The sequence below is a fragment of the Cyprinodon tularosa genome, unplaced genomic scaffold (assembly GCF_016077235.1).
Source record: "Cyprinodon tularosa strain WSP-4 unplaced genomic scaffold, ASM1607723v1 ctg73, whole genome shotgun sequence".
Lineage (NCBI taxonomy): Eukaryota > Metazoa > Chordata > Actinopteri > Cyprinodontiformes > Cyprinodontidae > Cyprinodon > Cyprinodon tularosa.
In genome coordinates this window covers 692,926-1,188,730 of record NW_024039485.1, presented here as the reverse complement: position 1 = coordinate 1,188,730, position 495,805 = coordinate 692,926, and the positions used below count along the sequence as shown (strand labels likewise).

Sequence of the window (495,805 nt, the reverse complement as noted above, 5' to 3'; positions counted from 1 at the left end):
ATGTGTAACCACCAGAGCGAAACAATACCCTGGAGGAACATTTATTTGGCTCAGATTAGATGGAAGAAGGGCTGGTACATCAATTTATATATATATATATATATATATATATATATATATATATATATATATATATATATATATATATATATATATATATATATATATATATATATATATATATATATATATATATATATATATATATATATATATATATATATATATTGCACGTTATTTGTCTTTGGTTACATGTGTGCGTAAAAGTGCGATGGAAGCCAAATTCCAAAAAATCGTCTCTATGTTGAGTGGGGAAATATTCTTTCAATTAGTTATGATTTTTTTATTGTTTTTTCTCTTGATGGTTAATGGATGAATTATTTTATCTATTTATTAATTAATTAATTCCAAGAGCATTCAATCTTGTGCTATAATAACAAAGCAAAACATCAATTTTCCATATACACCTCATTTATTTGGTTGTGCTTTTTATCCAGAAATGACTTTGAGATTAAATTGATCAGTTGATTTGGGATTTGTTCAGATTAACCCTGTTTTTATTCCTTTATTTATGTACACGTTTTCTCATTTTATTTCTTTATGGATTTATGTTTCTATCGTTTTATACTGAGTAGTTTGGGATGGGTTTTTTAAAGGATGATGTGTTATTTATTGGAGCCAACATTCATTTCACGGCTCCTCTTGTTCAGAATGTTTCCCAGTGCAGAATATATAGTTTGTGGATAACTTTAAAATAATTAAAGCTGAAGGTTTTTCGGGATGCTTCAGAGAGAGACAAAGGGCCCCAAAATACATACTTTTTTTTTTTTTTTTTTTTTTTTTTTGAGGCGGGGGGCACTTAGCTGAGACAGTGTTTAAAACAGGCCTGCAGATTTAGTGCGAGCCAGAAACGTCTCTGAAGATGGGATTTGCCCTACTCCACCGCGGTCACGTCTATCTCCCCCCACAGCCTGGAGCCGTAAAGTCTAGAAATAAGAGCTGCAGTTTTATATGGCGTCAGACCTGCTGCAGTCAAACAGCGATGAAGGAAAATATCCATTAACCCTGGAGGATTATTTCCTGTCATGTTTCTGTATGCTCCTTTTTTTTTTTTATTATCATCCCCTTATATCATTACTCTCATAAAACACACAGTTTCATAGGCAAAGATTTTATTCTTTAAGTTTGTAAGGAGTTGTTAGAAAGTGCATGAAAAATACCACCCGGGTGGCTGAATGCGCACAACAAGCGGCTCCAAAGAAACTAAGTTTTAAATTTTTTGCCTGTTAGAAAACAAGTCCATCTCAATACACGTTTTATTTATGTCCAAATCTAGTTGAAGCGTTAACCTCATATGTGACCCTTATTCAAATAAACATACATTACATATTATTTGTTAGTTGCATCCCAGCAATTCCTCTTTGAATTATAGATTACAACAAACGCCTTTAGATTTGTGACTCTCAGATGTACATAATCTGGATTAACTCAAGTTTAAACCACCATGCAGAAGTTAATATGTCCTAAATAAAAACACATGATGATATTCCTGGGCCTACCTTCATCAAATCCTTAGATGGTAAGATATTCTAAAAAAAAAAAAAAAAAAAAAAAAAAAAAAAAAAAACACCTGAGGGGCTGCAGTCCCAACTTCTTTTCTATGATCTCTATTCACGGCAATGACATTGATCTGAGGAGCGCCACCCAGTGGGCTGAGACGGAACCACCTTATAAGAACAATAAGAGCGGGAAGCGCAGAGAATACCAATCCCACCATGCAGCGGTGAGATGCTGCAACAAATGATGAAGGAAAAGTCCAAGAAGACACCTTTCAATGTTTTTTTTTTCTTCAGCCCCCTCCTTTAAAGTCCCGGTTAATAACCTTGGTCTCAGACGCTTTATGGCACTGCACTCCAAATGGTCCAGACGAAGCCGCCCTTTTATGGCCAAGTTGCTGGAGCAACTAGGAGGATGTGCAGCAATCAAAGCGGAATTCCTGAGAGCCCAACAGGATGCGCGGTGTAGTAAGGAAGCCTCCATGCAGGACCCCTATTACATTATGACAGGCCATTCGGGTTGTTTTCAGGGGCCCGGTGGTCCAAATAAAGCTGTCTTCGTGAACTTATAGGTTAAACACATCATGCTTGAATTAAATAAATTTACTTTTCCACCTGAGTTTTTGGACTTTTATTTCGTTTGTAAAAAACTAAACGAATAAATAAGAAAATTGAAATTACACATGTTATCCGCTGGTGTGTTTGTTGGATGGTGATCTGGTTTGTAAAGCCTTGTAACGTGTTTGTTTCGAGGAGCTGGTTAGAAAGCTGCTAAAAACATGGTCTAAGAAATTTTAGGGAAAAAAATTCAAAGCATGTGCTAAAGTGTTTAAATATTGGAAATTATCAATAGACCTAAATCATTTGATTCTACAAATCACAAGATTCTACCAAAAATTGAATTATAAGTGATTTTTTTTCTTAAAATAAATGCATTTTTTCTTGGGTTGATGAAGTAAGTGAGACACTTTCACAATGGAACAAGACGATTTACATTTAAAATAAGAAAAAAGCAATTGCATTGTCTTATTTCAAGTGCATTTAATCTAATTATCTTATTTTAGAGTAAAAATACTCATTCCATTGTCAAATCCTCCTATTTACCTACTCATATTAAGGGTGAATATATTTAATTTAAGAAATCTTTACTTATTTCTAGATTTTTTTTTTTTATTTATTTATTTATTTATTTTTTGCAGTGTAGCAGCAGTTATTGGTTCAAGGCTATTTAGGCTATGAGCATATCTAAACAAAATCATGTTTAAGGTGAAGCATGTGTGGGCTTATCTGCATCAAACTAACATGCATGCCAAACAAAACATCAGCATTTCCCCTCCCTAACAAATGAATGGATTCTTTGTAACAAACTAAATGCAGCGACTCTTATTTCACTATCAGATAACAGCTCTTTCAAGCATGACGCTTTCCACAGATTGTGTGTGCTGGGTCATAAAAACAGATCAGATTATGTTAAATTAGATGTTGTCCTTATTCACCAGTTTGTCCATTTTGTGGGGAATCTAAAAAAAAAAAGAAAGTATAATCCATGTTTACAGCTAAAACTTTGGGGGTTGAAGATGTTTAAAGACATTGGTGGGAAGAAAAGAAAAAAACATTAAACCCGCCAGCTGATTTCCGTCAACAATAACGCAGACTCCAAAACATAAGCTACATAAGGGTTTCAGGTTACCACGGGCATAAAATAAAATTATGGCGGAGGGGCCATGACGGCAAGCGCTTTCTTTGAAAGACTTTTAAAATCTGTTCGTGTTTTTAGGGGGAAAAAACACGAAAACAATTATTTATATATTTTTTTTAATTATATATAGAATTTGTGTTTAAGGGGGGAAAAGGGAATAAAATTGAAGACATTGAATGCTATCAGTATCTGGAAACTTTTTTTATTTAGAAAATTAAGTACAGTTTTCTGGGTTTGATCTTTCTGTGCCTGCTTAACCTTAAAAACAGGAAGAAAGGAATAACAATAATAATGATAATAATAATAATTAAACACAGCTCAGGGTTAATTGTATATTTTTAGGAGATTTTTAAAATAATAAAGATATTTAACAATGAAAAAAGTCATTTTTTGTCTCTCTCTTTTGGAGTGAAGGCGCTCATCAGCAGTCTTTGTTCGTTTCTCCGTTTTCAGAGCAGAGGGTTTGTGCTGTAGTACTGTAAACGGTCTCTGTTCAGTTTCTTCTCCTTCATTCTCCTGTTTTGAAACCAGATTTTCACCTGACGGTCCGTCAGGTTAAGCATCCGGGAGAGCTGCAGGCGCTTCTCCTTGTTGATGTAGACGCTGAAGAAGAACTCCCTCTCCAGCTCCCTGATCTGGTACTTGGTGTACGGACACCTCTTTTTGCGCGTCCTCTGGCCACCTGCAAAACAGAATAAACATGGATTAGACCTGAATGTTTTTTACAGATGCAGTTCAACGATGTGAAATCACAGGGCTGCTTCTTTCACCATAATTCCCGGTCATGGTGGTCCTGCAACACACAGGCTTTGGAGTTCAAGTGCCCCCCTCCTGTTCTCAGGCCCGCAGGAGCGACTTGTGTACATAAAGACTATGACTCAGAGTAAAGCATTTGGGTTGTCGGAAGTATTGAAACCATTTTCAAATCCTTTAAAACCTCATATTTACATAGCATCGGAGTTTTCTGTTGGTCAAATAGATGTATTATCTCTTCTGTAGAACTGAAACTGTTTCAGCTTTTTTTTTTGAGCGAAAATTCAATCCATCAAAGCTTGTTTTGACAAAAAAAAGATCATGTGCATTAGTTTAATTTCATATTTTATTAAAAAAAAACACTATAAATAAAACTTCAACAAATAAATAAATTAATCAAGCATTTTATGCGTTGAACTGATGCAATTCAGTCCTTGCAGGCTGTTAGAAAAGCAATTTATCAAATTAATTTGAGTCTATTATTTTTAATTCTAAAATATCATATCAGAGTTTTTATGATACAAATACAATTAATTTTCTGTTAACAACAAGAAAAATAAGATGCCACAGCACGTGCATTGGTGACAAGAGGAATCTTGTTTAAATTCGTAAGGCAAACTTTACGCAAATGTCTTCACGGCCAATTTCAATCCCAAGCACGTGATGCTGTAGTTTATAACAGTTTTGTTACCGAGCCCTCCATAAACCTCGCGTGCTTATAAAACTGCATATAAAAAAGCTTTAAGAGCAGCAGCGTTAGACATTTTTTCCTCTCCTCACTCACTGGTGCAGCTCCTGCTCTGCTTCTCCTCGCTGTGGCTGGATGGTGACTCCGGGCTGCAGCTCTCCCCCGTGTCCGAAGCCGGGTGATTGTGAGTCGGGCTCGTTTTGCTACCTCTCTCTGGGTCCGCCGCCGCGCCAGCGCCGCCGTCCGCGCTCCCGTACGCCGTGTCGAAGAACTGATCGAAAGCTTGAGGCAGGACGCCGTTCCTCCCGACGCTGCCGCAGAAGCCAGGGGTCTGGCTGGGTGAGCCGGAGTGGCCGGCTTTCACCAGCATCTCTGCCCCCCTGGAGGTCGGGCTCGCCCAGCTGTCCCTGTGCGCCACATCCTCGGCGTAGCAATGTGGGAGACTCCCCCTGCTGTGGTGCCATTTACTGGTAGCATCGATCCCATAGTCTCTGAAAGCCACCTCTCTCACTGATGGAACCTGTGTCAGCGCTGAGGACTGGTAAGGGTAGCTGACTGGGCAGGATGACTGGTTCTGAGTTAAATAGTGAGGGAGACCAGAGAAGTCCGCTCCGGAGACGTAATAAGTGCAGCTCGGTAGATACATACTGGAACCAGACATCCGTTCATCAAAATCCATATTCTGCAGCTGGGATCGCTCTATGGTAATAATCCTCTCATTGTTCCTGCGCGAGGCTGCGCTCCAGCCACTTTGAGGCAGACTGGTGGAGCAGAAACCCTTAGACGTACAAGCTGACGTGAGGGATCCATCTCCATCCATTCCTGAGGGCCAAAGCCATGTGACCACTGGCACAATATGACAAATAGCCTACGTCTCGACGTGTGTTGGCTATATGAGTCTAATAGTTTTGCAGCTGGAAAAGCCAATCTTTGCATATAGAAACGAGACAGCGCCGGGGGACTTTTAAGAGCATTTTGGACATTTTTTTGGAGGTCCGCATGTAAGGCCTACTGCTACAATCAGGGTTAATTCTTCCTGATTTACACGAAAAACACAATGCATGTTCAGCTTCACACCAAGCTGTTGCACCGGCCACCTTTTTCTTAACCTTTTTGTTTCCACACAAAACGCCTCACCTCCCCTATCTTCTAAACCCCTTGGAGTCCTTTTTTTGTTTGAGCAAAATGCAGAAATCTTGTGTTTGATCCAGCTTATGAGTTACTCATGCATAAAGAAATATCTGGAGAGCAGAAGATGCACGCAATCTATCTAATAGGCTATATAAAGACCAATCAAGGCCCATGTTCTAAATGACTGGAGCGACAGGCGCATATCCCCTTTTGTCGCTGACATTTCTTTGGAGCATGACAACTAAAAAAAGACCACTACCAACTTCATGTAGCTACTAATTTTAGGTGAAGCTGCACAGGTCGCAGACATGATTATTCGAAGTAAAAGTCCAAATCAATGGATGATGAGGTGATTATCTACGTGGTCATGGCAAAGCTTGAGTTTCACGTTCAATGCAGACGGTCATGAGCTATGAATAACAGACGCAAAGAGAAGGCTGCCACGCTCTCTCTGATTGCAACGCCCCGATGTAAACCTTTGGACACGGCATATTTGCCTCAAACAAATCCCTTTGTAATCGTCATTGCATGTCAAGTATGCATAGTTAATGCGGATACATCGCAATTCTGTTTTTTATTTTTTGGGTTTTATTTTTTTGCGCAAAAAAAGTCTCTCAGATCTGTCTCAAGATATCTTTATGTTGGTATACTGCTACCATTTTATGATTGTAATTTATTTTATGCTGACATTTAGAGGGAATAAAACTTAAAATTTGATTTAAAAAAAAGTCTGATTGCTTTAATGTAGAAGTTTCTGATAAAAGATGGAGTATGATTTCTCAGCTAGTTTCCTGCAAACAATGGACTAAAGGGTCTCAGATCGGACACTCCAGCCTTTTTAAGGAATGTTATAAAATCGTTGAAACGCATGATAAAAACGTACAAGCAAAATTAATCTTTAGAATGAAAAAAAAAATCACACTATCCCATGAAATTACATTAAATAGATTATTTTTTTTTTTTTTTTTTGCAGGCTTACACTTTTTAATTCAACATAATTTAAGTGTAATACTAAAGCAAAAATACTAATAGCGAGTTTTGATGTTTATAAAAATTTCCACCAAGCCAAAAATACCAAATTACAATACAATACAGTATGTCCTCGCTCTTTTTTTCAGCCTTTTTTGTTATAAACTGCCCAACAAAAACACGTTTTATAAGACTAGACATTTTAGTAAAGACAAATAAATAATAACTTGTTAATTATTCTAAACCTGTCTTTGTAAGTAAAAAGAAAAACAATTCATATAAGCTGAAACAAAGCAATGCGTTTAGCCTGCCTATAATTATACTATTAGCACTTAAGTCCTTTATTCTGCTGCAGTAACGTTGTGTTTTACAGTAGAGACAAACTGGTTTTATAGTCTAAGAGGGGGGAAAAAATCTGCGCAGGAAAACAAAAGCTGAATGGGAGGCATTATAAAAACGAAAAACACAGGAGAAAAGGAACTGACAAATACTGTGGGATACTCAGATGAATTGAGCAAAAATAAATTAGGAAAAAAAAGTAAACAATGCCAAAAAATTAAGTGTAGGCCTATCAGATAGATCAGGTGAAAGATAAATGAAGGAAACATCAGGCGTAACAAAGTTCACGTTTTATGGTGCAGATTTATTTCAGAGGCTATTTCTTACTATTGACTGGTAATTATAAAACACTGAAATACAAGGTTTATTCCTGTGTGTGACTTTTGTCAGTTTTTTATGAGTATTTATTTTGTGGGAACATCTTTCTAGTCAGTAATTTATTTTTATACTTTTTTCTCTCTAAACAGTGATAAGAACGTTTTGTATCATCTATTTTTATGTGAAGAGATTCGCTTTTAGCTGCAGTCCAGTGAGCAGGATCTCCTCTAATAAACAAAGGCGCAAAGCATTACTAAGTCAGCCACGTTTTTGTCTGAAGGGTCTAACACTGTTTTTGTGATTTCATATTGCAGCATATTAAACAACTTTTATATTACATATTTGTGAGCTTCTCAGTTTTGAAGGCTGTCCCCTTGGAATAGAAAAAAAAGATAACCTACATGTATAAATAACGAGTAGATGTGGTTGAGAAAAGAAAGGGGGAAATATGTTGACTTTAAAAACATCTAGAGTTGATCAAAATGACAAATCAGTTCCCCTTTCTACTTCCGTTTTAAGTAAATTTAGAACAGTGTATACATGTAAATAAATAAATAGGTAAAATAGACTATTTTCAACATTTTCGTAAGAGAAAGCGGTTGACCTTATAGCCATGTTAATGGAAGCGATGTTTGGAAGGGAGATGCAGTTACATCATTCACCAGTAGAGGGAGTAAAGACACAAAACAATATCAGCAAAGTCAGAGTGCCATTGTGACGTCAAGACTTATGGTTAAGCGCTAAAGATGCATTGTTTAAAAAAGGGTCATCTAATAAGAACATTATTTATTAAACATGAAACGTCCTCCGTGTAATTCTAATAGAAGAGCATTAAAATGCATTCTCATGGGATAAAGATCATCCTTATTTTAGATGACGTCACACATAAACGCTTAGTTTAACAGTGTCACCCCTCGATATAATTTTACATTGGCTGATGTTATCTTTATTCATGGTTTACATTTATTTTTGTTTTAAATAAGGCTGTGGATTAAATAATTAGTGTGTTTTTTTTCTATTAATTTTTATATAGAGATTCCCCCCACTTACAGGAAGCAGTTAAGAGATAAAACGAGCCAAATACTAACACATATTTTGTGTGTTAGACCAAAAAAAAAAAAAAAAAAAACGCAATTAAATAAGTATAATTAATAATATGGTTGCAAGCAAAGGAAAAATATCCGATGACAGACTAAGTTTACTTATAAAGCTTTATTTAGAGCTCCTTTCGTTCTGTTGTCATTTCTTCCTTTACTATTTTTACCCCTTTGAATCACTTTTATCTTCTTGGTTGTTTGGCAGATTTGATGGATCTTTAAGCTACAAAATATCAACTTATTCATATTTATTTAAATGTACTTTTATGTAATTTCAGAGGGCTGTGTCGCTTTTCCCCTGGTTAAAGTTTTACAATCAATACATTAGATGTTTTCCAATAAGGCTCGTTTGCCGGATTAAAAACACCTTTCTAAGAAAAAAAAAAAACAAACAAAAAAACAATATCGCTTAAGTAGATATTCTAAAAAAAATTCCCCCCATTTTTACTACACATTTTGTGAAAAACAGTGTGAATGTAAAAAAAAATGTATTTCTTAGACAAATAGGCCTACATTTGTGTAATAAAATGTATTTTTATTTTAATATTCTCATTTTAAATAGTGTGTTTTCCTTAGGAACGAGAGGAACTCACAATAATTAACAGAAAGATAAGCTTGAAAATAAAAATCAAACAAGTTTGAGTTCATATACTGTAACATTATTGATAACTACTGTAGACCAGTAATTCTTGCTCCTTTTGCCATTTCGCACCTTTGCTGCTCTGGAACTCTGTACAGTGGGCAACTCTTAACAAAGTCGGTGGAGTGTCGGCCCAGTGTTTAGGGCACAGAGCTGATAATCCTGAGGTTCTGGGTTCGAAACCCACTCCCATCCCCTTCCTGCTTTATGTAATGTCTGTGGCCATGCAACCATATTTCAACGCATTCTTCCCTAAAGCAAAGAGGAAAAGATCATTTAAAAATAAAAGCTGCAGAAACGTCGGGTACGAAGTGACAATTTGAGCAGCATCCAACAGAAGCAGCTATAGATTAAAGATCTGAAGAAGAAAAAAAAAAACTGCGCTTACAAAGAATCACCACAAGATGGCAGCACAGTGTCTCTGAAGCCACGACTGGGAGCTTACTGCAACCCATTTATTATTAGATTATAACAGTCATATTTTCATTTGGAACCAAAACTTCAATCATTTAATATGACAAAAAACAACAACAAAAAAAGAAAAGAAAAAAACGTGACAGCAGCTTTCAGTTTATTGTCAAAAAAGTTGACTTGTGAATAAAAGAAACAGGAAAATCACTTGGTTGCTCAGAAAATATTTACACTTTATGTGAGATTCACTCGTTTTATGTAAGCTACTGTTAATTTGAATGCTATATATATATATATATATATATATATATATATATATATATATATATATATATATATATATATATATATATATATATATATATATATATATATATATATATATATATATATATATATATTCTTTTTTTATATGAGGGCTAATTAAGTGGGCCTTTTTGTTTTAGACAACCTGATTGATAGATCCTTTAATCAACCGTGGCGCCACTGAGGGGTGCCGACAAAGTTGCCAGAGGCCTCCTTCACAGTTTATCTTTTGGAAACCAAATTGAAGACAGAACAGAATGAGTGAACAGTGGAAATATTAAATTATATATAAATAAATATTTAATAGGGATGTCCGTTCTTCAGTTTTATAATACGCCACCTCAATATCTCCTTAAACATTCCCAACAGTTTCATGGGTTGAAATCTTTAAAAAAAAAATCCTAATTCTATAACCAACCAAGTCTTGATAAAGTTTTATTTAATAAGTAACTGAGAATGAGCACATATCCTGAAAGAAGTGGGTTTTTAAGAAAAAATCAAATTTCACCAACAGGGATTGGAACCAAATATGCAATTGAAAAATCTTCGGACAGTCTGCTTTAGTCATTCCTCCCCACAGTCTTAAACCAAAACCTGTTACATTTATTATTCCATGCGCTCCTCATGGGGAAAAGAAAAATGCGCACAATTTTCCGCCGTTGAACCCCTTTAATGCAGATGATGAACACTGAGTCATTCCACACAAAATCGCCCCAAACTCTTATCACTTCCGACCTTCCACGAACAGGCCCCACGGAATGGTTCCAATTAAAACGAGGAAGGAGAAGTTATAGTTCAAACCAGAGCCGCTCTGGGGAGACTGTGTAACAGTTCATAAATGGAATAAATTATAGCACAGTTTTCTGTCTTTTTTTTTTCTTCTTTTTTCACCTCTGATGAAAACGCACCCGACTCCTGGGAATGTCTCCAGAGCTAAGTGGAGCTCTTGAACTTATTGACAACTTTTTTCTCCTTTACGCGCCTGTTCTGGAACCAAATCGTCACTTGTCTCTCTGTCAGGTTCGTCTGCGCGGATATTCGCCTCCTTTTGTCCTTGGTGATGAATTTGTTGGTGGCGTACTCCCTCTCCAGTTCTTTAAGTTGCACCTTAGTGTATGGTACGCGTTTCTTTCTTCCTCGGCGGACTGAATTGTCCACACCACCGGATAAAGAGTCTGGAAAGAAAAAAATCAGTATTAAAATCAGAAATAATTGCAGCAATACAAGTTATAATGAATGATTTTTGAATGAATCTTCACCTTGTAATGAGGATTTCCATAGAGAGTTTGCCTGCGTCTGTTCCTTGGTGCAGTAAACTTGTCCACTCCACCCGTTGGTGATGGTCCAGGGCTGATAGGGCTCCATGGGCAACAGAGACTCTCTTGGCTCCGATGGCGCACTGAGTGCAGGGACCACCGGCACATCCAGGTAGCTGGGCTGATAGGGGCTGGAGGAATAACCCTGGTAGAAGGCAAACTCCTTCGCCCGGGTGGAGAACTCCTCACCTGAAACTGAGGAGTCCGCGTATTTGTCTCCATAACCGGAGGGCTGAGAGCACGCCTTGACGCCGCCGTGTGACACTCTGCACGGGTAATAACCGCTGCCAAAGTATCCGTAGGGCAGAGAGGCGTTAGGTGAGCTTTGAGTTGCAGAGCAGGGGCTGCACTGTTTGCCAGATTCCCCCACGCTGGACACTGGCCCCTCGCTGGGAGCATAGGTGGTGCTGGGAGCCAGAGAGGTCGGATGCGCCAAAAGGTTCCTGCACTGGTTCGCTGCGAAGTTCCCACCGGTGAAACCTTCCATGTTCTTGCTTCTCTCCTCCTGTGCGCCGCCGTCGTAGAGGAACATGACTGGGTCGATCCAGGGCGAGCCGAGGAGTAACGAGGCGGTCATAGCATGTCCTACATGGGAGGAGAGGAGGTGAGAGGAGAGAAGAGGCTCTTTTTCACTAATCCCCTCGACTGAGTTGAGACAGAGACCCGGGGCTGAGTAACGATCCCAGCACAGCAGAGGGCTCCGGGATCGGGAGGTTATTGGCCAGGGTTAAACACGTGATATGCAAAGGAGATGATAAACGTCTCTGCATCTGATAATGCAGACAGGGCAGCATGTTTGCACAGACGTTGGCCTCTTCAGCATTATGCCAAGATGCAGTTTTTTTTTTTTTTGTTTGTGTTTTTGGACATCCTATCCTATAATTAAAACCAGTTTTTGAAATTCATTCTAACTGAAATGTTTTATGCTTGTTACTATATGATTACAATGATGCAGTTTATCATTATTGTGTCATAATTGAAAATAAAGCGTTTTTCGTAGAGATATAGTGCCATTACGCACGTCATTTAGTCCTAATATTGAGGGTAAATGTGCAATACGCTAAACTGTTTCAGATTACGTGTAGGATTATTTTTCGATTGGGTTAAATATGTACTTTATAGACATATCTGGTCAAACAAACACCTCGTTACGCAGAATTACGCACTGATAAGAAAGGTTTGCCATTTTCTTATATCAAGCAGCAAACAATGCACGTGATGTTATGGCTTTAGTTGTTTTTTACTGCATTAAATACATTTCAGTAGTTTTATAAATGTGTTTCAAGTACAGTTTTGCGTATTTCATTATTACTATTTTATTTGAGATTTAACAACATGTCAGGTTGTAGAAGCGAGATGTTAAACACCACTGCATGAGTGAGACATAAAAAAAACACTGCGGCACTAAATCTAAATAAAAATCAAAGGGTAAATAATATTTTATGCATCTTTTTGCAAAAACAATCTATTAAATGCAAACGTGTATTCTGCTGGACCATAGACAGAGAAAGTAACACTACTTGTATAGATTAAAAACGAATTAGTCTTTTTCTTACCTTCTCAGTGAATTCATTAACTAAATATTGATACAATTCTGGCACACATATTGTCTTTACTGCATTCATTAAAAGAAGATTGCAGTGCGTAATAAATTTAAACCATACAAAGCGAACTGTCATCTGATGATAAAATAGTCCAAATCATATATGCATTTAATAGTTCATGTAATGCCAATTTCTTACTAGTCATAAGAGATACCGGATATCTAATAGGGACTGGGTTTCAAAGAAGTCTATGCACAAAGGCTTTTTTTCTGTTTTGGATCTGATTACAGGCTCTCACACGACTTTTGATGCGTATTTATTACAATTATTGTAAGGGGGAGGGCCCAGAGCCTGTAGATTGTAGGCCTGCAGCAACAAAATCCTCATAAGAAACTGAAATATAAAAGGCTACTCTATTTTTTTTTTTTCTGTGAGATTGTAAGAGTGGAGGCAGGATGAGAGTGTAAACAAGTGACATGGTAGACCCCCCCATCCCCCCATCCCAGACTGGAGGCCAAGGTCAAGTTGAAAGTTGCAGTCCAGCCAGGGAGGAGAATTAAGTTGCAGATTACAGATTATTTAACTAATTTAATGCAAACTCTCCTCTTTTGGATTCATTAAGGGAACTGTGATAAAAACGCGCAAGTATAAAATGTGACTCAAATTGACTCCTGGATAATTGTAGTGATTTCTGTGACAGTTTTTTTTTTTTTTTCCCCATTTACGAATCTACCAAGTTAAAGAAATAAAAAAAGAAAGAAGACGACAGAAAAGAAAGGCTCCACGTGGAAAAGTGAGACAAAAGTGAAAAGATAATTTAGAGATGGATTAAAACCTGTCGACTTAAAAGTGGTTTTACGGCGCTTTCTTTTTCCAGGGAGCTCAAACGCAGGGCCAGATAAATGCGAGGAGCCATTTTTATTTGAATGGAGTTTTCCCACCTTTTGAGGCTGTAAATCTTTATAGCCTGAGTTCATAGCTTTCCGGCTGTAAGGCATAGCCTACATTTCAAGGAGAGCAAAAGGGATGTTTTTTATTTTATTTAAATTTTTTGTATCGATTTAGTTTTGAATAAAAAGAAAAGCGCCTTTTAATTCATTTAAACTTAAAAAGTGGTGCATGGGAGTTGTTCATTAAAGTTGTTAAGCAGCATTTATCTGAGATTAGTTTTTGTTGTTGTTGTTGCTGTTTTAAACGAAAATTTTATAGTTGATATCGAACAGAAATGGTTGCGCAAGGTTTGCATCGGCTCGAAGATTAATTGACTTTGGAGCCTTAATTCCATCTAAATCCATCAACATATGAGCACCGATAATATGAACGGTCTCATTTAAAACATTTTATCATCCCTGGTGGATATTTTGGAACAATTAAATGTAATACATCAATGGAAATATATGATGAAATGCATTAATTATTAAGGAGAAGTGTTTCTTTTTTTTTCCTTTTTTTTGTGAGCCACTGGTTTAGTCTCGTAGGTTTTCTTTTTAAGTAGATATTCACTGAAAACTGCAGTTGATTAAGGATACAGACAATAATGTAATTTAGTTATAAATGTTACCATAATTCACACAGTATGCATATTTTTATTGGAGTGATTAGGATTAAGCCTGTATATTTTTTCCCGTTTCCAGGGGGGGAAGATTAGATCATGATAAACATACAGATTTTGGAAGTAATAAAGAAAAATAAAATTAGATAAATGTATATTTCTAAACATCAAGAACTGCATAATCTGTGCTAAAAATACAAAGAGTTATGGTAAGCTTTTTGTTTTTTAACCTTTAAAAATATTTTCTGTGAAATGAACTTTACAGTCAAAGTCTAAACACGTGATATCAATTTACAACTTAAATTGCGTGTTTAGTTACAAATCATATAGCTAGACCAAGGCAAATGCAAACAGGGTGTTCATTTTGGGGCTTCAAGGCCATAGGAAGAGCCTCAACCTGCATGTTTGGTGTGAGCCTTAACAAGAAAAATAAAATAAAATAATATAATTTTTTTAATGAGATAGATATTTAAACGCTATTTCATTCTATGGACATTTCAATAGTATTTTTGCTGGATTCACATTTCCTGTACTGTAGACTAATCCAAAAAGAAATTCCAACTATGAAGATTTTTATGGAGTATTTCAGCTGCAGTTTCTTTTAGATGCCCCACACCAGCTCTTACACACATAGACACCTCCCTTTAAACATTTAGAGCAAAGACATTTTTGATTTGTTGATATATGATGCACATATGGACAGATACATAGAGGTTTCAGAGGTTACAACATCCTTGATCCTTGTTAAACAATTCATCTCAGGTTTTACTTTTCAACATGTTTTACTTTAACTGAAAACATACTCAGACACAGTTAGTAGACTTTCTGAAACCGTCAAGGAAATATCATGATGTCCCTAATTTATACACTGCTATTGTGTTAAGAACTGTAAACTAGAACTGGGCAAAAAAATTATGAATTAATTAAAGTCACCATCTAAAATCCACCTATAGGAACGTAAATGTCATTACGAAAAACAAAACGGCAATCGATTTCATATTATTTTGTCTTTAACAGAGCTCTGAAAAAAAATGCATTCCAATTTCTACAATGTTTTTAATACTTTAGTTTGTTTACAAGAACAATTCTGGGAGAGATTTGGACTTGCCTGCAAAACGTCAAAGGAAATGGTCCAACACATTAATCCTCTAAAGATCTACAGTGGTTGCAGCTTTACATAGAGAGCTGCAGGGCAAACTGGGGAAGCATTCTTCTGCCTAGTCGTTAAGCATATCGTTATACAATTTTCAAAAAGTCCAAACATTATCAGCAAAAGAAGAGTTTTTAAAGAAAAACTCAGTTATGCCACGGAGTGCAAAGGCTTACTATAAAATGAAGCTGCTAGGGCTTGACGTGCCATAGCGGCAGCAGATGAAGTGTGTGTCACAATCTGCTGGAGGCCTGAGACCAAAGTGCTGCTCTGTTTAAGCAGATGACAGCACAGCTCTTAGCCTGCAGTGCTTAATGGACTTTTTATGGATCCGTCTTGTGATCGCATGACCCATGGCATCTTGGCCTCTGTAGATCAGAAACATGCCGCAGTCCTCCTCTGGCCGACACGTGTTTTGTGTGTGCAATGCTACAATGCATGCAGCTATTTTTCCAGCTTTTAAACAATTGTATAAAAAGCTTCTATAATCACTCTTATTGTAGACAAACACGATTGAGGTACCTGTCTGAAGGAGTGTGGGGCAACATATTCACTATTAAAAATGTTCATCTTAAATGCAAACATTTAGGATAAAATACAGGCAATATGCATTTTTAGTAATAGTTCAGTCCCATTCTTTGCAATAATAAAAGTAATAAGTTCATTTAAAATGATTAATAAAATAGAAGTCCAATGTTTATTTTATTTGAAAAAAGAAAATCCTTATAAAAACTTTCCTTAATTCCAATATTTTCATTTAATGAGAAAAACAGGGAAAAAGGAGAAACATTTTTTGATACAAGCTCAAGGCTGAGTAATTTGTGTTTATTCTCCAAAAGGACAATACTTTCAAAAGTAACAAATCGAACGTGAACAGAAAAACCTAATGTTAAAACACGATAAATATGTAGCGACTAGAATCAAGCTGTAGTTGTTCAGCCTTCACAGAGTAATAAAGTAAAAAGTTTTCAGATGTTCCTTTGCATGGAAATGACAATTCACATGAGACCATAACAGAAAGGAGTGTCTCATACAAAAAAAGGCTTAATCATAGATGAAATTTAGCTCCCGACATTACAGAAGTGCTCAAGTTACCCATCGCTGTGCTGAGGCTCTCTAGAGCTTAATGTTTTCCTAACTTTGGGCCAAATAAAGTCTCTGTGTCAAAATACACCCTAACTACCTGCTAAGTTAGTGCTGTGCAGGGCGAGGCACATGGCAACGTTGTGGACGGGAAGGGGAAAGCTAATGCTACTGGCCCTCCTCCTCACGCAGGAACTGGAACACAGAGGAGAAGTCTTTATTGGCGTAACCGCGTGCACACATCATACGGTAGATCTGATGGGCTAAGGAGCCGAGCGGCACAGGAGTCCTGGTGTTGGTGGCCGTGTTCTGTGCCAAGCCCAAATCCTTAGAAAGAAAAAAAAGAAATGTAAACATACATGAGAAAAACCAATTGGACTTAAAACCTCATTCAGAAAATAAAACCACAAGCCGAAACAAACTGCACCATTCTTTCTGAGAGGACTAATGGCCAACATGAATATTTAAAGTGTTTTTCCAGAAATAAACGAAGTTAAATTCCTGATAGTGCTTTGAAAAAAACTAAATGAGACATTAACAAATGTTTTACTTTTATGCAAAAGTATTTTTTTTTGTAAATTGGTTTGGAAACGTACAGTGATACATTGGTTATTTTAATGCTGCAAGGTTGAGTTATGGGTTTGACCCACAGATAATAATTTTTAAAATCACACAAAGGCTTACAATCCTTATATGTAAAGTTTATGATAGCTATGATTATATAAATATAAAAAAAATAAGAGTTTGTTTTTATATACATATATGTTACCAGATTACCACCCCCCACCCCCCTTTCCTATTTGTGACAGTTTAGCATATAAACTGACCTTAGCCATCAGCTGTGTGCCAAAACCTCCCTGGTAGTTGTTTCCAGACGGCACTCCTTCCATCACCCCTGGCACAGGATTATAGGTGTCACTGGACCAACAGCGGCCTGAACTCATGTTTAATATTTTGGCCAAAAGTTTGGGATCTAGTCCAAGTCTATGGATGAAGAGTAATGGTATCAGTGAATCATGCTTAAGGTGCTTCAGATAATACTTTGAAATCATTTAAATGTTGTAATTTATTCCTACCTGATCCCCAAGTTCATCGTCTCTGAGGTCCCAATCATTCCTATGGCCAAAAGCATGTTGTTGCAAATTTTTGCAGCCTGTAATCATATGAGCATTTCAATGAATAAAAAAAAAACAGTTTATTGGTATTTATAAAAACTGAATTCCTATTCGATAAAGATATTTTTTTGTTTGTTATCGAAAAACTGTTTAAAAAACATAAAACTTTGTGAAGGTGAACAAAAACCTGAAATGTAATCCCACCTGTCCCGTTCCAACTTGACCGCAGTAAACCACATTAGCTCCCATGCAGCTGAGAAGCTCTTTGGCTGCAGTGAATTCCTCCTCCACTCCACCAACCATGAAAGTCAGTTTACCTGAACTGGCAGCCCCCACACCTAAAGAAGAAAATCAAAGTATGTTAGCACATATTGCTATAACAATTGAGCTCATTGTAGGAAATGTCTAATAGATCATTTAGTCTGATATGGGGTTTATTTATACACTTTTTTTATTTTATTTACGAGACTCTTAGACCAGACCAAACCGTACCAGAGAGCTCAATATCTCTTCTTAACTGCTTAGACTCATTTTATACAATTCGAACCAGCTGAAGGTAAAGACACAATTTTAGTAACACACAAGAAAAAAAAAAGAGAAAAATATCAAAACAATTGTTTGCAGAATGTAATAACCCTCTATAAAAAAAGCCAACAAATTAAAACCATACAGACAAAACACCGAGGGTAATGTCATTTTGAGCAAAATTCATAACATGTGCCCAGAAAAGACATGCTATAAATTGATAGTGTGTACATAAACAGATTTTTTTATTTTATTTTAAATGGTTAAAGCTGAAATTTAAAAAAGCATTCAGAAAAAGTGTCAAAGTATTGCTTTTATTAAAATAAATAAGTAGTACTACAGTTCTAGTGCTAAAAAAATGACCCTTATCTCCTATAATAATAGCCTTCAGTTTAATGGAGAAAACTAAAGGTCAGTTATTTTGACTTAGAAGCACAGATTGTTATAGAAGTATTAAACTGAAAAGACTGTGATCTAAATTCTAATTTAAGAATATCTTTGATGTAAAAATAAGTTTCATGGAAAATGTAAAACAACCAAGGGTAACAGGATTGTTTTAAATATTCACCTACAGTCATTAGGATATGAGCCGACAGCCCTGTTTTTCTCTGTATAATATAAGATGTTTGAGTATTCAGGTAGAAGTTTACTGGCCGAACAGATATGCTAACTCTGGTAGCTTGTTGCTATTTTGTATCTATACATCAGTTCACTACACATGGCCTGACAGGCTGTGTGCTATGCTACTGCAAATATTTAAACCCAGTTTATCTTTTTGAAACATGGATAAAGGGCCTAGAAGTTTCCCTCATTTGGTCACTATACACATCTGACAGCTTACAGCAACATGTGAGGGAGAAGGACTATTCATATTTCCAATTAAAGCAGAGAAAAGTTAGACATGCAAGTAAAAACTTATTAAAAAAAAGGAGCTGAAAGAGGAGGAGCAGTACGTTGTAAAATATAAATGCTCTTGATAACCTTCTAAAATGATGGAGACCAGTCAATGCCTTGTTAGAATCCATTTGTATGTTTGGGAAATAACTGAACACTTGATGTAATTATGCATGCTCGCATGTCAAAACACAAAACCACAGTCTGGCGCATGAAAAGAAAATTTGACTTCATCTGTTCTCACGCTGTTTTTAGCCTCCATTTAGATGTGGGAACAGCTGTTTCTGGTTCAGGTTCATACAGGGTTAAAATCTTGACACCCTACAATCACCAGGTGCAAAACATATGGGTGCCAAAGAGTTAGCCAGCACAGTCTTATTATTAATCCTTACATTTACAGGAAGCCAGTGGAGAAGTGCCAAGGTAGGTGTTAAAAGTTTCCCCTTCCCTAATCCTCACACAAAGACAGCTCCAAGCATTTTGCATTAATGGAGAGAAACAATGAGCTAAGTGTTACTGAAAGCAGCCCAGATACAAAGTAAATGATCGACTACAGCTTCAGGTTTTATCCTCAACATCTACCATAAAAAAGAACCACCAGAGTCAAAACATCTACAAATGAGAGTTTAATTTATATCAGAGGGACAGATGAAAAGCCTTTGGGACATTCCATACAATAAACATAGCAGGGGTGAAAAATATGCTAAAAAACAAATAATTGTATGAGAGACACACTACAATTAATCAGAATAAACAGGATTACAGATGTGACAAACTTCCACAGGATAATTCTGGGAGAACAGTTCAAATCTATAAAAGTGGGGAAACAAGAAAATGTCGGAGCGACAGCGTACCTCTCAAGTCATATATATCTTTAAAAATATTCAATAAAGAAATGTGTCTTAGGTAAAGTGTAGTTAGAAACATTGGAGCAGCAGTTAATGCAGCACTAAGTACTTTAAAGGGTTACACCGTTTTTTTTATACATTGAGCCCTTGATTTTACGTTATTACATCATGTTCTATTCACTCATATGAGTTTTGTGTCATTTGGAGCCGTTCTAAAGATATTCCGTTATGTTATATCCAAGTAACGTCCTCCTATGGGCAACGACTTGAAAGAACAAACTAAACTGTTCATAGTTTATTATTTATGGTACGCCAGTAATCATAACATGTAGGCAAATCACTGTCCCCCAGACATCCGCTGTTATATTTTTATATATATATATTTTTTTTTTTAAACAAAGCGGCGTGTGTATGACGTCAATAGTGCCGGACTGGAGTAGTGACAGGCAGCCCGAGCCACAGGCGGCTACGCTCTTCCCCTTCTATTCGTTCGGCTAGCTAATCTAGCTAATCTGAATCGTTCAATTCAATTTCGAGAGCGAGATCATCTGTGGTAGTAGCACTACACATCTTCCAGGCATGCGAGTAAAACTAGCAGCAGTTCAGCGGACAGGATGAATGAATTTTAGCTGGCGTGCGCGGATGACGTCATACACACGCCGCTTTTAAAAAAAATATATATAAATATAAAAAAATATAACTGCGGATGTCTGGGGGAAGACGTTACTTGGATATAACCTAACGGAATATCTTCAGAACGGCTCCAAATGACGCAAATTGCACACAAATTGCATTTAGCTACCTTTGCATTGGCAAAAAAGCTAGGTCTGACCCAAAGCTGGCAAGCTGCGTGGCCTCTGTCCCCTGCAGCTGCATGTTTTGTGACGCCACCACACTGGGTCAATGTTGATGTCACCAGTGTGACAGAACCCAGGAATGTAAACAATGGAAAGCAACATGGAAGGAAGCCAGGGCGTAGTAAGTTTGCCTTGTTTTTCGTCTCTTTTTTCCTTCCAAATTAGAGTCCTGCACGGGTCGAGTTTTACCAAGCCGCACCCGCCCGAACCCGTTAGGATGACTACCGAACCCAACCCGTCACCCGCGGATATCTTCAATTCAAATCCGAACCCGACCCGTTGATATTTAACCCGCAACCCGACCCGTTAACACATCAAGTAATAGGCTATAGTACGCTGCGTTGCAGAACAGCACCATTAACACTGCAGCAGACGTGTATGCACTGACTGTGGCCTTTTTGGAGGGAAGCCCACACTGCCGGCAGGGCTTTAAGCTACAACAAGGGTGACCCCAGACAGTGCCTGATTAATATAACATTTCTGATGTCCATAACAATAGACACGCATAAAAAATTTTTTTTTAAAAATCACCAACTACCCGCCCGCACAAAAAAATATCCGCCCGACCCGTTTATTTTTATTTATGTATTTTTCACCCGCAAAAGAGCATTTTAGTGGGTGACCCGTCAGGGACCCGCGGGTACCCGACCCGTTGCAGGACTCTATTCCAAATCCCTCCTTCTAGTGCTGTTCCATGTTTATCGAAAGTAAGCAGTGTTAGTCGGATGTGACTAGCACGATGTTGTGACATCCGTTTATTGTGCTAAATTAGCGGTTCTAACGTACCCCCTGTAAAGGAGCTAAGACATTTAAAGGTGATTTTAATCCAGGATACTTGTCAAGTCGTTTGACCTGGGTCAACACGGATCACTGAGCTGTTCCCACTGTCACTAAAAGCTAACCCTAACCCTGTGGCAGTCCGTTTTTGCTTTAGGACGAAAAGCTTTGTGCTAGCCCAATGTAAGGCAATTGACATCAACAACCACTAACCCCTTAGGGAGCTACTCTCGGGTTCTCATTATGTGGTGGGTTAGGTCCTGCTTAAACTTTATTTTATGGTGAGTTCAGATCAATAGTGTTTTGGGCTTCAAAGCATCTGATTTAGATGCAGTCTATGTTGGACAGTGTCCATCATCATCGAGAGGTCCTGCGTTGTCTCAGGAACGGCGCATCCTGGCATTCCAGTGTCTGAGCAGAGGAGTTCAGAAATCAGAATCTGTGCAGATTGATGCAGATCCTCAACCAGTTAGAAAAGCTAATCCAGGAATTTTCTGGGAGAAAGACCCTACACGCAAGCAGTGATCGCTTTTGCAGAGCTGTCATCATAGAAAAAATAAATATTGAAGGGGTTAAACTCCAAAGGTTTTAAAGAGCCAGGAGAATGGATATTTCTTTTACACAGAAAAACAAAAAAGAAGAGTGTTCTCATTATAATTACTCCACTAAAACATTTGCTTATTGATCTGTGGTGAAACAGTTGATAAATACTTGCATATACTATAAATGTTCAAACCTGCCAGTGAGAAATATTCTAAATTCTGGAACTTGGGGATTTTACTACAAATCTAAAAAAAAAAAGCTGCTATGAAAGGAAGATATAAAACACACTGACTGGGATTTCCTTAACTCTGTACCAAAGTCTTTGTTGCCGATTACAGGTTCAAGATGTCTCCCGTTTGAAGAAACTGGTCGTATGCATATCGTTGGATGTGATGTTGGCCCAGTTTTTTAACACATTAAGTCTCATATCCCGAAGGATCTGAATTATCATCCAACTGAAACATCTACCCTTGTTTAATTTCTATCGCTCTCGTAAATGACAGTAGTTTTAAAAAAGTATCTTGTATGTTTTTCTATTCATCCTTTGTGCAGTTCCATTAACTCTGTCAATGATGTATGGTTAAAAAATTAAAAACAGCCCAAAACATGATAATCTGACCTCCATACCACATTGTTGGTGTTTTTGGGTCATTTGCAGTGCAAACATAGTGTATGTTGTAGGGTGCAAATAGTTCAGTTCTTGCACTCAGTTCTGTTGATTCTTCTCTATATAATCTTGCGGACAGCATCTTTTTATGGCTTTTCTAATGTGTAATGACAAGCCCTTCATTTCCAAACTATATCTCCACCTGATAGAAATTTACATTAAGGGGTGTGATTTCTTTTGTTATGGACTTTCAATATCTTGCACCTCCCTTTTTCATGTGTTTAATATTTAACCGTTTTAAAAAAATGTTCTTAAACAATTAATGGGAATTTAAGGTTTGACATGTTTGCACATGTTGACATACTGTATGAGTATTTCACGCCAAAGCAAACAGTTAAATAATTTACACATTTTCAATAGCGTTTTAGCGTTGTCATGCTCTTATACTCTATTAGTTCTTTTCATTGAGTGTTTTATGTCTGTTGGAAGACTAGCTTTTATTTTTGATTTATCTTAGTATGTACAGCCCTTTTGACAAACTAGCTGTTTTTAAATTAACATTGTGAATAAATTGGGTTTGGGAAACTTTAGTTTACCAGCTATAACAGAAAAGATATCACTACTAAACATAAAAAAAAAAAAAAAAACATATTTAAGACACATTTATTCTAATGCTTAAGCCTTAACCCCTACCTCTGTACTCCTTTGTTTAAACATTTTTATTGGGGAGCTAAAGCCTTGAAATTAATGCAAGTATGTAAGCATGACATACAGTTTACTTTCCAGTGGTTAAAATACCGCCACCACAAACCAACATTTGCAGGAAAAACGGCAATCCTTGTAGGCCATCAGGAAGAATATAAATTTTTACTAATCTTTAGGGGCCCGACTGTAAAATGGACTCAACCTCAACTGAACATAAAGAGACTACTTTGACACAGATTAAACTACAGTCGTGGGAACAGGAGTTTTATGTCGGGTCATAAACATTTTGTGGTGTCTACCAGGCTATAAGATGATTTAAATGTTTAGAAATGAAACCAGATCCCTGACTATCATTCACCGCTAATATTTAATGAACAAAAATGAGGCTAAAAGCTACAAACCATGATTAAGTAGCACACATGATAAGTTAGAGAAACAAAAACTTTGGTTCACTGTGGTTTGCAAGTATTTGTTTATTGATATTACTTTTAAAATCTTTCAAGAATTTCATGATCTGTTTTATTTTAGGAATTACAAGAGCTTGATGTTTTGGATCATTGCTGAATGATCAACTTTGGACCAAACTTCAGCTGTAAAAAAGATGTGAACAAAGTTTGCGGATGAATTACTTACTGCAGGGATCAAATAATCAGTGGGTGTAAAACATACAGGAGATCAACTGGTACAGATTTTTTAAGGCTTGTGCTGATTATTCGACATCAGCCTAAACCTGATATTTGCTGCCAATATCTCCCAATATCATCCCATTCTTGGAGCCAACATTGCTTTTTCTTCCTCCATTTTAATTATAAAAATGGCATAATGATAACAAATGTTGCACAAGTCTCAATTTAAACAAAAATAAATATTTATGAAGAAAATAAAAGTGAAAAAAAGTGAAAAGAAAAGCATGTCCATGATCTCAAGGTATGGCTGCTGAATGCACTAGTTGAACCGGCCAACGCATGCAAAATCAGACGATACCAATAACATCAGCCAAATTTACCAGCTGGTGGAAATATCCATCTATGTCAGAGGCCACGTGTTAGCAATCAAGATCCAGACCCACCTGCTGGCTAATACGGACCCCACCTGATTTAAAACTTTAATAAATTACCACATGTTGCCTGACGACAGTGTCTAAACGTCACTTGCGCCGTTTCACCCGTTACCCCGAAATCCCTCAACCTCCATCACCGCTCCGCAGCGCTCCAGACTAGAGATGTCCCGATCCAGGTTTTTGCACTTCCGATCCGATACCGATATTGTTTTTGGACTTCCGATCCGATACCGATACTGGCCGATACCAGCCTATCCGAGCATGTATTTGAGTTTAAGTTAAAGTATTTAGCCTTAGTTGTAAGACTCATGTTGAAAAGGGTTTTAGTACTCTTGATAACATCTAGCCAGCTAAATTAGGTGAGATTGAATAAAATACAATGCTTGGTAACAACAAACTTTCCTGTTTATTAAGAGATAAACACAAACTGGACAAAATTATGAATAGCAATCTGAAATTGCACAGTGAACAGTAAAACCGTAAACAGTTAAAGGTGCAAGTATTACTGTAAGTTTTAATAAAAATGCAAAACAGGGAAACACTGGCGCAAAATAGTGGAATGGATCGTTTCAATCGGCGAAACTGGAAAATATGGACCGGATTTTTTTTTTTTAACTGGATCGGCAGTCTGGATCGGCATTTTACTTGCTTTGCCGATATGCATTTTTTTGCCAATATCGGCGTCCCGATCCGATCCACGTATCGGATTGGGACAAGCCTACTCCAGACCTCCTTCGCAAAGCAAAGCCTACAACCTCTGCTGTTCCTCCCGTATTGCTGTGCTCAGACTTATCCTCGGAGCTTTAGGAGAGCATGCGCGATATTATCATTAAATCCGTAGGAGCAAAACATGCAGAAATGAACGCTTCATTTAATATCCCCATCAGCATCCAGCATATGTGCGGTTTCTGATGGAGATGAGAAATCTGCTTCCTGGTGTGTTGAAGTACCAATAATTTGCATCCAATCTTTTGAATAAACAGTGTTAGTTTTTTTTAAATATATATGAATTATGCTCTAATTTGTAGTTACCGATATGTTGTTACTATATTTTAATTTGACAAACCAGATCTTCTCGCCGTTCTTTTTCCCTTTTGGTGCGATTGCATGTTGACCTGGCCAGACCGGAGCGGAGCCTGCACATTTAGAGTAAGGTAGCCTCAACCTGCTGCTGTGAAGCAGGATATTCCACCATGAACATAATCAAAAATAAATATGGATCCAGGCTCAAAATGAGCACTTTGATATGTGCTTGAGAATGGCTTTGTCTCCATTCAAACCCAGGTTTAAAGCCTTGCGGGTCAGCCTAAAGCCCACTGCTCTCATTAAGCCAGAAAAAAGAAAAATAAACAGTCAGTTCAGGTGTTTTAAAAAAATATGTAAATCAGGAAATTGTTTGTTGTTCTCTACTTTAAAAAACACTTTAGATTTTAAAATGGAAACATTTTTTTTTCTTTTATTATTTTTTTTTATTTAAAAATTCAATGCATAAACACCTCATTTTATTTCAGGGTTAAAATCTGTTAAAAGTAACAGATAATTAAAAATGTCTCCAGACCTTTACTGGTTGTTGATTGTCTTTATTCGGACCCCGCTGAGTTTTACTTGGTTACCCCTGATCTATGCGTTACTGACAGCTGGGGTCCGTTTCATGAAGCAGGGTTACCAAAAGCTCCAAGTTGTCTAAACCTGAAAACAGGGAAACTGACTTTTCCAGTTCACAAAGAGTTTCCTCAACCTCTGTTTCAGTCACCGTAGTAACATTCTCCTCAGTGCTATGCTGGTCGGTAGCAGGTTTTCTTCAGTAAACTCGGAGTGTCCGCTGTCTCTGCTCTCATTACAGCCAATCACACCATTTTATATCCTGATTTAGTCTGATTTTTGTGCCTTAAAGCTACAGTGTGTAATTTTCAGCGACATCTAACGTCCAGACTGCAGAACGCAGCAACATGAACATCTCCCCCCCACCGCTTCTCCCTCCCAACAGTACGGCGAGCATACGGGACAAAATGTCTTCCACGACGTCCGCATCACCTACCTTCTCAAGTGATGAGGTTTGTTTACATAGATAATTTTACAGATAGTATTTCATTAGTCTGTGTAGGGTATAGATTTCATGTAGACTTAAGATAATAAATATACCCGTTATTTTTTCTACATCGTTGTGACGTTTTGGTGAGCTGCTTTGCATGGTGATATAAACAGACGAAGTAATTGTAGTCATTAGTTTAACAGCGAGATTGTGTTCGCTGGAAGGATATATATTCCCCGTTTACAGAGTCCAAGTCTTGTTTGTGGCACGGGGGTTACAAGGCGAGGAAGAGGAAGAGGGCGAGGAAGAGGGCAGAGAGGCCGGGGTGGGCGTGCAGCCAGGGCCAGGCGAGGGAGAAGTGCCAGCGGGGTGACTAGAGCAGAGGAGGAAAGGCTTGAAGATCTCCAAAGGAGCCGTAGAGAAGTAACTGAGGTATATATCCAGAAAATTATTTTACAGAAAATTACTGAATCATTACCTGTGAAACGTCAGAGACGTTGCTGAATAAGTATACTGGAGAGTAACAGCATCATCAAGCAGCATGTTATTGTTCTCGCAATCGCTAGTTTTTTGGCTCTGCGCTGCCGTAGCGCAAAGATGTCTGCCTCCAAGGCTGCGAGACCCGCTCCTATGTAATTATAAATAACGAATTCTAAGGCAACGCAATTATTAAGGTTAAGAGGCTGAGCTCGTAGATGATGATAAATAACATAGTTATGTATAATATATTACATTTCTGACTTATATCCCTGTAATTATTACACACTGTAGCTTTAAAAAAATATATATATTATTATTATCAAAATTATTTACATTTATACATTAGACACCAAACACTGCATGTCCGTTTGACGAGGATCTTAATAAGAAATGATCTTTACTTTTTCACAAAGAATTAAATATTAATAGGGAGTGGATTCTACAACTCAGTTGACGGGGCATGAGATTACTTTATGTTTAATACGAGAAAGATGCGGATCATTTTATTTTAATTTTGTTATATTTACAGTACATGAAGAACTACTATAATTATTTTCAGATTACACATAAATAGATTCGAAATTTCAGCTAGTAAGTCTGTTTTTTTTTTCCCCAGAAAGGGGGATAATGGTTGAAGCTCTGTGTCGACCTGCAAAGTTCAGATTTTCTAACTCTAGTTTCTACCAATTTAGACAAATTTCAGATACTTGGAAAGATTAAAACCTACTGCAGGAACTCTCCATGCCTTGAGATGCGCATCCACCATAGACTCTGCATGAAAATCAGATGGACAGTAACGTTGTGGCCAGAGGGCTCAGATGCTATGCTCCAGGACCGATTCAGGAATACAGATTGGAATACTTTACACCACTCAGACTTGGATCAGTATGCCTCATCTGTACTGGACCACCTCTCCACCACCATAGATGGGGTCACTACTCACAAACGCATCACCAGGTAGCCCAACCAGAAGCCCTGAGTTAACCGGGATGTTTGCCTTCAGATCAGGGGATGCACAGGCCTACAGTGCAGCCACGGCTGAGCTGAAGACGGGCGTGAAGAAGGTCAAACACCACTATGAAAGGAAGGTGGAGGATCGCTTCTCCAATTCCAACCCCCGGTGTATGTGGCAAGTTCTTCACACTTTCACAGACTACAGAAACACCAACACCTCCCCCGACTCCTCTGATGTCTCCTTCCTCAACGAGCTTAACAACTTTGTTGCTCTTTTTGAGAGAGGGAACACTACAGCCGCAACCAAGGCAGCCAGCCATTACCCCAGACCACCAGCCACTGACTCTCCTCTCCACTGATGTAGGAGAGGTCCTGAGCAGGATTAAAGCCTACAAGACTGCGGGTCATGATGGCATCCGAGAACGTGTCCTTAAGAGTGCACTCTGGGGAGCCGGCAGAAGTGCTGGCCCACGCTGTGGTAACGACCTGCTTCAAATCCACCTCCATCGTCCCGATCCCCAAGAACTCCAACCCACACGGACTCAATGACTACCATCCGGTAGCCCACACCGCCATCATGACAAAGTGTTTTGAGCGCTCTACATTGGACCACCACCAATTTGCAAACAGGCTGAACAGGAACACAGAGGATGCGGCCTCCATAGCTCTGCACGCTGTCCTTTCACTCATGGACAATAAGAACACTTACCCCAGAATGCTGTTCATAGACTTTAGTTCAGCATTTAACACTGCCATCACATCAAAACTTATTACCAAACTCCCAGACCTCTGCATCAGTCCACTCGTGTAACTGGTTGCTCCACTTCCTGATCAGCCGTCCCCAACATTTCCAACTGGACAACAACTTCTCATCCACCATCACCATAAACACCAGAGTGCCACAAGGCTGCATGATGGGTCCCAACCTCTATTACCTCCTCACCCACGACTGCAGACCTGTCCTGGCTCCAACACCATCATCAAGATTGCAGAAGACACCATGGTAATCGGCCTCATTAGAGACAACGATGCCTACAGAGAGGCGGTGGACCATCTGGCTGAATGGTGCGACACAAACAACCTGCAACTGAACACCAAAAAGACCAAGGAGCTCGTCGTGGACTTCAGGAGGAATGCTGACCCACATCCATCCATCCACATCAAGGGAGTTCCTGGGAGTTCACATCTCCGACGACCTGACCTGGACAACCAGCTGCTCCAAACTCATTAAGAAGACGCACCAACGCCTCTTCTTCACAAGGACCCAGAGGAAGAACCACCTGTCCTCAGAGATCCTCACGAACTTCTACCACTGCACCATCAAGAGCATCCTTACTGACTCTAACACAGTTTGGTATGGAAACTACTCTGCCTCAGATCGCAAGGTGTTGCAGAAGGTGGTGAAAACAGGCAAGCGCATTGCTGGGGCACCGCTCCCTGCCATCAAGGACATCGACAGGAAGCTGTGTCTGAAAAGGGCCGGGATAATCACAAGAGACTCATACACCCTTTACACTCCTGCCCCCTGGGAGGCTTTGCAGTAGTCTACGGACTAGAACCACCAGGCACTTGAACAGCTTCTTCCCCACGGCTCTCATACTACTGAACACTTCCTGACACTAACTATAAGGACTATACACCCCCCCCATTTATATCCAATACATACATAGTCTCTGTGCACATGTAAATAAATATTTACATTCTGAATAGCACTTCTGGATAGAAGCAAACCACATTTCTTTGCGTCGTACTTGTGACAGTGTAATGACAATAAAGTTTAAAGTGGGTATTGATAAAAAAATCAATTCAGCCACAATTCAAAAAAATCAATCGGTAACTATCAGAACTTTGACGAATTACTAAGTTCATTCACTCAAACACCTGATATGACACTGTGGAGCACATCTGAGGCATTACAATCTACAGAAAGTGGTATAATATACTACAACATAAAATAATCATAGCAGTGGTATCGCAGTTACTGTGACAATAGATGTTCAAGACCCAAGTTCATTCATGGCCATTTGTAAAATCCAGACAAGGTTGGGTAATTGAAGAGCCATGTACTTACACTGGTGCTGCTTTATTTTTGTCTTTACAATATGTTCTATTTTACATAATATTTTTCAATGTTATGCAGTTTGTTTAGCTAGTAATAACTAATCAACTCTCCTTTAATTATCAATAAACATTAGGCAAATTATGATACAAAAACACTATTTCAATAAAAAAAAAAAAGCTTTATGTAGCTCCACATTTAAAAATATGGTTTGAATATCAAAATAAATATAAATATACTCAAATAGAAATGTTTATCCGAGAGGATAGCTTGTTATTTTTCAGTAAAAGTAATAGACAATGCAACTGATTATAATGTACCTCCTGATACAGGTGCATCCATAAAAACTGCCCCCAACTTCTCAGCAGCAGCCGCCATCTCTTTAGAAACTGATGGATCAATAGTGCTGGAGTCAATCAGCAGTGAGCCTTTCTTAACTTTTCTGTTGGGGGTACAAAAAAACAAAAAACACACTGATTTTAGATTAATCACTTATAAGATTAACAGATTTAAATGCATGTCTAAAAAGAATTGGTTTACTTGAGAATGCCGTTGGGTCCTGTGTAAACATCAATGACATTAGGACTAGAGGGAAGCATTGTAATAATACGATCTGCCTTGTCTGCAACCTCTGCAGGATTATCCACAATCTGCAAAAAAATAAATAAATCCATAATTCAAATGTATTTTTTTCTAAAATGAATTAAAACATTGAGTATTTTTAAAGATACAAATGTGAGTATATACACTCAGCATTCACTACCTGAGCACCCAGCTCTTGCACCTCTTTACAAGACTCTGGGAATACATCTGTTGCAATGACTGGGTATCCATGCTTCAGCAGATTCTTTGCCATTGGATTTCCCATATTTCCAAGTCCAACAAACCCCACTTGTGTCTTTGAGGCCATAGACCTTCTGCAAACTGGAAAAACAGGACAAAATTGATGAATTTTAGGATGCATGAAATTCCGCATATGTGCCAATTTGCAGACTGACCATTTCAAACCAGACCCATAGAGCAATCCCTTAGCACTCCTCTGACATGTATACTGGATTTTATACTGGCGGATTTGAATTAAAATATAGTTTATTCGTTGTATTTGGGCTATCTACTTAAAAAACAACCACTTGCATTTAAAATACAAATCATAACATGTTATAATGTTTATAATTTTACTAAACAGGACTTATTACAAACAAATAACCTTGAAACTTGATCTGTATTTTATTAAAAAACAAAATCATATCATAATTGGTCTATCAGACATTAGGTATTTTTTGTTTATGTTTTTTTTAGTAGATAAAAGGATACGAATTTTAAATAGGAAAGAAAATTCAATCAAAACAGGGAAACTTTGTAATAATGTATAAAAAGTTTAGAGGTTTCTTTGTGTCTGGGGTCGTATTTTCTTAGAAATTATAGAAGAGAAGGACACATGATGAAATGTAGCCGATAAGCTTTAGAATCCAAGACACGCTAAAAGTAAATAAGCACATTTCAAGCTCATAGGTAAACAGGAACCTGAACCCAGCAATTAAATGGTGAAATAAAGCCTATGGGTCAACAGCTACAACAATTCCAGCTTAAAATAGCTATAACTTTTCTTAAAACATTTCAAGGTAAAATGGTTTTGCGTAGCAAATATCCTTCCTTTCACTGCTCTGTTTAGTTTTTTGCGTTTGTTTTAGATGCAAAGACCAACACAATGTGAACGAAGTTATTCTCCTTACCGTACGCAAAGTCAACATGTTTACGGCACCTTCCTACTAGGCACAGGGACCCTCTCAACACAGCGGCCATGCTTCTTTCCTCTTGACCTTCCGGAGGACGCATGCGTAGCAGCACGTATATGAGTGACAGCTAACTCATCTAATCAGATCACAGCGCCACGCAGCACGACGCTACAGTTTCAGCCAATGAGCTGAAGGGGTGTTTTAGGGTGGGCTACAGAAACAATTGTTCTATGCTGCTCACCAGTTGCATAGAAACATTGCTTTATTTGGTTAAATATAGCCTCCAGCTCTTCTTGTTTTGAGAATGTGAGGTATTTAGAATGTCTAATGCATGTTTAAAATGTAATCCAAAGTAACCATACCTAGATGTTTTTTGTAGTTGTTTATAAGAATAAGTTAGGGTAAACACCTTAATATGAAAACACACTCTTGCAAAGTATCACACCATTGAATTTTTTCTCATTTTGACACAGGACAAAATACAATAAGGCATACCAAAAAAGTAAAAAAAAAACAATCCACTGGACTTTGTTTCCAAGTTTGAAGACGCTTTGATTCCCATCCAGGAAGCTTTTTCAAAAAAGTAAAATTGGAACATTGGTGCATTTGTGGAATTTTGAAATGACTATGAACTGGTTGTCTGAGAATCTTCACTAGCAAAGAAAGGTATAATGACGAAGTGAAATGAACATGTTTGCATGTTTCTAAAGATAATTTTACTATCACATATAAGAATAGAGAAGTGTTATTAATTAGTTATTTTCTCTGACCTTTTTTTACTGCTAATGATTTTACGGTTAATTATTTGATAAACACAAATAGTCAAAGAGAATAAAAATTAATACATAAAACGATAAAATGATTGTAAAACTACGATAAAATCATTTACAACAAAAAGAAAGGAAAGTTGGACTGCAGACTTAATTGACAATGTTTAGCTAGCAAAGTCAAAGGCCACTCTAAATAATTACATTCTAAGCAAGGTAATGTTTCACCAAAGTCCCCGTTTCTGGAAATGTGTTCAAGATTTGTGGAGCAAAATAACTAAAAGCTGCTTCTCTATATTTGGTCTTGGTTCTAGTTACACAGATTAGATTAAAACAAGGAGATGTGAAAGGGATGGGATAGATGTGAGGCTGATAAACTTACAACAAGCCTGTAATGTAAAACTGTGAGTCGTATGCATAATTTTAGTAACTTATGTTGGTTATGATAATCTGAGTTAAGATGTGATCAAATTTTATTGAACTGAAGAAAAAAAGAGAAGTAATGTTTTTTAAACAAAGGCGGGGCAATACAAAGGCGGGGCAATACAAATTTGACACACAGCATCGATGACTTCAGCTAAAACCACCGATAAGGCAAAAAATGTGTAGTGACACCTTTAGACCATAATGTTCAGAGTTGAATAAAAGACAATTACAACGTTGGCCTTCTATCACCTAAAGAACACCTCTAGAAATGAAGGAAATAAAATCCCAGCAAGACTTTGAAAAAATATCGATGCATTTATTTTTGTGAAAACGAGTACTACAGAAGCCTCTTTACAGGTCTGCCAAAACAGTCAATCACATCTGCAGTTGATTCAGAATGCTGCTGCCAGCATCCTGACTTAAACAACAAACCAAACAAAACAAAAACACAGAAAACAAACAAAATGACAAGAAACAGCACATATTCCCAATTTTAAAGTCCTCACTCTGGCTCCCTGTCCCTGACATGGAACAGACTTTAAAATACATCTCAGACCACTATGGTGTTCTGGATAAAGTCTCTGCATACCTAGAACCAGAGCCAAATTTGGAGAAGCTGTTCTTAGTACCTATCCTCCAAACATCAGAGACAAACTCACAGTAGACTTTAAGAGTGCGAAAACCATAAGTTCCTTTAGTTCCTATATATATGTATGTATATATATATATATATATATATATATATATATATATATATATATATATATATATATATATATATATATATATATATATATATATATATATATATATATATATATATATATATATGAACAATATTCAGAAATATCTTTAGTTTAAGTTTCCAGCTTTTATTATGCCACTGCATTGTATATATATATAAATAAATTTGCTTTAACTTTTACTAGTAGGGACAAAGCTAAAAAGGAGATAGTAATAATAAAGAATCATAAGGATCCTTTGCTGATTTGATTTTAATAAGATATAGAATAGAATAGAATAGAATAGAATAGAATAGAATAGAATAGAATAGAATAGAATAGAATAGAATAGAATAGAATAGAACTTGGTAAACTGGGTGTTGTATTTTGATAAATTAACATTCATAAATAAAAAGTGCAACATTAACCTAAAACAAAAACTCAGATCAGAATCAGAATCGGGTTTATTGCCATTGTTAGTGAAGAAGTTCACAACTAGGAATTTTTTGTGGTACAGTCGTGCAACATGAAACATATATGAAATAGTAAATAAAATTATAAAAATCTCTAAAAACACTAGGGTATAAGGCATGCAAAAAATATACTAATATATACACTTAAGATAAAAATATGGATAAATATAAAAAGTAAAATGTACAAGGTAGTGCAAATAGAGCAGTGTGCAATACAGCAGTGTAAATGGCATGGGCAGGTTATGGAGTCTGACATATAGTGTTCATGAGTCTTATGGCAGAGGGGAAGAAGCTGTTTTTATGGCGGGAGGTTCTGGTCCGTATGGACCGATGACAGTGTAAAGTCTTCTTTACAGTTGTTTACTTGTGATGACATACAGAAACCGTCTTATTGTACTTAAATTTAGACAATTTGAAAAATGTTGTCTTTGAGTCATGCAGTGAAAATAACATATCTTGCCTTGGAAATGTTCTAAAACAAAATGCTTTACTTTGAGAGTTTCTGGAAACCCCCCTATTTGGGAGAGGAACTTTTAAAGATGATTTCTTTGAACCTCCAAAAGGCTAGCTGTCCTTCATACTGAGTGAAATTAACACAAAAAATAAATTTCGTTGAAATAACATTAAAACCCCAAAAGTAGTGAGTTTATAAGGATGATGAAGACCTCTGTTTCTTTTATAAAAGTTATTAGAAATCGCACTGGTGTAAAATTCAAGTTTGCTTATCATTATTTCCCAATATAAGGGACCAATTCAACTCTATTAAGATCGAGTATGTCATGATTTAATTATTTTTCTTGTTTTTAAACATGTCCTTTGCGGAAATGACGTTATGTTATTATTATTCCAGGAAGCAGACTCGGGAAAGCCCTGAACTGCGTCAACTGCGTTTGTATGTTAGATTGGGATGTTAGTCGATGTATAACATGTCCACAAGGTATGTTTAATCTTCGTTTTATAAATACTATAAGATTGTGAATATCAAATTTTGTAGCCTGGCAATCTGCATTTAGAAATTAAATTAAGCTAAAAAGTTGCTAACTGTTTACATTAGCTGTAACCTTGTCCTCACTGATAGCTGTTATCTTTTTGTTGAACTGTTACTTTATTTGTCATTGACGTTATGTATGACAGTTCGGTGAATTTCAACCCGTTGGGTTAATGTTTTTGTGCGAGGTTAAACAGTGTGTGCCTTTTGCTTAAAGGTTGGTGTTTTGCCTTAAATGTGTCGCCGAAGCTAGCTAGCTGCTAGCTAGCAGCGTTGCTAAGCTAGCCAAATATGGCAAATGTTTTACTATAGGCCTCATTCGAGATTAACTTACTAACTGGCACGACTATCACTTTTTTTAACACATTAGTTATTTTCTAATATTAGAAATGACATGGTTACTTTTATAGATAACACTGCTTTATTAATTCCAACTGTTCTCCGTCCCAGGCCAAAGTGCGTCGAAATAAAATAACAGGCCCAAATGGAAACTCCCCCAACCTAGAACTTTAGGTATCATTAATCGTTTTGTGTGTTTTTTACGATACAGTTCAAATATATTTATCAACTATAATAGACATTTAAACATCTTTTTCTATTTTATCTCGATTGTGATGGCATGGTAGACTGTAATATGTAGCAATTACATTTACAGATGTATAGTGTTGATAATAATACATTTAGATAAGAATAAAGTATATGTGCTGATTCCTCTGTGGGGTTTTATTCGGAACAAGGCCTCGGGTCCTTGGCTCCCTGACTGCTGGCATTTCTATTTATATATTTAGCTGAAGACAAGGATGTAACAAGAGTACCTCAGTGATATAGAGAACGAACAGAAAAGCTCAGGAACACAACAAAGCCAGATTCATAGTCGGTCCAAATTATAACAAAGCTATTAAGAGAAATAAAATAAATTATCTATAGGCAGTGCTGTGAAAAGTACACACGTGTTACCTAAGTAGAAGTATAGATACTGCAGTTTGAAAACACTGATAAAAGTTGAAGTATCAACTTGACCTCTTTACTCAAGTAAAAGTGAAAAAGTTTGTGCTCCAAAAACTACTTTAAGTATAAAGTAACCTTAAAAAAAACAGCCGGATGCCACTATATGAATTGAAAGCTCTATTTTTTGACTATTTTGAAAAATTCTTTAATATAGAGCCAAGGATGGGTCTTGTGTCAGAATTTTCAAACATTTTTCTGAATCTGACATTGTAGCTTTGCATAGACAATTCACGTTTGCAATTTGAAGAACACCTGCTTGCTTCTGATGATTTTCTTTAGCTAACCAATGAGTGTTTGCGTTATACGACTCATCCAATTTCACATGTTCACTAGATGTGGGTGGCGCCAATGATCTGCATTGGATGGCGCACATGACGTAAAATAAATATTTATAAACATTAAACCGAAGCCAAGAGTAATGAGTAACGTTTGTTTTAAAAATGTAAGGAATAGAAAGTACAGATACTTTTGTGAAAATGTAATGAATAGAATTCAGAAGTAGGAAGAAAAATAAGTAATGAAGTGAATTATAGATACCTAAAAAGTGTAGTTAAATACACCAACAAAGTATTTTTACTTCATTACTTGACACCTCTGTCTAAACTGAAATGCAAAAGCACACTTGTCATCTGTGTTGTAGTTTATATTGATAAGAAAGGTTGGAGTCTATCTCCTGGATTTTGTTACTGCTCAAAATCCCTCTTGTGTAAAACATTTGCAGGAAATTATGTCTATACAAAACAAGTCTTTCTACAATGCATTATGTTCTTCCGGGACATACTTTAGTCGCAAATTTGAACCTATGATATTAAACTAGATGAACATATTTAACTTAATTCCCTTTGTTTTTACTTCTCATCACTAAACAGTAGATTGTGCCATTTTACGTGTGCTAATCATTTCAAATTCTTAGCTGTAAATCAAATTAGCTGTAAAATAACCACTAGTTGTTTACTGTTAATCTTCTGAAAAAAAAAAAAACATATATTTTTTTACTTAAAATTATATTAAATCATAGTTGATTGTTGTATCAGTGTGTGCAACAGATGCTTGAGTCACTATTTGTAAGTATATAATATTTCAAGTTTGGAGCTTTCATGCTGTGCTTGTCTGTTACATATTTGACTGGTTGAATCAACTCTTAATCTCCCCTAATGGCTATGGCAGGTGCATTTCATTGGTTGTAATGATTCTAAAGCCCATATTAGGGTTATCATCACCCATTTCATTTCCACTGTTTTTTGCTATATTGTTTCCTACATCATGTAGTTTTAAGTATCAACCCATCAATTTAATAAACATTTATTTTGATATAATAAAGCTTTTAATCATCCTTTGCTATATTAACTTAACCTAGAAGTGTGCGGATTCAATAAATTCCTGCATTTGAAGTAATTGATTCACATCAATATAAACCATAAACCCACCAAAAGTGGGTGGATTATAGAATTCCTTAGCAAAATAGATGGAGGTAATGCATATCGCTGGAGGGTTTTTAATTTAATGTATACAGTGATGACTGAACAATAAGTGGTATGCTCCCAGACCATATTCACTGAAAAAAATGTTTGCATACTAGAGATGCGCCCATTCAGATTTTTTTTCAGTCCATACCTGGGCTGAGAGTATTGGCTGATATCGATACTACTGCTGAATGAATGAACCGTACTTGCATGTGAGAGAAAACATCAGGCCTAACGTAAACAATGTCAAAACAAATATTGCAAACATGGTAGTAAAGTAACTATGGTGGTGAACTATATTAATAAAAAAAAGAAAGGACTGAATCAGAATGCTGGATCACTGTAGTCCATCCAGTATCTGATCCAGGTAATTAGTCAATATCAGGGTTGATATTTGATTCAGGTATCAGATTGGTAGGTTTCTATTACATAGCTATTGCTCCATCAAAATTGTTGTGTAAAAGCAGTATGACCTTCCTTTAGCCAGTCAGAAAAGATTCTTCAAGAGGTGCTTTTTCTGTCTCCTTAGAAAATTACTAAATGCCTGTGTTGTTTAAACCTCTTTTAAATACCTGAGAAATGGTAAAATGAATAAAGGTCTGGGGTTAAATCCTTTCTCTTTGGCTTGAACTGAAGTAGGCACGCAGTCAAACATAGGAACTCATTCATGGTTGTTTTTTGTGCATTTATTGTAATCATTCTTTAAAATCATTGCATAAGGAAGGGGTGAAATGTAATTATAATTTAAAAAAAACTATCTCCTGGTTGACTTTAAGCTTTTGATTAGACCATGACGGGAAGCCAAACATTCATAATTTTTATTTCTATTACATTTCACATCTTATCAAAAAAGAAGCCAAGGAATAACAACACTGAGTCATGATCATCTGACACAGGGCTTTATGCCAATAATACCTTTCTCCAATGCAGCAATAAGTCTAATGTTTGTGTATGTTACGGCTTTTTTGTATGCAGCATGAAAAATATTCAATTGATTTAAGAAGCTGGCAGTATTAAGCACAAACAGCTGCTGAAGTCATCTAGGAAACAAAGCCTGAGAAGGAATATTTTTAAGCACTGACCTTTAATGGTTAACAGTTTTGCTTAGTAGAAAAATCAAAGGGTCTATTAAAAATTAACCGTGCTAGCATTCATTAAAAGTTAGGCTCCTATAAATTTAAATTCTTGCCTCATACAAGGAATAAGAGATCATTGCTTTATTATTTAAAAGAAAAGTAATACACCAGATTTATTTTTTTTTTACCTGTAACTTTACATGTCTCGCCTCTCAAGGCGCGAGTGATAAAAGTATGTCTGAATTACATTTTTTATGTAAACAGGTTAAATATTGCATGAAGTCCGCTGTCAGGTATTTCAGTTGTTTCATCATATTATTTTCGTAGTAATAAGCTAAAAGAAATGAGCAGCATTGTCTAGCATGTCTGCAAATCTTGGCTGAGTGTTGTAATTTCTAAAAGTTGAAAACTAACCACATTCTCCACACATTTTACCAAAGCATAATAGGGATGCACGATATTGGGATTTTGGCCGATATTTTAAAACTCATGTAGCCGATATCGATACTGATGTTAAAGCTGGACAAAAATAAGTAGTCATTGAAAATAACAGTTTTGTTATCAATTTCTGACACTTAAAAAAATAATATACTCAAATATGTTTTCATATGCTGATATCAAATTGATTTTTAAAAACGCGGTATCTATCTATTTTACTTTCAAAATCTCGTCAAATTTCATCGTTCTGTTACAAACTCTCGTGATATTTTGCAAATTCTTGTGAGATTTTGTTAGTAAAATAGATCGATACCTCGTCAAGATATCAACATATAAAAATATGGCAAAATTTCGTGAATTTTCGGGGGATTTCGTAGCATAACGATGACATTTAGCAATATTTCATTAGTAAAAGAGATTGATATTGTGTTTTAAAATGGCAATATATCAGCATATGAAGATATTGTGATATTTTAATGTATCAATATTTTTTCCCTGACTTTTTTTTTTAAGTCTGTAAAAAAGAAGTTTTTGAGGAAGAAGAAGTAGTATTTTTTTTTTTTTTTTAGACTTTAGAAACTCAGAAGCTGATCAAATATCGGGTTAAATATCGGTGGGGTGGCCGATGTCCGATATTCAGTTTTAAGGCCGATACCGATAGGGGGCCGATTATATCGTGCATCCCTAAAGCATAATATATATATTTTTAACATACATTGTGTTTTTAAAACTTTTTGTATTGATGATAATTGAAATTAGATGTTTCTCTCCTTTTTCTTAAATTTGCCACGCTACAGTTTCTAAGAGACTCTTTTAAACCACAAGTGCCTTTCATTTGCATTTAGTTTTAATCTCTTTAAGTTTACCTTATTACTTCTACTGAGTCATATAGAAAACACTCCCATTTGGGTTTTTCGTTGGGTTAATCCTATTTTTTTTTTTTTTTTTATGGTCTCTCCCATGTAGCCACTGCTGAATGATTCATGGCTTTGTTCCTGGATGGGACCTTATTGAGTAGAAACATGGACACATCAAACTTTGCCCACGTCATCTTCCAGAATGTGGGGAAAAGTTACCTACCCCACGCTGCACTGGAGTGTCACTATACCCTGACGCAATTCATCAAACCACATGCAAAAGACTGGGTTGGCATATTTAAGGTAATGGAACCTCTTTGCTGTTTTTATGAATGCATTGGAACTGATGATAATTTAAGAAATAAAATCATTGTTTTTCTTTGCTAAAGTGAATTCTAGGGCTGAGGTGCAGCAGTCTTCATAGGTCTGTGTTCAAACAGCACACCTACCTCATATTTCTGGGACAAAGGGCAGGAAAAAAAGTTCCCTCCCTAACCAATGCTGCAAGAATTGCATCATTTTCTTTTTCCCAGGGAAAGGGAATACATTTTTCTTTTCTTTCAGAGTATTTGTTTCTCTTTAGACTATGCCATGAAGTCATAGACCACAGATAAAGAGTAAATGATTTCACTAATGTTGAAAAAGAGTATTAAATTGGGCTTCATAAAATAGGAAATTTTGAGTGCAGCCATTCATGTTTACCTGAAAGATGAGCCTGGTCACAATGAGTAAAGCTCACCACATGCCAAAGTGTCTCAGATGGATCTTATTATAGCAATATGTTGTACCCAGTGGCAGTCATTTACTTAAGTTTCATCAAAAAATTGTTTTTTGGTTTAAATATAATATTTCAAGGGGTGATTGTAGCAAATGAAACAAAAAAAAATAAGGATTAAAGAAGTGCTCATCAAAGCTAAATATGATATTTCATTTTCAAATGTTGTGATTAAACTTTTTGATGCCTCATGCTGGGTTAGAGGTCTGACCTCAGACCCTGAAAACAGAAATATATATTACATATATGGACCATGCAGTACCATGAGTGGCATATTTAATGAGATGCCAGCCATAAGAAGAGCAAACAAACAGGTAATTGAGCAGCCATTACGTCGACATTTGAGCCTCCAAGTACTAATAAAACACTATTTAGGCTTTGGGGATATTCCCTTAAATCTTTGACACACAAAGATGAGAAAATGAATCTAGTAAAAGGATTTTAAATAAACAATTTATGTTTTTTTGATATTTGCTGAGTAATTGACTAATAGGCACCCCTTCACTTGAGGTCAAAACAAACTTCGATTTTTATTTTTTTTTTAACATCAACCTGCACTGCAACGTGGGAGTGATCCATAAAGGATGGTTGTTCAGGAAAGGTTTCAGAGAAAACAAACCCAGCTTTATAATCAAAGTGTCTCTAATGACAGTGATTCATGTGTATAGGGCCCTCCTGGAGCACTGACACTATATCACCTCCTGCATTATTAGTCCCATAGTTTTCTAACCTGCCTGCTGATGTTATGGAGGTTGACTGACTCTGTTTACTACGGTACCCCTGATTGTTGATCTGAGGGTTCTGGCCGTACAGTGTGTATCTGTTATTTCTCATTTGTGCTCACCCCAGAATGCTTTAAGTTCCTCTCAGTTTTGCCCAAACAACACCTCTGCAGCTGTAATGAGTGGGCCAGTAAGAGCTAGCCCCTCAGTAATGACACTCCCTAACGAGGCGCAGGTTTTAATTGCTTCCTGTTCTTAACTGCTGCAGGCTGGGACTGCACGGGTAACAATTGGGGGTGTTTTTTGGAGCTCCAGAGCCCTACTATCTGTGGCTCTCTTGAACACTCGCAGCTCTTTAGCTGCAGGCTGTTTGCATACAGCTGAGAAAATAAATTACCCACGCAAGGAAAGAAAAAAAAAAAAAGTTAGACTGAAATCTGTTGCTATGTTGGCTCTTGTGAATCACTAAAGTAGGTCGGTAAAGTTTTGACTGACTGGACAAAAAGCTGGTGTCTCAGTCTGGTTTTACAGGATTTGTTGCGGAAGCACGCCTAAAAGCAGCCCACTCAACCCGACACTGATCTGGTTTGACAGTTTTATAGCACCAGTCTGAAGTTGTGGATGTATTTTCTGCACCCCCCCCCCCCCCCCCCCCCCAGCAGACATCAGTTGACAACATATAAATTACATATAATTGCATTTTGGTTTTCATTTTCAAGCTTCCTATATATAAAATGTTCACCTATTTTCCTCTTCCTGGTAAAAGTGAGTTGTTGCTGCAGTACCTCTGTCAGGCTTTTTCACGATGAGGGTTAGCAGAGTGACCAGGAGGTGGTTGCAGGAATGACAATCTTTCCTCTTTAAGGGAAAATAGCATTGGTGACGTCTACTTAGCCGCCATGGCAACATAGATTTAAAAACCCCATTATTACTTGGACATTGCAGCTTGAGATAATTTGGAAGTGCCTGCAGATTTACTTAAAAAAAAATCTCCCTGTTGGTTCTTCATTGTTATTATAATGCAGTGATGTGGTTGGAGCGGCTGGTTAAACGGATTCCCCTCGATGTGTCACAGGTTGGTTGGAGCACAGCGAGGGATTATTACACATTCTTGTGGTCGCCTCTCCCAGAGAACTACGTGGAAGGCACAGCAGTCAACAGAACTGTGGTCTTTCAGGGTAAGTTTTCTGTAATTTTGACACGTTTTAATGAGCATATATGAAAGGGCTTTTCAGGGGATTGTGGAAGATTGGGGCTGAATTCTTCAGGGGAGTAAAATGCCACTCTATCCAACCACATCCACAGTTGTAGGAAATCATGTTTATGCTACTGGTAAACGTATATGTAAGAAGCCTCGTTTGGTGCAGTGAAATAATCTCAAACAGGTATTAGGTATATATATCACAACAAAAAAAATTCTACTTTAAGAAGGCATTATTTCATGCAGGGTATGTAGGAGGTTGATTGCACTTGGAGTTTTGTCTGTTGATATTAATGTTGAAGTATGTTTATTTTATTATAGTTTGGGTAGGGGTACTTGAACTGTGCTGTTTAATCTGTTTTGTGAAAATACTGAAATTATGCAGAACAAACATTACATTTTTTCAAACCTACTTTTTTTGTAGGTTTGAAAATAACAAGTACAAACAAATCACAGCATTGTAAAATAACAAATTTGGGTTAAAGGAAAAATATTTCTGTTCTCTATAACACAAATCCTTTAAAAGCAGTACTTAGATGGGGTAATGTTAAATGTTAAAACAAAGCCAAATATTATCATTTATTGAGAATATTTGCTATTGTTTGCTCAATTTGCCTCTAAGGGGCACAACAGGTTCAGCAGACTGAAAAGTACACTAGCAGTGGATTCAAATGTGTTTGAATCTACGCAATCACTTAAGTAGCCAAACTTTAAAAAAATATAAATATATACATATATACATATATAAACATTTTGCATTCAAGATGAAAAACCTTTTTTGTCCATTAATATGTTCTACTGTATCGAGAAGTCCTCAAAGGGCACAGTTTTAGCTGCACTTTAAATTCTGGGTAAAATCTTCTTTGTTGCGGAAGCTTCTGTGATCTGATTATTAATGAATTAAATAAAAAAAGAATCTACAGATTAATTGATTAGTACTGTAGTCATTAGTTGCTGCAGCCTAATAGGAGTGTGTTTTGATTAATTCTTTTGATGCTGCTGATGTATGCTGACCCCGGTGGGATGTTTAGAAATGATCTCTGAAGCTCAGTTTCAGAGAAATGTGAGAGAGATTAGCGACGTGGTTATAAAGTCATCCTAATGACCAGCTCTGTGTTAACCAGCTGCCTGGGAGGGAGCTGGGGAAAAAAGCCTTTCCCTCCCTACCAACACAAACATAAAGACATTTGCAAAGCTCTATTGGGATTTTGGACCAGAACCATGTTTTTTTTGGTCTGATCAGACTAACAGCTCTTAAACAAAAGATTATTTAGCTGTCTCCTTGGATCTTTTAAAAGGACCAATGCAGCAGTGGGGGGGGGGGAGCCTTTAGCTCTGCATGCGAGGTAGGTAAATGTCCTCATTGGCTAATTTTCATAGTGAACATCTGGCTTCATTGGTTCATTGGCTGAAGTAGTGCTGCAACAATGACTTCCCGTTTGTGCAACAAGGGAGCCACTGAATTTATAAGCGTAACTAGGTTATTTCTGATTATGTAAAAAGGTGACATAATTAACGTTGAAGCCTTTGCTCAGTAGCTTCCACAATAGCTTCCTCAGATGTTGTTCTGTGTGGTGATTTGGATGCTGAGCCAAACCAGCCTCTTTGTCATCCTCATGCCAGTTATTCTCACTCACAGCTCTGTGGGATGTCACTGTATCCGCTTCTGATTTATGAGTCGTCAGTGGGAGCTCAGAGCTTGCTTTCCGTTGAGGGTTTATGAAGGAAATGATTTATGATGTGTTTGGTTTAAATTGAAGAACAAAAAAAGAACATGATGCCTATTGTTGGGTGTGGTGGAGAATCTGTGATGCTGTGGGCCTGAAGATTCCTGGAAGCCTTTTAGAGAGTGTTGCATTCATCACACCTGGGAGGAACCAGATTAGGCAGTGATCTCGAGATGGTTAAAGAAAAAAAAGAACGGTCAGATGATCCTGAAATATTTTACGAGAAAAAAGTGTTTTCTTGTCAAAATGAAAGTTAAATTTCAGACACCATTGAGATCAATGAAAGGATTGTTCTGTTCTCCACACCGTTGAGTGTTGGAACAATTTCTTACACTATATATTTCCTCTATTGGACTCAACAGACATGAAGTGGAATAAAGAAAACATCTCAGGCTTGGTTTCCTGTTGTGATTCAATGTCACAACTTCACATGTAGTTTGTGTTCAACAGCCTAAGGTCACCAAATGGCATCTGCTTTTAGAAAATAGAATTGGTTAAGGGTCGTAAGTAGAAATAGTTACCTTTCCGTGCTGCTTTAGTGACTGGATGGCTTTCCTCCCTAGGTTACTATGTACCCAACGATGATGGTGAGTTCTACCAGTTTTGTTACGTGACCCACAAAGGAGAGATCCGGGGTGCTAGCACCCCTTTCCAGTTCCGTGCAAGCAGCCCCTCAGAGGATGAGCTGTTGACCGTGGAAGATGAATGCAACTCTGACATCCTGGTAGTCACCACCAAGGCAGGCTTGCTTGAGGTACAGTAAGATTTAAATCTGCTGCCGCACTTCAGACCAAAACTGCTGTAAAATGCTAACTAGCATTTTAACATTTGCCCTTTTTCATGTTTGAGCAGCAAAAAGTGGAAGAAGTTCAAAGAGAGAAAGATGAACTCCTCAAAAACATGGCGCTCATTCAGCAGGAGAAGGAGCAGCTGGAAGCAGAGAAAGAGAGTCTGCAGAAGGAGTTTGAGCAAGAGAAGGAGAACTGTGCCCAGCTGAGAAGAGAGATCCAAGTAAGTTCAGACTGTTTATCATCGGCATGTGAATACCAGCTCTAAGGACATTACTTATTCTCCTATCTATTCAATGAAACCAAAAACTCACCTTTAATTGTGAGTTACAACCTTAAAGAAGCTGCAGATTCTAAAAGGGGTTATTTATATGCTAGTTCTTTTTGTCTTTGACCTCTCATTATTTCTTTCAATACAGGCCAAACAGTGTGCTAGCACCCCCTAGTGAAGCAGCCCAAACATGCAGCATAACTCAAACCAGCAATAGTAAATCACATGCTGACAAATAGAAATGCCTGCATTATCAAGGTTGTCATTCCACTTTTTATAGCGTAACATTAAGTCCTAAGAGCATTGTCAGTAATAATCTAGTGCACCGCTGTGTGTCATAAATCCGCTGCGTTTAAAGGATCTACAGATGTAAATATGATTACAGATTTTGTGGTTGTTAATTTTACGGCTTTACTTTTATATGAAATTTTTATGTGGTGTGAATATAAAAGATTCCAAAACTCTTCTCATAAGCAAATTGTAAAAAAAGTTTTTTTTTCTTTTTTATGTCATCTTCAAAGTTTATAACTCTACATGTAGCTTTAACTTTCTTTAATGATTTAGGCGTTTTTATACCTTACATACATTTTCCAGACTTCAGCCATTTTAGGTTTTTTATTAATGTAGATTTGTAATACAAACTAAAGGACAGAGCTTGGCTTTATGTCACAGTTTAGCTTAGTTATTGTATTCAGCCTCCTTTTGCTTTGTGGTCCTAGGATCTCCTGCTCTCCTCTCAGGCCCTTCAGGAGGAGAAGGAGGAAGTCAAGAGGAGACTGGAGGAGGCCACAGATAGAATTGTTCAGCTGGAGGAGGACCTGATCGGTGTCACACAGAAAGGCCTTCAAAAGGAAACGGAGCTAGACAGGTGACTGGTTGAATATTAATCCAGACGTCCATAACTTTAAAATGTTATGTTTTATACAAATGTGTGCTTTTTTTTTATACAGTCTTAAAGATCGATTGAAGAAAGTTGCCGTAGAGAAAGAGGCTCTTGAATCTCACCTGAAGAATGAGAAAGATGAGAAGGAACTCTATAAGGTGAAGTTTGATTTTTAGAAGTAACGCCTCAGAGATATGAGTTGTGTTTTGTTTTCAGCCAGATACCTCTATGTCACCCCTCAGGTTTGTTAGAAAACTTGGCAGCTTTACCATTTGACTCATTTACCGTGTTATTGTAGATACACCAGACTCAGACACATACTTGATCTTTTTCTGATTCTTCCTGTTTTTCCATTTTGTGCTCCTTAATTGATTCTGTGAAGTGGAACGTTTGACTTTAAATGAGGCATGCATAATTCGGTTTCCTAGTCCGTCTAGTGTTTGCGTGTCCTGTGTTGTGGTGGGCGCTGTACAGGAAGTGGGAGGGCCACTGACTGTAGAGCTGCCACAGAAATGGAGCCCAGAACCCTGTATCTAATTTAACTTTCACCATCACACGAGATGTTTCTAAAGGACCGCTTTAAAGGCCTATCTTAATATCTGTCTCTTTATTTTAATGAGGTCTCAAAAGTGAGATTTATTAGCAGGTTTCCGACATGTTTTGAGAAAAAGGACCCTTTGGTGTTACTGGTTTGAACTCTCTGATCTGTCTTAGACCTGGGGCTGGTATCCTAAAGATTCCCACTCCTCACTCCTCCAATCTTGGCTTAAAAAATCCCTTCCAAGGAGTTTTAACTTAAGAGTGATTCATATTGTTGCTCAAGGGAACTGGGAATAATGGCAGGAGGGGGTGTGACATAGTCATAGTTATTGGAAGCCAAAACATTTAGTTCATAGAATAGACAAACATTGCATTGGAAATGCAAAAAAAATAAGTTTCATAAGAAGTTTAACGGAAAAAGAAAGTCTGATAGAAAAAGGTCCAAAACACATTGCTGTGGAATTATTAAGGGAAGCACAAGCATGAGTTTAAATTGACTGTCAAGGCTTGGGATGGAGGTGAAATATGGGTTTTAGGACCACCTGGATGTCAGCTCCAGGATAGGCTACAGCTCTTTGCCTTTTTAATTGAAACTATCATAACAAATAAAATTTTTGATCATGTTATAACTTATTAGGATGCAGCTTTTGAAAGTGAACTGTTTCACCCAGATCTCATAAATCCAATGAGATCTAACCTCAAGCATATTTAGGTTTTCTGTTTTGATATTTAGTTTATCTAAAAGTTACGTTTTTTCTCAAATGTCCGATTATAAAAAATATGTGAACAAATTGTCTAGATTTCAGTCTGACACAGCAACATTATAAGGAGCTTGTGTCAATTTAATTTCAGAGTTTTCTTGTGAAGCTTTTTATACATAAAGCAAAGTTTGGTAACACTGCCTCTCTTGTGCATGTGTTTGGCTTCTTGATATTCATTTTTGTGCATGCATCAGATTCACCTGAAAAACCGGGAGCTGGAAAATACTAAGTTGAGTGCAGAGCTGCAGATGCTGAAGTCCGTGGACGTAAACAAGGAAAACACCATTGCCCAGTTCAAAGAAGAGGTGGGACGTCTGCAGGCATGCCTTACAGAGAAGGAAAAACAGTACAAGGAGGTTCTGGCCAAAGTTCACCCCCTGGTAGGAATTTCTTTACTATTTTTGTACACAAATAACATCAACAGTATAATATGACACATAGCTTTGGATTTGTATCTAGAGGAACCAATCTAGTTTTTTCCCCAATCGATGCTGATACCTGGCCTAAGCATATCAGCCGACTTCTCTGATTCAGCTGCTAAATGAATGAACCATATATCTAGCCATATAATTAAAGGCTTTAGCCTTTTAACATTGTTAAAAAAATAACATATTAACACAGATATAAATATAATTATTAACAAATATGCCAGAAAAAAAAAAAAAAAAACAATTATATGTAAAGTGCTCTGGACTGTATCTCAAACCACCGATATCTGTTCCAGCTAATTGGTTAAAGGGGTCATAGAATGCAAATCAGAGTTTACATTTTCATAGATGAATAATCATAGTTCAGTGGTTGAAATGGATGTACAGAGAAGTTCAAATCCCATCGAAACCTCCTTTCTCTGCAAATCTCACAATTCTAAACTTCCACCATAAAACGGGCAAATTCAGACGAAGCACTGATTTGACGTAAACTCCGGGATGTTGTTATATTTGGTTCTGGCCTGTACTTTTGTCACGCCCCGAAATTGACATACAGACCAGCCCACTGGTCACCTGTAGTGTTCCAATGTTCGCAGTGTTTCAGGCTTCACAGAGAAAGTGGAAAATGTTCAGTCTTCCCAAGGATACCAAGACTTGACAGGTATGGATTATTGTCTGTTAGAAGATCCCTGCAAAGTTTAATGCTCAGCTGTTCATTTGCTCTAAGCATTTTACCGAAGACAGCTTTCAAAATCTTGGACAGTTCAAAGCAGGATTTGATAAACGTTGGGAAAAAAAGGACATCTGGTCACTCTACCATATCAACAATTCGATGTTTCAGTGAGTGAGCGCTTGTTGCTATGATTCGTCTTTGCTCAGCAGCTTTGCTCATTGTAAACCAACCAATCAGCACACAGCTCATCTAAATATTCATGAAAATACCATAAAAGGAAGAAAACCTGTCGTTTCCTTCTGGGGCTCTTAACCAAGCTTGCATTAGGGCTCATAGAACAGCCATTTTCAGCCCAACCAATGTTACACACCCTATTCAGAAACCTTAAGGACCAGCACCAAATACCCGATTTAATCATTTCATGACCCCTTTAACATCTGAACCAATATGTGATCCAGGTATCAGATCGGTGCCTCACTATCTTTAACTATTAAGTAGTTATTTTCAGCATCACATTCGATGTATCATCTTAGCATGATAACATTGTTTGGGTCTAACAGGGTGACATGAAAGCCCTGAAGGAGCAGCTTCGCCAAAAAGAAGAGCAGCTCCAGGCCAACCATCAGCAGTCTACTTTGCTGTCTGCCGAGCTGAGGGATGCCTCCAGCGCACGAGACCGCACCATGTCCGAACTGTACCACATGAAGCTGGAGGCGGATGCCCTCCGCCAGGCCAAGGCTGAAGCTCAGGCCCAGTGTGTCCGTCTGGAGCTTATCGTCGAGCAGATGAAGGCAGACGCCAAACAGGAAGCGGTGAGTTTAAGGGTTGGAAAGCGTTTAAACATTTTTTTTTAATAAAGAGGATTGTTCTCATTTAGTGATTAACTTTAGAATAGTCTGGTATTCCACCTACAGATACAGATTTTGATTAATCTAGAAGAGAGAGAGACTGAAGCACTGATCCTAATCTGACAGATTACAACTCAATCATGTGAGACATTAAATGAATAGTGAGAAAAAAACAACTTTTTTGTATCTGTCAGCTCATCCCTAATCAGAGCCAACAAAATATATTGTTGCCATGCAAGTTTAGGACACCTCCACTTTATGATACTTTTTATTTGTATTATTTCCAGTTTTCTACTAAAACTATTTTCTGTTTCATTTACAAGTTATGTTAAGTCTTGCCGGATGTGTGAAGCAGATTAGACTCTTTCATAAAAACTTAAAAAATCATAATTATTAAGATGACATATTTTTACTGTTGACATTCCTGTTACAAAATGAAATTAGCCTTAAAACCATACAATATGTAAACTGCAACATTAAAACTCTCAGATGCTCATTTATCAGGACAACATGCAACAAGCTGTTATTGGCTAACACTAAGCTAACTAAGGTCAGGTTTGTGTCTTAAAGTTCTCTATCCTCTCATGTTCTTGAGATGTTCACCTCCTCGGAAGGCTTTTATTTTGGAGGCAGTTCAATGAGTTTCTACTTTGTAAGCTGTAAAAGCATAGCACATAAACCCAGATATACCTTCACAATAAAAGCTTTGAGCATAAATATTCTGTGCTGAAATCAAACACATTTTTGTCCACGATGTCCCACAATAAAGGATGGTTATCAAATTTGTGAGTAAAACTACTCATTTTAATCATTATTATCATATGTCACAATCTAGCTGTTGGATTCAAGTAGTACTGTTTTAAATTTTAACACATTCTAAAAAAGCTATAATAATGCCACTTTGCTAATAGGGATCATATTGTTGTCTGAAGTCCTGATTTAAGATTATTTCTAAAGTAAAAAAAGGTAGCATTTTAGCTACCTTTACATTATTTTCATGCATATTTCTGTACAATAGTGCATTAGCCCATCATTTTTGTGTCTGTTTTGTTTTTTGGAAAAACAGGCCAAACCAGAGGAAGAAGCTGCCACAGACCCGGCTGTTGTAGCGGAGCTTCAGAGAGAGGTGGAGGACCTGAAGCTGCGGCTGCTCATGGCTGCAGAGCACTATAAGGAAAAATACAAAGAATGCCAGCGTCTGCAGAAACAAGTGCTTAAGTTGTCTGACCAGCAGGGGGTAGGTTCCTATAGAACAGAACTTGTTTTTTTATTTTTTCATTTCTTCGTGTGCTGTGTTGACATTTGTTGTTCTTACAGAAAGCATTCCCTCTTTGTCTAAAAGGATGCTGGGTTTTGTCTTTTGTTCTGTTCTTAGGAGGTGAAAAAAAGCACAGTCCCAGAAGCTGCAGCAGTCCCTGCATCAGGGAGTCCAGAAACATCAGTGCCAGGTATTTATATCCAGTTCTGTCTGGTTGTGTGGAAGAAAGAGTTGTTTCAAATTAGGGAAACAAAACAAAATTCTTTAGAAAATGTCAAATTAGTTTACTATACATGTTTTCTGTTTTTACCCTTTCAAGGACTTTTAGGTAAAGCTTCTACAAACTGGAAATCAGCTGGCCTTTATATTTTAGTCATTCCTTTATTTGCTTCCCTGTCTCCACAGGCAGCCCAGGTTCTGCTGATCCCATGTTGGAGGCCATCATCCAGGAGAAGCTGAAAGGCATCAGTCGAGAGGCGTCGGACAGAAACGACAAATACAGGAAATGCAGGCAGATGCTGATGGTACGAAACGCCTTTCTGGTTTCTGTCCAAGCATGTGGTGGTCCTCTGTAGTTCGGGGAGAGGACAATGTCTGCTGCAAGCGGCTGATCAGCATCCGTTTGTTGTTTAGGAAGAAAAGGAGCGCAGCAGCATGTTTGCCGACGAGCTGGCCAAGATGGAGCTGAAACTGAAGGAGCAGCTAAAGACCAACGAGAATCTAAAGCTGCAGCTGGCTGCCGCAGAGGACCGTTATAAGGTCAGACTCCCAGCGTCAACTGGTGCCTTCAAAGCAGTTCTGTCTTCAGACCTGACTCTGTTTTTACCACCGTGAGTGGCTGGTCTAGCTCAGGGATGGAGACTTTGATGCTCTCTCTACCCCTTGAACACAGTTTGCTCTGACAGTGTTGTTTATGAGCAGGCCTATCTGTGAGACGGCAGTTTACTGCTGTTTATGTCAGGCTCTGGAGACAAGCAAGGCTTGGCTCAGAGGAATCCTTTCTAGTCGCACTGCTAATGCTGTGCTTGGCTCGGTCAGGCGGATATTTGCTCAGTGTCTCAGGAGAATTCAAACAGGTTGTTTTGCTTTGAGGAGTATCGAGCATAAATCAGCCCCCAGCTAAAGGAAGCCGTTTATGCTTGTGATCAATTAATGTCACATACCGAAGCCTGACTGTATTTCAGGGAGACTTTTATTTTTTTAGTCCGGAGCGCATTAAATGAGATAAGATTATTCTTTTCATTCCACTGCTTTTGTGTCTATTGTTTACCACAGAGTCAAGTAGCTGAGAAGGGTCGGGAGCTAAAGGAGCTGAGGGACGCATTTGCACTTGTTATGAAGGAGAAGGAAAAACTGGAGGGGGTTTGTAACATCTCTCATTTTCTCTTTTCTAGACTCCAGCCACCGCACACTCCCTAAAATATACCACATCACTACCATTTAGTCTGGCTTTAAAAGGCCACTAATTGGAAATGCAAATTAAATGTTGTCCATGTCATTGGTTTGTTCCACAGGAAGCTCCTCACAGCTCTAATATGATGCTTTAAGTTAGAGCTGGTGAAGCTCAGAGGGGTGGATTCAGCCCGTTTGAGGTTTAGACACTAAATTAGTTTGACGTCATTAAACACAAAACGGTTCCAGCCATTTTGAATCAGCCCTCTTTCTTAATCAAGCTGCTAGCTAAGCTGATTGTGTGAGCAAAAGCCTCACTTTGAGGAAGAAGATCCCCAATATCATAATCTGAATTTCTGTAACAGCTTGTTAGGTTTCTAGGTTGACAAAAAGAACAAATTCCTCCATTTATTTTGTGTATTTATTTTGCGTGTTTCCTCAGGAGTTACAAAAGAGTAACAGCAAGAAGGGCGACCAAGGTGCCAGCGAGAAATCCAGTGTGGAGAACCTCCAGACCAGTGTGCCTTTAATTCTTCAATACCCTGTCCCTTATGCCCAGGATAGCCCCACCCCCCTGCTGGTCTCTCAGAGTCCAAGCAAGCTACACTTTGGGAACCCTTACTCTATCTCAGACTCAAAAGGTAAACAATTATTTGAAAGAAAAATCTAACTGTTGGATAAAATGAGATATTTCTGTGAACAGTGTTTGAATTATGTATCTGTAGATGAGATAGAGGAGGAGCTTTTAGATGATCAGCCTCTCAAGCTGCCCCCTGTCGGCCCACCATCCTGGGACAGCAACGTGGTCTGCATCCAACCCTCCCGCAACCTCAGCCGACCAGAAGGACACGAAGAGGCAGAGGAAAACAACAACGTAAGCCACTCTTCCTCTGCAGGCCAGAATTAGACTTTACAGTACAAAAAATAGTTTGTTTTGTGATTGCTTGTCACTGGAAAAGAGTCAGAATAAGTTCCCTTTTTACACAAGTCATAGAAAACACTGCAAACCTGTGGAGTAAGGTTTGGGTCTTTGTGCAGTACACTATATGTGGATGACATACTGAGCAATCCTGGAAGATACTTAGAGCGAGGTAAAAATATCCCAAACAAACTGGAGAATGGGGCAGATGTTCATGGCAGTGTTACTGTACAGAAGAGGCATATTATAAGGGGCTGCTTGGATTGCAATAATGTAAACTTATTATTAATTCAGTTATATTTTAAAAGGTATACAGGTGTTGGTTAGGATATAAAAAAAACAATCAAATTCTAAGATATGATAAAACCTTGTGACATTTCCAGCATTTAGGGTCTATGTTTGATAAATATCCTATCAAAGCAAGTAAAATAATCAGCTTATCACCAACCTTATATAGACCAGTCCTACTATAGGGGAGCTAAGCTGGCAGAGGCATTTTAATAGGACTTACTGCTGTGGTCTTTCTCTGAAGAGGCTTTACCGACTGATTTAGATTTTTGTAAATACAAAAACGAAACACCTAAGTGATCGTTTTTTATAGAAAATCCTAATAATTTCAAGTTTGTGGTAGCCATATAACATGAAGTCAATATCTTAAAGAGAAATCATCTCTTCAAAGTGACTGTTGCAATCCAGAGGCATTTTATTTTAGTGTTTATTTGTTTTTTTCTCCAAGGGTAACACCAATGAACAGCCACTAGGAACAGAAACCCGGAGCTCATATGTGAGCGATGGACAAACCCCCTTCTGCTTCGACTCCAGGTAACACCCTTCTCCCGCTAAAGCCGTCCATGTTTACCATGCCTCAGCTTTACTCCGCTTCTGTAAAGTAGTCAGCAACACCCCCACCCTCCATTTGTGTTGGTATTGTTGACGAGCAGGCCACCCATATCGCATCAAACAGACGTTCTTCATTAGGTACTTTTTGGTTGCTCAACTGCTGTTAATATGAGCCTTCTCTTCCTGTCTCCCTGTTTTTTTTTCCTTCCCCCGCCTCCCGCCGTGACCAGCATGGACATGAAACGTTGTCCGCTCTGCGAGGTTATCTTCCCACCCAACTACGACCAGAGCAAGTTTGAGGAGCATGTGGAGAGCCACTGGAAGAGCTGCCCAATGTGCAGCGAGCAGTTCCCGCTAGACTGCGACCAAAAGGTTTTCGAGAACCACGTGCTCACTCATTTTGATGGCCACCAGCTCAACTTCGACTAAAGGAACTCAAAATCAGCAAATCGACTCTGCAGACTGAAAAAAAATCACTTTAACCTGTCTTCTGCATGTAGTGGTGTACGGCTCCTCTCTGTAGAGCTAATTTACCCTTTGCTTTCTGGATTTTATTTAGCGTGTTTGACAGGGCTTTTAAATCAGTTGCAAATCAATATTTTGGTTTATAGTTTAAATGTGTCCCTTCTTTGCGGGGTTGGAAAGACTTTGGCTGTCTAATTCCATTGATTTTAAAATTTCTTTCATGGATTTGTAACGCTGCTGGGTGGAAAAAGTCAGGGACATAAATAAAAAAAGTTGTGTTTACCAAACATACATTTAACATATGCCCCTCCCCCTTTAGTGTATCTGTACAGCTCATCGATCTGCCGCCATAGAAAGCCGCCTCAGCGCACTATATACAGTCAGGGAGAAATCTTCAGTAACTATACCCACACTAGAATATACAGTATATCATCAGATCATCTATTTTAGAAAGATTCAAGGCAATATTGTGGGCGCCTTTATACTTTGTGTAATATGTCGATTTTCAATTAGCTAAGTTTCCTTATTGTTTTAATTCTAATTGTCTAATCAGTGCATGCTCAGCTTCTGTTCAATTTCATTTACTTTTCTTTTAAGTCATTAAGTTATTTCCTTCATTAGTTAAGTGAGTTTCATGTATCTAAACAAACTAATAAAGTTGCTTTGAAATTGAATGTGTGATAATAATTAATGAGCAGGGGCCTGTTTCAGAAAGGAGGTTAAGTGAAAACTCTGAGTTTGTTAACCTTGAAATGAGGGAAACTCTGGGTTTTCTGTTTCAGAAAGGGAGGTAAGTTAAACCTGAGAAAGCAGAGTAAGTCAAGCCCGTTTCTGAAAGAGAGGTAACTTATACTCAGAGTCAGTTACCATGGGAATTTACTCTGTGAACCTAACCTGGTCGGGAGCAGGTTTTCTTCAGAAAATCCAGAGTTTATTTTGGTCTCCTCCCCTTTTTTAAAGAGGAAGTGGTGTTTAAACACCTCATTGATTCTTTGGGGACATACAGTATTCATTGCACACATTTCAGTCACGTAGAGCGCATCAAAAGGAATGAAATGGCATGTCCTTTTATGGATGATCCTGTTTGTAAAGCCAGGTAGCTACTCTACTCCCATGATGTGCTCAAGGCTTACCTCCTTGAAGTATGTTTTTATATTTCATTTTCAGCTGCTGCCATGTTCTTTTGATGCCTGCAGGATTGCACCTATCCATGAAAACTAAATTAGGTGTAATAAAATACTGTTCTTCCAGTTTCACCTCTGATATTATAACAGTTGGGTAAGTTACTCTAAAATAGTTCTTAATTACTAACTACAAATTTTATCTTCAACAAGTCTAATTAGATTAATGTAATAATTACTGTCTCTAGAAAGTATTGGTCTACTTACTAATTTGTTTTACTTACTTATTAATTACTTTCTAAATCCCAAATCAACCTCAACCACTTGAACAATACAAGGAGAGACAAGAAACTGCACTTCTAATGCTTTCAAATAAACAATATTCAATTGCATGAATTAATCTTAAATTGACCAAAGTGTGTAACTAGAGGGAGAAAGTTCAAATCAAAATATACCTTTTAAAATTTGATATTAAATCCACTATTGTTTTATAGTCTTTAATTTAATTACAGTATTTATATGACTTAAGTAACTTAATTCATTACACCCAACACTGTATAAAAGTAATTAAAATGTAAACTTACGCATTGACTCGAGCAGCTATTTTCACCCAAGCTAACTCTCTCTCCTTCGCCGCTGCAGCCGTGTTGCTTTTTTTTTTTTTTTAATACATGTTCAAATTCTGCATATGCTTGCATAAGCACATCCAGTTCTGCTGGTGAGAAATATGCACACCTTTTTTTGTCTGACGCTGTTGCCATGGTGACTCGTAATATCTGTGCTCCATTGATAATGGCTTTTTATAGTTGTGGTGCACACACTTAACTCAGAGTCAGTCAATTTAGAGTTGATTGAACTAACTCATTTCAGCTGTTCTGAAACCCAAAACTCAGAGTTTCCAATCTCAGGATAAGTCAACTCAGAGTTCAAGTTTTAACTCCGAGTTGGTTGAACTTCCTTATTGAAACAGACCCCAGGAGTCAGAGGTACAGGTGAACTTTTAATGTAAAATATACCAGCAGAAATACAGTACAGCACCACTTCTGGTTGGGTTTATACCTTTTTTTTTTCTTGCTATACAAAAACAGAAAAATAAATGTAACACTTAAAAGGTGACGATACATTCACCGTTCACAATATTCATATACTGACGGTACAATACAGCCACAATCCTTTTGGGGTTTGCAGATCTCTCACAATCTTATGCAGGATGTGCAGATTTTATGCAATGGCACCAGGGAGGTTTGGACGCTGCATTATGCAAACGGAATGGCAACTCATTTATATTCTTATATGAAAATAGAAAGGTTTTGACATGACATGGTTGCATGAACACTGAGTAGGACCGTCGGTGCACAGTTTAGCAGCAACAACAACGACCCTAAGCTCAGAAGGCTGAGGAACAGATTCCAGAGAAGGCCGCTCCTTTCAGACCAAACTCATTTAGAACAAAGCAAAGGATTGCAAAAATGAAAGATATAAGGGAAGGACAGCATCTGATCAGAAACCAGTTGGAACACCAGTGTCAGATGGTTTGAGTTAATTACTGCAAGAAGAAAAGGCGATATTGCAGAAGTTGACCCATCTTGGCTTTTAATTTGTTTTAAAGAAGTTTAACTTTTCCTTTATCTGTTAAAGGGGCCCAAAGCAATAGTTTGGCAGAGCTACTGCTCATACTCAGTCCAGACTATGTAGCTTATAAATTTTAATGAAATATATTTTTCTTTCTTTCCTTTTTTAAAACTCACTCAAAAAGCAAATGAAGCAAAACATATAAAATTGATACTTAACTTTAGGGATTTTCTGGCAGATTATAAATGAACCAGAAGTGCTCTGGTTTATTTATTCATCTTTTTAAATAAAATGTAACATTTATTCAGTAACTAGCTAAGTACTATTAATGGAAAATATACTGGATGAGGTAGAGTGAAATGAAGCCTTTTGCCTTCCCAGAGAACTGGCCTCAACCCTACAGAGTATTGGAAATAACATATATAAATGAACTCTGCAAAAACAGGCATTACTTATCTTGCCAGACTTATAAGGTTGAGGTACAAGAACATATGGAGTTCAGTATCTAAAGCTGCGAGTTTGAGAATTTTATTATTTTTTTCAAATCTTGTGAACCTGTTATTTTTAAGAAAGAAATTGTAAAAAAAAAAAAAAGTTTCCATCCTGGAAAATAAACGAGTGCTTCGAAAAACCAAACATTGTTATTCTGGCATCTTATTGTTTTTCTTTAACCTTTTTCAACCAAAACAGTATCTGACAAAGAGGATGAAGACCAAACAGATAGAAGGGGACATTCATAGCTGTACTTTTTGTTTTTTTAGAAGGGGAAACAATTTAAGGCAATTGCTGAATCTATGGAAAGTGACAATACCTTAGTTTATCCAATAACTAAATCTAGAAAAAAAGAATGATGCAGGGAAAAATTGTCATTTAAGTATTTGTCTGAAAAGTGCTTTGATATTAAAATGGAAAGCTAGGAAGGGCAGCAGCTTAGTCTTAAAGGAAGTCATCAGATATAAAGTAAAAAAACACTTAAAATGTTCTTACATTCCCATTGAAGAACATCGACCCATTTACCTTCAGGAGCTAAAATGCTTGCAGAAAAATCACCTGAGATTATCTTTTGGAGAAATTTTTGTCATATAAAACAAAAAGTCCCTTTTTTAAGACACAGCAACTCACCATCCCTAGTGCAGACACATTTTCCACTTGTATCTGTCCCATTTCATGCCTGCTGTAACAGGGAGGATGACGGTGCTTCCTTTCAACAGAAAACCCAAGCTGTCATTCAGCATAAGGAAGAATGCTATACTGCAAATGTAAGACTACGGTATGCATGTCCTGACCTTTTCTAAAGTCAGCATGATCAACAAAAATAAGTGAAAGAAAAAAGGTCAGCTGAAAGATATCTGACATGTGCAAAAATACAAAATGTAAACTACATAAATATGTAGCTTTTTCAAAGGAAATGATGGTTGATTAATACAAACGTGCTGTGCAATTAAAACACACTAGTGTTGTAACAAAGTGGAATGAAGGCAGAAGAAAACGGCATGCTGCTGCTGCTGATGTGTATTTTAGATGGGGGTTTATATGGCCTGAGGGGTGAAAGTGCTGGTCATCCACTCCGCCTCAGCTACTGTTGGATCTTGCGGAGGACGTCAGAGGAGATGGGTGAGTGAGAGTTGATGGTGTGGTGCCGGAGACCCTGAGATGTCTTGTAACTCTTTCCACAGCGGCACTTGAAAGGTTTGCGCACCCTGATCTGGGTTCGGTGGCCGTTTTTGGCGTGGTACTTGATGCCGTTCACGTTCTGTGATGAGACCAGAATTCTTTTATAGTGCCATCCATTCAGAAATTGCATTATACATGAAAAAAGGTATTACTGAACTATTAAGAGTGCTGAAAATGAAGAACATAGTTTTTTGTTGTTTTTTTTGTTGAAGATTTAAAAAAATGAATGCTGCAATTATTTTAGATACAAATGCAATAGTAAAATAAAAAGTTGAACACATCTTCAAATCACATCCTATTTATCTGTTCCAATGTAGAACTAAACAGCTAGGCTGAATCCGATGTTTCATCGTAGGCAAAAGCAGATATCGTCCACAAATACTTGACATATGAGGTATTGTGTTGCATAATTTCTGGACCAAAAAAAAAATAGAGTCAACAGAAGGCTTGTTCTGCTCCTTAAACAGATGCCTGCTGCTGCCTTAAGCTTTAGTCATTGCCTATAACTCTGTCATTCACGTCAGCAAGGCAATTTTCTCAGGCCTTGAAGAATTTATCCTAACCACACACACCAGATGTGGGCGGAAAATCCTATAAAACTTCATATCAGTGAGGGGAGGCTGGATGTATGCCTTTAGGTTGGTCCACTGCCCAACAAAGAAGCTATTTTCCACACTCTCCCCCTCATTGTCATGTATATAAAACTATAAATATATAAACAGTATACAAATTAAACATTATTCCCAAGTAGCCAGACTAGTGTGCAGAAAGAAATAGAATATAAAATGGAGACCCCCTACATCAAACTGGGAATAACTTTCTAGGGGGGCGGAAGGTGAACAAACTACAGGACTTCCAGATACATACAGGCTGAGGGGTAAATCAAACCAACCGGGCATTGTGGGCTATAAAACGTATTGGAGCTAGAGACAGCCTGGCAGTTGAGCCCTTAGTCATTAGAGCACTTGTGGAGATCACCCCAGCACAGAAAAATGTGTCTCAAAAGGATATCAGGAGAAACATCAGAGACCTGAGTCCAAGTAACAAGACTTCCATGATGTAAAAAAAAAAAAAAATGTTGAAGACTGAAAACCCCATCCCAACCATTAAGTACTGGGTATCAGGATCATGTTGTGGGGTTGTGTTTTTGGGTTAGTAACTGATGCACAGATATGGATGGTAACTAGTTACGTTGACTTGAGTAACTTTTTGAAAAAAAAAAATTGTTTTCAGTAGTCAGTTTACAGACTTGTACGTTTTACTCTTAGTTGAGTAAAAATTCTGGCTAATCTATCTTGTAGTGAGTAACCTCACTTAATAAAAACTAGCATGTTTCGATCAAATACGCATCAATTAGAGATTCCCTTTTTTGTTATTTTCCATTTGCTGAGTCTGCCATGTCATTCGGAGGTTTAGTGAAACTTCATTCAATTTTTTTATTTAATTGAACCTTTTCTACATGCTGTACCTGTTGCTTTTTTAATTTTTTATAAAGAGGGTTCATCACATATTGTGTAATTACTATATGTTATATAACTATCTTTATCGTATTCTTTGAAACACCAGAATATGCATATCACTTAATATTTGGTTCGATTTTACATGATTTTATAAAATATTAAATCAATTGCTATGAGCATGGGTATTAAGTAGATCAATTACTCAGTACTTGAGAAGCCCTTTAACCAAATGTTGTTTTACTACTCGAGTAATTTCTTTAAAAGCAACTTTATCACCAGTGTTGGGCACGTTACTTTGAAAAAGTAATTAGTTATAGTTACTAGTTACTTCTCCTAAAAAGTAACTGAGTTACTAACTGAGTTACTCCACAATAAAAGTAACTAGTTACTAGTAAAAGTAACTATTGCGTTACTTTTACGTTTCTCGCCCCTGTAACCCTCACCACCCAGCCCCCACCTTCTCGCCGTGTGTTTCCAAAGCCAGCTGAATAGAGCGGACGACAAAGACAAGAACCTGCAGAGAGTTTAGCATTTATTGCAACTCAACGTAAATGACATCAGGGGGGAACGCCATGTGAAGTTTTTTAACAGGGCATTCAGATCTGGTTAAATTAATAACTGGGGGTGTGTAATTCTGAAATCCTGTGTGTTTGGGTTGTTATAGATACTGCAACATCTATCTATCCATCTATCTATCTAGATGTATACTCTGTGTGTGACATAAAATATGGATCTCCATCCCTGCCACAAAGGCCATCAAATAATGTTTAAAATAAAAAATACAGTAGGTTGAAAAGGCAGAGTATCCATCCATCCATCCATCCATCCATCCATCCATCCATCCATCCATCCATCCATCCATCCATCCATCTATCCATCCATCCATCCATCCATCCATCCATCCATCCATCCATCCATCCATCCATCCATCCATCCATCCATCCATCCATCCATCCATCCATATTTCTCCCTTTCTCCATATAGGCTATCATTTCTGGCTGTTGTCAGGTTCATTTGATCGTTCACGCTCTCCATAGTTCTCCTGTGGCGCGAGCACAGGGCGACTATTGCGCGCCTTTAGCTAGCATGCGCGTTTCCTGTCGCTTGCGCGGTGACTCGTGCCGCCTGCGCTGTGTGGAGATGCAGGGGAAACCGTATGTGATGGGGAAACGCAGCTCGGCGTAACACCGGTATTTCCATCTGGAAAACGCTGTTTTGCTGCTGGAGTCATCCTCACTCTCCATCTCTCTGTGTGTGCTGTACATTAACACCCGCCAGCAGAAACACCCACCTCCCCAACTGACAGACGGAATCTCATCATACATCAGCCATTCTCATCCTCCCCTCTCTCATGACAAGGCGCGCACCTCTGGAGGACCTAAAAAATAATCTTTAATATCTCTTAAATAAAAGTAGCACAAACAATATTTTTTTCTGCACAAATCTGCACTAACGTTGCACTAACCATTAAGTCTATTTGCAGAGTTTTTTGACGTGGGTGGGGTGTCAGCTTCACGCAGCTGCGCACGAGTCCTATCATGAAAAAAGGTTCATTGTGCGACCTGAGTAACGCGCAGTAACGGGGTGTCTGCAATGGTAACTGCGTTATAGTTACACTCAAAGTAATTAGTTAGATTACTCGTTACTAAAACAAGGTAACGGCGTTAGTAACGCCGTTACTTTCAACGCCGTTAGTCCCATCACTGTTTATCACTAAGATAATTGTTTATTCTAGATGTAAGAAATTGTCTCTTTCAACTGCATAAACATCTAAACAGGCATTCATCTATGGTTTTATATTTCTCTCAGTTATTTAATTGCATTGCATGCAGTAAGGTTTAGTAAAACAAAACCAGATGACTAAAATGCAGCTTCAAGTCTTGATAACAAATGGATAAAACACACCTTATATCTTTTCTTACAGCCAGGAACGGGACAGGCAAAGGGCTTCTCGTCTCCTCCATTCATGCACATAGAGCTCAGGATAGAGTCAGAGCTGATGGCACTCTCTGTGGTCCACGATTCGTCACTATCAGAAGCCTCAAACTCGACATCCTCATCATCACACTCGCTACCTGTGGGAATAAGGAGATTAAAGATAAAAAAGAAGGCAAATATGTCATTAGGATTCAGAGCAACTGATTTGTGCCCATTGAATTCCTTGAGGCATTTAAATCTCAGCCCTTGGGTTTCAGTCTGACAAACACCAACCTTTCTCACCACCAGTTTTCCCATACTCTTCTCTTACTAAATTAAAATTCGAAATTTTTAGAGGCACTGAAATCTGCCAACTGTGGGAAAGAGTCTTAGGTCAGGAAACATCTTGTTTATTGTATTAATTAACGTTGTGGTGTCCTTTAGCATGTGGGGAAGTAGTGGAAAATCTTTTAAAAAATCCAGTAGAAATGAAAGGATAAAAATGGTTTTCAATTTTGCATTTACACATAAAACCCTGCATTAATTCATTCCCTTTGTTTCCAAGTATTTACAGAGCAAAGTATTTTGTTTGTATCTGGATAATTAAAATAATAAAGACTAGATTTTTGCTAGGCTCTTGATTCCAGGTCCTTCAGAAAGACAGGACTTTCTTCTTTTCTGGAGTGGCCCACCGTGAGAGGGGCAGATCTGTGGTGGGTCTGCTTGTTTCCCCCAGCTCAGCCGCCTCACGTTTGAGTTCAAACCAGTGGATGAGAGGGTCACATTCCTTCGCCCTCCGGTAGGGGGCATGACTCTGAATCTTGTCTTGGCCTATGGGCAGAATGTTGGTAAAGAGTACCAGGCATTCTTAGTGTCCCCGAGGGGGGTTTTAGGTAGAGCCCCACTCAGGGATTCCAACATTCTGCTGGAGGACTTCAATGCCTATGTAGGAAATGACAGTGACACCTGGAGGGGCCTGATCGTGAAGAACGGACCCCCAGCTCTGAACATGAGAAGTGTTTCATTATTGGATAGTGGAAGTCATGGACTGTCTATAATTGACACTATGTTCAATTATAAGAATGCCGATTGGTGCACTTGGTATCAGGACACCCTAAGCTGGAGGTCAATGATTGACTTTGTAGTCGATCTTCCGACCTTCGGCCACATATCTTGGACACTTGAGGGAAAAGAGGGGGGCAGCTGTCAACAAATTACCACCTTGTGGTGAGGAGGATACGCTGAAAGAGGATGAGGCCAGACAGACACGGCAGGTCTAAGCAATTGGGGGGGTCTATTGAGAACATCTAGCAGAGTCCTCACTTAAGGATGTATTCAACTCCCAACTCAGGGAGAGCTTTTCTCAGATCCAGGGGATGCTGCGGAGATGACAGATGAGTTGACAGTATTCTCTACCTGTATTGTTGATGCCACTGTCAATAGCTGAGTTGGTAAGGTCTGTGCTGCCTAATGTGGTGGCAATCCCAAGAGATGTTGTCAGGCTGAAGAAGGAGTCCTATTGAGCCAGGTTTGCTTATGGGAATCCTGATGGAGCAAGCAGGTATTGTGAAGCCAAGCATGTCGCTGTGTGCATGATTGCGGAATCTAAACTTGGTTCTGGGAGGAGATCGGAGAGACCATTGAAAAGGACTACAGGTTGGCCTCAAAGAGATTTTGGTAAATTGTCAGGTGTCCCCTCAGAGGGGGGAGTAGTGCTTCTCTAACACTGTTTTTAGTGGGAGCATGGAGATATTGACCCTGAACGAGGACATTGTTTTACGGCGGAAAGAATACTTTGAGGATCTCCTCAACCTGGCTGAAAAACCTTTCAAAGTAGAAGAAGAGAAGTAGCGCTCGGGGCTAGACTTGTTCCTCAACATGGCTTAGGTCATCAACTTGGCAAAAAAAAAAAAAAGGTTACCTTTAGATTTATGTAAGGCCAGATTCAAAGGCCGATTACTTGATTACTTGCGGAGCCAAGGTATGGTCGGATTCCCAGACTCCTCGTTATGCAGCCTACGAGTACGTCCTTCTTTTTACCCGATTTAAAGGACGGGTACTTTGTAGACTTGGTTATCCCAGGATTCATTGCGAATCGAACCAAGCCAGCTGCTCCTTGATCAGAGGAAAAAGGTACTTGGCGCCGAACAGTGGTGAATATCGGAAGTTCAGTTTAATATAATACGCGTATGTGAATAGTTCCATCTGAAATGAATGATAATAGTTGTTTTAATGGTTTTTGAGTCAGATATGTGGCAGGTAATGTTTGATTTATCCAAAGGTTTTCATCTGTTAGTGTGTAAATGGGTTTGGCTGTGATTTAAGGACAGATTCTAATATATTTGCAGTGTGGGGAAAATAAATCTAAGTTGATTTTTATTTTTTATTTGCTATTATGCACAATTTGCTAAACTAAGTATTTTTTGTTGTTGACTATATGATATTCTGCAGATATATTTTTTATACATACATTTATTAGATTTACTTATATCTGTCTACCCCTTTTATAGAATATAATAGAATATAAAATCCCTTTATTGTCCCACAATGAGAAAATTCTGATGTTAACAGCAGCAAAAAAATTACAGAAAAAAATGGTCACACAAATGTGGACCTTAGAAACGTTTATAAGAATAACATAATAGTAAATCCATCCATCCATCCATCTTCCTCCGCTTATCCAGGGTCGGGTCGCGGGGGCAGCAGCTTAAGAAGGGAGGCCCAGACTTCCCTCTCCCCAGCCACTTCTTCCAGCTCTTCAGGAGGAACCCCAAGGCGTTCCCAGGCCAGCCGAGAAACATAGTCTCTCCAACGTGTCCTGGGTCTTCCCCGGGGCCTCCCCCCAGTGGGACGTGCCCGGAACACCTCACCAGGGAGGCGTCCAGGAGGCATCCTAAACAGATGCCCAAGCCACCTCAACTGGCTCCTCTCGACGTGGAGGAGCAGCGGCTCTACTCCGAGTCCCTCCCGGATGACCGAGCTTCTCACCCTATCTCTAAGGGAGAGCCCAGCCACCCTACGGAGGAAACCCATTTCGGCCGCTTGTATCCGCAATCTCGTTCTTTCGGTCATGATCCAGAGTTCATGACCATAGATGAGGGTAGGAACGTAGATCGACCGGTAAATCGAGAGCTTTGCTTTTTGACTCATAATAGTAAATAATTAAAAGATAAACAATAAAATACTGTACTGTAAAGTATTTTAACAATATAAGAAACTGCACCTGGAGAACAAATAACCAATATCCAGCTCTGGACATTTTTACAGTGATGGGTACTTGAAAATAGCAGCAACATCAGAGATGTGCAAAATGACAGCATTATGTTATATAACTGACTAAGGTTCATATTATTACATCTGCTTTCATTTGTTCATGCTCCTGGTCAGGGGCGGATCTAGAAAAATATTTATGGGGTGGCAAGAGGGGGGCAGGAATTTTTTAGGGGTGGCAACATATAGCATTTGTTTACACTGAATTTAATCACAGTTATCACAGTTTGGTGAGAATAGTATGTACAGTACTAGTGTTTCATGTGAAACAGTTCATATTAATAATACATCGTACATTGTGATCTCACTTAATAGGAGATAGAAGAATGATTACACTACTTCTAGAGGGGCCTTATGACAGGAAAGGTATTAAGGTAAGACACAGGTGCTGAGTAGTAGATGCGTGAGATTGACTGTCAGAGAGGCAGCTTTGCAGCATTTGCACAAGAAGAAACTATAGAAAGAAAAACGTACCTATCAGAGATCTATGGACTGAGCTGTACTAAAGTGAGCAGAACTACACAGTAGAAATAAATGGGTCAAGGCACCCGAACAAGGTACTGGACATCTATGTAATGTTTACTCTGAACACACATTTACCCCATTTGTTCCTCAGTAACTTGACATACAGCAGTTAAGGCAACATGAAAGGGACATTTCATGCATGTAAATATGCTGTAGATAGAGCTGCATATGGAGGACCAACTCTGCCATATTTAAAAATAAATACAGAAATAAATAAATGCTCAATAAATAAATAAGCATACAATTAATTGCCACCAAAAACACAATCAACAAATAAATGTAATTAGAAATTATATTATAATGGCAGGCAGAAATGTAAAGAGGGCAGGCAGAAAGAAATAGCGGCGAAGAAATAACTAGGGTAAAAAAATACAAAGGAAGAATAAAACAGACAAAAATATGATAACATGCACATAAATAAATACTTAAAAATATAAGTAATTAAAAAATGAAGTTGAAGATAATAAATGACAAAAAAATAAATAAGGTAAATATTAAAAAGGCAAAGAAATAAAGAAGCCAATTAAAAGAGTTATATACCTTTATGACTAGCTGATAATTTAATTTCTACTTACATTTATTTGTTGTTTGTATTTTTGGTGGCAATTAATTGTATGCTTATTTTATTTATTAAGCATTTATTTATTTCTGTATTTATTTTTAAATATGGCAGAGTTGGTCCTCCATACTGCTGTATCAACAAAAAGGCGGGTTCTGTATGTTACATCAAAATCTCCACAAATCTGAAAAGAAGCAACATAAAAATACATTTTGCTTGTGAGTAGGTTCATACGGGTCATTTCTGGATAGTTTCATATTATATATACAAAAAAGAAACAACAACACTGATTCATATTAAGCAGGATTCACACCAGTATCACATTTTTAACTTTTAACACTTTTGGTTTTATTAAAGGAAATATCAGATTTTCTCAGGTGCCAAAACAAAATGTAACAGCTCTGTAAAGGCTCACCAGAGAGCAGAACATAAAGTTAACATGACTATAACAGCTGAATGCAGCGATTTCCATGTTGCTCAGCAAAACGCTTCACAACTTTATTTAGATCCAATGCCTTTGTGCGTTCTGATTTGAGTAAAACCAAACTTGATAGTCTCTTTTCTGTCATAGTTGACCGCAAATATGTCTTTATGAGCCTGAGACGTCAGGCCTAACTAACATCATAGTTAGAGAAATAACGTTCTGCAACCTGATTTTTATCATCTCAAAATCAGCATTGCAGCTATGCTAGCAACATTGTGCTTTCATTATGATTTAATTTCTCGATAGATAGTTAATCAGTTTTTACCTGTTTCATCCCGTGTCTCCTCTCCCCATGACCCCTGGCTCCCTCGCTTTGCCCCGCTCGGTTTTCAAAACAATCAGTCTCAGTCGCTCTCTGTCATCTCGTGCTGCATTCACTGCAGTCCGACATTGGAAATTAGCGGTCGTAATTCTCAAATGATCCATAATTTATAAGCCTCGCCACCCCTACCGCCAACTGGGGTGGCAGCTGGGGTGGCAAGGCTGTCATTTAGGGTGGCATTTGCCACCCTATGCCACCCCAGTAGATCCGCCTATGATGTTGATATATTGACGCGGTATCGATCAATTTTACTAACAAAATCTCACAAGAATTTGCAAAATATCACGAGAGTTTGTAACAGAACGATGAAATTTCACGAGATTTTGAAAGTAAAATAGATCGATACCGCGTTTTTAAAAATCACTTTGATATCAGCATATGAAAATATATTTGAGTATATTATTTTTCAAAGTGTCAGAAATGGATAACAAAATTGCTAGAAATTGTAATTTTGCAACTTGTTAAATGTAAAATCTCTCTCTCTCTCTCTCTCTCTCTATATATATATATATATATATTTATATATATACTTTTGTCCAGCTTTAACATCGATATCGGTTACATGAGTTTTAAAATATCGGCATATCGGATATCGGCCAAAATCCCAATATCGTGCATCCCTACCCTAAACCCCTGTGAAAGGATGTTTGACAAACTACTGTTCATCCAACTTAACAGACCAAGATATTTCTAGCTGCATAAGCAGGCAGCAAGTTACCAGAAGAAAAGACTAGTGATCATGACATTTCTAGAAACAAAGTGAACCAATCGAGGAGGTTTTAAAACCCTGTGGGCGAGCCAGAGCCCCTGGAGAGAACCCACAGATGCACAGTCACAGCACGCCAACATCACAGAGAAACACAGCAGGTGAGCTTTGGACCCTGCAGTGCAGTGATGCAGCCGTGTTAATAACTATGCACAAGCTTTTTTAAAGAATAAACTAGTGTGATTTACTCACACACATCCCAACAAAGTGGGCTTATACGTACAAAATTCCCCATCCCCCAATCATGTGTTTTTAAATATTATGCTGTAATATCTTAACACTTCACTGGAACTGAGCTTTCCTGCCACCGTCTCCACAGATTGTTCCTCTGAATCTGCTTCAGAGATGGTCCTCAATTCTGGGTCAGAAAAGGTTTGACATTCAGATTTGGACGTCCTCAACTCTGGATCAGTGGAGGATTCAAATTCAGATTTGGACGTCCTCAACTCTGGATCAGTGGAGGATTCCCATTCAGGTTGGGACAGCTCTGAAACCTCTTCCATTTCTGACTCACTGTCTTGTGAGTCGGTTTGCTCGTATGTCTCCCTTGCCCTAGACAGAAAGTTGTTCATGAGCGTCGGGTCTATTCTAAAATAGGGCTCAATATGATCAAGATATTCTTTCATATCCTTCATTTTCTTCATGATGGAAGTTATTTGTTTTTCAATCTTGTGTTGCTTCCTTTTTCCCAAACAGGCGAACCATGTAGACATCTTAGGTTCCAAGTTTTGTTTTTTTTCCTGAATCTTTTGTAAAAAACTTATTTCAACTTTCTCCAACTCATCAAGCAATTCTTGAGTCTCTCTGTAACTCTTATCCAGTTTAGTTTGAAATGACAGTTCTTTTGTCAAGCTCTCAATCATTTCCATCAATATCTTGTTGTTTTTCTTTAACTTTTCCTCCTGCGCTTTTGCAATTTTGAACTGAAGCTTCATTACAGTTATATCGACTAACTGTTCTTCTGCTGTTTTTGCCTGCTGCTTAAGTTCAGCATTTTTCCGACGTAAAGCTTCTACTTTTTCATCTTCCTGATGTTGTTTCATCCGGAAAGCCTCCTGGGCTTTGAGTTCTTGTTGAAGCCCCTGGACCCTTTTTTCCAACTGTTTACTCAACTTTATCTCATTTTGAATCCAGCTGTTAGCATCACATGTAAAGTCAATTTCAGGTAAGTCCCTTTCCAGTTGCTCGTTCAGTCCACAGAGGTATTGAACGTTTCTCCTATTCAACTCACGCAACTGTTTTAGTTCACAATACTTTTCCCGGGAAGGCATTTTGTGATTTGTTGGAGTTTAAATCCAAAAGAGCTTTGAGGAGCAATAATAGTCAGCTTACCGCTGGGAGTGTCAGTTAGAATGCTACCACCACTCACAAAGCACATAGATATAGAAAAGACTCCACCCACATTCTTTTTTTCTGGACTCCGCCCACAAAAAGAATGTGGGCGGAGTCCACAAATCTATTTTTGTTTACACTCCGCCCACAAAAAAGAATGTGGGCGGAGTTCACAAATTTATTTTTGTTTAAACTGGTGTAAACAAAACGACAAAATAAATCTGTCTAAGTCTGTCTTAGGCGGCTGGCCAAGGCTTGGAGCCTTTGTTTGGAACTTGCTTCAGTTATGGGCATCTGGCTATACCTCTTGGGTACTTGCTTTTTCATTGTAGGCCTACCTCTTAAAGGAATAGTACACCCAAAACATGATTAGCCTTCATTTTCTACTCACCCCCATGCTGAACAACACTCTGGAGTACTTTTTTGATATCTCAAATGCATCTGGAGATCTGGGAGGCTTCTTGCTGTCTGCTGACATTCAAATAATGGAGGTCTATGGCGCCCGAGGCAGAAAAGTCCATAAAAGTCCACAAAAAACGTGTCAATATTCCTCCATACTGCTCGTCCAATGTATTCCAAGTGTCCTGAGTGGGTAGCGTCCATAATTTACTCGAAACGAAGTCATTTAGAATGTTTTTAGAGCATAAACAGTAGTGTATAGGATTTCCCAAAAGCGCATTCACGAGTCTACGGAAACCGCGGCAGACCAAACCAGACGAAAGTGCGCATTCAGCGTCTGCTCTGCCGATAATGCAAGCGAAGAAGAAGAAATGTGCTGTTTACCTGTGCAAAGAAAGAAACAACGAAAGAAAAATGTCTGAGGACTTCAGTGTTGAGGAAGAGCATGAGTTATTTGCCGAGCTGAATGCGTTGGTTTGGTCTGCCGGCTTCCGTAGCGTCGTGATCGCGCAGGTGCGCGCTTTCAGGAAATCCTATACACTACTGTTTATGCTCTAAAAACATTCTAAATGACTTCGTTTCGAGTAAATTATGGACGCTACCCACTCAGGACACTTGGAATACATTGGACGAGCAGTATGGAGGAATCTTGACACGTTTTTTGTGGACTTTTATGGACCTTTCTGTCTCGGGCACCATAGACCTCCATTATTTGAATGTCAGCAGACAGCAAGAAGCCTCCCAGATCTCCAGATGCATTTGAGATATCAAAAAAGTACTCCAGAGTGTTGTTCAGCATGGGGGTGAGTAGAAAATGAAGGCTAATCATGTTTTGGGTGTACTATTCCTTTAAAGCCTTGGTTAATTGAATCACTTCTTTCCTTGTTGCCTTGATATTATCCTCCAGCCTTCTTTTCTATGCTGGGTATTTCATCACATGGTTGTTCTTACAGCCAAGTAACTCTAGGATTACCGCTGCTGTGCAGTATACAGCACTAGCATTAGTGTCAGTGATGGTTGATGTAGGAATTGCTTGCAGAGCTTCATTCACGTTTGCTAGTAGACTTTCTGATGGTACCTCACTTAGTCTCTGTAACTGGCTTCGGGGTCTCCTGGTGGACATCTTTGTCATAATCTTAGGCCCCGTCCACACGAAGTCAAACCCTGGCCTAAACGCACAAATTTTTCACCAAACCAGCCTCTCATCCACACGAAGCCGGTGTTTCGGGGGTCTGTAAACAATCTTTTTTTTATCAAGCCTTCAGAGTGGGAAGATTTTGAAACGCCGTTTTTGCGTTTCCATCTTTAAGCTCTAACCGCATTTTTTTTTTTTTTTTACACGCATGCGTCATAGCGTTGCCTCTAAACACGCATGCGCGACACAGTATCACAACAACAATGGCGCCGTACTGTGTTGAATGGTTGCTGCTCATGCTACTCACCCCGCTGTCGGGCTTACAACAGAATCTTCTTCTTCTGGAATATCTCCAGGAAGAACAGAGCAATATGGACGACATAGTTCAGCACCTGAATTTGACTGAACCACGGGAATGGACCCGCAGGGCAACCATGTATAAATATTAGTGCGCATGCCCAACATTTCGTCGCCTATTTTTGCTTTGGCACCACAGCGCCACTTACAGGCATGGCATACATTTTGCAGCATTTTCATGCATTCGTGTGGACGATCACATTTATTTTACGTCTCCGTCTTTACGACAAACGTTCTGGAAAATATTAGCCTTTCGTTTTCATTTTGACTTCGTGTGGACGGGGCTTTGTTTTCAGGTCAGTTGCTGCCTCCTCCAGTGGGGGTACGCTTATTGGAGTGTACACAATCTCTGGTGGGGGGGCTGGGATTAACTCCCCTCTGACCTGGGGTTCTAGTTCCTTCTTGCTAAAACAGTGGTTTTGGTTTGGTCAGTTTCAAGTTGTCAAAGCAGTTGTTGTTTATGTCAAAAGGGCTCGAAACCTTGGACTCAATATTCAACAGACAGAGCTGGATGAGTTCCAACAGTCTTTATTAAAAAAACAGTGTGTGCTAGTCGTCAGCTGGAGCGGTTAAACCGGGTCCTCTGTGGAAACAGAAACTCAGGTCAGTGACTAAGAATAAATGGCTAGTAACGGCTAAGAGCTATAGTCACTGACCTGTTACAGAGCAGTGATGGGCAGTAGCGCCGCTACATGTAGCGAAGCTATTAGTTGAACTACATTTTCCAGTAGCTTCACCGTAGCGTCGCTGCTTCATTTAAGTTAAAGTAACTTTCCTGTAGTGACGTTATTGCTTTGATCAAGTAGCGACGTAGCGTCCACAAACGCTACAAATCCAGGGCAAAACTAAGACATGAAACCAGGTTTTCTATTTTGAAACAACAATCAGCCACAAAACTACTGTAAATAGCAGTTTCAGCTGACGCTCTTTTAAGTGGCGTAGTAGCACAGGCACACTCAGTAGGGTTAAACAAGCGCACCCTTTCCCAGGCTGTCGTTCTATTGGCTGGAAAGGTTGCTAGGCGACGATCAAACTGCAGTCTGAGAGAGCAAAAAAAATCCGCAAGCAGAGCCTATCTGAGACTCGAGCAGAGCGCGGTTTGTGCGCGAAGAGAAGGAGGCAAGCGAGAGGAGAAAATAAATGTGCAAGAAGCATTAAATCTGAGAGAAGAAACAAAGAGAGAAGAGAAAATATTTGAGAGAGAGCGCATGTTTTGAGTGTGAGCATTATACATTTTGAGTGCAAAAAGATTAAATTCTCCCATATGTGCCACTAAGATACTCTAATTAGAGATATTGTATTTTCATGGCCTAATTTACCAGACAGGATGTTTACATAAATCTGTTTTTAGGCTTTGCACAGATAAGATATTTTATTTATGGAGGAACAGCTCTACCGTATATAAAATAAATACATAAATAAATACATGCTCAATAAATAAATAAATAAGCATTCAATTAATTGCCCCAATATTACAATGAATAAATATGTAGGTAGAAATTAAATTATATGGTGAGACATAAATATATGTATCACTTAATTAGCTTCTTTATTTTTTCACCTTCTTTTGTAAACAGTTTCATTTGTTACTTGAATCGACTGTTTAATTGAGGTCTGAAGAAGTTTTCTCTAAGGGAGACCCTAAAGAAATAAGATGCCTTTTGTAGGGTTTTGTTTTCCCTAGAGAGGTCCATTGAATGCAAACTCATAGCCATGTCTCCATGGTACACACAGTACCTTTCATTTGGTTCTAATAACAGCAGATTGTTTACTAGTTTGTCTACTAGTAATTACTTCAGTTTTTATTTTATTATGCTGATCATAAAGCTATTTTTACACTGTTATATGTCATTGGCTGATCTTTAATAAATATTTTAACCAGTGTATCAGACTCATTTTGAATTGTTATTAGGTTAGTACAACCAGTGTCGGGAAAGTTCTCTTTCTACGTGAACTAGTTCAAAGTTCAGTTCACACATTTTAAAATGAACTAGTTCAGTTCATAGTTCATAATTAAAAATTTTGAACTAAGTTCACAGTTCCAAAAAATGAACTAGTTCATAGTTCTTTTTTTTTTTTTTTCATATATTGCTCAATTACACCATAGCCTACTGTAGAACCACAGACAGCAATTATTTTATCAGTTCTAATTCTGAAACTGTGAAAACTTCTTTTTTACAGACTTAAAAACTTCTAAAGACGAGGGGAAAATATTGATACATTAAAATATCCCAATATCTTCATATGCTGATATATTGCCATTTAAAAACACCATATCAATCTCTTTTACTAATGAAATATTGCTATATGTCATCGTTATGCTACGAAAATTCACCAAATGTTGCCATATTTTTATATGTTGATCAGGGGCGGATCTAGAAAAATATTTATGGGGTGGCAAGAGGGGGGCAGGAATTTTTTAGGGGTGGCAACATATGGCATTTGTTTACACTGAATTTAATCACAGTTATCACAGTTTGGTGAGAATAGTATGTACAGTACTAGTGTTTCATGTGAAACAGTTCATATTAATAATACATCGTACATTGTGATCTCACTTAATAGGAGATAGAAGAATGATTACACTACTTCTAGAGGGGCCTTATGACAGGAAAGGTATTAAGGTAAGACACAGGTGCTGAGTAGTAGATGTGTGAGATTGACTGTCAGAGAGGCAGCTTTGCAGCATTTGCACAAGAAGAAACGATAGAAAGAAAAACTTACCTATCAGAGATCTATGGACTGAGCTGTTCCAAAATTGAGCAGAACTACACAGTAGAGATAAATGGGTCAAGGCACCCGAACAAGGTACTGGACATCTATGTAATGTTTACTCTGAACACACATTTACCCCATTTGTTCCTCAGTAACTTGACATACAGCAGTTAAGGCAACATGAAAGGGACATTTCATGCATGTAAATATGCTGTAGATAGAGCTGCATATGGAGGACCAACTCTGCCATATTTAAAAATAAATACAGAAATAAATAAATGCTCAATAAATAAATAAGCATACAATTAATTGCCACCAAAAATACAATCAACAAATAAATGTAATTAGAAATTATATTATAATGGCAGGCAGAAATGTAAAGAGGGCAGGCAGAAAGAAATAGCAGCGAAGAAATAACTAGGGTAAAAAAATACAAAGGAAGAATAAAACAGACAAAAATATGATAACATGCACATAAATAAATACTTAAAAATATAAGTAATTAAAAAATGAAGTTGAAGATAATAAATGACAAAAAAATAAATAAGGTAAATATTAAAAAGGCAAAGAAATAAAGAAGCCAATTAAAAGAGTTATATACCTTTATGACTAGCTGTATAATTTAATTTCTACTTACATTTATTTGTTGTTTGTATTTTTGGTGGCAATTAATTGTATGCTTATTTATTTATTAAGCATTTATTTATTTCTGTATTTATTTTTAAATATGGCAGAGTTGGTCCTCCATACTGCTGTATCAACAAAAAGGCGGGTTCTGTATGTTACATCAAAATCTCCACAAATCTGAAAAGAAGCAACATAAAAATACATTTTGCTTGTGAGTAGGTTCATACGGGTCATTTCTGGATAGTTTCATATTATATATACAAAAAAAGAAACAACAACACTGCTTCATATTAAGCAGGATTTACACCAGTATCAAATTTTTAACTTTACTTTTAACACTTTTGGTTTTATTAAAGGAAATATCAGATTTTCTCACGTGGCAAAACAAAATGTAACAGCTCTGTAAAGGCTCACCAGAGAGAATAACATAAAGTTGACATGACTATAACAGCTGAATGCGGCGATTTCCATGTTACTCAGCAAAACGCTTCACAAATTTATTTAGATCCAATGCCTTTGTGCGTTTTGATTCAATGCTGAGTACAACCAAACTTGATAGTTTATTTTCTGTCATAGTTGACCACAAATATGTCTTTATGAGTCTGAGACGTCAGGCCTAACTAACATCATAGTTGGAGAAAAAACGTCCTGCAACCTGATTTTTATTCCCTCAAAATCAGCATTGCAGCTATGCTAGCAACATTGTGCTTTCATTATGATTTAATTTCTCGATAGATAGTTAATCGGTTTTTACCTGTTTCATCCCGTGTCTCCTCTCCCCATGACCCCTGGCTCCCTCGCTTTGCCCCGCTCGGTTTTCAAAACAATCAGTCTCAGTCGCTCTCTGTCATCTCGTGCTGCATTCACTGCAGTCCGACATTGGAAATTAGCGGTCGTAATTCTCAAATGATCCATAATTTATAAGCCTCGCCACCCCTACCGCCAACTGGGGTGGCAGCTGGGGTGGCAAGGCTGTCATTTAGGGTGGCATTTGCCACCCTATGCCACCCCAGTAGATCCGCCTATGATGTTGATATATTGACGCGGTATCGATCAATTTTACTAACAAAATCTCACAAGAATTTGCAAAATATCACGAGAGTTTGTAACAGAACGATGAAATTTCACGAGATTTTGAAAGTAAAATAGATCGATACCGCGTTTTTAAAAATCACTTTGATATCAGCATATGAAAATATATTTGAGTATATTATTTTTCAAAGTGTCAGAAATGGATAACAAAATTGCTAGAAATTGTAATTTTGCAACTTGTTAAATGTAAAATCTCTCTCTCTCTCTCTCTCTCTCTCTATATATATATATATATATATTTATATATATACTTTTGTCCAGCTTTAACATCGATATCGGTTACATGAGTTTTAAAATATCGGCATATCGGATATCGGCCAAAATCCCAATATCGTGCATCCCTACCCTAAACCCCTGTGAAAGGATGTTTGACAAACTACTGTTCATCCAACTTAACAGACCAAGATATTTCTAGCTGCATAAGCAGGCAGCAAGTTACCAGAAGAAAAGACTAGTGATCATGACATTTCTAGAAACAAAGTGAACCAATCGAGGAGGTTTTAAAACCCTGTGGGCGAGCCAGAGCCCCTGGAGAGAACCCACAGATGCACAGTCACAGCACGCCAACATCACAGAGAAACACAGCAGGTGAGCTTTGGACCCTGCAGTGCAGTGATGCAGCCGTGTTAATAACTATGCACAAGCTTTTTTAAAGAATAAACTAGTGTGATTTACTCACACACATCCCAACAAAGTGGGCTTATACGTACAAAATTCCCCATCCCCCAATCATGTGTTTTTAAATATTATGCTGTAATATCTTAACACTTCACTGGAACTGAGCTTTCCTGCCACCGTCTCCACAGATTGTTCCTCTGAATCTGCTTCAGAGATGGTCCTCAATTCTGGGTCAGAAAAGGTTTGACATTCAGATTTGGACGTCCTCAACTCTGGATCAGTGGAGGATTCAAATTCAGATTTGGACGTCCTCAACTCTGGATCAGTGGAGGATTCCCATTCAGGTTGGGACAGCTCTGAAACCTCTTCCATTTCTGACTCACTGTCTTGTGAGTCGGTTTGCTCGTATGTCTCCCTTGCCCTAGACAGAAAGTTGTTCATGTCTTTATGAGCCTGAGACGTCAGGCCCAACTAACATCATAGTTAGAGAAATAACGTTCTGCAACCTGATTTTTATCATCTCAAAATCAGCATTGCAGCTATGCTAGCAACATTGTGCTTTCATTATGATTTAATTTCTCGATAGATAGTTAATCAGTTTTTACCTGTTTCATCCCGTGTCTCCTCTCCCCATGACCCCTGGCTCCCTCGCTTTGCCCCGCTCGGTTTTCAAAACAATCAGTCTCAGTCGCTCTCTGTCATCTCGTGCTGCATTCACTGCAGTCCGACATTGGAAATTAGCGGTCGTAATTCTCAAATGATCCATAATTTATAAGCCTCGCCACCCCTACCGCCAACTGGGGTGGCAGCTGGGGTGGCAAGGCTGTCATTTAGCGTGGCATTTGCCACCCTATGCCACCCCAGTAGATCCGCCTATGCTCCTGGTATTTGCACCTTTATTCTACTCTGTATTCTCATGAGTGTAATCTCTATTAACTTAACAATAAAAATAATAAATAAATAAAAAAGAAAAGTATTGAGGTATTCATTCTATTCCTGCATTTTGTGTCAACTGTCACGGTTGCTAAACGACAGTGCGTATGGGCGGAGAAAGCTGCCAAAGGCTAGACCTGTTTGAATTCACAGCCAAAACTCTTCCAGTCACCTTATTTTCACTGACTTCGAAGGACCCTGTGCAGGTAGACCGGGTCCTTGGAAGACGCAGCCCATAAATTCGGACGCACCCATAGAGTCTTGATCGGGACATCCCTTATAAAAGCTTTATATTTACAGTTTTAGAGCAGGTGCTCACAGACAGTGTTACTAGGGTTGTCAAAAGTATCGATACTCAAAAAAGTATCGATACTGAAAAGTTGTATCTGGATACAACACTCGTTTTTAAAAGTACAGTGCCACCACCAGTGGCACCTAAGCAGTCATTCATCTAAAGTGCAGAATCGAGGACAATGCACTTTCAGAACACTGTGTGGTTGAATAATTCTGTGCACTTTTCAGTTTCACACTTTTTTTTTTTTCTAAGAGATGCAGCTGCTGAAAATTATTTTTGTTTCTTAACCGGTTTGGCTAGTGTCATTGTTATGTGTGCAAAGCATAGCCAAGGAAGGAACACTTAATTTTAATTTTATAAGTTTTTTTATCAAGCTTGCTTAATATTGTGCAAAAAATACAACCTTTATTGTATTTTTTTATTGTATTTTATTTATCAATGAAAATATTTCTGTAGAATTTTTGAGTCTTTGTTTTTGTCCTTGTGGTATCGAAAATGGTATCGAGTATCGAATATTTTCCTGAGTATCGGTATCGAGTTGAAAAGTTTAGTATTGCGACAACCCTAAGTGTTACAGTTACAAGCGTGGCCTTTGCTTTGAATATCCATAACCAATAACCAATCTGGATATGAAGGCTAGAAAAAAAATATTCAATACCTGTTCTCATATCTCCTTTATACCATAATGCAAAACTCAATCCACACAAAAGAAAGAAAAAAAAAAGAAAGAAAGGGGTTGAGAATCAAACAAGGTTCTGCTTCTAGGAAGAAGATATAATATATCCGCTACTGTGCTGTGACACTGGTTATCCCTCCAAAAAAAGAGTATAAAGGTTACCTGTAGGTGTGATGCTGCGGAAGGAAGAGGAAGGGGTGATGGGTGGGGTGACTGGAGGGGTGAGGTTTCCACTGGTGTGGCGGGGCGGAGTGGAAACGTTGCTGCGTGACAGACTGCCTGTTAGGGAGAGTTTGGGCTGTAGTTTTTTCTTCAGGGCCTCATGTTCTCGCCTTGCGGCATCAGTCATGAACCTAAAGTAGATGAAAAAACTACTGTAACAAACTTTTATAAAAAAAAGAAGGTAAATTCACACTTTCTTCACTAATTAAATTTGTGCCCTGCAGTTGTAGAATGCATGGTTGGAAAAAACACCACTAACCACATTTAAATAAAAACTAAACAGGTTTATAGAAGCAGTAAAATGTTTTTGTAAATTGGTATAATAAGACTGAAGCATTTACACAGACACTGGTGAAAGAAAAGTGGAGTTGACAAATTAAGCGACGGCCACATGAAGATCCGTTTGTGAAAGCAGGGAGACAGTGGGACACTGTGTCGCACACAGACGTACAGGAAGGCCTATAAAAGCTTTGTTAGAGCCGCATATCAAAGCCAGCTGGGATGATCTCAGAGCATTAAAACAAAAACACAACACCACAGAAATTAATCTAAGCAATCCACCAGATGACAAACCAAACCGTCAGCAACACTTACTGAGTCTCCCACAAAACCACAGTAGCAGGCCATTATTTAAGTGAAGAACAGAAACTGATCATATTAATCTGAGATTTAATCAGATTGCAACAAATTGATGTTGCTGAGTTAAACCCTTTAAAGTGGATAACTTATGTAGTTTTAAAATGTATTAAAATGTTAAAAAATGTCCTTACCTACTGATGTAACTGAGAGCAATATATGTTGGCTGCTGCTGCTCCTGCTTCTCCAAAAGACAGGGGTCTGTATCTAAGGAGGAGAAAAAAAGACACATTGGAACAGGCTGGACTAAATAAAATAAAATAAAATAAAATAAACAGTGCTAATTATTTTGCTTTTCTATTTTACTGACTTGGACATAGAAAATCAAACTTTTCAGTATCTACTGTTTTTCATTTGTCAATATCACTTCAAATCTCCTTGTAAGGCTGACACATAGCATGAAAACCAAGATCATAATTAAATAGGATAAAATCACATTAAGAAACATCAAAAGGTGCACGAAGAAGATCATACATATATTTACACAACAGGCTTCTGTGGTAAAAGTAGTTGTTCCTGATTTCAGTTCAATCTTCCTTACCATATCTCAAGAATAACTATCTTTAAATTGGATCCAGAGATGATTAATGCACAGGTGAGGCTTCTAACTCCAGCATTAACCATTTTATACCACCGTGCCCTGTTATGGATGTTGTTCAGCAAATTTTCCTCAAAGAGGATAAGCTGATAAAGGTCTCTGATAAAGAAGCTGAGTGCTCACCGAGTTCTCTGGCCAATCATTGGAAAGTTGTATAGAGGGAATACATAGAAAAATGAACAAAAGCATAAGGAAAACATACAGAACAGAATTCGAAGAAATGTTCAATCAATGGTCTGAGGCAAAAGACGTGCTGCAAGTGTTGGTCCAACGTGTTTCATAATACCCAAAATGTGGCCGTGGGGAAGGTTTCAGAGCATCTGCCCAAAGAGTCATATGTAATAATACCAGCTGTAATGATATAGCCATGGTATCAGTGTGCTTAAGCAGACTTTCAAAAATAAATCCTAATTTAATATAGAAACTATAGAGATGAGAGACACCAACCCCAAAAACCTGCAGATGAGCTATAGGGCTCCTCAACACCTTAGTCGAGCCACGGACTAATGACCTTCATGCTCTTATGGACTAATGGTGCATTCACACTGACAGTGACAGAGCCAGACCATTTTCATAGGGGTGGCAAGGCAGGGAGTGCACTGCAGGGTGGCCAAAAACTGATAGGCGCCGAAACCAGATAAGGGTTAATCTCCACCAAACACAACGAACCACCATGGACAAATGAATAAGCGATAAATCCAGTTTTTTCATGAAGCCCTGGCTAATAAATATACCAATTTATTCATTTCCCAGCCTTTATTCCAACTTTGGAGGGTCAGCTTTTTGTTAATTCCAACAATGAACTTAGACCAAATAGTTTCTGAACCAAGATACACCCTAGTAAAAGGTCTGAAAACAGTGAGCGTTGCTATTTGTTATGGCATTGACTTCTATTAGTAATCCAAATAACTATGTGGTTGTCTCTTATTAAACACAAACTATCAGAAGCAATTCCTTTATTGTTTGTACCAGCAGTTTTGACTGCATTCTCCATAATATACATTATTACATGTGTGTATACATAATATACATGATCAGAAGTTCTAACAATGATTTTTTACTGAAACTTCTACTACCTCTTGTAACTGCAGACATATTGAATAGAAGGCTGCTTGGTGAGCTCCGATTTTTCCTGTTGGGCTTTTGACTTCAGAGTTTTTTGTTGTACTTCTGGTAGGAACTTGGGAAGTTTGACCGCCAAGTACAGAGAAAATACACCATGTTATCCATGAATGAACATTTAGAAACTAACCTAAACTTGTAAAATTTTTAAACCCCTCTTAGTGAAAATCTTTATATTCTTTATAGTAGCAGATTTCACTATATCAAACCATTTCTATATGCAGCCCAGAAGAAACCGCATGCAGACAAATGACCACAGTTCACACTGTATTTTTGCCTCGTCAGCTCTAGACATTCATCTTGCTCAGTGACACTAAATGTGTTGTACAACAGTAACCTCCTCCACACCCCGAGGTAAAGCATACCTCACTTAAAAAAAACAACTCTTCCCACTGTTGTGGGAGAACATAACGGCCCCTAAAACAACAGTTTGACCCACAGCAGAGCTGTCCGCCCCTCTGGCAGCCTCTTAGGAAGGTTTCTTAACCCACCAAGTTCAAACTAGCGCTTGGTCCTATCCAGCACAAGCACTAGGAACCATTTATTGGGCCATTGATTTTAAACTCTTATGCGCTTTATTGAAGAAGAAATAACATTAATAATACTGCAAATATTGTCACCTAAATGAAAACTGCAATGAGAGAAAAACTCACAGAACAAGGAAATAACCATGTTTGTCCTGATTTTTTCCATAATAAAATCATCCTTATTTGCAGAATTGTTTTTGTTCTGCCACATTTGATATTTTTTAAATGCAAACAAGCTTGCATAAGATCATAATAAATTATATAAATTGAGTTTAAACTTGAACCTTCACCAGGACACTCATAAAAAATCATATAATGTTCTTCTTTGTGAGGCTTTCGTTGATGGACTTGGTGTGATTGAAATATTATCTGCTGCATAACCCAAGATCACTTAAACTTTATATTATGAAATGAGGTTGTGGTATAATACCAAATCAAAGCTGGTGTAGATTATCGGGATGTTTTTAGGGAAATGTGAGATAGGTCTTTTCCAAATTTCTCTTGGTCAGGAGTGGTTTTTGGCTTTCTCCAAGTAAATACACTTTTTGTCCAGGAATACTGACCTTAACTGAGGACTACTTTAGATTTTCTCGGTCCTTTTATGAACTGCTGGGTGAATCTGTGAACAGCAACATCTACCATTTTCTCATATTTTATCCAGTTGTAGATATAGGCCATCACTGTGATTTGAGGGATGCCCTTAATAGATGGGAAGGACTTTCCGTTAACATTTATTTCAATTGCGTAGGGCATGAGCTTTTGTTGAGATATTTAAGCCCACTTTATATTGTCGGAGAGGTTCTATTTAAGTGATTTCTATATGTAAAGTAGTATTAAGGCGAAGGTTTAGTTGTTGAGAATAACTTTCAAATTTCTGTTTCAGTCTCTAGATACTACACAGATCTTAAACCATGACTACAGACAGTTCTTTGAGGCCATGTGCAAGCGTTTCATTAACAGTGGATGTATCCCTGGTGTGAAGGACAGCAGATTGTAACCTACTCTGTTTTTATCAAATAGTTGCAAAGAGCTGGAGACACGCAGTCATTATGACACCAGTCCCATGCCAAAAGCCAGAGGCAGCCCTCAGACTGCTCAGAGCTTTGCAGTAATGGCATGCGTGTGTGCAATAGTGCACAAGAAATCCCTCCAAAAATCCCTAATGAGTCTCAAGCTGTGGACTGGCGGCCAGCTCAAACAGCAGTGGATTGGTCTGTTCCCACACGCTGTAAATCACAAAAGCCTCAGGTGGGGACTGCAAAGGAAAACTGCAGGGACCCCCCCCCCCCCCCCCCCCCCCCCCCCCCCCCCCCAAAAAAGAACCTCTGGTATTCTTTAGGGCCACCATGAGTCAAGGACCAAGAGGAAGGTGCCTCAAGTGGAGATGAGAACCTTTCTAATCAAACTACACAGGTGGTCCACCATGGTGGGCAACCATTAGAGGGGCTTCTGGGAAATTTGTCACAAAATTCATGTATGAAACACTCCTTCTAAATTGCAGAGTGATCTCTATTTATGTCTTCAGACACTGATGCTTTAGGCATTAGATAATGCAGTGATCTGATGATGCACCAATATTTTAATCTAAATCTATTGCATTTACCACTGATATTTATTTGTTCTCCGTGAAGGCCTGCCACCACTAACAACAGTGTGGATAGGTTTAATTAAAAGTAATTATTATAGTAGTGCTAAGCTGGCAATACACCTGAATTATCCATATTCCACGTAAAGAGTTTTTACACTAATGCAGTGACTTTTTCTCTGTCTGTATGTGTCATCTGTTCTATCTCAGGGCATAATGTCCCTCTTTAACAATTGAGCGGGGGAGAGTGTCCATTATATATATTCATTATAAATATCTATCCATTATAATGGTGTTTACAAAAAACTTGTAAAAGCTACTGGGTATTGATACCCTATGGAGCTAAGATGCCTCTCTTTGCTGTAGGTATCCATCAGTGACCTGTTGTTCCTCCTTCCCATCCTGATAACTGTGTGTGGTGGCGAAATAAAGATAAATTATCACACAAACTTGCTTGTTACAGCTGTATTTTTTACCTTCTTATTAGATGCATTGACTATAGTTATGATCAACTTAGAAGATAAACAGGTTCTTTTGTCCGTTTCCTGATGAATGTCTTCTCTAAATGGAAAGCTTACTTATCTTATTTGGAGAAAAGGCAAGTAAAATAAGCTCACTTGTTATGATACATTCCAGACAAACGGTAGATCATGAGTCTTTTTTTTTTCAAACTGAGCAAATGTAATCCTGACAGAATCCTGATTAGATTATTGGCTTCAATTGGCGAACACAAATTAAATGATTCAGTAATAAATAAGAGCAAGAGCCCCATATGATGGTCTACATCAGATCCCCAAGCATGCCTTCAAGCGGTGGAAGTGACTCCTTCTAGCGTCTCATAACATTCTCTACAGGACTAGCTTCCTTGCTGCTGTGCGCACACCAGACACACAGTTCCCTCTCTCATTTCCAGAGACATCTGGCTGCTCCACCCCTGACAGTCCAACGCACCCTGGGGCAGAGTCGAGTGGTGAGCATTATGGTGACATGTTTATGGCGACTGTGAGCAGCAGGGAACATTACCAGGAGTGGTGGCACAGGTAATTCATTACAATGTGACCTCTGAAGAGGAAATGAAACGGAGACAAGCTCCATGTGAAAGCCACTTTTTTTGTGGCTTACTGAGAAAACATGGGGTGGCTAAAATGATTGATTATAAGTGTGTTTAACACAAGCAGCAACTTATACAACTCAAGCTAAGATGCAGAAATCCTCACTGCTGGTTCTTCATGTTTTACCAGTGAGGTAATAATAGAATAAAAGTCCTTTTCTTAACGGCTTAATATTTTTACTTTTAAGCCTGAAATTATTCAACTTTCAAAAGTCTGATGATCTTGACATTGAATTCACTAGAATGAAAACAACCACTAAAGATACTAGTAATTATGGTATATCATACTCAGAAACTAGAAGAAATTGGATGTAACTCCAGATTTATCCTGATAAGAAAAACAAAAATAGAATTGGAAAACAAGCCCCCCCACCCCCCCAGAGGCAACAGTGGGGGATTGGGTAAATATAATTAGGCCCACCAGGTGCACAGGTCGGCGAACTAGTTACCGTTTAGCAAATTTATTACTTCCGGGCTTTTCTCTGGGAATGACTGGCAGTTATTGAGCAAAAGAGAAAAAAAGGTCAGTGAGCCTCCAGCATGGACTGCCAACAAATACACTCGTTGTGTTTGCAAGCTTGTTGCTAGTTTTTAGCCTCCGATATTCCTGACCCCAGTTATGTGTTCACAGTTCAAAACAAAATAGATCAAATGTCTTTCTGGTCTAAAGCTGACCGAACACATGGGGACGTAGTATGAAGCAAAGGCTTAATGTGCGCACAGTAATTACTCCAAAGGATCTCAACTTTGTGTTATAGTTTGGCTCTGCTGTCGCACTTTTGTTTTCTTTGAGTGGTTAGTTGTGTTTTTTAAGCAGGGTCATCGACGTGCTTTTTGTGGGTTTTCAGGCACCCAACTACGGTGCACACTTTTAATTTAATTAAATCTCACTTGCCTTTTGGGTAATGGGACGGCATTTATTTATAAATGAACTGGAGTTATCCTTTACTGATTGATTCGTGTTCTTACATCAAATTGTTGAATATTTTTATTCCTGAAGTTTAAAAAAAAAGAGATGTGGACCTATTTTGCTATCTTTTGCCTTTCTGTGTGGCCACCAACACATGTGATTCTCCCGCTTTAAGACAACAAAGAATATTCATGATTTCTATTGTAATCTATTGCAACCATAATATTATGATTTTATGTGATGTAAAGAGAAATGTCTATCTATCTATCTATCTATCTATCTATCTATCTATCTATCTATCTATCTATCTATCTATCTATCTATCTATCTATTCCAATCAACAGGCAAGCAGTGCCCCCTTTTGTTCACAGACTCAGACAGCCTGGCTGCACAGCTCAAGCACAGGAATGTGTGCTTATTATCAGGCGCCTAATTACAATGGGAGAATGAAGCCTTAAGCAACAGGCCACCAGATGAGGAGGAAGACATGCCAAATCAGGCACCCCCTCTGTAATTAAGCTTCACATGCACTTGGCAGAACGCGTAAGATTTCGCACTTCTATTAGCGCACACAGGCCTGTAGACAGGGGAGGCTGCAGGGGTGGGGGGGCAAAGTTTTTCCACTTTGAGCCAACTAATTGCTTCATTATTCCCTAGTAAGTCATTTGAAAGCCACATTTTCTTTTTTCTAATACTAACACCTCTGGCATATGCACACACAGCACCAGTCTAAGGATATTAAAGGCAATCAGGCAACAAACAAGAACAAAAGAGGCAGCTGAGCCCTGTCACCTTCAATAATAAGAGTCTGAAATATTGGATCAGGAGAGCAGATGCCGGAGTTGAAAGTCAAGCTGTGGGAAAAGGACATTGTTGTTTAGCATGCTGACAAACAATATACAAATGCAGGGGAAAAAAAGTACTAATAGATAGTTTGATGGATGCATGTCTTGGTTCTCTTTGTTTCAGTCAAACAGCCTGTAATCCATTTATAAAAAAATACAAAATTCAAAAGAAATAAAAAACAGAGGACACATTCTTTTCATTTCAAAATATTGACTTCAATTTGAGATTTGTCATTCAATTTAAGACCGCTTTGCCACTTTGGAATAAGAGGTGGACCAATCAGGCTTTTCCTGACGGATTTCCATTTTAATAAGAATCACAATCCAGTTTTTTCTTCTTTCTAAAACTAGAAAACACAGCAATTAAAAGGTACTGCTGGCTCTAAATCAGACTGCAATTTTATATATATATATATATATATATATATATATATATATATTTTTTTTTTTTTTTTTTTTTTTTTGCTGTGACGCCTATATGTCAAGGTTATGTTTTGACAAATTTTTTTGACAAATTACTCTACCCTAGGTGCAAAAATGAGCATTACTGCAAATATTTCTTTTCAGCAGTTTAACTTTTATTGATCTCACACTGGAGAAATTTACCTCTGCATTTAACCCATCCCCTTGGGGAGCAGTGAGCTGCCATTGTGCAGCACCCTGAGAGCAGTGTGGGGTTAAGGGTCTTGCTCCGGGACCCAGAGGGCAGGATGTGGTGATTGAACCTGGTATTTGCAACCTTCTAAAAGCACAAGTGCACTGCTCTAACCATTAGGCCAACACTCTCCCTTATGCCAACACTTGCATGGGGGACTTTATAACAGTCATTGTTACAGTACAATATAACTCAAGAAGTGTTTCTATCTGGGCTGTTCTGATTTTGTTCTCACTCTTTAAGAAAAATAAGTATTTTAATTTTTGTATGGCTCAAAATATGTCCAGGTATTTACATCATCATTGTTGGATGATGCTATTTTGAAGAAACAATAGCAATAGAAATTATTTTTTCTTGTGATGCTAATTTGCCATTACTGTAGTAGTCATCTGTTCTTGTGTTTGTGTTGCATACGCTTTTTTTGATGGATCATGTGATTTTCTCACCTGTAGAACGATGTTCTTTATACATACAGTATAAAGAACAAAGGTTCTTTATACTGTATGCATTCTGTTTGTGTAATATGAGTTGCACAACAAAAATAAGGGCAGTGCTTTGAGTGAGTTTGGATACTATCTTAATATGACACCATCTGTTAACCATTTGAACTGGAGCAGCAGATGTGTTGTTGGCTTATGTGCCTTGTTTATATGCAATCTTAAACTTCCTTTTAAAGACATAATCAGTCAGAATTTGATGAGTACCAATTTCAGTTTTAGTAAATGTAATTTCCTTTTTAAGTACTGCAACACATAAACACACATTTCTGTAAACTAGCAAACATTGACCGTAGAAGGAAAAACAACAAGCTCCAGATCTCTTAATAGACAAAACACGTTTAAAAGGATGAGAAAATCAAAAGAGATTATCTTCATTTATGCATCAAAGCATAACTCATGATACTTTATCTGATATATACCAGGCTCAAAACAACACAAATCAATGTCTAAATAGTTTTTTGATGTGTGTATAGAATTAACTAATTTAGAATCTTTGTAAATTACGAACCTTGTGAAAATAATATCAAAGTAAATGGGTTTAAGAACCTTTCAGAAAAAAACAAACAGGAATATGTAAGTAAGCAGTATTTCAGGTTAGTTTTTGTTTTTGTTTTTTTTTCTCAAATAATGTACAGTGTTTCACTTCTTCATAAGCAAATAACTTAAATAGACTCAGCCAGTTACGTCTATAGGTATACTAAGGATGTACAGAGTTAAGCTTTCTAAACTTCTAAAATGTTCTGTTATAGTGTTGTCAAGACCTAAGTTGCCAAAGCATCAGCATATACTGAAGCAATTGGAGTTTTCTCAGCATGCATTGAGTATAGAGCAACCCAGCAACCCTCCTCCCCGACCTGTTGCTGTACATCACGAATAAACTGGTCAGGTTTCCCTCTGGTTCACAACCAGTTCTAGCAGTGAAAAAATATATACGTACTTATTTATGTGGAAACCAAAAGAATACAAAAAATTACTCCTCTTAAAGTAGCTCTATTTTAAATCTAAACTTAAGAAGCTTATCTGGCAACTCCAGGTCTGCTAAAATTAGCTAATATCACCTGTTTTAGAAACACAGTGTTACCTGATAAAGAACAATCCTGCAAGAGGGAATTATATTCTGCATAATTACCATGTTGTATTATTAATCTATATATTTGCAAATCTCAAAACATCAAAACCAAAAATAACAAGAAAATGACAAAAACTGTTATTGATTAATATTAAAACAGAAATAACAAAATAAATATTCCAGGCAGATGTAGTAACAATTGAAATCTTTCTGTTATCTAATAATATGATTTCATGTTTTTTTCTGATTAATAAAGTGCATTACTAGCAAACAGAACTTTATAACAAGACTGGCCGATATGGACCAAAATAAATATCTCTGTATTTTTCATCTAAATATTTATCATATATGAATATCACAATGTTTTCTTTTAAGAACTCATTTATGAAAAGACACATCAATATTAAAGCTTTTTCCCAAATGTCACACAATTACTCTTTTTAACAAACCTACTATAGGAAAGTATAATTACAAGGAAATATAGACATTGATATAATTGATACAATCCCATTTTTTAAATCTTTAAAAAAGAAGAAAATCAGAGTCTCAGGTCTTGATATATTGTCCAGCCCTAATTATTATTTTGCTAATGGAGTAGTCTGTTGACTATTTTTCAACTAATAATCAGATAGCAAAAGGAGCTGAATAGAAGATTATTAACAGAATCTGAAACACATCAAGCTAAAATTATGCCACAGGAGGATTTCTGGATAAATCATATTTGCAGTCAAAAAAGCTTCTTCATTAAAACATGATGTAGTTTTTGTACATTGTTGTTTGATTTGATGGTGCTTTCAGCAAAGTACATGTTTCAGAATTTGTACATTTTAACTAATGATTTTTTTTTTTATTCTAAAGAAGCCTAATTGAGGATTGGTTCAATAATTGTTTAATGTCAAAATCAATTAGAACAAATTTAACCCTGATTTAAAATACATTTTTTAAAACTTTTTTCAAGAAACGAGACCACAAGATACAAAGTATGTTATAATCTCATATTTAGGGTGTAGATTAACTCAGTTGTAAAAGAATGAAGGGACTACAAGCCACTAGACAGCTGAATGTTATGTAAAATGGGTTATTTTATTTATTTGAAAAAAAAAAGAATGTTTAGAACTGTAAATATACAGTCATATATTTATATTACTATTTTTTTTATGTATTTCTTACTGTGGGTTATTTTATTTATTTTAAAAAATTAATGTTTAAAACTGTAAATATACAGTCATATGTTTATATTACTATTTTTTAATGTATATATAACTGTGGGTTATTTTATTTATTTAAAAAAATTAATGTTTAGAACAGTAAATATACAGTCATATGTTTATATTACTATTTTTTAATGTATACATTACTGTGGGTTATTTTAGTTATTTAATAAAATGAATTTTTAGAGCTCTAAATATACAGTCATGTGTTTATATAACTATTTTTTATGTATTTATTACTGTGGGTTATTTTATTTATTTAAAAAAATGAATGTTTAGAACTCTAAATATACAGTCATGTGTTTATATTACTATTTTCTAATGTATTTATTACTGTGGGTTATTTTATTTATTTAAAAAAAGGAATGTTTAGAACTGTAAATGTACAGTGATATGTTTATATTACTTATTTTATGCATTTATTACTGTTTTCAAGGCTGCACTTTAAAAATGAGTTGTCTAGAGCTGTTCTAAACGAAATTTCTTTTTGTTTACACTCGTGTGTACAAAATGACAAAATAAATCTGCCATAATGATTATCCATCAAGAGGTGTTTGCAAAGAAAGGGGCACAAAAATCACTTATAATGTTTATAAATACTATGTGTTTTATTCTAAGACAAGCTGGAACTTTATAAAGTGGATTAAAGTAGCAGCAGCAAGCTCTAAACTTGTGTTATTAGTTTGGTCACATGACGCTGCCAGGCAAACATAACGCTGCTAACTATTCAGCGCAACCTGATGATTCAAGTCTCTAAGCGGCACTTTGATCTGTGCGCGGGGCCTTGCCTTGATGTTGCCCACACTTAGAGAAACTTTCTCCCCCATTACTCTTTCTTATCCTATTAGTCCACTTCTGTCGGTGTAACATTGACACGGAAAGTCGCGCAGCTTTCCTCCTCGAAACGAACAGGAAGCAGCGGAACATCAACAACCACCCCACCTAGCAACCGCGTTGCTAGGACGCAGGAAGTAACTTGTTAGCTATAGCCTTCAGTAGCCACGTCTGCTAGCTTCGGCCGTGGCAGGGCGCTGGGTGCTGCGTGCTGCTCTTACCGATGTGGTTATCCTCGATGTGCATGATGAGCTCAGACAGGGAGTCAAAATGAAGCCCGCAGCCGGCGAAGCTGCAAGCGTTGGAGAAGAAGGAAACAGCCGCGATGCCTGTCATGATCGCCGTGACATTTGAAACGAGGATAGGCAGCGGAGCGGAGGCAGCGGGGCAAAGCAGCGGGGAGAACAGCTGGAGCTGGGCAGGGACTCCTCCGAGCTGCGTCAAACCAGCTGGAGGCAGTCAGCAGCACCGGATGTTAGGAGGTAGATTTTCATTTGAAAAGCGCAGCAGTTTACAGATAATGTCAGGGCAAAGCGGATGTGGTAAAAGCGCACATCAGCAACGTCTTTCTAGCTAAGGATGCTTCTTTTTCCCAATCTCTTGCTTATACTTTAAATTCAATTCAGTTTATTTATATATTGCCAACTCACATAACATGTCCACCCAAGGCACTCTATAGAGACAATTCGATCATAAAGTCAGACTGATTCAAAGTTTTCTATCTAAAGAAAACCAGTTGATTGCATCATTCAGTGACTTGAAGGCAATCCCTCACACCAAGCATGCTTGTAGTGACAGTGGAGAGGAAAAACTCCTTTTTTACAGGAAGAAACCTCCAGCAGAACCGGACTCAGTGTGAGTGGCCATCTGCCGAGGCCGCTTACAGAAAGAAGCAGAGATACAAAAGGCATATGTCAACCAGCTCCACAGGCGGCCCCGTCCAGTAAACACAGAGTCAGGCAGAAGAGCTCCAAACCAGCTCCTATGTCAAAGGATGAAAGAGAGCACATACAGTTAGTGACAGTTAGAGAACCAGGACTACACTGAAAAATAGGTCAAGCGCCATCATCCACAAACAAAGGCATTGATGGCAGCAGCACAGCTGATATTTCTCTCCAGGATGGAGTCACAGTCAAACAGGAACAGACCGGATGAAGCTACTATCAAAAAAAGCAGAGAGAGCAGAACGTTAGAGATTGAACTAACAAATTCTGCAGAATGGGAGAATAGAGATAGAATGAAGCGGAATAATGAAAAAGGGTCCCTATGTCCTCCAACAGCAGCATAGCTATAGAGATAGCTCAGGATAACCTGAGCCCCTCTAACTATAAGCTTTATCAAAAATGAACGTTTTAAGCCTAGTCTTACTGTAGAAGTAGACAGGGTGTCTGTATCATGGACTAAAACTGGTAGTTGGTTCCACAGGATAACTAAAAGATCTGCCTCCCATTTTACTTTTAGAAATTCTAGGAACCACTAGTAAACCTGCAGATTGAGAGCGAAGTGCTCTGTTAGGGACATAAGGAACAGTCAGATATCTGATGTAAGATGGAGCTTGGCCATTTAAGGCTTTATATGTTAGAAGGAGGATTTTAAATTCTATTCTGGATTTAACAGGAAGGCAATGAAGAGAAGCCAGGCTAGGAGAGATACAGGTGCTGGTCATAAAATTAGAATATCATGAAAAAGTAGATTGATTTCAGTAATTCCATTTAAAAAGTGAAACTTGTATATTATATTCATACATTACATACAAACTCATATATTTCAGATGTTTATTTTGTTTAATTTTGATGATTACAAATGACAACAAATGAAAATCTCAAATTCATCATATCAGAAAATTAGAATATTACTGAAGACCAATAAAAACAAAGGATTTATAGAAATGTTGGCCAACTGAAAAGTATGAACATGAAAAGTATGAGCATGTACAGCACTCAGTATTTAGTTGGGCCTCCTTTGGCCTGTATTACTGCAGCAATGCGGCGTGGCATGGAGTCGATCAGTCTGTGGCACTGCTCAGGTGTTATGATAGCCCAGGTTGCTCTAATAGTGGCTTTTAGCTCTTCTGAATTGTTGGGTCTGGTGTATTGCATCTTCTTCTTCACAATACCCCATAGATTTTCTATGGGGTTAAGGTCAGGAGAGTTTGCTGGCCAATTAAGAACAGGGATACCATGGTCCTTCAACCAGGTACTGGTAGCTTTGGCACTGTGTGCAGGTGCCAAGTCCTGTTGGAAAATGAAATCTGCATCTCCAAAAAGTTGGTCAGCTGCAGGAAGCATGAAGTGCTCTAAAACTTCCTGGTATGTGGCTGCGTTGACCCTGGACCTCAGAAAACACAATGGACCAACACCAGCAGATGACATGGCACCCCAAACCATCACTGACTGTGGAAACTTTACACTGGACTTCAAGCAACGTGGATGAAGTGCCTCTCTTCTTTTCCTCCAGACTCTGGGACCTTGATTTCCAAAGGAAATGCAAAATTTACTTTCATCAGAGAACATGACTTTGGACCACTCACCAGCAGTCCAGTCCTGTTTCTCTTTAGCCCAGGCAAGACGCTTCTGACGCTGTCTGTGGTTCAAGAGTGGCTTGACACAAGGAATGCGACAGCAGAAACCCATGTCTTTCATACGTCTGTGTGTGGTGGTTCTTGAAGCACTCACTCCAGCTGCAGTCCACTCTTTGTGAATCTCCCCCACATTTTTGAATGGGTTTTGTTTCACAATCCTCTCCAGGGTGCGGTTATCTCTCTTGCTTGTACACTTTTTTCGACCACATCTTTTCCTTCCCTTCGCCTCTCTATTAATGTGCTTGGACACTGAGCTCTGTGAACAGCCAGCCTCTTTAGCGATGACCTTTTGTGTCTTGCCCTCCTTGTGCAAGGTGTCGATGGTCGTCTTTTGGACAACTGTCAAGTCAGCAGTCTTCCCCATGATTGTGTAGCCTATAGAACTAGACTGAAAGACCATTTAAAGGCTTTTGCAGGTGGTTTGAGTTAATTAGCTGATTAGAGTGTGGCACCAGGGGCCATCAATTTTGAACCTTTTCACAATATTCTAACTTTCTGATATGATGAATTTGAGATTTTCATTTGTTGTCATTTGTAATCATCAAAATTAAACAAAATAAACATCTGAAATATATGAGTTTGTATGTAATGTATGAATATAATATACAAGTTTCACTTTTTAAATGGAATTACTGAAATCAATCTACTTTTTCATGATATTCTAATTTTATGACCAGCACCTGTATGATCTCTCTTTTTAATTTTCATCAGAACTTTGGCTGCAGCATTTTGGATCTATTAGATCTTCAACACTGTAATTGACATTTATGCACTATTTTGCACGCCACGTATCACTTTACTTGGATTTTCACTTTACTCGGATTTAGTTTTTACATATGCATATATATATACAGAATTTGTTAGTTGTTAATCTGGGTTATTTTCCTGAATGTGTTCACTATTAGTATTGTTGGTAGCTGGCTCTCCTGAAAGTGTGACAGAAAAGTAAAAAAAAAAAAAAAGTAAAAAAAAACAACCTATACTTTGAATCTTTTGTTTGTATTTTTTTTTGTATATTTTTCCTACACTAATGATTTTTTCACAATCTACATTCAGCCAAATGTATTTTGTTCCAATTTCCCTTTTGTATGTTAAATATGTTATAGGTATAATGATATGTATTATTTATTAGTTAGCTTCAGTTATTTTCAGATAAGCAGAAATTTAGCTCAGAGGAATTGTACACTTAGATGAAGCATTAACAAGCAACTGCAGAAAATGTCATTATTCACTGATTCTGTCATCAACCTTTAGTCCCAGACATATATAGATATAATTAGAATGTCTGTGGACACAGGACTTTTTAGCAGCCAGATGTCCCCACGTCTTTTTTTTCTATTTGGCCAGCAGGGGGCTCTGAGTAGCCTCGAACAACATTTTACACCTTTGGGTGTTCTTGCCTTTGCAGAAATACATGATTAGACATTACACCCTCCATAGACTGATTTAAAGTGATATTTAATTCAATAGTGGTATGGTTAATTGGATTTATTTAGTAATGGCAGAAACCTTTTTGCAGTTTATGATAGTAGGATTGATCATCTTTGTGATTTAAAGCCTGGTTTTCCAGGATTTATAAATGTTTAGTCTCAAAAAAGAATTGTTTTTTTCCTATTTGAATATTTTCTTTTTTATTCAAAGTGAATAGGTACATTTTTTTGCACACTGCATTTCTCTTAAAAGATAGCTGACTAGTTGACTGGTTAAAAAAAAAAATCCAGATTTTCCAAAAATGTAATCACCATAAGCAAAAAAAAAAAAAAAGAATGATTGGATTTTTATTGAATAATCACCCAGCTCTAAAACAGGCTGAAGTCATTAAGAACATTGTTTGAAATCACTGCTTTGTGTTTGACAGGGCTGCACCAGCTTTGGCTCACTTGAGTTTAATTTCTACCAGATGGTTTCATATATGGTTTACTTCTTAGTGGATCTGTAAGTGGCTCAAGAACAGCTAATGGCCACAGAGTGGCAGTGTTTGTCACTGAATAAATACCATCTACATCAGCCCATTTACTTCCAGTAAAGTTTAAAGCTGTTCCTACAAAGTAATTTTGTTATATTTTAAATCCTAAAGGCTTTGCCGCTGTGTTATGACATGATGTTTGTATGTTAATGGTAATACAACACTGCCTTGTGCTGCAGAATGTCAAACCGATGTTTTAATCATGCATAAACTAGAACATAGATGGTTTATTTCTATCATTACAGGGTTATCCAGTGTGAAACATCCAAGTTATATCAACTTTTACCAAAGGATCAATTAAACTCACAAGTTTTTTAGAATAACAAGAAAATATCAACCTGTTCACTTCAATCTTACACCAGTACATGTCTAGGATTGTCATTATTTGATTCCAAAAAAGTAAAAAAAACAAACAACAAAAACAAGATCTGTTATTACAAATCATAGCTTTATTTTATTCAAGTGTGTATATTTGAAATTGTTAAGAAATTAAATGTTTATTTATTTGAATAACAATGCAATTTTGAAGTTCATTTATTCATTGTTTTCTTCATTATTCATTGTTTGTCTTTTGTTCCCCTAGAAAATGCTCCAATAATTACATTGCAGCTGTTTTATTTGTTTTATATATATATATAAAAGGAGCATTGATGTTAATAAAAAATACTACCTCTTCTCAGTCCATTTATTTCTTTACCATTTCCCTTGATGGGTATTGCTATAACTAATCATAGCTCTTCAGGTTGTTACACCCCATAAATGCAAATGAGGCAACAGATGTGCAATAGATTTACAAAACTGTTTAAAAGGAACACATAAAGCAAAAGTGGCGTTTAAATGCTGTTTAGGTGAGCGAGCAATGACTTTCAGTTACTCACCTAAGACAGGCTTTGTTATTTCATTTTTGTTTATTGTCAACTTACTGAGAATTACTCAGCATCTGCTTTTAAATCCCAATAACCATTCAGCACTTTTTAGCTAAGTGAAGAAATTTGAATTATTAGTAGAGAAACAAAACATCCAACAATAATTTCTTTACTCTAAATGAAGTGGACATCCTACAGTGTTGTATGCCAGGAGAGGAAGGCCATCTTGAAACACTTTTCTTTGCTACCTATTAAGCTTTGTTTCACTTGGCTATGGAACTTGTGAAGATGGGGAAACATGCAGAAGGGGGCAAAACATTGGGGAGAAAATACATATTTGTACCTTTTTTTTATTAGTAGAGATTAGTAAAAATACGAACAGTTTAAGCAAAAGGCAATATTGGAGCTAAATGGTCACTTCATCGTGGACAACTGCTGTGGGAAGCATAAAAAAAAAAAATCTGTGGGAACTGAGGTGTAGAAAAAGAAGGTGGTAACATGTACTTCTCTGTACTAACCAAGTCAAAGAGATCATTTTTACAGGACTTCCTTACAACCAAGAAAGAAAAAAAGGGAAATTTGATTTATCTTATCTCAAATTTATGTTTAGCTGTTGTGAGATAATTGAAGAACAAGGATCCGAGCATGGGGTATGTGGTTCAGTTCTCTGCAACAAGTGCATGACATCTTCACATTGTGAACCACCATCTTCAACCAAACATATCTCTACTAGACAAAAGTCTTAAACGTGTTAAGATCATATCCTAGATTCACTTCTGCAGTGATGAGCAAATTGTGTTGACCATTTGCCAAAGAGTTGAGAAAAAGCTGTCACTTCTCTGCAACTGAATGAGACACACACATCTGAGAATTATTTTTTTTTTTGCTGTAAAATATGGTCAGAATATTTGTCACAAAAAAGAATAAGTTCTTCAAAAAATCTAAATGAATAGTGATATACATCTTTGTGAGGAAAAAAAAAGAATAAAAAAGATTCACCTGCATAATTAGCCTTTTTACACTGCTGATCTGATGTCTTTCTCCAATGTTCATTGCTGTAGAGCTGTAGAGAGAGAGACCACAGCCATAACACACACCTAGAGTGGATTTATATAGGTAATGTACATAACCTAACGCATGGTTTTGGATGTTGGAGGGAACCAAAAAAAAAAAGAAACCGCTCGTCTACTTAGAGATAATGCAACATCACACAGATCAATCACCTAATGCCGCATATACTGACGTCTAATAAAGATGTTAAAGGAATGTATAAAAACAGACAGTCCTCTTCCTGTTTCCTAAGGAATCATCTCACCATACACCAGCCAACAGTGTTAATGACTTTAGGGCTATTTTCATAATGGGGAAACTGTACTAATGTTATATAAGTTAAAATGCTAAACATGCATGGTAAAATTAAGCAAGATTCTAATTCCAACATAAGTTTTAAGATTATTAGCTTAAACAATTGAAATATCTCACCTTTTTCTTTGTATGTATATGTTCAAGGAAAATGTTGATTTGTAAATGAGCATTTTTGTGATACAATCAACAGGAAATACAGAAATCTGGATGTTTACCCTGAAGTTTAAATGTAAAATTAAATCAAAGTTCTGCTTAGAGTGGAATGGATCTACACCTTTGTTTCAAAAGCAACCTCAACAGGGTAAACATGCAACACAACATAGTCTTATAGGGTATACTTCTATATTCTATCCTGAAGGCTTCACATAACCTTATTGAGCATTGTTGCACTTGTTGTCATTAATAGCTTCGACTGCTGAATGGTTACCACATTTCTGAGTTGGATTGGCCACCTCTAATATAAATAACGACTAAGATTAATTCTTCTTGGTTCCAAAGAGTCCCTCCTTGTCATCAAGTACTGTCTCTCAGCTTGTTTTCATAAGTGGACCCTTTTTTAGAGTAAAATGTGCTAGTTTCTAGGTAATCTTAAAACTGACCCTGATAATTTTTTCACCACGAATCCTCCAATTACGCTCTATCTTAGATAAATTGGCTTGCATAATTTTACCCTGAAGCATATGTGAGGCACCCTATTGCTCTGACTGTCATCATAATATATGATTTCGGGAGTTTAGCTGGAGAGGTTTTCTGCCCTTTCAGACCTTAAAGCTGCAGTCTGTAACATTGAGGAGAGAGCAGACTTTGACTGAAAATTTGAAGAAAAACAGGTTTCACGCCACTCCCCCACCCTCTCTGCTTCACTCATGCCCCACCTCCAAGCTCCACCCCTCTCACAGCATCTGCGCGGCTACCGCATGCGACCAGTAGGGGGGGGGGCGGGATTCAGCGTGTGTGAGCTGTGATTGACACTCCATCAGACGCTCCTCTGGCTGTGATTGGTTGTTTTGACTCGTCCCGAATTATTCTTTCCAGATTGAAATACAGGCAGTAGGCGGGACCAATTGAAGCAGTTTTTTTCACAGGTTACATATCACATGTACTGCTGTCTGGGCATAGGGACAGTTTTAGCCAATATGACAAAAAAGTGATTTTTAAAAACTTACAGACTTCAGCTTTAAACCTACTGTGAACATTATGGGGGAATGTAATAAGGTAAGTGTTTCAGTTTACTTGACTAGACAAGATAAGATATGTATATATATATATATATATATATATATATATATATATATATATATATATATATATATATATATATATATATATATATATATATATATATATATATATATATATATATATATATATATATATACACATAGAAGAAAAAAAGGAGAAAAAAGAAAAAGATGATCCATAGAAGAAAAAAAAACTTTTGAGAGAGTATAAAAGTACTGAGTAGTTATTAATAAAACAAGGCATGTTTAAGCCAAATAAAGGAGGGAAAAAAATTTAAAAAACAGCAGCAAACATAAACAACCAAAAACTTCCAGAGCAGGTAAAAAGCTGTGCAAATTGACAATGACGTATGGAGGCTTCCTGAGCATCTGTACGACACATTTCAAATAAGAATGCATTTTTTTCTATGAGGTAAAGATAATTAAATATCAAAATTTAGCAATATCTTAAAACAAAAAGAACCACAAAGGGATACAGCTCTACAATTAAGAAAGTGCACATATCACTTAATGATTCAGATAGTTAAAGCAGAACAGTCTTTTTTTATATTTCTTTTGTTCCATGCCTCACCTTTCCTCTGTGCACGTAGAATAGAATAGAACGAGAATATTTCCATACCAGAATTTCCTCACTGTTGGACAGCAAAGATTTGTTGTGTTCTATTCTGCTGCAGTGATCATTGGTGGTTGTTCAAGGTGATCTTACACAAAAGCATCACCCAAACGCATAATCATAAAAGGGTTAGTATAATATAGATCAAATCTCCTTTAGTGTGGGTCACTGACCCAAACTGTATCGGCTCTTTCCAGCCTTAATTGTCTGTTCTTCTGGCAGCATAATTTTTGGATTGGTTGGGAATATATTGGCAATAAAGAGACAAAGGGATGTCATAAATGTTGATTAAAGCTCTGGTTAAAAGACAGAGGCAGAAAGGCTCTGAGTTATGGCTGCTCTTCAGACTGCCTTATTGTTTCGGTGACAGAGCTCTTAGTGTGTCTAGTGGAGTGGTCGCAGGCCAGTGGTAAACATTTTTCAATGTGTGAGGAGTCATTAATCCCTGGAGTAGAGGATGGCTTCACTACTACCACTGTCTGTGGCCCAAGAAATCACAGCCAGTTGGCACCAGCAAGTCACCAAGTCTAAAGCGTTGCACTCAGAAGAGGTCTAAATCTCCTCTAATGTGCTGGAGCTGAGGCACACATTTCAGAAATGCCACTGAATGTTTCTAACACGCTGCTTTAGCTGATAGCACATTGATCACACTGATTTTTATATTCAGATTTTGTTTTGTTTTTAATAAAAAAAATATATATTGTTTTCATTTTAAGCAGAAGAAGAAGAGTTTCAGCTTTTTGCTCAAATATTATAACATATTGATTATAGAATGGCCACCTGATATGATCATCTAAGTTCAAATAAATGATAGTAGGTGTTTAATTTTTTTTAGTGCTTATTGCTCACCATATTTTTGCCTAGTAACAACAGAATTGATAGTTAGCTGGATAAAAAGTTGAGCTCTCTGTTTAGGTAGGGTCTGACCATGTTGTTCCCCCCCAAAAAATAATATTTGTGTGTATGTAATTTACAATAAATCATTTTCAACTGCTTATTCTTTTTTTGTTTTGAGCTATGGAAACATAGAGCTAGAAGAAACAGTTTTCATTCACTGTTGATCACTGATTGATGCAGCATGTCATTAAAAGGATGTTAAACTGTAGGAGCCCGAAAGAGGCAATATTTGATCAGATTGAAGTCCATAACTCGTTCAAATATCCCTATACAAGGCATACATTGGAACAGCTAATAAATAGAAAAGATATGGTTAAAAAAATAATTTTAAAACCCATATTTCTGTAAATAATTATTTGCATAAATTGATGATAAGAATACATTTAGGTCATCCCAATAATCAGATATGGCACTTCAGCATCTCATTCATAATACAGACAGGAGAAAAAAAAAGGTATTTAAGACATTCAAGTAGCTTTTAGATAATTAAAGCAAAATATTAATTTGCTGAATAGATTTTAATTCATGCTGAGCAGTATGGGTTCTGATTGAACTTGAGCATCAAACTGAACCCTTCTTCTCAGCCTGGGTCAGCAGAGGTCATCCTGCTGTATCACACCACACCCACTCCACGACCCAGCCGGTGTCCTGTCCACTTACCCCACCCCACGGCCCCCCCAATCCTCCTCGCGCAGGGTCCGCTATGATTTAGAAGTTCAGGAATCCCACGTGACGTCACCCCAGGGGTGACGTTATGCTTCTCTAAATAGATCGCATTGTAATCCTTTCTCAGTCCAACGTGGTTTCTTCTCAGAGGCTGCTTCATTTTCTACACTTGTTTGGTAAGTTGAAAGCGCTGCCACCATGCAGACCCTTGTGCACGAGCCTCTGCAGGTTTGTTGACTTTGTTTAAAGCGATTATTTTTTTATTTTTTGCGAGTTTTTGTCTTTCATGCAACAGCTTGTTTTCTTGTTCACTCCAGCAGTTTAGGTTAAAAAAATGTTTTCTTTTTCTTCCCCGTTTTACAAAGACTTGAACTTAAAGCTGCTACAGTTTTTCGCGAGTTTTGTTCGATTTTAAAGGATTGTCATCTCAAGTCATTATCGTGAGATTTTATTTAGCGTTGTTGAAGTTGGACGCAGAGTCAAGTGCCCGCTGCAGCTCTAGGTCCAAATCTAATAATCTGCAGGATCCAGATCTGAACTTCAACAATCAAAATAAAATAAACAAGAACACAAAAGGTGCTTTCTTTCCAGTTTTCTTTGGGCTGCATGTCTGCATCATTGTCACGCCTGTCCCGTTTGGGGATAAAGCGCAGCCGGGGGAGTGTCCCGCGCGGACCCTGCGGTTCAATCATCGCCTGGAAAACGCTTCAGCTGCTGTCATGCAAGAAAAACACGCTTCGATTCCTACAAAATTTCTTCTTCTTTTTTTTTTTTTTTTTATTCCCCCCCGATATGCAATGTGAGCAACATGACGTCATGCTGCAGGCTCGTCGATATTTGATGTTGAGGGTTACTTTCAGTAAGGTTGTGCTGACGAGGCGCGCTTTGTTGCCATCCGGCTGGAAGGGAAGAAACGCGCTTTAATTATATGATTGCTCCTCGGCCGCTGTCATTATGTTTATGTGACAGCGCTGTCAATAACCACTTTTCTTTCATGTAGACTGTAAAATATGTGAGGAGAGAGGTGAGACAACAGATGACCAGAAATCCTGCATATTACTTTTTTTTTATTATTAGAAGACAAACGCAATAGAAATATGTTATAATAATAATAAGACTTGGGTTTTGTTTCTTTGTGAGGATGAAGTAGAAACTTTAAAAATAGCTGACTCTCAGACAAAATGATTTAATATATTCTACATTTCATTTGAGTTGCAAAAGTCTGTTTAAAAATATTTCTTGATAAGTCAATTTCTGTGCGTAAAAACCTTTTGTTACTGAGGGGAAATAAGCAAAATGTCATCAAATCCACCACCGAATAATAATAATAGTCTGTCAGGTAAAGCATCAGGTATAATGGCTTGATTTGAATAACATTGCTGCAGATTTTCTGCCTAGGCTTGATTGCAGTCTTGAGGCTGATTAGACTGGTGAAATGTGACCCAAACTAAGTTTATTTGTTGATGACTGCTTCCAGTGCTCATGATTCCTGGGGTAATGATAGGGCCAATGTACAAAAAAAAAAGAAAGAAGAAAGAAAGAAGGAGGGGGTCCACAGAAAACAGTTTATGACATTAATTTAATCAAATTCAGTTAGTTTAACAGTTCAACATTTTCTTTATGTTAGCATTGTAGGAACAAAATCAATTGTGCAGATATTGTAAAGTAACTACAGTTTACAAAATCTGCAGATTTTTGAAAGTAACTAAATATGATTGAGTAGTTGCCAAAAAGGTTCCATAATTTTTCAGAGTAAAGTGAAAGCGGAGCTTTTATTCAGAAGTTCTCAGACTGTTTTTTTTTTATTTCTTGCAGTGATTTCAACTTGTTCAGTCAGTTTATGGGGTTCCATTGCCCCGGCGACCTATTTGTCTTGGTCTAAAATTACAATTAAATCAAGTTTGACTTAGAATTAATTTTGCTTTTCAAAACGCTGAAACCATCTAAGGCAGCCATCCACTCTGCCTCAGGTGATCGCTGTAATCCTGCCTTGAACTTGTGCTGTCAAAAGCCAAGGCTGTGACAATGCATAGATTTGAATTGCTCTCCGTGTTCAGGCTTGCTTTAAACCCCTTTGCACCTTAACCCCTCTTTCCTTTACCATACTGTTTGAATTCTAATGCATGGACTACCTGGAGAATTCCTCCCCTGTTCCTCTTGAAACCAAACGCTAGACCCTAATCCTTCAGCTCGCTCACATCAGGGTTCAGTTAATGTTGAAGTGTAACCAAATTTCCTCTGCTAAACTAAAAAAAATCTATATAAAACATAAGCCCAGTGTCGTTTCCAAGGGAAGGGCGTTGAGAAGTGACAATCTAAAGTATAAAAGAAATTGGGGGATTCAGAGAGGCATTTTAGGAATTACAAGCAGAATTTGATCCATCATATGGTTTTAGTTTCCTGTGAAATCTGCTAAAATACTCAAATGAAAAATAAGAAACAGCATCTCTCATATAGTGATCACCATTTTCCTGTGACAATAAAATTATTTAGATTAATTTGTTTATTTGACAGGGACAGTGTACATTAATAAGCATTCCTGCAAAAGCACCAGAATTAGCCAGAAGGCTATTTTTCATCTGTTGTCTCTGGACATATCTTAAAGTTGTCTACCTAAAAAAAACACAACAGTAAGCATATTACAAAAAGAAAAACACAAATATAAAAAGAAATAAAAGCAGCTATAACTCTTCAAAACTGGCTTAAAAATGCAGAATAAATATTCGCTGGTCTACATATTAATGAAATAGAATGAAACATTTAAACTATATATATATATATCTATATATGGCGCCTGAAGACCTGCTGTTATTTATTTCCATGTAGGATCAGTTTCTGATTGGTATGTCAAACTTGTATCGTTATATGTATATAAATAAATATATACACACACATATACACATATATGCAGTGTTACATAATATATACTATATTTTATCTGCAGCCACTGTTAAGCTCTATAAGAGAAAACAAATGGTGATAAAAGTTTGACAAACAACCAAAGGTGAAACATTGGAGTCAAAAAAAGTATCAGAAAATGATTCAACATAGAAATGAAGAACAGCAGGTCTTCAGGCGCAGGTCCAACTGGCTGTCATCCTCTGTTTAGTTGGGATCCAAGGGTTGCTCATGTTTTTTGTGTCAAAGGAGACCAGGTGAGTTTTTAGAGCTCATGTAGGGAGACTGAGTGGACCAGGGGGGAAGCGAGTAAGACCTGACCACTTTGCTCTTTGACAAGAAAGACCCTGTCCAGAGCCTGTTCTGCAGGCTTAGTCATGAAGCACAGCTTGTTAGGCAAACACTGCTTGAATAAACACGATATCAGAGTGTTTTGACGGAGCTTGAGGAAATACTCTGCCCCCATGAAAAAAGAGACCCATGTAAATAGTGTATGAAGGTATTCATGTTTGTAGCTTGAAAGGGCAGCTCTGACTGAATTACAGGTGTGTTGCAGTTCTTGTCAACGAACATGTGGCAGGTTAAAATGAAAGAGAAAAAAGTGATAAATGCGTTTTGTAAGTGAGCCTCACCGCTGCTGAACCATTTCAAGCAAACTAGGCTAAAAAGTTATTTAAAAAGGGCATCTCCTATAAAACTTTAGTTTCCTCTGCCTGAAGTTGAGTTATTTTAAATGTGACATTATAATGAGAAAGACATTTATTGAAATCGTTATGGCCTTCACAGTTGATTTCTTTTTATTTTATTTTATCGATTTATAACAAAGCACTAGTTCCTTGTTGACATAAACATATATTATAAGACACTCTTAACCAAGCAACCAGTAAGAACCAACAGACTCATTCCATACTTAACGTTAGTGATATTTCTAATGATCCTCCGAACCAACAATTCTGTTTGTAACAAAGTACTGATAAAAAGGCTAATGATAGAATGATATTTATTACTGCTTTAACCTCTTGTATTAAACGTTGTATATGCTGCATGTCTGTAACGCTCATCTTTTAAAATACTAAAACTTGATAATATTTAATCTACTGCACTCTTCAAAATGTATAAAGTATTCTTAGTATGATAAACATGCTCTTGAGCTTTTGAAAAAAAAAAAAAAACTTTAGATGTAGTAGATTGTACAAACTCTGATATTAAAGTTGATAAAAGTTGCTTGAATTTGTGTTTGTATTTAAGGTTTAACTATTACTGTAGTTTTTTTTTAGTCCTCCAAAGAAGTAAAATACGGCGCTAGCTTTGCTTAAAAGACCCAGCATTAACAGACGCTGTGTGTTGATTTGTTTTACATACACAACAGCAAAAAATTATCATAGATTGTTTTGATGTTTAGGATAAAACTGTCATTTTTTTTAAGTTTATTAAAAAATTTTATATGGTCGGTATTTCAGTCTTTATGTCAATTTTATTCAGTTTTTGTTTAGATTAGCGGCAAAAAAAAAATCATATCTCCTCCTGTGTTCTATTTTTCTTTTATTTCTCAAAGTTTTATTGACTGGATGCTTTATTTTGCTAAAATTTACAAATTTCATAGATATAATGACCAGGATTTGATGAGAAAAATTATCATTTTCTTTCAGCTTGGTTTCATTTATTTCTCTTTTTTTTCCCTGGAATTTATCACAGGTTCAAGGACTTGTCTTTTCTGGAACATTTTGTTCTGAATTTTCTCCTTTAAATAAGAATGACAGCTCGAAGCCTTTAACATTTGACAAGATTTATCTCATGATCTCATGCGATCATAAAGCACATCATTATTTTCAGTGAAGTTGTTGTTTGTTTTACACCAAATAAACCTCATCCTCAAATTATATTTATCTGCTCTGGCATCACTTCTCTTTTTATTTCTTCCACACAGATTATAAGAGCTACATAAAGTATTTTACACACCTTTCAATAAGTACATGATGAGAAAATCGACACAGAAATAACTGCATTTGTCAAGGAATGTTTCATCACATCATTGCTTTCACAAAATGTACTTATTTGAAGAGACTGAGAAAAAATTAAATAGGATACTGCTAAAATATGATTTAGCTGGGCTAGATTATTTAAGGAAAACATACGGCTGTAATATTAGCGCTTTTTAGATGAACATATCTGTTCCAAATACTTCCCTTATCATTTCCCTACCACTAAGCTTCAGCATGTTGGTCACTTGAATCTTCGCTAGAGACCAGTTAGTCTATTCAACGAACCGTATGTATCATTGACATTCAAATAACAAAACTTAACTTGGGGTCGTTTGCAGCTGATATAGTAGGCACATGATTGAAGTTTTACACATTGTATTGCCTATTTATTTATTTATTTTTAAAATTTCATTAATCTCCATCTTAAGAATATGTCATAAACCATTGTCTTGAAAAGACAGAATTCATTGATTGGAATATTTGTTGTTTCTAAATCCACATTTATTTTCAATGGATTCAAGCTAATTAGCAACACTTTGTTAAAGAATTTGGAAACACTCAGTTCCCCATTTTTTATTTCTTTATACGCCTTTTTTGCAGTTTTATGAGACGCTGGCCAGAGGGATGAACTCAGACCAGGAAAGGCCATTCATGTGCAATGCTCCTGGATGCTCTCAGGTTAGTGCTTATCTTTAAATAGATAGCATATTACAGGGGAAACACACAGGATGTATATCGCACATACCTTCCTTATAATGGTGTGTGAGCGAAAAACATTTAATTAGAACGCAAACAGCCGGGGTGTTATTTTAGTGCTACACCAGTTATCGGACAACAACCTTCCTGTTTGATGCCTCATTTTACTCTTTTTCTCTAAAATATCCAAATTCTTATTTACTTTACTCGTCTTGTCAATTCTCCTTCATAACCTGTGGTCTTTAAATCCATACAGCGTTTTCCCACTGAGGACCATCTGATGATTCATCGTCACAAACACGAGATGACCCTTAAGTTCCCCTCCATAAAGAACGACAGCATGTTATCAGGTGAGTTACGCCTGCATCAATACAGACTGATTTGCTGCCATAGCCCAGCAGGTTTCTGATCCAGAGGTGTGCCAAAATGACTCAACCACAGACATACTCGTCTGTCATCAAAAACTTTTATAGCTGTTTGCAGTAATGTTTGCAGTAATGTAAATCATACGGTATGTTAGCCTCCGGCTCAGGTCATTCCTGTTCATGCTATTTGAGCACACCACAGCACGAAATAGAGATGTTGATATCTGAGTGGTGACTATACGGTGCCTTTTTTCCCTACTTGTGCTTCAAGTAAGTTTACATCTTTTCATTTTTTTATATGAGTTTCATTTGATGTGCCATAGATCCCTCCTCCTAGAAGCATCCTGCCTTATCAGCTATTGTCTGTCTAAGTCAGATTCTATCCCTTCTATTATTTACACTGCTTGGACCACAGGATCAGATTTTCTAGGCCGGGTGTCTCATAGCCCGCCTGTCTGAGTTACAACTTCTCTGAATTACATGTTGAACTCAGTTGAAAATGGTCAGCAGTTTACGCTAGAGCTTATCTCATGCGGTAAAGTTTCAAAACAGTCTCACACGGTAAAGTGTGATAAAGTAATAATTTTTTAGCGGTTTTAACTAACGTATTGTGTACAGACAAATATGCTTTCCCCTTTTTCAGTCAGAGCTTGAAATAAAAGCTCACTAAAAGAAGCGCACTGGAAGGTACTAGTCTGCCTGAAACTGTATTTTGGGTGCATCGGTCATGTTGAAAGTTTGTGTCAATCCTCAGTCTAGCCAGAACGGGTAAACAGACCATGAAGCATGCTTTTAGCCTTTGAAACATCCTTCATCCTAAAATCACCTCCAACTGGTTGAAACCTGATATGCAGGCACCCCCCCTCTTCCAACGTCAAGCTGAACACTGCAGCTTGGCCCTGAGACCCCCCTCTCAACACGAGGAATCTGTTCTTTGTCGGTGAAAATGGCGCTGTCAAGGGAGCATCTCCCTCTCATAACTAAAAGCACTAATGCCTTTTTTAAGAAGTATATGACTGACTGTAGCTTAGAGTGACTTTAACCCATACAAGCTTTAGTCACTCTGTCTTTTATATGTCATCCCCCTTTACTTAGATCCCCCAAATAACATAAATGGCAAAAAAAAAATTGTTCCTAAGTCCCCTGATTAGTAAATATGATCTACCTTATCTGTTCTCCAGAAATCTAGCTTTATGGTTAAATTGTTGTTGCTGATTCAGTTTGATCAGTCAATAAAAGAAAAACAACAATTAATGAAAGGTAACCCAGCAAAAATGTGGAGGATGGTGCTGCTTTGTGGCCTTGAGGAGAAACACACGTCCCCACACTGAAGCACTGCAGTGGAAGCATCATGCTGCGGTGATGCTTCTCTTCAGCAGCGACAGAGGAGATGGTTATGGTTAACACGATGGTTTGAGTTTAACGCAGCACGGTTGTGGAAGGAAACCTTTTAGACGATGCAAAAGACATGAAATTGAAACCGAATTCCATCTTGAAACTTGACTAAAACTCTAAACTTTCAGTCAGAGCTCTGACGGTTCAGAACAAATCATTTTTTGGAATGACCTAAACCCATTTGGGAAATTTAAAGATTAATCACAGATGCTCTTTATTTAATCAAAATGAGTGTGACCTTTTTTTGTTTTAAAAAAACTAGACAAATATTTGATTATCTGACTCTGCAAAGCTACCACCCTCCTTATTTTAGAAAAATATGTTTCTATAATACACATTTACACAATCATTTCCAGAATTATTTGTAAAAAATAAAATAAAATAAAAATAAAAGCATTGAGTAGCATGTATGCACTAGTTTTGTTGTTTAATTACATATCTTTCACTCTGTCTAATGTGGAAAACTGATGGGGGGTGAGTATATTCTGGTACTCCTGGATGGGATTACTCTAAATTTGCATTAAAAGCAAAAATCTGAATTATTTAGATGAACATTTATAAAGGTGTCTGATTTCATTTACTGCAAAAAAAGGTTTTTATTTTCCTAAGGGGTTTTAGCATAAAACTTGATTTTATTTTCTTGCTAATATCGCTGCGAAAAAAAACAGACAACATGTAAGTATTTAGGCCTTTGCTAATAACAGGTATTTGCTCGTATGGTTTTACTAAATAAATACTTTAAACTGTTTTAGTTAGCTGCATAATAAAACTTGACCCAGTATTCTTTGATTTCCAGACCAGACGCCCACGCCGACCCGATTCTTGAAGAACTGTGAAGAGGTTGGGTTGTTCAGTGACCTGGACTGCTCCATCGAGCAGGACTTTTGCAAAGCGCAAGAAGAAGAGGACAGTAAGCAGGTACTAAAAAATAGAGAAGAAAGCCTCAGACTAAAATAAAAAACAAACAAGAAAAACCCAAAGCCACAACCCTCCACAGGTGTTGGTTTGCAAACCGCTATCTGGAGCAATCATCAGTCACAAATAGATGCCTACACACTCTGAGCCGATAAAGCATCTGAGATAGATTAAAAAACACCCGAAACCTAACTTAATTTCACAGCTTCCTTTTAAGAAGCTGATGACCACAAATGGTTGTTCTCTATTTTATTGTGTCCTCTATTCTCACCTTTTTGTATAAGGTAAGCACCTAATGCCAATTGTGACAGACTGGGTCTAGCAGATAAAGATTTGTTTCCCACCACAGATGAAAAGAGCTGAAATCGGGTTCTTCACCTGCAACTCAGTGGAGGGAGTCATATTTCTTCCAAGAAATCAAGTCAGACCACTGACATCTTGGAAGTAACAGCAAAACCAGACAAGCTGGCCTGAAAGTCTTGCATTAAAGCAGTGGTCCAAAATGTTATATTCATCAAAGGACATCATCATTTATGCCATATAGATCTGCCCTATGGCACCTTCACCTAGGACACGGATACTAGTCATATCAGCAAAAGACAGACTGCTTATTTAACGTCTGGGAACATGTGCAGAGCATGCTGTAGCTAAGCTGTTTTCCTGGGGGTTTGGCTGAGGAGCCTGTCTGTGCTCAGGTCAGCCATGTCTAGTCTGCCCAGCCTGTGTGGCTTATGACGGGAGGCTCTGCTAAGTCAGCAGGAGGCGAGTCAGAGCAGGACGGTGTAGGAGTGTTAGGCACACAATAGGCAGAGATAAGAGGCAAAAGCATTGAAACTCCTGAAAAGCCGAAAAAGATAAACAGTCATAGATTTATACGCCATGCAAAGGTGAATTTTAATTAAGAAAATTATTGTATTGGGTTTCTTTTTTGTAAATTCACTCCTTTTGTACTGTTTTAATTGAAGGTTAACTTTTTGGTCTAATATCTCGTAGTTTTTAGGTTGTGGATTAAGTTAACCAGAATTTTCAAACATAATCTTGGATATTTAACCATTTTTCTTTTCTTCTTCTTGGGCTGTTATGGAAGCATTACAATTATGATTACTTTCATCAATTTTAAAAACCAGAGTTGTGTCAGCTGTTTGTGGATTTTCTTTGATCAAACACTATGAATGCTATATGTACAGTATGTAAATGTATAAATTCATCATATTGATATTTAGTTAGCAAGTTACAGCAAGTCCATAAGCAAGTTGTAGGAAAGCCGCTTAGTTTTTATAGCCATCAATGAGCTTTTGACAAAACTCTGTCTGAACAGCAGACCACTCATCAGAGATGGCTCTGTTCATCTAACTTGTTTTGTTCTTGGCACCGATAAAGCATGGTCTATGCATGTTTTTATTCAGGTTGAGTTAAGGACCAGTTTAAAGGTTTGTAAGCCTGCTTTATGATTCCAAACCAGTTTGGATGTGAGTTGGAAATCCTTGCCCTGTTGGGACTGTCGGTTTGAGGTGAGGTTGAAGAATTTGCAGTTATTCCTCCTTCCTCTTTACTTTATCCATTTTGTTAAATTCTCTAAGTACTGATGAGGAAACAGCTTGATGCTGCCACCATCGTGCTTAGTTATGAGTCCAGTGTTCTTAGGTCTAAGAGCTTTATTTTGACTTCTCCAAAGATTGTTTTTGAATTCTAGTATAGTCTAAGGTGGTACGAGTGGTGTTGCACAATCGTCCAGTTCTTTTTTCGTTTTGAAACTTTGTGTTTCTGTGGTTACCCTTAAACATACTCATCATTATGAGGAGTGATCTGTGAATCTTGGACACGATCTGGTGATGCATTAGGGTAATGATTAAAAAGACACATCAAAACAGATTTTGTGATGATAAAGCAGCTTCTGAAAAGACTCTGACCTCAGACATTTTGAAAATGGAAAGTGTCCTGCAAGGAAACAAATAATTAACCTGACCTAAACCATTTAGACTTAGACTTAGTCTCAGCTTTTTTTATTCATTGGGATTACTCCTTCAGGCAAATTCTGGTTCCAGTAGCTTATATAGAGTACAAAGGACAGAGTTAAGACAATATAAAAAGAGTGTATATAGTATAAAAAAAGCATGAAAAAGTGTAATTTCCTGAAATATGTTTGCTTTAGATATAAAAAATATCTCCACAGTAGAGAGCTACAGTAAGGGAAGACTACACAGTAGTTGACTTGGATTATTGCACTTGTACTGCAGAGATGTACTGCCCTTGTAAATAAGTAAAGAATTACACAGGCTACAGTCTATTTATGCCAACCGAATAAAGTGAAATATCCAAGAATGATTCCAGAACCTTGATGAGTGGCTAAAAAAAAATCTGTTTTTTCTGCAAATTATTAAAATCATAAAACCAATTACTTGTAGGCATGAAGATGATTGAGCCTAAATCTTTATTTTGCATCTGTACCGATTTTTTTAAAAGTTTAATACTGCTCCAAATAAAAGAAACTCTACAAATTTTGAAAGCCCAAAGTTAAATCGATTTTCATGCCAACAATGCACATTTTTGACGCTCTATAAACCACATGAGAAACAAATTTAAGAACATCACAGGAGGAGTAATATGTTGATAGCATAGATCTGTTTTGCAATCCCTCTTGTTATACATGACTGATCCATGAGAGAGTTTTCAGGGAACCTGGTCTTCATTAGACTGTCAGTGTGTCCCAAATGGAACGTGGAGAAGCTTGTAGAGGATAGTTTACATAATTCCTCATTACAGCTTCAAGATGGGTGTATGGGGAGGGAAGGCTAAATGGTTCCAAACCACCACACTTGTGCTTCAGATTCATTCTTCACTTGTGTTTTTTTTTTGTTTCACTTCATCTTTGTAGAACATCTCTCTGCATGGCCAAGCAGGTCAAGGTCAGCACCAGCAATCCCACGCACGGATGACCAACCATGATACCAGCATAGTGATCCAGCAGGCCCTTCCCTCTCCTCAGTCCAGTTCCGTCATCACTCAGGCACCCTCCACCAATAGACAGATAGGGTGAGTAAGACACAAAACCCCTATACAATCAGCATTACTGGCAACAAATACACAAACTCTACATCTTTCTGTATTTATTAGAATCACGTTTTGGTATAGAAAATTATCGTGGAAGTGGCGCATTGTATTTCTCACCTCTGAGTGTGGCCCTGTTACAGTGACAGCTTCAGGCTGAGCCTGGTCCTTTGTGCCTGTGCCAGCTGTCATTCCTCTGTCTTCTCTGAGGTAATGTCAGAGTTTAGTTACATTTCAAGTGCTGTATGTGGGGCCAGAAATTCATGTTTTGCTGTTCATTCAGTATTGGCCCAGAGCAGCGCATGCCAGCGTTCTCAGAGGACTAGATGAGGATTTATTGTTCAAGCGTCAGCTCTGTGTTGCTTTACAAAAGTGTAGCTTTTCATGTTTTGAGAAACTGATTTTGAGAATCTGAGCCTCCTAGAGTTCTTCTCTGGTACAGAGGCAGATTTGAGATGTTTTTAAAGCAAACCATTATTAATTCAGTTTAATCTAGAGAGTTCAATCCAATTTTTAATGGTAATTTTGATCTTGTTTGCAATGTTTTCCTAACTCATTTTAACCATGATTTAAAAAAAAAACATACCCCTTACACTTTAATGAAATCTTATTCTAGCAAGAAAAATAACTTATAAGACCTTTGTTTTTTAGGTTTTTACGGTGCTAGTGGCTCGTTTTTTTATACATTGGGCTGATAGGAAAGGGAGTATGAGAGAGAGGGAGAGACATGCAGTAAAAGACCACAGGCCAGATTTGAACCTGGGTCAGCCACGTTGTGGACTAAGGCCTCTGTACATGGGACATGTACGCCAACCAATACTCCACTGAAGCACACCCTAATTTGTTTTTTGAAAAATAGTTTGAACGTCAGAAAAGTGTTGAATACATTGTATTAAGCCCATTTGAGTCAGTTCCTTGTTGAACCAAAGATTGCTAGAAGTTCAGCTGATTTTATGAGCAACTAGAAACTAGTATGTCTCTGTATTCCTCTAAAGAAAGTGGCTTAAGCCTAGGTTGGATGTACAGTGTCTTTATGAGGTAAAGTTTTTTGAGCCAGATTCTTAGTCTGGACTATGTGATTCTAATATATGAATAGCCGATGAATATGCTTCATACAGATTTCGATTCAGGGCTGCCCTTTATTTGGCCGCACCCGTCTAACCACCAGCCATGCCCATCTGAACCGTTGATCTTTGCACTTCCTTCAGAGCTACCATGTGTCTCTTTGCTGCTTATCCATTAAAGCTCTCCTTGTCCAGCCTCTGAGCTGGATTTTAAATGTTGGCACAAATATTACTTTGTTAAATTCTCAAAGTACTACTAGGGTTTTACCAGCTAATCCTAGTTGAAACTTTGTATTTTTGCCCTTGGAAAACCATCAGCTGTCCTAATGCTGTCCTGCTGCCTTCGCTCCAGCCACCTTCACACTTGTGCCAGAGCTTTGTCATTGTAACCCAGTCCTGTGGCTACCTAGTTAAACATTGAGATGACTCAGTGCTAAGCCGGCCTTGTGTTCAAGTTGTCTTGTGTAGATTTACAGCTCGAGGAGCTGCTGAATATTGCATGGGAGGCCCATCTCTAAGCCTGACTGACACCTTGTCAGGCTCTTTGTTGAGCACAGGGTTGGAATTTCATCCCAACGGAGGAGCAGCAAATCACTGCCGGTAACAGAGGCTGTGTCAGGCTGTGCTTCACCTGAGTTCACCTGTCAGTGTGAACTCCCTACCTCTCTGATGCAGCATGCAGTTATGCAGCATAGCACCTTGAAGGATTTGGTGAGAATTTTTCAATTGTTTGTTTATATATTCATTATTGTTGTAGAAGCAAGAGTGTCGTAAAAAAACAAACAAGCACGTTTTAATTGTGAAAACCCTGCAGTTCATCCAGGTTCTGAACTTTTGGAAGTGCTGCTTGTTTACAGCGGCTAATGAATCCTGACACATGAATGCGAAGAGTAGATTCACGCAGGAGAAAACCGAGCTGGAAATTTTTACAACAGCAGGATGTAAATCAGTGCTTCCACAGGAAGACATTAGGACTAACCAGAGTCTTTGTGCACAGGATCTCTTTACAAGGACATCCAGCAACTACTTTACAAGCAAGTTTGTCCTGAAATAGTTATAGCAGTGACTCCCTGTGATGAGTTTAAACTGCTGCGTTGTCCAGTTGTAACAGAATACTTTTTCTTTTACCCAAGTTTTTCATTTGCCGTCTCGTTTGCGAAGGTAAGCCTTCTGTGTAGCACACGTTTCTTTCCCTGTTAACCTAAGTATCCTATTACCCTAGTAATATTTCAGCAATACAGAGGCGTATCAATCAATTGAAGGAAGTATGCTTTATATATGTCACTAAATGAGACTAATTATATTATTTCAATCTTACTTCCCCCAGCTTTCTTGGTTTGTTGCTCCATACCGCCGAACACACAAAACGAGCAGCCAATGAATTAGGATAACAAGTCATTTTCATTGCTCCACAATGTTTACTAAAGAGCTTTGAGGCTTGGAATCAATTAGGATTGGTTTTCCTCAAGTCCATTTACTCCAGGACCGAGTCGAGCCTGCAGCTGTGAAACCTGAGGAACGCTCTCTTTGTCTTTTTCTCTCCTTTCTCCCACTCCTGGTCCTCAAACGGGGTCTTTGGGGAACTGCTTTGACACAAAACAGTGTTAGAACCAGGAATAAGAAACAGCCAACAGATCCTAATGTCACAGCTCGTGTCCTATCACTGCATAGGTTCTGGATGCCCTTGGCTTTTCTTAATCATATTCAGCTGTTGCTGAGTAACGTCACCGTTAAGTAGGTTGGAAGTTACTGGACAATACTTTGACACACAGAGTTTGGAAACCTCAACCTTTTGACTTATGAGAGGTGGAGATCTGAGTGGAGATGGGTGTGGGCACAAACTATTAAATGTGACATCCTTCTTATTTTGGCTCAGCAGAGTAATTTAGGCCAGTTGTTTCCATTACTCAATACAGTCAGGCTGAAAGCAGCCACTTTGATTAAATGATTACACTACACACGTGGGAAAATATTTATGAAGAATTTATCAAAATGCAACATTTAATTACATGTTTAGATGTTTCCTGTTGTTTAGGACGTGTGGCTTGTTTTGGTGAATGTTAAAATGGATTGAAATTATGTAGACAGCACTTTGGAGCACGACGCATCAGATTATTATTGTTATTAACACCAGAAATCTAAAAAGTAAGTCGTGTGTATGTGTTAGTCTTTCTCTATACTTGAATTGATCAATACAGCAGTAGACTTGACTCGGCCTTAAAGGTATGGTTAGAGAACATTATTGATCAAACAGCCTTATTAGACCAAGAAAAAAGCAGACGGGTCAAGGGTTGACATCAGTTAAAAGATGCAAAGGACTGAGCAAATGTCGCCTCCTTGTAGGACAAGACACCTTATCATGCAACCAGAGTTTCAATATACTTTCTAAAAATATTTACTCTGAAAAAAATTAGCAGTATTGTAAAGATTGGGCAAAAATTTCAGAGTCCTTGTGTACAAAGCTGGTGGAGACGTATTCCATAAGACATGCAACTGTGAGGAGGTGAATTAAAAACTATGCCTTGCTTTTCAGGTTTTCTCTCACATTATTATCCACTATTTTGTGTCTCATAGAATTCAGAAAAAAACATTTGGTTGATTTGTGTGAAAATACGTAAAGCTTAACGGCTATGAACGCATTTGCAAGGTACCGTTGATTAGAAGGGGCTAAACACAATATGTCGGGGGATTCATCAGTGTGTGTGTTGGGGAGGGGGTATGTGTAAATACAACATCTGCAATCTTTAAACCACTTAATGCTTATGTCAGACAGTTATGGTTTGTGACCATCTAACCAGCAAAGATTTTTTTAGGGTTTTGGACTTCTATTTTAGTATCGGACTTTCAGAAATTTGCAAAATAAACAAGAAAAATCAAAACATTTTAAACATGCAACTTATGATGCTCATGGTTTTCCTCGTTTCTGCAGATGACCTTTGAGCATTCTGTTAGATGTTGCATTTATGCCTTAGCTTGCATTGTTAGCGATGTTCCACCCTGGGTGCACTGCATGCACCATGCTGAGTTTTGTAGGAAGTCAGATTGTGGTTTTGGTTCCCATGCTGCTTTAAATGCACACCATTTTTCACACCTTAGTCGCCCAGCTACTTGTGGTCCTTGTTTTTGCCTTTAAGGGAAGTATCGCAAATACATGTTGCTCTTCATGCGAAGCCTTGGGTGATAAATAGGTTTTCTGTAAGCCTCTTGTATCTTTGCAAAGAGATTTGGTGGTTATGTCGACCATTATTTAGGACCATGGTTTGCTGTCGGTTAGTGACGTCTGTCAGATGTGTGATTTGTACAAAGAAAAAAAAGAAAAATGGTTGGGAAAGCTTTTTTATTATTTTTCAAAAAGATGCTTGTGATCTTTCTATGGTTATTACAAGGTAAGACTCTTTCAGGAACTGAAACTTTTATTGATTTTTTATCCAAAATGTTTTTCATAAAACTTTGCATTAGAGCATTTGTCCATTTTTTATACCTTTTTATTAATAAAACATCTATGCATATGCAATCGGAGATTAAAGTTCACTTTTGGAACCTTGCAAATTCTTTTGTTTTTGCTTTGTTTACTCTAAAACGATTGTGACTAAGAAGGAAACCTTGAATTAACCCTTACGCTCTGATTTGTCTTTCCATGCTAACACGTGGACTCCCTTTTTAAATTAACCGTAATGTGTAGTGATAGGCAGTAGTAGATAGACGGATGTACATAAGGTAATAAATTCAGAAAATTAAAAGACAGAGAGAAAGCAGGATGTACATCTGACCTGAATTAAGATGAGCTCATTGTGTACTGCAGCGGGTTTAATAGTGCGTTTGTAGAGGAACGCCCAGACTCTATTCCCCTCTCATTCCAGCAGGCCTGTGTCATCTCTGCCCCAGGGCCACCACACATGCAGGCTCCTGCAAACCCAACTCACACAGAGATGTGCCTCGCTTCTCTGAGGGAGCGCAGGATGGGGAAGTGTGGAAAACGCTGGATGGAGGTGGACAGGAAGGAGGAAAACTGGGATCAGAGGTGGACGGAGAAGAGGAAAGAGGGGTATTAGGAGGTAGACTGGGGAGGGGAAGCGAAGGATCAGGTGGGTGGATTAAACTCAGAGAAGAAGAGGGGCATTTATATACCAGAACTGTCACTTGTTGAGGGTGGAGGAAAGGACAGAACACAGGTCTGTACAAGGAAAGGAAAAGATACATCATGTCTGTATGAGAGAGCGGATAAAATAGTATTCGAAGAATTAAGGAGTGGAAACAAATGTTTATGTCCAACGGCGGACATAAAGAGCAACAAGAGAGGACACAAATCAGAGTGAAAGGGAAAAGAAACTGAGAGAGGGATCAACATGCAAATTTTTAATCAGATTAATTTGCATGTTTGTGTTTGATGGAAAACAGCAGCAATCAAATGTGACAAAGTGAAAAGAGTTTGTTTGCCAGCTGTTGGAGAACCAGCAGTGACAGATCCCAAGTGAACAGGTTCACAGCTGACTTACACTGGTTAGTTTCTGTGGTTCAGTGCTGCACAGATGGCAAATAATTCAGAAACTTTGAGCATTGTGTTACAACAGCACAATACAACCCGTGTTATCTGGACTTTTTTTCATAGGCTAACTAGCAGATTATTGTAAAATGTTTTTTTAATAATCTGAAAAGTGTGGCATGTATTTGAAACTGTCTGGATTTGCATGGTAATGTTTTAGCCAGTACTATGAAAAACCACATGTTGCTTTGAGCTCTTTGACCAGCTTTCGAGTCTTCGATGAGGTATGCATCCCTGCTGCATGATGCAACTTCTTTGAATTGTATCTGTAAAAGCAATAGCTTAAAGGGGTCTTAATGCAAACGCACATCTCCCCTTTTTCAGAATTTTATTCGTAAAAGGTGTTTGAAGCTATTACTTTCCTTCCTTTCCAGATGCACTACTTTGTGCTGGTATAATAAGAACAATTCCAAATAAAATCTAGTTAAATGAAAAAAGACATGGGAATACTTTTGCAAAGCGTCATATATTAAAGCTAATTGGTTAAAAATGTTATTGACAGCCGTTCATCAACTGTACTGGCAAGGGTTGACTTAGCTTGTGTCCCCCCTAATGTGAGGACTCCCCGTCCAAGATGCTTCCCAAAGAAGCTCCCTGGCTGCATCCATCTCATCTCAAGCCCACTAATAAAAGTCCGCCTGTGTTGTAACCCATTACAGCTGATTTATTTGATCAGATTCGTATTATTTCCTCAGTCCAAACCCCATGGCACTCTCCTCCCACCAGTGATTAAAGGCAGTAAATCAGGGGCAGGTCCTGCGCAGTGTTTACTCTGAGAGCCAGGCAGCTGCAAGCTGTTTGAGGCCCTTGTTTCTTTCTCTGTTTATCGCTGTTCCCATGGCAACTGCACCACCATCTCCCAAATGTCTGGAACTTGGCCCTAGGCTGTTTTGGTTACGTTCAAAACTTTTTAGCTGCTGCGTCTATCCTGAGCTCGCAGTGACTTCACCCAGTGAGGAGCCAGTGCAGCAATGCTGGATGGGTCCAGGAGAAAAAGAGAGGGAAAGTGAGGAGCAGAGGAGAGAAGAGGAGAGGAGGGAGGGACAAAATCAAGGGGTATGGAGGCACTGGGTGGGGGGAGGGAGAAAAGCCAAGAGCATTACATCATTGCTGGAGTGAAGTCAAAAAGGGAAGGACGTGAGTCAGTGGACTGAGTGAACCTCTCTCCGTCTCTCTGTCGCTTTGGATGATGGCCAGGCCGCTTGTGTTTTAAGTCCCCACACTTGAGTTGGAGTTGGGGGACTGAGATGGTATAACATGCATGTGTGCACACTGCAGGTCTGATTGGAGCAGAGAGACTTGAGTTCAAGTATGAGCACCCTGAGGGGGCCCCAAAAAAGAGTTATACTGGATTAACAAAGCCAAAAAAATCTCAACTTGTAAAAGAAATACCAGGAAAGTGACAGTCACAGGAGAGAGCAAAGCAAAACAAGCAACAACAAAAAAGGGGTTCAGGCAGGAAAGAAGATCCAGCAATGATGTCATGGCGGAGTGAAGGTGGGCGGCGTTGGTGGTGGTTCTTGCACGGGGATTGAGAATGAGAGCGAGGCACTCAGTAATGTGAGAGTGCTGGGTCAGGGCTGTGGAGTGTCTACCTGCTCCCCCCAGGGCCCTACACAGGCTATTATCAATCTGGCAGAGGCTGTTATTATTCACTCATATACATACGCACATGTTCCCACAGCCCAAAGAATGGCACAACTACAACTAAGATGTATCTTTCAAAATAGCATGCTATTATTGCCATTTTACCAACTCCAGAAGATTACCTTTGTTTATAAAGTTTTTAGGGGGATTAAAAGAACCAGAACTGACAAACTGTAAGAAACAGAATGGCTCTTGGTATATTTCAGCTCATTAGAAACTATTTGTATGATCAGATTATAAGATAAATGCTCTAAATTGTACTTAAAAAAAAGCTGGATGTTTTTTTTGTCTGAGACATCTTAGCATGTTAAAGCAGCGGAGAGTAACTCAACGAAAGATGCACAGTCAGATGCTGATGTTGTTTTTCCATCAGACTTGGTGAACTTTTTTTTATCTGTGCAGTGGTGAAAAACACAAACTTTATGTTAGCTACAGAGAGGTGCAGAAGGAAAACCTTTAAATGGCTCTAAGGACAACTTTTCCTGCCTCTGGTTTGCCAGATATCTCTAGCTCGGTCACATTACACCGACCTTCGACTGTAATTTTCAATCCTCAGATTTATTTAGGCCTGGGCTTTGACAGGGCCAACCTAACGCATGCATATGCTTTGGTTTACTCCATTAAAGGATATTTCTATAATATTGATTTTTTAGCTCTATGTTTGTGGCAGATGTCTTGCAGAACAGGCCAATGGTTCCAGTGAGATTTTGTTTCTCACCCTGTTTTTAACTCCTCTCTTTCTTTTGACCACTGTCCCTGTCTTATCTAAATATTAGCATTCCTGCAGCATAATGCTGCCTCCGCCGAGCTGTAATTGGGGTATATTATGTATTCAGGCTGATGAGTGATGTTAGATTAGTGTCTTGAATTGAAGCTACAAAGTATAGTGCTGTTGTCATTAGATCAGTGTGCCTTTTTCCATGTTTTGTTCTGTTTTCTTTTCTTTTAATGATGGATTTCTGTTTTTCTGATTAATGCTCTCCCATCCTAGTTTTTAGCTAAGTTGGAAGTTGTTTTGGTAATTCTTACATTTTTTGAGTTTGCAGTTAACTTTGGGGGATAAATTTTACTTAAGGACATCCAAGGAAAGAGAGCCAGAAACAAGTCTTGCCACATTTTTCAGTTGTAATAATTTTTTCGTTTTTAATTCACTTTTCAAGTTGTATAAGTAGAACTTATAATTTAACTAATTATAATTTGACAAATAAGAAGGACAATAAAACTAAAGGGAAAGGGAAAATAAATATTTATAGTTTGACACCTTACAAAACTGCAAAATAAAAATCTTTACTTCTTGTGGATTTAGTGAATTATTCAGTCATAAAATCCAAATTGCTCTGTGTTTTGGAACAAATTCGCACTCAGAGCTCTTAGTTTAGGTGTGCAGAGCATTAAGAAAAATCATTAGGCTTATTTTTTATTAACACACAAGCTACATTTTTTCTTTTGCAACCCTGTTGCTACTTTGTTCTCCTGGACATTTGCAAAGTGTTAGTGGTGATGGAAATAATGTAGATGTAAATGTGAATGCTGCTCGTTGTACTTTCATGTGACTTTTCCCATGTGGAAATGGTTGGATTTGCAGCATTGCTCAGGTGTCATAAGTGCTGTTAAATGGGTGTGATTGTGATAAATTGGGATGTTAGACAGGAGTGACGTGCAGTCAGAAGGTAATAGTCCTGTGTGTGAACGTGTGTGTGTGTAGCAATCTAAAATGTCTAAGCATAAATGCTCATGTTTTAGGTCTGGAAAAATACAGGTATTTATTCAGGTGGGGGACTGTTGGCTCAGTTGCACCCTTCTTTTTTGCCATCAAGCCTTCACTGCTCAATATTACGGTAAATTAGAATGTGATGCTGGCGACTGATTTCATGAATTCATTTCAGATGCTTCACCTAAATGCTTCTTTCCTGTTCTAGTTTTATTGGAATCTCACAAACCCCAAACTCCGTTGAGCAGCTACACTCATCCTGGTGTTACTGATAACTGGAAAATTTTTGATTTCACTACTGTGGGTTATTTAAAAAAAATCATGTAGAGAGGGCCATTTTTAGGCTGAATTTAATTTTACGCATCCATGCATCAGTCAGCCAGAAACTGATCTTCTGAAAAGTGGGGATTTAGTGGCAGTTGTATAAATGATTTGACGTTTTGCAGATGTAGGTACTGTGGTTTAGCCATGCAACTTACACATGATTCCTGTCATTAGCTGAAGCTCAGTGCAGGCCTCTCTGCATATTATTTATGGATATGGCCTCCAGTATGCATTGGCCAGTATTTCTAAACTCTTTTTTATGGTCACTCCAGAAAATTTACCCCCTCTGTCCTCTATTGCTGCCCCAGAGCTCATCACATGCTCATCTCAATTGTTGTCTAAGAAAAAGAGTATTACTTATTTAGTATGACCAGGTTGTCATTCATCTAGTATTACATTCATTTTATCTATGCGCAAAAAGGATTTCAACGACAGCAAACTCTGAGCTGAAGAGGTCCTTAAATGAAACAGACAGCAAAAGTGCACTTTTATCATAAACTTTAAAAGCGATAGCTACAAGTTGTCAGGTACACTAATGCTATTCAAACCTTCACAACTTCCAACTTCCATCCATCCAGAAAAGGTGACAACCTATGTGTGGTTCTGGGACCCTTTGTTGAGTTGAGTTAACCCTTGTTTTGCTTCCTTTTTTTTTTTGTTAAACTTGAGAAATGTAACACCAAGAAGAACCCATTTCTGTAAAATTTATGCTTTTTTTATGCACCACTCTAAATTTTCTGATGATCTTTAAAGAGGCATTTTGTTAGCTTTTTACTGAAAAATAACTTTAAAATTAAAAATTTTTCTATTTGACCCTTTACGACTAAAATATGGTTTGATGAGCAGACTGACACCTCAGTAGATCAGCGCCAATCCATCTATAAGTCTGTTGCGTATTTGTCTGAATTCACTCTGACTCTGTAGTTCCTGCTCTGTTCTGCAAATATGGCATCAAATGTGTTTAGGTTAAATGGGCCCAGCCTAGCAAACAATTGAAACGTTATATTCAAAATGGGTTTTTATCGATTTTCAGAAGCGCCCAGCTCAACTCATACACTGATGGCAACTCCACATAAGGTGAAACAAGTAAAAAAAAAAGAAACTTGGCAAAATACGAGTGCAAGCTACAAAAATGAGCAGAAGAGTGCTGCAGTTCTGTGTTTTGGCCACAGGTGGCAGTGTCATTAGAAAACTCCGTAATGCCTCTTTAAAGTATTAATCAATATTTGTACATGTGTTGTTGAGTTTCACTGAACATACTGCCTACTAGTAGTGGGGCAAGGAAATCACACAGCTTTTAAACATTTCCAGTTTGCCCAGAGATTGTTTTTAAAAGTGAAATCATTTTTTCTCCTGTCAATTGCTATAGACTCAGTCTATTTTGATGTAGTAGATGCAAAATGTGATTCCACTTAGCATATGAGTATAGAACTAATACTTTAGTTGTTGAGAAGAGACACCAGCGTAGCATGCAGTATAGTAATGAATGTGTCCATCAGGAGTTCTGATCAATTTTTATAATCAACATCACACTTGATTTGGATGCGCTTAGAGTCAGGATGATGGAGCTCATGTTGTAGCATCAGCAGCGGTAACACATCTGTTTGCTCCGCTCACCACTGCTGTGACCTGCACAACGCACATGTGGCAAGGACGGGCCTGATATGATTGCACTGTTCCTGGTGTGTTTTAATGAAGAAATCCTTCATTCATATTCCATCATATAAACCCTAAAATATTACATTTTTAAGAATAATATTTAAAAGTTCATCCATGTACATTTAACCATATCAGTATATATAGAATAGAATAGTTCAACATAGAATAATTCAACATTTTCTCTGGTCCATTCATAACTTTGTATTGAGTTAAATACCTGTTTTTTAGCCAATAATTCACAAAAAAAAGGATTAGAAATCAGATCTAAACATTTTTATAAATGCAGGTCACTACATAAATATTTCAAATTAAGCTCACCACAAATAAAACATACATTTATTGGATAAGGGTCATTATAGCAGACTCTGTAGGTTGTAGGTATAAGATTAAAAGAGGACGGGAAAAAATATAAATACAAACATAGAAACTAGGGAACTAATCCAGAGCTGGATTAAAGGAGTCTACTTAGATTAGTCAGTTTAACTGTAAAAAATGACGTTGTAATGTGTTTGTGTTGTGTGCACTTTCAGGCCTGTCCCAGGCTCCCTGTCCTCGCTACTGCACCTAAGAAACAGACAGAGACAGCCTCTGCCAGCCTCCATGCCTGGAACCTTGCCAGACCCCACCATGCCCGGCTCGTCGGCTGTGCTGATGCCTGTGAGTTTAACAACAGTTTGCAGAGCGTGTCCAGTTTATTGAGTCCACTGTATGTACTGCACTTGGATTTGCTATTTGGGATGTTTTCTTTTACTATTAAGGGTTGTGTCCTGCGAAGCAATTCATCTCTTGCAGAAATTAATGATTTGTCTCTGGATTCAGGTTTTAAACTCTTGTCTTTAAAGGAATTAGAGCACTGCGTGAACAGAAATAATAAAAACGTGCAGAAAGCTCCTTACATCAGGATATAACATATGTTCTCATTGTAACTTAAGACAAGCTGTGTTTATGGAACGTAAAATGTCCCTCCCATGTTTATTAAATTAGGAGCTAAGTGATTTGGGGGGAAGATTGACGGTTCAGGAAAGGGGTGCAGGTTTGGGTGATATTTTTACACCAAACACTCTTACTGCAATTAAGGTTGTGTGTCAGGTTCTATACCTAAGTCTCTGCGGACACAGGGTGGAGGAAGGGGAAGAGGCAAAAGGAGGGGTCCCTTTTTCTCAGAGACCACCACAACAATCAGAGAGAATAGAGACTGCTGCAATGGAGGCCCATACATATATATATTGTATAAATATATAAGTTTAGACGCTGAAACAAAGGTTTCTTTTTCCTGCTTACATTTCATGGTGAACACTACTCACATTATCACCCCTGCATAAGTGACCTATCACCCCTGTTAGTTTACCCAGCTGATTTCCTCACATTGAGGCTTGAGGTGTCAGTCAGAGGCAAATCATGTCTGCACGCATTGAGGCAGATGTAAACCCTCCTTTTATTCTAATACTCCTGATTTAATCCCATTTCTTTGCATCAACACATGATACAGTCACACTGACCAATATTTGATGTTTTCCTCTTACAGAAACTCACCACAGAACCATCAGAAACACGCGCACACACACACACATACAGGCACCACAAACTCCTCTTGCACTGGCTTCCTGTGTTAAGTCCCTCTGTTCTGGCTTCCTGTTGTGGGTCAGCTCCAGTTATAATCACACAGAGCTGTGCATGGGGCCAGCCCGTCATGAAATCAGACTCTCTCGTCTTCTCCATCGTATGCCCGGCGAGCACGAGGAAGAGTCTCACACTTCTGCTCTGACGGCATGGTGTCTCTGCAAAATCTAAGGATTAGACACATTTCTGCATGCAGATGTATGAATTATATTGTGCCTTCCAGTAGCATTCATTCTTGTGGATCTTTTTGATATGCTCACATAATAATCACTAATTTCAAATAACTTTATTTGGTTGTTTTTCTTTTTTGTGTTAGACCCACACACACCAGGGGTTTACTGTCTGCAATGAAGCGAAAGGAAATGAAAACAGCTACAGATCAATGCAATGTTTACAAATGCTCTCCAGCTAATCTGACTGAACTTGTATTATTACACAGAAAAATGGGAAACATGCCAAAAGGCTCGCAGCAAAAGACGGTTCGACAAGCTAATGAATCAGACAGCTGACTAAAAAATGCACACCACATTTTTCAGGGATGAATTTGCATAAAATCTTGAAAAGTTTATAATTTTTCCTACTCTATGGGCATTTGTAATACAATCCTAATTAAATGCATTAAGGTTTGTGGCTGTAATGAGGATGAGTGGCTATATGAGTGGCTTGCTCGACACTTTAAGTAAAACTGTACTTTTTTTTTTATCTTTAGATGGAGAGGCAAATGTCTATGAGTTCAAACATGATGGGCATGCAGAGCCCCGCCCACAGCAACTCATGCTCCTCTACTCACATTCCCTCAATGCACTCAGAAGCCAAACTGGTGAGTATATGTGCAAGTATCCACATGGATACATACTGATTTATGCACACACAAACACCAGAGTGTTGCAACTTTCTTTTCCACTGGGCTGTGCCAGCAACGCTATGCTCTCAGGCCTGTGTGGATTTCATCATTCGGTGTGTAATCAAAGCTGAGCCTGAACCTGCCAGTGCAGCGCAGGCGACTCCGGCTGGAATAATGGGCCCTTTATGTGGTTGTGGCTTGCTTGCCCACCGACCGCCTGATGTATATCTTAATGTACAGAACGTGTTCTGTAGGTCCTGCAACTTGTTAGCACTAGTTTAACGCTGTGGGGAAAAAAATCAAATGACCTCATCCTTCACAATGTAGGCAGTTACAGCAGTGGGAATGGGATGTAGACGAAGAAGAAGAAAGGCTGAAAGCAGACTGGGTTTCTTGGTTATAAAGGCAGAAATTATAAATAACAAAGTGAAAAATTAGATGGGAAGAAGATATGATGCTTTGTTCATTTATTTGCATATTATTCTACCAACACTTAAGGCACTTTTGATTGAATGGATGATAAATGCGCAATTCTTTTGAAGTTTTATATGCAATAATTTGTGATTGTAGCAGTGCATTGCTGATGGGTGGTTTGTTTTGGGTGATGTGCAGTTATAGTTTCAACCACACATGTTGTTTTACATATTGTCCAGAAAATATAACTTTTGCCCCTTCAAAGCCTTTGCTCTGTCTTCTAAAAACCTCTCCACACAGCTATACTTATACTGCGAAAAAATCTTCTGGTCATTTTCACTGGATTTTATTTAGGGGCTAAATGAGCTAAAAACAATGCACATCACATTTATTTAAGCTTTAGTTTGAAAAAAGAATCTATGAGATATACATATATATATATATATATATATATATATATATATATATATATATATATATATATATATATATATATATATATATATATATATATATATATATATATATATATATATATATATCTCAACTTTATACTCCTAAAATCCTAACACAGTACATTGAAGTTTGTAATGTGACAATCTGTGAAAGTCAGACCTGAAGAACCCCCCCCCACACACACACACACACACACACACAACTTTATTTATAGTTTAAGGCAGATAATAGACGGTAGTGTGCAGTAGAAAAAAGCAGAGCCGATATAGAGAACAGGCAGAAAAAATTACAAGAAGAGAAAACAAAAATAGCAGGCAATGCGGCCACACAGTTTGTGGCACTGTTGCATTGCAGCTTGAGGGTGTTGTGTTTTGGGTTTGATTTCACGGCATGGGGTCTTTCTGCATGGAGTTTGCACGTTCTCCCCCCACATGCCTGGGTTCTCTCTGGATTCCTTGGCTTCCTCTTATAGTCCAAAAACATGACTGTTAGGTTAATTTGATTATCTAAATTGTGAAGACTGTGTTTGCATGGTTGTGTGCCTTTGTGTGTCTCTGTGTTGCCTTGCGACTGATGTCCCCTCCAGGGTATCACGCCTCCCATAGACTGCTAGGAGCGGCCCCACAGCGACCCTGGTAGAATAAGAGTGAGAAGATAGATGGATGGAAAGCGGAATTAGCCAAAAATATATAAATGATTAAATAAACAATAAACAGGTGCTAAGGAATAGTCTTCCTTGGTAAAATTGAATTAACTTCTTTCAACAGTAACAGTCCTTTGTAGAATTTATCAAGATTGCCTTCTAGAACAGTGTTCTCTTATTTAAGAAAATATAACAAGTCCCATATATGATGAGTATAAAAGCGGGTGATGGTCATTCCCATTTAATTAATATTACTGTATGTGAGACAAGAGTCATAAAAGCAAGTGATGATACTAAGTGGACAAAAGTAGTTGAATGGGAACAGAATTAACTGAATTAGGACCAATCCTTTTACTAGCTGCACTGAATATAATTTTAAAATTAGTTCAGTGTTTTAAAACACTCTTTTGAAATAATTTAAAAGTTCTAGAGAAAGCTTGAAAGTGTGAATTGAATCAATACAGGATGTTGCTTGCTTTTTCTTGAACAGATTTGAGCTAAACACGATTTTGAGCATCCCTCCTAGTGTCACATCTTTTGGAAAGGAGATCTACTTGTCTTTTCAGTTGGTCAACCTCTTTGTTAGTAAACCTCTGATCATGTTCATTAGCAGCTTCTCCCAGGCCAGTGATGAAAGATGCAAATAAGGCGATTTGGTTCTTCAAGGGTGCCAAAGCCCCCTTAACCGCCCTTGATCTGCAACACTAGTGTCAAATCTTACAACGTCATTGATTTCACTTTGATAAGCAATGAGCTACTTACTTTTGGTGTACCCAAAGCCCCATGCTCGGACATGCTTCTTGTTGTCATACTTGTGTGTTCCTCCAATATACGTGCCAACAGTACCTGGATAATTCGTGGGGAATTAAAGACCAGTGCAGATATGATGTTGGCAGTAATGGTGATGGAAAAAACAAACAAAAAATATCACATTCCAGGGGAACCTCCTCAAATCATGTCTTACACCATCAAAGCTCAGCCCTGAATGCTATTTAATTGTTCTGTTAAATGTCCAAAAATTTATCTCAAAATAAGTTACATTACTTATGTTTGCAATAACGTTGCATACCGCAAATCTTTGTTTACTAAACAAATGAGTGCATAGTTAAAACTTGGCGAAGAAAAAGAAATCCTAATTTATGATTTGAAAACGTTGGGCGGCTGTATTGTTTGGAGTCTCCTGCAGATAGCAGGTCTTTCTGAGGAGAAACATCTTGTAGAGAGGAAAGAGGAGGTAGCAGGGGTCATCAGAAGAGTTATTGCTCTGATAGAGGAGAGCGGGAGCTGTCCCAGGGCATTTAATTCTCTCTCTTCCTCCTGCTCTCTCAAGATTGATCGCCTTTGTAGTCTTTTGAATCTCCTCAACTGTTCCTATGGTAACACACTGGGGTAACACAATATTAGTGTATTAGGCTTATCTCTCCTCTGGCCGTCATCCAGACACATCTTACCCTTTTTTCCTCCTACTATCTGTGTAATTGAATTGTAAATGCTCTGTTAGCTCTCCCATAAACATGTGCTCTCTAAATGGCTGCAGACCCCTTAACCATGCAACTTTCTGGTTTGTTGGCCATTCAGCAACCAAATTTGGATCCATTGAGATTCTGCTCCCTGATGTCTGAACCCGACTGATGGAATTCCCTGATTGCAAGTAGAAAGTGAGAGACTAATTGTGTTATCTTGGTATATCTCCAGCACAGGTTTCATAAGCATAGACCTGGTCTCTAATGTCTATAATATCCTCGCTGGGCCCAGTCGATAAATACGGCCACGCTATCGGATAACTGGGCCATGATCAGGCCCATGTGTCCCCTGCGATGTTCTCAATCCGGGTCTAATCACATTACCGCGACCATGTTGACTTTCCGCCAATTGGAAATCTCCGTACTGTAACCCCACACCTCAGAGGCGCAGATCTGGATGGACTCTTCCTGCCCAGCATTTAGAGTGGGAGAACAACAAAGGGGGACTGAGTGGGATTCTGACAGGCATGTAAGAAATACACAGGCAGGGAGGATGGGCAAGGGAGATGAAAGCTGATACAGTATTGATGTTGTGTGAAACTTACCAGTGAAAAGTTGAAAGATTAATGTTTCTAAAGCAAAACTTGTTCTAGTATATTTTGACCTTCTCTCTATGTGAATGCACCAAGACACATTTCTTTGTGCTTGTATGATATTCTGCGACTAGAGGCACTGGTTGTAGGGTTCTCCCTCCCCTCAGAGAAAGCATGCCCCGAGCAGAGCACAGGCTAATGAAGGCTAATTGATTTTGTGGTGGGCCAGAGCAGTAGGGAGGACTGTCTCTGGTGTAAATAGTTAATGAGCCTAAGGACTGCTGTGGCCCCTGGGGGACTCATATCTGGCTCTGAGCTCTGTTTGTGCTCTTTGGGCTGAAGACTCTATCGCTGTGATTCTTTGCTGTCCAGATTTTACCCCATAAGTGCGGTCGTTTAAGTGGTAGAGCATAGCCTGATGGTGGAATAATTGACACGCCTGCCTTTGCTTAGTGCTTAGATTCACTGTCTAAGAGTTGGAATGTTTTATTAATCTTGTTTCAAGTGTGTTTTTTCTCCTTGTTTAGGACTGGGTGCTCATGGTGCCGGGTGTGGTTGAATTCTGCTCTGTTGTGGTCCAGGGAATTGAACAGTACTTGTTGTGTGCTGGAAGTTGTGGGATAGTTGACCCTCACAGCGTGGAGGAAACACAGCAGAGATGAAGCCAAGTTCCACAGCTTGCTGGCCAAAGCATTACATCACTGCTCTGAGCCAGTTCTCCACAGGGTCTTGGAAAGCACTCCTGCACGCTTGCACATACATTTCATGCCTCAGGCTATGTGTTGTTGTCATTTTGCTTAGTGATAGATGCTTAGAAGGCAACAAACTAACATCCAAACTGAGAGAGGAAATAAGAAAATTAAAAAGAGATATATTAAGTATTGCACGTGCATGATGAACATGTGGAAGTGATAAAAAACAAATTCACTTTTTGTTTTTTTTACTCTGTTACAAGCGTTATATTAAGGCCCAAATGTTTTGATATCATTAAGAGTTCCCTCTTAAGCTTGAAAAGTCTGAAAATGGAGTATCTATTTTATTAGTTTGTAGCTTTCCATAAGCAGAGAGAAAAAAACAGGATGGATTTCATATTTCATATACAGCTGATATTTCTCTCCAGGATGGAGTCACAGCCAAACAGGAACAGACGAGGCAAAGCTACTATGAGAAAAACCAGAGAGAGCATAGCATTAGAGATTGAACTAACAAATACTGCAGAATAGGAGAACAGAGATAGAATGAAGCAGAATGATGAAAAGGGATCCCTATGTCCTCCAGCAGTCCAAGCCTATAGCAGTATAACTATAGAGATAGAAAGAATATAATGATTAACTGTATCAAATGCAGCACTGAGAACAAAAGTACAGAAAAGTATAGATAAAATTCAAGATACAATGATAACCATGGAATACTTCTCAGAGTACAATATAAATTTGTTGTTGAATTTGCTTGAATCCAGATTACTACTCAATCAGATTCAGATCAGGACTCACCAGTGTTACTTTCATCAAGGCTGACGATGACTAAATCAATTCAACATTTTAGTTAACACATTCAATTAATTGAGGTTTGGGTTGCCTTGGCATTACAAGGCAATTATGTACTGTAGGTTCTCTTTGTATTTGTTTTATATCAAAACTCTATTGATTTAAATCTACTTTAACCCCTAAGCAACGGTAACTAATGGTGCAAATTTTCAGAAATGAAGCAGTATTTTTTTGTTCTTTCCTTTTTTGGAGAAATGAATATTTTATTGATCTTTGTGTAATGCATAATTCAAAGTAGATCAGGAAGTGTTTGCTTTGGGATGGAAACCTTGAATGTCTAAAACCATTCCTTTGTTGTACATTTTCTTAGCTTGTCTGTCTGCTATGTTAACCAATATGATGTGTTGAACTAGATCTGCTATTTTCACAACTTTTGTAAGACACGTTTTTATAAAGTAGTGCATAAATTCATAAAAAAGTTAATTTGAATTCTATAATCAAAGTTTTCTGTCCAACAGCAATAATGAACTGCACGGCAGCATTCTATACCTAGCTATTGCAGTATCTAGACAAGAACTGTCAGTCTGGTAAAGAATCTGGTTGTTATTCCAAATTGTAAAGGTTAACTTTTTTTTGCAACATAAAACTACAATAAAACATTTTTAAGTTTTAGTCAACTAAAACTGACTAAAACTATCACATATCGTAATGACTAAAGTGTGACTAAAACTACTAATAGTTTTCATCCTTAACACTAAGACTAAATCTAAGGTTGCTGTCAAAAACAACACTGGGTCTCATCAACAATAGACTTATCAGGAAATAGTGTTTTTACCAACTGAATTTGGTTTTTTCTAATTACATTTATTCATTCAAAAAAAATTGTTCTTTTTTGCTGTTCGCTTTGGGTAGGGATGTTTTTTTTTTTATGTTCTGATAGGAGGCTCTTTAGAGGATTTACCAGAACTTGGAGTTGTTATAGATCAGGTTGGCCTTCTACCATGCTGAGCTGTCACTTTATCATGAGCCTTTGCAGAACTGTCAGGCTTTGTTACGTAGCTGCTTCATTTGTTGCTTTCTGACTTTCGGATAGTTCCCCGGTACCCCTGGTTTGTTTATGTCTGCTCATGACACTGGATGCAGAAATTCTATTCAGCCTCAATAAGGACTATGTAATCAGGACAGACACATGATGTATATAAACTAATGTTAGAATGATTGAATGGTTTTTGGTGTAGGCATATAACATGACAAATACATCTTTAAAACCGAGGTACGTACATATTTGTGTTTACTGTTGTAGACCTAGAACATCTACAGTGTTATTTAAGAATAACTTGGGAAACATTGAGATACCTTGTTTTTAGTTTTTTATGAAAACAGGAAACATTACCAGTTTTAATACAAAGCTATGGAGTAGTGTAAGTGTGGCATTAGTCTTTCAAACATATCTTCATCATTGCCTCAAGTCATACAGACCGTTTTGCAAACAGAAGACTTTTCCCATTGTTCCCCTCTCTCCTTTAAAAAAGCGCTGTGCTTTGCAGATACATCCTGGCTCGCTGTCTAATTTCAGGCAGGAGCAGCCTTGAAACAGTTCTGGTGCTGGAGTATGAAAATGTGTTATTTATTATCTCCCAATTATTTATTGTTTACATTGTTACTAAGGACAATAAATTTGTCACTAAGCACTGGGGTAGGTGCTGAGATCTTTATGTGGTAAACAATACTATATGTTCTTTCAGTACAGCCCGCTCCGCTGTGGAGCTGGCACCAGAATTAGTGGATGACATAATTCTTGGCATGGTCTAAATATGCTCCTTTTTACTTGAAGGGGAAAAAAAGGGAGCTGCTCTTAATGAAACATTTCATAGCACACAGGAGAACCTATAATCTAAGTATTGATATTGGACTTGCTCATGAAAAACTTTCTTCTTTACTACGACGATATTTGCAGAAATGCAAAAGGCATGTAGATTAGAGATCAGCTAAAACCTCTAGACAGTGTGCAAGTAGAGGCTGTTTGTGTGGAGTAAAACTTTGTACTATGACGCAGCATTAGTTTTCATCTTTTACTTGAAATCTCTTCCCAGCAGCTACCACTATTAGCATATGTAGTAACCCAATATCACTCCCAATATTTTCTTTTGTTGTACCAGCGATTGCAACTTCGCTGTAACTTGCGAATCAGAAGCAGGAACTATACCAATTGACATAATTTAGAAAAACTGCAGTTGTGAATTGGTGTTATTGTCGATTGAAAAAGGTTTAAACTGAAGCATAAACTACAATAAAACATTTTTAAGTTTTAGTCAACTAAACTGACTAGGAACTCACATTAGTAGACTAAAGTGTACTAAACTTAATAGTTTTCATCGTTACACTAAGCACAAATCTAGGTGCTGCAAAAACCTGGGCTTCATCAAATAGATTATCAGGAAATAGTGTTTGTACCAACTGATTTGGTTTATTTCAATTACATTTATTCATCAAATAAAATAAGTTGTCTTATTTGCTGTTCGCTTTGGGTAGGGATGTTTTTTTTTTATGTTTGATAGGAGCTCTTTAGAGGATTTACCAGAACTTGAGTTGTTAATAGTAGGTTTGCCTTCTACCATGCTGAGCTGTCACTATCATGAGCTTAATGCAGACATGTCAGGCGTTTGTTACGTAGTGACTTCATTTGTTGCTTTCGACTTTGGATAGTTCCCGTACCTGGTTTGTTATGTCTGCTTCATGCAGGATGCTAGAAATTTATCAGCCTCAATAAGGACTATGTATCGGAGACACATGAGTGTCATACTAATGTTAGAATGATTGAATGTTTTTGGTGTAGCATTAACTTGACCAATACATCTTCTAAAACGAGGTACGACATATTGTGTTTATGTTGTGACTAGAACTCTACATGTTATTTAGAATACTTGGGAAACATGAGATACCTGGTTTTTAGTTTCTTATGAAAACAGAAACTTACCAGTTTTAATACAAAGCTATGGAGTAGTGTAAGTGTGGCATTAGTACTTTCAAACATATCTTCATCATTGCTCAAGTCATACAGACGTTTTGCAACAGAAGACTTTTCCCATTTTCCACTCTCTCTTAAAATAAGCGCTGTGCTTTGCGATACATCTGGGCACGTCTGTTAATTTCAGGCGGCAGCCAAACTGTTAAACAGTTCTGGTCTGGAGTATGAAATGTGTATTTATTATCTCCCAATTATTTATTGTTTACATTGTTCTGAAGACATAAATTTTCACTAAGACTGGGGTAGGGCGACTCTTTAACCGTCTGGTAAAACAATACTATATTTCTCAGTAAGCCCGCTCCGCTGTGAGCTGGCACCAGAATAGTGGATGACTATTCTTGGCAATGGTCAAATAGTCCTTTTACCTGGAAGGCGAAACAGAGAAGGGAGTGCTCTTAATGAAACATTCATGCACTCAGGAGAACCTATCATCTAGTATTGAGTGACTTGCTCATGAAAAACTTTCTTCTTTACACGATCGATTTGCAGAAATGCAATAGGCATGTAGATTGGATCAGCTAAAACTCTAGACAGTGTGCAAAGTAGAGCTGCTGTTTTGTGGAGTAAAACTTTGTACATGATGCACCTCTCGCTGTAAGTCTTGCGATCAGAAGCAGAAACGTGTACAATTACATAATTTAGTAATAAACATCCGTGTGAATGGTGTTATTGTCGGTTTGTGATGTCACTGAGCAGAGAGGGTGAGCTAAGACCACAGCTGAATCTGCAGGCTGCCTTAGTGAACATGTTCACTGTATATGTTTGTATGTAAGCACACTGTGTGTGCAAAATGCTTCTTTTCAGTGGATTGGCAGCCTCTCTGGTACTCATTGTCCGACTCGTCCAAACACAAATAACAATAAGTGCCGTAATGCGTACCCTTATGTTTGCATATCAGCTTTTGATACAGATCTGTTTTGCAGATATTTGTGTTGAATAGGATGCAGGATGCTTGCTAAGATTTTTTTTTTTTTTTATTGATGTTCTATTGCCATGGATTTAAGCTATCTTAGCACCCTTAATCACTTAGATGGAAGTGTCTGGAAGTTTTATCAGTTTTTAAAATAAACCATAAAGCATCTCCACTTAAAATGCTTGCTCTCTGTTGGAAGTAAATTTTCTGTAACATTTATACTGTACACACAAATGATAAAGACGGAATTTTATGCAACAGATAAATATTTTTACACCCAAATCATCCATCGTGTATATTGGCTAATATGTTACCCACATATAAAATGGAATTCAGCTCCTTCAAGTCTGAGGCTTTAGCCAATAACAGTAAAAGGACTGCTCCCTCCAACGGGGGAAAATTTGTCCCAAGTATCATTGGTTCTTGAGTCAGTCACAAGTGACTGGAGTCTGATTTATGACCAGGACAGTCATTTTCTTCTGACTGAGCACAGCCACTCAAAGCTGATTTCATGTTAAGTTAATACATATAAAACAATAGCAAATAATCTTACACTTTATTCATGTATAGAGAACTGTTTAGTTTGGTTTCCATTTGTAAAATATGAAAATGCCCTCAAAGCAATATACCAAAACATAATCCTAGGTAACTGACTTACTTTTTAAGTAAAAAAAAAGACTCAGTTAAAACAGGACAGGTGTTTTTCAGATATCTCTAGATATGATGTAACGTAGGTTCAGATCCTTGAAAGAATATTTCAGCATGCGTTTTATTACCTGTGCATTTCGAGTTATCTTCTTGAAATTTAAACCTTTTAGCAAGCTTAAAACTAACTCTTTCAGGAGATCCGGTGGGTTTTCTAAATCCATCTTATAAATAGCCCCACCCCCCCAAAAAAGAAGCAGGAAAAAAACTTTCTTGACACATTAATGGGTGAAATTACTTTCTCCTGCTATGCCACCTCAAAAGCCACACAGAGATTTTAGAGACAAATCCACATCTGCTACATTTCAAATCCTTTAAGGTCTGTTTATACAAGCGTCTGTTTATTTGAGCGGATACATGTGACTCTGCTTGTGTGTGGGTTGTTATAAGCACAAGACAGCCAGCGCTGGTGCAGAACGTCGCATCTGTTTGTCTTTGAATGGCGGCGTGTTGTTTTAGGGGTGCTGATGAGGGCAGTGTATGTGAAGGCCATTTCGTCATGCTTCAGGACTCATCAATGGGACTGGACTCCAGCATAGCCAGGCGTGTGTAAACCAGCTGTCATGGACACACAGGCCAGACTGGACCGGACCAGCAGCCATCAGCTTGCCCCTTTCAGAGTCTGGACAATGCAGAGAAAAAACACCGGACTCCAACATCGATGGATGAAACAATAGATGGGTTCTTAGAGAAAAGCCCGGTAGTTTAAATCAAAGCAACTTCATTCATTTTGGTGACCCTTTTGTTGACCTTCTCATTTATAATTAAATTCATAATTAGAATATTGATCAAGTTATTTTCTGTTTTTAAAGAAATATTTACTGCAACTATAAGGTTTTTACTAACTTTATAAACCTTCAGTGCACCATTTAGCTTTTAAAAATTGGATTTTGTATGTATCTGAATTCATCAAAATCATGTGACTTAGACCCACCTATTGGTTCCACAGATCTAGCCTCACATAGCCATAGTTGCTAGGCAACATAAGTTACTCTGAGGTGAGGGCAGGGCCACTTGTTGAAGTCTAGAACAACAGCTGATTACTTCAGACCATTGTAGTTGTTCAGTTTTCAACCTGACCTGGGCCACTGCTAAAAACTAATTGTGTGTCTTATTTTTGTTAAAATGCTTGAAAGGCATTTTTATAAGCAGTAATTTATAGCCAGTTTAAGCCTCTTAATGTGCATAAATATCAGCTTCTAAAACACGTAGCTTGCTTTATTGGTCTTTTATTAGAAACATTAAACATAATAATCACATATACAAAAACATATGAGTGTTTTGGCTTGCTTGTCCCATCCAGACAAACAAAAATTAAACATTTTATTTTTCCTAACTGAACTCTCAGTTGTACTTTCAGTTCCGATTAAAAAAAAGTATCTAGATAGAGTAAATGCATAGTTAGTCTGCCTTGTATCTAGCTCTTTGAAAATGCAGTACACTAAAACAAAGTCAGTTACTGTTACTGAGCTACTTAGTCTGTGAGAGAAGTACCTAGTAACTATAACTAGTTCCTATTTTAAAGTGGTCCTTACATTTTAAATGACGGTTGTGATTATGAATGCACCCTCCTGTCTGATCTTACAACATGTCAGTGTTTGGTCATGTGTTTATGCTTTTCTTATTCTGTCAGTCAGGGGCATTCTCTGTATTCAGCACCGTGACAGCAGGGTGTAGTGATAACCATGTGGGCTGCACCAGCACAGGGCTTTACATGAGAGGGAATAGTGGGGATATGCAGACTGGAGTCAGAGGCCCATCCATTAAGTTGACAGGGTGCAGAGGCTGCCAGGAGTTGAGCGCATGCTTTGGAGCATGCCTCCTCTGTGGTGGTGTGTGTCTCAGTGCGCCCTTACCGCCCTGGTTCCTCCGAGCACCACCAGAGAGTCTGGTCCTGGCAGAATATCCAGGCTACGTCCTTCTACCCTGTTTGTGTCTGGAGCCACAAGGAGGCTCTGTTCTGATCAACTTGGGCCAGAACCTTAGCGAGGAGAGAGAAGGCGACAGTGCAGCCCGGCGCTCCCATCAGACCGTCTGCCTCAGCGTTCCCAGAGGAAATCAGTTTAACAGTCCCCAGCTCTTGGCAAGCAGACAGAGTGGGATGGGGGGTGGGGGGTAGAAACAGGGAAGAGGTGTATGTGTGTGTGTGTGAGAGAGAGAGAGAGAAAGACAGAGGAGACCAAAGGAGGGGAGGTGTTACTGCCTTTCTGGGCGAGAGGGAAATCTAATAAAATTGAACTAATGGAGTTGTGGAGTTTAAGGGGACAGAAAGTGGGATTTGGTGCCAGGCAATGGTGGGTAACTGGCGCTGGAGGCAAAGAGGATCTAGCAGGAACCACAAACCAAACCCCTGAGTTTGAACATAGCTTGTTGAGTTTAGATTGCGAGTTAAGGGGCCCTGGGCATGCATCCATTCTCCTTCAATTTTGCAGCAAAGAAAATTCTGGAAGGAATTAGTAGACTACAATGATATTTCTAGTTTTTTTTTCTGATATTGTTATTTATAGGTATGTATGAAATAAACACTCAATTTCATTGCAATAAGGGGCAGATGGGCAAAATCCCCCAAAAAGCAGATTTTTTAAATAAAAGGAAAATGTTCATATTTAATATGCAATAAAAAAATTCAACAACCATATGCTGTAATCCCAACTTTGATGTTTTTTACATGTCCTTGATCAGGCTTTGTTTTTATGTATGGTTACCACCGTACATCTGTTATCAGAACAATTAGTAGAAGCTCTAATTTGCCCGTAAGCTTTGAGCTTGATCTCCATTTTCAGTTAAAGCTTTAACCTATGAGTTGTGATATTTTTTTTTATTAAGAAAGTTTTGATCAGTTCACTTTAATGTTCCAAAATGTGGTTCATTATATTGACTATTCTGTGTTTGCTAAATCATGTCAGATTTGATCTGCAGTCTGATCCTCTGTTCAGGATAACTAGAAGAGTGTCTCAACTCTGAAGCAGTTGTATTAAAAAAGAGTTGTTCTCATAACAAATGCAATATCAATGTATAACCTCAGCTTCAGTCCTCTTTAGTCATTTACAACTTCCACGCCAACAAGTGTTGTTGTTAGCCACCTGGTTTTATGATGTGTGCACCGTTTGGAAAAAATTTATCTTTGTATCTCTGAACCATTTGGATTCTCCATCCTTTTTGTTAAACAGGCACAGACAGTAGCTTTGATTTTTAGCTTAGATTTGTCTGCAGTCTGGTTTTATTAGAGGAGTAGGATCTCCATTTAAAACTTTGATCTCTTTGTCGTTAAACTGTGACACCACAGACTGGTTAAATCTTTCTAACCTCCTATAAGGCGCCAGAGGGCCACAGGTCCTCCAGATAGCGCACCGCTCCACTTTTAAGGGGAATAAAAGTGTTCACCCTGACCTCGCTTGGTTTGATTTACCCATCCCCAGCCAGGCATGGTCCTCTCCCTTCCTCTCCTGTACCTGCACCCCGCTCCTGCTTTCTCCTCTCAGGGTTAATAGATATGAAGTCATCTGGTGGAAGAGAAACCGGTGTGTGTTCTCAGGAGGTGCCCAGAGCACTCAGAGGCACATCACTCAGAGGCCTGTCGTGTCAGGGAGGAAACAGCAATTAATAAATATCATTAATGGGTGATCACCTGGTCTCAGTGAAGCCACATAAATGTGAGAGGCCTAAAAAATTGAGTGGGAGTAGGAAAGTCAGGGGGCAAAGGTCTGAGAGGAGATAGCTTCCGTCTGAGTAAAACTCCAGCTGAATCAGGGTTTTTCCCCCAAAAATCGATACCCCCGCTTCTTTCAGCACATTGTAAATGCATGAAATGTTCTGTCAAACACATGTATTTATGCTGCTGTTTGATGGAATTACGACGGTAAAAGCCAACCATGTCTTAGTGGTGTCACTTAGACCGCATTTTCTTGTCTCTTTACCATGTTTTCCTATTTTTTATTTATTTCTTAACAGCAGCAGCACCGTAGATGCTATCCAAGCTGCAAGACGTCCATGCTGCCACAGGCTAACACCTGCACTCTTTTAATGACTGTTTTCTGTGCCGGCTATGCTTGCTGCAAGAGAAATGTAAATGTATGCATGTGTGTGCATGTGTTGTGTGTGTGTGTTATTAAAGTAAAATGCACACAGTGGTTAAGTTCCTGTGCTCAGCAGAGTCTGGGGAAATACAACCTTGTGTTAAAAAGTCATTAGGGAGCTGATGAAGGTGTTTGAGAGTCACAGCCTGCTCATCATCGCTCTGCTAACGTCCCTTAGTTGCGTCACTGTGGTTCTGGATACAAAGGCTTAAAGTTTTGGCCGAACAGAGATTTAACTCCAGATGGAGCAGGCGCGGACACTTGTGCAGTGATAGCTTCGGGAATAGACTTATTGTCACGGTAAGGCTTTTTTCTTTCAGCACAATCTGTGAATCTGACTTTATATTAGGTTCTACTGTTTAAAAAATATTATGTGTTACCTTATGGATTCAGTGTTTTATTGTTATTCGATAGAGTAGCAGAGTTCCCATGTTTTTTATGATGCAGCAGGTTTTAAATTGAACAGGAAATAATTTTAATTTACCTGTAATAATACCTTTATTACAGTGATGGGGAGCCCTTCTTTAGTTTTTGCTCCATGACTACAAATAACACCTGCATTTATACTGGGGTGTAGTTTCAGTCAGCTGACTGGCAGTTTGCAGCAACAGGTGAACAAAAGGCACTGCTGCATTTGCAATGGGGCTGATGCGTGAAGAGAAAACTGTGATTGAGCTTTAACTTTGTATGGGATCTCATTTAAGGAATTTAAAGTGTAATAAAGGAAGGAAGGAAAATGTTTAGGATATTTAAAGTCATGTTGTGTTAGGAAGGATTTAAAGCGGCCTAGTCACACATTATGAATAGCAAATTTACTATGTGTAAAGTCACAGTATGTGTCTATAGAAGCCTTTAAATCAGTTAATTTCACAGAAACACATCCAGAGGACAAGTTAAATAAAAAGGAAAAATATCAGCTTCTTTACTAGACACAATTTCATTCAGTAAGTCAGTAAATAACCAGCCAGTGTAAACAGGTCAACTTCATTAATTGCACTTCGTAATGCAGATGTCCTTTAAGCTAGAGTTCTTTTAAGGTTAATGTTCTGCTTTTTTTTTTTTTTGTCTTGTTTGTGACCCTCCCTGCTACAACTTGTGTAGCCGCCCCTCAGCTCTCTGCCCTGCCTCTGTGCTTCGACACTCGCTGGCCTCTCTAAATTCAGGCTAATTCAATTAACAAACACACACTGCTGCGCTGCCAGCTGGAAACCTCCCAGAGTCACTGATAAGTGAGCAACCCATTGTCCTGGGGTGATTGTGTTTAAGGAACAGACAGAGGAACCCACCTAATCCTTCCTCACCTCTGCTCTCTTTCACTCCTGTTGTTGCATTTCACCTTCCTCCTTTGCTCCTGCCTGAGCAATATTCTTCCTAATATATCTGTGAGGACACTGTCTGTTTAAACATGACTGGTTTTCTTTTTAACAACAGGAGCTAATTTCCCCTCTGGTGCATACTGGCCAGCAGAAAGCTGATGCAAAGGTGTTTTTAGTCCAACCTGTAAAAACATCTTCGATCACACAGATCTGTAACACTTTTAACGTTTTTTTAAAGCTGGATAGCATCTTGCTCTGTGTTACACGTCATATTTGGTATTGCTGTTCACTGTGAAGACGTGAGGGCTGTGGGAAGAACCACTGCATGAAAAGTGAGATTTTCGTCCCCGTAAACCCCCGTAAACTCCCGCAGATCTGCCTGATTTTCGTCAGTTTCCGACAATTTGCAACCCGTGCTTGTCCGCGTTTGTCGTGCCACAAATTGTCGAAAACGTACCGTGACGTATGTGGAGAGCGATCAGCTGTACTAATGGCCCTAATTAGCATATGAATGCAGCAAACCCGCGCGGCTGGCCAGGTCTGGCTTGAATAACCTTCTCAGTATTGGCTGAAACCACTATTCTCAAACAAATGAAATCGCTCGTGATTGGCAGCAAAACCACACGTGGCCACGCCAGGCTTTAATTTTCTTACTGAGTATTGGACGGAACCACTTCTTTTTAAACAAGTAAAGTCGCTCGTGATTGGTTGGCATATATATATATTTACATATATATATTTATTCATATATATATATATATTTATTCATTCATATATTTATTCATTCATATGGTGTGTATTTATGTTATCCTACACTACTACACAATTATTAGGCTACCATCAAGGACATGAATGAATTTATACAGGAAATGAACATTTGCAGGAAGCTGTTTATGCAAAGAAAGAGCTTTATTGAAACACACACAACTATATACAACGCGTATCCAAACACATGCGTTTCTAAAAATTAAAAGTCCGTGAAGGGTCCGTTTGCTTCCTCGGGGTTGGAGGTAACTGGCAGCATTCCCTCCGAGGCAGGTCCGATGTGCAGACGCCTACTGTGCGTGGCCCTGTTCTTCGGCATCGCTTCTAACCGGGACTGCAGCTTAACACAGAGTTCAGTGAGATCCGGCCTACGAAATGGCGGCGACCGTACAATCCATCCAGAGACACCGCTGAGGAAGGCGGACTTCCAGAGTTCCACTTCCTCATCTGCTAGCACACTCTGCCTCGCTTTCAGCAGCTGAAAAAAAAAACAATGAATCAGCGCACTGCGTATGGACACAACACATCTATTAATGCACCTGAAAAATAGTCACCAAATAAAGTCTTACCCTCTTTCTTCTGGCCCGACTCCGAGCAGATAGCCTCTGCACGCAGCGTGTTGGCTGGCAGCCTATATCTGAAGCTCCTGCGTACCGTCTGAAAATACGTCTTACAGGCAGCTGGAAAACAATTAAATGAGAGTGGTATGAATAAAAAATCAAACGCAAGTCACAGTAACAAGGAAGGAGAAAACATTAAAACAAGTCACTTACACACAATGTCGTCTTTATCAACATCGTGCAAATCTGGACTTGCTGATTATGGCTCCGAGCAAATAGGAGGTCACCGCCTCATTGTGAGGCGACAGTAGTCTGTGAAAACAAAATGTAAAGCTATGATCGGTATCTATCCGTATCCATTGCCTTTTACCGCAGAATGAAAGCATATTCTTTAAATCTTACCCTTGCTCCGGTTCATAGCGCCTGCAATTAGTCTCCGAGTTGTTAAGACGGCATACTGCTTCCTGTAATCACAAAAAATACACTTTAATAAAGCTTGTTCTTGCAAGGCTAGGCTAGATAGGCTAATAGCTAGGCTGCTATTAGCCGGTAGCTTAGGCTAGGCTGCTTTTAGCTTAGCAGGCAGTAATCGAACATATATTTACCGCTAGCATCTCTTCTTTGAGTTCGTCTTGTTCGATGCAGAGTCGCCATCGCGTCCAAGAGGAGTTTTACCCCGAAATCCAGACGCTCCAGACCGCCTGCACATAGCAAAGCAGCATCCTCCACTGTGGATCCAGACCCCGCTGCTCTAAGTTTCTTGGAGATCGTACAGAGCATGCGCGAGATGAACCAGAGTTTCCGCGGATCAATAAAAATAATTAAAAAATCATTCTTTTTTTTTCTTTTTTTTAAATCAAGGCCTTAATTGGCACTAAAATTATTTAAATATGTTTATCGAAGTATTTATAATTCTTTAATAAAAAATGCTTATAAAAACAATTTCGTCAGATATATTATATCGCTCCAGGCGGAGAAAAAGCTAGAGGATATATATATACGTATATATGTGTGTGTGTGTGTGTGTTTACATACATACAGGAGTCATGGAGCTCTGCTTACAGCTCCTTCATATTTCATGTACACTAATAACTTGTGTACATGATTCTTGTTGATGGTATTAAAATCATTTCTAATAGCATTTAAATAGCATTAAATTAGAGTCACTCATTCCTGTATGAACCCTGTGAGCGCTTAATTTAATATGACATATTAAAAAAATCCCACCATCATCCAGCATATGTTCAGTTTCTGCCCAAATATATATATATATATTTGTAGATTTTTGTAACGGGGATAAGGATAATTCAAAACTGCTTTTTTTTAATGAACTTGTTCACTACTTCCAAACTCAGCATCTCTTTTCATTCCTGTAATAAGAAGTTTCTTTTGAATGGATTTCATTAAAGTTTAAGTCCCTCGGTATAAAATAAATATTTTGATGGAGATGAGAAATCTGCTTCCTCGTTGGTGAATAACCAATAGTTTGGATCCAATCATTTAAATAAACGGTGTTAGTTTTTTTTTTTTTATATATATATATATATAAGAATTGTGCTATAATTTCTAGTCACCGATCTGTTGCTGCTATATTTTAATTTGACGAACCGGAATTTGTCGATGTTCTTTTTCCTGTTTGGTGCAATTGCAATTGCGGATCTTGACCTGGCCGGACCTTATGACCACAGTGTACCAATCTTCTGATGGCTACTTCCAACAGGATAATGCGCCATGTTATAAAGTGAATCATCTCAGACTCATTTCTTGAAACTTTTCCACTTAAGTAATTGTGAATTGAGCATATTGACAGACAACATTTTATTTTTTATCTTAAATGCAAATTTTTTTAAAAATAATTACTGCTCTAAATGTATTGCTCTGTCGGCTAAAGATCTGTTTTGGTCTCTATACTTTAATTAAATAAATCAATTCAAGCTAAAATTTGAGAGGCTATACTAAGCCTGATCTCTTTGTATCAGAGATTTTCTTCCTCAGAAAGATGTCACTTGGGGTAAAACCCCCCCTGCAACCCTGGTTTGCATTTGTATAGCTCACAGCATGTTCATTTACATGTTAAAGCCTCCCCTAGAATTCCATGGGGGGGAGGCATGGGGGGAACACTGCCTAAGAAATTCCACGTCAATTTCTGACAATTTACGGGAGTTTTTGACGAAGCCTGCAAATTGCCGTAAACTGCCGCTAACCTGAAGTTCCACGACAATCTACAGTGCCGTATATTGACGAAAATCCCACTTTTCATGCAGTGAACTGTTAGTGGGAAGAAATACAAACCCCTTGAATTACCCACTGAGCTGCAGGGCCTGTGGACATCCCACTATGAGTTAGTTTAGCTTCTGTGGTATGTTAACAACTATCTCACTGGTTACAAAAAAAGAAGGACCCTGGCTCTTAATTCTCATGTGGCGGCATTGACGGTGTTTCACTAAGTGTGATAATGAAGAGAAGATTGGATTTGTCAACTCTGTGCTAGCCCTGTTTGAAATTAACACTTGTAATGTGCAAAAGATAAAGCTGCAGAAAAGAAACTCCTGTCACAATGTGTGAAATCTTCTGGTATGCCAAACAGAAACTATAGTTAGCTGAAACAGGCTCTACAAGGTCATAATTTCCCTGTGCAGGTTTCATGTGCAATCCTGTGTATCACCCTCTGCATGGAAAACAAGGTAAGAAGAACTAAAGTAATTATAGTAGTAAAATCTAAAACAATCTAGCAGATGTAATCTTCTTTGTCTTAAAAAAACAACAACTCTGCCTGTAAAAAAGGTTTGTGCCCTTAAGACGGTGTGAGCGAGCTGAGGCTTTTGCCACGGTCATGTCTCAGCATCGTGAGCGGGACCAGCTGGATGCCATTCCCAATGGGAATCATGAATGTGAAGGTTGTTAAAAAATATGAAGCCTTGCACTAAGCATGGACTCAGTAACAGCAGCTGGTTGGTAGGGGGAAGGGAACTGGGAGAGAAATTGTCGCACTGGGAATGAGTTTAAAAAGAGGAATTTTTAACAGTAGCCATGGGAGGAATGTGTTTTGGGGCATTGTGATTAGGAAATGGTATACACACAACATTATAAATGTTAATATCAGAGTTTAAAAGCTTAAAATCCACACAGGTCACTTTTTTTTATGTCTGCGTCTGTGCTTTTCTTCATACCATGCCAAGAAAAACAGAGCAGAGGAGACGGGCGTTTGGCAAACATGTGGAACACAACTGCACCTTTAGTGCGTCTCCCTCTGGTCTCGCTCATAGACAGCTCAAAGACACAGACTCAGCAAGGGCTAAGAAGACCTCCGAGTTAGAGCAACAAACCTTCCTCTGGCTGGGTCAACAGTCTGACATTCACACCTCACCAGCAGGTTCATCTCTCCGCCATCCAGACTCGCAGCCACACATGAAAAATAGGCTATTAGGAATATGAAAAGGAAGGATTGGCGTGATGACAGTGGGGAAAGGTGCAGAGCAGGAATGACAGGAGTGAAGGAGAGACCGAGGACAGGCTAAGTGGTTTTGATTTGTTCTCCTCATTGGATTTATGAAGCCACTTGTCTTGTCATCTTCAGCAAATGCTCTACCTCTTAATCAGCACAATGAAAATTCACAAATATACAGTGCTCGGAAAAGGGTCTCACGCCACTCCAAATCCTTTTATACATAAACCTTAGTAGGTTTTAAAAACAGTATCCCAAGCTTTGAGCATTTTACTGTTCAATTCATCATCACAAAATGAAAATGGTTTGGTTTGAATTCACCTGTACGTCCGCTCTGTTCCGCAAAGTGTTCCGCACTTCATGTAAGGAACATCATGGAATGAGCCTGATTTGATCTATGTGGCTGATATTCTAATCATTATGTGTGATGATAATCTTATCTCTGCATGAAATCTCAAACTCGGTGGTGGCAGCACAATGCTCAGGGATTTTCTTCTTTAGGGAGCAGGTCAGAATTGATGAGAGGATGGATTAAAAAAAATCCTTCTGTAGCTCCCTCCTGGATGACTGTAGATGGGTTTAGCTCTGAAGCATATTCATGTTTTACAAATTCCATGTCCAAGCCTAGTGTGAAACCCAACTAAAAATCTTTAGCAAAGTCTCACTAAGAGTTGATGTTTGCAGTTGATTTGCATGCAATCGGAATCGGTTTCAGCTATGCTCCACAGAAGGTAAAAGACTATTATTGAATGCGCATTTTACATTTTCATGAAAAACGCTGTTTGTAAAATAATTTATAAAAAAATTGTATTCTTTGCATGAGGTAAATACAGTTTCTATTTATAGTTTATTATGATTTATAGTTTAAAATCTCTGCTACTTCCAATAGTGTTTACAAGCAGACTTTTATTCGTCTTTAATCAGGTTGTTATGTGATTTTGTGCATAGATTCCCTGTCTGCACAGATTAATAGATATTTTGACTGTTCTTTAGCTGCTTTGAAAGATGTTTATATATATATATATATATATATATATATATATATATATATATATATATATATATATATATATATATATATTATGCTCATTACCTTGGTTTTCTTTTCCTTTCTCTAATCCAGCTTTTCATTTCTCTGTCTTTTAACTTGAAAGTTTCTCATCTTTATCTGACTGTAACATTTTAGTAATAGCCACTTTTATTTCTTTCCCAGTTGTTATTTTTCTCTTTTGTTGTTGTATAGTCTAACTCTTAAACTGATGCTGTTTTTCATATCATTTAGTCTTGTGGTATCTTTAAGCTTTCATTTGTCTACTTGTTCTGCTGCTGTCACTCCCACATTTCCCACCAGTGGGACAATAAAGGTATTCTATTGTTTCTATTTTCAAGGTATCACATACATCCACCAATCTAGAGGTACAGCCTGGATAATTTACAGACCGACACAGAGCAAACAACCTTGCACACTCACGCCTCTGATAGTCATGTTTGTGGACTGTGGGAGGAAGCCGGAGTTTCCATAGGGAAACTACGTATCAGTGCACAATACATGTAAACACCAGAAAGAAGGAAAAAGTTATGAAAGGATCAGAGTTAACTGCATTGCAGACAAAGAAAATAAGTTTTGTCTTATGCATTTGTTTTGTTTACGCAGAGGCTGAAAGCTGCCCTTTCCCACCACCCTGGTTCCATCCCCAACGGCAACATGAACTCCATGGGCCACATGATGGAGATGATGTCAACGCGGCAGGAGCAGGGCAACCATCATCACATGCATTCGCACCCACACCAGCACCTGCAAGCCCCTCCCCACACGTACCAGCACCACGGACACCACCACCACAGCCAGGGCCACGGCCAGGGTGGCCACCACCACCCGCAGGGACACAACCCTCATCACAACTCCCACAACCCACACCTCCTGCCTGGGCACCCACACCAGACCTCACCGCACCATCCTATGCACTCCGCCTCACAGGTACACAAAGCCAGTTCCCAGGGAAGGAGCTCCAAGGCAAAGCCGCATGTTTAATAACACATTAAAATATACTAGACATTAAATCTCCCACACAGTGAGAAGTAACTGACTAAAAGAGGGCAGTGATTCAGTAGCCCTTTGTGTAGATTTGGAAGAAGTTATTAGTGGTTTAATGCTCAAGCATTGCTGAAATGATGCTTAAAATAAGAAGGTTTGTGGACAAACCCATTTTCCCCTCTTTGCTTCATCACTGCCAACTAGTTTCCTGGCTTGCTTCTCAAAAAAAAAAAAAAAAAAAAGGTTTTCTCCTGTGGTTGGTCAGCCACAGGTCAGAGCTTGATGCCTGTCATTAGGGCATGGCTAAGAGAGGAAGTCATAAAAGATGCTCATGACTGTCTTTAAGGAAACTTTGCCTCACATCATCCTGCACCAACAAACTCCAGATGTGGGGGCGCATGAGAGTTTCAGGTGCAAAAGGAGTTTAATGAATGCTAGTGCTGACGGTGGGCTGCATTCAATCATGTGGATCCTGGAAGCCGTTAGGTTTCATCTCAAAGAGATGGTCACAGCATATGACTTTCTCCTCGCATCGTCGTCGCTATTTGCAATGCCAATCATTTGGGATGAAGGACACTAGAAAAAAAATGCGACTCATTGTATGTTCCAGATGTTCCATTAAGGCATTAAAACAACCCTGTCTGTGTGCACAGCTGCCGTTAAAGCAGCTTGTGTTCTCCATGGTCCTCCATAAAAATGGTAATGATCTGAAGACTGAAAACACTTGACTTTGCCAAGTAGACGTCAAGATCTGTCAGAGCATGTACGGCTTTAGAAACGGGCCTTTTTAACCGTGTCTGTTGGTGTTAGTCTGAGTGGAAGTGGGCGTTGGAAAACTGCCTCCTGACACCTCTTTAACAAGGTGGGCAACTCTGGTGAATCGACCCAGTCACCCACTCAGTCTTTCACGTCTGACGCATGCAGCCCAGCCCCCGAGGCACGTTTTGCAAACAGATGTTGTTTTTGGGCAAGGTGCTAGGCATTAAAAAACAAGCAGGAGATAATGTATAGATGTTTACACACAAGCCGCTTTGAGGGCCGGCGCTGCGGCGATGGCAGACAGCTGACGGGCTGTTTTCCAAATTCCTGAAAGCGGTACACATGCAGACAGACATTGTATCATCCCAGAGATCCCAATAATGACCGTCTTATGTACTGCGTGTTTCAGATGTCACCTGCAACCCAGCAGATGCAGCCCACGCAGACGTTGCAGTCCCCCCCACCCAGCGGCGGGCGCCGCAGACGGGTAGTGGACGAGGATCCGGACGAGCGACGACGAAAGTTTCTTGAACGAAACAGAGCAGCTGCGACGAGATGCAGACAGAAGAGGAAAGTGTGGGTGATGTCCTTGGAGAAGAAAGCTGAAGAGCTCACTCAGACCAACATGCAGCTTCAGGTATGAAGATAAAGCTCTGAATGAATTCAGGCCTCAGTGTGAGACTGTAAGCCGTATAAAGTCCAACCAGACAATCATTTTTACAGTATTTTGCAAAATTATTTAAGTTTACCAAATTTTTCTACAGTACAGCAACACATTTCATTACATTCTACTATCATTATTCTATATTATTATTATTTTATTTTATAGACCAAAACAAATCAGTGCATACAAATGAAGCAGAAGTTTAAAAACTTGACATGTTTAACATACATTTGTCTCACGGAAACCTGAAATTTTACATGTAGATAAGTAGAACCACCTTGTAAAACCAATTATAGCTGTAGATCTATTGATGGTATATCTAAAGAGGTCTGCTTATTTTGTTTTTACAAAATAAGTATAGCTTAGATTAGATGGGGAGTATCTTTGAAAAATAGACATTTATAAGCCAAGCTGAGGTCTTTCTATCGCATCAAAAATGGATATAAGATCTGGGTTGATGACCTTCTAGAAGCGAAACTTTCATCCAATTCTGTTTCCCCCAAGACTAAACTTCTAGTCGTCTCCATCCATCTTCTTGTAGATCTATTTGTATCTGTTTATAAAGATTTGTAGTGGTCTATCAAATATGTATAGGCTGTTTTTGCAAGGCTCTCTAATTATAATGAATTAATTTATTTGTTTCAGGATTCCCACCACTAATACAAGCTGTCTTGTTTTTCAGAATGAAGTGACTATGCTAAAGAACGAGGTGACCCAACTCAAACAGCTTCTGCTCACACACAAGGATTGCCCCATCACCACTATGCAGAAAGAGTCCCAAGGTTACCTCAGTGAGTAGCGCCAAGCATAAACACAGATGACCCCATGCACACATTTGGGAATCTGACCAAAACTACACCTTCACCTGCAGACATATCGCTAATATGTCTGCCGGGACGCTTTGCTCTCATATGCTGGTATCCAGCTTCAATGCTCCCAGCAGGACTCTTTCTTTCGCACCGGGGTGTTGCATGCTCTGGTAGCCGGCCTGGACTGGGAGTTGGTCGTCTAAATCTCCTTAGAGACTAATTTTTCCGTCTGACAGCCGCTCTGTGCACAGGGAGTCGGCGTGAGAAAGCCCTCACAGTCTTCAAATTGGCTAAACCTTACCAATGACCACAATCGTTGTGACTTTTCTGACTGCGCTTCAGCTCAGCTTCGCATGACATCAGAGGTCCACCCTGTGATACGGACTCAAGTGATGTTTCCATGTAAATGAGGCACCTCCCTGTGCTAGCAGAGGAAAATAACGCTCACATCCCCAATGCTCTGAATGGCTCTTTTATGCAAACGAAAAGCCGCATCCCAGACAGGGCAGAAATGAGTTTCATCGATGAGTCTAGCCTGTGTGCAGATGTCATCTTCAATGTGTGTCTAAAATTCATCAACATGTTTGCATACACTTAACTGTATTTATGTTATCCTCATTTTTTTTTTTTGTTGTTGTTGATTATTTTGAAATCGTACATGTATTTAAAAAAAAACTGTACATTAAAAAAAGTATTTTTCCTACCAATAAATAGCTTTTTCTTTACAAATAATACCAAAATGGTTTGTGTTTATTTTTGTATCGTAGCATCTTTATTTGAAAAACCTACGCATAACACATCAGTCTATCCTGAATAATGTCTCTGCTGTGTCCTTAGGTCCGGAGAGCAGTCCGGCGGGCAGTCCGTCCCCAGCGTGCTCCCAGCAGCAGCAGGTCATCCAGCACAACACCATCACCACCTCCACCACGACTGTAGGGGGCAGCACTGTTCACGGACAGGCCAATCACCGCACAGACATTAACCCCATCCATTAGTGACTGGAAAGTACAATTTTTATCAGCTCCACCTCTGCTTTATTGAGGATTACCAGCTGCACATGCTTGGAAAAAAAAAAAAAAAAAACTCAAAAGGCCCGCGAGGCTGCTACAGTAGCTACAGTATATTTTTATAGACTAACTCTGTTAACTCGCTGTGGCTCTTTGGTTTTATCTTTCTCGTTTTTCTGTCTGCTTTTTATTGCGACTGGCAGAGAGAAATTATTGCTAATCTAAGGAGTTTTTCTATGTTGTTTTGGTACAAATCTGACCAAGGTGGTTACAGAACTAGAGAAAGGAGTCAATAGCATCCCATTACCTTCTCCAGAAACATCTTACATCTCTTTAGACTGAATAAGGAGTCAGATTATGACCTTAGCATCACGGGTGAACTTAGGTGCATGTGTTTTACACAGAATCAATATCAAACGGGCGCTATACATTTGTAAATTCTTATAGCTGGTATGATTGTCAGCATTCACCCTGTCCTTTTAAATCTTAGAGCTTTATCATAATCTGCATGACAGCAACAATATCATGTGAACTGATGGAAGCAATACATTGCAGTATTGATTGTTTTTTTTCCTCACTGTACACCCGCATTATGATCAGAGTGACCAAAACCTTTGACGTCGTGTCAGCTACAGAACTGAACACTGTGATCCCAATGAGGCAGCTCAGGGGTTGAAGATCAACTCCTCTGCTCAGCAGGACCAACTCGAGCTTTAATCATTGAAGATTTTAATTGTTTTTTTTGCGTGTGTGTTCTGAATGTTTGGATTCAAATTTCGGAAATTTCAAAATGAAATGAGTTATGTCTGATTGTGGGAATGCATGTGACTATTTGTATAGAGTTTTTTTTACATTTTACTTCTTTCCTCTGCATAACAAAGAAGAAAAATTAATGAAAAAAGAATAATATGAGAAAATGGGAGAATTTTGTCAGCATTTTTTTTTTTTATTTGGGGAACCTTTAGCTATTTCTTTCTCTGCATGCTTTCCAAGTTGCAATGGTGTTCCTCAGACTTTTTTCAAACTCCTCGTCAATTTATCCTTGAACATTTTTTAACTCTTTTTTTTTTATCTATTACTCTGATTAGCTCTCCTTGTAAAATATGAGGCAGAAACTCCTCTGCATCCCAGACAGCTCTATTACAGGTGAAATCAGAGGTTTTTTAGACAAATGTCTGGATCAACCCATGTAATCTATGATACTTTAATGCAATTATGCTTCACCTTTTGTAATAATGTGGAATGTCACATGGAGTAAGCTTCAGGACATCTCTGATATCGGAGAAGCTAGTTGCATGGTGACCTGTTGACCTTCACAAATTCTCTTCAGCTCTTAGAGGTTTTCAGGAGCCTTCTCTATGCACTCTGTTCTTCAGTTCATAGGTGACGTACCGGGCCACTCTAACTGCTTTTTTTCTTTCTTTCTCTAAAACCACGAGAGTTTCCTTGGTTGTGTTTTGGGTTATTTACTTGCTTGGAAAAAAAAAACCATTTCAATTTCAGGTTCTATTCAAAAGTGTCCATTTCAATCAATTTTTTTTCATTTCTACTTCAGTACTGTAGAGTCCTTTCTCTAGAGTCTAGGTTGAAAAAAACAACCCCACACCAATAGGATATCCTAACCTCTCTACTTGCGTGGTGTTTTTGGGGATGATGTGCAATATCATTTGTCCTCCAATTTATTTAAGTATAATGATATTTAAAAACTTTAAGTTTAGTCTATATTGACCCAAGTAAATTCGCCCAGTGTTGGATTGATTTGTATTTTATTGCAAGCTCCAAGAGTTTCAGCCTGTTTTTCCTTCCGCAGTAGAGCTTGTGCATTAAGTGCATACAGGATAATTCTAAATATACTCTTTGGCTCTTCTGCATTCTTTTTTTTTCTTCTTCTTCCGCCTACTCTTTCAGAGATTTTGCAAGAAACGGCTGTCTGTGGCCCTTGCTGTGTTTGCTGAATATTTTTGAAGTTTAGTTTTCAAACTGCATCTATGAATCCCGGTGGCATAAAGAAGGACATCCAGGTATCACTGGGGGGGTGGGGGGGTTAATATCTCTGGATTTTTTTAGCTTTCTTCATCTTTTCAATATTTATTTCCTGTTTCTATATGCATTACTGTTTGGTTTTTTTTGACATGTGGTTTTAATTTCAGATCAGTAGCCTTAGTAGACATATATTAACTGAGAAAAAAGAAAAGATTTGTTAAAGGCTTGTTTCCCCTTTTCTATTTCTGTTTTTTTTTTATTTCTCACACCTCCAAACTTCTCACATTAACCATAACTTCTCTTCCTCTCCTCTTCTTAATGACCAGGAATGTCAGCTGAACTGCATGCAGACCATAATGCACTGTGTTTTGGAGTAGGATACATTCCACTGACAGGTGGAGCGATCGCAGAGTCGTCTATGCACTTTTGTCCTCCGTGGAGTCGGAGGGTAGAATAGCCATATTAAAAGGTCAGAGTAATTCTCAGCGATCTCCCATCTGCAAACACCAGCGAGAGAAACATAGATGTGTTTTGCCATTTTTCTCGAAGGGGCCATGACTGGCCTGCATCACAAGGGGACCTAAAGTTTGGGTATGGATGTGAGGCCGTTTGACTTGTGCTGTAGGTGTTATCAAAATGTAGCTTTTTTGTAGTCTCTCGACGTTGTTGCCTGCATGTGCAGCTCAGTATGAGTAATAATGAGTGAGAGAAATTCTCTTAAAAAAAAAAGGGCTCTGTCTTACCACCCCTCTGACCTAAAGCTTGCCTTACTTTTAGTTTGATGTCTGAACTTATCTTTTTTTTTATTTTGCATGTGAAAAATATTTTGGTGACCTCAGAATACTTTAACTGGAATCATTAAACTTTAAAGTTGTGTAGAAATGTCCTTTTTTTCACTCTCTTAATTCAAATTTATTACCTAGAAAAGCATTTGTTAATTCTTTGGGCAAACAGAACAGTCAGATGGAAGCGTACATGTGCATATCCTTGTGCAACATCACTTAACGATGTTGCGACTGTATTATTTTAAATCTATAAATATTGTACATAATATCATTAATTTCTATAATCCTGTACATGTATTGACACCACCTTTCTTTTTGAAGGGAGTATGAAATGTGTGGTACGTCTGTAAATAATGTTTTCATAGCACTTGTTGCCTTTTGTTGTACGCCTAAACGTGAAGGCTCATTCCAGCGCTTAGAAACCTTGTTTATATGAAATGAACTGATGAATCCATTCATGCCTGCATAACTTTGTACATTTTGTGTGTGTGTTTGTGTCTGTAATTACGTTGCCTTTGTTTTATTTTGCATTTGTACAGACATTTAATATCATTCCAATTACATTACGGTATGAAAATAAAGCACTTGTTCTGTAACATTCGAATTAGCTCTGTGATGTGGAGTCGCTTCTTTTCGAGATTTTTTTGTGTGTATGTTTGGATGTAATCCTGTTAATGTGATGTGATCAACTACTGTTCACTATGCTTGCCCTTGAAAAAAAATAACAGCTCATTAAATAGTTAGATGCTTTAAAGGTTTAGAATGCTCATTAATTATTAAGATGTCTAGACAGCTTGATAGATGCCTGATGAAATGACATGGCAGTTAACGTCGGTGCACACATGCCAGATCCTGGCTGATGGATGTAGGGCGCAAGGTACACTCACAGAAACATAGGAACATCCCTGCATAGAGGTCTTCATTTTAAACTTGTTTTATCCTTAAAATCTATCACAGATGAATAGTATCTGCCATTCAAACCAGACTTATTTATGCCAAGTATATCAGGAATTTGCAATAGTTTGATTATGTCATTGCAGCAAAAATAATAGAGCAGAGTAATCCTTTGTTGACTAACAGTGGGGAAAGAAGAAAGTAAGGAAAAGTTTACATTTAAAAAAAGGGTACAGTTATCAAGAGCAGCGTACTTAGGCTAAATGAAATATGCAGCTAAGTAGAGTGATCTGGAAGCAAAAAATGCAAACTTTGTAATTAAGGTATTATTTTTCCACTAGTTGCAAAACTGTAATTAACAACAGGGGTGTCGACGACCTATTGGGTTTGATCAGCAAAGATTATAAAGACATTGGGGGAAAAGATCTGCGACAGCACTCCTTTATGCACCCAAGGTGCAGCAGTCTGCAGTTCTGTAACAGTTTTATTCATGTGGTGGGAGACATTGCCCAACAGAGATGTTATTTTAGTCAAGTTTTCTTTCTTCCAACACCTGAACTGGTTCAATTGTTCGTCGTCGGATAGAGGTGGCCTAAAAAAAGCACTTCTATAGTGAAAGGAAATTTGAAAGCCTAAGAGTTTGGAAAGGAATTGTGCAAATAAAAATGAATAGGACTCGGTTCTCCAACCAATGTGTTCTTCCCATGGAGTGGCACAAGTAGTTTTGGGAAAAAATAAGATGTGTCTAATTCTATTTCCTGTTTCTTATGTATGTCACCTCAGAGAAGAATAAGTAACTGTGTGTTAAGCAGAATGTTTGCCTTAAGGAAATAAGACCAAAGATCCTGACTGGATAAGGATGTTAAGGTTGCCACACTATTCATTCTTATTCACAACAAAATAAGTACATCAATGTTTTTTGTTTAATTGTTCTCAAGACATTTAATCGTGCAGACTATACCTTTATTACCAGAATATCATTTGTCATCTAGGATTTGGATCTTACAGATGTGGATGCAATCAGTCAGTGGACATATATGTTAATGTGGACATGGTGTTTACCACACTCAATATGGACAAGAAAAAGCAAAGGACATGGTTGTCTCAGGAGATTGGAAAGAAAATTATGGACAAGCATGTTAAAGGTAAAGATGATAAAACATGTATGTCCAAATTCGGTCCTAGAGGGTTGCTGTGCTGGAGGTTTAAAATGTTTCTCAGCTTCAACACAGCGGATTCTGGTGGTTGCAATTCAGTAAAATCTGTTAATCATTTATTAATGTAAATCAGCTGTGCTGAAGCAGTGACACCTCTAAAACCTGCAGGACAGTGGCCATCGAGGGCCCACTTACGACATGCCTGCTATAGGAGCATCTTCAAGCAGTTTGATGTTCCTGATGCTACAGTTGAACAAATTATTCAGAATCTTAGGATCCATTGGACTGTAGCCAACCTCCCCAGAATGTGGCAGCAGGAGGAAAATGTATGACAAATCAAAGAGACGGATAATATGAATGATAACAAAAGAGCCCATAAAAACTTCTAAAGGGATTAAAGTTGATCTTCAAGCTCAAGGAACATCAGTGTCTGATCACACTATCAGTCATTGTTTGAGCTAAAGTGGACTTGATGGGAGACAACCAAGGAGGACAATATGACAGACTGGAATTTGCAAAACTACATGCTGATAAGCCACGAAGCTTCTAGTAGAATGTCGTACGGACAGATGAGACAAAGATTGAATTTATGGCCAAGACATCAGCTCTATGTTCAAAGATGGACAAATGAAGCATATCGAGAAAAGAACACTCTCCTTCCCTACAGTCCTTTCATTGGACCCTGAATCTCTGCAGGGTTGAATTAAATCTTAACGCTATCAAGGGATTCTGGAGAGAAATATACTGCCCAGTGTCAGAAAGCTTGGTCTCAGTCACAGGTTATGGGTTTTCAACAGGGTAATGACCCAAAACACACAAATAAAAACACCCAAGAATGGCTAAGAAGGAAACATTGCACTATTTTGAAGTGGCCTTCTATGACCTAAATCATGTTAAGCATCTTTGGAGCTGAAACATGCAATCTAGAAAAGCTTTCAAACCTGAGACACTGGAGCAGTTGGGTCATGAGGATTGGACCTAAAATACCTGCTGAGAGAAGCAGAAGTTGCATTGACAGCTACAGGAATTGTTTGAATGCAGCAACTTCCTCTAAAGAATGTTCAACAAAATAATAAGGGTACCATAATTTTTGTCCAGGCCTGTTTATTTATTCGTTTAAATCAGTGTGTTGTTGAAGCATGGTTGAAGAGCAAAATCTGACTTTTAATTTTTCATTTTCATATAATTTTTATTTAATATTACTATTCCTGTGACCATTGTGTGGTTAGGGCACCAACTATTTTTTCAACATCTGCAGACCAAAATCGTAGATGACCTTTGATATTAAATGTTTAGATTTTTTTTTTTTAGAAAAAACTCTTTCACTGTTTAACACAGAAGTTTTTTGGGGGGCTTTGGACCCAACTTAGATTAAAATGAGAATAAAAGGAATAAGAAATACAAATAATACAAAAAAACTATTCAATTTTTTACAGAATCAATAAACATTGATTGAACTCAACAAAAATCAGAATCAAAATCAACCATATGTATGTGTAGCCTTTCTGACAAAACATGTTTTAATATGTAGTTGTATTTATCCTGCTATTGTTTATCTAGTGGTGAATCAGGCACACTGTTTTAATTTCTTTTCTAACACTGGATTTCCAAGGAAATTTGCGCCGCTTTTTCATATAACAAGAAGTTAGGCTGCAAAACCTTCATAGATGAAGCAGATCCAGCTCTAACAGCTGTCAAACACATGCCCCACACTTTATTGAGAGATTTAGTTTGCAATTCTTCAACCAAAATGAACAAAATAAATATTTTATAGCACCAACTAGAAACAAAACAAAAGCCCCTCACTGACCAACTTCTGCTTTTGTTTGCATTTTTTTCTGCTGTTACAATCCATTGAAATATAGCGACCCCTTGTGTACCCTTTCAAAATAAACACCCATTGGAATAAGACCATCCTATACTAAAAATCAAGACATGTTATTTAAAGCACCTTTATTTTTAGGTTTATTCAGACAAAAATCTTGCAGAAGCTCAAGTCTGATCAAACAAAAACAAAACTTTTCAAACTGATTTGTGTAAAATAAAAAAAGTGAGCTCAGAGTTGATGGATCAGATAAAATATACAAAATACACACAAAAAATTGTTTGTTGTGACAATCAACCATCTTTAAAATCAGTATGTTCCGTGAGCCCATAAGAATTTCCTTTTACACCCAGCCTCTTGTTGACAAAAATCTGTCGATCATATCGAAGGATCTCGCTGGCTGGTCATAAGGCAGGATGTGTCCCCCTCCTCTGATGATGACCTGGGAAACATGGACCGGTTAAAATTCAACAATTACCATCCCTGCTCGTCTGCATGTGCCCTTCGTCCTGCCCGTCCGCTCACCTGGAAGAACTCCCCGACTTGCCTGACGTAGCCCGCCACCTCGGTGTCAGTGGGCTGGAGCTGCCAGGGGAAGCGAGGGGCTGTTTTATACTCGGCTGCTCCACTCCAGTTTACAGTTGGCAGGAATCTCTCGGTCAGAGGAGCAGCTACGATCACATCCAGCTGACCACTATAGATTAGGACCTATACAACAGTCACACAGCCTTTTAGTGAACGATTCATTTCAGGAAATGAAATCATTCCTTTAAGCGATGTCCCTGCTGGGGATTACCCTGTAGTTGTCCATCAGAACGCCCAGCCATGGTTTGATGCTCTTCATGACATCCTGCAGGAGGTGCTTCTCCACCTCAGAGCCATCATGGAAGGTAAGGTTGCCCACATGGATGGCCTTCCTCACAGCAGGCAGAGTCACAAACTGAGAGAAGTACTCCTGGTCTTCAGGCTCCTGTCAGACACACAAAAAGGTAATACATGAGATCTGGACTCAAAAAGTCCAATCTATGTCATACATTTGATCTTCCAAACCACTGAACCAGGTGAGTCCAATCTGCACAGGTATATTCACTGTGCAGATTGAACAAATACATGGCATGGAGATTATTTGTTGGCTCCAGAACTCCCATCTCTGAAGCTCAGTCTGTTTTTAAAGCATAAACTAGAGCAGCTCTGATTTCATACCCGACACATCATGTAGTTGAAGTAGTTGGTGCAGCCTGTAGCATTCTGGAAAAAGGAGGGATACGGATCCACATCGCCATTCAGTAAAGAGTCAAAAACCTGAATTCAGAAAAGGAAAATGCTTCATTTCTAACAGTTGTTTCAGAAGCGCACAAATCTTCCCGGATGGTTGAAAACCAATCAAAATCTGGCAAATACAAAAAGACCAATATTACAAAGTACAGATCCGGATTCTACCTTAAAAGCCTCCACCCATTTCTGCTGCTGGATAAGTTCTACGCCGAGGTCCGTCTGTTTGTCCACATACTGCTTCTGGAGCTCATCTATCATTCCTGTCTGATACAGGAACTCTCCATAACCACCAAGCATCTAGTAAAGTTTCACAGAACAAATAGAGTACAATTTAAAAAAATAACAACAACACTATGCAGTTACATCTGAAATCTATAGATCTATGCAGCGTTCATCTAAAGATGCACGACACCCACCAATTCTGGATCACAGAGTCCATCCCCAATAGCCATGCCCTTGAAGTTGATCTTCACCTTTGCAGTGGGATTATTTTTGTGGATGTAGTAGGAAACTGCAGGGACATATTTCCCTGCATATGACTGTCGAAATAAGAAAATGCAAAGTGAAAAAGATGCTCCATAAACTTGGAGTCAGAAGAATGTAGACTATCACGCTAAGTCTGCTTTACTCAGTCAGGAGCAGTGTTTCTTCTGTGTTCATCATCATTGCTTGTTCAGTGCTGTCTTAAGGTCAATGGAAGCTAAACTGTCACTGCCACCACCATGCTTGAGAGGTAGAGTGCTGTTCTTATGTTTAAAACCTCCAAATTACTTCTCCATGCATACCTTTTGTTATGTGGACAGATGATGGATTCTTTAATCAGTATTTATAGTTTTGAGGCTAGATCAGATTTAAACTGTTCACCATGTTGAAGTCAGAACAGTTCACATTGCACTTCAAAATTCGTAAATCCGAGGATCTGATAAGTTTATTTACATATTGTCAGAACTCTCTCTAGTCATTATTTTTAAATAGAAAAAAAAAGAACAATTTATGTGTTTAAATGCACAAATATTACAGGAAAAAAATGTACCTCCCCAGTTGCATAGAACTCGTTGGACTGATACTCAGGAAAGAGCTGGAAGAACTGTGTTAAAGCACTATTAAAGATGAAGAGAGTCAAAAGTTAGAAGCAAATAGAACAAAACCATCTCAGAGAAATTATGTCCAATGGCGGATCAGGACCGCACACCTGTACAGATCTCTCCCAACGTCATCCTGGTTTTTAGCAAAGCCTCTGTCATCATTAGTGAAGCTGAAACCTGTTCCAACCTGCAAACAAAACACACCTCATAAAGTTTCATACATGCTGAGCTGAAGTTTGGCTGCAGTGATGTTTACATTTTTTTTTTTTTTTTTTTGTAAGTTGAAATGGGGAAATAAATACCGGATTATCGATGTACAAAACTGAGTATCTGCTCGTCCAGGAGTAATCCCTCAAACCAACTGCAAAGAGAGAAAGACTGCAGCTCCAGCAAAACTGTTAGAGCTTTACAATGTGTGCCGCTCTTTTGGGCCGGACCAGTTCTTACCAGTCAGGTTCTGGTAAACCACATAGGGTCCGTGTTCCACAAAGAGGCCGAACATAGAGGTGCCACCTGGTCCACCTTGCAGCCAGAGCAGTACTGGAGCCTTGTCCTGGCCTGCCTGGAAATGAGGGAAGAAGAGGAAAATGACAAATCAGCACCACCTAGTGGTGAGATACATTTAAAAAGAAAAAAAAAGTTTTTAAAACTGATTCTTAAAGCAAGAAATGCAAAAAAAAAAATAGGATGTGAAACTAGAAAAGTGGAATTAATGAGGTCCATTCCTGCACAAATAAAAGGAGAAGAAATAGCGATCACTAGGTTTCCATACATTTTAACAGCCATGATTCTCATACTGATGCTGGTCTTTTATTTAATTTTCTTCAAAGAATTTGAATTTTCAAAGCAAACAAAAGAAAATATGCATTATGAAAAATAAGACCAGAGTCCATGCAGGGTTTATAAATGACATGCACCCTACCAAGCTCAGCGCTTTGCAAAAACTTGGTGTGAGGAGACTTTATCTGATCCTGAACCGGCTCAGGAACATCGTCTAGCCGGATCTCTCTCTGGTATTCTAGTTTCAGACATCAGACCCAAACTGTCTGCGTGAAACAAATGGACATTTACCAGAATGATCAGAAACAAAGGCTGAAGCCAGCCATGAGCTAGCAACTACTGGAAAAACCATAGTTACCCTCAACAACGAGGAACATTTTACATGAACATGCAGAGAGAGGGAAATTCAGAGCTGCACCCAAAGACAACCCACATGCTTTCTGCAGAAATGGTTTTAAAGTCATGTTAGACCAAGATAGATTTACAGGACCATCAGTTCACAGAACAAGATTCAAACTGCCAAGCATGGGGACGGCAGCATCATGCTGTGTGTCTGTTTCTGCAGCCAGGAATAACAGTGTCTTTCACTAAATCAGAAGAAATCAACTAAATCAACAGCTTGATGTTTGAATTGTGAATTTGGAAGCACCATATACGTCAGGCACAAAGGATGCGAGACTTTCAACTAAATAGAAGACAGGACCTCTGTTTATATTTAAAGCTGCATGTGTAACTGTAATCCTCTTTGCATTAGTGATGATTAATAACAAAGTCAAGCACATGAACCCCATTCTTGTTTATTTAAACTCACTGAAAATCTGTTCAGTAACACCTGGATATCTGCACTGTAAAAGTGCGGAAAGCCTGAGTTCCTTTAAATCAAGACTAAAAACACATTTGTTTCGGACTGCCTTCGACTCTTCTAGTTAAACAGTTCAACTGAAAAATCCTTAGTTCAACTTTTTTTATTTTCTTTAGGCCAACTGTTTTTAATGTTCTTCTTTGTTTCTGCATTTTTTATTTTATTTGTTTATTTTTTTTCCTACTTGCATTGATTCTGTTTTATTTTCCTATATTTTAATAATGTAAAGCCCTTTGCATTGTCTTTGTACGGAATTGTGCTATACAAATAAATTTGCCTTGCCTTGCCTTACTAAAAACAGAGATGAGTGATGAGCATTTTGTAAAAGGAAACCAGGTGGTCTCTGGGTTTAGTTTAGTTTTATTAGGATCACCATTAGCTGCCAAATAAATGGCCACTAATCTTCCTGGGTCTACTAAGTTCCCAATGGGCTTTCACTCTTTATGATCCATACAAATATCTCACCTCTAATCACAAATGTAACCTAAAGCTTTAAAAGCCAGAGATTTTGTATTGCATTTATTTCATCAACATTTTAACTAACAGGACGGCAATGAGATATGCAAATGTCTCTCCAAACTGAAAGGTACTTCCGGTAAAATAATAAGCTGCTGAAATTGCAAACTGAGGTTCGAGTTTTATAGCATGTCAGGAGTTTGCATGTGACTTAAAAAGCATAGTTACTGATTTATAGATGTAAAAAGAGAAATATTTTGTTCCTAAAATGGCTTAATTTTGCATTGCTGGAGTGGCTTAATCACCCTTTCAGGAATTATTCCTAAAACTGATTAAATGGAGAGAGTTACTGTTGTTTGAGAATACTTCCTCAAAAAGAAAGTGCATGATCCGCTGAATCTGCTGAGGGTAAGGCAATGAATGCCTGCTGCAGAACAACAGGCGGATCTCACCATATATGCAGGGAAGAACCAGAAGAAGAGGTTGCTGTTGTAGGTCTTGTTGACTGTGAAATATCCAGCGTAACTCTTGACATTGGCCCCAGGCATTTCTCCAACAATACTCAGCTTCCTGGCTGCACCAAATCAACAAGGTGTGTCAGTTCAAAAAAAAAAAAGGTTAGTGTCTGAAAAAGTTAGTCTTTCTGGTGTAAGAAAGTTCCTTTACCTTCATCTATGGCGCCTTTCTCCAGATAAGGAGTGATAAACAGAGGGGCCCCGGGGTCCACTCCATTCAGACTGCTGACTCTGTGAGATTTCCTGCAGAAAAACGACGAGCAGCCTCGAGCGGCTGCTGCAGAGTCCAGACAGGCCCAGAGAAACAGGAGAGCCAGAGTTTCCCTCAGCATCCTGCAATCAGGGACAGGTTTCACATCAGACCTACAGACCATCCGGGATTTATGTGTGAGCCTCAAACACCGCACTGAGTCAGGTTTCATAACCGGAGAAAAAGGAGAAACATCCCGCTGTGGGCTAAAGGAGAGACAGACCACCACTCACCTCATTATCCTGTGGTTTCTATGGAAACGAAGCAGGTTTCAAGCTTCAGAGAGGGGAAAAGCGCCAGTGACCTCTCTCTGTGGTATTAAACAGATCATCGCAGTGAACCGGAGTCACGTGACTGGATTGGAGGTCACATGAGCGCCATGAACCACGTGGTTGTTCTGAGAGTCTTGACGGAACCCTGAGCAATGTCTCGCAGGAAACATAGCAGCCTTAATGAATGGACTGAGGCTGAAAGGGAAATTGATCTCACTAAATATTTGGTTGCTTTTTTGTTAGTTATGAAGGCAATTTTAAAAATTTTAAAAATTACCTTCATATTATGTGCTTAAAAAAAATTTATGGACCTCATTAATTCCACATTTCAGTTTAAGTAACAGCCTAGAGGCCTAATTTTTTATGAATTAATTTATCAGAGGAGGCATATCACAGTTCATCTAGTCCAATTACTTTGTTTCATAAAATATAGAAAATTTAGTAACATTGACCTAAACCAGGGGTCTTCAACGTTTTCCAGGCCAAGGACACCCAATGGCATGATGGAGCAGGGACCCCCTAATTATATATATGGTATGAAATAGTGTCAAACTGGTCCTATAGTCACTTTATTACATATGGAGTCATGTAATGAAAGTATTTTTGCCCTGGGATTATTAAAGCAGGGCTGTCAACTCTCACCCATTGGGTGACACTCACCCATCTCGGTGTCTTCACACACTCTCACTCCACGTTCCCAATTTCTCACACTAAAAAATGACAGACATTAAAACTCAACTCCATTCCACTTATTCATGTATAAAAATACCATGGTGATTTTCAATACAACCTTAGTGTTAACACACAAGGACTAGCCAGGTTTATTTTGGTCCATTGAATATGTTTAAAAACTTAATTTCCATCACACCTTCCAAATGAAACATCCAGAGAAGTGCCGTCTCCTGTCATGGCGAGCTTTTATAAAATCTACAGCCTCCTAGAAGGTCTGAATTGTTTAGCTGTTTTGTCAATTGTAAGAAAAACTAATAACATAATGAATAAAGCTTTTTAATCTTTAGCCTATTAGAAAATATTTATACACAGTGAAGTTTGCATAGGTTTTGATTGCCCTGGTTCCTGTATTAGTGCCAGTAATCCAGTCATAACTTATTAGTTCCCCATTGTTTAATTTAATTGAACTGCAGAGAATAGTTAATAATCAAATCTGTGAAATTCTTCGTTTAAAGTATATTTAAGATGCAAGTATTTTAGTGCTGCCCATTCTGCTGTTCTTCAATTCCTTAAAAATCACCAGAATGTAGAAAATAATGTATATTGTGTGAAAAATGTTCCACATAACTGCAGACCACTTATTGTTACTCAGTAACATTTACTGTGGTATAAAAATTGCACATTTTGCAACTTTGCTTCAGTTAAATCCTCTGAAAACCTCCAACCAATAGTGCACTTGTCCTCATCTAAACATCTAAACCTGTCCAGACTATTTCAAAATCTCACCCCAAGGTTTGGTAAAAAGTTGGCAGCGCTGTTAAAGTGTTTCTGATTCCTGGTTGATGGGACAGGTGTTGTGAATGAAATGGTGCCAGCTTGAAAGAGCTCCTGTGTGTCGCTGAATGTGTACATTGATGACTGAAAGACATCTTCTGCCTCCATTTTTGTTGAATTCATGTTCATGTGTATTTAAAGACATTTCAAATACTGGAAAAAATTGCAGGGGGGAATATAAAAAAAAAGCCTAATCAACCAAAACTTTCGGGACCCCATGTAGTACCTCTGTGGATCCCCTAGGGGTCATGGACCCCCTGTTGAAGACCTCTGCCTTAAACCCTTTGTCACAGTGTGAGTACATTGAAGACGTAAACTAATTGATGTAAGAATAAAAGCATTCTAACAATAACGTATCAACACAGCAGATCCTTTTCTGTCCCTTATCCAGGACTGGGAGCGGGTGCAGCATTCTCTGCAGGACCATCCTCTGCAGGACCGTCCTCTACAGGACCGTTCTCTGCAGGACCATTCCCTGCAGGACCGTTCTCTGCAGGACCATTCCCTGCAGGACCGTTCCCTGCAGGACCATTCTCTGCAGGACCTTTCTCTGCAGGACCATTCCCTGCAGGAGCGTTCCCTGCAGGAGCGTTCCCTGCAGGACCGTTCCCTGCAGGACCGTTCTCTGCAGGACCGTTCTCTGCAGGACCATTCTCTGCAGGACCATTCTCTGCAGGACCGTTCCCTGCAGGACCATTCTCTGCAGGACCGTTCTCTTCAGGACCATCCTCTTCAGGACCATCCTCTTCAGGACCATTCCCTGCAGGACCATTCTCTGCAGGACCATTCTCTGCAGGACCGTTCCCTGCAGGACCATCCTCTGCAGGACCATTCTCTGCAGGACCATTCTCTTCAGGACCGTCCCAGGACCTTTCTCGGCAGGACCGTTCCCTGCAGGACCAACTACTACTTCTAACTACTACTTCTTGAGTTAAATTTCTACCCTGCCCACTGTGAGTAATTAGTGCCATTTGAAGATCAGGTGAACACAGTGGCTGGATTTGGAAAAGTGTTTCCTATGCATTAATATGTTATTTTGTAGACAGCTGAACCTTCAGTCTAACAAACTGTGGTCTGTTTGTCAGGTAGTATTTGATCCAGGTGATTGTTGATGTCTCCACCTGAGTCTTCTGGATTTTCTCACAAAGTAAGTCAGGCTGAATTGTATTAAATGCACCAGAGAAATCGGGGAACATAATCCTCACAGTGCTGTCTACTTTGCCCAAATGATAGTGGGTTTGTTGAAGCAGTTGTATGATGGTATCTTCAACTCCAACTCTCAGCGATAAGCAAACTGCAGGGGGACCTGATAGCTGCTTGTTTGTTTGCTGAGGTGAACCAACAGAAGTCTCTTTAGGACCTTCATGATGTTGGATGTTAGGTCTATAGTTAGGTCTATAGTTATTGAAGACTGTTGGCTGAGTCTTCTTTGGTACTGAAGCAAGGCAGGTCTTCTACATCAGTGGAACTGTCTCCTGGGTCAGTTTATGGTTTAATAGGTGCTGTAGAATCCCACAGAGCTGCTCTGCACATGCCTTTAGGACACTGGGGATGACACCATCAGGACCTGAATCATTCACTGTGATTCAGTCTCTCCAGTTGCCTCTTCAATTGACTTCTAGAGGTAGACAGGTGAAAGGTGGAGGGAGCAGCACCATAATCTGATTTTACTGAAAACAAAGTAATAGAAACAGGAGAGTCAATGGCAGAAGAGGGCAGGATGTTCATGTGACTGCGGGCAGGAGAAAAAGATGCTGAGCTTGTTCCTGAATTGAAGCTGTTTAAGAATGTATTCAGTTTATTTGCTCTCTCCAGATTTATATTTGTCTGATCATCCTTCTGCTTGAAGTCTGTAATCTTGTAAACTTCTTTATCTCTAATTAAATAAATACTTAATTTCCATTTGTTATAGTTGCAATGTTCAAATTAAAATCCTTTTATTTAACATATCATCTGATTGACAGCAAAACGCAAAAAAAACAAAAACATTTTGGGTTTAAACAACTAGGAATCGATTCAGACATCAGTGGGTGTGGTGAACTGACTAATATGTGATATTCCTGAGGGCTGCTCAGCGGTGCGGTTTGTAGCAATGCTGCCTTGCAGCAAGAAGGTTCTGGTTAATGTTGTAACAACACAACAATAGGCCCATAAGCAACATTATCTGGGTGGGCCCCATATGAAGTACAACACCCCTTTCTTTCTGGAATCCGCTTAAGTACCTCTTTTTGGTATCCATCGTTGCTAACACATTGTACGTTACGGTTATGGTTTTAATTGACGCTCTGGATTACCCATAATTCCAAGTCGTAGAGGAAAAAATAAAATACTCAAAAACATTGTGCTTTTAAGATCTTTATTGCAGTTTGAAACATATTATAGGAGTGTAATTCTTTTTTTACCAAATAGCTAATTAACTATACACAGTTATTAACATAGTAATTAAAAGTACCACCATCTTGTTTGCTATGCTGTGTAAATAGAAGGTATAGTGGACAAAATTCTTTCAGGTTTGAGTTCTGGGGTGAACATATTTAAATTGTCATTACCTACTTTTATCAATAATAATTTGGCAAAAAAGATTATATTTCAATCTACTAATATCCACATTTAATGATTTTTTATGTTATTATTAAAGTAGTTACTTATCTATGATTTCACTGAAGACTCCTAGATGACTTGCAGAGGCACATAATTTTATCTTTATCCCATACATTTCAAAATTTTGTTGTATCTATCATCTTTAATATTTGTATATTGATGTGCATAATTAACCACAGTGTTTCTGTTGTCAAGTAGTTGTTAACATATGAAAATGTAAATGTTTAATATGTTTGAACATCCCCCTTCAGAGTATTACTGATGCCACCGTCTGTATTAGAGGGAAAAATGGTAGGGGTGGCCACAGGGGTGGCCAATGATTGGCTAAGGGTGGCCATGGCCCATCTAGCTCCGCCCCTGCCATTACATCTGAAAAGATACATCCTAATCCACAATTGTGTAGGGGGCCCACCAGGTGTCAGTGACAGGGCCCCTAAGAGACCGGGGGCACCTAAGCAGCTGCAGTCTCTGCTTACCGATATTTACGCCATTGGTTCTGGGTTCGATTCTAGACCCGGAGAGTTTCTGCATGGAGTTTGCATGTTCTCCCGTAGCATGCCTGGGTTCTCTCTGGGTACTCTGGCTTCCTCCCACAGTCCAAAACATTACTGTTAGGTTGAATAGCTTCTCTAAATTTTCCGTTGTGTGGGCCGGTGTGTGTCTGTCCATGGTGTACCTCGCCTCTCGCCCGTAGACAGATGGAGATAGGCACCAGCAAACCTGCTGACCCCGGTAGGGATAAGCATGACAGAAAATGGATGGATGGATGTAATATTCCCAAGTCTATTATCTAGCGCTTACTAGAATGGCCACTAGATGGCGCCATTTATCCGACATGATTTCTAATCCGCTCCTCCGCCACGCTCCGCTGTAACATGACACAACATGGTTTCTGATGAAAATACTCTGCATCTGAGCCAATATCATGTGGTGCAACCAGCCTGACTGTTCAGTGAATCATATAACAGCACCTTTCGAGAGGAGAAAAAAAACCCACCAGGATTTTTGAAGTGACAGAAAAAAGTGGGTCGTTTTCTCTTTCCCTCTTTTGCTTTCAAACTTTCGCTTTAAGAAGGCGCGCCTACGCTGCGGTGTGTTCATCGCAGCCCTTAAAGTGGCACATGGAAACCAGAGCTTATCTGTGCATGCAGAAACCGTGTGCGGAGAGCCTTCAGTGAGGCTGATCCACGAAGCGCGCTTTGGTCCAATCGTGGGTAAATGCGGCAGCCCCTTGCAGTGCTGCGGGAAGTCAAGGTGGGAAATAAGGATCAGCAGATTCCGACAGACGGACGGAGGGGTGTTGGGTTTGGGATTATAAAGGTGGTATGAAATAATCAGCCGTCAGAAGAAGTGCTGTGCACTGAAGTGGCATGGAGGCACCGCCGGGGACCAGCTGCTGTCAGCCCACCTTGGCCAACTGGGAGTGAACCAGTCACCAAACTGGTTGGGATGGCAGCATCCAGCACTTCAAGCCTCTCAGGTTCATCGGTTTCCTCTGGTAAGAGCCCACAAATCCCTCACTGGTTTATATAAGACAACAATAACAGTAAAAACCACCACTGTTATGATTTCATCCGCCTTAAATACAACTTTTGCATGTTTCTGACAATACATCAGGAATATTTTCACTTTATTCTCCAGCACTTGTTCCAAGCTCCTCTGAATAATAATAATGAGAAATCTTTGCTGCAAGCATTAGCAGTATGGAGAAGTAAAGATATTAAAGTGGAAAATAAGTATTTTTTATTCTGAGGCTGTAAGGTGCATTTAGTGTAACTGTGGCTCTGCTGGACTGCCAACCGTATCCATACATCCTATATTGACTTTCCACTTGGTTGGCTTTGAGGATTGTTTTTGGCATGTGTATAAAGTGTGTGCACAACTCCCCCAAAAGGCAGCAGCACCATGCTGAGATGTTTTCTGACACTGAGGATTTCTAATATACCATGCCTCAGTGAGTTCAGCACAGTTTCAGTTAAATCCCCTTTTTCTTATCAGGAATTTATTAGTGTTGTGAAATTTTGCTATTACACAAATGTTGCAATGGAATTGTCTTTTTTAAAGAATTTTGGTGTTTTTTTTTCTCAAGATAAGAAAATGGGATTAGGAAAGGTTCAAATGAATGCAGAGTGAATTCATCATCCTTATCTATGAGTTGATAATATGGTTTGTGTGGTATAAATTACAAACCCCTTTATCTTACTTACTTTATCTTACTGTTTGATCTAATATCTCACAATGGCTCAGCAGTTATAAAAGGTGATATTTTCAATACCTTTTATGAAGCATTAAGACATTTTTCTCTGTTGGTTTGTTTTATGCAACAGACCAACACAAATTACCACATTATTGCGGAGGTCAGGAAAAGGACAGTAAAAATGTTGCAGTAAAAATAATGAACAATTTACATATGTTTGTATTCAGCCCCATCTACTAATAGCAGAGTCCCTCTGGGTTGGACTTAATCTTAATATAAATGCTGAGCCTGAACCTGAGGTAGCAAACCAGGAAGCCCACCTGCCATTGACTGTAGGTGGAACGATGATCAGTTATCTATTATAAAAAAAATAAAGCCTTTATGGATGAGTGGCAGGAGTGAGCCCATTGGCAAAAGAATGAAGACATGCTTTTCCCCCACATGACTCACAGCGGTTGGCCATCAGCTGTGTAGGAGCCCTGCAGTCATGTGAAAGCACTGGTCAGATGATTAGTTTTAAGTTTTTGATCCCCACAAGAACTATTACTATAAACTATGACTGCATGTTACCCTGCACACACTCTTCAAGGTGAAGCATGGTGATGGCAGCATCATGGTGTGGGAGAGACCTTTTATTTTCCAGAAGAGGTAAGAAAGGTATCCAAGGTTGACATGGAGATAAGAAAATAGCTTAATACAGTGGAATCCTGCAAAGTTAATCTCTTAGATACTGAAAATGGATTTGGGTTTAGGGGTTTGTCTTTCAGCAATGATTCCTGAGCCAGCATGGGATGTTTTAAAACAAAGTTAGAATAGGTTTGTCAAAGTATGGATCTAAATACAGTTGATCAGGTTCTCTGGTGGAGGCTGAAATACAAATTCACACCACACCTTTCACATTTTTATGGTCAAACCTGAAAACCATGTATAATGTTCTTTTTCGCTTCCTGATTTTGCACTTTGGCTGCTTTATAACACAAAAACCCCAATGCAATACCTCGGAGATTGTGTTTATAGAAGGATGTGGAATAAATCATGGGCTAAGACTGTTTTTGAGCTACAAAGTGTCCTCAGATTCTGTTTGGAATATAAAAACAGGGCTTTTTACGATGTAGAATGTGTGAGAACACTGCATAGCACGGACCAGCGTTTGTTTTACTTTCTTACTGTCTCCCTATCCCTAGTAGACCGCATGGCAGCATCACATTTCCAGAGGTACAGCCCATCAGGCAGCATACACACACACACACACACACACACACACGTTTCCAATGCTGATACAGTCTGCGCTCTAACCACACGCCTCACGAAACATTATCTCATGTGTGGATTCTGAAAAAAAAAAAACACAACAAAAAAACAGCCTTTTTGACCACCGCTGCTTTAAGGGGAAAGTCTTTTCTTTCTGTGGTATTGGAAGGTTGTCATTACGGCTGGGCTCTCAATATAATTATCAGGGGTTACAAGATGCACTGCTGCCAGGGATGGAGTGGTTGTCACAAGGGTATCATTATCTTTGTGCAGAACTGGCAGCTAAATGCTACATTTGAATAATCTTGTCTATGAAATATATATATATGACTAAAAAATGAGTCTCGGTTCCTGCTCCATATAAGGTCATCCTTTCTGCTGCTATCTGAACCCGTCACAATAAGTCTGCCCTGCAAACTTGTCTGAAATTGTTATTTTAGGATTGCATGTTTTAGAAAATTATTAAACTTTTAATTTTTGCATCTCAGATGTTGGGATACAAGAGGATGCTGATAGTTAAGAAACACAAGAATGTTTGCAAAAAAAAAAGAGACTACAACAATACTTACTGTTATTTCAGTTCAATTAATAAAAAAAACAAAAACTGCAGAATAAGTTTTTTTTTTTTTTAACATCGACTATTGGATACCCATGTGCTCCCCTGTAAGCACTGCATCCAGTGGCGGATCAATAAAACCACACAAGCCAGAACCTTGGAAAAACCACTGCCACTCAGCACAATCCAGTGCTGCATGCAGAAATGTAACCTGAAACTGTATTACAAAGAGAGAGAGAGCCAAGTATCTCCCCTCAGGGAAGAAATACCGCTAAGGTATCTGGGAGCAAACTCTCCTCAGACGGACAGAGAAACATTGGACATGTGCTCTGTGGTCAGATGACTCCACGTTTCGGTTTGCTTTTTAGGGGAGGATAAAATAGACATTTGGTTCAACATTCCAAGGCATGAGAAATATGATTCAGGCTGTCATCTGAGGGGTGTGTGAACGCCAGTGCCTGTGGTCGTATGTGGGTGCATCGGTGCCATGGCACAGACGTAAAAGCACTATAGATCTTCTTTGTCTGGCTTTTTTTTTTACCTAGCTTGGAAATGCATCCTAATTTTTACAAAAAGTCTTAAACTTCTAAAATCTGCTATTTTATTTACTGCTATTGCTTGACAACTGCTATTAAATTAGTGTGTAAGTAGCCTTTTTTTTTTTATCCCTGGCTCGTCTTTCCTTTTTCAGCATATCCTTTAATTTTTGAGAAGTACAACTATTCCAAACTATAAATAAAATGTAACTTAAAGGTATAGTGGAGGATGTTATTTTTCCGAGTGGATCATCAAAATAAGTGGTCCTCCTAATTGTCAATCATTCTGGTGATATGTTTACGTAAGGCCGTCCTACGTTCTCGTCCCCATTTTCGCTTGGTGAGTCTGACATAATGGATAAATTGCGAACTTCGTTTGGAAAGTAAGCTTGTATGAGTGATACAAACAGCAACTTTAAAACAGAGTGTGCATGAGGAGAAATGGGCTCGTGCACGCTCTCACACACGTTTCATAGGTGTTCCCTCTTAAGAGCTGGTACAGGATCGTGCATTCGCATTTTTTTTAAGTAGAGAGGGAAGGCCTTCTCAAAGATTTGTGAAAATCCTCCACTATACCTGGATTCTTTTTCAGGTTTGCACTTTTAAGTTTCTGTCATGTTTGAGAAGTACTCATAATGAAGCGAGTTTCAAAAGGGAATTGAGATTAATTGAATTTCTAATTCACACCTTAAAAAAAAAAATCTTCCGTTAGCCATAAGATTGCAAACAGATTGCACGATACACTCTGTAGTCTGTTTATTTCCCTGTAAATATGTTTGCCAATATTAGACACTTTTTTTTTCTTTTTTCAAATAATGATGGAGGCTTTTACTTTACCAGCAGCTCACAATTTGTCAGACACCTACAGGAAATAATTGCTGGAAACAAATCAAGGACTGTGGCTTTAAAGAACGGTTTTCGGGCTCCATGTCCTAAATGACATGGCTGTTTAGGGAGGCAGAATTGCAGCTATGTATTACACTGAGGCTGTCTGCTCAACATGTTTCTGGCAAGGGCTGCAGCTCTCAGCCTCTTTTTGTCCCATAAATTTCTATTTTCCTCCAGAATAAATCTTGTGGGAAGGATTTTGTGTCATGTGCAGCGAGTGACTCACACAAATTACCTGCATGTTTTGTAGGATCAGCAAAGATGTCCCTGAGGTATTCCAATGCGGCCCTGGTTTTTATAGGGAAAATGATAAAAACATATGCCTTGCAGACAAACTATCAGATACAAGTTTGGATATTGTTTTGGTTCAATTGGACTTATTCGTATTTTTATAAACAGGTTAACCTCACGCTTTCGGCAAACATTGTTCATACACACACAAAAAAAATGTTTTGCTCGGCTCACAGTGTAAACAATCTTTTTGAAACTGTGCTTTTCACAGATGGTCTCTCTGCTGCAGTTCAGCAGCACCCTACTGAAACAGTGCTTGCACTGATGGTCTGCATATAACTCAAAGATAAACTACAGGTTCTGGTATTTTCCCCTCATTGAAATCCAATTTAATGTCATGTTTGAGTTAAATATCATAAGAAGAAAAAACTATTTCATTTGTAATGATTTATTTTTCTGATTAAATGTCCAAATCAAATCACATTTGTTTTGTGTTTGATTAGGAAAGAATCCATTTATAAATACAAGTATATATAAACTGTACTAATTGTATTGACTGTGACATTGGCAAATTCTGTGAGGTTTTCCTTTATGGCCTCACTGTAAGGGCATTGGAATTTGTTGATATTCTCAAAGCACAGAACAAATTAGTACCCCGTATTTATTTATTATTTTCGATTTTCCTTTTTATCTGCATTGCTTGGGACACTTATTTGTGGGACATCTAAAATGTTTCTGCTAGGATTTTGGCCCATTCCTCCTTACAGAACTGCTGTAACTGAGCCAGGTTTGGAGGCTGCTTTGTTCTCACACATTTTATTCTCAGAGCAGATTTTTTACAAGAATGACATCAGGCCTTTGTGACTTTAAAACATTGATGATGGTACCCTATAGCCAGTATGTAGCTAAACTGGTCTTAAAGCTACAGTGTGTAATAATTACAGGGATATACAGTCAGAAATGTAATATATTATACATAACTATGTTATTTATCATCATCTACGAGCTCAGCCTCTTAACCTTAATATTTGCGTTGCCTTAGAATTCGTTATTTATAATTACATAGGAGCGGGTCTCGCAGCCATGGAGGCAGACATCTTTGCGCTACGGCAGCGCAGAGCCAACAAACTAGCGATTGCGAGATCGCCCATTACGCTCGAAAGTAACTACGGCAAGTTGAGAGAGATGAACTGAGACGGTACTGAACACACAGACTAATGAAATACTATTTGTAAAATTATCTATGTAAACAAACCTCATCACTTGAGAAGGTAGGTGATGCGGACGTCGTGGAAGACATTTTGTCCCGTAACGCTCGCCGTACTGTTGGGGGGGAGAAGCGGTGTGGGGGAGATGTTCATGTTGCTGCGGTCTGCAGTCTGGACGTTAGATGTCGCTGAAAATTACACACTGTAGCCTTAATCACTGTCCATATAGATGACTCTTTCGCCAGTCAGGATTTGGTTGACGTTTCTGGACCCAAATGCAGAGGTAGGGAGGCAGAGGTGAGTTTATTGATGATTTAATAATAGGTAAACAAACAACTGAGGCAGGAATCCAAAAATCAAACAAGAAAACAAAGTCAAACAAACCAAAACCATGGGGACATCTGGTGGAAACAACTACGAGGAGGAAGACTCAGTGAGACGGAGTTGAAGGAAGTTTGAGGAGGAACCAGCATTGAGGAACTGCATAAGGAGTGTATTTATGGGAGACTAAAACAAAGAGAGGACTAACGAGCAGATTGGGAGCAGGTGCGGACAGAGCAGACAGGAAAAGAGCTAGAGAAAGAGGAGAACACAAGAGGGCATCAGAGGGCAACAAATGAAAACCTGAAAACGGAAAAATAACCAGAGAAGACAACAAAATAAGAAATAAACCACTAAAACTAGAAAACATGGAGCAAAGTAAAACTGAACACTCAAAAGAAAACATAACAGAACCAAGAACTATGACACCCCCTTATTTGGCGCCTTCCGGTTTTTGGAAATTGTTACCAAGGATGATCCAGACTTGAAGCCTTCTGTAAATCTTCTGATTTTATTAGATTTTTTTCTTGATTTCATACAAGGAAGCAGCATATTTGAGTTGTTGCCTTAGTAAACATCATTTTAGACAGCTTTAAACAACAACATGTGGGCACTTGTTTGATGCATAGTTGTCCTGGTGTATGTAACCTCTGAACTTGAAGAAGCTAATTAAATCATCTCTCTTGTTTTGAGGCATTCGGCAAAATGAACTGTTTAGTGTGATTTAATTTCTGTCAACAGTTAATGTATATATCTGGTTTCTATTGTTTGTGATGTATTCTGATATCCAAATATGTGCATTACGACTGATGACAGACGGGTTTGATTTATTACATTGATAATAAATCTTTATCACACCTTCAGCCATTTTGCGTTACATTTTCACTTCACTTGGGCCTGATCCTGTTATTATTTTCTGTCCCTATTGTTAGATTTAACCTTTTTTTATGATATAGTCATCAAAGTTCAGATGTTGAGCTGTTGTCAGCGGCAGCCCCGGCTTTCTCTCCTGAATTTCAGCATGTTTTTTTCCAAGAGCAAAGACATCAGAGCAGATGTTGTCTCAGGGCATGAAAGTCCTACAGCCTGATCCTTATTTATAACATATTCTCTTTGCTGTCAGAGCAAACAGCCACTGGTGATAATTGTATTGCATGCCTTTCTCCTGTGAGTAATGGAGTGAAGCACAATTAATAATTTTGCCAGGTACAAACCCTCTGGCTCCTCCACATTTATAAATTCTCAGCGATCTTTAGACGACAAGCAGACTCCATACTACTCAAAAATTCATTTTGATGTATTTTAAATTCAGCTGGCTTCATGTGGCTGCATCTGTATGTGTCTCTTTGTATAAGAAGGACAAAGAATGAAGCAACACTGAAAAGGCTTTTTATTTGTGGCCGACGCTGAGGCAGTACTCCAGACTGGAATGTCGTCCGTCATTAATAAGTATTAGATCGAAAAAGAGAGCATTTGGCAGGCGACCAGGTGAAATCACATTCTTTAAATAAGCCACAGTAAAATAAATCTCCCAGACTGTTGCCAGCACGGTGCACTGTGACAAAGCTTCAGTGTTAAGACAATAGATTTTTCTGAGACAGGTTGGCCACTCATCAGCAAACAGACCTTGAAGGCTATTGAAGCACAATTTCTATAGAGGTGTTTTTTTATGCTGTAGATGTTAACTTGATGGTTAATTCATTAAATTATTCATTTTTGTGAATAAATTCACCTTAATCTCTTTTTTGTGTCTATGATACATTCAGGAAATGTATGGATTTTCTTTCCAGTTTTGATAGAAATGCACTGAGCCTTCATTCAAACCTACAATGAAAAGCAGAAGAAAAATGCTTCCAAAAGCACGGTTAGATTAATCAAACGTGTAGTGATAGAAATCTTAATTTTTATGCAATTTATATGAGTAATTAATTCTTGAGGTTCACTAATCCCACCCAGCAAGTGCTCACTGGTTTCCATGACCCAGTTCCTGGTCTGCCTTGTTTTTCCCCCCTCTGGCCAGAGAGGTGCGGCACTGATCTGCTCCTGAGTACAAAGGAATGCTTTGCATGAACAACATGTATCCTCAGGATCAACATGACTCATTGTTGACATTGCTCATTAAATATTTCTGAACTATTGCGCAGAGCTGACCTAAGATTAAAGTTTCATAGATTTTAAAACCACGGGAAAAGGAACCGATAATCACCCAAAAAGCTTGATGATGGAAAATGTACATCAGTGTAAATAAGAAGTATCTAAATTTTTTTTTTTTCGCATGAAGAGATTTTGAAAATATGTTGGAAATTTGATATGCATTTCAGTGTGATTTCTATGGTTTTCTGCGGATAAATGGGAAGTAGAAAATGTGGTGCTTGTGGTGTTTTTTATTAAAAAAAGATAAGAATCTGTGTTTCTGTTATCTAAGAGCAGACACTGGTCTATATCATCTCCTTTTATTTTCCACTTGTCTTTTCGTGTCCTATTCGCAGCTTCAAACCACAACAGGGCCTTTTTAGAAGTTCTCTGCCAGGCTGCATTTTTGCATTTACACTGACCAAACCACACAGTCATATGGAGGCTGAGTGTAAGTTTCCTCATCTAAGTGTAAAAGCTCTAAGTCTCCCATTATTTTGTTTCTTTGTTGCTTTTGAACTCAGTGTTTTTGTAATGGTTTAGATTAAAGTCACAATTTCCCTGTTTCATTTTTTTCCCTCTGTTAAAGTTGCTAGTTTAGCAGCACAATCATTCCTTTAAAATCTTATTTGTTTTTTTACATGCTAGCATCATCTTGTTGCTGCATTTGTTGGTCATTTGTTTGTCATTTCATCATATCTCCAAGATGCTTCACTGAAGAGGTTCCTAAACTGTTCAGTTTCTGACCCACAAGAGTCGACTCATGGGTACATGAGTACACAACGCTTCTACAAATCATTTAGCCATTGGTGTAATGACATAAAAAAATGCATCAACAACACAAGTAGATATTTTGTCGATTTTTAAGTGATGCTTAAAAATCGACAAAATGTTTATCAAGGACCTTTTAGATGTAGACGGAAATAGCGATGAAAAGAAGAAAATGTGTTGTGTTCATAAAGGTAGGAAATTCTTCTTGTCGTTCTATGGAAGAAAGTCTCACTTTAATCTCCCTTTTTTTGTACACTTAATTTTAAACACTGAATTTTTTTTAGCACCAAATAACACTGACATTTCTTACACATTGAATTCCTTACACTGAATTTATATTGGGTAAGAAATTTGCCTGTAAAAAATTCAGCTGCAAAAAAATCTGCTGCAAAAAATTTGCCTGCAAAAAATTCAGCTGCAAAAAGTTTAGCTGCCAAAAGTTCAGCTGCAAATGTGTTGACCTTTTGGTGAACTCAAGCCAAAGCAATCGACATTCGAAGCAGTCTAGCAGCTTCTAGCCAATGAAATTAGCTCATTTGCAGCCCGCGGCAAACTTGTTTTTCTGACCAAATGAACTAATTTCATTGGCTAGAAGCTGCTTGAATGTTTTGAGTGTACGTGGATTGCTTTGGCTTGAGTTTACCAAAAGGTCAAGACATTTGCAGTCGAATTATTTGCATCTGAATTTTTGCAGCTTAATTTTTTGCAGCTTAATTTGTTGAAGCTCAAATTTCACCAGATAAAAATTCAGTTTAAGGAATTCAATGTGTAAAAACATTCAGTGTTTAAGGTACGGCTCTAAAAAAATTCAGTGTTTAAAATTTGGTGTACAAAAAACGGCAGATTTCAATAAGACTTTACTTTTACACAAAAAACTTCCATAAAATTTTGACTGGACCAATATTGCTCCAATTGGACCAATAAACATTTTTTGAATCTGTTATCCTCCAATCTGAGTCTGAGTGAATTTTAGCCATGACCTTTATGTTTTTAGCTGGCAGCAGTTCGACCCCATATGTTCTCCTGCTTCTGTAGCCCATATGCTTTAACGTAATGCATTCATAGGAGCATTCCTGAATTCCTTGGTTATAATTATTATATAGCAAAACTGCTGTTACTTTTCCATCCATCTCCAAATTAATCTCCCCTCATCAACAGTGTATTTTTTGTTGCTCATATGGATATTTTCATTTTCTGTAAACCTGAGATATGGCTGTACAAGTAAATAGATAGATAAGCAGTAGATGAGCAGTTTCTAAAATACTCAAACCAACCCATCTGGTGCCATCAACCCTGCCATGATGATGTTCCTCATCCTGGAGCTTGCTTTGAAATGAATTAACCTTTAACACATCTAGAGTATAGAACTGTTTGTAATGATGATTCTGAAGATATTTTCAAAATTTGATGACCCCCCCCCCCTTCATTTAATATGTAATATTTCTAGGATTATGTTAAAGTTGATGATCCTGATCCTCCTCACAGATTTCCTACATCTTTACTACCTCTGATGTTTCAAAACAATACCAGACAGCTTGCAAAGGTTTGGCCTTCGAAGGGAGTGGTGTCACTCAGCAATTGGGAAACATTACAAAATAAAAACATGCTTGAAATATGCCAATAGAGCACTGAAAACATACCTCTCTTTTGATGCAGATGTTTTTTATGTAGTTGAATGCATTAAAAGGTAAACTTTTGGTGAACTATAGAGTACTTATAAACTTACAATAGAAACACAACAATAAAATGACAGAACAAGGTAACTCCTAACAAAACATTCCATCTGACCACAAAGTTGAAAACCCTCATTATGTGAAGCAACAGCAGCAACCACTCTGTTGACTCAAAGTAAACACACTGTTTACATTTTTAATGGTGAATTCAAAGCACCTTGATGCAGCATAAAGCCTGTAACATCGCTATGCGAGTTAGACACAGGTTCTACTTCACACATGCCGATTGATTTATGTGACAAACAATGGAGGAATGTTGGTTTTTCTTTTGTTTTACCGCAGCTTTGCCCTTTTCTCTGTTTCTAGTAAACTCCATATGTGAGTTAAAGGAAGTACTGTGACTTAGAGTAGGACCAGAGACAACATGGTTTACGATTGTATTAAAATCATCTTTCTCTACCTGAAGTACTTGACTAGGGGCATTGCTCTACGTTCCTGGCACTCTCCAGCAGTCTTACTCCTTTTCCAGTAAATTGATTTATGATTTTTCTGTGTTGTCTTAAACCATGAGAGAAGTTTGGGACGTTTCTCTTTGCTCAGGAAGAAATGTTACATGTAAACCAGAAGAGGCTGTGGTCTGAGGAGACATGGAGTGTGTTTGGGCTGAGTGATGCTGCTCAATTCTATATTCACTACACTGCCAAAAGTATTTACTCACCCCTCCAATTTATTGTAATGAGGTATTCCAATCACTTCCATAGGCACAGGTGTAAAAAATCAAGCACCTAGGCATGCAGACTGTGAAAGAATGGGTGGCTATCAGGAGCTCCAGTGTGAAACTGGAATAGGATGTCACCTGTGCAACAAATCCAGTCATGAAATTTCCTCGTTCCTAAATACTCCACAGTCAGCTTTGTGCTGTATAGTAAAAAAAGTGTTTGGGAACCACAACAACTCTGCCACAAAGTGGTGAGTTCTTTAAAATGATGGAATGGGGTCAGTGGATTCTGAAGTGCATTAAGTAAAAAAAGTTCTGCCTTCTGCAGAGTTAGTCACAACACATCTGCAAACTTCATGCAGCTCTCAAAATAGCCTAAGAACAGAGAACTTCATGGAATGAGCTTCCATGGTTGAGCAGCTCGATCCAAACCATAGTGCAATGCAAAGAGTTGAATGCAGTAGTGTAAAGCATGTCACCACTGGACTCCAGAGCAGTGGAGATGCATTCTCTAGAACAACGAACCAAGCTTCTCCATCTGGAAATCTGATGGTTGGGTCTGGGTTTGCTGGTTGCCAGGAGAACAGTATTTGTCTGACTGCATTGAGCCAGGTGTAAAGTTTGATGGAGGGGGTGTTATGGTGTGGGGTTGATTTTTCTGGAGCTTGGTTTAGCTCCTTAGCTTTACTGAAAGGAACTCTGAATTCATCATCATAGCAAACATTTAGAACAATTCTGTGCTCCCAACTTTGTGGGATCAGTTTGGAGACGACATGGCCATGCATCAGTGCACAAAGCAAGGTCCATAAAGACATGGATGGCAGACTCTGACTGGACTGGCCTGCACAGAGTCCTAACCTGAACCCATTAAAGACATTTTTGGATAAATTAGAGTGCGGACTGAGAGCCAGGCCTTCTCATTCAACATCAGTGTGTGACTTCACAACTGTGTTTCTGGAAGAATGGTCAACCAATCTCATAAACACGCTCCTAAACCTTGTGGACAGTTTCCTTTGTTCCTTAGAGGACACCCTTAAACAAAATAAAGACCTACAGAAGAGAAAAGGAAATTACAAAATAATAAACACCATTGAAGTTATATGGGAAACATTAATTACTCATAGATATAAACTTTGTTTGAAGAAAAGGATGTAGCATGAGCTATTTAAAAACTGCACAGCTTATGCTAGATCAGTCTATAAAATGAGCTGACAGATTGTCAGCGTGTGTATCTATGTCTGCATATTACACATTCAAATCAATATAAATATAAGATAACCTGAGTATAAAAGCAGACTTTAAATGATTCACTTTATTACGGATAAAACCTATCCAAAGCCGAAAAACTAAAGGATTTAATATCACTTGTTAACCTTTACCTCCCTGTGAACGATTTATGGCACACTCTGCTTTGCAGAAGAATAAAAACAGACAAAGTCCAGATAATACAGTTAGAAGATCTTCTAAACACCTGAGGAGACCTTGTTCTTCATACCCATTTACTGTATATACAAAACGGTTTGACCTAATTTGAAGAAAGTAGATGTGGAAGGGAAGGTCTGCACGACTCTGCTTTAGCTGAAAAATCTGTTGCTACATGACAAAAAATCTCATTCTCTATATTGTTAGAGTGTAAAGAATCATTAAAACATGAAATTAAACCATGACTTGCCCCTTGGTATGTACTACATCGCCTTTCATTTTTAATCTAATGCAAAAGCACACTCCATCATGTAATCCGTGAGTGTTCACATAAACATAACTCACCGCACTTTCCCAGAAGAGAGTCTTGCTGTAATTACCTCTCCCCATGCTTTGATTGCTGTGTTTGTGTTATCATCTCCGCAGAGATGTTGTGTTTTCAGGCTACTGCCACTGTTTAATGTAGATCAGGTGTGCATAAAGACGCAGAGACACGCGTTGCATGTTGATCATCTTTGTAGCAGTGATTAGAGGGTGTGCGCAGATGAACAGCGTGAATCCTGATGCACAATTATAACTGAGAGAGAAATCTCACATAAAGTCCTAATAAATGGCTTGTTTATTACATATGGGAGTAGACGAATATTAAAACTCTAATGAATTACTATATAAAAAAATATTTTTGTCTTTTCCAGATCCTGATGACTATCAGCCACCCATATGGAAGTCGTACTGTAAGTAATTATTCATTTCATCCAATTATCTTATTATTTTCGGAGGGAACATTTTACACTGACTTCCTGTGCAGTGAAAAATTCATGTTTTTCTCCGTAAAATGAGAAACGTTGCTCGTTCTTCTGCACAAAAGATGCACAGTTAGATGCACTCACCCACATACACAAATAGGAAGCAGCAGATTCTTAAATAGACCAGGAAAACACAATTTTCAATCTCATATGAGGCTAAGCCAAAATAGATGTTTTTTTTCTTTCTCATATGAGAGCCTATTTAACTCCCAACAACAATTTTAATTTATAGAAGAGCAGAAACCATTCTACCCTTATTTTCTGTTTAATCAGTCAGTCTATATTCATTTTTTCAAAACATTCTTGCTTCTGGCCAACTACTGAGGTATTTTTAGAGGTGTTAGTGTCACAGCAGTGGATGGTGTCCAGATCTCGCGGGTTGGCTTAAATCAGCATAACAAAACATGAAAGATCACAGTGAGGAGCCTTCCTTGCTCCCCGCCTGGAGAATCTGCTGCACTGAGGGCTTAAAGCTCTGCCTCACACAGCGATTTCTTAGGTAGCACTGGTAGCTAATAATAAGTCTGAGCATTTTTTTTTTTTAAGTCTGCAAAGTCAACAGTTTGTAATTTATTGCTCTTTTACAGCAACACAGTCCCATATATTTTGGACTTGTCACTCTTTTATTAGACTTCTGTTCAATAGATATGGTCTCTTGGTTATTGATTTTTGTTCTTTTTCCATTTGTAATACTGATTCATAAATCAGTATTACAAAATCATTGCCCCGATATCTTAATCATAATATTTCCAACACAAGCTGTAATGGATTCGCAATATACCACAAGTCACATTGTGTTCACTGGAAAGGAAAAATTATTTTGTTCACATGCGCTGGTCAACAATAAAAGACATCAGAGTAAGTTCACATAATTCGTTTTCAACAAATGATCTGTTATTTTACACAATTATTACCCTGACACCTGGCACCCCGCCATACTAAATGTTAAGATTTGTAAAAACCTTTACAATCCAGCCTTATAATTTATTATTCAGCAAGTTAGAAAAAAAAAATACATTTTATATCATAACATGTAATCAGCAGGAATAAATCCCATGTCAAGAAATACATATATTAAAGGAATAGTACACCCAAAACATGATTAGCCTTCATTTTATACTCACCCCCATGCTGAACAACACCCTGGAGTACTTTTTTGATATCTCAAATGCATCTGGAGATCTGGGAGGCTTCTTGCTGTCTGCTGATATTCAAATAATGGAGGTCTATGGTGACCGAGACAGAAAGGTCCATAAAAATCCACAAAAAACGTGTCAATATTCCTCCATACTGCTCGTCCAATGTATTCCAAGTGTCCTGAGTGGGTAGCATCCAGAATTTACTCGAAACGAAGTCATTTAGAATGTTTTTAGAGCATAAACAGTAGTGTATAGGATTTCCTGAAAGCGCGCGCCGGCGCGTTCATGACGCTACGGAAGCCGGCAGACCAAGCCAGATGAAAGTGCGCATTCGCGTCTGCTCTGCCGATAATGCAAGCGTAGAAGAAGAAATGTGCTGTTTACCTGTGCAAAGAAAGAAACAACGAAAGAAAAATGTCTGAGGACTTCAGTGTTGAGGAAGAGCATGAGTTCTTTGCCGAGCTGAATGCGCTGGTTTGGTCTGCCGGCTTCCGTAGCGTCGGGAGCCGCGCATGTGCGCGCTTTCAGGAAATCCTATACACTACTGTTTATGCTCTAAAAACATTCTAAATGACTTCGTTTCGAGTAAATTCTGGATGCTACCCACTCAGGAAACTTGGAATACATTGGAAGAGCAGTATGGAGGAATATTGACACGTTTTTTGTGGACTTTTATGGACCTTTCTGTCTCGGTCACCATAGACCTCCATTATTTGAATGTCAGCAGACAGCAAGAAGCCTCCCAGATCTCCAGATGCATTTGAGATATCAAAAAAGTACTCCAGAGTGTTGTTCAGCATGGGGGTGAGTAGAAAATGAAGGCTAATCATGTTTTGGGTGTACTATTCCTTTAACAAAAACACCAGTGCCAATTTTACCCCCACCACCCAGTGCCTGTAATACTTTGTATAATCCCCTTTACCAGTTTGACACACTTAGTCTTTTCCTTAATGTTTCACACTGAAGCATGCAGACAGACAGAGAGGGCGATCTTAACCATTCCTGTTCAGATTGAGTAGTTCTTCAACAATAAATAAGTCCTAGAAGTGAAATTCTCATGAAAACTGGTAAATTTGTGTCTTTGGAGCCATCTCTGTATTCATTTGACCATATTGTTTGATCAATTTATTGGGAAATTCAACAGTTGTTAAGTGTAGCAGCAATTAGGTTCCCATAGCCTTTGCAAGAGAAAGTTACAATAGAATAGAATAGAATAGAAAATCCCTTTATTGTCCCACAATGGGGAAATTCTGGTGTTTATGGCAGCAAAAAGGTTATTAAAAAAATGGTCAAACAAATGTGGACCTTAGAAAAATGCACAAGAATAACATACTGTGCACAGACTGTGCTCCTGGAGAATAAATAACCAATATACAGCTATGGACATTTTTACAGTAATGGATATTTGAAAATAGCGGCAACATCAGAGATGTGCAAAATGACAGCAGCGTGTAACAGCAAGTTAAAATTCTTCATTAATATATGCACTTTGTTTTACTCCTGAGCCTGTTGGGCTTTTTGCAGAAATGCTCTATCCTATGCTGTGAACACATAGCAGGTAAAAGAAAAGCAAATCCAGCAGAGGAACTGGTTCTGTCTCTTTTTATCCAACAGTTGCATCATTAAAATGTGACAAGACTATAAACTCTGGTTTGCCCTGGAGGAAGCAAAAGCTACAAGGCACTGTTGATGAAGCTAGTTACAATTATATGGGCTCTGAGGCCATAACCTGTTTATACTGAAGTCTATTGCTGTTCTAATTTACATAATAATGACAAAAACAGACAAAAAAAAAAAAAAAACAACAACCCCAAAACAGGCCTTAACAAATAAAGATTGAGTTAAGCCTTAAGACCATTGACCATCTTATTCTCATCTAACCAAAGCACACAATTTCCAGTTAAATACCCTCTAGCATTTATAGTAAACTCCCCGACCTGATGTTAAATGGTGGGATGGAAAAGCTTTTTTTCTGCCGTATCTCCCAAACACCTGGTTGGGATTTAGATAGAGTCTCTTTGTCGTTATGGAGACTTGATAACCCCAAAATGCCACTCTTCGCTGCACATCTTAAAGTTAACTCTGAAGTTTGTTTTTCTTTACCTCTGCTATCTCCTTTGTGTAGTTGGTGTAAGAAAAATCCGAGTAGTCCATAAATGGCTTGGCATTTATAGGAATTTAGAGTCAAACTTCCAAATAATATATCAGTAATGTTTCTCAAAACATTTACATTAATTATTAATGTTGTCAATAGTTTGTGTAAATGCATGAAAAAGGTATGTTTATCAAAATATTTTTACTTATCTTTACTAGCGTCACCAATAACTATAGAGGATGTTGTAAATAAGGAAATGCTTTGTACAAAAATTGTTTTCAATTTAACAGACTTATTGTTCCTTATAAACCTATCTATAAATGCTGCAAAAAACACTAGGTTTGTTTCATCTGAACTTTGTGTTAACCGTGTTTATTTTGGACGCAACTTCTGCCATATGCATGCAATTATGTCCTGCGCCGAGCTCTGCTCTGAGCTGTTTATAGCTCAGAAGGCCAGACAAACTTCATTAACATTCGTGTTTTTATCTGACAGTGTACCAGCTCCAGCAGGAAGCTCCGAGACCAAAGAGGATCACATGTCCTCAGGAGGTTAGTGCATCAGTGAAGGTTTAAAAAGCTAGCTAATGAAAACAGCTGGAATCAGTGGGTTCATGTTGGGTTCATGAAGCATTCAAAAACTGACAGTATATGTCTGTATCAACTGTCCACAACCACGGGAAATGTAAATTCTTTCATTAGACTTGCTGGAAACATGATGGATAATGAACAAGAGTCAGTAACTAATTATCTTTAGCAAAATAATAATTAGACTTGACCTTATTTTGGTAATTTGAAGCTGGGTACTTAAAACAGACTGAATTTTGAATGTTTGCATGAAGAAAAAAATACTGCGCCACAGCACAGAGAATGTTTTCCATCAGTGGCTGTTTTCATTATGATAAATGACCAATGTCACCTCTGAACAGGTTGTTAGTCACCACAGCACCCTAAAACACCTGCTTGCCCTTTTTTCCTCTTTACTTTCTCTTCACAAACCAGGTCTTTTAGACAAGAGACCTTGTGTGGAGATTGAACTAGGCTTTTACTTTTAGGTTTGAGTTTATTCCTGGGAAAATGATTGAGTGCAGCAGCTGGAAGCCAGACTAATCAGTAATATAACCTGTGGGGGGTTGGCTTCCTACTGCTTTTAAGTCACCTCATGAGTGACTTGTTAAACACTTTTTTTTTTTTTGCCAGAGATTAAAACTTAAGAGTTATCTTTTTATCAGCTAAAAATAATGTTTTTAGTGACTTATTGAGAGGAAATGTTGTAGTGTAGCCATGTCAACTGCAACATGTTTTCAGCCTAAACACAAAACCCTCTTCCAACAAGATCTGCCTAAATAGTGGAATTACAATTAGATATTTTGACCTTTACAAGTAATAGATTGTAATTTTATGACTTCACACTTGAAAGTGTTTTAAATATATAAAAGAAATACTGTTGCAAAAAAGAAGGGGGATATCAAATTATTAAGCCTATTTATGGTTCAAAAGGTCAGATTTGTTTGGCTCAAAGTGGTCATTTGTCTGTTAAAGAGGCAAACTGTAGCTTGGAGACCCAACAACCAGGCAATCTTTCGATGGATATAAAAGCTTCCATGGTTACCCTAGTTTTACTGTATTTTGCAGTAAGAGTTTAGTGAAAATTGACCCCTTGTGTCAAAAGCTATATTTCAAAAATACAACGGCCATTACTCAAGTAGAAATTACGCTGGGCATACAGTGTACGATTTTTGTCCTTTTCTGGCTGACTTTCCAGTCGTGCGAGAACTTTTCAATTTTCAGCCTGATCGTGCGTCGTGTAGTGTACAGGTGGTAACGAGGAGCGATCAGTCTCTCACGACCACCTCCCTATCAGGAATCGTGAGGTTTGGAGAAAATCAAACATGTTTGTTTTCAGTCGACCGTCGTGGGAAAATCACTCAGTGGGCATGGGCAAACAAGGATTCTTCTTCGTCTCAGATGAAAACACAGAAGCATGGCGGGGATCCGAGTGAAATTTAGTTCTTTTATTTAAAATTGACAGACCATAGTAGCCATGTCTTCGTCCAAATATGTTGTCGCCTTTTCTTTTTAGGGCTTTACGCACACAAAATTGCACAAATTCCTAAGGTTTCTCTCTAGTGAGCTTAATATCTTACTCGTTTGGCTTCCAGATAGAGGAGTCTGAGTAGCGCCATCTCACTGTGGAGCTGAGTCCAAAGTGTTTTTTAGACTTACAATATGAGCAGGTAGATTGCATCAGAGCGTCGGGTCGCACATTGTGAGAACATACATTGTGAGCTGTGAACTCACACTACAGTGTGAGCTGTAGCTGTGTGCAACAATTGAAAACAAACGCACAGTGTATGTCCGGCTTTTTTTGTTTAGTTGTGGTATTGCAGAGTTAAAATAAATATTAATGAATTGACTCAACTGAATGAGTTTATTACACGTAAAATGTAAACAATCCACATTTAACTAGTGATAGTTTAGCTGTTCTACAGAAATGCAGCCGTAAAAAGGTGATTCTTAGAAAACGAAAAGTCATGCTAAGCAAACTATTGAAGCCTATAAACACTACCTTATCATGTTGTTGAGTAAATTGCTGTAAATCTGACACAAAGACTAGTAAACATTAAAGGGTCATTGCATCTAATCACCATAGCTAATATACAGGGCATGTGTTTGTAGAGGACTTTCATTGATTTTTTTGGTAGAGATTTGAAAATGTTAGCAAAAGTGTTTATGAGCTGAGATATATGTGTGTTTTTTTTCTTTTTCTTCCTTTTCCTCATACAATTCCTCATCAATGTGTTACAGTAGGTATGTAATTCAACTGTTAAGTTTTTAAAATATGTTTTTGTCCTACTAAATGTGAAAAATTGTCTGTCTGCATTACATACTTTTGTTTTGAAAGCACCTCAAAAACCTCTGCGAAACTGTGATCCTGCAAACTGATGTATTTTCTGAGTTAAGACAGTGAACACAATACTACTTTGCTGCAAAATCTATAACCACTCTTAATCAAACACATACATACCAACATACTGTCAAAATTCAACACACTTTTTTCTGTCTTCTCTGAGAGTGCTGCCAGTCTTCTGCTGTATAACCGCGCTGAACTGATGCGTGTCTCATCCTATTTTGAGTGCTGTCACACTTTGTTGAGCAAAGTAAAAGCTGTGGGGCTGGTTGTGTGAGATTAGCGGTAGGCTGATTATTCAGTACAAAATTATTTTTTTTAACATTGTAACACGTCCTTTATTAGAGCATTTTCACTACAAGCTGTGTAGAAAAAGACTCTAAAAAACATCTTTTCAGTTTACTTTCAGCTGAATAGCTTCCCAATGACAGTCCTTTGAGAAGCAGAAAAAATAGTGATGCAGAAAAAAATACACTCTCAGTCATATATTTGTGCTTTAGACACCTTATACATTCCGGTGTGCCATTCTAACATGCTTGATATTAACTTGTTTGCAGCTGGTCATCTTTTACCTGCTGTTTTGGAGTGCTGCCTCTAATTTATCTTCCCCTACTCTGTGATTGGGCTTTATGGTTTTCTAGCTGAGAACAGACGCAGGGTCCCAGATGGAGATAATCTGGCCTGTGGTGTAAAGTCTTTTATCTTTCATGCGGGCTTTAAGGAACAATTTGCAGAGCTATTAATTTGAGCTTTCATATCACACTGCTGCAGCCAATATTTCCTCCTCTGGTTTACAGATGGAGAGCAGACCCAAGTACTATGGCAGAGAGTAAGTTAAAATTTATTACTTTCAATGTTTGTGTGTTTATTTTTAAGTACTATATATTACCCTTTTATGAGACAGTGGTTATTATTTTAATGAGCATTTATTCTCTCAGTTTTTTTTTTTTAAGTATTTTACCAAAGTTAGTTGTTAATGGTAAAAGCATTCTTATTTTTTAATAGATTCCATGGCATGATATCTCGAGAATATGCAGATGAGCTGCTGGCAGGTAAAGAGGGTGCTTACCTCATCAGGGAGAGCCAAAGACAGCCTGGGACTCACACCTTGGCCTTAAGGTACCAGCAGAACCACAAAAATAAAAAATGTGAACATTAACTTTCTAGCCAGCTTTTATCCTAGGGTTTTAATATCTCCCCTGTCCATGGATTTCCTTCCAGCTTTGGACACCAGACTCTGAATTACAGACTGTTTTATGATGGGAAGCACTTTGTCGGTGAGAAGAGGTTTGAGTCCGTCCACGACTTGGTGACGGACGCCCTTATAACTCTTTACATCGAGACCAAGGCAGCAGAGTATATAGCCAAAATGACCACCAACCCGATCTATGAGCATCTCGGCTACACATCACTGCTCAAAGACAAAATGGTGCACAGACTGTGCCGCGGACGCACTGAGCCTCGCAGGGTTACCTTCCAGAGTGATGATAGGGTGAGTTTGACCACTGTTTATTTCACATGCAGATTTATTTTCTAACCAGTATTCTACATTCTTAACAATTATACAAAGCTGCTAAAGTGCAGATTATGACCCACATGTTTGTTTTAAAAAAAAACACATATTTAGCAGCAAGGGTCTCCCACCAAAGATTGTGTAGTGTGCCACAGGGCCCTGATGTCTGCATAATGCAGTTAACTAAGTTAAGTCAGTATGTAGAGAGATCGAAAAAACTCAGCCTTAATCTAAGTTAGTCAAACTAATTCAATTCAGTTTATTTATTCAGCACCAATTAACAACACGTCATCTCAAGGCCCTTAACAGAGACAATTCAACAAGATTATACAGTCACATTGGTTCAAGGTTTTCTATCTAAGGAAAACAAGTTGATTGCATCGCCATATTGACTCCAAAGCAATCCCTCAGACCAAGCATGCTTGTTGCAACAGTGGAGATGAAAACTCCCTTTTAACAGGAAGAAACCTCCAGCAGATCCAGACTCGGTGTGAGCGGCCATCTGCTGAGGCAGAAGCAGACATAGAAAAAAAAGCAGATATACAAAAGGTAGCTGTTAGCTAGCTCCACAGGTGGCCCCGCCCAGGAAAGACAGACAGGCAGACGAGCTCCGAGCCAAATCCCATGTCAGAGGATGAAAGAGAGCATAAACGGTTAGCTATGCTACAATAAACAGGATTGCACTGAAAAACAAGCCAAACTACAACATCTATAAACTAACCTGTTGATGGCAGGAGCACAGCTGATATTTATCTCCAGGATGGTTCACAGCCAAATGGGAACAGACCAGATGAAGCTACGATGATGGAAAAAGCACAGAGAACATAAAGTTATGAGAGAATGATAGATAGAATAAAGCAGAATGGTAGAAAGTGGTCCCCATATCATCCAGCAGTCTAAGCCTAAAGTAGCAAGCTAGGAATAGCTCTGGATATCCCGAGCCACTCTAACTATAAATTTTTTCAAAAAGGAAAGTTCTGAGCATGACCTTAAGAGTAGACAGGGTGTCTGCCTCACAGACGAAAAACTGGTAGTTGGTTCCATAGGAGAAGATGTTGATAATTAAAAGATCTGCCTCCCTTTCTACTTTTAGAAATTCTAGGAACCACTTGTATACCGGCATCAACATCTGCCTTGGAAACTAACCAGTTTTCAAATTTGTTGCACTTAAAATGTTAAACCATTGAAATTTGATTTTCAAAACATAAATATATGATTTAATTCAAATTATTCCATTATTCTTTCCACTTTATATTCAGATTACTCTGCTCAGGGTAATAGGTGGCTGGACACTACTCTCCATAAAGATAGAGGTGGTGAAGATCCAAGCTGGAGAGCCAAACCATCACAGGGCCTAGTTTAACTAATCAGTAGGGTAACTTACAAATGTTTCCACAGCCCTTGGCGTCATAGTTTTTCATGTTAAAACCACAGACGTCTTTTTTTTCAATGCAAAGTAAGACAGTATTGGTTAACAGATGGAGAATTTTAAATGCATTTGGAAAACTTACCAAAAATTGAACTATATTGGTAAGAAAACTAATGCTGGGCTAAATCCTGAACACACATAAGAGGCATGGTGGTGGCAGCATTGTGCTGTGGGGATACTTTTCCTTCAACAGAGACATGGAAGTTTGTCGAAAGAATGGAGCTAAATTACAATCCAGGATGAAGCATGTTACAGCCTTTGGCTCAACTTGGGTGCAAATAAATACACCCCACACTACTAAGATTTTTACTTTTGAAAAACATTAATATCGACCCGTGCTTTGCCTTTCACTTCATAGGTCTACACTAAGATGTTTGTCTCATAAAATCGCAGTAAAACACAATGAGGTTTGCTGTTGCGACCAAATGTGAAATCATGGAAAGAGCTGCTGTGGAGTGTACGCAATTCACAATGACCAAACATATAAGCTTAAAGCAAACACTTTATTTTTTTATTAATGCTCGCCTGGTTTTTTAACCTTAAAGAAGCTATTTCCTCAAGACATTGTTTGACGCATTGATTTTGATCTACCATAGCACTGGTTAATTTGCTGCTGTTTTTACAGCAGAATGGTGAGTTTTTTTTGTGGGGTTGCTCCGTCCTGTGACTGAGGCGTACATTATCTTCTCAGCCTTTGGGTGTGTTCACTGCCACCATGCTTCGTTGCTCACACTGAAAGGTAATGATGACCGAGGGGACTGGGACTTTGCTCTGCCTGCCATCCATATCAGGCAACCTGATTCGAAATGAGACACATCTCACATTGTTCTCTTTTGCCTCTCTGTCTGATTAGAGACTGTGAATGATTCATCAACAAGAAACAAGGAAAGCCTGTTTCCCTAATAGAAAAAGAAGCATCCCTCCACTAGGTGGCAATCTAAAACTGTTTCTTCTGGGCATTAGTTGAGTCCTAAAGATTGATGCCTGGGCCATGTTACTGACAGATGCTTGCTTTTTCTTGGCCTTGTCTTTTTTTGTCCTGTGCCATGCCCTTGATGTAACCCTCAGTTTTGACTGATTGCTTTGGGGATTGTTTTGTCCAGCTTATGTTTTGTCATCCAGTGCCAGTCTGTTGCAGACAGATGACAGTCTTCACCAACAGGAGTTCTTGCTGTATTGATGCTAAGTCTGGTTCTAATGGATGTCTCATCTATTAAAGGGACTAAATCAAAGAGATTAGTCATTTTATCAATACCAATATACTGAATTAAAGTTTATGGATTTTAACTTTATTACAGTCTTATCATTTTGTAAGGCCTTACTGGAATACATTGCTGTACATTTGATTAAAACGGGTTTGCCTGTTGTTGAATTAACTTTATGAGATTATGGTTAAATTATCTTAAACTCATCAGATTTTTCTTGTCCTCTGCTGATGGCCTTGGGATGACTTTGGTTGATAATAGGAGCTACAAGAATTAAAAAAAAATATGCCAGTCAGAAATCATTACCTACTGAACTTTGAATTTCGGTCCCTTATGAAAGACATCACATAGTCCGACTGTCCTTTATAGCCTTTAAATCTAGTGGCTTTCAAATTATGGAGGTTAGATTCCTGTGGTCTGTCATTAAACATCAAGTTATGGGTTTTGATGCTCTTTTGAAATTCATTTGAATCTAACAAATTATTGCTAATACCATGTTTTTAATGTTACGATGAGTAGAAAACAAGTCTCTGTGGCCACAAATCCCTGCTGTGTTTGTTATTTTTCATATGTTTTTTTTAAATATTATTTAGAGAATATTTAAATCTGAAACTCTTTGTTCAAAATCATAAAATATGAGCAATTTTAGTGTGCAAATGTGATGTTTCCCCCCAAATCTGATGTGTAAAACCAATAGACACACATTCGCTCAGATATTTATATGCATGCAGTACTGTGTGATAGCTTGTTCTGAACATTTCACTTTGGTATTTCAATGTGTACATCTGGGGAAAAGGGAAAAACATATTTTTGTTTTTCTCATAGTAAATAGCCTGGTCATTCAGCAGATCAATATTTTTTTATTGTTATTATTTAAAGAAATAATAATCTATATATATTTTTTTAAGTTAAACTTTTCTGCTTAATTTTCAGTTACTAAGGGATATCCCTATCAAAAAAAAAATATCAGATTATATCAGCCTGCTCCTAAAATCTCCAATATTGACATGCTGATAAAAACCCAATGCTTTGTCTAAAGGTTAGGTAACCTACTGGTTTATTTAAAAAAATTGGGTGTGTTCTCATACATATTGTTGGGTACTATTGTTCTCAGTTAGAGTAATATCAATTGATCAACATTTTTCTACAATTCCACACTGCAAAATAAATATGAAAGTATTTATGATTTATGCGGGCAGGTGATAGCCTTTATCAGGATAAATTTGTGATGTAAAATACAGAAACCGAAGATAAACATTGTATGTTTTGCAAACATAACCCCATGATAATGAATAATTTCAGTTCAAGTTAACAGTTTTAAATGGGGGACTGTGGTTTTGTCTTTGGTTTCCTTTTAGATTTTTACATATTGGCTTTATGATGTTTTTTTGTTGCAAAATTATTAATAAAACATTTCAAAAAATTTGTTAAATGAGCTGCCCTTAATTCTCAAATGCTTTCAGATTTTAGCACCTTAAATATATAGAACAAAGGTGCTGCATATTTGACTCCGCTGGCATTTTTCCCTCATTTCTTGATCTCTGCTCTGTCTTGGCCTTGTCATTTCTGTCTAATGGAAGTGAAAAAGATTCCAATCAAATCAATCAAAGAAAGAAGTCAGATTTTTCCTCACACTAAACTAGAAAACCAAAAGACTTTCCTAGTGTTTAACATCCACTCTGGCTCTTCTGGTTTCCAAAATTGAGGAGCAATGAAGGGGAGCTGTCCATCACGCCGTGGCATCACAAATCCACAATGGATTAACAAATTGAGCATTTCTAGTCAATAGAAAGGCTTTTGTTGGCCATGGAATGGAGGACACGAGGCTAAAGGAAAATGTGGCTTTGTTCGAAAACCTGGGCTGCATCCTCCAAGGACACGGTCTACCTAGACTGGATCCTTCGAAGTCCTTGAGGAGACCGGAAGAGTTTTGGCTGTGAAATCGAACAGGTCTACCCTTCGGCGGTGTTTTGCCGCCGTAAGCTCTGTTGTTTAGCAACCGTGAAAGTTGACACACAAAGCAGGAAAAGAATGAAAACCGAAGTTTTCAAAACTGTTTATTTATTTCTTTTTTATTGTAAAGTGAACAAGGACTACATTAACAAGAATCCAGAGTGGAATAAATGTTCCAACCACAGGGAGCATGAACAAATAAAATCAAATGTAATAATAAAAACCTTAGTCAGTTAAATAAAATGCTGCTGTCATTCTGCACATCACTGATGTTGCTGCTATTTTCAAATATCCATTACTGCAAAAATGTCCATAGCTGGATACTGGTTATTTATTTTCCAGTTTTATATTGTTAAAACACTTTACAGTATTTTATTGTTTATATTTGAACTCTTCCCTATTATGTTATTCTTATGCATTTTTCTAAGGTCCACATTTGTGTGACCATTTTCAATAATCTTTCTGCTGCTGTAAATTTGCCCTTTGTGGGACAATAAAGGGATTTTCTATTATATTCTATAAAAGGGGTAGAAAGATATAAGTAAATCTAAACAATGTATGTATAAAAAAACATATCTGCAAAATCTCTAATATTCAACAACAAAAAATACTTAGTTGAGCATATTGTGCAAAACCGCAATAAAAGAGAAAAATCCTATCAGGTTTATAGTCCCCACACTGCAGATATATTAGAATCTGTCCTTAAATTACAGCCAAACCAATTTACACAGTAACAGATAAAAAACCTTTAGATTAATCAAACATTACCGCCACATATATGACTCAATAACCATTAAAACAACTATTTTCATTAATCTCAGACGGAACTATTCACTAACTTGTATTATATTAAACTGAATTTCCAATTTTCACCACTGTTCGGCGCCAGGTAACCTTTCCTCTGATCACGGCTTGCTTGGTCTTGCAATGAATCCTGGGATATCCAAGGATACCGAGGATACATTGGACCCGTCCTTCAAATCGGGCAAAAAGAAGGACGCATTTTAAGGCCGCATAACGAGGACTCTTGGAATCCGACCAGACCTCGGCGCCGCGCTATGACATATTTGGCCTTCGAATCTGGCCTTCTAAGGGCGCATCCTAGGTTTTCGAACAGAGCATGTGTGAATGAGGGGTTAGGTTCTTTCAGTTCCTGCTTCTCACAGCTGCTCTGCATCACCTAATCACCCACCTGGTTCCTTTTGTTGAATCACTTCTCCCTGTTTATACACTCCCTAGTACTTCATTAGTGTATTTGTTTTCCTTCTTTTTTTTATGCAAACTAATGTTCTAGCTGTTAGTCTTTGTTGTTTGGTTACCTTTTCTGGAGGTTCTGTCTTTAATTTTGTGGGTCCGCCGTTACAGTTGACAACATTTTGGTCCCTAGAATTCACTAGCTTATTCCACAGCAACATCTGCTACTGATGTCTAGAACTGACAGTAACTTGACAGAAACTCCAGACAAAAGGTGTAATATCCTTTAAGCTGGGTGTGTCAAAATTCCAAAACTCTCAGAGAGATTTCCGTTCTGAGAGAAGAAAAAAATATTCCAGATTTTATGCTTCATATTTTAAAATGTATGGATTTATTTCTTAAATTATCTCCCACACTGGTAGTGAATGTTAAGCTTACCCCTTGCTAAATGTCAAACCATTAGTTATCAAGGCGTCTGTAAAACCGACAGTATCTTTCTCCAGCAGCTTTCACACTTGGGGACTCAAATCAGTGACAGCTGTGTTGATATAAGACTTTATTGGTTTGCTTGTACATCACGAGCAAAAAAAAATCTGTCCTCTCTCTGCTAAGATATTGGATAAACCCGAGCCTTACTGCCTGCATCTGTGGTGGCTTTTTGAACTTGGTGTTTACCAGTTACACACAGACACGCCCTGAGGCCCTACCGCCACAGTAGTTTCACTGTAAAGTCCAAATCTATTTGCTAAGGGTTGGCTTGATGCCTATTTAATGCTACAACTGTAAACGCTCCTGTAATTAAAGTAAGGCTGGCAGAAGTTTAAAAGGTGCATTTGACTCGATTAACTTCTTGAGTTTCCTGCCCTTCAGTGCTCCTTATACTCACCGCACTGGTGTGGCTCTCAAGAAGCAGAAGCTTAAATACCATGCAGGGATTTTTCTTTTTTGAGGAATTATCTTGTTAGTGTGAGATAATTGCCTGTTCCTGCCCGAGCTTTAAGTTGTAAAATGATAAAAATACTCTTTAATTCCCATAGTTAAATGTACTCTTTTGGATTTTTCAAAGGCAGTTATTTATTTCAACTTTAGACATCAGAAAAATAGATCAATTTGCACTGTTCTCACCAGGAACAAAAGTGTCAATTCCCTCCTATTTTCTCTTTTATTACCACTCTCACAGTATGGCTGTTTTTTTGTTGTTGCTGTTACTGTGGTCTTACTGTGCCGTTCTCTGCTGGGTCTAGTCAGCTGTGCTCTCACAAAGACTCCCTGGAATAAAAGAGCCACTGGAAATAAAGCCAGTCCTGTTGTGTAGACCACCTTTTGTGCCTTTTTTTTTTGTCCGAGCTCTTCTTTAAGAGACTACTAGCCATCTGCCTGCAAACAAAAGGAGACCAGGCCTCATCTTCCTCCCTGCATTCTTCCTCCCTGGTCTCAAGCCTGAAATATCTCAGAGCTGCATATTACTCATCTGTCCTCACAGACATAACTTTGGAGAGGAATTGATTGGTGTGGCATTTTTAAGAATGTCAACCACAGGAACGTATTTCTTCACCTGTCCTGTCATTCTTGCAGCGATGGCTCAGTTTACACAGTACGTAAGAATCTTTGATTAATTTACTTCTGTTTAATCGGCAGACGGATAAAGGAATCTTAATTTTCAATGATGCAGAGGTTTGTATGTTACCATAAGATACATATGCAGTTAATACAGCCCCCAAAACAAAAACAGGCATAACGACTACATATCATGACACTGACACCTTTAAGTTGACAGATTAGAAACTGAGACAGGAAAGAATGACGTCAGTTTAAGGCTTTGTCTCGGCATGTTGTATGAGGTGCATGCCAACAAAGGTAGTTCTATATTTCTTTTGGAAACTTTAGAACGGATGTGCTAAGTTCCAGGGAACAGGTTTAAATTAATGCGTTGGTTTCCTTTGTTGAATGATTTTGTAATTACATTTGTAAATTTTTTTTAATGTTTTTTTTTTCTTAACAAAAAAACCCAGAATCTTTAGTTTTGATGCAGTGCAGAATGATGCATGTTCCAGCTATATTTAAATCCATTTTTTTACACAATGCATGAAAGAAACATGTTTTTTTTCTTTGCATTTGGTATAGTTTCATTTTAAATGTTAAACATTTTTGGTATCCTTCCACATGCCTCCCTCAGTGGTTCATGGGAATTTTGCACCATTCATCTTGACAGAACTGGTTTAACTGAGCCTTGCTTTCACACACCTTTTCAGCTCTGCCCACATTATTGAGAACAGCGCTTGGTGATGACCATTTCAAAACAGACTTTGTTATTTTTAAGCCACTTTGTAACCAGCCTGACTGTATGCTTAGAGTTTTATAAATCTCAATTCATCATTTTGTTTGTAATCAGTTAAGTGGCCAAAAAAAATCACAGTAGACACCTGAAAAAGCATAAATTAAATATTTTTCTTCTGTTATTTAAGCCCTGAGAGAGTTTAGCCTATTACTTAACGTAGGGGTTTTTCAGTAGTACGATGCACCACATATGTTGTGCAGATGGGATTTGACCAGTTAACTGGTTAAGACCCTGTCTGATGTCTAATGTATTTTTAATTTTTTTCCCACACAGTAATTTATCCTCATAACTTGAGATATTTTAAAAATTGCACCAGTCCCTCTAGCTACAACACACCCTCACATGATGCTGCTTCTCACTAAATTCGTATTCAATTAGTACGTTTTTGAATTTTGATGATTACATCAAATTTAAGCATTTAGAATTTGTACCTATGGATGAACCTGAATTGTGTTTGTCCACAGATATTTTAGCAAATTTGTTAGACTTTTCCAATACGTTAAACGATTAAGTGTTTTTTAGGTGTATCTAGAAACACATCCTCAGGTTTATCCTTGAAGAAACTGAAGAATAAGTTGTAGTTTTAAATATATTTTTTTATTGACCCAACATTTCCAAACTGTTGTGATCAGACATTAGCTATAATATATCAGGGAGATTAAATTTTTTTAAGAATCCAAAGTTGACAACTGATTTAGCTGTAATAGGTGCAGTCAGAAAAGAGACAAAGAAATATCAAGAATTATTACAAAATGCAAATAAGGCAATCATTGTATTATATGCTGTGCTGAATCTGTAAATAAAAGATAAACCCCCCAATTCAGGTTATTGAATATTATCATTGACTATGGAATCCACTGTCTCTTTATGAATACGAGGTGACAAATTAATAACAGTCTGAATACTATTGCAGATCCCTGACCATTATGTCGTGCAGTTGACTTTTTAAACTATGTTTAGCATCTTACATTAGCAGTTAGCAAATCTAGCACCATATATCTACATTTTCACAGACTGTAGATCAGAATCTTAACATGACATTTCAAAAGGACTGCCAACTATTCCCAATAGAAATGGGACATAGTTTAAAAACATCAAACAACCAAAAAAAGAGAACACTTCAGTTCGCCATTTATCTGCCAATTTTTCTTACTTTCTTCAGACATGTTTTGACAAGTCAGAGAAAAAAAAATAGTTTCCTCTTAAATAGAGCCTCTCTTCCTCTAACGTAATTTTTAAAACCTTGCTGACATTAGAAATAGAAAACTTTATTTTACTCTGTAAACAAACAGTAAAGACTGTTGTTAGTGAAGCCTGGTAATGCTTCTTGCATTTACTAGATATTGGCCAATTTTAGTCACCAGTAAATGTTTCTGTATTGTTATTCTAGTTTAGAAAATATATGTTTGTGTTTCTTGTTTTGTTATAGTATGTGTAATTGTTCTTGTTGTTTGTGTGTGTGTGCGTGAAATTGAAGTGCTAATGTGGACAAATGAAGCATAAGCATAGCAACAACCACCCCTGGAGAGAAAAACAGTTCATGTCAGGAGACATGCAAATAAGCTTCAAGTCAGGATTTTCTTCAGATTTGGGCACTACAGGATAATTCTTTTGAAGGATTATGGCTGTAATCCTCCCAATCTGGGTTAATGGTATGGAGGTGTACGTTCTGTGAGAGAGCACATCCTGACAGACAGTGGCAATCTGCAGTCCAAATGTCTGTTAGATCTGAACAGCAATGTGGGGAATTCCACCAGCAGACAGACATAGCTGGAGGTCAAGATCTGTTTTGGTTACAAGGACCCAGCTTTGAATAAACTTGTGTCTGTCTTCGAGCAACCAAGTGACCCATTTAGAAGAGACCCTGTGCTGCCCGAGGACCCCAGCAAATGGAGTATTAACTGGAGCTAAGTGAGGTGGAGTGTGGCCGGAAGGCAGTCCTCTAATGGGAATGAGCTCTGTCCTAAAAAGTAGGAGGTGGGGGTTGGGTGTACACTGTTGATCCTGCTTTAGGGAGCTGTTGAGCTGTGTGAAACACTACTGACAGCACCTCACTCTCAACATCTCTTTCCCATCCTGGTTCTTTCTCTTTCTCTCTCCTCTCTCGGGGCGTGTGAATGAGGCCCATTGTTTGAGGCACGCTCCTACCTTCAGGCCGCCCACTTCCAATCCTGTTCCTCCTGCTCGTCTTGCTCTCTGCTGCCGCTGGGTTCAGACCAGATGCACAGTCCACTCCAGTAGCTCTTACTGTTCAGAGTGGAGCCTATCTGCTGCCTGTGTGCTGGGCTGTTGCCAGCAGCATCTGCTGCACAGCACTCACACTCCCTGCTCCAGAGTTTTTCTCAGAGGAGCTGGACAGTCGCAGGGACTCCGTGCAGTCAACCATGGAGGCTGAAGCAAACAGAAGGAGTTTAGAAGGGGAGTTGATTGCTCGCATGGCTAAAAGACAGGAGAGGAAGCGTCAGGAGCTGCTGGCATTGGCTTTGGGAGTCAAGCTTGGGAGCAAGGGAACTCTTCTGTGGAAGCCTATTAAACTGCTGGCCTCCTGTCCACAGATCTCCTCACCTGTGGTGCAACGGAATGCCTTGAAAGACACGTCTGAGAAGCTGAGCTCCTATGAAAAGATTCACAACTTCAAGGTAAGCAGCTTTTTGTTTTTCATGAGAAAAGGAGGAAACTAGTTTAAGTAATTGCAGTTATGAATTCTCATGTTTATCTTTTTCTAATGAACAAATGATAAAAGTGATTTAAATAAGCGTGATGCTTCAATAATTAAAATAAGTTTGGAGAAATGAATGCGGAAACATAATTGCTCCCAAAAATGTAAACCTTTTAAATTACAGGTAAATGAAAGCTAAATAAATGTATGTTTAGATAAATGTTATTTAAATGTTGTTACCTTTAACGTGACACATCTACAGTACACAGATTTAACTGAAAAACAAACTAATCTATGGGAGCTGGTACAATAACATTTGGGCGCAGAGCTGTATTCATTCTTCTTTAGTTGGAGTTTAACAGCCTCCTCCATTTTGACTTGATGATGTTTGTCCTCTGTACCTTGCAAAAGTCCTAATCACTCTACTATGTTGTTAGGACACTCTTGTCCAAAGGCACTTAAGTGACCCCAGAATTTCAGGGCCCCAGACATCTGGAACAAGGGCCGGGTCAATTTAAATTTTTTGTTTAAAAAATGTTCCTTCACTTCAAGTCCTCCTGTTGATTTATATTTATGCCTGGACTAATGATGTTGCTGGAAAATGAATGGAGAAAAGCCTTTTTCTTCTACAGCTTTTTCTTCTACAGCTTTCTTTATTCCACTTTCACAAAGAACAATCTTTTCAGGGCCACCATCATCTTTCACAGGGGGTATGCTGTTGCTTTTGGTCACAGATGTAATCTGCCTATGTATTTAACTAAAGGCTAACATGTATTCATTTTCATGAATTTAATTGAATGGCTGAAACTTTATTTCATGTACATCTGATTTAATATAACTGGCAGCGGGTGTGAAAACCAAGCGGTCCAAATTTCCCAATTTCATTAAATGTATCTCCACAAAGATTTTGTGTAAATGAACTAGGTTATTTTCCTCTAAACATATTTATTGTTTGGTAGAATTTTGCAGGATTGATGTTACACATAATATGGTCTCACTTAGTTTTTTTCTAATCTCTCACTAGGAATTTTAACAGAGGTATTTATGTGTTTTTCTTAAGAGGCTCTGTAGATTTCTTTGCTGGATGTTTGTCTGTCATATCTGGCACCAGTGTGTGTCTGCAGCTATTTTTCCTGAGAACCCAACCAGCTGACAATCATATGCACTGAGGGGAACTAATGGATGCACTACACCACAACCCATTAATGGCAGAAAGCTTTGATTAGCATTGATTTGAAAGCTTTTAGAGCCATTTTTGATTCCTGCTCCTTGTTTTATGACAAAGGTTATACAGCTTGTAAGTGTTCAAGTGCTGCAAAGTTATGTTTCTTTTTTGCCGTTGAAATAGAGCCGAAGGGAATACTTTGCCTGTGGGTGCCTCAACATTTTTGTAACTGTATATTTAGGTGTCAGTTACTAACAGGTTATAATGACTGCCACTGTTTTCTTCATTTTTCCTTTGGAACAATCCTCCAGCAACCACCTGCCACATGCTTTCTGCACCTCTGCACTCCTTAGGTCACTAGTTACCTATTGAGTGTGCTTCAGTAGGTGTGTGTGCGTGCTTGCTCTCTCACATGTGCCTGTGAGGCTGCCTGTGGCTCTATTTGTGATCTTATCTGTGATCTAAGTGTGCAGGGAGGGTGTGCATCTGTTATTTTGACTTTATGGTTGGCCCCTTCGCTCACCCGCACGTATCAAATTGCCCAGCAGCAGATGCCAGACGCATTGTAATAAATCCTTTAATCTGCCTGGTGTATACACATATGTTCCCATTCAGTTAGGGGGTTCCATCCGGTGCGGTTTGGGGTAACAGACCTGCATATCAAAAGGGAAGTCCTCAAGTTTAAATTGGTCGCTGACTAACATTATAACATTTCTGACCACAGGTACATACCTTCCGAGGGCCGCATTGGTGTGAGTACTGCGCCAACTTCATGTGGGGCCTCATTGCCCAGGGTGTCCGTTGCTCAGGTAAACACTCAGCCTAGTTCAATCCGTGCACTGTTAACACTTTGTTACATGCATGTAGGCTCATTCAAGTACTTTTTAAATAAATCTTAAACTGTTTAGTGCAAATGAACCTTAATTCTGAAAAATCCAATCCTGTATCAACTAGCTTAACAGATATCTGTACAGCTAAACACAGCACAGTATTTCATTTCTACTATCAATATTGATTTAGAATATAAATGCAACATTTGTTGTTGCTCTTATGGAATCAACAATTTAGTTTACTTTGAACAAGGAAAATGTCTATTTTAAGTATACAAGCAGGTTTCTTTTAGTTTTTGAGTATGATAAATGGTTTACAACAGTGGTTGACATTAGCAATTGACATTAACTAATGTTCTTTTGGTATATTTAAACATGCATTTCAGGCACAGTTTAAGTGCCGTATTTCTTATTTTAAACAGCATACAGCTCAGTGGATAAAACCTGTCTGTGTTCAACAACTACTAGCAGAGGAAGAGTTTGAAGAGGAAGTATAGTTTTACAACTGTAACAATTTTGACATCTAGCTCAAGCTGTTATTACAAGTCTATCAAAGATTAAACATTCAATTCAGTTTCTTTATATATAGGCCAATTCACAATACATAGCATCTCTGGTACTTTACAGTAAGAATCCATATATATAATACAGACAGATTGGTGACATTTAGTCATTGACTTTGTAGGATTAGTTCCTCCCAGTTAAGTTTGTGGGGACAGTATACATTCAATTGCATTGTGCTGCTGACTCTGAGGCAATCTCTCATGGAAAGCATGCATGCAGTGACAGTAGAGAGGAAAAAATTACTTATTAACAAGAAGAAACCTCCAGCAAAATCAACCTCAGCATGAGCTCTATAGTTCAAATTCTGTAATTAGGAAACTGACGCACTTGTAAAAGGTTAAAAAGGCTCTTAGAGCTTCCAGGCTTCTGAGCTGGTACATCATGCATGTCTCTCATTTTATTATTTAAATACAGCAACAGAATGCAGAGATTGGATTTTTACCAGAGATAATGGTTTGTCCGAGGTCATGAGATTCCTTCATTGTGAAGAAACAATCTTTAAACTGCACCGGTAGCCTTGGTTGGCTCTACCTAACAGAACGCCTGCTGTTGTGGTATTTTCCACGCTGATAAGCCAGAGGCAAACACTAACATCATCAGACACCTCATGTGCTGTGGGAATCAGAAGAAACTTCTTTCTTCTCTTTCACACTGTGTCTAGCCTATATTTTTGTTTCTTATCTCCTCCCTCGGCCTCCCCTGCAAATAAAAGAGCAGCAGGAACCTCTTTCAGGCTTTGAAATCGTTTTTCTTTTCTTTTTTTTTTTTCGAGTGATTTTAGACAAACACCCACTTTTACCCTCTGCAACACAAGCAGCAGCACCTCTTACTGCCTCAGCTGTCCAAAGAGCTCCATGTGACAGAATCCCCCCCCCCCGCCATGCTGTTATATCCGCTGATATCTACTGTTGGCGAGCACCCTGGGACAGCTTAGCTGCAGCTGTAGTGTCTGACAGCACAGTTTATCACAAACTCTGGGAAAGCTTTTCAAACTGCTGTCTTTAAGCATGGTGAGATGATTGTGTTATCATCAGTTAGAGGCTAATCTATCCCTTTCTCTCTCTCTCTCTTACTGTGTTTATCTCACTTTTTTATTTATTTATTTTTTTTGTTACTCTGCTAGATTGTGGGCTGAATGTACATAAACAGTGCTCCAAATTGGTTCCCAGCGACTGCCAGCCGGACCTGCGCAGGATAAAGAAAGTGTACAGCTGTGACCTCACCACCCTTGTCAAAGCTCATAACACCCCACGGCCAATGGTGGTGGACATTTGCATTCGAGAGATAGAGCTCAGAGGTATGCTTCAATCTTAGTAGTAATGATCCAGAATGAAATAGACCAACATTTTAAATAGTTATGCTGTTCTGTGCCCTGAAAACACTGTTGATCACCATGCTCCTAGCAGTTAGATTTGTTTATTTTTTATTGTTTTCTATCTACACTTAAACTTCTTAGAAAAGTAGCTGTTTTAGATACAGATTAATGTACTTTAAAGCTAAAAGACTCTTTAGAATGTTTTGTTCATTTTGATGGGTTCTGTTATACTGAAGTATAAAAGAATACATCACAAATAAGGGGCACTCACGCTGTTACGGTAAGCTTTTTGTCATGTTAAATAAATGATTGCCGAGTGAATCTTCCTGTTATTTACCTCGACAGTTCTTTGTTAGACCTGGTATCATACCTAACTTGCTCTACAGCTTTTAGAGGCTCTCACTGACAGACATCCTAAGCTAAATATAACGATTGTTTTGTAAGAGCCAATTCACAGAATAGTCACTCTCCAAAGTCTCTGTTGAGCTGTTTAGTGTTGATACAGGAGCTACAACAGCAGTGGTTCTGAGGTCTGTTTCAAGAAGCATGTTTACTGAAAATTAAGTCTTTTAAACCTGAATTATGGAAAATTCTGAGTTTTCCGTTTCACAAAGAGAGTTTCCTAATCCTCAGTTTCAGTCACCGTAGGAACATTCTCCCCAGAGCTAATCTGGTCGGGAGCAGGTTTGGTTCAGCGAAGTCGGAGTGTCTCCACTCTCTTTACAGCCAATCACGCTGTTTTATTTCCTGATTTAGTCAGATTTTTGTTGTAGTTTTGTGCATAAAAAAAAAAAATCATTAACTAGGTCATTTTAAGATGTTAGGATTTAAAAAAAAAACATTGAACGTCTGTTTGACGATGATCTTATTAAAGAATGATCAGCATTTTTTTCACAGAGAATAAATATTTATAGGGAGCGGACTCTGCAACTTAGTTGTCAGGATATGAGATTTCTTTTGTTTTGGTTCGATTAATATGAGCGATATGTGGATAATTTTATTTTTATTCGTTTATTTTTACAGTATATGAAGAACTACTGAAATTATTTGTCAGATTATACATGAATAGATGAATTAATTCTTTAGGGTGAGGGATTAGGATTAGGATTCATTCAGTAATAACAACCTACTGAGCCTACTGGCACAATCCGAAGGCATTCTATGGGACTGATAACCACTGATAATGACCATTTATTGGGATAACATCCAAAGCCACTGCAAACAGCCACTTAGTATTTATCAAACTGAGAACCCATGACATGATAAACAGGTCCTATCTATTAGATTGTTTTTAGACTTCATATTCACCTGCTGTCAGATGATCTCACCTAAAGAGATGCATTGATCTACTGCCATTCAAGAAATAATCCTGTAATATTATCCCGGTCACAACAAGTCGTTTTTTTATGTGTTAGTTTGACTGAAGTACTTCTGATATCTGGGGGGGAAAAAATCCTTGACAAAATGACAGTTTCAAACAAAATTATATTCTTCACTTCTAAAAGAAACATTCTGGATGTCTAGAAATGACCTTCAGATCTCAAAATTCCTATTGTTACTGGTCAGCATTTAAATTGTTTTGACTATGAAGAAATGTATTTCAGATATCATAAATGCATATTCAAAATATAGTGGAAACAGCTGAAATAGCTCATAAGAATTTTATTCAAAAGCTTACATTCGTAATTTGTCTGTGGATTTTGATATTCCAAAACCCTCACCATCTTACATTGATGGCTATGGCATTGTAATGACAAACAACTTCTGGCCATCGCATGTTTTCTTGTGTTTAAGTGACGTTAAACACATTGGAGTTGGTACTTCAACGCATTAACATTGTTTATGAAAGCAAGGGTGGTCTAATCATTTGTTGTTTTTTATGTCTGTAAATGGCTAAATTTGGCCAAAATACCAGCACACTTCTATGTGACCTTTAAGGGTGCTCCGATTGATCGGTCACCGATCGTTATCGGCCGATAAAGGCTTTAAATAGTTTGATCGGCGGTCTCCATAAAGGCCGATCAGATGGGCCGATGAGACGCACTACTTGTTGGATTCACTCCTCCGATTCCTCTAGGGGCGCTGTAGTTGCTCTGCATTGGTATGCGACTGGAAGTGGTGAAGAAGAAGAAAACGGACGGTGGTCCGGTAGTGCATTTAGGTAACCTACGCGCAGCTAAAATAAAATCTTGTTTGTTTAAGTAAATCCATTTAAGTTTTATTTTTATTTTCAACCAAACAAAAAAGGTATAAAGACAGATATTTCTCCGACGCACTCAGGCCCCGGATTCGCGGGCTGCTTTCTGATGTCCTTGTCCTGGAAGCGACTGGCACTGAGCCCCCAGAGAAAGTCGAGCTGGCTCCTTAAACGCTATGTAGGCTGAGTTGTTGGATGAAGACGGGGAACATGGTGGCGGTGACATCAGCAGCTCAACATCATCGCAGATTAACCTCTACGTATCAGAGCCAGTCATCCCACGGAGCGGACAGCCGCTTGTTTTTTGGCGAGACAATAAAAGTCGTTTCCCCGCTCTCGCACAAGCAGCACAAGCCTACCTCTGGGCTCCGTACACAAGTGTAGATAGTGAGCGACTTTTTAGCACAGCAGGGAATATTGTAGATGAGAAAAGGAACAAGCTGTCTGCCAAAAATGCAGAGATGCTTATATTTCTAAAGCAAAATCTGCCATTGATTCTTAACAAGTAAGCTTTAAGAGAAATGGCTTTACTAATCTCTATTCCTCTTCTTTCTTTCTAATTGACTCATGATTTCCATGCTGTGCACTTTAAATGTATGTAGATTTAAAGGAGCTAAAAGAACATTTAAAGTTAGCATTTGTTTGAATTTTACAAAACTTTATTACTACTGAAAAATATCTGAAGTGATTAAAAGGACATTTTAGACTTTGAGCTAGGACAAAAAGCCAAACAAGAACTGATATATTATCTAAAGATGTGTGACTGTTCCGTCATGGCTTCTATTTTCAGTTAATTACCGCAGGACAAGCCTAAAATAAATACCTTATGCCTTTTTATCATGGCATCCCAAAATATTTGATTTTGTTTTCTTTGCTCTGCACTTTAAGTTTGTGTAAATTAACAATGACAGATTTTTTGTATCTTATTTAGAAATAAGGCTTATTTGTTAAGCTCTAAGCTGTTTAAGATGTTTCTAAGGAAGTAAAATGTAGAATGTTTTCTGTCAATAAAAGTATACAGTTGACAATTCACAATACATTATGTTCTGTTAATTTTAATACATATACATTTTTGTTAAGACTATTAAAATTGAATATATGACATGATAAAAGGAAGGCTTCAGATAGACCCAGTGATCGGTTACTGGTGATCGGTGATCGGTTTCAACCAATACTGCTTTCAGCAATCGGTGATCGGCCCCAAAAATCCTGATCGGAGCACCCTTAGTGACCTTTCCAGTTTGTATTAAAAGTTTGACATGGATTTAAACATAGACGTGTATACTCAACGCCCCCTACCCAGCTCATCAAAGTGACTCTATGTCACCCAAATTATCACCCCTTTACTAAGGCTCCTTGTATACTACAGTAGAGAACATAGTTTTAGTTCTTCATACTGATTCTACTTTACATTTCTGATCTTCTCATGTCACTAGCAGTTTTTTTGGGATGACTGGTCAGGTTAGCTAGAATCTAAAGCTAGAATCTTTGCAGAGCCTTTGCATTGGTACTGTCCATTCTAAACAGTTTGTCTCCATTGTGCAGCTTCAGCTGACATTTTCAAAAATCATCCGAAGCTAATCAGTTTAGAAATGGTCATTTGGAAGCAATGGTTCTTAATTGATTGTGTTTGATTGTTTTTTTTATTTATCTACCTGTATTACGTTTCAAATTTGTATGTTCAGACTATTATTATTTTGTTGGGATGCACCTTGTAATCTTGTCTTGAATTTTGCTAAATGATTTAAACTTACTGTCTTGAAACAAACTGCTTGATCAGACTAAACCATCTGTTACAGGTATGAAATCTGAGGGTCTGTACAGAGTGTCTGGCTTCTCAGAGCACATTGAGGATGTCCGACTTGCTTTTGATCGAGGTTTGTCACATACACTTCTTTACCTCAGGATGCCTAATTCTAACATTTTGTGCTTTAAGGTTCTCCCTTTTATAAGAAGCATGTTCAGTTGCTGTTCTGCGCAATAGTGCTTTCTGATGTGATGTTGTCTACACAAAAACAGTCATTTTTCAATTATATGAAATTCATCCTTTGATCCCTGGCATGCACTGTTTGCTTCTTGACAACAGATGGTGAGAAGGCGGATATCAGTGCCAGTGCCTATGCAGACATCAACATAATTGCTGGTGCTTTGAAGCTCTACTTGAGAGACCTCCCCATTCCAGTCATTACATTTGACTTGTACTCCAAATTTATTCAAGCTGCAAGTAAGAGATCTTCTCGATGGTACTTTCATGCCGTTACGGTACTAGCGCCTCTCTGCAGCGCTTTGATACTCATCGTTTTACTCATGCAGAACTTCCAAATGCCGAATCCAGACTGGAGGCGATCCATGATGTGTTACTGCAGCTTCCCCCAGCACACTATGAAACCTTACGTTATCTGATGGCTCACCTCAAAAGGTTAGTTCATTTATTTCTACGGCAACATTTAGACTTAGACTTAGACTTCTTTATTTGTCATTTTGTATGCACAGGGTGCATACAGAACGAAATTGCGTTACATACAGCTTATGAACGTTGCATTGATATTTCAAATGGCACGAGTTATAGAAAAATACAAAAAGTGCAGCAGTGGTCAAAGTGTGAACAGTGCAGAGGATAAGAGACAGTGTGCAAGTTGCAGTGGTTCAGTGCAAAATGGCATTTGTGCAAAAAATGCGTTATTGAAAAATACAATGAGATGAACAATTTAAAGGGCTAAAAGTTAAAAGTTCAGCAGCATTTGATGCCCGATAATGTGCAATAGGTGCAGAGTTCGGATTGTGGATCAAAGGTTCAACAGTTTACCTGAGTGACATTTCCCACTGCAAGCTAATTTAACTCATAATCAGCCCCAGCCCTTATGCAGTTAACTAAACATAAAATCCCAATAAAATACATGGAAATGTATGGTTATGATTCGATAAATGCAGAAATGGGACATGGTGTATTTGCAAATACCAACAATTGCCATATTGTAATATATTTATATACTACTCAATAATTCATTGAGAAGCTTTTATTGGCATTACAGAACCTTAATGCTTTTAAATGCATGTACATACATTAGCTATCCTTGACTATTTGTCTTTTGCAATGACCCTCAAGTCGCTGGGTTCTGAAGGTCTCTGTGGATCCTCTTCAGTTTCCCTCACAGATTTTCTGTCTGGTTCAAGACAAGACACTGGCTGTCCCAATTCAAAAAGCTGAAATATTTTTTTTTTAGCGAACCATTTCTGTCCCAATTTAGCTTTGTTTTATTTCACCATCATTCACACAGCCTTAAGGCTGATTTATACTCAGAAACCAGGTCGTCTGCATGTCGCAGTGAATGTAAAGTGCCTCCGCCCCTGCTGCAGACACTCTGCTGCACCTGTCCAAAATTTTAGGTCAGCACAGACAGTGCTACAGACAGGAGGCCTCTGATAGTCAAATCGACATCGCGCTACACTATCTGTATTTCCTGTTTGGTACCTTACCGGTTGTTTTGTTTGTACGACCGCCATTGCGGAAAATGACTGGTGAAGTTGGACCAGCTAGAAGAGCGAGGTGTGTGAGAAAGCTGGGACCATTTTTCGACCTGGATCCCTGTGCTTTTTCGCCCTCATGTCCCTCTGTTGTCGCACAAACTCGCCCCCACATCCCCACTGCCTCGGCCGTATCTCGACCGAATGTGGAATAACATAGCGCAGACCACTCTTCAATATTGGGCATAAATCAAAAATATCTGCAACAAGCTCACCGGACACACTGCTGCGGGAAGCATAACCAGCCCTTTATCCTCAGCTGCCCAAAACCTGCTGGTGGCATGTGTTTTTACCTACTGAGCTGACTAAGCAACCCTAACATCAACATCCTGATTAATCTAGTTAATTTGGAAGCTTTACAGCAGCATGGACTAGAATGAATGTCATTTTAAACATGATCTGTGGCCCATTGAGGAATCATATTTTCACATTTTAGTTTGAATTGTTCCCATTTTGCAATTATATGTTGAAAACTCTTAAATCTATATGATAGAAGTATATGTATATAATTAGCAATGAACTTGGAGGTTTATCAGGCCTCAATAGGCTTTAGTAATTTTGCAAAAACAAATTGAAACAATCTGAGTCTGGGGAAAATTAACACTATGAAACACTTTGACATTAAATCTCCCTCTGTTACTATTTAATTATCTTTTAGGGTAACAACGTTCGAAAAGTACAACCTAATGAACGCAGAGAACCTGGGGATTGTCTTTGGCCCGACTCTCATGCAGCCTCCGGAGCAGAATGCTTTGACTACCCTTAATGACATGAGGCAGCAGAAACTGGTGGTGCAGCTCATGATCGAACATGAAGATGTTTTATTTTGAAGGCCACGGCCTGCAGAGATGGACACCATGGACAATAATTTATTCTGTCAAAAGGAAAGTCAAGCCAACTGTACTTAAGTGAAGACTCTGAAATGTTTGCAATCAACTGAACTTGAAACGCTTTTTTTGTTGCATGATGGATTTAGTTGGTTTTATTGTTACTGTAAGTTTAATGTTTGAAAAACTAAAGCAAGAGCAGCATTTTTTACGTTAAGTAATGGTTATGTAATTTTATTTCATTGCTTTGTTCCCTTTGTTTATAATTTGAAAACTGCTTCTACCTGGTGTAGACTCAGTCAGAATGAAAGCACCATGTTATATACAGCACCAACTGTACTTAGTGGCAACCCTGGTAAAGTCTTAAAAAATATCTTAGAACCAAAGGTTTTGAAAACTCAAACCTTTATACAAGACATTAGAATCCCATTGAATTAGAGCCATTTCTGCTGTAAATACTCTTTACAACCCAATTTAGACATTATAACAGCTCTTATTCCTTCAAATGTTTCCCGAGGTTGAAGCATACAGACGGAGGCATATTTTATGTCGATTGAGTCTTTTCTTTGTTAATTTATCCAAATGTTTTGGATCAGTATCCTACTAAAACACCAATTTACAACTTATTTGGCAGAATCCATCAGATAAGTGTTTAAAATGCTTGTCACTACAATTGATTTGGTTTTTCAAAAAAACAAAACAAAAAAAACTTTAGGTAAATCTGGTTTTTAGACACGCTCTTTCTGTAGTAAAGGTAAATAAATTTACTTATTTTGATGCTATTACTCCAACTAGGCTCTCAGGACCTTTGAAAAGGAGACAGGCCCACAGCATCACATTTCCTCCACCATATTTAACAGTTAATTGAGTTGCTTATTAACAGACGTTTTGATTTCACCTCACCTACTCAACCAGTTACAGTCCTAATGCAATTTAATAGGCTCCATATAGTTAGATTTGTGGTAGTTGGGAAACAATACTTCATGCTCAGTGCCACCTTAACCAAAGGTTGGATAGTAGGTAATTGTCATCCTTACATGTCAGTGCTGCTCCAGTGGGATTTGTCGTCTGTGTTTAACCCATCCCTTTAGAAGCAGTGGGCTCTGCCGCTCATTCAGGGGTTAAGTGTGTGGCTCAGTCGTTGTCAAACCGAGAAATAAGATGGTAACAGAAAATATGATCCAAATCATGCCTTTTTTTTTCAGATTTGTTTCTTTTTTATTAATAAAAATTGTTTAGGGCAAGAAAGTAAAATAAACCATTTTAAACTAAAAGAAGATAGTGAAATAATAGGATAGTTTGAACAAATGTTCAGGTTCATTAGGGGGCTTTTTAGCATCTTAACCAGGAGGGTCAAAAGGTGTGAGGGGTACTCTGGGACCAGTTTGGATTAAATTGATGAAAGAAGGCTCGGTGCTGTTTAATCTGAGCATTTTAGGTCAGACTAATGTATGCCCACATCATTTTATTTATTTTTTTCTGAGAGGGGGGCTGGAACACTGGAATGATATGATGTAGATAAATTAAAACTTAATGTGTACTTAAAAAAAGGAGAAACGAGAAATTCATGAGGCACTTTTAATGCGTCAATTGTAAAGATTTATTTTGTAAACATGTCCATGCTCTGTGTGTTTCTCCCAGTTTAATATAAGAGCTTGGAAATGCTTGTTGATGTTCCTGCAGGAGTTGAGTCAGAACAGAAATTAGTTACTTGGATCCATCATTACTGTGTGGATTTTTATTTTGTTTTTTTTAGCAATTATCTGATAAAAACATGTTTCTATGTTGTCTTGACGGCTGCAACCCATCAGTCCAACTCCTTTGTGCACTTTGTGGTTGGCAGTGTTGCAGAATTTGAATACTGAGACTATGATTGGGGATATGTTTAAGTAAATGTTTTTTTTTTTCTGTCTCAAGCCAGTAATGTTGCTCGATGATCATCATCACAGCAGAAGGGCCCGAAGAGGCGCCTGTGCCAAGCATGTTCCTTTCTAACATTGTTTAATGTGATTATTGAATCCTTTCTATAGATCCATTTTATCAAAATGTATTTTTGTGACAGTCGCAATTCAAATGTAATTTATGAAATGTTTTATTAAAGAATGTACAACTGGAGTTTCCGATGGAATGCCCAGCTGAACTTTTGTTATTCTGAGCCCGATTAAAACTCATGTTTTTTTAAGAACATGAACAAAATCCAGAGTTCTCTCACAGTTTCCCCTTCTATCCTTTCTACTCCTGCTGATCCAGCTCTACCTGCATGCATGTTTGTGAGAAGCGTTTGCCAGAACCCAGATGAAATACAGGAAGGAGTAAATGGAGGAATAAAAATAAAACAGTGGTCCTCTTTGTAAGAAAGGTGCACCACAGTAACATCCTGCCCTGCTACATAAATGGCGCTCTCTCCCATGTTACTCATGCATGTTGTCTTTCATGTTTGCTTTTAGACATACAGGAGTGCAAACAATGATGCCATAATTTCGTCATATCTTTATATTTAAAGTAAATGTATAGAAAAATAGGAGAACTTTTTTTTTTAATGCTGAGCAAATGTTATTAAGGTTATAAAAAGGATTGCACCCTTGCTTTATTTTGTTGCATCATCACCCAAGTACTGGAGTTAGTTTAACTTTGTAAAAGCTGATTAATAATTAAGTTTTCTTTAACTGACAATCAACCAAAGCTTCAGGTTTTTAAATAATGTTAAGAGTAATTTGGGTATACAGGAAAATAAAAAAAAGGAGAGATTGGGTCAAAGTTATTAGCAGTCCCATGCTTCAGTGGGTCCTTTGATCCAGGAAACAATCTGCTTCTTGTTCCTGATTTTACCAGTCCCCTGACTGAGCCTCGGGCCGTAAGTCACATTTACTCCACATGTTAAACAGCTCCTGCTAACTGGCCATGTTATTTACTCTGCAGTTATTTTGGAGCCATGTCTAGGGCTGCTGTGAGGGTGGGAACAGCAGAACGCCTGTGAACCACTTTAATAATGATATGGTATTTAACATGAAATTTGAAGCCAAAAAGCCTCTTAATCATTTAGAATGTCCTGAAAAAGATAATTTAATCCCAGAATTCAGTAATATACATAAAAATATATTATTTCACAATTTCATTGTTACATTCATTTTGGACTGGCAAGCTATCCCAGGTGTATCCTGCCCTTTCCTCCATAGACTGCAGGTAATAGACACCAGCCCCTCTGACCCTTGATGGAAGTTTCATTTATTACCTACAGCATGTAAAAACCCCAAATTTAGTTTCAGAAAATGATATTACATAAAAAAGCAATTTGAAAAGAGATATTTCATACAAAAAAAAATCCTGCTGCAAAGTCTACTGGTTTAGGCCTGGTCTGGGCTCATTTTGAGTGGAGATGATCAGCCTGTAACTGCTGAGGAGGCCAGGTTACTTTAAAAGTGGCCTTTAGCTCATTTGCATTGTTGAATCTGGCTCTGATCATATCCCTATGGGCAACAGTGGTGTTGGCTGACTGAGTTAGCCCTGCAACCGGAGGGTTGTCGTTTCAAGCCCTGTCATTGTGTCCTTGGGCAAGAAAGACACTGCGCCCGCATTGCCTTCTGATGGTGGTTGGAAGGAATGGTGGCTCCTGTGTATGGCAGCCTCACTTCTGTCAGTGAGCCCCTGGGCAGCTGAGGCTACCATGTAGGTTGTCGCCATCAATGTGTGCGTGAACGGGTGAATGACTTAGCGTAGTGTAAAGCACTTTGGTCAAGTTATCTGACTTGAAAAAGCACTATATAAGTGCAGGCCATTTACCATTTACAAAACTTCTTCCATAAAAAAGAGCAGACAGCAGAGCTGACTTTGGATTTTAAACATATGTCCACTAGCAGCATACTGCATGTTACACATTCTGTGCATCTTCACTCTTTCTATAGACTTTTGAACTCCTAAGCAGTAGTACAGGTACGACCCTTCTGATATTGTATGTTGGTTCAGATGTAGAGTTGGTGCACTTGTGGAGCCCAAAACATGACTCTGCTTACAGTTCACACAATGATTTTGTCAATCATCAAAATGATTTGCATTTGTTTGTTTTTTTTCCTTCCACATAATTTATCATGAAAATACATAAAGGAAAGAGACTTCTGGCAAACAGCTCACAGATTTTACCCATCCTATTGGTATGCCATTGACTCTTTTCTTATCCACTTTTAAGGTACCATTGTTTTTGTTTTTTTTTACATATTTATAAGGTTTGTGGGTAGATCGCTCAATAAACTTTAAGGGTTTTTAGCTTGCAATATATTCAAGCATTTATTTTGTATTTGCAACCATAGCTCTCCAACATGCATACTAAATGTCTCTATCAAGTAATACTTTGGATGACTACACTCTCAATCTGAAGAAAAAATATATAGGTCAGTCAGTTACTGAGGGGGAGCATGGATTGTGCATTTTTAAGGTTTGGGAGGATTTAAACAGATGAAAGCATCATGAAACCATAAAGTGCGTGAGCGTCCTCTAGTGGCAGATATGAGCAGAAGAGATGAATTGTCCAGCATTTGTAGGTTGGAACAAGTTAATAAAATGTATTTAAACAAAGTAGTTTATTTCATAAAAATATTCTTCAGCTTAAACAAAAAAGATGTACACTGAAATTTACATCTGTGTGTGCAGCAAAAATATAAATACAGTAAAAACTGTACAAAGGTTGACAAAAATTTGACGTCAACTCAAAAATAAATGACCACTAAAAAATAAACTGCTGAACAAAATGTTCACATGTATAAATAAAGGAATTACAGTTTGTTTTAAACAACAGTTTCTGTAACAGTTTGAAATGTAATTAATTCAACAACAACTCCTAAATCTTCAGTCATTCAGAGCTCATCGTGGATGGAGGTGAATTCCCTGACAGATATAAAACCGTCTTTGTCCTCATCCTCGTTTTTGAAGATGTCATCAACCATCACTTCATGATGCGTGTCATTAGGTGAGTAGCCGTGTTTCTCAAACTCCGCCTTCAAGTACTGTTTAACCTGGAAATGCAGACAGAATTTAGAAAATATTCTCCAAATAAAGAAGTAGTCTCTTGACATAGAGAGAGCAGCAGTAAACAGTCAGACCTCCTGTCTGGAGAGTTTCCAGTCATCGTTGAGGTCCATGTCCCGGAATGATTCGTGGGACCTGGGACCATTTCGGATCTCCATGAGCTCAATGTCAAAAATCAGGGTGCTGCTTGGAGGAATCTTACCTGTAAACATAGCAGGATTTTAGAGTAGATCCAGGCTCTGGTAGACTTATTTCACTATTGTAATATTATAGTGAAAAAACCTCAATGCCTTGTAAATTACAGTGCAACTCTCATAAATCTCTTTCAGTTTATGTTACAAATATTTATATATATATATATATATATATATATATATATACATATATACATACATACATACATACATACATACATATATACATACATACATATATACCGTAAATTCTCTAATATTGGCCTGTATTCCAATAGCGGCCGGGACTCTAACATTGGCCGGTCTCGCTGTCAGAGGAGGTAAATAATGGCCGGTCTCTAATACAGGCCGGGGCTATAAACGTTTTTTCTGGGCATACCTCAACATTATAGTTGTGGTAGTAAGTAACATACAAGTACCACAGCCCTGCGCAGCTGGACGGCAGGCCCTGACTGCTGCCCGTCTGCGCGAGGAAGAGAACAGACACGCAGCAGAACAGGAGGAGCGCGAGTGATGAGGAGATTAAAGGGAGAGATGAAGAGGAGGAGAAAAACTGAGGAGGAGAATTAAACAGAATTGGAGGATTTTTTTTTTTTTTTTTTTACTTCAAACCAAGCGAGACATGGTAACTGTCCTTTTTCAATAAATGAACCTAGTGTTTTATAGGTTCAAATAGACACAAAATCAAATTTTTATTCATTCCACTGGTAGTCTGTTTTGCTCAAATAGCAATAGAGGCCTGTCTCTAATTCTGGCCTCTATCCAATAAAGGCCTGGACCGCGATGCACTTGAGTGAAATAAAGGCCCGGGCCTATATTAGAGAATTTACGGTACATACATACATAGAAAAAGTCCCCTTTTGGTTTCTTTATTTACGAGATGTGCAAATCTGCTGACATTTTCAGCGCTTCTCACATATTTTCTATAGGATTAATGTCTGGACTTTAAATAGACCATTCTAACACATCAATATGCTTTGATCCAAAATAGGCTTTAAAGGTCAAATTTATCCCAAAAGTTCACCTTCGGTGTGTCACCTGATCGTAGCAAGTCCTTCCACATGTTTGAGATGCTTTAAAAAAAAAAACTGAATATGAGGCCAGATATAAGGCGTAGCTAATGCTTCTCCTGTCTATAGAATCGTCCACATTCGCTGTGGATTTCTGCCAGTCAAAATATTTTCACAGGGTTGGCCAGACAGGAACCAATGTTCACTGAGGGGTGGCTGATTCAAATAGGAGCAAAAACCAGTTCATGGCCAATCTATACTAAACAAAATGTACCAACAGTAGAATATGCATGCAAAACATCCATATTTTTCAAATAACTTACAAACAATAGAATAGATTTCAAATGAAGTCCTTGCTAATAAACAGAAACACTTATCTATAGATCTATGCAATCTAATCATTTATAATTCTGCATAATATACACATTGAATGGGTTGAGCATTTTATAGAAGACTACTTAATGACTGCAGAGACATAACTTTCCCTTCTTCTCCCTAAAGCACAGACTTAGTTCTAAAAAGAGCAAGACTTCTGTTTTGTTCTACTAATTATAACAATTTAGTTGTCAGTTTATGGCTACTATTAAAAACTGAAAAATCAAATGAGTTTGGAAATTTCACCAGAGTGTGTCACTGCTGCCACCCTCTATTATTTAAAGGGGGAACTGTTTCATATGGGGGTTATGAAATATGCTACTTCAGGAACAGCAAATCACCCAGTAGCCCCCTTCTAGCTCCGCCCTTGATCTCTGCAGCTCCTCCAGAGTTACCATAGACTACTTGCAAGCTTCTCTCAGTAAGGCTCCCCTTAGCCAACCTGTACGTTTAGGTGGGCCGCCATGAACCTATAAGTTTGCAGCTGTACTATACTCAGTTTGCAGATAATAAAAAAGAGACAATGCTGGATGAGATGCAAATAAAATTGCATTTCATTTGCAAACCTTAATGAGGATGTTTATTTACCAATGTTTTCAAATTAAACTCATGCTACTTCCAAATTCTTTGTTGCTTTGTGTATTTAAAATTTAAGTTCAGATTTTGATGAGATATTGAAGAGGGTGTATACCCATTCAGACAAATGTAACAATGAAAGGACAGATTTGTTTTTTGTTTACACAGAATCTGAGCTACCTTGACCTTCTTTGCCATATGCCAGTGATGGAGGGACAGTCAGCTTCCTGCGCTCCCCAGCACACATGTCCTGCAGACCTTTGTCCCAACCTTTAAGCACCTCTCGGATCCCAAGCGTGAACCACACTGGATTTTTATCTCCAAATTGGCGGCTGTTGAAAAAAAATAAATCTAAAAGAGCTGAGCACAAGACATTTGATATTAAATAATAACTGGATAAATCCGTTATATATAAAAAACAAAAACGATTTCCATTTAAATGGCCTGGGACATGTTACATGCATACCCTTGTACATTTTAATAGAAGGCTGTTTCAGATTTTAAAACACAAGTTTTATCTAATCTGGCTGCATAACCTGTAGCAGATTATGCATAATCTGTAGCAGATTGTGCAGCCAGACATGCAATTTTATTTCCATATTTTACCTGGAATGGAACATGGTGCCATTGCTCTCCAAGAATCCCTCATAATGAACAAGAAGCATGTCTCCATACTTTGATTTTCGTTGACACATGAAAGGTTTGTACATCACTTCAATTTTCACGTCGGGTTCGGGGAGTTTCCCTCCAGTGACAAAAAGAAACAGTGATGACAGTAAAGAGAAAAGAAAAAACAGCATCATATTTAGATACTTTCCCTTAGGCTTTCGAAACTAGTATCTTGGCACCGTGTACAAATTAAAAAGTTTAAACTGTTACTTGATGAAGTACCTTACGTGGCAGGCAAACTTCTGCTTAAGGGTGCGCACCATTTTTCAGCCGGTAAGGCAATCGGTGCGCTGGGTTGACAACCAATGACCCGCGCACAAGGCGGGGTGAGATCTGTACAAATTTGGGCCTAGATAAAGACTAGTTCTAAACTTAGATCACCCTGGATAAAACTCTGCTATTTTTTGCTCATAGATTATTGATTTAATTAAGAATCTTTCTGGCTTCCATACGCAGTAGCATTTGCTTTTGACTTGTTCATCTTAACTCCTCCTTTGCCACCTTGCCACCAGTTTATTCGTCGGCAGACGTTTAAGGACTCAAGCCAGGGTTTTGACGTCAGCCCTCCTCCCATTATTATTGGTGAAATCTTTACAGTACCGCCTATAGGTAGTTTTCTTTATTTCCATTGGCTTTATTAAACGCCAATCATTCCACTCTACGCCCAAATTATTCCAACATCGTCTTCAATGATTGGTAGACCTGTATTCACCAAGAACTTTACGCTTTCTTTGTGACGTACTCCAACTGGAAAACCGAGGACGTAGCGTCGCAATTCACATTCTGGGCCCAATGGAGTCGCTGCAATCAGCTGTGCCACACATCTTGTGATAAACAAGTAATGAACTGGAAAAATACCAAATTAAACAATGGAGGGTATGCTGCATAAGTGGACCAATTATATCAGCGGTGAGTTCATAATTTAATAAAAACATGGTTTTGGTTTTAGAGCTTTTTAAAAAGCAGCTAGCGATATAGCAGTAGCCTGTTTGAATTGAGTTTAGGATGTGCAAGCTAACGTTAGCTACAGTACCTATCAACTTTCGGACTTTGTAGACAATTTTAAAACATTTACTGTGGCTCCCTTGTTATGTGAGCTGTTTAACGAGTTGATCTTGTTCTATAAAATCTCTAAGCTTAGCCAGCAAGTTGTGCTAGTTTCCACCCCATCTGTCATTCTAATCTAATCTGATTTACCAACTGATTAGTTGCTGCTAATTTAACGTTAATTACTTTACTAACAAGCGGATCAAACTTATTTTTTGTCATCGTTGCAATCCATCCTAGTTAACAAGACTCTGTGTTTAGGTTGGCAGCCTCGCTGGTTTGTTCTTGACGAAGGAACTTTATCATATTATGACTCCCAAGAAGATGCTTGGAAAGGTTGCAAGGGCAGCATTAAGATTTCAGTTTGTGAAATCCAAGGTCAGTGAAACTCTTATTTTTTTCCCTGTGTCAATGTTTTGTTTTTGTTTAGCTGACAGCTAAACAATATTTGAGTAAATATATATTTATTTAATGTATGCCTCAGTCCATTCCTCTGACTCCACACGGGTTGACCTGATCATACCAGGAGAGCAGTACTTTTACCTCAGAGCCATTAATGCAGCGGAGAGGCAGAAATGGCTGGTTGCACTGGGCACAGCCAAGGCCTGTTTGACCGACAACAGAACCAAGAGAGAAAAAGGTAGGCAAGCATATTATAGCCATAACATATTACAAATATGGGTTACCATTTAGGTTCACTACATATAAACAGAGGTGTAGCCAGAAAATGTTTATAAGGGTGGCCAGGCAATAACTAATGTACACTGAGGGGGGCGAAAGTAGATAGGCACCAAAACCTCACAGTCAATCTACACTGTTCCAACAGGAACATTAATGAGCAAAACATCCATATTTTCTAAATAAAGACAAACTATACTTTCCAACAGCCTTTGCTAACAAATAGACAAATATATTCAAACATCCATGCTTTCTAGATAATAGGTATGGTGAATAAAATTCTTTTGGGCAAACATCTTTTCCATTGTCATTACTTACCTACTTCATCAGTTATCATTCTGCATAAAATTGATATTAACTAGTGCTAATATCTACATAAATTGATGATTTAATATGTTTTATTAAAATAGTTGTTTATCTATGATTTCACTGAAGACTCCTAGATGACTTACAGAGACGCATAATTTTCTCTTTACCTCATAAAACACAAAATCTATTTCTGAAAAGAGCATGAATTCTGTACTTATCATCTTTAATGTTAGTATATTGATGTGCATAGTTAACCACAGTTTTTTGTTGTCAAGTAATTTTTAATATATGAAAAATGTAAATATTTTGAATATTCCACTTGAGAGTATTGGCCACCCCTGGCCCCCCATCTAGCTCCGCCCCTGCACATAAATACAGTTATAAATGGGCCCTCTGACTGCCTACAGCAGGTAAATTGCCTTTAGACACAAACACTGAGACAGATGAAGCATAAATGTAATTGGACTCTGCAGAAATCTTATTGCCCTCATTTCTGTTTGCTTTATTTCCTTATGTTCTGCTTTTTCGGAATAGTTGATTTTCATTCTTTGGCATGGTATATATTATTATTATTTGGTGAACCAAAGTAAAAGTGCAACAGTTGCTAAAGTAAATGCTACTGCTACAAAAGTAATCTAAATATTGGATTCATATTTAATTATCAACGCTATCTGTTGTGGTTTAATCTATGATCTTGATCAATGAAATATAGAGGGAACATTTATTGGTCGTTTTTAAGTAAACATGCTTTAATAGAGAAACAAAACTCAATATGATATCTATTATACGTCCTTAGCTGTCTCAAAGTACTAACAATCTCAACGGTTGATGGCTGATTTTTTTGTATTTTTCTTCTTTTTGTTTTTCTTCTTGCTCTAAAACAGAGCTCCAGGAGAACACAGAGGCGTTAAAAACAAAGATGTCGGAGCTCAGATTGTACTGTGACCTTCTTCTCCAGCAAGTAAACAAAATCAAGGAAAATGATGAGTTGGGAGAAACAGCGGAGGTACAGGTAACGTTTGGTTGAGCCAATGAAATTGGAGAAGCCTCTGTTTGTGTGAAATGGCTGTATAGCGTACATCAGGGCTGCACCCTCAATCACTTGTCCAGGATGCAAGAAGCACAATTTATTAAAAGTACTTGTTTGTCTAGATTTTCTTAGCAGACTATCGACAAACTACATCTATAATCAACGCTGTGATAGACATAAGTGCGAGGTTTTAGCTAATGTGTTAACTTGTCTTGTTTTAGTCTGGTATAGACACTGGAAATATGGTGAAGTCAACATGCACCACATTCCTTAAAACTCTGGAGGAGTGCATGCAGATAGCAAACCGCACCTTTAACACCGATTTGGGGACGCACAGCCCGCCAGGGACGCCTCCTGTAGCAGCGATCAAACCCCTGAAGGTATGCTCCCTTTTTTAGTCTTTCCAGCTGATCCGTTCAGTCTGATACTGGTGCAAATATTTTTGTCCTGCTTCCAATCCCTGAAATTATTCTAAAGCCAATGCTCTGTTTCCCCGACAGCTTAAACATGCCAATCATTCAAATCGAAACCTTGGAGAAAAGTAGGTTTTGTTTTATTTTGTTGTTTTCTTTAATGCAGTGTTGATAGTGCCTTGTCTAATTCTGATGCTATCATTTAGGTTTGCTATTTAAGAGCAAATGTCTAGTTTCTGCAACTGGGACTAGAATCCCTCTGGAAAAGTTTCCCTTGTGTTTTCAAGATACGTATTCTGAAAAATGTGCCTATATCTAAGGCTGCAACTAAAAATGATTTTGCTAAGTGGTTAATCTGTCGATTAATTATTTGATTAATTGATCAATAATTGGATAGCAAAATATCCTTAAAGAAGACTTTTTTTTTTTTTTTACAGAATTTAAACATGGGGAAACAAAAACTTTTGGAGGAGATCTGGGTGGAGCATATTGGCAGACAAAGAGAATTTCTTTATCTTTAAAGCAAAATGTTTAAACATCCTTTTTTTTCTTTACAATTTTGGTGTAATTACTTCTCTAAGTGGGTTGCTCCGTTCGCTTATGTAAATGTTTTTGAGCCTCTATACTCGAGATAGCAAATAATCTATTACTAAGTTAGTTTAGGATTATTTGAGTAATCAATTAATCCGATGAATTGTTTCTGCCCTACTAACATCTTGGTGTGTCTGTCTGCTACTAAAGCCTTTCTAGGAGGAAAGACTTGACTGAAACCTCAGCACATGACACCCTGAGCCTGGATTCTGGAGCAGAAGGACCAGATGATCCAGACGGTACAGGACACCATCCTCCCCCATCAGGTCAGCCTGCTTTCCGATCCATTTTCCACCCAGCAGCCTTACCTGATACAAACATCTTCTGTGCATTCCACAGATGTTTCCTTTTAACGCACGTTCTTTGTGTGTTAACCAGTAAAAGTAGAATGCAAAAAATATTTTATGTTTCTACTCTTTTTAAGAATTTACTTCTTCTAAAAAGTGTCATGATTAGTTTAATAGGTGTTTTAAAATGGGATGTCTTATCTTAGCTTGTATACACTTATTGCATTAGAAAATAATTTATTCCAATGATATTTTAGACATCATTATGTCAGTCCAAAGCTGTTTTTTTTCTTTAATTTTCCTCAAAAATGTATTTTAGATAACATTTTTATGATGGTTAAAACCCACAATGTGTCATCTAATGCGAGCCATTCATGCAGCAGAGGCAGAAATAGCTGCTGATACTGAGCACCAGCCATTCCTGTTTTTCAGGACACTTAACATTTAACATAACACTTAAGAAGAACAGGTCTGACAAACTTACATCCCTATCAAAATATCATTTAGAAAATATTTAATTACACAAATTGTAATTGGATCCTTTATTTTTTTTTAACACAGTGCAGACAAGTTAAAGGAATAGTACACCCAAAACATGATTAGCCTTCATTTTCTACTCACCCCCATGCTGAACAACACCCTGGAGTACTTTTTTGATATCTCAAATGCATCTGGAGATCTGGGAGGCTTCTTGCTGTCTGCTGACATTCAAATAATGGAGGTCCATGGCGCCCGAGACAGAAAGGTCCATAAAAGTCCACAAAAACGTGTCAATATTCCTCCATACTGCTCGTCCAATGTAATCCAAGTGTCCTGAGTGGGTAGCATCCAGAATTTACTCGAAACGAAGTCATTTAGAATGTTTTTAGAGCATAAACAGTAGTGTATAGGATTTCCTAATAGCGCCCCCATGCGCGCTCACGACGCTACGGAAGCCGGCAGACCAAACCGGAAGAAAGTGCGCATTCAGCGTCTGGTCTGCCGATAATGCAAGCGTAGAAGAAGAAATGTGCTGTTTACCTGTGCAAAGAAAGAAACAACGAAAGAAAAATGTCTGAGGACTTCAGTGTTGAGGAAGAGCATGAGTTCTTTGCCGAGCTGAATGCGCTGGTTTGGTCTGCCGGCTTCCGTAGAATCGCGAGCGCGCATGGGGGCGCTATTAGGAAATCCTATACACTACTGTTTATGCTCTAAAAACATTCTAAATGACTTCGTTTCGAGTAAATTCTGGATGCTACCCACTCAGGACACTTGGATTACATTGGACGAGCAGTATGGAGGAATATTGACATGTTTTTGTGGACTTTTATGGACCTTTCTGTCTCGGGCGCCATGGACCTCCATTATTTGAATGTCAGCAGACAGCAAGAAGCCTCCCAGATCTCCAGATGCATTTGAGATATCAAAAAAGTACTCCAGAGTGTTGTTCAGCATGGAGGTGAGTAGAAAATGAAGGCTAATCATGTTTTGGGTGTACTATTCCTTTAAGTTTATTATGCATTTAGATGGTCAATTGTTTTTCTTTCTAGTTCAGCTGACTTCAACAGTCCCTCATACAGAGCAAGCATTCTGTAGTTCTTGGAAAAGCATTCTCACCTTTTGAACTTTTTGACATTTTATCATGCTACAAACCCAAGCTTCAGTGTAATCTGTTGGGATCTAATATGAAAAAAAGACATACTGATGCATAAGGGTGAAGTGAAAGTAAAACAATCTGTGGTTTTCAGCAGTATAAAAAGACATGTATATTTACTTGGCAATGATTATGTTTTTATTTGCATTACAGCTGCAAGTCATTAAGTTTATGGCTTTGCTCAGTCAGAGACTGAAACCAGAGACAGAAATTTTACACTGTTTCTACGTTGCAATATCAAATTAGTTTATTCCCCATTTTAAGACATATGCACTAAATTATACATATAATTTGATTAAATATATATCTGATTATAAATGGCTTTCTTTGTTAAATTTTCATTTGACTAGATTGTCTTAAATACAATAATACATTCATTCATTCATTCATTAAACTCAGTCAGACTGGATGAAGAGCGTCTTTCAACACCAGTTGGATATTTAATATTTAATCCAATTTTAACAGGATGACTCTAAAACCTAACTAGGCTTTGGTCGATACTCTTCCATCGGGCTTCTGGCTGTATGTTCGTGTTTGATGTTGAGTCTCACCATATTCAACCAGTGTCAAATCACTGCTAGCATCTGACACGTTTTCTTTCAGAATGATTCTGTATTTAGCTCCATGCTCTTACCAATCAACTGTGACGAGATATCTGAAGAAAATCCCCAAAGCATAATGCTGCAAGCACCACATGGGGCAACGTGGAGTTTACGCTTCAAAGCCGATGCGTAGCATTGTTGACATTTTCCATTTAGACCAGGGTGCCTTCTTCTGCATGTTTATAGAACTTTCTATGGGTTTCTTAGATCGTTTTATTGACAATAGCTTCATGATGCTTTTGGTTTCCTAATGTACTCTAAGAAACAACCAAAGCTTTCACAGAACTGTGGTAACTACAGAGATTACATTACTGACCGGGTGACATCACAGAGGTGCTCTGCACTTTATTTAGGGGTGTCACAGTAAAAAAAGGAGGATCAGAAACGCTCATCATACTGGATCTATTTTTGTAGATGAAATAAAATTTAGTAAATGAAGGATTTTTCTTCAAATAGAAAAGCTAATTCTTGTATCCTGCTTCACTGCTTGGTGCTATAGAGTAACAATATGTCCATCATCAACGTCTACAATGTTTATTATTTATTAATAAGGTATTGAATATCCTGCAGTAAAGAACAATGTTCCTTCATTCTGTTTTGCCTTTGGTGCGATGAAGACATTGAGCCATCCATCATCCATGGCGAGCAAGTCAGCCCTGCTGCACAGATTACCCAGAGGGCATCTGAGAAGAAACACTACGACCTAAAAGAAGAAGAAGACGATCAGAAGGAAAATGATCGAGCGCTGCAGAGAGGGGACCAAAGTGAAGAGCAGGATCATGAGAAAAAAGAGAACGCTCGTTTGCTTGAGCATCAACGGGACCCTGCTTTGGATCAAGAAGAGAGTCCGGATCAGTTCAAGACTCCGAGCGATTCGTCGGAGTCAGACACAGAACAGGTGGACACGTTCTTCAACACAATGAGTCACAGGTATGATAACGCTGCTCAGGAAAGGCAGGTCTCCCAGGAGTCTCAGGGTACAGCGTGAAGGCACTGAGGGATGGCCGGGGGGGTGGGGGGATCTTTCAAACAGTATTAGAAACAAACCATTTAGGCTGTTGATTTAAACACTGAACTTCTGCTGCATCTGTTAATTAGTCTGCACATAGTTCATTCGAGTTTGTATACAATAGTATTAATCTACTAATTATCTTAGTAAATTTGAAAACTTTGTGTTTTCTTTTTATTACACGTCACAGAGAGGCTCTGGTCTCCTTTTTGGGTTCGTAGACGTTTTGTTTGGCTCACTTCCAAACCCCAACGTGTGTTTCTAATATGTTCATTATTTTTTCTGTCACAAAAAAAAAATGAAAATATGTTTCCTTTGTTGGAAAAAAGAAAAAAACTTTCTTTAGTCTCAGGTTTTTGCCAGACCTTATTCGATGTTTGAATTGGTTTCCTGGTTGTGGAAATTTGTACATCTTTTCTTTCTGTCCTGAGTTGAGCAAATAAAGTAGAAACTGTTGACTTGCATCTAATATATTGTCCTCTTTGAATCTGTTTTTATTTTTGTTTTTTAGATTTAGTGATATGAGACTGGATGACGACAATGGTATTCCTTCACAAGAGTTTTTGGACTCATGCTATGCAATAGTGCCTGTATTAGGTAGGCCAGTTAACTTCTAGTTCTCTCCTCTTTTCTATCTTCCTCCTGCTCCCTTATTTGTTTTTATACCCATCTGTATCCTTTAGTCATTTCAGACTCTTAATTTTCATAGAACAAATCTTCCCTTAATCTTTCTGCATGCCACTTTTATTTGTTTGTTGCTTAAAAAGCTGTTGTATGTCAGGGCTGGGGTTATTGCTTAAAAACATTTGTTAATAATGAACAAATCCATACATGGTAGCTCTATAGGAGCTTTTTTAGGCTATTTACTGTTTTTTTTATGAGGGATACACAAGCAATTTGAGATGAGAATAAGGATTTGTGACTATTTTCCATTAGTAGTGATTAAAAATGCACATACTTAAACGTCTAAAGGTTAATTTCTATTTCTAAAATGGCCTCCAAATGAGCTAGGAAAACTCCCTGATAATGGCGTCTATGAACCACTCCTTATTTAGCCTTCCTGCTTGTAATCTGTCCCCTTGCTGGGTCAGCCTTCTAACTCACAATGATTCCTTGTTCTCAGCGGTTAGGGAGACCTTATTCAGATTATCTCACCTTCATTTATGGATCCGGTCGTCTTAAAGGACCCCATTATGTTTAGACTGGATCAAAGGCAGCAACTTTAGGTTCTGTTAGGATCTATTTATGCTCTTTGATTATTTGGAAATAAGAACAGAAGATGGAAGCCTATAAAAACAGGTAGACACAGGAAGAATGCTGTAGATATGGGTTTTGAAAGCACATGGATAAGAAATTATATGCTCTTTAAATTACAGTTCCTTCCATGGTTGATGGCATCATTTGTAAAGAGAGTAAAATAACAAAATGTTTAATGATTTAATATAAGATTGGTGAGCCATTTAATGGCACTTTTTACTGTGGTTCTTCAACAAATGGGATTTATTTAAAAGTGAATCATGGTCTTAGAAAAACCATGTCTTTCCATATATTCATCATTTCTTTCACTCCAAACCCACTGTCTTTGTTGCTCAAAGCCTCATTTTGGGTTTAATCCGAGCAGTGAGCTCTGTTCAACATAAACCACCTCTAGTGTTTAGATTTGTGGTGAAGTATAGTGGTCTCTAAAGGTTGGAAGGGAAGCTGCATAGTAGCAGGTTAAACTTGGTTCAATTTTGCCAGTAATGTTTTGATGACTGTTTTCTTCATTTATGAAGATAGGCAAACTGTGTGCCTCTAAAATCAGTTCCTGTTCTGTATGACAGAAGGCACAGTGGAAGATGTCAGCCTGCAGGACTTGTTGCTGCAGCAGAGTTGCATCAGAAATGTCTCAGCCATATTGGTTCAGCAGCATGGACATCAAGTTACACTTATTAGTTAAACCACGAAAAAAATACAGAAGGATGAGAGAAAGACGATGGAGGTGGAAGTGTTTTTTGGCTTGGAGGAAAAAAAGCTCCACAATCAGACAACAATCACAAAAGCAGCAACAATTCATGATTTCCTCACACTTTATATTTGTCATACATCAGCTTTTTAAAGACGGCTAGAATAACCAGAGATCAGCCGTTCCCATTTTGATGAGTAGCCTAGAAAAAAAAAACATCTCTAGACAGCTTGATCAACGTAAACAAGGAGTTTTTATACTGTCCGTATAGAAGCAACACCCTTCTACTTAAAAAAATAAATAAATCAAACATTACTTTTTGCAAACTTGTAAAATGTTTTAATACTTACTGAGGGTGCCAATAAGTTTGAGGGAATGCCATCTAAACATCTATACGATGGTAAATAACTTAGCTATTCATTGAAAGCCAGTTTTATGACTCTCTCTTCTCAGACAAACTGGGTTCCACCGTTTTTGCTCCAGTTAAAATGGATTTTGTTGGAAATATCAAGGTAAGTTTTTAACTTACTGATTAACTATGGTATGGTATGGTATGAATTTGTAGATTAAATATGGATGTCATCTTTATGTGCTTAAAAATGATCGTGATTAAGTCATTCTGTGATCTACTAATGTTTTTTTAGGGTTCTCATTTTTTGAAATCCAGCTCGTTTACTTTTAATTGATCAAAATCATTGTTAAAAATCATTGGACTGCAGATTGCGCCTCCGTTTCAGATTAAAGGCTGCATGACGTGTTCATTCTGTCTGTAGAAAATTCAACAGAAGCTGATGTCCGACCCCGACAGCTTCCCCACCCTTCAGTCTATTGTGCTGCACGAGGTGCAGACAAATGTCGCCCAGGTACGCAACTCTGCCACAGAGGCTCTACTGTGGCTCAGACGAGGCCTCAAGTTCCTCAAGGAGTTTCTGTCGGGGGTCAATGCAGGAGAGAAGGACATCCAGGCGGCACTGAGTATGTATGGTTCTGTGATTCAACGCCACACAGATACAGATCTCTAAATATATAGATCTGTATTTTTTCAGTGCCTTGCATGCTGTTCTATGACTGAATGTTTTAATTCTTTATTTTGCCTAGATAATGCATATGGGAAAACTCTCAGGCAGTACCATGGCTGGGTGGTGCGAGGTGTTTTTGCTGTAAGTATTTCTAACTAGCAGGGTTCCTACGCTGCAAAGCTTTCAAGAGGACCTAAAGTTTCTTTCCAGATTTGTATGTTTTCCCCTCATGCCCTGTCCCATTATCTGACACTTCCACCCGTCTCTCCATTAGTTATAATCTTTCCATCCATTTGTTCATTAACTAATCATACACTCATTTGTCTGCCCATCTATGTGTCTTTCATTGTTTATGTCCTTATTTATTCATCAGTTTCTGCATCTTTTCATTTGTCGTTTTTTGTCTCTTAACTTCAGGTCCTTCCATTACATGTCTGTTTATCTGTCTGTCCTTCAAGATGACCTTCATGGATGGACTGCAGGATTGATCTAGCGGTCCATCCGTTTCACTGTTTTTCCAGCAGACAGTTAGTCCAGCCATCCATTGGTTTATCTATTAATCAATGGCATTCTCCTCTTAATCCCCCCTTTTTCCTATTTTTTTCCCAGTCTTTACATTTAAAGCAAGACTACTTTAGATTTGTGAAATAGAAATTAAACCTAATTTGGACAAAATGTTGACATGTTTTCACCCCTACGGGGTTTGTTCCCCCTTTAGTCCAGACCTTTTGTATAGTAGTGAATACAATCAAGTAAACTCTAGTCCAGGCTAAAAAAAAAAAAAAAAACGGACACAGAGGAACTTTTTGTAGTGGGACTTGGTCTGCATCCAGACAAACTAGTCTGGTGGTAACCTGCTTGTTAGGACGTACGCAGCGTCTCCTTCGGCTTGCACCACGTGTTTGCTGATGTCTTTTTCCAAATTAGAAATAGAAAGCTGTGAAATGTGTACTGAATGAGCTGCTCTTCACATTCACAGTGGTTTTCAGCTGTTATAAAAGCACAAACAGGGAAATTAGAAATGCAGCACTCAGGACCTGCATGATTGTCTTCCTAATTTCTGTGCAACGAAGCCTGGCTTTGTTTGCAAATTATAGCTCACTTGCAGAAAGTACAATTTCAAAGCAAACAGCACCAAGAAACTGGACCTAAGAAACATCCTGCTGTGCATATAAACTATAAAAGTCTATGCACACATCAACACCCCACCTACCATTTGGGTAAAGGTGCCTTATATTTTGACGTTAAGTCGCTGCTATTTTCCCCCACAGTTGGCTCTGCGAGCAGCTCCGACCTATCAGAGCTTCACTGCTGCCTTGGTTTCAAGAGAGGGTGATGAGCTGAGGAGCGACTTCACCAAAAGCATGCACAGGGACCTCGGGGTGTACCTCCCTGCCATGGAGAAGCAGCTGGCCATCCTGGATGAGCTGTATGAGGAATACAACCTGGAGTCTGACGAGGTGGTGTGAAACACGAGGCAGAGATTATCACACCTTGAGGAGCAGCACAAAGCACAGCGTCATACGGATCTCAGTGCTTGGATCATCCGTCATGGCTTTCAGCAGCTTATAAAGCCTGCCACAGTATAGTGTGAAGAGATTATTAAATACCCACAAAATGCTTGTTCAAGCAAAGCGGAACAAGAGGAGAAATTAATATTCCCGGTGCGCTAAAAAGCAAAAAAAAACAGTGATGGTTAAAGAAAGAGTTTCAGCCTCTGTTATGCAGACTTCAGTTGTAGTTTTAATGCCACTCATTAAAGATCCTTATTTTTTTTATTGTATTATGGCATTATATGATTAATCTAATTTGAAGGTATATAACTCTTATTTATTTACAAAATATCCTTTAAATACGCTTTAAAGTCATAAAATACATTTTTATGTCTTCATTTAACAGGGAGATGCCATGTTCTAGCAGAAAGCACTTGTGGCAAAACAAACAAAGTCCTAGTGTTACAGCATCCATTCTATCTGCAGTATTTAATAGTGGTTTACAAGACTGACCTAATAACATGCTAACTTTTCCTGTTTTTGTTTTTTGCACTGGCTGTGAAAATGTTTGTAATTTATAACAAATGTAAATAATTCCCCTAAGAATAACCTGTAATTTTATGGTTGATTACTTTTATTTTGCGTGTTAGAGTTCAATGGGACCAAAAAGGAGATGGATTATCCTCTGCTGCCTATTCAGTAACAAAACACAAGAATTGAATGTTAGAAGTTAAACTATTTAGGGTGTCATGAATCACATTTCTGCTCATGCTCCTAGTGAATGTATAAGAATGGATCCATGATGCATGTTTAATTTATAAACGGAACAGTGCCATTAGGGAACAAAGATGAGCCAGACGCTTGAATTCCGCCAAATAAATTAAGAATATTATAATAGTTCGTTTTTTTTGTTTTGTATTTTTTCTATATTTTTTGTCTACTGGAATCTTAAAAAAAATGTAATGTTTGCATTATTTCCTTCTCTTCCTCACCACTTTCATGCATTGCTGGATGTGCGTATGACCATATGGTGTTGGTTCCCGCGCACAACAGGAACCCGAAGAAAGTTTTAGTAAGACTTTGGTCCATTGCTTTCTTCCAGTGAATCCCATCAACCATCTTGTAAAATTCATAGAAATTGTTTGTAGAAGTCATGCAAAAGACATATTTATTGTGTTGATGATGTGCTGTTTATAGATGAACCCAAACATTTTTTTTCTATGAATGTTTATAAGATGCAATTTGATTTTTACCTAATAAATATGATAAAGGAGTTTTAGCACTGCAGCAACTTTCTTTAAGAATATATTTTTTTAGAAGAAATTGGAAAGCTTTTTGCTTGATGCCAAATCCCTGCATTACTGGAATAAAAGGAATAGCAGCAAACCACAGATGGTTCAGTCAGAATCTTTTTAATTCAATTAAATTCAGTTTATTTATATAGCGGCAATTCACAACACATGTCATCTCAAGGCACTTTACAGTTCACGAGAACTGCAAAACATTTTACATGTATTCATGTTAAAGAAGTCAAACCAAGTCTTAAAGATAAAATTAGTCTTTTGACATTATATAGTGGTAATTAAATTCCCTTCCTTTCCTATAAACTTAGGAGAAGCAGATATCGTTAAAGTGCATATATTCATGCACTCTTGAACTTTTAAAAAAATAAAAAGACAGTTGTTTAAAGGGTGTTATGTGCAGAGATTTTAAGCCACAAAGTAAAATACTTAAGTAGAAATTTCCAATATACTTTATTGGAATAATTCGTTTTAGGCAAATTTTTACTTCCTACCTTTTTTGCAATTTTCTCTACTTTCTTCTTGTTAAAATTTAAAATTAGACTTGCTAGTTTTGTTCCATTTAAGGAAATGCTCATTATGGTCTGTTAGTCTTCAAAAATAAAAATAAAAACCAAAGTAATTTGTTTTATCCAGATAATTAATTTCTTTGTGGTTGGACTCGGGGCTGCACAAAGCTGTTGTTCACCACATACCAAAATAAATAGTTTTCAAGATGATGCAAAGTTACATTTGAGTCTGTTAGCATTAGTTCTAAAACTAGGAAAGTATAAGGAAGTTATCATCCAGAATTGAAGAAAAATTGTCCTTTAACAGTGTAGTGCAGTTACCAGTATAATGTCTAAGGCATCTGTTCTAAAAAAAAATTTTCCTGCATTACTTTTATACTTTAAATAGTTTGAAAAACTGAACTTTTACACTTTTACTTGAGTAAAAAGCTTCAGTTGATACTCTAACTTCTACAAAAGTGTTTTTAAACAATAGGATTTATACTTCTTGAGTAATAAACATTAATACTTATGACACCCTTCCTTATGTGTGCTAGCTTATAATGTCGCCAAATCCTTCACATTAGTTGGAATCCCTGAAAACGTGTAGCTGAAAATCTGTAAAGTCACAAAAGCTAGAAGAAGGTACTAAGTGGTTCTAAGCCCCGACTAATATTTTGATATCTTTAGTTATATCTCTGTGTTTTCAGTATGATTTAGGTCTGATTGAGATGATAAAATGTTTCTGTGTTAATTCGACCATCTGGTCACGATCATCCTGCTGAAACATGATACTGATCCAGATTTCTTGAAAAGGCTTTTGTAATGTTGTGGGGTAATAATGGTTAAGTGTTACAGCTTGTCTAAGCTGGGATGGCTCAACTCAAGCATTACTTATTATTCTCTTATGATTGTGTCAAATAGGGATTAAGGCCTTGTGTCCTTCACCACAACACATTTTTCCGCATGCCAGTAATTCTCCCCATAGGTCAGAGATCAGTACTTGGCCTTGGATCTGACCCACTTTCTGTTCCTGCAGTCACATGACGGGGGCCTTCTTTCTACACTAGAACCTTCATTTTGTTTCTACTTGATGTGATAGGCAACAAAGTAGTACACAGCAGAATTAAATTATGCATGATTAAGATGTTATGTTTCTTTTTTTCCACAAATAATATAAAATGTTTACATTAGAGCTCCCTGTAGGTCAAACTGTTGTAGAACCAGCATTTGGTGCCGTTTCAGCTGCAGGTCTTCAGACCGGCGTATTCAAGTAAAGCACTTGAAGTAGTCTACTTTTGAACCTTCAGCAAAAGTGGATTGATATTTCTTGTATTTTTTTGGGTGATATTCTCAATGATGAATTTAGAGCTTCCTTAATTGAACATCTTCGGTGACATGTGTTTCTTTGTCTATTAATAGCCGAAAGAAACATCCTGCAAGGTTTTACTCCAAAATAGTTTTGAATTTATCTGGCTTGGCTAAATTCCTCAACCACTCATAGATGGTTATTGTTTTTTTGTTTTGTTTTTTTTTTTTGCTGCTGATACGTAACTATATGCTATTATTATGTAAGAAAAATCTAGCTTTTTTCAGACCCACAGTGATGGAAAAATGCACATTATTACCCACCTTTGTTTCTACCATCTTGGTTTGAATTAATATTACCTTAAAAATAAAGATGACCTAATATTTTTCTCCACAGCTTAATAATTTTTTTCTCCTGTTTTTGTCTAAATATTGCATATTTTAATTATTGCAGGAGCTGTTGGAATGAAAAAAAAAAATAATGAAAGAAGTATTTGGGAAAAAATAACATTTGATTTTCCTATTTTGTACTGTTGTTCCTAAAGGCTTGGATATCTTTGCTGATATTTTTGCCCATTCTTCTTTGGATGTAAAGCATCTCAAAACATTACTTTTGCTGTAGGTTTTATAAAATGGATTTTGACTGTGCCATTTTACACATGCTTTGATCTAAACATCTCTGTAACTGCCTGAAAGTTGGCGTTCTTAAATTTTATTTCAAATATATATTCGTTTATATTAAGGCCAGCTTCCTAGTACCTCTTGAAGAAAAGTATCCTCACATCATAATGCTCCCACCACCATATTTCACAGGATTAGGTGTGGTCAAGGTTATGTGAGTGTTAGTTTTCTTCCTCATGTTTTGGATGTCCAGTTTTGGTCCCTTTGACCAGATCCCCTACCAGATGGGTTTTGTGTCTCTCGAATGGTTTGAGAAAGGGGGGGGTGCTGAAATAAATCTGTTACTGTTGATGTAAATGCACCAAGTAAAATTGAGCTATCTGTCTGTAAAAGTCGCAAGAATGTTAAAAGATCAACCATCGAAAGAACCTATGAGCAGAAAAGGAGATAAATACTCAGGGCCCAAAGCTGCCAAACCCAAAGCCTCAGGAGTTGAAGGATCAAGGAAGAAAGGTTATATTTTAAAATAATTGGATGTTGTCCCCTGATGAGGGTATACAATATTGAGAGGTCAGGAAGGAGGGACACGCACAGGTGCCTAGCATTACCCTGTGGCCCTTCGCCAGCAATGTAGACCTCAAGGGCCAAGAGGCCAACTTGGAAGAAACCCAACCCCCTAGGACGTTACCTGAGCACCCACACTGACAACAATCAACCAAGGCAGGCAGCCTCCTAGTTGCGACCCCTATGGCACCATCAGAGACCCCCAGACCACCCACATGATCCCAGTCCCTGTTGAGGTCTGCTGCTGTAGTTCGGTGACAGTGTCATCACTGTTTTCAAAATTTAGGTTTTAAAAAGGCCAGGCCAAGGCAAATCTCCTAGAGCCCCGGGGCAACTATGGGGCGCCCCGAAAAAATTGTTTGGGTTGGTTTGCATTTATAATGATTTCTATATAAATATAGTAACAAACACACAATATCATGGTGAGGAGATTCAGTTTGGCATCAAAATATCTTCAATCATGTAGAAACTATTACTTATGTGGGAAATAAAAAAATAAAAGATTGGTCTGGGACCAGATTGATACAAAGACAAGGAAGGACCTGCTTCAATTTAATACTGAGAAATTGAAGTTTTTAAACCAAGGATGATCAACTTTGTTTATTTGTCAACTTTATATTGATCATTTATATTCATCAAAGCTATAATTTTTTTCCTTGCACTTCAGGTTATTTTTTTATATTTTTGAAGTTGGTATAAAACACATGATACTTTTACCATAAACAAACTGTAAACTAGTTTAACGTATTACATTTAGTCACACTAGATGATAGAAAAAATAGAATAGAAATAAAATACTGTAAACATAACTGAGCTGCAATGAGTTTATAGTAGGTGTGTAAAAGATCTGATCATCGGATTGTTGATCACAGTGATCCATATTGTTGGCAGAAATGGAAAGCTCTAAAATCCAATTTTGTTTGGGTTTTTAAAGGGACCTATTACATAATCACTGATTTTAAACTCTAGGATTTAAAAGGGGTATATATGTTTTGTTGTTATTTTTGGGGGCACCTTTTGTGAGAATAAAACAGAGATTGTTTTATCACATAGTAAACAGGACTGTTTGGCAAGCTTTCAGTCATATTTCTTGCTGTGTTTAGACATCAGCGGTAACAAATGCAATTGGCCTGGTAGGTGGGATTGCTCATGATGGGATAAGGTAAGCTTTTACTTTGGCCTCTGCTCAAACAAATTGTCCTGATGCGATTTGGGAAAGGAAAGCAGTATGTTGATATACTTACAGAGTTACATCCAGCCTCAAGCCTCTCTGCTGCAGTTTTGGCAAGCTGCCTGTTTTAAACTTTCGCCTTGAGCTGCTCTCAGAGAGCAAACTCCGCTCTGACATCTTCATTGCTTTTAGTGTATCTTTAAAATCAGCGATACTTCCTGCACAGTCCTCAAAAATAACGAAATGAGTTTCAAGTATAATTCATATCTGGATAACATGTATGAAAGCACATCCATGTTTTCTGACTGTGCTTATCTTATTGTTTACATGAGTTTATTTTAATAAGCTGCTCCAATTGAAAGGCTTGCAAGTCAATATGAAAGCTTCACATATTCCCAGACAGGCATCTGTTTTCATCTACATCAGAAATTTAATTTGATTTGCTTTTACATTACTGAATAAAATGGCAGACATGTCCCAGAAGAAAGTTTCCAGCTTAGATCTTACTCAGGTGATTAAGGAAGAGGTGACAGATTACATGTGAATGTTAACAAAATTAAACTTGGGAGTTATGTATCCATCCATCGTCAGTCAATTGATCAATCCACCAATCACGCTGGAGCTGTTTGCTCGTTCACCTTTGGAGTCTAACCTCTTTGCACTTGGTAAGTGGGAATAAAGCTGATTGTAACATCTGGAAATCTGACTTTAAAAAAAAAGAGAAAATAGTGATTTACGAGCCTCACAGCGAGCTGTACAGTGTCACAGTGGGTAGCACTGCTGCCTTGCAGCAAGAAAGTTTTGGATTTGATTCCTGCTTGGGGTCTTTCTGCATAAACTGGGGCGACAGTGGCGTTGGATGTAGGAGTTTGCCCTGAAATTGAAGGGTTGACGGTTCAAGCCCCGACTCCGACTTTCATTGTCGTTGTGTCCTTGGGCAAGACACTTCACCTGCATTGCGTACTGATGGTGGTCAGAGGGCCCGGTGGCGCCAGTGTACGGCAGCCCCGCTTCTGTCAGTGAGCCCCAGGGCAGCTGTGGCTACAATGTAGCTTGCCACCATCAGTGTGTGAGTGTGAATGAATGTAGTGTAGAGCGCTTTGGTCAAGTCTCCTGACTTGAATAAAGGCGCTTTATAAGTACATGCCATTTACCATAAAATGTGCATGTTCTCTCTAGGTACTCTTGCTTCCTCCCAGAGTCCAAAAACATGACTGTTAGGTTAATTGACCTCTCTAAATTCTCCTTAGGTGAGTGTGAGTGTGAATGGTTGTTTGTCCAGTTTGTCTCTATGTTCCCCTGCGATGGACTGGCAACCTGTCCAGGGTGTACCCCGCCTGGAGATAGGCACTAGCACCCCTCGTGACCCCAGCTGGGATAAGCCTGACAGAAAATGGATGGAGGGTTGGATAGCCTCACAGCATGATGCTGCCACCACATCATGTTTACCACTTTGTCTAATGCAACACTCAGGAAAGCTGTAGGCAACAATAAAGACCTTTTATAGCTCAGAGGGTAGGTTTCTTTGTTATTGGTGGGTTCAAGTGCTGCTCCACTCTGTCTGTCTTTGTCGTTTAAGTCCTTGTTCAAGACACTTCACCTGCCTTGGCTGCTGTTGGAGATTATAAAACCTGGTGGTGCCGATTAATGACAGATTAATTAATCTAATTTTGCACCAAAGCAGCTTTGTTTACGCCGTAGCTTGCTAATATCAGCATGTGAAGAACTGATTGTGGTGTGAAGCTCTTTGGACTCTTTGGATTTGAAAAAGTGCCATATAATTAGAGGCCATTAAACAACAGGATACATCAGTCTCATTTCCTTCAGCTCATCACTGACATGGAATAATTGAAATCTCCTTTTATTTGTTTTCTCAAAATGTTGCACAGCTACTGTAAAAATAATATCAACAAAACAACATGGAACCAGTCACAGTGTATGATAGTAACAATAATCATGACTTCACAAAGCCTGGCGGTACAGTACCTCACCACATGCATTTTCCGGCATTGCTGTGCATACACAGAAACACAAACCGACACAACAGTCACAGCAGTTATAACAGTGTTTCATCATAGTTCATGGCACAGTTCGTCATACATTCAGTAATAAGATATACTCTGCAGGGGGTGCTACTTTAAGACACCAGCTAGGCCAATTAATGCAAATGGGACTAACAAAACAACGCTTGACAAAACTGGTGTATTTTCACACCATTACACATGCAGGCATGATGATTTTAACAGTCCGAGCTCTAAGAAGGTCTTCCTTGGCACTGCAACTCGTACAATAGCTTATTGAAAATGTCAGCTTATATCATCACGGTCATATGCAGCACGCATCACTACATCTACGCAGTTAAGGATATTGATGAGTTTCTCTGTTGCTTTATAAGACAAAAAAAAAAACTGGATAAAGAGGTATTAGATACAGTAATGACCTTAGAACAGACAGGAATTTATATTTCCTCCCAGCTAGCAGCTACAGATACTTCCAGTTCTGCACGGTTCTGTGCAATGAATGAAACATTAAGAGCTTTAACAGTTTCAAGCCTTCACATCTTTTTATTTTTGCTTCTAAGCACAGGGGAGGAGTTTAATTAAATGCAAGGTTGGATATTATGTGTCAAAGTATTTGTTTGAGTTACCTGTGTGAGGCAGAGTACACCCAAAGCCATTTTCTGAACAGAAAACACAGCGAGGCATGTGTGGAGCTACACCTGTTCCTGAGTATGTCTTTAAATTTCTGCTCAGTCTTATTAAGTTTTTATATATACTGAAGTCAAACTCTGAAGCTTTGGGCCTTATAACTTAGTTATGTATGTTGAAACAGTTGTGTGTATATATATATATATATATATATATATATATATATATATATATATATATATATACATTAGGGCTGAAAAAATCTATAAGATTAATCATGATTAATCGATTATTGTCTTATAATTGTCAACTAATTTAGCAATTGATTAATCGTTGACTGGAGTATAGAGACTATAAAATGTGCCCTTAGCTGACAGACAACCCACCTTGAGCAGCGCTTATACCAATATTCTAAAAACAAAAAAAAGTAAACATTTTGCATTTAAGAAAAAAATCTTCTTTTTGTGTCAATCTCCACTATCAGAACTCATTAAATGGAAAAGCATTAGTTTCATATGGTTTAATTTTGCAAAAAAGTCTTCTCTAAGGAACCATTGCCTACTGATTAATAATTGATTAATCAAAAAAAGTAACCGACAGGTTAATTCAATTTGCTAAATAATCCTTAGTTGCAGCCCTAATATATATATATATATATATTCTTTTTTTTATGTTTATATTTAAATATACAACTAAGGTAAACTTTAGGGTGGGTCCAGTTGCAGATTTTGACACTGCTGTTGTGATACGTTAAGCTAAATGTCTTTTTTGCTGTTATTCACCGTACAGCAGAATATGTCCAACTGCCTCTCCTTCTTGTTCTGTAATGTTTTCTAACAGTAACCAGGTCAGGATGAATGCACTTTAGAGTCAGCTGCTGCTTCTCTGGAACACTTGGAGCATTTGGTTCTGGTCCGGTGTGGCATGGTGAGGAAGCCTGTTGAAGTCCTGCTTCTTAAGACAGAGTGCAGCTGTCCTGCATGTTTCCCACATACAGATTTTGGGCCTCCATAGCAGGGAGGCATCTCCACAGAAAAACAGATGATTTGTGTGTGCCTTTGTACAGATATGTCATTTTTTTGTCCTTTTACTGCAGAACATCTGTTGCTTTGCTTTCTTGGAAATCTGTTGATTTCCAAGAAGTTTTCCTTTTCTTGTATCTGTTGTGTGCATGAAAACAGTTGCATCGTGTGTAAAGCAGCAGCGAACAAAGGATCCAGCCGCTATATCCAGACTCTTCCTCAAGTAAAAAACTTGCAGTTTGTAGAGTCAATAACACAGTAAGGTGTGCACTTGAGGAAACCATAAGACCTATAAATGTAGGAGAAAAGTTCCAGATTATTGTCATTTATCAAACAACAATATGGTATCAAAAACAAAGTACAGTTCATAATTTTTTTTACTTGTACTTTGTGTTCACACTCTCATCAAAGTGCTTTCCAGCATTATTTCTTTAGCCCTAAGTTAAGTTTTTCTTTGGACTTTGGTGGCTTTTATGCACTTTGTTAAGTTGAATCTGACAATAACAGCCCTGATTTACTTATAAATGAGTAAATGTCTGCCCCCAAAATCAATATTTTGTGTAGATGAACAGTCTATGAAAGTGGTAGTTGTAGTGGTAGCAACAAGAAAAAAAAGGTCACCTTCTAAGTTAACAATTTTTGTTGGGTAAAAATGCTTAAACATGCTTATCCCAAGCTGCCCCTAACCTTAGTTTCTGGAAAGAAACTGATCTGAACTGCAGCTGTTAAGCAGGGAGAGCTTGACGTTGTAAGTTTTGTTCAACAGAGGAAAGGAGTCCGTGGTTTTGGAGAAAACAGACCATCATGACATACAGCAGCTCCAAATGATCGCAGATGCATTGAGGAGGTGAGTAGGCATGAGTCGGCAGTAAAGTGCGCATTGCAGACCAAGCGAGGATAGTGGATGACATGGGAGGGAGCTGTGAATAGAAAACTCTTGGAGGGAGGTTTTAGGCATGGAAGCATTTCACCCCAGCTTAATCTTTCAGGCAATGTATAAAATAAGCCATCTCCATCTAATCACAATCAATAATATGGAGAATATCCCACATGCTCCCTTTGCTTTTATCCTGCAACCCTGAGATACTGTGGGGGGCTGTACGACGCTTGCAAGGCCGCTTCCCTTAGTGGCACAACTTTGTTCTGAAGCCCCTGTTAGCTGCGCTGGAGTTGAGATGGATTAAGATCAATGTCCTTCATCCTCCATCAAGCCATGCTGGATCTGTGAAAGGATTCAATCAGGAGGGTGCAAAGCCAGCCAAAGGCCAGCTCAAAGCAACAAGAAACTGGGGGATGACAGCAGATGGGAAGATCGGCAATACAGATCTAGGACACGATATCATGCTCTGGTCCTCCTCAATAAACTCTGTACATTGTAGAGCTCAAAGTTCCTTGGGAGGAGGATTTGGAGGAAACCTTATAAAAGCAACAGCCTTAAGTACTCCAAGCTTGGCCAATGAAGGCACTTTTTTAACTTTAAAAGTCTTGGGATACAAGCTCTAGACCCTATCCAGTTCACTTGTTGTTCAGAGATGCAATCTGTCTAGTTCAAGTAAACCTGAACTATTCTAGATAGGTTATGTGTCTATACAAAAAGGAACCTGATAGAATCATGTTATATACACCAAGTGTCCCTCCTGATAGTGTTTACATAGTACTTTTTGAGTATAAAATAGAGTTTTAGCACTGGAAACCACGAGCAGACATAAGCAGATGTGTGCAGCATCTACTGGTAGTACAGTGGAAATATCAGAAAGCTGGACGGAGACGACTGATGCAACAATGAAATAGAGCCTGACTGCAGAGTCCTGCATGGGTCTGATTTTTCAAAATTGTATCCAACCTGACCCTGGCCATGACTGCACATACCCATAAATAATAAAGTGCGACCCAAGCCATGATCACGAAGTGTATACACAGCCATCAATAATAACAGAGACAGTATAAAACATTTCCCCACGCTCACATCCAGTAGGCGCTGGGCTCACAGATTAACGACTGTAAATTGGCAAAAGTAAGAAGGTTTGCCTCATTGCTTAAAAAAAATACTGTCATCTGCATATATAAATGAGTTTCACTGATACTGTAATTCTATGATACCCGCATTTTGTTAATTTATACCCGGGCCCCCATCTATGAAATAGTATGGGGCTTTTTCTACCCGTAGATGTAGGTTTTCTACGGATACCCTCTGCTCTGCCTGACTGACCCAGACCATCCTGTAATGCCTGACAGTGAAATGACAGCTCAGCGCAATCGAAGACCAAAGTATTTTAATAAAATAAAGCGTTCAACACTAAGTTCTAGCGAATCTTCCCAATAGCCTTTTATTAAACTTTAAGAAAAAAGAAAATTGACATTTCTATCAGAATCAAACTGGGGCACAGCAAGGTGAGAAATATTTACATTAATAAATAGTCATAAGCTTAAACTGTTTAACCACTTGATGCCCTTTGTTTCAAATATGCAAAAAGCCATTTGTATTGCTACACAGCCAAAATAGCATGTGCATTCCCTCAGTGCCAGTAATTACACATTCAGTGTGGACCTAGGAACCTTTAGCAAGGTGTTGTTTCATTACTGGTGTAAATGTTGTCACAAATTTAACATATTTCTATTTATTTTGAAATAATACAAAATTTGGACATTTCAAACTACAAGTTAAAGGGAAACATTTTTTTTATATATTTGGGTATCAAGAGGTTAATTGGAATGAACACAACATAAACATTTTAAAATGCTATTTTTCGGTATGGACATTTTTAATTGAGCAATGAATTTAATCTGATCTCTGGGTTCTAGCAGCTGTGACAAAAAACTGCCCCAAGAGTCAATAACTCTATTTATAATGTTGTTTGTAGTTAGACTGTACAGAGTGTGAATAGCATTACTTCCATGCTATCAGTATTAATAAGGATGTTTACCAAAGCATCCATCAGCTCAAAGTACTATTTGAGTTCATCTTGGAATCAAATATATATGTATTTTTTTGCATTTCTTCATTCTGGATATTTCTTGAATTTCACAACTTCGCTGGGAGGGGCTAACTCCCTTGACCCTGTTACTTCATATTTATCTCCTGCGTACAGTTTTGTACTTTCAGTCACTGGGCTTTATATACTAACCCGTTAAGAAAAAAAATGGTCAAACACAAATATAACAAATAATACGGCAGCAGGACATGGTAATCTTTTTGAAAAAACTCATATGCATCCAGAGTGAGCTACTGGCATATAGATGAAAACATATCATAAAACTTGACCCTTTATGTGTTGATTTTTTAAATGAATAATTTACAATGAACACAAGTTAGGTGTCCTTAAAAAAACAATTTTTTAAAGTCAGCTTTAAGAACGCAGAAGTTTTTGGTGAAAAGCATCAAAATCCAAAGAAACACCTTGGAAAACCGTAAAGAAACGTAAAGAAATACTGATCCAGATCTATTAGAAAAAAATTCTTGTATTGGCCACAAAATGTAAATTAAAGCTTCCTAACTGGATTCTGCTGCACAGTGCTGTGGACCACAGCTATGTTTTATTATACTCACCCTGGAAGATATGAGTTGCATGTTTGGTATCCAAAGTCTTTTCCATCACACTCTTCAACCCCATCATAGCGGTATCCGTCTCCACAGTAAGCATGTTTACACTCTACAGTAAGATGAGACAACAGGCGTGTAGAGGTCAGGTTCTACGGACACATCAATGTACAACTGAGGAGCCTGTTTAAGACCTTTTTAAGTAGACTTACTGACACAGCCATCTGTAACAACTCTGTTCCGGTCGTCACACTCCTCCCCGTTGCTGATCTGCACTATCCCATCACCGCAGTAACCCTCATCATCTGGTGCATTTTCCATGGACTGGAAGGGCGTCATCTGGAACGGAAAAAAAGTCTTTTGCAGAATTTTTGTGAGTCGAACCACATTCTGTGAGCTCAGAGAGGAAACATTTGGAGAAAATGTCTGCATTTACAGATACCTGGATTGGCAGCCAGCCATCAATGTCTTTAAAATAGAGGGATCTCTGGTCTTTTCGGAATGCAAGGGCATTGTCAGTGTGAAGCCGATCCAGTTCTTCCTCATTACTCACCACGAATATCTGAAATGAAACAAAAAAGGTGGTGTACTCACAGGTTTTCTAAATTTCATGCAGTTTCATTGTTGAGTTCAAGCACTAGATAACTTAATCATGAACAAGTGTATATCCAAGACATGAGTATGTTTAAATCCCAAATGCACACTCCTTTAGAAATAATATAATGCAATTAATGACTAAATATTTAGATAGAAAACAGGTATATCTGCAATGTATTACAGTACTTTGCAAAAACCGTTAATCACTTTTTTTACACATTGTCTGGGTGCAACCTCTACCTCACATCTTATTTTAGTGATTTTATGTGACCAACCAGCAGGGTATTCAATTGACGTGTGAAAATAATGAAACATGTCTTTTGCATTTTTTGCAGGTAAAAATAAAAAAAAATGCCTTAAAGGCATTTTAGTATAGGCCCCTTTACTCTGAAAGAACCAAAAAAGTAAAAAAAGAAAAAAAAAAAGAAAAAAGAAGCCACTAGGATGGTTTTTCAACATTTTCATTTGAAAAAAGCTTCCTGCATCGGAAGCGAAACATCTTCAAACTTGAAAAACAACATCCATTTTTTTTTTTTTTTTTTTTTTTTTTTTTACTTTTTCAATTTTTTTTGGAATGACTATGACCTGGTTGACTGAGAAACTTCACCAGCATACTCTGAAAGTATTTAGTAAAATTTAGTGCCTCAAGGAAAACACTGCAGATTATATTGAGTGCAGCATTTCCATGATAATGCATGGTGAAGGCTGCATCATACTGTGTGGATGCTTCTTCAGCAGGGAGAAGGAGCAGAATTGAGCTTAATGCAGGGTAATGCAACAAGAAAATTAGTTAGAGGCTGTAAAAGGCATAAGAGTGGAGCAAAGGTTAACCTTCCAGTTCCATCTTTCTCTTAAAATCACACTAAAATACATTTTCAGGTACACATGCTTTTTAAAAGGCCTCTTTATATCTAAAGTGAATAATTTCTTAAAACATTCGACCAAATTTTTTTTAGATACTGTGCTTCAGTGGCAACAATTTTACTCACCACAGGCACTTTGGCATAGGTTCCTGTGTGGGGATAATCATCATACGGTGAAGCACTGAGGGAGCTGCAGCTACACTTCCCAGGGGGACCGGGTGGACCTCGAGCACCTTTTGTCCCAACCATATAGAGTCCTGTAAAAAAAAAAAAGAAGAGGTGTTTGATCTGCAGAGAAAAAACACATATGCACACAAGACTAGTTTCAAATAGAAACACGAGTTAATTAGGTTAAAAAAACATGGTTTCTGCATTTGGTGCACAGAAACATTTTGCTCTCTAAATCATCTAAAACAAACCCACCCGTGTATCATTCGTTCTTTCTATTTTCAATTGTCAATCAAAAAACAAAAAATAAAAAATTGACTGGTTATTTTGTTTTTTGTTTTTTATGGTTAAACCAAAAACGAAAAAAGGATTTGTTTTTCATATATCAATTCTAAGCTCAGATCAAGAATACGAAATGGAAAAACGCAGAATTTGATTTTAATATTTAATCGGTACAGTTTACGTGACCCGGAAATAGCTCTTTGCGAGGCAGTGGGGTGATGAAGTGGCTACCATGGCGACGCTAGAACGCTGTTTGTTGTTGCTAGTTAAAAGTACAGTGCACAGAAAAGTTTCAAGAAAAAAGTTATACCTGGAAAATCCTGCTGATTTTCTCCGTTGTCATGTCCTCCTCCTTAAGAGTCACACGCTTGGATCCTCGACCGTAACTGTCCATGGCTGATAGGTCCGACTGCCTTATCTGGTGCAGCTTGATCGAACGTGGTGGGGGTAAGCATAGATATCCATAATAAAGCCTTTATTATGGATATCTATGGGGGTAAGCCAATTGTTTTTTTTAGCTAAAGCTCCACCAAACTTCCGGGTCACGTAAACTGTACCGATTAAATATTAAAATCAAACTCTGCGTTGCTGTCCGTTTTTCCATTTCGTATTCTAGATCTGAGCTTAGAATTGATATATGAAAAACAAATCCTTTTTTCGTTTTTGGTTTAACCATAAAAAACAAAATAACCAGTCAATTTTTTATTTTTTGTTTTTTGATTGACAATTGAAAATAGAAAGAACGAATGATACACGGATTGGAGAGCAGGGATGAGGACGTGATTTCAATAAATGTCACTATGATTATGCGGTGACATAATATTTTCTAAGCTGTGGGGGACGTCTGCCATGTGTAAACTTACTTTAGCCACACGATGTCATCATCACATCCTCAAGTTTCAGCTAGAGAGATCTGATTTCTTTGCTGCTATATACGAGTTCTGGGGATACATCGTTTATTGCTCTGTTCTTTGCTGTCTGTTTCTAATTGCACTCTGTCTTTAATCCCTTTTTCAGCAGAAAAGAAAAAAAAACAGAACTAAAAAACTTCCTTTGACATAAATGTTGTGTAAATTCATTGAGATACATGTTAATTCAAGAGAGATTTGAATCTGCTGGCAAAAATACCTGCGGCAGGTAAACCAGGAGGTCCAGGGTGACCAGGAGATCCCTGTGGACCTGTAGGTCCAATTGGACCAATTTTTCCAGGGTCTCCTTTCTGTCCCTAAAACAGCAGTGGACAGATTTACAAAAAAAAATTTACATATGTTCAGAACTGTTGAGACAACTTTAAAAATGCATTGTCGCTAAAAAGCACATATAATAACCAAACTGCCATTGATTAATGTGTGACAAATGTTTTTGTCACCTCTAACAGAAACCTTTCTTTATTCCCTACACTGAAACATTTTTCTCTGTGTTTTATTTGTCTTTTCTTTCTGGTATCTGTGTGCAAACACAATATCTTCTTCTTTTTTATTAAGTCTTCACCTGTTTTCCTCTTTTTCCAGGACGGCCTGTAGGTCCTCTGTTTCCTGAGATCCCAGGCTCTCCTTTTGGACCCATTTCACCCTTCAAAACAAATCATATATGCATAAAAATATATATATTTTTCTAATTAGTCAAATATTCAAAGCTAAACTCCTAAGAGAACAAGGTGTAAACCTCTGCTTGTTAGAATACCTTTTGTCCTAGCATTCCTGGGAAGCCAGTGGCACCCTGATGATAGGGGGCGGAAGGAACCATGAACTCTTATTTCATACAGAAGATGGATGCAAATCTATACTGATTAATTTTACTCACCTTGTCTCCTTTAAGACCAAGCTCACCACGATCACCTCGAGAACCCTAAAGGAGAAGAAACAATCTTAGATGGCTTAAAATCTCCTGAGTGAAAAATAACTAAACTCCTTTCTTACCTTTTCCCCTTTGTATCCAGGTAAACCCTGGGATTAAAGGCATTTAAAATAATGAGGTAACAATGAACAGAAATGGGAAAATAAGCAACAATGTGTGGTTGATATGCAGATCATACCCTTGGCCCCATTGGTCCTCTAGATCCAGGCAAACCCATCAAACCCGGGTCACCTTTCCCACCCTGAAAACATGAAGAAGTCTCATTTTTGAAAGCACGTCCACATCTACTATTCAATCAAACTTTCAAAGCTTTTCTCTGTACTTCCCATGTTATTTACAGCAATGCAAAAGTATTCATATCCCAGTTTGGAGAAGAAAAGTTACACCGCATTTCATAGACTGGATGTTGGTGTTGTGGAGGTTAGTTTGCTTCTACTGATAGCGTGCGGACCAAAAAGTTTCAGCTTTGTCTGACCAGAGCAGCTTCCATATGTTTGCTGTGTAAGCTACTTGCTTTGTGGCAAACCAACCTTTTTAAGGCTTTCTTCTTGTTTGTCCTCCAACAAGAACAGTGTTGTAGGATAATATATGTCCTGTCAGCATATTTTTGCACCAGATCTGTGGACCTCTGCAGCCCCTCCAAAGACACTATGGGCCTCTTACAAGGTATAACGTTTGTAGGTTTGCAAATTGGGCTACACCTTTCCATTTACAGAATATATGTTTGAACTTCTCTGTGTTGAAAGCCCAAAAGGGGTTATTGTGATACAGTTGAATAGTCATTTGTCTTGTCTTCTGAAAGGTGTGGGTTTGACTCCACTCCTTCTCTAAGTGTTCCCCTGGGTAAGGCATTAAAATCCTAAAATTTGTGTTTTTCTGGGTATGAGTTAATGGAAAAGAGGTAATGAAGACTGCTTTAAGTTGTTAGTAATTCTAAGAAATTCTATATAAATTCACTATTTGGTTTTTAGTCCTAATTTTGTTTAGAATTCATCAACATCTTAATTCCAAATCTGTCCGTTTTGCAACTTGATTTTAACTATTCTTTTTCTTTACCAATTTTTAAAACCGTTTTCCCTATTTTTCACAGTTAAGCGCTATTTTTTCCTCATTATTACAACAAAATGTGAATAACTTCAAGAGATATGCCTACTTTTGCAAGCAGCTGAATAAATGATATAATGTCTTATAAGGTCTGACTTACTCACTTTGTCCCCAGGTGGTCCTGGCAATCCTGCCGGTCCCTGTTTCCCTGGAAGCCCAGGAGGCCCTGTACGACCCTGATGTGACACATGATCTTTATAAATCTATAAAATCAGGACTTTTAATGCTGCTTTGCTTTAAAGGTTTGAAAAAAAAAAAAACACTGAGAGAGAAAGAGGTCTATTAACATCATTGGATTGACAGGCAGCACATCTGTCCAGCCCTGCTGCACATGTAGAGGCAGAATAGCCTTAACAAGCACTGTCACTTTGCTCTCTCTAATTAAATGATGGCTGTATATAGAACCGAGATTCTTTGCTTGTTGGGAATAAAATGATTAATGATCTGGCTGAAGCACTAAGCTAAATTGCACTGCAGTGCTGCAAACCTGCTCAGTAAGGGGCTGCACTTACTGCTCCACCACAACAGCAACATTTCAAAGCTTCTGCTTTGAAATGTTGCTTTTGTGGTGGAGCAGTTCTGCTTTGTAAGAAAACAACAAACAAAACAACATCCTAATTTTTCCTTAAAACTCTGCATTTCTTCAAGCTAGGTGGTGAATCACGAAGCTGCTTGTTGAATCTGCCACTGTGCATTAGTTAGGCAGTTAGCCTCAGCTGCCATGCATCCTCTGCACCCTGACAGCCTGCCTGCTCTGCCTCCTATCAAGGTTGTTCTTGCACTCAGTTGCTCTCTTGATGTAAGCTTGCTTGCACGCAAGGCAGGGGATGCTTTGTATCTCATTTTTGAGGAAATCCACTTACAGCAGCAAAGCATACGGCATGATTAATGGGGAGTCTCACCTTTTGCCCAGGTCTTCCGATTTCTCCCTGACAACAGGATGTGAAGGAGGGGACAAGGACAGAAGGCACTTAATGGACTTCCCAAAAGCATTTTTCAGTCATGTGCAAAAGGTCGATTAAATCTTTGTTTTCAAGAATAATGACAAGATAAGGGAATCCAATAACTTGCTTACTTTTTCTCCTTTAGGTCCTCTCATCCCAGGAAATCCAGGGGGACCCTTGTTAACATAAGAAACCACAAAATAATTGGTTATAAATCATATAGATAGTCATCTAAATTAGTTTTACTGTCCGCAACATGCTTCTTGGAGAGCAGAGCTGCAGTTTTAATTAGCCGAAGGCTGGCTGGTCTCTAATGATTCAAAAAGTGCCTCATGGGTCTTTTGATAGACTGAATTGCAGACTAGTTTGTGGTGTAAGCAGAAGCCTAAACAATCGTCTGAGGTAAGCTGCCTTTTACTTACTGAAATTCTAATTTCTCAACAGCACTGGTCTGGCCAACAACTGCAGCAAAAATGTTTTTATATCCCTCGTGATTTGAAAACACAAAGGCATGGGTTGGTAATCCCTGGAATTTACGCAGCACCACACGTCTTTCCAGCTCCTCTGACAGTTTCTGAGAACGAAGCGTGGCACACTGGCCAGCAGTGGAAAAAGGTTATTTATGTCACAGCTAAATGTGGAGCGTTAATAGACTGTTGTGCTAGAAGGGCCAGAGAAATCCCCATCCCACCCTGCAGGAACTATCAAGTTGGAGAGGAAATTGGGGCAATATGGGACATGAAGTGGTTGTTTGGTAAAGCCACATAATTGATCATGTCTTAAGTAGGATGAGGTAGATTTCTTGGAAATGTTTAATGGCAATGACGAGGTCCAGAAGATTTGGTTATTTACCTGAGGTCCAGGCGGTCCAGCAGGGCCGGGAGGTCCCTGGACACAGGTAGAACCTTTACTCTTATGACCAGACTCACTGCCATGATGGGAGCTTTCCTCTTCCTGTAAAATATGAGTTTCGCTGAATTAACATAACCTAAACAAAAGGCCAGGAGAACTGTGGGATCAAATAGTGCTAACAACCTGCCCAGCAAGGGGCAAAAGAAACACATGGATCCATATGACTTTAATCATATAAACAACTTGATATTCCACAATAGAAAGTCACATGACTCACAAGCGTGTGGCGGCGCCAAAGTGAAGGGGGTGGAGGAAAGAGTGGGGGTGGTGGAGGACTCAGTAAACAGCACGGGTTAAATCTCTTCTGGTGCTCCGGGGATCTGAGAGCTGAGCACAGCGTACATGGAGTCACAAATTACACCAGAGGTTAAAAAGTTCTCAAAATCTGTCAAGTTCATGTGCTTTTCTAAACGTTACGCCAACAACCAACCTCACTGATATCAGCCGTCGTTTTTTCCTACCAGATCTTCTTCCCACTGGTCAGACATTTTCTTACACATCAGCAACATTTTACTGCTAACTGAAAAAAATAATCTGAACAGCGGCAATTTGTGCTACTTAGTGACTCTTCTGTCCAACTAGTTGGAGCAGAATTCCTGCAGGTTAACCAGAGGGATCAATAAGTTGCACAAATTTTCAATCTATGGTTTTTGGCATATTTGCCAACAAGACCAAACAAGTGGACAAATATGTGATGTTAGTCAGTAATTCTAGAATTATAGCCACTATTAAACTACTGACACTATACAGACAACTAGTTTGTCCAGAAATGTCACTACTCCAAGAAAAAGCGCACTAGGTGACTAATTTGAGTCTTGAGTAGACCATCAATTTCTAGAGCCCTAAAAAATGTCTACTAGTGAGCTAGTGCACTAAAATGTGGACACTAGTTTAAGGGAAACATTTTTAACTGCAGTTATTCAATGGCTAGTCAAAAGCAAAAATAAAAAGTCAGCTATTCCTGGCTGGCATATGTCTGACCTTAAATGTTGAAATGTGGATTAGATTTGGTTGAAACAATGTTGGTGGAAGTTTTAACTTTGAATAAATGTTAAAGCAACATTTAATATTAAATACCGGTACTTGTAAAAAAAAAAAAAAAAAAAAAAAAAAAGTTAGCAAAATACAAATCAAGGTTTAAATTTCAACTTAAATCAACATGCTATGCCTTTTATATTAATTTCTCATGTTTAATTTTTTACAGTATCTAATGTTTGGAAATGTATTGTCTCAAGCCATTCAGGATACAAATATAAGGTACCTTAAAATTGTCTATTTTGCAGCTTAAAATTTTCATTTGCACAAATTGCAAATAAGCCATTGAAACGTTGATTCATCTTTCAAAATCAACACATAATCCAAAATTGACTCCACCCATGACGTTTAAAAAGTGAATATACGCTGACATGCCAGCTGGGTTAGAGCTTAGCTTCAGTTAATCAACTCGTTCAAGCTCTTTATAAGCCGATATTGTGGTTAACAATATTTTACCTAATTGACTAAGAGTGCTCAAAAATAATACTAGTTGACATAACTGAAGCTATATTGGGTTACAACTACAAAATGTCAACTGCTTACCAAGTTGCATCAACTAGTACAGGTAAAAAATGCTTATAACTTGATAAGTAACGCTGAAATTGTATTAATATCAAAGCCTAGATGTGAACTGGCAAACTAGGTTAGCTAAATTCTAAATTTAAATGAGTCAAGTAGTTATCTTTACATTGATGTCTTCTTTTCAAATATTTTGTTGAATTCCTACTAATTAAGATTTAAGTGCTGTTTGGGGTTAATGCAAGGCTTGTGTTTGCTATTAGACGTTTGTTCATATTACTTTAGTTTAGAACTAACATAAACAAGCTTTTTCTACTAACGTCCACCTTAGAAACTTCATGCACAGTACAAGTAAATAACACAAAGCCAGGTGCCATACCATACATTTTAAAATCTTATCTTTTCGACAAGCTAGTCAACAACAAAATCTTATTAGTTAAATAACTGGCCTCAAAAACTCAAACATGTTTATTACATGAGTTTTTACCCTCAAGTTACCTCTTGATACTTGATTTTAATGAGTTCTTTTTTTTTTTTTTATCTAAAAAATTAACATTTGAGATGCGAGAGATTAGTTGTGCACCATATTTAGTCACTAGTATGATTCTTCTTTGGACAAAAGTCGTACTAGTTTGCAAAATGTTTTTTTTTCTGATTATGCACCAGTAATAGAATCCCACTCGTTACCTTTTGCAAATTTTAGGAAGAAATTAAACACCTAGATTGTTCGTTAGTAGAGGCAATATGACATGCTAAAGATTTTGCATCCATGCTATTGCACTGCTGGAGCTAAAATAAATCTACAACTTGGTAAGTTTAGGCTAAGAAAAGCTCTCCAGTTGACTAGTTGCATTGCTTTGGGTCTCCATGTTAACAAGATAATCAAACCTGAAATCTAGTAAACTAATGCGCCATCTTCTGGGTTGTTCTAGTCATCAAGAAGCCTTCTAGTCAGCACTACTATGGCAGCACATTCACTTGCTTGTTAAACTTCCACCCTGTCAGCTGTATATCAGTAGAATTACCAGTGTTTTTTTTAACTATTGCTGCCAAATATAGAGGTAATGTCAGCAAACGTCTAACTGCTGCAGAGTGGTTAAAAAGTGTGAACTGATCCTAAGTGTTTTGGTAAATATCTGACAAGAGGGTACAAGGTGCACAAGCAGCATAAGCAACATGAAAACAGGTGCTAAATATGAAATCATGACACCCAGATACAGATCTGAAGTGCCTCTCACAGACCGACTGAAGCTGCTCTCACTATTTATAGAGGCATTTACAGTCTACCTCAAGGGAAACAGGAAAATCAAAACAAGTCTTCATTATGATGAGGTCACTGTGAAACTCACAATCGGGGCTTTCAGAAGCTCACAGCACCTGTGTCATGCACACGCTGGTGCACCCAAACACTCACACAGCCTACATATGTGCATGTGTTTGAAATCCTCCTACCTGCTGGGAATGACAGGAAGCTTTCCAGAAATGAGGACTGAGCCAGGCAATAAGAAAACCACAGTGGCAGACACAGTCCAATTGTAAGAAGAGTCATGCTGTCACAGAGAGTTGCCCGACTTTATGTCTGAACCACAGCAGCCTTGAAACTCAGCCTTTTTCCCCCCTCAGCTCCTCTCCTCTCCGTCCTCTCCCTCTGCTCCCCTCCCACTCTGCCTGCTCCTTCTGTTGGTTTCCCTTACGCCTTCACAGGAGGGTACGCTGACCAATGCCCATTAAATCTTTCCTTCACATCAGTGTGCTCTAAAATTACAGGAGACAGCACACCAGCTGCCCTAGTGCCAATATTAGACCTCTACTACTGTAGGGGGGGTCTTATTGTTGTTTCCACTCCTCTGTAGGGAGTCGTAATAAAGACAAACACACAATCTGCTTCCCTACAAATAGAACAGCTAAATTATTAATAGTGTTACCTTTTTTCTTCTTCCTTTTTTTAATTACTTTCTTTTTTTTTGCAAGATAATGTTAATCTTAATTTAATGTAGTGTCACAAATTACAGACCTGCATTTATGAAATGTGTTGCTATGCTATTTAAAGTATTCCTCACATTACACGTTTTGAATTAGAATATTTAGTGTAGCCACAAATTTCTTAGTTTAGCAGCTGATTTAGTTCAATGTATTAGGGATGAAATGGTTGGAAGTTTGATTTACAAGTTTCAGCATTCATCTGTTTTTGCTTTTTTTTTTTTTGCCATATCTTAATGTGTAATCAAACAGTCCTTGGAATCAGACAAAGACAACCCAAGTTTACTGAAGGAATATATAATGTTGTAATAAGCGTGTGATTCTTTTGTTGTGCGCTGCAGACTTTCTATCCAGGTCCGTAAATTAGATCTCAAATGGTATTTTTATCAAGGGGATAATAAACTTTCAGACCGTTTAAAAAAAAGGTATCTATCTCCCTAGACTTCAGTATCAGTTGCTATCAGACATTTGCTACAATTTAATGTTTTATGTTTTTATTTTTGTATCAAGTTTTTTACTTTTCTGTTGAGGATTTGTCCTATGTCACCACATTTAAGATTTAAATCCTGAATCAGCTGGACAACTCCATAACTTAAATTTTGTTACCAAATCCTAACCTGTAGCAGGTCAGTTTTTGGAGAAATCAAGGTTCCATTATGTACAGGCGGACAACTAGGTCCTAAAACAGCATAAAAGCCCCAAACCATTTCATCACCATTACCATGTTTAACTATATGCATGTTCTTTTTTTTTCTAAAATGCTGTATTAGTTTAGTGTATTTTTAAAAAAGTTCCACTTTGTCTTCTCAGTCCACAAAACATTTCGCCAGAAGTCTTTATGGGCCATTTTGTAATTTTATTGGCTTGCAATTGTTTTGTCTTGAAAGTCTCCTATAGGGGGCATTCTTGTCTGGATTCCTTATTATTTTCATCATAAACCTTTATTGAAGGAAATTTGTTTAAAAGATAATTTTGTATCGTTTCTGTTTATTCTGTACCTCCCACACAGGTTGGATTAAACAAAACATGTAGAAAAAAAACGCAACTATATTTACACAGAGGGTCAGGTTGGCTAGGATAGATTTTTACTTATATTGCAAAAGCATCATTACAAAAACTGAATTTTAGATTTGCACATTATGGTCATACATTGTTTTATAATCTAAAACATTTAGATGTAGTTAAAGCAAAAAAAAACAAAAAAAAAACTGAAATCTGTAAGAAGAAAAATAATTTTTTCATAGCAGAGGTCCGTTTTAGTCTGGCAAACATCTAATCACAACTAAGCAACACCTGAAAGGCCAGGAGGGATTACTCCAAAAGAAAAAAAATCACAACTTTTAGTTAATTTATCTCCTTCAAAACAAAATTTGCAAGCTTAATGTGGTCTAGCTCATGTTCAGTCCAGCTAAGCAACATTTCTTTAAAGCTACAACTGCTGCATAACCTTTTTGCATAAATAGTATCAATAAATATCTACTTTACACAATTGTTTTAAACAATTATCTATTTTATTTCTATCTTAAGGTTTAAAAATGAACAAATCTAAACCTTAGCAACATGAAAAATATATTTTCTTCCAAGAGATTTTGATATTTTTGGGCCAGAACCTTTCTTCTATTACTTTTTTCATCAGTTAATCACTTTATTACGATTAACTGACGAAAAAAGTAAGTAGTCCTTGTAATGACTTCTAAAAGTATTAATTGAGTCTTTATAATTTATTAGGAGCCATTCTGGAAATCCACAGTCTCAGGTTGCAGATTTCTGGTCTAGTCTACTAGTCAATGAAACAAACTAGAGAAGTTTATACATAGATATAGTTTTATTTTCTTAATAATGGCCTTCACCATAATGTATCATGTTCATATTAAAGTTCAACTCAAGAATTGGACAAACATGAGAGAAATCAATACTTAAGACTTTGTTTCTTAATTAGATTTTATTTTGGTTGTCTGGACAAACAGCAACCTCACAAATCTTTGTCAGAATCTTGAGTTTATTTTACCACACAGTGTCAATTCATAGCTTTATCATTTCAGCAATTTTCAGAAGAAAATACTGATTTAATTTTAGGAGAAAAAAGCTTCACTAAATGAAGCGTGAAATGTTAGCTTCTACAGCACGATAAGAATCATAAAACATTAATTATTTCATAGAAACAATCCACAAAATTAGAGCAGCTTCATGTTTAGAGGATGGAAACAATCTCTGCTCCACCGATGATGTCCTGGATGAAGTTTTTCAGCTTAAAGGTTGGAGCGTGTGAGCCAAGGAAACTCCTGCAAAAACAGACATTCCAATCATTAGCTTTTCTGAGCTGAGATAAAGTTCTTAATTTAGCTTTCATCTTCCAAGATCCAACTTCTTGTCTAAGAACATGAAATATATGTTAAACAACAATTTGATAACCCCACCTCACACATAGGGAGAGTTTTTCCCTCAGCTGTGGGGCTCTGAACCAGAGACATAGACCTTCATGCCACCTTCAGATTCGCCTGCCGAGGGGTTGCGTGGATACATTTAACATAAACACAGAGGGCCGTGCTTTCTAATTACAGGATCCCTGAAATAGAAAGGTCAGCTCAGAGCAAAATGGAAGGATTGTGAGGGGGATACACCAGCTCGGTTGTTCACCTAGGGTGCACAGATTAATGCTCAGTGTGGGATGTCGGTCTACAAAGCAGTGGGAGGATGAGACGAGGGTCGAGCTGTTTGATGCTATCCTGAACCGCGGCCCTCTTTGTCTTACAGCCCAGCCAGCTGCACAAGAACGAGGGTCTAAAATCCCTCGCCTTTGCCCTAACTGGCTTAGAATATTTGCAACATCTAGGGATACAATACAGAGAATTAATCTTTATATAATAATTATCTAGACTATGCTGATTTCTCTTTCTTTATATTAAACAAGTTCTTATTTAACAAATCTAAGAGAGTTTATTGGAATCCTGCTTTACTCATTCATGTAATACGTTTGGTGTTTATCATGCTTAAGATGTTACCGAGGTTACCATGTAAACGGGGAAGGTGGTTCCTCTCTAACCCACAGCGAGCCACATGAGTTAATGTCTGTCATTTTTAAACCTTATGCAGAGATTCATATCCCAGTTATTTATTTTCCTTTTTTTTTTGTCACCTTACTGTTAAACTTTAATATAAAGTGCTTGCAGAAAATAACTTATAACATTAAACCATTCCCCCCACTTAGTTATGTTACAGCCTTTTTCCAGATTGGATAAATGCATTTCCTCCAAATCCCATTTTTGATTTTTTTTTTTTGTTTTAGATTTTTTCACATTTATTACAAATATATATATATATATATAAAAAAGGGAAAATCATATTTACTGACATATTTATTCACAGCTCTGCTGTTGGCTGTTAAAGCCTCATGTGTTTTTGAAGGTGAAGCCACAAGCTTAGAAAACCCTCCTTAGGTGCAGCACATCTCAAATCCCTCAAAGGTCTGCAAAGAGGGATTAAACCCTGGACTCCATCCAATCAACTAAATACAGAGGTGGATGAAGCACTTAACAGTAGTTCTTGAGTGAAAGTATTAATACTCTAGTCAAATCTTACGCAACTACAAGTCAAAGTTATCCAGTTAAAAAACTACTCAAGTTAAAGTATTAAAGTACTCACTTTTGAAAATACTTAGGTATTCAAAATTACTAATAAAATGTTCTAATATCAGGCATGCAGGTGGCGTTGTTAGTTCACATGACCCATGTAAGGAGGCCTTAGTCCTCAACACGGGCGACCGGGGTTTGAATCTGGCCTGTGGTCCTTTCCCGCATGTCTCTCCCCCTCTCTCATACCCCCATTCCTGTCAGCCTACTGTCAAAAAAAACGAGCCACTAGTCCCTTCAAAACTAAAAAAAAAAAGAAAAAAATAGATTTCTAATATCAGTAAATTTCTGTGTAATTTTCAGGGTAACTTCAAAGAAGCTTATAACTTCCACAAACCACCTAATGTATTGATGCGTAGAACCACCTGCTGCAACTTCTACATCTGGTAAGAACGTTAGCATAAAAATGCCACAAAAAATAAGAACAGCTATTTTGATTAATATTTCTTATTCGAAAACAAACCAAAAAGAGAACAGGAGTGTCGTGATTTTCCTCAAACTCACTATGGATAGTTTAAGGTTTAAGGTTCAATCAATTACCACAAAAAAACTGAAACTGATTTGAGAATTCATCCTACTGAAAAACTTCACCATATGGAAACAACTAACACCTTAATAAAATGTACAAACTAACAATAATATCTGCCCTGAGTTTTTCACATTTGTCGAATGGCTGCTATCTTATAGGTTCAAATTGCATTTCCAGAAAGAAAAACAGCAACAGGAGATTACAATGCTAAGCTGAGTCGAAAGGAACAAGGAACTACTAGCTTCCTGGAAATGGAGTAGAAAGTACAATATTTTACTTTAAAATGTAGTGAAGTGAGAGGTTTAAGTAACCCACCAAAAAATTACTCGAGTTAAGTAAAGCTACTCAAAAAAAAAAAAAAAAAACTAAGAACCTAAGTACAGTACTCAAGTAAATGTACTTGTTACTTTTCACCACTGACTAAATATACCATAGGTGGACTCCATTTAACCTGCAGAAACATCTCGAAGGTGATTCATTGACAGGATGACCTCAGCTCAATTTGTAGCTTTACAGAAAAGGCTGTGAATGCTTATGGAAATGTGAATTCTTACTTTTCTGTTTTCAGTACGTTTGTAACAATTGCTCTTAACGTTGTCATTATAGGTTGTGTGTAGAATTTGGAGGACCGTTAACAATTTGATACCATTTAGAAAAGGCTGTAACTTTAATTTTGGAAAAAGTGTTTTTCATATGGGGTTTTATCTATACCAGCACAAGGGTATCAGTGTAAAACGGGATTTAAATTACTTTTTTTTTTAGATAGAAATCTCAAGAATGTGATGTGAAATCCCTAATTCTCTGTAAATAATGTTTCACTGCAGCTACAGCTGAAAGTCTTTTAGGGTTTACTTCCACCAGCTTAGCACATCTTAAGAATTTAACATGTTTATTATTCCTTGCATTATAACTCTAGCTTAGTCAAATTAAGAACAGCTATAAACATTAATTTCCAAATCCTGCCATGGATTCTGAACTGGATCTAGATTAAATTTTTGCATGAATGTGTTTTGATCTACAGCGTTTGTATTTGTTGTTATGTGGAAGGTAAAACTCCCATCCAGTCTCAAGTCATTTGCTGCAGGTTTTGTTTTCCGATCCCCACTGTTTGTTATTTCACTCCATCCATTTTCCTTATCAACTCTGAGCAGCTTCCCTGTGGATCTAACAGAGTGATGCTGCCAGTGTGATGTCCAATGTTTGTTTGTTTTTGTGACATATAACTTTTTGCGCATAGAACTTTTCTTAATGAAGAGAAAAAGAAGAGTGAAAAAAATTCTTTGACTACTACTAATATTTGCAAAAATAAAAAAACACCATTCTTTTCTTTGGACTTACTCATGGTGTGCTGCTTTGTTTTTGTAAAAATGTGGAGGAAATTCAAAAGGCATAAATCCTTTATATCCCCGACTAATCTACGTAGTTCATCTACCTGCTGCTTTCTATCAGATGACGGGTCAATCAGCACGTTGAGCAGACACGGCCTCTCCCAGTCATCCAGGCTGAGCTGCAAGGCGTCTTGCAGCTCCTCTGGGGTCCTGACCAGAAACCCTCGACCTCCAAACGCCGTCATCACTTCATCGTAGCGGGCCTCAGGCAGGAGGGCGACAGGAGGGGCCCTGAAAGAGAAGACGCTTTCGCTGTAACACACCTGAGAATACATAGGAACAAAAATTTGATTTATGAAAGACTCACACAGAAGTCAGGTTGCCCATTTTTGACATTTCTTTCCAAGTCTCAGGGTCTAATCCACTGTAAATACCGTTATTATTGACCACAATAACGATCACAGGCAGATTATACCTAATTTAAAAGAAAGACATAGCATTAAAGGTAATGCCTGCTGGTGCATATATATATATATATATATATATATATATATATATGTAGACATCATATATGAACACGGTGTAATGGACCTGCACATGGTCTCAACCTCCATGCCGGAGAAGCCGAAGGCGCTGTCTCCTTCCACGCAGACGACTCTTTGGGGTTTGATCTTGGTCCCCTCCACTGCAGCTGCTGCTATAGCAAAGCCAAGGCCAACTCCCATCGTTCCAAAGGTGCCGGCGTCCAACCTTCACATCACCATAGTGACCAAACACAGACTCTGACATTCAGACTTTATCCTGACAATTTAACCAGCACTCTATTGTTAGTGTGGAAAACCTTTAGACTAATGAATCTTTTATTCAGCATGGGAATAAAATCCATTGTCCCAACTGTTTTCACCACTGAGACGAGGTTTAGTCAACTCCTACGACATGTCCTAATGTGAGAGAATCGGACCATTTTGGGCTATTTAAACCCCAGACAAACAGAAACTCATAGATTGAATCATGAAGAAGCACAAAGACACTCTGAACAATTGAAAAATAGGTCTGAATTAGAAACACTTCAGTTTAACTTTTTAAAGGGATTTTTAAGGCTACCATTTTGCCTGTCATCTCTAAAGCAAAAATATTTATTCTAATTACCGGTAAATGTTTTCCCCCTAATTTTTAGTTAGAAATGATTATGCTGCAATAAAAGATGGGCATTTTTTTAAAAGAGATGCTAAGAAATGAAACTGCAGACCATCAAATATCAGGTATGTTTCAATTCAACTGTTTAAATTTGGATGAATAAAATAGAATATCCCTTTATTGTTCCACAATAGGGACAATTTTTGTGTTACAGCAGCAAAGATTATAGCAAAAGTGGTCACACAAGTGTGGACTTTAGAAAAGTGTATAAAAAATAACAGAATAGTGAAGAGTAAAAAAAAATAAATGAACAAATAAGTACTGTAAAGTATTTTTACAATATAAATACTGTGCACCTGGAGAATAAATAACCAATATACAGCTGTGGACATTTTTACAGTAATGGATATGTGAAAATAGCAGCAACATTAAAGCTGTGCAAAATGACAGCAGCATGTTATTAAACTGACTAAGACAGAACTGTGCAAAATCAGCATGAATGTAACAACTTATTGAGGTTGTTGGGAATAGTGATGGTTATAAAGGTGCTAAGAAATGTAACATTTCACTCCTTCTCTATTCAAATATCAGCTATGTTAAAATTCAACTGTTTAAATCTGGATTGCACAAGATAAGAAGAAAGATATATTTAATTTCTCATAAAATACCTTTCAATTTCCCAACATCAATGAGTTTTCCTCTATGCACCATAAGCCTTTATAATAGGCACCTTTAGTCAGTTTATGAGGGAGTAATTCAGGCTGATGCTCTGGTTGTGCACATGGCTGGGACACATTGTTCCCTGTTCTTCGACTGGCTGTTCTGCTGAGTCTTTATTAAAAGGGTTGATATCTACCCTGGGAAAGTATAAAAAGTCTCTCTTTGCTACAAAGATTTTTTGTTCAAAATAACTTTAATGTTTAGAACATTCTTTCCCTAGATGACTTTACGCTTCTAAACATAAGACCTGTGCTGTTCTTCTTCTCCCATCCATGTTCACAGCACTGATGGCACAAACATGTAAACAAAACAACCCTATGCTTCTTTAATACTGGAATTTCTCTCTTGAATTTAGGGCATAACTGTGTTAACTTGAATTTCTTTAATTATTTGTTAAACTTCTGCACTCAGCTCCATCAGTGCACGGCTGCAGCACCCGACGCTTTAGAAAGAAGCCGCCTCACCTGTGTCGGGGTAGGTAATTATTAAGCATGGTGCGTCCGATGTCCATGGTGTTGGCACCTTCGCTAACAATGATGCAATCATGTGGAAGCAACTGGGAAATGTGATGAAACACGGTGTAGTAGTTCATGGGCAATGTTCCTTTGAGGGCGAGAGCCTGCAAAGAATGCAAAAACTCCTATTAGGAATACCTCCAAAGGTAATGAAGCAGCAGGATGAGTGAGGGAAACACACCTTTGATATTTTTGCGTTAGCAGCAATCTTCTCTCTGAGTGTGCCCCACCACTCCGAGTTGGACGGATATCTCCAGCCATCATTGCGGACGCAAGTCAAAAGCTAAACGGCAGAGATCGGATTATTAAATCAGTCTCCAGCTACAGAAAATGCAAACAGGTGAATCTGTTGACAGACCTGAGCCACAACAGCACCAATGTCCCCCAAGAGAGCCACCCTTGGAGTCACGTTGTTTCCCATCTCCTCTGCGCAAAGGTCAACCTGCAAGAAGTTGGTGGTTTTATTTTACTCCAAAGCAGCAACAGGTTACTGCCTTTATACCAGGTTTTAGTGTGGCTTGATTCATGCACATTCACACACCTGAATGACCTTAACATGAGGGTTAAATCTGGGAGGCAGACCAAAATGCAGCATCCAGTTCAGCCTGGCTCCCAGCAGAAGCACCACATCTGCATGAAGAAGTGCTCTACGTAACAACATTACATTTATTTTATTGTTGTGGCAAAATATCAGTAAAATGTAGAGAGAAAAAAAACAGGTTCTTTAAAGGGTATGTAGCCAAACCTTTTTTATAATCCAGCATAACTTTTTTTGCAACTAGAAGACTATTTTAAAATCAAATTAGTAATCTATGGGTATATGCTTCCCTAGCTTATGAGCATAGCATGGTACAACAGATAATTAAAGAATGAATATGGATAAGAGCGTTTACTGTCATACCATCATAAATTTAAACACACAATATTTGCTAGATTAATGAGAACTGTGTTCTTTGCTAAAGAGGGTTAAAACGTAGTTTGCGTCACAGAACACTTGAGATGGCTGCTGTTAAACAAGGAATAAGTATGTAGAAAAGTACTTTATCATGACCACATGTTGGTGCTGTTGGGTATGTGTCATGCTGAGGGCCAAAGATGATAAACTAGCAGCTACCACTACAAGCTGCAGGCCTTTGGTTCTGAATTTAAAGGTGAAAGATCAACTGGTGGCCAAGAGGCAACCAACACAGAGCTGCAGAATGATCAATACAGGAAATGCAGGAATGTTCATTTGAAATTTGAAGTATTTAATCACTGTGAGAGCTTTCATGTTATACTAAGTTTCCTGTGTTTTCTCAGATGTGTTGGCAAGTGAGAAGATGATTTCTTCTTATATGTTTTCTAGACAATTAACTTCCGTTTTATCCAGATGTAGATCATGAGCAAACAATTCAGATTGAAAAATAAACTAAAATTCATTGTTATTACAGTAGCTTGATTAGCTAACTGTAGGTCGGAGGCGCTGACCTGGAGCGGGCGGCAGCAGCACAGTTGGGATGATCGTCAGGCAGGACTCCTTTCCCCATTGGTGTGGGGAGGAAAGGCAGCCCAGTCTCCTCCACAAACAGCCGCAGCACATCTTCGGCTCTGCTGTACGCGGCTCCTGTTTAGTAAAACAAACCCTCACAGAATCATTCTGCAAACAAATAAATTGAAATCTCTATCCTATCAGCAGTGATTGAAAGTTTGGCGGGTTTGAAAAAAGAACCCTTTCGTTGTATTACCCTTTCCAATGATGACTAACGGTGTTTTTGCTGCTTTCAGGACAGAGACGGCCTTTTCAATTGCATCGCCTGCAGCCGAGCTCACAGGAGGAGGTGGACAGCAGGGCACCTCTCTGCATCAGAGACACATTTATAATAATATTTAATACTTGAACCAGCTTCTCTACATGAGGATAGCTTAAATAAAAACGATGCAAGAAATGAAACCAACCTGACTTTGTTGCGTTCTATTTTAGCATTGACCATGTCCCCAGCAATGTCGACGTAAACAGCTCCTGGGCGACCATATATGCTGGTGCGGACTGCCTACAGGCGAACAGACATGGTATAATGTAGTTAACTTTTAAGAAAAACATGGATTTTACAACATGAAAAGAGATGACCTGTAAACACCTTTTCTATGACTGAGGGGATGGCTTCCAGACTGCTGGGCCTGGCAGATAACTTGCTGTATAGGCGGCATGCCTCCACCTGAGAACAGACAAAAAAAAGGAATCAGAACAGTGAATTGAATACAGAGAATAATCCACAAGGAGCACCAGAGACCTGAGGGAACTCCTGAAAGGCTCCTGTTGTCTCCTGGCTTCGATCAGAGGAGCCTCCAATCACAATCACCGGCCTGTAAAAAGATAAAAACCTACTTTACTGCACCGTGCAAAAGTATTCATATCACTTTAACCTTTTCCAGTTTTACGCTATTAAAACCTCAAACTTCAGTATCTTTTATCGGGTGTTTTGTGGTAGAAAAACACAAAGTATCATTTATCTATTTAGTGGAGGGTAGACCAGCTTTCTCTGCTGGGTTAAAATGTATCCACTCTTAACAAAACACAATCTTAGCTGGACTAAATCGTGTAGCTTTGACTCTTCCCTGCATTATTAATGAAGATTTGTACTGACTGAGTCCTTCTAATAATGAAAATAAAAGTTGAATCTCTAACACAGTCTCCGTTCTTTTGCAGCTTCTAAGACAAGTTATTAAGATCCATCCAGCATGAAGCTGCCATATTGGACCCCATTCACAAATTAGTAGCCTAATCAAAGGTATTAAGTCATAAAGATCCCGGTTACATATAAACGCTGCACTACTCAGATTTTCATATGTCAAAAACAATTAAAAACTATGCATTACAACACTAACTGAAAGAAGATGAAAACAATGCATTATATTGATCCCAGACTTGAAGAACTATTGAAATTGAAAGGTAAATCCAATGCAGTATTCATTATTTTCTCCCTTTTATTGTCAATTTTTTGCAATTTTTATTACTATTCTATTTTTATTCATAATTCTGTTTTAAACCCTTTTTATCTGTGATACAGTAACTATTTACCCTGTATTATAACTCCACTAATGTATATAAAATCCATTTCCTAACTTTCCTGCATAATCTGTATATAGTTTTCATATTTATTTTTTATAGCCTCTTACAATTAGTCTCTGTTTATGTATACCATTTATAGTCCATACATACATAGTCTCTGTACACATATAAATATTTATATCCTGTATAGCACTTCTGGATAGATGCAAACTACATTTCGTTGCTTTGTACTTGTGACAGTTAAATGACAATAAAGTTGAATTTTACTCTATTCTATTGTGAATCTCTTTGCAAAGCATGTTTTTTTATGTGCTATATTATTATTATTTTTTATTAATTAAATTGCTAATTTTGCTCACCTTCCCGTGTTGCTGTTCCATTTAAAACCCTTAATAGGACACTCAGTGAAATACTTTGAAAATAAAAAATTTCCAGTCAATAGTGTAATTGAATCCAGGACCAGACCTTATTACCTTTGTTACATTCCAAAAATATGGATATTTTGACGTTAAAAATTAATGTCAGTGTAATAACAGGAGGCACCAACTTGCCTCAATATATTAAGAAAACTAACAAAAGTGTGTCTACAAGAAATTAATTTAAAAAACACTCAGAGAGTGAAAGGAACACATTTTTTTTTTTTTGGTCCAACATAACCTTAGAGACATTAATGCTGATACTAGCACTTACATTTTTTAGTTTATATACCTGAATATATTTGCTAATTTGGCTTATTAACTTTTTTAACTTTTCAATGAGCTTTTTACCTTTTATTTTCTTGAATTTTTAGCTTTTGCTTTTCAACTTAATTTCCAGTAGGTAATATATCATTCAAGGACTCATCTAATTGGTCAAATGCCAAAATAAAATGTACAGCCATGTAGCAGGATCTTTGCTGAATGGCTGGATATAGATCTAGTGCTTCTAGACCTCACTGAGGGGTGGGGATTAGTAAGGCAAGTGATCAAAAGGGATTATAAAGAGTTAAAATCCCCCCAAAACCTAAATGTAAAAAAAAAAAAGAAACTTAATGAATAAAATGTGTAGTGAGAGCATGTCAAAGCTTTGTTTATTGTTTCTAGTGTACCAGCAGTTCATGTTAGCGTTGGCCATCCCCCCCAGTGCATGGATGAGTCCAGGTCCAGACACCACCAGGCAGGCTCCTGGTCTGGATTCACACATCAGATCAACAATAAGCAACATGTGGATAAAGTGACACAGCAGCTGTGCACATTGTTCTGTTCAGCAACCCAAGCACTTACCTCCCTGTTATGTATCCAACCGCAGATGCAGCATAGCACGCCTGTTGGAAGACAACCATAAATGAACATGATGCTAATGGTTTAGTCAAACACTGAGCTTCTGTCATTACCGCCTGCTCGTTCCTCATTCCCACATATTTGACCCCAGCAGCCTGAGCAGCCATGGCCACTTCTATCACAGGAACACCAACTATCCCAAACATGAACTCCACTTTCTGCAGGATGGAAAACAGCTCGGAATTACATTAACGCCAAAAAGTTTGAGGTTTGGCAGTTGGACAAGTTTTTTTTTTTTTTTTTTACCCAGACCATGAACTCTGACACAGTTCTGGTGCATTAAAGCTACATTTCAACATCTTACCTGAGTCTTCAGAGACTCAGCAATGAGCTGAGCGCCTGTCACTTCGTCCATGACTCCTGAGAAATCCCTTTTAATCCTTCGGTTTATTAAACTTGGGCTAATAACTCAAACTAATGTCATAGCTTTAACTCTTTGGAACCTAGAGCGCCTTCGACACGCCCATTTTGGTTTATTTCCGGATTACGGACCAATCAGAAGCCCAGGCCCTCCCCCACTGCTGATTGGTTCTTTGTTTAGAAGCACTACAGCCCTCTGCTAAGTAAAATAATCGGGTGTTAGCGGCGTCTCAGTCTAGCAAAATTCTTAATCTTTCTCCAGACAATTTAAAATGTTAAATTAATTTTTTTCTCTTAACATTTTTTTTAAAATCAATCTTCTGGGACAAGTATCCACCATGTGGTAAATTGAATACAATTATAGGCAATACAGAAAAAAAAGACTCGTGCTCCTTATTAAATAACTCATTTATTACTCATAAAATATACAGCAATCTCAGTACTGAAAGAACTCAATGCAATTTTGAATTCACAGTAGAAATTTCTATGTACATGCTAGTTTCATTCCTCTTCAAGAAAAAGCAAGGGAAAGAAATGAAAATCTTCCCATTCTATCGATTCTAACAAATGTACACACTTCCAGTTAAAATAGTATTTTAATGATCAAAACTGTGAGTTTCTGCATTCTGGTATAAGAGTCTTGTTTTGTTTTTTTGTTGTTTTTTTTATTTAAGTTAAAGCAAGCAAAACTAATATTAGAAAGAACAAACGTCACTTGGAAGAAAACCAAATGCTTTCCAAAATGCAATTATATTCATTTTCAGTGTTTCTCATGTCCAAGCAGAGCCAGAGATTCCTCAGTGCCAGATCAGTGGTTAAACTCACCAAAAGCACACTTTCACAGCTGCCTCTCCAAACCCATTTTTTTAACTTAGAAGGCACAAAATGAACAAACAAAATGAACCAAAAGTGTACAAATAATTAGTCATTTCAATTCTAAACTGTGATGAAGAGGTGAATATACAAAGGTAAGGTCGATCTCTAATAACCTGTCACATGTAACAAATGTCTGAAATTTACTCAGGATAGTGAATCAGCCATTTAAAATAAAAAGGGAGTTTAAGACATTTAAATTTGTTTATTAAAATTTTGATTTTTGAAAAATACAGGACCCCCCCAATATGAAGTACAAGCTTTAAATTCATTATGACAGATGTAGTGTGCAGATACTGGATGGAAACTACTCTCTTTATCCTTACTGATCAGAAAAACCCAACTGAAATCAAACTTAGTCATTTACGTAGTTAAAACAGAGTTAAAACTCTTTTGGTCCCTCTTGGTGTAACTATCCATGGTGTGCACACACACCTTTTCAGCATGTTATTGCCTTAAAACAGCTGCCTTCTGCCAGACAACATCAGTTTCTAACACTTGAAGAGTCAGCGTTGGTAAAGCAGTGGTTACTGAGCTCCAGTATCAGCTGAAGGGCACCTTGTGCTGGATAAGGTTGGGATGAGCATGGGCCAGCCTGTTGCACCTCCTCCCTTCTTTTGCTCTCCAGTGGAGACTCTCAAGGCTCCTGTTTAGGAGATTGCGTCTTGAGAAGCCCTCCCAAGCTTGTGGTAGGTGATTCTTTTTGTTTTTAAGACACAGTGTATGTGCTTGTGCATTCAGCGCCATTCCTCTTTTGCCTGCTTCAGTACGTCTCGGAATCCGAGTCATTGAGTTCTTCGTCTTTGTAGAAGCCGTCGTGATGGCTGATGTTGTTGAAGCTGCAGTAGGAGGTGTGGTCGCTGCGCAACGTTGGCAGGCTGTCGAAGGTGGCGCTCTTGGAGGGGCTGGTGGTGTAGTGGTTAACGGCACTGAAAGGAAGGGTGGGCGCCAAGGTGCAGGGTGACACAGGCATCATGGTGGCCAGGATGAGAGCGAGGCAGTCTGCAACGTCTTTGTTAGGGGCACAAGCCAAGGCGGGCGTGTAACCTGAAAAACAATGAGGCATACAGGATATTAACAAGCCAAGGAAAATTACCAATAGTTCCTAGCAAACCTAAATGTCTCCAAAATCTGACAAACTTTGGTGCAAATTAATCAGGCTCATTACTGTAAAACACTTTATATAAGTAACATTTCTAAAACATATCAAATGCCAATCCTTTCTCTCTGTATTAACAGATAAACAAAAGCCCAGTATAAGCTCTTTTGGTGTCCCGACAACAGCAAATACAGGTGGGAAAGCTTTTGCAACATCAGGAGGAAAGAAAAAGGAAAAAAATCAAGCAGGTTGTTGAGAAAAGTTTCCACTTTGGAGAGTGTAACGAGAAAGCTCATTTCAGTCACTTTTATCCAGGATCTTGTTCTTTTGCTCATGATCTAGATTTCATGACCATAGGTGAGGGAAGAAATTAATGATCTCCTGTTCCATTCTCCCCCCTCCCCATAACAGGACCCAGATACTTGAACTCCTCCACCTGAGGCAGGAACTCTCCTCCAAGCTGAAGGGGAAATTTCTCCAGTCGAGAACCATGGCCTCAGACCTGGAGGAGCTGATTCTGATCCCAGCCGCTTCACACAAAGTTGACCAGACGTTAGCAGACCCTCACTACTTGTTTGGGCCTGATGAGTCAGTCCTGCTTCCTCCTCTTCCAGCATAGTCAGATCACCATCAGGTGGTGATTGGTGATAGCTCCGCCCCTCTTTTCACCCGAGGGTCCAAGACATTCAGCCGAAGATCGACTACAAAGATCACTGGCATCCAACCTAGGGTTGTCCTGGTGCCTACTGTAACAATGGACATCCTTATATTCGAAAATAATTTCCATTATGGACAATTCTTGACTTAAACAGAAGCCCAAAAATGAAACACCACTCAGACTCAGAGCTGGGGGTCTGTTCCTTCTGATCATGCCCATCCAGGTGGAGGAACATGATCAAAGACCGTCCCCTTACTCAAAGGCGAACGGATGCAGCCCTCTCATCCACTGGTTTAAACTCCAACATGAGGCGGCTAAGCTCGGGCGAGACAAGCAGACCCACTCCAGCCCTGCGACTCTCCCACCTCAATAGAAGAGTCCAGATACTCTTAAGGAGCTGGCTTCCAGCGGCAGGTCATGTGTGGAGGTGAGCCTGACTTAGATCTGGGCGATACACTGAATATATACCATTACCATCATGCACTACAATAACCAGCAACAATTTTCCCATGTTGGTAAAATAAATAAACCTAGTTTTGCTTCTTTTTAATCTGTGTTCGCTGATGGCTGGTATTTCCTTCCCCTTTAAGAAACTGCAGCATATGGGGAATCATGTGACTCCACTGATCCAGTCAAAAGCGTAAACAAAGAGAATGGCAGATGAGCCCAGTAAAGAAGCGTCTAACACAGCTGTAAACGAAATCAAATCAGTTACTCTGGTGGAGCCGAGTTAGAGCAGAGATAAAGCTGAGCGCGCAGAGAAGAGGTTGAGCGTGCGGCAGAAGGGTTGAGTGAGGGTGTGTGAGTTTAAACGATCACATTGTACACACTGCATGTTCAGTTCCGTGGCACCAAAATTACACCATAGATGTTGAGCAAAAGAACACAAAATGCAAAGTTTTTCTAAAAACTGGGGGGACAACCCAAAGTAACACATCCAATCTTCACTATCTACAGCACAACCAGGCTGTTGCGTTCAAAGATGTGCAAAAGGATCCTTTAACTTTGCGCAAAAAAGTTTGCAAGAAAGGAAACATTTTTCTCCTGTTCAATGAGACATTTTTTAACCTGAACGGACACAAGACTTTAAAGGGGTCATAGAATGATTATATAGGGTATTAGTTGCTGGTCCTTAAGGTCTCTGAACAGGGTGTGTGACATTCCTGACTCCCCTGAACATTTGGCAGTTCAAGTGACTAAATCTATCTAATGCGACAGCAATAGCTTTTCTTGCATGTAAACTATTCAGCGATCAACTGCCAGGAGTGAATGATCTCCTACTGCTACTCCTGCCTGAATCAAGACAAAGGAGCAGCAAGTCTGCACAGAACCACATTTAAGAAATCTGTCCTGATTGATCAAGTTCATCTTAATATGCAGCGTTAAACCAATATCATTCCAGCTTTCTCCTTTGGTTTATCCTTGTTTTTTTTTTTTCTCTATCTGAAAACAGGTATTTAAACCTCTATAGTTACAATTATTTGATCTGTGTCAACTGCTAAAAAGTCTGCAAATCCAGTCTCCTCACACTTGGTGGGTGTTACCTGGCAGAGCAACCTGTGGCAGATGGCTACCTACCCTGCATGGGATGCAGCCTGAGGTCTCTCCCTGCTCAAACAAAATCATTGCTCTCCATTATCTGAAGGTTTCCTTCATGTTCTGCTACACTCAGCTTATAAAAACAATGTGCATAACATATTGACTTAAGTACTGAATTAGTCACTACAAGAAATGCAAAACAAAATAAAATAAATTGCATATAATTATTCTAGTGTAATGATAAAAAAAAAAAAAACACATTTTGTATTGATCTCCATTAAAAAGCAAAATGTTCACTAAATTAAGACAAAGATATTTGGATGACTTAGGGAAATGCTTATTTTTAATTATAGACTTCCAACATAATGTGTTCTACATAAATATACAAAAGGAAATGACTCTCCATAACACTTTCATTGAGACTTAATGCTGCTACAGAAATCCAATTTTTTCTTGTAGATGGGATACAATTAAAATTTTTAAAATAACACCTACGTCCTAATGTCAAAATGAAAACAACGTAGCCCTACTAACAAAAAGAAATGTTGGAGGAAAAACAAGAATATCTTTACAGAAAGCCTCAACACCTAAATAAGTGAGAGTGGTTACCGTTTTCATCGACCGCAAGGACACTGGCTCCCTTTGCAAGCAGCTCCTGCACCACCACAATCAGCCCATTTCTTGCAGCCACGTGGAGGGGTCTTTAAACAAAGAGATATCCAGCTCTGTTAAAAAGCCGTTTTTGTTCAAAGCTTTGGACGGATCGATAAAGAGCTAAATGATGCATACGTCTGTAAGGCGGCGTTTGTAGCATTTATGAAGTTTCTGTCTGTAATCTTCTCCAATATCAACAAGGCACTGGTTTCATGTCCCTGTAGATGTAGATAGCCACAAAAAAAAATTAGATTACACGCAAAAAAATAGTGATCAAAGCATGAAATACTTGCAGTGATGTAAACACTACAGACAGATGGTCAGGCATACCTTACTGCAGGCCAGATGTAGTGCAGTGTTCTTTGCAGCGTCCTGTAGAGTGAGATCTGCTTTTGCACTGCTGACCAGTAGCTCTACGCAGGGTAAACACAGTGAGTCTAATCTGATGTTCCATTGTTTATTTTGTACCACATAGGAATCATATTGTTTTAAAAAAACTGGAATTCGTACCGACAGCGTTGGTCTGACCGTTCTCAGCAGCCATCATCAGCGGGGTCTTTCCTGCAGCATCAACACAGTTGACCTGAGCGTTGTGGCTCAGCAGCAGCTGTAGACACTCCACATGGTCTGTGAAGGCAGCGGCATGCAGGGGGGTCCTGAGCACAGAATATTAAACAAGGAGTTCAAAATCATCAGATATTGCAAATTGAAGTATTTCACTCTGATTCACGTGAACAGTAACCTCTTTACTCTCTGATGCTAAAATCTTTATGATAAGGTGTACCTGTTTTTGCTGTCTTTAGAGTTGACAATAGTAGGACCTAAAGTGTCTATCAACATCTCAGCTGCACCTTCATTGTCCCGGATTCTGAATAGTAAAAAGACAAAAAAATAGAAAAGCAGCCCCAGGGTTATTTGTTTGTTTAAAAGCTGAGCTTTCTAACACATTAAGCCAAACCTAAACAGGCACTTACACAGCACAGTGGAGAGGACTGAAAGAATTGCCTTCAGCCTTGTGGAAAATCTCTTGTTCGAGCAAAACCTCCACACATGTATCATGGCCTATGGGAGAGAGCATCAATTAAAAACAAAAATTTAATCTTTATTTAGTTAAAAACATCACATTTATCATTTGGGTGCATAAAGACATTGAATCGAAAAATAAATCAATAAAAAGCATTTTAGTGCTGCATCTTCTCTGCTAAATCAGCAACATGCTTGCATTTAAGTGCCTACATGCTACAACATCAGGTTTACATTTGTGTATATCAATTTGTATTTATTATTGATTGCTCGGTTTAAATGGTCTTTAAACCTTCTTGTCTGTACCATTGTAGCAGGCCCAGTGCAGTGGGGTGTAGCCTTGGCTGTCTGTTAAGGCAGGCAGTGTTTCCACTGATTGGGCAGCATGCAAAAGGCCTCCGAGTACCCCAATGTGTCCGCAAGCCGCTGCCAGGTGGATCGGCGTGCGCCCTTTACAGTCTCGTACCAGGGCGTTGGCGCTGTGCTGAAGTAAGGCCTCCACACATTCCTCGTGACCGGTCACAGACTAATGACAGGAGAAATGCTTTTATTGATTTTTTTCTGAGCATTTTATTTCTGGAGTAAGAACAAATCTCTGCACAAAGGTAGATAAAATTATAAAATAAAAAAATAGTTTGACTTCTCTTAAGTTTAAAATCTGCATATCTCAGCGAACCCATACCTTAGAAAACATAAAATGAAATTCAATAAAATGTTACAGAACACCATCTGTGAAATATACTTTTCCTTTCCAGCAATTTAAACAACAAGAAAAGCTTACATTACCCTTTGCTCAATTTAAAGCTTTAAGAAAACCGTATAATTTAAAGATAATCAGACATAATTTAATTTAAAACAGCAGCAGCACGCAGGTTAAGTGCACCCTTGTTGGATAAAAACAAAACATAAAACAACAGGTAATAGCACTGAAGGGTTTGCACATCACAAAAATGAAACAGAATCTGCCTTTTCTCAACTCTGCTTTGACAGATTGTAGACATTTTCTAATCAATAATAATCTAATGCTGTCTTAGCACCCTGTCCTCATGCAGGTTTCCATGGAACTGCTCAGCGAAGGTGATAAATATCCGAGTAAGGCAAAGGGGGACATAAGGAAACTACCGTATTTTCACGACTATAAGGCGCACCTAAACGTCTTTTTTTCCCCTCAAAATGTGCGGTGCGCCCTTTGGTGCGGTGCGCCCTATGTGTGTTGTAACTGCGACTTTTGAGACCACCTCATTGAGGAGATGATGAAAGAGTGGCTGAATGTAAGGAGACCAGGTGTTTTTTTTTTCCACTCATCACCATCGCTGTTAATATGTAACTCCATGCGTGCCCATCTCACAGCTGATGTGAAAAACATGGGGAAACAAATTAACCCTGTGCTCACTGTTCAACCGCTCGACATCGGTGTGAACCGGACCCAGCAGGTGCAGCAGAAGCAGCGAGTTTACATGCAAAGTCAATGGTTGACGCGCGTATAGGTGCAGCAAAAGGTCCTGTAGCGCGTTTTGAGCAGCAGGAGCGTTTAAGCATCTGCTAACGCGCTGCTGCTGCTCGAGATGGAAAAATTGAAGTTTTGCTGCTGGACGCGCCGCATCAACCAATCAGAGAAGCTGATCTGGGAGCTGACAGCGAGACAGACACAGCGCTCTGATGACATATGATATTAACGCAAATGGAAAAGGCTGGATGGATGAGGAGATGATGAAAGCGTAGCTGAGGGAGGTGTAGCCTATGTGAGGAGACCAGGTGGTTTTTTCCACGCATCACCATCGCTGCGTGCCCATCTCACAGCCGATGTGAAAAAAAAAGGTGAATCAAATGAACGCTGTGCTCGCCGTTATCCCGGGGGGTCTGACAAAGGAGCTTCAACCGCTCGACATCGGTGTGAAGCGGCCGTTCAAAGTAAGGCTGCGAGCGGCGTGGGAGCGATGGATGACCGACGGAGACCACAGTTTCAGGATAAGTGGAAGGCAGCGCCGGGCAAGTTACGCCACAGTTTGCGGATGGATTGTAGATGGACTAACGTGTCTGCTGGCTCTGTTGTACAAGCTTTTGCAAAAGCCGGCATTATTTCTGAGGAGCTGCGCTGCACGGAAAGTGACTGACAGCGAAGAAGGGGAAATTGGCATGTCTGATTTAGCGCAGCTGTTTTATTCAGAAACAGAGGATGATGACTTTGATGGGTTTGATTAATACTTTGTAATAAATACATGAATAAAGCACAATCATACTCAGTTTTGCTCCCGCTCTATTTTTCTACCTGAAAACTTAATTCAACAGCAGCCTCTGGGCGGGTCTCCTCCTCTTCACCGCGGTGGCTGGCAGGTGTTTTTTCATCTAAATAATCTAAATCTTGCAGCTATATTTGCTGTGATCAGTGGGAATAAAGTAGTTTTAATATGTTTTTAAGTGAGAAAGTCCACCTGAAAACTTAATAATTGCAGTCAGTTCATCCAGATTATCTATTTCTGTCGGAGGCGCTCAGACCCCCACATACCAGCGGTGCGCCGACAGGAGAAATCCTTTCATCAGCAGCCTCTAGGCTGGGCAGCCTCCGGGTTCACGCGGTGGATGGCAGGTGTTTTTCATCTAAATAATTTAAACTGCAGGCACCCATAAAAGCGAACATATTCCGTCGGCAGGTTTCAGGATTTTAGGTTAATTTAGGAGTGATCAGAGCGCTGTGTCATCTGCGATGTGTCTGTCTCACGGCCAGCTGCCAGGTTTGATTAATACTTTGTAATAAATACATGAATAAAGCACAGTCATACTCAGTTTTGCCCCCGCTGTATTTTTAAATACGCAGTAGAGGTATTTAAATGTAGTAGAGGACATGTACCTGTATATAAAAAACGCGCCCTATAGTCCGGTGCGCCTTATGTGTGTGTTAAATACAGAAATGGGACACATAACTGAGAGTGCGCCTTTTAGTCCGGTGCGCCTTATGGTCGTGAAAATACGGTAGTAGTATATACAATAGTTTTCTTTATTTTCATGACTATGAAAATTGTAGGTTCACACTGAAGGCATCACAACTATCAATTAACACATGTGGTCGTTGTATACTTAACAAAAAAATGTGAAACAACTAAAAAATATGACTTATATTCTAGGTTATTCAAAGTAGCCACCTTTTGCTTTGATTACTGCTTCGCACAATCTTGGCATTCTCTTGATGAGCTTCAAGAGGTGGTTTTCACTTCACAGGTGTCCCCTGTCAGTTTTAATAAGAGGGATTTCTTGCCTTATAAATAGAGTTGGGACCATCAGTTGTGTTGTGCAGAAGTCAGATGGAGACACAGCTGATAGTTCTACTGAATAGACTGAATAGACTGTTAGCAGCTAAGTAAAGGAAAACGAGTGGCCATCATTACTTTGAGAAATTAGGGTCAGTGAGTCCGTAAAATTGGCAAAACTTTGAAAGTGTCCCCAAGTGCAGTCGTAAAAACCATCAAGCGCTACTAAGAAACTGGCTCACATGAGGAGCGATCCAGAAAAGGAAGACCAAGAGTCACCTGTGCTGCAGAGGAGAAGTTCATCCGAGTCACCAGCCTCAGAAATGGCAGGTTAACAGCAGCTCAGATTAGAGACCAGGTCAATGCTACACAGAGTTCTAGCAGCAGACACATCTTTAGAACAACTGTTAAGAGGAGACTGTGTGAATCAGGCCTTTATGGTAAAATAGCTGCTAGGAAACCACTGCTAAGGGAAGGCAGCAAGCAGAAGAGACTTGCTTGGGTTAAAGAACACAAGGAATGGACATTAAACCATTGGAAATCTGTGCTTTGGTCTGGTCCAAAATTGAGATCTTTGGTTCCAACCATCGTGTCTTTGTGCGACGCAGAAAAGGTGAACGGATGGACTCTACATTCATGGTTCCCACTGTGAAGCATGGAGGAGGAGGTGTGATGGGGTGGGGGTGCTTTGCTGGTGACACTTTGGGAGATTTATTCAGAATTGAATCTTGCAGTGGCATGCTATTCTAATTGATTTGCGTTTAGTTCGCCCATCATTTATTTTTCCAACAGGACAATGACCCCAAACACACCTCCAGGCTGTGTAAGGGCTATTTGACCAAGAAGCAGAGTGATAGGGTGCTGCACCAGATGACCTGGCCTCCACAATCACCGGACCAGAACCCAGTCGAGATTATTTGGGGTGAGCTGGACCACAGAGTGAAGACAAAAGGGCCAACAAGTGCTAAGCATCTTTGGGAACTCCTTCAAGACTGTTGGAGAACCATTTCAGGGGACTACCTCTTGAAGCTCATCAAGAGAATGCCAAGAGTGTGCAAAGCAAGACATATTTTCAGGTGTTTCACACATTTTTTGTGAAGTATATAATTCCACGTGTTAATTGATAGTTCTGATGCCTTCAGTACATACACATATAAAGAGTTTTCCTTACCCCTCTATGTAATGCTGTCCTCCCCCATTTGTCTTTGGCTTCTACATTGGCTCCCTTGTTAAGAAGAGAATACACACAGTCTGTGTGTCCACTCAGGACAGACAGCATCAGTGGGGTCCTAAAACATAACAGAGAAAAAAATGTAAGCAATAGTTTTTTATTGTAAATGTGTAAAAAACACCCAGAAATCTCTCTGCTTACTGGCCGTTCCCATCTTGAATGTCGACAGCACTTTGAAGATCAGCATTTCCAATCAGCAAACGTAAACATTCTGAATGACCATTAGTTGCTGCAGAAAAAGAAAGACCACATGTATTACTATATGCAATGATGCAGATGGACCAGTCTTCAATCCTCAGACTACAAACCTGCAGCATGTATAGGGGTTCGCTTCTGGACAAAATCTTTGACCAAGATGGAGGCTCCCTGGTTGATAAGGACGTCCACACATTCTACATGGCCTTTAAAGGCAGCCAGGTCTAAGGGCGTCCGTCCTTGGCTGTTTCTAACATCCAAATCCAGCAGAGACTGCACCAGAACCTCCATCGCTTGGTGGTGACCATGGTATGCCTGTAAAAATATTAACATATGGTCATGTCAAAGTTGATAATATTAGCAACATAAAAGTTATTAACAGATAAAAAAAAGAACAGCTTCTGCTTTGTTTTTGTCAATCTCACAGATCTGTCTAATTTTCAATTGAGCTTCCTAAAATATTACTGAGCATAAAAAAAACTGGTCTGGAAAAGTTGTGTAACAGCTGACATAAATTGAGATTATAGTGGTTCAAACAACCACAGCAAGAAAAGTAATGAATTCTAGACTAATTCCATTTTCTTTTGTATATAACACAAAACCCAGCAGAACAGGGGGCTCTGAGGGACCATCTGCCTACTGACATTTAGCCACTGTCCACCAGTATAGGTTATAAGACACCTTTGTTGTATTTAATGGGATTTTTTTCAACATGGACATTTCAAACATCGCAAATTCAGACCTCTTTGGCTTCCCAAAGTTTTATTTCACTCCATAATAAAACAGTCCTCCGAGCTCTTTCTGCCCATCATTACTCATTCTTTTATTGCTGTGTTGCAGAGTGCCCCTGCAATATTCATTTAGCTTCTGACTATGCTAATTACAATACCTGGTGGTCTTTTCAGTGGCATTAATTACACTCAAGCTGATGCATAATAAAGCAAATCTTACGTTCTGGCTACTTGATCTCCATTGATTTAGCTGGGAAAATTAACAAGTAAATCAAGTTCTATTTATTTTGCTTTAGGCCTGGGCAAAAAAAAAAAAACTTGATTCAATGAATTAATTCGAAATTTTTGTAGCAGATGATAAAAAATCAAAAAAAAAAAAAAGATTTTTTTTTTTTGTTTAACGCCACAATTTAGGTTCCCCAGAGCTTCTGTAGCTGAGGTATTACTCCCACGGTGCAGTACGGCAAGTGACATCATGGCTACCAGTGAGAGTGGGAAGTTAGTTCTGAGAAAAGGAATAAAATCATCTGTTTTGGAACTGATTTGGGTTTGCTGCAACAGATGTGGAGCAAGACACCCCACACTGCAATGTTTGCCTAAAAGCAGTCACAATTAAAGGCAGCAGCACCCTTTTCAGCATCTCAAACACAGGCATCCAACAGAATATGAAAAATGCCGCTCTCTTCTGGACGAACAACCCGAAAACAAACCGACAGACCTGAATTAGAAGCCTAGGCTGAAAGGTGATAAAAACAAACATACCATACTTCCACTGGAAATGTTTGTGGAAGCTAGGGTAATTAGAAAGACGGTTGGCTTCAGCTATAATGATGGGAATTTTCTGATGGTAAAAAGCGGATGTTCTCATCATGGAATGTTTTTATTATAAATATGCTGGATTACTTTTTATCTGTGGACCCTTACGGACAAATGAAATATCAAAAAATCTAAGATTGGATTTATAACACGGTCTCAGGATCGCTTCAAAGGTAGGAAGTTGAAGCTTTATTTTAAAAATTCCAATTTAACATGCTACTATATCTTTAACTGTGCTTTGGGACTCATGGTGTCCATAAAATGAACTATCCAGTTGAAATATGAAGAATCTAAGCTTTCTAAGACTGTATAACATGTCTATAATGGTAAAAAATTAACTGCTGTTATTTTCATGCGTACTGCTGTTTTTAATGTACCGTATTTTCACGACCATAAGGCACACCGTACTAAAAGGCGCAGTCTCAGTTATGTGTGCCATTTCTGTATTTAACACACACATAAGGCGCACCGGACTATAGGGCGCATTTTTTATATACAGGTACATGTCCTCTACTACCTTTAAATACCTCTACTGCGTATTTTAAAAATACAGCGGGCCCAAAACTGAGTATGACTGTGCTTTATTCATGTATTTATTACAAAGTATTAATCAAACCTGCGAGCTGGCCGTGAGACAGACACATCGCAGATGACACAGCGCTGTGATTACTCCTAAATTAACTTAAAATCCTGAAACCTGCCGACGGAATATGTTCGCTTTTATTGCCGGTATCCTGGTGCCTGCAGTTTAAATTATTTAGATGAAAAACACCTGCCATCCACCGCGTGAACCCGGAGGCTGCCCGGCCTAGAGGCTGCTGATGAAGGGATTTCTACTGTCGGTGCACCGCTGGTATGTGGGGGTCTGAGCGCCTCCGACAGAAATAGATAATCTGGATGAACTGACTGCAATTATTAAGTTTTCAGGTGGTCTTTCTCACTTAAAAAAATATTAAAACTACTTTATTCCCACTGATAACAGCAAATATAGCTGCAAGATTTAGATTATTTAGATGAAAAAACACCTGCCAGCCGCCGCGGTGAAGAGGAGGAGACCCGCCCAGAGGCTGCTGTTGAATTAAGTTTTCAGGTAGAAAAATAGAGCGGGAGCAAAACTGAGTATGATTGTGCTTTATTCATGTATTTATTACAAAGTATTAATCAAACCCATCAAAGTCATCATCCTCTGTTTCTGAATTAAACAGCTGCGCTAAATCAGACATGCCAGTTTCCCATTCTTCGCTGTCAGAGTCACTTTCCGTGCAGCGCAGCTCCTAAGAAATAATGCCGGCTTTTGCAAAAGCTTGAACAACAGAGCCAGCAGACACATTAGTCCAAGCATCTACAATCCATCCGCAAACTGTGGCGTAACTTGCCCAGCGCTGCCTTCCACTTATCCTGAAACTGTGGTCTCTGTCTGTCATCCATCGCTCCCACGCCGCTCGCAGCCTTACTTTGAACGGCCGCTTCACACCGATGTCGAGCGGTTGAAGTTCCTTTGTCAGATCCCCCGGGATAACGGCGAGCACAGCGTTTATTTGATTCACCTTTTTTTCACATCGGCTGTGAGATGGGCACGCAGTGATGGTGATGCGTGGAAAAAAGCACCTGGTCTCCTCACATACACCTGCCTTTCATCATCTCCAGCCTTTTTCATTTGCGTTAATGTCATCAGAGCTGTCTCGCTGTCAGCTCCCAGATCGGCTTCTCTGATTGGTTGATGCGGCGCGTCCAGCAGCAAAACTTCAATTTTTCCATCTCGAGCAGCAGCAGCGCGTTGGCGGTGCGTCAGATACTTAAACGCTCCCGAGGCGCTGCGGCTGCTGCTCAAAACGCGCTTTTTGCTGCACCTATACGCGCGTCAACCATTGACTTTGCATGTAAACTCGCTGCTTCTGCTGCACCTGCTGGGTCCGGTTCACACCGATGTCGAGCGGTTGAACAGCGAGCACAGCGTTAATTTGTTTCCCCATGTTTTTCACATCAGCTGTGAGATGGGCACGCATGAAGTCACATATTAACAGCGATGGTGATGAGTGGAAAAAAAACACCTGGTCTCCTTACATTCAGCCACTCTTTCATCATCTCCTCAATGAGGTGGTCTCAAAAGTCGCAGTTACAACACACATAAGGCGCACCGCACCAAAGGGCGCACCGCACATTTTGAGGGAAAAAAAAGACGTTTAAGTGCGCCTTATAGTCGTGAAAATACGGTAAATATGCCAAACGGAGCCTTGGCGACTCGGTGAATGTCTAAAAAAAAAAATAAAGAAAAATCATCTTTGCACAATTACCCTGTTAATTTCAAATACTAAGGGGAATCACAGAGAAAACCAACTAGAATGTATAAAACAACAGAAAATAACTAGAAATTAGTGTAGAGTGGGACTGATGTTTGAACGCAGGTTATTTTGCTGCTGCTTACACAAATTTCTGGTTCATAACAGAGTTTGTATAAAAAACAAACAAAAAAACCTAGTGGTTTGAAGGTAGCATATGAGACTTCTTAAAAACTCTACTCACAGCAAGGTGCAGGGGGCTGACAGGAGCTCTGACATCAGAATCATTCAGGATGTCTGTCCCTGAGGTTTCCATTAGCTGCACACAGTCCAAGTTACAACTTACTTGCTTATCATTGACAGGTTATTATAAAGATCAACATATTAAACATGTAACATACGCCCATTCTCTATGAATGCAAAGTTCAAACACTGACAGAGGAAACAAGTGTAATACTACTCACCACATCTAAAGGTGTTTCACTAGCAATCTGCAGAAAATGATTAAGGAAATAAATCAAATAATCTAAGCTACATGAAAAAGACCATTATTCTCGATGGCAGGTTTCCCTCACCAGCTCCAGACAAAGACGGTGTCCGTACGCAGAGGCGTAGTGCACAGCGTTGAAGCCCTGATTGTCCCGAATCCCTGGATTTGCATCATTTCTTAATAAATACTCGAGGCACCTAAAAAAAACAGCAACAAAACAGTTTAGAGAACCACATTGAGGCTAATACCTTTAAAAAACATACTTTGAATTACAGTCATACATGTGAAAACTAGTTCCTAAAAACACAGATATTTTGAAGGGTTACTGACTTTCCATCTGTGTCGGAGGCAGCGGCGTAGTGGAGTGGGGTGCAGCCCCCCTCATCCAAATCGTTGACGCCAGCTCCAGAGCCCACCAGAGCAAACAGACACTGATAGTTACAATTAGCAGCAGCGTAATGGAGAGGGGTCCTGAAATACAATGGGGCACGCAGGTTGGATACTGGTTCCAATTAGATGTTTGGTCCAAATCAGTCATTAAACACCACAGACCTGCCAAAGTTATCCTTTCTATTAAAGTCTGCCCCAGTGTTCAGAAGAAGATTGAGACATTCCAAGTTCCTATGGGGGGAACAGAAATTACAAAAACAATCACTTTGATATTTATTCATCTTTATTTACAGGTAGCCTCGATGGTACAGACCCTCCAGCAGCTGCAGCGTGTAAACAGGTCCTTCCAAAGTCATCTGGAGTATCAATATCAAAGCCTGGGTAAAGTAACATAACAAGAAATGCTCAATGATCTTCATCCATAAAAATGTAACATTATAGTTTATCTTTATGTCACCAATAATGCAGAAATAAGAGACATTTACCTGAAGACAGAAGCTTTCGGCAACAGTCTGAGAAGCCGCTGAGAGCAGCCAAATGCAACGGAAACATTCCGTGAATCCCTCGTCTAGAGGAGAAAAAAAGTCATATAGATTTCTTTAACCTAATGAAATCAATTACTTGAAGTAACGTGGCAGTTCTGATTTTTTTTTTTTACAAGTTGCAGAAACGTGCAAAACACTTGGAGAAAAGCAGCAGATGGGCTTGCTTACTTCGCTGTGTCAGCTTTGTTAGTGATGAGGGTGTTGATGAGGAGCTCGTGTCCGTATCGAGCTGCGATGTGCAGTGGCGTATTTCCGTTTTTATCTTCAATGTCAATCTCAGCACCTTTAGGAATAAAAACAACAAAGAAAAACAGAAGCCAACAGTTAATGCACAAAAATAAAGGGCAACAAGAGAGAGCGATGAAAACAACGGAGCAGATTCAGACCGTTTTCAATGATCTCTTGAGATCTACAAAACCTTCCATGGATAGCCGTCATGTGGAGCGGGGTCTTCCCATCTTTACTCTAGAACACAACAAAAAAATACAGAAATCAGAGAGGTAAATAATGATTTATAACTACTGAGAAGAATGCAACTTAAAGGCTGCAGACCAACAGGATTTTTTCCCTATAGATTACTGATAAATTATCTGATCCATCAACCAGTTAAATGCATCAGGTCTGATTTGAAAATATCCCCCAAAAAATAATAATCCGTCCATTACATATATTGCATAATTTCTTTGACTTTTTATATAGTTTGTCACTTAAAAGTGTAACTCATCTTATGTCTAAAACATAACTCCGTCCCAAGACAAGTTTGGAAAATGCCACCAAAGAGCCCGGTGCAAACATAGGAGCAGGTCTAGGTGTGACGATGAGCCGCTAGTCGAGCCCAGCCTTATTGAAGCAGGGAGAGTGAGCAGAGGGACGCTGGTAGTTACATCACGGATCAAACTTTTGAGGAGGAGGATCCCCCCCCATCCACGATGGAGGTTGAGGAAGGTTTTATGGAGCCCAGTAGGCTCAGCTATCAGTTTGAATCACTTGCTTCAAAGCACTGACTTAGCAATGCAGAAGCCAAAGCTGCTAAGGCAGTGAAAGACAGGATGGCTTGTTACAGAGCTGTAGTTCTGACTGAGCTGTGTTATAAGGCTGTGATGACTAAAGCCTTCATCAGCATGCACCGTTTCAACCAATGAGAAAATTCTACCACCTGGGGGCAGCACCAAGATGGCTTCAAGCCAAATATTGCAGGGACTAAAATGTTTAACATGAAACTAGAGCTGTGACAGTAGGTTGATGTAATCTACTCCATTGCATTAAAGAGTCTACAGAAACATCTCAGAGTGTCTCAATATTTCCCCCATTGGTGCAGGTTAAATGGCATGCAGTCCACTAAGGCAGCTGCAGGGGACAGCATAGCAGCACCTCCCCTGTGGGCAATAAGCACCTCATCATTAGCCTGGCCAGGCAGAATGATACGACATACAGTCTGTTAAGGAGCTGGTAGAGCTTGATTTAAATCAAAAACTCCAAGCGAGGCACCCTGATTCATCTATGAAACACTTATTGCCGTTAAAGAAACTCTCCATTAACAATTTCTGCTGCTTTAGCCTAAAAAAAAAAGCGAGCCATCATATTGTTATAATAGCAGAAAAGCGCTCCATTATGGGTAACTCTGGCGCTGAAAGTGACGCATCGTATAATTCCGCTTCCTGCGCTGTGACTGGTCCGTCCTGACTTATTCACGCTCCATATAATTCAGTCCAGATGGTGAGGCAACCACATCATATGACAGCAGACCCAAGTAGTAACCATGGCCAATATGAGGTATCAATAATCGTATACAAATTAAACTTTTACTGATATAGAAACAAAGATTAAATGGAATGTTAGGCAAGAATGTGGCTTTGTTAACCTTAAAGATCTCATTGGATTATCAATGTATGGCTTAATTATGAAAGTACTTTGTTCCCTTTGCATAGTTTTCTGTTCTATTGCTACAGGAAGGTAGCAGGTGATCAACCCTCTTAGCTGGAGAGTTAGGCTTCCCCTGGGCATATCGTTTAGAATCTGCCACAGCACTGAATGGAAGTTATACAACTGACCAAGCTGTGGTCCATTTATTAAATGCCCACTTTCCCTTTTTGTGCTAGAAACCACAACAACAGTGGAGAAATAATCCATTCACTTTCAAATCTGTTGATGCAATACTGTACTGTCAAAGTTTAGTGTTTGCAGTGAATGTATTCACCTAAAGCAGGCATGTCCAAAATCATTCCTGTCCTGCAGCTTTTAGAGGTTTCTCTAAAAACAGCTGATTCTGATGATCGCAGTTCAGCAAAATTCAGTCAATCAGCTATCAGTGGAAATCAACTGTGCTGAAGCAGGGAAACCTCTATAAGCTGCAGGACAGTGGCCCTAGAGGACAAACTATGGACATGCCTGACTTAAAGCATCACAACTTATTGTAAAATCAATACGTTATAATAATAAGACAGCTGAACGTTTAACCCAAGGCTTGACGTGAACCAGTCATATAAAAATGTGTTGCCATTTCAGTCGTTCAATTCTCTCGTTTCAACATAAAGCACAGATTACAGTCTGAAAGTGGTTCCTCCTACCTTTATATTAACTTCTGCTCCGTTGCACACCAGGAGCTCCAGGCAGTGCGCACCTGGGCGAGAGGCGGCAGTGAAATGTAGGGGTGAAAACCCCTTCTCATTCAATTGGTTAACATCAGCTCCACAGTCGATGAGCTCATTCACAACAACATCCTGCCCATTGTAGCAAGCCACGTGGAGTGGTGCGTTTCCATAAGCATTAGGTTCATTGATCTACACAGGAAGACAAGCAGAAAGCAGGCATGTTTACATGAAGGCCCATTTATATAAAAAAAAACAACATGGCTACTGAAGGAAAAAGTGAAGAGCTTTTAAGCAGGAAACTAATGCGTGTCTGTGGTGTAATGATGAGAGGTATGTGGGTGGAACTTACATCCACCCCTAAATCCAGAAGGTATTTTACAACACTGATCATTCCACTAGAGGCTGCAGCATGTAGGGGGGTGTAGGATTTCTTATCTTTGCAAGCAACCTCAGCTCCATGAGAAGCCAGCAACTTCACCACCTCTATGTGCCCTGAGGAGAAAGACAAGAGCTCATTATACCCATGCACTACCAAGATGATTTCTCAAAAAGCTTTAAATACTTAACATTCAAGAAATGCATTTTAAAGCAAACAAAAAGAAAACAATGTTCAGTTCTTTACCCATATAGGCTGCCCAGTGGATTGCACGACGATCCTTCTTGTCAAAAGCATTAATGTTTGCACCTCTGGAGAGAAGGAGCCTCACCATCTTAAGGAAATAAAAGGGGAAAAAAAGAAAAAAAAATAACCATCACAAAAAACTAAACCTCTATAGCAAGAACTGGCCCTTTAACAGTGCACTTTCAAATTATGCATGCAAAGATAAGGGTTTAGCTACTTATCAACATCACGTGCAGTAAATATCAGATTTAGCTGAATCACAAAAATAATCCGGGGTGGGAAAACACCACATTGGTAGAAACAACACTGGTTAGAAAACTAAAACAGATTATGTCAACATGTGGTTCGAGTTCCAACTGCAAAAAAAAAGTTTGCTTCCTGAAAAAAAAAGTTTATTACACAATAACACTGAAAAAAAAGCTCACAAGCAATTACAGATTGCTTTCTAGCTATGCAACATGCGTTCAACTATCTTCTAGCCATTTACAAGAAGTTGTGATCACAGATAAGGAACTAATAATGACCCCTATTTATGTAACAAATTGGTATTAAGCAGATTACACTGAAACCAATGATTGGCACAGGATATAGCAAGAAAACTGTGGCTGCTCTAACACAGCTACCAGCAATATATTTTGTTGGGTACTTTTTTTATTGAATTTTCAAACGATTATGTAGTCAGAAGGTACATTCACATTCAGATGCATTCTTTTCTTTTGAAACCCAAGACATCTCAGCCGAATAAATTAGCAGATCTTTCAGAACATGTTGATAATTTTATCACAAATGGGCACAAATGCAACTCTTGTTCCATGTTCCAGCACTACAAAGAGTATTGTGTGTACATCATTGTAAGGCTTCCTGTGGGCTAAAGAGGGAGACCAGGAAGTTATAGTAACAGAAAAGTGCACATAAATATGAGCCTGGCTGGACATTGTAGAGGGAGAGAAGAACAATGTTATAAGCAGTAAGCTTTTGCATAACTGTAGCAACAACTTTCAGCTTTGTTGGGCCTTTCCTTGATTTCATTACCTCTAAGTGACCGCTGAAGGCTGCATGGTGGAGAGCAGTGCGGCCTGCTCGGTCCGATACATTCACATTACTGAGGAGAGGGACAAGGGCTTCAGCACAGCGAACGGCTTTGTTGGCTGCAGCGATGTGAAGCGGCGTCTGCCAGTTCTTGTCTCTGGCATTCACGTCTGCAGAGTGTTTCAGCAAAACCTGGACCGCCTCCTGCAAGAAGAAAAAAACAAACAAAAAAATTTGTTACTGTTTATATTCAGCTCAAATTTAACAAGAGAGAGCAGAGGGAGGAAGAATGCACGACACAGGGTCAGAGGAGTATTTGCCTACCTCACAGCAGGAGGCCACAGCTCTGTGCAGAGGAGTCAACCACTTGTTATCTTTGGCATTCACTCTTGCACCTGCAAGGAGGATCAGAGACGATGTCAGAAGGAAAAAAAAATGGTTGAATGAAACTTAACTCACTGGGCAAAAAACTAAAGAGAATGTGGAATATTAATAACAGCAGAGTGCACATAAATACAGGGAAACTGAAACAAATCTAAATGTAGAATATAACATTTCCAACACACTCAAATGCTTTGTGTGACATGCAAGTTCCATAACCGCATTCTGCTCTTTCACCCAGTCTGCTACATTAGCAAATAAACCGAAAATGGTGGACAGGTGCTTCCATCCACAGCCACCAATGCAAGAAATGCTGCAAAGTCTAAATGTGCAACATCAACTCAATAATGTGTCTCACAAAAGATAAATCTATTTTTTAAGGAAGTTATTGCATTTTTCCAGACATTTAGAGACAAGTGCATGAACTGACTCTAAACAGAAAAGGCCCTTCCAAGTCTTCCACAGAACAGGATGAAGGGGATGCAAGAGCGGGCAAATTCATAGGAATCTGGTTAGATGATGGATGCTCAGCAATATGTCCCAATATGAAAAGATCCATCTCCCAGTTTCCCTGGAATCTAAATGGGAGGAGATTGACCTTCCAAAGACAACATGTTAAACACCTTTTATATATGAGTATCTCAGAGAAGTGGTCTTCACTCATGATTACATCATTTTGTCAATATTTCACTTTACAATCCTTCAGGAAGTATTATAAATTAGTCCTTAAAATGATTTTGATAAGTTTCAGAGTTGTTAGTTTAAAGGGTCATCATGGATTATTTTCATTGTCTTTTTTTTATGGTAGATTATTTCTGCAGAGTGATGTTAATGTGCCACATCCCCATTATGGTCTTTACCTCTGTAAATTGAAAAGCAAGTACCCTTTTAAATAAACAACATTTTATTCAAAGGTTCAAGTGTCTTTATTTTCACTAAAATAAAATAACTAGTCAAAAAATCCTAACATTCTTACATGCTGGATTTTCTTTTTCTTTTATACCAACATGGAAATCAATATAAAGTACTTTGAAACTGCATAAAACAAACATTACCAATAAAACAAGAAAGACTCAATATTAGACCCATTAAAATAACCTCAATGTAGGCAAACTGAACGTTGAACTATTTTGGTGAAGTGAATAACATAGAGATAGATCATGGTGACTAGGGGTGTAAATAATAATCGTTTTGTATCGATGCATCGATCCAAAAGCCGACGATCCGATGCATCGACACGTCCGCAAGATAATCGATTAATGTTTTTTTTTCCCCCCCGGTCTATTTTTATCCATTTGCTCCTGGGCGTAATTCTCCCTCCCGTGCTGCGGTGCCGCTAAACCTATTTTGCCCTCCTACCGCGCTTCCTGGTTATACTCTTACAGCAGTTTGTTGCAGCAAGCTTCACACAGACATTTTTAAATTATGCTCAGTATTGAAGCGTGGTCTATGCTACACGCTGTGGATGAGGATGAGGAAGTGGGGGCGAGTTTAGTCCGACGATGGAGGGAAAAAAGAGCGGAGATTCAGCTGGAAAAAGGCTCCCAGCGTTCTCGCGCACCTCGCTCTTCTAGCGGGTCAAACTTCACGAGTTGTTTTCCGCAATTTCGGTCATAAAAACAAAACAAGCCGGCCTCCCGTCTGGTGCACTGTTTGCGGTCAGCTACAATTTGGAGAGGAGCAGCGGAGCGTCTCTCAAGGGGCGGTGACGTCAACACTCTGGAGCCTTCTTCTTCTTCTTTTTTTTAATGGCGGTTGGCAAACAACTTATAGGTGCATTACCGCCACCTTCCAGAATGGAGTATGGACCAGACAAACTATTATATTCTCCCTAAAATACCCGTTCTTCTTAGAAAATTAAAAATACTACCAAAAACTACATCCCCAGATGACCTTTGAAACAATTCCCCTTATATCTAGTTTATTTTTATTCCTGTCTAACTCTCTACACAACATCTCTCTTTCCTGAATATATTTATTACATTCTAAAAAAATATGTTGGACAGTTTCTCTGGAGCCGAGGTATTGCATTGAACTCATTACACTGATATTGTGCAGTATTTTTGCAGTATTTTTTGATGCAACTTTTCTACTTCTGTTATTTGCTGTTGTTTCTAAAGAAAATGCATAATGATATTACAGCTTTCATTGATTTATTTCAAACTTGAAACTTTGTTTAGCCTGTAAGGTGTAAAAAAAAAAAAATAATAATAATAATTAAAAAAAAAAAATTAACCGATTAATCGATTAATCGAATCGAATCGTGGTGTATTCTTAAGTATCGAAAATAATCGAATCGTTGGGTCAGGAAATCGATACTGAATCGAATCGCCATGATGGATGTGATTTACACCCCTAATGGTGACCATGTATGACGACTATCTGTCCTTGCCCAGGGTTTGAATCATGACTTGCTGCCTCTCTCTTTCTGCATCAAATTTGTAAATACTGCGAATAAAGGCCCCCAGTGCCACAAAAAAACAAAAAGAAATTTTTTTTCTTAATTTTGAATATCGTCAATGCAAACACGACAAATGGCCACAAACCTATCCGTCAGTTTTTCGTTTTAAGTCCTCACACACAACAGGAAGAAAAAGATGACAAACAAGTGCTTCATCATCATGATTCTGGTCGTCATTTTGGACTGGACCAAAGCAGATAAAGGACCTAGCTTTAAAGCTAAACTGATACCTGAAAGCCCGTATGAAAACATACCTGAAAGAATCAGTAGCTCAATAATTTCTGCATCTCCAAGATAGGCAGCGGCGTGTAGAGGCGTTCGCTTCTCATTATCCTGCGAACAGAGGAACACAGATGTTCTTCATTTAAAGCAAAACAGTTTTAGTTGTTTTTTTCCCCTCCAGATTAACCCTGGCTCCGATATGATAGTGAAAAGCCAATATAGGGAGTCAAAACAAAGTCCAATAAATTCATTGTTTTTATCATCACATTCCAGTCGAACACAAAACAAGTGCAAACCAGCCAGACTTTAAATCAAACACCCCACCCACCCCACCAGGACAGTAATGGTTAGCTATGCAATAACTAAGCTAAGCCAGTTACACAGTCAGAACTGTAAAGTCAGACCATGTGCTGCTTTGTTTACAACAACTGACAGAAAGTGCTGCACAAGGCCTTTCAAGGACAGCTATACGCTGGAGATATCCAATTCAGTTCTGCTGAGACACATTTAAACTAAAGGCACAATATGAGGAAACAGATGCTGATATAGATGGCTGCTGGGATTACCTGCACATTCACATCCTCTTTTTTGAATATGAGGGAGCGTACTTCATCTGGGTCCACGTTAAAGATTGCTTTCAGCAAAGGAGGCTGTGAAAGGACAGATTTAAAGTGCATTAAAAACATTTACTTAAAATGCATTTCTGCCAGAAAAGTGTCATATAACATTGTAAACATCAAGCAAACCACAACATGCACTAAGAGCCTTGTAGGTTGTATTTGTTATGCAAACAGCTTCAATGAAATTAAAGATATAGAAATGGTGCTGAAACCTTAAAACTAAAGAACACCTCCTGGTCTACATTATCAAGCACCACGATGCAAACGCGGCTCATCTCCTCGTGGATCTAATCCTCTCATTTGAATTGAGCCTTGAATTACAACAAAGTAATGATGCCTTCATCTTCAGTCTGTTTTCAGAAATCCCATCTGTGTTTAGAGAGCAGAGGATTCCTAAAACTGTCAAAACAAAGGCATTCCATCCCACAGAGGTGAATTTAATTCTTCCAATAAAAGCAGCTCCATATGAAAGTTCCATAGGTGTCCATTTTTACTCTGCTGCAAATAAAGTTGACCAAAAGAAAAAAAAAGAAAAAGCATGCAGCTGATCTGACAAACATCTAGAAGGAGCCAAAATCTATAACTAAACAAGAAAAAAAGAAGAGGAAAGAACAAATTTTGTTCTTTAAAGTCAGGTTTTTATGCATTGACTGCAACATGGATTGGGGTCTTAAACAGTAGTGAAATAAGCCCAACCCTCTGCAGGATGTCACACAGGGAAAGAGGCATTTGGACAGTCTGTCCTGAACAGGAAAGTAAAACAGGCTAACTATGTGGAACACATTTAAACTTTTACAGAAGGAAAATACTTTCCTGTTCATAACCAGTATGACATAAATGAAAGCTCTCCATGGGCCAGTGGGATTTTAAGAATCAAATTCCAACCATTTCAAAGCTTTTTGCCTGATACCCTAACATGTAAACTTCTATTATTCCGGTTAGACAAGTGGCAGGAAAACAGCTGCTCCAAAGGATATCTGATGAATGGCTGGCTTTTTATAAACCAGCATCATTGTTCTTCAGAAAACCTTTTATACTATTTAGGCATGGGGCCTTTTAAAGCTCTGCACCACTTATATCTTTCCTATAGGTTAAAGTGATTTAAATAAAACCAGAGAGAAAGTGTCAGACTGATCAGGTTTCTCCAGCTGTAATTGGCATAGAGCAGGCATGTCCAAAGTCAGTCCTTGAGGGCCGCCATCCTACAGGTTTTAAATGTTTCTCGACCTCAGCACAGTTGAATCAGGTAATTTTAATTCATCAAAGGCCTCATAATCTTCTATCAATAGAAATCAGGTGTGCTGAAGCAAGGGGACATCTAAAACCTGCAGGGAAGCAGCCATCAAGGACTGACTTTGAGCACGAGTGGCATAGAGAAAAGCAGCTCTGCCCCAAAATATTTTCTGCTCAGTGTCGATTAGCTTGCTTAATGGAGGCTACTAGACTTTTCTCCAAAGTACGAAAAAAGACAGAAGTAAGGTTGATTTATACTCAGAAACCAGATCACCTGCGTGCGTCGCAGTGACTGCAAATGCACCCCCGCCCCTACTGCAGACACTGCTGCACCTCTCCAAAATTGTAGGTGACCACAGACAGTGCTGCAGACAGGAGGCTTCTGATTGGTCAAACCTTGTTTTGTTTTTATGAGCGCGATTGTGGAAAACAAACGACTTGTGAAGTTGAACCAGCTAGAAGAGGGAGGTGCGCGAGAACGCAGGGACCCCTTTTCCACCAGGATCCCCGCTCTTTTTTGCGCTCATGTCCCTATGTTGTTGCACAAACTTGCCCCCACTTCCTCCCCGCCTCGGCCGTATCTAGACCCACAGCTAGTTCGTGATTGTCCCTCTTGCATTGTGGCGTAGAATAATAGCGCAGACCACGCTTCAATATTGGGCGACAAGCTCATTGCGACATACTGCTGCGGGAGTTATAACCCGCCCTTCAGCTCTGAACAGCCATGCTGTGGAAACTAAAGATGTGCCACCCAGCTGTTAAATATACCCAATTTTATAGTTTGTGGACTAAGAGCAAAAAACAAAACACAGATTCTGCCAGAAACCCCAAACTACATTATCTATCAATTATTAGTTAATAAATTATCCTACAGTTGATGGATCTCATCATTTGACGAACGATTAATTGATAAGAAGCCATTTCCTTAAAAACTTGTTTTCTTTTATATCAATACAATGCTGAGCAGGGTTCTCATCTGGACTTTTTATGTGCGTAGCATATAAATATGTACTAAGTTTTTTGCCCTTTATATTCCAAATGTTTATCTATAAATGTTGCTAAAAGTATCTCTTTTAAGATTAACTGAGAAAATATATAGATCAATCAATTATTAGAACAATGGATAGGTGCCGCCATATAGACTGACAGACTTAAAGAAATGTTAAGTCTGTCAAAGAAATGAAGATGAAACAAAGCAAGGACATATTGGGTTATTGAATGCAAAAGATGGATAAACTGTGTGAAACACAAATGATTTCCAATGTATAGAGATGTAAAACTATCACTAAAAGACAGCGCGCATCGCTCTGACATGATGTCAGAGCCGCTTCGTTTCAATGAGGTGGGTGCAAACTGTGAAATGACTCTCAGTTTTTAGTGTATCAGAGATAGCAACATATATGTAACAAAGACTGAGTTATAAAAATGTACAAGCAGTTTGCATTAATATTGCTTTTAATATTTTAAATAAAAGCTTAAAGCCTGGGTTTTTACTTTAATATTTAACTCTTTACAGAAATAGAGAAGCGTTGTGTAACTGTGGTGTTTTTTTTCAGTTAAAAGTTTTAAAGAATGGCTCGAACACTAATTCAGCTTTTAGACCATGAGGGGCATCACCTTAGAGTCATTTGAAAAAGTTTGGGCACCCCTATTTAAGCTTCATTATTTTTATTTCTTAATATTTGGGTGTTTGCAATACATATTTCAGTTTGATATATGTAATAACTGATGGACACAGCCATATTTCAGTATTGAACTGATGTTCATTGAAATAACAGAAAATCTGCAATATGCATTAAAACAAAACTTGACAGGTGTTAAAATGTGGGTACCCTAAATATTTTTATTGATTTGAATACCCTTAACTACTCTTTACCGACTTACTGAAACAAAAAATTTGTTTTTTTATTCATTAAGATTTGAACTTCATAGCCAGGTGTATCCGATCATGAGAAAATTTATTTAAGGCGGCCAGTTGCAAGTTATTCTCCTGTTTGAATCTCCTCTGATATTCATCCTGGGCACCTCAAAACAACTCTGAAATGATCTGAAAACAAAGATTGTTCAACATAGCCGTTCAGGGGAAGGATACAAAAAGTTGTCCCACAGATTTAAACTGTCAGTTTTGACTGTGAAGAACATAGTAAGGAAATGGAAGACCACAGGGACAGTTCTTCTTAAGCCCAGAAGTAGCAGGCCAAGAAAAATATCAGAGGCAGGGAAGAAGAATGAGCTGCAGCATCATCTTGCTGCAGATGGTGTCACTGTGCATCGTTCAACAATTCAGCGCACAATTCAGCTATGTGGGATAGTGATGCGACAGAAGCCTTTTCTGCAAGCACGCCACAAACAGAATCACTTGAGGTATGCAAAAGCACATTTGGACAAACCAGCTTTATTTTGGAATAAGGTCCTGTGGACTGATGGAACAAAGATTGAGTTGTTTGGTCATAAAAAAGGCGTTACACATGGCGCAAAAAAACACAGCTTTCCAAGAAAAACACTTGCTACCCACAGCAAAATTAGGTGGAGGTTCCATCATGCTTTGGGGCTGTGCTGCCAATACTGGCGCTGGGAATCTTTTTAAAGTTGAGGGTTGCATGGATTCCACTCAATATCAGCAGATTCTTGAGAATAATGTTCAAGAATCAGTTACGAAGTTAAAGTTCCACCGGGGGATGGATATTTCAGCCAGACATTGATCCAAAACCCCGCTCCAAATCTTCTCAGGCATTCATGCAGAGGAACACTTACAATGTTCTAGAATGGCCATCCCAATCCCCAGACCTGAATATCATTAAACCTCTGTGGGATGATTTGAAAAAGGCTGTCCATGCTCGGCGACCATCAAAATGAACTGGAATTGTTTTGCAAATAATGGTCAAAAATCTCTTCATCCAGGACCCAGAAACTCATCAAAAGCTACAGGAAGCAACTAGAGGCTGTTGTTTTTGCAAAAGGAGGATCTACTAAATATTAATGTCTCTTTTTTGCTGAGGTGCCCATATTTTTGCACCTGTCAAATTTTGTTTTAATGCGTACTGTATATTTTCTGTTAGTCCAATAATCCTCAATTCAATACTGAAATATAACTGTGTCCATCAGTTATTAGATATATCAATCTGAAATAGCTGTTGCAAAGACCCAAATATTTAAAAATAAAAATGGTACTCAAACTATTTCATATGACTGTAATAGATAAATTATAACACTTAAGAGATAATAAAAAAAAGCTGATTAAAACTGTATGGTAACCATCTCCTGCTGTGCATAAAACTGCATCTGATATATTCCTTGTCCCTCAAATTAGGAACAAAGCTGCACGTAGAATTACATTAATTCAATGAGACGTACCCCCGTTTAACCCACCAGGCCGCCCAGCCATTCTATTATCTAAAGTGCAGCCATGCATTTTGGAGGAGGTCATGTAGAAAACATGTCTTCTAGCATGTATGGCAGAGCTTAAGCAACTAACTATGAGTTACAAGTAAAAAGAGAACTAGCAAACCCTAAACTATGCTCATCTTTCTATTCTACTTCCACATTTGCCGTGACTAATAAGCAAAAATGCAGGTTTAATAAATATTGGTTTACGACATATACAAACATACTGCCGCTTGGTCAAGTATTGACCCCATGAACTGTCCCACATTTTGTAACGTTACAACCACAAACTTTACCCTGTTTTATAATCATTGTATGCACCAGAACACAAATAAGTGTGCAATAGTGAAGATAAAAGTTAGGATATTATAAGGAAAAATCTTTTAATGCCAATATGGCTGCATATATTATAGGGTGTGTGTCGACCTGCTTCACATATCTGGATAAATTAAGATTTATGGAGTCAACAATAAACAGTTGTCCTCTTAACAGAGCTTCCTCCCTGAGCTGTTTAACTCATCGGGCCCTCCAAGGGCCTATTGGCATTCTGCTTCCATTTATAGTTGATGGCGAGAATAGTAAGATGTCTAAAATCTGGGATACAGTTTTCTAATCTGATCAGGTTTTAAACTTCCTCAAAACTTATGCATGACTTTAAATTACAAGCAGATCGCCTGGGTTTTACTAATTGAGTAAATTTGACATTTGATTTTATTTTGGGGTACCAAAGAAGAGACCCAAGTAAACAGAACCCCAAACATTCAGATTTTCATTTATTAACTTTTTAAAAAACATGTACAACTTCAGTTTCACCACATAATTATATTCTACTTTTTTTGTTACAGCTCAATGTCCTAATCTGAATGTTGTGAGTAAAATGTCTCAGTTTCCCTCCTATACCAATGTACCCTTAAGGAAGGTAACCGTAAACTAACACCAAATTGCCCACCAATCTGCATATTGGTATATCGATCGGTGCACATGACTTGGATGTAAAGTTCTTAGCATTGAGAGAAAAGCTTTTTTGTTTAGTTTATGGCATTACAAAAGTGGAGAAAATTTTAAAAAGGTATGAACACTTCTGCAAGGCACTTTAGGAGTTATAGGAACTGCTTTAGTTTAAAAGGAAGCAAGTAAATAAAATATTTTCCTTTTGTCAGAGACAGACATGATCGAATCGCTGCATAACAAAAGATGAGTCATTTCAGTTCTTTCCAAGGACTTTGTTTCATTTTACAAAAATGCAGCTAAACAGCATTAGATGTATGGACGGCATAACTTTTATGCAGCCTTTTCAAAAACACAAGCGCTGATAATGAGGATTGTCTGTTGGGCAGAGGAAAGGGGGGTAAAGCTGCCAAACTGTTTATTTGTAAATCCTCCACACAGAGAAGGAAAGATCTGCATTTAGCTAGTTATGGTTCTCTAGTCCCGGACAAGTGTTGAGGGAAATGTTCCACGCTCCTTTCTACTGTGTGTGTGCATCTCCTCTCCTCACGTACAAGCCAGGCCACTTAATACCATCACCATGGAGACAGCTCGCTGGCAACTCCAGTGGCCAACAGGAGCCCCAGCCACATGATCATTCAGGCACACAGACAATAAAGGACACATACACGTTTATGTGACAAGAATAGCATGCGTGTGCAAGAAACAAACCCTTCAACTGCAGCAGAGAGACCCTTTCTCACGTTCAGAAGTAGGTTTTAACTGTTAAACATAGCAAAAAAATAAAAAGGGATCCATATCTGGTTCCACCAAAATACCAGACAGGTCATAGAAATTATACTCATTAAGCTCTGGGATACACCTGCATCACTGACATTCGTGTAAAAGTTCTTAAAAGGCTCCAGAAAAATGTGACACATATAACGTAACTTTCATAGGATAATAAAAATATTAAATGACTCAATGAAACGTAACTTCAGACAAAAATATAAGTTGTAAAACCTTGCAGTCGAAAATGAAATGAATATGTTTCCAAAGTGTAAATAAAGCCTCGGACGTTTAGTTCCAATATCAACAGATCGCTTCAGCTCTAATGGCAGTCAACCCACACTTCTTTACATGGATTTAACCACTGATTCCACCGCATATTTACTTTGAATGACCACTTCAGTCAATTTTCTAAGTGCTGCTTTATCTTAGTGCCCTACATAATTACTTCCTATGCGAGAAGCCATCATTTCACGTCGGCTCTGACTAATTGCTGGGGATAAATACCACATCATTGGCTGGTTTTAACTTCGTAACAGCTAATCTCTTACTGATGCTAACAACAGGTTTTCCAATAAATATATCATACTCTAAACCATAACCCGCTAATTTTTCCTCATTTCGCTGCAGTTTGGTTAATTAATTCAGGAAATACATTAAAATGCTTCCGTTTCAGAGACTAGCCTCGGATTTACATTCCGTTGGCGAATGCCGAAATTGGACGATGCTAAGCTAACATTAGCCATTTTTGACGCAAAATACTGACTTACCTGGTCTCTTATTTTGAGAACCACCATATTTCTGTAATTTTAACTGTTCTCGTGTAGATTCATAAAGAAAGGTTAGTCACTTCCCCGTCGATCTTTCTGACAGAGGCCTAACTAGACTGTAGCTTAGCTCCAGCGTTAGCTTCCTATGCTGATGGCATGAAAGCAGAGATGCAGCGGAAACTCCATAACATTGCCGCCACCGTATTTCACCCCCTCAAAAAGACACGCCGCGATTGGCCAACTGAGCTCAACGTGTTAACAAAACGCTTTTTCATTGGTTGTTGCTCAGACTACTTTTGACAGACGCATAGTTGCATTTCTAAGAACGCTCATACAGATGTTCTGTAAAAAACACTAGAAACTATTTTTAAACTATTCCAATTTGACTGTTTTAAGCAACCATTCTTTACTTAGTATAAATGCTGTCTTCGTACCAGTAAAGCCTTTTTCGCATTACTCACGTAAAAGTGACTCACCCTTATATTTCATGAGGGCAAAAAACCAAGTAGCCAATTTCCAAAAGAGTCGTTAGTAAATATTAATATAAGTGCTATGGAATAGTTTTTTTGTTCTTTTTTTTTTTACAGTTAATTGATAACTTATGATAAACATTTTAAACATAAAATGTATACAGTATATTGTACAGAACAATGTTTCACATTTGAGCTGCTCTTGCCCTCTAGTTGTTTACCCTAGAATTACGCTCAAGACTGAAGAAAAATGTGCATGTCTTAAACCAAATGGTTACTGTAATGCTTTTCTTAGTTAGTCCATTAATAAAGTATATTCATTTGTACTAACCTAATACACATGGGAAGAACATCTAGTCAATCTGTTGCAAATATTGTTTAAGAACTGCACAAGGCTGCATGATAGTTCTAAATGCCACGGTGTCTAATCAGAGATTAATGCAGTATTTAAATAATTTTTGAAAGGTGTAGCTACAGAAGCTGGTTATTAAAAGCTGGTGATTTCCTGTGCACCGTAAAAACAGGATAGGCAGAATGAAAGGATGTAAAAAAAAAAAAAAAAAAAAAAGATTGTAATCATTTATATTTTGCAATTAAATTCTTTGCATTCAAATTAAATTCGTCCTTACCGTTTAATCCATCCTCTATGGAGCCGTGGGCTGCCACTGTGCAACTCTCGGGGAGCCTTCTAGAGCTAAGGGTTGTTGCTCATGGGGCTAAAGTGGCATGGTGTGGGATTCAAACCACGGACAAAACTGCTTGACTTAAACCAATATTTTACTACTCCATTGGTAGTCTACATTAGGTATTGTGATTTCTGTGACCAAAGGTTTCTGTTACTGTGACAGCCCACCAACAGTCTCAAAGGCAATCTATAACATTTAAACTGTTGTAGTGACTTCATGAAGGTAACCTAAATCAACATGTGGCATATATATTAACCATAAGGACTAAGTGTTACACTTTTTATGCAATTTTGATCTTTCATAGTCCAAGTTTACTTCTAGCACCTTACAAAAGTTTAGTTTAGTTTAGTTTATTTAAGATCCCCATTAGCTGTAACAAGCTACAGCTATTCTTCCTGGGGTCCAACAACAAAATATGAAATAAAAAATTGCAAATGAAAAAAATTATGTGGACATTAAAACAACATCTCCCATAATCTATACATATACATATATACATACACACATATACACATACATATATACATATACATATATACCCATATACATACACAGAAACAATCCAAACTAATCAAAACAAACTACAAAGCACAGCAAGTATGCATATCCTTTGCATTTTTCCAATTTTGTCCCATTAATACCCCAACCATTTGGATTTTATGGGATAGAGCAACACAAAAATGTGCATGAATATAATCTGGCTGAATCAACTGCCTTTAGAAATTACGTGCATAATAGAAAAATAACATCTTTATTAAATACTCTGTGTAAAAATACAGTAAGCCTCATTGTTGTAAAGTATAATGAAGAAGAAAGAACCTGACGGGTCCAGGATAAAGAAGTTCAAATATTAAATGTAGATTTAGGTTTTATTCCATCTAAAAGCACTGTCCAAATCGTTGTTTAAATTTAGAAAGGTTATGGCAAAGCTGGAAACCTTTGATTCCATCTCATTCAACTAAATTAAAAGGCAAGGCATGGGAGCACAAGAAGCCAAGGGCCCCATGATACAGCTGAGTAACAAGGATTCATTGCTCAAGTTAAAAAAATATGTCGAAAGAACAACTATGGGTTGTTCACTCCACAAATCTGACCTTACAGGTAAAAATACGAGGCCTTTATAGCCAATATGTTATATGTGTTGAAAAACTTACATTGCACATCAACCTGAACTCACTATCCTCACTAAAACATGGCGATGGCAGTGGCATGCTGTGGGAATGCTTTTTTGACAGCAGTAATAGGGAAGCTCAGAATTGATTTAAAAAAATGGATGGAGCTAAATAATCTTTATCCTAAAACCACAACAATGTATTTTGAAGTTTTAGGCTATAACATGATGGAATGTGGCACAAGGTCAAGGGTATGAGTACTTTTAGGTTTACTGTATGAGTACACTGTAATTAGGTGTCAAGTTTAACAGCTGATCACTGTTCAGTAGACATGCATACAATTTGGAAAAAAAGCATGTCCAAAAAAAAAAGTAATTAGCAGACTTGAGAAAGAATGGGGGATATGTCCAACAGCTTTCCTGGGTGGTCTCATATTTCAGTGCGATGGCGATAAAAGAAATGAAAAGAGGGAGAAAAATAATGTTGGAGCTATGCGGGTAAGGTTGTTTACACTCTGGTCACCTTTGCTTGAGGTAATCCCCCTGGATCTGTCACTAAACCCCACAAAAGCCTTAGCGACCCCCCTCTCCCTGAAAGGAATACTTTCTCACCCGGAGTGGCTGTGATGGAGCTGTGATCCCACAAATCAAATTAGGAGGAGGTGGAACAGTGAAGAAAAAGCACGTATGAAGAAAACAGATACTTATGTGCATTCCTTTAGTCCCTGCTTTAAAAGTGCACTCTGACCCCATGTTTTCACCGCACTGAGGTCTAGAGGTCTAAGTGTGTGAAAGACTGAGGCTATAAGTCGGGCTAACACAGCAAAACAAGCACAAATCCAAGTGAATAACGTTGGTTATTAAATTTGAATTTAAATTTTCTTTGTGTTGCACATAGATTTATTTCTTTAAAACAACTACATGCAGGGAATTCAATATTTGACAGAAGAGTATAGAAAAAAATATTTTGTTCTGTCAAACATTGAACTGTTAAATTCTACACATTTATCAGGTCTAAAAGGCTCCAAGTAATCTACGGAATAATGACATGGTTCTTTGTTTCTAGATAACAGCTGCGAAGTCTTGAACCAGCTACACAGATGTGCATGAAGGGTAGTAAAGTTTGGCTATCACAGACGTCTGTCTAGATGTCACGATGAGATAGATAGAACACATCTGGACAATTAGGATCCTTGGATGAAGGCAGTGTCACTCGGCCGATCAGGCCCAGTGGCTGTGGGGCGATGCAACGACCGGGAGATATTGAGATTGCATGCGCTCTTACCATCACCTTGCTTGCAAAAACAACAAAAACAATTCAGATAAAAGGTAGTCGACTCTCTTCTCTAAGTATTTCTGTGTTGATGTTTCTATGTGTTTTGGAACACAAACTTTGTTCTTGACCAGATAATGACTGATATGTTTTTTTAATTTTGTAATTTATAGGGTTTTGTTTATTTTCTGTTTTATTTATTGCCTTTTGAAGGTAAACAGACCAAAATAAACACAAACATTTCAACGTACTTAACAACTAGAATGAAGGTACTTCACCTATGTTCACTTTCTCAACCTAAATTTCTAACTACCAAAGCACACAGTCACGGATTACAAGTGTCTATGTCATGCAGCAAATTCCACATCATTATATTTATAAAGGTAGGATCTAAAATAATTTTTTTTTTTTAAATACCTCCTAATCAACCAGCTGGCATTCAGATATTGTTTAAAGGTTGTTTTGGATAAATGTCACCTCAGTATTTCCCCTATTTGCTCTACCTCTCTAAATCTTTGTTCTTTTTGTTTCTGCATTTTTTATTTTATTTCATTTATTTATATTTTATAATTTTTTCCTACTTTCTTTGATTCTGTTTTATCTTCCTGTATTTTAATCAGGTAAAGCACTTTGCATTGTCTTTGTACTGAATTGTTCTATACAAATAAATTTGCCTTGCCTTGCCTTGCCTTTATTATTATTTTTTATTTGTAAATTGCATTTATTAATTAAAGCGTAATAGCCTAGCCAATGAGAGAGCTAATTACATCTGAGGAGCCAAAGTGAATGTTTAAAATGTTTTTTTAGTGTGCTCAGGGACCAGAAGGGTCCCAAAAAACATAATCAGAAAGGGTGAAGTAAAAAGAAATTTCAGCTGCACAAATAGTATAAAGAATTATCTTTTTAAATGTGTGATTAGGTTATTTTAACTTATTTATGAAATGTGTTTTTACAATCTCTATTCAGATATAGGATTTGAAAATAGATTTTCAAATCAGTATTTGAGTAGCAGTATTTAATAATAGATTGATAAATACAATTTGAAATTCCTCTTTGATCATTCAGTATAGAATGTAAAATTGGGAAACACTTTTCAAATTGTATTTCTAATAGTATGATTTGAATGTTACATTTTAAACGACTGTTTTTCTTTTTCAGTGACTCTCCTGGACCTTCATATTTTCTAGTAGTGAAAATAGTTATCTATGATGAGTCATATTTATGTCCCTATAAAACTTTGAGTAATTAGATATTCCAGGAACTGTTAACTCAGTAAATCGTGGCTAATTATTATGAATTGTAAATAATTCATTAATCTGCTACCTACATTAAAGTTTATATTTTTCCTGAATATTTTGGTTCAGATTATACTACTATAATAAAATATGAATCTATTGTCAGGCACATCTTTCCCAAGGTACACTGTCACAAAGTATTCTATTTTGGTTGACCTTGGTCTCCTGCTGGTTAGTAAGACGGTGTCCCCTCCTTGGAGGAAGATGGATGTACCCTCAATAAATATGTGGATATAGGAGACGGCATCCTGTGTTGTGCTGGAAAACCTGGGCTATATAGCACCAAAAGCGCAATTTCGCAGATGGATTTAGTTAATATGAACTGTAGTAGTGTTGTCACGTTGTCTGTTGCTGCCTTCTGTGGATTTTTAAAAATGGTTTAATTCGATTTTGTTAAAGTAAAATTCAAATCTAACCCACTGTGCCTTTCTTAGCATATTCTTATTTTATACTAGGAAAATCAGTATGAATTGAAATAAAAAACAGATAAAGAAACAGGAAAGATTGTTAAAAAAAAAAAAAAAGCTAACAAAAAATAAATCAGAATCTCAATCAAACCATAAAATAAATAAAGCAGACATGGTTAGAAAGGCCTGTGATGGACAGGTGTCCTGGCCTTTTCTTTTGTAAACCTTTCCAGATTTATACTTATTTATAATGATATTTAAAAAAATTTTTTACATTTATAATTATTTTACCCCAGTGTTAAAGCTGTTAAATTATACTTGAACACAGTGCTGCTCAGCATTATAAATTCCCCATTCAGGTCATAAATCAAGGAAATTCAAACTTCATTTTTAAAGAATATTTTTTAAAACTTTCAGATATTCATTTACAGCAGTGAATCTCTTGTAATATATTTTTTTTTTCATTACAAAAAACATGCACTGGTTGGTTTGATCTAATTAACTTTTATCACAATTTTTATAGCTGTAATAGATAATGGTTCATATGCATAATAAAAAAATATGCATACTCGTGAAATAAATATATGTAAGAGCATTAGAGGATTAGGGCCACTGAAAAAATAAAAAAAAGGTTAACTCTTTAATATGGGAAAATAGTTAGAATTACTTTTTTTTCCATATTATACTGAAATAAAACTTAAAAATCAGTTCACTTTTTTTTTTCCAGTGGCCCCAATCCTCTCCCGTTTAATTAAACTTTGCTCAAAGATAACAGAAGAAAAAAAAATAAAAAATTGGGTCCTAGAGGACAATTACAAGTATGACCACTAGATGGCCCTATTTGCGTTTTAATAAACCTTAGGCGATGTTTAGCGATGATGCGTCACTGAAGCTTTTCATATTTCAAACTTCATGGTAGGCCAAGAAAATAAAAATAATTGTATATATGTGCTTGCTTTTATAAATGCATTGCAAGATTTCTTACACAGCAAAATTTTTTCATGCAAGAGTTATAAAGGAAAGAAGTTTGAAACGCAGCCTAACTTATCCATATTGGTCATTTAAAGGTTTATAGTGATGTAGAAAAATTGAATCTTTGTGTTCAGATCTAGTTGCTGAGGAAAGGATGGTCCGAGGACCATGACGAGATGAAGACAAGACGCCAGGTCACCAAGGATGGCTATTTATAACCCTGTCCTCCTCGTTCTGCATCCACTTCTCCTCAAGGTAGACCGTCAACACTCCATGCAGCCGTTTCATATTTAATGTGACAACAGATTCAACGTGACAGGTGTGGTAAAAGTTTCCTGCAGTGAAAGTGGATTTTAATAGGCCAGGTAGTTTTACTTTTTGCATTATTACAAGCGTCTCCTTCCGTTATCAGCGCATTAATATTCTGCGGTGGAACAGGTGGTCATTTCACTCCCCAGTGTCAGTCCGCCAGAGAAAGTGAACCGGAACTATCTCTATTAAACTGTCACAGTTCGTGATGTTCCTCCCACGCCCGTGACACAGGAAATGTCTTTTCTCTGAATACTTATCTGCCTCATCATCAGTGGTGTTACAGACTGCTAATGGTTGGGGGCTATTGTAGTGCGGGCAGTCTGATCTATAAATAGAGCTGCCTTCGAAAGAATGATCTCATCAAGGGGAAGGGAAGCGCGAGAGCCCTTATTGGAAAGATTGTCAATTAGTTTGAATGCATTTCACAGCTGTCATAAACCTGTAATGCCTTATATAAAACTCCTATTTATAGTGCAAGCTCTAAACCTTTTTTATGATTATAATTTGTTTTTAAAACATCTAGTCTTTCATTCTCTCAAATTGTTTGTAAATTAAAGACAAAGACTATGAAAAATATGCTGAATTGAACTTTTAAATTTTTATTAGGATTTGATCTGATCGAACAACAAAAATCTGTGTATAATTGTACTGTAGATGGAAAATACATGTGGCATAATAATGACCAAGGAATAAAGCAAAAAGGTTTAGAAATTGAGTTTTGGAAGAAACTGAAGTAGAGTTAGGTCATAAAACATATTCTAAACTTTAAAAATCTCCCTTTTCGATGCATAATAATAATAATAATAATAATTTTTTAAAAAGCACAGATGTTAAGTACAACTGCAGATTGGGACATCAGATCTACATAGAGTTCAGGCTGCAGAATCTGTCAATGAAAGAAGTGTTGCACTTAACGAATGTGGAGATTATTAAGAAAGTAAGAGCAAGAATAGATATTATTAGGGGGAAAAAAGGGCATAAACTCTGTACAAATTTGGACACAGCAAACATTTAAAAGAATGTGCTTTGGTTAAAGCACCCTGAACCGTTGGAAAAAATAGGTGCTCTCCATCAAATCTCTCCAAGCTTTATCTTTTTTGTTAAGAGGTAGTAAAATTTGTTATTTTATAGGTTTGCAAAGTTGTTTGTAACATAATTAACAATAATAAATATCAATCACATAATAAGATATGATTTAAAAATGAACAAGCAATTTCAAAGATAAGAAGTACTAAAAATAAAAAAAGCAATGATAAAGCCCATAATAAGTTGAATTTAAATGCAAAGCACTTCCACACAATCCACTCAACAGAACTGAAACATAGAAACGCCTTTGAGATTTTTAGATACTGATGTATTATTTTCTTTATTCTTCACAATTATGCTTTCCTTTGTTGTCAACCTTTGAGTTAAAACGGGGAAAGGATTCATAAAAGGGTACTATAACTTCTGAAATTTACTTCGAAACACTTTCTCAAAATGTGTGCAGCAGTATATCAGTGGTATTGATTGAAGTAGCTCAGTCACATACGGAGCCCTTAGCAAAAAAAAAAAAAAAAAAAAAAAAAAACCCACATGTTAATGTTCAACCAATATACACCAAGTGTTCATCCTCAAAGTGTTCACTTTGAAGATGAAAAGAACTTTTGCACCAGTCTTGGATCAGCAGACATTAACATTGTTGTATGGTGTCGACATCTGGTGGCATTACCTTCTCATCTATCCATTAACTTGGCAGCTTCAGTGAACATCAGCATTCATATTGTATTCCAAGTGATCCTCTTATTATTTCCTCCCTGCAAACCAATATTTTTCTGGGCTTCTTCACACTTGAGCTTGGACTTTTTTAAGCCTCAGCTTATTGTTGCCTGGCTCCATTACATCCTTGCTTACTTGTTGCATGCCTGTGCAATATATAACCTTTACTATCACATAGACCAAAAGCAAAGTGTAAAACAAAGAAATGCAAAGAAATAAAATATAAGCCAACAAGCCTTTGTATGCAACCAAAGTAAGTTAGGCGTAGCAACTCATAAGTCATAGTATTTGACACAAGCTCTTTAATATATTATAATTACTACAAAACATACACAAAAATATCTGTTTCATCACTTTTAAAAAATATTATCAACTGTATGCAAAGCTTTCAACCAATGTGAATTATTAGAGATTACTTTGCTTGTACTTCATGGTATTGTAGAGGATTTTCGTGATTTTTTTAAAAGCCCGCCCTCTCCACTTAAAAAGAAAATGCACATGCACAACTCTGTACCCGCTCCCGAGAAGGAGCGTCTATTTAACTCGTGCGAGAGCATGGACGAGTCAATTTATCTTTGTGAACACGTTAAATGCATAAATCCCTCAATCATTATATAGAGCAGGGACCATATAGTGGAGTTAATAGAGAACTCAGTTAACTGACCGTTCTGACAGATGATCACTACTTTTTGCACCCCGTTGGTCACGTTACCCCATCTCCACTGCCCAGTGCCTGCACAGCTTTGTTATTAGTTGCTTGTTTGTTATTAGTCTGGTAGCGACATCCTAAGGCGGGCCACAGTGACAGCAAATCCCATAATGCTTTGCGAGGAGAGCCCTCTGCAAAAAGCATTCCGGGATATATCTGCCTCTTCTGAGGCCTTTCTTTCTTATCATACACTTCATAGACACTCTCGGGCCATTTTCAAAGAACCGCAGTGAGAAAGGTGAGCTTCAGCGACTGACTTAAACCATAGCTTATCACAGATACACACCTGAAAGTGTGCATGAGCAGAAAAAGATAGCCGACAGGGCGAGCATGTATGATGCCATTATGCAAACATATTACCAGAATGATTGACATTTAGGAGGACCACCTATTTAGATGATCCACCCGGAAATAAAAGGTCTTCCTCTATACCTTTAAATGCCATTTTGTACATTTACATTATGCTATCTTTTATCTTTCCTTTCACTAAATAAAAATGAAAAACATCACACATCTTTTAACAAAGGTTTACTTTCAGAATAGCTTCTTTGCTAAACTTATCTGTTATGTGGAGAAACAAAACTATATTACCCTTTGCACTCAAGAACCACAATAATTCATTTCAGTATTCTGTACTAAATGAATATAAAAGCATAAAGATGCCTTACAATTGTTATTGTTAATGCCTGCTGGTAAAAGTTTAACTTTGGCCTTGATCCTAAAGATGGATGAAAACAATGATTTTAGCCGTTTTGACATCTTCATGTTTTTAAACTATGTTAGTGGCACACAGTGTAAAAAACAACATTTGACACAGATTGAAGTTTTTTTCCAAATGAGTTGTACCGCATATCAACTGGTAACAAACACTTTTTCCACAGGTGTCATAGAAGCTTATCAGTCTTCTCAGAGGAGTCGTGCAAAAGCCCTAAATCCAGAACCAAGCAGTACACGTTTTCATTTAGACTGTGACAAAGAAAAAACACAGCTCATTTTTGACCCAAGGGCGTTTCACAGCATTTTTTCCCAAATGACCCTCCAGCTATCTTTCCATTTCAGTATATTTTTTAATATTTTTACATTTGACTAGTTCTTGGCTGGCTGCAGCTCACAGATGTCTACACTGCTCAGATGGACTGAGGGGGCAGGTACCATCTGAGCTGTGTCATGTAGAGAAAGTCATTTTATCAGCACCTTACACTCAGTTTGACACATAATTTCATAGTACCAAGGAATGTGTTAATGAGACAAAATGTTTTCGAAAGAACAAATTTTGCCAGGCATCTGTGAATTATTCACAGGACCTGATAAGTCTATTGAACGGGCGAGAAGAGCCAGCATGCTGCATGATATCGCTGCTGTCTCATACATGGCAGCTATAGCGGGTGGATTTAGTTGCCAGAAAGTAAGCATATTTCTTACTTGAGTGATAAAAATGGTGAATACCTTCTTTGTCACCTCAGAGATATGACTGTGATATCATTATTCAGTTTTAGAAAAAAAACAATATCATTTGTTGATATCTTAGTATCTTAAATCTAAATATCTTTTTTTTATAAACCAGCAGAAGTTAAAGTCCATCCATGTCAGATTTGCATGGCCTTTAGAAATGTAATGACATGCATAGTGATTAGAGCCTAACACATAGGTAAACATGTGTGTTTAAGCCTTAAACAAATTATTTTCTTAGTCTCTTGGCATAATGTTATTTTAGAGGGCTTAAACTTTAATCATTCATTAAGCAGCGAAATATTTCTATTTGGGGAAATGAATCTTCTCTCAAAATCAGCCTAACCCAAACCCTAACAATATAGAGATTCTGACGGTTTATATTTTAACCAACCTCTTTTATCAGTTAGATTTTTTGAGTTTTTGTGATGATTCACAAGATCAGAAAATAAAAAAGTTAAAAACAATCCGCTGGACTTTATTTCCAAGTTTGAAAACATTTCGCTTCCTGAATGGGAAGCGAAACGTCTTCAAACAAGCGAAATGTTTTCAAACTTGGAAACAAAGTCCAGTGGATTGTTCTTAACTTTATTTTGAAATGACTATGACCTGGATGACTGAGATTCTTCACCAACATATCATAACATAAACTTCTTGGCCAGAGGAAATTTGGTAATTTTTGTTAACTCCAATTAGCTTTGATAAACTGCATTATATTCTTTTTTAAAGCCCTTATTGGACATATAAGATTAATACATTATTAACAATATAACTTCTCCATTGGTTTTGTTTTTAGAAAAATTAAATGGAACTACTGAAAGGCTTAGCCATGCATTTCTACCTCTATGCTTTCTGCTTTCTGTCGGCCCTCTTTGTGGACACCATTGAACTTCTTCCATTCTATTCTTCAAGCACTCCATGATCTATTACTGGCTCGGCCTGTAAGTGTTTTCTGTTTCGAAACAAGATGAATCCCAAGCATGGCATTAGGTTACCAGGCAACAGTGCATACTCTGCTGCTTGGGTATAATTTTCTTTGTATAGTTATGATGTTTAATAGTAAGTGACTGCATGGCACTCTTCCAAATTTAACCACAGCTCTCAGAGCCTGTAGAGCTTGATGTATGTCAGGAGGCGTGGAGGCTGTGAGCTATATTTGGCTGCTGTGTTCCCTTCAAAGAGATGACTTCTAGGTCTGGACTTGACATTTCTCTTGGACTGGAAAATATGGGTTTGGGTCAGTGAGTTTTTTGTGTGGGGGGTGTGGTGGGGTACTGCTGCTGATGCCCAGAGGAAAGAACAGGTCTGTGTTCAGCTCTGCCTTATTGTTTTGTTTTATCTTTGCACTTTTCGGCGCAAAAGTTGATCAAGAGTTTGTTCTTTTTTAAGTTTGTGATCTATCCATCTGTTTCTCCGTCTGTAGATAGATTGATACAGTAAATCTGAATAGACCAGGAACCACAATAAAAAGCTGCAGCATTGTCATGCTGTGGGCCTGGTTTCATTCAGCAGGGACTATGATTTTATAGGAAGATGGATAAAGCTAAATGCGTAAGAATTTTGACATAAACTGTTACAGGATATAACACTGAGGTTCACCTTGGAACAAAAACTTAAAAGGCATAACAGGAGCTACGATAGGTTTATTTTTAGAAGAAATTATATTCTTGTGTGGTGTAGAAAGCCATGTGACATTTTCCATTCAAAATCAGAGATACGCACTATGCAGTGCTGATCTGCTCAATAAATGTATTATTCATAACGCAAATTGTGAAAAATCGTCTGGGATATCAATGCATCTGAAAGTCAGTGCACAAAATCACTACCAGGATGCTGAGTAGCCTCAAACCTTCTTCAGCAGAAATTATTTGCATTATTAGATCATTTTACAACAAAACTTCTTCCCTGTCGTTGTAAAGAATGGCGTTTATGCATCACATTTCCCAATGTCCTGGTTTTGATTAGTCTCCCCTGCGTGTGTTGTATCTTATTTGATGTAAAGCAGAATCATGTAGAGAGCAGTTCTGGGCTTTATCTTGGCATGCCGTCTTAAAAATGAACACAGTCTTGTTCACGCCTTTATTTATTTTGCTGCTCTTGGCTGGAGCGCCTGCTAAACGGCGTGAGCGTTGCTGTTAAGCATACACTGTGCAGACAAACTGAATGTAGTCAAGGGGCAGAAAATGTAACTTAGACGTGTTTTTTTCCCTCTCTTTGTGGTTTCAAACTCATTTGCATTTACCAAATATATTCAGTGCAGCTGCACTGCAGAACATTCAGCGCTTATAAACAGCAAAAAAAAAAAGAGAGAGCTTGGTCCTCCATTGGTGGTGAATTGTGTGGGTAGGTAGGTGTATGTGTGAGGAATATTTTAGATAGAAGAACGAAGAATTGTGGCTTAAGGGGAAGCATCTGGCTGCCTTTGCAGCTAAAACACAGAAAACTTGGTAGTTTTTTTATCCTGGTGTTCTCACTGCTGTTCACTCACCTCACTGTAGACCTCTGCTCTCTCTAGGGGGACCCCACTTTCATTTGTTTTCATGCCCCGTCCAAAAAGAGCTGGGGGGATGAATCATTCAAGCCTTTGTGAAGCCTCATAAGAGAATGAAAAATAGAGATTTTTACGTCTCCAACAGGACATAGTTACGGAAGATAACATGTTTTTTTAGTGTGGTACTTTTTCCAGGCTTATACCTTTCTTTATTATTATTATTCTAGTTGAATCAGGATATTAAAAGGATTTACTCTGTGTCCTTTGTTATTTTTCCCCATCTCTGTATGTAGTTGATCAGCGTGCCTAAAAAGAGGAGCATCTGCTTTATTTAGCTTCAGTTCTGTAAGATCTGCAAGGTGAAATCAGTGAAAGTGATAGATGTGGTGCTGGTATGCCAATTACTTCCTAACTAGAGAGTTGTTGTTTTTTTCACCTTGATGGCAAAAACAGACACACCTAAGACTTCACAGGCCCATTAGTTGTCACTCCTTACCCAGACTGCTCTGCTGCAGATCATGCTAAACTCTTTGTTGTTGCCTTTCATCTGACAGTGCTTGCCTCTTCCCTCAACTCATCTTTTAAGTTATGGGGCAGCAGGAGGTCATGGCTGCAACCTCTTCCCAGTCCGCGTGAAATGTGCAGAACAAACGCATCCAAGAATTACACAGAGATTGGACACACTGACTGTATGTCCAAAAGTCATCTTTAAGGTCCTGGTAGCCAGACAGGTGTGAAAGGGTTTCACCAGCCAGGAATTTCTGTTTGTGGTAAAAGCCCTGGAATCTACCCTAAAATCCTTTTTATTTTACTTCAAAGTTTTCCAAAAAAAAAAAAAAAAAAACTGTTCTTACACAATATTCAATCTCTTACAAGTGGAAAAAAAGACAGTCACATTGAAAAGGGAGCTTTATTCTTATCCTTAGATGTATTTTAAAACGCACAATGACATGAATGAATGTATTCAGGAAGCCAAGGAAGCTTTAAAGCATAAAAAAGCAGCTTGTTTTTTTGTTTCTTCTCTCATGTGCTTCTTAAGTTTACACTGCTGATGAAATGCTGTGAATCCTTGTGCCTCGTTAAACATCTTTGATGTTTACACTCTTATTCTTAGAGGTCATACAGTAGTAACAGTGTTAGTTTTTGTGTTGCTGTTTTCCACACGTTTTATAATAGAGGGAAGAAAGCTTGTGGTGTCCACTGACCCTGCAGTTAGCTGGGTTTAAATGGATGTTATTTGCGAGACCAACACATTTTAGCAAATAAGCCTTAAGCTAAAGGAAAATATTACATGGTTCCCTGTTTTCCTTTTCAAATTATTATTTGAAAATTAAGGCATGCGCTCGTGTTTTATCCCCATTCCTCGAAATAAAGTCCAGTCCATTACGGGTGTCCTGATCCGATTTTGGAATCGAATATCAGTCCGATATTAGCCAAAAATCTAATGTAAGATTATATCGGCCGGCATTTAAAATCTCTGATATTGTCATGCTGATAGAAATACTGTTTGTGTTTAAAGTACCTCATTGGTTAATATTACATTGGTCAGTTTTTCTCATACCTATGTTTATTGAGACGTTGCCTCATTAGGAAATATAGGCCTTTTGCTTATATATTATTATCAGTATGGATGTATTGGTAAACATTGATGAAGAAAGCATTACGAAGAACACAGTGTTCAGAAATGTTTGTGGAAGTTGTGGAGAAATTAAAAAACATCATTAAAAAGCTAGATAACAAGGTTTAGTTATTTGGTGGCGCATTGAATCCACCATCACCAAGTCATCAGATCTGCCTAGAAGAAGTATGAGGTTACCTACAGAGACCCACAGCTAAAATGGGGGAAATCCCTGGACGGCAGTGATGTATTTCACGAATCTTGTATTTTATTTGTTGAAAGAAAAACGTACAAAGCGCTGTTTACAGTTTCCCACAAGTCACCGAGGAGAGACAGCAGGCATGTTAACGAGGTGGAACATTTTGTCAGTCGAGAACAAAATCCGATCTTTTGGCTTACATACAAAGCGCTGTAAAAAAAAAAAAAAACACATCTCCATAAGCAAGACCAGAGGTTCATCTTTTAGCCAATCTCTGACACTGAATATGCAGTCAGTGACAAATCCAGACTTAAAGCCAGTTTAGCATTGATGTTCACAGATGCTCTATGTCCTTTACGATAAAAAAGGTTTAACAGTTTCATTTGGCTTGACAAATATTATCTATTTTTTTCTTCTATGACATGAAGCACTACAAGTTCAAAGTAAATGGATGCTTCTGCGAGGCTTTTTAATGTATCCACTTTCCACTTTCATCATTAAATTGAGGACCCTATGTATGAAGGTGAGGACATTTTGCTGGTCCTCACTTCTGGTCCTCACTTCCTGTTTTGCAACAATAAGTGCAAAACAGGTGTTAATTAATTTTAGGTTAATGATATGGTTAAATATGCACTGATAATGATAAGGGTCAGTGTTATTGTCCAGGTTAAGGCATAGAAGGGGTTGAAAATAACTAAAGATGAATGCAAGTCAGTAGGAGTGAACACATGTCCCTTACTACATATAGCATGATGAAAATATGTGTGCATGTGTTATTTTGGGATTAATGTTTGCTTTCTGAATGTCTTGCTTTCTGTTATCACTACCCCTGAAACATCTTCTGTTTTTGACACCTTTCCACAAAGCTTGCTATGATTTGTCCTTACATTCTTTGCTGTGTAACCAAGAAAGGGCTGCTGTCTTAAGTGTTTTCTCCCTTTATTCCCGTTTCTAATCTACCTGTAGGGTGCACTGTTGCTGAAGGTAGAAGTTTTACCCTGCCTGGAATACCAACTGTGAGTCTTTGCTTTATTTACAGGAACATTTTTTCAGACACATTTGGGTTGATTAAACTTACAATGAACAAAATATTTGCTAGTTTGAGCTAGATTTATTGTTCTAATCTCTTAATGATACAAATCTCAGTATAGATGTGCCAGCCTGCTAGTCAGGATGTAACAGTAAAATGTAGAAGGAGATTTAAGATTGGAGGGAGATTAGGACAGAAATAATTCAGTCTTTGAAGTAACTCCACGGTTATTTTCCTTCTAAAAGGGTGAGATGACCCCTGAACTACTTATGGGCAGGAAATGGGGGCTTATGTGGATTAGTTAAAAATAGAACATGTCTTAGCATTGCATTTCTCAGACTGTGCATAAGCCTTTCAATATGCTTGTTATAGTGAAATAGTCTATCTGCTGGGAAAACATGCCGAGGTTTGATGCCATAAAACGATCTCGAAAAATCAAGGTCATCCCAGGATTTAAAAATACCCTCCAGCTTGTATGCATATGAAGTCGTTTAGACATTAACATTGTAACAGAGGTGGCCGGAGAGCACTATGGGACATTTCCCGGCATGCATGAGGCTGCCTTAATAATCAGAGGAAGAGCTATTTTTCAGAGCTATTGTTGCTTTAGAGACCTTTGAGGCACCACAGGAGGAGATCAGTTTTGCTGTTCTCTGGTCAAAGTAGAGGGCCAATGGCGTAGGTGGAAGTGGCTCGAACAATAAGCGTTAGTCCGCCCTTCCCATAGCAAACTCAATTTCCTGTCACCCTGTTTTTCAGTTGTGTTTTTTGGTTTTTTTTAGGTGCATTTAAATCCATGAATGAAGTTTGCTTCTTTAAATGTCATTGATGAAGTCAGACAAGCAGCAATCTGCAGATTGAACTTTCCAGATATGAAGTTGTGTAACTGTTGTAAATAAACTCTAATGTTAACGCTAAGCTTTGGATTTTGAGAAATCATATCTTCTCTATCATGATAATGGAAACTTTCAGATTGTAGCTCTGAGGCAGATGACGCTGTGATTACCAGCTCATAACCAACTTTAACTAGCAGAATAAATCAAGAAAATGCCTCTGAACAAGCAACCTTTGTTGGGTTTTTAAGCCATGTGCTATTTTCTAAGGTCGGTTGAGCTGAATTACACTAAATGTCACATGTGTCTGTTTGGGCCTTGTGTTTGTATGACGCAGTTGCTTCATGTCTCAAGGCTTTTTATGGATGTCAGAGTAAGAGCGTGTGCTCTTTACTCTGTAGGTAATCCCTAATCAATCTATATTTTGAATTACCATTTTACTGTTTAAAATTGACATTGGCATTGCAGTAAAAAAAAGTTAATAAAAAATAGAGTAAATAAGGTTGGAATATTCCTCTTTCTCAAAGACTTATGTAATGCACAAAAATGAATTAACTGTGTAAATCACAAAATAATGCAAGATTAGTAATATTTGATGTTATCAAAAAGAGCTGACCTTTTTCCCCAATGATACAAAGCTGGGATCACATACTGTGTAGTTCTTTGTCATCAAGACAAATTCTATAACATCAAGCATTGTACAGTAAACAGTAGTTTAATTATTTCTCCTTTTATTATTCTCCCTATTGTTGCCCAACTGTGAAATATTCCACTTCTTCTCTTTTTAGCATCAAACTCTAATGATAAGAGCATTAACACTCATAACCTGCAAACTATGTATCATTGGGCTGTTATCCCTGTGATTTTGTTCCAGTAGCGGTACAATCTGGCATTGTTATTTATGCAGGAGTTGCTGTTAAAGATTAATATTATCAAGCACAGTGTGCTGTGTCCAAGTCTTGTATGATTCTTAAAATTCAGCTTCAGCTTCAGAGTATTTTTACCACATACAGTGAGATCTAGAATGATAGTGGACACTGGTGGCCTGTTCAGGCTGTATTCCACCTTTCATCCATGTAAGCCTGAGGATGGATGGATGGATGGATGGATGGATGGATGGATGGATGGATGGATGGATGGATGGATGGATGGATGGATGGATGGATGGATGGATGGATGTTTGATTGGTGGATGGATGATGGATGGATGGATGTGATGGATGGATGGATGGATGGATGGATGATATGGATGGATGGATGGATGGATGGATGGATGGATAGATAGATTGATGGATGTTTGAATGGATGGATGGATGAATGGATGGATGGATGGATGGATGGATGGATGGATGGATGGATGGATTGATGGATGTTTGAAAGGATGGATGGATGAATGGGTGGATGGGTGTTTGATTGGGTGGATGGATGGATGGATGAATGGATGGATAAATGTTTGAATGGATGGATGGAGGTTTGCATGGATGGAAGGATGGATGAATGGACTGATGGATGGATGGAAGATGGATGGATTAATGGATGGATAAATTGATGGATGGATTCGATTGATAATTGGATGGCTGGACTGATGGATTGATACATAGATGGATAAATGGATGGATAGATATTTGAATGGATGGATGGATTCGATTGATAATTGGATGGCTGGACTGATGGATTGATACATAGATGGATAAATGGATGGATAGATATTTGAATGGATGGATGGATTCGATTGATAATTGGATGGCTGGACTGATGGATTGATACATAGATGGATAAATGGATGGATAGATATTTGAATGGATGGATGGATTCGATCTATAAATGGATGGATGGGTTAATGAATAGATAGTTTGATGGATGGATGGATGGATGGATGGATGGATAAATGGATGGATAGATGGCTTGATAAATAGATGGATGGATGGATTGATAGATAAATGGATGGATGGATGGCTTGATAAATAGATGGATGGATGGATGGATGGATGGATGGATGGATGGATGGATGAATGGATGGATGAAAAGTGGATAGTGGAGATGTATTGTACTGATGGCTGCAGATTTTGGTTGGTCTCTGTCCTGCTGAGCTGAGGCTGTGTTCTTCTTTTAGAAACATAGCTGTGTGTGGGAGCACACATGGAACACTAGTCTTTTAAAGCCAAGTCTGAAGCACAGCAAATTTGTAAAACAAACTAAACACATTTCAGCAAATGTAATTGTTCCTCTAATAAGCTGTGTTTTGGTAAAGATATATAAATAAATCAAGAACACTTGTAGTGTTAGCCTTGTACCTCAAACACCTCCAAATGAAATGATCCTCAGTGGAGAAGAGATGAGAGTTTATTCAAGACATTTAATTTTAATGTGCTAAGTCAGAGTTTTACAGTAAAATATATAACGCTGGAATCATTGTTGAACATTTTAGACCCAGTTAGTTTAGCTATAGAGCAAAAAACAACAAACTACAGAACCTTTGGTTGGTTAATAACCAAGGTTGGTTGCAAGGTTCATAACTAGGAATGAAGGGATAGCAGCATACTAAAGCATCAACCAGTTCACAGCCATTTTAAAAACATGTCAGAGGCAGTGACGGAGTGAGAGAAACTGTTTCTGCTCTTTACAGAATATATTAATATGATGGTGCCCCTGCCCCACCTGTTGCTGTACACTAACACAAAACAATTTTTCCACCTACATGAAAAGAAGCTATCATATGATGTTTTTTTTTTTTTTTGGCTTTAACATGTTTCAAAAGTACCATCATATATTTTTTTCTTAAATTTCACTCCAATCAATACCAAGTGTAGTTAAAATATAAGTCCCTGACTAAAATGAATGTCTGAGTGCAGCTTTGGTGAGCCATTACAGGACACAATCAAACTACTGGAGAACATGCGATGCTGATAATAGGTGTTGGAAGTTTTCACTTTCTATCTAAATCCTTATTAAACAAAAAGGAAGGACTTTTGAATATCATGTGTAATATATTAAAAAATATATTTTTTCAATTCGAAAAACTGTAACTCTATGCCCTTAACTTTAAAAAACAGTTTAAAAACACATTGAGTTTTTTTTAATTGGGGTATGTTTATATTCTGTAAATAGGTCTAAATACTTAAGTCGTAGTTATACTGAATCCAATCTGTTTCCAAATTGAAGAGTCATTCAGAAAACCATATTTGATTTCAGTCCCCATCAAATGAAACCATTATCATAATTGTTTTTCCAATTCAGTGTCCATGAACAGATCATCCAACTATGAAGAAAATAATTAAAACGTTCTGACAATTTAAAATGCTTCTGGTTTAAATAATTAAAATAAATGAGAAGCTTCTTTGTTTCTTTTGTGATGAGATGCCAAAGCTGGACAACCTGGGCAAAGTGGGACATACAGTAAACAGAGCTGTTCATCATGAACAACTTCAGCGTTGCACAACAGCTCCACCAACAAACGGTAAATCAATGAATTTCCAGCAGAGATGAGCGCATTGATCAGTAGAAATACTGAGAGCTGGCCTCTGTTTCCAGTCTGCCTTTGTGTCACACGTCTATTTTTAGGAAGCCCATGGCAGCAGATGAAGGCATTTGATCGAGGACCTCAATGTTAGACAGCAAACTGACTCAAGGTCACTTCATAATAAGTAGATGCTTTGAAACTGTTTTTCTTTTTCCTTTTTGCATTTGGACACTGATATTGTTAAATGTTTGAATTTTCAGATTTACATTGATTTATCTCTAACATTTATGGTATACTCACAAGAAGCAAATAATCTAACTGTGTTATGAGCTTTATTCCAAAAATGCAGAGAATATTTCTTGATTACATTCTAAGCATTATTACAGTTTAATATGTATTACTGCTTTTCTTGTTATTTGATCTAACCTGTAAAGTGCAACCTGTACCTCTCTGAAAGTCCAGCAGGAAATTCCACAGGATGCCAGATGGAATAACCCAATAAAAGCAAAAGCACCTAAATCATTAGTGGGGGAAACATGCTCACATAACTCACTGAAAAGTACAGGCTAATTCGATTTTACCTGTAAATCAACACTCACAGTGCCTTTGTGCTTTGATGGGCCCTTACCACAATGTAAGGAGGAAAGGGACTTTTTTTTAATGACAAAGCTTCACTTTGGCTTTTAACAGGTACACTGGGCTCTGTTTGGTGTGCAGGCCTTGGCTTCACACCACAAATTGATCTAAGATTCTCACTGCAGTTAAGAATGACTCATCATGGGCTTATGTAGTTGGTGTTGAAGGGCGATTTCCCCCTCGGTACCTGGGTTGCCCTCAGAACTGACAGGTGGCCTTTAGAGAAACAAACCTCAGGAGGAAGGGTGGGGCTGCTTGTGACACGCTGGAGGCTGCAATTATTACCGACTTGTTCCACAAGGCAGTTTGGAGAAATCAGCACCTCTTCTCCCAAGGTGGCATGATGAAATGTGCGTAACTACAGCTCAAGGGAGGAACAGCTTTTAAGTTCATTAAACACAAGACAACAAGACACTCCTGATTCATCCCCCTCCTACGCACGGGTCATGGTCTTTTAAGAACGAACAAAATACTCTCCGGGTCAGATCAAGGAAGAAAGAAGGCGTGCCGTTTGTTCCCATCTTATATCTGTTGCAACACTTAAAGTCTGCTCCCTTCCTTCATCTGCAGACTGCCTCCCTGCTGGGTTTCATCATGCACAGTGTGTCATAAGGCTGCAGTGCTATGGTGATTAAGCCAGAGAACTTTGGGACTCAATTTGGATCTGGTGCAGTGATTGTTGTAATGTGAGTGGGCTTGTTTGGCACAAGACACAATAAGCCAGGTTATGAGTACAGCTTGTGGAAATGGAATGATGGGAAGTATCTTTCTCTTCCTTCTAAAGGTTCTTAGAGGCGATTAAATGCAATACTAACATCTTGTCTTAATACATTGCTGTCATTTCTTTTGCTTTCACTTCTTTCAAATGCATGTTTCACCTCATCAGACTCATTTCAATAACTGACAAATATTGTCTAAAAAAAAACAAAACAGGTTTAAAATGATTATTCCATCTATTAAGGGAAACAAAAATGATCCAAAAGCAGCCTGCTAATAAGTGAACATATATTTGTTCTCCTGAAGTAGTCAACTGTGGTTAGATTTGAACTTTTCTTAACTTTCTAAAAGCTGAGAATAATTTCCCCAGCCAATGTAAGGCTTTATTAGACTCAGGATATGAACACACATAAGCAAAGGAAATCACAAAACACAACCATGATTTCCTAACTAAACTAAAATCTTAGCAAAGACGGCTTTAGAGGCACATGAAAGAACGCCTTGGGAGTCTAGTGAAGCACTAAAAAAATATATTTTCCACAAATGGAGAAAATACAAAACCGTGGTAAGCCTTTCTTGATATGGCTGCCCTACCATTATTAATACAAGAGCATATCAACAACATATCACAGAGGTCACAATAAAAAACAAGAAAAATATCTTAAACTTTGTTGACCTTACGTGTACTTGTCAAAGAAAACAAAGGCCTGCCTCACATCTGTAGGTCTTGATGATCTGTGGACTCTAAAGTCAAAACCAGCAGTCAAATATTGGAGGTGGCAGTGTCATAGTTTGGGGATAATTTGTTTTCTTAGGAATTGGAGAATTTTGCTATAATTGATATAACGATAATTTTTGCAATTTAGCAGGTAATCCTGAGGGGGAATGTCTTACCATCAGTTGGCAATGGATGGCAGGACATCAGTTTGGATATAACTCAAGTAGACTCGGGTTATACAATTGATAAAAAACAGTGAAAAACGTTTTAAAGGCACCCTAACACATCCTTATTGTGGGTCTTACAGTGATGAATGGGATGGCAAAAGCAGTTATATAGACTTAAGGGGGAAGTACTTAGTTATATAGGGCCAGGTTACTTTAGATAGCTTTTATCCCCTTAGTAAATTAAATCACCTTCATAACCTGATACCAGTATTCACTCTGATTATCGTCTTTTTAACAATAATTATGTAGAGCAGCAAAAACTGTTTAAGCACTGCACATTGAAAACTCTTTCTGTGGAAGTCTTTAATTATTAGCATTAATTCAAGACAAAAACTCTCAGAGTTTTTTGTTTGATACTAGAGAGGTGATGGATGGTGAAGCCCTGGCCCCTGGAGCACAGAGCAGAGTGGCTCTCCAGCAGGGATGCTGACGTTAAATGCTTTAGTAGGACTAAACACAGACAAAGGCCGCCAGTGACGCAGTGGTGGCTATAATGGGCTTTCCACATTGCAGGTTTACTGCACCCTGCTTATTGGACAGAGCTATTTCCAATCCTGCAATCCCTCATCAGCCTCAGGAAGCTAGTTATAAATACAAAAACTGTAGGTTAATCGCAGCTAAGAGAAGTGTGTTGTTTTTAGGAACATGGAGAAGGCCATGACTGAGGATTTTCAAGAAGGTACTGTATGTTGACAGTAATGGTGAATTCTTTTGCTTAATAAAAGTGAAGAAACAATGGTTTTGTTTGTGTTGATGCACATAAATTGTTGATCTTAAAAAAAAGAAAACAATTTCACTGCAAGCCTAAAATTTGCTGCTCAGTAGACATTAGATGTGTAGGTTGCTTTGTTGATAATTTTGTTATGCACTTGTAAGTTTCAGTGCTACGACTGTCTTAGTGATTAAAGACAGCTACATGTTTCCTCATTGCAAACAACAGAAAGGTGAAGTTGCCTTTTTTGAGCCAGCTGACTGACAGTGCACAGAAAAAGTTTAGGAAGGGGTGAATTTCATTATTCAAAGCTTACCAAAGCCGGATAAAACCTGGGTCACTCATACTTATTCTCCTACATGTCACTGAAAACATTTTAAATAATCAGAACTAATAAAAATGTGTGGACTATATGAAAAACTAACTTCCAAGATACCTTGAAATCGATAACCTTCCTAGCCAGACCACCCCAATACCAAAATATACAAATTATTGAGGACATAACCTAAGAATCCCTTTCTTCTCTATTGTACTGCTACCTATAATATTTTTTAACATCCTGAGATTGAAACAGATACTGTAACTTGAGCTGTTATTACATTTTTTTTCAAATGTCTCAGATATTTTTCGTTTCAACGAAGATGGAGAAAACTCAGATCACCCGCCAAGTTCTCCTGATGCTCCAAGATCAGTAAGTTATAGGAATAGTAGGCAGTTTTTAAATTCTAATTGTGTAAAACCTTGGTCTACCCTGATACTTGGCAACATTGGGATAAAACCCCACCCCTGTGGAAATAGAGACAGAAATTCCTGTCATTGTAATGCTTATTCACATTGCTGCATCAGTGGTGTGTCTCCCTCTGTGTGGTTGGGTTCGGTGTTTGTGGAGGCCAGCCCAGGGTCACAGCTAATGTGACAGATGGAGCTCTGAGTCTTTAGCAATCTTTACCATGCACTTGAGGGCTCGTTATCACTCTCGCCAACTCAGCCAGAATGAGAGCCCAAAGTAATTTATGATGATCAGGAGTTTGTCAGATCTGTTTAACTCTGATGTGATGCTGAAGGTTTGACCACCACAATAATGATTGTAGTTAAGGAAAATACTTTCTTCTGCTCTCTCATTTTGTTTAGTTTTTTTCCTGTATCATATAGGGTAAGCAGCATATGGTCCCCTTCCAAGTCCCTCAACAATCAACATCCATACAAACTAAACATGCAAGAGCTTGTTTATATAAAGACAGCAATCAAATAGTCCATGTCATACATTAAGGTTAGGGTTATTCTGTGCCTGCAGAGACTACAAGCTGTGTATTTCCTTTTTGGCTTAGTGGTCTTCCAACGATAAAAGGGTTGAGGGGGTTAAATGTTTGTCCAGCTGAAACAACACAGTAAAAACTCCTTCTCTGTGTCTCTTGTATTCCAGTCGTCAGAGCTCCGGACCTAAAAATAGCCGTGCTGGCTCCACACCCCTGGCAGGGGGACAGGTCAAATTATGAAGGAAGATGAAAAAATTTAAAGGCGCAGGCTGCTTGGCCACAAACCCAACCCTGCATCAGTGGTCAGATTGAATATTTGACTTGAGTTTGAAAGGACTGAGTCAAACTGTGTTAGCTGTGGATCTTGGTTTCTTGATATCAGTTTAAAGAACCACGCAAAGGGGTGTGAAAAGCATTAAAAGTCTTTTATTTTCTTCTATGAATTAAGGTAAAAACATGTGTTTTAATTCAACATTAAACTGTTTCAAGTGATATTCCCAGGGAATTGGATTTCAGTTGTTCTTGACACAGTTTTAGGGGTTTATGTAATTACGATCAAGCTGTAATGCCATCTTACACTTGGCCTCTTTGGTGAGCTGAAAGCATGCTTCCTGAGTCCCAGTCCTGCCCTGGATACACACTGAACCTTGTGCATACCCCGAGCTGGCACAGTGGGGGTTACACCTTTCTTAAAGGAACATTTTCTCCATCAGTGGCTGAACAGATTCCTCTCATACCACCAATTTTGCCTTTCTTTCCCCAAACATAAATACATACCTGTGACCTAACATGCACATGTGAAGTTAAGGTGCCTTTTCTCTCTTTTGGAAACATCAAGGCTCCTCCTATCCCCTGCACCTGAGAGAACAAAACAGAGACATACGCTCTGTTCGAAAACCTAGGACGCATCCTTAGAAGACCGGATTCGAAGGCCGATTACGTCATAGCGCGGCGCCGAGGTCTGGTCGGATTCCAAGAGTCCTCGTTATGCGGCCTTAAAATGCGTCCTTCTTTTTGCCCGATTTGAAGGACGGGTCCGATGTATCCTCGGGACTCTTGGATATCCCAGGATTCATTGCGAGACCAAGCAAGCCGTGATCAGAGGAAAGATTACTTGGCGCCGAACAGTGGTGAAAATTGGAAGTTCAGTTTAATATAATCCAGTCAGTGAATAGTTCCGTCTGAAATGAATGAAAATAGTTGTTTTAATGGTTATAGAGTCAGATATGTGGCGGTAATGTTTGATTTATCTAAAGGTTTTTATCTGTTACTGTGTAAATGGGTTTGGCTGTAATTTAAGGACAGATTCTAATATATCTGCAGTGTGGGGACTATAAATCTGATAGGATTTTTATCTTTTTATTGCTATTTTGCACAATATGCTTAACTTCGTATTTTTTGTTGTTGAATATTAGAGATTTTGCAGATATATTTTTTATACATATATTGTTTAGATTTACTTATATCTTTCTACCCCTTTTATAGAATAAAATAGAAAATCCCTTTATTTTCCCACAATGGGAAAATTTACAGCAGCAGAAAGATTATTGAAAATGGTCACACAAATGAGGACCTTAGAAAAATGTATAAGAATAACATAATAGGGAAGAGAAAATATAAACAATAAAATACTGTAAAGTGTTTTAACAATATAAAACTGGGGAATAAATAACCAATATGCAGCTATGGACATTTTTCCAGTAATGGATATTTGAAAATAGCAGCAGCATCAGAGATGTGCAGAATGACAGCAGCAGGTTATTTAACTGACTAAGGTTTCTATCATTACATTTGATTTTATTTGTTCCTGCTCCCGGTGGTTGGAACCTTTATTCCACTCTGGATTCTTGTGAGTGTAGTCTTTGTTCACTTCACAATAAAAAAGAAATAAATAAACAGTTTTGAAAACTTCTGTATTCATTCTTTTCCTGCTTTGTGTGTCAACGTTCACGGTTGCTAAGCAACAGAGCATACGGCGGTAAAACCCGCCAAAGGGTAGACCTGGTCGAATTTACAGCCAAAACTCTTCCGGTCTCCTTATTTTCAAGGACTTCGAAGGATCCAGTCTAGGTAGACCGCGTCCTTGAAGGACCCGTCCTAGGTTTTCGAACAGAGCCATAAATAGAGTGAGAGACACTGGTTCAACAAATCAGAAAAGGAGAGACAGGGAGAGGATTCATGCCTCCATCTGCAGAGAGCGAGTCAGGAGACATGCCTTCTGGCAGAAGCTGAAGAAGACAGCTGTGTTTGGTGTGGTATTTTTAAACGCATCAATGCTGCTCCAATCCCTGCGCCGCGCCTGACCTATTTATAGCCAGGGCTGGCCATTGTTCTATTTCTGTCACCTGTGAGCCCCACAGTTGTTGATTCACATGCAAATGAAGCTCTCTCTCTCTCTCTCTCTCTCTCTCTCTCCTCGGCTTGCATCGCTGCCTCCACTAGGTGCTCAGAACACACAGCTTTCCCTGCAACTCAGCTTCACATTTTCCTCTCTGCCTGGACACTTTGAGGGGTGAGAGAAAAGACGCGCAGGGATCTAATCAGATCACAGAAGAAGAACCTGCTTCTGCCTTGCTCCAAACTTTGTGTTTGGATCAGACTGAAGCAGGACTGAGATACAGAGGGTGCAGATCCTGTTCCTCAGAGGAGGAGGCAGAGAAAGGAAGGGAGAGAGTCTCTCTCCCCCCCTGAGCAGCTGAGGGGTGGCTCTTGGTGACAGGAAACGCAAGGCTGGCGATGAGACCTGAGCGCTGAGTGGAGTATGCTGCAGACGATTTACGAGGGCGAGTCAAGTTTCTGCGTAACAGAGGGGCGCGTTGGACAGCAGCAGCTCCCCAACCAGAGCAAGATGCACAACATGAACAACTCAGGTGATCTCCCGCTCCGCTCATCCTGAGGACTCCCACCCTCCCCTCTATCCTCCTGTTTTTCCTCCTGTTTCGCTTTTCCCCCTTCCAAACCTCTGCGCTTCTCATGCACATATCCACTCCATCTGTCTCCCTCCCTCTCTCAACTCATGTGCGCTTTTTTCCTCGTGAGACGTCTCAGCCCACTTGGAGCAGAAACTTTTTTCTGAATCAAGGTATTTTCTTTGTATGGATTCCATTTAATAGGCAGGTTCTGGCGTGATGCATAAAAATAAGTGCTTTTTGTGCATGTTGACTTAAATGAGAAACTGAGTTATCTCTGTTCCCCTTGCATGCAGCTCAGAGGAATGACTCAATGCACTGTGTTTCAGTGAACAGGGAGGAAAGTTACAGGAATACTGAATGCTGGGGGGATTATATCTGAACATTTACCACTTACTAACTAGCTGCTCTATTTTGGGCGTAGGATCTGAACTGAAGAGTGCAAGGCTGACATCAGGATGAGCAACATCTATTTACTGTATTGACTCAAGAGCAACATGAGTCACACTTCATTTGATTTTTTGCTTTTTCTGTTTATGCGGCTGCTGACAAAACTTAAGAGATTTAGAAATTATGTCACAGTTGAAACTGTTTTCTGTGGGAAAGAATTAGTTGCATCACTTAAAACTAAAATTGAAAAAGGTGCAAAGTTTTTATTGACTTATTACATGTTTTATTTTTTTTACCTTGTAGCTGCTGTTTTAATGTCTCTAAACATTTATAGCAAAAAAAAAGTTTATGGAAGAGGTTTAAGACAAGATAGAGTGATGACATGTTTAATGGCTGTCTGTATGGCAGGTTATTTAACCATCAAGCTATATAATATGGAAATATTTTATTTTTTTTAGCACTTGTGAACAAAACAAGACATAAAGAGTGCAAGCACTTTGAATTCAGACTCCTTGCTTATTCTGTGGGTCAGCTATTCTTAGGTGAGTTATTTTCAGCTTATGGCATTAGCCTGCTAAGATTAGTCGTCTGTGCGCGTTATCATTCCATCTTGCATGTTCCTGATATAACAGCGCCTCAGAACAGATATTTATAGAGAAATCTGACGTTTGCCTGTTTTAATTTGTTCTTTCCATTTTAAAACAAACCACATGACTGTGACTGATCTGATCGGCACAGAAATATTTCTCTGTGTAAAACTAAGAGTTAACTAGGTTCTGATCTTCTTCTCTCTGTTATTATGTTTTTATTTCACCATAAATAGAGCATGTGGAGACATTAATGCATGTGTGCTTGCTTTGTCTCTTGCACAGTTCTCATCCTTCTTTTTTATCACTCCTCGTCAAAGAATAGATGGGCTTAATCATGATTTTATTTTCATTAGCATCAACATTGAGGTTTAGTTTGAAGAAGAACAATCCTCAGGTGGTTTTTCAAACAGGGAGAAACTAATGTGTTGCTGCTTTTTATTAATTTCACAAAAAGGGACCTTTCATAGAGGAACAATGCAGCACCTTTTAAGTCTATTTCTCCGCATCCTGGATCTATTCATCAAGTGTGCGTTTGAAGTGTTTACTACAGACGAGATGGTACAAAACAACATGCAGAGGACAGGTTTTAGTGTCAGTACTGCCTGGAAACTACATAATTTAAGCCTGAAGAGGCTCAGAGGACAAAAAAGCTGCTAAAAATACTTTTGATGTTTCTAAATTCCTCTTCCTGTTGTTCATCCTTAGAATAGCATAGTTCTCAGCTGTTAATGCTAGGGTAGCAGCTTTTTGTTCCTGTCAGAAGGATTTCTGTGGTTCATGGAATTCTATAAATGGAAATATTATCTGTTTTATTTTTAAACTGATTAGGAATTTACTGAAGTCTCTGTTTTACGCTAAAGTTGGATTGGAGACTTAAGTTTTCAGCCTCTCACCTGCAAAAAAACAAAAACAAAAAAAGAACAGGAAAAAAACTGTGGAGAGACATGTGGCCCAGATTATTGGTTGAGTATCCAACCTTTAAGCCCATTATGTTGGTGTAACTGTTGCTGTTGGATATAACGAATTAGGAATGCTTGGACGGGCATGCAGGTGGTGCAGTGGTTAGCACGCATGACCCATATACGGAGGCCTTAGTCCTCGATGAAGCCGATCCGGGTTTGAATCCGACCTGTGGTCCTTTGCCGCATGTCTCTGGTGCCCTAAAAACTCAAAAAAAAAAAGAAAGAAAAAAGAAAGGAATGCTTGAAGTTATTTTTTGTTGGATTTTTGACCAAACTTGTTGATGTTCCAACCTAACCTTTGAAAAAAACTACTACAGAACAAAGCAAGGTCCAAAAAAAAAATCCCCCAGTTATTAGTCATCTACTTAGTTCTCTTTCCTCATTTTTCAGTATGAATAGTATTTTCTATTATTGCTGTAAGCGATTAGAGGTAACAGCAGGACAGGAGACAACTGAATGCTTGGCTTCCTTCAGTAAAAGGCTCATGGTGGCTCTGCTTGGCCCTCTTTGTTAGCAGACAGCCTTCCTAACCACAGCTCTGGCTCAGCTGCAAGGACGAGCCTGCAGTCTTAAAAATAAAGACCTGTTTCCTGCTTTAGACATACCAGCTGCTCAAAATAACAAGGCACTTAATGAGAGATCCAGCACCACATTGCAGTCCCAAGCATCGGCTTATTTTTTTGCCCTCAAACATCTTCTGTATCTCTGTTTCTATTTATAATGGCAGACGGGGGAATTTAGATAAGCAGCCCCTCTCCGTTTCAGTTGAAATGCTCACATACACGCATGTTTACAGCATAACAAAGTGTTCTCATAATCTCTATGGAAAACATAAAAAATTAACATGCATTCAGCTTAGATACTCTCAATTTATTATGTTACTTTTATTCCAGGATACCTAAAAATACATAATAGCACTACAAATTAGCTTCCCTTTAAAATGTTCTCATTTAAAATTACTGAAGATGAAATACCTTGAAACCTTTTCACTTTTTTGTTATATCGAAACATGGCTACAAAAACAAAAAAACGTTTCAAATGACACATTTAAGTTTTGCCCTATGCTAACACACCTTCTAGGAAATGCTCGTCGTAGTTAATGTTAATGAAATGCTTGAATCAGACACTATAATCAGCCATTTGTTGTTCCTCAGGTGGCTGTAATCTCTCACTGGCAGGGTAGATGCTAAGAATTCAATTTCTCTTTACCTGTTCTTTAATGCAAATCTTCATCACTGAGATTTAAATGTTATGAATATCAAATACTTAGATATTGATGCTTAAATGCAAACTGTTTTTTAGATGTTCAGTTATTATTTTGTAAAATCGAAAATCTGATTGAAAAAAAAATTGGTCTACATTAGAATTGGTTTGCCAGTGGCAAAAAATATCAGAAATTGGTATTGGCCAAAAAAACCCCCAGCTTAGTGGTGCATCTCTGTTTAATATCGAAAGTTTACTGCTTCAAACTAGAGAAATAATCCCAGAATTATTTTCCTTTTTAGCAGAAACTACAGATATAACTGTAAAAAGCTCATATCATAGATCCAAGAGTCTAAAATGAAATACCTTTGCCCTTTTTCTAGCAAATTTCCTATTATCTAGTCTTATTCAGAGAGGCACAATGATACTTGAGCTTCATAAAAGCGGGTAAATGTTGCCTTCCAGCCATCCTCATGTGGATTGTGCCTCTTGTGATGTGTGTTTCTGTCTTGGATGGGAACTTGCTAATGTGGTCTGAGGCAAAAAAAAGGCAGCTATCCAACATCTTAAATTAAGGCTGAGATTGTCACTCTAAGCCCCAGAAGGGCTAATGAGAGGCAGATTGGTTATAGGAATAAACACTTTGGGGACACTGGTGGTGCGATGCTGCAGTGGGAGTGTGGTCACAGGCAATGAGTCACCCTATATCCTCCTTGGCAGGACCTCTGCTGGGGGAGGCATTTGGGCACGGTACGGGGCACATGTTGCTCCCCCCTGTGCTAAAAACGAATTTGGAAGCTGTCATTCATAAATCTCTTGTTTACCAATGCCTACAGAACCCTGCGCACTTTCCACGAAGCAAGAGGCGCCCGATATAAAATGTTCCCTGTAGGGGTCAAACGTCACACACTGGATCACTGTCCCAGAGGACGCTGACTTTTCTATCGAGCGAGGATTTAAAAAAAAAAAAAATGAGTAAAGTTACATAAATCTGACACCCTGTTTTATTTTTGCCGGTGTTAAATCGAGCGGGCGGCCTCAAAACTGTGACACTTTTTTTGCATGTCGTCTATATAAAGACCCTGCTCAGAAAAACATTTAAAATTAGCCCCAGCTTCTGCTAGTTCCGCATTCTACTCTGCCTGTGGGGTATTTTTATAATAAAGGAATACCAGATTTCAGTTCAAGTCCAGTTTGAATTACAATAAGCTGTTGGTTGGAAGGATCTCAAGTCTAATGTGTTGTGTGGTTTGAACAAAACACAAAGAAGCACAAAGATACATGTTGCAATGTTAGCCATGAAAATGAAAACTAAAAAAATCATGCAACTTTAGATAAAACCTTTATTGTTGCCACAACAGTGATTATCTTCAGAGTAAACGTTAAGCAGGCGGTAATAGAACATGCACAGGCTATTGAATCGTTCCCCTTATGTTAAAGCACCAAACAGAGATTTTCTGATGGAGGCTCAGCTTGACATGCCGATCAAAGTGGAGATCCTTAATGCCAGTCACCGCCAGGATACAGAGGGAAATATGAGCTTAATTAGATCTCTCAGCAGGGATTTTAATTTTTTTTTAATGTTTCTTTTTTGACTTTGGTGGGGGAGCTATATTTGGGTCTATTAGGCAAAAGTAGTGCTAAGGCTGTCTGACTCCCTGAGCCGTGCTGAGGTTCCCAGGTTCGCAGCACCCTTTACAAAAAGCTCCTTTGTCAAGTACTTACACGCTAAGATTAATATTCCCTGTCAGGAGGGAAGTGCCTGTTCTACAGGTGCCTGCTCAATGCGTCTGCCATGTTGTTGCCCTTCTCTGTCAACTGATTGAAGTTGTTTTTTTGATCACAGAGAGAGAAAATGACAGCGCCGGAGTCCCTTTGGTTTTCTGCACTTCTTTTGAACATGTTTTAAGTCATTCTCCCGTTTGATTCTGAATTGTTGGAGGCTTTTCTAATGTCTCCTCTCATTCTGTCTCCGGCTTGGGACTCCTTTCTTATATAAGAGCTGAAAAAGCTGATATAAACTGTAGGCAGGAGATGACATGCAGTGAGACTTGATATTCGCAGAACAGGGGGACATAATTACGTCGCCGGCGTTGCCATGGCAGCAGCAAGTTAGGGTGGTGGATACTGGGGAGTGTGTGTGTGTTTGTTGAGGGGGGGTTGTCACAGACTGGGATTGCGCCACTTGCTTTTATGTTGCTATTTTTATTCGTCACCACCGCATGCACATGGAAGGGTGGCAGAGCTAAAAAAAACCCAGCAAAACAAATGGGTACCAGTGAGCTTCCCGTCATCAGGGAGCAGGAGGACACTGCTTTTCTGCCTTTTCACAAGCACTGTTTTCTTTCAGGTTACAAGTTTAGATCTCTGTTTTGACATATGTGGAACAGGTTAATTCATTCATTCATTCATTCATGCTTAGCTCTTCCAGTAACAGGTGGGGTTGTGGGGCTGCTAATAGTCTCTCTGATTTGTCCATTTGAGGAGATTAAGGTATTGAAAGGATTCAATAAATGTCCATCTAGGTGCTGGAAATTTAAGGTTTTTTATGTTTGTCCAGCCTCACAATGAAGGAGGAGTTCTGTATTTCAGATCTGCAATGTGCTTCTCTGAATATCACTTGACTCTATATATACAGAGATCTATGCTGCTTTTGCAAAATTACCGTATTAAGACATATTTTATTACTTTGCTTTAGAAAACATCAATTTCATTCAAAATGGACTCCCACAAAATAATTCCTAATTATTTGGTGGATGGAAAAGGATGCTTGCTTTACGTTTAGTGTTGTATTGTTTTACAAATTGAAAAATCAAAAGTGTGCCTTACACCTGTGTTTCATTCCCTTACTTTGTAAGCCCTAAGTAAATATCACTGCAACTAAGTGACAACAGAATTGACCTAAAAAGTACAGCGAGTCCAACTCTGTGTTAGCTACCGGTAAGCTTAATATGAATACACCTGTTCTTTGAAGGGATAGGAGCTTTGTTAATGGAGATTAAAGACAGAAAGAAACTCCAAAACAAACAAAACAAAACATTACATTTTCCAGAACCAGTTAACATCCCCCCTGAGTGGAGCGTTTCGAATGGGAAAATGTTGGTTGGATAGGGAAGCAGTTTGGGGTTTATGGAAGTGGAATAATTTAAGAGAAACCCTGAAAGAAAACATGTTAGTGGCCATAAAAGACATGAGACTGGTGAAATATGGTGGTTTCATCATACTGTGGGGAGAGTTAACTTCATGTAGAGGTGTTTTCGGACCCCAAACATTAACAGCCTGAGCTACAATCAGTTTTTTAGAGCAAATCACACTCATGAGTTAGTATGGTCTAGTCAAAGTCCAGGTCCAAATATAACTCTATAGCACCCTATTAGGGTGGTAGATCCTGGAGCATGCTCTCTATCCAAGCTACGTCTGAGCTATAGGTTTAATCAAAAGGTTAATGCAATATTAAGATTTACAAATTAACATATCTCAGATGTCTTGCAGCTGTAAAAGAAGCAACAGGTGGTTGCAATAAAAACTGCAAATAAGACAGCATCAGTCTTTGTGCCTCTGCTATAAATCTCTTTACATTCACTCAGATTATCGCATATGCATAATTGACTCGGAGATAAACTTGTGCTTTAAGAGAGAGGACTCTTCACTTCACCTCTTACATCACTAAGTGCAGCTGTACTGCTAAAGAGTACAGCCTAATTGGTGTTAGTCATATTTTAACGTGTCAATGTGGTGTTTGTAGACATATAATGGAAGGAATGGTGGCGATGTAGGTTCATCAATATAAAGCAATCACACTTTTTAATCTCGTATAATGAACAGTACAATATTACTCATCCTAGGTACCTTGTGTTGATACAGGTGACCTAAGTTCAAAGCCGCACAATACTTTTCATGTTATGAAAAATGTAGAACCCGATCAACCATTTTCATTCGATTTCACTATTCTCTTCTTTGTGTTGCCCCGGATGCATGAAATATAAATAAAATAGTAAAGACTCTAGTTTATAATCTTAAAGGATATGAAAAAGTTTGAAACATGTAGGTACTTGCCAGACTCTTAACATTACCTCCTGGTTAATGCCTTAAATTAGTTGGAAGAGGTCATTCTGCAGATAAATGCATGTGATAATAAGTAGGATAAGGTCAGATGAGATCAGTGTTGTGATTTAGAGGAAAAAGTATTGAGAGGATGTGGGAAATATAGAATAGTTACTGATCTTCTTCTGTGGAGGATCAAGATGAAGTAATTCTGTATCCCACATTCTTTACTGGGCATTGATTTTCTATGCAGAACAGGCTATATATAGAGACTGTAGACCAATGGGGGATGCCCTGTCACTTTGAATCAGGCAAGTTACCTATAATAGAGACACACTTCCTACCAATGTGCATCGTCTGTGCTGAAGGACAGAGATGGAAAGAGCATACAGTGCATGATTTTACAGACAAGGTTCACGGCCTGTTTTTTGACATGAATTATTAATCAGATGAGGAACATATCTGCAGGATGTTCTGTACAGACAGAGAGAAGCACTCTTGCATCTGTTTATCTATCAGTGGGAAAAACAGATTTCATGTAAATATTTTAAATGACCACTTTGACGTTTCATGCTACATGTCTGGTGAGTCTGGTAAAGCATACAGCAGCCCCCAGTGGACTCTAAAATGACGGATGTGACACTGTTTGTTTATAGGGGCTATTATAATCTCAGGCTTTATAGGATCATGGGAGAGAAAATATTCTTTCTCACAGTGGATGTTCTCATTTTATGTCCCTATAATCTTTTATTTGAAATAATTATAGTTAAAGTAAAAATAAAAATCTAATGTTTTGTCCCATTTCTGTACCACAGTGGACATTAAGCCAGACGTGCCGTTGGTTGTGGAGCCCCTGTCCCCTTTGGACCTGCGCACAGACCTGAGGATGCTGGGGCCGGGTTCAGACCCCGGACTGTGGGAGAGGCAGCTCCAGCAGGAACTGCTCCTTATTCAGAAACAGCAGCAGATCCAGAAGCAGCTACTGATCAGCGAGTTCCAGAAGCAGCACGAGAAGCTGACCCGTCAGCACCAGGCTCAGCTCCAGGAGCATCTCAAGGTTAGCATTGCACAGAGCAGTTGTATGCTGGTCAGCATGACAACAGAAACAACAGAATGCAGCACAGCATGACATAGTGCAGAAGCAATAAAAACGCATACCTAAGGACAGGCATTAAAAGAGTGCAGCAAAAAAGAAACAACTCAGTAGGACTGAAGGTTCTGCCTAACATTTAATAAAAATATGTTCAGCTAAAACATTGTGTTCGGCAGCAAAATAGAAATAAAAAGAACCCTTAAAAGCCTCTTTCATTCTACAATTACTTCTATTCATGCTTTTTTTTTTTACCAGCTCCAGCAGGAGCTCCAGGCTATGAAGCAGCAGCAGGAACTCGCTGAGAAGGAGCGCCGACTGGAGCAGCAGCAGCAACAGCAACAACAGAACCAGCAGGAAAAAGAGCAGGAGAGGCATCGACGAGAGCACCATGTCTCCAGCCTGAGCCTCAGGGGCAAGGAGCGCTCCAGAGAGAGTAAGAGCTCGGCACCGCCATCGTCACACTTTCCCTGCCGTCAGGAGCTAGATTTTTATAAAACCAAAGCAACAGCCCTCATCAAAAGCAAGCATAACCTTTTCAAAGATCTTTAATGGATATCAGATCACGCTGATTCATAAAGGTTGACAGGAATAAGTAGATTCCAGTAAAATGTTCCTTTCTGGTTTTTTTTCCATTGGAGAAAGTAAAAATAACAGCGGGTCATGAATTAACATTTCTAATTTTGCCTTAATTCTATTTCTCAAATACGTATCAATTTAAACTTTTGCATTTGGCCGTGCATGTATTTTGGATTGTTATTTGTACCCATTATATCAAAAAACTGTGTAAAAGCAGATACTTATTCATTCTTGGATGGAATCACTCCTTAACATGGCCACAGAGTAATTTAAGAAAGCAGGGTTCGTGTTTGAGACTGCATCTTCATAATTACTGGATATTTTCAAGTAAATCACAATTATAATTAGTGACAGGGTTGAAAAGGAGCCTAATTTGCAACTGCACTGGACTTGGTTCCAAGCAATAAAAAAATTAGACTAATTTCATTGCCATTCATAACGAGGACAGACTGTTAATTTTTTATGTCTCTTGCTCTTGTAGAAGAGATTTTTAAAAAGCAAATCAAACTGTCTTATGATTCTTAGAGTTTCGGGCCCTGGATAATCAGTTATAATGAAGATTACATGGTGCTTATTTAACACCAAATTACATCTAGCTCTTCAGTGACCTTTAAAGCTCAATTTTAGGAAAAAAGATGTCTTCCAATAGCATGACGAAAATAGGGCTACGTATAGCATTTCATTACTGTTTTCATCTTATAGCTAATAATAGATGAGATTTATGTCTTTGCCAAGTCAGGTAATGTGAGGCTGTTTTCTGCAACTCTAACCATCTGATTGGGAAGAAACTCTGCAGCATCACATTATGCAGAAACATTATTGTGCCCTTTGACCACTAGGGGGGGATCTTCCTACACTAGTGGCCTTCTCAGGAAAGGAGAGGGTTCCCAGTTTGGAATCAGAGAAAAATCGTGGGAAAAATATTGAATATAGTCTTGCTTTTTAGAAATTAGTATGAAATATTTTTAACAGCATATGTTCATTAAAAATGATGCAGATCCAGGTGTATACATGTTAGGGTAACCCCAATCCCTTTGGTTCTGTCTTTTGGTCTCACAGGTGCAGTGGCCAGCACAGAAGTGAAGCAGAAACTCCAAGAGTTTCTGTTAAACAAATCTGCAAAGGATCCTGTCACTAATGGAGCCACTCACTCTTTTATCCAACACTCAAAACTCTGGTACACGTGAGTGATCTTTGTTCCCTTTAGAAGAGAAGCTCAATGTTTAGCTCAATTTTTTGCCTGTTAAAACTTTTTTTTTCCATCTTTTATTAGGTCTTCTCACCACGCATCCCTGGACCAAAGCTCTCCACCTCTGGGCGGCACGTCCCCCACCTGCCAGTATACTCTGCCGTCACCAATAGAGAGCAAGGACGACTTTCCCTTGAGGAAGACAGGTCTGTTATTCGACACATTAGCAGAACACTAACACAAAATCTAAATACATACATGTCAGCATCTGGAAATCATTCCAGAAAAATGAACAGTTTCCTTTTTTTTTAGCACTTTAAAACTGTTTTATAATTACACCTCATTTTCACTGTTGTAATACGTTATAAGTCCCAGTATGGCATGCCCTAGTATGTCATGTTCACATATGATTATTTGACAATGATTAATGGCAATGTTTGTTATCAATATTTGCCATGTTGATACCAAAGTCCTCTTTTTTTCTTTCTTTTTTTAAGTTAACTTGCTTCCACTCAGTTGATTTTAAAGTGATGAAGGATAAAGTGATGTTTTTGCTGAATTTACTTCCTAACATTAAAATAAAAGACAGATACAAAAAAAAACAAACAAAAAAACCCCTTACCTAATGATAGCCTTATTTTACTAAACAAAGTGTAACTCAGAGAGTTGGTGGATAGATGCACAAGAAAACTTGTACCAGAGATCTTGTTACACCCCTAGTCCTGGCCTTAAAATGTGGCTGTGTTAATGTCCCTATGCTAATGATCAACTATAGTTCAAAGGCTCTTTGAAGCAGTCCATAACAAAATTGGATAATTAAGGCAGAATATTTACTCCTGAGTTATGGTCCTTAAAAACTGTCCTGAAAATATAAGTATGAAATATCCACTAGAAAGCAGCTCAGGTTTGTTGGTTTAAAATTTAACGGGTATCCTCTTGGGATGGCTGTGCAAATAAGAATAATTCCTTTCGTTCAATCCCTCTGATTTTTTTCTTTTCATGGGTGTAAAGGCTTGCAGGGGTAAAAACTTCATAATATTGCAATGAGGTCACCAAATTATATTATGTTCTTTCATCCTGTCCCGTCTCTGTTAATTACCTGGAAAAACAATATCGTACTTGTTGAGTTAGTAAGCTTCAGGCCTGTCATTTTGTGTATGTGCACAATCTGGAGATCAAGCGGAGGAATTATATAGGGGAAAAATAATATCACAGTGCAGCAGAACTGAATCATAGAAAGGTAAATACAAAATCTTCAATCTGTTTTTTTTTTTTGTTTGATTCTTCCCCACGTGCTTCCCTTCCAAAACACTTATTCATGCCATTTAAAACTAACTGGGATTTGCAATCCTTTTTCCTCTTTAATATAGGAATCTATAGACTTGATTTAATTACAATTGAACTGTATCGATGTAAAAGCTTAACAACTTTGTTTTAATTGAGAATTATAAAATGTGCGGTTTTCTCTGCATTAACCTCATGCACTGATAAAACTCTTTTAACTCTGTGGATTCCTGAATCTATATGTGGTCATTTCCTGCTCAGGGTTGTCCTCCCCCACTTCCTGTCGATCTTTATTACAGTCCTCTGAGAGTTTGGCACGCGAGAGAGGGGACGCACACAAAGGCTAGTTTTGTTCCCCGAGCCATCGGTTGTCACCCATAACTGATTGGCAGGTGTTGCAGACTTAGAGCTGGCACAGGCAGAATGAACCCTGACAGGACTGTTTGTTTAAGGAAAGATAGCTCTCTCCAAACAAAGTAGAGGTGACCTAGAAGGCTTTATGTCAGACTCCCCACTACTTCATTGCACCAGATTATTGAGTAAAACCTTCACTGTATGACTCTAAGATTCCCAAATGAGGAGCATGCACCAACTAAAGAATTTAAAGCTTAGAAAAAGCCTTCAAAACATAGAAATGAGTATGATAACTATGGTCAACTAATCAAGCTGTTTAGTATTAGAGAATAAGTTCTGATCTGCTAGCTGGTTAGTGTTTTAAATTGAATATTTGATCTTCGCCTTGATCTTTTCTCATACATACCTAGTTTTCTATATTTAATAAGTATCCCTATGAGTGACAAGTATCGGAGACCCTCTCAGGCTTATCTCCCACACCCAGAAAGCAGTTTAAAGTCTTTTATGTGATTAACATGTTAACTCTGTATATATATCCTCTTTGTTTCAATTCCTGAAATTAGAATAGACTTGGCTGACAGCATGTGATAGTCTGTGGTAAGAATAGTTGTGGCTGAGCAGCACAAGCTGTGCCCCCCCCCCCCAACATAACCCACCCCTCTCCGCTCTGGTCTTGACCCACTTACCAAAAATGTGTGTTAAGCAGGTGCGGAAAGGATTTTCTGTCCTACAATGAAAAGCAAAAGATATGTCCTAAATACATTTATTAGATTGTATAATTTATCTTATATACTATCTGAGCTTGAACCAGTATCTTTTTCAACTGTTAAGAGGTGGGATGTTAGTCTTTGCACTGATGTGATACTTATATAGCAATGTTGCCATGTAATTTAAATTGTAATATTTGAGGAAATTTAAATTCCTCTATTCACAATGGATTGAATCTGTGCTTTTAGTGGAGAAAATTAAGTGCCGGTACTCCCTTAAATGTCGTACAAATATAAGAGAAAAATATTGAATTTTATGTTAAATCTTATTCTTTATTTGTTTCCCTGTTTTAAACTGTTGTCTCTGTTCATTTTTAACCATGATATAAAACACATTTATCTTGCGTGGAAATATTGGCACCATTATTGGTGCAAAAGTAGTTCAATGTTTTTTTTTTAGGATTTTCATCTCTCTTTTTATTTATTGCGGCTGTTTTCAAACCATTAATATCGAGTAGTTATTTTGGAAATGAAGAAAAGCAGGTTGAAAAATACAGTATAATTGTTTATTTACAAATGGGCCCCCAAAATGGCTAGCACTACCCCTGATCCTAGCCTCAACCTCAGAATCTGTCACAGGTGTTTTGGCGCAGTTTGTAGCACTGTTGCCTTGCAGCAAGAAGGTTGTGAGTTTGACCTCCGAGCCGGCAGTCTTGCTGCATGGAGTTTGTTCTTCCCATGGGTTCTCTTCGGGTACTCAGGCTTCCTTCCACAGTCCAAAAACATGACTTTTAGGTTAATTGGCTTCTTCCAATATTACTTAGCTGTGAGTGTGTGTGCATGGTCTATGTTGCCCTGCGACAGACTGGCGACCTGTCCAGGATTTATCCCTCCTTTTAACCATACACTGCTTGAGATAGGCACCAGCCCCAACGCAACCCTGACAGTTTGAGCGGGAGAAGATGGATGGATGGGTTTTTGCAGTGTCAGGTTCCTCGTTAGATGCGATAATTCTAGCTTGCTGAGTGCGACCTGCGTTGTGCACTGGAGGACTGTTCAGAGGTCTGCTGTTACTGTTCACTTTTTGCCAGATGTGTGTACGGAAATAATTTTTCTAATTGCATATGGGTTTATTGTGCTTTGATTTTTTTTTAATAGATGACTTTAACATGTAAGCTGTAGAGAAGTCAGGGCGGGGATGGTTGAAGGGCAGGTACGCGAGTCTAGAAGTTCAATTCATTGATATTTAAGTCAACAATGCTTAAATTTTGGCCTAAATATTTTTAATATATTTTTTAAGAATATTTATTAAGCTAATAATTAAATATTTATTTATTGATTACATTGTTTATAGATACGTTCATGTTTGTTCAATTTTAACAGACTGCTTGTAAAAAAGATACTTCTTATTCAGTTTAGGTTTTACCCAGATTGGTAATTTGTTTATTTTAAGACTTGACACTAGTTAATCTGTTTGTGTTGGTAGTATTTGATGGTCTTAAAAAGCAAACAAAAACATCTCTCTCTAAATAGAGAAGAACTTAACATGAATTAGGCAGTTCTTTTGTCTCAAAAGTTAAGCAGAAATTGTTATCTTTGCGAGGGCCTGCAACTTTGGTTATTATGTTTGCGTCTGAAAGATAAAGAGCAGCATTATTTTTAAACTACTGAGCATTAGTTTACAAATGATGCCAGCTGGTGCTCTGCTATACAGAGAGCAAGCTTTGTACAGAGCCATTTGTCCAGTTCTGATAAAGAAGCCCTTACAGAGACAGCCATTTACGCTTGTGATTAACTAAAGATAGCTTGACAATAAGGACTTTGATTTATGATTGCAGCATATTGTGATATTGTTTGTGTTAGATGAGGTTTCATTGCAGAAGTGACCCAGGTGTTCTGTGTGCGTGCTTTGCTGTAGCCTCCTGTTGCACCTACTATGCACCAATGTATTTTTATTTGATTATTTCTCCCTAGAGACTTGTAAGAAAGTGTTTGTTCATGCGCTGCTGTCTGGCATTCCCGTGGCGACCAATTGGGATGCGAAGCTTGGTGGCAGCGGCGTGTAAAAATAGAAAGCAATCAAGGTGGCAGGGCGTGAAGCAAATTCATATGACTCCCAACAGCGTTTTCTCTCCATTTATCTCTGCTGCCTCCTTTCTTCCACCCTCGCACACTCTTTTTTTATTATTCTACCTCACACCCACAGGATTAAAGGTCTGTATTAGGGAAGAAGGTTCTGCCGCTTTTGACAAATACTAAAAATAGCAGCATGCGACCCACTATCTTCGCCTCGCACCCCCTACTTCCACCATCACAACCGATCTCCTCCTCCCTGCTGTGTTCCCACGTCATAGTTGCTCTTTCCTATGTATAACCGTATGATGTACAAAAGCAGAAAGGCCTATTTAATTATTGATCAGTTAAATAATTGAAACAGGTTGGCTATTGTGTAACTGCTTTACATAACTGTAATAGATCTCTATGCTCTGGCTTTCAGTCACAAAAAAACAGCTTATCTATTCTGCATGTTTGTTTGAGTATCTAAAAGTAGCTGTGGGATTTGATTTGTTAGGGTTCATTGGAAGTCTCCTATTCCTTTAGATGACACCAAATGACTAGACAGGAGCATGGTTCAGCAGGGGGACACAAATGCTTGCTATTTGATTTACAAACTTATTCTCTTAAAACATTATAAACATAATCTGTGTCCATTTAATCTATGACCAACATTTTATTAACGCTGAAATAACAAATATATTTCCGATTTTAATTATAGCTATAAGCTCTAATTTAAACAGCTGTGTGAATATACTTTGTTTATAGATTTTAGCGATTTTTCAGAAAATACTGCAGCATTTTAGTTGGTTGCTATGTGTACGGAAGAGGATTAGGGCCACTAAAAAAATAAAAAATTTAACTGCTTTTTAAATTTTATTTCTGTTTAATATAAGAAAAAAGTCAGAATTCTGAGATTTAAGTCAGAATTCTGAGAAAAAAGTCAAAATTCTGAGATTAAAGTAAGAATTCTGATATTGAAGTCAGAATGCTGACTTTAATCTCAGTATTCTGAGGAAAAAAGTCAGAAATGTGAGATCAAAGTCAGAATTCTGACTTTAATCTCAGTATTCTGAGGAAAAAAGTCAGAAATGTGAGATCAAAGTCAGAATTCTGACTTTAATCTCAGTATTCTGAGGAAAACAGTCAGAATTGTGAGATTAAAGTCAGAATTCTGACTTTAATCTTAGTATTCTGAGGAAAAAAGTCAGAATTGTGAGATAAAAGTGAGAATTTTGAGGAAAAAAGTCAGTATTCTGAGATTAAAGTCTGACTTTAATGCTGACTTTTTTCCCATATTAAAATTAAGTAAAATTTAAAATCATCGCACTTTTTTTTATTTTTTCAGTGGCCCTAATCCTCTTCCGTATATGTGACATTTGACTTCCGAATTATTTTAATTTTCAGCAAGAATCTGAAATGTATTTTTATTAAGTTTTTTTTTTTTTTTTCATAAACCCACATAAAGTAGCCTAAATGGTGAAGGTACATAACGATATATACTGGAGTTACGTGATTATGGCAGCTATATATAAGCTTTACCACAACAAAGTATCACGTTTGGTGCGGAGATGCCACAGCCACCCTATTTCTAATGAGGCGTCCATCAGGTTTTGAAAACACACCCAGATTTAATAAAAGAGCATCGCTAAACTTCCGTTGTCTAGTCTTGTTCCAGATTCTCAATTAGATTTAAATCTGAATTTTCACTGACAACATTCTGAAAAAAAATCAATATGCTTAGATATAAACCACATCATTGCAGCTTGGACGTAAAGTATATGGTTCATAATGGTTAACCTCTGCCTTGATCACAAGGATTTTATAGTCTTGGTTTTCTTTCAGGGTTTCCTTATGCTTAGCTCCCTCTATCTTCACCTCATCTCTGACAAACTTCCCTGCCACCATGTTTTCACCATGAATGGTGTCTTCAATATGATGTATATGTTGTACATTTTTTGTTATACAAACTAGTTTGCTCTTAGGTGTCTTCTTGCACTTGTTTCTGGAGGTCTACACCTCCTGTGGAGTTACCATGGGCCCATTAAAATCTCAATGATCAATGGATTCCTTCTTTTCATCTTTCGGTTAAAGTAATGGGCAGTGATACATGAAATGTTCAAGGTTTAGGACATTGTTTTCTATCCTGACCCTCATTAAACTTCTCCAAACGGTCTCCCTCATCCATTTGTTGTGTTCCTTGGTTCTCCTAAAATAGTTTGTTGACTTATATTCTGTTGCACTGAATTGTATTTAAGAGTATCAGAATAAATACCTGAATACATACAATAGAAAAGTATAAATTATTTTCACCCCACAATCATTCACTAATTTCCTTTTGGCCATCACATAAAATCCTAATTAATATATATAGATAGATTTTTGACAAAATCTTATCAGATGTATTTTTTGTTGTTTTTAGATTGATGCTTGATAATCAGCTTCTCAATGTGAAAAAGCCTGGAACGGCAGTTTGGACCCAGTTTCTACAGAATGAAATGAGACCCTTTTGAATTGAGGTTTTAAAATAAGCAGATTATCCAAAGTGTGACATCATGCCAATATTTACTAAAGCCCTTTAAACCATCATTAAAGCCAGATGGAAACCCTTGAACTAATGTGTCTGTTTTGACAGATATTGCATTAGCATTGTGATGGGTCAACACTGAGGGACTCGGCTATGCAGGCAGTGTGTTTGGACTCGGTGCATTTGCTCCAACCTCTGGTTTGCATTAGAGCGACGGGGTATGTGGAGGAAGTCTGAAACATCTGCCATGTTTTTGTGTTAGTTTAACTATTGCTACTGTATCAGGCTGTGGTCACCAGGGCGGCAGGTAGCAGACGCTTTCGCTTTGAGGGCCGAGTGTTGCTCAACCTAATTTAGTCCAGATGATGTGGAAATGGGTCCAATCCTGACTCACTCAAAATATAGCTGAAAACTGAAAGGCAGCTTTGCCTTTATTTCTATTTTGGGCTTTTCTGGGTTTTGACGCTTTGGGGCTGTATAGTCTCAGACATAACACTGTGAATCAATCATATGTCCTGGATTTTGTGTTCTGTGTTGTGTGATCTGAGTCTTAAGGAGAATGGTTGTCATTTGTCATGCAGCATCTGAGCCAAACCTAAAGGTACGATCCAGACTGAAGCAGAAGGTGGCAGAGAGAAGAAGTAGCCCGATGCTGAAGAGAAGAGATGGAAACATAATTACCCCTTACAAGAAGAGGGCTTTAGAGCTTATGGGTATGCCTTACTCTGACATTTAACCTGAAAATTAACCATTTTTCTTTTTTGTGTCACTTTATATAGTTTCATGTAACTTTAGTTTTTTGATGTTGTTGTTTTGATGTTTGAACACTGCTGAGAGTGTGATGAAGCAAACCATTAGCCTCCTTGATGTCTCATAGATGCAGCTCCAACTAACAGCGCCCCTGGGTCTGGCCCCAGCTCTCCCATAGGGGCCTCCAGTGCCTTGGGGGCTGAAAATGGACCATCCTCTCTGCCTACGACAACAAAAACTGAAGTAAGCACATAAATCCAAGTATTGGTTAATTATTTTGAACATGACATAAAACATAAGGTTATTGCAGCCATAAAACCAAAGCTACTCTTAGCTGGTTACACTCTGCTGACGTTAAAGAGGCACAACTCAACCACATGCCTTATTTTACCCTGTTTACCTTCATGAATACCAGGCTATATATAAAATACTTGCTCACAGTTGGAGCTGATATATAGTCCTGACCACATGTATAGGATGTTTGAAAAGCACTGAAATCATTCATTGCAGTAGCATAATTTCAAAGTAAAATTGTGAAAAGAATATACACTCCAAAACGATCTTGAAATAAGTAAAAAAAAAAAGAAAAATTCTTAAATTTTTTTACACTTATTTCAGTAGGTAAAAAAGATGATTTGCCAATGGAATGAGATTTTTCACTCCTAAAATAAGATAAATAGATAATATGCATTTGAAATAATACTATATCATTGTTTTTTTCTTATTTTTAACTGTAAATTGTCTTGTCTTATGTCCTCAATTCAAGAAAAAATGCACATATTTTAAGAAAAAAAAACTTTTCCTACTTCTTTTGCAGTGTACATTTTTTAAATACATTTGGTTTGGAAAAACATTAACTGTTTTCTTCAAAGTCACTGTTGCCACAATTATTAGCAGTCCTGCTCTTGATATTTTGTATAAAGTTCATCCTTAAAGTTTGTAAGCGTTGAAGCGTATGGAAAGACGTACCTCAATGATTTAGATCATGATCAAATAGAACTCTGGTCACACCCTGGATGCTTGTTTTTTTCTTATCACCCCACAGCTTTTATAAAGGACATAGATCAGGGGACCAATCAGGCCCTCACAGAAGAGGGTTGATTTTTATGACTGGTGGATTCATTCTAGTATGGATTTTGCCAAATGTGTTAGGATCATAATTTTAGTGAAAGGCACCACAACAATCCATTTTCCTTTTTCTGGCAGAATGCACTGAATTTTAAACTTAAGAAATTCTGATATTTAAAAGAGTACTTGAGGTCGTGCCTATTTTCTTTTCTTTTCTTTTTTCTCCTCCTTGGAAGAGAAAAAGCCCTACAGCATCACCATACCCTACATTGGACATGAGACACTTCCCCAATTCTATTTTAACCTATTTTAACGAGAGCACATACTTAATTCTGTAATTTTGTCAAAATTCCGTTGTTTATGGTCCTGATGGTAGAAAAGATTTTCTTTATAGCTGCAAAACATTAGCGTGTACATAATGTTTAGTGGTTGTTAGGGGCAACAGGTGACTCCAAGATCCTAAATTCTAATTTACTGTTTACCTATTTACTGTGAATCATATGGGTTCAGACAAGAGGTCAATGCCTTACAGAAACATAATAGCATATTTATAATCCTGACATATAGGAAGATAGGGATTGCTAAACTCAAGTGCCTAGAAACTCTGACCATCTAGAGCAGTGGTCTCCAACCCTGATGCTCAAGATCTACTGTCCTGCAGGTTTTAGATGCATCCCTGCTTCAACACAGCTGAATCAAATGAATGGCTTGAAAAGGTAACCAATCATTTGATTCAGCTGTGTTGAAGCAGGGATGCATCTAAAATCTGTAGGACAGTAGATCTTGAGGACCAGGGTTGGAGACCACTGATCTAGAGAAAGTAGAGTAATAATGGAATATCTCTTCACTTTCTGATACTAAATAGACTTTAACTCTTACTAAGATTTAAGCCAATAGTGTTTTTTTTTACATTTACTTATATTCATTATAGTTATTGCATTTTTTTCTAACTCTGACATTTACCCTGACTGGTTACCAGAATATTCCTAACTCTAACCTTAATCTAAATGGAATTTACACCTAAACTCTAACATTAGACATCGGGGTCCAACACATTAGGACCAGCCTTTGGTCCCCACAAGCGTGTTGGTCCATAGAAGGTTAGCAAATATATGGAAAATTGCCCTAAATAGGGAACATAAACAACTACACATGCACACATCAATGTAATCAAATGTATGTTTTTTTTTTTGCTCCTCATCTTTTCCAGAAGTAACCTGCCGGGAATTTATTCTCATTTAAATGTGAAATACCATCCCTGGCTGAGCAGCAGGAGTCTCTTTTGCTTTCTGTGGTGTTTCTATTAGTATATTAGACTGCATTTCTGTGCATTGCTATGATTCATGGCTAAGTTATGGACCAGAACTCGCTTTAGACAGAGCTCACATTGCTGGATGTGATAAAATGTGGCAGATATGACACGTCTCCGAGCAAATCTAACAGAGCAGCTGTGTTTGCCTTTGCATTGCTGTTTACTCTCTCAGGGACCTCCAGTGAAACAAGGAAGGGAGAGATGCCCTCACAGAGACCCGGCTGAAGGTTGGGGCTTGGGGAGACAGGCAAGCGGGGGATTTTAATTGATATCCCAGGCGCTGCTAGCCATAAAGACACCCACTCACTAATAACATAAACACGCGGGATTGCTATTGTATAGGCCCAGGTCGAGGGTTTCATGAAAGTCATTGGTGGACTGCAAGGCTCCTTGTGGACCCCATGCCTGTTGCAAAAGCAAGGAGTGTTTGTGCACCGTTACATTAGGTATCCTTTTTCAGAGGGAAAGGGTCCCTTGGGTCAAATATAGGCCGGATATCCACACACAGGTCATTGAGTACTGGTAGGGGTTGGGAGGATAAACATGGCTGTTCTAAAACCACATGCTGCTCTGCTGGGTACAGGAAGTATGCCCCAGTGCTGATGTTCTCTCAGAGAGTTAGCCTGGAGGTAGGGACCAGGGAGCCGATGTGAGCTGAGTGGGATCTGAAAAGTTTAGAACTAAAATTTAAATTTAGAAACCTGCAGAAGCTTCAGATTGTGCATCTATGTCATTCTGTGAGGATCCAAAAAAACCCTTCACCTCCAAAAGGCATGTATCTTCTTTATTCCACAGCAAAGAGGGCTTTCCCTTGTCAGAGTGAATTTTTATTCATGCCACTTGTGTTTCTTTTTAAAACTGCCTACAGAGGAATTTTTAGATCTGTCAATAGACTTCAATCTGTCTGTCTTGCTCTCTTCTCTCTGTTTGATGTAGAGGTGGCCTTCCCAGCCAAGATTATTCCGACCTGAGGGCTCCATGTCCATGCTGAGCTTGTACACATCTCCATCCTTACCAAACATCTCCTTGGGGCTCTCCACAGCATCCACACCAATTAGTGTGAGTAAAAATATTGCAGAGCTTCCCACGTAGTTTTTTCACCATGAACAATACTGAGGCCATTTTGTGGATATGAGTTTTTCATCTCAGTGTGGGAGCTGCAAAACCTGCCATCAGTGGCTTTTTGGACCCTCTTTATGACCGCAGGTCAATGACCTGTAGCCCCAAATGATTTTATTGGGCTTAGATAAATATTGTGCTGCAGTGTCTTGTGTCAGGCATGCTCTTATCCTCCCCTGTTACCTCATTAATCATAGCTTTTAAAAAGCCCCACTGCTCTCAAGTGCAGCTCCTGATAACATGGCACACAATATATCTTCCTTTGCTTAATGGCACATTCCACAAAATATTTATCAGCTAAAGACCAATGTTGATGCTGATTTTCATTGTTGCTCTCTTTGTAATGAATATAAATATATATATATTTTTTTTCTTTTCTTTTTTTTTTTGTTGTTTTTTAGATTGGAATACTAAAAAAAACAAACAAAGCAAACAAACATACTAAAAAACTGACCTTAATTTTCTGTTTAGGCTGCCATGTTAAAGGAGAAATCAATGGAAATCAAACATGGATTGCCCGGGCACCTGCTGGGCCCTGTGCCACTTCAGACAGCCTTGGAGTCAAAGGTGAGCCCCAGTCACCAGGCTCTGCTCCAACACCTCCTCCAGAAGGAACAAATCAGGCAGCAGAAGATCATCTCTTCTGGTAAGGTTGTTACCAGTGTTCAGTCTGCAACTTGTCCTTTAAACCTTGTTGTCCTCTGCATACACATACCTTATAGATGCAATTGTGGGTAATTTTGAAAAAGAAACCAATATTAGTATATAGATTCATAATTTAAAGAACACAATATTTAAAGGTTTAGCTTGTTTTGATGTATTTGGCTTACAGCTACCCAGGTACACTGCAAAAAATGGAAATCTGTATGAGTTATTTTTGCTTAAATTGAGTGAATTTTGTCTTGAATTGAGGAGATAAGTGAGACAACTTGCCAATGGAACAAGACAATTTACATTTAAAATAAGAAAAAAACAATTGCTTTGTCTTATTTCAAGTGAATATTATCTAATTGTCTTATTTTAGGAGTAGAAATACTCATTCCATTGGCAAATCGTCTTATTTACCTACTAAAATTAAGGGTAAATGCACTTATTTTAAGAAATTTTGTACTTATTTTTAGATGGTTTTTGCAGTGTAAAAGTTTTCCCACTAGTTCTCTCTATATAAATGACACAGAAAAAACAAATCCTAAAACGACTGAAAAGTTGGTCAGGGCTCCTTTTAAATTAGTGCATTATATTATGTTTTATTATCTCTATTAGATGCTTTTTTGTTGTTGTTAATCCTTTTTTGTAACTGCAGTTCTTTGCCTTAGGTAAACTGGGCAGATAACATAAGGTGGCTCTGTTTTCTGCTACCTTTCATTTAAGAGTTTAGAATGCTTGCTTTTGTGTCTAATAGCTTTGTTGAACACAATGATTAAAAAAAGCTAAAATAAAAAGATGAATTATAATAAATTCGAATAGAATAAAGACGAGCAAGTGGTTGCAGACCAAATACCTCTGTGGTGGTCCGTGCATCTTTAGATGTTTAACTCAGTAGCTTTTTCTATTAAATCCTTTGATCCCAGAAACACACTTTTTCCTTCCACTCAAATTTCTATGACTGCATCGCTAAAATATCTTAGCCTCTATTCCAATTAACTTTTGTAGCTGACACTACATGGTTGATAGAGTCACGATTGTGTAGCACATAGAGCAATTCTATATGACATTTTCTATTCTGTAAAATGTGGTCTGATTCTCTTAGAAACTGGATTGTCGAGTCCTTTTGTTTATTAAGATGTACCTTTTATTTACAGCATGATTTTAGAAGAATTTTACTAAGGTCCTTTTCTTCTCTGGCAAGGTCAAGGCTCCATGTCCTCCCACACTCAATCCCCGCTGGTTATGAAGGATCGTCCTCCCAGCAGTCGCCCTAAACTACCAAAACACAGACCCCTGAACAGAACCCAGTCGGCGCCTCTGCCTCAGAACACTTTGGCCCAACTGGTCATTCAGCAGCAGCACCAGCATTTCCTGGAGAAACAGAAACAGTACCAGCAGCAGGTCCACATAAATAAGGTAAAACATCAAGGGTCAAGACTCCATCAGTGCTGCTCTCAATGTTTAGTGTTCCCCTTTTTTATTTTGGTTCTCATGAGGTAGTTTTTTTATGGTAGGAAGTTTGACTTCATTGCTTTAAAGGACACAAGTGCGGCTTTATTTTTAGGCTTTTATAAGTCTGTGCTGTTATTTGTGAAAAGCAAAGACTTCTGCCGAAATTCAGATGAGGAAGAAATCCTTCCCCTGCAGTAATTCTGTTATTATAGCTCATGGTGGCTGTTTTACTCACATGCTTAAGCAGGGAAATTGAATTCATCTTAGTTCCCATGACAAAAAAAAAGAAAAAAAACCCAGAATGCATTTTGTTCCTCTGTGGCAATATTTGTGTTTCTGTGAGTTGGCCGTGGTGACCTGGCTTTACACAGACTGTCATTATTCTGGTGTGAGGTGGCCGCTGTGTGAAAGGCTGCATTGTGTGAGCATACGCACTGATGTGTCCCAGCATCGGGTCCTGACAGAGTGATGGGACCCACTGAGGAACTCACAGCTAAAAATAATGACAAGCTCTCGTGGAGCAGCACGATAACATGTCACAATTTCTTTGTGCATTAAAAGCACAATTGTGTGAATTTCAAACGCTTTCTGTGAAGCCGAGTCATTTGAAAATAGTAGCAGCAGCAGCGCCTCTGGAACCATGTCAACGAGGCCGCTCTGATCACTCAGGCCAATGAGATTGCAAGTAAATCCTCTTTAAGTGGAGGTTATAAATGGCCACTAATCAGGGATGAGCCTTTAGTGTTTATTGAGAGGCAGCTCTGAAACATTGCCCTAATTAATTTCCCAGCAGTGGCTTTTCTACGGTTGTTTTTAAACATCCTTCAGTTGCTTCTATTTTTTCAACGCAAGCAACATTGGCACCGGTGAAGAACTGTAATGGAAATTTACAGGAGCTTAGGGATTTTAGGATGAGTTGTTAAAGGTTTCCACTAATGCAATGTTAAAGAGGCTAATTCTTATTGATGAAAGGGTATTTATAAAAGGCCCAGATTCTGTAGATAGTAATGCTGTTGGTTACCAGCTGTCTGCAAAAACAGAACCTGGTTTTGGAGCCCTCTTGTGGGTAGATACTCCCACAATAATTCAGTCACATTTTGTGTAATTGAAAAGCAATTAAGAACAAATGTCTTCCCAGGACTCTTTAGAAGACAAAAGCATCCAATTTATATAAAATAAAATAAATAAATGAGATCTATGCAAACTCATTGACAAGTGCAAATACTATTGCTTGCTTTCATAATTGATCATAGTTATGATAAAATGCAGCTTAATTTTCATAAAACTATAAAAAAGCCAGGTTTAAAGGTGTATATTTTCCAAGAGTTTTGTTTTTTATTTATCTTAAGCTTATAACCTTTCAACCCTTTATAGGGCAAGTTACCATTTTGATCACTTGCACATAGAGTGCCATTTCTTTTACTCTGTTTTTCATGAATTTCTTATAGAAGCACTTTTGTTATTTTTCTAAATATATACGGGGAAGCTGGCGTTTCTTGTTATTACATTAACATTCATTTATGCCATCAAAATATGCATATTTTTTGAAAGTTACAAACGTAATAAGGTCTTGTGCTGCATTCCAATAACACACTACAAAAATGATCTATAAATTTGTGAAAATGTCTTAAAATAAGTGTATTTACCCTTAATTTGAGTAGGTAAATAAGAAACTCTCCCAGTTGAAGGAGCATTGTTACACCTTAAAATCAGATTATTTGATATCATGCACTTTAAATAGGAGACTGCATTTTTCCTCCCTTACTTTAAATGTAAATTTTCTTATTCCATCTGCAAAGTATCTGACTTACCTGCTCAGTTCAAGAAAAAAATCACTTATTATTGCACTTATTTTAAGAAACACTGCCTTACTTAGATTTCAGTTTTGTGCAGTGTACTCTTTGCTTGAAATTTAGATGTTTAAAGTCTTTCACTGAATGCCCTATAAAGGGTTAAATAAAAACCCCAACTTGACCTCTGAAACTCAGACCTCTCATTATTTTCCTGAAAGGGTTTTTGACGTTCAGACATAGTTACCTCACTCGAACAATAGCTTATATTAATGAAGGAAAATCTGTTAAATCTTCAACACCATGGGGGAAAATGTTTCAGTGATTGTGAAATCTAATGCTTTAGAAAAAAAACAAACAAACATTAAGAAACTTTCACCCAGTCTAACCTGTTTATTCTGACCAGTACTTACTGTAATAAGCCAGGGACTAGTATTAATCTACATTTCTGATTATTTACCATTTAGGTGACATCTGAAACATTTGCACAGAGTGGATTGTCTTTAAGCGTGTTGGAGAAAATATATGCTATACAAATAGATGTCACAAACTTAGGAAAAATTTAAATAAAACTATATCTTGACTGTTATCCTTGCTGTTACTTTCAACATCTGAATGAAACATATTGACAATTGTAGTTTTAATGTCAGCAAATGAAAAAAGTTATTCATTTGCTATTCATGTTGTGTCAAAGATGTGAAAGAATGATTTTCAATTTAGTTTAGAAAGAAATCTTGCTTTAAAATTTGTGAAAATGTTTGTTAATGCAGGATTTTAACATTAACATTGAAATAATGTGTTTTGCAGCTGTTATCCAAGTCCATTGAGCAGTTGCGTCAGCCCAACGCACACCTGCAGGAATCAGAGGAGGAGCAGGAAGAGCAGCAGCCCAAAGAGGAGATAGAGAGCATGCAGGAGGACAGGCTGCCCCCTGGAGGAGTCATTCGGAAGCACACGCTTAGCAGCAGCGGCAGCTCCAGCAGCGAGCTCCCTGATGCTCATTGTGGGGTCATCAAGGTCAAAGAGGAGCCAGCTGATAGCGAGGATGAGGCCCTGACTAATCGGCGCCTGGAGTCCGAACAGAGCATCTATCTCCACCAGGTCAAAGGGAGGCTGGTGATAAGAGCCATGATCTGAGGGATGAGGATGAGATCACCCGCTCACAAACGATCACAAACGTCTACACATACACTCATGCACGCACGTCAGACATCGCACAGTAGACCAGCTCTGTCTCAACACGTGACCTCTTCTCACTCAGCTGCAGCCTCACCCATCCTATACTGTTAAGACTCTCTGTTTGTGGTCTTCGTGTTGTGATCCCTGTAAAATATGTACGTTTTCTTGGTTGTAAATATGAAGACGATTTAGATCTTTCTTTTTAATAGCCGCTTTGGTCACCCTGAGTCTGCTGAACTGACTAACCTGTATGTACATAAACTGTGGATTTAGCATCAACGGTGATTTGTAGAGGGAAGCTTTAGCAGGTGTACAGCTTCGATGAGCTATGTTCTTTTCTGTACATTTTTCCATAAAATATTCAAATATTTTCAGTCTTTGCTTTTGTTATGGAAACCGAATTGTTTTTGTTTTTTCATGAAAACCTGGGACAGCATTCACCGTTCAGTGTTCTCACACCGGAAATGTGGAAAATCTGTCTTGGAAAGAAACACTTCAACTTCAACCCTAACATGACAGAAACTTTTATTGCATTTGAAATGATAAAGCACTGAATCCCCGCTTGGGTGTGCTGGCATCTTCTTAACCCTCTCCTGCTCTCCATCCCTTCCCCTTCTCGGCGCGATCCAAGAGCCAGGTCCCTGCTTTGGGTCGAGTTCTTCTCCTCTTCTCCCTTCCCTCCTCCTCCTCCTCTCAGGGTCCAAAATCAAAGCTTAACGGAGTTCCTGCCTAGCTTTCAGCAGAGGAGTCAGACAGGGAGAAAGAGAGAGGGTCGGGCAGGAAATGCCTTTAAGAAGCCAGGAGTTGATTCATGTGTGCAGGAATGCTGAGAGAGGAGGACCTAGTGTCGGAGGAGTCCAAGGGGCCAGGCTCGAGAATTGATTTACTGTCAAGACGAATTACAAAGTGAGTGGGGATATGGTTAAGGGACTCCTATTTTTTTTAAAGGGAATCGCTTCCTTCGTATTCCCCTGCGGCGTGCTTACCTCAGCACACAGGGTTGATGTTACCTAAGGAAAAAAAAAAGAACATGGATGAGGACCCTTTATTTTCCCTCTAGAAAGTGCCCATTTCAACTTGTATAGCCTGTCTTAAAACAATCTGTTCAATGTGTTGCATAGTCACGAACCTTCCTGTTATGTTAAAAGTGCTGTCGACTAAATGTAAAGACGGAAAAAAAAAAAAAACCCAACTGTGAGGTTCCGTGTTTGGAATCATGTGAAAAATCAAACTGTCCGTCTTCTGCTGTACAGTCAGCTTGTCCAGTTTTAATGTTTTTAGTGTAAGTAAACACTATCAGAACAATGCGAGTCTTGTTCTCCTGCTCCTTTGATTTGGTTATAATGAGACCCCCCCCTCCCCTTTGCTGCCAGTGGGTGGGTGGGTGAACGGAGGTAAAGTTTTTTTGGGGGGGGGGGGTTGTGGTCTGTTCATAGCAGTTTGCATTTTTTTCCCCCTCTATGTTGCCTTGCGTGATAAACCTTTTTGTTTTTTAATAAAGCAAAATTACCTCTGCGATTCATTCTACTTTGATTATTTCTTCATATTCTGCTACATGAAGGCAAATAAAGCAATCAATCAACATTGTAATGATTTTCTTTATAACAAAAAACAAAGTGGCATTCTGGATAGATCTGAATAAACAACTCCTACGGACTGTTTGAATCATCGTATCAACTTGCTTTTCCCACAATAGCTTCTATGACCCAGCTGTTTATTTTCAGGAGGATCTATATGTGACCCTTCAGAGGGAGCTTAAAGGGTTTCAAAGCATTTCTTTTGATGTGAACGGGCGAGGCTCCATGTGAAAGTATATGAGCAGTGTAGATAAGGTGAGCTGTGAGCATTTGATATATGACTGCATGAATACTTTCAAACCAAGCTTAAGCAATTTCACAGTAAGCTTAATTTGTGAAGCCGGTGAGGTTCAATCGATATCCAATGTTTCTTATGCACACTTCAAATCTGAAAATATGAAATGGTACTGCATTACTTTTAAAGGTCTATCCAAAATCATGTCCAGGAATTTTTTTTTATGTTTAATGCAACATATACCCACCAACAGTCAACTGATCTCCAAAACTTTTTCTTGAACAAGCTAGAAACAAGTTCACCACGGTGTAGAGTTACTTCACATTGGGAAGTATTTCACTTGAATTAGACACTGACTCTTTCTTAAGTAGGCTCCATCTGTCTTGGACTTCAGGCCCTCGTGATTTTAAATGAGCTGTTACAAAGGCAGAGAAAAATAACGAAGCCCAAATCCATCTGCACTGCCCCTCCCCAGCTGCCTGCGGAGCCAGTTGTAAAAGCAAACAAGCATTTTTTAAAAGGTGTAAGGAAGTTACAAAGGATTCAGCCAACGTACTTGTTTTCAATTCTTTTAGAGATCTTAGCTTCATCACCTACAGAGGCATACGATAAAGGATCATTTTTGTGCTGTAGTTACACAGATGAAGAAGTATGGAAAAAACAAAGATAAACTCTTAATAAAAAAAAAAAAAAACTAAAGTCTTTAAAAAAAGCAACTGAGTAGAATAGATATTCTTTAATGGATTTTCAACACACTGTAGAAATACACAATCACAATAAATTCCTTTACATAAATTACAAATACTAGAATTATTGTTGTTTGCTAAATGCCGGAATAAAAGTTCTCAAATAATTTTTTGCATTCTTAAAAGTTACATTATATATCTATAATATATATCAATAGGTAAATATTTATAAAAATACATTAAGGAACATCCATGCATTTTAAAGAAAAAAAAACCCTAAGACGCTGTTTTCTAAAGAAATAACGAAAATAATTATAAACCTGCAACAGTCTGGCTCAGCAGTGGTACAATATCCAGATTCCTAAATGTCCTATGTTCATTTCTTATGTGCAAACAATAAATTTAGTAATAGACAGCATAGGTACATTCAGCCATCAAACAGTTACATAGGATATGGTTTCTGCGTCCTAGAGATTCAGTCCAAAATGTGTCTATAGACCAAATTTACTGGAATAAATACATCATCATGCGACATGTGGTTTATGCGTTGCCATAATGCCATAAAAACATAAGTAATGTCAGGATTGTTCCAGAAAGTTTTTTTTAATCTTCAAAAAGCATCATTTATTTCAAGAAGGATACATTCTTTAGGTCTTAATGCATTTCTAATTGATCTCGAGTAAATATATATGTATTCAAACACGTCTCAATTCTTTTTCAGTTTTATTTAGAGTATGATGAAACAGCTATAGATGTTAAGGCAAAAATTGTTTACCTAAAAGCGTTAGTGTCTTTATTGCAAATCTCACAGAATACCACCATGGAGGTTCCCCTGTTATTCAAACTAACATAAATTAGTAAGATTCCTTCTGGGGAAGATTTTTCAAATTTTTTCCCTAATTCTAAAAGTTTCCAAAAGTTTTTTTTTACTTTTCTTTATTTTCATGAACGTAGCCTTGTGATTGCTTGCCATATGAGGCAAGGCAATGAAGTTTTTAAGTTGAATGTATTCCAAAAGTCTTACCTAACATCACTTTTTTATATGTCTTACTTTGTGAAATTAAAGTTTTATGTAATCCCCCCCCCCCCCCCCCCCCCCCCCCCCACACACACACACACAGCAACAAATGCATTGCTTACCAGTTCTGTTTTGAAATAAAAAGGAAAACACCTACATTTTCTCAACCAATTTCAATCTATTATCCAGTTTCTACATTAGCTCTAAACTTTTTCCCTGGGTAATTATGTGGGCTAAACAGCATAAACACATACTTAATGAAGCAGCTCTTACTTCCTCTGTTTTGTGTGAGCTGTAGAAAATCAAGACATAAATAGGAAGAATTGTTCAAGTGAATTTATGGATTAAAACCACAAGTAATTACAGAATGTATTTTCTTAAGTAGACACAATAAATTCACCTAGCAGCTGTGGTCATCCTAACCCAGACCAGCTGTTCAAACACTGCGTCACTCAGTCAGGTGGGAAGTTTCAGCACCTGCGGTTTGGAGTTGCTGAGAAGATTTCCATTTTTTCTAGGTTCTTTGTTTAATCATCAAACGCCTTTCTTGGTGAGGCTATTCATTATCTTTGGTTCTAACCGGGGAACCTCCAATGTTTCTAATTGGCCAGCTGGGGGATAAGGGGCTTGGTTGGTTTTGGTGTGTCCCCTCATGGGTGGACATACCAAAACCAAAACATATCTCCCAATTTTTTTTAGAAAGGTTACTTTAGCACACCCTGATAGTTAGGATTATAACAAAAAACATCCCCATTGCATAAAAACTAATGTTCTGTAGATTGAAATGATAAGTAACTACATGCAGGAAAAAAATCACCTGAAATGTTGGAATTAAAAGTTATTCATCAGAACCCCCCAAATAGGGATGCAATGACCTTGCATGGCTGGATGAAATGGTTATAACTTTTTGAGGCTTATTTTTTACTCAATAAATCATGCTTACAGAATATTCTTTGTGTAAGACCGTCTGTCAAAAGGCTTGATACCAAACAGGTACTGGTGCTTACTGCGTTTGTTGGTCTCACCTTGGTGGACCCACTGTTTCCTAAAATATTTATCATTAATCCTCTTGAGGATTCACATCTGCTGATAGGGAAACTGTTTTGGTTTGTTCTTTATCTACACCATTCCATTCCTGATGCAAACATATGAACCCAACAGCATTCATATATCAGGTAATTTTGACTTTAACTTTTTTTTCAAACAACAAAGCTTGTTTCTGATGAGAACTGAGACTGGCATCTCTCAGTAGATCATTAAAAATATAAAAAAAAAATCAAATCTCTAAAAGATAAAAAGAACAAAACTATTTAAACTTAGTAAACAATAAGAAAATCTTTATTGCCAGCAGTCGAACTGTTCTTATAACTTTGCTGGTATTTTGATGAATGATCTTTGTTAATGTGTTTAAAGTATTTGATTTTGGAAGGCCTCTTTACCATAACCCTTATCTTTAACTCATTCCACCGATCCTCTACCAGAATAAAGTGGGGACCTTAACAGGGCGGCTTACAAAAATTTAAAAATACTCAAACCTGTTAAATCTGTTAAAAAGTGTATGCAGGGTAGGAATAACTTCAAGCTTAAATGTATTTTTTTTCTAGTCTTAAATTAGGAAATGAAATGAAATCTACCTCATGGCAGAATAATAACTTTTTGATCTCTATAAAAACAGAAATCGTTGTAGGTTCATTTTTATCAAGTCACATATTCTATTTCTCCCATTTACAGTTCAACTAGAGGGAGCGTTTTTATTTTTTTATTTTCATGAAATGCTGTGAAGCTAATTTGAAGGGATTAACCTGATGGTAGCTTTTAGCACATCCATTTAGTTTAACCTGTCATCATCTTGCTTATGTTGGAGTGTGACACATATAAATGTGCATAAACCTCACAATTTAAGGTAAATGAGGAAGTCATTTGTCAGGTGGACTTTTCTGAGCGTCGCCCACCAAAGTTGAGTGTGACAGAGAACATGGAGGAAATTTTCCAGCTCTCTTTTGGTGCCTGTCAGGATTCGTATTAGTCTGGCATCGAGCTGTAGCACTCAGTGTTTTTCTTTCCATGTGCTAACCGTAATCGAGGTGTGGGATGGTGCAGCTCTGGTAGTAAAATGTGTGACCGTTTTGTTAATGTTTGAATAAAATGCATGACTCTGAAAGACAAAGCGGACAAAAAGGTAGGATGTCAGATTAAAGCGTGAAGATGTCTCTTTGTTTTCTACTTTTTGTCAGCTTGTAAGTACATGATTTATTTTATAGTTTAGGGTTCTAATGAGAGAAATGACATTTTTTTCTTATAAAGCAACATGACCAAAAATTACAATAGCTGTTAAAGTTATGTCTGCTAAATATATCTTACATTTTTGCAACATTAAAACTGCAAAACTTAATAGGTAGTTTATGAATTAAAATGACTGGGCCACTATTAGTGTGACATAAGGACTTTTCAAAGTTTTTGGATAAATGGATCTTATTTATAGTATTATAATAAATGGATCTGGTGAAAAAGCACATAATTTTTCATTTATTTGCTAAAATATTTTAAAATGTCTATAATTCCTTCCACATTTCAATTATGCTGTATATTGTGTTGTTGTATCACAAAGAATCCAAACAAAACACAGTAAAGTTTTTAATGATAATGTCACAAAACGGAAATTAATAGTTTTTTACATTTCTGTTGAGATATTGTTTTTTTAATCAGTGACTTAAAGAAAACCATAAAGTCCACTTCTTATGCACAGCAACAATAGGTTTAATAAAGCTGCCAGTTTCCCTTTCTTGTCATCAATGCAGTAATCTCAGCTTTTTCTAAGATTAATATCCTTTCCAAGTTTAATGAGATAAGAGACCTGGGGGAGTTTTCTGCCTGCTGTGTTCAAAGACTATCCAGCTTAAGTAGTTGCTTTATCTTAGCCCTGGATTGACCTGCTTGATAGGTGATACTGAGGAAGCACAGTGACTCTTGGGTATACCCCACTCTCCTGATGGACATGTGCCATCAGAGAGGCTCTGAAACCCCAGGATACCAAATCTCTTCTTTGAGTCCTTTAACTTGTCTGCTTCTTCACTCTGCCCAAAAGCAGAATCCAATGTTGCAATTAGTCTTATAACAAAGCAAGGCAGAAACATTGAAACACAGAGACGCAGCAGTAAAAGCAACTCATGGCACCATATAACCTCAGTATTTAAAAAGTAATCAAACCTAAACTAAATTACAACCAGTACGTAATCATTTTAACAAACTACTGAAGTAAAATGCATTTGATCTCTACTGGTCTGACAGTAAAGCTAATACAGAACTTAAACAATATCAGCACATTTGTAAAAAAAAAAAAATCCTCCCATTATCACTTCATAGTGAGAAAATAAAAAGGAGGGGCCCCTGAAAAGGCCCTTGGGAACAATCTCTACTAAAAGGGATCACTGTCTGTTGTACTACACGCTGTATCAGAGGGTAATCCCAGGGGGAAACATCTGCGCGGGGATCAAGATTTGTTTCGGGGCAACTAAGCAGCAGGTCAGAGTCCTATGGAAAAGCAACAATCTTGAGGCTCGTGAGCATTGCTATTCCCATGTTTCCCTGTCAGCTTAAATTGCAAAGAGCTGCAAATTTATTCACTCCCTTTCAACATACAAATGATACAAGTACAAGACTTAATTTGAGATGTGTTTGTGATGGGTGGAGCTATTGGCAAACAGATTTGTTAAGGGGAAAGAAAACTTTGTGCTCAACATATGTTCTAAGTAAAATTCTGAAAAGTATGGCATTCAGTTTTGGTTCGCATACAAAACCCTTAACACATCTCAAATGTGAAACATGGTAGGCCTGGCTTGGAAGGCCTGGCCTGGAAATTGGCCAGACATGATAGAGAAATGTAGTTTATATAAATTTATTTCAGCTTCAGAGTCAGGCACACACACACCTCCCAAAAAAATATTAAAGGTTGTGATTGTCATGTGAAAAATACCTTGAACTGTACACCTTGCATACTTGCAAACATAACATATACTATGGAGTTTCATCAGTCTCAATTTTCACAAATATCATACCCGATTCATACATGCAGAGGACAAGATTAACACATGCACAGAACGATTTACACAGGCACAAATAAATCCACATACAAACACACAAAGTAAAAGATCCATACATACACAGAACGATTTACACAAGCACAAATAAATCCACACATGTACAGGACGATTCACATAAGCACAACAAATCCACACACACAAACAGTGCAAGATCCACACATGCACAGAACGATTCACACTAGCACAAAAATCCACACACAGGTTACAAGATCCACACATGCACAGAGCGATTCACACTAGCACAAAAACCCGCACACAGGGTACAGGATCCACACATGCACATAACAATTTACACAAGATAAAAAAATCCACAAAAACACTCAATACAAGATCCACACATGCACAGCGCAATTCAGACGAGCACACATGATCCACACATGCACACTTCACTGCATTTGTGTGCGGATTTTTAAGACTGCTGCATGTTTTTCTCTTATGAATTAAATAATGATATAGTGCATGCTTTCCTCGAGCCCCATGGAAGTCGGAGCAGAGCAGGATGGGAGGAACTGTGGAGGATGCAGCCCTTGCTTTGCGCAGGCGGTCTGGAACGGAGCAGGTGGATACAGAGGATGAAGGATCTAGGGGTAGAACATCCCACGTGGAGTAATTTCTTGTGATTTGCTTTGGGAGCTTTGTGATTGGTGGCAAACCATTCCTGTTTTAAAAAATGCATTTATGTATCAAGGTTAGTCAGAGCAGTCTGAAAACTCCACACAAACAAATTTAAAGTCTACTGGTACATTGTAATTTATTTCATAATTGTTTATGGACCAGAAATACTTTTTATTGAATGTTGTTCTGTGCATGTGTGGATCTTGTACTATGTGCTATGTATGTGTGGATTTTTCTGTGCTTGTGTAAATCATGCTGTGCATGAGTGGATCTTGTCCTGTGCATGTATGAATCCTATATGTGTATTTGTGAAAATTGAGACCAATCTATCTCCATATTCTATTGCTTTGATTTATTTTAATATTCGCTGTGTTATTTAGTCAATGTTACAAATATTTCTTTGATGTATTCAATAAAATGTACTCATCCTGTGAATTATTTACCCTGGAAGTTAAAGTTAAAACCTTTACATCAGGTTTACCTGAAGGCAGCTTCAAGTCCATTTTTTTCATCTTAACAGTTTTCAAAAATTTGTTGAAACATTTTTAAAATAGGTTAAATGTCACAATTTTCCCCTGTCAGCCTCAGCAAGTCTTAAAACTCAATAAACCTTATGACTTCATTGTTGTTTCAAATCATACCGTTATAACCCCAATGTTTAAAAGCAGTCTATTGAAGACGTATTTTCTTCTGATCTTGTTATAATCTACAGAATTCATAATAAGGAGTGAGTTGTGCAGTTTAATTTTGTGTGACTGGTTTGGATCCAGGCCAGGCAGTGAAACAGCTCTGTGACAGATCTCTGGCGCTACATCATGGTTTTAGCAGAACAGCACCGCGTAGGCATGTTGTTGCTCAAAAATGACACACACCACTAATGCAGTGTAAGAATCTCTTACCCAACAAGATGGGAATTTTCTATGCCCACGCTGGGAAGGAACGTGGTGACCGAGCAATTCTTTGGACAAATGGGGAAATCACCATTTTACACAGAGGGATCATGTGATTAAATGCACAGGATGCCACTAACTGTATCAATGGCAGTCCCTCAGCTCTTGTTTTGAAGTTCAGCTGGCAGTGCCACCTCATATGTCCTTGTGTTAATCTGCCATGAACAAGCCTGCATTATGCCAAGAGTGCAGCTGAAATGAGTGAGAAACAGGTGGCCAACAGACTCTCATTGCTGTTTTAAATGCAGGCTTCTGCAAGTTGGTTAGCTTACAATGGTTAAAAAAACAACAACAAACAAACAAATAAACGGCAATAAATGATGCCAGCGTAATTCCATGACCAATTACTAAAATAATGACAAGCTGACAAAAATGAGCTGCACATAATGTGGTGGTCTTGGAGAGCACCCTATTTCCTACGTCTGTTTGTCTTTAGAGTGACAATATATGCAAGATGATGTGTAAGTAAAGAAAGAAAAAACAACAGAATGTCGATCATCCTTACAAAACACCTCTTAACTTATTTAATACTCAAACAAATTAAACTAATAGAAAAGACACAGCGCTGTGAAGTACTGGCGACCTGTCCAAGGTGTACATGGTGAAGCACCATAGAGAGCATTTTGACCAGCTGTCTCAGTGTGGTGTGGTGGCTGCAGCGCCTCAGAATGGAAGAAGGTAAGAAGAGTGGTGAGAACAGCAGAGAAGATCATCAGGGCTCCTCTTCCCTCCATTAAAGACATTTCATCCCAGCGCTGTGTGTCCCGAGCCTGTAACATCATCAATGACCCCTCACACCCCCACCATGGACTGTTTTCCTTGCTGCCCTCTGGGAAGAGGCTTCGAAGCATCCGATGCAGGTCCAGCAGATTCCAGAACCGTTTCTTACCCACTGCAATTAGACTGCTAAATGTTGTATAAAATGGGGTTTATGAAAAAAAAAATCCTGAATGATGGAACCTGTAAATCATATACAGTCATACGTTTTATCACTGCTGCACTTTAAAAATGAAAATGTCTTGAGAGCCGTACTGAATGAAATTCCTTTTTGTATACACTCTGTGTGTACAAAATGACAATAAAGTCTGTCTAAGTCTAACTGTACCCAGCCTCTTGCCCGTAGACAGCTGGAGATAGGCACCAAACCCCTCGTGACCCCGCTTGGGATAAACGTGATCGAAAATGGATGGATAGATGGAAAACACACCCTGCACCTTGCTCCTTATGCTCCTTGGCTGTTTTAGCTCCATGACAGGTTAATTAATATTTTTACTATGCTTATACCAAAGAACTAAAGCAGTGCATTTATAGTAGGTTAATAAGCAGGACAAAAACATGATCAGCTGGCAAAACTTAAATGATGTTATGAATTGATTCAAGCACACCGCCCATTAATACGCATTTAGAGATGTAAAGATTTACTGTGTTTTAACTTTTAGTTTGGATCATCGATTGCTTTTTTGTCTTTATCACATTTTATTAACAAACAGATAGCCACAGTAAATATATAAAGATGTCTCCAAAAAATATTTAAACCTAAGCCAACGTAAAGTAAAATTTCAGCATTGATTAAATCATCAAAAAAATCTTTGCTTAGACTGCTGCGTCCGTGACCCAGTCCCAGATAAGCGGAAGAAAATGGATGGATGGATTAAATCATAAATTATAGCCTCAAGAAATATAACTATTCAAGTTTTTTGCATGAACTAGAAATAAACCTTTGTAAAGCAGCACAAGCTCAGATCTAAAGAACCTTTAACAATATCACTGATAGATCTTAGTCTTAAAAGTGTCATAAAGCTTTTTCTAAGTGTCTGAGATCCCATCAAACTGTATTCAGAGTTTTCACAAAGGCAGTTAACCATCCCAGCTAACAAATTCCCCCCAACTGCCTCTCAACAATTCATCTAAGAGACCAACTATCGAACCCAGAAAGAATCTAATGTACTGAACAAATACAAAATAGGAATTAGTGCAAAAAAAATATGCAACTGTTTTTGGCATTTACTTAAACATATTTAGTTACTTTAATACAATTGTTTCATGTTAGCAGGGTAGGACATAAAACAATTGTGTTAAAGTAACTAAATATAATTAAGTAAATGCCAATAGCAGTTGCAATGCCAAAACCATTTTTGTCCAAAAACAAAATGAAAGGTCCATCTCACATGAAAAAAAAAACTATCCTGATGATCTTCCTAATATCTTTTGTACAATTATTAAGTATACACAAGAAACAAAAGTGAAGCTTTACATCTGGTATAAAATAACATAAAATTTCATGAAAGGAAAATATGACTGGCAGTCAAACACGATAGTGATAGTGTAATGGTCTTTGGCTACTTTGCTTCCTCAGGATTCAGAACACAGATAATATTGATAGAACAATGAAGTCTGCTACTTTACTTTAAAGGAGAATATCATAAGTCAATGACCTTAAGTTCAAATATATTTGGGTTAGGCAGCCGGACAATAATCCATAGTCCAAAAACGACTCCAGCTCTGGAATTCTTAAAAAAAAACCCAAAAAACCTCCAACAAAACAAAAAAGGCACTTTTCTGGAATGCTGTACACTAGGGCTGCATCTAACAATTAGTTTTACTAATCGATTAGTCTATTTTTTAGATAAATCGATAAATAAGCGGATAGCAAAGCAAAGTTCCTTAGAGAAGATTTTTTTTACAGAATTGAATCAGGTGAAGCTAAATTTTCTCCACTCCAGAATTCTTAGATGGAGCATGTTCACAGAAGAAAACAGTTTTTTTTTATTTATTTATTCTATTTTAATATAGACTTTTTTGGTTCTGGCATAATAACTGCTCCAGGTGGGTTGCTCTGTCTGCTAAATTCATGTTTTAGAGTCTCTATACTCTAGTGAACAATTCATTGATTACTGAAAAAGTTGACAATTATTTCAATAATCAATTAATCACAATTAATCAGACTAAATGTTTGTCATCTGTTTTATCGGCTAACAGCAACTTTTAGCCAATTTAGCTCTCATGTTTAAGGGTTTAAGGGGAGCTCAGACTGCCATAAAGCGTTGCTCTGGGTAACATGATTTATTCTTTGACGGAAAGAAAAGCAGCACCCATGGAGCATCAGTACGCACAAAGCATTGTTTATTGACATGGAAAATCATTTAGTATATATCAAAAAATGCTTTGGTCAAAAGTTAGCCAGTCTTGCTTTAAGTGGGTCATTGATACTTAATAAAACCTTTTAAGCACCTTATTCCCCTAATAAATGAACTTATCGTTTTTATTTATTTAAATAAAAAATTACAATTTTTATTTTACCTTCTTTAAATAATAGATTTTTTTAATTAAATCTTATCGGCATCAGGTGCAGGAGTTTGCCCTGCAATTGGAGGTTCGTCATTTTGTCCTTGGACAAGACACTTCATCCACATTGGCTACTGATGGTGGTCAGAGGGCCTGGTGTCTCCAGTGTACAGCAGCCTCACTTCTGTCAGTGAGCCCTAGGGCAGCTGTGTCTACAGTGTAGTTTGCCACCATCAGTGTGAGAGTGAATTTGTGAATGGCTGAATGTAGAGTAAAGCACTTTGGTCAAGTCTTCATACTTTAAAAAGTGCTATATAAGTACATGCCATTTACAATTAAACAGTTCTGAACATTTATGAATAAAAAAAAACAAACAAAGAAAAGACATTTGTTAGAGGGCAGACACTTTCTCGTGCCAAATTAATGTCTTTGCAGCAACATAAAGCTTAACTACAAAAACTTAGCCTAGTAAACTAGCCCCACCTGCCAGCGGCCAAAATCATTTTCGTCTAGCCTCGATTAATGCCCCAGGCCCTAGAACTGGTGGGCCATTCACAACGCACAGATGTGTTTGGAATTTCTGGATGCAAAGCGGGCGGGGTTTTGAGGGCGTGGCGACAAAGCTGCACGATGTTGGAGAAAGCACAAAAAGAAAGATGAGATAACTATTGAACAGTTCTCGTTTGACTCAGCTTTGGAATCAGTTTTGGAAGGATTAGATTGGGGGTTTTCATTTAAACGTGAGCAGGAAGAGGCTCATTCATTTTTAAGAAGGACATATTTGCCATTTTACCGATATCTGTTTGTTTACACTCCCCTACCAGCTTTCTGTCGCGCTTACTACGTCACAGTCAGTCGCACTCATTGGTCAGAGCGTTGGCCAATAGGGACAGACAGGGGTTTGAAAAACATCGGGTTGTTCAAATCAACAATCTTCCGATGTCTCATTCATCAGGGCCTGCAATGACCTTATAAACTTGGACCCAATGATCAGACAGACAGTTCAGGACGGTTTACAACAGTCTTTATTTTAGAACCAAATACTCGGCGAGCAGCTGATTGTCAGCGGGGCGGATAACTGCATTCACTGCAGAGGTAGAAAACACAGGTCAGTGACTGAGAAATAGGACTAATAATGACAAGGAGCAAAGTCACTGACCTGGTTCAAAGTCCAGTCTGATCACAGAAGAAAGGGAGATGGTTAGCAGCCGTGGCCGCTTCCAGCCCACCAAAAGATGATGAGCTGATGTTAGCTGACCTGCTGCACTGCTGGTCTCCCTCCCACATGACCGACACCACTACCGAAGTCAGCAGAGGCATACAGAAACAGGCTATCCATACTAATATTTATGAGTCGTTGTGGCCCCGGCCGGGTTTCAAATGGGGGTCTGAACTATACGGGTGCGGGCGGTCCTGGGTTTGAAATGGGGATAATTGCTCTTAAAGCCTTTTTTTTTTTATTTTCTTAAGTCCAAATTAATGTTCTTTCTTGTTTCTGCATCTTTTTTATTATTTTTTTTCTTCTACTTGCTCTGATTGTGTTTTATTTTCCTATATTTTAATCATGTAAAGCACTTTGTATTAAAGCTCTTTGTAAAGCTCTTTGTACTGAATTGTGCTATACAAATAAATTTGCCTTGCCTTGCCTTAACTGGTCGGGTCTCGGTTCTGAACTCTATGGATGTGGGAGGATACGGTTTTGAAAAATCAGACCTGAGCAGGACTTTGCACTGAACCATTCTGAACATAATTTATGAATATAATAGGACAATGTCAATACTAACAAAGACTATCCTGTGTGTTATCTAACTTTATTTTAAAGCTAGAACGTAGTGGTGAGACAAAGGTTGCAGAATGAAATTACTGTGCTGTGAGCAAGCCAAAACCTCTGACCTCATGTTACTTTAACACATTTCACCGGTTTCTAGTAAAACCTTTATTTTCCTCTTTATCTGATGCTAATTAAGGTACCCCAGCTTGGAGAAGAGGTAGAATAGATGACATTGTTAACTTCTGGCTACCTCATTTTAGTCATGTGTGCGCAGAGGTGGCCATTTTGTGAATTATGACCCATTGTTCTGCCCAAGCATTGTTAGCTTTGGGCTACCTCATTTTGGTCACGTGCACATGTAGACGGCCATTTGGTGAGTTTTGTCCTAGCTGAGACCCAACTTGTCGCAATCTGGTCTAACTCATTCATGTGCTGCTGCGTTTTTAATGCATTTATCATTATCATTGTCATTATTCTCTGTAAAACCCAATAAAACTAAACTAATTTGATTGCATTTAAGATCTCTTCATCAACAGTTATTCACGTTTATCTCTGCTATTTTAAAAGGATCCAACCCAATGCAGTAATACACCCAGCCTTATACTTGGACAGACTCTTAGAGAACCCCTCTCGCCTTTTTTTTTTAGGGATTACTAGGAAATAAAGATACCAGTATTTAAACCTGTCGTAGTTTGTGGTAATTTGTAAAATGAAAGATTTTTCACTAAGAGCCAAGATCCACCCTCCACTTGAAGAGACAGAGACAATTCCTTTTGGTTGGTGGTTAATAACTCTGCAGATAGCCATAGTCTAAATTACTAAATTGGTGGAGGAAAACTGCATTTCAACAGCTGGTCAAGAAGTCCAACCTAGGGCAGAAAACTAAAAAGCAGTGAGTAAGCAGATTTCAGTTATAATCATTGAACTTAAAATTGGTTTTACCCTTGATTTGAATTACTATTAATTAACTACAACTTCCAGTTCTAGTGACTTAATATATTCACATTCTGCAGGTAAAATTTCACAACAAAGTATTTAAACATACTGTATACATTTCAAAGATTTCATAGTATCACAAGCTATCATCATATGTTACCACATGACACCACTTGAATGATGTGTAAAACAAACATAATTTAAAGAATGACCAACTTGGATCAATGTCTGTTGCAAAGTCATTCTTTAAGTTAATACTTTTTTTTTTCTCATTTTGGGTAACTTCTTTCAACTTTGCATGAAACAATAAAACTGATTAAAAATAATTAAGGTCTGTTGTATCACTGATTTGTATTTTTATTGTCTGCACCATATAATCCTTGTTGATAAGGACAATGGTAAATTGATTATTTGAAAGTTTTACATGTTGTTTTCTTTACATACATGTATACTATCTAAGAATAAATGCCATTGACAAAAGACACAAAGCTTGAGCAAAACAAGTTAAAACACTGTCTTTTGGCTCCTTGTAAAAGAAAGATGTTTGAGGGGCATTCCATCATCTCAACACGTCAGCATGCCGTTTCATAAATAAAATGTGCAGCCCTGCAAGATAAAAGAAGAACATAAATATTATTGTGCATAGATTACTCCATCTATGCATGAAAGCGTTCCCACATTGTATCTTCAAAAGAGCTGACTCTCTGTTATCGTACATATCTTGACTGTAGGGGAGACCAAAATCTGTTGGATTCGCAGAAACAGACAGCAGACACTCTGTCTTCTTTAAGAGCAGGCAACATTGCATTATATTTTGTATGTCATTTAATGAAATTTCACATTGTTTATTAAAATAAAGGTAAAATAGGGACATCCCATTTTAGTTATTTTGCTCAGCTGTTAAAATCAATTTATCTTATTTAAAGACTAGAAAGAAGTGAATCAGTGATGACTTCTGAAGCAACTGGATATGCACTACAACCATCTAACCTGATTTATGCACATATGTCATTTATATGTGGTGCAACCCAAATTCTTCCTCTCTTCATCTTCCTCTCAAATTCTTCCAATAGCCTTAGTCAGCTGTCAGTCAGTGATTCCCTCACAATATCTGCAGCCATGGCAGATCCAAGTCCTCAAGCAAAGTTTGGATTAAGATGAGAAAACAAGGAGGTCTGCTTTCCATAAAAGTACTAGAGTACCCTATGAGACTGTTTCACTTCATGATCATAAATTGTCTGGCTGGAACAGAGGGTTCTGTCATATCACCACATAACAAAGAAATTCCAAAATCAAAAGACAAACTGGCGTTCCTTGTGACAGCTTCACATCAAAGGGGAAAAGCTTTCAGAATTCCCTTTCTGTTCAGTTTCTTGTAGGGTTTGAAACCAGAATGGAAAGCTGCAAAGAGCCAAAGGTCAACTCCAGTTGGGTTGATTCCCCCCCAAAAGAACATACTGTTTTATCTCTGTGATTAGAATTGGTAAAATGTGTCATCATGTTTTATGGCCATTACGCATACAACTCCTGAAAGTAGTCTTGAACAAACCATGATTATGGAGCTCAATCGGTCTCAATTTTCACAAATAAGCATATGTGATTCATATATGCACAGGACAAGCTCCACACACACAGCACGATTCACGCAAGCATAAAAGATTCACACATGCAATGTTTGTTTTGAAACCTAATGTGTGTAACGAACCTAGTGAATGATTTTTTTTGTTTGTTTTATGCACAAACTACAACAAAAACCTATCTAAATCAAGAAATAAAACAGCGTGCTTGATGTAAGTATGTTTAATAATTGTTTTATTGGACCAGAAGTAGCTTATGGTGGCTGAATCTGTGTGCTGTGCATTGGTGAATCTTGGTAAGCTTGCCGTGAATCAGGCTGTGTTGTGGGAGCATTACTGGTGTGTTTGTGGGATTTTTTTTATATGGCTTGCTGTGAATTGCGTTATGTGTTTGGGGTGGACTGTCCTGTGCATGAATGAATCCACAATAGTAATTTTGAACACTGAGACTGATTTATGCTCCCTACATGATCTATGTTACCATTGTTTTCCAAAATCTGTTTTAAAGTCATTTTAAAAACCACAATTTTCTGGTAAACGAAAAAAGACCTCCCTCTGAAAGGCAACTTAAATAAGGAGACGGGTTCATCACAAACATGGATGTATGGATGTAAGTCTGTAACTTCTGCAAGCCCACTAGAAAAGTAGTCCACTCTTAAAATGTAGATCGATCGCCAGTCGGAACGCGCAATTTTGAGACTTTCTCTTCATAAGAGAACATTTTTGTTAAATATGGTGAAATATGGTTCAGCAGATCTAGGATAGCCACTTGAGTGAGAAAGAAGGAAAACAGAGAAGACAATTGCCAGCACATACAAAGAGGAGAAAGGGTGAAGGTTTTACAATAAAGGCCGATAGCACCCTGGTGGACGGTACGCACTCGCAAAATCTTCCAATATGTACGACCACATCCGAAATCATGAAACTCAGTCGGCAGAAAAACATACACAGGTTTACCACCGCGCCGGTACGCCCCAGCACCCTCATCAACCAGCAGAATGAAACCACCTCATCGTAGCCCCCCTCCCCCACTCCCGTGCAAACCCGATCAATCCGACCCGCTCGACATAACCGCTAACACCAGTTGGCAGCCCTAGCCACTCCGAGCTACCAGGAGCCCAGCAATAAAACACACCATTCTTCCCCGCCCACAGCCTACATTTAAAAATAAACCACATACATAGCCCCCCACCCATGACCCCCTTGAATACCTGACGACCAACTACACATGGCTGACAAACCCTCCACCAGCTCATAAACACAATTGACCCGGCCCCATCACCCAACAAACTACCAATGAGCCCACCACCCAACCTACCACAACCTCAGATGTTCCCCGACCGAACACCCATTGGTGAACGCCCTAGAGGTGTACTCTCCCTCCCACCTAATATACTTTGAAAGCTACATCACTGGGATACAGAGAAACCCTCACGAGTAAACATGGACTAAAGATGCAGAGACAAGTATAACTTTTTCTATCACTGCATAGCCTGTGGCTGTAAATATTTTGGTGAAACTCTTGTTTTTCTGGGAAATGCAAGTGTTGCTGCCACTGGGCAATGCAGTGACAATTCCACTCAATTTTAGGGTTATGAAATACAGTTCTTACGGTTAAAGTGCCTTTAGCTGGTCATTTCCTGCTGTAGAGATAGATATCCAGTCTGGGTTAACTACACAGAGCTTTTAAAGCACACCAGTGGATGCAGGATTTCTATGTCTTCAAGACACTTTTGACGCTTTCCGCCTTACTGGATAATTACCATACAAATATTCTTCGCTCTACCTTTGTCTTATGTGGACATGGTTAATTCAATTCAATTCAGTTTATTTATATAGCGCCAATTCACATCACAAGTCATCTCAAGGCACTTTACAGTTCAACCAGATCATACAGTCAAATTGATTCAAAGTTTTCTATCTAAGGAAAACCAGTTGATTGCATCGACTCATTTACTCAAATACAATCCCTCACACTAAGCATGCTTGTAGCGACAGTGGAGAGGTTACTGTGCATTGACGGCGCAGTTCCTTTTGTAACCCATGGTTATTTTGTCATCAGTGTACATGTATGTTTTTTCAAATCGTAAGAAAAGGGGGTAATGAAGTTAAGTACTAAGATTTCCCACGCACTGTGAATGCACCGCACCTGCACAGTTGCGCTGCTCACAGCTCCTCCCTGCTCAGACCAAACGCACTTTCTTCCATGGCATCTATCTGCATAGAGCAAGGTAATATTTTAAAACATTCGCCCTGGGTTAATTGCGTGAAAGGCCTTGTTAAATGTCATATTGATGATTATATTTGTATTTTAGAGGCACCAGATGTTGTAGGAGTTCAGTCCTGAAATCCGTTGAGCTGAGGAGTTTTTTTTGTTGTTGTTGAAGAATCCTGGTGAGTCTTGTGAAACAAGTGTTTTTTGCTATGTAAAACCAGTCAGGTTATGAGCTTTTGTTAGAAATATGACTACAATTGCTGTTCATGGTTTATTAGGTGCATTGGCATGGTAAGAAGTAAGCTAACTCACCACATGTGCTCTTCTAAAAAAAAACATGTACTTTTGTGTGAGGTTTAAGCTAGCTGCACCATGTGTGGTGCTGCTGTAGGTCATAATGTAACTTACCCTTTTGCAGGTCTCCTAGATTACTTTGAAAGATAAGAATACTTATTACAGGCCTTAATAGCTGCATATACAGTAAAAGACAAGTTGGAACTGATAATTTTATTTTATTTTCTGTATTTATTTTGTTTTGTTTTCTGTACAATGTGATTAAAACAATTTAATTTAGGATGATTACATGATTGTTTTCCAGTTGAAGTAATTGGTTTGCACAATTGTGTGCAGGCTGGTTTTATATATACATATAGTCCCTGCACCTGCTGCCACAACCTGAGGGGTTCCATCCACGGACCGAACTAGGAACCACTGGAGATGCTGCTGCAGGATGCATCCATTGTGAAGGCCACCTGTTTCTCTGGAGGGTGGTAGGGAAGAAACAGATTCCCAATCTGCTCTGAGGATTTCTATTTTTGTTTTTTTGAGATCTCAAATCATTTATTTTTATTTTTTTTTGTTACTTTTGGGTCAGATCTGATACCACAAACCAAACTGATGCATCAGGAATATTAAAACTTGCATTAAATACCTACCAAAGAGTGGAAGACGGTGTACTCAGCTGAAATGGACAGTATTTTTTTTTAGTGCACTTGTGGACTCTGATAGAGGATGGTATTGTTGAATTGAATGAATGTGGAAGTGAACAAACTGTGTTGTGCCAATGTTCTAGTTCAGCATTTTGAAATACAGGTTTTCAGTTATTCAATTCTAATGGTTGTCAGTGTCTTATTTTGGTTGGAATAATCTTTCACTTAGTGATTTACCTCTGCCAATCTCCTTACGAACCTAATTGAACCCAAAGTGAGTAGATTGGAGACATTTTTTTTTTTTTTTTTGAAAATAACACTTGATACTTTTGAAATTTTATTTATTTTGACTACTCAGTTAAAAAGGGTGACACATAGTGGCGAGCCAGCCAGGAGATTGGTATTGTGGTTTTATTTCCAACCATTACGATACACTGTTTTGACACCATTTGTATAAATTTGAAATGGATCTTTGTGAACGTTTTGCAGCTGACAGCCAGAAAACCCTGTATGTTACAGGTGTTACAGCAAGCCATAGTGATAATGACATTTCTGATGTTTTTGGGGCAAATGGTAAAATCTCTAAAATTGTCAGGGTCCCCAATGAGCCACATCAGCCCGAAGGCAGAACACTCATAATGTATGAATCTGAACAAGCTATCTTAAAGATAGACCCTTCAACCTTAGGAGAAATAGTCTTGACTGTAGACCCACCTATAAAATGGTATTCAAAAACCATTAGAGACATTACCCAAGAAGAGATAGGCAAAGAAATGGCGCGCCGATACCTGAGAGAACTGGAGTTCATGGGGGATAGTGGGAAAGCAGGCTTCTTTAGCTTCCTTCAAAGTGAGTTGCACGCTAGCCTTACTCCTCAGACTGAAATACATCCACCCACGAACCAGACTGTTAATACAACTACGGACGATGTTCAAAATACTAAGTCAACAGAAGCTGTAGAGCCCACAAGTGTATTTAGCCCACATAGTGACACTTCTGTAGGCTCTGTACATGTAGATGAGAACCTGTACAATCCCCCACATATTCAGAAGGTAGTGGTTGAGCATATTATTCGTAATGAGCCAACTCATGCACCTCTTGCACATGCAAAGATACGCACATTTTCAGGTCGACTCCCGAGACCCAATGGTGAAGTCGATTACGAAACATGGCGCACCCAAGTTGATCTGCTGCTCAGTGACTCCTCTTTAACTGATTCACTCAAGGTTAGGAAGATACTTGAAAGCTTATTAAGCCCTGCATCTGAAGTTGTTAAATCTCTCGGGGTAACCGCATCACCAAGCGCCTTAGTTACTCAACTTGATTCAGCTTTTGGAGTTGTAGAAGACGGTGAGGAGCTTTTCACTACCTTCCTTGGTTCAAATCAAAATAGTGGGGAAAAACCATCTGCTTTTTTGAACCGTCTTCACAGCCTTCTTACTAAAGTCATTTCTAGAGTGGGAGCCTCTGCTGTAAATTTTAATGAACTACTCCTCAAGCAATTCATACGAGGTTGCTGGGACCAAAGCTTGATAATAAGTCTCCAGCTTGAGGCAAGGAAGGATCTTCCACCCCCATTTCCAGAGCTTCTCCTTCAGTTGAGGACAGAAGAAGATCGACGCTCTGCCAAGTTAGACCGTATGAAAAAACATTTAGGTGCTACAAAAGCTGCTGCCCATGCTCACTCAGTCCTCAGTATGCCCAGTTTTGATCAAACACCACTCGCAACCCCCATCCCAACTGACAGTGAAACTGTAAAACTTGAGCAAAAGGTCACTGAACTCACAAAGCAAGTAGAAAGGTTAACTCAAAGAGCACTGCCTCAGACACTGAACCCCAACTGAGTACCAAACCGAAACATTTGAGACCAAGATCCACTGAAACTTCCAAATTAGAAACACAGATTGCTGAGTTAACCAAACAGGTCCAAATGCTCGTGCAAAACCAAAGACATTCAACCAAAACCGATAAGTGTGACCCCAAAGAATCCTTAGCTACTAACACCAAGCCCCCGCGGGTAGCTACTAAAATCCCTGGCACTCCCCGGGCATGGTTTTGTTTCAAATGTGGGGAAGATAATCACATTGCAGCCAACTGCACTAATGATGCAAATCCTACCTTGGTTCGTGAAAAGAATGTTGAGCTAAAAAAGAAACAAGCTGACTATGCTGCACGGCAGGCCACAACTCCCTTTGCTTTAAACTAGGGGCAGCTCCTGTTGTGGGACACCCAGGAGCTGAATACTCAGATTGTTTTAGTCCCGAGACACAAATGAAAATCCCAGACCCGATGCATCCACTAGACAGCTTTAATCCTGACTCCATTTTGCCTCGTGGTCTTGTAGGTCCACGGTGTGCAGCTTCTGTAGTTATTGGTGGCATGCCATGTGAGTCTATAATGGACTCAGGCTCTCAAGTTACAACCATCTCAGAGTCCTTTCACAAAAGGCATCTTTCCCATCTCCCCATCCAACCAATACACGCTCTTCTTGAGATTGAGGGAGCAGGTGGGCAGAATGTCCCATACTTGGGCTATGTTCAAACCCACATCACTTTTCCTGAGAACATTGCAGGCAAAGAACAACACTTAGTTGTTTTAGCCCTTGTCGTTCCTGAGTGCCACTTCAACAGTAAAATTCCACTGTTGATAGGGACAAACGTGCTTCTGCGACTCTATGGGCAGTTGTTGGAACAAGATGGCCCCAAGTTCATTCATAAATTACACTCTAAGCAGTTTGCAATGATTCTCCAACATGTCGCCCAGGTACAAAGAAGTGATGTTCAATCCTGTCCTGTAATGTTACAAAGCAAAAAGCCAGTGCTGATTCACGCAAACCAGAAACTGTGCCTGATGGGCAATGTGAGATTAAGAAAGAACAACCAGAACACAGGTTTTGTCCTTGAACCACATGAGCAATACAAGTTACCAGGTGGATTACTTGTAGAGTCTTCTTTAGTGGACATTCCCTTTAATGGTAGAAATAGAGTGCCTGTCATTGTTCACAATGTGAATGAACACAGTGTTACGCTGCAGCCAAATAGCATTGTTGCTCAAGCTTGTGCAGCACAACATGTTTCGCCTTTAGGACCTAGTCAAACCACAAACTCTTTAAGTCAAAATGATCCTGTCATTGACAAACTCTCGTCCAGTCTTAATGAGTCCCCCATCTCAGAGCAATGGAAAGAGCGCATTTAAAAAAAATTGCAAACCATTCCTGAAGTTTTCGCTCTTGATGATATGTCATATGGTTACACTACAGCTGTCAAACACCAAATCAGATTACATGATGAAACACCTTTTAAAGAACGGCCAAGGCCCATTCATCCGAGTGACAGAGAAGCTGTAAAACAGCATCTAAGAGAACTACTTGATGCAAATATCATCCGAGAGTCTCAAAGCCCCTATGCATCGCCAATTGTATTGGTGAGGAAAAAAAATGGTTCGATCAGGCTATGCATAGATTACCGTAAGTTAAATCTAAGGACTATACGCGATGCATACGCCCTTCCAAATATAGAAGAAACATTTACAGCACTTAGCGGAGCTAAATGGTTTTCAGTCATGGACCTTAAGTCTGGGTACTATCAGGTTGAGGTAGCTGAGAATGACAAACCTAAGACAGCCTTTGTGTGTCCCCTGGGCTTTTATGAATTTAATAGGATGCCGCAGGGGGTCACAAATGCTCCAAGCACTTTTCAGCGCTTAATGGAGAAGTGTGTAGGTGACCTACATCTCAACGAAGTGCTTGTTTTCTTAGACGATCTAATAGTGTTCTCGGACACGTTAGAAGAACTTGAAAACCGCCTAATGAAAGTGCTTACCCGCCTGAGAGATTATGGGCTTAAATTGTCCCCAGAAAAATGTCATATTTTCAAAAGCTCAGTGAAGTATCTGGGTCATATCGTGGATGCACACGGAGTCCATACCGATCCTGAAAAGATCTCTGCTCTGAAAAGTTGGCCTCGGCCATCCACTTTCAAAGAGCTCAAATGTTTCTTAGGCTTCGCTGGATACTATCGCCGTTTTGTTGAGGGTTATTCCAAGATAGCTAAACCACTGAACCATCTCACTGCAGGTTACCGCCCACCCAAGAAAAAGGGAAAAATATACAAACGAGAACCCCCCAGACTGGCTCACAGTCCCAATCAGCCTCTTGCAGAGAAATGGACTGAGGAGTGTGAGACAGCATTCCAAATGATAATCGAAAAGCTGACATCTGCACCCATCCTTGCATTTGCAAACCCGCAACTTCCTTATGTATTGCATACTGATGCTTGTCACGATGGGTTGGGGGCTGCGCTTTATCAGGTGCAGGAAGGGAAGCTGAGAGTGATTGCGTATGCCAGTCGGGGCCTTTCTAGGAGTGAACAAAACTATCCCACACATAAACTTGAGTTCTTAGCTCTCAAGTGGGCTGTGTGCGAGAAGTTTAGCGATTATCTTTACGGTTCAAGTTTCACTGTACTGACCGACAATAATCCGCTAACTTACATCTTAACAACTGCCAAGTTGGATGCTGCAGGACACAGATGGCTGGCTGCTTTGTCTACTTATCACTTTAACATCAAGTATAGGGCAGGCAGAGCCAATGGAGATGCCGATGGGTTGTCCCGAAGACCCCAAGACCCTCCACATGATGATGAGGCTTTTGTCAAAGAGAACGCTCGCATAAATGACATGAAAAAGCGTCTTGGTAGCGTAGAAAAGGAACTAGACCATGAAACATTTTCTGCCCTGTGTCAGCGTCATTCAGTATTATGTTCTTCAGAGCCTCTTATATGTGAGTCTCTTGCCATGGACCCAACATCAGTCAGTGAAGCATATGGAGAAGAAATATTACCCTCTATGACAGACACTGATTGGTGCTCTGCACAAAAGAGTGATCCATCTATAGCTCGTGTGATGGTCCTGTTGGAAAAAGGGGTGAGACCAAGTCCAAAAGAAACAAACCTTGAACCCCCTGATGTTAAACTCTTGCTAAGGCAATGGAGCAAACTCGAGCTCCTTAATGGTGTGCTGTACAGGAAGTTCAATGACAATGATTCCCCTGTGTACCAGTTAGTATTGCCACAACTTTACCGGGACAGAGCAATGCAAGGTGTGCACGACGAGGTTGGTCACCTTGGGTTTGAGCGTGCCCTACATCTTGCTCGGGCAAGGTTTTACTGGCCACGAATGGCTCAGTCCATTGAGGATAAGTGCAAAAAATGTTCTCGCTGCTTAATGAGGAAGGCCCTTCCCCAGAGAGCCGCTCCACTAGAAAATATTCTTGCAACTTATCCTCTAGAATTAGTGTGCATAGATTACTTGTCTATTGAACCTGACAGTCGAGACACTAGAAATGTGTTAGTGGCTACTGACCATTTTACTAAATTTGCTGTTGCAGTGCCGACAAAAGACCAAAAGGCAAAGACGATAGCGAAAGCTTTGTGGGACCACCTTATCATCCCTTATGGGATCCCTAGCCGGCTGCTTAGTGACCAAGGCAGGGATTTTGAATCTAAGCTCCTAAAAGAACTTTGCACATTGATTGGGACGAGTAAAATCCGCACTACTCCTTACCATCCCCGGGGAAATCCGGTGGAACGGTACAACCGGACACTTCTGGACATGTTAGGAACGCTGGAAGACAAAGACAAGCAACACTGGAGAGATTTTGTTAGGCCATTAACACACGCCTACAACTGTACCAAAAATGATACGACGGGGTATTCCCCGTATGAACTTATGTTTGGCAGGCAGCCAAGGTTGCCAATCGACCTCATCTTTGGAACTCAACCTGGCAAACCTGGTCCAAAGTCATACTCCAACTATGTCAAAACTCTTCGCCAAAATCTTTCAGAGAGTTACGCCCTTGCCATTGAACATTCTAAGAAAATGGGTTACAAAAACAAGATGCGGTTTGACAAAAAGATCAGAGCTGCTGAACTGTTTTCAGGTGATAAAGTTTTAGTACGAAACGTCAACATAAGAGGGAAACACAAACTAGCTAACCGGTGGGAGCAAAACATCTATATTGTTGTCAAGCGAATCAAAGACAGTCCTGTGTATGTAGTCAAACCAGGAAATGGAGATGGCCCTACCCGTACATTGCATAGAGATTTGCTTCTCCCTTGCGGGTTCTTACCTGTTGAAGACCATGCAGGAACTGACATTCAAAATGGCAATCAGAGGAAAATGAGAACCAGGAGTAAAGTGAACAATGCAGAAACAAGTGACCATATTGGAGAGTACAGTGAGGATGAAATAAGTGATGAGGAGGACTTAGGTTTCACTACATGGGAGCCAGAAGTCATTACTAGAGGCCCTTATGTTCAAACTGAACTGAATCCTCCAAATGCACAGTCACTCGCAGAAAGTCATCCCCTGGTATCATCTGCTGATAATGGGATTCCACAAAACTCCTTACTGAATACAGATACCTCTATTCCACTTGAAGCACCGAGTCCATGCAGTACTGATTCTGGCCATTTAGACGTTGGGTCTTCAGACCATGTTGTTATTGACATTCCTGAAACTGACTTTGAACCTACCTTGACTGACACAGACCTCACTCCAAAGAAATGTGTAGTTAGTACTGACAATGCTGTTAGTACTGAAACTAGTGATAGAGAGCCAGTAAATTTGAGGCGTTCAAATAGAGAGCGACGTCCACCTCAGAAGTTGACTTATGATGAGTTAGGAGAGCCACTGACTTTGGCCATTAGCTCATTTTTTCAAACATTAGGAGTTGCATTCTCCAAAGCAGTCTTGTCACCTCAACAAGGTTCCAGTTGGTTCAATGAGCATGAAGGGACTCATGCGGTCTAGAGGGGGAGAATGTAACCCATGGTTATTTTGTCATCAGTGTACATGTATGTTTTTTTCAAATCGTAAGAAAAGGGGGTAATGAAGTTAAGTACTAAGATTTCCCACGCACTGTGAATGCACCGCACCTGCACAGTTGCGCTGCTCACAGCTCCTCCCTGCTCAGACCAAACGCACTTTCTTCCATGGCATCTATCTGCATAGAGCAAGGTAATATTTTAAAACATTCGCCCTGGGTTAAATGCGTGAAAGGCCTTGTTAAATGTCATATTGATGATTATATTTGTATTTTAGAGGCACCAGATGTTGTAGGAGTTCAGTCCTGAAATCCGTTGAGCTGAGGAGTTTTTTTTGTTATTGTTGAAGAATCCTGGTGAGTCTTGTGAAACAAGTGTTTTTTGCTATGTAAAACCAGTCAGGTTATGAGCTTTTGTTAGAAATATGACTACAATTGCTGTTCATGGTTTATTAGGTGCATTGGCATGGTAAGAAGTAAGCTAACTCACCACATGTGCTCTTCTAAAAAAAAACATGTACTTTTGTGTGAGGTTTAAGCTAGCTGCACCATGTGTGGTGCTGCTGTAGGTCATAATGTAACTTACCCTTTTGCAGGTCTCCTAGATTACTTTGAAAGATAAGAATACTTATTACAGGCCTTAATAGCTGCATATACAGTAAAAGACAAGTTGGAACTGATAATTTTATTTTATTTTCTGTATTTATTTTGTTTTGTTTTCTGTACAATGTGATTAAAACAATTTAATTTAGGATGATTACATGATTGTTTTCCAGTTGAAGTAATTGGTTTGCACAATTGTGTGCAGGCTGGTTTTATATATACATATAGTCCCTGCACCTGCTGCCACAACCTGAGGGGTTCCATCCACGGACCGAACTAGGAACCACTGGAGATGCTGCTGCAGGATGCATCCATTGTGAAGGCCACCTGTTTCTCTGGAGGGTGGTAGGGAAGAAACAGATTCCCAATCTGCTCTGAGGATTTCTATTTTTGTTTTTTTGAGATCTCAAATCATTTATTTTTATTTTTTTTTGTTACTTTTGGGTCAGATCTGATACCACAAACCAAACTGATGCATCAGGAATATTAAAACTTGCATTAAATACCTACCAAAGAGTGGAAGACGGTGTACTCAGCTGAAATGGACAGTATTTTTTTTAGTGCACTTGTGGACACTGATAGAGGATGGTATTGTTGAATTGAATGAATGTGGAAGTGAACAAACTGTGTTGTGCCAATGTTCTAGTTCAGCATTTTGAAATACAGGTTTTCAGTTATTCAATTCTAATGGTTGTCAGTGTCTTATTTTGGTTGGAATAATCTTTCACTTAGTGATTTACCTCTGCCAATCTCCTTACGAACCTAATTGAACCCAAAGTGAGTAGATTGGAGACATTTTTTTTTTTTTTTTGAAAATAACACTTGATACTTTTGAAATTTTATTTATTTTGACTACTCAGTTAAAAAGGGTGACACTTTCATCTACAATCTCAAATTATGCTAGCTTTTTGAAAGGTTTGAAAGGCTTCTTGAATTAAATACATCAAAGTTGCTTTAAAACTGAATTTGATTACTGTGAGTAAAAGAAAATCCTTAATCTAATTATCACCAGATCATTTATAATTAAGATTTTCTTTTGATTCCAGCATCTCTACTTTAATTGGGTTTTCTTTTTCATGTTTCTTTTCAATTTTACACATACACTTAGAGTACCTTTTTTTTTTTTTAGCTACAATCCTGAAGATGACTGAAACTGGAAAATATTTTTTTTTAGAAATTACGATATTTGACCTTTGAAATTAACTTCTATGATTTTGGGGTGTCTGACAAAAAGTGACAAACCCCACTCCCTCATCTCTGGACCAGAGGCTGTGCAGCACTCAGGTCTCTGGCCTTCTCCTTGCTTGTGCTGGGTCCAGCTCCAGTCAGTGCATGTAATGCTGTTTGTAATGAGAAATCTAAACAGGGAACAGCAGTGAGGCATGACAGGAATGTGTTTCCATTGGATGGGCTCCGTGCAAAAAAACAGAAGAAAGAAGAATAATATGAAAAGACAGAGATGAGTCCAGATGGAGAGCTCACTCTGGCCAAAGCGGAAGACTAATGTTATTGTACATTTGCTGTCACTCTGCCAGTCTTCCCCACCAATTGGTTCTTGTTCTTCCTACCAGTCTCCCCCCCTCCTGTCCCCTCTCTCCCACTGCTTCTCCATACTCTGTTTGCTCAGGTGGACAGTGACACACTTTATTGGGAGCTCCAGTCACCCCCGCCTCCTGCTTCTGGCTGTGTCATCGGCTCTGAGTCCAAAGTTGGAGCTCCCACCAGGTTCCCCCAGGGTGGGAGGGAACAGGAAGTTGAGTGACAAACGCTTTAGGAGGTAAAAAACAAAGAACAGACATCACAAATGCATAGAAATGCACAGAATATTTAAGATTAAAACAGGGATAACAGAAGATGACGGCAAGATGAAGGAAAATCCAGACCACCCATTTTGAAAATTAGAGAGTGGTTGTGGTCTCTCCAAGCCTTTTTGGTTTAAGTTCCACGAAGGATGTCTTGAAACAGCTATGTTTGTAGTTTATTTTATCATGCCACACTGTCTCAGAGCTCTCTGTCAGGAATCTCATTCTGCAGAGACTAATTACAATGTAAACACTGCATTAAAGTGTGTAGGCCACTCCACTTCACTATTTACCTTTTCTCCCAAACAACTCTGACATCCTTTCATGGATTTATTTTCTTCATAGAAACCTCTTTGCCTGATGTTTATTTGTTTTTAAACTGGCATGCACTTCTTGCTGAAAAAGATGGATCCAGGTTTTAGGGAGAATAACAAAGCTTGCTATGAAAGCAGAAGGTTTGGTCCCACCTGCGAACTGCAAACTTCATTTCAATCCACAGCTGAAGAAAACCAGATCTCCAAAAGAATGAAATAAAAAAAAATTAAAAAAACAATTAGAATGTTTTAAAAACGTAAGTGCTGAAAAGCGTGCAACAGATGAGTCATAACACCAGGGACTTTTTTGAAAGAAAAGTCTACTGGGTAACAGCTGGGTATAAAAGTAGAATCAGCTCTCTCATAAAAAATAAGACAACCAGGAAACTCTGCTTCATTAGCACATGATGCTGAGGAGTGGTCAACCAGTGTCAGTCACCTGCAGGGCCAAGCTGGGGAACCTAATTGTTACCACATGGTCCCAAAGGCCAGGAAGAGAAAGCTTTTTAAGGCACAAATAAGAGTTATAGCCTCATAGATCTTTTAGCATATAAAATAAACATGAGAACTGCTACTGCAGGCCAGTTTATGTGAAATGTGTCATAGTTTGCATTCTTTATATGCTTTTTGTTCATTTCACAGAACTGGAACTGTTCCAATCTACAGTTGGGATCTTATTAATAATCAGCATTCAAATATCTCTGAAATAGTGTTGCAGTTTATTTACAGACATGTTTTAACAGGAATGGTGATTATTACTTGACAGGCAGCCAATTGTAGGTGTTTAAACTATTACATTCCAAAAAGATACTAATTACTGAGCCATATATGCATTGATTTAGATTTCTCTTTAAGAACTTCTCCTTAAGAAGAGAATAGACAACATAGCAAAAACATTAAAAAAGTTGGTCTTCAAGCTTTCATGCCATAAGCAGTCGATTATGTATACAATAATCAAAGGTGACCTACCATGATGAGTGAGGATTCATGGTTAAATAGGCTTTTAAAAATAAAGAGAAGGACATTGAGATGCAGTAAGGGTGACTAGCACTGATAAATGATCAGTCTAAGTTCCTTATGTTCCTAACAGAGAACTTTGCTCTCAATCTGCAGGTTTACCAGTGGTTCCTAGAATTCCTAAAAGTAGAATGGGAGGCAGATATTTTAGTTATCTCCTGTGGAACCAACTACCAGTTTTAGTCCATGAGTGGCTCAGGTTATCCTGAGCTATGTCAATACTTATGCTGCTATAGGCTTAGACTGCTGGAGGACATAGGGACCCTTTTTCATTATTCTGCTTCATTCTATCTCTATTCTCCCACTCTGCAGAATCTGTTAGTTCAATCTCTAACGTTATGCTCTCTATGCTTTTTCTCATAGTAGCTTTGCCTCATCTGTTCCTGTTTAGCTGTGACAAAATCATGGAGAAAAATATCAGCTGTAGCTTTTTTTGGGTTAAGAAAACGTATGAGAGCGCTGTCATAATACGTGACAGGTTAACCGTTGGTCACTACTGATGCTGAAGTTGGCATTTTCTTCAAAGCCTTTAATTTGTGCGAAACTAGAAGGTTCTTTAATGAGTTTGACTGCATTGAATAACCTTATTGTATTTACTTAGATTGATCAAATCTGAATTACATAATTCTATGCTGACCAGAGATTCTTTAAAGCAATTTGGCAACTCAGAATGGGGGAAGTTTGAGAACTCTAGTTTAAATAAAGTATTTAAACCTGAACTGAAAATTAGAGTAGTGAGTCTTCTTTCTGCATGATTCTTGTGTTGACACCTGAGGAGTGTTCACACTCAGGCCGGGGTCGGTGTGCCCGGCAGCTTCCTGGGAGGTGTAATAGGTTGTCTTACAGAGCATAGACAGGAAATGAACCCTGGTATCTAGCTTGAATCAACCACATCTGGACTCAATTATTCATTCTAGTTGTTTTTAGCTGGTGATAAATGATTTAGTCTGTCGCTGACACCATTTCTCATGTGCAAATATAACTATGCTTTAGCTCAACATATAAAAAATTACACCAAAAATGTTCTATTGTAAAAACAATGCATTGATGTACGTAGTGAAGACGACATCCTGCAAATATTTAGGGTATGGAGCCTTCACTCTATTTCGGTTGACCTAAAATTATTCTCTTCATTTTGATAAACTGTGTTTATGGTCCATAAATCCACACAATTCCTTCTGTAGTTTCAAAACAAAGCTAACACATTATTATTCTTATCTTGACACAACGATCTAACACTGAAGCTGAAGTATTTTGCTGCACTTGTATACAGGGTGGAAAAGGGCAAAAAACATTTAGAGTCCAACTCAAACACTGGCATTTCTGCCGTGACCGCAGGAGAACGTTTAATGGCTCCTGGGAGGCTACGAACTGTTGACAGTTAATAAGTCATAAAATTTCCCCTTGACGAGGATGCTAGATTCCATCGGCAGGGTACACACAACAAAGAACCGGAAAGAAAATATCTTTGCACTAAATGGTGGCTGGGATCTCTCAATAGCTGCAATAGAGAGTCTCTAGAGCATGTCTTGATTTCAGGAGTGATTTTTCTCTTGAGTATGTTGCCTTTTTTTACTACTTTTGGAGAAAATAGAACCTTGAGAATGGAGACCGATCATTACAAATGACTGACCTTCATGTGAACACCTTATATGATTGCATTCGTCATCTGTTTTCCTTAGCCTTTGGGTTGTTTGCCATTGTAACGGCACACAGCAGGGCGGCTGTGCTGACCCGTGCTGTCCTCTGCATTTCCAGGCTCTGCTGTGATGAAGGGAAGTCTTTGCCTGTGTGATCCCTAACCCTTGATGAGGAGGGTTCTCAATTACAGCTCCGGGGTCTTCTGAAGGGCCCCTCTCTGCTCTTTTAACATCACAACTATTAAACCCCTGCAAAGGATATATTCCCTTAAAATGAACAGCTATATTCTGGAACAAACTACCAAGTTTTCTAAGAGCTACAATCTTTTTTCTTTAATATACTAAGCATGACTGATCTAAAGGAGAATTATATCTAGTTTTTATGATTTTAACAGACAGTTGTATGATGTGAAGTGTCTGTATTTAAAACAGTGTTTAAAGTTACAAATAAGTAAGAAATGCAAACACAAAAACAGGCTTACAAACAGAAAAATGAGTCTATCAAATACAAAATTAGACTATCAACAAAAACATGCCAAGGAAAATACTAAAAAGAAGCAAAAACAACTGGAAGTTAGGAAGCTGCAAAGTAGCTGAGCATAATGGAAAAGCTCCAGACCACTAGGGGGAGATCATGAACTGATATGTACGCGACCAGTGCATGGACCCTAATATGAATTGTCTACGGACCAGATCCTCCTCAAAAACATAAATGGAATGCCTACACAGGATACATTTGAGGGAAAGAAAGAAAAAGGTAATTTAACCTTAATGTCTTCTTTAAACAATTAATCTGAGCATCATATTTATGTCTTCACTTCTGTGACCCGGAGCTAGTATGCAGCTTTTCTCAACTTGTTTTTGAGAAAACAACAAGTTGAGAAACTTGCTGAGAAAACTGCTTGCAGTTGCAGTTGTTTTGCTGCTTACAGCATTTTTCCAAAAATATTGTAGCAAATGTAGAGTAGTTTATCTCTATTTTCTGTGATTGCAGATTTAATCTTTACCAGCATTTGTGACATACGATTAGTGTTTTAGTCTAATCTTTGTGTTTGCTAGCCGAGGATTTGTTTGCAGTACTTTTTGTAATTGTAGCCTATTTATGTACCTGCAGTGCATTTGCACCTCTTATGGCCACCATAATTTAGAGCAGCCCATTAGAAATTATAGACAAACCACTCTATCTTTCTTTGAGGCAAAAGCTTTTTAGAAACAAGTTTATCCTTATATCATCCTTATGTATATTTCCTTTAAACTGAGTAGCCCGTATTTAAACAACAAAAAAGCAAAAGCTGAAAAACAGTTTTGTTAGTTTCTTGTTTTGATTAACCCAAATGTGAATGCTATGTGTGTGTTGGCATCAAGGTTAATAAAAGTCCCGAAAAACAGGGTGTGCTGAATTTTCTTCCTTTTTTTAATTCTTGTTTTACAAACAAAACTTTCAACTTGGTCCATTTAAATGTGAACTTAAATAGGTTCAGAAATAGTTGCTACCCATCTGTAGAGCACAGGTTAAATGATCATGTTCATACTGATTTAGGGTCCATCTTTAGATTTTTGTTCAAAAGGGAAAAGTTAATCCAGCCATCAGACCACAGTCTTAAAAAGCCTAACAGTCAGAGCTCAAAATGTGCAGTCAATATTATATAAAAAAGACCAGGTCTGATTAAAAAAGCAAAGATAGAGAAGCAATTTGAATATATAAAAAGAAAGACTCTGTAAATGGACAGGGTAGCCAGATACATAGTCTAATAGTTTGGTCTGTAACGTTATGTCTGAAGACTCATCCAGAAATTCCTCTTTTTTTAACCGTACTGTTCTTAACGCCTTAGATAGCATGTTCTTGTTACTCAAACTTATTATAATATTGTAAGGATAATTATCATAGAAGATATGTGAGTTTATTACACCTTGGTATGGGCTGCCTGTTACGTTTCAGAACTGATGTTTTAATCTAATTAAGACAGCTCCTCTGTCCGGATATACAGTTATAATCTTCATTCTGTAAGTGGCAAAGATTTGGAAATTAAATGAGAGCGGTGTCCATCAGCTAAGAATGAAGTGTAATATTTTGATAAGGCTGCAGCCATGGATGTCTAATCATCTGCTAACATGTATGATGTAAAATGTGATGATGTGGCAGAGTGGAGATAAAATAAAATAATAAAATAATAATAATATTATTAATAATAATAATAAAATGCCTTTTTAACTGTTAATCCACTTCCAGAAAGGTGAGCCCGGAGGGGAGAAGCTGCCTTCTGTAAACTCTTAACAATTTCTCTGATCTGAGTAAAATTACAATTTCTATCAGAATCTGCTGTCATGTCTCCTGGTTATTTAATACATATAAGTTATAAGGGTTTTTTAACAGTTTTTCCTCAGTGATCCCTTTTCAGGAAAAAGAACCAGAGAGATAGAGCTTCAAGGTGCATACACAGAGCTTGTCTTTAAAAAATATGTTTACTTAAGGAGTGTAACAGTATAGAAAAATCAGGGTTGGGTGAATTTAATTGTAGTTACATCAACATTAACAAACGTAGATTTGTTCATTATTACTCAGCAGTGACAAACAGTGTTTAGAATAATTGACTGATATTCTTTGAGGTACTTACCAAAAGCCTTCAACAACATTAAAGCACAAATGTAGGATATGTACCTGACATTTTCCAATGCAAAATAAACAGGTGAAATGTATACAATGTAAGCCTTTTTCTTTGAAAGCTTTAGCTGTCAGATGAAGGGATTTTGTTGTTCTGGCTGGATGCCTGTTTGGGGCCTCATTTCTGGTTGCATAACAGTACATTAAATTTAGCTATGAATAAATAATGACAAGTGCCAATGGCAATAATTAGCTAAATTAGTCATTTTTTAATCAAAAGTAATAATTTGGAGCACCATTTGACCATCAGGAATTGTTCGCCAGACAACTCTCAGCATTCTTGCCCAGTGTTGTTCTAGAAATACCTGGCTGTTATGGTTTGGTGTCATAAAACAATAAATATTAGAATGATTTTGAAATCTGGTGTTCTTTGACAGGAAGCATTACACACATACGCAATAAACACAACAACAACTTATTTCCAAATGCAAGAATTTATTGACAAAACACTTCAACATCCATTTACATTTGTTCATTCAATAAACGTAGTAAAAATTAAATGGGTAAATAAATAAAAAGAAGAAAACCAAACAGTAATCAAATGATACATTAATATCACAGTCCAGTTTGAATGCCTATGTTAAAGAACCAAGGTTTGCTCTGAGGAATTGGGAATCACACCAAATTAGCTTTGAAGGCTTACAAAAACCAGAAGTGTTCCAACAATCAGTCCACAAAACAAAGTGAAAGGGAAATAAAACACATCAAAATGTTTCTTTTTAAAACCTATTGTTTTGTTGAATGCGTGTGTCACTAGATACATGCATTAAACTCACTGTACTTCACTTAGATAAGTATTTTTTTCTTGGCCATGGAGATCAAACTGTTCATGTGCATGGTAATGTGACTTTATTTCTTCAGTTACATGTAAAACAGGGCATGGTCATGTGTCTGCTGCCTTAAGCAATGCTGTGGTGATTGTTAAGGGTCTGCATTATTCACAGGGTCTGTGCCAGTGTGTAAGTGGGTTTGCAATCTTTAGGAGTTATTTTTCTTTGCAAACTATGCTTACATCCAGCAGATGCTGCTTTAAGATATAAAATAAGTTTAACACAACCTGGCTACATTGTAGGATTATGCTGTTGTTAAATTTAGGTTTCTTTCTTTGTTGTTGCTCTAGATGACAGGAAAACTGTAATGTCCCCAATGGCAGGGAATATTTTAGCTCTGAATTATTTGTTTTAACAATATACTAATTGTACTGTGGAACACAATTCACTACTACAAGTACAGGTTGACATAGATGCCAAAAAAAGCCAGTTTTTTGGCTGTTTATCCAATATTATTACTGCTGTATTTCATTAACAGCTTACACTGAGGTTCACCCATAATTGGAGTTAAAGTTGGATTTTGACACAGATCATCAGGGAAATCTAACTGTGGTTACAGCAGTTGACAGGAGGTCTGCCTCTAGATCAGGGCTTTGCCATTGCTGTCCCCACAGGCTGCAGCAGGGAGCCGTCATGGACCACATGAGGGTCCCTCTAGCATCTTTAAAAATGGTAAAACTCAGCAATGAGCTGAGTCTAAAATGTCATTTTATTCTGTTTCTCTTATTTTTCATTTACACCTGCATTTATAGAGATTTGAAAACAATATCTAGAAGAAACATCAAATATAGTTGAATGGGGATTCTTGCAGTTCATAAGTCAGTATTGGCAGCCCTTTGCACGACTCAGCAAGCATGAAGTCACTCTTGGTTTAAAGGTTGCTCAGTCCTGTTCTAGATGATTTGGCTTTTTTGGCTTGGCTAACTTATGGCAAATGGCTAGCTATAATCCCTCTTTTCCCTCTGTTTTAGCCTAAAGTTGGCTTTTAGATCTTAAATCTTCTTTCTCTCTATTGTTAATGGGGAATAAAAATATTTTTGATTTATTTTTGTTTCAAGAACTTCAAAATTGTCTTCTCTCATGGTCAGAAGCACATGAAAGTGCATAAAAGATTTCCTCATCGTATTTCATAGTGACAGATCATAAGCATGTTTTCCCAGGCCTAATTTATATCAAACCACTCTTCAAAGGAGTACTTTTATTTCTGTGCTGTTTTCATATCTCTCAGTGAAAAATAGACTACCGCACACTGCTTTGACAGGTGTCTGTGCTGTATTTCAAGACACTGTGTTTAACAAGTGGACTGGACGATCCAGCTCTGTGTCGATGATGAAGTACAGCTATATGTTGAGGAAAAAAAAGTCAACAAGAGCATAGACAAACTCACACAGCTCCACCTGAGAGCAAAGCCAACAAAGTTTTAGCTGACCCCTCATCTCTTGGACATCCTCAGAGGAAAAGTTTTGTTTTTTATGTCCTGTGGGGTTGAAAGAAGAAAATCTATTTACAAAAGCATGAAAATATTTTATCACTAGCAGCAGGGGCAGGAGTGTTTTAATGACCTGATCCACAGGCCTCTGGCTGGCTGTGGGCTTTCCCAAACTGCACCGAGCTCGGTGATCTGCCTGCCAACCCTTGGGGCGGCATTGAGATGAAACAGATAAGATAATTGTCTCTAATGAAACCCAGATTTCGGTGTACGTCTGGACCAGAACTAACTGGGCTTCCCCCCCTTTACTGATATATTTTTTTGGAGGGAAAGGGGGAGGTATTCCATATCGATCTCAAATTCGAAAAGAGACGCTGTAAGTCAGTCGGTAATTTAAACCAGAGCTGGTATACCAGCCCATGGAGCTTTGATACCGTTTGAAGTTCTGCAAGCGAACGCGGCTCCATCAGCCCGCCGGACCCTGTTGTCATGACAACTCTAATTATCTTCTTTTACAGGCCTGGTTTTTACACAGGAAGGGAGCCATTATGTTCTTTGGGCATTTGCATCTCTCTGGGGCAAGTGTTAAAGGTCAGGGAAATTAACCAAAATAAGAGTACAAGAAAGCAACGCACTGCAGTTGGAAGAAAATGTGACTCACTGAAAAAGATTCTTTTCTTTTTGGGGGAAATTAGTCATAGTTAGTAGTTTGCAAGGAGTAGAAAAAAATCCATATTTCTGTAGTATTTTAAGATTAGGAAAAAGTTTCCGATCTAAATGGAATTGCCTTTTGAAATAATCACCATTTCTAATGTAACTTCAGCTACATGCTGAGCTTATAGTCCTAAAATAAAGTGCTGCGTCATGTAAATAAAAATCCATAATATTAGGTAGCATAACGAACACATAATACCTTCTACAGTGAAGCACTCGAAGACTGCTTTGAATCAGCATGTCATTTTATTAATTCTTCAGTTTTGCGTTGCAGCAATACAGATCAAATTGCAATGTTTTATTTATTCTTTTAATGTGATAACACACTTGCAATGCAAATCATACACAGGACTGTTATTCCTGATGGGTTTCTAATTTTGTTCAGGTATTTATGGTGAAAAATGCATGTCCTTCTCTTGAAAATGTTCTCCACTGATAAAGAAGCTGAAGTGCTGCTGCCATGTGAAAGATGATTCTTATATCTTAGTAGAGCTACATATGGTTTAACAGTATTGGAGGTGCACACACTCTAAACATATGAAATTGGTTCTCTGAATCAGAAAACATTATTTTTTTCCCTTTCATATTCCTCAGGAAAATGCACCAGTTTAATCTGGGATAAATGTTTAGTTGATGTAAAACTGGTGTGCTTATTCTGCTTATTGAAGCTTCAAGGTTTTTCAACTTTAAAGTTACTCATACTAATGAAGTGTAATACATTATGTAAGATCTTCAGTGTGGCTTATCAGAATTATGATTGATAGACCAACACAACATAGTGCATAGCTGTTAATTGCATCGGTTTAAATTGTTTTAGCTGATAAAAATCAGAAGGTGTGAAGATTATTTGTATGAATTAAACCCACAACCTTCTTGCTGCAAGGCAACAGTGCTACAAACTCCGCCACCATGCAGCCCTTCTGTTAGATTATGGTCTGGAATTACAATAAAAAAAAATACATATTATTTCCTATCCAAACAGTTTGGTTGTATTTCTGGCTCTATGTTTAAAGTAGATGTGCTTTTGGGAGGTAAACTGCAACCAAAGTATCAATTGTTTTATTGACTCCCACAGATTTTCCTCCAGGACTGCGCTGCATAATATATATGATATATATTTATATATTTAGTCAACTGTATGTTAAGGTGAAGCATCTTGTGACCAATGCAAATTCCTCACAGTTTGCTTGGCAGTAAAGTTTTTTCCCCCTAAAATTATAATTACTATAATTCTTCACTGTCAAGTTTCTCTGTCTCTTTTGAAAGAAAGCATTCCCTCCTAAAAACGTTGCCACGTTGATGTTTTATTATGGGAATGATGCTTTCAGGGTGATGCACAGAGTAAGAATTTACTATGTGGAAATTGTCATTCCTACATACAGGTCACCCAGTTTTCCTTTTATTTCATTTTGCTTTGGGATTAATACAGTATTTTGTTGAATTGTGAATTGAATCAACATATTTAGCAGGATTCACTTTCATGTTTTAGGTTTCAGGTTTTAACAACATGGCACACTTTCCGATTTTTATGTGTAAAACTCAGCATTTTATGTTGTTCTATTCTATAAAGTTAAAATAAAATTCATTGAACTTTAAGGCAAACTCTAAAAGGTTCCCAGGGTATGAAAACTTCTGCAAGCTGCACAATTGTTTTACATTTCTGAAAGATATGAACACTCAGCAATATGAATAGGTAATCAGTTGCTTAAAAGTAAAGTCAGCAATGTTGCTGATTATATCAGTTGAGGTATTGTGCCTGAATATAGAGGCTTTATTGGTGCTGCTCTGCCAGGGGGTCACAGATAGCTGCGAATCAAAGAGGGAGCCAGAGGTTGACCAAACAAATGGTCCTGTCCCAGCCCCACATGTAAAACTATCTGCCAAACACCAGTGGTCCTCTTTGAACTTGATTTAGCACTAAGGTCACAAACAGCTGGGGCCTGTGTCAAGAAGGATGAGGCCAGCAGCCTGACAGCATGCAGATAGAGGAGATAAATGACAGAGACTTCTCAAAAATGATTATCCAGCTTCTGCACTGTGCTCAGATGTTATTCAAAACATCTTCAAAGGTATGTTATTTGTTCATTTTTTTTCAATCAATAAAATATATATTTCACGTGCTTATAAAGCCAAAGAATGTGCTATGACATTGAATCATGCAGTAGAAGTTGGTTTAACAAAAGCTCTCTCCAAAAAGCATCTTCAAACACAATCATAATATATGGCCAGGGGACGTCCAAAGTCAGTCCCCGAGGGTCACTGTCCTGCATGTTTCAGATGCTTCCCTGATTCAGCACACCTGATTCCCATTAATGGCTGATTAACAGGCTTTTGCTGAACTGAAATCATCTGTATTGGGTATGCTAAAGCAGGGAGGTTTTAAAACCCGCAGGACACTGGCCCTCACTCCTCCATACAGCAGAAATATGACAAATATAAAGCAGCACAATCAGCATTTCAGGTTACATTTAGTTCACATTTACATTTTTTTATGTTAACAAAACACATCATTTTTTTTTTTTTTTTTTTTTACTTTTGTGGAATTTCATCTGTTGTTTAGCATTTTCTTGGACACCTGACCTGGAAGCGTGGCTGACAATGGACTGAAGGGTCTCCATTCTGCACCAAAGCTCCTCCTGGGATGTGAGAGAAAATATACACAGAGTCAGAACATGTGCACAAAATTAAAGCCAGAGAACACATTACATAAAAAAGACACATGGTGAAACTATTTCAAAGATGATATTGCTAGCAGAGGATCTTAGAACAGAGTTTTAAATGCACAGAAAGACATAAATATGCCAAGTATTTGGGCCTTGATAAGATGATGCAAAATTTTACGTTGCTGCTGGAGCTGTGTTTAGATCTGTCAAGTAAGTTTGACAGCATATGAAGTTTTTTTTTCTTAATATATAATGAGTATCATTACATTCATGCATTGTTGCATATGTCTTTTTGCTGAACAGATTTCTTATTCAATGTTCTCCTGTGTTCATTGTCACCTGAACTTTCACATGGACAGGAAACAAAGTATTCCACTGATATCCAGTTGGATTTTCTCCGCTTCCCCATGATGCCACTTCCCTGCTAAGAACCTAATTATCTGAATGAGAGGAAAGTCAAAATGACACAAGGGGAATAAGGAGATCTTTGTAACTCTAGGTAACAACACATCAATTATCAGTTTGACATTAGACTCCTGGCTCTGAGCGCTGCCGGGGCCGGTGGGCCAGCAGGTTAATGAAGGCAATGGAATTAATACCCAGGGAGTCTAACGCCTTTAGGGACAGAACCCCGATGCTGCGTCATTAGAGGCCTGTTAGCCCTCAGGGGAACTACGCCATGACTGCATGTCTCACTACCTCAACTCAATAAGGGACAACTTGTGCTTTGCCTATATTACTGGCTTTGTGTTGTACAGCGAATTGTGGTGATAACAGCAGAATTAGAGTTGCATCAAATACGTTCATGCACATAACTAATCATTCTTCTTTGAAAATCTGACAGGACTTAGTTTAGGTTAATCCTTTACCTTTAACAGTAAATGATTTGGTCAAGCATTTCAAGAAAAAATAAAGAGGTTTATTATTTTTATCAGAAAATAGGAATTATTCACAAGTTAAAATAATTAAACACAGTCAAGGATTTTTATTATTAACAGTCACTTAAAGAAACATTTACCACTGGTTTAACTTAATTAAAAACAAAACAAAATTAAGACACCAAACAATTGTTTGACAAACTTTTTTTAAATGGGAAGAGAAATTTCTTTCTGAGAAAAAACTTTGCTAACTTTATTCAATAGTTTTCTTGACCCCTCCCAATGATTTATAGAAGAGTTGTCTGATTCTTAGTTATGACATTAAATTGTATCCTAAAAGTCTGGAAGAACATGATGATGGAGTTCTATCCCAACACCTTAGCGTGCCCCAAACTAGATTAAGTAGTTTCCTATCTCGCCCATCAGAGGAATATCAGTGCAATCTATGTAGCAATGGGTTTATTGTATAATGAGAGGTAGCAGCTGCCCATTCTAGACCAAAGTGTCCGCTTTGGATGGCTCCAAAGAATATGATTCAAAAAGTCACTGAGGGATGCTTAATATATCAATGCATGAAAGGAAAAACAAAACAAATTTGTCATGTAAAATTAAACTAATGCAATTGAAGCAATTAAAAAGCCCTTAAATGACCAACTTTAGTTCTGACTGATTGAGGATCCTGTTTTAGAACAGAGCTGTTCTCAGGCAGCCGGAGCTCTGAGGAAACGAGACATGACAATGTCTCATCAACCAATCAGAGATGTCATTTTTGAAACATTCAACAATTCTGTATTTAAAATCTCATTCCTACTATTAAAATCAATTATTATTTTATGTCACTTGTTTAAACTCAAGGAGAAAAGAAACAGGTAAGTAATCACCATTGATGATAAAGCTATATATCACTATAAGGAGCTACAAATGCTGAATAAAAAGACACATGATAATTACTAGGTACATAAATTTTCAGCCACTCCAAGGAGAACTATAATAATAGGGGAAGAGCTTAATATGCTTAATTGCATAACAATATATACAGTTTAACATTTTCATTAGTCTTTGCATTGCATACTGATGATTGAACTTTTTAAAAATGAATTGTATGAGAAACAGTGCTTAGTTTTAAAACTTCCCTTCTTCCCTCAGGAAACAATCCTTTGTGCTTCATGCTAAACCCAAGGCTAAAGTTCCACCCGGACCTGATTGAACATAAACAGAACCGTTTGAAATCACTGCTTTGGACTCCACTTCATCTGTATGTTTATACTTCCTGTAAGGGGCCCTCTATTTATGGACAACTGAGGAGCACAAATAATCATCTCCCTCAAGTAAAAGATCTGCTTTTATTATCTGCAAACTTTTGCAGTGCCTTTGTGTACTCTCACGCTGCCTTCTGATTGCCTGTTTATTATTCCAGTGTATCTGCTGAGCCAATTCGGGGAAGAGATCTGGCCAATTCCTAAAGGTGCCAAGCCTTTTTCCAGCCCCTTTCCTGTCCGTGACATCATTGTGTATACCTCTAAAATACACCGATCCGTGTCTGTTCTGCAGCATGGGTGGCACACATCACGCAAAACAAAGGTTAAACACAAGGTGTGCACTCTGTCCTGTGTCATTTGGATATACTGAGTGCAGTCTGATCACATACCAGCCTCCTAGCGTCACATTTTTCTAGCCTTTATACCGCTTTCTGTGACTTCTTCACTTTTCAGATGTAATCACTCATTTATTCGGTGCAGCGTGTAACAACAGGCCTCAAAGTAGCCTTTAAATTGACACTCTGGGATTTTTGTGAGCAACCAAAATGTTTGTTTTGCTTTTCTTGAACAATCCTAAGATCTTATCTTTTTAATTTTGTGTGCAACCATTTGTTACAAATAGGTGCTTATTAGACAAAAACGTTGCAGTATTTTCCAGTTGATCAAATAAGAGTTTTTTTTTTTTTTAAGAAAGATAGAAAGGTTTTTGCTTAATATTTTTGCAGTCCCTTTTAAAAGAAATAAACTTGGAAAATGCAAGTTTTCTCACTCACAAGAAATGAAGCACAGAATTTAATTTAACTTTGTCTGAAGTTAGATAAGCTACTAAATTCCAACAACTACAAATACAAACACACGTTTGTATTCTTTTAAATGTTTATTTAGACTTTTTTTATATAAATTTTAGTTAGATACTGATTACCTCCATTCTTTATCTGAAAGATCTGAGAAGAAAAAAAATTATTGTAATTTCAAAAGATCTTAAGAAAAAATCAACTGCAGGCTAATTTTCTCTTCATTGCAATGCAATGCTGTTAGGGTTGTTGTTATTAATTCTGTTGTTAGAAATTAGAAGTGACTCTTGCTTTTCTGAAATACTCTTGTTCTTACGTGAAGTAAATTTATATTTCTATAAAAAGGTTATTTCTGAAAAAAAGAAAAAAACAAGGTCATAAAATACATATATCAAGTGTCTGATACTCACACATCCCAAAGAACTAAATGTCAAAATCCAATTATCTGGCAAGTAACTTTATCTTATTGGATTAAAGCTTTGCAAACATAAAGCTTTGAATATATAAACTTGATGTTTTTTATTGTTAAATAAAACCATGTATATGTATATCTATGTATTATTACATGCAGGTGCGTGTTTTCAAAAAATAATTTTCTGAAGTTTAAAACCTAGAACAGCAAGATATCCAATGGTGGACATGAGTACAGAAATAGCTGATAATTATGCTATTATATGTTCACAATCAGTTGTGCTTTTTTTGTTGGTCTTCTTTAACTTATTTGTAAAATACTTTTAGTATATTTCTTTCATGTTTTTTTTTTATATTACTAATTTTAACAAAGATATATTTTCTGTCTAATATAACTGAAGTGTCCAACAAGAAATTGGTTTAACTCATTTAAATGTTCCTTTTTGTGATATTAATGCACTTCTTTTTAATCATTTCAATCATGATACAATCAGTCACACAGATAATGCATGTAGCAGTCAACAGGGAATGTTTTTACTGTTGCTGTCAGTTTAACCTATCATCTGTTTTTTTTTTTCCTCTCTGTCTCTCTTTGCTTCAAGTCTATAGGAGGATTTTTTTCCCCAGCTCAGCTTCTCAGATGTCTACTATACAAACAGAATTTATTTGCACCTGCTTCTTATGCGCCCTGTGCCGTCATAAATCGTTTTGAATAAATAAACAGTCCATGAATAAACAAGTTGAGTATTAAAATAGCTGAAATTTGATATTTATTAAGTTTTAAGGCTAAACTGTAACACTGAAAAAAAAATTGTAACCGTTTTTGGCATTTACTTAATCATATTTAGTTATTTTAACAAAATTGTTTCATGTTAGCATGGTAGGACATAAAACAATTGTGTTATAGTATATAAATATGAGTAAGTAAATGCAAAAAAATGGTTGCATTATTTTTTTCTGTTTATCTGTAATAATACACTACTTATAAACACCTATTTTTGAAAAAAATAAAAGAAGAAGGAAAATAACTTCAGTTGATCTACCTCTGAATAATAATAATAATATTAATAGTAATATAATTCCAGCTTCACAGTAAAAAGGTCAAGCTCTTTTGTTAACAGGATTTTTTTTTTTTTGGAATAAAAAAGTGAAGGCATGTAATGTGATACAAGGTAAGCATCTATGTTTGACAGGCCTGCATTATTGTGAGTCAGGCTCATTGCTTCATTGGCTTTTTTAAATTTATTTTGGAGTAGTTTGATGATCCATTTTTGCCCCGATTCTCAGGTACTCTCCCCCTTTTAGGGCCTCCTTCCTGTTCCACGCACAGTCTCTCTCTCTCTCTTTTCTTAAGTACACACACACACATCATGAAGCCTGACTGGAGCAGAACCCTTTCGTGTTGGATTCTTTTACAAACACCCATTCCTTTATTTGCTCGTTTTGTTTCAAAGTCAAATAAATAAACTAATATCTCTTCCCATACAGCCATGAGCAGCAGCAGACTCTCCCTTTTCTTTCTTCCAGCTTACCTTTTGTCGTCTGAGCAAAGGCAGGCGGCCAGTCTGTGTTGTTTCCTGGAGATAGTCCATTTTTAATCCACCACAGCCCCAAATTTGATGAGATTTTGTGAACATTGAGTTGTTTTTTTTTAAGTTTTCAGTATGAGGGCCGTGGTGTTGGAGCCCAGCAGCTCGGAGCTCTCTCTGCAGAGCTATGCGCTGCACGGCGAGTCTCTGCAAACTCTGAACATCTGCTCATTTCACGTGACTTTTTAAAAAATACTAACATCTGTTCTAAATAGGTTTCATTCTGCGCCTCTGCATCGTGTCAGTTGCCAACTCCTCTCTTCTGAGAGAAAGGGGAAGGCACATTTTTACACTGCATGAGGGGCTGCTTTTCAAATACATAAAAAAATGAACTTTTATACCACCAAAACCACTCAGAATGGGTAAGTTTCCCTTAGTTATATAGCCTTGCATTGACTCAGTCCAGTCCCTTCTGCTTTCCCAGAGTCCCAGCCCGCACCTTCGCGGCCTTCTTGGATTTCTTGACATCTGGGAATTCCATACATCCCTCGCGAGGCAATTACACACCTACAAGCGCGCGCGCACTTTGATTTGGACCGCGAGAAATATTTTCCCAGATCAGTGGAGATCAATCATTGCGTGATAACAGCGGGCTCTGAAAGATTTATTTACTGACAATAATCGGGATTGCGCATGCGGATGTTCGAGTTCACACGAAAACAAAGCCTATTGCTGCTGCTACAAACTTATGTCCAGGATATTTTAAAGCTGCTTTACAGCATGGGGCTGAGAGCCACTAAAATGGTGACATGACCTCGGTATAATAATAGGGCTATAGGCACAGACTGTGATCCAACTATAAACAATGAGAGAAAAGAAACAGAAGAGGTCGTTAGATCCTTCATTAATGTGTACACTGCAAAAAAACTTAAATCTAAATAATTTTTTCTTAAAATAAGTGCATTTTTTCTTGAGTTGATCAGGCAAGTGAGGCACTTTGACAGTGGAACAACACAATTTACACTTAAAATAAGTAAAATATTATTGCTGTGTCTTATTTCAAGAGCATATTATCTAATTATCTTATTTTAACAATCTTTTTCCATTGGCAGATCATCTCATTTACCTACTGAAATTAAGGACAAATTCACCTAATTAAACAGTTTTGTATTTGTAACAGTTTTATCCTTTTAAAAAGTAAAAAGTTGCAAAAAAGGTTTCAAAAACCTAATTTTTGTAACTTTTCACTGCGTTTCTTTCAAAATCGTTTCCACAACAGGGTAATTATTAGATACTTTTTCTAATCCATTAAAATCCTCAGTGTTATTTGAATTAATTGCATGTGTTTAAGTAAAACACATAACGCATGCAAGTTTACTTAAGGATCTATATTCTCTGCAAATGTCACTGAGTTATTTTAAGAATGAGAAAACAAAACATGAAGAAAAAAAATATATAAATAAAGATCGTCCATCATCTTTTTCTTTATTGCAAAAAATATACAAACATTTACACAAAACATAATGATATATAAAAAAAAGTGGAATGTGTTTATTATTATTTTTTTATTATTATTTTCCATTCCAGACACAGGATTTATTTCTCAAGATAACAGGTTTCACCAATAAATAAATAAATGCATACTGAGACTTATTTTTTTGCTTCCTTCCTTCTTTCCTTTCTTTCTCCCTCTTTTTTTTTTTTTTTGTTTTTTTGCACAGGTTTGTTCCAAACTGTAAGCCGTCAGCCATGCCATTTGATTTCAACAAAAATAATTTCAGATGTACGCATTAAACAAAGCAAAAAATAAAAAAACACATATATATCTAACATTCGTCGTCAACAATATTTGAGCCCACCAGTATGGGGGCCCATGCTTTAAAATAGAGTCGTCTTCGGCTTGAGTGATCCGATGTTTCCAGCATTGGACTCCAGAATGTCCCTTCAGAATTTGATAAGTAGATTCAGCAGTCACCTGCAGATTAAATAAGGGGATTATTTAGCACTTTGCAAACTCTGGACCTCTGGTTTATAATGCACCATTTTGGATTGCATAATCATCCGAAGCAGTGCAAGGTTGGATCATGCATATAAGTGGGAATAAAACCTAAGCGTACCATTATGGGCAAATAAAAGTCTCCAGATGCTAGTGAGATGTAGACATGGACCAGGCGCCCTCCATCCTCCACACAGAGAAGGCGTAGCTCAGCCTCTCATGAGCCACATAGCTGCAGCTTGACATCTTGGAGTCCAGCTCGTCGCTCTGCAGCACCTGGCAGAGGAAGTCGATGTACCTGGCTGCCAGTTTAAGGGTCTGTATTTTGCTCAGTTTGTCCGATGGCAATGTGGGGATGATCTTCCGCAGGGCCGCGAACGCCTCGTTCAGGGACTGGGTCCTCTGTCGCTCCCGGACGTTGGCCATGACGCGCTGCGACTGGAGCTCCTCGAAGGACTGGGGGCTGCTGCTGCCGGACTTCTTCCCTCTTTTCCCCGGGGTGGGACTGTCCGAGTCGTCCCCGCTTTTCCTGCTGGTTCTCCGCTTCCTCCCGCCGCCTCTCTTCGGCTGCTTGTCCGGCTCTCCCTCGCTGTTGCTCAGGCTGTCCACAGGAGAGACGGGGGAGCTTCCCGACTCTTCCCCCAGATTTTCCTCAGACATCTCCCACCTGAGAAGACCTTGGGTCAGAGAGGGCTCCGACAACTCACTCCCCTCTCATGAGAAGTCAGGGAGAGGATCCACCTGAAGATCCGCCGCAAAACAATCCATAAATGGATTCCTTGGAGGAAAATACTCTTCTGTTAGTTGAGAAACTTAAGAAGTTCTTATAGGCTACTTGGTGTAAACTTTTTTTGTTATTTGGGAGGACAGGATTGGCTGAGATGTTGAAATACGCGCATGGAGGGGCGGGAACCTCCGACAAACTGCTATAGGCGCCCTGCAAAAAAGCTACAGTTTTTGGGTTAAAGTTTTAGGAGGTGCATCTTAATGAGTTTGAAAAAATAAATCATTATTCAACTGAAAAAGATAAACTGGAGTATTTAGTCGATTCGTTGCACAGAGAGATGTAATTCAAGCTCTGTGTTTCTCTTTATTTCGATAGAGCTATAGCCTACTGTAATTCAAAATATGCATTTAGTTAAACCACAAAATACATTAAGTTCTGTACATGCACAGGGTATTATGGCCAGGGTGAGAGCAGAGATATTTGACAAAAGGGTAAATTGTCAAAGAGCAAGGAAAGTTGAGTAGAAGGAAAAACAATTGTTAAAAAAAGATGCCTAAAAAATACAACTAACTGCAGACAAAAGGTGTGTCAAGTAAAGGAAAGTCACTTTTAGTTGGATCATCTTTTGCAACAGTGTGCTCTGTTTAAATTAGACTGAAATTAAGCATTTCTGGATAAACGTAAACCAAAGGAAAACATACTGCAAGCATTGGGAAGGAAGTGCTTTCCTGTGTCCAAAGGTTTTAAAAAACTTGTAAGAGGGATTTTAGAGGAAAAATAATCAATTGTAGAATATAAAGATCTCAGAGTCATGACCTAATCAATGCAAATTTTAAGCTGACCATAAAACTTTCTTTATGTCTATCTACGGTACACATCTGGAAAATCTATGGAAGAAGATAAAGAAACTACAGCACAAACCAGCACACATAACTCTAGAGAGATTCATATACATCATACACTCTATATCCTGTCTTAAGATGCTTTATCGCTTTAATCCTTTCTTATATATTTACACATAACACGTACCTTTCCTTTAGTAGTTTTAAAAACTACCTTGAAATATCCCACCATAACAAATTTTTGGTGTGTAGAGACTCAGAAGTCCATGCTGGATGTAAAATAAGAATGGTTTCCAAAACTATTTACACTTCTTCAAATATTTCACATTTCGAAAGAGGAAAAACAACAAATTTAAAGTTAGTTACTGAGTTCTGTATGACAGAACAAGAGTAAGCACTTCAGAACTGTGAAGTGGAAAAATAAAAATATACGGTTTTAAAAAAATCTAACATAAATGTGGCAGGGATTGAGATTCTGCCCCTTCAATCGTTGATTCACATCCAGTCCAAAAAGCATGCTTTCCGAATGCTAGTCTGTATGTAAAGTCCACTTGTACCATAGATGTTCTACGAAGGTTTTTTGGACGACATTATTTAATAAAGAGCAACATGAAAATCAAGGAACACAACAGACGGATGAGGGAAAATTGTTTAAAGCAGAGTTAGGTTGTCCAGTGTCCCAGACTCTGAACAATGTACAGATAAGTTTTCAGGCCAAACTGGAAAGATTACAAAACAGGTAAAGACCTAACAAAACATGACCACCAACTTAAAGCGACAAGTCAAGCAAAAGCAAAGTTTATCAAATAGCGGTGAATAGGATAGTGTAACTCTGGAGGAGCTGCAGAGATTCACAGCTCAGGTGAGAAAATCTGATCAAAGGGCAACAATGGAGACAGATGGAAAATACCAAAAATCTTTATTTTAATTTCAGCTACTAATTACCTAGAGCTGGAAATGCTTTGTATATAAAATAACATGCAACAAATTAATGTAAACCAAAGTATAGATGTTTTCATTCATCTTCAGACTAAGTGGTTCAGTTTTTTCCTTCAGAGATGAGAAAGGGGTAGCTCTGTGCTTTTCTCTGCAGCATTAACAAGGCTAGTGATACAATATCCATCTTGTTTAGTGGAGGATTACTTTGTTTAGTTTGAGAAGACGGTGGTCCACAGAAGCAGCATCTGGCTCAGGAAGCAGGGGGGCATTCTGGGTCAAGGGTCACAACACCAGTGAAACATCCATTTACATCTTTTTGGAGGCCTCAGAAGGAGGTATTATCAAGAGGAGCACAGGCTTGTTTAAGTTCGGACTGAACTATGTATATATATAAATTAGGGGTGCACAATTTGGTTGGCTGGCCAAATTCTCAGCCTAAATTTGTTTAATTTAGGAAGATAGGTGATCAGCCGATACGTATATATAAAATCAATGTTTTCCACAGATCTACTCTACCTCTGCAAAGGTAAATCAATGCTCTATCCTCTAATTTATCTATTAGAGCAATAACTTATGTAAGAAGTGTTTATTGTTTTGCAGGTACTGATTAATTAATTTCAGTGAGATCAGATTGAAATATTGAAGGTCTTATGACAACCAACAGTGTTGGTTATAAAAAAAATCGATATAAATGAAAATTGGATTTGGCATGTCAGTCTTCGGGAATTGATGATCAGCTGCGGCTCAAAAAATGCACTGAATCAATCAATCAATCAATCAATCAATCAATCAATCAATCAATCAATCAATCAATCAATCTATCTATCTATCTATCTATCTATCTATCTATCTATCTATCTATCTATCTATCTATCTATCTATCTATCTATCTATCTATCTATCTATCTATCTATCTATCTATCTATCTATCTATCTATCTATCTATCTATCTATCTATCTATCTATCTATCTATCTATCTATCTATCTATCTATCTATCTATCTATCTATCTATCTATCTATCTATCTATCTATCTGTCCGTCAATCGGTTCTACATGTTGTTGTGCAAATTGCATAGACAACAGGTGGAAATTATTAGTAATTAGCAAGACATACTCAACAAAGGATTGGTTCTGCAGGTGGGGACCACAGTCCACTTTTCAGTACCTCTGCTTTCTGGCTGATGCTTTGGTCACTTGTGAATGTTGGTGGTGCTTTCAAACTCGTGGTAGATTGAGACAGACTTGACAATCCACAGAAGTGGCTCAGGTACTGCAGCTCATCCATTAGGCACATCAATGTGAACTGTGGCAAAAAGGTTTGCTGTTGTTGTCAGCATAGTGTCCAGAGGCTGGAGGCACTACTAGGAGACAGGCCAGTTCATCATGAGACTTGGTGTAGGCTGTAGGAGGGCAGCAACCCAGCAGCAGGACCACTACATCCTCTTTTGTGTAAGAGTTTCAGGAGGAGCACCACCAGGGCCCTGCAAATTACCTGAAGCTGGCCGCAAATCTGTTTGTGTCTGCATAAATGTTTAGAAACAGACTCCATGAGGATGGTATAAGGGCCTGACGTGCACAGATGGGGGTTGTGCTCACAGCCCAACACTGTGCAGGACGGTTAACCAGAGAACACCAGAATTGGCAAATTTGCCACTTGAGCCCTGTGCTCTTTACAGATGAAAGCAGGTTCACACTGACCACATGTTCTATTTTATTTTATTATCTAATTAATGTGAAGCGTTGAGTTGTCCATGTACTGTATTGTGCTATACAAATAATCGTGCCTTACCTGGCCATATGACAGCTGTGACAGTCTGGAGATACAGTCAAGAGCAATCTGTTGCCTGTAACATCCTTTGGCATGATCGGTTTGGCAGTGAGTCAGTTATGGTGTGGGATGGCATACATTTGGAGGGTAGCACAGCCCTTCATTTTCTCGTCAGAGGTAGCATGACTGCCATTAGGTACAGAGATGAGATCCTCCAACCCCTTGTTAGACTATATGATGGTGTGGTTGGCCCTGGGTCCCTCCCAATACAGGATAACCCTAGACCTCATGAGGTTAGAATGTGTCAGTAGTTCCTGCACCATGATGGCATTGAAACTATGGCTGGCCCGCCCCTTCCTCAGACCTGATTAGGAATGAGAAGATCATGTCTTTATCCATCTATCAGCATCACATTGCACCACAGACTGTGCAGGAGTTGGTGGATCCTTTAGTCCAGGTCTGGGAGGAGATCTCTCAGGAGATCATCCACCACCTCATCAGGAGCATGCTCAGGCTTCGTATGGCAGTCATACACAGAATACTGAGCCTCATTTTAACCTGTTTTAAGGACATTACGTTGGATCAGCCTGTAGTGTTTTTACACTTCAAGTTTGACTCCAAATCCAGGCCCCATTGGTTAATAAATTGGATTTTCATTAATTACTTTTGTGTGATTTTCTTGTCAGCACATTCAACACTACACAAAACAAAGAATTAAATGAGAATATTTATTTAGTTCAGATCTAGGATGTGTTATTTCAATGTTCCATTTGTTTTTTTAAACAGTGTATAATTTTTTTACAGAACAAATGATCCCCTCATTTGATTGATCATTGTTTAGACCTTCACAAAAAAACAGTTTGCAAACTAAATGCTAAATGTAATGTTCTAATACTTAAAACTTGAATCCATCTGTTGTTTTTAATGTTTTCAAGAACAGCTCAATTCTCCTTCAGGTGACTACACCTGTCCCATGCCTCTGTCCATGGTGCTGATCCTATTAGTTTCTACCTGCTTGACCCAAAAAAGGTTAAGAAACAGATGTTTTATAAGCATGGCCTCACTCTTATCTGAAGCATTCTCAGGAAAAGATCCGATACCACAGGAGATTCAACCAACATTTTTTTGTGACAGATTGATGAGCTTGCCCCTCAAATTGAAATGGAAAGTAAAAATAAAGTTCTAATCTTGCACATAAATGTGTCGTTTTAAGTGAATTTATCCAGTGAAACAGGCATATAACCATGTAGGTTTTATAACCGTTAGAAATGGCTTTGTACTGGATTATTCCACTTTAAGGAGTCTTAATCTAACTCATGTAATGTTATCCTTTACTTAAAGTGATCACCTGTACCACTGCCAGTGTTAAATATGCATTGTGCAAAGTGGCTGTTATTATCTTACAGTTCTTCAAATTTCCTTAGGCAACAACAAGAAGGGTGAGATTGCTACGTTGTCCCAGAAGGAGATCCTGGTAAAGTGGTATAATATGACATCAGAAATAGGCTAAAATGAGTCATAGTGTAGTATGACATCACTAATAGGCTAAAAAGAGTCATAGTATAGTATGACGTCAGAAATAGGCTAAAATTAGTCATAGTATTGTATGACGTCAGAAATAGGCTAAAATGAGTCAACATGATGCTTCTAATCTGCTTCTGAATCTGCTATGTTGCAACCATGCTTCTGTACTATGCAGTATTTCAAATCCCTGGAAAAGCTAAATTAATAATAAATCAGTTGTAGGCTTTTCAACTATTTACACTGGGAAGAAGGAAACGCGACTTATGCATTATTCAATTGCCAACTCCTGCATTATTGTTATGCGACTGAAAACAAACCTAGCCCTTTAAATACATGAGCATAAAAACCAAACTCTAATATAATAAGGGAATTGATTAACCTCATGGCAAACTTATTTAACGAATTGGAGTTCATGCAAGGTTTTTTTATTCTTTTACGTGCTGCCATATTTAAGCTAACTGCAACCAAGGAATTTAAAGGTGCAGCAGGAGATCTTTTCTGACGCATTTTTTACCATAGGGCTTAAAGATCTCCCCACAGCCGCTTAGCAAGCAGTGAAATAGAAGGTCTGGAAGTGAAACTAAAATAAATGGTCCCCGCTACAGTGAGAAATCAATGAATAACCCCAACCAATTACAAAAGACGGTCCATTGTACACGATTGGTTCCTGACACATCAATCATGGTCGTCTGCTTGTCCCTCCCCCCTGTGTGCGTACCCTGACACATGAACGAATCGACCCCCCAATGTTCGTGCAGGATGCCATGGCTGGAAGCTAGCCACTAAAGCAGCAAGAGCAGCGAAAACTAGCGTGCTGCTTTATTTATGATGCTTGTTTAAGTTTAGTTCTGACGCGCGGCTGAAGCATCTTTTCTGCTCTGGCTGTGCGGTTGAAAAAGTGGGTCTAGTGCGTGTTGGGCAGAGCTACCCTATCTTTTCCCTGCCTGTAATAATGGCAGCTATATTTGCTGTGGTGCACTGTCACTAGGAAACCCATTCAACAGCAGCCTATGGCCCGGTCGCCTCTTCACGGTTTGCCGTGGCGGCAGGAAGGCCTTTTTCTTGTATGTAATCCGAACTGCAGGCACCAGGATCATAAAAGCGAATATGTTTTCCCAGCAGATTTCGGCATTTTAACTTAATTTAGGCATTAATAAACAGTTACAGAGGAGTGATCATAGTGATCTGCATCATCACTCCTGCCTGTCTCTCTGCCAGCTCATAGATCAGCCACTCGCTGCTTCAGCTGCTCAGACCCGCTACTCCTGCTGCTGTAGATGCTGCAGACAGCATGCGTGTTTATGTGTTTTGAAGGCTTGGTTCGAGGGGTGGTCCGAAGGGAGAGGCATGGTTGTGTATGTTCAAAAATATAGCTTGCTGGAACCGTTTTTCCAAGATCTCCTACAGCACTTTTAACCGGAGATTACAGTTTTCTGATCCAGCCAAATGTTATCTCTGTAAACCCACCTCACCCCAGTCAAAAGTAATTCCAACTTCACCTCGCTGTTGGGCACTACAGATGATTATATCCCCACAAACTAATGAGGTTGAACACTTTTTTTCCCCACAGGCTATCACTGTATGTGAATAGAATAGAATAGAATAGAATAGAATAGAATAGAATAGAATGGAATAGAATAGAATAGAATAGAATAGAATAGAATAGAATAGAATAGAATAGAATAGAATAGAATAGAATACAATTGAATAGAATAGAATAGAAAATCTCTCAATTGTCCCACCATGGGGAAATTGTGGTGTTACAGCAGCAGCAAAAGTTTACAAAAGTGGTCAAACAAATGTGGACCTTAAAAAGGTGTATAAAATAACAGAAAAAGTAACAAGAAAATAAGAAAATAAACAAATAAATTACTGTACTGTGCGTTTTTTTTTTTTTACAATATAAATACTAGGCATCTGGAAAGGATAAATAATTAATATACAGCTGTGGACTTTTTTTTAATGTAATGGATATGTGAAAAAATTAGCAGTAATATCAGAGATGTGCAAAAATGACAGCAGCATGTTATTTAAGTGACCAAAACAGAAACTGTCCAAAAAGCCTTAGAGCTGCTAGGAGAAAGGATCTGTGATAATGCTCCCTGGTGCATTTAGGGTGCAGCAGTCTGTCACTGAAGGAGCTTTCCGGTTCAGCAACAGCTTCACTAATGGGGTGGGAAACATTATCCAACAGAGATGTTAATTTAGTTAGGATCCTGTTGTTTCCCACCTTCTGCACTGAGTCCATGGGGCAACTACAGAACTGATCTCCCTGAACGTATGGAATGCACATACATCTTAATATTTCTACAATATAAACAAAAAACCTTTTTTTTTAAGTACTGTTAGCTTACCAGTTGTTTTTCCTGTGCCTTTTTGTCTTGTCCTGTAACTGTCTGGCAACTCATCCACCTTGTTAAAGTACTGCTTAAGATGCAACCATGTATGGAAAAATTGATGTAGACAATTGACTGATGGATGTAATGAGAATGCACTTCTTTCTGTTCAGTTATATCAAAAAGTTTGCCTGCTCCCCTCCTGTAAAGTAGCTTTTTACATTTTGTCATGTTACAACGCCAAAAAAGTCAACATCTAGGGGTTTATATTTAAACACCTCCTGCGTGTAAATACCTGAAACTTATTACCATTTCACTGAATCACATAATGTAGTTTACGTCATGAACATCTGTTCTGTGAAGACCTCAGAGGTTTTGTTAAGAACTTCAGTTAACAAACAGTTTCATGAAAACAAAGAAACACAGCAGACAGGAGCCAACCTTTTAACATCCCACAGTTTAATGCATTGCATTAAAATGGGATCAATTCAGACATTTACATATATAAAACACCATTCACAAAAATAGTTTCACAAAGTCTTGAATAAGGGGGCCTTAAAAAAAAATAGGTGCCACTTTGATTTGGTCTATCATAAAATTCTCCCCAAAAGCATTTAAGTTTGCCGTTGTGATTTGGCAAAATCTGGATAACCTGAAAGATATATATACTTTTGCAAGGTGTTGTTTCAAAGACCTGACTTTAAAATCAGTCCCAACTGCATCTGGCTTAAGCATTAAATAATACGGTCAGTCTGTGGCACTCTTAAAACAAATAGACACGCTCTGTAGGTTTATATTTTTCAGCAGATTTCTCCACAGACTTTGAATTTTTCCTGAAGTAACCATGAGAAAACACAGCTGCTCCTCAAAAATATGATGTCATCACAGGACATCTCCTCTAGTGTTGATCTTTAATAAAGACTAAACCTTCATCAGTCTCTCACAGAAACACTCTTGGAGTGAAGAGTACAAAAAGGAGATAACAGCACATTCTGTATTACCTTGTGACTTAAATGGGTTTTTTCTATTCCTTGTGAAGTGGCAAAATAACTAGTGAGGACATATTTTTTTTCATATCACTGTGCAATGCGTGGGTGTTATTATAAAGTCAGATTTAAATGACTGACTCATGCAATTTGACACAGCAGCCAGGAGTGACCCCTCAAGCTTCATTAGGCACCCCTCCCGAAGGTCACATCAAGGCAGACATGACTCTGGCTCTCACTCACCGAGTAAGAGCCAAAGCCAGATCCACAGAGACCCAGTCTTATTTTCTCTGCTCGGGCCCTTGGAGGGCCGCCTTTCTTTATCGGCCTTCTCGTATCTATTAAAATAACAAACCGCAGTCCTCTGCATGTAAAACTCTCTCCCACAATTGACAGCGATAGTCATGTTCACTCCATTAAAAGGCTAACCACAGCGGAGTACGGTGCTAGCTCACCAAGATGGATCAACTGAGTGGAATGAGGAAAGACAGAAGTGCGTTCTTCAAAGAGTAGCTCTAGATAGCTTCTAATCAACCCCTTCTAGACTAACAAGGTCATGCAGCAGACTTGGACATTTATCCTCAACAACAGTCTTGAAATGACTGACTCTTCAGACAAATCCAGAGAGAGTAGCATGATATTTTTGATGGGGGAGGTCCGGTTGTGGTGGATGAGGATTTGGGGTGTTGAATTGGGAGGTGATGATGAAAACAGTCCTTTATAAAATCTGTCTGGACACACAGGAGCCAAGACTCCTGAAGTTAGCTGTAAAAAGAAAGCCTTTGAAAGTTGAGTGCTTTGATGTTGCAGGTTATAATCTTGGCCTCTAGTAGACATTTCTGTTAAGAGTACAGTTTAACTCTGAGAAAAAACAGAGAAGGCTAACTGTTCCTGGAGCCTTATCTCATGAAAAGTGGAGATTTCTGTGGAATGTAGGACAGATGCTGTACGCACAGAGGCACGTGTGTATGCACATGTGTAATAGATCTTTTAAAAGTGTTCATGGGATCATAATAGCTCTGTGGCACATCAGAAGGCTCAGCCACACAATGACACCTTATTAGCCGCTGGGAACCAACAAACTTCTAGTATGTTTTCACAGCTTGGCAGCTTGGAGTGATCAGGGGTTTGTGGAGGACCTGGCATCCCACCAGTGCATTGCCACACACACGCACACACATATGTGCACATGCAAAATAAACAGGAGACCCTCCTCCACAGGTTTGAGGAAGCGTTTCCCTAACCAAACTTTACACAAAAAACAAAAACACAGTCCAAAGAATGAAGGATTGAAGAAAAACACAGACTTCTCTTATTTCTGCATTTTTTGTGTAGCCTTAGTTGTTGTTTTGTCAGCTCCATTAAATAAATGACATTGGTTAAATTACATTATTTTTCAGCCTTATTTTAGAGCTGAAACGTGTGTTTCAGTATTTATGAGTTGCCTAGAAGATGTGATGCCACACAAACGACCACACACATTCACCCAGGATGCAGAGGAGAGACCAATGCACTGACCCCTACAATGAAAATATCCTCCAACGAAGAACCAGTAGCTTTATCATAGTTTAAGATGCCATGCTTGTCACTGCAGTGAAAATTACAATGTCTGCCTATATGTCCCTTAAATACTGTTAGAACCTAAGGTTTTTCATTTATAGCCAGCTTTAGACCTTACAATCCATTTTTAAATAATAGCAATAATGACATTTTAAAATTCAAAAAAAAAAAAATTTAATTACTAGTCAGTGATTTCTCCTAACTTTTAGACTAAAATGCAATGGGACGTTTTTAAACTTGAGGTATACCATCCCACAGTGTTAAAATGTTTCTGTTTGTTTTCCAATGTGTGAAATTATTGTTAAAATAGCTTTCATAGCAAATCTTCAGACCTCGGAGCAAAGCATCAATATATAAAAAAAACATCACAGAGAACAAGGTGGGTCTTTCTTAGAGAGACAATCTTAGAGACGTCCTCTGGAGATCCTCCATACTGCCGTGTACTCCTGATTATATTCTATGACAAATTATATGAAAAACAAAAAGATTAGAAACTAATCTCAATAGTTTGACTTTAATCAGAAAACTGTAACTTTTTCTCAACATCTAACCTTTACAGAATCTTTGACCTATTCTCGATATTTCCAAAAACAATCCTGGTAAAGTAAAACATTTTTTTCCTCCAAGTAAACTTAATACTTCTTTTAAACAATTGGTGAAGCATTAGAGGCAAAGTGGCAGTTTGTTTTTTTGACATTTGGTCCATGGTTCGGGTCGTTTGGCTAAAAATGTAAAGGAAAACTAGACATTAACATATAAAATTTCTGTGTTAACATGGAAGAAAGCTCTATATCCACTTTTAAAATGTATTTTATGTATATGTATGTGTATGTATTTTAAATTTTATATTTTAAAATGATAAAACTAAGGCCAAAGTAACAACACTGAGGAAACTAAAGGAATAAATACAAACATTTAGAACACAAATGACAAAGTAGGATAAATACATTTCTGAAATTTTTGCAAAGCATTGACAGTTCATCGGGACAGAAGCTATTTCTCAGATTTGATTTTTTACAACCTCACACTCCTGAATCTTTACCTGAGAAATAAAAAAAATGACCAGGTAATGAGTGTTTTTCATTTTCTCATCCGTTTATGTTTCACAAGTCCAATGTTTCAGGAAGTGGGGTGTCAACGCTCACAGTCAAAAATGATTACAGAAAAACAAAGATAATGGTATTTTGATCTGTGGTAAAATGCTGTTGAAGCAGATGCCTTGCTGCACAGCAGTAGACTTCGTGTGAATGATGGGCCTGACGACGGTAGTCCACTGTGGTTCTTTGCTCCAACCACACATGCTGGGAGGACTCCCACCACAGTCCCTGTTAATAAGGACTCTGTGAGGAGAGAGGAGGTCAAACAGAGTGCTGCAGCTGCAGAAGAGGATGAATAGCGTACGAGGGAATGATGGGCAGAGGTGTGGGGTGTCAGGGCGTGGGGGTTGAGTACCTGGGGAGCGATGAGGGCAGAGGAGACAGTAGAGGGAGGTCTCCAATCCACTGCCAAAAACAACAGAAGAGGTCTAAAAACATCCCAGGGCCTGCTCAGGGACATATAGATGGATAGATTGATAGGTGGATGGATGGATAAATAGTTAGAGCTTTGTACAGGAAGTCACAGCTAAATGACATGCCGTTTACAAACTACCTCTCCTCAGAACCACAGCTGTGTTCCCATCTCCCCCACATTTTGATTCACCTTTACTACTCCCTGAGTGTTGGTTTGAGGCAGCCTCCTCCTCCTCTTCCTACAGTTAGAGCAATCAGTCATGACACAATGGGCCTACGTCTCCAGCTCTGTTGTTTTTGGAATAGAAAACCTGCAGCCCTGCTTGTTCTCCTCCTCTGCTGACAGAAACAAACTAAAGAGACACTCTTTCCTGATGGATTTATCACTACACCAGATCTCAGCCCATTGCAGATCTGTAGTGTTTTTCAATCAAATTTGGAAACTTGTGATCCACAGACATTCGATGAAAACGACCCAGAAGCGTTGCCGGCGCCATTTTTGTTGTTTTGTACACATTCTCGCATGATTTGAAAAATGCACGTGATTTGAAAAAGCCGGGTGATTTTCTGCCAGATGGCATGATTTTTGTCCACCTAGCGGTAATTTTGATGTAGTTACCAAAACGACTGCATTTATTTTGTCAGGGAAAACTAATCCTTAGTCAGTTAAAAGTCAGGGAATTCTGAAATTATTTAAGACTATGGAAACCCTGTATAAAATAACTATGTATAATGATTCTCTAGAAAAAGTCACAATATATTAATAGTATCATCTTTTACAAACATACCGTGACTCTAAAATAACAATTATTCATTTGTGACATTGACTTCTGTCTTGTGATTTATCTTAAGTTTTTAACCTGTCAAATTTTTTTAGATTTTTAACATAAAAATTTATATTTTTCCAAGCACACAACAGTTTAAAACAAAGTTTAGTTTGAAAAGAATGTGCAGGAAGGATTAAAAAAGCATGTTAACACGGTAATGTAGGCTTGAGTTCATTATCTGACACATGCATATACACACCAGGAACCTATAAACTTAAAAAATACTGAATTACAAAAAAACATTTAAAAAACAAACATGTTTCATTGATATATATACAAAAATGAATATTAGGAACTATATTTATCAAACATTATACTGGGCAAGTAAAAATTGTTGGCAAATAAAATGTGAAAGTCACTTGCCCAAAGGCAAGTGGTAAAAATCCTTAACGTCAACCCCTGAACTTAACCTTTTTTAGTTATAAGGCAAATTGCATACTTCATTTTCTGCATGACCAAAGGATTTTACCAGTTTAGCTCTCTAATGAAGGGTGAGATGGAAGGCTTACGTCTTTCACAGAGTAGTTGCTGTAAAGTGCAGACACCTGCAGCCTTTGTCTGTTTTCACCATCAGCTGTAAAACCTCTAAAATAATTTACCCATATTACAAGACTATGCAGCAGTGGTTTTGGTGGAAACCATTGATACTCATGCCAAGTTTTGAAGTGCTCTAGTTAATGTTTTTTCACAAACTAAGATATCCAGCTCTGTAAGTGTATAAAGCAACTAAAAAGATCAGATAATGTATTTCAACAAAATCATCACTTTAGGCTCTGGCTTGTTATGAGCCCTCTGAATATCTAAAATTTCTCTCATTTGCTCTTGAGTATGCTAGGCTGCAATAACATGAAGGTGTTGTACAGATAAGGTTAGATTCCTAAGGGTTAGTATTTACACCAAATTTGGTGCTGCTGCTATCATATATTTAAATATTGTTAGATTCAAGAAAACTCTGCATTTATTTTCTAACTGTAATAATTATCTCATGAAGATTAAAGACAGCTCAGATTTTTATTAGAATTGGTCCAGCCTGTTCCAGCCTGAGTGAAATTAATAGAAATCTTCTTCTCTGGGGGCTCCGGCATTGCGGCAGCTGGGGGGTTTCCTCGGGTCTCTCCCCTTCCCTCGGTAGGGGGGCGGATTTCCTGGGTTGGCCCCTCTTGGGTGCCTTTGCTCTGGGGATCCCTTTGGGCATCTATGGTTTTGGGGCCCCCGGCGCTCACCTCTGCGCTCTGGGGGGGCGGGTCTTAGGCACTTCACAAACACTGTTGAGCATTTTTTCTTTGGATAAACTTTACATCCACAAGTGCACTCTCACAAACAACTACAGGTGCTTGGCTCCAGGTACTTATAGATTCACTTCTATACAGAAAGCCCATATTCTAATCTTCAGCTACCACAGAATACATGTCAGATTGAGTAATACTAGTACTTCAGCGATAGTATCAAGGTGCCACTTTATTGTATCTCTTATATTATATCTGTTGGTTGTACTGTTCTTTTTACATCTCTTTGCAGGTGATGAAGCAGACTGGACATTATCATTATCTCCCTTTTATCTTCTCTTTCTTTCATCTTTCCTCCTTTTTCTGTTTTTCCTTTCCTATTTTACTTACATTTCAGTGTCGATATAACCTGTAATACTCTCTGCATAACTATAATAAAGCTATTTACATGCATAAATCAAGCAGAACACTGTGGCAACAGCTGTACTGCTCCACTTGTGAAAGTAAAATCTGTTGGGGCCTTTTTTGGCATCAATACTATTATTCTTATAGTCACATTGCCAGACAGGAAATTGTAAAAAAAAAAAAAAAGCAAACAAAAAAAGAAATCTTCTTCTCTTTTTCAAAAAGAATTTAATTCAAGCAAGAAAACATAGCAAAGCCTAGACATCCTTCTAAGCTAGTTCTTCCTTAAGTTAGGCTAGACACACCAGGGGTTGTGATTAGGCAATTGTGAGGTCTTAAAATCCCAATCAGAACTTTATCTATATAATAAAAATGGTAAATCACAATAACCTTGGAATTTTAAAAATAGTTATTGCTCATACAATACCATGAAAAAATGTTATGACCTCTTCCCATTTTCTTCAGCTACTACTGTATGTAACACTTGAATCAAACAAATGTTTGTTTCTCAAAAAGACAACAATAGTTCTAAGATGATTATGGGAAATGTTATCCAGACCACCCTTTATAAAAATAATACTGCCCTATAAGTCACCAAATACTGTGATTGTTTCATTATCTTGGCACCTATTACTGGCTTAACGGGTTATTCTATTCAATAATAATTGAATAAGCTGAGAAGAAGTTCAAGTTGAGAACAAATTAAGAGATCTGTGAATTGCAAAGATGGACAGGCCGGAAAACCCACAAAATGACTGTCTTTATATAGGAGATGACGCATTCCGCTCATGTGCTCTTTGTTATCCGAGAACCGTACCACAAGTAAACCATGCCGAGCCCTACCGTTGAGCTAGTACTAGATTTAGTGCGGATTGATTGTGTCTGGCATGGTCCAGTTCAGTTGCGTTCCATTTACACTGAAAATTTATCTTGGCTACCATGTTTGGACCATTCTCGGCACGGTTTCAAAATGGTAATGTAAAGTGGGCTGCTGTATACATTGATTTTCATTCATTTATTTTGCTGAAACTCGGCCCAATTCACAAACTTTTCTCACTACTGGAAAATTACCTCTAAAAGCCTGCCTTAAAGCTCATAAGCACACAAAGGTCGCAAAACTGAACAAAATCACGCCCGAAAATAATTGTGTTGGAGAGGTCTAATGAAAGTGTGGACTTAAATCTAAAAATGATTACATTTTTCCATTAATCTTTTGAATGAATGTGGTGACAATGGTGTTCTAGCTCAATTATATGGACTCCTCATGTTGATTGGTCGGCTCATTCCTAGCTTTTGTCACTTTCTGTTTATCTGGTGAGTGGTATGGAGTCACATTCAGCATTATTTTCAGGCCATCCTTTATATTACTACGCAAACTATTACTTTCTTGAAAATGTCAGTGGATTTCTGCCACAAAGAATTGACTGATCTAAAAAAATAAATAAATAAAAAAAATAATAATACTTTGCAAGAATGCTGCAAGCTCCTGTACCAGAACGCATCTGAGCTGGAGCAAAAAATTAACGAGGCATTATAGCTGCTAACTTAACCTATGATTGTAAGGTGTCCCTGACAGTAAAAACTAAAACATCAAGAAAACAGTCTAAGATAAATGTCAAAATGTTCTACCCGAGACTACAGTAGGGATTGCTGTATTGGCAATAGACATCATCCATAGTGTTAACGGCCTCCTTGGTGAATCATCAGGTTCCAGACAAGGACAGCTAAAGATGCATTATGAAAGGGGTCCAAAACCAGCAGTTACCTCAAATTCATCAAGCTGAGCTTTAAAGGATAGCTGACAGCTGTAGATATAGAAATTAGAGAGGCAAGCTGTGGACGGCAGTGAAGAAAGCCAGGAAGGCAACTGAAAAAAAAAAGGCTTTATTTGCATATTGCCAAAACAGAGGTGCTGAAGCTTTAGAAACAGATGGGATGTTTTAGGAGAGTCAGTGGGGTTGACAGAGATGGTTTTCTTTTGGTAACAACAAAACAGCAGGTTTACCTATCTTACAAGGAAAATTTTAAAGGGAAGGTTCTAAAAAAGCAGTACGTGCTGAAGGCCGCTGGCTTATACTTGTGGTGGATATTGATCAGTCACATTTTTTAATTACCAATATACATGGCTACAATAATAAACAACATAATTATTTTATACTTGAAAAGAGAAAACTAAACAAATCTTACAATCATCTTAACACAGCAATGAATGATAATCTGTAAAGATGCCTCATAGTAATCAAGCACCAACAGAATAACATCAAATCTGTGATAGATTAGGAATAATTGAAAATTGGAGATATAGACAAAACTTGCAAAACTTGGAACAGCAAAGACATAATTCAATTGCCAGGTATTGATCTTTGATTTTCGTCAGACTCTGAAGAGAAAGTGACAGATACTTTAAATAGAACCAACAACACAAACATATCACAAAACTAAATATAGCTAAGGTAGATAACACCAACAAGCAAACCTAGAATGAAAGTTATTGAAAATTATTTATCTCCTTGTAATGAAATTAAATCAAAACTGAGGCATTTAGAGTTGTTGATAAATACTTGACTCAAGCAACCTTTACCAAATAAATTTAAAAAGCCAGCAAGTAGCAAGGGAAAAAAAAGCTTGCACAGAAGAAAGAAGTGGTTAGAAAAAGGAGAAAAGTTCTCAAAATACTTAGAGATAATACATTTTGAGTAATCTTTCATTGTTTAGCTTAAGAGTAAGGGTTTGATTTGTGAAGGGAAATATAGTTTCAAACTATGGTGTACATTTTTATAAAAAAACTTATATGCAGCAAATAAAAATGATGAAGAGGGAATCGATCTAATAATACATGAAATGTATAACGGTATCAGCAAAACTGATGAGGAATCTAAGAGAAACTGTTATAGAGAAATGAAACCCTAGTGCAAATACCATCTGGAAAGCTCTCCTGCAGCCAATCTCATCATCATGAGCCTTTGCTCCAGCCTATCAGCATAGCTCTTTGCTGTGATATAAACCAGTCACTGTCTGAGACACCCTTGCCTACTGCTGAACGGCATCCATCCTCCGCTACTTCTCCACCTTCATCTCACTGAACTCCCTATGGCTCCCTGTGCAGCCCCACCCCACAACCCTCTAATAGATCCCTTAACCCAAAAATTATAGATTGAGCATTGAACATCGGAGACCAGTCAGTCCTCTAAACAATGATGCTAAAATATTTGCAAGTATTTTTGCTAATTGACTAAAATAAACAAAGATATAACTAATTAAGAACAAACAGGATTTATGCCTGGAATAAACATAAGTAACAATATTAGACTTTCATTGGACATGGCTGTCTGCAATGAATTAATAGTTGATAACAGTTACATCTTGATTTCTACAAAGCATTTGGTACCATAATCCACAATTTTATCCTTAAGACTAATAAACATTTAGTGATTATCTCTCAAACGCTATTATTACCCCACGTCAGGGATGCAATAGCTCAGTTAAACTGATACATGGGACAGTTAGAAGGTGTGACATTAACCATGGAATTGGACAAGGGTTTCCTAAGCTCAGTTTTATTTATTCTGGTCACACAGGTTATGTTGTTACACATTAAAAAAGGCTTATTTCAGAAAACCGTGCCACACCCAATGATTATCAGGTTCCAGACCAGGACAACTAACAGAAGGATTGTGGAGGGGGTCCAAGACTGCAGCTACAAACACAAGCTGAGCTTTAAAGAATATCTGAAATAAGAGGCAAGGCGTGGCCAGTGGTGAAAGAAGCCAGGACACAAAACTTACTTTGTTGTAAATAGAGCTTATAATGAAATGAAGGAGATTAAGATATGATAAAAAAGGTGAAAAAAATTAATGACTGTGGTTTTGATCAAATAAAGCCTCCACTTAATGTGACAAAAAAGTGTCAACCAGATTTCAGATTACAGATATACAAATTACCTGATGAGTCAAGAAATTACTATACATAATACTATTATACATAAACAACAACATCCAAAAACATGTTGTTAATGACAAAATTGAAGGGGATTACAAAGAAAAGCTGAAGGAATCTCCAGATATGTATACACCTCCTTATCGTTAGAAATGCCAAAGGTTTGAATACAATTAGATTCTATTTAATTCTACTTAACTTTATATGGAAGTATATCTGTCATTACCTAAAAGGAGATTTTTTATATATTTCTTAATAGCAAAAAGTTTGGTGGATAAGACGTCCTAAGTTTTGAAATGCCAAATTAAATTGCTAACCACCTTTTTTTAAAAGAAAATTTACACTACCTTTATTTTTAATTGAGGTGGTAGACTCCCATGCTTAATAAAATATTGAAGTTACCTTTTAAATTATGCAAATTTCATCAATTGGCTCTTCTGGCTTGGAAACCTGCTTTCAAGCAGAACCTTTCTCCAACTATGTGTTACTTTTGGAACAATGGTAATATTCTAAAACAATTAACTTTACCACAGGAACTGGGGGGGGGGGGGGATGTTGGGCTTGTCAAGCAAACCTTAAATGAGCATGAAATTTGAATGTTTATCCATCCATTTTCTGACACTCTTATCCCAAGCAGGGTCGCTGATGCCTATTTCCAGCTGTACTCTGCAGCTCTACCAGCGAGAGAGAATTTGGAGAAGTCAGTTAACCTAACAGTCATGTTTTTGGACTGAAGCTGGAGTACCCAGAGAGAACCCATGCATGCTCATGGAGAACATGCAAATTCATGCGTTAAGACCCTGAGCTGGGAATCGAACCCGGAACCTTCTTGTTGCAGTGCTACCCAGTGCTACATTGAGCAACCCGGAATTTTAATGTCATATACTATATTTCTGTGCAGATTTAGCATACCGGTAACACTTAAAGAGCATGCTGTGGTTTTTGATGCTTTACCAAATGCTATGTTACAGTTCAAGAAACAAACCAAAAATTTAAATCAGAAAGAAACAAAAAAGTACAATGATAGTAGATGAAGTGAAGGTCAGTGGAAGCAAATTTTCTGTTACATTTATCAAAATGTGTCTGCAGAGATTAAAGTACCTTCTGGTGGATTTTTCTGGCCTTCTTTATTCCGAGAGGTTAACTTGAGCTAGAACTAGTTAAGATGGAGTGAAATTCTGTACATTGTGTACTTGTACAATTAGGGAGGTTTTCCTTAACATTGTCCATAATATATAACCTGCAAAATAAAACAATACCCAAACTCCGAGCCAAATATAATCTACTTCTGCAAGGCACTTGATATTTAACATATCGCAATTAAAAGACTTTAGATGAAAAAGGCAATAAAAGCCATTTAAATTTTTGTCAAACTTCATGTTCATTTTTGTAATGAAATTATATATTGATGCTTTTTTTGGTCATCAATATCTACAGAATCTGTGTTATGTGTTATGTTAATAAAGATCCGGAAAAAAAAAGAAAAAGCAAAATTTCTCACTATAGACAATTTCATGCCTGGAACTTGAAGCATCCTCCAGAAAGCCCTTGGTGCCGAAGGGAGAGTTGGAGATGCAACGGTTTGCAGACATTCAGTTGTGGCTGAAGACAGCTAAGACAGCCGCCCCCCTACCCTATGTGAAACTCAGTTAAAATAGCCAGATGATCTTCACGCAGGTGTCATACCAGGGTGCTTGCAGCCATAGGCTGCTCAAACCATGCAAACCCACAGGGCCCCGCAATACTATAAGGATTTACTCCAGAAACTTTTTTTTTATTTGGTGAAAGATGCATTTCATATATGTGATTGTGTCTGTTTCTGTCAAAGACAAATAACAATGTAAAATAAAATCTATAAGATGTAGCTGTTTTCATGAGCCATACCTTATGAAATAAAGACAAAAAAACACAGGTCTGCATCTCCTAATTGTCCCTAATATTTATTACTGCTGTGCTCCATTACTACCAAAGCCAGATAATTTGAGACTGGCTAGTGGAAAAACTGAGAGTGCGTTAGTGAGGTGCCCAAGGATGCTGATGGACTATTACTCACAAACTCTCTATATTGCTGCCAAATTCTGCAAGTGTATTTTTTTATTTTTTTTTTTGGTGTGAGTCACTCTGTAACAGAGCTTCCTCCTTCCCAGCGGTGGTCATGGGAAGAGGCTCCATGCATGCTGTTAGTCAGAAGAAAAGAACTAAACTCTGAGCAACAATGAACACCCTATAACCACCGACACAAACAAATTCTGCTAAAAGAGGAAATTATGAATCACGGCAGGTTTGCCAAACTACAGACGCTATATGGTTTTTGAGACCAGCCCTGACATCACACTAGAAACCTGGATTTATTTAACAGGCTTACTTTGGTATGCATTGTAAATGCAATTAATTCTACAACTCAGTTTTTAAGAGCTTTTCCTTTGAACAAATACAGATGGGTTGGTATATTTTGTACTGATGTGTGTCAAGATTCCTGCCATGGGTGTCTACTAACTGATCAGGTTTCATTTAGTTAAAAAACAAGGTTCTAAAAGGGAAAAATGAAAACTTTGTTAGCATTTAATCCTCAGACTCACATGAAGCGACACTGACAGATGAAGTGCAGCGAGGGGGTTTGTAAAGTCATGTTTCTGCTCAGGCTTATTCCCTAACTGCTATATTTTCTCCACTTTCACATCATCTATAACCCGATTATTAGAGTCTGTTTCTAAGTGATAGAGGATGGAATAAATGAGCAGGGCTAAAAGAGGGCTGGAAGATACCACCTTTTGTATGTTTACAGCAGGCATAAATCACCAGGCTAATAAATTATATGGTAAATGACTTCTTGGCCAAAACATATATCACAAAGGCAAACCAAATGAAGTCCTATATCCCCTGGAGGACAGAGGAATGCTTCTGTTCATAACGGTGATTTGTGGATGGACTCTGGCGACCAAGCTTAACAAATTACGGTCAAAACCTGAGCATTCTCTCTTGTAGCAGCAGTCCTACAGGCATTAAATGTATCAGATATCATAAAGTTTCTGTAATATGATTAACATATAAAATGTCAACATTGTTGTTGTTTTTTTTTTTTCTTCCCAAAAATTAAACTTGATAGTTATTTATTCCATTAAGTTTAAACGGGAACGAGTGGTCTGTGTTGCAGCCCATTTGGAGAGGCCTTTAACTGAAGACACTATGTTGTTCAGCAGTCTGATGAAGAGGATACTCATGATTGTTTATGATGTTCTTCATTTTATGAAAAACAAAATATTTGTAAAATTATCTCCTGGGGTTCTTGATGGGTTCCTAAAACAGAACTCAACAAACTTATGTATTAGCCTCTTAAGCTTCTTTAAATAACTTGATCTGATGCTGCCACTCCAGCAGCCAATAGTAGTAGAGATCACACACAGCATGGCATACTTATAGAATACATGCAGCATATTGCTGAAAACAGTGTAGACCTAAGTTTTTTAAAGAAATAGCTACCTTTGCCTTCTTACAGACAGCTTACATATCCAATTTAGTTGTTGTCATGATGAACACCCAGGCATCTATACTTCACCACCTCCACATCTCCCACGACAATGATGACATTTAACCTGTTCCTGATTCTTCTCCCCTGTTTTACTCAGAAATCGGATAAGATGATTCTTAAATATAATTTTTCTCCTACCCGAGAGTAAATACAAAAAAGGCAAAAGTCCCAAAAGGCATATTTCCTTAGATTGTGACAGAACCCAGCTGCCACAATGTATGCAAACTCTTGCAGTACAATTGCGCCACCCAGTGGACCAAGTGTGTGGAGTCTAATTAAGGGATTCTGAAATTCTGTAGAAGTTTAAAACTGGCTGGGATGAAGCTGGCTGGGAGACAGTTACTCCATGCAAGATTCTTACTCACAGGTAATGTATCCAAACAGCAGATTGCAATAAATGTGACGGTGCAGATATTGCTGAGTCATGTATTTTATATTAGTTAATGTACCCACTACTATTTGATGGTGTGTGGGAATTTGTCATAATCTTTAACTTGAAATATGTTGTATGCAACCCTCCCTAGTCCCTGTTAGATCAGCCAAATGGACACCACAGCTTTGTTTTTCCGCTGTCAGTATATCTATCATCCAGATGATGTGGAGGATCTTTGTTGGATGCTCCATGTTTGCTGTCTCTAAATAATCTGCTTCAGTAAAGCATTTTAAACAGTGCACCTATTTTACTGGCAGAACACATATGTATACAATTCATATTTATTCTCCAAATGTTTGCTATGTTCTTTGTTATATTTGTCAGGTATTATCTGCAAGTTGAATCTAGAGTATTTTATCAGCCTGCCACATGTTTTTGCCCTGTGGGTGTATTTAAACAAAACACAACAGACAACACTGAGCTTGAAAACATGCAAAGCCTCCAACAGATAACATTTATAATAGTTAACTGTTGTACTTCCCTACTGCTGCTGCTATAAAAAGAACTCCAAACAAAGGTGGTCACATTGCATTAGTCAGAAACTGCCTCACTGCACCTGAAAAAACAAGCTCTCGAATTTTTCAACCTCCACATTTCAACCTCTCTCATTACATCATACTCTGTTGTTAAGAGGCTTAAAAATGTTGCAAATCAGTTATTGGACCTGATTTACAAAATGCTGTTTTAGGAAGGAAATTCTAATTAAACTTGTAAGCTGATATGATTTTATTTACATACATTTATTATGGATGACGCTTTATAGATGTGTTACAAGAATTTGATTATTGGTCATTTAATTTCTCATCCAAATTAATCGACTTTGAAATAGTTATTCAGGTAGAAAACTTTCCTCCAAACAAACTTTCAACCACAATCACCAAAGCAGTAAGCTTTTGTTCTGTTTATTCAAAAACGAGCTTCAACTAAGGTGAAAGATCAATACTTTCAGCCAGTTGTGGATCTTGCCTTAAAAGCAACCTGAGGAACATAACGAATCAAAATGCAGGAAATCACATAACTTCTGGGGTGAGTTAAAATGCTGTGCAGTCCTGATCTAAGCGCCTCTTCTCTCTGTTCTAACAACAAGCAGGAGGAACAAACTTTGATTATAGATGTATTATAGTAGGAGTGCTCAAGTCCAATCCTCAAGATCTACTATCCTGCACCTTTTTAATGCACCCCATTTTTAACAAACCTGAATAAATTGAACATGCTTCTGCTGAGCTAAATGAGGGGACTGAGCCTTTAGATTAAGGTGTGTTAGAGAAGAGATGCATCTAAAAGTTACAGGATGGTAGTACTTTAGGACTAGACTTCTGCACATTAGAGCTAAAACAAACGTTTTCAAGGTACAACTGGCAGATGAGGTTTTTTTTTTCCCGTTGCCAGTGGACTTCCTCTCTTCTAACTTGCCCTGGGCAAACTCCCTCTTTATGATTCATGTCAGCAAAAAAGCCTTTTCTGTCCTAATTTAAATGTAGAGTTTGTAAAACATTACTAGGACTTTACTAGTTACTAGGACTCAACGTGAATTGTGCATAAATGTTCTCATGCTTATAGTTTGAATAGAGTTAAAACCTCTCAGCCATTGTTCATTTTACATAATTCTACAACCACCAGTTGTAAGTCAGGATGCCACAGAATGTTTTTCGACATATTTTAAATATTTCTGTGTACATGCATTTTAACAGCCTAAATACTTCCCTTGTCAAAAAAGATTCTAAAATCTTTGGGAGAATCATTTATAAATTATTTGTTTATTTATTTAATTTTTTAAGTCTATGGCTGCACAACGGTGCAGCTTGTAGCACTGTTGCCTTACAGCAGCAATAAGGTCCTACATTTGATTCCTAGCATTGGGTCTCTCTGGTTAGAGTTTACATGGTTTTCCAGTGCATGCATGGGTTCCCTCTGGGTACTCTGGCTTCCTCCCACTGTCCCAAAACATTACTTTTAGGTTGGCTGCAATGGACTGGGGGGTGAAAATACCACATAAATTGCACTGCGCTGAGGAAAATTTCCCCCCAATTTTTATCTTAACATAAAACATGAGCTTTTGGTCCAGTCCAGTAAAAAACTTCCATGGTGGAGATGAGAGTAGAATCGATGTAGGAAATACCTTGCAGTTGCGGCCCGCATGTGAAACTCTACTGTCGTATTGAGTTTGAAACATTTCTTGCATAAAACAAACATGCCCTATACACATTACATCGAACTGCTTTCAGCCATGAGGATAAATGTGGGTTGCAGCTAGTTTTCATTCAATACATCCTAAATTACATGCGTCTGCAGAGTCCCGCCTGAAATCGTATCACTGTTTTTTTGTTTTTTCTATCGCAGTGTGATGTGACCATGAGACGCATTTGGTAAATTATTTTAAATAAATAATTGTCACCAAAGATTTAGAAATTTTAGACTAATTTTAATCATGAAATCTTAGCTCAAATTATTTGTTTCTTTAAAAAAAAAAAGAGTATTCAGGACAGTTTGATTTTAATTAAGGCCTTGTTTTTAAATTCACGATTTCAATGCCTTTTTAAGATTTTTTAAGGATTTGCGGGAATGCTGAAAAAAAAAAGACATAAGTCAATTGGAGCCTAGGCTAAGCTAAACTGAATAAACTCATTAGTCACCTTCATACACCTCCGACACAAGCTAATGAGCTTTGTATGACACCTTTACAAAGCCCAATCAGCATCCAAAGTTCATCTTAAAAGGTCTCCAATCCTGGGTCTTGGGTCTGCTACCCAAAGCACAGGCAGTGGCTGCGTTATGTCTGACTTTATTCACGTGACCCTGTTTCAACTCACCTCCAGCCCCTCCACCACCATCGTAGCTAACGCTTCTTCCGGGTTTCATTCCCCTCCTGGGTTGAGGCATAGACAATTATATACGTAGAGGCCTCATCGGACGCTGGCCGACTTGCCTAGAGGACGACCATCTTGAATCAGGCCACAGTTCAGACAGCTGCTGTCAGAATGAATAGGAGGCGCCCTAACTCTCATTTTAATCACATGAAAGATGAGTCAGAGATAATATCACAACAATCACTTACATGTCACAAACCGACAGCGTCCAATGAGGCGTCTAAGTATATAATGTTTTCTCTGTTTTTTCCAATGCAATGTCCCCCCTTTCTTTGATTCACTGGCAAAGAGAATGAATATGATGTTGGGCAAAACCTTTATCAGGGGAGACAGAGAGGGAAGGAAGGAAGAAAAAGAAGTAAGCATAACACTTAGCCAGTGCTAGGCTATCTGCTAGCAATTCCTTGCTAACAGAACTAAAAAACTGAACACGAAGATCTACCAGCAGAAAAGGGCAACAATAAAAATGTGTTTAAACATGCTTCTGTAGAGTAAGAGTTAGTCAGAGATATCACAGAAATAAGAATAATGCTTAAACAAAGACAGTCTGAGCACCACAGCCTAAAACACGAGGTAATCCACCTTCTCTCCGAATAATTATCTTCAGAATAATAAAAGTTCCATTGAAAAGAGCCATTAAAAAGAATAAATGTAAATATACATATACGCATGCATATTGGGAGAAAGAGAGAGATCTTGCTTGTTGGTGTAACATGTGTTTTTAGGGGGGAAATCTTTTTATTCTATTCTATTTATTCTATTCTAAGGCTCAAATCTGAGTTTTTCAGGAATCTGTTTTATTTGAATGGTTGTTCCTACTACCTTTAAAAGATTGAAAATATCTTACTTTTGTGTACGTACATGTACCTCAGAACAAAAAAGCCTTCTCTCATACAGAAGCCAAACATGGATAAGTAAGTGGTATGTTTTGAGGCAACAACAAACGTTTTTTATGATGTCAGTGCATGCTGCTTGGAAAACACATGAATACAAAAGGAGAGTGGAAATCTCTGTTGTGGCATTTTAGGGATACAGCCATTTTAGCACAACAGACTGTTAAGATGTGGAGCCACCATAAACAATGATGGGGCTGGGATGTTATTAACTGTACAATCAGTTTTATTCAGAAATTTATGTCAAGGGCAACTTTTAATCATATACAGGTGCTGGTCATAAAATTAGAATATCATGAAAAAGTAGATTGATTTCAGTAATTCCATTTAAAAAGTGAAACTTGTATATTATATTCATACATTACATACAAACTCATATATTTCAGATGTTTATTTTGTTTAATTTTGATGATTACAAATGACAACAAATGAAAATCCCAAATTCATCATATCAGAAAATTAGAATATTACTGAAGACCAATAAAAACAAAGGATTTATAGAAATGTTGGCCAACTGAAAAGTATGAACATGAAAAGTATGAGCATGTACAGCACTCAGTATTTAGTTGGGCCTCCTTTGGCCTGTATTACTGCAGCAATGCGGCGTGGCATGGAGTCGATCAGTCTGTGGCACTGCTCAGGTGTTATGATAGCCCAGGTTGCTCTAATAGTGGCTTTTAGCTCTTCTGAATTGTTGGGTCTGGTGTATTGCATCTTCTTCTTCACAATACCCCATAGATTTTCTATGGGGTTAAGGTCAGGAGAGTTTGCTGGCCAATTAAGAACAGGGATACCATGGTCCTTCAACCAGGTACTGGTAGCTTTGGCACTGTGTGCAGGTGCCAAGTCCTGTTGGAAAATGAAATCTGCATCTCCAAAAAGTTGGTCAGCTGCAGGAAGCATGAAGTGCTCTAAAACTTCCTGGTATGTGGCTGCGTTGACCCTGGACCTCAGAAAACACAATGGACCAACATCAGCAGATGACATGGCACCCCAAACCATCACTGACTGTGGAAACTTTACACTGGACTTCAAGCAACGTGGATGAAGTGCCTCTCTTCTTTTCCTCCAGACTCTGGGACCTTGATTTCCAAAGGAAATGCAAAATTTACTTTCATCAGAGAACATGACTTTGGACCACTCACCAGCAGTCCAGTCCTGTTTCTCTTTAGCCCAGGCAAGACGCTTCTGACGCTGTCTGTGGTTCAAGAGTGGCTTGACACAAGGAATGCGACAGCAGAAACCCATGTCTTTCATACGTCTGTGTGTGGTGGTTCTTGAAGCACTCACTCCAGCTGCAGTCCACTCTTTGTGAATCTCCCCCACATTTTTGAATGGGTTTTGTTTCACAATCCTCTCCAGGGTGCGGTTATCTCTCTTGCTTGTACACTTTTTTCGACCACATCTTTTCCTTCCCTTCGCCTCTCTATTAATGTGCTTGGACACTGAGCTCTGTGAACAGCCAGCCTCTTTAGCGATGACCTTTTGTGTCTTGCCCTCCTTGTGCAAGGTGTCGATGGTCGTCTTTTGGACAACTGTCAAGTCAGCAGTCTTCCCCATGATTGTGTAGCCTATAGAACTAGACTGAAAGACCATTTAAAGGCTTTTGCAGGTGGTTTGAGTTAATTAGCTGATTAGAGTGTGGCACCAGGGGCCATCAATTTTGAACCTTTTCACAATATTCTAATTTTCTGATATGATGAATTTGAGATTTTCATTTGTTGTCATTTGTAATCATCAAAATTAAACAAAATAAACATCTGAAATATATGAGTTTGTATGTAATGTATGAATATAATATACAAGTTTCACTTTTTAAATGGAATTACTGAAATCAATCTACTTTTTCATGATATTCTAATTTTATGACCAGCACCTGTATCTTAGAACTTCTCCACTCAGTTACCAAGGCAGAACCTTTCAATTATGGTTACAAAAACATGTGTATCTGTTTGATAATGAGCACAGAATCACAGCGTAGGCAAGGAGTGCAAAAGAAGCACCAAGGGTAACTTATTACAGGCTAAAAGACAATCTGGGATAGACTGACTGTGAGAGGCAGTTATTAAGAGGCAGAATAACAACTGGGTGTAATAGGTGATGATGAAATAATCACCTATTACAGGTGTATGTGGTCACTCTAATTTACGGAGTGAAGCAGAGTAAAGAGAAGGAAACAGCCAGCCAAAAACAACAAAACAGAGACAACCTCTATGGCATAAAAACTTCCCATGCACCAACATCCCTGCTCATCTTATAGCCCCTAACTGGACTTACTATCTGTTCATGCTGAAGAACTTCAACTTGAAGGCTTTGCAAAATAAAACATGTTTGAAATTCAGTCGGCCGTCGTGGACTAATCGCTCAGTGGGCATGCACAAACAAGGATTTTTCTTCTTCTTCCTCGCACACGAAAGCACAGAAGCATGGCGGGGGGATCTATTATCTATCTATATAGATTGATTTTTTATTCTAACTAAATGTTTTCTATAGTCTTTTTTTCTATAGTCTTATTTACTTTATTTTTATGTTTATTTGTGTCGGTTTTTTTCTATAATCTTTTTGCTGCTGTAAAAAACAGAATTTACCCATTGTGGGACAATAAATGGTTTTTCTATTCTATTCTATTCTTTTTCGTCCACTTTAAGGAAGAGAGGTGGAAATGAAGTTTATTTATTTCTTATTTGTTTATCTGAATATTTATTTAATAAATATGAAAAAAATTAAATGACTTTACATTCATTTTTTAAAGAAACAACATATTTTTTAAAGACCTCAACAAAATGATGATAACAGTCATAGCATTGTGTATTGTTTTTTTTTATAAAATTACATCTCTGCTACTCTAAAACTTTACAGTATAAAAATAGCAAGCATATGTGCAAAATAACATTTTATGACACAGAGGGCTTTTGTTTCCCCTAATTGTATGTAACGTTACCTTTGACAAAACAGTTTTACATTTACCACAAACCTGGACACACAAAAAAAGAAGAAAATATTTACATGGTGCAGCCTTCCTGACATTTATAAACATTTTTTTACTTTTATTTGTAGATTTCACTGCATCTTTTAATGCATGAAAGTTTTACTGAAAAAAAAACGTATTTTACTTATATAATTTAAACATACACTATATTGCCAAAAGTATTTGCTCACCTGCCTTGACTCACATATGAGCTTAAGTGACATCCCGTTCCTAATCCATAGGGTTCAATATGACGTCGGTCCAGCCTTTGCAGCTAGAACAGCTTCAACTCTTCTGGGAAGGCTGTCCACAAGGTTTAGGAGTGTGTTTATGGGAATTTTTGACCATTCTTCCAGAAGCGCATTTGTGAGGTTGCACACTGATGTTGGACGAGAAGGCCTGGCTCTCAGTCTCCGCTCTAATTCATCCCAAAGGTGTTCTATCGGGTTGAGGTCAGGACTCTGTGCAGGCCAGTCAAGTTCATCCACACCAGACTCTGTCATCCATGTCTTTATGGACCTTGCTTTGTGCACTGGTGCACAGTCATGTTGGAAGAGGAAGGGGCCAGCTCCAAACTGTTCCCACAAAGTTGGGAGCATGGAATTGTCCAAAATGTCTTGGGATGCTGAAGCATTCAGAGTTCCTTTCACTGGAACTAAGGGGCCAAGCCCAGCTCCTGAAAAACAACCCCACACCATAATCCCCCCTCCAACAAACTTTACACTTGGCACAATGCAGTCAGACAAGTACCGTTCTCCTGGCAACCGCCAAACCCAGACCCGTCCATCAGATTGCCAGATGGAGAAGCGCGATTCGTCACTCCAGAGAACGCGTCTCCACTGCTCTAGAGTCCAGTGGCGGCGTGCTTTACACCACCACATCCGACGCTTTGCATTGCACTTGGTGATGTATGGCTTGGATGCAGCTGCTCGACCATGGAAACCCATTCCATGAAGCTCTCTGCGCACTGTTCTTGAGCTAATCTGAAGGCCACATGAAGTTTGGAGGTCTGTAGTGATTGACTCTGCAGAAAGTTGGCGACCTCTTCGCACTATGCGCGTCAGCATCCGCTGACCCCGCTCCGTCAGTTTACGTGGCCTACCACTTCGTGGCTGAGTTGCTGTCGTTCCCAAACACTTCCATTTTCTTATAATACAGCTGACAGTTGACTGTGGAATATTTAGGAGCGAGGAAATTTCACGACTGGATTTGTTGCACAGGTGGCATCCTATCACAGTTCCACGCTGGAATTCACTGAGCTCCTGAGAGCGACCCATTCTTTCACAAATGTTTGTAAAAACAGTCTGCATGCCTAGGTGCTTGAATTTATACACCTGTGGCCATGGAAGTGATTGGAACACCTGATTCCAATAATTTGGATGGGTGAGCAAATACTTTTGGCAATATAGTGTATACAAAGTATTTAAAAAACGCGTTTAAATGTGATATAAATGCTAAATATGCATATTTTTTAAAATCAAAGTATAACACCACCAATTTGATCCATAATGTAAATATACCCCAAGATATTAAAAAGATAAAGGTTACTATAAATGCTATTCAATTACTGAAAATCTGCATAAAGTAATATGCAATATAAAAAGACAAGGAATACTGAAGACTGTAAATAAAAATTAGGATACAGGGTCCTACACCAGCTGAAAAAAAATCAATATTGAGAAAATTAGTTAAGAATTATTGACATTATGAACAGAAACTGAAAATAATTTTCCTTTCACGTATTTGACAGTTGCATAGTCACATTTCAACACTTTTAAATAATCACCCATCTGGATTTACAATATCAGTTTTACAGAGATTTTTCAACTGAATAGTCTCTTAAGCAAAGATGTCAATAAGTAACATATTTAGTGCTTTCACAGGTAGAGAAAGGTTGTTTTTCCATTTAAGGTCCTGGAAAAGCTGTTTCTTGAAAGACTTCTAAGCAGTTCACAGTGATAAGAATGCCTGTCAGATGTCTCCACTCTCTGGTAACAGGGTTTTTCATTTTATCCAGGACCAGGTGCAGCTCCTGGATCATATCCTTTGAGTTGTCTCCATAACGAAGACTCCAGGCATACAGGAAGTCATAGGCAGGCTTCCACATGGACTGTAAAAGAACACAAATTCAAAGTTAAAAATTATAATGAAAAGGTTTTGTATCAATGGAAATGTCTATCAAAATGCAAGAATCAGTCAATAAAAAACTGCTTAACATGGACAAGTCACTCTAATTCAATAACACTGGTATCAAAAAATAAACTTCTGTCACCAGCTCAAAAAATAAAGCCAATCATATATGCATTCATAACACATAGAGTGGTATACTTCTAAAATCTAACTCTGTTAATTATTATTATAACTTCCTCCAAGAAAAAGTGGTACAACCAGCTCACATTAAAAATTACATCATGTGTTAATCTGCTGGAATTGTGATATTCAGTTTCACATTAAGTAATATAAGATTTAGTAATACAAAAAAATATAAAAAAGAAAATAAAAAAATCCTAATTCACTTTGTTTAATTTTAAAATGAGTATTCTCTGGGAAAGAATGAATAAAGACAGCTCTTACTTCTTATTTTAAACAGATAGAATTACACATATCCGATTATAATAACATTGCATTTACAGGGATTTTTATTTGCCCTGTTTAAACCTCTGTCATCTTGTGTAGAGTGATCCTGACTATGGAAGTGAAGGTAAACACATTAGTTAAATAGAAAACTTAAAGCTCCCAGAAAGAAGATAATTATAGCAGGTTTTGAGTCCAGCAAGGACTTTAAACAGTTTGAAAACAGCCAACCCACTGTAAAGAAAATAATCTACTGTGTAGGACACTAAAAACAGCCATTAGCCTGTCTAGGTAGAGCAATCCAAATACATTCACAATGAGAAAAACCACATGTGTGAAACTCCAGAAAACTTTGGCACAAACAAGCCCTTACTGAGATGCTTTGGAAACAGAGTATGCAAGCATGTTTGAAGAATACCTAAGAACATATGCCAAACAAATTATCTGAGGAAGAACTAGACCCTAAAACCAGACAAATACCATTAAATCCAACAAGTACTGATTAGGAATTAACAACTTGGCGCTTCAAGAATGGGTTGAAAAATTAGTTAAAATAGGTTGGGATGCAAGAGGTCTGAAAATAAAACAGGTCACAGAATACCACATGAAGGAGCTGCGGAAACTTTGCTCGGAGCATCATATGGGACTCAAAGATGACATAAAGAAGGATTTAACCAAAGTTATTTCAGCCAAGGGTAGGGTAAGGTTTCTAAAGGTATAGAAAAGGTCTTTTATTTCCGGGATACCGCACTTTCAGCCACATATGTGTGGTGAGCTACAGTTTTACACAGTCATTGAAGATCACCTTTCTCACCGCGGTTCTTTGAAAATAGGAAAAAGAAGATAAGAACGGCATCAGAAGAAGCACACACACATATATATATATATATATATATATATATATATATATATATATATATATATATATATATATATATATATATATATATATATATATATATATATATATATATATATATATATATATATATATATATATATATATCCCACAATGCTTTGCATTGTGGGATACATCTTATTTCTGTGATATCTGCTCTTCTTGCAAACTCAGCTCTCCTTGCAAATCAGTAGGGGGTTGCTGTCACAGCGGCCTGCTAGCAACATAGGCAACATAAGATGACGCATGCACCACGTCGTAGAGGAAGGGTTACGTGACTAACGGGGCAAAAAGCAGTGATTATCTGCCTGAAACAGGTAACTGAGTTTGCTATAAGTCCACTATGTAGTCCCTGCTGTAGTGGACACAGTAAGCTTGAGCTATGAGAACAGCACATTTTAAACAGGGTGTGCACGAGGAGAAATGGGCTTCTGCATGCTCTTGCACGTGCATTTTTTTTAACTGGAGAGGGCGGGTCTTTTAAAAAATCCTCCACAATAAGTTTAAAATGTACCTAAGTAACAATATTTCTGTTTGGTAAGTCAAAATTCTTGTTTTTATTTATTCATGAGTGCCACATTCTGAGTTAATGTGTTAAAGAGTTAACTTATTCACATTCTAATTCAATGAGATGCACATATGGGAGTTATATTCAGAAACGAGAAACCGTCATTCACATTACAGCTTAATCTGACCTGCACACTGACTTGACCATTTTTTCCTCGATGAGGTGCTTCATAAGCCGCTATCTGTGCACTGGTCAGTTTTCCCATCTTCTCTGCAAGCTCTCGCCATCGGATTTCCAGCTCCACAGCTGTAGACAGAATAACTGTGTTCTGAACGAGCTTCGCCACCAGATTCATGTTGTTCACCTTCAGTAGCCCCTTGACGATGACAAAAATACAGTTGTTTTTGTCACAAATGTAGAGGAAGCATTCTTTAGCACTTAACAAAAGACATGAGTTTATTGCATTACATTAAAAGCCTTTTTAATTTACATACCACCATTAGTTCATGCAGGAACTTTTTCCTAGTCTTCTCTGAGTGGCAGTCCTCCTTTAACTTCTCCAGGACGCAAGCCACCTTGTCAGTCTCAGTTTCAGCATATCTTCGCCTAATTGTTTCCAGAGGCTCATTTTTGTACTGCAAAGCATCTGCAAAACCCCTCCAACAAGTTATGTGCTCTGTGACTAATGTCTGGATGGCAGAATACATATACGTAAGCTTCCTGAAGGGCTGTGCCATATTTTTTAAAAGTACTGCTGTGGTGATTTGAACCTCATTGAAGTCTATAACTTGATCCACAGTTATGAGTTTGATGTTTTTGCAGTGGACCAAGCCGATCTTGCCTCTGATGAACCCAATGTACCACTCTTTCACCTTGAAATTGCCAATTGACCTGACCGTCTCCCTAGAAAGCAGAGCCACAGTATCGCCCTTTATGTACTCCAGGAGGTATTCTACATGAGGCTGACGGTAAACTGTCTTTAAGGCTACCCCGTACCACTGCAGATTCACTGGCACGTCTTTAAATTTGGGTAAATCTGGTTCAGTTTCTTCTGGAATAGGAAATGTTTTTGCGATTTCTATCTTTCTCTCTACATTTGTTGGTTGCCTCTTGTCTGATCGGATAGGTGGTACAGGAGGGGAAGTTATCTGAAAATCAGCCACAACTGTAGATGAGCTTGATTCCTTCACTTGTATGTCTAACTGAAAAGGAGTTATCTCTGCTGTTTCAGGGCAAGATATTGCAACTGGTAGATGCAAAACTGTCCCAATCTTGAGCTGACTTTGCCTCACTGGTTTCATTTGGTCTTCAGGACTAATTTGAAATTTTGAGGCTATGACATGCACCCCCACAATAAAGTCCTTCAACTCTTGTGGTTTGAAGGAGTGCTTCCCCCAAAGCTGCAGCACAAGTGGAGGCAGATTTTTACTGCCCTTACAGAGATCTGAGAATGGAAGCTTAGGTGGAACATCTTCGTGACAGCAGACTACTACTACAACCTTGAATGATGGATGAATGAACCTTGGGCCATAAACGGCAATGGTGAGTTGCCGATCGAGGTGATCCCACACTGTAGTGTGTGGCTGCAGTGAAGAGGCCTCGGCCACTGCTATTACAAAAAAATGTGTTTTTGGGTCCTGGAGTTTTATCTGGATCGAGTTCTTGTTAACGTGAGAATCTTTAATTTTTGAGTATGGCCCCTCTCGTTTGGGGGACACCATTCCAAATACAGTGGTCATCGCCTGACTTTCAGGGTTGTCCTTTATTTCTCCTGAGAGCTTCATCTTCATGGATAAGCATTCCTTCGTGTTAATGTTACTCAACAACACCTCGAGAAGTGGACTCATTGTTGTCATGTAGTTATTGTTAAGTCCAGGTGGAGGGTTTAGCATAGCTTTGAGGGTAACTTCCTGTATTTCTCCGGGGAGAACATGGCCTTCTGGAACATGAATGCTAATTTTGGATTCAGGTAGCTGTACTAAGCCTCCCCTGTGGCCTATCTTGCTAACGACTTGAAAATTGGTGGCCTGAGTCTGGGCCCACCCAGGGCTCTGGCTCATCACATTTAAGTCCAGACAGGAGCGGGTCAGCTGCCGGTGACTCAACCAGGCCATTTTATAGGCCTGTCTGTCATTCTTCAACCACTCAAAGTCTGGATTGAGCACATGTCCAGGTGGTGTTGAGTTGTTCTTAAGCTTTGGCCCCTTTTTCTCCAGATCACCGAGGATATCTGAGGCGCTCCTCCATCTCCCAGACTGGTTGCTGATTTTGTGTCTGTTTTTCCAAAAGGTCTCAGATATTTCTTCATCATCATTAACTTCTTGTTGTGTTTTTCCTCCTTGTTTTACTTTTGACCCATTCAAATTATCTTTATCTTTGCCACTGTGAACAATATCATCCAAGAATGGGTTGGATCCTGATATATTTTTCCAAAAAGGGTTTTTGGTTTGAGAGGATTCAGAGATTTCTGGCTGTAAAAACGGCCAATTTGAAGTCTGTGTTCTTCCTGGTACAAAGCCACCTTTAGGAAATGAGAACTTTGTCAGAAGGTCTTTTTAAAGGATAGAGACACATTTTTCAGTGTTTGTGGTTTAGAAATTTACCATTCAAGTTGTCAGTGGGTGTTGTATCATCACTTAGATCGATTAGTGTCCCCTCAGATTTACTCCTCATGAGACTTCCAACGCGGCGAAAGGACATATTCCTTCCAGCTGCCATGTTGTCATCTGTAAAGAGATCAACGACATTGTTATTTATTAGAAAAAATGACTCTTGCAAGAATTTTGTTCCTATGTGAAAAAAGACGTAAAAAAAAAGTCTTCAGGTGTCATAGTTTTGTCGCTGATGGCTGGCTTCTTTGTTTATTCCATGCAACGGTCTATTTACCCGGTTGTTCATTACCGTTTTATCTGATCCACCTGATTCTTGCTGCTATTTATGCTGCTTCTTTGCCTGCCATCGGCACCAGATTATTCTAGCTGTTTTTGAGAGTAAGTCTAATGATTGTAGATAATTTTTCTGCTTTTGGGACTTTCGAGTTTTGCTTTGCCCCTGTATTTGCTCTGTGAGACAGATCTGTTCTGTACTTATTTCTGGATTCTGCCATCTTTTCCAACTTGGATCTGTCTTCCAACTCCAGCTTTGGATTTCCCCTCATGGGGACTGCTGCTGCTTGGCATTGGCTGGCGCCTGCTCATTAGTCTGCTCTGCTCATTAACTCGAAGCTTTGGGGGTGGCTCCCGCCGCGAGCTGTGGAGAAACCACCTGTTTGGATTCTACTCCTTCCCTCGGGATTGAACTGGACTCAGAACCAAGTTAGCGACTTATGCTCATAGCTTTGGCCCGTCTTAGATTCTAAGTCACTAACCTGAGCTTCTATCTTTGCCAGAAAATCCAGTGAGCCCGTCGCAGCTGATGAGCCGCGCAGCATTCTGTATAAAAACAAACGCTTTTAAGTTTCCTATTGTCTGTCTTGCCTGAATATTGGGTCCTACATTCTGAGATCATTACATCAGGCCTAAGAAAATTGTCTTGACAGCTTTTTATTAGATGTTATCTTGGTCCCTCAGTTTTGTTAAGTTCTAATCCATCATGAGGTACTCGTAGGAAACATTTAATATTTGTTTTATCTTTCTAATAATAAAGTCAATTACAACTTGAACTGCCACCTTAATTTGGTGGAGTTTCTATCCTCAGACAATCCCAGAGGCTATTCTGACAGGGGCTTAAATGCATCTGGTAGGGTCTCCAGATGATAACAAGCTGTGGGTGATGATTAAGACTAAGAGTGGATCAAAAGCCTTAAGACCAAGACATCAAGGCTAAACCTCATTGTGTTGAGTTTTATCTATTCAAAGAGGAGAAAGCTGGACTGACATAGCAGGCCCATATGAATATCTGGCAACCCTATGTCAGCGAAGTATTCAACTTCAACCTCTTGGAAAGACCTTCTTGTATTCCAGGGGAGGCTGAGGACATTTAGTCTGAGTGGACTATTCTCTTTGCCTCTATTATTAACACAGCTTACATCTGTGGCTGTAAGGTCTGTGGTTCTTGTCGAGATGGAAATATCTGAACCTGTTAAGGAAACCAGCAGTAAGGGATGCCATCAAGTTTGAGAATAGGTCCAGTTTAGTGTGGTTGGCTTGTGGGGCTCCTGAGAGAGCTAACAGTAACCATGAGGCCAAACATGCTCTTACCCTGGAGGTTGCAGAGGCAAAAACTCGGTTATGGCTGGTTTACTTAATTCTTGGAAGAAAAAAAATCTAATAATTGACAAGACATCAATCTGTGATTTTATTTATTATTAACAAAAACCTTGACTTTTCAGTTCAAAATCAAAGACTTGACATATATTGGACTTAAAGAGTGAAAGTTAGTTAAAATTACTAAAAATTTGCTCTGATATTTTACAGTCTGGTGCTGTATTTCACTGCATCCATTTTCCTTCCCTTGCATTCCAGCTTATATGTATTCTGACAATGGATAAACAAATAAATAAATAAATACCACTAATAATAATAATACACTTTTGACAAATAATATTTTAAAAGGTGAATGCATGTCTAGAAAATAATCAAGTGGTGGAATAAAATATTTGCAAACTATTTGAGAACATTAATGAACAGTGATATTCTTTTTTAACTTTTAACTCTTTTTTTAACTCTTACAGTCATCCGACATTTCAATTCTTGTCTGACTTCCATCCATCCATTTTCTGACATGCTTAATCCCAAGTGGGGGCTGGTATCCATCTCCAGCTGTCTATGGGTGAGAGGCGGGGTACACACTGGACAGGTCACCAGTCCATCGCAGGGTAACACAGAGATAAACAGGACAAACAACCATTCACGCACACACTGACATCTAAGGAGAATTTAGAGAGCTCAATTAACCTAACAGTCATGTTTTTGGACTGTGGGAGGAAGCCGGAGTACTCGGAGAAATCCTACACATGCTCAGGGAGAACATGCAAACTCCATGCAGAAAGACCCCAGGCTGGGAATCAAACCCTCAACCTTGCTGCAAGGCAGCAGTGCCACTCCACTGCTCCACTGAGCAGTATGTCTTGTCTGACTTGTTTTGTTGTATCAAGCGATAACACATTTTTTCTAGATTGAACAGTTCCATGTCTTTGCTTTTACAATTTTACAATGTTGCAACAACTGACAATGGCATTATCACTCTTCCAACTAAAGCTATTGTTCAAGTCTCAGAAATGTGTCCATCAAGAGTTCTTGCAATATTTCTGTCTGTCTACGTGTCGCTGGCTTGCCTACAATGACACAACCTATTGAAGACTAGCCATATTGAGTCAGTCATTAATAATTTGTTTTTTTTACACGAGTGCACAAAAACAGGTTGGTCTTGTTGAACAGAGAACACTGAGGTCACTTCTCATACGCTTCACAGTGTTGCGATTACACCATTCTGGGGAACAGAGGCTGTATCTGAGGAAAAAATTACCAGAATGACGTTCATTCTGGAAATATGATAAAGTAATATATAGATCTTATAATGAAAATAAGGATCAGAATATTTTTGTACCCATTCTTATATTATATCAACAAACTAAAGAAACATATGATAGGGAAAAAGTAATCAGGTTACTGTACATACCAGTTTGGATAACAACAGCCAACACATTTTATAGTTAATAGGCAGAGCTTTAAAACAAGAAGTAGTTACATATTAATAACGCATGTCAACCCATACTTCCTATTCAAATCGAGACGAAAATCATTTTAACTTTGAATAAAACACAAAGGTTGAGCTTACCGTCAAAACTAAATGTTTTTTCGGATAAAGAGGCCTTTTCCACTTATTAACCCTGATTTCCAGCGCGTTTCAGAGAAGAACATGAACCCCTCCTAAACTCTGTTTGCTCTCCAGCGCAGAGAGCATGTTGGGCTTGGAAGTTTTAATAATTACAGGAACACACGCAGAGGAGTGGCTTTGCGAGAATTTCTACTACATTTCCCAGAATGCAACACTGTGTTTACGAACCTGAACACCTGAAACCGCAGGTTGAGTTTCGAGAGGAGGGACAAGTGATAAGAATGTAACGGAGGTGTGACTTATACTGACTTTGTTAGTTTATGTTTTTTACAGCAAAAAATATTTGGGTACTGTCAAAAAAAAAAAAGATATGTGGGATGGAAACAGTAGCTCTTACTTCCTGTTTGGACTCTGTATTAAGTTGCAGTTCTCTGGATTGTATTTTTAAAATCTCAATACATTACTTCTTTTTACCACATCTAGAAACATTTTAAATACTGAAATTAATTCAATGTTAGCATCTGATTTGTGATCAAGACAGTACTGATTGTAAACTGAGGTAGGTCTTTTAGGAATGATAATAATAAGAATAAACCAACACTTAAATATTTGTCTTTTATTTTCTTTTATTCGCAGGCAGTTCTGAAGGAGTGCAGCATTACATATTTGCAGGATCTGTCAGTGGAAAGCTGTGGAAGAGCCTTTTTTTAAATAATTGTTCTTCTTATTATTATTTAGAATTTAATTTGCAATAATAAACAGCCTGTGTTTATGCTGTGGGCTCCTGTTTCGCTGCAGTCTGAAACATACATTTAAACAACATCTAACCTTTGGTAATCTGTGGTCCTCCAATATGAAGCAACACTGCCCCCGTGTGGAGGAGTAAAGAAGTAGTAGACCTTTTAAAAAATAATAATTATTATTAATTAATTAACTAATTTATTTGTTGTATTTTTTAAGAATAATTCTAACTAAATAAAATACACTTTTCTATCATAGCAAAGTGTACTCCAAGCATTTCTGAGAGGGTTTCATGTTTAAGTTTGTTTTTTTTAAATTTGCATTAATCTTCTGCAGAGAAAGTCCAAAGCTTGACTTCCACTAAAGGGTATTGATTCCGTGGGGGTTGCATTTCCAGCATATACTGCAGACCACCCTCATGCCAATGGTGCTCATGCTTGAAAATTAGTAAAAATAGGCAGTTATTTGTGAATATGTCTTTGCAGATTAAACCGAGCAGAGAAGATCTGATTCTTATCACCAAAGCACCGCAGTGCTCTTAGAACTTATCTCCTCTTCTGACATGATTTATTTCAGCAATGGATCAACATTTTGGCAGATGACAGTTCTATTTTATTGCTAATTCAAAACTTACCCTCAGGATATCCCACATCCAGATAAGAGACATTCAAAAATCTGGATGCTAAACAAATCAAATGAAAAAATAATAAGGAGAAAAAACATAATTGTGTTAGTTTTACTCTGTTCATACTTTTATCCTTTCATTTTAAATAGCATTTTATTTCAGGTATATTCCTGTTTATATGCTCTCTATTAACTCGTCTTTTTTGTAATGTTGATGGCAATTTATTGAACAATGATCAGATGCTGCTAAATTATAATAAAATGCTTTGTTTTGAGTATAAAAAAATATATATTTTTAACAAGTGCAGTTCCCATATGCCCCCTCACAGACACAAGCAATAGCGGTCATTGACTCCTTCTGTGTTGACTTTCAGTCCATAGAGTATTTGTTATTGTAATTATATATCCGTTTTTTTTCCCATCATGCTTGTGTCATACTGTCCCAATACCTTTAATCCTCCTTGGTTCTGTTTAAGTTCTAAAAATGTTATTCAGTTTGATTCATGCAAATTGCAGCACTTTACTCGAGGTTTTTAGTTTAACTGATGTGACTCCGTTATAAGAGCTATACAACGGATGGGTGTTTATTTTTATTTTTTTACTACAAATGTAAATTTGTTTATTCTTTTTACATTTTAAAACAGGTGTGCATTATTTTAATCTCGGATTTTGTAAAACCCAGAAACCAAAGGAACTAAATAATGTTAGTTACGTATAATTGCCACTAGATGGCGCCATTTCTCTGTTCATCCTCTGAAAATGTGTGATCTTTGCAAACTCAACCCTAAATCTTTTAAGAAGGTATATACTTGTGACTACAAATATTTGTGTATAGCCATAAAGCTTGAGAAAACAATGCTTGTTTTTTTGTTTTTTTATAAATCAGAAGTTATAAAATTCAAATATTTAGCTATCAAAAAGAGCTCCACTGCTTCTTGAATATCAATTCTTGAGCTTTCATTTGATATATGTTGGGGGGAGATGAATTGAGGGGGCACTGAAGAAAGAAAATCTAGCATTTGTTATGATATATCTATCTTAAGTTATTTTAATGCTTTTTTTAATGCGATCGTGACTATGTTGTCTAGATATGATGACTAAGGTCAAAAACAACTTGCATCTTTTGGACCTATGTAGATTCAACTTTATTGCTTCACTCGATTAAAACTGAATGAATCAACTAGTTTAATTGTGACAGCAAGTATCTTAAAATTGGAAATGAGGCATGAGGTCAAAAAGTTAAATTTAACTGCAAGAAAGGGTTGAGTTCATGTCAAGAAGATGTTCACGAAGTAATCAAAATTAATGCAAAATGAGCTAAATTAATTTTCCCAGCAAGATCTATTCCTCTGATCACGCAAAACGTGCTCCTGGTTCATTCTGTATGTATTATACCCCTGGCACATAGGCACAGTCTCCTTACTACTATCCACTAAAGTTAATATGATAATATGTATACCTAAATAAGTCAGTGTAACAATACCTCAGGGGATTCAATACACTCACACAACACAGGAGTCAGTCTACAGGTCCAGCCATGGACATCTCACATAGGAAGGAAGCAAGTTTAGTAAACCACAGGTCACAGTTTTAACCTGTGCCTGTTGCTTCACTACTGAGTTTGAGTTGATTAAGTTATTTTAGGGGAATTGATTGTGATGTATTGATATAACCAATTTGTTTTAAATGAACACAATATTGTAAACTGATGCCAAAGCCAAAGTATGGTGTGCACCAATGTTCACTACTGAATTATACTTGTGCTTGATAGTTTCCATTAAAACAATCAGCTGCCAGTAAAATAAATTGTTATTGACAAAAGTAATAATTAATAAAAATCATTAAAAAAAAATTAAAGTCATGACATTGATTTTTAATATATGCATATAATAAAAATATAAATAAAAGAAGTAAACAAGCCTGTTGGAGCTCCTGAACTTAAACTTTCTTGAGCAACTTGTTTGAGGCAATTATCACAATCAGGTGTTTTCTGTACTTTTGAGAAAACAATCAGTAAGACTTTTTCACCTACTGTATGGACTGGTGTTTTTTTTTTTTTTTTATTACTTAAAAAAAATAAAATTAAAAAATCATTATTGTGTCCTACAAAATTGTCATTTGGTTCATTTTTTGATGTGCTATTACTTTTTCAGTTTTGTGTTATTTGAATTACTCTCGTGGATTTTTCATTTTCTTTAATGCAAGGATACATAAACTTTCAAGCACAACTGTGTTTGAATGTTTTGTTAACTTACCTGCTCATGTTAAAAGGTCTGGTCTGGTTGGTCTTAAAAAATAAAAATAAAAACACCCACAAACCTTTGCACTGTAGTTTAGGTGTTTCTTTTCAGTACCATTTTCACCCCAGTAACTAATGAACAACTATAAAACAATTTTATTGTGTGGGTTACTTTATTGATTTGTTTGTGTTATTTAACATCATACAGAAAAAATGTTTTTCTGGTTGAATGCATTTCTTTATACATTTCTTTGTACTGAAGTAATCTGACATTTGTTTTATCAAGTCATGAAATAATCTAATTAAATCCATGTTAGAAGCATTTTGCTTTGTTATTGCACTCATGTCATTTCATTGTAAACTATATAATGTCTTGTACACACACATCTTGGCAGTCTTGCCATTTTTTCAGTTAATTATTTGGACTAACCTCTGGAATGTTTCCAAATGCCTTTCCCAGGAGACTGGCTGGCTTCATGACTGCGTCGTTGGCAAAAATGTCCCCGGATGGATCATCAATGAGAGGTGTGCTAAAAAAAAACACCTAATGGATTGAAAAAATGCACCTCAACTTACTGAGGTAGCGCTGAGGTTTTTCATCCGGTTTACCAGGAGATTGAATCAAATGAGGTACTTTCTGAGGCTTCCACATCCCCACTTGGCTGTTTTCCTTCCTTTTTAGTTTTCTGGCATGAAAGCCCTTCCTAAGACCATCTTGATTTACATAAGGCCCACGGTTGGACATTCCTCTGTGGATAAACTTCCACCACAACCTTCTGGAAAGGTGAAAATAAAACAACAAATGCTAGCAAACACAAGCTGAGGGATAGATAAATATTTTGATTAAATCTGATTATCTTGCGTTAGTTTGGTTTTGTCTCTTTATTTGATTGAAATTACAAAATAGCTTTCGATAAGATTCTTCTAAGCACATTTTAATTACAGATTAAGTATTTACCTATACTTTTAAAGGACAGCCTTTGTACAGTAAGTTGGTAAATGGAATTTAATAAAATGTATTTAAGTGATAGTCAAAAATAAGGTTTGATATTAGTTTATCTCTTTTCTTATATCACAAAAACCTTGAAAAAGTTTAAATATTTTGCCTGACTGTTCGGAATACAGATTGAAGTTAAATTTATATATTGTGCCTTAAGTTACAAATAACTTTCTTTTACTTTTTTACTTTTGCATCATAATGTAAAACTGGTGGAAATGGTTTTTAAGGCCTTTGAGAGATTGAAGTAATATCTTTATAGTCAGACTGTTTTGTTTTAAAGATGTTTTCTTAAGGTTACAAATAGCATTTAAGAATCCTCTCTAACACTGACCTCGCTAATCAGATCCGACTTTCTGTAAGTTTTTAATACACCTTTCTCAATTTCCAAAATTTGTATCTTTTTTTTTTAAAAGGTAGAGGCAAATGCATGTATATATTTTTTAACCAGTCCAATTAATTTTTTTTTGTGTTTGACAAATTAAAATTTTCCATTCAGGTATAATTTAACAGCACCAGACCGACACAGTTTGATGAGAGTATTTAAAATGTAAAAGACTGATGTTGCAGCACAATAAGTTAGTCGATTGATGACGGTTTGTTACAAACTGTCAATCAATAGGAAGCAATACGGCAGAATTTCCTTTATTAAGTGAAAGGTTAAGGTGCTGACTCAGAATGGCATTTCGATATTTGCAGTTTTATGCAGTTAAAACACCATCATCTACACTGAGGAATAATGCCTGATAATAAAGAAATAAAGGGTTTCACAAAATCATTATGACTGTTTCTTTATGTTGGATATTAACCATATTTTATGTAGAAGATGGAAATTATTGGCTGTATGTTTCAAAAACAGCCAACCAATGATACACCCAGCTGTTGGAACATGGGGCTCACTTTGGTAAAGAAAAAAAATTTAAAAAAGCAAAAAAAAAAAAACATTCAAATCAAAGCTGTTACATTCTGTGATAAATTTGAGATAAAATCTTACTGATTTATCACTTTGTTTTTCATTAATAACTTTAAAAAAAAGTTTTTTTGTGTGTGATTCACACATTGATCACTACAAGATGGACTGGTTGACAGATCAGGAAACAACAAGCCTTTCCAGGAATCTTTTGGGGAAACATTTAACCAATTCTCAGCCTTGGAAGATCAACAGTAGGTTATAAAATGACAACACTAGGTGGTGCTGCAAATGTCTTCATGGAAAGATACTGAATCTACCTCACTGTTTAATCCAAAGCTAAAAAGTAAAGCAAACTAACTTAAACAAAGAAATAAAATATAGCTAAAGGCCCTGTTGTTGTTTTTTGTTCACTTTGTACATTTTAAGGAGGGAATTTTTTACGCCTTATGAGGATATGCAGTGTTGATTTGATGAAATTTTAAAAAAGTTAAAATTTAGAAGTTATCATTAAAACTACATATCAGAGTAAATAAATACTAAAGCATTTAACCAAAAAATATGATGAAAACTGAACAAGGTAGAAATAATTCAAATTGGTTATATGCATTTTGCACATTAACACTTTTTTTCACTCTAAAAAGATGATAATTTCACTAGTTGAATAGTGTTTTATGTGTCTCTTCACTGTTTGTAACAGCCTTTGGGGAAATTAGATTAAAAGTATCAATTTAAAAGACTATATATATATTTTTTAGATATAGATATTTTAACAGATTTCAGTAGCTTTTTTGCTTTTAAACACTAAAAGCCTCTGGTGTCTGACAACTGAATGCAATTAACTAAGACCTTAGAAATCTGTTGAGCACAAATAAAAAAAAAAAAAAAGAAAAGGAAAACTGTAATATATATAAAAAAAATCGTAATAACAGGAAATAACAGTAATTAAACAAATAGAAAACTTTAGCCATGATGCTGCGAATAATTATTGGATAAACGCATAGGATAACTAGCTACAAGTTTTAAGTTTTTATATTGAGCAAATTAACTGATTAAAACCAATAACATCCAGTTTAATTACAATGTATAATCTTAATGAAAGCAAAATTCCAGTTTTCCCTTAAGATCTTTTTCTGATTTGACGTGGAAGTTACCCTCCTGCAAAAACCAGTTGAACGCCATATAAATCTTAATTAATACAATGTTTCAAAATCACGAAAAAAAAAAACAATTTGTTTGCAATTTTAAAATGATTATATGCTAATTTTGGAGTCTTTTTTCACCGGAAACTGATTTTATCGACTCAACAATATTTTAAAAAAACTGAGTCGATAAAGCTGATTTTGATTTCATACTGACTTTATTGAGTGGCTCACATAAAAAGCCATTCTCAGCGAGAGAAAGAGAGCGAGAGAAAAAGAGGGGAAGTAAAATAATAAAAAAAAATCACTTTACAACATGCTTACTTAAATTAAACGAGCGGGTAAACAGCAAATTATGATTTTCAAACCATACAATCGAATTCAAAGTGCGCCTAATGAAAGACCCTCTAAATACAAACAAAACAAAAGACAAAGAAAAAAAAATGTGTGGTTAAATATATCCCCCACCCCACCCCAACAAATACATTTCATACCAGGTCAAAAAAGATCAAAGTACATGTCCGTATATTTTTTTTCTCAAATATTTACTAGAGTCCATATACAACTAGAAATACCTATACAAAAAAATCGTCTCCTGGACAAATAACATTGCTCACCTTTACATTTGGGCTGTAATTATTCTAACCTACATTTTTATACAGAACATTTCTGCTGCAGAGTAAAGTGAAAGTTACATTTTACTGGCCTAGAGCGCTGTGGACTGAACATGTTAAACAGAGAAAATAACCTTTTTTTTTTTTTTTTTACTATGCAACACCAGAGCCAAATAATTTCGTTATTACGAAGCAGTAGAGAAAAAAGATAACTCTTTTTGCTCGATATTAAAGTGCCAGTGTTTTTTTTTTTTTTTTAGAACAGGTTTTGATAGAGGGAGCGCAGCTTCAGAGGCCCCTATATTCTTACAGTATGCTGAGATATAAAACAGGTTGTTTTCACTTTCACACCTGCAGTCTCTAATTCGAAGTTTGTGATGGCACAGCTAGAACATTGTGGAAATGCAGATTTAAACACTTATTTGACAACAGCAGGATACAGCATACATTAAAGTATGTCCACTCGTTTGAATATTTTCTCTCCTTCTCCTTTTTTTTTTTTTAAACTAGGTTTTTCAGAGGCCGTTCATGCCCACTCCCTGGGTGGGCTCAGGTGGGTGCAACAAGTCGGGGGAATGGCATGGAGGGCTCCCCGGCGCGCTGTGCTCACTATCGGTGTCGCTCCCCCTTTTCCCCCCGCTGCCCCCAGAGCCAGAGCCGGCGGAGCCCCCTGCGCTGTGAGTTTTTACGTGCTTGCTCAGGTGGTCGCTGCGCATGAACCTCTTGTTGCACACCGGACAGGCGAAGCGTTTCTCGCCAGTGTGTGTGCGCAAGTGCCGCTGGAGCTCGTCGGAGCGCGTAAACCTCTTGCCGCAGAACAGCCAGTTGCACACGAACGGCCTCTCCCCGGTGTGCCACCGCAGGTGCGCCTTCAGGTGCGACGTTTTGCCGTACACCTTCCCGCAGCCAGGTATGTGGCAGCTGTGCAGGCCTTTCCTGCGCAAACTGGCGCCCGCCGGTCCCAGTCTCTCCGCCTCTTGGCAGTTCGGACAGTCGCAGGTGGCCCTTCCTGAATACCTTCGAGCGGATGACCTCGGAGAGCCCGCTAAAGTTGCCGGGGGACCTCCGGTGAGCATAGTCCCTCCTGCTCCCGTTAGTGGCGAAGGGCTTGTGTCCGGATAAGAGGGTAAAACCGGCTTGAAACCGTCCATCAGGTGTTGGCCGGGCGTCAACAGGTGTGGAGAGGGGCTGGTGCTGAAAGCAGAGTGGCTCAAAGTGGAGTAATCAGAATTATATCCTCCAAGGGGAGAGTGTAAGGAGGTCTGCAGTCCACCGGAATGTAAGGACGATTGTAGTGCTGCTCCATTCGGGTTCTGAACATCAATCCACCCCGCTGCTCCCACATCCCACCAGGCAGAAGCTCCGGTGGTGCCGACCTCTCCTGCGGAGATCCCAGGGTGAGAGGACTTGAACCAGGACTCATACGGGTGCGCAACGCTCATCCTCGGATAGATGCCCTGCAAACTGTCCACCGAGGTATGCACCTTGGAGATGAAGACCGGCTGATGGCTGGACTCTTGAGAGTTGCTCGAAGCTTGAAAAACAGAGTAGTCGTTTCCGAAATGAGAGCCAGACGTCGTCCCAGACGTGAGGGAGAAGGCACTGGATCCGTTGGAGCCGTTGTTGCCGAAAGAGTCCGAGGCTATGCCAGATCCGTTCCGGGACACTCCGAAGCTGGATAGGCCAGAGCCGAGGCTGCAGCTGCTGGCGGAGGCTCTCTTCCACGGATGGAAGCCCTTCCCAAAGGACGAGGAATTATCCGATATAGTGGAAGGTGAAGGGCTCGGACTCCCTATTTTGTTGCATGTTGCAGCCAACATGGCTAAAGGAGTCGATCCTGACCTCGGCTCCTCCTGGAAGCGCACAGACACAAACATATTTAGGTACAAAGTTTCAAACTTTTAACAGGTTAAACACACATTTTAAGGCACATTTTACAGATAAAAAGAACTGCCCAGAATGTTTTAGCAGTTGTTTTAGGACTACTATCTACAAGTTTTCACCCATCGCATCCTACCTGATCGAGCAAAACGTCAAAATGCAGACAAGTTCCAAACTAAAGACCTGCGAAAACATGCGTGTTTTTAAGCACTATAAAGCAAACTTCCACTTGCTGCTGACAGTAAAACCAACGGACTGGCTCTGCTGCAAAGTTTAATCCCCCTCCAAACGGCAGGACAATGACAAGAACTAATTAAAAGCAGAAAGAGAGTCTCTCTTTTCGACTCACCCCTAGAAGTGAAGTTGCCATCACACAAAAACACTGCCCTCCTCAGAGGATCTTTTTATATTTATGAATCAGGAGCCCTGCTTTTTTTTCTTCCTCTTCTTCTTCTTCAGTTTATTTATTTTTTTTTTTTTTTTAGAGGTGTGCAATACAATGATGCGTTCCGCCCATTCTTCCTCAATTGTAGGCTCCTCTCCGGCTTTGAAGTGGCGCTGTGTGACACGGGCGACCAATCAGCTGCCCCCGTCCCCGCCGCACTGCCACACACTAACCGTGAGGTCATCGACAGAAGAAACCCCCTCCCTCCCCTACTCAGACAGATCTCCACCTTCCAACCCACCCCCTCCATAATAAAAGACAGCGGAAGGAAGGTAAAGTTAAATAAGAGTGAATTAGGAAGGAGGAATTTGGGGAGGGGGTGCGTTGATTTTTATTTTATTTTTTTTACAGAGCACAACGCATAACATAAATCTCAGAAAGGAGGAGGGATGATCATGATATGGGGTCACATATGATTTTGGAGTAGTAGGCCACACTAAAACTCAAACTGATACATTTACACTGTAAAAATGACTTTCCTAGGGTAGTTATAAATGTCAAAAAATCCTGCAGATTATTAGATGATGCCAAGAAGCTGTTGAATTTCAACAATTCTGAAAATCACAGAAATGTGTGTTTTTTTTGTTTGTTATTTTAATCATTTAGCGAACACAGAATTTTAATAGGGATATAATTGAAATGATACTGTTTATAATGAATTTAGGAAATTATCATTCATTATAATTATTGCAATTTCAACTATATATATCAATTTCTCCAAATATTGTTAATTGTTGGATACATTCTAACAAGATTTGCCATTTTATTACAGATTCTACCTTTATATTTTAATTAGAATCTAACTGAAGATATATAGAGGTTAGATTTTAAGTCAGTCGTAAGAGGTGATAGAATGGTTATAGGGGTTTGTGTTTATATATTTCACCATGAATTATTATATTAGTGTAGTCAGTGTTATACAAATTAAAAGGGTTTAAGGCTGAGAGCATTTATGGAGCAACAATTTGTAAACCAGTTAAGACAATTTAATCTTTTACGAAGTTTAGCTATGGTGCTAATGCTAATACAAAATAAGTTTCTCAACTTTGAGCTAGTTCTTCCCACTGAAATTCATATCTCAAGCTGTCATTGATAGAAAAAGAGAGAATATATTGATTTCTTAGATTTTGAAAAAAATTAATAAGCATTTTGACAACATTTAGTTGCGTTAGGTGTAGTTTAAGGTTAGGGTTAGGGCTAAATTAATGTTTTATAACACGGGGAGTCCCTCTATAGCAGCACATCTTTGTGGCAGTCAGGAAAAGATGTAGGCTACATAGAGTTTTTTAAAAGACTTGGTAAAATTGTCTGTCTTAATGTGAAATAATTTCTTCTTTTTTTTATTACAAAGGATGACAATCCATATGAGTTATTTTAACCTGTTAAATGCATATAATTTCTATTAAGACAAATAAATTAACCCCTTCCCAAATAAAATGTTTGTAAATATGTACAACCAGTTTGTTTTATCAGTGTAGGAAAAAAGTAAAGATTTTTTTTTATAGTTTTACATTTTTATGATGATCCTGTGAGAAAAGTAAAAAAAAAAAAAAAAAAAAAAAGAAAGACAAATTTTCAAAATAATAAAAAATTGGCCCAATTTGGTTTGCTTTTATTTGAGCGAGTGGAGAGTTTTCTTTACATTTTCTATTTCATTGTAATTTCATTTTAGCATCTTATATAGGCTATCTTACAAGTATTTTGCCATAAGGGGAATTTGCATGTTTTAACTTTTCAGGACTTAATATACACAGCCTATTACAGAGGATATAAAGGCTGCATTGTTCTGGCTATGCACTTATATTGCATCGTCTCAAACTTTCACTTTACTGTAATTGTGTCCAATTACCTTGACAGTTTTGATTAAAACTGATATAGACGGTGCATTCCGGGCTGATGCGCGCGTTTCTGTGTAGGGGGAGATTATTCATTTCATTATTAACCGTGTTCTTCTGAAACAGAGGATGGAGAAAATGAGAGGTCAGCATGGTTAACTTTAGGAGATTTACAGCTATTAGACTTGATCAATTTAGAAAATTTAAATTTTTTTTTCTTTTTCTTTTACTCCAAAGTTGGTTTTCTTTTCATTTTTTGGGGGATTAGTAAAATAATTTGTGCCTAAAAAATAACATAATCTTGCTGAAATGAATTGGTTCATCACTTGGTGACATTTAGTAAAAAGAGTCTTAATAAAACAATACTATCAGAATCCCTTGTTACATAATAAGAACTTGAAGGCAACGAGCTCTTAGGGCCATTAACATGCAGTGTGCGCTGGGGGCATAAATTTCATTTGAATTTCAAATTTAATAACGCGGGAGGTTTTTAATCATCCACAGTTTTATTTGTTTGATATTAACATGCTTATTGACCGGGTCTGTTGACCAGCTTGGTCATTACGGGACAGGGAAAAGTTAATTAAAACGACCAGGGATTATTCATCACATCATCTGCCCTAACCCGTGTCGCTTCCTTTATTGCGCGGCGTGATAGATGGACAGTCTGATTAATTCCTGTGTTTCTAGGACTGGACCACTTTCTGTGTAGGATTCACCCTGTCTTTCCTTGAGGTGAGGGGAAAAAAAGATGGGAGGAATGATAAAAATGTTTTTTTTTTCTCCTCCAAGATAAAGCAGTGGCTTTATTTTTATTTCTATTTTTTGCAAGATAATTGATAATTTTCCACAACGCGTCTTATTTAGTAGCACATTATTTTAAATATTTAAGATATTAACCAAAAAAGGCGAAACTTATTTACACATTTAGTCCATTATATAGGGTAGCCTACTATATTTGAAAATGTAAAAACATAACTGTATGAACCTGCATTTTCTTGTTTTGTATCAAACAATCAAATGCATAAAAATCAAGCTGTGATTAATTAAAGAATTTGACGGTTAGAAATGAAACTATACGTACCGCACTCCTCCGCTCCTTTGCAGCGCATTGATTGACCCTATAGGTTGGCTTTCAGGCGGAGGAAAAAACACCAGCGTCTCCTTCTCACCGGTGAGATCGTGAAGCGGTGCCAGATAAATGTTACACTGGCAATTCAATTAGGAATAACTCGGTGGGGGGATCTTGAGCTGCATCTTTCCTCCTCATGTCAACAAAATTCAAATGACACAGTTTATATTCTAATATTTATTTAATCAATCATGCATCAACAACTCAATATTCTCACTGGTGCTCAATTTATTTTTACTTGATGATTTTTCTTCTTATTATTATATATAAAAAAGAACAGCCGTTTCTAAACAGGCAATCTAGTGGTTTTGCACATTTGGAGAGCATCAGCTCACATGTTAGCCGCTGGTGACAAATTACCCCGCGATCTAACAAGCAAGACTAATGTCAGGGGTCACTGTGATAACCCCTGACAGGAAACATTGCTGTTGGAGCCACAGCACTGGAAGATGTGTTCGGTCCATGCGCACATCAATGTTAGTTTATAATTTTATTCGTTCAAAATGCGTGCACAAAAGCTTGTCGTTTAGCCTGTTGCATTTCACAGGGAGTCGCTTTTACCGCTCATCTGTTGCGCACAGGTTGCTGGCTTTTTACGCGCACGGCTGTAACTGTAAGCCGCTCTTGAACAGATGTCCCCATTGAAGGGCTGTCTCCTTTTTGCGCGCATGCACAGGCTATATTACCATCATGAAATCAAACTCAAAACCTGTCCCCTTTGCAACCATAATGGCCGAGTTATTCTGGGCCGCTGAGCACGAACAAAGTCTGTTCAATATTGCGTGCTGGAGAATCACTCCACAGCGAAAGAGAGAGGAGAGAAAGAATAATAAAAAAAGGAGTCAGGGCAAGGGATGAAGAACTGGCTATACCACTTTTTTTTCTCATGCAGGGATTTTCAAACAAACTGCATAGTCTGAAGGTCTGTCTGAGTTGTTCTTTCTTTTGCAGGGTGAAAAGGTTATCATTTTTAACTGACAGACAGACTAGATTTAGATAGATAGATAAATAGATAGATAGATAGATAGATAGATAGATAGATAGATAGATAGATAGATAGATAAATAGATAGATAGATAGATAGATAGATAGATAGATAGATAGATCATCGTGGAAACTGGAATGATGCTGCCATTACCATGCTTCACAATGGAGGTGGTGGATAGTAGTGTGTGTTTTATATCAATTATGTAAATTTAATTGTAGCCTGAAAAATATACTATGGTTTTAATCTGATCTTGCAAACTTCATTTGCTACAAAAAATCAGCTTAGATTACTTACCAATGTTAAATAACACTGAGGCGGATTCTGTTTACTACTGGGTTTAATTTAGGGATATTCCAGTAAAGTTTGGGCAAAAAACTCAGACTTTATTTGAAAGCAGAATTTGACAATTAAATATCCCTTCCTACTACTTAACAGTTATGCTCTAGTTTGTGCTGATCTATCATATCAAATTATAATGGGATACATGCAAAAATGGGGTTTTGATGTGAGAAAATCTGACCAAATTTTAGGGGTATTTATATTTTTCAAGCTAAAGAGGATAGATAGAGTGGAACAGGGTCTGCATGTTGTTGTTTTCTCCTTTCACCAGGAGGTTGCAGAGAGCAGATGTCCGTCTGCAGAGCGGCTGCCAAGTGGGTCCGGAGGAGCAAGGCAGCCGCAGACACAAGAGCCCAAATGGTGTGACAAAAGATGTGCAGGAAGCCCCTCTCTCCGCCTGGGTGAGCCACAGAAAGGGTCTCCCTCTCTGCCAGCCTGTTGGGCCATCTCACCACACAAGCCAGCCATGAGTGGTAACTGCAGAGCCATGTGGTACAGGCCATGGGGTTCCTTGTGTTGTGTTCACGCAAGCATACTGTAGGTACACATGCATTCGCAGGAATGTACACTTACAGTCCAGATAGAACCATCTGTATGTTTATCTGTATGTGATTCTGTCTGTGTTTGGGTGCCCATGAGGTCACAAAATAGTCTGAAGAGCCTCTGAAAGTGGTCCAAGCACAGGTGGGCAGCATGGCCCCTGCTGAAGGGGTGCACTGAACCATAAGCAATGATATAAACGTCTGGCAAATAAATTGGCTAGTTAACAATCTTTTGACGGCCCTAACCTCCGAGCCTTTGTCGGGTATCGATCAGCCAGCTGTTCCTTCCTTTGTGTGGCAGAACAGGGAGGTTCTGATCCCCACCCCACCCTACTCCGTTCTCCTGAGATGAATGGACACAGCCGGTGAAAAACTTTTCCCTGCCTTTCAAGTTCCAGTCGAATCAAAAAGAGGAAACCGATCATTGCCTCCCACATCTCAAAATTAAGATTTAACACTTTGTCATAAAATAAAATCATTCACCAGCTTGCTACCCTCTTGAGGCTGTTTAAAGGCTTTAATTTAAAGTTGCTTGTCTTGTCTGACAACCCCTGGTAGTGGGTTCTTTGTTCACAGCTGCCATGTTGATGGTTTACATGGAAACCATGTCAGTGGTGCTGCGGATGGGCATAATTTCTCCCCCTATATTAGGATAATTGTATGTTAAATAACAAAGATCTTCAGAATTGCAGTGGGTGCTGTGTGATGGGTCTTTTCATGGGAATATGTCAGGAGAGGCTGTTAATGATCTGTCTAAACAGACATCAGTCAAAGCAAGTTTGACTATATTCCCTCCCTTTGAACTTTCTCATCCTTTGTAACATCTCAGCCATAAGTTAAAATTAATATTTTGGGGAGCTTAAGTGATGGCCAAAAACAAAGCATTGTGTGTAAGGTGAATGGAAGTTGTTACATCTTCAGGGATATAAATCTATACAACATATCATGTGTTGCTATTCTGCACCATTAACCTATCCAACAAAATCTAATTACATTTAGAATCAATTAATTACTAAATGATGATTCAAATGATAATACACCTGCTCTGTGAAGCTCTCTTTGTTTAGTTTGAGAATATATCAGTAAGCAAACAGCATCTTAAAGGGGACACAGCCTATAATGGATAAATTTGCATGGACATTCAAAGCGGGGGTAGAGAACAATATCCCAAACTAAACATCATCTTGATTTATCATCTGAAAATGGAGAGAATATAAGACAACTACAGCTCTATTATAGAAACAAGACCAAAAGACAAGGAATACTTTATTCAGAAGCAGTTGAGAGGCCCGTGGTAACACAGATTCAGAGCTCACACGTACCAGTGGTTATGGAAGAGAAGCTAGAAGGAAGCCATTGCTGACAGAAAGCCAAGAGAAATTCTGTTTGGATTTTGGGACACATCCAACATAGATAAGTTGGTGCTCAGCACAACGCAATCAGACTAGAGTATTGGTTCACCTTCAGGCAGCGAAAAGACACAGAGCATACAGCTAGAGCTGTTACAATGGTAGAATGGGATTAGAACGGTCCAGTCACAGCAGAAAGCACGTATTTTACAACAAAAATGAAAAGTATGGCATAATCCAACTGTCATGTTGCTGCAATCTACTTTCAGAATTTTTGTGTTGAAACATACCATTCAGTTTCTAATAATTCAACTGGCACATACAGGTATAAAAAAATCCTCTGCTATCCTCTATCAAAGGTTTTCAAAGGATCTTTAGTATGTACTGTATTGTCTCTGACTGCTTCTTTATTGCATGTGGTTGAGATAAGCATGGTTCAAACCTCTTTATGATAAATTGTGATAATGGCTTATTTTGTCTTTTCTGTTGCATCTGTGGGCAGTAAGGTCTTCTAGCTGACTTTCAGTGAGCCTGCATTGCACTTTGTCAGTATGAACGGCAGGATAAGAGACAGGGCGAGGCCATCATACAAAGTGAAGTACTTAGGATAAGCCTCGGTTCTTCAAGTTTCAGTAATTATCCTCCCGGAGGCATTCTTGTTGTGTTGGATAATAATGGAAGTGCGGGTGTACGCCTGTCACCACTCAAGTGTGGGTGGAAGAAGCCAACGAGCACCGAGGGGCAGAGAAATGTTTGCTTTTGCTGTTATGTCATCGAGAGAGAGGCCAACACTTTTTTGTTCGCAGTTGAGGTTGAAACAATGATGGTTTTCTCAGTTTTTTACTGCTGCGGATGTGTTAATGAAACATGTTCTTTGAAAGCGATAATGTGTTGAAGCATAATTATGAAGTGTCAGATGTTTGATTTTGATAAACAAATCTGTGATAAACACATGCTTGCATCATTTGTTTAGGAGTGATTTAATTTGCAAGCTGCACAGTCCTTCCAGGATCTTTGTTGTTTCATAGCTTTCGTGTCAGGTTTTCACACAGGAAGAATGTATTGGCTGGTCTTGCTGGGGTTGCCTCACACTATCGCTTTTTTTTTGTTTCTGTAAGTTTTCACTCAGTTGCATGAAAAGATAATGTAAAGATCTCTCTATCCTGCAGAGAAAACACAATGCTTTAATTAAGAGTCTGTCCGATTTCCCAGAGGGGAGATTGTCTTCTTCCATTAAGTAAGTTTATCATATAATAAAGAGGTTGCCTTGTCCTTTCCTACCCAGACAATTGGTTTTAATCAGCCAGCAGGCCTTTCATGGCTGGTAATTTATGCCAAATTGACAAGGGTGGAGGGTATCATGGAAAATCATTATGACAGGCCTCAGGTCACTCCCTGTCACTGTCTCGCCTTATCCTGTCCACTCAGCTCACAGTCAACAACAAACTTCAAAAAAGACAGTCATCAGATATAAACGTTGGAGAATTAAAGCTTATTGTTTTATAATTCATACAGACTTTGTTTGCATGTTGGCAAATATTTAAAGTCATTTCAACAGGTATGTAATTGTGACTTAAGGGAGGGGAGCCATGGGGGCAAAGCCTGAAGGAGGAAGGGTATTGGGGGTTGGTTGGTTGAAGTGCAGAGGATGAGCAGAAAGCCTGGGCACCCTTCTCGCCTTGCAATTTAATCACTGTATACCCAGGCAAGTATCGACAGTTGTCCTGTGGAAGCTATTAAAGTTGCTGTCCAAGGTTAAATGAAATTGCAGTTTATCAGGGCAGCATTGAGAAAATAAGGGAATCTGTTCATGGCTGTTGATTAATGCGGAGCGTGATCAACACAAGGGGTTCATTAAGCTATACATCACCGGGGTAATTTAACATGTCATAGTGCCTGCTGTCGCTCCCCTTCACACGTTGTGTTTGTTGGGGAGGTGTGTGAATGTTTGCGCATTGAAATCTCTGACCTCTCTCTTTAAAGGCAGGTTTCGGCTGGTACTCTTTAAACTTCACGATAAAACGGTTTATCAAAGAATATCAGACAAAAGGGGAAAACAAATTAAACTTTTATATGAAAGGTAACAATATACAGAGAAGAAAAAAAATCCTGCCTCCTTACTGAATTTTTTTTTGTTACTTCATGTCATTGTTAACTAAGGACCTAACTGGGCTGGTCCTCTTTAAAAAAAAAAGGAATTACCACGAGATTCTGAAGCTGGTTGCCATCAACAAGTGCCATTGTGGTTTTAATTCAGCCACACCGTTTATTTATTTATTTTTTAAACATGAACATCCTATTCAAGATCATGCCACTTCATCACTATCAAATGGAAGCCCAGACCTTAACTAGACTCCAGAAAAAAATATTTATTTGTTTGAAACTGTTCAGAGGTGGACTTGCAAATGTGCTTTGGATCAGTTTTGTTAGTGCATAACCTATTTGGTCTAGAGTTTTATGTCACAAACCATTTTCTTAACAGTCTACTCCAGACTACCTCATAGGGAAGATAATTCATGCTATCAAATACCACAAATTAATTTATGTCATCAAGCAGAAAGGCAGTACCAGGACCACCATGTTTGATGCAAGTATTTTACTTCTTCTGAAATATTGTGTTGCTTACAACAGATTTCAGGAGAGCCAGATTGACCTTCAGAAAAGTCAGTCTGCAAAATACTTCTCTCCGTATTGTTGGGGCCTGATTGAGTTAACAAAGTTATCATTGCTAGTCAGGGTTTTGCTTATTGTCAAATATTAAAGAATTCCCTTAAATGAGACAAGAGAGGGTACTTTATGTTTTCAGTCAGATTCTACTATGGTGATTTATTAGGGATTTATTTATTTGATGAGTCTTGTTGTGAAGGATGTCCTGTACATTTGAAGTTAGCTTTTCTTAAAGGTACACTATGCAACCGGTGTTGATTTTCCAGTGAGGCTCCCTCCAGAGGGCGAAAGTAAAAGTGCACTGTCGTAAATATGCTCAGCTGTTCTCCTGGTTTCTCCGTCAAGCCAGGCGCGGTTGTTTTGAGCTTAGCAGCGAATGACTAACGCTGCGTTCACACTGGATGTAGCTGGCGCGACAGAAGCAGCGAGTTTACATGCAAAGGTCCCGCGGCGCGTTTTGAGCTGCAGGCGCAGCACGTCTGAGCGGCTGCAGCAGCGCGTTAACGCAGGGAGAGAGACACAGCGCTGATGATCACTCCTCTTAAACAGTTTATTGACGCCTAAATTAACTTAAAATGCAGAAATCTGCCGGCAGAATATGCAGTTTGGATTATTTAGATGAAAAACACCTACCAGCTGCCGCGGTGAACCGCTGCTGATGAAGGGATCCATACTGTCGGCGCATCCCTGGTATGTGGGGGTCTGAGCGGCTCCGACAGAAATAATATTGGAAGGCAGGATAATAATCTGAATGAACTGACTGCACTGATTACGTTTTCAGGTGTATGTTCTTACTTAAAAACATATTAAAACTACTTTATTCCCACTGATCACAGCAAATATAGCTGCAAGGCAGAGAAAGGATAGTGAAGCTCCGCCCAACGTGCGTCAGACACACTTTTGTAGCCAGAGCAGCAAAGCTGCTTCAGCCGCGTCAGTACTAACTGGTACAAGCAGCAAAAATGAAGCAGCAGATGCGATTTTGCTGCTTTTGCTGCGTGAACGTAGCATAACTGCACAAAGATTGCCACTGTGCTAGCAACGAGAATGCTTTTAACTGGGGGGTGTAGCAGTTCTCGCCGTAAAGCAAGACTGACTCTCACGAGACTTCTGAGCCTGTGGGTGCGGGTCGGTGCTCCTGCAGTTGCAAGTGCAGTATTTCCCCCACAGACCACCAGGGCGGCCGAGAATACCTTTGTTCAACCTGAAATGACTCATTTAGTCATCCATAACGTTATGGAACAAATTAACTGAAAAATGTTGCATAGTGTCCCTTTAAAAAAGAAAAAAAAATGTCATTTTTTGTTTATTTAATTCATTGATTAACAAGGGCTCTCAATTCATAGCCCTGAGTAGGTTTGGATTATTTTGCCGGTTTATAAAAGCAATCATCTGTAAAATGTTTTCTGGATGTATTTTTTTTTAAGCTGCAGCGTGTCATTTTAATGGATGTCCTACAATTTGTTGTCCCCAAAGTAAAAACAGAAAAGGGAGCCCCCTACCTGGAACAAATTACAGTCTGAACTTCTCATTGAAGCCCTTCTGTAAGAAATTCAAATCCTTCGTAAATTATTGCAATTAATTATGTCAGTGGGTAAATGTTTTCGGTGAGAGTTTCTGCAGTTTTTTGTTTTTTATTTTATTAACACATAAAAAAAACAATGTATTGTTTGTTTTATGTGTTTTTATGTTGTAACTTATATGCTGCTGTAGGCCAGGTCTCTCATGCAAAAGATATCATTAGATCTCAGTGGGACTAACCTTGTTAAATAAAGGCCAAAAAATAAATGTAAAAAAATTAAGTGAAATCTAACTGTCATCAGATAATTTTCTAAACAGTGTTTTGTCAGTCTGTGTAGATAAAGATTTTCTAAAGGCCTAAACTGCTGCAATCACATTTGAGTTTGTCAGCTCTGCGCTGCTGTAGGGAACATGTCTTCTTCCATAAATGCGAGACCAGCTCCTATAATTATAAATTGCAGTTTCTTAGGCAACACAAACATAAAGGTTGAGACTTTTAGTTTTTATATGATGATAAATTAAATGCTTATATACATTTTCTGTCAGTAATTATAACACAATGGAGTTAGGAGTTAACTTTCATCTTGTATTCATTCAGGCCTTTTCTTGCAAAAATCACATCTCTAGCAATATGATAGAATATAATAATGCTTCTCGCCACTCCTTGATTTATTCAGTGTGTTTCTATCCTGGGTTTAAACCCCTCTTAGTGCAGCAGCTGATCAACATACACAAGGGTATGCTAATCAGACCTGAGAGCCTGAGCTTTGGTTCCTTTTTTTTCTCCTCCCCTTGTGTTTTGTTTACTTGTGGGTAATTGATGGTGCTTGAGGGACAGCCGCGAGTTGGACATGAATCATGGGCGACGTGGCTTCTGATAAGGAGTGGAAAGTCGCCTGTAATTAAGCCGGGCACTAGAGACCAATTGTTTGCAGAATGATTTGGTCGGGGCTAATTGACACTAATTGTTTAATCAGATTTTTTAATGCTCTCCCTCCATGGTGCAAGCAAGTGAATTTTCCTTGCCCTTCAACCACTGAAGAAAAGGAAAAGCACCCTTGTGCTCTTCAGACCGCTTGGAATCTCCTTCTGTCAAATACTTCCTATGTGGAAAATAGCTTTTAATGCACAAGAATTGTAAGATAGTAAAAAAACTGAACTGTGGGATCAAAAAGTAGTTAAGTGCCTACTGAGTTTGATTTCTCCTGCATGCCTGTAGACAGAATGTTAAAAAAATCATACAAAATAGCATGGCAGCAATTGTGGTCAGAAACTTTTAAAAAATTTGATTTAATTTATGGACAAAACAATAAAGAAGAACTGAAGCTCAACCAGAGAAAGTATTATCAAAGTATTAATACTAGTGAAAACAAAGGAAATGTGTTATAAGATGAACTATCAACAAGTAAAATGAAAAAAACTGCTTAACCAATAACATGTTGTTCGCTTACACTTCATTATTATATTGCAGAGTATAGAAGGGCCACAACAAGAGTTTTGCCCATAACATTTCACTTTTGTGGCTTGCAAATTTTAAGCAATCGTATTGAAAAAGGGGTTTGTTCATCACTCATTCTGAGCCTTTGTGCTTTTCTAATAATCCGATTTGGACCCTTTAACACAAAGGCCAAAAGTATTTTCCTTAAATCCAGCTGTAAACACAACTTACTTTCTAACATATGGAAAGGAAGACACACAAACACTGGAGGTTTCTTCCTGTTAAAAGGGAGTTTTTCCTCTCCACTGTCAATACAAGCATGGTCGGTGTGAGGGATTGCCTTCGAGCCAATGAGTCGATGCAATCAACTGGTTTTCTTTAGATAAAAAACTTTGAATCAATTTGACTGTATGATTGAATTGTAAAGTGCCTTGAGATAACGTTTTGTGAATTGGCACTGAATGAATAAACTGAATTGAATTATTATAATTTTTTTTTATGGAACTAAGGTGAAAGGAACCCTGAAGATTTTATATCTTAAATATTATCTAAATAAATCATAATTTCCCTGAAAAAAAGACTCGTTTTGTAAATTTAAGGGAAGTAATATTGGTTCTTTATAAAAATTTCAGGATACTGATATTCACATAAATAATTACAGTGATGGAGAGGTTTCTGGCCAAGCTGCCTGTTTCAACAAAGACATATTACTAGTTAACGCTCTAACACATTTAAGGAGCTTCTTCGTGAAGATTAAATGATGAAGCAGAGCAGATAATTAGAGACGATTCTTCCTTCTCCATCTGATTAAACCCGGCAAGTCCGAGTAACGAGCTGCTAATGGGTGGAGCTGAGCACATGAACATGAGATTTAGCATCATTACATTAAACGGCAATTAGACCCGTAGCTTTTTTAATTAACACAAACTATGATGGGAAATTAATGAGGACTATTGCTCAGAGACCCAATGAAAAAGATGTTTGGTATCAGCAGAGGTGAGTCGAACCTCACAGTGTGCTGATAAGGCTGGACATGAGAAACTCACAACAAAACTTTCCAGATTAAACCATCTACTTATAAAGAAGTGCTACTTAAAAGAAGTGCATGATTACAAGCAAGACAGTAAGTTTGTAAATTAAATATAGCAACTGGTTCTAGACAGGAGAAGAGAAAGGCCATGGTCTTCAACATCAGTTCAAAGGCATTAAAGCAAAACTGCACTGCAAAAATGATGTAGAAATAAGTAAAAAATAACTAAATTAAGTGTATTTACCCTTAATTTGAGTAGGTACATAAGAGGATTTGCCACTGAAATTAGTATCTTTACTCTTAAAATAAGATAAATAGATAATATGAACCTGAAATAAGACAATGCAATAGTTTTTTTCTTATTTCAAATGTAAATTGTCTTGCTCCATTGGCAAAGAGTCACTTTTTTCCTCAATTCAAGAAAAAATGTACCTATTTTAAGAAAAAATTACTGACATAGATTTGCATTTTTTGCAGTGTGTGTACCTAACTTCAAGGTTTAGCGCCCCTGAAAACAACAGGCTATACTGCATTGCATTGCTTCATGCTGGATCTGGAGTTTTCACCCTTGGTAAATATGTGTAAAATATCTTGTAACATCTGTAGCATTAGCTCTCGATTCAGTGATTCGCTTGTATGATGACCTCTTAACTATGGTCTTGAAACCTGGATGAATACAGAAGAATAAGATCTGAACAGAGCTTCTGCTGGAAGGTACCTGGGGTCAGATCCAGAGGAGCTCTGTTAGCCTCAAATCAAAACTAGTTGGGCATGATTTTTGGTATCTAGTCAGGGTTCCCTATTTTACAGGTTTTACCAGAATATTCAACTTTGTATGCAGAAATCCTGAGGCACAAACAGAACCTATTGAAGTGATTGTACTATATCCCCTTTCTATTTTAAAGGAGCTGCAAAGCGTCGATAGGCATCTATGTCCGGTCGACTCTTCTAGACCTTCTACCACAATGATCCAATATTAGATAAGCAGAAGAATGTGATGGATAGGTAGTATGTACATAGTATGTACATACTATGTATGTATGTAAGGAGGTAAAGAATCTCAGCCTTCATCGTCCACCTGCCCCCTCTCCAGTATGAGGTTACTAACAAATACCAACACTCTCTGATCTCACTCACATTCTCCTGGACCTTTTGGTCCCTGCAAATCCCACTGAATCAAAACCCCTACAGATATATGTTACCTCCCCTTCATCTCCCAAGTAAGCAAATCAATCAGTCACCAGTTGTCATCAACCAACTCCTACCTGATCAGTCTGTTTTTTCCTCTCAGACCAATCAGAAAGTTCAGCTGAATTCCTGCACTTCTCCGGTACCAGATTGTTTATTCTTTTGTCACCCGTTCTCCATGTGATTCTGAATTTGGGTCAGAAACTTTAAACCAATATTACAGATGTAGATCTTCTCCGGATCCTCTGACTTCCCCCATGTAAAAAAAATAGTGAAATGGTGTTTATATCTATGTTTTCTTTGTCTGGAGAGTTTATTATCCTGTGGTGGTGATCCGATATAGAATATACCCTTCTGCTTGGCCAATTACTGCTGGAAATAGACTCCAGTCCATTTGAGAGGATAAATAGATGGATTTTTATTTATAATAATTTTTGAGGATTTTCTATCTATCCTTACTGATATGAAGGGAATATATTTACAAGATTATTGATCACTGTTTGGAAGCTGTCCCTTCTATTGAGAGACTGCAGAGATAGACTGTGATAGCTCTATGTTACTTTGCGATAAAAGATAGACAAAGTAGATGATTTAGGATATTTAATCTGTTTCATTTTGTTTGAACAAGCAAAAACTTCATGCGAAAATAATATACCTTATCTGCAAAAGCAGAAGAGTAGAAACGTCTTTAGTAATAGACCAAAGTTTCATTCTGTTGATGATTTGAAATATCGGTCCTGCATAAAATAAAATCCCAACTGAACATGATTTGAGCAGTATTTTTTTTAGAATTAGCCATTAGTCACATTCCAATTAATATTTTTCTCATCTGTGTCGTATTTCTATAAAGTTTTCTGATTTATTTCTGCAGGCTATCTTTACTTTGTGCTAATAATTGGATGCTATTGAAAGGATGAGTTTTATTGATTTTGTGGATGACTGGGAGCATCAGCGGCCCAAACCATAGATTGTCCGCAAGGTCTGTGTTGAGGCGGGATCGATGGCGGTGAATCTTCCCCCTCTGGTTTTTTATTTACTTCTGTCTCCATTGATTGAAACATGCAATAGTTCAGCGGCCATTATCACACTGACGCTAAGTTTCGCTGTCTCTTCATCGAAGCAGCTCCCTGTGTTACTCGGCAATATCTCACTCCAGCAAGTGCTCCCATCTTTCCCTTTCTAAGTAATGAGTTAAGAGCATTCCTATGACCTGTAAACATCAATCATGAACAAAGAGGGGAGACAGTGACTAACTGCACCGACAAGAGGGGAGCGAAATGAAATGAAAGTGTATAATAAAAGAAACATCCGGCTTGGTGCTTGTTGGAGAACCTTAAACGATAAACAATACAGCAACTGAATGTAGATTATCAGCAAACGATTGCTTGATGTGATTTCTGAAACAGAGTTAACTTAACTTTAACTTAAAGTTTTCATTCATTTAAAATTCACCTGAGTCGCCCCTTCCATCGCCCAGCACCCTCCCCCCCGCATCCAATTCCCTCCCTTTGAAATTAAACTTCTATCAAACAGATAACCTGCACAAGCTTCCATGCTGTATTGTCTCCTCAATACAACACGGGGACGATCCCATTCAAGCAGCCTAAACCTACCGTTTACATATCTTATATCTCGTCAACACAGCCGAAAGGTCAGCGTCCCGTCCTAAGTAGGGACTCTCGTGATTGAATGTAATCAGTGTGTTCTTGTTATTCTGAGTGCTGGGGCCTTTCTTTTATTTGCCGGCCCCAGAAGTTAATTTCCCCAGTGACCTTTGTGTAATAAAACAGTATTATCTGTTTGTGGAGCCACAACAAGAAAGGCAAATGAACTTCCTCATTGGTTGTTTTGTCACGGAGATCTGCTATAAGTTTATTTGCTTTAATTAGATTAAGGGTGCAGTGGAGGCATGTGTCAGTCTGGAAATCATCCTTTGTCTCCTTGTACTGCATTATCTGATTGTCCCAGCTGATGAACTGGACTGAATAAGATGCTTTGCATTTATCAGAACTCTGTTTGTTCTGCAAATCTTAGATCTGGAGCTAATTCTTTACTGTTAGTGTCAATAGAAAAAGCTTAGTTTGTGAATACGGCAGCTCCTTAAAAGAAACTGATCAAGCTTTGGATTTCTCACAGCTCTGCACGAACATATGTCACCTGATACTGAGGAATTCCTCTAATCCTTCCCTCTACTTTCAGTGGGAGTGACACCTCTAAGTTTAAACTCCCTTTTTTGTTGTTTTTGTGTGTGCCTCCAGTAAGCTCCAACAAATACCTTACATTTAATCTTTAAAACTTATTGAGTCCTGGTAAGTCTAACAAAGATGTTTTCGCATTGAAAAAATTATTGACACCACTTGGAGTTTTTTATTATACGAAAAGACAAAGTTTTTTTTTACCATGAAGTTGAAGGAGAATTTATATTTTATTTTATATTTTGTTTACAATTGAAAATCATTCGTGTTCAGACCACAATCTATTACAGCCAACATTATTTACAATCCCCTAACAAGAAAATAGAGTCCGCTTGTGTATAAATGATTTTCAGTATTAATCCAGCTGTTCTGTTAAGGCTTTAGAGGTTTGTTTAAAATCATTAGGAGGACCAAGGGACCTTGCAGATGGGTTCAATAGTCACACATCCAATCTGACAGAATTTGACCAATTTTACTGCAAAGAATTAGCCGACATTTCAATAGACAGAGCTGGTAGAAATGAATTCCAAAAGTTTTCCTGCTGCAGTTTTAATGAAAAAAGGTTATTAATAATTAAATCAGGGGTTCAAATTACAGTTTGGAAAAAAATAAAATAAAATAGAAATTTTTAAACAATGTGTCACCTCTCTGACATAAATCAGAATGAAATATTAAAGTTTGTTTTTGATACACCACAAATAATGGAAAATGTTTGAGTACGTATGAATGTTTACCTGAGTCTCAAGTTTTATGGACATTTGTTCTTTAAAATTCATCTTCATCAAAAAGGTGCTGAATATGAGTAAGAGACTAAAAACACTTGCCTTTGTTGACTTTTTAATTAGATTTAATCCCAGACAACAGAACAATACTTACACTTCACTGATCAGTTTTGCTGTTTTGAATATCTCCTATAGCTATTGCAGTCTGACGCTGAATGTGAGAGGAGAGGCTGCGAGCTATGGAGGCCACAGTGAATGCAATGCTTTACTGACCCGAGGAATCTCTTTTATTATGGCCTCTTTGTGCCTCTCCCTCCGCTGCTCTGTCAGGCCATTCAGACCCAGTGGCAGCCACCTACATTATATCCTGGATAGGCAGGACATTCATGCCTTTTTAACCCATTGTCCTTCCCCCCGGGGTGAGAGCCCAGAGCGGGATGTGAGAACCCCAGGCTGGGCATTGTGTCCCTCTGCGCTCTTCACACACCCGGCGGGAGACTTCCTTTCTGGTGTCACCGAAACCTGTGTGGTGTAATCCGCAGCTCCCCGCTGAGCAGGATGGAAAGGTTATTAAAAGCGCCTCTAATGTCTCGTTAATATATCGCTTCCATTTTCCGCTTCATTTCTAAGTAATCGTGTTGAGAGTGTGGATAGGAAGGAATGTGTACCAGTTCTCCTGTTTTCAGTATCAAAGCAGCATAAAAATTGGCATTTCTTCCCATTGTCAGCTACACGAACACAAGCACAGATCCATTAGAGATGTGACCCTCGCATTAAAGATCAAGTATCCTGACTCCTGTGTGACGGGGTCAGCCTGCAAAGTGTTGATGCTTCTGTGATTGTCAGAGGAGGGATTTTTAAACGTACTGAGTCCAGGCGAGAGGTTTGGAGTTAATGGTGTCTTATACTGTGACCTGGTAGACGCTGCTTTTAGGTCTCCTCTGGGGGTAGCTCTTTAAAGCCACAGAGGTCACTCCAGTTAGAGTGCTGCTGTGTTAAGAGGTTAGAGAGCAGAGGTCCCCACAGCGTGGTATCACAAGCACTCTCCATGATGCGTTAAGGATGCTGATGCCTCTGATTGCCACACTGGGACCTGGAGGTGAGTTTAGGGCTGCCTTGGGACTGCCTGGGTAATCCCATTAACTGTGACTCCTATAGCCCTCTCTCTCCCGGTGTGTGTGCTTGCGAGCTTGTGTGTTGCAGATAGAAAACCAGGGAAACAATGTTTGTGTGAGAGCAAGCCATGAGGGAATGCCCCGAAAGACATTAGCCTGCCCTGTGGGTTAAAGGACAGAAATATTAAAATCCGTTCATCAGGAAGACCTGTCCTTCCTGTGCCCACCAGCTTTGGCTGAACCCCACAAAGATAGTCAACTAACTGGAATGTGTTGTATTCACTTTTCACATTTCAGGATATTACAACCAAAAATTTGATTGGATTTTTAAAAAGATGTTATGCAATAAATTGGAATAAAGCAGTGTTTAATTGCGAAGTACAACAGGAGAAAAAAATCTAAATCTGAAAATGGTGCTTTGCCCCATTTCTGTTGTACAGTCCCTCTTGCATTTGTTATGCTGCATTTTAAGCAGTAATACATTTGGACTATATCCCTGTTTTGTCTACTAAAAATGCTTAAGCTCATACTTAATAAATATGTTTCAATCTAAGCCATTAAGCTGTAGCTCTGGATACCTTTTTATTTAATTTTTTTGTTGAAATAGAAGGTGGATCTACTATTTTTAATCAGTAAAAGGTTTTCTTTCACATTGCTTATTTTTCCCAGTAGGCATCCTAATATCTCACTTTTGCCAAAGTCTTTAACCATAGGGATGGTGTGTTCAGAGCAAGGGGTAGTCTTGGTTTCTAACAATATATATCGTTTCACATATAGCCCAAAAGTTTGAGATTTTTTGGTACTATGTGACCAGAGAACCTTGTTGATATTTCTATAAAGGCTTGCTCTGCGAAGTGGACCACCTTCTCCAGACATATGGATCTCTTTTGGAAGTTGTGCTATATAGCCTCCTAGATTCAGATTCAGAATATATTAATTTTCGAAGCTTAGTATAATGTTTTAATGCCTCACCATGCTTTAAAATTATTCACATCTTTTTTTCTGACCTGCCTCTAATGTTCTCTAGCAAATAAAGGCCTCTGAGGATAGCTCCATATACAGAATAATATAAAATCATTAAGTAGAAGGTATACACAGCTTCTACTAAACAATTCTGTTGTATTTTGTGTCAGTATAATCACACAAACATAATCACACGGCAAAAACTGAATAGTTTAAGAAATATTTCTGTTAAACATTTGGCACTCTCTACTTTCCTTTGTTATTTTACTTCCACTTTATTTCAGTTGCAGTTAAACCTCTATCTGTTCACACCATCTCTAATGTGCATTGTGTGCAGCTAATTATTTTCATTAAGTGTTGGAAGTCTTTGAGGAGCTTCCTGTTTAAGTAAGAGTGACTCAGTCAGCATTCAGTAACGTGACAGACCCTTTCAGCTCAGCGAACTTTGTCAGTTTCATGTGCTGCTGAACATCATTGTCATTAGCTGAGTTGCAGACATGACCATATGCGACACAAACCTCACTCTGCTTGTCACTGGTTGATTGGTATCAATTATCACGTGTATCTGTCATTACGTTAAGCCTGGACTTATAAAAAACAACGCACTGTCGTCCTTTCTGAAGCAAAGATGTCACTGTTAAGCTGATTTTATCGTCAGATATTAAAAAGGTAGCGGCCATCTGCACTGCGCCCAGTCAATCAATGCAGCAGGGTCGCGTCCATGGACGTATAAGTGGGGCATTTATGGCATACAAAAAGCTATCAGTGATCCTGAATAGAGAGAAAGATACTGCTGGGGTCAAGCGTCAATGGCAGAGAGAGGGAGAGTGTTTGGATTCAAGGTTTGAGGGTGGGATATTCAGTGAGGGAAAGCATTTGGTGGGCGGGATGTGGTGGGCCAGTCATTCATGCAACAGCGCTTATATATAGTATTTGGTGTTAAAGCAGCAAAAATACTGGATTTAGATCAACAATAGATGATCTTCCTTTCTACTGTAAAATAGATTTTCACCTTTTCTATCTGAATGTTTCCTGTAAACAAGAGCAGATCCAAACTGGGTCAGAATTCAGCTACTAAATAGGCCCAATCAGTTTACTCTACAATACTGAGTATTTTGCCCTTTATCATGCTTAGATTATAATAAACTTCTGAACACATTACTATTCAAAAGGTTACATTTAATTATTTGTCTATAACTAATGCTGAGACAGATTTTCACAGTTATTGGTTATTGGGAACAATACGGTGAGTGTGTGTATTGATCCAGCAAGGATTCTGGACACATCTGTCAATAACAGTAGATGAATCTAATTCTGGTGCCTGTTTGTATACTCTGTTAACAGTCAGCATGGGAGCCCTTCATCTGTATATGTCCAACATGAACTCACATATCCACCCAGAGCTTTTAGGGCATTAGAGCAGTTGGTTTAGAGTCCCACCTCCTACTTAACTTACCTCTAATAAAGCATGAGACCCTGGAGAGAAGAAAATAAACAAGCATCTGGCACTTTGGTGTTCTTTTTTTTTTTTTGCTTATTGCTTGAAGTATCAAATTAGGAAAATTTCCATATTTCCTGTATTAATTTGTCTTATTGTGGCTGCTACTGTATTAATGGAAAACTATTTCAAATAGCATAAATGGCTGTGCATGGTGACGATTATGATGTAATAATAACAGACTCACAAGCCAGCACCTGTATGAATTTGCCCATTCCTGTAATTAACTTAAATATAATTTTTTGTATGCATTTATATATATACATATATATATATATATATATATATATATATATATATATATATATATATATATATATATATATATATATATATATATATATATATATATAAACAAATTTTGAAGAGCTGCAACAATACATGTATCTGTTTTTTTCAGTTTTTTACCACTGTTGGAATGAAGACAGGACCACACGTGACAGGACCATCCAGCCTTCTCTGTGTGGTTCATCACTGTATGAAAGCCACATTGGGAGATATTTGATTGGCTTCATAGTTTTGCATTAAGTCACATGTTGTTTTACTTTATTACATAAAGCCAAACAAAAAATATGAGACATATAAGACACTTTGAAAACTCTATGACAAGTCTAATAATTATTTTAATTAGAAGTTTAGGTTAGGAATGAACTAAAGAGTCATTATTACTCTTATAAAAGAGCTATATTATAGTCTTATTATTAATTCACCCGAGCTTCATTTAGAGACTACATTTTTTTTTATTTCTGTTTTCAAAGAAACTAAGGCTGGTGAAGAACAAAATATATATATTTTAAAATTTTTTCACAAAAGATTAAATAAAGTGAGATTTTGTTTATTTGATTGTATTTATTGAGAAATAAACTTAGCTAATTTATTTACGCCTTGTTGTGACTGCGGGGTCCACAAACTGTCTTCAAGAACCAAGGTCATCGATACTATGAGCAAAAAATCCTAAATAAAAATAAAAAAATAAAAATATATAAATATATTTATAATTTTTTTTCTTTTTTTGAATTTGAAGTTCTGCAGCACTAATGTACCTAAATGAAAGACTGTTATATTGTAATGACGCCCCACCCAAAGCCTGATAAATATCCAAACAGTCTGTTTTTCTTGCGGCAGTAAAAGCAAAGCAGGAATTGAACAACAATAATAATTTAAGAAAAGAAAAAAAAACAAGTGTTACACACCATCGGTGGAGAAGCCTTCAGAGACCCACAGCTTGTGTCTTTGTTTGCTCAGTGCTTAACCTCAGCTAGGCGCTCTTTAGGGACTCCCTTCTATTTTCGCAGGTAGTTTGAGCAGGGAAAGTCATTTTAAGTTTGAAATCTTCTCTGGTGAGAGTAACACTTCATCAAGGGTGAAGACTCCCCCTCCTGCTATCAGGAGATGTATCAGTTGGTCTGATAAAGCTCTTGGCCCCGGGTCCCCACACACAGCAACATCCCATCATAAATAAAAGCAGCAGAAAAGAGGCCTTTGTCACTGTTTATCTGCACCGCTTTTCTTCCTCGCCCTTGATTTCCTCTTCAGAAAATTGATGCACCCTTAAATTGAAGCGAGGGCTTGACAGGTAATGGTTAGTGTGATAACTGCTCAGATTTCATCAGCCAAGGTTTTTTTTTCTCCCTTTCTTTTCTTTTCTATGTGTTCAATTGTTGGAACTTTGAGCTAGATTACTAGATTACCTGTCATCTAGTGGAACAGATAAAAATGCAGCGTCGTTGAAGAGATACAGACAACACTGCAGCAGATAGGAGGGGGGATCTTGATTGAGAATGCTAGATTGGAAAGAAACAGTGGCGATATAAATTTACATTTATCAGATTTTAAAGCAGTTACAGCATGCTATTACCATCATAGTTTTATCCTTTTTGAAAAATGTGGGTTTTTTAACCTGTGTTTTAAAATCTTTGCATACAGATAAAATGAGTAGCTTGCTGTTGAAAGAATATATTGATTTGATTGAGATTGCGCATCGCTATACCAAACAACATGAAACTATGAGGTGTGAGAAATGACACTTCACTCTATATAATATAGTGAAGTTATTGCATTTCTACAATTCTTTGAAGTTATTTGCATTTAAGATAATTTCTTTCTTTATGCATTTTTATTGATTTTTCTCGTCAAAACGTGGCAACCTATTTGGTTCCTCTGATGAAAGTTATCGAAACCAGCAGAGCTGAAATCTTTGGCAGATGTGTAGCAGCAATTTTTTTCTCTTAGCTATTATAGCATTAGAAACACTCGGTTTGAGTTATATAAAACATGCATATTTTTTGACTGGGAGATTCACAGACGAGAGAAACAGCTGTGCTGGCCTTACAATGCATTAAGTATTTCATCCCTTTTAGATGGTTAAATTGTGCATGAAATGTTGCTGGCGCAGGGTTCTCCCGAGCTGGACTGATTAGGCAACATCTGTTACATTGGGAGAAATCCGTGTCGTTTCTAATTAGCTGTCAGGCTGTGGATACGTTGTGCCTGATGGTGCCGAGGATCTGCCACAGGTTCCTCTCCTCGTCCTGTCACCTGCTTGTGCAACTCCCCCCTCCCTGTCTACTCTACTCCAATACCCCCCACCCCCAACCCCCCCGCCTCACATACACACTCATCAGCTGTAATTAGAGAGCAGGGTCCATACAAAAGAGTGAGCAGGGAGCCAGGCTTCAACCCATCTGTGCAACCCCATCATCAGCCGAGCTCAAAAACTCCTCCAACACTGGGGGCCGCTCCTGAGTCAGGGCCTCTACAAGCCCTCTTATACAGGATACATGCATAAAAAGACAGGGCTAATAAGCTCATATTTTGTCAATATTACAGTAAAGTCAACTTGACATAAAAATGTCTTAGTTTTACTAAGATATAATTGATATTGATATAATATAAAAGCTCAGTTGAGGATGTTCTCATTTTGCGAGGATAGAATCATTCATAACATTAAAGTTATACACCTGTAGATGTATTTAATGTAGCACCTCAAACAAATTTCCTAAAATTACATTAAAACAACTATCATGCTATATCAAAGCAGATCTTCATCAGTGGCTAATTACCAGATGTGTTAAAATGTCACATTTATGTCTGTAAAGAATTATTAACATAATGGGAAAGCATCCTCAAATGTGAAGATGAACCCCATAAATCTAGCTTCATATTGTTTATCAACATGAGCCAAAAGGCCACCAAGGGATTAAGACGAATAATAACAGAATAATAATTTCAACTGTAATGTACAGAAGAAATATTCTCAAAATGGGTGTAGAAAATAAAAGTACAGTCTAAATAGAGAGTCGCCGAAGGACCAAAAAGTAAATGTTTCAGCTGCAAACATGGAACCCAGATTTAAGTCCTGTAAAGAATTTAATTGCAGAGTTTAAAAAGTGTTTGTGAACAAGGTCACTTAAAAATGTGGCTCAAAATATTTACCAGTTCTATCTGGAGGAATGGCTATTCATTCTTGTAAAACTAATGTGAAATGACATTAGATGTATGTGAACTCTACAAAATACTAAAGAAATTATGTAAATGTCTGACTTTAAGGTTCTCTGACCTTCTCTTCAAAATAATCTCTGTGTCATTATTCTTACCACTAAATAAAAAACATAATAAAAACCCAAAGTGACTCAAATAGAAAAAGTAAAGTATAGTTTGATGACAGACAGCAACAAAATGGTTGTTTTTACCCTTTATTAATTGTTTGTATTTGTTTTCAGCTATAAGTATCGTTCACTAGATTCCATTTGCTAATTTTCCTAAGATTATTTTCAGCTAAAATAACTGATCTGACTGCAATTGAAATCCATTTTTTTCTATTTCTGAAGTTTTTACTGAAAAATAAATTGTTAAATTTATTTTTCTCTTGTTAGGTCAAAATTAAACTTTTAAATATGCACATTTTTAAGCTGAATTAATTTTCTTGATCTTTTGGTCTTTTCATTATATATGATCAACTGATTAATAATACTGTCAAACTTTCTTTCTTTAGTTGAAAGGTCTCATTATTCTAAGGTTCAGCCAGGAATCCCCTACATTATGTATTTAGATCATCAGTGTGAACAAACTCTGCTAACTCCTCTTTCTCCTTCTTGCCTTGATTTCTCATGATCACTCCGCTCACATGCATTCTGCTCTGAAAGATAAAATCCATCTGTAGCCGGCTAATTCATCTTACTTTAACAAGGCCCAGATGCTGGTAAATATTAAATACGCCGCAGTGAGGAATAGACAACACGGCAAACAGATATTGACAAAACACAACATTAGAGGGATGGAATGAGCTGAAATCCATATGGACAAATTAACAAACACAGGGAAGTGTCAGAGAGGCGACCGCAACTGATGGTGTTTTCATTTACACAGTTCCATGTTTGTGCTAAATACCACATATAGCTTCCATATTTTAGCCATACTATGTATTTTAAAGCGATAAATAAACATAGAATATCTTAAGTATGTGGAAAGATTCTAAAATCTGTTATTTTTTTCTCTCTCATTGTGAAATCCAGTTGGAAGTCTGCACCAAATCTATCAGGAATTCGCTTCCAGAGGCTGATCAATAATTATTGTTTCATATGCGGCAGCAGAGGCAGAAACAGATAGGTCAGGTTATGTCATTTTTCATTTTATGTACAAGTATTCTACAGGAAAAACATTACCATTTTCTTTTGAGTTAAATGATATATCGGCAGTATGGCCTGATCCGATCACGAGCTTATGCCAGAGTTCCGTTCTTTATTATAGTATCGCTATCAGAGTCACTGAAGAAATTCATCAGTCATGTTTTATGTTGTACTGATTTCGTTTCTGCAGCCTTATTAGTGATAATTCATTAAGACAGATTTACAAAGTTTTACATATTAAAAGTCAATACCATTAAAATGTACATCAATATTAAGTTGTGGCATTTAAAAAACGCCACAATACTGTGAAAATAATAAAAGACGCAATAGTGGAATAGTAAACTGGGCTTTAGTATATGACACAACATCTTTCAAAAATAAATATTTATTTTCTGCAAGACGTTGGAACTATATTTTTGCACACATTCATGGAAAAGTGATTGAAATGTATGGCCAAACCACAAATAGTTCTTCAATCAAACTCATCAAAAGAATCAATCCTTTTCGTAGTAAAAGAACACTGCCTTCTTTTTCATTCTGCAACCTCTCAGTCTTTCATGACATCAAGAGATGAAACATGCACAATCATTCCTTCTGCCCTTTGCAAGGAAGTTCAGCTTAAGAAACCAATGAGAAAGTGGGAGGAGCTGTAGCCCAGAAAGTTCTGCTTGAGTGATGCCTTAAGGGAAAGGACAAGACATGGGGATAATGATGAGTCCTTACACACCAACACTTAGAGGTGTCCTTGATATCTCTCCCTCAAATCAGAGGAATTAGCAGACAACATAGGTGGAAGCATTGGCAGGCTTAAAAAAAACATATTCTCTAGATCATCACGGTGGTTTATGTGAATTCACATTTTCACGTTTGTTTATTATAACGGTTAAGGCAAAATTATTCTTAGTTTTCACAGATTGAGGTATAAAGAAATAATTTAATTTTGCCAACATGTTTCTTCTAAAAAGATATTGTTCTTTTGTGGAGTTCTGATGCCTGAATGCTGGCCTGAGTCCAGAATCTATAGAGGGAGCTATAGAGATGAGGGCGATAACATGAGAATATTCTGACTTTTTAATACGTTTAAGGAGTTTTGAGAAGGTGTAAATCATTCTCTACATGTTACTTTAAGTTAAATCCAAACTAAAACTGCTATGCTCCTCTCTATCTTAGTTTAGCCCTAGTCATGCTATTTAGCTCTACTGTCTCCCTGTCTTCACTCTGCCACAGCTGTACCACAATTTTCTCTGATTAATAATACAATATGTGATTATATCTATGGTCTTTTGCCAATATATAAGTTCACTGGTTCTCAATTCGTCAGTGTAACTTCCATGTTCATCCTTTCCCCATTTCTTTGCCTTTGCTCCGTGTCCCGCACCTCCGCTTAGGTTTCATCTTTCATTATAATTAAATACCTCAATTCAGTAAGCTGCTCCAGTGTTCCTGTGTGCATTTAGGTCCTGCAAACAACCTAGACTACATGACATAATCAGTTGAATGAAATTGGTTTTAAATTTAAATTTGCCAGGGGCGATTGTTTAAACTAGCAAGCCAAATTGATAATGTGTAGCGTTATTGTATTTGCACCAGAGTCTTTAAAAAATTTGGATGGGATTAATCTGGGACTATTCCGACTTAATCTGGAAGAGTATGAACCCAGAATTCTTCAAAAGGAATACACACGCAATTAATATTCATACAAACATTTTACTTTTGATAGACACAAAGATATAAACTACTCTCTATGTGTACTTTGAATGGAATAAGTATGCAGATCCGGTACCATGAGACCCCATTATGTCATAAAGATAAGTGCATGCTCCTTCTCTTCCCTTGTGGCTTGCTTTGCCTCTCACCTACCTGCATGTGGATCTGCTTCTGAGCGCTTGCATTCACTTCTGTCACCTTAAGGGTGGTGACCAGTGGAGAACATAAACCAAATATCTGTGTTTAGCTATTTTTGCGATTACCAAGAGAGTTCAGCTTGCAAGCAAAGTTAGTAATGAGTACTAAACTAATTATCTGTAAATAACTTCATTATGTACAAAGGATAGATTGCGCTCAACCCCCTTTCAACAGTCATACTCGTTGATGTTGCACTTGTCCACCTCTGGTTGAGGGTAACTATCTGTCTGTCTGGTCCATTAGGACTTCTTTGGAGAAAATGCATAAGAAATGAAAACCTGATTTCTATTACTTTTATATCTAATTACCCTATATAAAAAAAGAGCCTCCATAAACACTTCTCATGTAGCATATAGATGTGTGTGTTTGTGTGTGTAAAGATGTGCTCTTCTATGTATAAAACTATGTATAGAAAACTGTGAGGGGGAAAAAAGCCCAGGCGAGGTAATTCTGCTGCAAGAAAATCAAGGCAAAGTGGGAAAAAAAAATAAATAAAACCATCCGTGACCGAGAATGACAGCCCTGAGAGAATGTCACAGCAATTGTGGGGCCATCACTAGCAAGAGATGATGGGTGATTGCTTCACGTTCCATGGCAAGTCCATCCTGGAGGACCCCTTGCTCATCTGTGGCACCAACCTTTGGTGCTGACATTTAAAGTGTTGATTTTGGAGCACTTATGCTAATTGTTGTAATTTTCCTGATGAAGCGCCGTTCTGATACCTTGATGTGGCCAAGATAGTTTTACATTTTCTATGTGGTCCTCTTTGCCATTTGCACCGTTCAGTGTCAGCGCAGAGTGCTCCTGAAAGCGGACAAAATTGCAAGCAAATTGCATCAGATTGCCAACATTGTGAAAAGGTAAATTGCTTGCAAATCTATTTAAACCACTGGCCTATTTTCATCAGCTATGGTACTTGGTATTCATGATTGCTTAATTGGCGACCTTTTCTATTGTGTAGTGCTTTATGGTGCGACGGAAAACGATCTTTACCAAACCAATTACCCTTTTTTTTTACACTGCACTACTACATTAGACGAGTGATTGCAGCAGCTAGTCCTTTGTAAATGAACTTTCTGGTTTCACAGAATAAAGTGTCATTTGTTTGATATGATGTTGATGTTGAGTGTGTTCTCGCTTTTTTCTTGTGTGTGGAAAGTGGTGCTAAAAGACAGACTGTTTTAGTAATACCCAGGACATGCGTGACAGTAATAAGCGCATAATAATCTCGTCCATGTTGTTAGATACAGAAATATTTTGTCACACTATCAATCATGTTCATTCAGCTACTGTTTAAGCTTTACAAAGCTTTGAATAAGGTTGTTTTTACATTTGTGCCAGCTGCAAGTGGGACGACAACTGCCAGTAGGCTGAATGATGTCCTAAATGAGACCGATTTGATTTTGCTATGTAACTCTTTCCATTCATATAATGTGCCTTGATGTAACTGAATTTATATTCAGTGCTGGCCACATATGTTGTTTTGTTCATCTCTTTGTGAAAAATGTATGTATATATGTATACAGTATGGCAGGAAAAAAACACATTGAAGAAAAAACTTTTTTTTTCATGGAATCACAATTGGCAAGTATTGGTACATCTGCTGTTACAAAGTACATTGGGATTTTCTGGGGTGGTGTTCACTGAATTGCATTATTTCTTGTACCTTTTGTCTGTAAAAGAGTTAGCGTTTAAGTAGAGAAAAACGCTAACTCTATCAAATAAAGTAAAACCTTGGAGATGACGGGCGTTAACAAGCAAGTCTGGTGCATGCCATGGAAAAGCTAAAAGGTTCTGGTTGCTGACGATAACCAGAACTGAAAAACACATGAGCATGCAATCTTTGATAATGATGCACTACTGAAATAAAATCAACACAACATATAACTCATGACAAAACCTGGGGGTACATATAGCCAACATGTCCAAACAATGTGGCTTCAAATGAGTTGCTTTAAAAAAGATTTAAAGGAGGGATTTAGATGGCTTTTTGTCATTTTAATGTACTTCAGTCAGATGGTCTCTCTAATGCCCCTGATTTTATCAACTGACATATAGTCCCAGGCCCCAACTGTCTGACTTGTGGTGGGCCAAGCTGGCTTTACAGATCAAGATTAATATAGCCATGACATATGGCGCATGCAGCCTTTTAGGCAGCTGTAGTATTTATAAACATAATTTCTACCCATTATTAAGAGTATGAAGGTAAGCCGAAGAGGTTCTTTGAATCTTGAGATACAAAGAACACAATTGATGGGTGAAACACCCACCAGTTCTATACTAAATGAGGCACTGTACTGCACGAACGAGGACTTTCTCTGTACTGTCAGCGAGTAAAGATTTCAAATGTTTTCATTACTAATGGTTGGCAGAGGAGGCCTTTATCTGGCATGTAAATGTCTAATGGATTTTTTTAAAAACCTGTTGACTTCAAATTAGCAGTTGTTCCAGTCCTCCAAGAGTAAATTTTAGAGATCATCAATTTCACTATTGTGCTCACTGTCATGTTATGATGACAAACATGTGTCCAAATTTTGCTTAGTGGTCTTTGGTAAAATAATTAATTGGTCCTCTGTGTCATATCTAACTTAAAGAGCAGATTGCAGGTGATAGCCTCACATTTATCATTCTTTATATATTTTTGATTGATTTTAATCAAAAATTTGCATACATTAGGGTTTTTTGGGCTATTTTTGTGAGAAATTTTACTTCCATATCTAAATGAGGGCACCAGAAGTTACGTAACGTCGGGGAGTCTGCTTAGCATTACAGCAATAAACAATGGATACCAATGCTAATTCAGATTTTAAAAAGGTAGAACTACGCATATGGTGGATCAAAACCATATACTGTAGCTATGAGCCTGTTACCCAACCAATAGAGCAGAGAGAGACCAAGGGGAGAATTAATTAATTGCTGTATCGGAAAAATAACGTAATTTATGACAGTCAAAGCAGAGCCACAGCTTTTCCTCTGAGGCAATTTCACTGCAATAGTTCAGTCCAGCAGCATTCTGCAATTTTTCTGAACTATAGATATAATTCTAAGGGATTTTAAGCAGTGACCCATTTTTTAAAACTTGAGAGCGGATTACAGTGCAAAATCTCGGGTGGTAAGCAGTGAGAAACACCAGCTGCCGGTGAGGCAATGTTCACTGCTTTTTTTGTTCCACCAGAGGGAATAGGTCTGGTTTTATTGCCTTTATTTAAAGTTTCTGTAGCATTCATATGCTCCATATAATATAGTCCACCGCAAGTGCAAGTGGGATCTTGTGTTTACTGAGCCGTCTACTCCCGTAGGATTTGTATCAGGACTGGAACTCTGGTTGTATTGCAGTCCCTCTGAGGGAACAAGTTAAATTCATTTCAGAAACTGTACGTACCTGTATCTGATTGTCGATTTAATTCTATTTAAACAGATCAGGCAGTTGCATTTTTTTCTCAACCTAAATGACAAATTGGCCTAATTGACAACCAAAAAAGTCAATGTTCAATTCTCTTTCAAGGCCTCACAATGCCAGACAGACCGAGTCTGTAATCTGTTCTTCTCTTCTATGCTGAACAGGCCAATAGAATTAACCCTGGATTAACCCACCAGGCCTCAGTGCAAGGTAATGGTCATGGCTAATGGATGTGGCTGTCCAGTGCCAGGTACCATTGACTTTCTGGCACTGTTCTATCTATTTGAGGGGCAGTATGTCAGCACAGTCATCTCTGTACAGCTGGCGTTTGGGTGCCACTGCCAGACCGACAGGCAGGAATAATATTCTACCATGCCACTGAGCCGAGATGGCAAGAAGCAGTGGCCCCTGGCATCATCTCCATCTTCATCGGCACTTTAAAGGGGATTTTAGCAGAGTAGGAAATACAGAACTGACAGTCTGGTGGCCCAGAGAGACTTTATTTAAGTCCAGTCATGCTATACTCTGGCAGCTGCCACTGTGTAGTCACTTTGGTATTTAAACAGCACTCCCTCTTCTCTGCTTTTGTTTTTTTTCCATTGGAGAGGATACATGTCACAGACAGGGGGGTATGAGAAAGAGAAGTCAAATCAAAATGACTGGCCCTGCAGTAGATTAGCTTTCAAACAGGTTTCTGCACAAGCAGGGGGCAGATTTTTAGATGCATATCTGGCTTTGATTGTGTGTGTGTGGTGGTGGGGATACTCTACAGTTCTTCCTCTGAATGGGAATGTCGAGGTTGAGGGTTGGGGGTGGTGGTGGGGCTGTAAATTTTCTCTGAGTCAGGGCAAGGCTGATTGATCTCTGAGTGTAAAATCGATAAGGGGACACTGTCATTTTTGTAAAGGATGAGCTGGGAAGGAAAAATAAATTAGGACTCCCCGGATCAGACGTGCACACACCGATGCTTTGGACTCATTAATTCAGTACAGTCGGGATTTTGGTAATGTGCTGTCCACAGCTTCAATCTCACAGGTGTCTATCCCCATGGCAGGCTGTGCTGCCAGCGGCAGACCCTTTATTACACTATGTATATTTCATCACATGCAGAGCAGTCAGACACTTGCCCTTGCACCCTCTCTCCATGTCTTGATCTCTGATTAATCTGTGTTGTTATTTCAAGAAGTACATCATGCCAGGGGTTGATTAAATCAGGAATTGAAAGCCATTGTCTTTCTTGCATGTCCCTTATCAGAACTAATGTACCGGTGGTGGTCATTTGTCTTGAGTTGTTACAAGAAATAAAGACTGGTGCACATTTCTCCTCTGTGAGGTATTGCTGCAAGATTAATTTACCACTTCTCATCTCTTTGCTCCTTAGTTTACCGTCTGCACTGTCTCCTGTGATACTCCTCATGCTTAGATATGCTGTTTTCACTCATTCATTCTTGTTTCACCTTGATCCTATCATCTATTACATTACACTACTTCCGAGCACTGGGGGAATATAGTTCTCATTGCTTATTGGATTGATGGTTACAGAAACCATTGCATAATATCAACTCTCAGCAGGCCATTTTTCACCTCGGTCCTTCCTATGCTTCATGCAATCAGCACTCATGATTTGCTTTGTGTTTACATCTCCAGCAGGTGTCTTTGTTCATACCCTTGTGCTCTGTGTCATGTAGGACATCCTTGTCTGTGCGTTGTGAGGCTGTTATCAGCAGGCGTCCTGTGTGTCAGATGTTGCAGGAGATCCACTCATCATGCTGCTGTCTCTGCTGTGAACTGCAGCTATTATTGACACATTAGACTATCAGGACACAGTTGTTGGGGTGACTGGTAGACAATAATTACTCCTTTTAGGCTTGCTGAAAAATATACAGGTCAAATGAGCATCGTGTTAAACTTTGTGCTTTATAACTAGATTCAATTGAAGAAAGAGGCATAATAAGCTGCTGCAAATGGTAAGTATGGTTTCCCTTGAAGCATATAATTTGCAACTCATTAAGATATGAGAATATATGCTACTTTCTTTTTATACACTTAAGTACTAAAGCAGCATTATTAAAAATTGCTAATAAATTCAATTGATTAACTATGATGATTGAAACTTTGAATTGTAAATTTACCAAGTAGTACAAAAAATCCCTTGTTTAGAGGTTACTGTTTTCAACATAATCACTGGTGCACTACAATTAACAAACAAGACAATATATGTATAATAATACAAACTGAATGTTTCTTTTGTCATTTTATTATTTTTACAGTTGTAGGGGGACTATGAAAGTTTAAAGAGGGGCCATTACTTGTTTTTATTTTCTCTCTGGGATCTTAAGTATGATATGACAAAGAGGATAAATTCTTTTACAAAAGGCCACTAAGCAAACCCATACCCAAAATCAATCCCAAACTAAAATTAAATAATCTCAAACTGAAATTAAATGATAGTTTATACCTACAGCATTCGTTATACTTAATATGTGTGGCAGAATAATTAATGCTGAAATTAGGGCTATTGGTGACATTTATCAGTCTCAGTTGTAATTACAACTAACTTAAATGAAACCTGAACTTAACATTTAGAAAAGCTTGGAATGTGTGAAGGTTTTTTTTTTTATCTTTTACTTATTAAAGCACTTTATGTTGCCCATGGCATAAAAAGTTCATTATAAATAAAGTTTGATTGGATTTCATATGATTCCATAACACCCTTACTGTGTAGGAAGTGATATTGTCTGGAGAAAACACGTTGCAAGTCTAAACTGGGGTAAGGGGAATGTCTTTGGTTTTTCTTGGGCATATATAAAAATCTTTCTCCTTCTTGCCAAAATATACTAAAATATTGTTTTGTGGAAAAACATCAGAGGGCTGTAAATAGAGAAATAAAAAAAATCAATTACTATGATGAGCAATGATACACTCTAAATAATGTGCTAAAAAGCTTTTCTACATAAAGGCCGCAATGTGTTTCTGCAGGTCTGACAGACAGAGAACATCTGGGAAGCCAAATCAAGGTACAGTGGTGACCACAGTAATAGCCAACCCAAAGTATGAGCTGTCACAGAATAATGAAGAATATTTTTTTTGGTTAAAGGAGAACAGCAAGATACATGATGGTCAAGTCTGTATAAGTAGCATTCAGTTCCAAAAATCCTAAACCTTGTGCGTAAATACCTCTGCTGTGGTACGGTATGTGCTTTCAGCTGTGGGGTGCATTTGGAAAGTCCCAGGTCAGGCAAATAAGCCCTCCCAGCTCCATATTATTTTCATTATTTATTTTCTGTTAAAACCCCGTTGTAATTGATGCAAGCTTATTGCATTTATTATCAGTCTTATTATTATCAGAGTCATAGCTGAATGTTAAAACACTAATTTAATCACCATATCATAGACAACAAAGTTTGTTCCGCCCTCCCAAAAAAAAAAAAATCCTGCTAGGAAATATATATATATTATATTAAAAACGGTATAACTTTAAACACACATAAAACTAGTAAAATGAAAAACTCAGATCCACCATGCATCTATGCATCACCACACAGTGAATACTACTATAAAAAAATTAATTATGTTTAAACTAATACTTTTAATGGTGAGCACTAAGACAGCTAGCTTACTGTTAACCTACACACAAACAAATCTAGATCCAAGGTAAAAGAAAAAATCAATAAAAACATAAATGTATTATGGATGAATGGAAGAAACTAAGAAACTATTAGTTAAACAACAAACAAAAAACAAAAATGTTTGGTCACTATTGGTAAAAATCAGTCAGTACATTTCAATCTGAAAAACTCACATGGAAAGAAAGAGACAATTAGAAGAATTTTATTGATACAATTATTGTAAGACTCAGGCGCTCTGGTCTCGGCAGGAAACATTAGAGCTGAATTTTGCTTCAATATGCATAAGCAGGTGTATGAGAACAGGGATGTTTCCCCCCAGGCCTAAAACTGGTGTTGGAGTGGAGATAGATACAGTAGGTTCAATCCATTTACTCGGGACCAGGAAGATAGATGTCCAGCTTGGATAAACACAGGTTTGCATGAACCTGTCCATGGTGAACAAACATGAAGCGACAGTGGAGAGGAAAAAACTCCCCCTTGGGAGGAAACCTCTGGCAGAACTAGTCAGATGAAGCTTTAGCTACGATGGTGTAGAAGAGGATCGAGGTGGGTTGAATCGGGTCATCTGAGTGAAAATCAGACGTAGCGCAACCACCAATTGCGCTGGCTGGGTAGCAGACAGAGTCGTGGATTTGAAGACCTTTTAAAATGGACTCTTTTTCTATTTTAAATAATGAACTTGAAAATAAAGTAGTAAAATGTAAGAGCTTAACATAACATTTATAATTTCCATACCTTCCTGTGCTTGGAGGCAATATGTTGGCCCTTTTCATTATAACTGTGGTTTTGTACTGTAGCTTCAACACTGTGAATGAGTTTCTATGACAGTAATATATGGTCAGTATTATTTTAAAGCTACAGGCTTTGCAGAGCCTAACATGATCAACACACTGAACATCTATTAAAAATATTTTTAAGCAACACACTATGTTAGCACATATTGGGAGCATGTTTGTTTAGTCCCACTCTATTTCAAATCCCAACATAAAATATTCTTGGTGCTTTGATCCCAAAAGTCTTTGAAAGAATTAAAGAAAGGGCATTAAACAAGCTATTGGACGGAGATTTAATTTGAGGGCATTTGGGGGAGTTACCAGCTGTTTCCTGTCCTTTTATAAAGTTTTATCACCTAAAAATTAATTCATTCAAATTTGTGACAGCAAAGCCTTCATCCACTTTACTCTGTTTAGGGTCCAAGACAATCATTGGCTGATTTTTGGGGACAGACAGTGTGAGGCTGAAAATCTGACAGAGCCTCATTAAAAATAAGGATGAAACACCAGCTTGGCTCAGCTCCCTTAGTTTTAAAATGTGAACAGAGACACTAAATGTTTTGTTGGTTGCCTTTTATATCATTTTAATCATGACTACACATGAGCAAGACAGGACTAACTAGACCGGATTTATCTCAAGGCATTAAAACAAAGAGAAAGCGAAATAAGGAAGCAGCCCAGAGACATGTGTTTTGCACACCAAAAGGATAATTCTTTAAACCATGGCACTGAAAGGAGATAATTTGTATTTGAAATACTCATTTAATTCACATTCACTAAGCAGGTTATCAAATTAAATCAGGGGCTCCGTTAGGCCTGCCACTTGGGCTTTTGGGCCTTGCTTCATGTGTAAAATTGCTCAACAAGAGATTTGGGGGAACGCTTTGCACACTCCTGTCACGTCATCCCTTGGCTCTCCTCAGGAGGCCGATCCCGGGGTCAGGGTTTGTGGAGAGATGCCTCTATGGACTGCCACAGGGCAACAGAGCCGCTACACCATCTCCAGCTGGGCAACTTATTACAGCCCCAGTTTTTCTTTCAGCCCCTCCTCACCTGCCCCAGCCATTCACAACATCATCAAGTCATCACATATTCATGAAGCAGTGGGGGAAAAGGAGGGAGTACCAATACGGTGACACTGTGCAGTGGTTGTAGCAATGATGCGCTGGTTGGGAGAGTGCAGTTGGAGCCTGCAGGGGGGTAAATCTGCAGGTGGCTGTCACATCCGTAATTGCCTCATACTTCCCTCTGCAGCGTAAAATTGTTTTCATTATGTGTCATGCACACAGTGCCAGGCAAGGGCCCCTTGAGAGCATTCCCAAGAGCCAGAGGGAGGAGGCACTCCACTTAAACAGCCGCTTAGCCTCAAATAAGAAAGAAGAAAAGGAGCAGGGAGAGGAGGAGGAGGAGGACAGGAGAGAGGGAAGGGGTGTGGAAAAAACAGAGGAAGCTCATCATTAACTGTGTGCGAACAACAGCAGACAAGTGTGAGCTCATGCACAAAACCCAGGCAGAGCTTATCCTAAACATCTCAGTTACTAGGGGGGAAGCTGTGTGGCTTCAGCCATACTGTGAGCTCCTAGAGGGCTTCCATGGTCGGAGGTGGGGTGAGGTGGTGGGGGGCATAGAGCGGGAAAAGAAAGGGAGAAGAAGTTTCCACCTGACTGGAGTTCCCATGGTTTGCCATGCAGGAGGGTAAGCAGGTTTCAGCAATAAACTCAGGCATTGTCAGGAAATAATGCTCAGTCAGGTCCCTCCATTGGGATTCAAGGGTGTCTTTTTCTTTGCTCCCTGCGCTGCACTAATCACAGGCCTACTTTGTTTAATTGCAGCAAAAGGGAGAAAATGTGTTCAAGAAGTCATCCTAATCCCTCCCCTCTACCCCCGGCTCCTTCACAACAGCCCCCGGCTAGATCTGCTTCTTCATACTCTGTTGCTCTGCTTCTCTCTGCTCCTTACCCTCTTTTCCTCTTTTTAATGAATAGTGGAAGTTTAAAGGGACAACAAACTACTTAACTGTGATAATGAAAGATAGACGATGAAGGGGAGTGTTATAGGTAAAGGCCTGAGGTGTTGGCTGCTGGTGCAGGAAAAAAATACCTCTGATGGTTTTAAGCACTTGCAACAAGTGCCATTACTGTATAGTCTTTGGATGGTGCAGAGGCACACATGGGAGGTAGGGGAGTGAATGAATAATAGTCACTGTAAAAAGGCGTAAAGGCTCCCTCCTTGGACACAAATGCGCCTCCTCTATTTTCCAATCGCAGATTTGGAAACCCAAGGTGCAGTGCATTGTATGTGATGACTCTGGGGTCACAGGCACCAGGGGGGCAGCAGAGGGGATTTATCAATCAGGACTCCTCTTCTTTCTAAAGCAAAAAAAAAAACGCCCAAGAAGAGACAAACCAGACCCCTTTTAACCAAAAGGCCTTTCTTATTCATTAGATTTGGCTTCTTCCTTAACTGTCTTCAGTAGAGGGCGAGGCACCTCAAGCATAGAAAACCACTCAGTTTTGTAAAAGGTCTCTATAACCAAGTAACAAATTTACCTTAATAGAATTTCTGCCAGCAAACACAATTTTAAAACCATAAATTAGGTGTAGACAATATTTGATTTCCTTTATAATTAAAGACAGAGTAATGTGGGTAGAGCTGATAAAATGTTTGAAAAAGATTTGTCATCAATATCTATACAAGAGCATTCATAATACATATTTCTTTTTAACTCACTGAGTGGTAACAGAAAGAACCAGCAAAAGAACGATAAGATGTGTTTTCTCTTCAAAAAATAACTTTTTTATATTTCTTTCTAACTTTTTAAGTCTTTTTTTCTGGTATCCTTCTCATATTTGTTTTAGAATCATATTTATGATTTTTAATGTTTTAGAAAAACAAAGTTCAGTTTGTGCCATATTCTAAATGTATTAAACACTTCTTAGTTGTTTCAAGCCTAAAATACAGAAAAAAGAAACCAATTATAAAGGAATAAATTCAGTGTATGACAGTAGATCTTTTTACACATACTACAATATGAAAAATACAAATTTTAAGTCAAATATTAAGGAACCTCCTTTGTTTAAGTAGATGAGGGTTTAGATGTGAAAATCCTCCCTGAGTAAATGACTTCACAATGTGACCCGGGGCAAGTCACTTAACCTCTGTCTCCATGCCCACTGCTCGAGTTTAAACAAGAGGATTGCTCAGTTCACTCCTTAAGTCCGCCTTTAGACCTAGTCACTTTACCCACAGTTAAAAGCCCTCAACACAAAGCTCACTCTACAAACAAATGTACTGTTTTCATATCAGCGCACAATCCTCCATATAACTCCAAACCGAATCCACAAAGACAGGTTCACATTGTTTTTTGTTTGTAATCAAGAAATTAGAAGATTCTTTTTTTTTTTTTTTACAGTGTCCTGTCTGGCGATGCAGCAATAAGAATAATTGTCTTGATGCCTAAAAGAGCCCAACAGATTTTACTTTCACAAGTGGGGCAGTAGGGCTATTGCCATAGTGTTCCGCATGTTTCATGCATGTAAATTGCTTTATTATAATTAAACAGGAAGTTTTACAGATTATATGGATACTGCAATGTAAGTAGAACAGAAGAGGAAAAACAGAAATGAATGAGAAAAGATGACAGAAAGAATAGATAAAAGGGAGATAATGATAAAACATTTTTAGTTTGCTTCATCACCTGTAAAGAGATGTAAAAAGAACAGCACAACCAACAGACATGGTACGAGACATACTATAAAGTAACACTAGATACTATCGCTGAAGTAGTATTATTTAATCTGACATGTACTCTGTGTTACCTGAAGATAAGAATATGGGCTTTCTGTAGATTCATTAAAAAAAGGAAAATTTTGTGTTGCTGTCATCTTATAGTTATAAATTAGTATTTTTTTCCTCAAATGTTCTTAGGTTTGCTGAAATTGTTGCAAGCCAATGCTGCCTGTGCATGTAGCTCTAAGCGCCCAAACTCTTTCTCACTGCCTGAAAGACTGTTTAAATGGTCAGGTTTATTATTGGCCAAGGAAGGCTAAAGGCTTCTGTCAGCGTTTTGGGAGAGGGAATCACTGCCTCTTTACTGGACAGCTGTTCCTGCCTTACCACACTTTTCATATGGATATGTATGTTAATGACAGGCAATGGACTGGAGATGAAGAGGCCTGAGCGCTGGGCCCTCTCTTCAGCGCACTTCTAAAGCCTCCACAAAAGGAGCAGTAAAAGAGGCTGCAATGGTGAAGCTCCCACTTTTGTGCTCTGAATTAGTTCTGCAAGCAATGAAAGTGATCTTTTCTGGAGGACAGGGGAAGTCTGCCGATGCCTGCACCAACTGATTAGCACAAAGGTCTGTTGGTACGTATAATTGACTGACGTGGATCCCCTGGCTGTCACAACACAGCACAAACTGGGGGACAGAGTGCAGACAGAGAAAAATACCTGCTGTCTTTTAAACCTACCTAACAGGCCCCCTTTTTTTTTTAGAATAGGCCCTCCTTCTGCCTTTGGGAGCTGTTGTGTTTACTTTAACTCATGCAAACGTTGCATCCCTGGTTGCCGACAGCCATGGAGTTCTGCTTCCTGTTTCTGTCAACAATGCTGATATCGCATCTATTGACTTTACACAGAAGGGAGTTCAATCTGTCTTTGTTAGAAACCTCCACACTTTTTAGGTGCGAAGATTTACACATGTATAAAGTCAGTATAACATATTGAATTTTAAATTTACCTCCACTTAAATCAGCCATATGAATTAGCAGATTGTTACTGTCTCACAGAAGTCCAGCAACTACAAAAAGCTAACCATTCAGGATAAACAACATTTAAAAAATATATTTTTCTACATAAGTTCTCACTTTTTATTCAAGTCACATATTTTTTTTTTGTTTTTTTTTTTTAAGTTATGTTAAATATTCATCAATGAAACCTGAAATCTTCATTATCATATTTCCTGAAAGGAAATATGATAATGAAGATCAACAGGGTTAAATCAGAATCGTCAAAACGTCAAACTTGTTTGCTAGCTTCCTGACAGTCTTTGCCAAATTAAGATTAGCTATTTTTGTGTTTGTACTTTGCTTGTTTAGTCTAAGCTTGAATCCTGATTTAATTATATTTTGTTTGTGTTTATCATGGAGGATGGTTCCATGAAAAAATGTTGGTCATATGTTTTGCCCATGTGATCTTCCAAGATGAACAAACCAGGGGCTCCCCTGCATCCATGTACTGCATGTGTCTAATTATGGAGACAGCTGAAACATTTAACCTTTATTAATCAAGTGTGTTGAACATTGTATACTGATCTGAGCATTTATATTTTCAGCATGTTTTTATAAGAATGATTATGCATAAAGATTTGCCATATTTTTTGTTGCAAATAAACTGTTTTGTACCTCCGATTCAATAATAATCAATTCAAAGATTAAAAAAAATTGACTTCTCTCCCCAAAGCGGAAATTAAAAACAATAGCGAGAATCTAAGATATTTTTCTAAGTAGGTAAAAAAATGAATTTAACTAAAATTACTTTTGACATGAAATACATTCAGAGATATGGCTAAAAGTTTACTAATTTCGTTAGCTTTTTTTAGTTTTTAAAGTTACCTTTTTTTATGCAGAAGTATTGCCTAAAATCTACTTAATCTAAAATTATGCAATATGTTACCCCAATTTGAATGGCAAAATTCTAGCAGTTATGTTAACTGGTGGATAGTTTGTCACTATTAAATGAAAAAACACATAATAAGAAACTATCAATAATTCATTATTTTTATTTTGTTTTTATAAGATTTTTTTGTCTTTGTTTACTCGTGTTAAAAACATAAAACTATGAATTTCAAGAATATGAGAAAAGCTTTTTCACTATTTAGCTATTTCTCACATTTATAGATTGAAGTAGCACACCAGGCTTAGCACACCAGAAGCCCCTAATGGCTGCACCGGTTAAATTGACTGGAAAATGCTGTTTTAATTTCCATGTTAATTGAAATGGACTAATTGTTAATATATTATCACTCCAAAGAACCAAAATGGAATAATGTTTTAGGGATTTCTTTTGAAATGGATTTAGAAATAGCTGCTTCCTACTGTTAGTGTTGCAGTGCATCAATATGTAAAGTTAAGCTTTTGGTCAGCCGACAAGAATTAGTTTTACTTTGTTTTGTTAATATTCAGAGCCATGGACAGTGAGAAGAAGTCCGCTAGAAAACAATTGCTATTCTTATTTTTTGCAATTCAAGGCAGCAGAATTTTGTCATGCAGCTAAATAGGGTATTCTTCATGGTCCCCCTTCGTCACAGGCAACTATAGAAATTAGCCCTACGTTTCTCGGCTCTCACACATGGATACACACGCTTGCATGGACACAAGAAAAATTTCTTTTCTTCTGTCAGCATTCCTGGCCAACAATGGCTAGATTAGTGGACGTGAGGGCCCCCTCGGGGGGCAAGCATTGTGGCACAGAATACCCTCTGCAGGAACAGCTGGTAGGGGTTAATGGCTACTGAACCTCTCAGCCGGAGCCCTTTCTCTATTGTGTGTTCCGCTCATGGGAAGGAAGGAGGCCGCTGACAGCTTCTGGTTGTGAGGAACCCTCGGAACAGCACCCCAGTCAACCCGAATGAGGAACAGGGCAGTGGGTGGGGGAAGGAGAGAAGGAAGGGGGGGGGGGGGGGGGGACATTGATCCTTATAGGGAAGTCTCTGCAAAGCATGAAGTGAAAGCTGCACATCTACCGGCAGCTGAATTAGCATCAGTGCATATTCAACAGGAAACAATATGTGCTGGAAAATGTGGGTGGCAACCTCTAAACTCTGGGGAGAGGGGCTAAAGATGATAGTTAGGAGGAGGGGGCTCAATAATATTCCTCAACCTGTGTTGTAAGATTAATTATCACTCAGGGTGTCTGCTACATCCTAATGATCCTTTCCTCCGTGTGGTCTGCTCTGTAACAAACCCATGCATTAGTATTCAAAGCTCAGGATCCACAGCAGTAAAAGCAGTCATCAAATGTTGCTCCATGGCTGTCTTGTGTGTTTCATCCTAACAGAGGCTCTCCCTTCCGGATGTGTGTGTGTGGTCAGTGTCCCCACGCTTTGACAGCATCACACGGTCCTAGCCTCGCCACATGAGGAGGGACCGCATCTCTAAATTTAATCCCTCAGCCACTAGCCCCCCGCTGGGCAGCGTGGAGAAGCCCTTCTCCCTGATCCATCCAAGTCTCTCACACTCATTAGACAGCTGATTATGATAGTGCGCCGGTGTAATGTTTAATCGAGTCTGACACCTGATTTGCCATGTTACAAATCCTGTCATGCAAATTGAGCCATTTGTGTTGTTTGATATGGAGAGATGGCCTATGAAATGAAAGATTAGCCCAGAAATGAGGAACAAGCGATGTGTGCCCTCTGCTCCTCTGGGCTGTGATTACAAAGCCTGGGACAACCTTTTTTTTTTTTTGAAGGTGGTGTATCGCTTTGGGCCGGGAAACACTAAATTAACATGATGTTTTCTTCCTGCAGTGAGCAGAAAAAACAGCCTTTCACTGAGAAAATGTCTCATTTCCCTCTAGCAAACATGTGCAGCGTAATTGGCCTCGGGGAGCATGTTCTTTGAAATCACACCAGCCTCTGACAACTGATGTAAATAATTCAAAAGTCCCCAGCCTCCTGGGTTTGCATAATAGAGGCATCTTCAGTGGCTCTAGCTAAATGTGAAAATAATCCCTGACGTGCTCTCTTAGTATTTCAGTTTCTCTGTAAAGACAAAACAAATGGGTGTGAGTATGTGTGAATGCTGAGGCAAATGGAAAGCGTTGGGGGGGTTGACATACAAATGGCCCAAATAAAATGGGGGAGTGCACCACTTGCCATTTCTCAATGCCCCCGTAGTGACACCTGTTTAAAGAATGACCACTACCAATCTGAAGCAAAAAAGACAATCCAAACAAGTCTCCCTCGAATGTCTTCTGTGGCCTCACTTATCAGTCCCCTTCTACTGTAAACATTTCATTTCCTCCTCCTGTCAGAAATGTCTTTGTTGTTGGTTGTTGCTCAGGTTTTAATCTGAAAGACAAAGTCAGCCTCTCAGTTTCTCTTTTGTTTCCTCCTTTCACATCTCTGGTGACAGCCTTGTCTCTGGAGCACTTTAAGTTCATCTTCAAGCATTGCTCGACCTTTAATGGCAGTGCAAAGATACTTCAGGATTTGTTTTCGTAAGTGGTGATTGAGTGTCTCCCTATCAATCGGAGCTTTATATTTTGTCCACAATAAACCAAAATGCCACGAATAATTTACTTAAAAAAATGAAAAAGGTGCTCTATATAAAAACAACTAAAATGATACAAAAACAAAATAAAAGTGATTAAAATAATAAAAAAAAATAATAATAAAATTAAATAAAAAAATAAAACTAAATTCCATTCTTAACTTTTTTTTTATCTTTCACATCCACAGCCTGAGTTTATCCTCAATGGGTAAGGTATGAACCTGCACTTCAACAACAAAGCTTTGAATCATTTAAATCTTTAGACTGTTTAAAACTATAATGGGAGTGTTCCTATTGTCTCTTTTTTTGGCATAAGATCCATCTAGGAATGAAACTACCATGAAAAATGTCAAATATCAGGATTTATATCTAAAAAAAAAATCTAAAAAAAATAAATCAAATACTCTCAAACACATATTTTAACCATCTTTTTATTTTCTTTGAAAAAAAAGAGGCAGTATAGTTTCCCCTAAAAATGTTAACATCTCGTCTTATTTCCATAAACCTAATATGGTGAAATAATCTTATTTTGTAAGCTAGAGACCAGAAAACAGCCCATGCCTAGTCACCAACACAGCGATCTAAGCAAATACTACAGATGCCAACAAACAATCCGTAATGTCTTCATTTACACAGGGACTTTTTCATATATAAATTCTCTCATGTTGTGGTAGTTAAACACTACAGTGATTTCAGTGGCTTCAGGCAGACTTCCAGGACAAAGTTGTGAGTTATTGCAACAGCAGAGGCCTTTTATGTGAGTCAGTTCACGTCTGAATGGAAAGTTACCTGTTTTTACAAGTCGACTCCTCTGAGAAACACCTGTACTGAGCAACGGGCTCATTGTTTTTCTCCTAGCTACATTGTAAAAGATTGAAAGAAAAGAGAGACAACACCGGGCAGGTTTACTGAATCACTCATCCTCCTGGCGCCACTCGGCTGACTGAAGAGTTCCTGTCAGAAACACTCAATCATGACTGATGAGGGATTATAGATCCGGTAACTTGTTACTCTCTTTTTATTGGATTGTTTTGCCTTTAAGGGTGCAGATTATCATTATTATTTTTTTTTTGTTTTTGGAAAAACCAATGGCCAAATTAAAGACTGTGTGTTGCCTGTGCCCACAATTTTAATACGAATAGGAGATACAATACAAGATATACAAGATACAATATATGTTTATGTGGTTTGTTTTTGTGGTTAAACAAAGAGTTATTTTAAAAGACAATATTTCCTCACCAAACGGGACTTACAAACACAACATGAAGTATTTTCAGCTTAAGTTAGAGTCGAGCTCCTTTTATCAGCTCTGCTTGAAACATGAAAAGGAGTCTCCTGGTGCTTTTTGGTTAAATATAAATGTTACTGTTTTCCCAAACTGCCTGGAATATTGTAAAGTTATAGATTATTTGTCACATTTAGAAGATGCTTATTGATGATATGAGAATGTGAAAGTAGCCGGCAACCTGGATGTAAAGAGTCGGATTTATTACCCAGAATCTCTCCAACAATTTTATCAAAAGCCCATTCCACCGTGACATTTTTTTTCTCCCATAAATCAACGAGGGGAAATGTATCAGTGGACAGTAGTGAGAGATAGATGAGCCGAGGGATGAGAGGGTCAGCAGAGATTTTTCACTGGTCCTCCCTGTCACAGCTGCTGCCTCACTTTTTCACCTTTATGAATTGGTCTTTTACTGACTGGCTGGGCTTTTAATTTGTCCAACACATTGAAATGAAAATAAAAAAAACGTCCAACTTGGTAAGTCTTTACCCATAAGGTAATGTATTGAATGTTAAAGCAGTGGAGCGTCGGGTTTGAGTTATATTTAGAAAGTATCACCGTATGATGGATCACCCCTAATGATATCAATATCTAAGATATATCTTAAACTGGCTGCAATGATATAAAAAAAAAGATTTAATACATTTAAATTATAGATGCTTGTTTTAAAAAGACAAAATTGTTTTTGCACTTAAACGGAATGCATGACTTTGTTGCAACGTGCATCCACAGCAATGCTTAAAATCCCAGGTTTACTTTAATTTGAAATTTCATATGCTGAGCTTATCTTTTCAGAATAAATTTCAATGTACAGGAGACAATTTTTTCACCTTGTTCTTTGTATTTTCCAATTCTTTTAGTTATCTGATAGATTTACTCTTTTGTCATCGCTGTTACTAAAATGCGTTGGCATCCAAAAAGTCTATCCATCCCTTCTGACTTGATTGAAGGCCTTCATTTCCCATGCAGCCATGTAAAGTAGAAGCCTTGAAATATCCCACTGACCTTGATGTTGAGCTCACTATTCATTTTGCCCTGACATAATATACACAGATGAGATTTCTCAAGAGTCAGGCATCTAACCAATATACTCATGCACCTCTTATACTGATTTTTCAAATCCACTAATGAAATTAATTTAAATGTGTTGTGGCAGTTTACTCTTTCCAGTGGGTAACATCATCAAAATGAGAAAAGTTCAAACAACTGAGCGGAAACAGGTCCAGATTTGAGTAGGAGAGATTTTATTTGTGTGCAATAGCAAGCGACAAGCAACAGAAACAAACCAGGAGTGTGCAGACAAAGAGCATGCACTCATGCAAGTTGTTATATTGCAGCCTTGAGCTACTCAATCAGCACATGGAAAATGTTCAATATGCACATCTAGAGTATTTTACCTCCATGCAAATTAAATAAAACTGATAGTATATGAAATAAAACTGCTAGTATGAGTATTTGGTGCAAATGTTTAATTTGCATTCAAATTAGTTATTTTTACTAAATTAGCCAGACTAAAAGATCATCTTAAAAATTCTGTTTTATGAACGAAGACCCCTAAAATTGCTATCTATCCATCATCTGAATATTGCTGCATAAAGATTTAAATCATGCACTATATCCTACTGCATAACTCCAGATTTTTATTTGAATATTGTTTGTAAGATTTTTTTAACTGATTTTATAAGGATTTGACTGAATAAAGTAGTAACATTGTTTAAAGAGTTAAATTCACTAACACATTTTACATATCTTAGTAATATATAAATAAATAGCAGCATGATGCACTTCGCAACACATTCAGAAGCAAATCATATACAAATATATAACTGAATGGGTTATAGTATAAATATAATTTTGAATTCCTCTATCTAATTCCATCCTATCATAACATATTGTTATATTAGAAAGGCTTGATAAAGTCAAAGGTAGCAATTGCTCAGACAATGGCTCCATCTAGAAAAGAGACATACACTATATTGCCAAAAGTATTTGCTCACCTGCCTTGACTCACATATGAGCTTAAGTGACATCCCGTTCCTAATCCATAGGGTTCAATATGACGTCGGTCCACCCTTTGCAGCTAGAACAGCTTCAACTCTTCTGGGAAGGCTGTCCACAAGGTTTAGGAGTGTGTTTATGGGAATTTTTGACCATTCTTCCAGAAGCGCATTTGTGAGGTCGCACACTGATGTTGGACGAGAAGGCCTGGCTCTCAGTCTCCGCTCTAATTCATCCCAAAGGTGTTCTATCGGGTTGAGGTCAGGACTCTGTGCAGGCCAGTCAAGTTCATCCACACCAGACTCTGTCATCCATGTCTTTATGGACCTTGCTTTGTGCACTGGTGCACAGTCATGTTGGAAGAGGAAGGGGCCAGCTCCAAACTGTTCCCACAAAGTTGGGAGCATGGAATTGTCCAAAATGTCTTGGTATGCTGAAGCATTCAGAGTTCCTTTCACTGGAACTAAGGGGCCAAGCCCAGCTCCTGAAAAACAACCTCACACCATAATCCCCCCTCCACCAAACTTTACACTTGGCACAATGCAGTCAGACAAGTACCGTTCTCCTGGCAACCGCCAAACCCAGACCCGTCCATCAGATTGCCAGATGGAGAAGCGCGATTCGTCACTCCAGAGAACGCGTCTCCACTGCTCTAGAGTCCAGTGGCGGCGTGCTTTACACCACCGCATCCGACGCTTTGCATTGCACTTGGTGATGTATGGCTTGGATGCAGCTGCTCGACCATGGAAACCCATTCCATGAAGCTCTCTGCGCACTGTTCTTGAGCTAATCTGAAGGCCACATGAAGTTTGGAGGTCTGTAGTGATTGACTCTGCAGAAAGTTGGCGACCTCTTCGCACTATGCGCTTCAGCATCCGCTGACCCCGCTCCGTCAGTTTACGTGGCCTACCACTTCGTGGCTGAGTTGCTGTCGTTCCCAAACACTTCCATTTTCTTATAATACAGCTGACAGTTGACTGTGGAATATTTAGGAGCGAGGAAATTTCACGACTGGATTTGTTGCACAGGTGGCATCCTATCACAGTTCCACGCTGGAATTCACTGAGCTCCTGAGAGCGACCCATTCTTTCACAAATGTTTGTAAAAACAGTCTGCATGCCTAGGTGCTTGAATTTATACACCTGTGGCCATGGAAGTGATTGGAACACCTGATTCCAATAATTTGGATGGGTGAGCAAATACTTTTGGCAATATAGTGTATCTTAACACAGAGGCCTTATAGACTTCCGTTAGGAAATAAATCATAGAAAGCACAAAAAAGTAACAGTAGCAACTGCTTTGTTAATGTCTACCTCCTCGAAAGAGACATATCTTTATGCATAAACAATGAGACAGAATTATTCTTCTATCTAACAGAAGAATAAATATAGTATACAAAGCTAGTCACAGGAATAACCTTGTCTTGTCTATTTGAATAACATGAGAGAGAAAACAAAGTTATTACCAGCAATAATAACACATAATGTGTAACTAAAATAGGAAAACAGGTAAGTGAGGAAGATGGCTTTTACAGTATATCCTCCTGCAGCCTATGCCTATAGCAGCAAAAGTACAGACCACTAAAGGTAACATAAATCCTTGCAGTTGCAAGTTTTAGAAAGATGTAAAGTTTGAATACTGATCTCAAGAAAATAAATCTTGCTGCACTGCCTCTCCTGATTTAATAAAATAAACCTTGTACAGAAGCCTTTGTATCTTATTCTACATTGACGTGTTTAGTGAACAGTAAGATTCACAGTAAACAATATCTAATACATGTAGTGTTAGTATGTAACCCTTATTGTTTTTCAGACACATCACCTAGGCAGATGTGTGAAATTGTTTTGTATTGAAAAGACTCTGTCATGTTGTCAGGTGACATTGTTGGAATACTTGTTTCCTGTGTCCTTAAGGGCAGGAGCAGTGAACTCCAGTAATCGTTGGGCCGCCCAGTGTCGTCTGCTTGTGTAATTTATTGTCCTGGTTCGTTTGAAGTTGGACAGATGGAATTCACTCCTCTCTGACTCTTTGTGATCAGTCTTCCCAGATTACAGCTCAGGTGAGGCCCCTCACTATCAACCACAGGATATAGGAAGTACCTGCCTGTTTTTGCCCCCCGGACTTTGTCCCTGATCTATATCCAAAAACCATTTATGACATGGCAAAACTATTATATTGCAGCACTATATCTGATTAAACATACGTAATCTGCACATGCTATAAGGTTGATATTAAGGTGCATTTATTTTGCAATAATTGGGATTGAAAATGTTTATTGCTTGGGAAGAGCCTGGAGCTATTAAGGTGGGGTGTTTCAACCTGCTTTGGTCCCAGACTGCACAGCATGAGAGTGGCGTCAGTGGTGCTCACTTAGTCAGACCTGTTCTGCACCCAGAGATGCAAGCATATGTAATGTTTTTTTTTGTTTTTTCTTTCTATAATATCAGTAAGTAATATTACAAGTAACTAGTATGTGCTTGAAATTAATTCTTTACAAACGAAATCTTTTTTCCCCCCCACATTTTGCACACATTTTTTCAGGCACCAGAAGATTATAAATATTTATGTAGTTTTCAATTCTCATGTCTAGCAACCTAATCAGTTAGTTTATCTGAGCTTCAGGAACGAGGGATGGCGGCATTTTCTGACTGATTGGGGTCAATCAGTAAAAGCGCTGAAATCCTTGCGTTTTTAAACCCACAGAAGAGAGTCTGGAATTTGGTCCTCCTTGCACATCGGTTAATGGTGTGACCAGATTTTCATGAACTAAATGACAGCTTGATTGTAAGGTGCACAAGCTCACGTTGAATTGGGACACTGATTTGGTGCCTGCTTGAGGCGATCCACAGAGGGGGGATGAAAAAAGCAGAATGCAATCAACACCTTTAAAAGTTAAACAGAACACAGGCCTCAAAGAAACTGATTGGTAAAAGAGCTGATTTTTCCCAAGAACAAAACACAACATTAAATCGGAAAATTTCAACATGCATGGGCACAATCAGATGTGAAAACAAGAAAACCTTGTAACTGTCATTACAGAAGATTGACCTGATAATAAAGGTAAATAATCTGATTGTATTTTGCATGTTCGTCACCTTCTGCATTAGAGGGGGAAAAAAAGCAGAAAGGGACACCAATGGAGCATGTTTACACATTTGTGAATACTAAAACCTGAATCCTTACTGCTCCTAAAATTGCATTAGTCTAAATATTAATCAAGTATAGTTTACAACAATGTCAAACTATTCCACATATGATGTTTTGAAATATAACTACTGTATGCCCATAAAAAAAAAACCCTCTCCAGTATAGCCTTTCTACATACCGTATCATAATGTAGGTTATTCTGACTTTTTTGGGGCATGTTGTTAAGTTACGCCACATCTGCATCTTAGAGATACTACGTCTTAAGAACGTATGAGCCAAAGCAAAAAAATGTAAGCAAGTACTTAATACTAAGCAAGGCAGATACTCTGTCTCATTGATTATGACTCACTCATCTCAGCATGAGGACGACCCTCCGATGTATAGTCTGCCTTTTCCTTTTATTCGGCTAATTATTATTTTAACCCTTGTCACTTTCTGTATGAAAATCTAAACTTTATTCTTAACTTCCTCTAAATTTTGCAGTTTTCATTTATTTACTTTTAGACCTTGGTAGATCATGTATTTTTATACAACAACATATGTTGATTGGAGATTAGGAGCAAGTGAAAAAAGCACTAAGATTATGAAATCTTGAAATTAGCTGCATACAGATTTCCAAAACTCTGTA

At 38.2% G+C, this 495,805-nt stretch overlaps 18 protein-coding genes and 1 long non-coding RNA gene across 33 annotated transcripts; 6 read left to right on the top strand and 13 right to left on the bottom strand.

The window, feature by feature from the left end:
• Nucleotides 1-3,441: 3,441 nt before the first annotated feature.
• Nucleotides 3,442-5,553, bottom strand: hoxa11b (homeobox A11b). Its single transcript, XM_038269567.1, has 2 exons — nucleotides 4,793-5,553; nucleotides 3,442-3,937 (listed from the first exon to the last, which is right to left on the bottom strand). Exons 1-2 carry the CDS (start codon nucleotides 5,514-5,516, stop codon nucleotides 3,705-3,707), a joined length of 957 nt encoding a protein of 318 aa, XP_038125495.1. The 5' UTR covers nucleotides 5,517-5,553; the 3' UTR covers nucleotides 3,442-3,704.
• Nucleotides 5,554-10,326: 4,773 nt separating this feature from the next.
• Nucleotides 10,327-11,908, bottom strand: hoxa13b (homeobox A13b). The gene is made up of 2 exons (XM_038269425.1): nucleotides 11,167-11,908; nucleotides 10,327-11,082 (listed from the first exon to the last, which is right to left on the bottom strand). Exons 1-2 carry the CDS (start codon nucleotides 11,798-11,800, stop codon nucleotides 10,841-10,843), a joined length of 876 nt encoding a protein of 291 aa, XP_038125353.1. The 5' UTR covers nucleotides 11,801-11,908; the 3' UTR covers nucleotides 10,327-10,840.
• Nucleotides 11,909-16,207: 4,299 nt separating this feature from the next.
• On the bottom strand, nucleotides 16,208-31,870 carry hibadhb (3-hydroxyisobutyrate dehydrogenase b). Its single transcript, XM_038269572.1, has 8 exons — nucleotides 31,742-31,870; nucleotides 30,772-30,932; nucleotides 30,549-30,658; nucleotides 30,329-30,450; nucleotides 17,872-18,005; nucleotides 17,629-17,705; nucleotides 17,380-17,536; nucleotides 16,208-16,879 (listed from the first exon to the last, which is right to left on the bottom strand). Exons 1-8 carry the CDS (start codon nucleotides 31,842-31,844, stop codon nucleotides 16,721-16,723), a joined length of 1,023 nt encoding a protein of 340 aa, XP_038125500.1. The 5' UTR covers nucleotides 31,845-31,870; the 3' UTR covers nucleotides 16,208-16,720.
• Nucleotides 31,871-34,954: 3,084 nt separating this feature from the next.
• tax1bp1b (Tax1 (human T-cell leukemia virus type I) binding protein 1b) lies at nucleotides 34,955-54,873 on the top strand. Its single transcript, XM_038269520.1, has 18 exons — nucleotides 34,955-35,069; nucleotides 40,072-40,265; nucleotides 42,535-42,637; nucleotides 44,951-45,141; nucleotides 45,240-45,398; nucleotides 46,166-46,314; nucleotides 46,397-46,487; nucleotides 47,825-48,010; nucleotides 49,292-49,543; nucleotides 50,646-50,816; nucleotides 50,955-51,027; nucleotides 51,243-51,361; nucleotides 51,471-51,596; nucleotides 52,113-52,199; nucleotides 52,672-52,870; nucleotides 52,955-53,103; nucleotides 53,885-53,970; nucleotides 54,219-54,873. Exons 2-18 carry the CDS (start codon nucleotides 40,089-40,091, stop codon nucleotides 54,415-54,417), a joined length of 2,517 nt encoding a protein of 838 aa, XP_038125448.1. The 5' UTR covers nucleotides 34,955-35,069; nucleotides 40,072-40,088; the 3' UTR covers nucleotides 54,418-54,873.
• Nucleotides 54,874-58,210: 3,337 nt separating this feature from the next.
• Nucleotides 58,211-90,590, bottom strand: jazf1b (JAZF zinc finger 1b). Its single transcript, XM_038269524.1, has 5 exons — nucleotides 90,349-90,590; nucleotides 79,295-79,367; nucleotides 78,465-78,655; nucleotides 62,186-62,355; nucleotides 58,211-58,899 (listed from the first exon to the last, which is right to left on the bottom strand). The coding sequence occupies exons 1-5, from the start codon at nucleotides 90,461-90,463 to the stop codon at nucleotides 58,723-58,725; spliced, it is 726 nt and encodes a 241-aa protein (XP_038125452.1). The 5' UTR covers nucleotides 90,464-90,590; the 3' UTR covers nucleotides 58,211-58,722.
• A 9,819-nt stretch (nucleotides 90,591-100,409) lies between these two features.
• On the top strand, nucleotides 100,410-150,159 carry creb5b (cAMP responsive element binding protein 5b). 2 transcript variants are annotated; one of them, XM_038269522.1, is made up of 11 exons: nucleotides 100,410-100,498; nucleotides 105,803-105,880; nucleotides 106,155-106,248; nucleotides 108,455-108,576; nucleotides 111,449-111,606; nucleotides 123,100-123,226; nucleotides 124,899-125,009; nucleotides 146,552-146,875; nucleotides 148,101-148,328; nucleotides 149,038-149,146; nucleotides 150,002-150,159. In XM_038269522.1, the coding sequence occupies exons 2-11, from the start codon at nucleotides 105,827-105,829 to the stop codon at nucleotides 150,157-150,159; spliced, it is 1,485 nt and encodes a 494-aa protein (XP_038125450.1). In that variant the 5' UTR covers nucleotides 100,410-100,498; nucleotides 105,803-105,826. The 2 variants fall into 2 exon arrangements, with proteins under 2 accessions (XP_038125450.1, XP_038125449.1); XM_038269521.1 differs by having other exon boundaries at nucleotides 100,468-100,550.
• Nucleotides 150,160-156,926: 6,767 nt separating this feature from the next.
• Nucleotides 156,927-162,431, bottom strand: cpvl (carboxypeptidase vitellogenic like). The gene is made up of 13 exons (XM_038269523.1): nucleotides 162,272-162,431; nucleotides 161,940-162,121; nucleotides 161,726-161,847; nucleotides 159,623-159,737; nucleotides 159,478-159,536; nucleotides 159,283-159,362; nucleotides 159,124-159,190; nucleotides 158,507-158,629; nucleotides 158,256-158,387; nucleotides 158,019-158,117; nucleotides 157,612-157,785; nucleotides 157,341-157,523; nucleotides 156,927-157,257 (listed from the first exon to the last, which is right to left on the bottom strand). The coding sequence occupies exons 1-13, from the start codon at nucleotides 162,274-162,276 to the stop codon at nucleotides 157,159-157,161; spliced, it is 1,440 nt and encodes a 479-aa protein (XP_038125451.1). The 5' UTR covers nucleotides 162,277-162,431; the 3' UTR covers nucleotides 156,927-157,158.
• A 4,922-nt stretch (nucleotides 162,432-167,353) lies between these two features.
• Nucleotides 167,354-212,184, top strand: chn2 (chimerin 2). Its single transcript, XM_038269514.1, has 13 exons — nucleotides 167,354-167,915; nucleotides 181,018-181,056; nucleotides 184,858-184,913; nucleotides 188,070-188,101; nucleotides 188,278-188,391; nucleotides 188,494-188,764; nucleotides 199,460-199,543; nucleotides 201,453-201,537; nucleotides 203,246-203,419; nucleotides 207,434-207,511; nucleotides 207,721-207,858; nucleotides 207,948-208,053; nucleotides 209,818-212,184. Exons 1-13 carry the CDS (start codon nucleotides 167,867-167,869, stop codon nucleotides 209,987-209,989), a joined length of 1,398 nt encoding a protein of 465 aa, XP_038125442.1. The 5' UTR covers nucleotides 167,354-167,866; the 3' UTR covers nucleotides 209,990-212,184.
• A 2,357-nt stretch (nucleotides 212,185-214,541) lies between these two features.
• Nucleotides 214,542-218,081, bottom strand: fkbp14 (FKBP prolyl isomerase 14). Its single transcript, XM_038269533.1, has 4 exons — nucleotides 217,767-218,081; nucleotides 217,341-217,492; nucleotides 215,080-215,207; nucleotides 214,542-214,992 (listed from the first exon to the last, which is right to left on the bottom strand). Exons 1-4 carry the CDS (start codon nucleotides 217,961-217,963, stop codon nucleotides 214,834-214,836), a joined length of 636 nt encoding a protein of 211 aa, XP_038125461.1. The 5' UTR covers nucleotides 217,964-218,081; the 3' UTR covers nucleotides 214,542-214,833.
• A 490-nt stretch (nucleotides 218,082-218,571) lies between these two features.
• Nucleotides 218,572-231,164, top strand: plekha8 (pleckstrin homology domain containing, family A (phosphoinositide binding specific) member 8). 4 transcript variants are annotated; one of them, XM_038269530.1, is made up of 13 exons: nucleotides 218,572-218,738; nucleotides 219,138-219,254; nucleotides 219,361-219,516; nucleotides 220,748-220,869; nucleotides 221,115-221,273; nucleotides 221,394-221,434; nucleotides 222,048-222,163; nucleotides 225,037-225,349; nucleotides 225,940-226,025; nucleotides 227,827-227,885; nucleotides 228,147-228,348; nucleotides 228,472-228,533; nucleotides 229,664-231,164. In XM_038269530.1, the coding sequence occupies exons 1-13, from the start codon at nucleotides 218,699-218,701 to the stop codon at nucleotides 229,859-229,861; spliced, it is 1,671 nt and encodes a 556-aa protein (XP_038125458.1). In that variant the 5' UTR covers nucleotides 218,572-218,698; the 3' UTR covers nucleotides 229,862-231,164. The 4 variants fall into 4 exon arrangements, with proteins under 4 accessions (XP_038125458.1, XP_038125460.1, XP_038125457.1 ...); XM_038269532.1 differs by having other exon boundaries at nucleotides 218,574-218,738; nucleotides 222,057-222,163; XM_038269529.1 differs by having other exon boundaries at nucleotides 218,574-218,738; nucleotides 220,748-220,875.
• A 7,295-nt stretch (nucleotides 231,165-238,459) lies between these two features.
• Nucleotides 238,460-252,517, bottom strand: colq (collagen-like tail subunit (single strand of homotrimer) of asymmetric acetylcholinesterase). Its single transcript, XM_038269561.1, has 17 exons — nucleotides 252,280-252,517; nucleotides 249,491-249,600; nucleotides 249,214-249,315; nucleotides 248,493-248,537; nucleotides 248,320-248,346; nucleotides 247,522-247,593; nucleotides 246,492-246,554; nucleotides 246,376-246,402; nucleotides 246,260-246,304; nucleotides 246,140-246,175; nucleotides 245,948-246,028; nucleotides 245,585-245,681; nucleotides 244,133-244,263; nucleotides 242,989-243,108; nucleotides 242,759-242,885; nucleotides 242,556-242,658; nucleotides 238,460-239,297 (listed from the first exon to the last, which is right to left on the bottom strand). The coding sequence occupies exons 1-17, from the start codon at nucleotides 252,374-252,376 to the stop codon at nucleotides 239,228-239,230; spliced, it is 1,353 nt and encodes a 450-aa protein (XP_038125489.1). The 5' UTR covers nucleotides 252,377-252,517; the 3' UTR covers nucleotides 238,460-239,227.
• A 2,096-nt stretch (nucleotides 252,518-254,613) lies between these two features.
• Nucleotides 254,614-265,522, bottom strand: hacl1 (2-hydroxyacyl-CoA lyase 1). Its single transcript, XM_038269419.1, has 17 exons — nucleotides 265,338-265,522; nucleotides 265,087-265,191; nucleotides 264,977-265,017; nucleotides 264,802-264,882; nucleotides 262,936-263,008; nucleotides 262,783-262,860; nucleotides 262,601-262,695; nucleotides 262,390-262,502; nucleotides 262,133-262,268; nucleotides 261,207-261,312; nucleotides 261,024-261,107; nucleotides 260,847-260,948; nucleotides 260,615-260,769; nucleotides 258,885-259,043; nucleotides 258,661-258,768; nucleotides 258,398-258,584; nucleotides 254,614-255,089 (listed from the first exon to the last, which is right to left on the bottom strand). Exons 1-17 carry the CDS (start codon nucleotides 265,386-265,388, stop codon nucleotides 255,057-255,059), a joined length of 1,707 nt encoding a protein of 568 aa, XP_038125347.1. The 5' UTR covers nucleotides 265,389-265,522; the 3' UTR covers nucleotides 254,614-255,056.
• A 1,507-nt stretch (nucleotides 265,523-267,029) lies between these two features.
• ankrd28b (ankyrin repeat domain 28b) lies at nucleotides 267,030-296,411 on the bottom strand. 2 transcript variants are annotated; one of them, XM_038269498.1, is made up of 28 exons: nucleotides 296,191-296,411; nucleotides 289,034-289,117; nucleotides 288,500-288,578; nucleotides 285,728-285,798; nucleotides 285,407-285,607; nucleotides 284,375-284,462; nucleotides 284,102-284,244; nucleotides 283,729-283,941; nucleotides 281,548-281,626; nucleotides 281,330-281,444; nucleotides 281,102-281,184; nucleotides 280,930-280,993; nucleotides 280,779-280,847; nucleotides 280,557-280,697; nucleotides 280,312-280,423; nucleotides 280,201-280,227; nucleotides 279,981-280,055; nucleotides 276,024-276,225; nucleotides 275,857-275,944; nucleotides 275,656-275,773; nucleotides 271,546-271,765; nucleotides 271,191-271,278; nucleotides 271,001-271,084; nucleotides 270,727-270,872; nucleotides 270,547-270,629; nucleotides 270,352-270,434; nucleotides 270,172-270,263; nucleotides 267,030-267,313 (listed from the first exon to the last, which is right to left on the bottom strand). In XM_038269498.1, exons 1-28 carry the CDS (start codon nucleotides 296,215-296,217, stop codon nucleotides 267,030-267,032), a joined length of 3,159 nt encoding a protein of 1,052 aa, XP_038125426.1. In that variant the 5' UTR covers nucleotides 296,218-296,411. The 2 variants fall into 2 exon arrangements, with proteins under 2 accessions (XP_038125426.1, XP_038125425.1); XM_038269497.1 differs by lacking the exon at nucleotides 296,191-296,411 and adding an exon at nucleotides 289,300-289,499.
• Nucleotides 296,412-323,005: 26,594 nt separating this feature from the next.
• hdac9b (histone deacetylase 9b) lies at nucleotides 323,006-350,955 on the top strand. Of its 8 annotated transcripts, none has more exons than XM_038269505.1 (11): nucleotides 323,006-323,398; nucleotides 331,442-331,683; nucleotides 331,975-332,152; nucleotides 333,355-333,472; nucleotides 333,569-333,690; nucleotides 340,993-341,124; nucleotides 341,289-341,404; nucleotides 344,478-344,600; nucleotides 345,132-345,306; nucleotides 346,510-346,724; nucleotides 349,358-350,955. In XM_038269505.1, the coding sequence occupies exons 1-11, from the start codon at nucleotides 323,290-323,292 to the stop codon at nucleotides 349,685-349,687; spliced, it is 1,860 nt and encodes a 619-aa protein (XP_038125433.1). In that variant the 5' UTR covers nucleotides 323,006-323,289; the 3' UTR covers nucleotides 349,688-350,955. The 8 variants fall into 8 exon arrangements, with proteins under 8 accessions (XP_038125433.1, XP_038125431.1, XP_038125428.1 ...); XM_038269503.1 differs by having other exon boundaries at nucleotides 323,007-323,398; nucleotides 333,355-333,478; XM_038269500.1 differs by having other exon boundaries at nucleotides 323,007-323,398; nucleotides 333,346-333,478.
• A 17,608-nt stretch (nucleotides 350,956-368,563) lies between these two features.
• Nucleotides 368,564-371,467, top strand: LOC119772795 (zinc finger CCHC domain-containing protein 12-like). Its single transcript, XM_038269439.1, has 3 exons — nucleotides 368,564-368,710; nucleotides 368,795-368,873; nucleotides 369,325-371,467. The coding sequence occupies exon 3, from the start codon at nucleotides 370,088-370,090 to the stop codon at nucleotides 371,465-371,467; it is 1,380 nt and encodes a 459-aa protein (XP_038125367.1). The 5' UTR covers nucleotides 368,564-368,710; nucleotides 368,795-368,873; nucleotides 369,325-370,087.
• A 15,964-nt stretch (nucleotides 371,468-387,431) lies between these two features.
• LOC119772856 lies at nucleotides 387,432-396,004 on the bottom strand. The gene is made up of 2 exons (XR_005279313.1): nucleotides 394,995-396,004; nucleotides 387,432-390,093 (listed from the first exon to the last, which is right to left on the bottom strand). It is a non-coding gene; the product is annotated as an uncharacterized LOC119772856 (long non-coding RNA).
• Nucleotides 396,005-396,619: 615 nt separating this feature from the next.
• twist1b (twist family bHLH transcription factor 1b) lies at nucleotides 396,620-397,799 on the bottom strand. Its single transcript, XM_038269536.1, has 2 exons — nucleotides 397,109-397,799; nucleotides 396,620-396,966 (listed from the first exon to the last, which is right to left on the bottom strand). The coding sequence occupies exon 1, from the start codon at nucleotides 397,645-397,647 to the stop codon at nucleotides 397,138-397,140; it is 510 nt and encodes a 169-aa protein (XP_038125464.1). The 5' UTR covers nucleotides 397,648-397,799; the 3' UTR covers nucleotides 396,620-396,966; nucleotides 397,109-397,137.
• A 29,884-nt stretch (nucleotides 397,800-427,683) lies between these two features.
• Nucleotides 427,684-436,183, bottom strand: macc1 (MET transcriptional regulator MACC1). The gene is made up of 5 exons (XM_038269569.1): nucleotides 436,025-436,183; nucleotides 432,850-432,972; nucleotides 430,741-432,767; nucleotides 430,434-430,622; nucleotides 427,684-428,376 (listed from the first exon to the last, which is right to left on the bottom strand). The coding sequence occupies exons 2-5, from the start codon at nucleotides 432,962-432,964 to the stop codon at nucleotides 428,173-428,175; spliced, it is 2,535 nt and encodes an 844-aa protein (XP_038125497.1). The 5' UTR covers nucleotides 432,965-432,972; nucleotides 436,025-436,183; the 3' UTR covers nucleotides 427,684-428,172.
• Nucleotides 436,184-443,683: 7,500 nt separating this feature from the next.
• Nucleotides 443,684-448,654, bottom strand: sp8b (sp8 transcription factor b). Of its 3 annotated transcripts, none has more exons than XM_038269544.1 (2): nucleotides 448,537-448,654; nucleotides 443,684-445,144 (listed from the first exon to the last, which is right to left on the bottom strand). In XM_038269544.1, the coding sequence occupies exon 2, from the start codon at nucleotides 445,109-445,111 to the stop codon at nucleotides 443,807-443,809; it is 1,305 nt and encodes a 434-aa protein (XP_038125472.1). In that variant the 5' UTR covers nucleotides 445,112-445,144; nucleotides 448,537-448,654; the 3' UTR covers nucleotides 443,684-443,806. The 3 variants fall into 3 exon arrangements, with proteins under 3 accessions (XP_038125472.1, XP_038125469.1, XP_038125471.1); XM_038269541.1 differs by lacking the exon at nucleotides 448,537-448,654 and adding an exon at nucleotides 445,522-445,680; XM_038269543.1 differs by lacking the exon at nucleotides 448,537-448,654 and adding an exon at nucleotides 445,309-445,515.
• Between the last annotated feature and the right edge of the window lie 47,151 nt (nucleotides 448,655-495,805).

Excerpts from the sequence above, each read along its gene's own strand:
- hoxa11b (XM_038269567.1), bottom strand. The coding sequence starts at position 5,516 with ATGGATGGAGATGGATCCCTCACGTCAGCTTGTACGTCTAAGGGTTTC. Across the intron at positions 3,938-4,792 it reads GCAGAGCAGGAGCTGCACCA|GTGGCCAGAGGACGCGCAAA; the intron begins GTGAGTGAGGAG and ends TCTGTTTTGCAG.
- hoxa13b (XM_038269425.1), bottom strand. The coding sequence starts at position 11,800 with ATGACCGCCTCGTTACTCCTCGGCTCGCCCTGGATCGACCCAGTCATG. Across the intron at positions 11,083-11,166 it reads ATGGAAATCCTCATTACAAG|ACTCTTTATCCGGTGGTGTG; the intron begins GTGAAGATTCAT and ends TTTTCTTTCCAG.
- hibadhb (XM_038269572.1), bottom strand. The coding sequence starts at position 31,844 with ATGCGTCCTCCGGAAGGTCAAGAGGAAAGAAGCATGGCCGCTGTGTTG. Across the intron at positions 17,706-17,871 it reads GTCAAGTTGGAACGGGACAG|GCTGCAAAAATTTGCAACAA; the intron begins GTGGGATTACAT and ends ATATGATTACAG. Across the intron at positions 16,880-17,379 it reads GCACACAGCTGATGGCTAAG|GATTTGGGCTTGGCACAGAA; the intron begins GTCAGTTTATAT and ends TTTCTTTCTAAG.
- tax1bp1b (XM_038269520.1), top strand. The coding sequence starts at position 40,089 with ATGGCTTTGTTCCTGGATGGGACCTTATTGAGTAGAAACATGGACACA. Across the intron at positions 40,266-42,534 it reads ACTGGGTTGGCATATTTAAG|GTTGGTTGGAGCACAGCGAG; the intron begins GTAATGGAACCT and ends GATGTGTCACAG. Across the intron at positions 46,315-46,396 it reads AAGGAAACGGAGCTAGACAG|TCTTAAAGATCGATTGAAGA; the intron begins GTGACTGGTTGA and ends TTTTTTATACAG.
- jazf1b (XM_038269524.1), bottom strand. The coding sequence starts at position 90,463 with ATGACAGGCATCGCGGCTGTTTCCTTCTTCTCCAACGCTTGCAGCTTC. Across the intron at positions 78,656-79,294 it reads GCTCTCAGTTACATCAGTAG|GTTCATGACTGATGCCGCAA; the intron begins GTAAGGACATTT and ends CATCTACTTTAG. Across the intron at positions 62,356-78,464 it reads CCGCAGCATCACACCTACAG|GTAGCGAGTGTGATGATGAG; the intron begins GTAACCTTTATA and ends TTATTCCCACAG.
- creb5b (XM_038269521.1), top strand. The coding sequence starts at position 100,521 with ATGCAGACCCTTGTGCACGAGCCTCTGCAG. Across the intron at positions 106,249-108,454 it reads GAACGACAGCATGTTATCAG|ACCAGACGCCCACGCCGACC; the intron begins GTGAGTTACGCC and ends TTTGATTTCCAG. Across the intron at positions 111,607-123,099 it reads TCCACCAATAGACAGATAGG|GCCTGTCCCAGGCTCCCTGT; the intron begins GTGAGTAAGACA and ends GTGCACTTTCAG.
- cpvl (XM_038269523.1), bottom strand. Across the intron at positions 159,738-161,725 it reads GGTTCTTCCCTGCATATATG|GCAGGCCAGGACAAGGCTCC; the intron begins GTGAGATCCGCC and ends CCTCATTTCCAG. Across the intron at positions 157,258-157,340 it reads AAGTCGGGGAGTTCTTCCAG|GTCATCATCAGAGGAGGGGG; the intron begins GTGAGCGGACGG and ends CATGTTTCCCAG.
- chn2 (XM_038269514.1), top strand. The coding sequence starts at position 167,867 with ATGGCAGCATCCAGCACTTCAAGCCTCTCAGGTTCATCGGTTTCCTCT. Across the intron at positions 188,102-188,277 it reads CCCAAGTACTATGGCAGAGA|ATTCCATGGCATGATATCTC; the intron begins GTAAGTTAAAAT and ends ATTTTTTAATAG. Across the intron at positions 207,859-207,947 it reads CAAATTTATTCAAGCTGCAA|AACTTCCAAATGCCGAATCC; the intron begins GTAAGAGATCTT and ends TTACTCATGCAG.
- fkbp14 (XM_038269533.1), bottom strand. The coding sequence starts at position 217,963 with ATGATGCTGTTTTTTCTTTTCTCTTTACTGTCATCACTGTTTCTTTTT. Across the intron at positions 217,493-217,766 it reads GGCACCATGTTCCATTCCAG|CCGCCAATTTGGAGATAAAA; the intron begins GTAAAATATGGA and ends TTTTTTCAACAG. Across the intron at positions 214,993-215,079 it reads GGAAACTCTCCAGACAGGAG|GTTAAACAGTACTTGAAGGC; the intron begins GTCTGACTGTTT and ends CTGCATTTCCAG.
- plekha8 (XM_038269529.1), top strand. The coding sequence starts at position 218,699 with ATGGAGGGTATGCTGCATAAGTGGACCAATTATATCAGCG. Across the intron at positions 221,435-222,047 it reads AATCGAAACCTTGGAGAAAA|CCTTTCTAGGAGGAAAGACT; the intron begins GTAGGTTTTGTT and ends CTGCTACTAAAG. Across the intron at positions 226,026-227,826 it reads TGCAATAGTGCCTGTATTAG|ACAAACTGGGTTCCACCGTT; the intron begins GTAGGCCAGTTA and ends CTCTCTTCTCAG.
- colq (XM_038269561.1), bottom strand. The coding sequence starts at position 252,376 with ATGACTCTTCTTACAATTGGACTGTGTCTGCCACTGTGGTTTTCTTAT. Across the intron at positions 249,316-249,490 it reads TTTGGCGCCGCCACACGCTT|GAAGAGGAAAGCTCCCATCA; the intron begins GTGAGTCATGTG and ends CATATTTTACAG. Across the intron at positions 239,298-242,555 it reads TGCAACTCATATCTTCCAGG|GTCTTATGGTTTCCTCAAGT; the intron begins GTGAGTATAATA and ends CTACATTTATAG.
- hacl1 (XM_038269419.1), bottom strand. The coding sequence starts at position 265,388 with ATGGACGAAGTGACAGGCGCTCAGCTCATTGCTGAGTCTCTGAAGACT. Across the intron at positions 265,018-265,086 it reads GAATGAGGAACGAGCAGGCG|GCGTGCTATGCTGCATCTGC; the intron begins GTAATGACAGAA and ends GTCTTCCAACAG. Across the intron at positions 262,861-262,935 it reads CCTTTCAGGAGTTCCCTCAG|GTGGAGGCATGCCGCCTATA; the intron begins GTCTCTGGTGCT and ends GTCTGTTCTCAG.
- ankrd28b (XM_038269497.1), bottom strand. The coding sequence starts at position 289,362 with ATGAGCCGCGTTTGCATCGTGGTGCTTGATAATGTAGACCAGGAGGTG. Across the intron at positions 284,245-284,374 it reads CCACTGGGCAGCCTATATGG|GGCACATAGAGGTGGTGAAG; the intron begins GTAAAGAACTGA and ends CTTTCTCCTCAG. Across the intron at positions 280,424-280,556 it reads GCCTCCGACACAGATGGAAA|GTGCCTCGAGTATTTATTAA; the intron begins GTCAGTAACCCT and ends TGTTTTTTTTAG.
- hdac9b (XM_038269500.1), top strand. The coding sequence starts at position 323,290 with ATGCTGCAGACGATTTACGAGGGCGAGTCAAGTTTCTGCGTAACAGAG. Across the intron at positions 344,601-345,131 it reads CAGCATCCACACCAATTAGT|GCTGCCATGTTAAAGGAGAA; the intron begins GTGAGTAAAAAT and ends TTTTCTGTTTAG. Across the intron at positions 345,307-346,509 it reads GCAGAAGATCATCTCTTCTG|GTCAAGGCTCCATGTCCTCC; the intron begins GTAAGGTTGTTA and ends TTCTCTGGCAAG.
- LOC119772795 (XM_038269439.1), top strand. The coding sequence starts at position 370,088 with ATGGATCTTTGTGAACGTTTTGCAGCTGACAGCCAGAAAACCCTGTAT.
- twist1b (XM_038269536.1), bottom strand. The coding sequence starts at position 397,647 with ATGTCTGAGGAAAATCTGGGGGAAGAGTCGGGAAGCTCCCCCGTCTCT.
- macc1 (XM_038269569.1), bottom strand. The coding sequence starts at position 432,964 with ATGGCAGCTGGAAGGAATATGTCCTTTCGCCGCGTTGGAAGTCTCATG. Across the intron at positions 432,768-432,849 it reads ACCCACTGACAACTTGAATG|GTGGCTTTGTACCAGGAAGA; the intron begins GTAAATTTCTAA and ends CATTTCCTAAAG. Across the intron at positions 430,623-430,740 it reads TCCTGCATGAACTAATGGTG|GGGCTACTGAAGGTGAACAA; the intron begins GTATGTAAATTA and ends GTCATCGTCAAG.
- sp8b (XM_038269541.1), bottom strand. The coding sequence starts at position 445,542 with ATGGCAACTTCACTTCTAGGG. Across the intron at positions 445,145-445,521 it reads TGGCAACTTCACTTCTAGGG|GAGGAGCCGAGGTCAGGATC; the intron begins GTGAGTCGAAAA and ends GTGCGCTTCCAG.